General features: G+C 38.6%; 17 protein-coding genes across 19 annotated transcripts; 9 read left to right on the top strand and 8 right to left on the bottom strand.

Annotated features, from left to right (window-relative positions):
- The first annotated feature begins 10,585 nt into the window (after positions 1-10,585).
- Positions 10,586-31,753, top strand: LOC119691845 (facilitated trehalose transporter Tret1). The gene is made up of 3 exons (XM_038110318.2): positions 10,586-10,914; positions 16,499-16,634; positions 30,395-31,753. Exons 1-3 carry the CDS (start codon positions 10,873-10,875, stop codon positions 31,723-31,725), a joined length of 1,509 nt encoding a protein of 502 aa, XP_037966246.2. The 5' UTR covers positions 10,586-10,872; the 3' UTR covers positions 31,726-31,753.
- On the bottom strand, positions 22,536-27,366 carry LOC119694302. The gene is made up of 2 exons (XM_038120354.2): positions 26,232-27,366; positions 22,536-23,160 (listed from the first exon to the last, which is right to left on the bottom strand). The coding sequence occupies exons 1-2, from the start codon at positions 27,174-27,176 to the stop codon at positions 23,143-23,145; spliced, it is 963 nt and encodes a 320-aa protein (XP_037976282.1). The 5' UTR covers positions 27,177-27,366; the 3' UTR covers positions 22,536-23,142.
- A 12,028-nt stretch (positions 31,754-43,781) lies between the features above and the next one.
- LOC119691851 (facilitated trehalose transporter Tret1-like) lies at positions 43,782-48,872 on the top strand. The gene is made up of 3 exons (XM_038110380.2): positions 43,782-43,939; positions 46,995-47,130; positions 47,553-48,872. The coding sequence occupies exons 1-3, from the start codon at positions 43,841-43,843 to the stop codon at positions 48,842-48,844; spliced, it is 1,527 nt and encodes a 508-aa protein (XP_037966308.2). The 5' UTR covers positions 43,782-43,840; the 3' UTR covers positions 48,845-48,872.
- A 945-nt stretch (positions 48,873-49,817) lies between these two features.
- On the top strand, positions 49,818-52,638 carry LOC105390874 (solute carrier family 2, facilitated glucose transporter member 8). Its single transcript, XM_048631059.1, has 4 exons — positions 49,818-49,973; positions 50,519-50,654; positions 51,006-51,151; positions 51,425-52,638. The coding sequence occupies exons 1-4, from the start codon at positions 49,950-49,952 to the stop codon at positions 52,604-52,606; spliced, it is 1,488 nt and encodes a 495-aa protein (XP_048487016.1). The 5' UTR covers positions 49,818-49,949; the 3' UTR covers positions 52,607-52,638.
- Positions 52,639-56,623: 3,985 nt separating this feature from the next.
- Positions 56,624-91,465, bottom strand: LOC105390881 (lysine-specific demethylase lid). The gene is made up of 32 exons (XM_048630890.1): positions 91,049-91,465; positions 89,275-89,352; positions 88,424-88,562; positions 87,585-87,754; positions 86,831-87,047; positions 86,259-86,404; positions 85,583-85,744; positions 83,713-83,829; positions 83,514-83,625; positions 80,641-80,777; positions 80,035-80,141; positions 77,966-78,118; positions 75,776-75,887; positions 75,290-75,484; positions 74,728-74,906; positions 73,831-74,002; positions 73,299-73,497; positions 72,450-72,565; positions 71,728-71,947; positions 71,121-71,299; positions 65,526-65,696; positions 64,853-65,064; positions 63,915-64,036; positions 63,170-63,312; positions 61,092-61,229; positions 60,705-60,793; positions 59,906-60,023; positions 59,191-59,356; positions 58,588-58,661; positions 58,082-58,196; positions 57,702-57,809; positions 56,624-56,844 (listed from the first exon to the last, which is right to left on the bottom strand). The coding sequence occupies exons 1-32, from the start codon at positions 91,253-91,255 to the stop codon at positions 56,702-56,704; spliced, it is 4,716 nt and encodes a 1,571-aa protein (XP_048486847.1). The 5' UTR covers positions 91,256-91,465; the 3' UTR covers positions 56,624-56,701.
- A 2,957-nt stretch (positions 91,466-94,422) lies between these two features.
- On the top strand, positions 94,423-269,778 carry LOC105390897 (calsyntenin-1). Its single transcript, XM_048630905.1, has 20 exons — positions 94,423-94,647; positions 250,982-251,142; positions 255,943-256,064; positions 256,582-256,793; positions 257,514-257,660; positions 258,031-258,231; positions 258,519-258,605; positions 259,177-259,356; positions 259,688-259,815; positions 260,197-260,377; positions 260,752-260,889; positions 261,107-261,239; positions 261,539-261,723; positions 263,484-263,665; positions 264,033-264,149; positions 264,749-264,847; positions 265,359-265,485; positions 266,130-266,284; positions 266,885-266,993; positions 267,481-269,778. Exons 1-20 carry the CDS (start codon positions 94,566-94,568, stop codon positions 267,546-267,548), a joined length of 2,814 nt encoding a protein of 937 aa, XP_048486862.1. The 5' UTR covers positions 94,423-94,565; the 3' UTR covers positions 267,549-269,778.
- Positions 269,779-273,152: 3,374 nt separating this feature from the next.
- Positions 273,153-274,773, top strand: LOC119691860 (beta-1,3-galactosyltransferase 5). The gene is made up of 2 exons (XM_011562269.3): positions 273,153-274,057; positions 274,272-274,773. Exons 1-2 carry the CDS (start codon positions 273,328-273,330, stop codon positions 274,565-274,567), a joined length of 1,026 nt encoding a protein of 341 aa, XP_011560571.3. The 5' UTR covers positions 273,153-273,327; the 3' UTR covers positions 274,568-274,773.
- Positions 274,774-275,186: 413 nt separating this feature from the next.
- LOC119691861 (androgen-dependent TFPI-regulating protein) lies at positions 275,187-280,532 on the bottom strand. Its single transcript, XM_038110416.2, has 4 exons — positions 279,771-280,532; positions 278,781-278,921; positions 277,110-277,327; positions 275,187-276,295 (listed from the first exon to the last, which is right to left on the bottom strand). The coding sequence occupies exons 1-4, from the start codon at positions 279,957-279,959 to the stop codon at positions 276,124-276,126; spliced, it is 720 nt and encodes a 239-aa protein (XP_037966344.2). The 5' UTR covers positions 279,960-280,532; the 3' UTR covers positions 275,187-276,123.
- A 2,079-nt stretch (positions 280,533-282,611) lies between these two features.
- Positions 282,612-298,747, top strand: LOC105390891 (fez family zinc finger protein erm). The gene is made up of 2 exons (XM_011562265.3): positions 282,612-282,796; positions 297,323-298,747. The coding sequence occupies exon 2, from the start codon at positions 297,342-297,344 to the stop codon at positions 298,446-298,448; it is 1,107 nt and encodes a 368-aa protein (XP_011560567.3). The 5' UTR covers positions 282,612-282,796; positions 297,323-297,341; the 3' UTR covers positions 298,449-298,747.
- A 32,750-nt stretch (positions 298,748-331,497) lies between these two features.
- LOC105395212 (facilitated trehalose transporter Tret1) lies at positions 331,498-333,986 on the bottom strand. The gene is made up of 3 exons (XM_038109969.2): positions 333,861-333,986; positions 333,159-333,294; positions 331,498-332,845 (listed from the first exon to the last, which is right to left on the bottom strand). Exons 1-3 carry the CDS (start codon positions 333,882-333,884, stop codon positions 331,539-331,541), a joined length of 1,467 nt encoding a protein of 488 aa, XP_037965897.2. The 5' UTR covers positions 333,885-333,986; the 3' UTR covers positions 331,498-331,538.
- Positions 333,987-335,933: 1,947 nt separating this feature from the next.
- LOC119691806 (facilitated trehalose transporter Tret1) lies at positions 335,934-337,264 on the top strand. Its single transcript, XM_048630921.1, has one exon. It carries the CDS (start codon positions 335,951-335,953, stop codon positions 337,244-337,246), a length of 1,296 nt encoding a protein of 431 aa, XP_048486878.1. The 5' UTR covers positions 335,934-335,950; the 3' UTR covers positions 337,247-337,264.
- An 868-nt stretch (positions 337,265-338,132) lies between these two features.
- On the bottom strand, positions 338,133-340,351 carry LOC105395209 (facilitated trehalose transporter Tret1). Its single transcript, XM_011567150.3, has 3 exons — positions 340,130-340,351; positions 339,897-340,032; positions 338,133-339,660 (listed from the first exon to the last, which is right to left on the bottom strand). Exons 1-3 carry the CDS (start codon positions 340,151-340,153, stop codon positions 338,363-338,365), a joined length of 1,458 nt encoding a protein of 485 aa, XP_011565452.3. The 5' UTR covers positions 340,154-340,351; the 3' UTR covers positions 338,133-338,362.
- Positions 340,352-340,907: 556 nt separating this feature from the next.
- On the bottom strand, positions 340,908-362,311 carry LOC105395210 (histone lysine demethylase PHF8). The gene is made up of 23 exons (XM_048631092.1): positions 362,172-362,311; positions 361,580-361,665; positions 360,492-360,674; positions 359,913-360,025; positions 359,289-359,425; positions 358,124-358,325; positions 357,655-357,750; positions 356,979-357,124; positions 356,287-356,413; positions 355,474-355,596; positions 354,974-355,096; positions 354,147-354,553; positions 353,566-353,825; positions 353,054-353,187; positions 352,138-352,266; positions 351,447-351,579; positions 350,809-350,914; positions 349,409-349,516; positions 348,135-348,238; positions 347,416-347,518; positions 346,787-346,910; positions 345,879-345,972; positions 340,908-345,251 (listed from the first exon to the last, which is right to left on the bottom strand). The coding sequence occupies exons 1-23, from the start codon at positions 362,270-362,272 to the stop codon at positions 345,172-345,174; spliced, it is 3,219 nt and encodes a 1,072-aa protein (XP_048487049.1). The 5' UTR covers positions 362,273-362,311; the 3' UTR covers positions 340,908-345,171.
- A 7,727-nt stretch (positions 362,312-370,038) lies between these two features.
- LOC105395206 (facilitated trehalose transporter Tret1) lies at positions 370,039-377,869 on the top strand. The gene is made up of 4 exons (XM_011567147.3): positions 370,039-370,183; positions 373,817-373,870; positions 374,224-374,362; positions 376,006-377,869. The coding sequence occupies exons 2-4, from the start codon at positions 373,850-373,852 to the stop codon at positions 377,325-377,327; spliced, it is 1,482 nt and encodes a 493-aa protein (XP_011565449.3). The 5' UTR covers positions 370,039-370,183; positions 373,817-373,849; the 3' UTR covers positions 377,328-377,869.
- Positions 377,870-378,463: 594 nt separating this feature from the next.
- On the bottom strand, positions 378,464-390,611 carry LOC105395208 (facilitated trehalose transporter Tret1). The gene is made up of 4 exons (XM_011567149.3): positions 390,311-390,611; positions 389,719-389,854; positions 380,185-380,330; positions 378,464-379,757 (listed from the first exon to the last, which is right to left on the bottom strand). Exons 1-4 carry the CDS (start codon positions 390,356-390,358, stop codon positions 378,579-378,581), a joined length of 1,509 nt encoding a protein of 502 aa, XP_011565451.3. The 5' UTR covers positions 390,359-390,611; the 3' UTR covers positions 378,464-378,578.
- Positions 390,612-397,674: 7,063 nt separating this feature from the next.
- Positions 397,675-408,371, top strand: LOC105395204. 2 transcript variants are annotated; one of them, XM_048630745.1, is made up of 5 exons: positions 397,675-397,865; positions 404,398-404,697; positions 405,251-405,422; positions 406,777-407,017; positions 407,569-408,371. In XM_048630745.1, exons 1-5 carry the CDS (start codon positions 397,740-397,742, stop codon positions 407,687-407,689), a joined length of 960 nt encoding a protein of 319 aa, XP_048486702.1. In that variant the 5' UTR covers positions 397,675-397,739; the 3' UTR covers positions 407,690-408,371. The 2 variants fall into 2 exon arrangements, with proteins under 2 accessions (XP_048486702.1, XP_011565446.2); XM_011567144.3 differs by having other exon boundaries at positions 397,676-397,865; positions 405,251-405,413.
- Positions 407,962-454,813, bottom strand: LOC119691800 (facilitated trehalose transporter Tret1). 2 transcript variants are annotated; one of them, XM_048630744.1, is made up of 5 exons: positions 454,659-454,813; positions 453,760-453,887; positions 411,802-412,053; positions 410,740-410,875; positions 407,962-409,695 (listed from the first exon to the last, which is right to left on the bottom strand). In XM_048630744.1, exons 2-5 carry the CDS (start codon positions 453,784-453,786, stop codon positions 408,470-408,472), a joined length of 1,641 nt encoding a protein of 546 aa, XP_048486701.1. In that variant the 5' UTR covers positions 453,787-453,887; positions 454,659-454,813; the 3' UTR covers positions 407,962-408,469. The 2 variants fall into 2 exon arrangements, with proteins under 2 accessions (XP_048486701.1, XP_011565447.3); XM_011567145.3 differs by lacking the exons at positions 453,760-453,887; positions 454,659-454,813 and adding an exon at positions 416,257-416,477.
- Positions 454,814-483,239: the final 28,426 nt, after the last annotated feature.

Below are 483,239 nucleotides of genomic sequence, written 5' to 3'. Positions count from 1 at the left end.
TATGGAGAAGGCGATATCGCCCGTTTACTGACAATGTTGTCCGTATATTCATTACATGCTGAGTCCGTCTTACCGACCTTTGAAAGGAAAGAATCGTCGATTCTGAATCGTACATTCTTAGTAACACTCGGGTCGACAAAGTCGATAGACTGACTCAGTGTGTTTTAAAACCATCAAAACGTAAGCAGCCAATTGCTTAAGATTTTTTACTGAATTTAGCTTGTTTAATAAAACTGTTCTGCAATCAGGAGGCACCCAATATGCGAAGAGGGAATGTGATTATCGCAAAGGACTGAACGCTCATGGGATGAGGTTAAATGTTTGGATTTATTAATTATTATGTTGTGTATACTTTATCGTGTTAAACACGATGTTTGTGATTGGTTTGGTATGTCGATGCAGTGGTCGTGACACCAGGGGGGTCACTATGGACATCGAAAACGAACGAACGAGTTTTGTCACACGTCATCGGCACGTTTAATAAAACGAGATTACAGTCATGGTTAGCTCCTAAACTTTGTTTTCCTTCGGTTTTGTGCTTCGGAGCGCTGCATTCTTTCGTTCTTTCGATTTCTGTAGTAACCCTCCAGGTGTATCAATAAGATCTAATACTTAGGACATTTAATATCCTAAGGTACTTTCTTGTATAATTATAAAATTAAGTACATATCTACGACACTGCAAAGATAACCCGTATCCAAAGATTATATAAAATGTAACGCAACCATCCTATATTTAACTGTATTAGTATTGTATATGTTTATTAGGTTTCGTTCGGCATGGATCTCCCGAATTAAAATAGTATGTAAATTGTCTAAGACACGATCATCAAAATTGTATGAAATTGTATGACGGATTAGGGTGAACATGGTTACGGTAAGATTTTGTAAAGATGGGACGCATTGAATGCGTGAAAAGGATAGTGCGGGACAGTCTTGTCTAGATGGTGCTCTGTTTGTACTTACCAATGGATTTAATAAAAAGCTATAATTTCTTTTCTTATACGACACGTCAAAAACTATGTAAAATAATATTTATTTTGTGTGAATATCTAAAGTTGTCTAAATTGTCTTTGATTGATAATGGAAAGGTAAATTATGTTTATTGATACCTATTGTATTTTCGCTTCTTTTGTGTATTTAACGCTGCTTGGTGGGCTCGCCGGTGCTGTCACTGTGCAGATATGGTGTCGAAACTGTGCAAACATAGTGTCGATACTGTGCAAACACAGTGTTGGTACTGTGCAAACATAGTGTCAATACTGTGCAAACATAGTGTCGATACTGTGCAAACATAGTGTTAATACTGTGCAAACATAGTGTCAAAACTGTGCAAACATAGTATCAAAACTGTGCAAACATAGTATCGATACTGTGTAATCGTGGTGTCGCCACTGTGCAGTCACGGTGTCGTAACTGTGTCGTCACGGAGTCGTGCCGGCGTCCCACTTCATACACAAGCCGGAATATAGGTGCGTACTGCGACGCGCGGTGTGCCGTAGGAAAGTTTTACGATAAATGGTGAAAATAATAAAGAAATTACAAAAAAAAAACATTTTTCATTTTTACTCCAACAATGATGTCGGCAGTTCTGAAGGGACATAATTTAATTTTAGCGATGTCAAACTACTTCGGCCCTTGGCTCCACAAGAAGGCACAACAGAATTAAGGATTTGACAGCATTTAAATTAGGATTTGTGCCTTCAGAACAACTTCAGAATGACATCAATACATACACAGAATCCCGTGCCTCAGTATAGTGAGGTGCAGCAGCATGTTACCATATCGAATACAAACTTAATAGTAATAAGGGTTATCCTCGGGAAGACCCCTTGTGACGGCCAGCTTGACCGACACCGGCTCCTCACAGAACCAGGGCTTCGTCACCACGATGTAGGCTAGCGGGGCATCGGCTGCCTCCACCTTCTTCACCACGAGTTTGGCTAGTTTGTCACTGTTGTCGGTGAATTTCTGACAGACTGTCGCTTTGAAGCCGAGCAGAGGTTCACGGGTTCCCTGGAATATTGCAAGAACCATGGTTTAGCGTGTTAGTGACAAACGTTAGAGCTGCTAGCCTAGCACGGGGCGCGAGACTTGTAAAATGTTTCCGTCGCATCAAAACTAAGTTTCACCGCAAAACTGTTGTCACGTCATGGCGTGCGCGTCTTGCGCTCCGTGCTAAGTCTTCTGGACTAGCGATTGTCACTGGAGAAACGAATACATAATAATATGTAATATACACAGGATGTTGTAAACAGGGTAAATAAATAATAATTGTAAATAGTAAGGCGAAAGTTGGTGATTCAGGGGTCATTGTAAAAACTTCTGTTCTGCGACTTTTGAGAACTCCTGGATTACAAATTCGGAAGTGTGATGGTGTGGCCAAAAACTGAATTTACTTACATAACTCATGTATATTTTGACCTCACACATGTTGGGTGGTAGATAATAACGATTGACTGCTTCATCAGGTTTTACTGTAAAATTTATAAATAATTTTAACAAAATATGGAAGGACACAAACCTTTGGTATCTAGAAAATAAAATAGGTAGTAACTAGACCTTAAAATATATTACGAAAATAAAATTAAAATGTAAAAATAGGTTTCGGCTTAGTATACCCTTTTTGCAACACCCTGTGTAAATATAGTAAATAAATAGGAGAATAGCTCAACAGATGACACTTTCCATTACAGGAGCACTACCGCAACATAACACTAACAAATATTGGCTTTGCGTAGTTTGAATTTATTATTAATATAATTGGGTCAGGTTTCTCTGCTTCTGACTGTACTTACACTATTTGAAACATTTAAAATGCTACCAGGCCCCCTTATAGGTTAAGTGGCACCCTGTCTTATTTATTTATTTATTTAAGCAAACATAAAAGACATTTATTTAGGTTACAAATTAATAGTGCGTCGTTACCATCGCCTTCTTCAGTAGTAGTGCAATTGCAGCCTCCCTGACGGCCTCCTTGTGTCTGCTGAGTGCATGCGGCGGCTGTGGCCAGGAGTATGGCCATCATGATCAGATAGGAACTGTCCAGAGGCATGGCCCACATGGTGTATCAGCGGATCACTGAATATAATTATTACCTATTTTATGGAGCGTTTCTACGCTCCGAATGAACTTGGAAGTGAAGTCTTTATCAGTTTTGCGCTAATCTCCGGCCGATATGCTCATAAAAGCATAGCTAAATTAATTAGGTTCTTATTTAATGGGTTTACTTTGTTTTTCTTAAATTAGGCATATCGAAGTACCTTTACTATATACCTACTTAAAGTAACTAGGTGTAATACTTACCTAGCCTTTACAATACCGTCGTATAAGTAAGGGTACTTTAGGTAGGTACCTACCTAAGATATACATTACCCTATTAGGTATAGTTATGCCTATCATCGTCGTATACTGATTAATTTTAACTGTTACTGTTGTACCTACCACATTGCCACACCCTATCCACATTGCCGTCACACCGTGAGTTGTTCCTGTCTGATCATCGCAATACAGGTCGCTCGGTGTCACTATTTAACACTCTCATAGTAGTTATGCGTACCTAAGTTTAATAAAAACAATTTTTGATTTATTGATGTTAAACTTACTAACTTACCTACCACTTTAAAAAATACTCAGTTCAATTTCACCCTCCAATAAATATAATGTACAAACAATGTAAGTAGTAATAATGTTACTAACGTCTCGTCGCGTCTTGTCATACGATACTTAGGTATAATGTTAATAATTTTAAAATAAACAAAAGCAAATCGAGTTATTTTAAGTTCATTTAATCGTATTAGACTTAAATATTTTGTTAATTTACTCACTTCCCCTCTTCGTTGGTCGGCTCGATCAGTTCGGGTTCCTCAGAAATTACGTAAGAGGCTTGGATATTTATTGTTACTTCAAAGTTGTCGTTCAATTTTATTTTGTTCACGAATGGGGATGTCGGGTCTAGATCCGAATAGTTCAAGGTCAAAGTGGCGAAGTCTAGATAGTCTTTGTCGCTTTCCAATGGGGCGCAGACTTCTGCACGCAAACCTACCAGTGTTGGTAAATAACCATCGTGTAGGCGGCCCTCCTGAAATGTTTAAAATATGTTTAACATAATTCTAATAAGTAAGTAGTTTATTGATAATGATGTTGATGACTTATAAGAACGCTGCTACCACCATGGATACATTAGCAATCAACCATCCATATTCAGCATTCCGATCTGTCAAATATTTGCCCATCCATACAAATTAAGTTCTATGGTAGGTATATTTATAGATTTTTATAGTGAAGATCAAATTTATTTTTTCAGCCAACTCTGTAACTGTACGTAACTGCGAGCGTTACCTTGACACTTACAAGGTCGCCTGATGGAGGTGACACGGCGTAGTCATCTTCAAGGTTGTCTGATGGAGGTGACATAGCGTCATCTTCCACCACCACCACTACTCCGCCATCTTCAAGGTTATCTGATGGAGATGGGATTGCGTACCCCCCAGAGTGCTGCCCAATAGGGAGGAGGTAAGTTTCTTCTGCTATCGTATCGGTCACTGGAACAATTACAGAATAACTAAGCATTACAATGGGAGATTTTCAACCATAGATTATAAATGACTTCATACTCAACAGCACTGCATTTTTTAGAGGTGTTCAATTCAGCAAGTAGTTGAACATTTTTATTTATAAAGAACAGAACATACTTAAATAACTGAACTGAGAATATAGTAAAATAACTTACGCTTTCCGTATGCTAGTACTTTACATATTGAGGTTAGCTCCGGTTGGCTAGATTCAGGGGGTGGTTCAGGCAAGTAGTTACAGTTACACAGAGCGAAAACCTTGTGATGATCAGACAGGAATCGTGAAAGGCGGAGGGCGAGCGTGTGGCAGTGACGTGGCGAGCGAGTGGCTAAGTCGTGGCGTAACTTTAGGACTCCGTTGCGCGAGTGTTCACACTGTGCTCAATCACGCCCTTACATATATTCGGCTGGTCACGCGTGAATTATATTATTATGTAGTCTGAGCCTATCTGAAACCTAGTTAAACATTGTGAGATATGGCGTTTCGACTTTCTCCGTGTTCGGCATCATAAGGGTCACAGTGACAGTCCATTTTTCTCTCCACCTTTAATTTGCAAGGTGCGGGTGCCTATATAAATAGAGTGAGTCGCCCGCGCGCCTCAGTTGGTTTTTGATTTTTGAAGTGAACACTTCGGCAAAATGGCTCAATGTAGCCACGGTTCTCGTCGGCTTCGCTCCGACGGGGAAAAATATAATATTGAATTTGCGGAGTCCTCGCTGCCGGGAGCTGTAGCGTGATGCGGACCAGGCGGCGCGGGGCCTGCCGGCTGCTGCGCACGCAGCCATTGCTGAGGATTTCGCAACGAAGGTTTGAGTTGATAAGCCGTGAGTAAAATGCTATTATTTACTGCTTTTAAAAGCTCAGCCACTGGTCATAATGCTCCGGCGCTTGGGGTTTTTATCCCACGCAGTAGGGTCCGATTCAATAGTCGTGGTGATGATTGATCACATATTCCGGTCCTACTAGTGGCGCTTGAGCTAGATACTTACATTAATGACCGCTTTAAGTAAAGCATATGTTAATTTTATAAAGGAAAAAATAATAAAAATATATTTTTCTACCCTCAATTTCTAATATTTTTAGAAAACAGTTGATAAAAACTTTGCTATTACAATAATGCACTTGATTATAGCTTATGTAAGGCTTTACAAACAGGAGCTTTCCAAGACCGTCATAGGATTTTTTACAGGAAGCACGTGGCTCCGAGTTTCAGTATGTTGGGACATTGTGGCATGTGCGGCGAGTAATGTGATCCGCCGGTACCTACCCGCTGAGGGTAGGCAGGCCGATTCGGTGAAATTGAAGTTTCGTGTAACCTGCACCCGGCCCTGAGCTCCTGCGCTGGCCGCCGTCTTGTGGCACCTGCATCGCAGCGTACAACCGGCCCTGCGCTCCTGCCCTGGCCACCGGTTCGTGCCACCTGCATCGCAGCATACACCCGGCCCTGTGCTCCTGCGCTGGCCGCCGTCTCGTGCCACCTGCATCGCAGCGTACACCCGGTCCTGGCCCTGGCCACCGGTTTGTGGTACCTGCATCGCTGCATAGACCCAGCCATGCACTCCTGCCCTGGCGGCTATACACCCGGTCCTGGCCCTGGCCACCGTTTTGTGCCACCGGCATCGCAGCGTACACCCGGTCCTGGCCCTGGCCACCGGTTTGTGCTACCTGCATCGCTGCATAGACCCAGCCATGCACTCCTGCCCTGGCGGCTGTGTTGTCCCACCTGCATCGCTGCGCACACCTGGCACTCCTGTTCTGGTTGCCAGATCCAAACGCCCCCTGTCTGGGAAGAGATTTTATGCTCAGCGGAACCGCCTGCACTATTGCTAGTACGGTCATCATCATCATCAGCCATCATTATGAGTGACTTATTTAGAAGGTATCGAGTAACGTGCGCTATTCATCAGTGATTTTGGCATATGCAGACGAACGTTTACTGCCAAGGTTGGTCATGTTAGCCATACAAGGGCACACCAAGGAAGCCTGAGTAACCACCTGCAGTCGCCGTAGCCGCATCGGCATGGCTGCCGACAAATCGGGTAACGTGCACCACTTCTAAAAGTGTTATAGCACTTCAATTTGATGCCTCCGCTGAGGTAGGGTATTCTATTAAAGCAGCTTTCTTCTGAACTGCCCAAAGTGACCTGTAGACTGCTCCTGGGGATAGTTGTGCAATAATTTTTTTATTTCAATGTCTCTGCTGAAGAAACTGTCTAATGCAGCTTTTGTTCTAAACTGCCTTAAGATCATTGGACTGCTCATGGGAATGGTGACGCACGGTAAGTAGGAGCGTTACTCTATACTGATGAGAAACGAACGAACGAGAGCTGTCGTGCAATCGGCACGTTTAATACATACAAACAGATAGAGCGGCTCGCGCCGCAGTGCACTGAAAGTTCGTTTTTCGTCATATAAAGTGACCCCCCAGACACTATCTTAAGTGTCATGACACATCGGCAGATTCCAGCTTTGAGTCTTTTCTTTTCTCGGCTGTGAGCAAAGTGAATCCCACCGGCGAGTGTTCAACCTAAAAGCACTGAGCTAATTCCTGATTTCGTGAAAGTCGCTGTTGCTATACCATACCGCTTCACAAGTTACCGAATTTATTATGATCCTACTGTCGGGTGATCATGATCGGAGTGTCATCGCGGTTTCTGAGTGGCACCATATTAGCTGTCTTCTTTATGTCCCAGTGGATTGTGAGTGTGTATCCGAGCTCTTTGTTGAAAAATGCGTGAACCTCCTACGCAGCAGCTGTCTACTAGTTGTGTATCTAATAAATCGAGTAACGGTGCTCCTGCACGAGACGACTACCTTTTGGTAAAATTATAACTTCCACTATTCTGGGAACATGCATATACCTACTGTGTACTGTGTATCACATCACGTGTAGCCGCAGCCCTACTCAATGTACGGGGCTAGATAATAAACAATGGCAGTCGTCATTAAATTTCTATGAATTTCGAAGGTCATCATTTGGAGCACAATCCAAAGGGTGAAAGTACCTATTCATGCCTAAACGGCTTCTCTAATGAAAATGTATTTTTAATTCGATTCTGGCGCAAACGTTTCATAACTATTTTTCAACACTGTATCTGCTGAAACTACTTAGACTGACTGGTTAAGATGCAGACGTGCCGTTTTCACAATTCCATTTTGAGTAATCCTCAACTGTTTTATGGATCTTTCAGTTAGTTACGTAACTAGTTACCAAGTAAAAAATTACTTGTGTCATGCTCGTACTCGCATCTCATTTAGGAGCTCTCTGGCCTCTAGCTGAAGGCTAAAACTGGTATATATATCTACTAAGCTAGTACAGAGCTATAACCGGGCAGCGGTGACGTGGTAACTGCTTGATTTATTAGAGTTTGCTGAAAACTTTCTAAATAAGTAATAATTATTAGTCATAATAAACTCTTCGCAGTTCTTTCAGAATGCAATACCAGGTCGCTGAAGTAGGTAACCTTCCTTAGCTGGACAACAACAAGCCTTTTTGTTTTAAAGAGTGCCACAGTTATTCGCCGTTCCACTGTCATATCGATGTCCAAGGACTTTTTCTTGGGTATAGCTAACTACCTAAGTTTACCTATAGATAGCCGCAAGCTATCTGCTGTTGGCGAACTGTCAGTTCTGATTGATAAGTCAGGCTCGAGGTGGCTCGTCCAACTGTCCATGTTGCTTCCACAGATTAGAGAGTCTATGTTGGCTGTCGTTGCGTCAGGTCTGATCAGGTACAACTAACATCTTTACGTACCATCTTTATTTAATCGAGCTATTTTATTTTGTTTTATCTAGGTTGACTTAATGGTTTCAAAATCGAACCTACAACAATGTAAGTAGGTACCTACGTACCTTTGAAGTTGCAACAAGGCGAAGCCTTAAGGTTTTGGCCGAGACCTGCCCTTAGTGTTGACGAACATACCTAAAGGTGACCTTGTTAATGTTTTTCATATGAAGTACTGAACATTTTACTTATCCTGGTGGCATGACTGATCATTTACTTACCCAGCTAAGACATGTTAGCCGGGTTTCATTTGTCAACTATTACAATTGTTATTGTTGTGTTAATCAATCTTTATTAATTGATGTCATCTACCAAGGAATGCTGCCAGAGCTCATAATATTCACACATGATGATACAGAATGATAGTAGCCCACAAAATCGGTGCAAAGGCTTATAAAATATCTTTCCTTCCTAGTAGGACTGCACAGGAACTCGTTAACCGCCGAGTTAGTTAGAATACAAATTAGACTGTGTGTTACTTGTCAATCTAGAATATGAATATAGTGACCTGCATCATGTTTTGAAAAACTGAATACTTAGTTATCCGCCAGTGTCACAGCCTTCATCTAATCTTTTCCAGTAGCTGATGAGGCTGAGATATTTAGTAAAATTATCTTCCCTTCAAGCACCACTCCTCGTTCCAAGGACTAGATGCCGCGCCAGGTGTTGCAGGCCGTGTCGTCGTACAGGGCTGACTGAGCAGGTCCTCGAGGCTCCAGGGTCGGCTGCTGCATTTCTGAGGTCAGTCCAGAATTACATACCCTAGTCAGCATGTGCTGACCTGAGCCCCAGCGGCCTGGATCGATATTCTACATTTTACAGCTTTTAAATATTGTTGCAAAGTATTTCACTGGTTCCATCCATTCGGCTAGTGTATGTTAAAAATATTGCCTTGACAATAACAAGATTTTGATCAATAATTACTTATAAGTATTGCTTTCGAAGAGGCACTGTGTGTATCCATATGTATAAATACCTACCTATATGTTTAGGTACATACCTTCCATAACTTTCTGACAAGTCAGGAATAATAAGGAAGTACTTAAGTCTTATGTATACTTATACCTTTCTTTTTAGTATATCTATTACTTAGAAATCTATGCATTATAAATTTATAGATTCAAATATTTATCTACTGATATACTCATCAGTAGCTTATGGGTCACAGTTGGTTTTCTCTCCACCATGCGATAATAAACACATCTCACAATGTTTAACTAGGTTTCAGATAGGCTCAGACTACATAATAGACGCATTTTTCCTGAAATAAAAATGACATATTATGTATCTAGCCTATCTGAAACCTAGTCATTTCTGCATGGTGATATTACAACTGAGGCGCGCGGGCGACTCACTCTATTTATATAGGCACCCGCACCTTGCAAATTAAAGGTGGAGAGAAAAATGGACTGTCACTGTGACCCTTATGATGCCGAACACGGAGAAAGTCGAAACGCCATATCTCACAATGTTTAACTAGGTTTCAGATAGGCTAGATACATAATATGTCATTTTTATTTCAGGAAAAATGCGTCTATTATTAGGTAAATGTAACAATAATTCAATCAGTTATATTATGTAAAGTGCTTTAAATATAATTGAATATTTCTTGTCAATTTCACACCAAATGTGCAACAATTCCAATCCATTTATTTACGAAATCTATTAAATATTGATTCATCGAAGCCACTTTTAGATTCTGACTTGACCGCTTTTAAATTGGAGAGAATCCCTTATTATTAAGGGTGTTTCATCATCAAGTGCCCCCCCACTTACTAATTTTCAGTTACTTTTTCCATATCTCATACGTTTTTCAGCGTGCCATACTGACGTCCCTCGAGTGACTCATGATTCCATGATCCTCGTAATATCTCGTTAGTGGGCTCAAGGCATGTCATGTGAGTGCGGTTAGTGCCAGTGCCATTAGCGGCAAGGGGTTAATTTCTTTGTAGAGAAGGGAACGCCAATGTGAAACCTACTTCACTATCAATCAGAAAATAGCGTGAGGTGCATATTAAATATCAAATCAAGTCAATCCAAAAGGGAAGCCGTTGGGAATAGTTTTTTATGGTACCTTCGCCACTGCGCGTAGTCATATCTCTCTGTTGGGCACATCACCTAGGTGCCTAGGGCTCTACAATCTAGCTAGACTCTAGACTGTCTAGTCTAGACCGCCCGCTTCGCTCGGCAGTTGGCACTTGGCATGCGCCCAGCGAGCGAGCGAGCAGCAGTCATGAGGTAACCTCCAACTGACTCAGTCACGCGTCACTCCACTCAATACTCAAACTCCAGTTAGATAACAATGCCATATTATTATCTTTATTTAACAAACTATATCTCTACACTAAAATAATATCATATTTAATCTTATTTATACCAAGCGTAAAGCATTATCATGTAAATCGGAGATAATAAACCTAGATCTGATGTTTGGGCCTTATTTTTTTGCAGTGAATTCTGTGATGTGAAGCGTTTGGTAAATTTTGAGAGGGTTTTGTGTTTTTGTTTGGAGCCATGGGGAAGGAGAAAACATGGATTACACCTTTCACGAAACAGGTAGAGTATTTCAATACAGTTAATTTTGAAACTTGTTTTGAACTGTATTTTATACGTTTATTACTTACAAACTTAGGTATATATATATTTTTTTAATTTAAGTAACTACCTATTGTAAGTAATAAAGTAAGTAAGCAATAAAAGTAAAAATAAAACAGACTTTGCTAGTAAGTTTGGCTCCAGAAAGACTTTTGATCCGTATAAATAATGTATGGATTGGTAAATTGGTATCGTAAAATGTTTTTTTGAATGACTATTTTTTTGTGGACGGTAAGTAGGTACAGAAACGTTTTAAAAATCGGTCTAATACTCATTAGGTGGTAGGTAGGTAGATGATTCAAATAATATTTTATCGATTAATCTGTAATTCCTATTACTACCCGTTAGTTTACGATCAAATTAAAGTTTTTGCGCTGGGGTGGCCAATAAAGCTATTTTGCTGACTGTATATTACATAGGTACCTACCTCTACACACAAAATAATCATTAATTAATTACTTCCATAGGTATAAATATTTACAATTATTATTATTACTACAAGGTAAATAGGTGATAAACGTTATAACTTCTACAAAAGCAACTTTGATAAAATAAAAGAGGAGCTGTGTAATCTCGACTGGCTATGTATTTTAAGCTCAGACGATGTCAATATTTGCCTCGATCTCTTCTACCGGCATCTTTATGATATAATAAAGAAACATACTCCACTAATAAGGGACGACTCTCATAAGTATCCCATCTGGTACAGCTATGGTCTGAAGAGGTGCCTGAAGGAGAAGAATAAATTCCATAGACGATATAAAAAGTTCGGCAATCCGAGAGATTATGATGTTTTTTCATTGTTAAGGTCAAGGTGTAAATCTTTAACAGAGTCTTGTTACAAAGAGTTTGTATCTTCTGTCGAGGATTCACTTGAAGGAGATATTCGGTCATTCTGGCGATTCGTACATAACAAAAAAGGCTTCTCATCCATACCCCAAACCATGACTTATGGTTCACAAACCGCATCTGACGGATTAGGAGTTTGTGAACTCTTTTCCGCTTATTTCAGCTCCGTATTTGAGACTCAAACAAATTTCCCTCATGGCACATTACCTTCACCTGTTCAAAGTCAAAATATTTTATCCGGCATAGAAATTTCTCCAGGGGAAATAGAGTTCAAAATAAAGCAGTTAGACTCTAATAAAGGCGCTGGCCCTGATGAAATTCCACCATTATTTGTTAAAGCTTGTGGCAAGGAATTATGTTATCCACTTAGTATAATTTTCAATAAATCTTTGAAGTCTGGTATTTTTCCACACAGTTGGAAACTGGCACATATCATTCCAATTCACAAGTCCGGTGACAAAAGCAACTGTGAAAACTATCGACCCATTAGTATATTGTCCTGCATGGCTAAACTCTTTGAATCTCTGGTTTACAAATATTTATTTAATCATCTGCAACCTCTTATTTCTGACAAACAGCATGGTTTTGTAAAGGGTAAGTCTACCATAAGTAACCTACTAGAATATAAAAACTACCTGTGTCAATCTTTTGCCGTAAGAGGCCAGGTGGATAGTATATACACTGACTTTAGCAAGGCCTTTGACAAAGTGAGCCATTCTCTGTTAGTACATAAAGTAATGGAATACGGAATACACGGGAGCCTGCATAGGTGGATAACCTCTTACCTTGGCCAAAGAAGTCAATTAGTTGCTGTGAAGGGCTATACATCAAAGCCATTATTTGTAAGTTCTGGTGTACCCCAGGGATCACATTTGGGGCCATTACTTTTTATTCTGTTTATTAACGACCTTGCGGAATGTCTTGAAAATCCTTGTCTTTTATACGCCGATGACTTAAAAGTCTTTCGCAAGGTAAATGATGTAAATGATTGCCTTTCCATACAAAACGACATCAATAAAATAGCTAACTGGTGTTCAAACAATATGATGTCTCTTAACGTTAAAAAATGTTTTGTGGTGTCTTTCACAAATAAAAAAAAACAAATTAATGTATAGTTACCAGTTATCGGGTCATTTGCTACAAAGACAGTCGGTTGTACGGGACTTGGGAATATATTTTGATGAGCAATTGACCTTCCGCTATCACTATGAAAATATTACTGGTAAGGCGAATAAATTACTAGGTTTCATTATAAGAGCCTCCAAACACTTTAAAAAGTACAGAAGTTCCATATATTTATTTCAAAGCCTGGTTCGTCCTATATTGGAATATGGATCTGTGATATGGTCGCCATACTATGTGGTACATATAGATAATATTGAGCGAATACAGCGCAAATTTACAAGATTCTTAAGTTATAAGTGTAAAGCTGGTCGGTCAAGAAGTAGTTATGAGGAAAGGTTGGAAAAATTTAACATGGTGTCATTAAAATATCGTCGTAATCAAAGTGACTTACTATATCTTTATAAAATGAGTGGATGAATATCAAACTGCCATATGTCACGTCCACGCAAAATTTGGGAAATGGAGATTTTTGTTTTCTCTATTATTTAATGGCCATAGAACTTGCCCCATGATTTAATAAGTTGACTTGTGACCTTAAGAATGTATTTTAATAAACAAATCCATTATAACACTCATAGAAAGGCGTAAAAGTTAATAAACAGTTTGGACTTATAGCAGTTTGATATGCCCATACAAGACTTATGCTGTTTTGATATGAGTAATAAGGACTTATAGTTGTTTGAAAAATACTAATATCATGGGCCGGACTCAGTAAGACTAATATAGTCTATATTCTATTAAATACAATGAAGTTAATCAACCAAAATTTATCGGTAGAAAAGTACCTACCTACCGTATTATATTCTACCCGAAACGGCCCTGTGTGTTTACTATGAAAATGCTTTGTGATTGACACGTGGGTTGGAAAAAAGGGGATTTAAACCTACTTCGCCATAGTTTTCTGTCATTTTTTTGCTACACTCTTCAATCTGTTTCTTTTCCGAGCTTTATCAGGGTCCACAATCACAATTTCCTCAACATTTTCATTCATATTCGTTATAAAACACTGGGGGCACACACCACAGACTCGAAATTCTCACCAAGACTGACGCCATGTTGAAAAAATTACGCTCTGTGATTGGCCGGAATGGACTTGTGAAAATTTGTAATGCGAAACGGTTAGACTTAAAAGGATTTGAAAAAAACTTACTTTTTTAACGGCTTTTTTCTAATGGATGCCTTGTACTTATTGGAACTTGAAGGGCATAGGCAAACTGACATTTTAACGGAGAACACGACCAAATCAAAAAGTAAATTTTTCGGGTAGGTGGACATATGGCAGTTTGATATTCATCCACTCAAATCATACACAATGGTATTGACTCCAGCTATCTTTTGTCACTACTGTCTTTCAACACAAATAATAGAACTCGAGCTTTTAAACCGTTTGCCCTTAGATCCTATATTAACAACACCTCGTTTTACAACCCTATTGTGCGAATGTGCAGACTCTACAACAGCATTGTGTCAATAGACTCTAATATAGATATTTATGTTGCGAACTATGTTAAATTTAAGGGATCCTTGGCAGATGCGCTCAGACGCATAGACTAAATAGATACAAATACGTACCTTTAATTTTATTATTATTTTCTTCTTTTTTTTTCTCCATTTCTGGTTTCGTTCAACCATTTTTGTTATTTAGTATTAGTCTTTTAGTTGCTTAGTTATACTATAGGTTAAGCATAAGCACGATTTGTTTAAATTAATTATGCTGTAAACACATATTTTGGATTTCAATTCAGATCTAAATTTATAGTACGTAATCATATTATTGTGATGTATTAATTGTAATCCGTTTTGTGTTTTAATAAATAACAGGAAACATGCAGGTAGGTATAATATTACTTACACATAATTATCACATCACTGAAGTGCCCACTTAACATTAACCTAGTACCTAAGTATCTACCTATGTACCTAGAGAAGGTTATAATAAAATTTATTGTCATTATTGTGTAAATAGATACTTTAACTTAGCTTTACCTGGTATAAATAAGTACTTAACTCAGTATTAATCAAATTATAGGTAACTAAAGTACAATATAATTTATGTTATTCAGCCCGAACGTCCTTATGATACCTACCAACTTCCTTTTTATGGATATGCAGATTTCCCACCGATGTTTTCCTTCGCCGTAATAGCGATGGTATACTGTTCAGTTCGGTGCATAGAAACCTGACCACTCTCCTGTAGGATTGTCGATCAGCGGGGTTAGATTTTTTTTCACCTGACTGTACCTGTTTAAAATACATAAGTAGGTAAATTTGAAATGGTGCAACTCTGTCGCGAAACACCGGTTGGTCACGGTTGCGATTGTTTATTATAAACTAGTAGTTAGTAGGTACGTGATATTAACTAAGTCTACTTTTCACATTATATATGTAGGTACAACTTACAGTTTATCTACTTCGCTTTCTACGGCCTTTGTTGTATCTAACTCGACCTTTAAATTTAGTTTAAATTAAGCACAAGGTCTCACTATTGATGACCTAGGTTCAAATCTAATAACTTGCATATTCAATACCTACTACAATACTAGCTGTGTGTAGGTATTGCACATTACATTTGTATTAATTAAACTCTCGAGCAATAAAAAAGTTCCAGTTAAGTACAAAATGTAGACACCAAATGACCTCAATTTTTACAACATTTCATTCAGAATTTGATAGAAATATGTATTGTTTTATGTTGGATTTATTCTGATACGCTGTTAAATGTACTTAGGTAGGTAAATGATTTCAAAAGGATATACGCAGTAATATATATGTCAATGGGTAGGTACCAAGTAGGTACCTACTCAATTTGACAGACGAAGTCATTTTAAGGTAGTCTTTTCCGTTTAGGAAAATTTGGTGTTATTGCCACTCGAACTTTTTCATTGCTCGTGATTAGTCGTGAGTGTAATATTAAACCTGATTTGATTATATTTTAAGCGCGTCTAGTCTAGGTGCCTAAGTGCCAATTTTACCATTCTCGGTTATCTAACCGACAGGCATTGATTTATAAATTGAACGTCATCTCCATATAAAATTCATGACAGATGTGTCAAAAACTCAAAAGTTAACCACTACTCCCTGGTTATGTTCTAACAGAGAATGGTGAAATTGGCACTAAGCCTAGGATCGGTAGGAGTTGCTATGATGCAGCTGCTGGGACGCAGGTCGCGCAGCACGTAGCATACACATGCTTGTTTGTCCTGCTCTTCCACTTCCATTCTACCATACTCACGGAAATTCCGAAATTTCGAAGTGCAGGTGAGACAGACATATTCCGTGACGGAATATGTCTGTCTCAACTGCACTTCGATGTCTGTGATATGCGGGTGGGTAACTCTATTCTATACTGACGAAAAACGAACGAACGAGAGCTGCTGTGCAATCGGCAAGTTTAATACAATGAGATAGAGTCGTGGCTCGCGCAGCAGCGCTCTGAAACTTCGTTTTCCGTAGAGAGTGACCACTCTGATGTGCTGGGTCCTTACTTGTACTTTCGTCCTAGCATACGCCTAGGCTTAAAGGTGAACAAGCAATTTCACATGGACTTATTTCACCATAACCCTATTTCCAGTGTTTCGTGACTGCGGGCGTGTCGCTCAACATGGCGGCGCACGGGCTGGTCATGGGGTTCGCCGCCATCTTGCTGCCTCAGCTGCGCCAGCCCGACTCCATCATACCCATAGATGACGCTTCCGGGTCGTGGGTTGGTAAGTTTTATACGAACCCTACCGTACAACCACCCCACATTCATAATCAATACAATACAATACAATACACTTTATTTGCACCAAGAACAAAAATTACAACAAACAAAACTTAAAAATAAAACAGTACAAAGAGGCGGCCTTATTGCTTATAGTAATATCTAGCAGACAACCTTTGGATGGAAGAGAGTGAGTCTATGTGATTGTGAGGTAGTTGTGGTGCAAGTATATACATAATTTCTTTATCAATAATATATAATATTCTTAATAATCTTCGATATTCTTTATCAGTCTATAAGCAGCAGTCCACTTCTGGACGTAGGCCTCTCCCAAAGCACGCCACTGGAAGCGATCTAGCTTTCCGCATCCACCCATTACCACCTTTCGCAAGTCGTCACCTCATCTAGCCGAAAGGCGTCCTGCTACACTTCATTTGCCTAGTCGAGGTCTCCAGAAATCGTTTACCTCACATCAACAATCACAACAGCAATCAACAATGCTCCTTGTTACGTCCATACATTATTACGAATTCGATGTATCGCTGAATACGTCACCCGATAACTACCTATAAGGTGATTACGTTACGTCTTTATACGGCACACATAGAAAACGTTAAGTAGGATATCGATTACTAAAAGAGTTTGGAGCATTTTTTTTATCAATGACGCAGAGAATCTCAAAATAAATCAACAGTGGTTAAGGTCGAGTCAGAATCACCTTTGAAGGGTTTCCTAGTAACCCGCCATAACAATCAATACTCCTTACTTAATATTTGTAAAACACACATACATAGTAGGTAATGCACACATTCAATAGTTCCGTATCTCTCGCTCTCGCGTGCGGACGTATCCTAACGAGCAAACATTACGGTGGTGCGGTACTTGCGTTAAAATGGTGCAGTGCAAAAAATGTAAGCAATATATCTCCAAAACTAAAGGGGATAGTGTTCAATGTAAGGGATTGTGCGGAAACTACTTCCATAAAACATGTGCCGGAAACATAAAAACCTTTGCACTACACGATACGTGTGAGGAATGTTCAAAGACACCAAAGCAAAGCCCGAAAACAGTACCTAAGATTGATCTAGATCCCTCTAAACTAACTGTTGAGAATTTGTTAACAGAAGTAAATAAGAAAATGGAGGTTATCTACACAATGAAAAAACAATTGGATGAGATGGCCGAAACAATCGACTTCTACGCAGAGAAGTACCAGGAGTTAATTGATTTTAAGGCCGACTGCATCGAGAAAAACAAAAAAACTGAAAACAAGATCACCGACTTAGTAAATCGGAACAAGTATCTAGAAAAGTGCAACAGTGCACTTGAAGAAAGAGTACAGTGGTTAGAACAAAAAGAAACCGAGAAGAAAGTAGAACTAGTAGGAGTACAGATACAGAATGATTCCATAAGAGAAACAGTTTCCCAAATTGCATCAAAATTGGAATTGCCGATACAAGATATAGTGGATGTGTGGAGGGTAGGCGGTGAAAAAGGCAAAACGGACCGCCGCAACACGACGCTGATAATGAGCCTGCGCACAAAGAGTGCGCGTGACTCATGGCTGCAACGCCGCAAGCAGCGGCTCACGAACAACTTTTTCTTTAAAAACGCCACTGAGGATCCTATATATATCAATGAAAATATTACTAAGCAAACTCGCAATCTGTTTTGGCAAACAAAAACGAATCTTAAAACTTCCCACAAGTTTATATGGATTCAAAACTCAAAAATCTTGGTGAAAAAAGATGCCGATTCAAAAATTATTAACATACGACAAGAGGCCGATATACAAGCACAGATGAAAGACTAGTATCCCGGTATTCCTACTCATCATTATTATCCCCTCCAATCTACACACATAACCTCAAGTAATATTATATTCTCCTACTTATGGCTCACGACCTACCAGCAGATATAGATTACACAAGATACACGGAAAGTAATAAATGGGCTACTTGCATAAATAACCAAAACACTCATTTACAAATTGTGCACATGAATGTTAGCTCATTTAGAAAACATTTCAATGAAGTACTTGTTATTCTACAACCATGCCTATGTAGCTTGGATATAATGATATTTACAGAAGTTAACTTGAAACAATAGGAGCTCTGCATGTACAATATAAACGGATTTAACATGAACAGCAGAACAAGGCAAAATAAGCGTGGTGGAGGTATAATTATATACTCAAAACAACACTTACCATTTACAATAAATAATACAAATAGTAGCTGTGAATTGGAACTATTACATGGAAAACTAACACAAAATAGCTACAAAATGGATATCTTTGCAATCTACCGGCCACCTCATCGCAACAAAAACCTATTTATCACCGAAATAAATAACCTAATGAGTACTGTACCAGCTGATAATGACGTCATGCTTATCGGAGACTGTAACATAAACATACTCGCATATAACATGGATCCAGCGGCGGAGCCGTACCTAAACATGCTTTCACAACACGGATTACAGTGTGGAATAAGAGACGTGACCCGTGACGTCATAGTTGCGGGACGCCGGGTTACGTCATGTTTGGACCATATTTTTGTACGTGCTGAGAAATCGTCGTCATCTATGCTGTCTACTTACGTTTCCACCCAGCGCGTTGCTGATCACTACTTGACGGGTGTAACAGCTGATACATGTGTCACGAGGGATGAGTCACCTAGGAGCAGCGTTATGTACAATAACAAAAGGGTTAGCGAGAAATTACAACAAATAGATTGGCTAGAGTTAATGAATACTGACTGCCCTATCGAACTGTACACGAACTTATGCGCGATTTTTGGTGAAATCTACGAATCTTCAAGAGTCCTCCGTGAGCTAACAAAAAGAGACACCCAGAATTGGGTTGATAAGGACCTACTTAGGATCCTCGACAGGCGGGATACATTATTTAGACAATGGAAATCGTCCCCTAAGAGTATGAACCTGCGACTTCAATACACCAAATACAGAAACAAAGCCAATAAGATAATAAACAAAGCTAAGAATAAGTACAAGCAAGATTTGTTAGTAAAGTGTAAGGGAGATATGCGAAAAATTTGGTGCAACATAAATGAGTGGCTGGGAAAAAAACCATCGAGTGTTGACAGTGTAATTGAGAAATATCTGTGCAAATCTGAGTCCTCATTAGTGAATGTGTGTAATAGCTTTTGTGATACCTTTACAAAGGAAATTGACGGAATAAAGCATAAGTGTAATAAAAACTTTTTAAATAGAAGCTCATATGTTAAGGAAACTAATGTAAGTTTTAGATTTAAGAAAGTTACCGCATTAAATGTGTCTAAAATTATCGATATTATGGAGTGCAGCAAGTCGCCGGGGTCTGACGGTGTCAGGGTGAGAGATCTCAAACAAGTAAAGGAACAAATAAGTCCAATAATTGCCCGTTTTATTAATTTATGCATAGAAAAAAGCTTATATCCTGATGCTATAAAGATTTCTTTAATACGACCAATATACAAACAAGGATTACATTCAGAATATACCAATTACCGACCCATTGCTATCTTGAGCACTATAAATAAAATAGTAGAAAAAATTTTAGTTAACCAAATCACTAGATTCCTGGAAAATAATCATGTGATAACAGATGTCCAGCATGGATTTAGGCCAAATAGGAGCACAGCAACTGCCTTATCTCAATTCACTAATTACGTAAACAACTCATTAAACGAAAGAAAACTGGTAGTGGCTGTGTTCATTGACTTTAAAAAAGCGTTTGACACCTTGGACCATGACGGCTTGCTGCAGGCCATGAGTGAGTGTGGGATCCGCGGTCCTATCAATAACTGGTTCCGAACTTATCTCGCAAACCGCAAAGTTCGAGTTCGTGTGAGAGAAACCATAAGCTATGATGGTGACGTTAGGTACGGGGTGCCAACTGGATCTGTATATGGCCCTTTGGGGTACATTATGCATGTTAATAGCATGCCCAACGTCATCGCAAAGTGCAATATGTACATGTATGCGGATGATACTTGCCTTATCTACAGCGGTAAAGATGACTTATGTATACAAAACGCAATACAAGACGATTTTGATCGCATTGTGTGTTGGGCCCATGATAATGGCATTATAATAAACACCAATAAAACTAAGTGGCTAAGAATATGCTCACCTTACAGTAATTATAAGTATAGCCAAATTAGTTTACGAGGGCATACCTATGACTGTTTCCATAACAATAAAGATAACTGCCTATGTCCGGAAATAGAAGAGGTAAGCTCATACAAATACTTAGGTTTAACTATAGACTGCCGCTTTTCATGGTCACTGCATGTAGAATATGTTTGCACTAAATTAAGATCAGTTATAGGTAAAATGTATAATCTAAAAAGAATTGTAAGTAAAAGTATTATGTATATGTTGTACTATGCATTGGCAGATGCTATAATGTGTTACGGGCTGAGTAGCTATGGACTTACCTTTCAAACATACATAAATAAAATAAAATTACTACAAATGAAACTTCTAAAATTTTTAATAGACTCAAAAACTAAACGAAATCTTAATAAAAACTATGAAAAAATATACAACATCACTAAAATACTACCCATTGATCTTAAATTAAAACAGCTGTTAATATTAGAACAGTATAATAATACTGAATTTAAAATTGAAAGAATTCATCGCTATCCAACCCGTAAGGCGGAAACCAGTACTTATAGTGTACCGAGCACCTGTAATTACTTTGGTGAGCGAACAAGGCAATGGCTTACTCCTACCTTACACAATGAATTACCTGAGGGTTTTGTAGAAAAAGCCACTTCAAAAACGAACCTGAAAGTAAGATTAAAACTACACTACCTCTCACAGTGCGCCTAACATTGTTATCAATGCGTAGGTACTTTATTGTGTACGGTGGCGGTCTCGCTAAACGTACACTTGTCCGGGATTGGTAATGCACATGCAGATCTTCACACCCGAATCATTAAATCGTAAGAGCCTTAAAAAAAAACACTTGCATTTTGCACCTTGTTCGAAAGAAATAGGAGTCAATATCAGGTGTCACATAATCGAAAACAACCGATCTGTCAAAGATTTCTATGCGCATTATCAATTTTGGAGCACTGTACACTTTGTTTGGACTCATTACCGATCTTAAGCCCTCCTTCGTAAGAGTCAATTTTGACTGCAGGCTGTACCCATTTAAACATTTTTTTTTAATTTTTTGTTTCTGTAATAATTATATATACCTAAAAGTACTAGATTAATTTGTCGATAATATTACTTACCTGATATTAAGTTAACTTACGATGTCAAGTCCGGTTATCTACCTACTTACCGTCTTCACTGTTTCAAAGTCAAAATTATTACTGCATCATTGTGTTCTCTGATTTACTGTTGTTCAGATCAGATATGATAATGTGTACCTTGTCAAGACGGGCGTGAATCAAAGACGGTGACTCGGGTTAGACTGGTTTATTCTATAAGTACATGCTACCCACATCATTACAATATTGACATCCTTCTCCTTTCAAAAAAAAATAATGAAATAAAAACAAAAAAAATAGTTACAATTGGATATTTGCAATAATCCCGACTGTTTACATGTAATAAACACAAATTTCGCATTATTGACAAAAAACATTGATATATAAGTAATATGAATTAATAATGATAGAATCAATTGAATCTAATCGAGTACACATTATATTTAACAAAATCAAACAAAGATTAGGTCTGTACTTATGTTTTATCTACTGCTTCTACCTAGTGAAGGAGGATAAGTACATGTTTGTTTCATAATATATAAATGTATGAATTTCAAAGCATAAGTATTCATAAAAACAATAAATTCATAAGAAGAAAATTTAACATGGTAATAATATTAACAATGTTAGGTATATGTCATGCAATTCTATGAAAATATTGACAATGTTAGGTAAATGTCATGCAATTCTTGTAATTCTATGAAAAATTCTTTAAAAAAATAAGTAGACGATACAATTATACGAATAAAGCATAGGCATCTCCAATAACAATCATAATGATCTAGCTCATAAGTACCTATAGATCCACTTTATTCTACAGAGTACACAATTATTATTACACATAAATGTAATGTTACAGTTTTATCAGAGAATAGGTAGGTTCCTAGGTACCTTACCATGACTAAAATTGGTATCCGACGTACAATACACTGTAAATATGTAGAACAAAATCACTTCTAGAATGTCGACAGCGACACATACATTGTATAGGTACACAGTTAAAATTATTTGTATTTAGGTAGGTATATTGAATAATTTAATGGATACATGCACAAATTACGAATCATAAATTATGAATTAATAATTTAAAAAAAAATTGTTTCATCAATAAATTAAGTAGGTAAATTACAATACAATGACATTCATTCATCTAAATATAATATTATGTAATGTAATATGTACATATTTTTTATTTTTATTATTTATTATAATGTATAGATTTCTTAACTACATTGGTAGGTATTTCAAGTGTGCAGTTGTGGCGTTGAAAATCCGTATCGCTCAGGAGGCCTCACCGTCCTGCCATAACGAGTTACATAAGCGTCAGTCGCATTGTTTACAACAGGTTCATTTACCTGGACACCGGGGCTGCGCGGGGGGGACTCGCCATTGCTGATAACAATGTCATCATATTGTAAACTACTCCGACCGACATTACTTGATCCTTGAAATTTATTACAGACCCTTGAGTCAATTATAATATGTCTACGGTTACGAATCATTATTCCTCCCGATTCCATTTCAATTTCATACGATCTCTGCCCTTTTATATTTCTGATTGTACCGTTTTTCCAAGAGTTATTTACCCATGCTTTGACTTTTTGACCAACTATAAGAGGAGGTAAATCTTTAGCGCCAATATCAAAATATTTCTTTTCCTGTTCCTTGCGACGTTTTAATGATGGTATAACATTTGTATGACATTTAGGTTTTAATAATTTTAATGAGCATGGTAAAATACTGCGAAGTTTTCTACTGTATAGAAGCTCAGCAGGCGACGGCAAAGTGTGATCTATTGGTGTATTTAGATATTCTAAAAGTCCTAGACGGAAGTCAGACCCATCGAAAGTAGTCTTCTTTAACATTGTTTTAACAGTTTGTACAGCTCTTTCAACTTGTCCGTTCGATTGAGGATATCTCGGCGAGGATGTTACATGCCGAAACTTCCACATTTGTGAAAATGTTCTAAAGCTTTCACTGCTGAACTCCGGTCCATTATCTGACATGACTATATCTGCTATGCCCTGCCTACTAAATACTACCTTCAACTGGTCTATCACCGTTGTGGAGGTCATGGATTGCAATTCTATAACTTCAATAAATTTACTATAACAATCTACTACTATCAAGAATATTTTGTCCCTATAGTGACATAAATCAACGCCTATTTTGGACCATGCCCGTTCAGGAATGTCATGTTGCATTAATGTTTCTTTATTGTTAGCCTTCCTATGTGTTAGGCACGCCTGACAGCTAGATACCATGTCCTCAAGTTGCGAGTTCATGTTCGGCCAGTACATTATTTCTCTCGCCCTTAGTTTACATTTTTCGATGCCTAAATGGCCTATATGTATGTTACGTAACATTTCTGAGCGTAAACATTTAGGTATAACTATGCGCGCGCCTTTCCATACTAATCCAAAATCTACCGTTAACTCGTCCCTAATGTTCCAATAACAACGAAGTGACGCGTCCACATCTGATCGCGATACCGGCCAACCATTTTTTATAATTTTTATTAACGATTGTAACTCTGTATCTTGGCGAGTATATTTTTGTATAGCTAGGAAATGCGTATCGGTGAGGTCGTTGCCGACGGCCACCGCGCACACGGCGGCGCGCGCCTCCAGGTGGTCACGCGGCTCCAGCTCGCCGCTGCTCTCGCTGAGGGCAACTGCCCTAGACAGCGCGTCCGCTATGTGTAGGTATTTTCCGGGCTTATAAACAAGTTTAAATGAATATGGTTGCAATCTCATTAACATTCTTTGTAATCTTGGCGGTGCGTTTACTATCGGTTTATTTATGATACTAATCAACGGTTTGTGATCTGTTTCTATTGTTATGTCGGATCGCCCGTATATGTAGGTATAGAATTTTTCACAAGCAAATACGCATGCAAACAATTCTTTTTCTATTTGGGCGTATGCTTGTTCCGTTTTATTTAACGATTTAGACGCGTAACAAACGGGCAAACCGCCCTGCAGCAAACATGCCCCTAGCCCGTGCTTGCTGGCATCTACAGACAGCGTGACTGGCTTGTCTAGACTGTAATATTGTAACACGGGCGGACTTATTAAACATTGCTTAATCATATTGAAACTCTTGTTGTGATGTTCGCTCCAGTGCCATTCGATATCCTTTTTTAATAGTTCGCGCAATATGTGTGTTTTATCAGACAAGTTTGGAACAAAACTACCTACATAGGTCACGAGCCCTAAAAACCGTTCCAAATCTTTAACATTTTTAGGTTCAGGCATATTTTTAATGGCCTCTGTGTGTGATTCATCGGGTGAGATTCCGTGTTCACTTATTTTATGACCTAAATATGTGATCTCTGTTAATCCGATTTTACATTTTTTTCTATTCAATTTTATATTGATTTCACGACATTTTTGTAGTACTTTACGCAGGCGTAAATCATGCTCTTCTTTGTCTTTACCGTAGACAAGCAAATCATCAATAAATTGACAAACACCGTCCAGGCTATCTAGGTGCTCTAGGAGCCTTTTGTGGAAAACTTCCGAAGCTGATGAAATACCGAACGGCATTCTTAAAAATTTATATCTACCGAACACCGTATTAAAGGTACATAAGTCAGTACAATCATCATGTAACTTCAATTGCCAAAATCCTAATTTCGCATCTAACGTGCTATATACCTTAGAACCTGACAACTTAGATGTGATTTCATCAAGTGTGGGAAGTTTAAAATGTTCACGTTTGATTGCCCTATTCAGGTCTTGCGGATCTAAACACACCCTAAAATCACCGTCCGCTTTTTTAGCTAGCGTCATACTGCTGACCCAATCGGTAGGTCCCTCAACTTTAGCAATAATGCCTTGTTTTTCCATATCTAATAACTTATTTTTAAAACTTTCTTTAATAGCAATTGGCATTTTTCTAGGAGCATGAACTACCGGTTGTATATTATCTTTTAAAAGTATTTTGTAACTGCCAGGCAAACAACCTAGACCCTCAAAAACATCTGGGTAATCGTCTAATATCCTTTCACTATCATTTTTGGAAGTAATCGACATTATTCGCTTAATTACATTCAGTTCCTCACACGATTCTCGACCTAAAATAGCAGGTGAATCAACATCGGCAATAACAAATTTTAGTATGTAGGTTATATTTTTGTGAGTAATTTTTAAACTACACTTACCTAAAACGTGTATGCTAGCCCCAGAATATCCACGTAATTTCATAGTTGTGTTTGTCAACTCACTTTCTAAAACACCTATTTGATTCAAATATCTTTTAGGCAACACATTTACGTCAGCCCCAGTGTCCAGTTTAAAATTAATAGGTTTATTATTTACATACAAAGTGGCAGACCACGAATCATCGGAATTAATCTTATTAATTACCTGATCGGATGAGTTCCCATCGATTTCATACAATACTTGGCACATTTTCGCATAATGATTATAACGGTTGCACTTATTGCACTTTGCACCATACGCGGGACACTGGTACATGTTATGACTCATACCGCACTTGTAACACACACGCGAGGATCGCGCAGGAGGCGGCGGCGGCGGCGATGGGGCGGCGGCCGAGGCGGCGGCGGGTGCCGGGTCTCCGTGCCCGCGCCCTCGCGCCCTGCCTCGCGCCCGCCCGCGCCCACGCCCGCGCCTGCGACGCTCACGTACTCCCTGCTGCATCCAATCCACCGATTCCGTATTTTCTGCACTATTGCCTGTGCAATTGCCGCAACATTTATTATTTATCTCGTTCACGTGATGCGCTGAAACCTCGGTATTTATATTCGTAGCTTGCACCCTTGATAGTTCGGCTAGCTGGCAAATATCTAACGCCTTTTTCAGCGTTAAGTCACTCTCTCTAAGCAAACGTTCCCGTAATGAATTATCATGGATTCCACAAATCAAACGGTCCTTGACAAGGTCGTTACAAAGATCTTTGAACTCACATTTGGCGGCCATCTTATTCAGTTCGAAGACATACTGTTCAACGGATTCAAATTCCCTTTGTTCTCGGATAAAGAACTTGTGACGTTCTACTGTTAAGTTTTTCTTCGGTAAAAAGAAATTATCAAATTCTTCTAAAACTTCGTCGACTGTGGTGCATTTTGTTTTGAATGTATCGTGAACTTCTCTGCACCTTGGGCCAATTATATGCAACAAAATACTAATTTGCACCTTTGCATCTTTTTTGGAAAACTCGCACGCCTGATAGTATATTTCAAAAGACTTTTTCCACTCTTCCCATGATTTGCTTAGGTTTCCCGAGGTTACATTTGTAATATTGTTATCAAATTGGAATGGTAACGGCGGTTTTAATACGGCTTCCATTTTGAATCTGCACCGAATTTATTTTCTAATTTACTTTTTAATCTTATTTATTTATACTGTTTTTATTAAATTTACCACACGTCTTATCACTGCGACCACTGTATATTCGGGATTTATACGTGTTTAAACACTCACGAAGATTTAATTAGTTCCTAATACCGACTGCGCCATGTCAAGACGGGCGTGAATCAAAGACGGTGACTCGGGTTAGACTGGTTTATTCTATAAGTACATGCTACCCACATCATTACAATATTGACATACCTCACCTTATATAAACATAGATATGTAAGTACCTAAAGTATTAATAATTGCCTATTTTATTGTATTAAGAGAGTGCTATGTCCGCCATCAAACTGCTGCGCAGTTTGGCAGACCTAAATTGTAATACCAATTAAGAAAAATATATGAATAAACTTTATAAACTTTATAAAAAAAAAAAAAAAAAATTACTTACCATTTACGGCTCAATGTATAGTTAGGGTGGGTTGCATCAACATCCCGGTTATCGTAATAGTTAAGGTTAAACTTAGCAATGACAGAGTCGTTACAGTTAACATTTTACTGCAACGTGTTGCACCATCAAATCGTCGGTCATTGTTAATGTTATTAGGGTTGCTATTCGTTTGAGACATAATTATCCCCAAAGTTATTGTGGGAAACGTTTTTATGTAAGGCAATACCAAATCTAGCTGTCGGACTGAAGCCGTCACAGAGTACATTGTAGCCGTCATTCTCTGTCAAAGCACTCAAAGTCAACATGTCATAGGAACTAAGTCTGTTGTTCCTCCAAATATTGACCAAAAGATTATCATCAATAAAACCCGCGACAAAGTAGACTCTAATAAGCCTTTAGTAAGAGCGGTGGTAGCTCAGTCGGGTAAGCGCCCGCTTCTCACGCCAGAGATGTGGGTCCGATCCCGGCGCTGACATGTACCAATGAGTTCTTTTAACATAAGTACCTACAATGTATACCATCGCTCTTACGGTGAGGAAAACATCGTGAGGAAACCTGCATATCTAGATTTAGCACATCTAGATATGTGAACCCACCAACCCGCAGTGTACCAGCGTGGTGGAGAAATGGTTCAAGCTTTGGAAGGCAGTTTAGACCTTGGGGATATGCACAAAGGTTCCATTCGAGAGAGCCAGGTGCAGGTACTTACACCCCCAGAGAATAGAATAGAATAGAAGCCTTTATTATTAATTAATTCTTAACAAGTTGAAATAAAAACTAACGATGTAATCTATTAAAATAATTATTTATTGACATCCTTCGATTATGCTCATCATTCCTGTTAACTGCATAGACAGGTCCCTCTTCATCAGATGATGAATCATCATAAAAAACCTAGCTGGTGGTACAGCACAGGGTGTCTATTTTGTTTACATTAGTATATTATGCAGCCATGCCGTAGCCACAATAATGGGCTGCACTCTTCTTAGTTCTGTCCTTATTTTCATTGATATATTTCTGTATTTGAGTCATTGCAAAATTTCTGAAAACAAGGTTATTCAATTAAAGAGTTACGTAGGTTACTTTGATATTAGATTTCTGCGCTGGACCGGCAACCGGCAGGTAGCCAGTAGTGGCTGGATAAGGAAGGCCGAGGGCACAGTGTTGTTTCGCTCCTTGGAAGAGCCCATGGCTAGAAGTGGACGCTTATTTGGTGGTGAAGATGATCATTACACCTACAACATAATAATAGGTGCACTTACTTCGTCGTTGGAGGCAGTAAGAAAGGTTCTAGTTTTAAAGCCAACACACGAGCCACATCTTTGAGACCTGGAACCTGCGAATCTATCAGTTCTCTGAAAGTACACCTTTCTCTTCATATTTCGTAAGTTCCGTACTGACTCCACCTCAATCTCAATTTCTGAGGAACTTGTTTCAAGCACTATTTCACGTAGAAGCGACATGATAAGAATTATTGAATATTAATATTTGTACGTAATACTGTTACTTTGAGGTTATACAACGGGTTTGACAGCTACCTGACTTTAACTTTAACAGTAACCGGCCAACATGGGGTGGTTATGGTTATCGTTAAAGTTATGACGTCATTTTAACCATAGTTGAATGGTGCAACCAATTTTTCGCTTAACCGATGCTTTGACAGACGATGTGACGTTTGTAATAGTTAAAGTTAAATGGTGCAACGCACCCTTAGTATATAAAATCTACACGATTAAGTTCAAGTGGTAAACAGAATCACGACCTTAGTCGTTTTATCCATCCTTAATAGATAAATATTCTAGATAACTATAGGTACTAACCGCTTATGCGTGTGAAGTACCCCGGGTGACCTTGGTTCACAGCTGCCGGCCGTGCACTTGCCATAGTTTTAGTTTATAGTTTTTATTTATAGTCAGTGGCATCATAAAGGGAAGCGGCTGAAAATCAGCGCGGTAGTAGGTAATATATTATCTTCTACCGCCTTAGCTGAGCCGCCGTCCGTTTCGGTGCCAGACAACGCACACATATCCTCTCATTTATTTCTTTTGTTTAGTCATAAGGTCTTTGTGTTCATTTATTACTGTTTTTCATTATGTTTTCTTTTTTTTTTCTGTGTGTGTGCGATGGCACGGAATAAACGTTTTTATTATTATTATTATTATTACTTACCTATATCTACTGTGCTAAATGTTTACCTATCTATTAGTATAAAACTGTATTTCAAATTGTAAATTGCAATTTGTAAAGATTATTGCAAAGCTGAACACGTAGACGAGGGACCTATGTGCGGTCTGAGTAGTAAATTTAAAATTTATCATGGTTTTTGAGAGTTATCAGCTCTTGCTGCACACTGGTTTCCCTTAAGAAGACTAACCCCAAAATACGGTTTAGAAAAAAAAAACCTCAAAAGGTAGCATTGTCACTCAGAGGGGGTCAGGTATATTTTGCCCCATACTGTACCATTTTGCCGTTTTTTGTATGGGACACTGATTGGTTTCTATAGTTATTTGTGCTTAGAAAATGATTTAATTGATACCTAAATCTCTCAAGATTTATCATGTAGAGCTATCTCATAACTTATTCCTATAAATACCTACTTACCATACTCTACCTTCACAGATTGAACAGTGGCCTGCACATTTAGATTTTTGTGCAGCCCACTGAACATGTACCTACAGCGTATTTAAACATATTGAGCTTTCGTCACGTAGAACAAAGTCACAGATTCACCAATCTAACCCCCCACCTTCTCTGCTTCCAGCCGCGATCCTGGGCTTCGCGTTGGTGGCCGGCAACTTCGTGGTGCCCTCCGTGATGTCCCGCCGCGGACGCCGCGCCGCCAACCTGGCCAGCATCGTCATTGTCATCGCCGGCTGGCTCTGCATCATCACGGCCGACAGCATCGCCACCCTGCTGGTCGCCAGGTTCCTCCAGGGCTTCTCCATGGGCATGAGCGCTTCCCTCGGACCAGTACTGATAGGAGAATACACCAGCCCCAAGAACCGAGGCATGTTTCTGACAACCGTCTCGCTTTGTATAGCAACTGGAGTGTTGACCGTTCATACTATGGGGTCGTACTTGAGCTGGCAAAGGACAGCGTTGGTCATAGTCTTCATTGCCTTCACGGACCTGGTGATCGTGATGTATTCTCCCGAGTCCCCGAGCTGGCTGGCGGACCAGGGCCGGTATGAGGAATGCAAGGAAGTGTTCCGGTGGCTAAGAGGAGATACAGAGGAGGATGAACTGCACAAGATGATAGAAACCAGTATTCTGGTCAAAGAAGCGAAGGCTGAGGTTGATATTGATGAGAGTTTCAGTAAAAAGATGAAGAGGAATGTAGCGTACTTCAGCAGCACTATTAGGAAGAAGGAGTTTTACAAGCCGATCTTCATAATGGTCCACATTTACACGCTGGGCCAGTGGGCTGGCGCTAACATTCTCGCGGCTTACACTGGAGATGTGTTCAATAACGTTGTCGGCGGCGACGTCAATATATCCCTGATGATTATAACCTTGGACGCCCAGAGAATCGTGTCAAACACTTGTGCCTTATTCGTAATTAAGAAAGTTAAGAGACGCAAAATGCTGCTTATAACTGGCAGTATAAACGTGTTCGCATTCCTAGCCACAGCTGCTTACACCTACCTCAAATCTCAGGGGCGTTTACCCTTCGACCACCCTATACTAGGAGTCTTACTAATCCACACGATAATGTTCTCGATAGCTACCGGTATGGTTCCTTTACCATTCATAATCGCTGGGGAGCTATTTCCGCTAGAATACCGAAGTTTGGCTGGTGGTATCAGTGTTTTGTTTTTGTCTTCTAACTTGTTTATCACGGTGAAAACGCTACCGTTGTTATTGGCAACAGTGGAGCTGCACGGGGCTTTCTGTCTGTACGCCGCAGTAGTGGGGTACTGCCTGGTGGTAGCCCTGATTTTCATGCCGGAGACTAAAGACAGGACTCTTCAGGAGATCGAGGATGAGTTCAGGGGGCGGCCGCTGTCGCCCGAAGAGGTCAAATCGATGGAGTCTCTGACGTCTGTCAAGTATTTGACGAGGGACCGCCGGTGTAGCAGTCCAGCGATTTAGGTAGGGAAATTGGTGTTGAAATTATGATTTCTGTACCGTTAATATAAGTCGGGGTTTTGTCTACAGTGTTCCAAACTACATTAATTTATGTAAAAAGAGCAAGTGGGTGTCTGTTATGTTATTTATATAAAGAAAAATCTACAGGTACATTTATACCTGTTTGTGTGAACATTTTTGTAGACATAAAACAGCTACTGAAATGCTTGTAAAGAAACTGAACAAATACCATTTTACAATGAACAATATATTTAATACTTACCTAAGTATTACCCTCTGGTGTGTGGAAATTATCAAGTGAATAGTTTCAGATATTATATAAGTATTTATGAAATTAAATAAATCTTAGTGCTTAGTATTAGATATGGTTACCTAATTTATTTTGTGATTTAAAGTATTAACAAGAGTTTAAATTATTAATATTTTTTATACTTAATTATGTAGTAGATAACTTAAATGAGATGGGGTCCAATAGGTTGGTATGTACTTAATTAAGTACTTATGATAATTAATTAGGTACTTATTAGTATGTAAGTAAGCACGAATATAAGTGAACGTTTAAATGACAATAAATTATTTTTACAACATTGTGTACTTGAAGTGTTTTGTTTTCCTTACTTATACCCACTTATACCCATACTAATTATATCTACTTATTAATTATTTTTAACCAGCTGTTCCCGCGAACTTCGCTTCACCTTAAAAAGTTTTCCCATCGGAATTCCGGGATAAAAGGAAGCCTATGTTCTTTCTCAGGGTCTAGAGTCTAGACACTCTAGACCATATGTATACCAAATTTCATCCAAATCCGTTAAGTAGTTTTGGCGTGAAAGAGTAACAGACAGACAGACACAGTTACTTTCACATTTATATTATTAGTTAGGAGGATAGGATTAGGATTAGGATTAGGATTTTTAATTCTTTCAAGTACTTTTAGGCATTTATAGAGCAAACAGTAACAGATACCAGATACCTACACAGGTACACAGCGACTCGTCAGAGTGCCAATGCTACGATCAACCATAGAGGGGTCAGTACTCTTTGCCCCAGACTCTACCTAAATAAGGCGATTTCATGAACACATCCCAAGGCTAATGGGGTACCCTAGCTTATGAGTTTTTACCCGACTGCCGAAGGAGGAGGGTAATGTTTTTCGATTGTATGTTTGTATGTATGTATGTTTGTCTGTTTCTTTGTTCCCTCCTGTAGCCTAAACGGCTTGATAGATTTTGATGTATGAGGTATCGTTAGAAGCGTATTGATTGCGCGATGGTTATAGGCTATGTAACGTTACATAAATATAAATGTATATAGCGCCCTCTAGAGGACATAAAGTGATGATCGAAAAAATAACATTTTTCCAACTATGCTGTGTGGGGTATCAAATGAAAGGATTTGATTAGCACATTACAAAAATATGCATATTGTAGGTATTTAAATCACAACACCAAAATTATTGAAATAAAAAATGTTCCTAAACAACTAAAAAAATAAATAAAAAGATATAATTATAAACAAACAAAAAACCCGACTGCACGCTAAAAAGATGAAAACAAGCCCCAATCTTAATGGAAAGTATCGCAGACGGAGACCAACATGACCGCCACAGACGACCACACACCTTTCTAAGTAACATTCAGCTAAATGGTGAACCCTCTGCTGGTCCCCGCCTGCGATACTTTCCATTAACATTGGGGCTTGTTTTCATCTTTTTAGCGTGCAGTCGGGTTTTTTGTTTGTTTATAATTATTTATTGAAAGCTTCGGAGTACTGGAGTTTTTATTTTTATTAACTAACTTAATAGTAGGTAAGTTGTCCTAAATTAATCAAGAAGACATGTCCATATCAGTGTCAGAAATCACGAAGAATATAATAATTTATTGCCCATCATCAGCCAATAATCATCCACTGCTAGACATAGGCCTCTCCCAAGGAGCGCCACAACACTCGGTCCTTGGCCGTCCTCATCCAGCCATTACCTAAGGTCGTCGGTCCAGCGGGCAGGAAGGCCCAACGGTTATCGGTTCTTCGGCAGATATGACCAGCCCACTGCCACTTCAGTTTGCATATTTTGACGGCTCAGTCGGTAACCTTAGTCCTCTGTCGGATAACCTCGTTTCTGATACGATCCATCAGAGAAACCCCGAGCATAGCTCTCTCCATAGCACGCTGAGCGACTTTAAATCGGTGGACCAGTCCTACCGTCAGTGTCCACGTCTCTGCACCATACGTCATCACTGGCAGGACGCACCAAGGTTGAAGACTTTTGTTGTCCGAATACTATAAACTTTTTTAGTTGATGACACCTTAGGAGGGTAGCCGATAGTGGTTGGATCAGGAAGCCCGAGGACCGAGTGTAGTGGCGCTCCTTGGGAGAGGCATATGTCCAGCAGTGGATGATTATTGGCTGATGATGAGTTGATGACACTTTGCAAGTTTTTGTTGCAAAGTGAGCATTCTTGGACTCTATGAACGGCGGTCTGTTGATCACAAAATTGACTTTATTTCACCGCTTGCAGTAGATGACTGGCATAATAAAATTCATTGCAAGTTGGTTTATCTACTGCTGAGTCAATATGGTAGGTAGGTATACAGCCGTTTTCGCACGATTTATTTATATTTCTACCAAATTAAACAAATCTGCTGAGAAAAGTGAAGCAATTTGTGACTTTCTTAATGTACCTACAGAAACATTTGTCTCTAGCAATATTAATAAATATGTGTGAAACATTAAGCAGATCTAAGAGAACAAAATAAAAAAAGTAAAAAATATCTTTAATGGAATATTTGAAATACAGCTGTCTAGCAATTTTTGATATTTTCTATGCTTACCAACTTTTGGCGATTTATTGTGATAACCAATTTCTGATACGACATTTGTTAACCAACTAATGGAAAACGAGCACAGCGACTTCTGGAGTGTTATGGCGACAAGCTTGCTTGTAAGTAGAAGTACGTACATATTAGTTATATGTACTAGAAATAAGAATGCATCTAAAACGGCCAAACCCAGTCTGTTGGATCACTTATCTTTAGGAAATGTGATTATATCTTCAGAATAAATTTAGAAAATTGCAATGTCATGAAAAACTATGGAAATATAGGATGTTATAAAAATGTTAAGAAAGCGTAATGGGGCGACTCAGCTAGTCATAGTAAACAAATTTTGCCCTAGCATTTTTAGTTTTTCGTGAAAAACCAATTAAGTAATCCACTCCTTATAGTAAAAGTCAAGTTTGCATAGGGATGACAATTATTATTTTTATCGTGAATATGCAAAGCTTGTAAAACAAAAAATGTTCATCATCAGCCAATAATCATCGTAGGGCGTCCCACGCTGCGTTTGCCTGTTCGTGGTCTCCACTCGAGAACTCGTCTACCCCAACGGTTATCGGTTCTTCGGCAGATATGACCAGCCCACTGCCACTTCAGCTTGCATATTTTGACAGCTATGTCGGTAACCTTAGTCCTCTGACGGATAACCTCATTTCTGATACGATCCATCAGAGAAACCCCGAGCATAGCTCTCTCAAAAAATGTTCACGAAGGGTTAATTAGGTACTTTGTAGGGGAAACCGGTGTGAAATAAATATATTTATTTAACTCTTTATTGTACAGATATTAAAAATAAAAGTACAAAGGGTGGACTTAACGCTAAAAGCATTTTCTGCCAGTCAACCCGCAGGAGGTACAGGAAAAAATAGGTAATAAGGTGTACAAAAAAAGAATTTAAAAAAAAGGAAAAGAATAGTAAACCTAAGTCACTTAATATTATGTAGTCTGAGCCTATCTGAAACCTAGTTAAACATTGTGAGATATGGCGTTTCGACTTTCTCCGTGTTCGGCATCATAAGGGTCACAGTGACAGTTAAATAAAGTCAATTTTTCTCTCCACCTTTAGTTTGCAAGGTGCGGGTGCCTATATAAATAGAGTGAGTCGCCCGCGCGCCTCAGTTGGTTTTTGATTTTTGAAGTGAACACTTCGGCAAAATGGCTCAATGTAGCCACGGTTCTCGTCGGCTTCGCTCCGAACGGGGAAAAATATAATATTGAATTTGCGGAGTCCTCGCTGCCGGGAGCAGCGTGATGCGGACCAGGCGGCGCGGGGCGCGGCTGCCGCGACACGTGGCGTCGGGGAGCGGGACCTGCCGGCTGCTGCGCACGCAGCCATTGCTGAGGATTTCGCAACGAAGGTTTGAGTTGATAAGCCGTGAGTAAAATGCTATTATTTACTTTTAAAAGCTCAGCCACTGGTCATAATGCTCCGGCGCTTGGGGTTTTTATCCCACGCAGTAGGGTCCGATTCAATAGTCGTGGTGATGATTGATCACATATTCCGGTCCTACTAGTGGCGCTTGAGCTAGATACTTAGGTACATTAATGACCGCTTTAAGTAAAGCATTATGTTTATTTTATACAGGAAAAAATAATAAAAATATATTTTTCTACCCTCAATTTCTAATATTTTTAGAAAACAGTTGATAAAAACTTTGCTATTACAATAATGCACTTGATTATAGCTTATGTAAGGCTTTACAAACAGGAGCTTTCCAGGACCGTCATAGGATTTTTTACAGGAAGCACGTGGCTCCGAGTTTCAGTATGTTGGGACATTGTGGCATGTGCGGCAAGTAATGTGATCCGCCGGTACCTACCCGCTGAGGGTAGGCAGGGCGATTCGGTGAAATTGAAGTTTCGTGTAACCTGCACCCGGCCCTGTGCTCCCGCGCTGGCCGCCGTCTCGTGCCACCTGCATCGCAGCGTACACCCGGCCCGGCGCTCCTGCCCTGGCCACCGGTTCGTGCCACCTGCATCGCAGCATACACCCGGCCCTGTGCTCCTGCGCTGGCCGCCGTCTCGTGCCACCTGCATCGCAGCATACACCCGGTCCTGGCCCTGGCCACCGGTTTGTGGTACCTGCATCGCTGCATAGACCCAGCCATGCGCTCCTGCCCTGGCGGCTGTACACCAGGTCCTGGCCCTGGCCACCGTTTTGTGCCACCTGCATCGCAGCGTACACCCGGTCCTGGCCCTGGCCACCGGTTTGTGCTACCTGCATCGCTGCATAGACCCAGCTATGCACTCCTGCCCTGGCGGCTGTGTTGTCCCACCTGCATCGCTGCGCACACCTGGCACTCCTGTTCTGGTTGCCAGATCCAAACGCCCCCTGTCTGGGAAGAGATTTTATGCTCAGCGGAACCGCCTGCACTATTGCTAGCACGGTCATCATCATCATCAGCCATCATTATGAGTGACTTATTTAGAAGGTATCGAGTAACGTGCGCTATTCATCAGTGATTTTCGCATATGCAGACGAACGTTTACTGCCAAGGTTGGTCATGTTAGCCATACAAGGGCACACCAACGAAGCCTGAGTAACCACCTGCAGTCGCCGTAGCCGCATCGGCATGGATGACGACAAATCGGGTAACGTGCACCGCTTCTAAAAGTGTTATAGCACTTCAATTTGATGCCTCCGCTGAGGTAGGGTATTCTATTAAAGCAGCTTTCTTCTGAACTACCCAAAGTGACCTGCAGACTGCTCCTGGGGATAGTTGTGCAATCAATTTTTTATTTCGATGTCTCTGCTGAAGAAACTGTCTAATGCAGCTTTTGTTCTAAACTGCCTAAAGATCATTGGACTGCTCATGGGAATGGTGACGCACGGTAAGTACAGGAGCGTTACTCTATACTGATGAAAAACGAACGAACGAGAGCTGTCGTGCAATCGGCACGTTTAATACATACAAACAGATAGCTCGCGCCGCAGTGCACTGAAAGTTCGTTTTTCGTCATATAAAGTGACCCCCCCAGACACTATCTTAAGTGTCATGACACATCGGCAGATTCCAGCTTTGAGTCTTTTCTTTTCTCGGCTGTGAGCAAAGTGAATCCCACCGGCGAGTGTTCAACCTAAAAGCACTGAGCTAATTCCTGATTTCGTGAAAGTCGCTGTTGCTATACCATACCGCTTCACAAGTTACCGAATTTATTATGATCCTACTGTCGGGTGATCATGATCGGAGTGTCATCGCGGTTTCTGAGTGGCACCATATTAGCTGTCTTCCTTATGTCCCAGTGGATTGTGAGTGTATCCGAGCTCTTTGTTGAAAAATGCGTGAACCTCCTACGCAGCAGCTGTCAACTAGTTGTGTATCGAATAAATCGAGTAACGGTGCTCTTGCACGAGACGACTACCTTTTGGTAAAATTATAACTTCCACTATTCTGGGAACATGCATATACCTACTGTGTACTGTGTATCACATCACGTGTAGCCGCAGCCCTACTCAATGTACGGGGCTAGATAATAAACAATGGCAGTCGTCATTAAATTTCTATAAATTTCGAAGGTCATCATTTGGAGCACAATCCAAAGGGTGAAAGTACCTATTCATGCCTAAACGGCTTCTCTAATGAAAATTTATTTTTAATTCGATTCTGGCGCAAACGTTTCATAACTACACTCGCGAGCAACCAAATCGACTCAAGCCTTCACGGCGCACATATACATTGATTTTCCTAAAACGATAAATGGTAAATATAAAAGTGATATGTCATTCGAAAGCTGAAGAATTAGGCTTTCAATTAAGATCAATACCATAAAAAAAAACTAAGCGCAGATTTAATGACGCATTTTAATTGCCCGTCAGTGTTAATTACCTCATTAGGAATCCACGCCTTGCGCTACCTGATCCCGCTATAAAACCTTTCCACATCCGGTGTACCTTATCAGTCGCTTGTTGCAAGTTGACCGGTACACATCTCGTTGCATTGTATTCCTTGTTTTCGCAAACCCATGGATACCACACCAGAAGAAGCTGCTCAAGTTGTTGCCTTGCTGCAACAAGGGTTAAGTCAGCGAGCAGTCGCTGCCCAGCTCCACTTGAGCCAGTCTGCTGTATCCCGAGTATACAGACGGTTCCAAGAGACTGGTGCCTTCAATCGAAGACCAAGAACGGGCCGCCACCGCTGCACTTCAGAGAGAGACGACCGCTTCATTGTCTCAACCTCGCTGCGCAATCGACACCTTACGGGCGTTGATGTGCAGCAAGAACTGAGACGTGTACGACAAGTGGCTGTCAGCGAGTGGACAGTGAGAAGACGCTTGAAGGAAGCCAACTTGACACCAAAAAGACCTGCATCAGGCCCCAAATTGACTGCAGGCCACCGACAAGCGCGTCTTCAGTTTGCTCGAGAGCATCTCGATTGGAGCATTGCGCAATGGCGGTCGGTCCTGTTTACTGATGAGTGCAGAGTGTGTCTGCATGGCAGTGACAGGAGAGGCCGGGTCTACCGGCGTCCGGGGGAACGATTTGCCCAATGTTGTTTCGCTGAAACAGTAGCATATGGCGGCGGTTCCTGCATGATGTGGGCTGGTATTTCTCTAGAGGGAAAAACCGCACTTGTTTTCGTGCCTGGAGGCGGCCGAGGAGGCGGGTTAACAGCTGATCGGTACATCACCGACATTCTACTCGGTCATGTTGTGCCCTATGCAGAATTTGTCGGTGAAGACTTCGTGCTAATGCACGACAATGCCCGCTGCCACACGGCACGAGTCAGTCGGCAGTTTCTGAGAGAGAAGGAATTGCGCACGATGGACTGGCCTGCGCTCAGTCCTGACCTGAATCCCATCGAACACTTATGGGACGAGCTCAAAAGAAGAGTTCGGGCCAGGAATCCAGTCCCTGCAAGCGTGGACGAGCTGAAGACAGCTTTATTAGAGGAGTGGGACGGCATTCCTCAGGAAACTGTCAAAAAGTTGATAAGGTCTATGAGAAACAGGCTGCAGGCTGTAATAAGGGCAAGAGGGGGCAATACAAAGTATTGATTTAAATAAATAAATTTTTATCTTAACATTTTTTGTTTAATTTGTATAATACGATACCCATACCCTTTTTTCCTAAATTCCCGTTTTTCCTACAATTGCGTTCAGACATCATTTATTTCAAAAATGATGAATGGATTTCAATAATAATGATATCAAATTAAAGCTGACATCTTAAGCTTTTAAATGACATATCATTTTTATTATTTCTATTCATAATTTTACTTGTATTAATGTATGTTTGCGCCGTCAAGGCTTGAGTCGATTTGGTTGCTCGCGAGTGTATTTTTCAACACTGTATCTGCTGAAACTACTTAGACTGACTGGTTAAGATGCAGACGTGCCGTTTTCACAATTCCATTTTGAGTAATCCTCAACTGTTTTATGGATCTTTCAGTTAGTTACGTAACTAGTTACCAAGTAAAAAATTACTTGTGTCATGCTCGTACTCGCATCTCATTTAGGAGCTCTCTGGCCTCTAGCTGAAGGCTAGAACTGGTATATATATCTACCAAGCTAGTACAGAGCTATAACCGGGCAGCGGTGACGTGGTAACTGCTTGATTTATTAGAGTTTGCTGAAAACTTTCTAAATAAGTAATAATTATTAGTCATAATATTAACTCTTCGCAGTTCTTTCAGAATGCAATACCAGGTCGCTGGAGTAGGTAACCTTCCTTAGCTGGACAACAACAACAACAAGCCTTTTTGTTTTAATGAATGTCACAGTTATTCGCTGTTCCACTCTCATATCGATGTCCAAGGAATTTTTCTTGGGTATAGCTAACTACCTAAGTTTACCTATAGATAGCCGCAAGCTATCTGCTGTTGGCGAACTGTCAGTTCTCAGGCTCGAGGTGGCTCGTCCAACTGTCCATGTTCCCGCCACCGTGATTGTTGCTTCCACAGATTAGAGAGTCTATGTTGGCTGTCGTTGCATCAGGTCTGATCAGGTACAACTAACATCTTTACGTACCATCTTTATTTAATCGAGCTATTTTGTTTTATCTAGGTTGACTTAATGGTTTTAAAATCGAACCTACAACAATGTAAGTAGGTACCTACCTACGTACCTTTGAAGTTGCAACAAGGCGAAGCCTTAAGGTTTTGGCCGAGACCTGCCCTTAGTGTTGACGAACATACCTAAAGGTGACCTTGTTAATGTTTTTCATATGAAGTACTGAACATTTTACTTATCCTGGTGGCATGACTGATCATTTACTTACCCAGTTAAGACATGTTAGCCGGGTTTCATTTATCAACTATTATAATTGTTATTGTTGTATTAATCAATCTTTATTAATTGATGTCATCTACCAAGGAATGCTGCCAGAGCTCATAATATTCACACATGATGATACAGAATGATAGTAGCCCACAAAATCGGTGCAAAGGCTTATAAAATAACTTTCCTTCCTAGTAGGACTGCACAGGAACTCGTTAACCGCCGAGTTAGTTAGAATACAAAATTAGACTGTGAATGTAGTGACCTGCATCATGTTTTGAAAAACTGAATACTTAGTTATCCGCCAGTGTCACAGCCTTCATCTAATCTTTTCCAGTAGCTGATGAGGCTGAGATATTTAGTAAAATTATCTTCCCTTCAAGCACCACTCCTCGTTCCAAGGACTAGATGCCGCGCCAGGTGTTGCAGGCCGTGTCGTCATACAGGGCTGACTGAGCAGGTCCTCGAGGCTCCACGGTCGGCTGCTGCATTTCTGAGGTCAGTCCAGAATTACATACCCTCGTCAGCATGTGCTGACCTGAGCCCCAGCGGCCTGGATCGATATTCTACATTTTACAGCTTTTAAATATTGTTGCAAAGTATTTCACTGGTTCCATCCATTCGGCTAGTGTATGTTAAAAATATTTCCTTGACAATAACAAGATTTTGATCAATAATTACTTATAAGTATTGCTTTCGAAGAGGCACTGTGTGTATCCATATGTATAAATACCTACCTATATTTATAGGTATATACCTTCCATAACTTTCTGACAAGTCAGGAATAATAAGGAAGTACTTAAGTCTTATGTATACTTATACCTTTCTTTTTAGTATATCTATTACCTAGAAATCTATGCATTATAAATTTATAGATTCAAATATTTATCTACTGATACACTCATCAGTAGCTTATGGGTCACAGTTGGTTTTCTCTCCACCATGCGATAATAAACACATCTCACAATGTTTAACTAGGTTTCAGATAGGCTCAGACTACATAATAGACGCATTTTTCCTGAAATAAAAATGACATATTATGTATCTAGCCTATCTGAAACCTAGTCATTTCTGCATGGTGATATTACAACTGAGGCGCGCGGGCGACTCACTCTATTTATATAGGCACCCGCACCTTGCAAACTAAAGGTGGAGAGAAAAATTGACTTTATTTAACTGTCACTGTGACCCTTATGATGCCGAACACGGAGAAAGTCGAAACGCCATATCTCACAATGTTTAACTAGGTTTCAGATAGGCTAGATACATAATATGTCATTTTTATTTCAGGAAAAATGCGTCTATTATACCTAATTAACCTATATACAAATATACCGATACATACCTACAATATATTATACATAATATATATACATAAGAATATCTAATACATACATAATAATATATACCTATAAAATATACTTAAGCGGTTCAGGAGAAGCGGTCTATTTATCTAACTTGCTAAGGTAGTAAGCACGAGTCAAACATTTAAACACGTTGCGAGAAGGTGCACTTCTAATATTGGGAGGAAGATTGTTCCATAATCGTACAGCCGTGACCGCGAAGGAATCGGACATAAAGCCAGAATGGAAGGAGGGCAGAGCTAAGAGTAAATTGTGAGAGGATCGTAAATGCTTGGAGTGGGTATCTGAGAGAAATGTGAACATAGACTTAAGATAGGCAGGGGTATTTGGCTCGCGGAGAATAGAGAAAAGTAAACATAGAATACGTAAGTTCCTACGATCACGAATTGGGAGCCATTTAAGCTGTGAGCGGTACTGAGACACGTGATCATATTTACGCAGCCCAAAAACGAAACGAATGCAGGTGTTCAGTAAGCGTTCTAGCTTATTGAGCTGTGCTTCGGTCAGGTCCAGGTAGCATACGTCCGCGTAGTCTATAATAGGTACTAGGAGAGAGTTGACTAAGGCTAGTTTAGTATGCTGCGGAAGGAAATTTTTCATGCGATATATATACAAATAATAACTTACTTTTAAATTATTTATCTACTTAGTTACCTATCATGAATAATATAGTTAGTGAATCGTGAGGTGCACATAAAATTATCAAAAATATTGTATAACTAGCTGTGGCCGCGAGCTTCGCTTCGCCTTAAAAAGTTTTCCTGTGGGAATACCGCGATAAAAAGTAGCCTATGTTCTTTCTCAGGGTCTAGACTATCTGTATACCTAATAATAAATTTCATTCAAATCCGTTCAGTAGTTTTGGCGCGAAAGAGTAACAGACAGACACAGTTACTTTCGCATTTATAATATTAGTAAGGATTCTATGGACTCTGCGCGCGTGTCAGTATGTGACAATGACAAAGTACTTAAGGCTATTCTTATAAACTAAATAATTTTACGTAAGTAGTTAAGTATTTACATTAGGTAACTACTCTAGCTACAATTCTAGAGTGTTCCATTTTTGTTTTTTTTTGTACCTAGTTACGCTCTTTGCTATCAATGCCTAACGTCGCGGTAGGCTTTTAACTTCCGTTATCATTTCGATCATAGACATATTTATAGGACAATACAGGATGTCACAAAAAGGTACGTAGATTGCAAGCCATAGGGGGTCACACTATCGTTACACATCGTTAGGCCTCTCTCACACCGCCACACATCACGCTAAGGTTGCGAGAATAGGTGTCCGAATGTTAAATTGTTTGTACTTAGGTAAATTTGTGTATGAAAACTCGCAAAGTCTAGTACAGAAAACGCACCTACGTGCGTTCACGCGGCATAGGTAGAATGTACGCAACACGCAGCGTGATGCATGACAGGTTGAGAACGGCTAATTTATGGCGGACGACATCTGGTCACAGCAGCGACCTGAAATTAAGAAAACAACACCCTGTACTATAAAAAAATAGTAATATCTAACATTTCCATTAGTGATTGACTGAATTTCGGTGGGTTTTTATGTTCTACTAAGATATTTATCTACCGATAGGTAAAAGATACAATCGCACAGTGATTTTCTAAAATTCGCGGTCTATTTTTGTATCCTGCTTAGATTATGTTTGTCTGATGATTGCCGATGATTATATTATTAGGCTGCGTCTATGCGTTGTCTAAGTGTCCTCTCGGAGGCTTCAGTTTCAGGTCGTGCCACAAAATCGGAGCTGAAAATGGTGAAAGATAAAATATGTATCTTAAAACAGGTATATAAGCGATCTTTTTTATTACTATTTTATTTCAACTTTTAATCGTACATTTAAGATGGTGTAAAACTGCCCCTCTGTTGTAACTATAAGGATCCTGCCCAGAGGGACGTAACTTCACATAACTGCAAGCCTCTTGATCCACTGTGAATTATGTTAGATTTTCCGTATCGTTGTGGTACCTTTTTATATATTTTTTTAATAGATCCTTGTAGTTGTCGCATTTTATACTTCCTTGCTAACATTTAAAATAAAATAAAAAAATAAAAAAAAAAAACACGCACTCACGCCTTGTACTAATGTACTCCCTTGCGGGGTAGGCAGAGGTGCATTGCTGCACCCACTTTTCGCCAGAGTGTTATGTTAGTCCCAATGTAATAGGGGGCGGGCCTATTGCCATTTTACGGGCACATCCAAGACCCGAGAACAAATATCTGTGTTTAAACAAATATCTGCCCCGGCCGGGAATCATTTAAAATAATGTCGTTTTTTTAAATGATGTCCTAAAAAAAACACGCGACAATAAAAGGGGAAATAACGTTTCTAAGTACATATTTCTAAAAATCTATGGAAATACGGTTGTCCGAACCTAAAATATTCTTCTAAACCATTCCTAAATCTCGTAACTACATAATATAAAAGTTCTTAAAAAACCTTTCTAAGTGTAACTTAACTCGATTCTCCCAAGAGCAAGCTGGCTGGAGGCCTAGGAATTTTGGTGGAATGACAAAGCATCTGGATTCTTGATCCATTTGAATGCGCCTTGCTGCTTCCTTAGTCCAAGTGGTCACTGTTTAGCACAACAAGTAAATAACTGTCCCACAAAAATATGTTAAAAGATTAATTGTAGGTATAATTTAATAACCCCGATTTTATGCACTTTTTGCCAATAACTTAGTTATAGCTACTTAAAAGTTATTAACTTCTTTTACGAGAACTCACTTTTTGTTTTAGCAAATAATTTAAAATTTTAATATTGCATTTCTATGGTTTTTAGGGTTTTTTTTTTCAAGAATCTAAATACCTAGCTACAAAAACTATAATTTTAAAACTGCGGTATCTTTGTAATGCCTCTTTAACGTAATGTAACGTAACTCGCAAGTCGCAACTAAGCAATAATTACACACCTCGTCATTTGGTGTTATTATTAATAATAGTCCAAACTGCCTTACATTTCTTAGCAGAGTCTTTAATCTTATTATTATTAAAACTTGTCTTCGCACAGTAGTCACATACACATTTATTTATAGATTTAACTTACTAAGTACGTATACCTATAAGTATTTTCTTCACATAACATTGAAAGTCAGGGCGGAGTAACGATGAATGTTTTCTCTCATACGGATCATACACTCACGGGCAATGAAAAGGTTCCACTCACAAAATGCCGACATCAAACGACTATGACTATTATTTCAACATTTAATTTGTTAAATTAACAAAATATTACTGTTTTTAGTTGGTGATATCCTGATACTCTGTTAAATATACTTCAATTTTGCAGAAGGCGTCAGTAAGCTAGCATTTTCTGTTTAGGAGTAATTTGGTGTTTTTTTTCAGTGGAACCTTTTCATTGCCCGTGAGTGTGAGTGTAATTTCAGGGTTCCGCTCATCTGGTATAATCTTTATTGACCAAAACTCATTTCGCATAACTCGTATGGTCTAAACTTTTTTGGCCGAACCATCACTTTGCCAAGACTTATGTGGCATAAGGCTCGTTTCGTCTAAAACTCTTTAGGCACAATCTTTGAACACCTAAGTTTCGTTTGCTCAAATTAATGTTCGTCTATACCTACTATGTATAATCTTGTTTCTCCTAATGTTATCTTAATATGAATGACGGTCGAATGGCGTAGTGGTTAGTGACCCTGACTGCTATGCCGAAGGTCCCGGGTTCGATTCCCGGCTGGGGCAGATATTTGTTTAAAGACAAATATTTGTACTCGGGTCTTGGGTGTTGATATTTATATTTAATATCTATCTGTCTATGTATTTGTGTAGATATATCAGCTGTCCGATACCCATAACACAGGTTCTGCCTAGCTTGGGGTCGGATGACCGTGTGTGAGATGTCCCCACATATTATTATTATTATTATTATTATTATTAATAAATAATATATTAAGTATGTAGTAAATGTACAAATTGTGGTATTTTTCTCCTACATCCCGAAAATCACGATATTGTATGATCAAAAAATCGTCAGTTAACGACCAATATAATTATTACAAACCCCATGAGATCGAAACCTAAAAATAGGTGCGACGACGAGCAAAGCGAGGAGGAGCGTGTTAGGTGCACATATTCATCAAAACCAAAGCGGAGCGCAGCGAAGTGGAGCGAAGCGTTTTTCAAACAGCGGAAACAATACAAGGCACCAGTTTGCGCTATGTAGGGAGACGCTCCGTCAAAGTTATAGCCAAACGAATATTATTAATATGGAAAACCTATGCCATAGCATTATTAGGCTATTCAAGATTTGGCCATACCATTATTAGGCTAAACAATTTTATGCGAAATAACTTTTTACTAAACGAGATTTATGCCATACGATTTTCGGCGTAACGAGACTTTGACCAAACGTTACTATGCAATACGAGATTAGGCAAAAAAATCTTATGCCAAAAAAGGTAGAACCGTAATTTCACTATAGTGTTGCCCTGATTTTGCGAATAACATTTGTACCAATGACAAAGTTACGAGTATTTCATGATTCGATTCCCTCGATTTACTTTCACCCCCTCCGTGTGTGGGGTCCACCAACCCGCACTAGGCTGGCGTGGTGGACTTGGACTAGACCTAAAACCCTTCCTTCATTGGAAGGAGACCCAGCAGTTTGGACGTGATGGGTTGTGATGATGATGATTCCCCCTCTTCAATACAATACAATAAGTATAGTTAATTTAATATAACAAACACACACGCACACACCATAACAAATAAAGAGTAAGCACGCCTATTGGCCTTATCGTTAAAGCGATCTCTTCCAAGCTACCTTTGAGTGAATGAATTAAAGACTTATGCAGTAAATGAGGATCATTTCTCCTCATTCCAGTTCTGGGTGGCGATGGGCATCGTGTTCAACATCGTGGCGGTGGGCGTGACGCTCAGCTTCCCCTCGAGTCTGCTGCCGGCCCTCAGGAGCCCTGACTCCCCAATACAGGTGGACCTGAACACTGCCTCTTTGCTTGGTAAGTTATTTTTTGAGTTTTTGTGAAGATTTTGGATTGTAAACAGTATATATAGAACAGTGGAAAGGTAGAAATGTAATTAGTTACATAAGTAAAGGAGGCATACTGTACCCTCTATAACTATATACTATTACCCTGATTACAACTACCGAGTAGAGTGGCCAAGACAGTGTCCTCGGCCGAGCACTCGGTCTATTGCTAGCCGTTCATTGGATGAGGACCAGGTCTATAATTTGCTTAGAGCGAAACTAGCAAAGTATGAACATTCAGCTTCCTAAACCGATAGGCCTACAAAAACCTACAAGTAGTATATTTTTTACCTACTGCGAATGCAATCATTATAAAATTTACATATAACTTAAATAACATTTATAATTGTATTCACCTTACTCTCTTACTCACCACACACAATCTCATTCCAGCTTCAAGTCCGGGCATCGCATCCCCAATCGGCTTCATCGCCGCCTCCGTTCTGATGGACGCGGTGGGGCGGCGCGCCGCGCACGCGCTGTCCCTGCTGCCCTCCGCCGCCGGCTGGGGGCTCATCTACTGGGCACCCAGCGTCTCCTGGCTCATCCTCGGCCGCATGTTGTGTGGCCTCACCGCCGGCGCCTCCGTCACGCTCGGATCCGTCATTATTGGGGAGTACAGCAGCCCTAAATACCGAGGAGTCTTCCTCAGCATGAAAACAGCAGCTGTTTCTGCCGGCGCGATAACCTTGCATGCTTTTGGACACCACTTCCACTGGCAGACTGTAGCCCTCATTGCACTGGGTCCAGTATTCCTGTCCATCTGCAACACCCTGACCTGGTCAGAAAGCCCCTCGTGGTACGCCGCTAAAGGCAGATACGCTGAGTGTGAGACCGCGTTCTACGCCCTCCGAGGAACAGATGAAGACGCTGTCAGAGAGTGCGAGGCGCTTGTCCACGCGCAGAAGAAGAGGATATCCCAGATACCTGAAACAGTCACTTGCGGTAGCACTGTAGCGGGTTTCTTCAAGAAGTTCACCAGGAAAGACTTTTTGATGCCTGTGTTTGTTGTTACTATTGCCTTCCTGATGTCGGAGGCTTGTGGGCGGCACGCGTTCCCGGCGTTCGCTCTGGACTTCATCTCGGACATCAGCGGCGACCCAGCGCGCACCTTCCTCTACACGATGGTGATGGACGGCATCACTACCACCAGCTCACTCTTCGCACTCTACCTGAACAAGGCCGTGAAGAGAAGAACCCTGATATTCTTTAGCGGCATCAGCTCTGTAGTCATCCTTTTAACCGTGAGCTCGTATTTATACCTGGTGAATTGGGGCGTGATCTCGCGGGAACGGTCGTGGGTGCCTCTATCACTGATGGTGGTATACTTCGTGGTGTCGAACCTGGGCGCCACCAGCATCCCTCTGATGCTGCTGGGCGAGCTGGTGCCGCTGGAGCATCGGGCGGTTGGGACAGCCGTCTGCGGGGTCACCGTGTCGATAAACCTTGTCTCCGTGATGCAGGCGACTCCTATGCTCATGGCCACTATCGGCACGCACGGGACCCTGCTCTGCTTCGCGTCGGTGATGGTGGTGACCCTGCTGATACTCTACCTCACCCTGCCCGAGACTCACGGCCGCACTCTCCAGGAGATCGAGGAGTTCTTCAAGTACGGGAAGACGGTGGATGAGAAGTTGAAGTTGGATGATGTTGAGGTGAAGACGAAAATGTTGCGGGAAGTTTAGAGAAGATTGAGTGAGGACGTTGCAGTGTTATAATTTGTTATGTTACCATTAAGTACTTTTATGTCTTTGTTTCAAACGAGGCTATTATGGACTATATCTGTGAATATGTAAACAAAATTTGCTCGTCAGTTTTTGCCTGGCTGAGCCGTAGAAATTAGGATTTAGGTTAAGTATAAGAATACTGTTTGGGATTAAGCACCTATAAGTTTAATGTTAAGGCAAAAAGTTTGTGTTTAATGTGCCGAAATAAATGAATGACTGTGATATTTATTTAAAATGTGTCAAATGTTTTACTTACTATAATACCTTCTCAGGCTTATTTTCCTCTTCCCTATATGGCCTAAATCAGCCAGTGGCCTTCTACTACTCGATATTTTGAAACGAGCAAGCATGGCTTTCCCGATTGTTCCATGTCACATAGGGAAGGTCGTGTTCGGGTGGTAAGGACTCTTCTGAGATTTGGTTGCGTAAGTAAGAAGAGGTAACTATGTAATTACCTAAATGTGAATAGACTAGAAAAGCTTGGGGCCTTACTATTAAAGTACGGTTTTAAACAGATAGAATTATAATAATACCTACCTATAGTTACCGTCATTCACTCACTCTGACAGTAGTCAGGTTTCTGTACACAAGACTGTACCTGTAGGTTTAAGTCAAGGGTTTATTTAAGTTAGGTAGGTAGGTAAGTAATTATTACTTACTACGGAAAAAGATATAGGTACCTAAGTAATAGTAATAAGTATGAATCTAGTAAGTACTTAGCTTAGTAGTTACTAAATTACTTCGGTAGCCGGTTAGGAAACTTTCCCAAAATCACCCAGTCTAATCTACCCAGGCATTCGATAACCATCTCATCTACCTACTTACCTGTCTTTAGGTGAGTAGGTAGTTAAATACGTAATTTAACAATGTGACTTGATTTTCGCATTACTATCTAATCAGTTCTGATCGTTACAATTGTTTTTATCAAGATATTGTATTGGTCATTACGATTAGTGTACATAACAATATTGACATGAGTGCTTCTTTAGCACCGATCTGTGATTCTTTTAGTAATAATTTCATTTAATTTAAATTAAGTTAACTAATCTACTTTTTATACTAAATGACTTCGCCTCTGTTGCGACAGGTAAGTTAATAGATTACAGTATTATTCAGGAAGATAATGTTCCTTTTTCTGATTTGACTAAATATAGCCAGTCATGCTCAACCACATCGCTGCAGTTTGTAGCAAACTAACGTAAAAGTCCAAAGAATTTGTGTGAATAACTCTTATTCACTCCGCTATAATCCGATAAAATATATCGTAAGTATGTAATAACCTTCCCAACAAAACTTATCTAATTAGGGGCAATAAGATACACAGGACAAGGTTTGTTATAACTACATTAGTCAGTCTCTACTCAAATCCATCCAACCCAACACTGATTCCACCAACCTATTCCTACGCCAAACTGTATGAGTGTGGCACTAGACCGTGGAACTTTGTTTAACATGGAGGAGGCCTTGACCCTGCAGTAAATATATAAAGGGGTCCACCAACCAGCACTGTGCCCGCGTGGTGGACTAGACCGAAATCCTTCCTTCACTGAAAGCAGACCTGTGCCCAAGCAGTGCAGACGAGATGGGTCGTGATGAAGTATACATAAGCTGATGATGGTAGTATGATTGCAGGTGTTCGTGGCAGCAGCTATATGCCTCAACACGCTGGGCCACGGCGCGGGGCTCGGCTACTCGGCCGTGCTGGTGCCGCAGCTGCAGGACGAGTCGTCGCCTATACCGGTCACGGCTAACATGGCTTCTTGGATCGGTGAGTGGATACTACAATGACCGATAAGAACCTCCAGATCAGATGTATTGTTAACTTCTTCGCAGCGAGTTTTTAACGAACCCTTAGCTAAGCCTGTGTGTGCTATAAGTACCTATATAGTTTGTCACCAACTTGTGCTGAAAGTGAAAGGATTGGAACAGGTGATTCGTCACGGATGTTTCAGCCCCGCCTCTCCGTTTGACATAGCATAGATCACGTTATAGGTAGGTATATCTCAGCTCTTGAGCAATCTAGGCTTGCAAAAAGAGGGCATGTTTAAAATTTCCACTCCTGAAACCAGCAGTTTTAGTTCCTCTTATTTGTAGCTAATGACGATGTTTATGTTTCCAGCGGCAGTCACGGCTCCGTCGCTGATCGTGGGCAACTCCCTGTCAGCCTCCATCATGAGCATACTCGGCCGCAAGATCACCACCTACATCATGTCTGGAGGCGCTATCGTGGGCTGGGCCGCTCTGCTACTGGCACCCAATTTTGAGGTGAGATTGTATAGGTACTTGTGTAGTTAGCCAAGTGTCATTTTGGAAGGCCAAGTGGCCTTGCTTGTTGATAAATTAATAACTCTACGTGCTTGCGAGTTGATAGGTGCAGAGAATGGTAGGTACCATGACAAGTCTTTTCGCGTGCCAATATAGTCAGCTAGCTACTGGTTGTTGTTGCTATTGTTGTTACCGGTAGGCATATATCTACATTCTACAGCCAGTCAGAGACATCTACCGCAATGTTATATCTTCACATCACCTTTGTTCCAGTTCATCATCATCGGGCGCATCCTGCAGGGCGTGTCCTTCGGCATGGCGATGCCTCTCCGCTCCATCGTGCTGGGCGAATACACCAGCCCCAAGTACCGGGGCACCTTCCTCACCACCATCTCCCTTGGACAGACATTCGGCATCCTGTTCGCACATTTCACAGGCACTCTCTTCCATTGGCAAATCACCGGGTTAATTATAACAGGGTTCTTCTTCATCAGCCATATCATGACGATCTACTCCCCTGAGTCTCCAAGTTTCTTGGCTACTAAAGGCAGGTTTGAGGAGTGCAGACAGGCTTTCCACTGGCTTAGAGGGTATGAAGAAGAGGCAGAGCTGGATGATCTGATAGAAACGTGTTTGTTACTGGAAAAGGACAGGATTGAAGAGAGCACGCTTCACAAGAGAAGCTTCAGGGATCGCTTTCAGATGATAACGAAGCCAGAGTTCTACAAGCCCATCGTTGTGATGGCGCACTGCTACAATCTTGGGCAAGTCTCTGGCAGCACTATACTGGCCAACTACCCGCTACTGCTACTCGGTTCAGTTCTCGTCCCAGGGTCTAATGTTAAATTCTGGATGATTGCGTTGGACACGCAACGACTATTGACCAATATTGGAGCAGTCTTCATCATCAGCAAGGTGAAGCGGAGAACTATGGTCATATCCGTCGCGTCTCTGAGTGCATTCAGCATGTTTTGCATATCCGCTTACGTTTACTTAAGACATAACTCTATGCTGCCTTACGATGCAGCGTGGATCCCCATATTACTCCTCAACATCCAAGTATTCTGCATAGGCATGGGGATGGTGCCGCTACCAGCTATAATAGCTGGGGAAATCTTCCCATTGGAGTACAGAAGTATAGGTTCCAGCTTCAGTTTGATATCGAACGCGTTGCTAATGTTTGTGGCGTTGAAGACTTTTCCGCTCTTGGTGGAATACCTCGGTATGCATGGGAGTTACTTGCTGTACGGTTGCTTCACGTTCTACAACGTGGGTGTGATCTACTTCCTGATGCCGGAGACTCGCGGGAAGACTCTTCAGCAGATCGAGGATGAGTTCAGGGGGCGGCCGCTGAAGGCCCACGAGATCAGGGAGAGACAGTCGCTGCAGAATGACGAGCTCTACCAAAGGAAAATGTCTCTGAGAAAGGCGAGCGTTCATAGTATTGCGCTTTAGGAAGATTTGGTTTTTATATTATAAAGTCATGTAAATCATGGGTTTAATACTTTTAATAAAAAATGTGTGCCTTTCTGATTTCAGCTTCAGTTGAGAAGGGTTGAGATTTTTTGTATAGTAGTTAATTATCTTTAAAGTATCCAAAGAAATATTTAATTTGTAAAGAAAGTAGTCTAATGTTTCTTACGTTTCTAGTCAGTGTTTGTTGTAAGGAAACTATTTTGGATATTCATTTTATTATAATATTTAGATAGGTACCTAAGAATAGGAGATAAGTAATAAATTTGTAATTGTAATGAGATATAACTAGTTATTAGGTTAGTTGATAAATATTCAAATCACACAGGGTGGAATTTTATACAGGCTCATCCGACAAACAAACTAATAGAATTTCGCCCCGTATACTATATGATGTGTAATCGTTACATTAATGGCCAGTTTCTCCATAACTATATCTACCAATAAAACTGGTAATATCACACGATTTTAACTAATTTTGTATTTTTTTTGGTCCAAACTGATATGAATGAAACTAACTACCAGTTAATAGATTATGCCTACAAATGAAGGGAAACGAACGGATAGTGAAAAAACAAAACCAATAAAGTAAGTTTTCTATAATTTTCTATATTATTTGGTACACAATACTCTCTTGGCCTGTCCAACCATACGCGGAGACATCAGCCACATCTTGTGTCTCTTTACAAAACTAAACGACAAAATAATGACTGTTATACGATCGGCGTGTCTGTCCGCGGCTCGGCTCTCCCGTACAGGTGAACAGGCTCTCAACATACACTTAATTTACTGTACAACAATTACTTTCATACAAATATTACCCCGAGTGCGTTCTACATGCTTAAAAACTTTATACCTAAATCAATATAATAACGCTTGTTTAGCAGATAGAGCACACCCGGTTTCTTAAATGTCTAACGTTGAATTAATAAAACAGATCAGGCAAAGCTCCTCAACCCATACAAGTCCAAGCAGAGATCAGTTAAAATATTTGTAAAAAAAACATGGCTTCCAACGACAATATACAGCCATGAACTTAAATCTAAATTATATACTGGTAATTTTGAAGAGTGGCTTTTGAACTTGGGCATTTTATGTTTTTGAAAAATTCATTAATTTTGTACGTACTTTTTAATAGGCTTTAAGTATGTGTACGCTGATATATTTTATTCAAATTGAGCGATACACACACTTAAGGCACGGGCTATTTTTAAATCCAAAACATAATACTAGTAAAAAATTAAAATGTCGAAAGCAAAACCCACAATACTCATCAAACTAAAAATAACATACTTTTGTGATAATTTTAATAATTAAACTGAACTTTTCAACTTACATTAGAATACAGACGCAAACACACAAGGCTAACAAACGTCAAATTTTAATTAAAATTGGACTAACATTACACAATGGCTACCGGCCGCGGCCGGCGACTTTACATTTTATTTATAAAAAAATATCGGTTTCCGATCAAAACCCTACTACGGTTTGCTAAATTCATTTACTTCACAGATATCTTGTGCCCTTCGCGCGTCCAAAACAGTTAAGCATTCTACCATTACTTACAATTTAAAACATTTCATATAGCCTGCACAACTATTGTTGAGAACTTTGCAGTAACATAAAATCATGCATGGGTCCAATTTATGTCAGTTTGCACGTGACTATTATAAAAACTAGTAACTATAATACATAAATAATTAGAAAGAAATAGTTTAAACACTACGATTAACAGTAGGTGTTGCCTGTTAAAACCATTATAATCTGCTTAAAAAGTCTTACAAGTTACAGCACATACATACAGAAATAAGGACTACATATTTACAACTTATGCCTAGGATCAATCTATACGTTCAAGAATATGCATTCTTTCGTTTAATATATTTTTGTCTTTGATGTTGTTTTCAATTTCCTCTCGGCCAAATAGATATCAACAATTAGGTACTTTGTTTTATTCAACAAATACTTAAGTTTTAATGATTCTAGTTACTAATACTAGTCAGTGAAAAAGATCACCGGCCAAATATAGTTCACCAGAAATATTTTTTTAATATTTAAATTTAGATGTTTGACAAATCCGAAGAGTTTTCACTATTTTTTTTATTAAGTAATTTATAAAAATCACCGCCCAAAATGCGATGTTACAAATATTTTCCTATAATTTCTCTATTATTTACAAAATCTACCTTCACATTAGAAAAGGATAGATTAAGTTATAAAGGCATTCTCTATTTACCAATTTATATACATTGAAATAAATGTTAACTGAGCATTGTACAACAATTTAAATTATTGTTATTCATCGCTTGGGATTCCCCACCTAGTTAAAACAATATACTTCAATGTAATGTATCAATATCGTAAATTTCATTTCTTTTTTTAAATCTTGTCACGCAGTTAGATTGATCTTACATACAAATATATATATCTATTACACGAATGGGATAATTTCTTCTAAACACTCAGATTGTATGAAATGGAACAACAATATATTCAAAATTTAACATTACAACGTGAACTATAGCGATGGAAACGGCGATACATCGAAATACTTATGTATTTATTTAATGAAATTGTCATCCAAAAATAGACCCTGACACTTTCCATTTATGTCCGAGTCATGTGCGAAAAGCCCTAAGTAGAAACAGAATTCATATTAAAGACCGTTTGAATTTATACTTTAAATTCGGTGCATTGGTCGCTGGTAGTTTTTGGAAATCGCGAAATCTGATATAATAACTTAGAAATTGGCCTTGAATACCTATATTCATGTATGAAAATAAACAGGTTAGTTTTCCCCGCATAAACATACTTCAAATGGTTTTATCTAGTCACACTATATTTACGTCTTGCGACAAATCACAAGGACAGAATCGCGAAAATGATAATAATCAAAAACAAAAAACGACAACGATCTAATCTGTTAAGGTCCGTTGTGTGACTGTCACACATTTGTGCCGTGCTGATCTCAGCTACACACGTTTGTATATCTATCAAATTAGGCGGCGAAAATGTATGTATGTTACAAGTTTAATATCCGACCCATTCAAAATGTTATGTGTATACTTTTTGCATCGATTTGAACTTGCTAAGTTTATCAATAGTGTAGATTTTTTATCTGAAGCAATGACATGACATAATGCATGCAAAAAGGGTCATACATAATAATAATGTTCTTATTCCACATGGCGGACGAAAAGGCGAAACTGTTAATTTATCATAAAGTGAGGACTGCAACTGCGATTACGGTGACCGTGCCAAAGGTATATTAAAGCTTAATTCACATGCAGTAAGTATCTTATTCACTTGTGTGATCGACACACTGCTATGAATAAGTGACAAAAAGTTTTCATTTTCAGGGTTATTTTATATTATATTAGAAAAAAAATACAAAACAGAATTACAGTCAGGGATACAGTCGAAAATGCAATTATCATCCCAAAATGAATCTATGGCCGATTTTGATGACAAAAATCCTATATTAGGCCTAAACAATACATTTAATGATGATGATGATATCATCTTAACAACAAACTCCGAAACGCAACACATTTCTATCTATGCATCTGACTCCTAGCACATCCCTTATCCATAATCTTAACCCAAGTTTAAACTATACCAACACAAATTTATCATTAAACGATCGAAAGAAACTACGAACCTTAGTGGAGTTTAGACTACTGCAATAGTTATTGCCAGTCTAAACACCATCTGATAACACAGCATAGGGTGGTGTTTAGTTTAAGCAATTGGTTAGGTCTTTAAAACATTCTTGACAAAATGAATGAATGGGTTTTGAATTCTGAACACAGTACGTCGTATTCATATTTAAACATATCAACATAAAGGTGTGTTATTTGCTGTTATATATTTATCGCAAGGTGCTAGTTGCAAAGAAACCTTCAGACCAATAAATGAACTATTTCATATAGCCAGCCAAAATTCTACTTTTGCAGCAAGTGTTGCTTACCCCTATGTCTGTGTATTAATTAAACCTCCAAAACTCGTCCTTCGATCCTATCCTTCTACTCTTGTTGCTGGCTCCTGTCTCCAAAACTGATCCTTCGATCCTACCCCCTAGTCCTGTTGCTTGCTCCTCTGCGCGCAGGCCCCGCAGACGTAGTCATCGTCCTCACGTAACGCCGCTCGCGATAACCCCACGCAGTGCATGTGGAACCACTGCTCGCAGCCGCCGTCGCATTGCACCCAGTCCACTTTACCTGCGGGGGGGGGGGGTAGAAGGTTAGTTGTTGTTGCGTGGTTTAGGGCTAATTTTTTAGTGGCTAGATAAAAGATATCTGGGGAATCATTGTGAGGCTGTCGCGTCTGTTGAATGTAGGTCATGGTAGGTGCCATTAGAGAGTAACAAAAAAACACACACGCACTCACGCCTTGTACTAATGTACTCCCTTGCGGGGTAGGCAGAGGTGCATTGCTGCACCCACTTTTCGCCAGAGAGAGAGAATAGGGGGCGGGCCTATTGCCATTTTACGGGCACATCCAAGACCCGAGAACAAATATCTGTGTTTAAACAAATATCTGCCCCAGCCGGGAATCGAACCCGGGACCTTCGGCTCTGTAGTCAAGGTCACTAACCACTAGCCATTCGGTCGTCAAGAGAGTGACAGGAATAACTTAATACCTCAGATAACAATAAAATCCTATTGATTTATGTATGGTGCACTTAGTTATGCAGTTGACCAAACCAGGATTATGATACCAGTACATCGATACATGGCCATGGCTTCGTCTATCTGTCTATCTATCAGCGCCCATTATTGTCAGTCTAAAGATGGCAGTTGATGAATGGGGTTTCCAAGACCAGGTCGCCAGTGTTGATGGGACTCGGGACAGATAACGGTAGCATTCACCAGTGGGTCTGAGACAGCTGGCACGCTGACCAGCGACCCTCAGGTAACCAGTATCGCTTGGACTCGGGACAGATGTCAATAGCTCGGATAACCAGCATATCTTGGACTGTAGGTAGCTCTATGTAACACTCACCAGTGCGTTTGAGGCAGCTGGCCTAGTGTAACCAGTATCACTTGGCCCCGTAGACAGTAACATTAGCACTCACCAGTGGGTCTGAGACAGCTGGGCGCCGCGCAGTCCTCGTCATCTGATGAATGAGACGAGGAACTCGAGTGCGCGGAGGGGCTGCGCGGGGCGCGCGCTCGGCTCGCGGCTGTCAGAGATAATTATGATTGTTAGCATAGTGGACATTGATATCCATTAGTAAATATTATAAACGTGAAGTTTTAAGCATCGACAGAATTCTCCATCACGAGCTAGACCTATTCTGACCTTTCACCACGACAAACGCTATTTATGTTCTATTTATTCGCGTTTGTCAACGACACGCAAAGATGAACCCAGCAAGAATGTCTGTATTGGTTGATATCACACCTATTGTCTTTATTAATATGAAATAACAATAGTTATAAATAATGTTCATACCTTTAGCTTGCGGCTTGGCGGGCTTGGGTCTCGTGGCGGGCGCCGCCCCGCGCTTGCGCCGCTCCTGCCGCGCCATGTAGTGCTTCCTCATCATCAGGCCCGATGTGGACATGCCCTGGGGGTGGGGGGAGTAGGGGTTAGATGGCAGGGATACATGTTGGAGAACAAAGGTGACATAAGAGGCAATGAAGGAACGATTAGCTAACAACTAATCTGATTGGTTTGAAATTCTTTCAGCACGGTGATAAACTCTAGTTCAGCTCTGATGTTTGTCACCGAATGATGTGGTAAATGAGTTCTTGAATGGAGACCACGAACTAGGTATGGGATTGGACGCTTCTCAAAACTTAATTCATATGGCCGGTTGGATGAGTTAGGCCGATGACAGAGAGGCTTCTGGGATACATGGTACATGGCACAAATTTTACTAAAATGTTATATGAGTAACAAAGGCACATAATTATTGTATTTTAATAGTATAACTAAGATGAATGCGAGGTCCATACCTGTTTTCTATTTAAGTAGTTGGTTGTGGTTGAGTTTCCACGTTTCACTGTTGCTTTTGGTGCTGCTGTAGGTCCTGAAAATAAGTGAAAATATTAGTATGCAACACAACAGCATTTTATCCCATAATAAATTACAAGGTAGACTCATATTTCTTTTAAATTTTGAATACTTAGTCTTTGTTACAAACTGTAACGTCTAGCTAACGCGTACTTGGGGATATTTACCATGAAATCTTCTCCATTCTTTCACCCACATACAGCTAAATAACTCACCTTTGTGCCCCGAATGTTGCGCCTTCCCCGCGGCGTGTATCTTCAACGTGGCGCGCTGCTGGAGCGACCCACAACGACGCCCAACATCATGCCACATTATAGCTCATAAGTCCGCCATTTTTCATCCGATCTTCTCCATTCTTTCACCCACAGATAGCTAATTAACTCACCTTTGTGCCCCGAATGTTGCGCCTTCCCCGCGGCGTGTGTCTCCAACGTGGCGCGTTGTTTGAGCGGCGCGCGTCATCTTGCCACATTATCGCTCATAACTCCACCATTTACCACCTGATTTCATCCATTCTTTCACACACAGATAGCTAAATAACCCACCTTTGTGTCCCGAATGTTGCGCCTTCCCCGCGGCGTGTGTCTTCAACGTGGCGCGCTGTTTGAGCGGCGCGCGGCGGCGGCCCGCGTCGAGGCGCGTGCGGCGCGTGCGCGCGTCGCGACACGCGTAGACCACGGACCACATGTGCGCTTGCTCGTCTAGGGTCACCTGGGTGAGAGAAAAAGAGTCGTTTTAAATGCAAATAAACTATTGATTTATGGTTTAGGGACCTGTTGGAATAACCACCTGCTAGATGGCCAGATATCTCCTGGAAAATAATGGGAAGGAGTCAGAGCTCATTTCCTAAGCTACGGAGATAAATTCAAAGCCAAGACATCTTCGAGATGATCTTTATTCTATTCGAGAGAGCCAAGTGCAGGTCAGCACACACCACAGAGAATAGAATAGATTACCTTTATCTCTAGAGAAAATTTCAAAAAATATCCGAGAATTTTGCAATTAATAAATGGCCTAAAGGGGCCTACTCCCAACAAAGGATGACAGATCGCTCACCTCCAACAGATTCCCCTCCAGCATGAGCTGCTCCAGCTTGTGCAGCAGCCCGGGGGGCGCGCGGGGGGCGGGGGGACGCGCTGTATGTACACACACACTCACCTCCAACAGATCCCCCTCCAGCATGAGCTGCTCCAGCTTGTGCAGCAGCCCGGGGGGCGCGCGGGGGGCGGGGGGACGCGCTGTATGTACACACACACTCACCTCCAACAGATCCCCCTCCAGCATGAGCTGCTCCAGCTTGTGCAGCAGCGCGGGGGGCGCGCGGGGGGCGGGGGGACGCGGGGACGCGCTGTAAGCGTGTTCTACGCTCGCTGATGATCTGAGAAGTGTACGGTTAATGTTAGCTTCTCTATAATAAAAGGTTATTAAAATTTGGAATTGACAGAAATTCTTAAGATTAGTGCTTATAGTAACTACAGACAATAAAATAACGGAGAAGCAATGTTTATTTGTATAATTATAACAAGGGGTCATTGACATATAAGAGAACTTAATACCGCGATGTAGTTTGCGGGATAGTGACATCTATGTTATTACATGAATAGTGATGTCCTGGTGCCGCTAAGAGATAGGGCGGTGGCGCAGCTCGCGGCGCCACTGCTAGCACCCATCACTGGGCACACCGGAGCTCGACTGCTGATGCAGCCATCCCTACCGGAACGATCCTCGGATCGCCCGGTTGACGCCTTCAGAGACGATGCGTCTCTGATTTCTAGCGCCTGATCAAAAAGTGGCTACTACTAGGGTGGTGTGGTCAGTGACCACATCCACCTGGATCCGGCTCGAAGGACCATGAAAAGGCTTGGTAGCCTTATGATCGGATCGCTGGTAGTAGAAGCAATGTTTATTTGTATAAGAAGAAAGCTTATTAATATGTAAGAACTCTTAATACCGAGATACAGATTCAGGCATAGTGACATCTATGTAAATACATAAAAACTACTTGATAACTGAACAAAGAGATTATGTTATGTAAATAAAATACAGGAAAAATATTTACCTTGCATTTTGTGAGTTCTGTGAATCGTGCGATCTTCCGGTGGCTTTTTTCAGTTCAGCATTTAATTTGTCCGACTTTTCTCTGTTTTCCTGTAAAAAATATAAAGAAGTTAGTAACTGACTATATCAATTTCTTATAGATGGTAGGCATACTTGCATAGGTGCTCCTTTTTATACCGGAAGTAAATGGAATAACTTTTTGACGCGAATCGAAGCTATCACGACAATCACGAGGAAGTGGTTCTTCTTAAAATTCTTATGCGAAAAGATGTAATGTTGCGAGTCTGGTGCCAACGTCGCGGCTGTTGTGCATCGTTGCCGTACATGTTACACGTCATGTTACACGCCATGTCACACGTCGTGTTACGCGTCGTGTTACGCGACTCACCCGCGAGTAGTGCTCGTGGTGCAGGTGGTGCGAGGCGAGCGCGGCGCGCGCGTTGTCCTGCCACGCCATGGCTCGTTCTGTTACGCATTGGAGGGCTTCGCCCTCGGCTAGGCGGACTGGAAGCTTTTGTAGCCAAACCTGGGGGGAGAAACGATGATATGAATACTTAAAATAATAATAAATAACATCAGTAAGGGAGCAAGAAGAAAAGCCAGAGGTGGTCGTGGTCGTCCCGTGCACACACGGCGGGGTAACAGTGGACGGCGAGCTGCGAGCGCAAGGCTTGAGCTGGACGGAAGCCAGAGCGGTTGCTGAAGACGGGACTACTTGAGCTTTTTAAGTCCTATGTAATGTTGACAAATAGCAAAATTTCTTTATTATCGAACAAACAACGTCGTACTCTTCACATCTATACCACACGGATATCTTAGGAAACAAACATACCTACAAAAATACAATAGTAATTGTCTTGCCGGAAGGGCGCGCCGAACAAGACTCGTTATAAATACAGGATGTTAAAAGCGTACTTTTGCAACACCCTATATACCCCCAGCTGTTTACAGTCGCTGGATCGCTTGATCCTTCTGGATCCGGTCGAAGGACCAAATTTAGAGTTGAGTTTCACCGTACAGTATTACACTCTGTTTACAGTCACTGATACTCACAAGGCGAGCCGGCTCGAAGGACCAAATGTAGGCGGAATATCAACAAAAGAGTTTTACAATAATTGATACTCACAAGTAGCGCCAGGATGCTCTCGAGGCGCAGGCGGCATATGAAACTTTGGCAGTTCTTTTCTGTTCTTTTTCCATATGTTTGTGCAGTATCAAAAATAGTATCGAATGCTGTGATAGGCCTTTATTATTACACCCTGTATATAACAGCAGGTACTCACCAGCAGAGCCAGGATGCTCTCGAGGCGCGGGCGGCGCGTGCGACGGCAGTCGGCGCACAGGAACTTGGGCGGCGCGCGCGGGGCGGGCGGCGAGCCGGCTCGAGGGACCAATTATAGAGGGAATAACACTCTAAAGTACTGTGTGTTACAGTCACTGATGCTGGATCAAATGTAGGGTTTAGTTTCACCCTACAGTATAACACTCTGTTTACAACAGCTGATACTCACAAGCAGCGCGAGCCGGCTCGAAGGACCAATTATAGAGGGAATATCACTCTAAAGTAGATTGTTATAGGGTGATACTAAGATAAGGCCGCCTTTTTGTACTGTTTTTATTTTCTAGTTTTATTATTCCATTTTTTTCTCTTCTGGTGCAAATAAAGAGGATTGTATTGTATTGTAAAGTACTCTTGACACTCACAAGTAGAGCCAGGATGCTCTCCATGCGTGGGCGGCGCGTGCGGCGGCAGTCGGCGCACAGGAACTTGGGCTCGAAGGACCTATATGTATACCTAGGTTGACCTATACAGGGTGTTGCAAAATGGGTATACTTAGCCGAAACCTTTTTTCGCGAATTTTTTAATTCTGTTTTCATTTTCTGCCTTAAATATAGCATGCTGCATATGTAGGTTTCGACATTTTTCAACACCCTGTATAACAGAGGTACGAGCGCCTCGAAATTTTTGCATGGGTAGTGCCGGTTTACACCGGAGTTACACCTTACAGTATCACCCTGTATACAACAGCTGGTACTCACTAGTAGAGCCAGGATGCTCTCCAGGCGCGGGCGGCGCGTGCGTCGGCAGTCGGCGCACAGGAACTTGGCGATCCGGCTCGAAGGACCAATTATAGAGGGAATATCACTCTAAAGTACTGTGTGTTACAATGGCTGATACTCACAAGGCGAGCCGGCTCGAAGGACCAAATATAGGGTTGAGTTTCACCCTACAGTATTACACTCTGGGCTCGAAGGAACAAATATAGGAACAAAATTAGTATGTGTGTTCAACAGCTGATACTCACTAGCAGAGCCAGGATGCTCTCCAGGCGCGGGCGGCGCGTGCGGCGGCAGTCTGCGCACAGGAACTTGGGCGGCGCGCGCGGGGCGGGCGGCGAGCCGGCTCGAGGGACCAACTATAGGTAGGACTGTCACCATGTATACAGTATCACCCTGTATACTCACAAGTAGAGCCAGGATGCTCTCCAGGCGCGGGCGGCGCGTGCGGCGGCAGTCGGCGCACAGGAACTTGGGCGGCGCGCGCGGGGCGGGCGGGGAGCCTTCCGGCGACTGCGAGCGGGACTCGCGGGCGGGCGGGACGCAGGAGGCTGGAGGGAAGAGGTGATGTGTTAGTTTATTGTATACTTCATGTTTGGTCATATCTGAATGAATCGCTGTTTCTATAATAGTGGCTACTTAGTAATAAAATAGTTCTGTTGTTAGTGATTCGATAATTTCAAAATAAAATAAATGATGTTTTTATTCTATCGGTGATAAACACAGAAGCTGCATTGGGATTTTAAGCCGTGGTGAAAAGATTTGCCAAGATTAGAATTTCTACGTAAACATAATACGGGCGTTAGATGTTGTTTAGAAAGCCTCACTGAGTAAAAGCGCAGCTTATCCGCTTACTATACCTATTTTTGACACCCCCGTCATAATATACAATTACTACAAACCTAGCATGGGGAACAAGACGTAAACGTCAAGAAACGAGGCCGCGCGATGTGTCGCGTTTTTTAAAATCAAATCTAAGCTGTTAACATCTAGCGGCCCATGCTAGGCATGGTGAAACTAGCCCTATACATTCCTCTCAACTGAAACTAAGAATTGCATTCGTGTGAGTGATCACCAAAAGCATTCGCCGATTACCACTCTACACAAAAATGAATTCTCAGCCTAAGTTGACAGGACTGTACATCGCACCCACCGTGGAACCAGTCCTTGCACAGCTCGCACTGGTTCATCACGCCGTACTGCCGCTTCTGGCACACGCAGAATGTGACGGTCGGGGAGGGGGCCGCTCGGACGTCTTTGCGCATGTTGCGGGATCTGGGGGGAGAGATTGGAGGTTATTATGAGGTTTGTAAGTATTTATAACACGACAGAAAGAAAGGTAGGTGCTGTCGACAGACACGGATGGAAAACTGGTGGTCGTCTGCCCCACTGGGTCTTGGGATGAATAAGAGAAAAAGCATCAGAAAGAAGTTAAATTAACCAACATAGGTAGCTGTTAAACTCTGCAATCTGAAGTGGCATTGATTCGGTGGTGTAAACATTGCACACTTACTAAGCAAGTTTTACTAAGCACTCTAAGATGTGTACAAATCAAGAGCCATTCAATACGTTAATAACTATTACCACTTGTTTTTATATCGGTTGGGTTTCGCTTCGGCCTAGACAACCTTAGGAATCTAGGCTAAGTCTAAGGGTACATTTCTTACCTGGCTTCCTTCAGCAGTTGAAGCTCTCGCTGCTCGGCTTGCTTGAAAGCGGCCACGATCTCAGCCGGCGAGCTCTCCTCGCTGAAGTTCTTGAGGAACAGCCCCGCCTCTAGTGAGGAAGGCTGAGGACCTGGTGCCTCTGAGGTATGTATGCTACATGTAGATGCGACGAGCGAATTGCAAGGTATCTTATATCGACGTTGTTTAACGTTCTTGCAATCAGAATGCCGTATTTATCGCTTTTCTACGTTTTCATATCGCAAATCGCGATATACGGCTACGACACGAAGTAAACATAGTAGATAAATCACAAAAACGATGAGATTCGAACCCGCGACTCTCTACTCACGAAGCGGGCGTCTCCCCAACTAGACCATCACTGCTCGCAACTTTATCGCTAAAAGCCCGTCTATATATTCCTCACCTGGCTTCCTTCAGTAACTGTAGCTCCCGTTGCTCAGCTTGCTTGAAGGCGGCCACGATCTCAGCCGGCGATGACTCCTCGCTAAAGTTCTTGAGGAACAACCCCGCCTCTAATGAGGAAGGCTGAGGGTCAGTCGTGGTGCGGCGCCGGCGCGAGCGAGAGGTGGTTTCCGTGCGCGGGCATAGGGCTTCCATTAGGGAATGCGGCCAGCTCTGTGGAAGAAGGGTCTAGGGTTAGGTTAGGTAGAGGGTTGTATAGGAGAGTAGTTATCGGAAGATGATAAAGATAAACGGCTTTCATCGGCTTCACAGATTTAGGGAAATGACTCCAGGAACTTTACAATGTATGAGCAATGTAGTGTGCCGTGTCATTTTCAAATACATATCTGGAAAGCGAAACGAAGCGAGGGAGGTACATTAATAAAACTTGAACAAAACCTCAAGAGTCGTCAAAGCTATGAAATTTAGCCGAAGCCGTAAATTTTAATAGAGCTTAGTATGCCGAGAGTTCACAGTTTGCTAATTTTGCGCTCACTTACGCACACCTAGCATCTTTCAGCACCGTCGGCGTCGCTTATCAGTGCAATATCTGTCAGATCCATCGAACAAACTATATCAGTTTTGCAATACTACCTTAGCACTTGGTACCCAAAAGTGATAGATAATAAACCTACCTTAGTCAAGAACATGTTCTCGGCGCCCTGCTTCCACTCCCGTGCCGACTGGAGAGCGGCACTCAGCTGTTCCTTCTCGTACAGGGCCACCGGGATGGCTTGACCCTTTTTGACGAGCGCTTCGACTGTGTGGTAGTAGGGGTAGTGGTCTTTGGACTGCATCTCTTCCACCTGTGGGGGGAATGGGGGGTTTAGTTGTAGGTTGAGTTGAGTTTTGGGTAGTAGATAAGATGTGATTCTGTAAGAAATGCATTTATAGGCTCATCCATCCATAAATCAACGATGACTTTTTTTTTATAGCGTTGTCATGTGGAGGATTTTTCAAAGAAATCGCAAGATAATATATAATAATGGCGGTAGTATAATAAGCTACACAAGGCGTGCGTCAGAATAGCGACAGTAGATAACCAGTGCCGCATCAGGTGGGTGGATGCCACCTCATCTGTAGCGGTGTAAGCTGAGGCGCGGGCCTTTTCGGTGCTGGACAACTCATACCATTATATTTTAATTATTCTCAATGTTCTTTTGTTTATTTTAATTTCGTTTTTTCTAATTTATTTTTTGTGTATGTTATATAGGCAGCTTGTTTGTGGAACTCCTTGCCAGAGGGAGTGCGACAGTCACCATCAATGGCAACTTTTAAAAAAAATGTCAGGCATCACTATTTTGAATCATTAGGTTGGCAGGTAAAATAGGTATATATATATATATATATATGTATTTATATTTATGTAGTATTATTTATATATAAGTAGGGGAGACCGGGGCAAGATGAAGTTCGGGGCAGAACGGGAAGTAAGCTTGTGTGCTCGTATAGTAATCGTGTTCGGAGCGGAGATAGTGCCATTTGCAAGATTTTTACTCTCCGCTAGTGCGTCCAAGCAGAGCAAATAGGTTAACACTCGTTTTTGCGTTTCAGAGAGAAAAAACTGATATTGCAAGTGTTTTAGGCGATACTTGTTTCGAAAACTGACGTGCAGACACGTAATTACCTGTATTAATGTATTATTTTAATCCTGAGCTTATTATAGGAGTCCAAAACATTAAATACAAACCAGATTTATTCGCCGGTTAAGTTTGAGGATAAAATTATTTTCATCTTTTTACCTACTTGTGGATTGGGGCAAGATGAACGGGGCATAATGGGATACTATCCCATACTATATAATATACATACTATAATAGAAAACAAATAAAGAAACCTTGGAAAAAAGACTGCAAATAAGATGAAAAAGACATCTGACATGGAAAACCTGCAGAAAAAGCGTCAAACCTTAAGGTAAAAAAAAGAAACAGAATCGGAAGATAGTTCACCCCAAGAAGAGGATGATGACTGTGCTTGCATCTATTGTGGGTACTTATATAATCTGATTCAACCGAAAGTTGGCTCACCTGCGGCGTCTGCCACGGTTGGGCGCTCATGTGCCGGAGTAGATGAGGAAGATGAAGAGGCACACATTTGTCTACCTGATTAAAAAGCGTACTCGTTTTGCCCCACAGCGTTTCCCATCTTACCCCAGTCATGGGGCAAAACGGGAAATTTGCCGAGTTTATGTTTTCATTATTTGCCCAAAAAAGTTCTGTGATTTTGCATGCTACAACGTTTAATTATAATAGAGAAATGTACAATGGTTACCTCTTATGTTTAAGAATGTTACTAAATAGCTTAATTTTCCTTGTATAACGAGTTTTGTCTTAGCTATCTCATCTTGCCCCGGTCTCCCCTATGATGTTATTTTTATAAGTATATTTTATGTTGTAAGTAGTTGTAATCTATACAATGATAATTTAAGGTTAGGTTTAAATCATAGGCTAAGTTCAGTTTGATAATTGTACCTACTCAAATTAGTTAAGGGATCTAATGGCATTTTTCTTTCACCCAGTCGAAGGTTGGCTGGAAGAAATTGCTTTTTGGCAATAAGCCCGCCTTTGTATACGTTTGTGTTTTTTGATTTGTAACTGTTCTCTTTTATGTTTTTATTTGTATGTGTACAATAAAGTGTATAAATAAATAAATAAATAAATTATTTTTGGTGTGTGGTGCTGGACACCGAATAAAGATTTTTTATCTTCATCTTTATAACTGCCCAAGATGCGCCAGGCGTATATTACCTACAGTTGATACGTCACTCCAGGTGGCTTCTCTTTTACACCACAACCTGATACTGATGAAGAGGTTACCTTCTAGGTTCTGCAGCCAAGCCGCAGCATGCTGAGCAGCGGCGTGCAGCGCGTGCGTGCTGGGCAGCGCGGCGTGGAGCTGCTCGCCGGCTGATAGCAGCTGGTGCAGCTCGTCTAGTGTCGTGTGGGAGGAGGCGTCGGAATAGCGCCAGTAGATAAGTGGCCAGGTTGCGCTGGACGTTTGTTAGTTGCCTTAGGGTGAATTCGTCCAAACATCACGTTACACGAGAATAACTATACCGGAATTAAAATTTTACGCGAGTAAATATCTAGGATAAGTACATTTGCATTCTACCAAGTTATACCATAATTAAATTGAATGAACGAGGAACGAAACTGTAATGCAACTAAAATAAAAATAGCTGCGTTTCCAAGCATGCAATAGAAATGACATGCCAACTTAGTTTGAATGGATTATAGTGCCACAATCTTATCTGTTCCGGTGGCGACTTCGCTGTGATCGAATCCAGTGATGCCATCGATTAAGTTTTGCCTATTTCTGGATTAAACGACAATGCATTTCTGCTATTACCTATTGTTATAATTAGGTACATTCATAAGTATAGATAAATCAAAATATAGGGTCGATAGTAAATGAAAGAGGATATAATATATCAAACGACATTTGTTGTATGGAAAATTTGTCCACGGCGAACAGAAATAAAATTAGTTCTGATTATGTTCGGATATAGGAGATTAAGCCCCTGTTCCACAATGTCTGGTTAGTCGCTACCTGTCGGATAAAATACATGCTGTCACTGTCTAAAAAATAATAACAGAAAGTGACAGCATGTATTTTATCCGTCAGGTAGCCACTAACCAGACATTGTGGAACAGACCCTAAATCTAGATTACAATGGTATAGGTAATATATGTGGGTCGTGGGTATAACGAGATACGACTTAAAAAAAACTATTAATTATTATTTTTGAACACTTTATTTAACATTTTTAAAGTAAATAGAAACAAGAGCATACAATTAAAAGAAATTCAGTCAGTGTCCAAAGGTTAATTCATCATCATCATCATCACGACCCATCACGTCCCCACTGCTGGGGCACGGGTCTCCTTCCAAAGGCTAATTGCCAAAAGCAATTTCTTTCAGCCAACTCTTGGTAGGTTGGGAAAACAATGACATGTCATAAATCATCATTATTTCGTCTAAAATCGCTGCAGGTGCGAGAAATTCTTCTTGGTATACTGCATAAGATTTAAAGTATCATGTCATGTCCTCACACCTGTAATCAAAGAAAAATAAAGATTATATACTTTTCATCACGAGTATCACGACTATTCACGACCCATCCCGTCCCCACTGCTGGGGCACGGGCCTCTCCGCTCTCGGGAAAATATTTAATAAAATTACATGGAGTATATGGGTAAAATTATTCGTCATATTTGGCAACACTAACCTGTAGCTGCTGCAACTCGTTCTTCCAATTTTTCAAACGGAATTTAATGGCGCCTGAATATGTTATTCTTCCTGCATAAAAGCCAATATATATAGTACTACTTTTCTTGCATCACATTACAGCGCTTTTGGCATTATTTCACCAAGAAAATCACAAAACAAATTAAATAACGTAGCGTCAGCCTCTTCGCAGAAATTGACAACTCAAATAACGCACAGAGTATGAAATGACGTTTGACAATGACGTCTCGTTAGTTGCACATTTTGACCACCGGAACAGATAAGATTGTGGCACTATATAAAAGTATGAAATTGTTTATGTTTTAATATTTTATTCGCTGTTGTTATTCTGAGACTTTGCCTTTTAACGTACTTTTGTTTATGTTTTGACAGATGTGTTTATATGTCATTATGACGGTTTTCTAATCAGCTGATGTGCTGCCGCCATTACAAAATTACTCTCGGATAAGCTCGTTACACGGTCAATTTTGGCGGTATAACATTTTATTCTTGGGATAAGCTACAGTCGTTTGCAATAGAAACCAACAATCATGTAAACAAATATGGCGGACTGACATTGACAGCGTATTGTTTATGCCCATAGTGATGTCATAGTGTTCTAATTAGATTAAATATATAAGCCATAGACTATAAAATAAAACTGATTATATATAAAAAAAGTGTTTATTAAAACAAATTTAAATCTTCGTCTTCGTCATCATCACTATCAGAAGTGTCGCCGGTGACCGTAATTATAAATGGAACCACTATGTCATCGCTTGCCATGTCTAAAATGCCGTCGAGCTTTTTCATTTCTTCCTCTTCCTTTTTTCGTTTTGGTTAATTATATTAAGCTCTTGAATTTTTTTTAAATTGTATTCAAATAATATTAAATTAAAATAATTTATTAAATTAAAAATAAAAGATAACTTCAGATTACGAACAACACTAACTTTTCAATGACTTATAGAGTTCGATGAGTAAAAAACTAAGATGACAGCTTGTCAAATACTTCGAAATTTTTACGTTGCAAATTTTTTAACAAATTTAACTTATAAATACAAGTTAAATCGTGTTGAAGATAATGTGAAAACAATGGTGTGTTCGTTGAAATCAGACTATGTTCATAAATTAATCGAAAATGTATGTGATTACGGAGTAATCGTGACAATTTGGTTTGTTTACATGATTGCTGGTTTCCATTGCAAACCACTATAGTTATCTTGGTTTCAGGTTTGGTAGAATGCAAAATCTGCTTACTCGCGAGTAACTGGTACTTTACTCGTGAGTAAAAAGTTACTCGACGTTGGCCGAATCCGCCCTTAGACACATAACTACCTTCACGGCTTCCTCTCTACATGAAGCTGATGATAATTATGTTACCTTCTACTATTCTGACTAAATACAGAGATATAAGTCAGAATAGCGCCAGTAGATAACTCGCCAGGGTGCGCTGGACGTTTGTAAGGTGGCTTCCTTTCTATATTACAATCTGATGACGATGAGGAGGTTACCTTATGTTGCCTTTGACACATAACGGCAACACACCTTCACGGCTTCCTTTCTACATAACAAGCTGATGATGAAGAAGTTACCTAGACCAGTCGAACCTTCTTTCGTGGTGGCTTCTTTACTATGTACATTGCAATCTGATGATGCTGATGATGATCAGGTTACCTTCTGCAGCCAGGCGGCGGCGTGCGTCAGAATAGCGCCAGTAGATCACAAACGGCCAGGATGCGCTGGACGTTTGTGAGGTGCCTTTGACACATAATGTATGTACCTTCACACCTTCCTTTCTACATAACAACCTGATGATGATGAGGTTACCTTCTGCAGCTCGTCCAGAGTCGTTACTCGTCGTACGTCAGAATAGTAGATAACTGCCTAGGTGCGCCGGACGCGATAAGATCGCATCCAATGGCGTGCTTTGGGAGAGGTGTAGGCGTAGTCCAGCCGTAGACTGCTATAGGCTGATGATGCTGATGCTGAAGAGGTTATACCTTCTGCAGCCAAGCCGCAGCATGCTGGGCAGCGGCGTGCAGCGCGTGCGTGCTGGGCAGCGCGGCGTGGAGCTGCTCGCCGGCTGATAGCAGCTGGTGCAGCTCGTCTAGTGTCGTGTGGGAGGAGGCGTCGGCGGTGAGGAGGGCGCGGGCTTTGGACTCCCAGTCTTCTACTTGCTCTGTTGGGGTGAGAGGTTGGATTAGTTGGGAGTTAAAAACATAGGGGCTTGAACGCTTGACGTCGCATTGCTAAAATGCCTTCCTTCTACTCGCAGATGTTTCGTAAGAGAGAACGGCGTGGTTCACACTGATTGACAGTTTTCAGTATGGCACCTGAGGGTATATGAATGTGTAAATATTTTATTTCAGTGGATAGCTTCATTCAGGATAGGTAGCTCTACAGAAACAAACACCAAAATAAATAATAGGCTTCAAAACAATCAGTCATTGGCAATGCTAGTGCAATAAAAGCAATGAGACTCATTCTTATTATAATTTAAACCCCAAGAAAAACAAACCTAAATTTTGAAATGCCATAATGACACGGCATCTATATTTACTTCACTTTCCCCCGTACCAACCCATTCACCACAACAAACCCACTAACCTTTAAGCTTGCTCAAATACGCGAACTCCGCCTGAACTCTCTTATGCGGGACCACGGTATTCGCCTCCGCTATCAGTCTATCGATGACCTCGAGGGTGAGACTGGCGTGGTCTTCCTTGTAGCCCTTGACCTCGTCCAGGAACTTGGCTTGAGCCAGACGGGCTTGGAGCGGGGGGAGCTGGTCCAGGATTATGCAGAGTTGGGAGCCCAGTTCTACTGTCTGTGGGGGAGGAAATAATATTTAGTATTTAGGTATTGAATAACAGAGGCTAAAATTACTGACAAAGTTAGATTGATAGATAGATACAGTACCCTATCCCCCTCTAACAAATTGTTCTTTGACAGAGAGGGACAAAACAGTTCAATAGCTAAAAGTTTCTGTAACTTTTCCATGAATAAGGGGGTATATTTGTACACCAAGAATTAGGTATCCAGCAAGCATTAGGTACAACTTAATAAATTCTGCTAATTTAAATGTAGTGTTATGACGATCCTTGAAAGAGATAAAATATATTATGTTCAGCTTTGGACTGTTATTAGCTGATGATGAAACAGTGAAAAAGTTACAATTCAAATCGTCATTCTATTATTCTTCACTGTAAACCCTGTCACTGTAAACCTGGTGGTAATTTATAAGGAGACCTTTGCCCAGCAGTGGGACACTGCACAAGCTACATAAAAACCTGTTACACCAGCTAAGTTTCTTTTACTAAATAAACTACCTCCTCCAAATCCCTGAGCATCTGTGGGTCAGTGTCGTCCAGCTCTTCAGACAGGATGTCTGTGGCTCGACGCTCGAACTCCTCCGTCTGACGTAGCACCTCCTTTACTGCTGATCCTGTTGGAAAAAAATAACTTTTATATAAGATACTATACTATAGGTTTACAGGCTTGAACATAAACATAAATATAGAGAGTGTTAAAAAGGCCAGAGTGTTAAAGAATTATCCTAGAGGAAAATCTCATCTTAGGCATTTATTTAAAAGGAAAACCGAACAGGAGTCTTTCTGTTTCGACAACAGCCTTTTAAAATCCCCTGCAAATTATATTGCACTGATCAAAAATTCATAACATATAGAGAGTTTTTGTACGTATAAATCGGTAAAATAGTATTTAAATAATCTATGTATCTTCATTGAACATTAAGCTATTGGTACCTTCAGGCAGCACAGCCGCCAGCTGATCAATCTCTTCAGCAAACACGCGTAACTCCTCGACCGTCAGCCGGTACTTGAGGTCTACTAGCTAACCATAATAGCCTAAGCATAATCATCTAATTACACTGCATTGAGAGAGTTTCAACTATGCAGCGTCTCATATCTGGAATCACATGCCTCCCACTTTACCTTCAGACAACACCGCGGCCAGCTAATCAATCTCTTACCTTTATCACGATACAATTTTTGCATACATTTGGCATTTTATAACGAAAATCTATATACATATTTCCTTTAAGAGCCTTAACTCCTCGACCTCAGCCTTTCTTACGATACCATTTTTGCTACACCTTAATAAATTTGGCGCTTTACAACGAATCATCTACATAATATAATTTCATTAAATATCCTTACCTTCAGGCAACACCGCGGCCAGCTGATCAATCTCCTCAGCAAACAGTCTTAACTCTTCAACCGTCAGGCGGTACTTGGGGTCGTGCGTGCGCGTGCGCGTGCGCATCTTGTTCAGGTCCAGCTGCTGGATGACGGAGAGACACTTCTCCGCGTCCTCGATCGCCGTGTCTAGGGCTCGGACTAGGTCGGTTTTGTGGATCTGTTGGGGGGAAGGTTTTAATATATTTAATCTTTTATTGTACAAATAAAAACATGATTTAAGCATTTTCTATCAGTCAACCTACAGGAGGTGCAAGAAAATCTAATTATAAGGTTTTGTTAGACATAGAAAAAATGTCGGCCTTGAAGGAATATATACTTCAGCCATGGCAATGTGTAGCCAGAATATTTGCAAAAGAATTACTTATTGTCTGATCACGCTGTAATTTAATGAATTTCAACTATGCGGCGTCTAATTGTTAGAATCACCTGCGTCCTCTTTTTCATTTAAGCGTAAAACAGTTGACAGGCATTAAAAGTAGCAGTAACATACCTTAAGGTCCCGCGCCGTGTCTCTATGGTGCCTCAGTCGGTCCAGGTCACAGGTCTTGGGCGTGTCTGGGTCTAGGGCTTCCCTGACCGCCTCGGCCCACTCGCGGAACGCCTCAGAACGCTGTTTCAGGCGGTCCAGTGTCGCGCCGAGCTCGTCTAGCGTGTAGCGGTATCTGTGGGGTTAATTACATCCAATTAGCAACCAATTTTAGATAAGCTAACAGCTCCATCACTATGGGAATAATTGAATATTGCATATCCCTTTTCTTACCGTCTTACACTTTAGATAGACTATTGTTTGTCACAAGTGAAAGCAGCATTTTATGGCTGCTCAGGGTATTTATGTAGTTTATAAACATCTCTTGTCTGGAAGAGATAACTTTTAGTAAGAAGGCCACCGATTGTGTTATTTATTTTTTGTTATTAGTATGTGAATTCTGCGTACGTCACGCTCGACAGGAAGCACGTGGTCCAGAGCCCCAGTGCACGCGAGGGGGGTCCCACGCCCCACACACTGTCCTACCCATCCTAATTAATATACCTCGCGTTCGTGACTGAGGTCACAACACTAAGGGCCAGCTGAAAACCAGCGCTGTGGCCTCTGGCCACAGCACACGCTGAGCTGATGCCTTCTTGACGCTCTGGACAGCAGCCTTGTTTGTTTGTATTATTTTCTGTTTTTTTTTTCATATATTTCGTTTTGTAGTATTCTTTTTCTTTCTGTTTTTTATTGTTCAGTGTGTCAAATATCTATAACTTTCTCCACAACACCCAAGGGAATGCTGTTAGCATTAAGTTCGCCTATGTACATATTTAGTATTGTGCAATAAAGTATTTAATAATAAATAAATGTTTCTTTCTTTCTTTCTTTCTTATCTTTCTTTCTTTCTTTCCCCACCTGAGCGTGCGCAGCGCGGGCGCGCAGGCGCACAGGTCGGCGTAGTGGCGCAGGCACGCCACGCTGCCTGTGCATGCGCAGGTCACACACGACAGGAAGCAGGTGGTCTTGCACAGCTGGCACTGGCGGGAGTCGTCGGGGAGGAGTTCGAAGGCTTCTCGCTCGGCTTGTGTTACGCCCTGTTGGGGGGAGAGGGTTGTTATAGGTTGGCATTGAAAAATGAGGAATTGTGTTGGAAACAGCTTCAATTAAAGGTATAGGTATATATACAAGATACTTAGGCACAAATAATAATAATAATAATAAATCTTTCAAGAGACAAAGAGACAAAACTTGTTTGTTTCGTATGTTGTAGGCAGAAACACTGTTTAGTTTTTTTTAAGTATCCTCTTTCTTACAATACCTTACATAATTCGTAATTCGGCATGATCATCATGTCCGTTTTAGTCCCTTTAGGGGTCTAATGCCAATACTCAACTAGCATTCTTAGCAAAACATATTTTCTCCAAATTAACCAGTCCCACCCCTGTCCACTTTTCCAATGGGTATACAAAACACTCACCCAGTCCAACAGCCCCTTCCTGAGCTTCCTCTCATCATGCAGCATGGTCCTCATATCCCTATAGGCAGCTAAAGCCACCACCAGACTCAGGCTGTTGGCTTCCAGCGCCATCTTGCACACCAGCTCGTCGTGTGAGAACACGCAGTAGCGACGTAGCGTTGAGTAGTGGGCTATGCACTCGCGACCCATTTTTAGCTGTAAGAAAAATATTATATTTTGATTTATGATTATAACAACGGGTGTGGTCAGATTCGGGGACATAAGATGCATTTTTTATTATATTTTGTAAGCGAACAATACATGCCGTACGTTTCATTATTGCCTTGAAGACCAAACTTATGGCTATTTAAGAAATTACTAAATGAAGCTTTGTTAATATTGCTCGCGAGTGTAGTTTCTAGACCCAGAATATTGGACTGTTCGTTGATTCTCAAACATTCAGGATTAAGTATATTTTATATACATTTTATGTAAATAACTAGTTACCCAGTCGGGCGGGGTGAAGTTGACGGCCTCCGCGAAGTTGTAGCCCTGGTTGAAGCCCGCGTGGTAGGCGCGCGGGAACGTTATCACGAACTCGCCGGCGTGCTGGTCCGTTCTGGGGCAAAAATACATTATTAATAATTTTATTCTATTAAACCCTTCTTGGAAGAAAACCCGTGCCCCAGCAGTGGGGACGTAATGGGTCGTGATGTGTGATGTGATAGGTACTTCGGCCATTGAGAGAATGCGTTTTGGACGTTTGCTTTATTTAAGTGGGTTTTCATTTGCAGTCATTAAATATACACTCGCGAGCAACCAAATCGACTCAAGCCTTCACGGCGCACATATACATTGATTTTCCTAAAACGATAAATGGTAAATATAAAAGTGATATGTCATTCGAAAGCTGAAGAATTAGGCTTTCAATTAAGATCAATACCATAAAAAAAAACTAAGCGCAGATTTAATGACGCATTTTAATTGCCCGTCAGTGTTAATTACCTCATTAGGAATCCACGCCTTGCGCTACCTGATCCCGCTATAAAACCTTTCCACATCCGGTGTACCTTATCAGTCGCTTGTTGCAAGTTGACCGGTACACATCTCGTTGCATTGTATTCCTTGTTTTCGCAAACCCATGGATACCACACCAGAAGAAGCTGCTCAAGTTGTTGCCTTGCTGCAACAAGGGTTAAGTCAGCGAGCAGTCGCTGCCCAGCTCCACTTGAGCCAGTCTGCTGTATCCCGAGTATACAGACGGTTCCAAGAGACTGGTGCCTTCAATCGAAGACCAAGAACGGGCCGCCACCGCTGCACTTCAGAGAGAGACGACCGCTTCATTGTCTCAACCTCGCTGCGCAATCGACACCTTACGGGCGTTGATGTGCAGCAAGAACTGAGACGTGTACGACAAGTGGCTGTCAGCGAGTGGACAGTGAGAAGACGCTTGAAGGAAGCCAACTTGACACCAAAAAGACCTGCATCAGGCCCCAAATTGACTGCAGGCCACCGACAAGCGCGTCTTCAGTTTGCTCGAGAGCATCTCGATTGGAGCATTGCGCAATGGCGGTCGGTCCTGTTTACTGATGAGTGCAGAGTGTGTCTGCATGGCAGTGACAGGAGAGGCCGGGTCTACCGGCGTCCGGGGGAACGATTTGCCCAATGTTGTTTCGCTGATGTGGGCTGGTATTTCTCTAGAGGGAAAAACCGCACTTGTTTTCGTGCCTGGAGGCGGCCGAGGAGGCGGGTTAACAGCTGATCGGTACATCACCGACATTCTACTCGGTCATGTTGTGCCCTATGCAGAATTTGTCGGTGAAGACTTCGTGCTAATGCACGACAATGCCCGCTGCCACACGGCACGAGTCAGTCGGCAGTTTCTGAGAGAGAAGGAATTGCGCACGATGGACTGGCCTGCGCTCAGTCCTGACCTGAATCCCATCGAACACTTATGGGACGAGCTCAAAAGAAGAGTTCGGGCCAGGAATCCAGTCCCTGCAAGCGTGGACGAGCTGAAGACAGCTTTATTAGAGGAGTGGGACGGCATTCCTCAGGAAACTGTCAAAAAGTTGATAAGGTCTATGAGAAACAGGCTGCAGGCTGTAATTAGGGCAAGAGGGGGCAATACAAAGTATTGATTTAAATAAATAAATTTTTATCTTAACATTTTTTGTTTAATTTGTATAATACGATACCCATACCCTTTTTTCCTAAATTCCCGTTTTTCCTACAATTGCGTTCAGACATCATTTATTTCAAAAATGATGAATGGATTTCAATAATAATGATATCAAATTAAAGCTGACATCTTAAGCTTTTAAATGACATATCATTTTTATTATTTCTATTCATAATTTTACTTGTATTAATGTATGTTTGCGCCGTCAAGGCTTGAGTCGATTTGGTTGCTCGCGAGTGTATATGGGGTTTCGAATGTCAAAAATGCATTCTCTCAATGGCCATATTATAAAGGATAAGGCTTGAATTATATGCATCCGCTAACACCACTATGTTGCAAGCAATAATTGTGCGTATCGATTTATTTACATAGCGGTGCGGACATAGAATTTCGTGTTCAGATGCCGGGCCGTCCGGAGGCATCCTGTATGTAGGGGTTCATGATAATGTCTTATTTATAGCAAAATCAGGAGACCTCGAACAAAAGCTGCCCCACTCAGCACAATGCTTTGTTACCTGTAGACGGGCACGCCGGCCTTCATCAGTATGTTGGGGTTCATGATGGTGACCAGCTGGTGCAGCAGGTCTGGTTGTAGCTGGAACAGTTCAGGGGCTTCGGCCTTCATGGCCGCCTCGAATTGTTCGGCTTTTGAACCCGGGACGCCGTACCTGGGAAGAATTGTGGAGGATTAGCGTTAGCAGTCTGAAGAGCAAGACAGTGAATGTGTACAGGCCACTTTTTTATTTTGCAGAGTTTCATCTAAGGTTAACCTCTAGAATGCCGTGTGCCAGATCTGTCCCAACCCCCCTTGTCTGCCTAGTGACAGATCTGTCCCAAGAGCACTTCATCGCGATTTTTGTGATTTTAGTTATTAAATACCACGAAATAGAGTATGAAATCACCTGTTATTTATTCTATATGAATGAAACAACCATCGACAACATTCATTGAGTCAAAAACTTCACTTGTTTACTTGCAGCGCGAAATTCAAATTTTGGTACCTTGAACAGTCCTTGTACTCGCGACTGTTGGTAATAAAATAGTGATTTCGTATCGAAAAAACGTCACAAGGAAAGTAAATACTATGTTTTCTTGTTATTTATTCGATTTTGAAGGTATAGTGATAAATCAATATTATAAAAAATTACAAATAATCGAGTTTTTATCGATCTAAAATTGTACCGGATTATTGCCTGAAGGGTGCGTAACTTTGTAAACTGTTTTGTAGTCTGTTATGTAAAAACATCAATAAATAATTTATTTCATTTATAAAGATAATTTTATTGATAATACATATTTATATCGGTTTTTTCAATAAATAGCCAAAATATTAGGGAATATCAATTTTTATCAAGGTGCATCCGAAATTCACACACACACATACGCAAACAAAATGGCCGCCGCTCGTGTATGCACACGAAGTGCGTTGGGTTGATATACAGCGTGTTTTATTTTTTAGGATCTTTTCTCTACTGAACGTAAAGTTTAGGCTCTTTAGAATGCTATCGGTGTATAGATGAGTCTGAGAAGGTGATTACCTGTCCTATTTATATAAATAAATATATGTATTTATATATGTATGTATTTATAGTATGATATTTGTTGAAAGTAGGTTAACAAATAAGTAAATATGATTCAGTAAGTAACTTACGTTTAAGTTTTTATAATTCAGTATGCTAAAATACGAAACATTATAAAAATAATTATCATTCATGTTTTATTTCATAAAAAGTGAACACCCTTGATTTGGGACAGATCTGTCTCACGGCGCACTGGAGCAAACTCTTGTCACGCACACATGCACATGTACAGAAAATGGAGTCTTTTGAAATAAAGCAAATTATAATCAGTTTTCAAAATATAAATTATGAATCTATTTCCTCTAGAGTTTATATTTTATTGATATCAGTTGATAGCTGTATAATCTCTTCAAGTAATAAATATAAAAAATCCTGGATTGAAACTAAAATTATATTGAAAAAGACGTATTTTTCTGTGATGGGTGCAGTTTCAAGTAAAAATCTGTAATCAATGACCTACAGAAATCAAATAAAACAATTATAACCAATAAAATTCATTGTAACACGTTCATTAGCTATCTGACAATAAATTACAATCAATACATTGTTGAGTACCAAACAATAATACCCAAATATTCATATAAATGTGATTCCCGCGCGGGCGCTCTGAACGGTCAAAAAGCGCCGGCAGACGACAGTTACATGTGTGCGCGGCTGTTCGGCATAGGAAAGGTTAATATTGGTATTACCACAAAAAAGTAGACACAAAAAATACCTACATGATTAGTGCTGCCTTTATACATCTGACAGAGTTAAATAATGCTTTATTTACCTAGTTTACTTATACTTTTTGTGGTATATTGTCATTGTGTAACATTGAAACTGAAGTCCGCCAAAGCGGCTTGTCGGATTCTTATAAAATGTGTCATTTTATAAATGTCCGATTCTCTGATAGTGCACAAAGTTCATAAGCTGCTATACATTTTTGTAACTTATCAAATTGAAACATTGACGGTTTATGCACAGTCTTCAGGAAAACCTATACATCAACAACTACAACTCACCAAGTCTTCGGCTCCCCCCAGTGCAGGTAATTGATGGAGTAGCTCCAGTGGTCCTCGTTGTGCCAGCAGAATGTGGCGAAACACATGCCCACGTACAGCCATGGGATCTGGGAAAAAAAAATTAGAAATAAATAAGGAATATTTGGGGCAAAGAATAGACTATACTCAGAGTTATATTAACTCTGAGTATAGTCTATTCTTTTCGGGGTGAAGAAACACTATTGTTAAGAATTATTTAGATATCAAAATTAAAAGTCTTTCGAGTGTTACTTTGCTAGATGGCATTGAATAGTTCCGCCATATTACTTATAGTTGTCGACTGTCATTGCATTGGGAAACTCAAATATTTTAATCATCATCAGCCTATAGCAGTCCACTGCTGGACGTAGGCCTCCCCAAAAGTCGTCACCCCAAATAATTTAATGCTAATCAGAAAACACTATTTTTATAGACATATTTAGCTAGTTTCATTTTGGGCTCCAGGCAGCGCCTTGCTGATTATGTTTCCACTCAGTTCTCCCCTGCGACCTGCTGCAGACTATATCTCCATCCCGGACACCTGGTGCGGACTGTACCTCCATAGCAGACACCTGGTGCAGACCGTACCTTCATGCCGGAGATGTCTGCGTTGATGTGGCCCAGCACGGAGCCCTCCAGCACGGGCAGGTTGTTGAGGTTCCAGCTGGACTCTGCATACTGCTGCTCCCCGGGGTATAAGTGGGCGCTGGACTTGGTCGGGAACCCTGGGGACGGTTAAACTGGCTATAAACTATCACATGGCAAATACACAGTATTTTTTAATTACAGAAATAGGGGACATGATTAAAAAGTCTGCCACTAAGATGAGTCATTGAGTGGAGAACATGAGCTAAATAACATGGCATTGGACATCCTCTAGTCTGCTGGAATGACGACGGAGACAGCCAGTTTGATAAGGAAGGCTCAGTAGGCCTAATTTCGACGTTTTTGATATAAACATTCACTTCATACACTGTAAGTGTGGATTATGAACTATCATTGCTTTGTATGAAGTGAAAGTTTTATTTCTATCAAAAGGGCCCAGCATTGCTATCACATAACTCTGAAAGACATTGAACTTTGAAAGACAGCGCTGTCCAATGGCTATTGCTTTGGTGGTATCACATAACATTTGTGAATGGTAGAGTGAACGACTGGCTTTGCCAAACTGAAAGCCATTTGACCGTAAATACACTTGTGCAATATTTGTTTTCAGACATACCGTTGCGTTTTGTTCTCAAATTACATAATAGTTAAGATAGAAAAAAATCAGTCCAGAATAAATTATATTCATTAAATCATTAAATAAAGATGATATCGAGCGATTATTTATCTTATAGATACTATAAGATAAATATTTATAATCTTTTTCGATAATAATTTATTGCTTTCAACATAATTATTTATAATGGTTAAACAAACCGCTTTGCTAAATGTCAATTACACCCAACATAAACAACTAAGTTTTCGTAAATTTTCGTGTTTTCTTTTATCTGAAGTGTTTTCCACGTGTTTTCATCTTTGTTTGAAATATATACGAGTAGGTATATACTGCCGGAGCCGGATTTTATGCAAAAAGTAAGTAAAGTTTAGTTTGTACAACATATTTTCATTGTAGAATCATGCTACCTACTTTAATATCAAAATCACTTAAAATTACATTTACTAAATAACTTTCAATAGTGCACCTTTGCCTACCCCGTTAAGGAGCAGAGGCGTAGATGTGACTGTTTATGTTAAGTAGGGTTATATTTTAAAAACTTTAAAAATATTAATGAAATACCTAAGGTATTTCATTAATATTTTTAAAATATGTTAGTGTCTGCCCTTTGATTAGTGCCTGCCATAAAGATGGTTTGAGACGAGCTAGCTCGGATTTTATGTGGTCCATTAAAAAATAAGTAATGTAACATATAATTTTTATTTTCAGCTCGACAGCTTCCGACGAAGGGGTTGGTTAGGCGGTACGTGCTCGGCTCGTGGAGCTGGAGGAGCGTCGGCTCCGCCAGACGGATCGTCGCATCGACTTTGAGGAGCGTCGGCTGGCTGTGGAGACGCAACAACTCGCCGTGGAGGAGCGACGACTCGCCTTTGAGCAGGAACTAGGAACGCCAACTCGCCCCCTAAAACATGATATATGTAATATACTTACTGTGATATTTATTATTTAATTGTAATATTGCTATAATATACTGTGATTTTTATGTAGATCCATGGTAAATTATTATAATGACTGTTTAGATAATAAATGCAACAAATTAATACATACTTAACTGTGATTTTTATGTAGATCTAAGGTTAATTATTAAAATTGCCATGTTTAGGTAATAAATGAAACAAATGAAAACATAATATTATAGGTACTTTTTTATGCGAGAGGCCTATATAGTTAGGTGATACTAGGCCACAATTTTTTTCTGGTAAGTACATTCCATTCCCATAAAAGGCAACAGCAGCAAGAATCTAAAAGAAATTAAAAAAAAAAATAAGATATGTTAAACAGATTTAATATGTTCCAGTGTTCTAAAATATTCTTAGTGAATCGGTGACTTTTAACAGTATACAGTTTGTATATACGGGCAAGGGTTGAAAGGAATAGCCAGAAAAAGACGAAATTAGTCTGTTTCGCGCCGATAAAATATAAATAACAATAATAAACAAACAAACACTCACGCCTTGTACTAATGTACTCCCTTGCGGGGTAGGCAGTAATATAATTCTATGAATACGGGGGTAAAACTTGCCTAACATATACGGACCTTTAAATCAGCTGCTTATTCGCACAACTTGCTAAATTGTAGTCGGATGAGCCTAATTTTTTTCTGAACTCCTCGTCGGGTAGATTAAGTGGCTCACTGCGTGTCCTTAAAATTTTCGGCTTATTGCCAATTCCCTCTTCAGGCTTTCGTTTTCCACCAATGCTATCAACAATATATGTGCCATCACAACACAGACACAATCCAAAAACTTAGTACCCAAATATTGAAAAATATTTGTTGAAAAACTTTGAAAGAAGTTAGTCAAGAGCAACTTCCTTCAATGGCAGAAATCGAAGGAAATAATTTCTTTCAAATCCATGGATATCAAAGACAGAATTGTTACGTGATACGATTAACTGTCAAAAACCGAAATTAGTTCATTCTTTTCAATGCTGGCTTTCCGTATTCTGGCTTTGCATTGACCATCATGTTACGTGATACGAAATTGACAGTTGAAAGCAAGGATTGCCTTCAAGTCAAAGACAGTGAAGTTATGTGATAGCCATGCGGGACTGAGTGTCAAGGAGCTCCTTTTTACAGAACTACACAGTTTGCGTCAATACATAAATGGTTTATTTTCAAGTGATCGACTGTATAATTGTGTATGTAAAAGGAACAGTAATTAAAATCTGACACAATATGCAATATTCGCTACTGACAAAAGACATTTCATAACATGTATAATTAAGTAAAACAGTTTACCAGATCCATGGTCCATAGAGTGCAAGTCGGCCCCGTATTCGACGGTGACGTCCTCGTCGATGGACGACACCACGCGCCAGAACTCCTTCTCCACCGTCGACGTCGGCACCATCTGGTGAAAATATACACGTTTTGAGTTTCTTCATAATAAAATGGTCAACAGCATCACTTTATTTTTAAAAAATGGTTAGATACTCACGTGAACTGGCATATTGAAGTAGTCCGACTTGAACTGATCGGCCATTTCTCCGAACTGTTGTAGCGTGTACTCGCGAGATGCTTGCTCGAAGCCAAACGCTTCTGTTGGTTTAGATACCTGTGGGAAAAAGGAAGCTTTATGCCCGTTTTCACCAAGACATCATAAACAGTCATCTTACCAAAAGTTTCTTAAGCTAAGAGACTTCTTAAATCCACTCCCTACGTAAATTCATTTTCACCAAGCTAAGAACTCTCTAGCAATCCGTCACCTAAATACTAGTGATGTTTTTTACCGATTCAATTTCATTCATTCATTTTGGTGTCAACATTGGCTGTTTGTCAATTGTCTATGCTTTTAAAAGTATAATATTTGTTGACATCGCCTTATTTATTACGTTTTGTTTGTAAATAAGAAACCGAAAATTGTATTTTATCCTTCCAAAAGAGAAGAAGTATAATTTAATAAAGTGCAGGAAGCAATGGCGGAAAATAGAAAACGCGGACAATTATTTTCTTGAAACTTGACTATTTTGAAGAAATCCACCTTTGCTTTGCTCTGTTCCGCTAGGAGACGGAACTTGAAGAAGTGGCAGTGTGCAATATCATTAGCAACTGATTCATTGGTGGAACAGAGTGTTGATGAGTGTAATAAAATAATATGTTTTAATTTACATTAAATAAATATTTTCACCCAAATCCCAATGGTATTAAAAATCCTGGAACTCAATAATTAAGAACCTAGGAGGAAAAGGACACTTTCTTTAGTTTATATGAACCTTCGAAAAAAGTTCAAGTATCCAAGTTGTTACTCCATATTTTTTTGGTAAAATGTTGTCTCTCGACATCTCTCACGTAATTACGTGGTCGAATACACGATCTGTGATTAATTCTATAGCCTCATTAGCATCAATATAATATCTAATTTTGAGTAGCTAGAAGTATATTTGCACCAAAAAAAACTGTCACTTAACGTTAAGAGGCCGAAATTCCACCTCCTAAATTTAGGAAGTCCCTAACGGATTTAAGTGACAGTTCGTCAGTGGTGAAAACCATTCTATGCTTAGTAGATCCTTAAAATGAGTTAAAAGTTTCCTAAAATTTAGGATGTCTTGGTGAAAACGGGCATTAGTTATTTATATCAATTTTAATTTATAATGCTGAAAGACTCTATCTCTTGTAGAATCAGGAGCTATGTGCTCTGTCAAAATTCTAGACTATTCTAGATTGTTAAAGACAGTCAGATACACAAATCAGCGATGTACACGGGGCATCTCCAGTCGCCTTTAGGCACGATGTGAAGAGGGGGCAGCAGACAGAACGTGTGGTACGAGTCGTCGCTAGACTGGCCATCCTCAGTGGTCGGTACTGTACCTCAGTGGCAATGCACACGGGGCAGCGCCAGTCGCCTTTAGGCACGATGTGAAGAGGGGGCAGCAGACAGAACGTGTGGTACGAGTCGTCGCTAGACTGGCCATCCTCAGTGGTCGGTACTGTACCTCAGTGGCAATGCACACGGGGCAGCGCCAGTCGCCTTTAGGCACGATGTGAAGAGGGGGCAGCAGACAGAACGTGTGGTACGAGTCGTCGCTAGACTGGCCATCCTCAGTGGACGGTACTGTACCTCAGTGGCGATGCACACGGGGCATCTCCAGTCGCCTTTAGGCACGATGTGAAGAGGCGGCAGCAGACAGAACGTGTGGTACGAGTCGTCGCTAGACTGGCCATCCTCAGTGGTCGGTACTGTACCTCAGTGGCAATGCACACGGGGCAGCGCCAGTCGCCTTTAGGCACGATGTGAAGAGGGGGCAGCAGACAGAACGTGTGGTACGAGTCGTCGCTAGACTGGCCATCCTCAGTGGACGGTACTGTACCTCAGTGGCGATGCACACGGGGCATCTCCAGTCGCCTTTAGGCACGATGTGGAGAGGCGGCAGCAGACAGAACGTGTGGTACGAGTCGTCGCAGCCGTCGCAGAGTAACATCTGCTCCTCGATGTCGCCGCGCCCGCAGTTGCGGCACATGTATTTTGCTAGCTGTTGAGGGAAAAAAGGGGGTATTAGTAATCATCATCAGCCTGTGTCTACCTACGGCTGGGCGTAGGCCGTAGGTAGTAATAGGAATTCATTATAGAGGGAGTCGATGAAAGTAGGGATGGAACAAAATAGGGTGATAGACACACGGGTCCACGAAAGGAGCTTCCCCGAGTGACGTTTTCTGTTTTTATCCACGAAGATAAAATGGTAACCAACTGTGTCACCAAAATGCTAAAAATACATAGGAGGATTATAAAGATTGCCCTAAAACTATGGATAAAACGAAACAACGTGTAGAGAAGATACTAACTACTACCTGACATGGACAATATTACATAGTTATCGTCACAATCTCCACACAACTCAAGCACGTTGGAGATGTCTTAAAAAATACATATATTTACCCCGGTCGAAGATCAAACCAGGGACCCTCAGAGGTCATAGTTAAGCAAACTTATATGCAGTCCAAACTAAAAGTACCAGGCGCCCATAACACCACAGCAGTCTCACTCACCGGGTCATTAGCCACCAGGGGGTCCCCCAGAGGCTTCGGCGCCGGCGTCACCGACACCGTCATGTTGGACATGCGGTGTTCGCGCAGTTTGGTGGAGCGAGTCACTCGGGACCCCGTGCCGCCGGCCCATTTGTTCTCGCGTGGACCTGGAAATGGGGGGAAAATTGTTAGGAATTCAGACAGCTGTTTTCAGCAGTCATAGCTGCAAGGCCCTGTTATCGACACAGCTATAAATACGGGGCTGTAATTGGTGGAACAAGTTTATTGAAGTCGATAATGGACCCGTGCGGCGGGGATAGATGGCAGTCTTCAAACACACTGTACTGACGACCTTAGACAGGTAGTGGCTGGATGAAGAAAGCAGGGTGTTGTGGCGCTCCTTGGGAGAGTCTCGTGTCCAGCAGTAGGTATGGATAATTAATAGCTGATGCAAATATGTATAATAAAAAGGCCTATATCCATTAAAAATTTTGAACAAAATAAAATACCACTATTTATCACTCTCATTTCAGACAAATCCTCTTTTCCCTTACAACCTAAAAACAAAAGCAAAATAACAAAACACAACTCACTCCTTCGATTCTCAGCCCCTTCCTTCTGCGGTGAAATCTCTTCCTTCGGCGTCAAGGCACCTTCGGCCCTACTTCCCTCGGCATTGGGCTCAGGCGAGCTCAGCTTGAACCTTCTAGAAGGGGGGGGCGTGGCCGCCGGGCTGCATTTAGTGGCTGAACGCCTGCGATTGGCTGGATTGACCTTCTCTGGGGTCTGTTCGCCTTTCACTTCGACCTTCTGGAAGTTGAACTGTTGTTGGGTTTTTATTAGGCATTTTGGAGAGCGGGTTAGCGGTTTTGTTAGGTGGGGTATAGTGAAATGGTATAATAGGTTACTAAGAGTACATAACAAAATAAATTTTGAATTTGAATTTGAATAACATAAACAGTTAGATGCCTTGTAAGAAAGTACTACTTTCTGGGATAAACAGAGGTGTAGGTACATCTCCGCACCAACTTTTCATCATCTTTATGTAAATTTATATCAAACTCTAAATGCCCCTATTATAATAATAGGGGCAATTTTTCATAAAAGGTTGATAAAGGTAAGTAAAAAGTAAACTCTTTTAGAATTAACTTGTTTGTTATGAGTATAATTAAAGTTCTCTATGTACCTTCTATCACTTAACAGCATCTTAACATCATCATCTACAATCGTTTGTCACATCAGACTTCTTTAAATAATAAATTCCAGCCTGTATAACAAACATATGTAGAAACAAATCGTTTTTACTGACCCTACAATTACAAAAAAACTAAATCCACCAAGACTCACCGAATCCTTATTATCCCCCACAGCGCCACCGCTCTTGAACACATCGTACGGGTACAGGATCCGCTCGTAGTGGTTCTTCAGGATGGAGCCGATGCCCTTGCCTTGCGGGAAGCCCATGCGCCGCGCGATCTTCGACCATTTCCGCTCCGAGGTGCACACTTCGAAGCCGTCTGGGGGAGAATAGGATATGTTAGTGAAGTAGGAAGGAGTTTTATTTGGTAGATTAGCATAAGTTCTGAGAGTGTGGTGGTGTTCCTTGGGAGAGGTACTAGTTGTTGATGATAATGATTAAGTTGGATATTTTCATCAAAATATTATGGTAATTAAGTTGCTGTTAGATTCTTCTCATCATTTTATCAGATAGAAACAGCTAGACTATGGTTTGTCATGTAAAATGATTTAACAGTTGGCATCATAGTGCAAGAACGAAATTAACACAATAATCATCTGTGGCCATAGCCCGATACTAAACCTTTCATCTTACTTTTTACTAGTTTCAAACAGCCAACCTTCAGAAGGTACAGCTCCTGAAGGTTGGTTGTTTGAAAATGGTTCTAGCATTGAGCCCATCTTTTGTACACTTATATCCTACTAGCTGTTCCCGCGCGCTTCGCTTCGCCTTAAAAAGTTTTCCCGTGGGAATTCCGGGATAAAAAGTAGCCTATGTTCTTTCCCAGGGTCTAGACCGTATGTATACCAAATTTCATTCAATTCCGTTCAGTAGTTTTGGCGTGAAAGAGTAACAGACAGACAGACAGACAGACACAGTTACTTTCGCATTTATAATATTAGCTAGGATATTTGTGCAATAAAGAGTTAAATAAAAGAGAGAGACTCACCAGCCTCCCGCACAATCTTGTGCAGCGCATACAAGTCGAGCGGCTTCTTCTCCACGGTGGGGATCTTGAGGGTGGAGCCCTGCAGCTCCCAGAACTTGATGATCTGGTCCAGGAAGTTCAGCTTGACTCGGGTGATGGCCTGGAGAGGGCGTGAGAGAGGTTACTATTGAAGAATATTACAATGATTGAGTGAATGAAAATATGAGAGAATGTGGAGTGAATGAGGAAAAGGTTAGGAAGAAGAAGGAGATTACAATATGTGGCAGAGAAAACTGACCCCTCTTATAATGCATTTTTTCATACTTGGCAATCTATGTGTCTCTTTATTTGAATTTATTTAATAAGTAGTTTTTAAAACAAAATATAAGAAGCAATGAAATACTTATTAGCAAAACACTTTGTTTACATTTTATGCCAAGTATAAAAAAGCAGTATAACATTATCACTTTTAAGAGTGGTCAGGTTTCTCTGCCCTATGCTGTACAGTGAGCTACATAAACATTGTAAAGTTTTGTACCATTACCTGATTACACAGCAACTACGATTATAATACCTTGTAATTCATATTTGTATCATGTGACTAATTTCCATTGTACTAATGTGAATCACTCACTTTGTTATAATATTTAACTTCTTAAAATTTGAACTAAAATATATTTTTCCATGGCATGGACTTTTGTACCACTTTCACTTTGTGAAATGGTGGTAGCTTATGACTTATGACAAGTAATTCTAATATTCCATGTCGAAAAATAAACAATTTCATTTCATACCATTTATTATACTAATATTCTTAAGCACTGATTAAATTTAACATCAGTAAAGCTAATTCATGGCTGTGACAGTCTTACCTCCAACTCATTGAGCCTCTGGATCCTCGGGGTGAACCGTAGCCGGTCCACATCCACTGCGAAGGGGGGTTGCCAGTGCTGGAACCAAGAACAACACTGGTTAGGACAAAAATAATCATCATAGTAATCAAAGTCAAAAAATAAACTAATCCCCCTTCTGAAAGGACTATTAATTATATTTAAAAAAAACTTGTCATGCCAATGTGTGCTTCTCCTTAACAAACTCACTGCATTACATATAAATTATGATAGCATGTGACCAAATAGTACTCATAAAGTTATGGTAACACAAGTTCTAAATAAGATTGTAAACAGGGATTAAAATAAACCTTTGTTTAACCAAACATGTATGAGAGTAAGATGAAATATTCTATTCTTGGTGCACACAAAGCTACTGAATTCAGGTCACAGGGGCCCTTTATTCCCTGTCACCTTTGTCCTATTTCATACAGGGAAGAAGCCAAGCTATCTATATCTATCACTACATCATTCTCAGCTAAAACATAGACTGATGAACTTAGGCCTATTCCAAAGGGTGACACAACACTCTACCTAATATTTGTATATGTCTAGTAACCTTTGTAAAAACCTAATCCCTATTCATGCTTTTCAAGCCTCTTGTAAACTGACACTTAACTACAAATACAGGGAATGTTATTAAATTTGTGGTCTTATTATGCATATAACAACATGTTTGTATATGTATACACTCGCTTTTAGCACATAAATAAATAGTACTTTTCTACATAATATGTCCATAAACTATAAGTATAATAGATTAATAGAATGGTACACCAAATGCATTGTCGCACACATGCTTTCCTGATATTCTTGTTCTCACAAAATAATATCACAACATAATTAATGTAATGCACAACATAGCTATTGCCATCACTTGGGCACAATTCCAAACTCCAATTATGGTAATTCTATCATCAACTTGAGATACACTGTTTATTAATAGATTTAATCAATACTGCACTGTAACCTAAATAACATTCATGCTATTTGACACTACATCTTTAGAAATGATCTTTATTTTATTGTGACCGTAAAAAAACACTAAAACTGGACTAGGGATTGCTAAGGTGAAAGGAATTTTGAAATTACTAGGTGACTTAATTGGAAGATACCATGTTACAGGTAATAAAGGTATATTATTATGTTAGAAGTGTTGTTAAATCTCTTGAAAGTAGATATTAATTAGGTATATTCAATTGAGAGAAGCTAGAATTGAGTGATTTGATATTTAACCTATTCAATAACACCCAGTTACACCTAGATAAAATGATACTTTATTGCCTATGGCTTGCTTAACACTGTGATGGCATGTAATCACATGAAATTAAGTAAATAAATGTTAAAAATGACTGCATTCCTAGCTCAAACTGGGTTTCGTAATAGAAAATACCGAAATACTATAGAAAATCTTTTTTTATCCTACTTATTGTGCACAGGAGGGCAACTATACAAAATGGCATCCAAACTCTACACAAAATATGCAGTTGCATTTACCTAGATTATGATGCACTTTCAGACTTTCAACTTGGTCAGAAGGTGTGTTGGCACGGGAAACGTGAGGATAACACAGAAAAACACTAATTAAGATAACGCGTACCAGGTTAACACCACGGAATATGGTTGCATCACACGACAATGTACCGTGCGCTTTGAGGGTTAGAAACCCACGTAATTCATCACATTTCACTGTTTTGTCACTTCCTACACATGAAATAGTAACACACCAAGCTTGGCAACAAAGAAAGACACTCACCTCGGGTGGGATAATCTTGCAAATCCCAGATTTCTCGGCAATATGTCGAATTTTATTGATGTACGCGAGGGGGTCCTGGAACTCCTCAGGTGTTGGCTCGAAGACAGGAGCCTCCGGGGGCACAGTAAAAGTAAAATTGTCGGGTTTCATGGGGGACGCCGAGTCCCCCATATTCACTTCCACACTAGCTTCATCACATTTTCCCATTTTAGAGGATAAAACTACTATGCAGTTCTCACAAATACAAAATCAAAGAACACTTTAGCATTATCTGATACTAAGGAATGAAAAGGGCACGTCCACAAAGAAATAGTAGCATTTGCATTAGTCTTTCCATAAGGAATCACAATCACAACGAGATAATTAGAATTATCACCAACAAATAACAGTGTCGCCTTGCACGTCCGCCATGCGAAATTGAACCAGTGTTGCCGCAACGGAGTTCTCAAAGCGCACATATCCAGCGTTGAAAACGTACATTTAGGGTTAAAACCGTACATGAGCATTTTTTTTACTGAAATCACTCAATTTAGCTTTTTTAGCTCTTTCGCACCTGCTCGTCAGGAGAAGTGCTATATTGTATGGGATTTTAGTCCCAAACACCTATTTTAATAAGCGTGTAGCGACACATGATTTAGTCACGTTTTGCAAACTTCCAGTAGCGAACAATGCGAAGACGCTGGTCGTCTCGTTGAATAGTTTGGCCTCAAGAAATCTGCATTCGTCATTTCACACACTGAACCTCAAAACTGGTGACCCCGACGTGATCAACGAACTCATTTTAAAAATTTATACAATTTCCTAAAACCTTCAAAGTAGGTAGGTAGTAGATTAGCCGTGGTACGTTTACCTTTAATGAATAATTGATCGATTGAATGATAAAAGACAATTCCCGCAGTTTTATTATATACACATTATACTTAATAAAATGTATCTTGATGGAGAAATCGCACAACAAAATCAAAATCGTAATTGTGGAATTAGATACACAAACTGAAAGTTAAGGGGAGCACCCTCTAATTTTAACTTTGTATTAATATATCTCGGGTTGGATCCACATGGTTTCACAGCATTTTTTTTAATTTAAAGATACCCTTTTACCAATACCTTACACGAAATGGGGTGAGTAGTTTTTTTTTCGAATCAACTTTTCGCTGTATGGATAAAAAATTAGATTTTTTGATAATTTTAAAAACCAATTTTAGATCATCAGTACAGACAGGAGAAACGACAGAGAACGAGCCAGGACAGACGGACAGACATGACGAAACCATAAGGAAACTATTAAAAACTTAGTTTAAAAACTATCACCCGTCTACTGAACAATCACGCTCTAAAAAATATTAAAGAAGAAATACTTAAATACTTCATAGTGATGTTCAGAAGAAAGCCGTGGTCGTATGCGACATACCCTAAAACTTATGATCGTTCATCCTTACTATATTATATTAATATTAATAATTAATTAATATTAATTATAATATAATATTATTTAATATTAATTAATTATTAATATTAATATATTAATATAATATAGTAAGGATGAACGTATATATATATATATATATATATATATATATATATATATATATATATATATATATTATGTATATAATATTATAAATGCGAAATTAACTGTGTCTGTCTGTCTTTCTGTCTGTCTGTCTGTTACTCTTTCACGCCAAAACTACTGAACGGATTTGAATGAAATTTGGTATACATACGGTCTAGACCCTGGGAAAGAACATAGGCTACTTTTTATCGTGGAATTCTCACGGCAAAACTTAATAAGGCGAAGCGAAGCGCGCGGGAATAGCTAGTAGTAAAATAAAGGTACTTACGTAAAATAGTCCATAAACGAAGATTTTACACATGATATTGGATGTTAAGTTCAAAAGGTACATTACATGGACCGATTACACATGACACATGGGAGGCTCAAATAGTACGTCAAATGTGTAAAATGTACGCTAACGGCAACACTGAATTGAACTTTCGAAACTGCGATGTTGCAATATTCAAAAAATATTATTTGGGAAAGTATTGCAACCCTGAAGAAACATTTACGAAGAAAAGTAATGTCATCGTGCACTTCTATAAAATGCTTACTACAGTCCATTTTATCTAAGCTAAGCTTACTACAATCGAAGTAACCGAACCGAACCTGGTAGGGTATAAACAATTATTTTAACCCCCAAATTCATAGAGCTTTTTGACACTTTACAATAGGTTTAAAATTGACGTTCTGATATACGAATTTTAATCTTTTCACTGACGTAAAGAGTTGAAAGTTGTGTGTTTCAAAGTACATTTTAACCGTTAAAGAGAATGGCCATTTCTCTATGGCCCGCCAGGGTAGCCATTGATGAAACATATTATACTCATGTGTAGCCCATGAATTCAGGTAAATCCTGGTGTAAACTTTATTATTATGAGACGAGGGAGAACGAAACTATAGGTGCTGAAAGATCAAGTAGGTATTTGTACTGTTCTAGATGTTTTCCACAAGCTAAGTATTTTTTAAAAAGTGGTTTATATTTTTTTAAATATTTTTCCTACCTTTTTCACTGAATAAAAATAGGTTTGGTTAGTGGCTGCAGTCAGATTTGGCCATTCTCTTTTACAATACGTACGTTCTATGAATTTGAGGGTAAGTGCGCATTACTTCAAGCTTTTTCTTTTATTACTTATATTACTAAGGTCTGTCAAGAACCCTCTTATTTATCTCATGTTATTTTACCTTCTCAAAGAATGTGACGTTAAAAAAAGTTTACGTTATTCAAGAAATGGATGTCTGTCTGGTGCTGTCATAGCAAAAAATAGCCTCAGAACAAAAAAAAAATTGTTGGGTTGGGTCATTCACATCTTATTCTGAGAGACAGTATTGTTCTTACCTTTTGACTCCGCCATCTTTTGACTAACACGATAACTCAACTGGCAGATGTGAAGGAAAACGGCTCATTCTATATGAGTTCCATAATGAGCTAGGCTAAACTGAAAGCTAGTAGGTACCTAAGTAAATTTTTGTTTTTCTCTGTTGTAATCGTGTGGCCAAGGTAGATGGCAAAGCATATTATAGAACACCTATACTTTGTAAATATGGCATGAGTCCTACGCTATGACAGCTGTCAAATCCATACATTTATTTTAGTTAAGTAACTAGTTTTCAAGGAAAACCTTTTATGCATTTCTACCATCACCACAATACCGCCATCTATGAATTAGGTAGGAAATTTTTGATGAGCTTTCAATTCCCATTTAGTCCCATAAATACATTAAATTTAGGCAGTGTTGGGTAACATTACCATGGTAGGAAAATCTCTGTAGCGAGCTCCAAAAATGCTCGTCCTTCTTGACTTCAATCGATGAAATCACATCCGTCTGCTGTCATCCGCCATTTGCGAAAGTGGCCGATTGCAGCTTTGTACCGCGAGTGTTGTTCGATTGATTATGTCGAGTGTTAAAAATTAAAATTTTGGTTTTAACTGTGAACCCGTGTCGTGTCCGACCAGTTACAATGATTGTGAGATTTTGGAGCATTCTGTGCCTCGGCGTTTTGGTGGCATCGGCTCGCACCGAGGGAAACAACGGCAATGAAGGTAAGGTCCCATAATAATATTGAACCTGCCGTCTTATTTATTTTGTTTACTATCCACACCCTTAGATCAATTCCCACGAAACTGTATGCTTACTAAAAAATACCTGTATCAGAGTTAATATCTAACTCATAATTTAAAGCCTTTTCGCCTTACAAACGAAATAAAAACAAAATTCGCGCTTCTTCAACTACAGATATTACGAATGCGACCTAAATATTCCGTTCAAAAAGCCCTCGGAGCTTTCGAAATGGTGTTAAATCGTTTGTTCTTTATCGGGCGAGGTGGAAGTGTACAGTGTGGGTGTCAAGAACTGGTATGACGACTTTTCCCTCGACCTGAGCGTGTTGAGATGCATCTGTGTGCATTTAGTTACAAAACGAGCGTGAACCGCCGGCCGTGTCTGTTCCGACCACTGCCTGGCCACAGGGGACACCCAGACAACTTTTTGCACTATAAACTTGATTAATTCAGGCCTTGCTATTGTCTAAAATACAGAACAAGTTGATGTGTGTTTTGCCTACCTGTCTGGGCCTAAGGAAATGCTTGAAATTCCTTGATGAGTTAAGCAATTTTTGGTTTTAATTTATGGATGTCGAAATTCCTTGATTTAAAGTAAAAGGCACATCTGTGTAGTACCATAGGTATAATATTTTAATTACTGAATATTGTAGGTCTTATTGTTGTCTTAACTCTTACTGTGATGATCTTGTAAAATAACATTGACTCAAGTTTCATACATTTTGTCCCAGATAAATGTGAAGAATAAGGACCCTGCAAGTTATTTGAAGAAGGGAAAATATTCAGATTTATTTCTACAGTTAATCGAAAAATTATAATGAACAAAAAATGCCTTGAGAATTTACAAATCAACCTAGATATCAAAGTATCCATTAAAATTTATTCTTATTTTAAAAGTTTATTTTTTAATGTTTTCTGTACTTTAAGCTTAGCAACAAATGCACATAGAAGAATATCAAATATTTCAGAATAGTAAAGTCGCCAAAAGGCATTCACTACAAAAATATACTTAAATTTAACTACTAAGTTAGTACAGGAAATGGTAATCATGTCATATTAATGCAGAAAAGGTAGAATATTATTGACTAATCAATAAAACCTGTTTGTTAGTAGTATTGCTGATATCAGCAATGTACTGTATACCTACCTACATACACTACATGTAGTAAAGTAGAAAATGCTTCTTGCATTAAGTCCACCTTTTCTACTCTTATTTTATTATATTTGTTCAGTTAAACACAGTTTTAAATAGTTTTATGTATTGAAAAGTAGTTTTGACTGATGCACTTTTTACTAATTTACATCTATGACATTGTTTAATTAAGGGTTTCTTCCGCTGTTGATTATCTAGGTATTCTGTTTGTTGTTTCACACAAAGAAAGAAAGAACACAACCAATATAGCTGACGAAATCCACAGAGTGGCTTTCACCAGCAGTCACAATTAGTATTAAAATTTATAACAACCCTCTTTTTGCATTAGGAGTTAGAAGGATAATAAGTTAAGGCCCACTTGCGTGGATCACAGGGTTAAAAATATAAACTCAGAGGTAACTAACTCAGGGTTAACTTTTTAAAATTTTAACCCGGACTTTTGATTGCGCTAATGGAAAATAACCCTGAGTTAGCTAACCTGACGTTTCTTTTTGCACTCTGTGAATCTATGTCCCGTTCCAGGCTGAAAGGGACCAAGTTTCTATTGCCGTAAAAAAACATTGTCTTCTATCTCGTTTTCACCTTTGGATAAAACTAGGTATCCCTCTCTATTTCCATTTTCGCAATCTGTCAGTAATTTGTATTTTGTTTACAAAGTGTCATATTTGTGATTTCCTTGTAGATATACATTACGAAAATTATTAAAAATTTAAAAGAAGCGGCGGTAGCTCAGTCGGGTAAGCGCTCGCTTCTCACACAAAAGATGCGTGTTTGGATCCTAGCGCAGACATACCAATGAGTTCTTTGGAATTTAAGTACAATGTGTGGCAACTTACTACCACACATTCTGCTTACCACAAAACGTTCAAGAACCTTATCATAAGCAGCTCTCTTCAATCTAACCGTACCAGCAAGCAATACTCAACCAATAACAACAGCAAGTATTGATTTTATTGAACACATCGCGGTTGCAAGTTGTGCTTTAGATAACAGCAAAGATAGCCCTGAAAAGAGCTGTTTCTGGAAACAAAGAGGGGGTTCCGAAAATAACTGTTCAGCAAGCTCAAGCAAGCAGCAGCAGCGACCACCACCGTCACCGCGGCAGCTCGGAGAGGAGAGCCTCCGACAGCGCAGAAAAGGAACGAGTCCCCGTGCATTCCCAACGCCACGAGTATTTAAGTTAGCACCGCGCGTATAAGTAGGCTTATTTTCTGTAAATAAATTATTATTATTCTGTCCACTCTGAGTATTATTTTCTACCTACTCTACGCATTATCTCCAAAAATGTATACCATAGCTCTTACGGTGAAAAAACATCGTGATCTAGATGTGTACCCTAAAGTGCATTGTACTCTTTAAAAAACGGCGATACGGCTCGCGATCTATCACGTGAGTACAAAAATGTACAGCGAAAAGTGGGTGAGTCACCTCTGAGTAACTACATCACAGTCATAGTCGTGAGCATATGTGTATGTAACCACACCATCGTGCTCTTAATTTCACAAGTGGGACCATTTGCTACTTTGCTAGATAGTGGAAAAATATAAGAATGATGAGTTAATCATCATAATCAAACATTTCCAACGAATACAATAATATTGATAAAAACCTTTTCTTTTGACGTAAGCCGGGTTAGCGTCTTAACCCTCCAATATTGGGGGGTTAAATATTTAAGAGTTTATCCCAAGGTTAGCGCTCATATTTCAGCGATGCAAGACAAATTAATAATCTAACCCTCCTTATGTCAAATATCTCCGAGTTAATTCGCTAACCCAGGTCTGCGCAAGTGGACCTAATAATATGTTTTGTAGTGGATGATTTATGTTGATAATAAATAGCATTTTTCCCATCTTAAAAATGAAGAATCTTTCCTTTCCGACTCATTAATAAAATAATATTTTGATCTACATTTTTGTATGTCTGTAAATGTACCTAATACAAAATTAGTTTCAAAACTTAGGGACTATTAGTGATTAATTATTCACCTAATAGTCACCTTGGGAGGCCATACATACCAGGCTTAGCTACAAATATCATTTACATTCTATTCTAGACATGTTCAATTTGAATTAGATATTGTGTGTAACCATTGTCTACAATATATGTATACCTTTGAATATTAATTAGGCGCAAAGATATTGGTAGACGCTTTATTATTTTAGTTATGAAAGTTGATAATAACTTGAATTACGGGACATAAATAAAATACAAAGTCTACCTATCACAATACAATATAACTTTATTGATAAAACATATACATAATAGAGTTAGAGGACAGAGTGTTGTGGTGCTCCTTGACAGAGGCCACTGTCTACTAGTGGTGAATTATACCTTTTTTCACGAGGAAAGACAGCTGATACAAGCAAAAACTTCCCTTATTCGAATGTAATAAGGGTCCTGTCAGATGTCTTTCCCCGTGAAACAAGGTAAGGCTCTCGTTCGTTAGTTTATCGTCAGTATAGAGTAACCCTCCTAATGCGCTTCTCTATCGCGGCGTATCGTAAATTAGAGCTGGGCTAGAGTTGGCTAGATTGAGTATAATATTGTCTATTTCACGCTGGAGGAGAATGTTAAAAGAGCACCACAGTTGTTACGTGACTTAAGTCTCCTTTAGTAGCGCAATCTATTGATGATGAACCTCTGACTATATCTCACTATATCATAAAAAAAATCAATAAAAACAAATCCAATCTTTAGAAATATTAAAGTTCAAGAGGAGGAATGTTAAAACAACTTTTCCAACAAGAAAATACACTCAGGTCAATATTATCCAGTGGTTAATTCCACCCGTCTGGTTTACTCAAGCCTGAATACTAACTTATTTCTCCCGGGTACAATACATTCTGTGTTTATAATAAAAAGCGCTAACAATTTATGCAAACTAATATTAAAATTATTCGCACGGGAGTTTGCTGTGTATGGAGAATTTAATGGATTGTGTGGTTTGTTTGGCATAATGTTTCTGGTTTCGTAACTTAATTACCAACAACTACGATAGTAGGAAATTGTTTTAAAGATCTTTTGTAGCATGGTACACCCTTCAACTGGCTACAGACTGAAGATGGTAGCTGTGGGCAAGTAATTTATGGGCACATATATCGGACTTTTGTGGCACTCCTGGGACACCGTGATATGTCCATGTATGGTCAATGTCCAACAGTGGATATCTTAGATGATGAACAGAGAAAATAATATTTACGACATATGAACTATAGCTCGACAACTTCGTGCGCGACCCTCCTTGCGGGGTGACAGACGCGGAGGGGACGAGGTACCCAAGACGACAGCGGGTAGCGGGTGAGGTAGCGGGGAAGGACAACGCGTGCACTGCACGTCATTATTACTGCAGTCTCGGCCGAGCAGTCGAGGCGGCCACATGTGTTGTAAAATCTGTCATAATCTGAGTTCGACACACATGAGACCACTGATCCTGAGACCATAAGTCTTAGGATGAGTGTTGAGGCCAAAACCGCCACAATCCTTGGAATATTCACCTTTTGAATTTTTAATCATATTAAAACTATGTCGGGGTTCAAGAAAATTACAATATGATAGCGCCATTTATAGTAAAAGAGTCAATTTCAGAGTGACCACGATTCCACAGACTAAATCTAAATTTGCAAGCATACAATATAGCTATCGATCAGCTTTCCTTTATAATATGATAAATAAAAACATTGGCATTTACAATAAAAACTTCTATGACTGTAAAAAACATATTATAAAATGGTTGAATCAACTGAATTATGATGAAACCGAGGCAATTTTGTAATGCTCATAATAATCATACACATATAAAGTAATAAGTAGTAATGCCGTTACTTTACCCATATATTAAACCATGCTCATATTTATAATGGTAGTTAATTACCCATTCTTAAGTACTTACCAACTAAAATGTTACGCTCTCTCAAACACACACACATACACACACACACACACACACACACACACACACACACACACACACACATACATATTTATGTACATACATACTTATATATATATACACAAACACGAAACTATACAGACTTGCACACTTTGTACACACTAAAAATTTTCCTTTTGTTATTTTTGTTATTAATGTACCAATCATTAAATAACCTGCATGCCTTTTAGAATTTAGTTTTTAGTATTTAATTGTTAGTAAATTCATAGCAAAATTGTTAATGTGATAAAACTAGAACCTGTATATGCGTACAAAATAAGTATCTATAGGAAGAGCGGAGTCTCCTGGCACAGGTGTTTGTAATACTTAAAAGGAGGCTTCAGCAACTAGCATTTAAGCATATTTTTGGTTAACGTAAATAAACAATTTTGAATTTTTGAATTTTTTTGAAGAAGATTTTGAGTTTACCTTGCTTTATAATTAGGTTTACTCTATTCATTCGACTAATCGAAAAGTCAAATTGTCACTTGAAATTGAAATGTTGGTGCATATTAAAAAATAAAAAGGTAAGGGGGTAGTCGGTTGAGCAGGGACGGACTGTCATTCTGATTTGAATTATTGAATGAGTCGGTTGTGCACCTTCCGCAGGGATCACCACGTTTCGCTATCAAAGTTAATCCAACTGTATCAAGTGCATCCTCGTGTATTTTGTAAGATTGATCTGTAATTCCGAATAAATCGAGTGTGTACTACCTGTGCCATTATTTCTGGGGTGTGATGATGAATGGCGATACCAACGACCTGGTTGATCGAATTATGGACCAACCACCGCGCACCGCTAGCTCGTGCCCATTCCCTGACAACTATATAATCTTTGGGGGTTTCCTGTAGAACCGTGTGCCGAATCTTGGTTTGGCCGAGGTTTGATAGAATGCAAAATCTGCTTACTCCCGAGTAACTGGTAGTTTACCCGTGGGTAAAAAGTTACTCGAGCTTGGTCGAATCCACCCTAAATAATGAAACTAGTTTTAAGAACCTTTTTATTGCTCAACATAATTTACTCTTACATTACGTCACAAATAGTGACACGTTATCGCGAGATTTATCCGGGCACACTTTTCTCCGTGTGTACTCGTGTTCTAAAATGTCGTGCTACCTCGCCCCCGCCACTTCTTTCACCCCGCAAGGAGGGTCGCGCACGAAGTTGTCAAGCTATAGCGTTGAAATTCTACAATCACACAGACAGCTATACCTAAAACTAACATCACCCATATTTTTCATGCTAGCGGAAAAATACAAGTGAGCAAGACTAACTTTCGGTGCCCGTAGCATGACAAAAAGCGACAAGTGTAACTCGATATAGCACGGCGTCGGCAAAAACTCAGCACCTGCCTTTCCTGTATATTCACGGGCAAACAGGAATAATAAAAAAAATGCTTTTTCAAGTGCGTGTGGATGTTTTTGTCGGTTCCCGTGCCATGATTTCTTTTGTGCTGTTTTAGGAGAACACGACTCCCGTTTTTACTGTTACTTTATTGTGTGGGATAGAATAATATGTTCCTCCCACTCTAATGGGTAGGCTGTTTATTGTTTTTATCTATAACAAAAGATACGAGACGTATGATAAGTGATACATCCTGAAAAGTATAGTTCAAAACGCACTTAGGTAAGAATATACATAGTTTTTTAATAAAATATTGTTATTCGCTCATATCATGTAATTTTTGAGCTAAATAAAGTGTTTATTAAAGAGGGAATTACCGCTTCAGCTATCATGTAAAGTTAACCTTATTAAGTACTACTTCACTACTGCAATCATCAATAATAATAATGTAGTATGTAAATATTTTTGCCCAACAAGGTAATCAAATAACGTATTGGGCCTCACATATCAATTTATCAAGAATTGCTATGGATTCTGTTGTTTATTACGAATTGGAGTGCCGTGGGGGCGAATCGAATCGGATTTAATTTTCCAAATAATATTATAATGTATTTTATATTTTTCAATTATAAAAAAAAAAAAAATGGCGTGACATGACCAACAAAGCCGACCCTAAATAAGGATAAGGCAAGGAAGAAGAAGAAGAAGAAGAAGAAGAATTATAATGGCTGGTTCTCTATTATTATTTTCATCATCACCCGTGATCGTCCTATATGCTTCTCCAAAGGAGTTACACAACGCTCGGTCCTCGGCCTTCCTCATCCAGCCACTACCGGCCACTTGTTTTAGGTCGTCAGTCCAGCGGGCCGGATGGCGTGCCATTTTACGCTTGTCAGTTTGTGTCTTTGGTCTCCACTCGAGAACACGTTTACCCCAGTATTCATAGGTTCTTTAGTATATACATATGACCAGCCCACTGCCACTCCAACTATATTACATTTGTCTGGCACTGGAATCCTTTACATGGGACTAAAATAACACTGGCTAAAATTGGTTGTACAGAAGCACCTCAGCCTAACTAGCAAGGGAGTCTGGTAGGTACTCACTTAAGTGTACAAGACAAGGTGGGAATGTTAAAAGCAGGTGGCTATATGGGTCAGTCTAGGCAAACAAAGCTTCGTTCATTTAAATGAATACACAAAGTGGAGGGCAACCGAAGCTTTTATCGCCATTTAAACATTTTAACAACGCTAATAATGTAACGGAACGGCTCTGGGGCAGTTAAAACTTTAATCTGTGATCGTCAAATTGCTTTTTCATATTGCTCACTCTGTGTAATTTGCTCTGTGGCGTTTGGGCGATCTATTTATTTGGGTATGTACTGAATATTTGATTAAATTTTAATAAAGTACGTTTGGGAACGATAATGATTAAACCACTAGGTATCGATCTACTAGAAACGCTAACATTGTAATGGGAAAAGAGTAACGTGTTTGTTTTAAGTCAGTGCGTTTTGGTGTTGGCACGTGTGTCTGTTGCAAAGGTAGGTTTGTCGAAATTTACACTAAAATGCAGGGTTTATGAAGAATACGTTAGCACGTGTTTGCAGTAAATTTCAAAACATAACACTATCATCTGTTCAACATATTAACTAGATTGAGTTCTTGGAAGTACTCTGTAGGTACGCTTTGCAAACGTTGGTATCAGTTTCTGCTAATTAATATTTCCGAAAAGCTTCAGATCAAAGAGGCACTAAAGTGAAACCTAAAATATGTTTACTTACACTTTACTAGGTATTCAGACTTTAGAGCTTCGAGCGAAAAAAGAATAAACTACATACATATTTATTTTACGAAAAAACAATTAAGAAGACACTATTACTAAACTACCTTTTATTATTATTTTTTTTAAATTATGTAGCCGGCATCGTGTCTCACTGCTGGGCAAAGGCCTCCTTAGAAAATGACCACCGTTCCCGATCCTGTGCTTCTTTCGGCCATTGACGCAAAAACCTGTCAAGGTCGTCCCGCCATCTCCGTCTGGGTCTTCCGCGACGCCGACGACGTCTAAATATTTTACAAATAAAAAAAACAGAATTGTGTAATCATTTAAACAGCAGGTATTTTTTACTGATTGCTTATGCACTACAATTTTATTTTTGGGTGATAGAAGCTGATGACGAGTTATTTAATTGTAGCATAATTAGAGTTCTTATTAGAGGTTCTCAGCAGTCTTGTTAATAGCTGAAACATGCTATTGTTCTCTTTCAGTATGAGACTCGTGAATGACTCGTAATGAAGCCTAGTTTTTTACTGTTATCTACAAACAGAGGTCGTTTTCCGGTTACAGCACTGACGTGATTGGATTGAATTTGATTTTGAACGGTTCATCAACAATCGATTTTCCTTCCAGTAGAACAGAATCTGTCAATGTGATACTAAGGGCCTGTGTCACAATGTCTGGATAATGGCTAGTGGCTACCTATCGGTTAAAAGACATGCTGTCACTGTCTAAAAAAATTATGACAGAGTGTGGCAGCTTGTATTTTAACCAACAGGTAGCCATTATCCAGAATTCCAGACATTGTGAAACAGGCCCTTAATCTGAGATTTAATGCCTTTAGGCCTAGCTAGGGGCTGATGTAGATGACAGTAATAATAGTGATGTGCCGTTGGCTAAAATTGGCATCAGCTATACACCTCTATCAGGGTATCGAGGCAAAAGCGTTTGTTTTTAATACTTCGTGATTTCGAATGAAATCGTGTGTGTCATGTGCAGTCACGTATTTATTTTAGTTTCGTGAAATCGTGTCATTGACCGATTGTTTAGGTATGTCATTATCTTGTAGATATGTGTTGTTGATATAGAACATGTCGGGGTAAATAAAAGATCTGATTTAAAACAAACGTGAGATTAGGTTAGAACTCTCGTTTTGATTTAATTTAATATTATGACTATGACTGTACCTACAGTAAGAAAATAGCCCAAAATGGAGTAAAATTTTAACTTTTTTTGAAAATGTTATTAATGTTTTTTTTAAATACACAGAGGTGTTTTTTTTCTGGTGACCATTTTGACCACCCCACCACCCCTATCATCTCCTTCTCAGCTACGTAACCTTTTGGGATACCCTGTATTTTTATTATGGGAGTTTTTACAAAAAAATCAGCAACCTAATACGACCTAACACAACTTAACAGCCACTCCCGCAAACAATAAACCGCTATAATTTCCACTTCCGAACGAAAAACACGTAGCTATAGTGCCACAAACTTATCTGTTCCGGTGAGAGCGAACTAAATTGGTCCATACCTCATTACTTACTAATGAATTTCATATTGACATGACATAGATTATATGGACCAATTTAGTTCGCTCTCACCGGAACAGATAAGTTTGTGGCACTATAACTCATTTTTCGTCCAAAAATCCGAATTGTCTTTTTCGGGGGCCATTTGAATTCTCCCGTGCCACCATTCTCGGCCTAACACGAACCAATCAAACTTGCCGAATGGAAAAGTTTTCACCATTTCCTCTTGCCTGGCCAGAAGGGGTCCTACTTAATTTGGCAGCATTATGAATGAGCTGGATTCAATGTAGTCCAGAGGGATTGCTTAATAAAAAGCCTACATAGATGTGGAGAGATAAAATTATGCTTTCTCGGTGCGTTTCGGTGATCCCTAGACGTTTCTGCTTGAGTGATCGAGATCAGTTTGTTGTATGTTCTTGGTATATAAATACAGTTGGAAAGGTGAACCACTCGCTAGAATTATGTATTTTGTGGTGGGTATACCTAAGCAAATAACGGGTGCATAAAATTTTATAATGGGTTTAAATATAATTTACTTCAGAAAGGTTATTTTTCTATGATTTCCGTTGCAACATTGCAAATTCATAATACCACGTGTATAATGTGCTATACCTATATGCATAAGGTAGCATAATCCTAGCTTTGCCTTTGGTACAGTATTAAGTTTCATGGTAAATTTATTTATACATAGATCCGATCATTGACGACCGAATGGTGTAATGGCTAGTGACCCTGACTGCTAAGCCGAAGGTCTCGGGTTCGATTCCCGGCTGGGGCAGATATTTGTTTAAAAACATAATTATTTGTACTCGGGTCTTGGGTGTTGATATTTATAATTAATATGTATCTATCTATGTATTTGTGTAGATATATCAGCTGTCCGATACCCATATTACAGGCTCTGCCTAGCTTGGGGTCGGATGGCCGTGTGTGAGATGTCCCCACATATTATTATGATCCTTGAGTATACCTACTAAGTGTAGACGTTTATTACGTTGACTTAGAGTGTTTATTAAGACGTTAATCCTTCTTTGATGAAAAATCAGTAGAGAGACTACTTGATGTAAATAATAACCTATACATCAACCTTTACCAGGATACTTTCATAGCTATAGCCTTTAGAGAAAAATGGAAATCGTAAACAGACGAAACTAAATAAGAAGAGAAAAAGAAACCGACCCGCTTAAAACCTCAACCGTGCCACAGTCCTTCAACTCTCTCAGAACCGTCGAATTATTGCGGCAACTTCTGCAAGAAAAATACACAAAGTTGGGCTAACAACGGAATTCTCAAGTATTCTTTTGCCTGTGCCCCTTTTTACGGCAAGTTTTCCCTCATAGAATATAGAATGTTCCAGAAGAGAGACGATAGAAAATGATTGCCAAATCAACGGTGCTCTGCTTTTTACTAAAACGTTATTTTTCATTAAGTTTTTAAAGCACCATAAGTTTCTTAAACAGTGCTGCAAGCAATGAGATCGTTTTTTAATCACCGTAATGGGTTGCGAGCCGTACCTATCGACGTTTTTGAGTGTATACAGATTATGTAGGTGTCCTCACAATGTTTTCCTGTATCCGCCTTTGCAGAGAAGTTATTATTATTATTTAACTATTTATTTTACAAATATCATAATTAAAAGTACAGTGCTCCAAAATTGATAATGCGCATAGAAATCTTTCACAGATCGGTGGTTTTCGATTATGTGACACATGATATTAACTCCTATTTCTTTCGAACAAGGTGCAAAATGCAAGTGTTTTTTTAAGGTTCTTACGATTTAATGATTCGGGTGTGAAGATCTGCATGTGCATTATTAATTTTGGACAAGTGTACAAAGGGTGTTCTTAATGCTAAAAGTTTTTTCTGCCAGTCAACCCCCAGTTATAACTGATTTAATGTTGAGAACGCAAACATAGGCGCAATACATTGCCTTCCAGCTAGTTGAAAACCAGCGCTATGGCCTACCTAGCAATTATATGTATATATATATGTGTTGTTCCTATGTAGGTAGGTATGGCCGTGTGTGAGATGTCCCCACATATTATTATTATGTATAAAACAAATATATTTTCTTTCTCTCTTTCGAGAGTACGGTTACTGGAGTATTCTCTCTGAGATTTTTCCCTCCGTGTTCTACGTCGTATACAAAATGCGCCAATTTTCCAACTTTTCGTGTCGTAACGAACGCTTTTGTTTCATTGTGGAATACTTTGCGGGAGATTTCACGAAACTCTTTGATTTAAGACGGTATCAGGTGGGCATAGACTGAAAGAAAATAAGTGTTATGCCTTTTTACGAATACTTAATTCGTTTTCTTAAAAGGTATCCTCGTTTTACATACATTATGTTCACGACTGTATATAGTTCCCGAAGGGGTAGTCAGAGGTGACTCGCAAGCGAGCTGGCGGGACGGCTATCCCCTTTTCGCTGTACATACATTTGTTTGTACCTACTCACGTGATAGGTTGCGAGCCGTATCGCCTTATGGATTTTTTTTTATATTTAAATCTTTTAACAGCTGTCCTACCGACACATTTGCAGTCACAGCATTGAGGTTGCAGGAAGTTGACAGATATGTAAACTGTAATTTTCATAGCTTAGGTTAACTATCAGACCCGACTGTCAGACATAACTCAATGCTGTCAGCTCACAAACTATTGGTGGAGTCTAGTACAGCCATAATGAAGCAAATAACGACTCAAACCTAGGGTTACTCAATACTGACGAAAAACGAACGAACGAGAGCTGTCGTGCAATCGGCACGTTTAATACAACGAGATAGAGCCGTGGATCTCGCAGCAGCGCTCCGAAACTTCGTTTTTCGTGATGTAGAGTGACCCCCCGGGCACCCATTGTGGGTGTATCGAAGTCAAACACCTCTAATGGCATTCAGAGTAAAGATAAACAGGTACAGATCGACAAATAATGCTGCGGACGGTGAGAAGAGTCAACAGCTGATGCGGTTATAGAAAAATATGTTATTCACGTCATTTGTCGGTGTTACCACAAAATCCAAATAAACACGTTCAACGGGTGGTTAGAACGGTATTAGACACATTTATAAGGCGTTTGACAGCCGCTTCACATGGTTTTACATGTTTCTAACTTTGTACTGTTGTTGTTGTGGAGTTGCTCCTCATGTTTAAGGCTGGCGCTGCCAAATACCTGATGTCTTTTTTATTTTATTTTTGTATATTTTGACGTTTACCTGTTACACAATACTACAACATATAGGCGTTTTTATAAATATTATGACCGTGAGTCCTAGTGATAAGTCCACCATAGTATGTTTAAACGTGCATACCTAAACTATCAAAAAAGGCAAGCCATTAAAATTCAAGCCTTATTATGATGATCCTTCTTTTAGTTGACGGCCGCGCCCTCTATAAATCAAACTAATTTAATCCTTACCTGATCCTTTGAGTCTGTTCCCGTTTCCAAGAACTGAGGTAAAGGACCACCTTATAATTCAAATATAATCCTTACGATTTTAGGAATAGGGTAGAATGTCTAGTCAGCTGTACTCTTCAATATATTGTATCCCTAGAATTTAGCTGGCAAACATCACCAGTGACTCTTTATGTCATATTCATAATGTTCATTTTAGTTTGAAAGTGTATGAGTGTGGTATTTGTTAGTTCTTAGACATTCCGTCTGGCTTTGCTTACCGATTTAATCCTTTTTTAGTTGGTTAGAGGTGACTAAGGATGAATGGGTCAGTTTTTTTGGCCCGACGGGGTGTGGTAATAAGTTAGTTTTGGGGCTAAGATGACTGTTTGAAATTTAGATGTACGATTGGTTAATGATATGGTATAAAGGTATAATTTGATGCTGGCTTCATATTAAATTATGCTGTTGATTTATGCCTATTTGGATAGCAAACAAATAACATACGATTTATCGGTAGGTTATGGCCAAATTATATAAAATTTTCTGTGAAATTTATATTAATTTATCGTCTCTATATGTCCATATTTATGTTCAAACATTTGTATGATCTAATTTTTTTAATGAAATTACTACATAATTACCTGCCGCGCTAGAGCTAGTCAAAAAACTAGTCTAGTTATGGATAGAATCCTAACTAATATTATAAATGCGAAAGTAACTGTGTCTGTCTGTCTGTCTGTTACTCTTTCACGCCAAAACTACTAAACGGATTTGAATGAAATTTGGTATACATACGGTCTAGACCCTGGGAAAGAACATAGGCTACTTTTTATCCTGGAATTCCCACGGGAAAACTTTTTAATGCGAAGCGAAGCGCGCGGGAACAGCTATACTGTATAATTTGAGTATTAATGAATTCTCCATGTCGCCATATTCGTCACGTTAATTAGCAACGAATGCCGGTTACTGTGAATATTAAAACTGAAAATACCTACAAATTAGGTTGGATTAATTAGCTTAATAATTACATAGTACACTGAACTAAGAGTTCATAACATAGGACGCGCTTCAGCCTGCTGCACTGATGATGACCTAAGACAGGTGGTTGGTGGATGAGGAAGGCTGAGGATAGAGTATTTTGGAGCTACTTGGAAGAGGCATATGTCCAGCGGTGGTCCAATACTTAAAACTTCAAAATTTTACAGCACAATTAGGCGTTATAATTATAACAATCTACTAGACCTAGACCTTTGGATTACTGGCTCATGATGATGATAAGACTATGTAACTAGTGCAAAATGTAAGTGAAATCAGTACAATTACGAGAAATCCAGCAGTGCGGGCTAAGTTACCTTACCTGTTTACGGGATGCTTATCTTTACAGCTCCGGTATGTAGGTTAATATTTTATTGTATCGTGGAGCACTCAAGGTTTTTTAAAGATAAGGTGTAGGAAAAGCAATGGCCGCTATTCGAATCTTATTTCGTGGGCAAATCGTTGTTACTTTTATAATGTCCCATCTAATAAATCTATATCTCTCTTTCTGTCCGTATAATCAAAGCTAGGCAGCAATATCAGTGTCAAATAAAGCTTTTCTTTCTTTCTTTCAATATATTTAATTCCGACATCAGCTTAAAGTTCCTTCTAGTAACTCAGCGTTAGACTCGCGAATAATCGCGACCAAAAAAAAAACGATTAACCTATGAAACGCAGCGCACACAGCTCCAATTCACCTCACTGTCCATCCAACAGCGTGTGTTATTCAGACTGACGGTTTCCAAACAGTGCCTGATCGATTCGGCTGTTGCGATACATTGAATCGATATTTTTGTTCTATTTCCGCTCCACAAGATGTGCTAATTGAATATTGATAAGTGTTTGGCTACAGGTTGTGTCTGTACCGTCATTGTTAAAACGATGTAGTTTAGGTTCACACCTATATATACTATCGTTTTATTTAATTCTATATGGCACATTTCTATTTCACTAAGTTTAATCAAGTACTTAATAGGTATATTTATAACACTGAACTTAATCTAGTAATACACACACTCCGCACACTCAAATGTCTATTTCACTAAACTGAATCTATATAGTGATATAAGTATATCACTAAACTTGGTCCGTTTTATAACTATATCCCTAGTAAGATAGTAATGAATGGCTTTCTTATAACTATGTTCCGGTATATAATCATATCCCTAGGGATATAATTATATCCCGGCTATTACTATCTTACTGCGACATATGTAAAGAAAGGTTTAATCACGAACAGACCGTGATTCTGATAAGTACCTATCTTTCGACCTATACTTAGACCCCTTATGTGAGTATTGTTACATATCCAACACGACTTTAAAAGCGTAGATGAGAATTGATAACCAGTATCAACACGGGAAAGTAAAATCTCCTTTTAATCTACTGGCGCTAGCGCCAACAAGCATTATATCAGTGCGAAAGCGAAAGTAAATAAATGGAGAATTTTGAGAATTCGAATTTTATATTATAATCTTCCAAATAAATTGGCAGACGATTCGATTAACCTTGGAAACTATCTGTAAGCCGGTACATCATCAAATGGGTTCATACTTCGTTTGTGTAACGAAATCCCGAAAAGGACGAGAACCTAATCCAATTTACCCTATCAGATTTCGGAGTCTGGGCGCTTATGTCGAGATTATAATGTATCTTTACTTGTCTAGATAATACAGAGGCATTACAAGTATGTACCTTACCTACCTACCTCCTTGAAGTTGAGCGAAAAGGGAGTAATGTGACAAACATTTTGTCGTGCGCCATGCTTCGATTACGTATTCAGGAAACCACGAATATGTCATTTTTCCTATGATGAATGGAACTTCAAATGGACTGTTCTTTCTAAGGAAATTATGCCATTTCAGTCTGCATTACTACTCTGCTCTACATATCTTGGTAGAGAAATGTTATAGAAACAAGCATTTTATTTCTTGGCGCTAGCACAATGGTCTGCAGTAATAATAATAATAATTAATACCTACATTAATAGCATTGACCGATCCAACTTTTATTATTTATAAATTGTAAGTAAATACCTTTTAGTATGCAGTAGGCATGTAGAAACTGTCTGACACCCTGCATTAATACATAGGTTTTTCATGCCACAATGGACAACATTTCATTTTCTTTACCCTATATTTTTATTAGCTATTCGGAAAGTTTATAAAAAATTAGAGGACCCGTATTTTTTTATTTTGTATATACATTAATTTTAGCATGTTATTTTTAACTTTAAAGTTAATTATTTTAAAACCGGAAGTGACGCCACATATTAGGCTCAATTTTTATTTTTGTCTATTGCCTTAGTCTCGAAAAAAACATAAATGACACTGACAAGTGACATTTAAACTTTGTTTACATGCCAACCAACAAATGGGTCATTTTCATATGACATTGATATTTCTGATAATACAAAGTATTTACCATGTAAAAAAATAAGCATTTTTTCAGCTGTGTAGGCGGTGGCATGCTCTGGGACTATTATATAGAGGTCATCTCTTAATAAGTACTAACCAATTTACATGATAAATAAAAAAAAATTGTCAGAAAGTGTCATAACAGAATTTATGAAAATGACCCAAATAAACAACAATGTCACGATAAAACGTCAACGTCAATCAAAAATGAAAGTGACAGTTACCTTGTTTTTAAATCTATAGGCTTTGATCATCAAAATGCATCGCACCTGATGCATGACGTCATCAGCACTTTTTTACTATTTTATGATTTTCTCGAAAATGATACATCCAAAAAATACAAAAACATTTTTTTTGTGGCCTTTAGAGCTAAATCTCGAAATGGTTTTCAATTTATAGCAGCTTTAGTTTTTTGAAATGTTGTCCATTCTCGAGGGAAAACTTTTTAAGGCGAAGTGAAGCTTTCGGCAACAGCTAGGTATAGTTTGCTATGAATCTTCGGATAGAAGACGAATTGCAGACTTCACACACCACAAACATTATCGTCTTGAAAATCAGTTTTCCCCACCCAAATGTATACCTACTTTAAGAGTGAGACCAAATGAGAATTTGTCTCAGAGCACAGTTTCAGCCACTATAAATAGGCCCGTGTAGTCCCGTGTCGTATCGCGTTAATCACACGCATCCGTAGAGCGGCCATCCTCCATTTTGTCACTCCTTAAATTACATCCGATATCGTGTCGCCTATTTTTATCGTCGAAAGAAATCATCATCATCAGCCTATAGCAGTCCACTGCTGGACGTAGGCCTCTCCCAAAGCACGCCACTGGATGATGCGAAAGAAATCGCATTGTAAGAAAAAGGAAAGTATTGTAATGAAATTAGAATTAGAAGATTTTAGTTTTTAACCGTCTACAAAAAAAGATGGGTGTTATAGGAGGACCAGTTTGTAGCCGTGCTCAGAGCTGCTGATTTGAATTCTTGGCGATGGAAACTATTGGCCCAACTTTAAAATGTATCGGGAATTTTTAACTTCAGTTAATTCTTAACACATATAATAAAAACATAATCTGTGTAAATCTGGGAAACTCCCCGCGAATAAATGATGATAATTTATTAAGGTAGCGGCGGAAACAGCAAAGATAAGTAGAGGCGAACCAAGTTTCGTACGAAAGTGGGTTACGTTTATTAATGTGGACCCCCGACCCTTACTGCATCAGTTTTCTTTCTGTGACGTGTGGCAATTTAGATTTCAGCCAGCTACTTAGCTTCCCACTTGCAATCTGTTTTATTTATTACAGAACTACTAAGTGTGGGTTTTTGCTTGCTTTATTGAAGTTACTTAGGTGCAATGGAACTGAACAAACCCTTGGGCATATGAATAGTTACAGATTAGATATGATAAAAATAATAAAAACTGGTCGTCTCTCCTAAAACGCGCCAGAATATGGTAGAAATTGTAGTCAAGAATTAAGACATTAAAAATAAAAGCTTCTGTAAAAACTACCTACGCGTTAGCCGCAAATTGCGTAAGTCGCTGGTCACCAAACTACGGTAGAGGCGTTTCACTTTTTGGACATTAATCTTATTACCGCCCATAAAGGGAAATACGGTTTTCCTGATAAACCTACACCTACGTCACAACGTCGAGATTGCCATTTTGTTTAAACGGCCATCTTGGAAATGGCAGCCATGTTTTATTTTACGAATGGGAACGAATGTTCGAATGCAATAGGTTTTTTAGGGTTCCGTAAGTCCTCTAGGTACCCTTAAAGTTTCGTCATGTCTGTCCGTCCTGGCTTGTTATCCGCCGTTTATGCACCGATTTCTACAAAAATTGGTGGAGAGATGTAAGTACATATCCTACTGATAATCCAACAATTTGGTTACAATTTTTTTTTTTACCCGACTGCCGAAGGAGGAGGGTAATGTTTTTAAATTATCGAAAAATAATATTTTTTACCCCCCTTCCCATACAACGAAGTGTTGATGCCCTAATTAAATGGTAATGTACTTATGGTTTTTATTTGTGTCAAGCGGTCAGCACATCTTATGGCTACGGAACCCTTTAATGTGCGTGTCCGACACGCTCTTGGCCGTTTTTTTTTATTGCGCTAAAAGCACAGGACTGGACACAAGTTTTGGAATATTCCCTAAACTTGGCTTAAAATTGTATTTATAGGATTCATTCAACAGAGACAGCATTCTCTTTTACCAAAACCAGAATATACAAAACTTTTTTGGCACATTCAAATACTTTACACTACTACTCAAATGCCGTGTAAAATTCCCGTCAAACTGGGTTATACTTTTTTGTGGTGAACTGTGCTACAGTATGGATCTCATTATTCCATGCACGATTGTAGCAACATGAGACCACTACGGGTCGTGCAATCTCCTTCGCTTCTAATTTTTCCACACATGTGACAGTTGGTAAGGCCGTGACAGAATGATTTACTGGCATTTTACGGCACTCGGATTACAAAATGTTACTTTTCTCTTTAGAAGGAAACCCAGATTTGTGACTTGAAATATTTCTGAGGCCTTTTCTGTTATTGCAATAACATAACGTCTTACTCGACTGAAAAACAAGAGCACTTGAAGCGTGGGACGCCCTCAAACCCGCTGGACCGACTACTTTAGACAGATAATTTCTGCATGAGAAAGATAAAGTGTGGTGGCGCTCCTTGGGAGAAGCCTTTATGTCCAGCAGTTAGTAGACATTGGCTGATGATAATGAAAACACGTTTCATTTGAAGATCAAATTCCATTTTAGTATCGCTCTAAGCTTTAATTGAAAACAATCTAAAACGTTCAATCGATGTGGTAATTTCGTAATGTGGGCTTTTAAGAACAAATTGTGAGCATTTCACACTGAAAACGGTAGATATTCTGAATACTCCATTTAGTTGATCATTTGCTTGGAAAGACAACGATTACGTAAAACTGAATTCTTTTCGGCCAGTCCCTTGGATTTATTTCAACAGATCACCTCTTAGCTCTTGCTGCATCACAAAAGAGACTATTTCTATGTGGCAGTCGTCGAAGCCAGGGGCCGAGTATAGGCAAAACGTTTTTGCTTTAATTCGGCCATCTTAAACTGTTTTCGACGTTACAAATGTGCAGGTATTAGGCACAGTGATTTGGCAACTGTAGGTACTAGTATTAAAGTAATTTAAAAGGATTTGTGTAAAATATCCTAATTCCTATTGAGTATTACCTCCTACCTAATACCACCTAGTACCTAGATAATGTAGGTACATATCTAGTGGGTTTAGAGATACTATCCTATCTTATGGATTAGTCTAGTCTTTGATTGACTATAGTATTTTATGTAAATCAATTTAGTATTCCTTACAGTTTAGATAGGTACTTTGCTCGCGAGATGGATTTGCTTTTTCAAGGAAAACATCTAGATTTTACCTCATATGTAACACTGAGTCTTGACTTATTGTTTCGGTCCATTCCATGCTCAAGATTTTACTGCTATCCAAGTTTATTTCGCTCAGTATCTACTAACAAAACGCTCCGTTAAGTCACAGTCGTAAGTTAATCACAAGTTATTTGACAACTATTTTTATACGTTCCAAAGTTGGATATATTTCGCGTAGAGCTAATAAAAATACCTTTTTCACGAAGAGCCAGACAGTAGCTGATTTATGTCCGTAGTTTACAAGACTTATCTTATGGGAAAGACATAAATAACGTTTTATAAGACTTGTTGGATTCATGATGGAAATTTGATTTATGTTTTGGAAATAAAGATTAGTATTCAACTGAATACCGCACTGCTACTGTGGTACTAAAATTGCATTTAAGGCGGTAGGTTTACTTTATGACGATTAATATCGGCAATTTAAATATTTTTATACTTATTTGTATTTAGGTATAGTATAGTACCAGTAGTTTCGGACAACACCAACGCATATGAATCGAAGAATAATTACCTACACTCACGGGCAATGAAATAGTTCCACTCACAAAATTCCGACACCAAACAACCCCGATTTTTTCAAAGATTTAAATTAAATTTTTAACAAACTATTACAGTTTTTAGTTGGTAATATGCTGATGCTCTGTTAAATGTACTTCAATGTTGCCAGACAGACAGAGGAGACATTAAGCTAGCCTTTTCCGTTTAGGAGTAATTTGGTGATTTTCTCAGTGGAACCTTTTCATTGCCCGTGAGTGTAAAAAGGTCATAATTTGTATGAATAGTAATCGTAACGATTTTGATATACAGTCTATACTTTTACCTTAAATACTAACACACACAGTATAAACAAAGATGCAAGAAAGCCACAATTCATTACCTAACGTCCTTCGACACTGGGTTAGTATTCAGAAGGTGCACAATACAAGCTGGGTGCGCCGTTAACTGGGCTATCAGGTGACATGACGCCTCGAGGAATGCGGTCGGGCACTGATAAACGCACCTTCGGCCACTATGTGGTGGCCACTGGTGGCCGAAACACGCGTCGATCTGGTAACCAAAATATGATGTGTTAGTCAAAGGCGGTCTTGTCGCTAAAAGTAATTTCTTCCAATAGATACTTAATGATTTATCCGATAAGTAATGTTATGGATATAAAATAGGGTAGGTATAATGTGTTATAATTATAAGTAGTAGCCGCTAACTGCGCTATCAGGTGACATGACGCCCCGCCCGCGGTCGGACACTGATAAACGCACCTTCGGCCGTTATGTAGCCGAAACACAGAGTTAGAGTTACAACAGACGGATTTTTCGCAGTTATATGTTCGCCTGCATGCAGTGATATCAACTTGCCATTTTGGAATAAGTACCTACTTGGAGTAAGCACACTTAGGGTACACACATATAAACAGTGTGACTAAGCAGCTGAAGCATTATAAACGTATTTAATCTACAAACTAACCCCCAAATTCATAGATCTTTTTGACACTTTATAATAGGTTTAAAATTGATGTATTGATATACAAATTCAACTTTTTGACTGACGTAAAGAGTCGAAACTGGTGTGTGTCAAAGTCAATTTTTACCTTGTTGTAAATTTACAATACGGTCTATGAATTTGAGGGTAAGGCTATGGCCGACAAAATTAACCAGCCAGTGTCACATCACTCAAGCTCTATGTATACAACAGTTAATCACAGCAATATAAAGCCTCTCCCACTAGAAACAGGATCTAATTTCATTCGCCATCAGAGCTTGTTTTAAACAGGCTGCATAGGAAATACTTCGGTAAGCAATATGGAGATAGTTTGGTGCACTACACTAGTTCCAATAAAGAAGTTAGAGTTATTTCAAAGGAGGTTATTTTTACATCTATAAAATTGAGAATGTTTTTTTAGTGTTCTAGAAATATCGTTGAATGATATCACCTGTAGGGTTACCACCACCGAAAAATCTGACAGATTTTTGATAGGCGGGCTACGCTGTACATGGATTGGATTGCTAATGATCGGTGGTGGTAACTCCACAGTTCCTTGTGTACCTTCTTCGTTCGGCGCACTCTGGGCAGTCAACTGACGCTGATCTGACTGGCCACTCCTGTCACCGCGATGACAAACCCTAGTCGACCTCTTTTGTTCACCACCGACGAAGAAGAAGGAAGGACTTTATTCAACACAGTGCATTGATGTAATTTGAAACAATACACCGATTTATGTCAAATAAAGTTCTTTCTTTTTTATTATATTCTACACCGATGCGTTATACAGGATGTTGCAAAAAGAGTATACTAAGGGCCAGTTTTTTGATCCCTAGTTAACTCAACCATTGGTCAAAAATGGCTACCATTAGTTAAAAACCAACAAAAATCATATGCAGCTGTCATGTTTGACAAGTGACTTGACTAATGGTTAAAGTTGACCACGGATCAAAAAACTCGGCCTAAGCCGAAACCTACAGCAAGTTATGTCTAAGCCCGGAAACCCCTTTTGCAACACCCTCTATACGGGAGCACGTCTTAACTCGCCATATTAATTAGCGAGAACATGTCGATGTATAACAATTGCCGGCAAATTGTATTATCCATCAATTAATTAGCAACCGATGGCCGTAACATGCGTTAGCTATGGCTACTGTGACCTACTGATCAGACAAGGTTGCACGGCATGTTTATCGACGTAGATAAATTCTTTTGCACGTTCCACCAATCGTGTTTATCACGAATTGCGATGTAGCGACGTTTAGTTTCTTAGATAACGCTTACGTGACGTGAAGTCAGGACAGAACATAGCTTATATGCTCATATTACCCGTGAAATTCTATAGTCTACCATTTTTACCCGACTGCCGAAGGAGGAGGGATGTTTGTATGTATGTTTGTCTGTTTGACGACCGAATGGCGTAGTGGTTAGTGACTTGACTACTGAGCCGATGGTCCCGGGTTCGATTCCCGGCTGGGGCAGATATTTGTTTAAACACAGATATTTGTTCTCGGGTCTTGGATGTGCCCGTAAAATGGCAATAGGCCCGCCCCCTATTACATTGGGACTAACAAAACACACTGGCGAAAAGTGGGTGCAGCAATGCACCTCTGCCTACCCCGCAAGGGAGTACATTAGTACAAGGCGTGAGTGCGTGTTTTTTTTTTTTTTTTTTTATTGTTTGTCTGTTTCTTTGTTCCCTCCTGTAGCCAAAACGACTTGATAGATTTTGATGTATGAGGTATCGTTAGAAGCGTATTGATTGCGCGATGGTTATAGGCTATGTGACGTTACATTAAATTGTATATAGCGCCCTCTAGAGGACATAAAGTGATGATCGAAAAAAAAATATTTTTCCAACTATGCCGTGTGGGGTATCAAATGAAAGGGCTTGATTAGCACATTACAAAAATATGCATATTGTAGGTAAGTATTTAATTCACAACACCAAAATTATTGAAATAAAAAATGTTCATAAAACTACTGACATAAAATAAAAACAACTAAAAAGAAAATATGATTATAAACAAACAAAAAACCCGACAGCAGAGAGTTCACCATTTAGCTTAATGTTGCTTAAATAGGTAGATACCTTGTGTTGTAGTCAAGTTGGTCCCCGCCTGCGATACTTTCCATTAACATTGGGGCTTGTTTTCATCTTTTTAGAGCGCAGTCGGGTTATTTGTTTGTTTATATTCATATTTTTTTGTTTGTAACTTTTTAGTTTTTTTTATTTTATGAAATTTTATGTCAGTAGTGGGTTTTACTTTATAAACATTTTTTATTTTAATAATTTTGGTGATGTGATTTAAATACCTACATATATATACCTACATAAATATACCTATATTTTTGCAATTTGCTAATCAAACCCTTTCATTTGATACATGGCATTTGAGGCATAGGAACAAAGAAACAGACAAACATACATACATACATACAATCGAAAAACATTACCCTCCTCCTTCGGCAGTCGGGTAAAAAGCGAGGTCGCTCGACGTCACGTCCAGAGAAATACATAAATAAAAACTTAGATTAATTATATACCGATAGATGGACGCTTACCTTTAAACGTGGTCAAGTCATAGCTTTCTGCATTAAGTTTCAATTTCAAACACTGTATATTGGAGGCATAGATAAGTGAAGTCCTACAGAAGTCGGTTGACTAACGTGATCGTTGAAGCGTCGTTTCAGTTCGGCCCTCACTCCATATGCATGAGGAGATAAGGAGTACCTACCTAGTACAGTCAGCGACGAAGAAACCTGACCACTCTGTGAGTGGCTACCTGAGAGGGGTCAGGTTACTTTGCCCAAGGGGTAATCCATGCTAGCCAGATTAGAAGTCAATATGCCCGTGCAACTCGTGGTGCGAGCGTGGGAGTTTCAAGCGGTTTTATATTCATTTATTCAATAACTTTAAAAAAACTCGGAAAGCTTTTTGTTTGTAAGTTGACTAATTAGTTATATGTGTTGTTTCTTCGAAATAAAATAAGGTGCGAAACCAATAAAGGTTATTTTGTACTGTCAAATTTAAAAAACAAATAATATTTTGATTACACTTTTAAAACCTTTGATGTTTTGCTCATAAGTCGCAAAGAAGAAAAAATCCTAATCTTTATAAATCGCTCAAACATTTCTCACTGTCTTTGTGCCGAACATCCTGTATATATTTTTCTCTGTGTGCCTAATGGCCATACTGATTAATCTCGGGATTAAGAAACGCCACGTCCAACGTTTGGTAGAGGTGTACATTTGTGAGTCAAATGACCGCTGTGCAAATGATTCTGGCACTGTTCTCCTGATTACAAGATTCATTAGCAATGTAAGACTTATTTATATGTATACAGGCGTGTATGAAAAATACTGAAATACATAAACGCACGTTATATGGACGGGTTGGAAGATATTCTCTTTTAAACGTAAATCAAAATCATTACGTAGAATACATACATAATTATGTAAGATTTTATCCGTATTATTTTGGGTAGGGACTAGGGACAAAAATATATAGGTACATAAATATTTTGTATGAGCTTTAATTAACTTATTTGTAAACAATGTATATTATGCAATTCAGTACCTACTCAATGCATATTTGTTTTAGTTTTGTCACCGAATAAAGGAACCTCACTTGGCACTTATCACCATCAAAAAGTCGAACTGGTTCATTCATCACATTATAAAGAGTTTGTCTCCTTAGGTACCGTAGTACTTACTTATACTTACATATATTTAGATTGATTAGATTAAGTACCTATATTTATATTTCTTTACATCTTTCTTTGTAAATTAATATTGCTGTCTAAGCCAAATAAAGTTTTTCTTTCTTTCTTTCTTTTTTTCTTTCTAGTATACATTTTGGCTCCATCCCATTAGAGTAGGTACCTGCCTTATGAAAAATGTATCTCTCATTTCTAATTAGCTTTTTCCTTGTTACAGGTACCTTCAGTTGAATTATTCAGGCGGAGGATGTCATGAAAGCTGTCTAGAGTTTAGAAATGACTTTTATTCAACGTCTCACCTCTTTAAGATGGAAAGATTATAGCAAGAAAGAAGCTGTAAATTGATTATGGTTTATGGTTGAAAGAATTCTATTTTAAGTAGCCTCAAGCGGGGTTACCACCACCGAACATCAGCTATGCACAATATACAATGTGTTGTTTTTCGAACCCGACAAACTTTAATTCTACGAGTGATTTCACCGAGAAAACACCCCCATATGTGGGGTCAAATCTCAATATTCTAGAAATGGCGGCCATTTCAAAGTTTATGTACTTAGTTTTCATAAAAAATCATATCTCGAGATTTTAACGCCTTACAGACATGAAATAAAATTATTTTATCCGCAAAAAGTCATCTCTATCGAATAAAAATTTGCACTACTGGTAAAAAGTGACATATAATAAGTTGCAAGCACCTAATCTCAATAATGAATAACTTTGAGAATAGCCCCCCTTTGATGATATTTTTTTGTATTTACTAAATAATTTTTTGCTGTTTTTTTTGTGAAAAAAATAGATAACTAATACCGACGCGTAAGTAGCTACAGACGTGGACAAATTTTAACATAACACCCCCCGTATTTCGCTGTCGGGTAGAAATAAATGTTACCAGAACGGTTCGGTTTTAGTTATCTCCGCGAGTTTTAATTACATTTGTTGGACAAAAGATATAGAACCGAGGGTTTAATGATGGAGATAATTGGAGTTTTTTTTGTCCTCTGTCTCTACAATTTACGACAGTGGCGGGCTTTTGTGAAAGTTTTCCGGTTTTTAAAGTATCAGTTTCAACCATTATTATCCTTGTATTGATCTTGCGAACCCTTTTTTCGTAATGACCACGATTTAGATGTGGTGGCGGACTTTTGTTAAAACACGGTGTTTAAAAATTCAATAGTTTGTTCAGTGTGTTCCCTTTTTATTTTTGAAGTGGTGTCAGCACTAAATTGAAGCTCGTTAGCGACGTAAGATTTATAATTATTTTATAAAGAAGTGCTTAGTACACTACACATTATCAAGTTGCATAGGCAAAATTTACCAGATATAATAGAACATAATAATATCTTGCTGTTTCCAATAAGAATACTAGGTACATTCTGTATATAAATAAAAGCTAACTCAAAACAGTACCTACAAACAAACATAATACTCTCGATAATCTACAAAAAGCTTTAATGGCGGAAAACCCGTAATGTTGTATCAGACACACAATAACTCGTTTAGAAATGCGAACTTTCCTGAAATTGTGTTTGTGTTTTTTTCTAAACTCGCTCCCCAACGAGATGAGACTTTTATATGGCAACATTGTTGGCCTTTGTTTTCCTTTTTTTGAATAATGTTCCGGACTCTTTCTGTGCTCGGCTTTTGTTTTAAAAATGTAAATGTTGGGAGTTGCGCTACTGAACTATGACAGCTCTGTGCGAGAAAATATAGAAATTTGTTTGTTTAGTGGTTAGTCCAAGTCCAAAGTTAAATGGCGTTTTTTATTTAGGTTTAATTCACTTGTAAGTAATTCGGAAATCACTTAGATCGAGAAAGAGAGTTTTAAAATATACTTATATTCTTACTACGGTAATGACTGAAAACATATCACCATAAAACTTTCGGTAGCTTCGGCACAATTTTTATCTCGGTTCCGACTTCCGGCTTCAACCGAATTTGAACTGAAACATCTCGAGCAAAATCGTCTCTAAAAGGTTTTCAACCCAACAAGTCCTAACAAGCCTGAGGCCCTCAGGTGGGACAACTTCGCAACTCCAAAACAGGCTAATGTTGTTGAAATTGTGCCCCAGGGGCCGTGCAATTAGTTGGACTAAACTTTTATTTTAGCTAATAGTTCACCAGTGGTCTGTCTGACGCTGACACGGTCAACGTTTGGACAGCAAATAGGGTTGTTATAAGTTTGATCGTTAGGCCGTGTCCGCACCGCGAATATTTTTCCGCGCGGAATTAATTCGCAATTCTGTAACTCATCGAATACTATAGGAGTAATCCCCACTTGCGGAAAAAAAATCGCAAAAAAAAATCAACAGGCGAACTTCGATCACGGAATATAATTCGCGCGGAAAAATATTCACGGTGCGGAGTTGCGGACACGGCCTTAGATGTCTTTTTCAGCCACTATAGAGGATGTTCTAAAAGAGTATTGGAAGCCGTAATAGGGTGATTCAGCCGTCATTTTGTTTTTGTTTTCGCAAATTATCAAAAGTCGTAGAACAATAGTTGGTTAGTATGACCCTTGAACAAAAGTTGTTTAGAATCACACACAGGGTGTCTGCTCAATTATTTATTTATTTAATACTTTATTGCACAAATATGAGATATAAGTGTACAAAAGGTGGACTTAATGCTAAAAGAATTATTAACCATTATTCTTGTTCCGGAAGAACTGTCTGTATATGACATGGCTTTTTGCGAAACCAAAATTACATGAGTGGACTGTCTCGTGACATTGGCACACTATCTGACTGTGTGCTTATTGTTATTTCTATATTCAATTCAAAATGGCCGCTATTGGCTGCTTCCGGTGTTGCCAACAGAATGTTAATGCACCGGCCCTAACTTGGAATTATTAATATTTCATTATTTAGGAGAATTTGCTTGCGCTGATCAATCGCATTAGAAATCAAGTTATTATTAGGTATTAACTTTGAAAACAGAAGACGAAAAGACAGTTTGTGTTTTGAAATTTAGCGATAAATAGCAAAAAAAAATTGCTTTAACAATAATCTGCCCCGGCCGGGGATCGAACCTGGGAATTTCGGCGCAGTGGTCAGTCACAAGCCACTGCACCATACGGTCGTCAAAGTTCGAAGCTCTCCCAAGTATGTAGAAGGTCCCACGCCACGTTTCACTGACTCATCAATGTTTACACAGACAGGGTGACTCTTATACAGGTGCATATCCAAAGTAGGTCACAGAGCTCTTCATTCTGTACAAGTTTTGTTATAATAATAATAAATTCATTTATTTCAGGAAATAATTCATTTAAAAATGAATAAAAAACCCATAATGGTCTCGAGATATCACAAAAAAATTACATCCCCATACAAAATATGGGTATAGTAAATTTTATTTTTTCGTAAATATCTCAAGTTGGTCCAGAATTAGGAGCTTATCTGTGATTATTATTATTTATTAAAGTGTTCATATTTTATTTTGGATTTACAGTTAATGTCCCACAAAACTATGTCTATGGGATCGGAGTCTCTTAAATTACTTATATAATTAAATAATCAGTGTGTTATGTGCATCTAAGAAAAACTCACCCTGTATACAAAGCGCAAAGGTTGGGTTATTTATATCTTACTAGCTGTTCCCGCGCGCTTCGCTTCGCCTTAAAAAGTTTTCCCGTGGGAATTCCGGGATAAAAAGTAGCCTATGTTCTTTCCCAGGGTCTGGACCATATGTATACCAAATTTCATTCAAATCCGTTCCGTAGTTTTGGCGTGAAAGAGTAACAGACAGACAGACAGACAGACACAGTTACTTTCACATTTATAATATTAGTAAGGATTATAATATTAGTAAGGATAAGGATTTGCGTAAACCGTCACTAATGTGTAAGCACATATTATTATACCTAATTACCAACACACTAAACAGGTGCAATTAATTTAACACTGAAATTACCAGTTTCAAATAACCATTTGTCCTATAACACATCCAGAGCTGGAGTTGATACGAAAATGTACAGTTTGACGAATATAATAGTGAGCATCATAGATGGAGCATTTCGTTGCTTTTAAACCCGACGGAAAAGATGGGTGTACATAACGTGTAATGTTTTTTGTGTGTGTGTGTGTGTATTTGTCTGTGGTAGCGTAGCTCTCAAACTTAATTTTATAACACAACATTTTTATTTTATGTGCCATTCAAAATGTATGCGACCTTTTTTGAGGTTTTTGACGTTAGTTAGGTTACAGCTTTACAGATGGATCATTCGTTGATTTTTTTAAATATTTTACTTCGACAAAAATATTTAAAAGTTAGCAACAACTAACTAATCTGCAGTTGAATACATCTATAAATATGAAATGCTTTGATAAATGTGTAAGAATATTTTAATTATGGATGTAAATATTCCTATGTAAACACAGACAGATTGTATAATATTATAATATGCTTGTTTCTTCTACAACCCGTAGTATTATAAACATATATTATTATTTTAAATGTCCACTCGTGGATCTCGATGATTCTCGTCTTCAACGCAATGATTTCAAAGGAAAAGATGCGCCCTGTCACACCATTTTTTCTAAAGAAAATGACAACCGCGCGGTGGCCCTAATTTTAAACAAATTTAGACATATGAGATTTTAGGGCCAACGCGAGGGTGCCATTTTATTGAGCGGTTGGGCCTGTCTTTACGCTAGTAATATATAATGCTTCAACATTAGTTTTTTCTGCCGCCAGTAAATTTTCAGTGGTCCATCTGTACCGATTCCCAATCAGGAAAATACCGGTTATAACCGGCTCATACCGCTCTGGCAAAGCCTCCAGCCCGGGACCCGCATGAATATGCAATATGCATGCCTAATGCACCGTGTTAGGGATTATTTCCGAACGCCACTGCCTCATATAGGCTTGTGTTATAGTTATAGACCGTAGTAAGTACTTTGGATATCGATATGATGTTGGTTCTCGGTGTTTTACATAGTAATGTCTCTTTCGGTCGGTCGATAGTTTAGTGGTTATTTGGTTAATGACGCTGCAGATTTTAAGTCTTACACGGAGCGCAAGACATGCACGACAGGAAGCGACAAATTATATTATACTTCGCAGTTACGTTGCACGGCCTCTGGAGCGAGCGATATGATCATAATTTGATACGTCTTATCGTGCGTGTCGTGCAACATGTGAAATCCCATTTTTTGAATAAGAAATGTCATTGAATAGCCACTGTTACGTTAGTCCCGATTAAATATTATGGGAGGCGTAATTGTCCACCGCTGGACCTAGCTCCAATTTCTCCATAGTCGGTTAGATCGTAACCAGGGAAAGGTTGATCAATTATATGTCTTCTCCATATTAAATTATTGACAGTTGTGTCAAAGTCAAGTAATAAGCCCTGATTATGCTCTAACCCCTATGATGGAGAAATTGGCACTTAGGCCTCTCTGAACTAGTGTTATTTCGAATCTTTACCGTCTAGAAACTCTAGAACTATATAGAACACATTGTTGTTTATATAAAATGTGCAACAAGAAAATACATAGACTATTAAAAAAAAATTGAATAAATCGTCTTCTTGTCTGAGGTCCTCAACTCCCAGCGCCATTGCGTCACCTCATTAATACTCGAAATCGTGCAGCCATTTTAATTCAATTACCATGTCCCAGGTAAAAGGTAAGTCTCTAATTTACTCGCGTACATAAACAGTGGAGCTCGCGTAATTAACCCGCGCAGTATGTACCCGGGTACTAGCTGCCTTATTCTGGGAGGTGAAGCTATCTTGATCTTGCCACTATACAGGGTGTTGCAAAAAAGGCTAAGCCGAAGTATTTTAATATATTATATATGTATCTAAGCATGAAAATGAAATCAGAATATCAAAATTCGCTAAAAGAAATCATTCTTCATAGAAACTTTGTTGTTCACGTGACTTTTTACTATGGATAATGATATTTGCATGCAGAATCATATTGGGTTAGATTAAGTTAAAGATTTGGTTAGGTTAGATTGTTGCCAGTCTCTAAACCTAAAAATATAAAAAATCATTATAATTATCGCTTGGGCTAATTAAATAATTAAAACTGAACAAAAATAATGTTTGTATTGTTATTGTTTTAGAATCGCTTTGTGTTCGCGAATAGTGCTGTCGTTTTATCGGTCATACTGTTTACGAGTCGGTCCTGTTATAAAACTGTTCTTGTTGCCTTTGTTTGTTGTCTTACTAACTTACAGAGCATTGTAGGAGACACGTACGATGTACATACATAAATACATAACATTTACATTATGCTCACTACTGTAATCCACCAGCCACCAGCTTTTTGTTGTACCTACCTACATTTGTACTCACGTGATAGGTCGCGAGCCGTATCACCGTTTTTTAATCAATACAATGCACCAAGGATACATTTATCTAGAATATCTAGATGTGCAGGTTTCCTCACAATTATTTCCTTCACTGTTAAAGTACGTGGTATAATTTTATTTAAATTCCTTATTTCTAAAGAATTTATTGGCACATGGCAGGATTCGAACCCACTCGAACCCAATGAGAGCGGAATCCTTATCCGCTACCCCACCATGACTTCAATAATACTGGATATCACAGTAGCAATAACTAAAACTACCAATGTTTTATAGTAACATTTCTCAAAACTAGACATTGCGTAATATCACGTTTATTATTGATAACGCGTTTAGTCCTAGCCCAAGACTGGAGGGCACGTCTTGTCGATTCGTCTCCAAATAATAAGATTTATTTCCAAAAACAGTAAATTATTCTAAATCCCAGCGCGCGGCCTCATTAATAATGCTGAATGCTTCGATTCCTTTGCCTTTTTGTTCTTAGATGAGGAGGGAAAAAGAATAAAAACGATGGCTAAATATAAAAAAAACTCAGTGGTAATGCGTCCTAAAATGATGAGCACATCCCAATGGTAGTGACGTAGTAACTATACGTTATACAGGTCCGGCGCATTCTGAATGCCTAGCACGGGGCGCAAGACACTAACATCGCGCGGTTCGAGAGCGAGTGCGACGAAAAACTTTTGTCACGTCTTGGGCTTCCTACTAGGTACAAATGCTACAATCGATGTGTATATTAGTAGGAATAACAGTCCTATAAAATATAGAATAGAATACACTTAACAATAATATTGTTTATCAAACCTAATAATGATCCGTCTGAGAGCATTCAAGAATCGTGCCGTGTGATTTTTCCCCACCGACGTCATAAATAAAGGGTAGGCTTATAGACGTGGATGGTACGGCACCCGTGGGAAATGATCGCCCTGTATACCGGATACATTAAAGCGTACCTACCTACTCATATACGTATTTCGGTATACATGGTTTTGACTACCGGACAAAAAAGTGGTGTTATAAGATTAACGTGTATGTGTAAAATGTGTATGTGTCTGTGGTAGTGTAGCTCCCAGACGAGACGGCTGAACCGATTTTCGAGGGTTCTTAGCTATATTATATCAAAGTTAAGTTTTAAATTAATCATAGGTCTGTATGTATAAGTTGCACAAATTAATAAATTATTTGTCTTCTTGTAAAAAAGGTTATGAAAATAGGTTTGAATATATTCATAGGTATGGTATGCTGCACAGTTACTTTTAGCAATTTATTTATTTTGTTGTAAATAAAGTTATGTTTTTTTTGCATTCGAATAGCTTTACTTTTAAAGTTATATTTTTTACAGATACTTACATGTATTTAAAGTGAACATATATGCTTAACTATTCCCTCTCTTCTGTAAAAAGGTGTATGGAAACGAATGAGAATTTCATTTAAATTAGCCATTAAACCAGTAGAGATCCCCAGGAAGCTATAATTCCTTAAAATCGTATCGGAAATGGGAATCGTATCGGAGGTGCAATCTTTACGGCACGGAAATAACCTCATGTAGAACGACCTTTAGGTATGATATCTTTAGGTATGTATATACATTACATTAAGTCGATGAATGGCGTAGTGGTTAGTGACCCTGACTACTGAGCCGATGGTCCCGGGTTCGATTCCCGGCTAGGGCAGATATTTGTTTAAACACAGATATTTGTTCTCGGGTCTTGGATGTGCCCGTAAAATGGCAATAGGCCCGCCTCCTATTACATTGGGACTAACATAACACTCTGGCAAAAAGTGGGTGCAGCAATGCACCTCTGCCTACCCCGCAAGGGAGTACATTAGTACAAGGCGTGAGTGCGTGTTTTTTTTTGTGTGTTTTTAAGTCGATGACTTCAGAATTCATGAAAAAAATATCTACTCCCATTATAAACTCGTGTGCAATGAAATTGAGAAAATCAACCAATTACTCCTAAACGAAAAAAATAGTAGCTTAAAAACGCCGTCTGCAATATTGAAGTACATTTATTAAGAGCATCAGACAGTTTTGTGGCTTTGTAACTTAGACATTGGTTTACGGTGAAAAAATGCTGTAACCCAGAGTATCGACAAATTTAAGGTATATTGTCTGTAGGTACATATGTTACAGGTATACAACACTAATCTAACTAAAAAGGGCTTGCCATAAACTATTAATATTTGACGCAAGAGATCATGCAACCTATATTCAGCCTGCCCGTGACCAAAACGATATTTTACGATGAAGTTTAATCAAATAAATCAAAGTGAGCCGCCATACCTTAGGCGGAGGTCATTTTCGAAATAGCTAAACGATTTTGCATGACTATTCCAATCCAAACGTAATATGTCATCGACTGTAATATTAAGGCTGTTGAGGCGGGTTCACACTTCGTACAATTGTTGTAGGGGTTGGTAGCATGTGATCATGTAATGTTTAGTTTAGCCGAACTCATGGCTAACGTCAAACAATAGTATGTCCTAGATTGGACGCAACATTACTAAAGTTTTTCGTGTAGGACGGAACTTATACAGAATCGTTCGATTTTACCCTCTTTTTCATACTGCCTGCGTAAAAGTTGTCTGTGGGATAAAGGTCATGCTGACACTGAAGCCATTCTGTTTTAAACACATCCCAAATATTATTTATTACGATATGTTGAAACCAAACTTTATGGTTGTATCAGACGATATGAATATTAAACTCTGCTCCAATGTGGCCTCACCTTTACGCCGGGCCGGTGATGTCATTGTATGAACTCAGCTCTGTTGCTATCGCATACTGATTCAACGCAACGAACGGCGAACAGCGTGAATTATGTTGTTTTGGTGCAACTGTGGGGTCCCTACAACATCGTTTCTGTTTCTTTATTATGCTACAAGAAATTACTTAAAGCGCTAGTTTTTTTTTTCCATCACAAGCTCTATAATGATCTCATCCTCTCCCCTCGCCCCCCTCCAGCAGTTGGCCAGTTGGCCATACACTTCACATAAAACACAGAATGGTTATGATCTGTATCAGAATCCATGTTTTTTTTCACTATTGTCCATCTTTACCACGCTTTGATTGTCAGTTCGGCGTCTCAGGACTCGTCTTCCCCAACTGATACCAGTTGATTTATTTGAAATGGTTGCTTAAAAAGCTGTAAACTTGCATAGTAAAATTGATAAATTCACAGACTAGAAAAACTGTTAAATCGACATGATTTCTATTGAACTTTTCATTCATATTGATTTAATTTTAAACCATTTCGTTCTTAAGTAACACCTGCGTCGTAAGGTTGAATTTACAATGACTTCAAGAAGTGTAATCTAGCATTAAGAAATTCCCTGAACGATAAGATTTTAATTTAATTTGTTTCAACTCCCACTTCAGGTATTAAAAGAGCACTCAGAAACTTTATTATTTCTATTAAGAATGAATTCGTTTTGAGAAATTTTAAAATTATACCCGAAGATATTAAACAAAACTTTGCGTCTTAAAATGCTAATCCGATCAAAAGGGACTTGAGTGATTAAAAGTGCCTCCTTAAAAAAAATAACAAACAATTTTTACTAAAAATATAATATTATTTTTTATTTCACATAGTTGGCCACCCCACTTGAGACGTACTTAAACGAATTCGAACCGTAACACCGTGTAAGAAGATTAGAATTTCTATGACCCGGTAGTAAGATGATAGGGTATAACCACCCCCAACTTTGAACATAAAGGCTACTTCAAAAACTTCCAGCTTCCGCTCTTGGAGTGGAATAATCCATATTTATGTCAGTTTCGTAGCTTAAATCGGATTTTAGTAAGGTAAGCCTTAGTTCAAATGGACTTATTTAATATTTATACATATGGACTTACTTATATTATTTACTTATATACTTCATCATCACGACCTTACCACCTTAACTTAACCGAACCTTACCATGCCATGTAATAAAATTGTGTTATGCGGAAACAGAAAATCTTATAAATTAGATAAACACACACAACACACACACACACACACACACACACACTTAAGCACTCTAGCATATATTTTATTTTGTATTAACTAAACATTGTTAAATAATTTTAAATTACTTCATATTTACTGTTAAGGTCTTTTGCATTATGTTAAAGATTTGAATTGCTTAAAGTTACCTTATGTTATATCTCTCAATTCTAAACTTTAACCCCCTTATTCATAGAAAAGTTACAATACGTTTTAACTAATAAACTGTTTTGTCCCTCTCTGTCAAGGAACAAATTGTTCTTTGTCGGAGAGGGACAAAACAGTTTATTAGTTAAAACGTTTTGTAACTTCTCTATGAATAAGGGGGTAAAAGTTACACTTATCTCTAAGTATTTACCGTCTAAACTAATACCTATACTTGCTTTTATATTGTCCTGGTGGATGAGCGGGGTACCTAGTAAGACAGGCTACCGCCTAGTACAAGGGCCCTTGCCACTTTTGAATGTAATGTGTTTATGACAATAAACGATTTTGATTTTGATTTGACGACCCATAACGTCCCCACTGCTGGGGCACGGGTCTCTTTCCAATGAGGCAAGGGCTTTAGGCCTAGTCCACCACGCTGGCCTAGTGCAAGTTGGTGGACTCCAACACAAGCAAGCTTGTTCTGAGAGAGTTGTCGGGTAAGTGGGCAACCCGACTGTTAGATGTTTTCAAGCCGCCCGAAGGCATCTGACTAGGCTTAACGACTTACTTATATACATACATATATATACCTCTAATTACATCTGCCATTGTCATGTGCTATGTCACTGGTACTTTTTTTATCTAACAGGCTCCAGGTTTATATACTGGAGCACAGATATCACATAACGTCACACGTATAGCACCTATCTTTTTAGACGTGGTGTGGGATTTTAAAATACAGGGGGACTATTCTTTCTTGTCAAAATGCAACACAACTGCAGTCATACAATCGGTATGTTTAATGCAACGAGGTAGAATCGAGGCTACAGCCCTTCTGCAGTTTTCTTCAAGCAAGAGCAACCCCTGGTTATTTAGATAACGCCAACACAACACTCTATCTGATTTAACCTGCTTCACTGTGTTTTTACTACCATGTGTCTTCCATTAAACCTGGGGCCAAAAGCTTTCGTCAAGATTGCTCTTTTAAACCCTCGGCTAAAATAGGTTATACAAGTTTGTCCTTCGTATTTGTCTGCCCGCAGCCGCTCCGAAATGCATGAACTGTTTAAATGCATTTTTTTCGTGCTTCCGCAATAGTGCCGAAACTCGACCAAGCTTACGGTAATCCGAAAAATAATGTAACAAATTATTGAAGAGCAAAAAGCTCAAGGTAACTAAAGAAAACATATGATGTAGGTATATTTTTAAAGCCATTGTCCCAGTTTTCCGTACGTCGAATCTTTACGACGACGCGCGAATCTCCTTCGACTTAATGGCGCTTCTTGAGCGCAGTTTTACACGTTTTTTTTTTAACTCGTGTCTTTACGAGTCACAGAGTAGCAGAGTGTATGTCTCCACAGATTATCCCGGGAAGAAAGCCTGCCTCATCTGGGGGAGTGCAGTGTTGTTTTGTTGCTTTGCTCGCAAGATTGCAAGATACGCATTCTCAAGCGGTAATGGTCTTGTATGTACAATTTGGTTGGACTTTTGATTTAAAAAAACCCTAAATTAGTTTTTTTTATGAAAATTAAAACTAATGCAGCGTAGAGTATTTTTTTATTATAAATAATAAATATGTGGGGACATCTCACACACGGCCATCCGACCCCAAGCTAGGCAGAACCTGTGTTATGGGTGTCGGACAGCTGATATATCTACACAAATACATAGATAGATAGATACTAAATATAAATATCAACACCCAAGACCCGAGTACAAATATCTGTCTTTAAACAAATATCTGCCCCAGCCGGGAATCGAACCCGGGACCATCGGCTCAGTAGTCAGGTTACTAACCACTACGCCATTCGGTCGTCATATTGTACTACATAACTTGAGAAGCACCGATTTTTACGGAAAATAGTTAGTTGTTTAGGTAGGCCTTGACGCAGATTGTCGTGCTACTTATTGAACACCCTGTATAACGTATAACATGGTTAATTCTGTCTTAAGTCGAAGCTACTAAAATCTGGCCGATACATAAAAAAATAAATATTTAAACGAACGAAAAAACTGTGAAATGTAATGTGTAAGTATATTTAAAAGTAGTTAAAACTTTTATTGCAACTTTCACAGGCTTCGTTGGGTGTTCGTTCTTAATTTAAATTTTAAGTTTATTCACGTCACATCAGCAGTGGCGGCGGCGGCGGCGGCGGCGGTAAAAAGTTTTATAAAATTGGCTAGGGTTACACACTACATATAATATACATATGTGTAGTGCTATATATGTACATACACACACCTCTTTAGACTGTATAGACCCATAAAGCTCTAAGTATATCGGAATAAACTTCACCCGAAGGCGACCCTTGAATTCTTAGGAGAAATCAGTGCAATACAATGGGCAAATAAATACCTTTTAAAGGATGGAATATTCCTGAAAGCAGGTCGCTGCATCGGATATAAGTACTTAAAATTCTACTTATGGGACAAACTATGAAACCTTAAAGATACACACACATACACACATACACACAACACAACCCATCCTAATTAATAAACCTCGCGTTCGTGACTGAGGTCACAACACTAAGGGCCAGCTGAAAACCAGCGCTGTGGCCTCTCTGGCCACAGCACACGCTGAGCTGGTGCCTTTTTGACGCTCTGGACAGCAACCTCGTTTGTTTATATTGTATTATTTTCTGTTTTTTCATATTTTTTGTAGTATTCTTTTGTTCTTTTTGTTTCTGTTTTTATTGTTCAGTGTGTCAAATAAATGTTTCTTTCTTTCTTTCTAAAGGGAATGCAACTTTTCCATCAATTGCAATAAAATTGAAATATTCTTATATTCAATGAAAGCTTCATAATTACTTGTTGACTGCTAGTCATTTTATTTTGGCTTCCGTAACAGGTAGCCTGTTGTTCAACCAAAACACGTAAAGATTATTGAAAGAACTTCATCCTGTATTTACAAAATAATATACCATCCTTGAACTGATTTTGTTTTAGATAATGTATTATGTATGGTTTCATTAGCCATCTGTTTGATATGAGATCATCATAATCTGACACTGGATTCTACATATACAATACACATACATGAGTACTCGTTTTCCATCGCATTCTGTTTATTTTATAATTATAGCTAGTTATAATTTAAGTAATATAATAAAAAAAAAAAACACGCACTCACGCCTTGTACTAATGTACTCCCTTGCGGGGTAGGCAGAGGTGCATTGCTGCACCCACTTTTCGCCAGAGTGTTATGTTAGTCCCAATGTAATAGGGGGCGGGCCTATTGCCATTTTACGGGCACATCCAAGACCCGAGAACAAATATATGTGTTTAAACAAATATTTGCCCCAGCCGGGAATCGAACCCGGGACCATCGGCTCAGTAGTCAGGTCACTAACCACTACGCCATTCGGTCGTCGTTAAGTAATATTTGTAGTAGTAATATTGATAGTAATAGTAATATTTGTGTACGTATGGTTTAAGATGTTTTAACTTTTTTATTTGTTATATTGGGTACATATTTTGTTTCGTTTTGCAGTAAGTGCGCTCGACCACATAAATCTACGTTATATCGTATTTTATTCGCTTTTAAATTTAGAGGCTCGTATAATGGACAGTTATTGGTCTCCCGGGTCGTATTACAGTAGGTATGTATCTTACTTACAGTACCTACCTATCTATATTTTACTTATTATTATTAAATACTTTATTGCACAATACTAAATATGTACATAGGCGAACTTAATGCTAACAGCATTCTCTTCCAGCTAACCTTGGGTGTTGTGGAGAAAGTTATAGGTAGTGCGAAAGACTGAGAGGACTGACTTACTTATACAGGGTGTTGCAAAAAGGGTATACTAAGCCGAAACCTACATGTGCAGCATGTTAAATCTAAGCCCGAAACTGAAATCAGAATTAAAAAATTCGCGAATTTTTTTTTTCATTTTCTATAGAAACTTTTTTGGTCACGTGACTTTTTACTATGGAAAATGATTTATTTTTTTCGCGAATTTCCAAATTCTGATTTCAGTTTCGGGCTTAGATGTACCATGCTGCACATGTAGGTTTCGGCTTAGTATACCAATTTTGCAACACCCTGTATATGCCGATGGAAAATTAAAGCGATTCATCACTATTTTGAACTTTGTGAATCCTTGTTGGAATTCTGAATGGAGCTATTGTGCCAATCCCGTTAAGGTCTAAAATGTCGATCCTAAGCTTGGACTATTTCCCCACCATGCTGGACCACTGCGGGATGGCGGATCGAGATGTGCTAGATCTAAATGTCTATATTTCCTCACGATGTTTTCCTTGGGAAGCTGCCCTTATGACTTACGAGCAACTTACCCCAAAAAATACTGTAGTAAGTTAGTTTATCTATAAATTTCGTAAAATCTGGTAAAATTAAGGAAAAACCTTTGTTGTTTCCAAGACAGTATTAGGGCACAAACTAGACCACTACACTGAGCACTAATTTAAATACCTAGTTTAAACGAAACTCTATGCATATAAACGAGTCTCATTATTACCGCATTTTGTATGAAAATAGCCAACCGAGTGGGTTAATTGTTGAAATTTAACTCTAACGGAACAAAGCTTTTGAATTAAATTAAAACTGTAAACCGAATTACACTTGGACGTTTTCAAGCGAAAACATAACATGTACATACGTTGTTCAGCTAGCCAAATAGTTGAGTGTCCACTCCCAGCGCTTACACTTCCATATTACCTTAGATTTACAATATATGAACGTTCGTATGTAGAAATTACTAAGTTTATTTGCATCAACTAGATTTAGCTTAAGTAACAGTTAATTGGTACCTCCTATTAAGCAATGCCTGTGGCAGGCACCGCCATTTATATATATCTATGATTTCTTTAAATAAAAATTAATTTCGTTAGTCTGCTTAAAACTCTAGAACGGCTGAACCGATTTGGCTAATTTTGGTCTTGAAATATTCGTCGAAGTCCAGGGAAGGTTTAAAAGATAAGAAGGGTAGGGTAGGGTTTCGTATGAAGTTCGCCGGTCCAGCTAGTTTAAAATAAAATTAGACATAGATAGTTTAGAAAACATGAAGCAAGTAGTATACCTATACAACCATACAGATGCATAAATTAATAAACTTATAGTACAATCGGCCAACAGAAGTTCCACTGGACATAGGCCTTCCTCTCCCAAACACACATGTTCAATATGCATGCAAATTCAATTCAATTTTACCGCATCTCAGCGATTCAGTCCGGTTCACGTAAGTTGACTGATTCGTCAATTATCAATTATTTTCCTTACTGTAAACGGCTTGTTTCTTTCAACCAACATATACATAACTAAGTATACGTGACGTAAAAGGAAACATCCACTTTATTCGTCTTAAAAAAATAAAGGAAGCCATTGGTTTTCGGACAACATGAGGTTGCACATAACATATACAATATAAAAAACATATAGTAGTGTCGTTAGGAAAAACAAACATCTTCCGCTACCAACTTGCCTCCTTACGCGAAGACTCTCGCTACTAGTGGTCATCTTTCGTGAACGCAAGTGTACTTAGAGGTGCGAAGTGTGAAACAAGCTCTACGACTTATTAACATAATGCCGTGCGCGTGCACACGCATATATTAGCGTGTACGACGGTTTGTAGGGAGGCGGTGAACTCCCGAGATCAACTTATCTTTGAAGACCTGGCCCTGTAGCACAGGGCGCTATTAAGACGTGACAAGAGTTCTCCGTTTCGCTCGCTCTTGAGGCTGCGCGGTGTGAGTGAGCGCGATGCAAGACTCTTGTCACGTCTTAAATGCGCACCGTACTAGCGCTTACAGTTTAATGTTGTATGCTTAGATTGACAATATACGAACAAGATGGAGTGTGAATGCAAAAGAAACGTCTGGACAAATAACACCTCACTTCTACCGCTGAGGTTTTATTTTGAATCAGTTTATTAAGAAGGCTTGTGATCTTATTCATTGGTACAATGGTTGTCATAAGGTTGAACCTAGCCACCTAGCGGTACACGTGCTGCACTAGCTCCGCGTCGTATCCTAACTAATATTATAAATGCGAAAGTAACTGTGTCTGTCTGTCTGTCTGTTACTCTTTCACGCCAAAACTACTGAACGGATTTGAATGAAATTTGGTATACATACGTTGTAGACCCTGGGAAAGAACATAGGCTACTTTTTATCCCGGAATTCCCACGGGAAAACTTTTTAAGGCGAAGCGAAGCGCGCGGGAACAGCTAGTAGTGAATAAAACTCACACTAGCCGCTCTGTAGGAGAGGTGCCAAGAGCTTTTTACAGCTACTCCTAACACGAGTATCTTATTATCGGCTGGAGAACAAAGCTAGTTTGTTTGAATTTACAATTCTGAGTGTGAGGAAACGTGTAACGGGTATTGTTCTGGCCTAGTTTTTTTTAATGAGAGGAAGAATACAATCGTTTAAGAAATACTAGAATATTTACGGAGAGTTTAGAAATATAGGTTTGTATGACGAAGTCTTGTGATAATAAGCTACGTAAGGGTATACAATACTATTATTTTACACAAAAATTTAATAAACATTAAAAATATTATTTTTTTCTCTATAAGACGGAAAAAACATACAGAACAGATGTTCAAAGCTGCGTTTTGGTCTTTATTCATTCAACCTTAACCCAAACAATTTTTAACTGTGTAACGAATCACGTAGCCCGTATTCTGACAATAGGTGAGTCACTCCATACGTGCCCAAGAGTGGGACGCCCTTATTGGGAGGTGAGGTCGTGACTGGTCGCCGCCTGGTAGATATATGGACTTGTGCACTTTAAACTTAGGCATCTAGTAATATACGAGTATTGTGTCGTGAAAGGATTTCGTCAAAAAATAATTATTTGGCACAAAGAAAATGTTTTAAATTTTACCATTTCATTTTTATATTTTTTAACAAAGACTTTTTCCTTTTATTTTCAGGTAAGCTATCCTGACTACAACCCAAACTCAGATCACTAATCAGGCCATACCCAGATGCGGATATAATACAGGTAGGTATTTATAATAACAACAAAATCAAAACGAAAATTTATAAATATGCTGCACTGTTTTATTCCTTTATAAATACATCCACTCAACTCTAACCACAAGAGTGACAGAGGCGACACGACGTCTCTCAACTACCCCAAGAACCCTGATTGTCCGAACCCTGATTGGTCGAAGCCCCCACCGCCCTGGTTGAAGTTGTTGAAGCCGGAACCTCCGGAACCCTGGTTTCCGAAGCTGCTGCCGCCACCAGACGCACCTCCCGAGGACTGCTCAGCGTTGGTTATCTGGAAAGATCTCTTGGTTAGCCATGTTTTCCTGGTACTTGTTACACGAGGAATGGACTAAGAACGATTGGTAAATTATGATAGCCTAGTACTTCTTATAGGAATTATGTAGAAGAAACTTAAGTAGTTATTATTCTGTGCTTAAGTGACCACTCCCGTAATAATGTAGAAGAAAGTTTTTAATAGATTTATCTATTAAACAGAACAATAATTGGTATATAACTATAGAGTTGATGTTGAAGATCATACAAAACAAATAAAATGGCATATAATAAAATTGGTACAAAGTATTTACCTGAGTAAAGCGGCTGCTCTGGCCTCCCTGGCTGAAGCCTCCTTGCTGACCACCCGAGCTGCCTTGTCCACCCTGGAACCCACTGGCGCCACCGCTGAAGCCACCGCCTCCAAACTGGTTGTTACCGAACTGCTGGCCACCCCCAACACCTCCATAGCCAATTCCTGGCCCTATCCCACCGAGGCCCTGCCCTCCTATCCCACCGATGCCCTGCCCTCCTATCCCACCAATCCCGGGTCCTCCTATCCCACCAATGCCCGGGATGATCCCGCCACCGAGCCCGCCTGCGCCCGGGAATATTCCGGGACCGAATGGCTTCGCCGACACGGCGAGGCAGCTAGCCAGGGCAATTACAGCCTGGAAAAGATAGAAGGTTGGTATAAAACAAAAGATTATAGATACTGTTGGTGGTTAAAATAAGCGGGGTTTTAAGTCAATCAGTGTACAGTGATAGACAACAGAAGAAGAAGAAGAAATATATCATATCAACAACATCAATAGAAGGTGGAAAGAATTACTAGACAGAGTGTTTTAAGAACCAAGATAGATGATAATGTTCCAAAAAGAGCGGAAGGGATTTTAGTAATAACTGAGGACACTCACCAAAGACTTCATGACTATGACTATCTTTCTCCAACAACAAAACAGGACTAACTGAACACCCAAAACTGACATTATCTTTTATACCGATGTAATTAATGTGGACATTAGCAGCTCCAACCACACGGGCCCCATTTAAAATCTAATCAAGTTAAAGACTAGGTTTTACCGCAACACAATGGGTGTTTAGGTAATTGATTTTTGGGAATCTGATTTATTGTTGAGTTCCTTGAATTTCTCCGTTAGGTTTGGGTTATTCCCTGTTTACGCTTATTTTGGTTGACTGTTTATCGGTACTTTAAAATTATAAATGCGAGAGTGTGGTTGTGTCATTGTGTGTTCTTTTGTCACGTTGGTCGTCGCATAGAAACGGTTGTACAAATTCATTGAGTTTCGACGATGTACGATACGATAGTATTTTTTCCAACTCCACGTAATATAATAAAGATCTACAGTTTTTGACACCGACATGCTACAGAATGAGTGATATTTAATCATGATTTTTAAATAGAAATAATAAGATCGCTACCATTATGTATCTAGAATTTTTCATTTAAGTTTAGTTAGTTTTTAAGTTTTTCATATATTATCGAATCGTTTATTTAGATATCATGCACTGATTTGTTGATAGCAAGCGTTCGAGTAAAATTAATACTTAATTCAAATTATTCATATCTACAAAATAATAGGTCTATGATATCTCCATAAATAATTTCCTCAAATTAATATTTGAATATTTCATGACTCAAAAGGAGAACAGGCTGGAAAGCGGTTATGGTATTTATTTACTCATTTTTAATTCACGGGAGGTTGCTCCAGTCACTCATAATTAAATGTAAACAAGTGAACCGCTTCAGGATTATTTTTCAGTGTCCGCCTCGGTTTTGAAGTCAAATAAACAATACTTAAACTGGGTCAAGTAAAATTTAGGAAGGCATATTTTTTTATGAAATTTTAGGTGATATTCTGAAAAGCATCGGTTGCGCTGGACTTTTAGAATTAGCAGAACAATAAAGCTTTCATGGCATGGACAATACCAATATTGGTTATCAGTATGAGCAGTAGCTATAATATTATTTCCACGAATCCATAAAAGACATACCTACTAGTACAACAAAAGCCTTTCTAAATCTGAGTTTCGTTTACAATATCTTTTTTACAATGGGTAGGTAGTGTGTATTTAATTTAATATACTTATGTCAGTTTACTTACCTGCCATGTGCGTATTAGGTAGGTACCTATACAGAGTGTTGCAAAAAGTGTATACTAAATAGAAAGGAAAATGAATATTTTTTTTCGTGATTTTCGACATTCTGATTTCAGTTTCGGTCTTAGATATAACATGCTGCACATGCTGGTTTCGGTTAGTATACCCTTTTTGCAACACCTGTATACTTATTTCCCGTAAATTGTAAGGGCATTACGGACAAGGCTGGTGTATGTAGTCTCTTGTATACAAAGTCATTTAAGAATCTAGGAGCACGAAAGGAACCTTACCGAGTTACGTTTCCACCGTACCTTCATATTCATATTCAAGAAGCGTGCCTTCTTCGATGATTGGCTCATCCTTCCTTCATGAGATCCTCGTCCTGGTCTTGTAGTTTTTAAAGATAAAGAAAAAAAACTAGGTGCTCTCGTGTAACAAGAATACCAGAGAAAATATTTTGCAACGGCTACTTTTCTTCTTAACTAAATATCTAGGACGCGATGGCGTAAATAATATTATTATAGGTATACATCTCTTATTTTGCCAGTCTTATTTTTCTACTTCGGTTATGCTGAATAAAACCGAATCGGTTCTTAATTCTTATATTTTTTCGATAATACTTCGAACTTGTTCAAGTAGTTATATTATTTCCCAGAACTACTTACTTTCGAATGACTGACTCTTAAAGAATTTTATCATCTTTTCACCGTTAATGTATTTGCGAGTTTAGTTAATTTGCTCATTAGAGCCATTACTTTGCCATTAATGACATTAAGATCTTATTATCTTTAATGACAGACTAAATTAATATTTAATAAACAATGCTATTACATCTCCAGGATGTAGGTAATATAAACAAACAAATAACAGCTTATTCATCTTCATATCTTTATTTTGTACACTCAAACTTAAACAATAGACTTCCTGCCAATTCGTGCTACCCTGGTACTTTTAACCGGCGAACTGGGCTTGTTGGCTGCCGAATTCGTTAGCCCCGAGGGTCTCACTACCCTGGTTCTGTCGGTCGAATCCGGAGCTCTGCGAGCCTCCTTCAGCGAAGTTACTGGAGCCCCCGCTTGACCGGATCGAGTCGGTCTCGGAGTTGGTCACCTGGGAAAGAAGAAAGTTCTTAGTTAGTTCTGGCCGCCTGGTACTTTTATCTACAGTTGCTGCTACCAAGAATGGAGGGTTATTGCTGTAATCTCGGCAGGCGGGTCCGACGTATCAAACAATATCTGTCTTTACACTAGTAGGTATCTGTCCCGGCCGGGAATCGAACCTCGGACCGTTGGCACATAATTACTGCTCAAATGTTACTCTGAATATAAGAAGGCCTAAAAATCTAAACTACTATGTTAATCTCACCTGACTAAACTTGCTCTTGTCCCGGCTGTTGTTGAAGCCACTCTGAGACCCCATGGAGCCTCCTTGGCTGCCCTGGAAACCGCTGGCTCCGTTGCTGAACTGGTTGTTCGCGAATTGATTGTTTCCGAATTGGCTAGCGGTAGCACCGCCGAGGCCTCCTAGCCCACCAACGCCTTGGCCTCTGATCCCCTGGCCTCCGAAACCCTGGCCTCCAATTCCCTGGCCTCCAAAGCCTTGCCCCCCAAAGCCTTGCCCTCCGAAGCCCTGTCCTCCTAGTCCCTGGCCTCCGAATCCCTGGCCTCCAATGCCTCTCTGTCCGCCCCCGAATCCTCTTTGTCCGCCCATGCCCCCAAAACCCTGGTTTCCGAAGCCGCCGCCATGGCCGAGCTTCGGGCCGTAAGGCTTGGCCTGGATGGCCAGGATACAGGCCGCTGCTAGGATGAACTGTAAGAAAGAGAAGGGCATGTTAAGAAATTGATAGTAGGTAATATCAGGAAGATCAGTTTATGTGATGAAAACTCAATTATTAATAGTTAGGCTAATAAACGAGCCCAAGTGAAGAACAAAAATACCAACCAGGGCTTTGAGACGTGTGCAAAATTCGCTATCAAAAGTCACAATTTACACATAACATAGTGTTCTGCTAAGAATTGCATCATGCACTATGAGTATTGTTACTGAAGTGTATCTTTTATGACACAAACACTGAGTTGCAGAAAGGATCTTTAAGTTAATGTCGGCATTAAATGTATTGTTGCCTTGCTTTGACAGTATACGGACAGAAAGAGACAGACATAGATTTAATGTCCACATTAGCTTAAAGTCCCTTTCTGCAACTCGGCAAAACTAGAGAAAAATACCTTTATAAAAAAAGTATCTAAACTACTAGGATGACATAAATTATAAGTACTCACAAAGGTCTTCATTGTACAGCGTTAGTCGAAAATCACAGTCTAACTGATTGATTTTCAAATTACTATCATCTTTTATACCTAGGCGAACCTTAATTAGGCGACACATTATACTCTGAGAGACTTCAGAGTGTTAAATTAGTTTGTAACGAGGTTTCCCAATAATAAATTAGTTAGTTATTTGATTTATAAGAAGCTCATAAGTAATTAAGGCTCCGTTTGAATTTATGAAAGGGAATTAGATTGAATAGCGTTGAAGTGATAAGATTATGACTAAGGTTTGATTTAGGGCTGTTTTTTTATCAAATTTGTTAAATATTTATGTTGTTGTCAATCTCTAAGACAAACATGTAGACGGATAGTTAACTTTTTCTGACCATTGAAAATAAAGGGCCTTACCACAAAAACTAAGATAGTATGCAACAGATGTTTTGCGCTGTTAAACGACATCTATCAAATTTCGTTTTAAACACTAGTTAAACAGTGTTTAAAGTTTTTTTTGTGGTAGCATAGAAAGAGTTTGAGACAGGTACTTCCCTTATGTAAATTACATTTATCATCCCGCTTGTAGGATGTAGGTCGTTTAATTTTATGAATAACTAGCTGTTCCCGCGAGCTTCGCTTCGCCTTAAAAAGTTTTCCCGTGTGAATTCCGGGATAAAAAGTAGCCTATGTTCTTTCTCAGGGTCTAGACTATATGTATACCAAATTTCGTTCAAATCCGTTCAGTAGTTTTGGCGTGAAAGAGTAACAGACAGACAGACAGACAGACAGACAGACAGACACAGTTACTTTCGCATTTATAATATTAGTAATTAGTAATTGTACGGTCGGAGAAAAAATCATGATCTCGTTTACATTTTCAGGCTTTTTGCGACCCAAAACTACGGTCGCTCCGGTACTGTATGTAAATTCAACAAAATCCCCTTTATTCGCCGGTCATCGAATCTTGGCGGACATATTCAAAAGTGCCGTAACGTAATGCATGCAAATGGCCGGCCTCGAATGGAAATTGCTGAAATGTTCAACTTGTTACACGAATTTTCATATATTCTGATGCGATCACGGCTCCGACTGTTATCTAATTAAATGCATTTCGCGTTCCCGTCTGATCAGGCCGAAAACGATTTATCTGTTGTCTTCCCGGATCTTTCCCGGTTCAGCCGTGTGATTTTGACGTTTGTATGCTTTTTTACAGTAAAAATAATTCAGGCTCTGTCTTATTATAGGTATTTTCTGTTCATTATGGCATACTAGTTGGATACCCTGTATAGAGCCGTATTCTCTCTTACTAAGATCTAATCAATAACGCTGACACTGTCCCCAGATATCATTTGATGAAATGCCTTTTCTGATGTCTTCAATGTTATTAAATTGAAATTATGGGCTAAAAAGTAGCCTACGTGTTAATCTATGGTGTCAGTGTCAGCTTCATGCATATACCTACCGAATTTCATGAATCAGAAAGTACAGGAAAAAATGTACTCCCGTATCGCATATCACAGGCATGATCAGTTAAAACTCCAGTCAAATATGAGCGACATTCAAATATGGAATGAAGCTCTAATTGAGCTATTCAGCCGGCGGGCCGCGTGATTCGTTTACGATTCACACTGGCAGAGCGGGACGAGAAGCGAGATCGATACGTTTTGTGTTTATTGCGCGACCTGAATCGGGTATTGATTGCGGGGCCGCTACCATGAGTTTATTTATACTCTTATGTATCATTACAAAGTTGTCACTGTGAGATTTTACTTCTGTTTCGGTAGGTATCAGATAATCAGACGTATCATAAATGTTTAGAAATTCACCGAAAGTCACCGTACAATGCAATTCTTATAATTATGTAGTCAGGAAGCTTAATTTTAAAGTAGAGTGTAGAAATTAATTGCAGAATGGTGACGATTATTACGTTTTGAGTTTTTGACGCGATACATACAGCTGACTTTAAAGGCAGATGAAAAAAAGAGATAAAGGCAGATGAAAATGTCATTTTCCTAAGCTACTCACGTCTATTACCTACAGGTTTGATAGTTTGTCGATAACTATAAAAGTTAACGTTTTCTCGCATACCAAGTGACGCATCTAGCGGAAACTATCATGAAACTTTTGACAGATAGGTAAGGTATGCAGATCACTGTAACAAATCTTAACTTTTTTCGTTTTAAGAGGCTCTTACTCTAAACGTAACCTTGTGTCGTTCGCTACCAATTCGAACCTCCATGTTGTGTTGGATATCAGTGTGTGTTTTGTGAAACTCATGGTGGCCGCACTTTCTGCATAACTGATTTATTTGCTGCATGTGATTGCGCAAACTACGTAATGGGAGACCCGTAGTTGGACCGTATTTCAGATTCAACTCTATTATAGGTTTCAAATATTTATTTTAAAACAAAATACACTGAAGCTTCTTTTAAATACAGAATGACCGGATATCTGGTTCATATTAATTGGTTTGATTCAGCGGCTCTTTCTGAGTAACTTAACTTTGGAGAGAATCCCTGATGTGTATGTCGTGTACTCTGGCACGTTGCATTGTGCCCTCTGTACTCTTTGGTAACACCTATATAGGTACCTACTCTATGGTAAAACTGTATTGTTTTCAGTAATAAATCGCCAAGTCGAATTATACGGTCGGTTGTTTAATTGCAATTAATAATTAATCTGTATTATAAATATCCCTGGCGAAGAAGGATGTAATAAATATCTATCAAACCCGCTATAAAATAGGTGTACTTACATATTTATTATACCTATGTATTAAATAAAAGTACCTAACAACTCGTACAAAAATATTCCTCAAAGTATAAAAAAGCCTGAGAAAAACGCATTTCACAGCAACTGAAAAACATAAATCCCATATTATTATTAGGTTTATTCCGAGCGAAAAATGAAATACGATATTATAAAGATACTGCAGTTTCCCTTGCCCCTTATTTACTTGTCTCGGCTGCCCGCTGAGAAATGCTAATGTTATTTACTTTTATTTATACAGTTCTATTATTTATTTTCTTAGACCGTTGCCGTGGTAGGTAATTACTACTTGTTTACCCTTTACCCAAAAGTTATACAGGATGTTCGAAATTTGGTATAGGTTGTAAGCTGAAAGGTGGTGATTCAGTAAGGCGCGGGTCTCCCAATTACTCCGTAGGTCGCGTCAAGTGTCACCGCCGTAGGCCGCGTCACGATACTCACTACCTCTACGTGCCAACGTCGGCGTGTGAGGGGGACCGCATCAGTACATTTCTATAGTGAGCATCGTGACGCGGCCCACGGCGCGACGCTGGACGCGACCTACAGCGAAAATAGGAGACCCAGGCCTTAGTCGTTCTGAATAACGTCGGTAGGTCGGTCGTCGTCGTAGGGTTTAGTTGTATTATTATTATTAGGCACTTCACTCATAATTATGTTTAGATCTTTTTTTTCTTATTTTTTGCACACCCGTACTTTTTGATCTTGTGTGTCCTGCAGGTTGACTGGCAGAAAATGCTTTTAGCATTGAGTCCACCTGATTGTACATTATTACTATTGTAAATTGTGCTACTCGTATAAAGTATAAATAAATAAACGTCAATGTAGGTAAATTATGTCATCATCGGCTTCCGTGTTGGTTGTTATTAAAAGTATCATCATCATCATTATCACACACTGCTGTGGCACGGGTCTCCAATGAAGAAACGGTTTTATGCCAAGTCCACCAAGCTGGCCTAGTGCGGGTTGGTGGGCGTTTAAACGTATTAAAAGTATAGATGGAATATATTGTTATTAGCCAAACCTTGTTAAAACGGTGGTAACAGCTACGTAAAAAGTTATCTGGTTATTTATGTAACAAAACATAGTCCGGTACTGAAATTGTTAAATACATTTTGTTGCTAACTTGTAGACTGAAACATTGTTACGAGTAGTGTTGGGATACTTGGTTCACTGTTTCGGCCATTTTACAATTGAAAAATGAACAAATCTTATTGCTTAGTGTGTGGTAAATTACTTAAACTATATTTTAATAATTACACTGCAGCAAGTATCTCTCTTTTAGAGCTGATTTCTCTTGGGGAATAATTCTGATGCTGTCGCGTCTGAATGTTTGTATTAGACAGTGACATCTGACGTTTATCTGACTATTGAAAAATCAGCCCTTAGTCTATCCAATCGTAGTGTCAATATAAAACGTCTTTCTACAGCTGTTTAATTTAGATAAACGTAAAAGAAAAACGTGTAAGAATTTTTTTTTGACACACTGACAACCACTACATGGAAAGATTAACATAGAAAGTTGCTGTCCAAAGAGTCAAAAATGAACCAGCTCAGCATGTGCGATATCAGATTATTTTCGTCTTTAATAGAACGAAGGCCGACAAATGTCCCGCACATCCCCTCCCTAACACTCTAATTTCAGTTGATAAATGTGCCATAAACCCCGTTATCCTCCCCCGGTGTCCCCGTTGTAAAAGCAATTTTAAGTCCTGCTACACAAAGTTGATTATGCCACTTAACACGCTCGGACATGTTAAATGAGCTGGTAAGCACATTGGAGTAGAAAAATTATGGAGGGTTCCGCCGGGTGAATACCTACTTTTTACAAGCATTTAAACTGACTTTTGGGAAAGGATTTAACTGGAGGGTTTTATTTGATGATCTTACTTCTTACCTTATTATGTACTAGCTGTTCCCGCGAGCTGCGCTTCGCCTTAAAAAGTTTACCGTAGAAATTCAGGGATAAAAAGTAGCCTATGTTCTTTCTCAGGGTCTAGACCATGTGTATACCAAATTTCATTCAAATCCGTTCAGTAGTTTTGGCGTGAAAGAGTAACAGACAGACAGACAGACACAGTTACTTTCGCATTTATAATATTAGGATTTAACTGCAGAGATATGTGTGTTTTTGTTATTCTACACCTCTACAGGGTAAAACTACTGAAGGAATTTAATCTAAATGATCCTATATTAGAGTAATTCTTTTTTGCCAGTAATTGCATAAAAAACTATGGAGAGAGTAAGTATTTGTAGAGAAAAAAAATACCAAGGCATTCTATAAAAAGTCATGGAAATAGCTCATCGTATATTCATGTCCACGGATTTTTAATCACTCTTAAGGAGCCCTATTTTGAGGAAAAGTGCAATTTGCAGCACGACTCTCAGGTACCCGTTACACTTTGCACTTTGTAGCGACCTTAATTTGAGCGTCATAAGAGCTAAATTTGAACGTGCCGTGTTGCACTTAGGATAGCGTCCACTGTACGTGCTATATTCAGGTGACTAATTAGGTACTTCCTACAGAAATAAACCAGAAGTTTTGTTCACCTGTTGTTTTGTAAAATGAGACCAAATAAAGATAATTAATTGGACGACTCTCTCCTCTGTAACTTATAAAATGGTATTATTAGTTTTTTTACGATTTTCCACAAGTCATTTGGAAAATTCATCAGTCATGGACATTCTCTTGGAAAAGCGAGAAAGAAATACATAAGTACATAATATAATAGTTTTCTACACCACTTTTGAGACACCCTGTATATACCTACTCTCTCTGGATAATATACAGGATGTTGCAAAAAGGGTATACCAAGCCGAAACCTACATGTACAGCATGTTATATCTGAGCCTGAAACTGAAATCAGAATTTGAAAATTCGCGAAAAAAAAATTCATTTTCCATAGAAACTTTGTTGGTCACGTGACTTTTTACTATGGAAAATTAATAATTTTTTTCGCGAATTTCCAAATTCTGATTTCAGTTTCGGCCTTAGATATACCATGCTGCACATGTAGGTTTCGGCTTAGTATACAAATTTTGCAACACCCTGTATATCTCTCACGACCCGGGTAAATGTATTTTAAAGTTCGTTTGTTAATTAATTTATATTCGCATTCATATTATTAGATATATTAAAGTCATGTAGCTCATTATCTAATTCATGTTTATGCAGACACATGCCAAATTGCCAATGTTAATAACTACACTCCCGGGCAATGAAAAAGTTCCACTCAAAAAAATCTGATTCCAAAAAACCCCATTTTATTCAAAGATTTAATTTAAAATTGGAACAAAATATTACCGTTTTTAGTTGGTAATATCCTGAGGCTCTGTTAAATGTATTTCAATATTGCAAAAAACTTTATTAAGTTAGCCTTTTCCGTTTAGAAGTAATTTGGTGCTTTTCTAAGTGGAACCTTTTCATTGCCCGTGAGTGTAGTAATTTTCATAATGCTTTCGTCTTTACAATATGAGTTTCTCACAAGCTTCGCTTCGCCTACAAAATATAAATTTAACCAGCAAGATACATATATCACAGTTTACAATTTGTCATTGTGCAAAAAGGCGGTCTTATTTCTAAAAATATCTTCCATGTAACCGTTGGGTGGGTGAGTGACTGGAAAGTTTCATCCACATCTGACCTTTATACCTACATGTTATACGTAAAATATAGTTGTCACAGCGCCCAGAATTGTTTGTGAGGCTCTTGTTCGGTAAAGGTCAAGGTCTTTTGAAATCTAGGTTTCTAATGACAATTGTTTTGACTAGGACCTCTGGTTGAGCCCTAACCTTCTTACTACACAAATTGTACATAGAAATGTTAAAAACATCCGTCAAATATAAATATGTTAAAGTAAGTACCCGTTAAAAGTTGCTTAAGCATTGTTTGTGAATAGTTATATAAAATTAGTTTTTTATTTTGTTTATACACGATTACACTTATGTTATAAGTACCTAGGGGCCCGTAGTAGTACATTAATTAATTTATTTGGTGCATAGAAAACCTCTTCCCATCAATAAAAACTAAAAACCATAGAATCACAATCATCAAATCAACCAGGGATGGCTTCAGAGCCGCTTGTATGCAATGTCTTCCATTTTCCGTATTAAGCATCTGAGGCTGACCATTTTGCATAATAGTTTAGTTCACTAACGTAGCCGGCCACGCCAAACCTAGAATACTAATAGGCTACCTACGTTGTCTAGGCATATGCCCCCAACTGTTAGGTAGCAGTTAGCAATCTGGTACCATCTTCTCTGACTAGCTTCAAAAGTACTTGGTCAATCTTTTCCCAGTAGCAGGAGAAAAGGGTCAAGTCGTTTAGGTCTCTAAACGTCGAGCGTTTAGCCGCTATCTAGGTTGACTAACAATGTCGCCGCGGCCCCACTTCCGGTTACCTCGAGATATGCACTTCCGGTCCGGAAGCTTGCTACGGTAGATTTGTTATGTGCAGTGTGGAGTGGAGTCCATCCATCCCCTGTATTATAAAATGTAGAGTAAATATAGTTCAGGTTTAAAACAGATATTCCTCATACATAATATATTTTATAAAATTTAGGTTAACATGACTTACGAAATATGTCTCGGAAGTGGCAACATTTACAGCTGAAATCATAGACAATTGTGACAAAAGATATCCTTTTGGTTTCGTTTACCGCCAACCATAAAAGAAATCACTGATAGGCATTTCTATATAATAATAATGTCCTCCTAGCCGAATTTCGACTACGGCGGCCAATCTCAATTGAGATCAGCCATCTACGCAGGAGTAGATTATAGTGCCCAAGTGTGTGCGCAGTACACAGGAGCACTCTCTGTTCCATCACTCTCATAGCCCAATGGGACGGATTGACCGACACGACTGGAGAGAGCTAGGCGCAGGACCGAATCGACTGCTTTACATGCCCATCCGACAGCATGGATCGTTTCACTGTTTCGGACATCAGGTGATCAGCCTTCTATGTCCTAACCAAACTTAGAACCACAATTTAGAAACACAAATTGATGGTCCCACCCGGGAATCGAACCCGGGACCTCTGGGTCGTGAAGCGAAGCTTCTACCACTAGACCACAGAGGCAGTTCTATATATTTGTATGGTTATTGTATGCTAGCTTCGAAACGATTTGATCCACGCCTTCTTCTTATCTACCTTCTTGCATAACCAAAATTAATACACGTGTAGGTACTAATAATATACTATGTGCACTATACACTGTGTACAATATTTCCATTGTTGCTGTAAAACTCATTCCGATCAAGATAGTCATTTTATATTACGTCTCTTCATTTCTGGGGGGTCTCTCTACATGACGAAAAACTAAGTTTCGGAGCGCTGCTGCGCGAGCCCCGACTCTATCTCGTTGTATTAAACGTGCCGATTGCACGACAGCTCTCGTTCTTTCTTTTTTCGTCAGTATAGAGTAACCCTTCTGGGGAAATTGGTTTCTTGAGGCGGCGACTACGAATGGCGATGGCGCCATTGTTCGCTTTGTCACTCATGCGAATTCACATTTGTCATATTTATGTGTATGGTATTTGTTGTTGTGTCTCCCACCCGCCTCCAAAAGGTGGGGAATATTGCAATGACAACCCTCCAGCAGGTCTAGTACAGGTTTGATAGTTTATCGAAAAAGGAGAGGGTTCACCATTTAGCTGAATGTTACTTAGGTACTTTGTGTGGCGGTCAAGTTGGTCCCCGCCTGCTATACTTTCCATTAACATTGGGGCTTGTTTTCATCTTTTTAGCGTGCAGACGGGTTTTTTGTTTGTTTAAATTTTTTTTTTATTGTAACTTTTTAGTTATCATGAATCAGAACGTACAATAATAGTATCTTAATTAATTATAACGATATAATTACTTCAATATGTGTAAAAGTACTTATACTAAACTATCTATATATTTTACAAATAAAAAAGATAATAATATAAAATCCTTATAATTACATCCTGGCCTGGAAATATTCTACCCTTAATAAACAGGAGTTTATCAAAGGTAGAATATTTCTTTTAGTTCGCTGCCGTCGCCCGGGATGGTTCCGAGGAGGCTGGCAGCGTTCCCTCTCTGTATAGCCAGGCTGATGCGCTGGCTGAGATAGCTGCCAGCCCCCCGGTCCCTTGATACCTCGACCAGGCGCGACGAAAGTTCTTTTACTAATCGACGCGCTTCGGGTCCCCACGGCCCCAGTGTCTCAACCCCAAACGGCACAAATATGTAGCTGTCAGACAGACCGTTGTATTTGCGCCGTTTGAGGTTTTCTGCAGCAGCCGCCGCCGTGCCCGCCGCCGCGGCACTACCCTGGATGTGGGAGGGGGCCACTGTGTCGGTGCAGGTGGCGTCCCGGACTAGGCATTTCCCGTACTTCCAGGGCATTAGTTGTTTTTATTTTATGAAATTTTATGTCAGTAGTCGGGTTTTATATAATGAACATTTTTTATTTCAATAATTTTGGTTTTGTGATTTAAATACCTACAATATGCATATTTTTGTAATGTGCTTCACAAGCTCTTTCATTTGATACCCTACACGGCATAGTTGAGAAAATATTATTTTTTCGATCATCAATTTATGGCCTCTAGAGGGCGCTATATACATTTTAATGTAACGTCGCATAGCCTATAACCATCACGCAATCAATACGCTTCTAACGATACCTCATACATCAATATCTATCAAGCCGTTTAGGCTACAGGAGGGAAGAAAGAAACAGACATAATAATTGTAAAAAAATTAACGAAATCGAAAAACACTACCGTCCTCCTTCGGCAGTCGGGTAATGTTGTGATTTATAACAAAATGTAACGTGTAACGCCATCTGTTATTACATATGCGTACTATGTATGTGTCCAAGTGTCCATTGATAATTGATCTGTTAATAAACTCACTCTGTGCCAACCGTTATTTCATGATAGGTAACTATACAAGTTTAGGTTTTCTCGCATACTAAGTGGCGCCTCTAATGGAAACTATCATGAAACTTTTGACAGATAATGTATACAGATGACAGGAGAAAACGTGAACTTTTTTCGTTTTCATAAATAGCAAAGCCCGTACTAGAGGGTCAGGAGTCTATTCTTCTCCGTAAAAGACAGTCGCAAATTGTCATTTTCCATTTAGACCTAAACATTCGCGACTGTCAGGATTTCATCATACATTAACATCTACAACCTGCTATGATGATGATTTATGGTCTAAAAAACATTACCCTCCTCCTTCGGCAGTCGGGTAAAAAGGTGCTGACGTTAAATGGCCAAAGTTTATTTTTCATAATTCATAGTTATACCAAATTGCCTACATAATTAACAGTTAGGTAGTAATAGGTATCATACATCACGGTAAGTTCGTACTATTATCTCACTGTTAGCACTTACGCAGTGTAACACTTATCTTGTTTGCAGATTTCAGTATTTTATGCCTTATCATGATGGCATTAATTCTTTAACACATTTGGAGTAAAATTCTGAGTAATGACGATTTTTAGAGTTATGAATAAAATTACTGAATTATACTCTTGGGGTGTACCTATTAGAAATACTCAATATGTGTCTTGTTAAATACGTCACATATATGTCACACAGGTACCCATCTGTTTTCGCCATTTATTTATTTTCGTTATTTATGAAAAATCGTACTTGTATCGAAAAATCAACGTCTTATATGTACGCCGAGACGACCGAATGGCGTAGTGGTTAGTGATCCTGACTACTGTACCGAAAGTCCCGGGTTCGATTCCCGGCTGGGGCAGATATTTGTTTAAACACAGATATTTGTTCTCGGGTCTTGGATGTGCCCGTAAAATGGCAATAGGCCTGCCCCCTATTACATTGGGACTAACATAACACTCTGGCGAAAAGTGGTTGCAGCAATGCACCTCTGCCTACCCCGCCAGGGAGTACATTAGTACAAGACGTGAGTGCGTGTGTGTGTGTGTGTGTGTGTGTGTGTGTGTATGTACGCTTTAAAACTATTGCAAAAAGTATAAATTGCTGCTTAAACTCATACAGGCACTATCTCACACTGATGGGTCCTGATTTGTATAACTTCGATTATGTGTAGGTACATTAAGTGAATAAAGTCTTATTTACATTTCACATTCAGCTCATAAGGCTTACGAAGTACCTAGCTATCGGTCGATCTACATCCATTACTTAAGCGTTTTGTTGGCCTAGTATTTTTAGCGAGGTCTAAAACCTAGATTCATGTAAAAAGGCTCTACAGCAACTCTTGTTGCGTGCAATGTGAAAACTGAAATAAAATGTAAGTTACCTGTGAAATAGCCTACTTTCTTCTAGGTATTAGGTAAGTTATGTAGATATGCATTCATATAGTTTAATATTTACTTTTCAATATAGATAGATACACACCAAAACTAAGTTTCATAAGAATAATATTGTATGGTAACGATAAAACTTACATTACGTATACTTGAGAATTTAAATGTTTCTGTTATTCACCATTTGTGCAAAGCTTCTCCATTTTTACTATTTATTTCACAGGTTATAAAATTATATCAGAATTTCTATAATACAGTGTACTACGAAATAACTATACCCTCTTTTCGATCAGTGTTAAAACATCACCCTGTACATTAGAAAAAAACCTGAACGCACTTAGCGCTAGTAACGCCCCGGTCACGCGACATAACGATTAGATGGAAACGGTTATTAAATTGGTAACGTTTCTTTTGCCGCGTTCTTAATTCAAAATGTTATATTTGTTTGTATTCAGTATTGTGTATACTATGTAGAAATACTGAAAGAATCATTTATTCATAAATCATAATAATTTATAAGTCAAAGAGAAAATATATGGTACTTATATCAGTACGTATTACAAAAAATGTCACAGTTAAAAAAGCATCATTCACATTGTAATTAAATTAGATTTCAATGTCAAATAAATTAAATTTATTCAACATTATTGATAGATGTCAAGTAAATTAAAATTAATACAATTTTATCACCATAATATAATAAATCAATATAGGTACAATATTCGAACGAAAATGTAACCAAACGGTCAAGGAATGGCTTTCACGGTAGAAGTAAATAGATACCTCGATAGATAATTCTTTATTGCACACAAAAAGAAATCACAGAAGAACTTCACAACATAGGCGATACAATTGGCCCTTATTACTAATAGTAATGTATGTAGTAGCTATATGTAGTATTGTTTTCTTCTGCATTAAAACTAATATATTCAAGAGATGGTCCCTGTGTCTGTCTGTTTGTCCGGACGTTCGGATATCCGGCTGCTTCTGACATAAGGTACTGAATTATATCCGGTGTATGAATACGATTGAATATAAAATTACTATCTTCTGCCCGTGAGCTTCGCTTGTAATGAAACTAGAAATTTATATTTATTCAGCAGTATTTATTTATCCTAAATATATTTTTTGGCACAGCATATTTACAATACCGTGATATTTTATTAAATTTACTCGAGAAAAACAGGGGGCTTTTCCGTACAGGAAGTTGTTTTGTTTATTATTTATTCACGTTTCCGTAAAAAAATACACAAATCAATCTGAGTGCCAATCCTATCCGACGCCAAACAAAGACAAATATATTAATAAATATCCTCCCGCAATCTCTCAACAATACAATTTAGAGTACAATGTTCTAGAACGTTCCATTAATCAGCGGCGCCCAACCTTGGGCCAATACCTTAATAATGTGTAGCACGGAGCGCGCTGATTGGATAACTTTGCAATGGAAAGGGCCTGCGATTGGTAGTGATGTAATGGTGGATCGAGTTTAAGATCGGGTCTAGGATTTTTTTCAGATATTTGTTTAAACACAGATATTTGTTCTCGTGTCTTGGATGTGCCCGTAAAATGGCAATAGGCCCGCCCCCTATTACATTGGGACTAACATAACACTCTGGCGAAAAGTGGGTGCAGCAATGCACCTCTGCCTACCCCGCAAGGGAGTACATTAGTACAAGGCGTGAGTGCGTGTTTTTTTTTTCTAGGATTTTTCGGGCCTAAGCGATAGCTGTTGTGCTCGGGAATGGGGGAATTTTCCTTTAATGCATCCATAGGGATATTGATTCCGTTAGGTTTAAGTTCACATTTAAATTTAATAAATCCTTTCCAGATTAAACATAAAAATTTGACAATTTGATCGGTAACCTGGTAGAAGTTACCCTCGGTTACTATTGTACCGAATATGTTGTGTTACCTTAGGTAATTTATATATTGGTGTGAATTAAAGAATTATCTCGCTATCTAATAGCTCGAGTCTACAAACTGGCCTGGTGCCTCCTGCCACAGGCTTTGCTTAATAGGAGGTACCACTTAACTGTTACTTCAGCTAAATTTAGTTGATGCAAATAAACTTACAAATTATTATTACAAACTCTCGAGTGTGTCCCATCACTACTCGCAATTAGGGTTGCCAACAGTCTCCGTGGGTTACAGGGTTGCCGCTGATTTGTTCAGGTTGGAGGCGTGAGATTATACTACATAATTGCAGGTAACAGGTATAACTTCCTGCAGGAGAATAGGTGTGTTTATTGTGATTTTCTTCTGTTATTTATAGGTATATTGTTGTTCGTTGTGTTTAGACTGGTTGGAGTAATACGAGTACATACATAGTAGTAACATATAAATTCTTCGAGTAATCTTTGGCCTTTAAGCCATTAGCAATATCATAATATACTATATATCCGTTATCAGTCAAACCTCGGTCAGATCCATTCGGATTATGTCAGTTTTGACAGATAATGCTATTGTTCGACAGTGGTACTGTAGCAAAAAATTCCATCTTTAGCTGCGATCGTTATTTCAGATTTTTATACAAAAGTTACATTATATTTGATTTTTGGTGCTCTTTGAGTCTCCTGAGGGTTTTCCTAACCAGTAGTTAGGTTATAAAACCATGAATTGCGGTTTTGTTGACAGCTTCGTTCGACCTTTTGTGTCGGGTTTTCTAGATAAAGACACTTCTTGAGTGTAACTTAAAGAAAAAATGACCTTGTCCCTTCCGTTACCCTTCAGATGCGGCGAAGAGGAGTGTGAAGATATGTGTGTGGGTGTGTGTGTGTCTGTAGCGTCTTAGGTAGCACCCAATTATCAAAATCGATTTGAATGAAATATATATGAGTATTCTCGGGTGTAGGGTTTCATAGATTAGTTTTCTGGGGTTACTACATAATTACGTTTTTTTTAGTATCCTGGTATCCTGGTACTAATTCAGTATATTTTTCCGATTTCTATAACGTGTTTTTATTTTGTTTTCAGGTAATTCAGTTTTAATGACAAAGGGATAAATCTATCGGAGACGTTTCGTGAGTATGTCAAATTTTATATACAGGGTGTCCCAAAAGTCAACGTCATCCCTTAAAGGGCTGATAGGTCAGCTCATGAGAGGCCAGAATATCACAATATGACCTTAGTAAAAACTCGATAATTTTCGAGATATTGACACTTTTATAAATTTGCTGAAAATCGACACCTTGGATCAGTTTTTTGCGTGCCGCCGGTACAAAAATCCATATTGTTAGAATTTGTTTGGTGTTGCATCACCCTGTATAGTCCTGCTATTAATCGCAGTCAAAAAAAATATCGAGTAATGCTGTATGTTTAAAAAAAACACGGTTTTCAAAGTTATTAAAGGTAATGGTATTTTTTTATAAACAACTTTGACTCTACATACTGTAAAAAAAATATACCACGCAAACCTGGCACCTTATTTGAAAAAATTGCTCATTTAATGCAGTTTCCAAAATGGTATGAAACGTTGCTATTGTTTCAATTAACAAAAAAGTTATGGCTATTTTAGTACAAAACGACCTCGATGTAAAATTGTTTGAAGGAAATTTATCTGACTGAATTTATTACGGGTTAGTCATGTTGGAATGAGTAAAAGTAAAGTAGGTGGTGTGGCCGGGAGTGGAAAAAGAGACAACGTTGTCACAGTTAATAAAAAAAACGCATTTTGAGTATCTTTCTCGAAAAAAGTGGACTATAGCAACTCCACATTCCCCATAAATGTAGCGCATGGTAACGTACATTCCTGAGTAGTGCTAATGTGTGATATTGTACAAGTAAAACGCTTACACATGTACATTGTACACCCACAGTATCCAAAAAAGGGACAGATCAGTTTGTCATTAACATTAATTACTTGTTATTTATTTTAAAGTTATTGTTAAACAAAACCAAACTCTCAAAATTATGATTATGACCATTAATGAGTATTATTTTTTGCTGATTATGTACTTAATATAATAATGTGGTGTTATAATTTTGAAAAATAAAAATAAAAGTCAATAAATGTTAGTTTTTTTTAAATAAGGTGTAAAAAACGCAAAATATGTTTTATAAGAGTTTGGTAAGTTTTTTCTTAGCTATTTTTGCGTTATCTATGTTACCACGGCTGACCCCACCACCTATTTTACTTTTACTCATTCCAACATGACTTACCCTTAATAAATTCAGTCAGATAAATTTCCTTCAAACAGTTTTACATCGAGGTCGTTTTGTACTAAAATATCAATAACTTTTTTGTTAATTAAAACAATAGCAACGTTTCATACCATTTTGGAAACTGCATTAAATGAGCAGTCTTTTCAAATAAGGTGCCAGGTTTGCGTGGTATATTTTTTTTACAGTATGTAGAGTCAAAGTTGTTTATAAAAAAATACCATTACCTTTTATGACTTTGAAAACCGTGTTTTTTTTAAACATACAGCATTACTCGATATTTTTTTTGACTGTGATCAATAGCAGGGCTATACAGGGTGATGCAACACCAAACAAATTCTAACAATACGGATTTTTGTACCGGTGGCACGCAAAAAACTGATCCAAGGTGTCGATTTTCAGCAAATTTATAAAAGTGTCAATATCTCGAAAATTATCGAGTTTTTACTAAGGTCATATTGTGATATTCTGGCCTCTCATGAGCTGACCTATCAGCCCTTTAAGGGATGACGTTGACTTTTGGGACACCCTGTATGTATAAAAAAAAATTACACGTTCCCTTATGTTATCCGTTCATTATATTAGCAAATCAAATACGATAAGTTATTTTAGCTTCTTTTAGGGAAATTTCGGTTTTTAAAATACCTACCTAGTACTTAGGTACCTACGTAGATTGGGTGCACTTGTGACCAACCGAGACTGGCTTATCCAAAACGTTGTCAACAAAGCCTGCAAAGCATAAAGTCGTCAATTGTCAAAAGTGGGCTACCCGACGTCACAACCCGCGCTAGAGCGAATACTCAACTTGTTAAAGTTTTTCCAAGTCACAAACTCAAAGGTTCTTTGTAACTTTGAGGGGAGTTCAAAACTGAGTTTTGGCTTCAATAGCTTTGCACTGGCAGGGCTAGGAGCTAAAATGTGTGGAAGTCTAAAGTTGTTTTAATGGTTTTAAAGGCTGGTAAAGATTTGTTGTGACCGCTGGTTCAATGAACACACAGAGAAAGGTTTAGTGGACTGTATATAGGTTTTATTGAACACAAACTTAATAAAGATACAAAGTACGTGAACGCCAAGCGCGGTGGCAACCGGAAGTCCCTTCTTAGGTTTTATACAATGTTGCCAGTAATAATTGCTTGTCTATGGTTCTGTTCTGAACACGATTAGACTGACTGTCTGATGAAGTAGTATTGGGACGTAGCCTTATTTTATACCAATTAGGAACAGATTTTATTAAATTCTATAAGATTCGTAGAACTCTTTCAATGACAGAGGCTTTAAATTGGCTAAATCTAATTTTGGTTTACTGTGAATTGCGATTATTATGAATAACATCTTAAATTATCGGTTTGCCGTCTTGGACTCCGGTTACTTTTTTATATTTGTAATTTATTAAATCTTACAATTATAATTTTTAATAGCTAAGTGATTCCTTTATTTATGTAACCGTACATCAAAAGTATAAAATCAGAGCTTCGAATATACAAAAAACCCAATACCTGCGCTGGAAAACGATTGTGTCCTATCGGAGGCCTACCTTAAAGCTAAAAGGTAAGAGTCCACCTTTCGGCCTCGTACGCAACGGACGCATCGCATTCAGTATTATTTGTATAGAAATTCACACAAGTGCGTCCATTTCATCGGCATTGCCAACGCCGTTTCCCCATACATCTAAGAAAATCCGTTTGTTTCCTAACTTACTATTCTGATAGGTGCAAGCTTTCCTTTACAGTCCTACGTATATTCGCTTGAAGCCTGTTCGCGTGTTTTATACAAAGTACAAACATTATTTTGAAATCGGGCCATCACGGACGTCTCCGACAGTAGGTACAGTAAGGGGCAGAGAAACCTGACCCCCCTCATTGTTACTATGAGAGGGGGGTCAGGTTTATCTGCATCTGACCGTACCAGCTTCATGGTACTATTTTGTAAAACATAAAATATGTCCATAACAATTTTGAGTGAAAATTCCTCCTGAAATTCCAATTTGGGGGCAATCAGCGCTCTTTTGTAAAATTTTCAACGACAAAATTATTTTTTGCTATAATGCATTCACACAGTTGATGAACTTTTTAACCACCTTTTTTTCTTTTTGGTCCACACGGTGACATCGAACTGCTAGTAATTATCAGAATATTCACTGAATAATTTTCCGCGCACTTTCCTCATTGAATTGGCTTGGCGAACGCCCAAATTAAACAAAATCCCTCAAAGACATAACTTTTAGCGTTACTCCACATAATAATATATTCAACCGAGCGGGAAAAATTGGCCTTTAGTAAGATTCTGCTCATTATGGTTGCCCACTCGGCGGGTACTTGTTGATATCGCTGCCCGATGTGAGGGTGTAGTGATGGGACATGCATGGTTTGATATGTTGTTTCGGCTACACGGTTTGGCCGAAAGTGCAAGCTTAACCTTTTGCGACCCCTAGTCGCGATATCACGGGAAACATAAAAGATTTTCTACGCTATTGATAGCGGAGTGCATTTATAAGCACTACTATAGCTTTATGATAAAAGTAGAAAATAAATATACATATGCTTACTATCGAAACTTAAGGCATTTTAAGTATACAGCTTGCACATTACTACTTACTACGATTTTTATATTATATTTACGCGAATATTAATGATAAGAAAGCCCACCAAAAAAATATTAATAACTATTAGAATACCTGTACGACATTACTGGATATTTATCACTGTACGTGATGTTCCTAAACCTATCTATTTGTAGCTTTCCATAATATATCTCCACGGCGGTGGCGGCGCAAGTTTTGGCCGAATGCGGGCCGAAAACCTCGCACGAATGAAAGCCGAAAATCTGCAGTATTCGGCCCAACACTGTCAACCGTTGCGTCCATCTCATAGTATTTTATCCGCGAAAAGGTCTCTGAATTGCGCGAAGACTTGGACCTCTATTATCCCCTCGGAAATGGACTCCCTCCGCATTCCTGGACCCCCCCTCCCCTCCCCTTTGTTGGACTTCTCGGTAACCGAACGGAAGATATTGGCTTAATTATTCGAAATATAAATAATGAGCTTCTAAGTCTTGTATTTGGTGATGCGGCTGACGTTTGATATTATAGATAACGATATTTATAAGATTTTATGGTTTAAATTAGTTAGTTATGATATAAATTAAATACTTAGTACATACGGTTCACAAGTTCTATTACTAAACCTCTAAAAACCGGCCAAGTGCGAGTCGGGCTCGCGCACAAAGGGTTCCGTAGCAGCAAATATAATATTACAGTTAAATCAACCTATCTCAAAAACTATAAGAGATACTTTGATCAAACCAAAAATCGTTGAAAGAGTTAATTAGCATGCATCACCTCAATTTTTTTTAGAATTTTATACCCCGTAGTTATAAAAATAGAGGGGGGGGGACATACTTTTTACGACTTTGAGAGCTGATATCTCAAAAACCGTTCACTTTAAGAAAAATGTTTTTTAGAAAACTTTATATCATTTTAAAAGACCTTTCCATTGATACCCCACACGGGTATGTACATCGAAAAAAAAAAATTCATCCCTCAGTTACATGTATGGGGGGCCCCACCCCCAATTCTTTTTTTTACTATTTAGTGTCATATTTTTGTAGCGGTTCATACAACACATATTCCCATCAAATTTCATCACTGTAGTACTTATAGTTTCCGAGTAAATCGGCTGTGACAGACGGACAGACGGACAGACGGACAGACGGACATGACGAAACTATAAGGGTTCCGTTTTTGCCATTTTGGCTACGGAACCCTAACAAATTTAAGATTAATATGAGGATAATATCGAAGGTAAAACAACTGTAAATGAAATTCAAAAACAATATTTTTTCTCTTTCTCGTACCAGCTGGATACTATACAATAAAAGTATAAAATATATAGTATCTCTGTCTGTCTGTATTTCTTTGGAGTTGAATTAGCCTCTTTGAAGTTAAAAACCTTTAAAGAAATATAATTGGCAGTCTTTGTCTCGGCATTCCCCTTTTATGAAATATATAACGTTACTTTGAAATCTTCTATTACCAGTTTCCTTTAAAGTCAAAAGTGAAAAGACAAGGGTAAGTTAGATATCTATCCATCCAGACGACCGAATGGACTAGTGGTTACCAAATTGTATTGCCTGTAGTTGCACGAAAGATACCATGGGTAAACAAAGCAAAATTTAAACCATTTATGGCAAATAAACGTTTCATTTTCATTATCAGCTACTAAAGAGCTTCCTTTCGGCACCCCAGTAAAAAATAAAAGTTAAAACTTCTCTTAAATAAATTTACCAATCATTAAGCGATAGGGACGTAGCATTAATCATTCCAGTTGACCTAGCAGAGGGTCTGAATCTCCCTTAAAACGGGCTGACCTTACAGAAATTGAAAAAGGAAATTAATCCACCTGATCCTCTCTCTAATTCGGCAACAGAATTAAAATATTAATTCTGCTAAACGGATCAAAAGATTTAGCTCAAAGGCTGGCTGCGTTGATTGTAGACAAACATTTTGTAAACTAAATGGCAACAGTTCATGTAGTCAGTTGTGACGAGGATAATAAGGCTTTACTTATCTGCCACGTGTAATTGTATATGTTCAGACTGTCTCCAATATGTCCAATTTTCCACTTTTGCCGATCGAATGCACCCACCCCCCGCATATAGGTATAAGGTTTTTTTTAAACGAATATGGTAAGCTTGTATCACCAATTTGACTCAATATATGTTGAGATACATAAACATAGTAAGCCAAAGAATTTTCATAACGAAACGGAAACATGCACGTACCGTTTAAAATATTTTCAGGAGCGTTACGCTGCCGGCGCGAGGTATGCTGAAACGGCCTTTCAGGGGGATTATTCTGGACTGCCACGTGTATCTTTTGAGATGGTGAAATTAGATTAACACATATTTTCACTGAAAGTCTGAAGACTTCGACCTCTGCGTCCTGCCGATGACGACACGTATGGTTCAGGAACTTAAATTAACAATTTCGAACTAGATGGAGTGTCAGTGCAAAGGAACAGAACAGTATTTCAAAAACAGAAACTTTTAACTTTACCCTGCATTTATATTTTTGAAATGTCAAAATTTGTGAAAAAACATATGGAACTGTTTGAGATGAATACTAATATTAATAAAAGAACCATGACTCACAAAACTTTAGCTGTTCCACGAACTAGATTGGTGCAGGTTGAACGAAATTGTTACCATATGGCCATTACAATATTCAATTGTCTCCCAGAGAATTTTGTGTCATTGCCCTACGGTTTGTTCTGTTCGCGCCTGTATAAATGGTTAGCTGAAGAATGTTTTTATTCAGTTAAAGAGTTTTTGGCCTACAAGACAAATATAAAAAACAAAGTCAAATTTAACATTGTTTGAATTTTCTACTAACGTATATTGTGTATATTGTTATTGTGCATGTTACAAATATTATTATTTAACTTAACTATGTCACTTCTGCATAAATATTTGTTCACCTTTCAGGTAGATTAAGGTCTCGTGCTTATTATCACACTTCAAAAACTTTTATGTACCCTTAATCATGCAAATAAATACTTTTCATTCATTCATTCAGAACGTCTGGACAAATAAAATTTCACTTCCACCACAGAGGTCTTATTTTAAATTGTTCAGTCAGATGAAAGATTTGTTACTTTTTTCATTGGTATACAATGGTTGTCGAACCAGCATTAGGGAGAACATAAAACAGTTTGACTGTAAAAAAATGTTCGTAGTCTGTAATTAAAACACTACTCTTGTACATATAACATTGAAGTTAATGGCCTGGGCGGGATTCGAACTCGCGGCCCCGTGCTTTAGAAGCAGGTTCACTACTGCCTAAGCTTCGGTGTTCACAGCTGTATAGCGTCGCTTTCCTGCCCAGAATATCCTGTTGGCGGCTCCACGAAACAATATTCAGGTTTATGTGAATTTACAGAAAATTTATACACATTTCAGAATTTTATGTTCTCTTATATCTACGAGCATCGCGTTTTCACGTACGTTTTAAAATACTAGTAGTATTATAAACGTGAAAGTTTGTAAATGTGGATGGTTGTTTGTTATTATAGCTAAATCGACGAACGAACGAACGAGACTTTTCACTCAATCGGCACTCTTAGCTCCAATTTCATAATAGTCGGTTAAATCGTAACCAGGGAAAGGTTGATCAATTATACGTCATCTCCATATTGAATTATTGACAGATGTGTCAAAAGTCAAGCAATAATTCCTGGTTATGCTCTAACCCACTATGGAGAAATTGGCACTTTACGACATAGAGTCGTTGTTAGCGCAGATTTGCTTTCGTCATGGATTTAAAAATCTAACTCCAAATGATAATGTCCAAATCTGACTCGCTTTGCAGCCACTAACCAAACCTATTTTTATTCAATGAAAAACCGGCCAAGTGCGAGTCGGGCTCGCGCACAAAGGGTTCCGTAGCAGCAAATATAATAACCAAAATTACAGTTAAATCAACCTATCTCAAAAACTATAAGAGATACTTTGATCAAACCAAAAATCGTTGAAAGAGTTAATTAGCATGCATCACCTCTATTTTTTTTAGAATTTTATACCCCGTAGTTATAAAAATAGAGGGGGGGGGACATACTTTTTACGACTTTGAGAGCTGATATCTCAAAAACCGTTCACTTTAAGAAAAATGTTTTTTAGAAAACTTTATATCATTTTAAAAGACCTTTCCATTGATACCCCACACGGGTATGTACATCGAAAAAAAAAATTTCATCCCTCAGTTACATGTATGGGGGGCCCCACCCCCAATTCTTTTTTTTACTATTTAGTGTCATATTTTTGTAGCGGTTCATACAACACATATTCCCATCAAATTTCATCACTGTAGTACTTATAGTTTCCGAGTAAATCGGCTGTGACAGACGGACAGACGGACAGACGGACAGACGGACATGACGAAACTATAAGGGTTCCGTTTTTGCCATTTTGGCTACGGAACCCTAAAAAAGGTGTTCTAAACAAGGGAAAAATATTTTTTTAAATGTAAACCACTTTTAAAAAAAACTTGGTATGAGGAAAACATCTAGTCAGTACAAAGACTTGATCTTTCAGTACCTATATCTTCGTTCTCCCATGCCTCATAATAATAAAATTTACACCAGGATATACTGTAGTCATTGGCTACACATCACCACATCAGTATACGTTTCATAAATTGGTCGATTGCAATGGCTGCTCTGGCGGGTCATGGCGCCTTAGAGAAATGGCCATTTTTTTATCACCGACATACAATTGTATACTGTATACTCATGTATAGCCATTTGTTCGTTCTACTGGAAGAGGCAGTCTCAAACCATATTTATGTTCACATGAACTACATGCAATAAAAGTTTTAATTATTTTGTTTCAGGTAAGATGAGTTTTGAAATGTACACTACGGTTCTAATAGCAACACAGGTATATTTATATATTTTTAGTTAGAAAAATATGTTTTGTATAAATAATATCTTCAGACTTCAGAATGTTAAAAACAACTTTTTAACCTTAGTAGCTTAGTACCTTCAATCAATTGACGGTAAAATAAAAATAGCTCATCTAAAGCTGCGTACACACCGGGCCAACGAACGCCCAACGAACGCCAACGGTTATCCCAACGATGGATATTTATCATACATAATACAGGGCAGATTGCAGAAACGAAGACCAACGAAACCCGTTCGTTGGCCTTCGTTGGCCCGGTGTGTACGCAGCTTAAGTCCATCCGAGCTGATTTCTCACTTTGAAACGACTTCGAAAAAGGTGGAGGTTCTCAATTCGTCTGTAAGTATTTTTTTATTCACATTTGCGCTACACAAAACCGCAGTTTCATCGTGACAGGGAAATACTCACGAAAAAGCGAAAGCCGAAAATACGAATTCAAAACTTGAAAGCTGAAATCGAAGAAAAAAGGTAAAATCTGATATTGGACAAGAGCGTCGCCAGTGGGACCTATTGTGACTTTGTGACGTTTCATTTTAGCTATTGCGGGCTTGGATTGGTCTTATACATGTGGAAACTTGCTGTTCGACAACAGACGTGGAGCCTAGTCAGAGGCCTTCTGACAGTCGGGTGACCACCTCTCAGCATGCTTGTGTCTACAAAATAATCAGCAATGGGTTGGATTACTTTCTTCAAAAAATATATTTAAAATAATCATCATAATTAATACCCTAGCGTCGCGCCACACAAAGGGTGTTATAAAACTGTAAGCATTATACAAACATAAAATGTCTGAAACGTTCCTGTTTCCGGCCTGCGGTCACTTCGGCGCACACAATAGTTAGTTAATGGTGTAAGTTTTTGCTCACGTTTTCGTCGAAAACTGGCGAAACTGGGGACATTTGATTTATGAAACGCGTTACTCGAATAAATAGCTGAAGTAGCTCGGTTAGTTTAGTATAAATGAGTTGGGGAAACTCTTGTTTTTGCGTGACATTTCGTAGTTTTTGTTTTGCTAGTCTTTGTACATTATCAACCGTCGTAATGTAGAGATTTTGGATAATAACTCCAGTGGTTTTGAAGGCTATGTATGGGAGAAGATTGTTACTGGTCGTGAATTATTTAAACAGCTGGTTACAATAAATACGTGCATAATATTGAAATAATATTCAGCAACTTTCATTCGTCACTGAAATTTGTTATGTCTGTACCCGGATATACGCACAAACACAGGTAAGTATTTTTAATAATATTAATTTTAACCACCAACTCGAAATCGATTATACATATTATTATTATACCTACTTGAAATCACAGTGAAACATTTTATATTTTACCAAACCACATTATAGTAATCCGATATACGAAATTTTACGTTTCGTATTCGAATATCAATGTCTTGCGTTAATGGACTTTCGATGTTGGTACGTTATATTGTAATATATATTATATACTTAGGTATTTCTCGCTCTATCATTATGTAGTACCGAGGGAATTATCACATAAATCCACTTAGCAAATAAAACAGAATTACTTAGACTAATCGAATACTAATCACGTCGTTAATGCGAAGTTTGTATAGGCTCTTTGTCTTGTCTTCTCTTCACTTAATTGATTGATGTACTAGTATTTATCTTGTGTGAGCTGATGAGAGCAATGCTTTAAAAGTAATGAGATTTTTAACTATAATATGTATACTTTATGCGGAATTCTAAAGTATATATTTATTCAAAATGTGATTAAAACACGATTTTCCCGCACACAAAATTGATATCCGATAAACAAGCCGATATCGACAGAACCTCATTAAACGGTGAAACTAAATCAGTTCGGGTCCAATGGGCTGTTGTTTCTGGTCGTTCGGCGCGGTTCGCAAACACGCCGTGTGGTCGCGCCCGTGGCCGCTCGACCATTATTTATCCAATGGCGTGTTGCCACGTCACGCCGCGGCCCGCGCCACACTACGCGCTAATGTTGTCCCATCGCAATTTCCGCGACGGAATCGCTCAATGCCGATTGTGTGATATCAATGTTCGTTATTAATCGGAAATGTTTGCGTTTATAATTGGTAGGATTGGATGCGGTTTATCAGATGTTGATACGCGTTTAAGTAACAGTTTGGACGATAAATCGAATTAAACTACAATTTTACTTTAAGTGAGGTCGAAAACTCGTAGATTTTAAACGACTGAACCGTTTTTCATTAACTCGATCATTAACTACCACGAACACAACGATAAAAAAACATGATGAGCACATAATTATGTGTGGCGTAGCAAACCAACAAACTTAAACAAAGAAAACTGAAACTTCCAGGCTCTAAACGCTACATGAGCTTTCGATTTCGCTTCACAATTTCAAATACACTCCTAAAATAGTACGTGGAAATAAATAGTTCATCGGAACAGGCCGGCGGCTAGGAAGGTATTTTAAAAGCTATTCGCCGGTTCAATCTAAGCTACGACCGCTTTATAAGAAGCTACGCCTCCGTGGTTAAACAGGCGGGGCCAACTGAAAGGTATTTAGGATCGAATATCAAATGTATAGCTTTGCCGCGAATTAATAGCTTCTTTAAAATATGACGCTAAAAGCGAGCACCCTGAGCGGTGCCGGTAGCTCAGTCGGGTAAAGGTCTTCGCACATTATAACAACTCACCGGCGACTCGACTCTATGCTAGACATTGATATTTAAGACCTGTGTCATATGTTTAAGGTTTAATTTCAAAAAAATGATTATAAAGAAGTGTACAACGATTGGCCTACGCATCGTACACTAAAGGTCTAGAAAAAAAAACTAAAGGAGTGTGAGTAGAGTTGCTGCCGCGTTGGCGTGGAGTTGTTATAATGTGCGAAGACCTTAAGCGTCCGCCTTCCACGTCAGAAATGCGGGTTCGAATCCACACGCTGACATGTACCTACCAATAATTTTTGAATTTTAGTAGGTACGGTCATGTGCAGAGAAACCTGCCCCCCACTAATAGTAACAATGCTTCTGAGAGCGGTCAGATTTATCTGCCTTATTACAAATGCGTACCACCGCTCGTACGGTGACGGAAAATCATCGTGAGGAATGTTATTTACCCATCTTGTTCTTATATCGTTAATCTAAGCAGTTGACATTGACACACACACACATGATTAATTCTTACTTTTCTTTTAGGTATAATTTAAAAGTTTCGCAGTTTATTTCATACGCTAATAACCCACAGTAATATACAATGCCGTATCCTTTCACTTACTTGCTGCTTAACGTCTTTGTATCTGTAATAACTTTTCTCGCGAACTGCTATAAATCCTTATAAATGTTTGGTTTTTAATAAAAATGTTTTTCTTTAATGGCTCATTTGTAACTTTGTAAAGAAGTGTGTAGAGAAGCAGCTAAAATTGGCAATCAATCCTTTAGTACCTAACCATTATATAGTTGCTACACACTTGTTGGGTCGTAGGCCTAGGCATAGAAACAAAAGTGTTATAGTGAGGCAATTCGGTATTTCAAGGGCTCATTCTGAATAACTTTTCGTCTATAACAATCCAAACTTTGTATGTCATTTTTCAGTAGGCATATTCAGCAGATTTTTCCCATATTTCCCGATAGCCGTTCAGAATTTCATCCCCTATTTCATTCCTATACCACTTTGGCAACACCCTGTATATTGAAATGACATAACTATGTCATCTGGGGACACGGAGCGGATAGATTGTGCGATTTCCCTCGAACACGTTGTCTCCCTGGGGCAAGGAGGGGTTACTCTATACTGACAAAAACGAACGAACGAGAGCTGTCGTGCCATCGGCACGTTTAATACAACGAGATAGAGTCGTGGCTCGCGCAAATTTAGTTTTTCGTCATATAGAGTGACCCCAAAGAAACGCGGAAACGGTTCTAGTGAAATGTTGTATTGGATTTTTATTCGTATTTGCCTACCACCCGAAAAAAGGGATAATGTAAGTTTGGCTATAGTCTCTGTGTTTTAACTCACAGTTTGTGTTGGTCAAAATGATCAACTGATGGTGGGTGAAGGAGGGTTCTTGTTAAATGACGAATCGTCGGTGTGTAAGCTAGATATGTTTTACGCAAAATATTTATTTATGGAGGTAGGTACAAACAACTTATAACAGCCCAAATTTTCCGTCTGGTGGCAAGATTGGGCGATTTTCAACGTGTTTTCGAAACGTACTCGTATAGATAGATATATAGAATATTCTTTGTTTTTGTACACAAGAACAGAATTTATAAAGCTTATATACATACACATTTGTACAAAAAGGCGGTCTTATCTTACTTAACGTCTTTGTATCTGTTATAACTTTTCTGGCAAACTGCTATAAATCCTTATAAATGTTTGGTTTTTAATAAAAATGTTTTTCTTTAATGGCTCATTTGTAACTTTGTAAAGAAGTGTGGTTGAGAAGCTCCTAAAAGTGGTTAACAATCCTTTATTAGCCATTAGAAATGCTACATACGTATATGGTCGTAATAAGCAAAGGTGTTATAATAAGCCCATTAGGAAGTATTTCAAGGGCCCATTCTGAATAACCTTTCGTCTACAATAATCCAAACCTTGTTAGTAATTTTTCAGTAGGCATATTCAGTAGATTTTTTTCCCTATTTCCCTAAAGCCGTTCAGAATTTCATCCCCTATTTCATTCCTATACCACTTTGGCAACACCCTGTATATTGAAATGACATAACTATGTCATCTGGGGACGCCAAGGGGAGAGATTGTGCGATTTCCCTCGAACACGTTGTCTCCCTGGGGCAAGGGGGTTACTCTAAGCATACTTGGCCCCAGCCTTTTTCTCGTCTACATTAACGACCTGTGTAACCTAAATATTTCAAAAGGTTCTATTATATCGTTTGCTGATGACACCACTTTGATCTTTCATGGCGAATCTTGGGAAGACGTCGCGAGAACAGCAGAAAATGGTCTAAAAGCTGTCACGGAGTGGCTGCGGTCTAATTTACTTACTCTAAATGTCAGTAAAACCCAGTATATGTGTTTTTCTATCTTAAACTCAAAACGTACGCAGCCACCTCCTTTTGAAATTCGCGCCCATACATGCTTTACACAACGTACGGTCTGCTCTTGTATGGCCTTGAACAGAGTAAATGTGGTTAAGTATCTTGGTGTGCACGTAGATTCTCAACTTAATTGGCAGCATCATATACGAGTGCTTTCGGGCAGGGTTAGAAAGGTAATAGTTATTTTCAAAAAACTGAGACATGTTGCTGATTATCCCCTACTACGCAGGATTTATTACGCTCTCTGTCAGTCCCTGCTTGGCTACTGCGTCGTTGCTTGGGGAGGATCTTACAAAACATATATGCTTAAAATCGAAAGGGCACAGAGATCTGTCTTAAAAGTAATGAAATTCAAATCCTTCAGAGAATCTACCCAAAGGCTTTACAAGGAATGTGAGGTGTTAACAGTACGTCAACTATTCATTCTAAACACAGTTTTATTTCAACACTCTAAAATAACATTTGATCCTCAGCTTAAAACAATCAAACGTAGGCACGATATTGTCTGTCCTACTGAATCCTTTAACACTAAGTTCATTAATCGATTCATGTGTTTTTTAGGTCCATACATCTATAACAAACTAAACTACAAACTTAGTCTATACCCAAATACGAGGAATATAGTTAAAAGATCACTTCATAAGTGGCTTTTAAATAAAACATATGATGAGACTGAGGACTTGTTGGTTGTTGTTACATAATACATATAAACATAAACTCAAATAGTAGAATCGTATATTATTATCTGCTTTGTAAAGTAATAATATTATTGATCTTTGTTCTTTTTCTTTAAATTATTTTTTACCATTATACTTACTTACTTACTCCGCTGGCTCAGCGACCCGAAGTGGATCTTGGCCTCCGACATTAAAGTGCGCCAATCTTCTCTATTCTGTGCCAATTCTGACCAGTCGGACACTTCCAGCTCTTTCAGGTCTTTGGCGACTTCGTCCTTCCAGCGGTATCTCGGCCGCCCCACCGGGCGAGGCCCAGAAGGTTGACCAAGATATGCTTTTCTTACGGCTCGATCCTCTCCCATCCTCTCCACATGTCCTAGCCAGCGGAGTCGGGAAGATTTTATTTCTCCGATGATGTTGGGCTCGGACACTATACTTTCAATCTCCCGATTGTACCTCTGCCTCCATTCCCCATCTTCTCCTATTGTCGGCCCCAGAATCTTCCGCAATATCTTCCGTTCCGCCACTAGAAGTTTATTTTCCTCCTTTAAAGTTAGCGTCCAAGTTTCGCACCCATACATTAAAATCGGCCTGATGACAGTTTTGTAGATCCGGATTTTAGTGCTTCTGCTTAACAACTTGGACACTAACACCTTGTGAAGGGCTGCGGTACATCTTAGGGCGTTAACTATACGGATGTCGATTTCATCCTCCCTCCGGTTTGTGTCTGTAATTGTGCACCCGAGATATTTGAACTTGTCGACACCCTTGTAAGTTATACCATTCACGTGAAGGTCTTTTCGCTTTGTTGAGCGGTCTTTGTATCGTTTCATGTGAAGGTATTCGGTTTTCTCGTGGCTGATTCTGAGACCCACACCTTTCCCCTCTTCCTCCAGTTTCTCCGTCATTTTGACCACTTCTCGTTCGCTTTGCCCAAGGATCGCAAGGTCATCGGCATACCCTACAATTTTGTGCTTTCCGTTCAACTCTACTCCCCCATCAATCAGTAGCACTTTTCGGATGATGTGTTCGAGAGCTAGATTGAACAGAACAGGCGAAAGGGCGTCACCCTGCTTGAGTCCGGTCACGACTTCAAACTCGTCCGTTAGCCCCCCTCCAGCTCTAACCCGCATTCTACTTGTTCCCGTAGCTATCTTAATCATTCTTACTAGCTTCTTCGGTACTTGGTAAGATGTTAGTATGTGGTAGAGGGTCTCTCGGTCGATACTATCATAGGCTTTGGCGAAGTCAACAAAGAGACAGTGGACACTTTGGGCGTATTCCCATCGTTTTTCCATAATTTGTTTCAGGAGAAACATTTGGTCCACTGTGCTGCGGTTTCTGCGGAAGCCACATTGATAGTCGCCGAGTATTTGCTCTGCATATGGTTCTAGGCGGGCGAGGATAATATACGAGAGCACTTTATATGCCGTTGGAAGCAACGCAATGCCTCTGTAATTTCCGCATTTCTTCCTACATCCTTTCTTGTGTATCGGACAAATAATGCCAACATTCCACTCCATAGGTTGTTGCTCCATTATGTCGTTATGATATTCATGAGGCTTTTATAAATATCAAAACTTATCATCTAATATAATCAAGTGATACTAGCTCACATAATATATATATTTATTGTCAACACTTCATGTAACCTGACTGGACTAAAAACATATTTCCTCCTATAGTACAGGCTAGACCTAGTTTAGGTGGAATAAAAATTGTATCCAACATATTCTAACCATTACACGTACCTACTTTACTTAAGTTAAGTCTTAAATTGTGTTCCTATCAGCGTTTCATAAAAAATTGTAGTAAGTACCTGCCTATAGATTTCTAATTGTTTTAAATTATGTTAATAACGCAGTATTAAGGTAAATGTAAACTAACATAATTATGTGTAATATGTGTTGCATGTGTTTTTTAAATAAATAAATTTTGAATTTTTGAATTTTTTTTTTTTTTTGAACTCTATACTGACAAAAACGAACGAACGAGAGCTGTCGTGCAATCGGCACGTTTAATACAACGGGAGAGAGTCGTGCCTCGAGCAGCAGCGCGCAAATTTTGTTTTTCGTCGTATAGAGTGACCCCAAAGAGACGCGGAAACGGTTCTAGTGAAATGTTGTATTGGATTTTTATTCATATTTGCCTACCACCCGAAAAAAGGAATAATGTAAGTTTGGCTATAGTCTCTCTGTGTTAAAGTTTGTGTTGGTCAAAATGATCAACGGATGGTGGGTGAAGGAGGGTTCTTGTTAAATGCCGAATCGTCGGTGTGTAAGCTAGATATGTTTTACGCAAAATATTTATTTATGGAGGTAGGTACAAACAACTTATAACAGCCCAAATTTTCCGTCTGGTGGCAAGATTGGGCGATTTTCAACGTGTTTTCGAAACGTATACTCGTATAGATATAATATTCTTTGCTTTGTACACAAGAACAGAATTTATAAAGCTTATATACAAACACATTTGTACAAAAATGCGGTTTTATCAGTAAAAGCGATTTTTTCATGACAACCTTTGGATGGAAGAATATATATATTATCTGTATTATTTTACATTTATGTTAGGATATAAATAATCACATTGAATATTTTGGTAACATTCTCGCCCACAGAAGTGTTTTACTACGCGAGAACGAGAATCAATACCACTTGGAGAAATTCCAATACCACCCCCGCATTTCTTTATCGAAGCCTTGTTTGCCAAATACTTTAAAAGTCTGCGGGCATCGGTATTTCGTATTTTATTACTGTTTTAACGACATGCCAAGACGCAGAGGCTGTGTCGGCTATTCTAATGCTGCAGTTTTTCACTTTACAATATAATGATAAGCGCAAGTTAGGTATAATTTATGCTAATTCCAATTTTTAGAACCTACCTCCCAATACCCAGTGTATCGTTACCTACAAAGTTAAGTTAAGGTTAAAACGGCTGTTTCTGGCGAAGACACTAGGTACAGGTAGGTATTGAGAGTTGAGAGGTAGGCTATGTAGGATATGTCTAAGGAAAAAGTGACAGTTTAGGTAAAATTGCTTTCATATGGATGTTACGATTTTTTCAATTGGCGGCGCTAGTTGGACACTTCTCCTTAAAAGTTACAAGTTCATCATCATCATCACGACCCATCACGTCCACTGCTGGGGCACCTCTCCTTCCATTGAAGGAAGGGTTACAAGTTCACGATCCTCCAGTATGATTGTATTCGCTGTGTTATAAATAATGCGTGGTTTCAATCACATATCGTGACTTTAATGGATAACGGCCATCAGTGCGATTGCGTTTCCGTGTCCGAATAATCTCTAATGGCCACCCGAGATACGTATCTCTGCTTCTAGTTTGAACACAGAAGCAAAATACATAGTAGGGTTAGAATCCTAACTAATATTATAAATGCGAAAGTAACTGTGTCTGTCTGTCTGTCTGTCTGTCTGTCTGTCTGTTACTCTTTCACGCCAAAACTACTGAACGTATTTGAATGAAATTTGGTATACATATGGTCTAGACCCTGGGTAAGAACATAGGCTACTTTTTATCCCGGAATTCCCACGGGAAAACTTTTTATGGCGAAGCGAAGCGCGCGGGAACAGCTAGTAGCTTCATAAAAACACTATAGAGGACTGTCGTGCGTTCAATGCAGCGACATTAGAGGAGAGGTTAACCTTAAATAATGAGATGAGGAGATGTTGTCGTGGTCTCGACAAATAACGCTGCTTTCTTATTTTGTAATAATTCGATTAGATTGCTACTTTATTCAGATTCGGATACATAATGTTCACATAATTTGTTAACGTATTAACAAATTATGTGCTCCTCGGCAATAAACCAAAAAAGACAGCTTTTAAGGTTACCTATAATATTAAAAAGTAGACGCCTTAGCTCTCATTTCACTCGTAAAATTAATGAATTTTAAAACTACAAATGAATTTAACAATACAACAAAACTACTAGGTAAACTATACCGCAAAATAACATAGGTTCGTTACAAATTTTCCGTAACAATTTTGGCCATTGTTTTAACTATTTGTAGCGTTAACCTTTAGGAAACGAATTAAGATAATAAAGGAGCTTTTGCCATTGGCATTTGGAGTTATCCCGGGCCAAAGTAATGCGTCCCCGGAGATATAACCCGCCCACAAACTAGATAGAGCGACCTGCCCACATGTTAGCCCTAGCTTGTGTAATCCGGGAAAATAAAAATGTAACCTTCCTGAAAAAAATAACTATTGAAATATCAGTTAGATTACCAAAAACTATTCATATACAATCGATTGAGCCATGTTTTTTTGTGCAACGAACGTTTCACCCTTTAATTTACAGTATTTCAAAAACGAATATCTAAATAACTAAGTACTTACACTCACTAGCAATGACAAAGTTCCACTTAGGTACAAAATATCGAATCCAAAAGTACTTACCCAATTTTTTTGAATTTGATCAAAATATTTCCGTCTTTAGTTCATAATATTCTAATGCGCTCTTAAATCTACTTCAACTTAGCAGCCGGAGTCATTAAGCTAGCCTTTTTCCTGGAGTAATTGGGTGCTATTGTCACTGGAACTTTTTCATTGCTCGTGACGTGAGTGCACAACGGCGCTCGTTCTAGAAAAGCGTGGAACGTTCGACGGATGCTCAGCATTTCCTCTCGCAGAATTCTGAAGCTATGGGGCCTCATTAGAGAGGCATCCCCGGAATGCAATATGCAATTTCACTAAGTGCAGACAGACATATATGTCTAAGCATGTATGTATGGACAGCAAAAGAGATATGTTCGCCACCCCAGCGCAAACGCTAATGGGTAACACGTGACTTGACAAATACTTAACCTATAATGATTATTTGTACTCTTTGAACGAGTATACCCATAAAATATGATTGATTCATCTGTCTTCCACCCAGGAGTCTTAGGAAACACCTGTGTTACTTACAAAAAAAGTATATAAAAGGGTGGTTTAATACGTGTTTAAATCAACATTTGTCAAATTTATAAGGCGTTTGATAGCCAACTGATTGCGTTTAGAATGTGTCTTCGTTTTGTTTGCGCTGGGGTACCTGTCTCTTTTGCGGACTGTACTAGGTGCAGCGAGGATTAGAAGCTCCTGGATTAAAAGTTGCCGCTTTAGTTTTAGCTAATGGGAAATAGAAACGTGCGATGTAACTGGGCCTGATGTTTTCGAGTTAGATAAAGATTTAGTATCGGAGCTTTAAGCTTGATTTTAGTACTTACCTGATGAACCGACCCGATGGAAAAGTTCCATTATTTTATTTAGAACTAGCTGTTCCCGCGCGCTTCGCTTCGCCTTAATAAGTTTTCCCGTGGGAATTCCGGGATAAAAAGAAGCCTATGTTCTTTCCCAGGGTCTAGACCATATGTATACCAAATTCCATTCAAATCCGTTCAGTAGTTTTGGCGTGAAAGAGTAACAGACAGACAGACAGACAGACACAGTTACTTTCGCATTTATAATATTAGTAAGGATTTCATTAACATATTTACGTTTCTAGTTGAAAATATTCTAATGTGCAATGAAATGTACCTACTTCAATATTGCCGACGCTGACGGAAAATAACCAATCGGCAAGTGTCAAATAAAACATTAATCCCCCACAGCTTGTACATTTTAAAAACTAAGTCTTTGACCCCAGTTATGTAACGTATACGTTTTAACTCATTTATGATAATATTAATGAGAGATACCTACTTAAGGAGTGTATACTATATACTGTACTAGCTGTTCCCGCGCGCTTCGCTTCGCCTTTAAAAGTTTTCCCGTGGGAATTCCGGGATAAAAAGTAGCCTTTGTTCTTTCCCAGGGTCTAGACCGTATGTATACCAAATTTCACTCAAATCCGTTCAGTAGTTTTGGCGTGAAAGAGTAACAGACAGACAGACAGACAGACAGACACAGTTACTTTCGCATTTATAATATTAGTTAGGATATGTATATTATGTCTGGTTAATTTAACATTAACTGAAAGTTTCTGAAGGTCGAGTGACGTGGCGCGGACAGCACGGAGTTTCACGTCCGTAAATCTACGGCTTATATAATACGAGTTAGATGAAAGTTTGCGGGCTTATTGCGAAAATTAAATTAATCCAAATCCTTCTCGTCTTGTCACAAAGTTTCCTACACTCGGCGTCACTTTTAATTGGATCGGTTTATTTTAATTCATTTTGAGAGCGTATATTTTATGAGAACCCTTTTTGATGTGGACAGCGGTCGCTGGGTGTGGGTTTGTGAGAGGTTGGCGTAGTGGTTAGTGACCTGACTACTGAGCCGATGGTCCCGGGTTCGATTCCCGGCTGGGGCAGATATTTGTTTAAACACAGATATTTGTTCTCGGGTCTTGGATGTGCCCGAAAAATGGCAATAGGCCCGCCCCCTATTACATTGGGACTAACATAACACTGGCGAAAAGTGGGTGCAGCAATGCACCTCTGCCTACCCCGCAAGGGAGTACATTAGTACAAGGCGTGAGTGCGTGTTTTTTTTTTGTTTTGTTCTAAGTTTGACCAGTGTGTGTTTAGCTGGACATCGCAACAGGCCGTTGATTGAGCCTAGGGTCCTGACTATGATGATAGGATAAGCCCTAAGCTGATCAATGAGTGGACTGTATTTTTATGGTATGGAATATTTTAATGTAAGGTTTTACAATGGTTAAGATGTCCTCAAGAGAAGAGAGTTTACATTGCGTCGCCGCTCCCCGCGCTCTTACTCTTGCACCGATGTTGCCAGCTTCAATCGCCGCAAATGGCCGTGATTCGTTATGAAGATGCACGATAATATTTTGTGTTTCTTTAAGCAGAAACAAAATTTCCAACAGGATTCGATCAGACTCTGTCCCAACGTATTCGCTCATCCAATCCAAAGCGATTTGAACTTAATCCACTCTAATCCTAAGTGCTAATTACAACAAAAACAATGTAATCCGTCTGTTATCCGTTGTTTTGTGGAGTTATTCGGGCAGGTGCGTTATTCGGGACAACTCGGCTATTCTAAAGTATATATAGTTACTTCGTAGTGCGTTGCTGTGCGCATTTCAACGCTACAACAACGAAGTATAAATTTAAGCGTCCATCATTCAGCATTGTGCGTAACGGTCGCATCGCATTCAGTATTCTTAGAAATTCAAATCCATTTCATCGGCATTGCCGACGCTGTTTCTCCATACATTTATGACAATCCGTTTGTTCCGATCTGCACGATGTGGATAGGTAGACGCTTAACATTACCCGATCATAAATTTAATTCACTATAGCTTCGAAAATGTTGTGTTGCCCAGAATTGGGAACACGTATTGTTGATTTTAAAGCTCTCCTAGTGACGTCATCACGTTTACATTCTGTTTAGAGTTGCTTTGTTAAAGGTGTGTTTACATACATTGTGTTTTCTTAATTTAGATGACACTTTACAGTACATACTTACATACAGCTTAATCATCGGAATTACACATAGGAAATAACACAATGAAATTACTAGACGTAGGAAGACCTATTACATGAACAATATTAAGGGTTTATATCCGGCAAGCTAGGCCCAGCCTAGGATTAGTAGCATTCATCTTACGACCTAGCCCATGCCTAGCCATGTGTGGTACACAGGGAGCAGCTTATAAAATAAAATAAAATAAAATATTTTTAATTCAGATAATAAAATCCATATTGACAGTTTAGATTAAAATTAAAATTATAAAAACACTCATTAAATACATGCACCAGATCAGAAATAGAATAAAATACAATAAAATTACCAAACAATCAAAACAGAATGATTAAATTAAATTAATTATTAAATTATTATTGTCAATTACTTAAATTAAATACCTAAATTTATACCTAAATGTTAAATTATTATGATATAGCCTAAAAACCACTAAAGTTCGGCTACCCCAGAGAAATCATTGTTCCCACTTATAAATATAATATTCTCTTAATATCTGCACATCAGATGCATAAGGGCCAATGTGCATTTTGACAGCTTTTCAGAATATTATAGACTTATATAGACTCACCTTGGCGGGGTAGGCACTAGGCAGTGTGCATTGCTGTCCCACATTGTATTATGTTTGCTGCAAGTTGAAAAGTTTTCTAACAGTGGGCTATTTTGAACCCGTATCGTCACCTGTGGCCGCGTCCTCAATACGATCCCCGCGGGGACACAAACTGTACACCATTTGTAGGGTGACCATGCGGATTATTTTATCAACGATTTGGTAACCTCCATTTAACTACAGGTTAAAAAAAAGTTTTTACCGGCAACGCAGCTAGCGTTATGGGGACTTTTGGGGCGGGTGCGTCCGGGGGTGGTTTATTTAGCTAAGTAAGTTGTGTTTTGTTTGTTTTATTTCTTTTGTATTTTATTTTTGACGAAGCGAGGGTGGATCGTATGTTTTATAAATTTTGTATTTTAATTAATAAATAAAATACAAAATTTATCAAACATTAAATATAAAATCCACCCTAGCTTCGTCAATTAATAAATAAATGAGTTGTATATTTCGCAGGCATCTGGTTGAATCTCTTTTTTGATTGAACCACTAGCCCGTTCATTGGACGGCGCTACTCAATTGAATGACTAGGCCGAACGTTGATTGTACAAGCGTCACAAAACTTCCAACTAGTTAGCTGACTTAAAATCAGTCAGGTGGTGAATAAAACAAATATGGCGTCTAACAGCTAACAGCTGACACAAAAAGCACCTATATTGGTAGTTTTTTGCAAATAAATTAGCTTTAAAGTGCGATATTTGTGTTAAAATAGTGTTAAAACATGGATTTACCTATTATTACGCCGCGTGCAGATAGTTTCAAAGAAAATAATGTGGCGAAACTGGATAATTATGAACAAGAATATGAAGGTACGTTTATTGTTATTGTTTAGTTAATTTGTGAGATAAGAGCTTTGTAACATAGTCTTTTTGTTGACTCTTGTCTGGTCATGTTCATCCTAACCAGACATTACAAAGTTGCTATACTATCCCATTCAACGACTTCGCTGAATGACGTTCAGTCAAGACGTCGAACGTTACAATCAACGACTTGACGAGTTGTCCTTTAGTCATACAACTGAATAGCGCCATCCAATGAACGGGCTAGTGGTTCAATAAAAAAGAAGATTAAACCAGATGCCTGCGACATATATATGATCAAGAAACGCTACACTTTTCTCAGTGAACCAAAACAAAAACCAATCGACATCAATAGAACCTGATCAGATAAATGAAACAAATCTTAGAGTCTCGTCCTATGTCCACTCGGCACAGGATTACAGGGTTTATGTCCAACTCTAATTGATCCCGCAATCTCCTGTAATCTTCTGGTTTACCTCCTTTACGCTCACATCGTTTGTTTCTCTACGGCTATTCTGTAGTGTCTCACAAGCAATAAAATAGTTCCAGTGACAATAGCAACTAGCTTTTTTATTGCATGAGTGCTTGCAAAATTAGTAAGAGCCTTCAGAATCGGCGCCATTGACAGAACATAATGAAAACCAAGATTCATCTCCTGGTTAATGAGATTACTTATGTATGTGTGTGTGTATATATGTCGCAGGCAACTGGTTTAATCTCCTGTTTGATTGAACCACTAGCCCGTTCATTGGATGGCGCTGTTCAGTTGTATGACTAGGCCGAACGTTGATTGTACAAGCGTCACAAAACGTCCAACTAGTTAGCTGACTTAAAATCAGTCAGGTGGTGAATAAAACAAATATGGCGTCTAACAGCTAACAGCTGACACAAAAAGCACCTATATTGTTAGTTTTTTGCAAATAAATTAGCTTTAAAGTGCGTTATTTGTGTTAAAATAGTGTGACAACATGGATTTACTTATTATTACGCCGCGGGCGGATAGTTTCAAAGAAAAAAAGTGGCGAAACTGGATAATTATGAAAAACAATATGAAGGTACGTTTATTGTTATTATTTAGTTTATTTGTGAGATAAGAGCTTTGTAACATAGTCTTTTTGTTGACTCTTGTCTGGTGATGTTCACCCTAACCAGACATTACAAAGTTGCTATACTATATCCCATTCAACGACCTCGCTGAATGACGTTCAGTCAAGACGTCGAACGTTACAATCAACGACTTGACGAGTTGTCCTTTAGTCATACAACTGAACAGCGCCGTCCAATGAACGGGCTAGTGGTTCAATCAAACAGGAGATTAAACCAGTTGCCTGCGACATATATATATATATATATATATGTATGTGTATGTTTTAATTCATAAGGACTTTGATGAAGCACTTGTGAGCTCGCGACTACCGCATGCTTTGTTGAGGGGAGTAAATAATTAAGTTGAAAGCAACTAATAGAGGGATGTTGTAAAATGGGAATTGTATTTATTGAAACTTAGATAGATATATAATTCTTTATTGCACACAAATACAGAAATTACTATAGAATATGAACAACATAGACGGTACAAATGGCGGCCTTATTATTAAGAGTAATTACTTCCAGACTACCTCGGAGGTGAGAAATTATACAAAAGAACTTAATCTTATAATGGGATCACCTGGGAGGATTTTGCTAGAACTGCAGTTAGGAAATCTGTCAGGGGTAGATGGAAGACCCAAGGCAAGGTAAACTAAGAGTAGTTTACCCAGAATCGGGAGGTAATATATTTAGAAGAAAAGAAAAACAACATATATAACTTTTGATTAAAATGAAACAAGAAGTTAAAAAATCGTTTTTAAAATCTATAACGTGATACCATACTTTTAAAAGTCATGAAACCAGAAAACAAATTCTGTGACATCCTTGCAGAATACGTTTTTGAAACATCCTGTATACAAGAAGTCGGTGCGTGGTTAAACATTTTGCATTACAATGTTGCGAAGTAATTCTGTCACGTTGAATAGTTTATTTGAATTAGAACCTATTCAAATTCTGCAATCAAGTATGTCGTACGCTTGATTGTACAACTTCAAATAAATGGTATATTGTTTCTTCCACACTAGTTATGTAGCGGTAGGTAAGTATAACATTCGTGTATAAAGAAAGAAAATAAAAATGGCGGCTGATTCAAGAAGAAGAAAGAAAATTCATTTATTTCAAACACACACATTCAGAAGTGGGAGTCGGAAGGGCACATGTAATTCCAATTCGGTTTGTCTAGCATAGCTCTTAACCAAATTATACCTATTAATTATTATTATTCCCAACCAAAACTCCCTATGTCCTACGCAACACGCTGCCCGCTGCAGAGGCCGCCAGGGCTACTCTACCATGACCTAAAAACGAACGAACGAAAGCAGTCGCATAGTCACATGCAATCGGTACGCTTAATACTACGTGATAGAATCATGGTACTACGTGTAGGAGGTGTCACCATCGAAGTTGTCGATCAGTATCCCTATCTAGGACAAGTGATCCGATTAGGTAAATCCAACTTCGATAAAGAGGTAGCTCGTAGAATCCAACTCGGATGGGCAGCGTTCGGGAAATTACGACACATCTTCACTGAAAACATACCTCAGTGTCTGAAAACAAACGTTTGGGGTGGCGATCGTTAGGAGAGGCCTATGTCCAACAATGGACTACAGAAGGCTGAGAGAGAGAGAGAGAGAGAATCATGGTGAGCGTAGCTCTACCAAACTTGGTTTCCGTAAAGGATGATTCACACACTGTTTATTGCGAGTATTAAGTAGACGTATATTACTGAGTATGTATGGCAGATTCAGTCACTACAGAAAATGTGGCTCCCAAAACCCACAGCCGCTGTAACAATCATGTGTCAAGATGCAATGGCCAATGATGATGTATGGCAGATTCGAAAAATTAGAACCTGATCAGATAAATGAAACAAATCTTAAAAGTCTCGTCCTATGTCCACTGGGCGGGCTTACAGGGTTTATGTCCAACTCTTATTGATCCCGCAATCTCCTGTAATCTCGTGGTTTACCTCCTTTACACTCACATCGATTTGCAAATACTATACAACAAGTCCAGCAATGCACGTCTACTAAACATCCGCACTAAACAGTGTGTGAATCGGCCATAAGGTAGAGTGACCCCGGGGTAAAAATCAACAACAGGCGGCGGCACACACGAGTATTCGCAGCAAACTCTCATATCGCACCCGGTGATATATCGCGGCCTAATCCGTTCCGGCGAGGACGGTACCGGAACGGCAACCGGAAGCAATTAAATATATTTTTTACAATAACTGTACACTGTACAGTCCATCTTTAAAGTCATGGAAACAGAAATGGATCCTAACAAATTGTTTTAGCCGGTATTCGATTGATTAAAATGTTACCTTTATTTAAACACAACTATGTTAAAAAGAGTATATTAGTCTGTTCTTGTGTTAAGATGTACTTGAAGTAAATAATTGACTATGGTAAACAAGTATTTGCAATATGTTGTATGTACCCACCTACTGAAATTCTCTTGGACTTAGATGTTCTTATAGAGTTGCGAGGTATTAAGCATGTGCATTTTAAATAACTCTGCTTAATGTTGCATTTAAGAGGTCTCATAACAACCGACGTCGTTTTAAAAAAACTTTTCAAAGAAGGGTTATCCAAAAATACCCTTTTACCCAGTTCTTTCAACTCGAATTAAAATAAAAAGGTTTTCTGTGTTGTTACATTTCCATGTAAATTTCAGTCTCACGGCCTCCATAATTGAGTCTCACGGAAATCCAATTATACGTAACAAAATTATATTCCCGCCAAAATACACCTTCACCTCAAAGGACCTTACAATGTCCAACAGTGGACTGCATATACCTACACGGTGTAAAATATAAGTTTTGCTGCTCGCATTTTTTTTTGTAGCTATCATTTAAAATACTCTTTCGTATAATCGGCATATAATTATATCGATCCTCTTTAATCCGTCCACCTAATATCCAGACTTTATTGGTTAAAATTAAAACCACCGCGCCGTGGAATGTGTATACCCAGCGACGCCGTTGGCCGAGCGCTATGCCGCACGGCTGCTATTGGTCTAATCCGACGAGGACGTCCTCCGAATCCTCTCTTATCATTCGTTCATAAACGCAACACAGGTGGCTATTTTGTTTATTGCCATTTACGTGATCGGCCCGCAGAATCCATGTTAGTAAACTTGATTAATATAACACCTGGGGACCTGAAATTTCATATTTATTCTATCAGCCTCGCAAATCTAATTATTTCAGCTGAAACTGCGGATTGGATTATGCTGTTCGGTGGCTAGATTGATTCGCTCGGTATCCGGTGTGGGTTTTAGAATTTATAGCTGTGGTAATACAGCTTGAATGGTACAGTCTGGGGCGAAGAAACTTGACCACTCTAATACATGGAGGGGGCAGGGCTTATATTGTACATAAAGTGGATGAGATATAACATAGAACAACGCAGACTCGGCACTAAATAAGATATAACGTTAAAAATAAAAACCGACTTCAAAAAACCACTAAAATGTAAGTAATAATTTAAGGTTTACACAAATTATATGTGACAGTACAAATATACCTAAGCAGGAACTGTTCTTTTTTGATGTTGGTGCAGTGACAAAGTAATCTGAAGAAATATGGCACCAACTTCAAAAAAGAACAGTTCCTGCTTAGGTATATTTGTACTGTCACATATAATTTGTGTAAACCTTAAATTATTACTTACATTTTAGTGAAACTGTAAATTATTACTTACATTTTAGTGAACTGTTTTTACCCCTTTACCCACCCTTAGGGGTAAGATAAAAGTCTGAAAAAAAAATGGGACCACCTGGAAGCTCAACCCAATACAACAAATGAAGAATTTTCAAAATCGGTTCATAAACGGCGGAGTTATCGGTGATACATACATAAAAAAAAAAATATCCCGACGAATTGAGAACCTCCTCCTTTTTTTGAAGTCGGTTAAAAAGATTAAAAGGTAAAGATTAAAGACGGGCGAACGGTGTAAAGATTATTATTTACTAGTAACAATACGTATTAGCGAGTTTCAACTAGTATATTCATAATTTAAAATTTAAATAGGATGATTTTAAATATTAAAATATATTTATAAATGTAAAAGTTTATACTTTTATCAGCGCTTTACAGTAGCTCGTCGTTCTTAAGTCCGAAACTCGAGTCAGACTCTAGACTCAAGTCATCCTTGAGTCCTGATAACGATCGAGCTTTTAAGTTCGTTTTGCGAAACTTTCGTAGGCTTTTAACTGACAAAGTTTAGGGATATTTTATTCCAACACTATGGGAGGTTTGGTAGGGCCGATAATTTTGTTGAAATAGGGATCGAACCAATTTGTATACGTGTCGCATATTTTAGATATAATAAAAAGCCCTGCATATATTTTTGCGGTTATTCGGGTAATTATAGCCGGTGTAAAAAATAAATTATTATAGGTACTTTTCTAGAATGAAATACCTCTATCACGTATAGGACAAACGAGATTTATGTAGTTGTAGTGCATAATAAATAAATCATTACAAAAGGGTAGCTGATGGTAATCGTGTTTTATGGAATACATCATATATTATGCAGGTTTTTGATATTTTCCTTCAACTTAAAAGCTTAATTTCCTCGAAGAAAACTGGCACTAGGCCCTCTGAAACAACAAGTGCCAAGTTGAATTGTTTGGTAAAGTATCCCATTATATTGTGAACTGCTAATAAAGGGTCGGCTTTAAGAGTCAAGATTTCAGCAAGCATTAGCATATAGATTGCTTTCCACACGGCCAGATTTTTTTTCTCTTATTTTTTTCCGTCCCTAATACTGCCAGGTGAAAAATTCCTTGAGGCGTGGCGCCACTGTCGTTAAATACCAAGAAGTCATAAAAAATATATTTTTAATAACAAAATTTGTGTTTTGTTGTTTACGTTTGTTTATAAGCTTGCCAGGATGTTTGCAGATACTTATTTTTCACTATTGGCTGTCTCCATAACAGTTATCGGGCCATACACAGATGTGATGTTTTTTTTTAATTCTGCATGTCTAGGACAAAAAAAAACATTTTAATCTGCCCGACAAAAAGCCAGTCATTCCTTTCACCTCCTGAAACTATTTTGAGTATAAATAAAACAGTTCATTGGGTTACCGCAGAATTCGTTAATCTTTACTGTATATTTTTCAGCCTGTTGTTTTTCCGAGAAAGAAATTTAAATACTTATGAGCTTTTCCTAACGAAGTGTTTTCATTGCGAGTCGCATATTTTCAAGTATTAACTTTAAGTACCTACCTACATTTATAAAAAATATATATCATGGTATTTTTCATTTTCCTTTTAATAAAGTGCAAAAAAATTACGCGAGAGATTATACGCATGTTTTCTTTTATTAAAATAAAATTTTAAAATAGAAGGTTATACTTGTATTTCTGATGCCAAAATGTTTTTCTATAGTTACACCAAATAATTAGACAAGTGGCGCTTCAGCCTACCTACATGACGTACTTCGGTGTTTGTGGTCTCCTCACAAGAACATGACAGTATTCATTCGTAAAAGTCGCGAGTGTAATGCGATTTTTTCCACTTTATATATCTAAAAGGCTCTTGTGCCAGTGAATTGATAAATTCCGCTGAGTAGGCCGGTAATGCGCTAATCTACCCTCCCATTACGTGGGCACAGAGGGCCCGTAATTTTGCGAAAGTAAGCGTTTTTCATATACCTATTTGTTCGGAGGCCATTATTGTTATGACTTTGGTAAATTTAATGTATTATTGGGCTAAATAAAGCCGTGTTATGCGATTTCCATTTTGTTAAAATTTTGCTTCAGCTACTTATCCGTTTTTTAGCAAAATATACTGATAAAGGATCATTGTGTCTAATTGAACTGTATTATAAGTCATACAGTATATCACAGTACCCTATAGTCTGACAAGTACATTTAATTCACCCTGGGCAGTCAGATGAAAAATAACCTGACTGGGTAGTTTTTTCACCACAGTGACAAACCAACCCTGGTCAATCCGCTGTTAGATTACAAACACAGCTTACAGCTCATAAAATAAACAATTTCACAGTCCAATTATTCAATTTAGAGTTAGTCCACCATAATATTTAGACAGTATCTATTCGTATTGCGAGGGTCATTAGCGAGAATCCATCGGTCTCGCCAATAATCTGCATTTATATGAAAGTTCACTAATGACTGGGTAGCGGGATGCCTCGGCTGCATCCATTGTTAGAAGGGATCGGTGTGGCCGAGAGTATGGCCAAATCACAGTTCGGCCATAAAAAGTTAAGTCAGCTTCATAAATAGCTTATCTTAACACTTTTGTAATATTCAATATAACAAATCGTTTATTCATTAATTCACACATTGATGTTTTTTTTCTTTGACTAGGTTACACGGTATTACCCCAGTAGTAAGAGATAGACATAGACAGGTAGTACAACATAAACTAGCCGAAATAATTTTTTTTAGTTCTTGCTGTATTGATTGAATTATGTACCTATCTGTAGCAGTTGCTTTATGTTTGGCTGAAGGATTGAAATGAGGATTGGGTTTACAGGAAACCAATTGAAATTTATACCACGATTGACTTTATTTTCACGACATTTGGTAAAACGATATAAACTACGAGAAGAATTTTGAATCTTGCTTTCCCACGGGATATCCTTTCAAACCAAAGCTCGTTAGAAAAAGCATTTCAATTACAACTCTCAACTTTCTTCGGCTATGATTTGGCCGAAAACTTCCGTTGAGCACACCTCTACTATGGAAGGAAACCTGGATCTAGAACCAGACTATATCTGTATATACTAGGTCTGCGGTGTGCCAGTGCCTTCACACAAATACTACTGGAGCCAGGCGCCATTTTGTTGTCTCCTAATTAAATTGTTTATTTGAATTTCATTTATTAAAAGTAGAGGTATCTTGAACAACAAATGAGAAGTCTAAAAGGGTCCACATAAACCATCCATATAAATCAATCTATCTATTGAAAAATTGCGCATCAAATCCGTTGTTTAGTTTTAAAGATCTAAACATGGGTTCCGCTCATCTCGCATAATCTTTATTGAACAAAACTCATTTCGCATAACTCGTATGGTCTAAACTTTTTTGGCCGAACCATCACTTTGCCAAGACTTATGTGGCATAAGGCTCGTTTCGTCTAAAACTCTTTAGGCACAATCTTTAAACACCTAAGTTTCGTTTGCTCAAATTTATGTTCGTCTATACCTATGTATAATCTTGTTTCTCCTAATGTTATCTTAATAAATAATATATTAAGTATGTAGTAAATGTACAAATTGTGGTATTTTTCTCCTACATCCCGAAAATCACGATATTGTATGATCAAAAAATCGAAAGTTAACGACCAATATAATTATTACAAACCCCATGAGATCGAAACCTAAAAATAGGTGCGACGACGAGCAAAGCGAGGAGGAGCGTGTTAGGTGCACATGTTCATCAAAACCAAAGCGGAGCGCAGCGAAGCGGAGCGGAGCGTTTTCCAAACAGCGGAAACAATACAAGGTACCAGTTTGCGCTATGTAGGGAGACGCTCCGTCAAAGTTAAAGCCAAACGAATATTATTACTTTGTATAAACCTATGCCATAGCATTATTAGGCTATTCAAGATTTGACCACACCATTATTAGGCTAAACAATGTTATGCGAAATAACTTTTTACTAAACGAGATTTACGCCATACGATTTTCGGCGTAACGAGACTTTGACCAAACGTTACTATGCAATACGAGATTAGGCAAAAAAATCTTATGCCAAAAAAGGTAGAACCTCTAAACATACATAAGTACATAGATACATACAGACGCTTTATACCATAGACTAAATGCTTTATACTAAAAAGCAAAGTTGCTTAAACTATGTAGTGATTTAAATCTTTTAATATATCCAAATGTATCCAGTCTTCCGAGTCTACCTACGTTTCATAAAGATGTCAGTTGTAATGTAAAGTCTTGAGGGAGACGAGAATTCTGACATTACAGCGAGTAACTGGGCCAGGATGCCTTCCTAGCTCCCCTAGGGAAGAAAAGGGGGGTTTACACTCGCTCTAGAGGACAGGATGTCTAAGCGTAGTGGCATCGAAGGAATCTAAATACGGTGGCTGAATAAAGTCGAGGTAGTGTTTCAAATCAAATCAGTATGCTCTTAGGCTCTTTGCTCTTTGTGGAATAAAAAAGTAGGGCATTCCGGACTCTACGTTAATTTATTACAGCTGCGGTGACGGGTGAAGTCCAATTATCGTAATAGAATAAAATATCTGGTCTCAGCAATAGAAACATTCTTTTAACCAGATAAAATTAAATATGAATTTCACACGCGTATTTCTTCTAATTACGTTTTTGTGTAGCTCCTTAGGTAACAAGGTAGACACAAGTTAACAACAAATCGGAAAAAATATGTAGTTAGTTTAGCTGAAAACGATAAACGCACTGCCCTAAATGAAAATATGAAATATTATTTAACACTTTTCGCATAAAAATCACATAAGCGCACCGTACGTAAAACTCACCGATTTGTCACTTTTAAAAACTGTACTTTAAAAAAAGGACAAGTCACTAAAATGTTAAAATTTACGACCGAAATCGGGTGTCGGGAAAGAATTTGAGCTTTTCGGCGCTTTGCTGGAAATTGTCGGTGCAAAAGTGCCACGTAACGTATCTTAATTTAGTATTTACGAGCGAGAGTCGCTCAGCACTTTTTGTCGTCCGGTCCCTGGGGTTGCCATGTCGGGGTGATGATGAAAAAGTGATTTTAAAGCAAATTTAAAATGACTTTTATCGCGCTTGTCCGATTGATTTATTGGTGTATTTTGCTTGATTTAAAATTCATAACGTGTATTGTGCGTCGATTGGTTTTTAAGGACATGAGATGTCTTAAACTTAAAAAACCGGCCAAGTGCGAGTCGGGCTCGCGCACAAAGGGTTCCGTAGCAGCAAATATAATATTACAGTTAAATCAACCTATCTCAAAAACTATAAGAGATACTTTGATCAAACCAAAAATCGTTGAAAGAGTTAATTAGCATGCATCACCTCTATTTTTTTTAGAATTTTATACCCCGTAGTTATAAAAATAGAGGGGGGGGGACATACTTTTTACGACTTTGAGAGCTGATATCTCAAAAACCGTTCACTTTAAGAAAAATGTTTTTTAGAAAACTTTATATCATTTTAAAAGACCTTTCCATTGATACCCCACACGGGTATGTACATCGAAAAAAAAAATTTCATCCCTCAGTTACATGTATGGGGGGCCCCACCCCCAATTCTTTTTTTTACTATTTAGTGTCATATTTTTGTAGCGGTTCATACAACACATATTCCCATCAAATTTCATCACTGTAGTACTTATAGTTTCCGAGTAAATCGGCTGTGACAGACGGACAGACGGACAGACGGACAGACGGACATGACGAAACTATAAGGGTTCCGTTTTTGGCATTTTGGCTACGGAACCCTAAAAACAGCTGTAGAACTTTTAGGAACCTTTTTTAAATAAGAAATAAATATTCATTTAATGGCTAGGGTTCAAATAGATAGTTTCTAACTATCCACCACTTTTAAACCGTTTGACTTTCAATATTCGTATTTAAATCGTTTACTTATTAAAAAAAATATTTGGAGAGTAACGTCGTCATGTTGGCAACACTGCAGCGGCTCGGGTGTGAAAAATACGAGCGGCGATTAAAAAATCAAATTGCAGCCTTTTCCATTTAACCCGTACACAGAGAGCGATCTCGGGCTTCCGAATTTTCGTTTCACAGCTTAGATACATAGCACTGTATAATGTACTAGGTGTACCAGCGAGCTTCTCTTCGCCTTAAAAAGTTTTTCCGTGGGAATTCCGGGATAAAAAGTAGCCTATGTTCTTTCTCAGGGTCTAGACCATATGTATACCAAATTTCATTCAAATCCGTTCTGTAGTTTTGGCGTGAAAGAGTAACAGACAGACATACACAGTTACTTTCGCATTTATAATATTAGTTAGGATGTGTATGGACTATACTTATCATTCTATTCTATTCTAATGTGGAATTTGTACTTAGGAAGATTTTATGTTTCGCTGCTGAATCACTTTACCGCAGTGGCAGTTGAAATCATAGTTTCCCGAATGAATGAAGAATATACGATGTGCTGAAGGAAACCCACTGCCTTAATCTTATACTTTGGCCATGTTTCTGAGGGATAATCCAGGGAAATGGAGTGCCATTTCGGAACTGTACTTAAGTCTCGTCTTTAAAGACATGAAATTGCCATTATTATATGAATTGTCAGTGATAAATCATAATTACATAAAATAAAATAAATGCAAAGGCGGAGTTAATGTTACTAGCATTCTCTACCAGTTAACCTATACGTGGTCTCGACTCGAGAATTAAAAAAAAAAAAAACACACGCACTCACGCCTTGTACTAATGTACTCCCTTGCGGGGTAGGCAGAGGTGCATTGCTGCACCCACTTTTCGCCAGAGTGTATGTTAGTCCCAATGTAATAGGGGGCGGGCATATTGCCATTTTACGGGCACATCCAAGACCCGAGAACAAATATCTGTATTTAAACAAATATCTGCCCCAGCCGGGAATCGAACCCGGGACCATCGGCTCAGTAGTCAGGGTCACTAACCACTACGCCATTTGGTCGTCAACTCATCAATTCGTCAATTCATCTACCCCAATGGTCATTCATACAATGTACCAATGATAACTAGTTAGCTGCCCCAAAATAGAGATAAACAATAAGTTATTCAAAACGGTATAACAATAAACAAAAGCATAAATTCCTTAACTAGAATTATACCTCGGTTTGTTGTAGTGGAATAATCAAACGAAAGGAAATTTTCCACTAATGAAAACCCAATCCGCGCCATGAATAACCGATCAAAGTAGGTATACCTGGTCTGCTCACTAAATTAAAATTATATTTTTAACGCTCGAGGGAATAATTATTGAAGTAATAATTTGCTGATTTTCCCCAGACGTTTTGCCTGACTACGCAACCTGCCTGAGTAGTAGGAGTACTAAAGATTTTAATATTCCTTTTCTTATACATAATTATATATTTTTATGTTTGTTATTCTCTTATTGTTATGTTTGTCTTCTTAAGGTTGTGGGCTTTATGAAGTTTATATCACAATGGCATTAAAATATCTAAGGCCCAATTTTACCATTGAAGAATAAGGCTATTCTGACAGTAAATAAGTCGTCTATTCACTCGAGAGTAAGCAACGACTTACGTCAGCTTATTCTCCTAAATATGTGAACAAAAACAGACATAATCGACACATATTTGTTGTATATTATATGTACATTAATCCCGAAGTCAATAGGCCCTCCCCCTATTACATTTTGACTATACGAGTACTTATAACATAACACTGGCGAAAAGTGGGTGCAGCAATGCACCTCTGCCTACACCGCAAGGGAGTACAAGGTGCAAGAAGTTTTTTTTTTAATCCCGAAGTTTATAACTAACAAGAAATCTTTTTCTTACAGGTAAATCCTCGCCCCAGCTGGTCCACAAACACGGTATTTATGACGCGAAATTGTCAATTTTCTCCGGGATTAAACACAGCCTTCCAATATGTGGGCTTTTGAACTAAATGAGTCGCAAGATGATAGGAGTGAGCTGACAAGGAATTAGGTCGTTCGATGCACATAGAACCCTTTGTGTAAGGGTATAGGGGATGTTGTTGCCTGTGAGACGTAGAGGTATTGCTTCATTCTGAAGACAGTACAAAAGGAGGACAGCAGTAACAAAGAGGGAAGGTAGGAGTACAGGTCCTAAAGTCTGCTAAGGAATGGCGGCTCAATGCTGTGTCGTCTGAATGGTTTTCCGACTTTAGGTATCCGTTTTCTCTTGGTTAGTGAGTCCCAGTAGTGCAATATGAAACACTTGACACTTTTTACTGTTTATTAACGTTAGTTCTTAAAAAAAGATGCAATAAATATTTCCTAAAACGCAGTTAATGAATACCTACAGTGCGAAACCCATGCTGCCGACACACAACTGTGCCGCCATTGCTTACCGGACTTGGGGCCCAGTTAGCTTAGGATGTGAAGGCTTCCTGGGTATTGGACGAGAGCAGATAGCTCTTTCTATCTATCTACAAGCTGCGGGAGCTATACCGGTTCGTTTAGACGTCGATAAAATCGTTTAATATTTGTTCCACCAATCACAGCGCCGTATTTATGGCTAATCGCAATATAGTGAAGTTTATCTAGGTCGATAACGTATCTTCGAATTGGCATCCTCATTTTACATCCTGCATGTCACATCTATTACTTGATGCAGATTTTCGTAGTTGGAAATAGATACTTATTATACGCATATAGGTACTATACCATTACCTACATATACCTACAATACCAATACAAATACGATTTGGTGAAAAATTTAATTATTAACGTCGGAAGCGCATCTCTGCCGAGAGTCGTGACGTCACATCCGGTGTGTAACGAGAAACATGGCGGCGGCCGTTTCCGGTGTCTCCGCGCCGTCATGTTACAGATAATTGCTATTTGAATAATCCTGATGGGAAGACGGAACAATTATAATAGGTTATGTGCTAATAAGGATTACTATTAATTGTGGCTTTTTGTCTTAGCTGTATAACACTCGCGAGCAATTAAATGTATCACTTACAAAAGGCCGATACTAAATGGCGTAATACATTTCATTGAAAGAATAAAATATTTACCTTTTTGGTTGGTAATATTCAGATGCACCGTTAAATGTACTTCAGTATTGCAGACAGCGTCAATAAGCTAGCCTTTTCCGTTTAGGAGTAATTTGGTGCTATTGTCACTGCTATTGTGACGTATGGTGCAGAGACGTGGACACTGACGGTAGGACTGGTCCACCGATTTAAAGTCGCTCAGCGTGCTATGGAGAGAGCTATGCTTGGGGTTTCTCTGATGGATCGTATCAGAAATGAGGTTATCCGTCAGAGGACTAAGGTTACCGACATAGCTGTCAAAATATGCAAGCTGAAGTGGCAGTGGGCTTGTCATATCTGCCGAAGAACCGATAACCGTTGGGGTAGACGAGTTCTCGAGTGGAGACCACGAACAGGCAAACACAGCGTGGGACGCCCTCCTGCCCGCTGTACTGACGACCTTAGGCGGGTGGCGGGTAGTGGTTGGATGAGGAAGGCCGAGGACCGAGTGTTGTGGCGCTCCTTGGGAGAGGCCTATGTCCAGCAGTGGATGATTATTGGCTGATGATGATTGTCACTGGAACTGTTACATTTTAGAATGTTACTAACTTAAATCGTGTCTACTAACAATATCTGAGTCTTGTTACTTGAATAAATGAATTTAATTATTATTATTATTATTGTTCATGGGTGTATAAGCTGAAATTCAACTGCAGACACAAAGAACTGAAGTACAAGTCTTAATGAAAAGACCTTTTCATAGACAGTAGTGGTGCTAAAGTGGACGACCGAATGGCGTAGTGGTTAGTGACCCTGACTACTGAGCCGATGGTCCCGGGTTCGATTCCCGGCTGGGGCAGATATTTGTTTAAACACAGATATTTGTTCTCGGGTCTTGGATGTGCCCGTAAAATGGCAATAGGCCCGCCCCCTATTACATTAGGACTAACATAACACTCTGGCGAAAAGTGGGTGCAGCAATGCACCTCTGCCTACCCCGCAAGGGAGTACATTAGTACAAGGCGTGAGTGCGTGTTTTTTTTTTTAGTGGTGCTAAAAATTATCCTGGATGTGCGAACCTACCAATAGGATGCAGGAACACTAAGGACCTTAAACACATATTCACAAAATTCCTATTCGAGCGAACCAAGTGTTGACTTACACCCTTAGAATCAACTTCCCCAGCAACTAAGAAACAAATTAAAAAGAAATATAGCACTTAAATTAACGTACCAAATTCCATTTTCCAACAGTCTTCAGCATTCACCTCACGACCGGTGTCCAGTAGATCTTGAGGGTTAATCTATACTGACGAAAACGAACTAACCAGAGCTGTCGTGCAATTGGCACGTTTAATACAACGAGATAAGAGTCGTGGCTCGCGCAGCAGCGCTTAAACTTAGTTTTTCGTCATGTAAAGTGACCCCCAGTGTCCAGTAGATCTTGATCTAATTCCAGTGTTTCGGACGTGTGACTAGGCGGGGTGTAATAAGTAATAATATACAGGGTGTTGCAAAAAGGGTATACTAAGCCGAAACCTACATGTGCAGCATGGTATATCTTAGCCCGAAACTGAAATCAGAATTTGAAAATTCGCGGAAAAAAAAGTAATTCTCCATAGTAAAAAGTCACGTGACCAACATAGTTCCTATCAAAAATAATTTAAAAAAACGCGAATTTTTTGCAACACCCTTTAAACTGTATGAAAATGGCGGCCGTTACATAAGTGACAAAGCTAACTTTGCAACAGAAACAAGTTCGACTGCAAAAAAATATTGTTAACAACACTTAATATTCTTTGTAATTTTACACTGAGTCGTCATTTTACCCGCTGCAAAGTTAGCTTCAATATTAGTCTATGGTTAGCTTTATAGCACTCTAACATCTAGGTAACGCGGTAGACGCAAACAAAATAACAAGATACAATTGATATGACCACTTCAGCGAATCGCGTGCAAACTCGATTACTTATTCAACTGTATACTCAGAAACCTCGGGGCTGGTAATATTGCACTCAGGCCAACCTGACTTGACACGTCGGTGGAGGCAGTAATTACTCGTCATCCCAATGAAGGCTGTGACGGATAGCCGCTTAGGGACCAGGGGGTTACTCTATACTGACGAACGAACGAGAGCTGTCGTGCAATCGGCACGTTTAAAAAAAATAAAAAAATATGTAGAGTGACCCCACTGGTACAGTGCAATTCACGAGTGCTGACCTTAACGGTGTAAAAGTATTTCATACTTCTTTTTACTATTACCATTTCCGAAAGGATCGTATGTTATCAATTCCAAGGAGTGGTATGCCTGAACGCCTCATTCAGTGGCTTATCAAATGTGACTAAAAAAACGTGCTCTGTGCAGTAAGCGACAGGGGCGCCACTCTATATGACGAAAAACTAAGTTTCTTTATATTAAACTAGCTGTTCCCGCGAGCTTCGCTTCGCCTTAAAAAGTTTTCCCGTGGCAATTCCGGGATAAAAAGTAGCCTATGTTCTTTCTCAGGGTATATAACATATGTATACCAAATTTCATTCAAATCCGTTTAGTAGTTTCGGCGTGAAAGAGTAACAGACAGACAGACACAGTTACTTTCGCATTTATAATATTAGTTGTGGTTAGTTGTTAGCGGACATGAGCGGTGGTAGCTCAGTCGGGTAAGCGCCCGCTTCTCACGCGAGAGATGCGAGTTCGATCCCGGCGCTGACATGTACCAATGAGTTCTTTTAACTTAAGTACAATGTATACCATCGCTCTTACGGTGAAGGAAAACATCGTGAGGAAAACTGCATATCTAGATTTAGCACATCTAGATATGTGAACCCACCAACCCGCAGTGAACCAGCGTGGTGGGAAATGGTCCAAGCTTAGGAAGGCAGTTTAAACCTTGGGGATATGCACAAAGGTTCCACTCGAGAGAGCCAGGTGCAGGTACTTACACCCCCACAGAGAATAGAATAGAATAGTTGTTAGCTGTGGTTAGTTAGTTTTTCGTCAGTATAGAGTAACCCTTCAGACGCTAATCTAACTGGCTGGCTAATCATCCTTTGACGACGGTGTCAAACCCTAGTCCAACTCTAGTGTTTATGACCAACATACTTTGTGCCAATTTCTCCATAGTCGGTTATCTAACCGACAGGGATTGATTTATAAATTAATCGACATCTCCATATAAAATTCATGACACATATGACAAAAGTCAACCTCTACTACCTGGTTACGCTCTAACCGACTATAGAGAAATTGGCACTTAGACGGAGGGTATTAACGCCATGCCCTCGGCTTTCCCAATCGATCCGATGCCGACATTTTACATTAACCCATAAAAATATAACACACAAAAACTCTTACACATGTTTACGCGTTCTGACGTCGCGTCGTTAAATAAATAATCTCGTTTCCGTCAAATATATCAAACATAAAACATTCATCAGACACGCAACAGAGGCCTACACACATCAAGACTTGTACTAGCTTTTACCCGCGAGCTCTGCCTTAAATGTAGAAAGAAAGAAAGAAAAAACATTTATTGCCACATAATCGAGAAAACACAATAAAACACAAATACGAAATTAACTTAACATTAAAAGGTGGCAAAGGACAAACTCAGTTCAGACTACAGACTAAACTCATGTAGATAAACTTTCCCTTCTTCAGCCTTTTGTAAGTAGAAACTCACATAAAAAGTTACACCATATGGCACATTGCGGCGTGAAAGAAAGACAGATACACAAACACACTTTTCCATTTATCTCAACAGTATGGGAGCCATGATGACGCAACAATATTCATTGTACGCGTGATAATATATCGTTTTTCCGACGTAACCAAGCAGGCCTGGGGGTTACTCTATACTGATGAAAAATGATCGAACTAGAGCTGTCGTGCAAAGGGCACGTGTAATAAATAAATAAATAAATAAAATAAATATGTGGGGACATCTCACACACGTTCATCCGACCCCAAGCTAGGCAGAACCTGTGTTATGGGTGTCGGACAGCTGATATATCTACACAAATACATAGATAGATAGATACTAAATATAAATATCAACACCCAAGACCCGAGAACAAATATCAGTGTTTAAACAAATATCTGCCCCAGCCGGGAATCGAACCCGGGACCTTCGGCTCAGTAGTCAGGGCCACTAACCACTACGCCATTCGGTCGCCGTAATGCTACGGGATAGAGTCGTGGCTCGTGCAGCAGCTCTCAAACTTAGTTTTTCGTGATATAGAGTGGCCCCCCTGTCTCTCATCCCTTCACCTGTTTCAGGCTGTTGTGGCAGATTCAGGCTTTGTTTGCAAGTCGCAATTTCAATTTAGCATGTTGATGTTTGGCATAGGTATGTGGTGGTGATTTATGATGATACAGGTGGGCTCTGAAGCTGTAATCAGAGTTTAACAATGCAGGCTTTTTATTTGGTAGTCATTCTAAACAACTTATTTTTAAATGATTTTCTTTGTACAGACATACCATATTATAAAGATATTGCTAAAATTCACGAAAAAAATCCTAACTAATATTATAAATGCGAAAGTAACTGTGTCTGTCTGTCTGTTACTCTTTCACGCCAAAACTACTGAACGGATTTGAATGAAATTTGGTCTAGACCCTGAGAAAGAACATAGGCTACTTTTTATTCCGGAATTCCCACGGGCGGGCAATTTTTAAGTCGAAGCGAAGCTCGCGGGAACAGCTAGTATTACTATAAAATCACGTGCCAATCAAAGTTACTATAGAAAGCAAAATTCTCGAAAAATATTGTTTCTCTATAGAAACTTAGTAACTTTTACTGCGGTGAAGCAAAACAAGGTTTTTATCGAGTTTTCCCTAAAGTTATAGGACAAAACTTGTCCGAATTGAGCCCTTGAGTCACGCCCTTTAGTATAACAATTGCGCAACACCCTGTACATAGGTTTTGACATAATTACTAGCAGTTTTCAATGCAGGCAACTTTTCTAGTGCGATGAGAGTTTAATTAGTTTCTTGTTACGGGAACTTATAGCTGAGCTCCGTGCTACAGCTTTCAGTTTCAGAGATAGGTTCAGTCAAGAGATAGGTTCTAGGAACATGAAAATATGTAGGTGAAAATCATATTTTGTTATGGAAGCTGCAACGCTGTTTAAATATTTATAGAAAACATATTTTTTCTAAGAAATACGTTTCCACAAACCATTGTGTTAGTTAGTACTATTATCCCCGTGTCGGCAAACGGCGTGTCGGTCGCCCCCCAACCCGTTGGTCTGATGATCTGCGGAAGGTAGCGGGAAGCCGCTGGATGCAGATGGCGGGTGACCGTTTGGGGTGGCGATCGTTAGGAGAGGCCTATGTCCAACAGTGGACTACAGAAGGCTGAGAGAAAGAGAGAAAGATTATCCACAGTAGACAGTCGAATGTGGGGCGGTCTACGAGCGAAACAGCCTTTTATTTTTGATGTCTGATATCTGAAACGTGAGGACGCCGCGACAACTTGCCTCTAGTACATTATGTACTTAGTTTGTTGGCAACTATGTCTGAGTACAGCTAACAGCTGCTGCTACACGGGTTCGTTATCGCCGTAGGTAAACGTCACTGCATCGCGATTCGCCATAAATACGGCGCTGGAACGCGCATTAAACGAGTTTATCAATGGCGATAACGAACCCGTGTAGCGGCAGCTGAAGAGATGATTATCCACCAATTAACTATAAAATTTGATCCTAAATCCGCAGATGAGTGGGTGATTAATAGAAAGAAATGTTACAGGAAACATATGAAAGCCAGGAATTATACACAATTCCTAGGAATTGTAGATAATGCCGGCTTTCATATATTTTATGTAACACACACACACACACACAAGCTGTATTGATTAAATATTATTATTTTGTGCCCATTGGTATGAATGGTTACGCAGGGGGTGGAAACTAACATTTTTGATAACAGTACAAGTACACTATACCCACACATATAATGCAGGTTGAAAAACGTTACAGTTAAAGTCGGTTCAGTCGTTGAAAAGCCGACTCCATTTCTCATAATTCTGCAAAAGTCAAGTTATTGTTGTTTTAAAAGACTATCTGTGGTGAATTCCAGCTGAAATAACGTTCTCACTTTTTACACTCATGAGCGCACACAGAATTTCAGGTGTAAACAAACAGTTCCTGAATTCAGATTAATTCTCGGAATTCCACCGAAATCTTTGCACCTCTGGGTCTGTATCTAGGTACATTAGGGAATTGTTAATTTAGCTACACACAGCATGATGCAAAAGCGGAGAAGCCAAAAATAAAGAGTTTAAATTATCTAATTTCGTAGCTGAAAAGAAAAATACTCCAAATCATCCTCTTTCCCCGCAATATATGCTTTTTAACACCCTGTATATACATTATGAAGCACAAAGGATTGTGTGCTGAAACTAACTCAACTGTTTAGTGCTAAATAAATTGCTCTGTGAACTTATGTGGAATATTCGTGTTAATTGTGACGGTAGTAGGTAGTATGTATGTAGTTGCTTTTTGAAGCGAGTTTCAGTTGTTTTACACATTCGAAATAACGAATGAATTGGATGAATCTGAGTTAAGTGGTATCTTAGCGTTTGTAAACGATATCTTGAATATTAATAATACCTATCCTTCTTATATCACGCGCAATAATCAAATCAAATCGACGTATTATTTTACAACCATTTATCAATAACAGATTTATTATTTTACTCATTTATTTTGTCTACAACCACGAGCAATTTTATGGAGTGATTCTCGAACAAACCCCCCCTCACATTTGGGGGGTAAACCTTATTGCAATCTTTATAAAAACCTGTCAAACAAAAAACATGGCCGATTTCCCCCCAAAACGCAGGAAGCAGTTTATCGCACACACAAGGGAGAAATTGAAAAGAAAATCACGAAAACACACCTCAAAGCCATCGGCAACATAATCACGTGTCGTTTTCGTGAAATTTTCAGCCGCCGGAAGCGAATCCCGCCTTCCCGCCACTTCCGGCCTCTAATGGAAGCCATCATGGCGGCATTTCCGGTGCAACTTTGCAACTATTTGATAGATGGTTCCAATGGTGACGGTTGGAGACAGCTGACGGCAAAAACTTGGTGCAAAATTTAATTAAATCGGAATGTTATTTGATTTTTGGGAAAGTGATTAATTGCTATATAAAACACAGACAGAAATTTCTGAAATTAAATGTATGGGGATCGAATAAGTTATGTTTATATTCGAAATACTACCAATCACTTGTATTTATTTGTCTTCTAAGCAGGTTTTGAAAAATACTAGACCTAGACTAGCCACTTCTGAAAAACCCTTTATTTATGTATATCATAATTGCGGTTTTGTGTAATAAACAAAGTCTCGACCGCGAGTGCTCTCTGTACCCATGTCAAATTGACAGTAAAACAACATGGCCGCCTTTTGTGACACGCGCGCGTATACGGGAATAATAAATATTGCCGGCTGTTATATAAATATTCACTGTTATGCTACGTGTATTGTGAGGAAATAAGGTTGTGTGTGTGTAGGTTATAGTGTGTTTTGTAACCACTACTACCTTTCCACCACCGCATTTTATTGTTAAACTTGTATGAATCTGACAGATTTTTGACTGGTAAGCTTAAAATGTGTTATTAGCGTAAGCTAACAATTGAAAAAAAACATAGCTTTTGTTGTAATGCCCTTAACGTTCTGTACAATGGCTACCTGTACCTGTGGCATAAAAGACATGTTGTCACTGTCTAAAACATAATTACAGAGAGTGACAACATGTCTTGTATCCCACAGAAGGGCTAGTACGGGGCGCATTTAAGACGTGACAGGAGTTTTGCATCGCGTTCACTCACATCGCGCTGCCTCAAGAGCGAGCGCGACGGATAACTCTTACATCATTCATCACGACCCATTATGTCCCCACTGCTGGGGCACGGGTCTCCTTCCAATGAAGGAAGGGTTTAGGCCTAGTCCACCACGCTGGCCAAGTGCGGGTTGGTGGACACTCTTATCACGTCTTAATAGCGCCCAGTGCTACATGGCCAGGTTGCCCTTATCCAGACATTTTGAAACAAGCATTTAGAATATTATTTGCAAATCTATTGCCTTAGTGCCTGTTATACAAAGATTGACCTGTGTGGGGGTCAGCCCAACGCGTAACAATCGCTGTAGCGAAGCGTAAACTGAAATCCTTTGTCTGCAACAGAAAGCAATATACTTTTTAATAACAAGCGTCGGCAACATCCAATACGGTTTGAAATGTTTAGGAGTTACAAACATAATTAAAATCGGCCCTCTGACGAGCAAATATTTCAACTTGTAGCCCAAATGAGCAAACGTTCCAGCGTGTAAAATGATCTGTGTACAGACGGGTACAGTCGACGGAAGAGATAACTGTACAGCCCTTAAGTTGAAGCACTTTCAGAATCATATTATTTACACTCATTCATTTGTGTACACCTCCCTCTTTTACTCAATAAGTATCTCATTCACCCAAAGGTTGCCTGGAAGAGCTTTTAGCGATAAGGCCGCCTATTGTGCTTAGGTACCCCTTTTGTTATTTAATGTAGGTATGTTGTGTGTTTTTTTCAATAAAGTTATATTGTATTATATTGTACACTGGGTTTTTAGTTATCACACAAACTCTATTATGTTTTGGTGGTCATTGAATCTTACATAGTTGGCGGGGGGGGTTAATTTATATTTTATTATTAATAAGGCTTACCAACTAGATATACCTACATGTTTATGTAATGTACAGGTACATAGTGTATATTTTGTGGACTGTACATGTGTTCGCTAATGGGAATTTAGAGGGAAGAATGTCCGGTACACAACGTCGATTTACCATTGAATTAAATTCATATTAGATGTAATAAGTAGTACCTAATTAGAATATCGGTACTAATTTACATTTGTGGACCTAAAGAGGTCCTTACAAAAAAAAAACGTTCGAAAAGAAGCAGATATCGGTAATTTCCTTAAAGATTAAAAGATTGGTTTTCTTTGATGTCAGGTACGCTATGTAGTAAGTAGGTATGATTATTATATTATGTATATTTAATATATGTTTACGCAGAGGTTGGGACTGCTCGCGTATAGTTTCCAATTAAAGTAGAATCATGATATACAAGAAAGTATACATGATTATAACGCAATAAATACGTATTTTTTCCAACCGTTTTGACTAATATTATCGTTGGAAAAATAAACTAAAATTACTAACTAAAACTAAACTAAACTACTAAAAATTTCTGAACATACATGGGGGTGATTTGGCTACCCCTTGACTTAAGGAATCAACATTTTTCCTTTGGACGTCACTCTTTGAGCCACCCTGTATAACCTGAACCTATAGGTACTTACATCTATTTAATAGTTCTGATTGAAGATTTACAAAGTTTGTTTCTCATTATACCTCGGTCGAGTGTCGACAAAGTTGTTGACTAGAGATGTTCAGACAACCACATTGCTACTGGAGGACCACAGTTCCTTGATATTCAACCCTACTCGTCAAGTGTCAAAGTTTGAATTTGCGTGGCCGCCTGGCCGTGCTACGATAAGTTTGTGTGTTTAGTTGCGCGTTACGATTCTATGACTAGAATTGTGGTTTATGTATGACATGATGACACGCTAAAGTAGGAAATTATTACAATAGGCTATGTCTGAAAAAATTAAACAACGCTCATAATTTTTCGGATGATAGGAATAACCCTCCGTATCATCCTAAAAAAATCTCAGATTTTTCCTATGCGTCAGTTATTTTATAAAAATAAAAATATTTTAAGTTTCACAAAACGGGGATATGATGGCACTTCAGGACTTTTTCCATCGTCTCTATAGGCATTAAAAAAAAATATGACAGGTTTTGATGTGACGTTGTAGGTCTATGGATAGACGTGTGACCAAAGAGTATGTAAAAGCTGACGCCTGTCAATTTTTTCTTTTTTATTGCCCATATATTTTTATAAAGACGATGGAAAAAGTCCTGAAGTGCCATCATATCCCCGTTTTGTGAAACTTGAAATGTTTTTATTTTTATAAAATTACTGACGCATAGGAAATATCTGAGATTTTTTTAGGATGATACGGAGGGTTATTCCTATCATTAGAAAAATTATGAGCGTTGTTCAATTTTTTCAGGCATAGCCTATTATGCTGGTAGGTAAATGGATTTTATAAGTGATCGGGCCGTAAGCAGATACATGAACTATCTAAATGTCTATATCCTAATCCTAACTAATATTATAAATGCGAAAGTAACTGTGTCTGTCTGTCTGTGTGTTACTCTTTCACGCCAAAACTACTGAACTGATTTGAATGAAATTTAGTACACACATGGTCTAGAGTTCTAGACCCTGAAAAAGAACATAGGCTTCTTTTTATCCCAGAATTCCCACGGGAAAACTTTTTAAGGCGAAGCGAAGCTCGCGGGAACAGCTAGTTGTGAATATGTGTGTGTTAAAAATTGTCATTATAACGGAATTCATGCTGAATATTTTTAAGACAACTTCATGGAAGGTACATAAAGGTGAAACTCGACACTACATAGTACCTGAAACTAGGAAATATCCCTACCGATTTCCCCAGGTGTTCCACCTTAGTCCTTATGTCTACTACAATAGAAGTTAGAACGTGACAAATTTAGAACGTCACGGAAGTCTGCAGTTGGCACCCCTATTTGCTAACAAATGTTGATAGACTTGTGTTTAATCTAGGCTGTAGGTCTTGAGTCTAGAATGTCTAGATGTAGGACGTACGAAGTGGCATTTAGGTTTAGTGACAGCTCTGCATTGACTACTACGAGTAATGCATTTGAGGCATCTTATAGAACCTGATTATAGTAGACAATAAACATACTAAGTGTCAATTTCTCCATAGTCGGTAAGAGCATAACCATGTCATGAATTTTATATGGAGATGACGTTTAATTTGTAAATCAAGCCCTGTCTGTTAGATAACCGACTTTGGAGAAATTGGGGCTAAGTATGTCATAATATAACTCATTCACAATCTGTTTGTTATGAGGGTGTTAAAGTCAAACTATCTTAAATATAGGTATACAGTATTTGGTTCTGTGTTTTCCTGAAAAATGCTGTCCTTCTTTCAAGATATTTTTAACTTACACTGTACTGTATCCTGGAAATGCCTAGATCTGCCTCAAAGACCTCAGGCACCTTGTAAAACCCGAAGGATGATAGAATCCAGCTCTATACCGCCACAAGGCTACTTAGTATTCTTGCGGTGCCCTTGCGACCTACTTCAATGACTATCAGCGCCATCTATTGCGCGCGAAGGTGTGTTTCGTGTGTGTCGGCGGTGGAATGAACTTGGAAATTGTTATTTTATGAACACTCTGTGCAAACGTTGTAGTATTTTTGTAGTGCTTTTATAACCGTGTTAACATTTTAAGGGCCCCACCCTCGGCAGTTCATCAAACGCTTGTATTCGTCTTTTTACTGTATCGTTCACGCTATCTCTACAGGGTGTTGCAAAAACGGTATACTAACTTAGTCACTTGACTATTTATTATGGAAAATGTTTATTTTTGTTCGTGAATTTTTAAATTCTGATTTTATTTTCGGGCTTAGATATAACATGCTGCACATGTAGGTTTCGGCTTAGTATACCCTTTTTGCAACACCCTGTATTTAGACAACTGATGGTGAAGTACGTTCAGAATATTTTCCCTAAAGTTGTAGATTCTACGCAACATAGTCTGTAATAGTTTAATAAAACTCACAGTTCACATGTACAAACAGGAAACAATAATTTGTGCGATCCCAATCCCGGGAATTAACTAGTCAACAAAACTGAAAACAAACACAAATGTGAAATAACTGAATTAACAGTTGGACCTCGGGTCGGCTCTGTAAACAAGAGTTGTTGGAATATTTCTGACGCGGACTGGTCGCGCCGCGTGGGACTTCGCGATAAGCGCCCTCTGCCGGATTATACTCTATTAAATCTGTCTGCTCTATGGACGCTCCCAACTCTACCAAACACCTTTGTGGAAGGCCCGGACTCTCCAAGCTTAAAATTCTATCCGCGATTAGCCCCGCACAGATGCTTTCAAATTTTCATTCGCACGGCGTCTCGAGATACGATCGCAAGCTTTATCTCAACTGTTTCTACAAATTTTGCTAAAATGTTATGCTCGAGCTGAAATAGCTAGAAAAGGGGTTTCCAATTATCGCTTTTCTATTCAATGAGGCACTTTGATAGCGAAATTGCCGGTCATTTCAATATAAAACAATAAAGAAAGGCCTTACGTTTATCTATTGCCAGCCAGACGACCCAATGTTTTTAAAGCGCAAAGAAATACCCGTATTACACTTTATCGCCAAACACAAACACACGAAATAGGAGTTATTCCAGCATGTTTGCTGTGAAATCTGCGCAGTATATCTCAACACATTAACGTCTGAGCTTATTCAAGGCTTAAAACATCTATAAAAGGCTTTTTATAACCCCTTTTTAGAGGCAACAAAACGAAAGTCAGAATACAACAAAGAGAATTATTACCATATATTTAAGAAAGGAACCGCCAATTGTATTTAATAAAGTCTCCAGTAACCACATTCTATAGTTGAATTTTTTTAATGGTTGTCTTTCCGGAAAGCGTTGGATTCTCGGAATGATATTTTAAGATTAATTAAACCATCAAGACAATAGGACGGATCATCTCTGCGACGATTCATCTTGCGTCGCCTGTTGGACACTTTAATGCTGCCAGATTAAATTCTATCGAGGGATAATCCGGCAGATTTATGTCGACGCCTGCGCCCCCAATGCGGTTCTGCTGGAGGTGATACTGAAACTGTCCGGGTTGCCGGCAACGTGCACCCATTGTCGTGCCAGACTTTAATCCTTTTCGTCTGTTTTACGTTTTAAAAGTTATCATTTTGTGAATTTCTCTTAATTATTTGGGAATTCTTGACAATTAGGTGGCTCTGGCATTTCTGACGTTAATTTGTAAATAAGGAAGAAGGCTCACACCGAATTCCGTTTTGTTGACGATATTATGTATTTCTTCTTATTGAATAAATAAAGATCGTTAGGAAATGCGAAATCCAATTATAGGAACAAGATGTGCCCGAAGACAATCGCCTTAATCAAGCCGCCTTACATTGCTTACAAAAAGGAGAAATCACTCCTCTGAGCAGGGATCGACGAAAAAAGTTTCCCGCTTAATCCTAATGACTCGGGAAAGCTACTCGCCCAATGATTAATGTCGAAAACACATCTTATGGTAATGGACGACACATTTTGGCGCCCAACGTGGGACCAATCATGGTCCCTCGTTTGGGCGCCATCCTTACTTACCCGCACTTTAAATTAATACATAATTATACTCCCGAAATTGATATACCTTTAGAAAACGTTTACAAATGGCTTTGACAGAGTTTTGGTTTAGGTGTCAGACCTATAAACCTATTTTAAAGTGACAAAAATCTCTGTGAATTAGGGGTTGAATTTCTAGTTTTTAAATATTATGTAGATAGGTACCTATAATAATATGTTAGAAGTTATGAAAATCTATTTTTGGATAACATTTTCTCGCACCACTTAATTTTTATGAAATCCTTACTGCTGCGCTTTCTGGAACATGATAATAATATTGGTTCTGCATCGAGTTTGCCTTCAAAGCCGACTTTTCTCAAACTAACCCCGATTCGCGAGCGCTTGACGAGGATTTATGTTATCTTAATCTCATGCTATCCCTGTCCCGCATGTATGCATTATACGGTAAGTAGACAGAGATGGGTGACATGTCGAGCAAGTTTCGACTGGAACTTGGATTTACCCTGAATGTAGGTCAGTGGTATTGGCTTTAACATCGATACGATGCGAGGATCGGCTTGTTCAGTATAAAGTGTTGGCTTAGAAAGATACATAATACCGCGTATTAATCTCGTAACAAATGTTTATGTTTCGTTTATCCTCGTTTAGTTGAGAATTTTGCTGGCAGTGTCTCACGGGAGTTTGTGCTGAAGTTGTGAAATGAATGTAACTTTATTGGACACGAATGAAAATGCCAAAGATAGGCACAGACTAGGAGCGAGGTACATAAGTGTTGTAAACCATATTATTGGAATGGAAGAGATATTATTTATTTGTACATAACAACACACGGTAACATAAAACTTAATTCATATACAGAAAATGACTGGCTTATCTCTAGAAGTGATTGCTTAAAAAATAATAAATAAAAGGATTTTTTATTTTTATACATGATTTCTTATTATGAAAGCGATTAATAAAGCTGGATACACAATATGCTCAGGTTGTTATTGTTGACCACCACGTCCCCGAAACTTTCACCTCATCCGGTCCGGTTGTGTCGTCATCAGAGCTTGTCAACAGAAAACACATTGAAAAAGTACATTCTATGAATTGAAGGTGCAGTAAACAACGGCCGAACCTAGTGAAGCCCCACCCCCGGCTTGACGGCTTGCGAAAGGCTCGGCCAACTTAACTGTAATTTTTGGATGCGAAAATTTCTGCATAGCATCCAATGGCATGCTTTGGAAAAGGCCTACGTCCAGCAGTGGACTGCTATTATAGGCTGAAGAAGAAACAAAAGGGCAAAAATAGCCCAAACTTAACGTAAACTTATATAATCAAGAACTGTAACATTATTGATGGGGTCTACAAATGGTTTGAGATCGATAGAGAGGTGAAGGGCAGTGGGCCCGCCGCTATGACGTGACCGCGTTACGAAGCTGCCGTAAATAATTTAGGCTAGTGCTTACAAAAACTGACGACAAACCGGCAAGGCTTTATTTGATGAATTTAGCTATTTATTATTCCCTGGAAAAAGACATACGAAATAAGCTAAATTATTTATTTTCTCCACACGAATGACATGATAGTAGTACTAATCATAAAAATAAAGTAGAGTTTGTAGTATGTTTTGCTGAAGCAATGTTAGACAACACACACATTATATGACATTCAAGAGTAGAATTTGAACTTATGAAATAAAACAGTACTCGCTACTAGAAGATTGGAAATGAATACTAGCTTTGTTTATACTGAAGTAAAATTCTACGAATAAACTTTCAATGCAATTGTAGTTTAGATTTAGATCATTGCGACTTTAGTAGGTGACTTGACTCGGTACAGGAAACTCAATTAAATTGGGACCGAAACTACAAGTGGAATTTGCAACTACCTATTTGAGGACTTGGGATAAATTGCTACTTTAGATTAGGATTATTAGATTAACGTTGAGTGATAGTGGAGAAAGAGCCGAGACAGAGTGTACTGGAGATCTTTAGAAGGCGCTGTGTTAATATTGATGTATCATCGATTTCTTACACTGCTCGACTTACATACTATATATATATAGCTTGTTATTGTTCTCTCAATATGATGATGATGAAATATGATTCTGAACACGTTAGGATTTTTTGTCGTGATTTTATAATTATAAGTATACTTTAAGATACGTGCAGTTTAAGTTTGGCTAGCAAGTTATACAATTGTTTTGATTTTACACATTTTATTAATGTGCCTTAATTACATAATACAATACAGGTATAAGACCTGCTTTATTTTTATCATTACTTTATAATATCCCAAGTCTTAAACTAATGTTCGTGATATCCGCCAGCCAAAGTGTTTTAAATCCCTATCTTCCTAACTCTAATCAATATTAGCTGAAACTATTAAAACCGTCAAGTAGAAGTTCCGAACTGCTCTCAAGTTTGGTTCCCCGTCTGGTGAAGTAGTAAATTTGATAGGGACGAAGCCATAAAGCCCAGGTTGGACCTTACTGACTTTACTGAACCGCAATGTTTTATCTGTTCCAGGTATGTTGAAGGATAAGAGCCCGAAAAACAATCATGAGATCATGTCAAAATTGTACGGTAAGTGTGGTGGAATACCTAAATAACAAAAAAGTACTATGACGTTTGCAATCATCGGGTTGTATACAAAAACAAAAGCTGAAATTAAAAGTGTAGTTAAATGTTTGCGTCAAAGTTAAACAAACACTTTTTATTTGCAAAACTGCTTTAAACTGCAAACAAAGTCGTCACAGAATATTCAACCGCGATATTGCCTCATAATCCCAGTGTTGAGCCTTTACAATTGCGGTCGCGTTCACAGAGTAGAAGAAAAAAAACCACTAAAGAGTTAATCTGACTACGGCTAGGAAGCGGGGAATCTTTACCGGAGTTTTTTTTTTCATTTGTCCGACAGAGAGAGCACCGGTCGTTGAAGAGGACTCTAATTTTAAACCGTTCAGGTAGATTTACGGCTTTCATAGCTGCTTCAGCTTTCGGAGGCATTTTGACGCCGTCGTGTCGGGGAGAGTCATTTTGAATCCGGCTTTTTCAAATTACAATAAGATTTCATGCTTGCACATTACTGTAATCGGTACTTTATAGTAGTATAATAAATATTCAAGTTCTATTCCATTGCAGACGGCCTCGCCATATCATGTTATTGTTTATTACGTGTACGAAATCAAATTTCTCTGCATAACATGTAATTCTTATAATTAATTGCTTTCTTGTAAAATCGATTGTCTTATACCTAGATGTTTAAGGTCTTAATATATTTATTTATTTATTTATTTAATTCTTTATTGCACAAATATAAAAATACATGTACAAAAGGTGGGCTTAATGCTAAGAGCATTTTCTACCAGCCAACCTACAGGAGGTGCAGGAAAACACGTACAAAGATGTGCAAAAAAAAAAAACGAAAAAGTATGTAAGATGAAAAAACTAAAAACTAAATAGTCACTTAATAATTATCTTAATATATAATAACAATACATTCAAATAATTATATAAATTTATAAAAGATAATAATAAAATACATATAATATTAGGATACATAAATATAATATATACAATACGTCTAACAAAATACAATGATTACGAACAAGTTATGCTTGTTTCACAATTTTCATCAATACCTCTAGTAACATCATTTATGGTTTCTACTACATATATTCGTTTCCAATATAAATGCTTGATAGTCAGTCGAGTGATTTGTGAGATCGCTATACGTATAATATGTGTGTGAAATGTGTCGGCGTGAATCTATCGAGTTTCCAAGGCTGCGGTGTGTGTCAATTTGAAACTTTGTCCAAGAGCCATCGTCAGTTTAATTGTGTTGGCGACTAGTGACGTACCTACTGGAGTGCTATAGAATTACGCTATTTTTGTATAGGTATCTTTCTATTATAATTTGTTTCGTCTTCTTCAAGTTATTGGTATGCGGCAGTTGTTTTAACAAGACAAACTATCATGATGAAATAAAAAGGAAATTTATATATTTTTAACGGCCTGATGTTTAGTATTTGGGTGAGCTCTCATGCCGTAGGTATAATCTGGCGTTTTGATCGTTACTTTTTCATTTTGTTTCTGCAATTTTTTCTATTTATTTCGGTATTTATTCTGTGCACGCGACGACACAACTAAACTTCGTCTAGACTTAATTATGTTTTATAAACTAGCGGTTGGCGGTTTCAGCTTTAAAATTGTATTTGCAGAGACACCTCGCATCGTATGCAAAAGAGTTCAAATACCTAAAAACTTTATGAACCTACGGGTTTTACCATGCTTATGTTGCTTTATTACGCTGTGTACACTACTAATGCACATGGTATGAAAAAAAAATATGCCAAGGTAAGCATTTAGATATACACACAGGTTAGGTATATTATATAGCGAGTTTTTGAGTAATATTTGCTTATTTCAACATTTAGAATAGCTTACATCCATGGGGCGGTCATTAAACTCACCCAATAGTATAACTTTTCATATTCCCATGAGAATTTGCAATATCTCGTCTCTATTGCTAAGGTTCACAGTATATCTATATTGTCTGAATCCCAAGTATGTGACTTACGGAAAATTAAACGCCAATTAGTTTGTTCCCATGAGCATTTCTGAACGCCAATCTTACCTGTCTTTGATGACTAGGAATTGATTCAGTCACTTTATCTAGCTTCATTCTTGAAACTTTTCAAATATAATAAAAATACTGTTTCAGAAATAAATAGTGTGTAGAAAACACTCTTATGGAAAACTTTAGTAAATACACTGCTCATTTTTGCATTTGAGACGTTGTGTATAGTAACCGTAAGAGTTAAATTTGTACGCTATGTGTTTCGTTCACCGGAGTCCATTGTACAGAAATTATTGACCAAAGTAATTAAAGTTCTTAAGTGAGCGAAAATTAATATTCGCGTTCAATGGGATTCTTGTAAATTGATCTGTCAATCAATTCTACTGAATGGCATCGCCGGTTTGTAATTTTCGACGTCACAAATTGATTTTGTATTGAGTTCTGTTGTGTTCAAATCCAATAACTTATCCGCCTCGCTGGGGAATTTTTCATTTAAATTAGTTCGTTTTTATAGTAATTAAAATATATTTTTTCAATTGATTAGCAATTTAATTATGGAAATACACAAGAAGTTGTAAGAAGTACTTTAAAAAAATCTGTTATAGTCCAATGTTAAAAGGCACCACCTCAGCATTTGCTAAACGCAAGCTCAGCCAAAGCAAAACTTAATCTCAATAAATTCTGTACCTTAGACTTAAGTCTTAGGTAACATGATCTTCAAAAGCGTTTCGTTACATTCAGATTACCGACCCCTGTGCCGCGCAAGTACATAGATCTTCAAAACGTTTCAAGTGTTTGGAGTGTCACGTTTATTGCCTGTGTAGCACGCGGAAATTCAATCTCGGGCAAAACTCAAATTAACACGTACGTGGAAGCGGGTACAGATTCGCGGAATTATTCTAATTAATACTGTTTATTTGCGAAAGACGGGTATTTTTAGAGTATACCTATTCTTTTTAATTCGCTGTGGATAATTAATTTCATTTGCCAATGTTCTTCTTTTGAGACCTGCGCTTTGGCTGTGCAGGTCCAGCTACCGGGTTTAAGCCAATAGTTTTTTTTTGTTTAGTTTTAATGAGATTGCATTAAGCTACTCTTTTAAGTATGTATTTATAATTGCACAGTGAAATAAAAACCGTAAAAAAATACAACCTCTAAAGTCCAGGATAGTACAGTGAGTATTATACTAGAGGTATATCGTAAATCCGTGTTTTATACGGCGCAGTCGTAACATTTCTGCTGACTGCCGGCTCCCGGAGAATGAAACGTAATGTTGTTTCCGCCATCTTGCGATATCTGCCGCATTGTTCAGCGTTTCTGATCGCGATCTAATCTTTTTCATCTTGTCCCATGTTGGGCGCCAAATGCTTACTCGGTTTTAATTTTTATGTCCAATCCGATTTATTTGGACGATTCCCTTGACTTGGCTATGTTATTATGTACTAGCTGTACCCGCGAGCTTCGTTTAACCTAAAAAAAAATCCCGTGTGAATTTCTGGATAAAAAGTAGCCTATGTTATTTCTCAGACCATATGTATACCAAATTTCATTCAAATCCGTTCAGTAGTTTTGGCGTGAAAGAGTGACAGACAGACAGACAGACACAGTTACTTTCGCATTTATAATATTAGTTAGGATTTTGGTATCTTGATTCAAGGTTAGGGTATTTAATTAAGTTTGACGAAATGTTTTAATGTCCCGTGTTTGGGCGCCAAACGTGTTGTATTGTCGATGACGCCCGACAGTTTTACTTCTTATTTTGTTTATACTTGAATCTATTATTGTGCTATTATTGTGTTATTGCTTCGCAAAAAATATATTACTTTTCTTTGAGCACTTTTCCTAGGTAGTAGCCAATTTTACTGGATATTTCAAAGTATACATTTCCACAAACGTCTTGCAACATTTCGACCCGTATCAAATTTGGTGTCACTCTCAAAAAGAGCTATTTTCCGACGCGCTTCTGTTGTACCCTTAGAACACAGTTTGTGGTGGAAAAACTAATAATAAGAAGTTATATGAGCTTATTCTTAACGCACAAATATATTTTTTCGGCACTAAAAACGGCTTTTTTGGGAAATAAAATTTACGCAACGATCATTTTAAAAACAAATCATTTCATTATAAATCTAATCACCAAGTTGAAATTCATCAGCATCGGTACCGCCGTTCAAATGCACCAAGTTGACGTCATTAACTTTGCACCTTAGTTCTATAAGCTGAAATTCCCCGCTATGATACGGTTAAACTGCAGTTTTCGACTTTCCCTTTGTATGAACGCGCCATTGAAGATTCATAAAGGCGTATAATGAAACCTACTTACTCACACCGGGCTAATTACGGATTAACGAGCTTTAACGAGCTTAACCCACGTCCGGAAGAGCTTTCATGTACCTCGGCGCTTTGGCAACCTTATCTCTTTTTGCGGTGTATGAATTGTTAAGTCTTTAATGGACCGTACTATGATTGTGTTTGATTGTCCCAGTGTTTTTGATATGATGATTTTGCACATGTTGGGCGCCAAATAGGGATTGTAAGTTTCATTTATGTTTTTATTGTGTTTTATGATAGTGACATGAAATGTACTGGGACTACAAGTACGAACTGGTCAGATTGGTACAAACTTTTAATCAATCTGTGATAAAACAAGAAAGTTGTTTTTTAATCTAACGATTTTCAAGATGGCGGCGCCAATAACAATATTTATTACCTATTTTCTAACTCCATATTACCGTTTGAACGCTAGAAGACGGCCAATTACGTCCATCACACACGTCATTAAAGATCAAAAATGCGTTTCAATATCACCCGGCCCCCAGTGGGGGTGAAATTGCCGACATAGTTGGCAATATCGAGCAGAGCCAGCCACGCGTGGTATTACTCTGTACTAATATAATAAAACTGAGCTTCTATAAGCTAAGCGTCATGTATAGACGGTAATACGCTGCCGGGTTCGAGCGAAGTTGTGTAAAGTTTTCATTTTCCGTACCCTGTTTTATGTTGATGATGTTTTAGTTGGGTATCTCCCAAAAAAATAATGCATTCAGGTTATTTTTATAGAGATATTTATATATTGTATATAGAATAAACCAGTCTGCAATTTTAGTTTCACCTTCTCAGAAGATGAATTTAAACAATCCTTTCTTACTGTATTTCTTTACCTAAGAAATCTACTCAGTGGTTTGGACTATTGTTATTTATAGGTAGATATTGATAGGTCAGTCATTCAGGACAAATGATTTTATTTAAGAAGATTTTCTATTTATTAGCTAATTTAATATTTATTTGCAGTTATACCTAGGAATTCTATTCCGCACATTGTTTTATTCTGAGAAAACGATATTGGTCCTACACATCAGTCAATACCTATGTAATTTATATGAATGAGGCAAATTGTTTGCCGCCCCCGCCGTTCAGCCTTCGCGGTTCAATCATGTCGAATAGCTTCTGTTCTTCTTCGCTCTTCGTTTTGTTCATATTTGTACGCCAGCAGCGTATCTTTTATTCCACATATCTATTATAATGTGTATATGTCGCAGGCATCTGGTTTAATCTCCTGTTTGATTGAACCGCTAGCCCGTTCATTGGATGACGCTATTCAGTTGTATGACTAGACCGAACGTTGATTGTACAAGCGTCACAAAACGTCCAACTAGTTAGCGGACTTAAAATCAGTCAGGTGGTGAATAAAACAAATATGGCGTCTAACAGCGAACAGCTGACAAAAAAAGCACTTGTATTGTTATTTTTTGAAAGAAAGAAAGAAAGAAAGAAAAGACATTTATTTAGAGCTACACGAATACACCACTTACACAAATTACGATAACTGGACGCCGAAGAGGGTTTTTAAAAACTCAAATTGATTTTTGAGATATTTAATTAATTAATAAATGATTACATAGAAGTGATTAAAACTAATTATAACTATCTGATCTCGATGATCAGAGGATTGACCTTCGGCTACCGCGATTGGAGCACAAAGACACCTTTAACACTAAAAACTGTCCCACGGAACTTTTGGAATTTACTTGTCAGCACTAAATGAATAATGAAGCAATCACAATACAGTTCCTTTGAATATAGGTATGACGAAATATGGGTAGAGAGGGCTTGCACTCGTAACACCTCCCCTCCTAGACGAGTGACTATTTGCTGACGTGTACAGCAAATGTCGCGGCTTTCCTTTCCTCCAGGGACGTCATGGACTCATTCGTAGAAGAGGGCAGCTTCGTCTCAGCATTCGACTGCAGCTTTGGATTCCATTTTATGTTTCTCCGACGGCGTTGAATCAGTATAATAATTGTCAGTACAGATGCACCGGATAGTATGATGATGTACACAGGTATGGTGGTGTGATACAGTGAACTCACATCAGCAGTATCGAGTTTCGCTGGCGATTCTGTCATAATTTGTTGTTGGATATTGTGCAATTTATTCAAGTCGATTGTTGTAAAGTTATAGCGAACTCGTGATTTTGATGACTCCGGCAATTTCTGGGAAGCGGTGATTTCAACGGCATATCCAAGAACTTTATTTTCGATGTTGTAAGCTGTGAATTCTGGCGATTTTATATAGCAATTATGTGGAATTGCTGCTAGGAAACTGCCTTCTAATAGTCGATGTTCTTCTTGACCGCATTCTAGTTGCACCTTAGTTGGTTTCGGGAATGACATGATATAGTGTTGACTATCTAGCTCCAGTAGAGCTTCCTTGTACAGAGAGATAGGCGTGGGGTGGCACGTTCCTTCTATCTCCTGTTGGTAGATGAGGTCATAGACGCAATCTCGATGTTCCTTGTTCTGGATCCGCGCTTTATGATTGCAGATGTACCACGTAGCGACTTTCTGGCATTCAGCCTCCATGTAGACAAATTCCTTGGAATTAGTTGCCATAAAAGGGAGTGTGGGTAGGATAATTTGGGAATATTTGTTAGGTACGGGACAGAGTCTATAGAGGTCATACGTGGGCAGTAAAACTAAAGGAAACTTTAATACTATAACTATTTTTTTCTCTATGAAATAGTATCCTAAGCTAATTAAATCATAGTAATACCTAATATCTAAGCTTAAAATATTATCTGAAGTATATAACTGTTTTAATTTTTTCAAAATTCCTTTAAGATCTTTGCTAGATAGTAAAGAATGATGAATGGATTTAGTGCGGCTAAATGCTAATATATTTTCTATTCTACTAATTTCGTCGGAAAGCTTTTGAATATTATAGCTTAATATCGTGAACAGTTGCGATAGCTGCATATATTTTATTGAAAGTTCATTATCAGTACTAGTGACATTAACTATGTAACTGATAGCCTTTTCTAATGTTCGCTGATTACTACTTATGTTATTCAATACCTGACTTTGCTGTAAGGATAGTTCCTTAAATAGACTAATGTGCTGAGACAAACTTTCAGATAGTAAATTTTCATTATTCTGCAGAATTTTGAGTGCATTTTCGAATCTCAGAGCGTCATTGTTATCTAGGTTTCCGGATATACTTTTTATAAAGGTGCCTAGCGGGTTAAATAAACCGCGTTTAACTCGAATGGGTTCAAAAGTGCTGATTTTAGTTGAAATTTCGTTTAGTCTATTAGTTAGGTGAAAAATAATGTATTTAAAAGATAGGAAGTACTGATTTGGAATCCTGTTAGCTAAGTCAGTAAGTTGAAGTTTTATAAGATCTATTTGTTGGTCTATTTTTTCAAGGTCTATCTCTTCAAGCAATGTGTGGTAGTGGGAAATAATTTTAGTGGGTCCAAGTCTGAAGGGTAGTAGTCCAGGGCTGTCAGCTAAACTGTCAAGTCGGATGTTGGTTGCTTGTGGATGGTCGGCTTGTGCTTGGACCACCATTAGGGTTATTATCGGTCTGTAACAATTGAGTTTTATTAGGCCTTTTAATTCTAGCTTTAGCGATGCGTCCGCGCTTTTTTGATGTATAGATGTGTATAGGTAAGTTTGTTACAACTTTATCGTGAGTGTATCGCGGGGCGAGCTTTTGTCGCTGTGCGGCAGGGTTTCGAATATATATCTCCTGGTTGACGTCATAGTCTACTACAGGTTCACGGCTAATGTTACGCTGTGTCATTAAGGACTCGCGGTTTGACAGTGAAGACTCATGAATGACACCATATACTGTTTCCATTGCTCGACGGTGATCTTGTATGTATTGTTGGTATAATCTTAGGTTCAAATCTAAGTCAGTGGGGTCTCTAGGATCGTAATGTCCAGTTATTAGTTCGAATGGTCTAGCTTTGGTCAAACTATGTGTTGAACTATTATACGCTATTAGTGCTATTGGGATGAGGTTCGACGCGGGCTCGTTTCGGTATTGTAACCTAAGTAATCTCAGGTGTTCAAGCAGTGTACTGTGAAAACGTTCTATGGCGCCGTTTTCGTTTGGGGCGTGTGCCGCTGTGGTGTGGTGGTGTATCTTGTGCAATTTGAGAAATTCACTTACGACTTGATTATTAAATTCCGTTCCGTTGTCTGTTGTGCAAGTAAGGGGGAAACCGTGATGACTACTGAATAAGATAAGAGCTTTTACTATGTTCGGGGCGGTACAATCTGGTAACCGGTACGCTTGGGCGTATTTTGAAAATGTATCGATTATGGTTAAGTATTTTTCGTGCTCAATAGTTAACACATCCATGTGGATTATTTGAAATGGCTTTGAGGGCGGGGGGACAATCTGAAATTCCTGACGCGGGGGTACACGATCGTACTTTGCTCGTCCACATATTGAACATTCATTAATAAATTTTGTGACACTCTCTTTTAACTTTGGCCAGAAATATCTTTGAGATAAAGAGAGGTGTGTTTCATTTATGCCACGGTGGTTGGTTTTTCCTGTGTGGTACTTAGATATGATGTCCTGTTGTACTAAGTAGTCGGTTATATCTTGTAGTTCTCTTTTAACTAGGACGAGGTTAAGGGATGAACTCTGTATAGTTTTTTGTAAAATCGGGACGATAGTATACATTTTATCTAACGGTTCTACCAGGATTGCTGTCTTGAATTTGGGGTCAATGTGATTTTTTGCCACTGAAATTATGTCATTTTCGAATGAATTCTCGCTGACTTCTATTATGGTTTTTTGAAAAGTATCGAATGGTTTTGTGGTTTTTGGTTTCGCTTTATTGATTTTATTGACAATTTTAATGTGAATTTGTCTTTTGAATTTATTCAGGGGGTCATCAGTAGAAGGTATTTCTAAAATGGGATCTTCTACACTAGTGTGAGCTGTAGTTACGGGTAAGTCATTCTGTAAGTCGTCATCGAAAATTGGGTTTTGACTGGGGGCGGTATCAGTTGAAGATTGACTCCGCAATGGTCTTTCATCTGGGGCGGACAAGGTAAGGGATGACCGTCTGGATGATGAACTAGAGCTTATGTTCACAACTACTGACTCTAATTCATTATTATTAATTTCGATCCGAGATAGTGCATCAGCGTTCGTATTATTTTTGCCTTTTTTATATATAATAGTATAGTCATAGGCTGATAAGCTGAGTCGCCATCTAGTAAGGCGTGGATTGGGCTCTTTAAGATTCATAAGCCACTGCAACGGCTTATGGTCGGTGATTATTTTAAATTTTCTGCCAAAAAGATAGGGCCGAAAGTATTTAACGGCCCACACAATAGCGAGGAGTTCCTTTTCGATAGTGGAGTAGTTAAGCTCACTATCGTTAAGCGTTCTTGACGCATAAGCTATTGGTCGGTCAGACCCAATTGGTCCCTGCGACAAAATCGCTCCTAGGGCCACGTTACTGGCGTCGGTGGTTAGTATAAACTCTTTACTAAAGTCTGGGTAGATAAGTACGGGGTCATTAGTCAGTAAAGTTTTACAGTGTTCGAAACACTTTACGTAGTCGGGTGACAAATTAATTTTCGCGCCTTTTTTCAAACAAGCAGTTAGCGGTTTGGTTAGACGAGCGAAGTCGGGGATAAAACGCCTATAGTATCCTAATAGCCCGAGAAAACCTTTTATTTGTCTGGGGGTCCTGGGGATGGGATATTTAGTTATTGCCGAAATTTTCTCTGGGTTGGGTTTCACTCCCTCGGGTGTAATCACATGTCCTAAATATGGGGTCTCGCGTTTTAAAAATTCGGACTTGTCCATTTGAATTTTGAAGTTAGATTGTCTGAGTCTGTCAAATACTTTTCTGAGGTTGACTACGTGTTCTTGCAGTGAAGTACTGAAGACTAATATGTCATCCAAGTAAACTACACAAATCACATTCTGGAGGCCTCTGAGGATGTTGTCCATCACTCTTTGGAATGTGGAAGGGCTGTTCTTAAGACCCATGGGCATACGGAGAAATTCGTAGTGCCCATGGCCGTCGGCTACGCTGAATCCAGTCTTGTGGATGTCTGCTGGATCCATTTCAACTTGGTAAAATCCACTACAAAGATCTATGCTAGAAAAATAGTTACATCTTCCTAGCTTATCTAAGATGTCTGAGATATTAGGGATGGGGTACTTGTCATCCACGGTCTTTTCGTTGAGCTTCCTAAAGTCAACTACTAATCTGTGCTTTATTTTGCCAGATGCATCGGCTTTCTTGGGTACGATCCATATTGGTGCATTCCAAGCAGATGATGAGGGCCTAATTATGCCTTGGCTAAGCATTTTGTCTATCTGATTCTTAACTTCCTCCCTATGAATGTAAGGGTACCTATAGGTTTTGCTATGTACCGGGATTTCGTCTTTTGTGATAATTTTGTGTTTGATTTGGTTGGTAAAAGTCAAAGGCTCGTTTTCTAAATAAAAAATGTCAGAGTACTCATTACATAATGATAATAAGTTGGCTTTCTCCTCTGGGTTCAAATGGTCGGTGCGCAACCGCGATAGGACTTCTTGGAATCGCTCGGTCTTGCCATTGTTATAATAAGTGCATGGCATAGTCTGTTCGCTAAATATATGTGCGCGCATTGGTTCGCTTAGGGTGAAAATTTGGTCATTGTGGGTCGGGTTGGAAATTTCTATTAGAGCATGACTATTTTTGGCAGTAGACAAACAGTCTATGATATTACAACCACTAATCGTTTGTCCGTCAATAGAAACGTCTCCTTCAGAAATGTCAATCGGCACATGTATTAGTTGGGTGGACTGTGCGGGTATGATAACTTCAAGTAAGTTAGTACTTTGTCCTGATTGATACATGTAAATGGGATTTTCTGTATATTCAGTCTTTAGTGATCGGGACTTAAGGTCAATTTTTGAATGCCACTGTTCCAGCAGGTCGCATCCAATCAATCCATCAAAGTACTCATGAAATCGATAGATATAGAGTTTGATTGGTTTTTCGTCTTTGATTTCCGAAAAACATGGGATGGTTATAGAATAATGATTTTGGGTTGTCGCGTGAATGTTGGTCACTGTGAACGGATCATAATCGGGGGTAATGTCGGCAAAAAAGCGTTGTACTGCTTCGGGGCTGATGAAAGATTTATTCGCGCCTGTATCGATCAATAATTTTAATGGTGGGTTATTGATTTGGATGTACGGTAAGTTACGCTTATTCTGTGAATTAAGTTCTATTCTGGGGCCGTATTCAACTGGTCCTTGCAAAAATTTTCGTCCTCGTTTTGGGTAAAATTTTCAGTCTGTGGTTCGCTAATAGTAACTACGTTTTGGTCATAGTTATAGTCAGTTATGTAAGTTTCTGGACAGTATTCATAGTAATTGTCTGTAGCATAGTCGAAGTCGCTGAAATAAGGGTCACATGTTTCATTAACATTAAGCTGCTGCTGCTGACGGTACTGCGGTGTAGGAGGCAGCGTACGGGCGGGTGGGTGAGTCACGCCACTCATAGGCCTAGGGTATTGCTGTTGAACGCTGTAAATGGGTTGGGGCATGTTAGGGCGGGGGGGAATCTTAAACCCTGTGCTCATGTTAGATCGGGGTGATGCTTTCATCATTTGCTGTGTCCTAGAAATACCTTGAAAAGGTGGTCTGAAATTCGACACTTGTGGTTGTTGTTGCTGATTAAATTTTGGTGAAAAGTTAGAATTAATATTCTGCATTGGTACCATGATATTGGGCCTAAATTGTCCTTTAAACGGGTGATTAAATAATTGATTTGCATTGGGGGAATTGTCTTGCGAGTTGTACATAGATTGTTTCCTAGGATTGGTGCCATAATTATTTTTACTTTGCAAGTACATGACATTTAATTCTTCTTGGGCAAATTCTAATGCTTTTTCGAGTGAATCAGGACGCATGCAACGAATGCGAGAACCAAGTGGCTCGCTTAACCCACGAATATAGGTTTGTAGAGCTAGTTTTTTATATAGTTCGCGCTTAGCTTCAACAGTTGTTGAAACGGATTCGTGCAGTTCTACATAGGTCATGATGGTACTTAGTAGATTTTGTACACGCTCATAGTATACTTGGGGGGTGTCAGATTTTTGGGTTAACATAGATAAGTCGGTATATAATGCTGTTTCGTCTCTGTGATCCGAAAAACTATTAATGAGGGCATTTCTTATGCCATTCCAGTCCCTGGGAATGCCATTTGTTGCTAGCATTCCAGCAGCGGGTCCCGTGATTTTATTGAGGATACCATTCAAAAGGGCTGAGTTAGTAAGTTCATTTCCAGGGGCTGGGTTCATATAATTTAAGATCAGTTGATCGCAAATGTCTAAAAATCTGACCAGCACGTTAGTGTTACCATTAAATTCAGGAACTAACCTAAGAGCTCTCCAAATTTGGTCTGTGACGTCGTGCATGTTGCTAGGACGTCCTTCTGATACTACACTCGGAGTACTGGAGGGTGTTCTACTCTCCATCTCTGAGTCTTCTTCTAACTCTTCTAATTGATCTAATAGGTGTTTATGAAATCTAAAAGATTGTCGAAGGCTAGTTGTACTGGGTTTAGAACCCTTATTACTCCTTGGGTGAAAAATTTTTACTACTTTAATTTACTACTAGTTAAAAATAGGATCTTAGTGGGTAGGGAATGGGAATAGCAACTAATAGGAATATTGTGCTACTCACATTAACAGATGATTCTGCATAGCGCCTGGGCTCATCGAGGTTCGGATGAAGACGCGGGTGGGTCCTCTGTCGGCGACACTTGTAGGTTCGTAGAGATAGTCAACGCGGCGGCGATGCTGCTATCAGTAGATCGAAGTTGGATTCACTGACTCGACTACCTCTCCGTCGACTGCGCCAATTACGATAACTGGACGCCGAAGAGGGTTTTTAAAAACTCAAATTGATTTTTGAGATATTTAATTAATTAATAAATGATTACATAGAAGTGATTAAAACTAATTATAACTATCTGATCTCGATGATCAGAGGATTGACCTTCGGCTACCGCGATTGGAGCACAAAGACACCTTTAACACTAAAAACTGTCCCACGGAACTTTTGGAATTTACTTGTCAGCACTAAATGAATAATGAAGCAATCACAATACAGTTCCTTTGAATATAGGTATGACGAAATATGGGTAGAGAGGGCTTGCACTCGTAACACACAGAAAAACAATTTACATATACGCTAATAACACAAACACAGGATAGTACACAAAACACAAAACAAAAAAAAAAAAAAAAAAAAATAGTTAACATACATACAAAAAATACACAAGAAACAAATAAGGAATACCTGGCCAGTCTGTGTTGGTGGTGCATCAGCGCAGCGCCAAAAAGGCCCCGAGCTCAGCATATGCTACAAGTACATAAATGCACCTGCAGCGCTGATTTTCAGCAGGGACCCTTTACGTGACTCACGGAAACGACATCGAGACATAAAAATACAACATAAGTAAATAAATTAAAATAAAAACAGAAACAAGCAGCAGTGTATAAATATTAATGTATAGTGTATAGGTAAATATTAATATATAGATAACAATAAATACAGAAGCCAAAAAGTACGATAAATTAAATTACATTATAGTCCAGTGCTGAAATTCATGTTAGAGATTTTTGCGCAGTCAGCAAATAACCTTTAAGTTGGGACTTAAAGGTGTTGATGTACCTACCATGTAGCCTTTTCAAAGGAGGGGGTAGGTCATTCCAGCACTTGGACGCCGCATATCTGAAACTGCCTCGAAAGGCGGCCGATCGATGTCGTGGCACGGACAAGCGGACCTTATACTTGTATGAATTGAACGACCATTGCAGTTTTTCATACAAGTATTTCGGGGATTCGCGCTTGACCACACCAAACAGCAACGTTGCAAGGTGCAATCGTCTTCGTGCCGCCATTTTGAGCAGATCAGCGTTGTTCAGATACGGCGTCACATGCGTCCTGGGGGGGATACGGAAGCAGAAGCGCGCACACGCATTCTGAACTCTCTGCACCAGCCGTTCAGATCTACCGAGGAGGCACCCACCGTAGACCACGTCGCAGTAGTTCAGCGTGGACAACACCAATGACTCACACAATTTGATCCGCATTTCGACACTGAGGTAGTCCCGTATTCTGTACAGTACCTTGAGTCGGTAGAAGCAGCTACTTACCACCCCCACAATATGGTCCTCGAATTTCAACTGTCCATCCATTAGTAAACCCAAGTTCCTAGCTTGAGCAACCCGCTCTATTGGCACATTACGTACCTGAATAGTAGTAGCCGACAGTTGCTCAATCGTTCTCGTTCGCTGGAGACTTGTTCCGAAGACTAGAAACTTGGATTTACCAGGATTTAGCAGCAAGCAATTCTTTTCGGACCATTGCACCACCCTTTCCAGATCAGCATTTATCCCCCGCGTGGTCTCCAAAATATTTTGAGGATCACACGAATATTTTGCAAATAAATTAGCTTTAAAGTGCGTTATTTATGCTAAAATAGTGTGACAACATGGATTTACCTATTATTACACCGCCGGCGGATAGTTTCAAAGAAAAAAATGTGCTGAAACTGGATAATTATGAACAACAATATCAAGGTACCTACGTTTATTGTTATTGTTTAGTTAATTTGTGAGATGAGAGCTTTGTAACATAGTCTTTTTGTTGACTCTTGTCTGGTCATGTTCATCCTAACCAGACATTACAAAGTTGCTATACTATATCCCATTTAACGACTTCGCTGAATAACGTTCAGTCAAGACGTTGGACGTTACAGTCAACCAATTGACGAGTTGTTCTTTAGTCATTCAACTGAGTAGCGTCATCCAATGAACGGGCTAGCGGTTCAATCAAACATGAGATTAAACCAGATGCCTGCGACATATATATATCCGTGTGTTATGGAACTTATATCTATTACCTATGGCACCTGTGCTTTTATTCTCTACGAATCGCGTATAAAGTCTACTACATGGGCCTCCTCCAAAACTGGAGGATTATTGTCATGGGCCTCCTTCAAAACTGTGCGATTTTTGTCATAATCTCTACTCTTGGTAGGGTTGGACATATTTATCATCTCACAACACAAACATTAAGAAACCCAAGACCCGACAGCAACACTTTTTAACAATTGGGTATCAATATTTTTCCACCGCGCCACGCAAGTTTAAGGCAGTTGCTATCGACACGACAATCAGAAGAATATCTGCCCCGGGGATCGAACCCGGGACCTTCGGCACAGCAGTCACACAGTCACTTAATGATTCATAGTTTTAAGGTTTTCCACAAGCGTCGAAAGTAGGTTGGATGAGTACTACTGTCCTTGGTCAAATTAGACCCTGTATATCGATGTGGTCGGAAGGTTACACCCTGTATATCGAAGTGGCCTGAAGGTTGCAGGTGCCGGCGTCACAAAGTGATCAGTGGCGCGGAACGGGGTCGGGCTAATTTTAGAATTTCAAATTGTGACTCCGACATCAATAATGCATGTTGCCGCATCGACTCCGCCTCCGTGTCACCTGAAAGATTCCTTGTAGACGGAATGACGTTGTTGTCTTCCATATACACTCACGAGCATCAATTTACAAAATGACGAAAATTTTTTAGCTTACAAATTATAACAATAACGTTCTAAATTATGTCCATACCATATAGCTGTTCCTGCGCGCTTCGCTCCACCTTAAAAAGTTTTCCCGTGGGAATTCCGGGATAAAAAGTAGCCTTTGTTCTTTCCCAGGGTCTAGACCGTGTGTATACCAAATTTCATTCAAATCCGTTCAGTAGTTTTGGCGTGAAAGAGTAACAGACAGACAGACACAGTTACTTTCGCATTTATAATATTAGTTAGGATTAGGATTAGTTAGGATATGTACTGTGGTACTACTATATGTATACTTTAGGTACCTACCGTCTATCAATTCCAACATAAAAGCCGACATCCAACAAAACCGCAGTTACAGCTGGAAATATTTTAAATTGGGAACGTTGAAGTTATTCCCGTTGCCAACATCGCTCCGCGTTATTATAATAACGGAAGAACTTCGCGGGTCGTCGTCGGACCGTAGCATGCTAGGCCGGGAGCTGTGGCTACCTAAAGAAATAAAAACATTTAGGTATTTGACACACTGACAATAACAAGAAATAATACAGAAAGCTATACGAAAAATACAGACAATAATACAATGCATAAAAAATAATAACAGGTTTGTATCCAGTCAAAAAGGCACCAGCTCAGCATGTGCTGTGGAAAATAAGGCCACGTAACCACTAGTCACCACGTAAAAGGCTGCACGAGAGGTGTGTGTGCTGGCGTTAGCAGTGACGCTCCGGCGTTCTACCTATAAGGCACTCTGCTCACTGCACGAGAGTCGAGGCGACGTCGCGGCGGCGGCGGCAATAAGGCGCGCCTTCTCTATCCTAACTAATATTATAAATGCGAAAGTAACTGTGTCTGTCTGTCTGTTACTCTTTCACGCCAAAACTACTGAATGGATTTGAATGAAATTCAGTATACATGTCGCAGGCAACTGGTTTAATCTCCTGTTTGATTGAACCACTAGCCCGTTCATTGGATGGCGCTATTCAGTTGTATGACTAAAGGACAACTCGTCAAGTCGTTGATTGTAACGTTCGAAGTCTTGACTGAACGTCATTCAGCGAAGTCGTTGAATGGGATATAGTGTGGGAACTTTGTAATGTCTGGTTAGGGTGAACATCACCAGACAAGAGTCAACAAAAAGACTATGTTACAAAGCTCTTGTCTCACAAATTAACTAAACAATAACAATAAACGTACCTTCATATTGTTGTTCATAATTATCCAGTTTCGCCACTTTTTTTCTTCGAAACTATCCGCCCGCGGCGTAATAATAGGTAAATCCATGTTGTCACACTATTTTAACACAAATAACGCACTTTAAAGCTAATTTATTTGCAAAAAACTAACAATATAGGTGCTTTTTGTGTCAGCTGTTAGCTGTTAGACGCCATATTTGTTTTATTCACCACCTGACTGATTTTAAGTCAGCTAACTAGTTGGACGTTTTGTGACGCTTGTACAATCAACGTTCGGCCTAGTCATACAACTGAACAGCGCCATCCAATGAACGGGCTAGTGGTTCAATCAAATAGGAGATTAAACCAGTTGCCTGCGACATACATACGGTCTAGACCCTGGGAAAGAACATAGGCTACTTTTTATCCCGGAATTCCCACGGGAAACCTTTTTAAGGCGAAGCGAAGCTCGCGGGAACATCTAGTTTACTATATTCAAGCCTAGGTTGACGCTTACTGAAGAAGTTGAGGCGGAGTCGTGGTGGAGTCACAGATATTATTGCTACAATTATTTACCTTTATTGACTTGGACACTCTGATTGCGATTTAGCTAACAGAAAACCCCTGCCACCTTTTTTTGATTTTTGATTTTGCCACAAACTGTATCGGATGTTGGACTATGATAAACTGGTTATTATAAGACTAACCCCCTTATTCATAAAAAAACTACTGGACGCTTTAGCTATTGAATGGTTCTGTCACTCTCTGACAGAGAACAATTTGTTCTTTGACAGAGCGAGACAAAACAGTTCTATAGCTAAAGCGTCCACTAACTTTTTTATGAATAAGAAAGTAACACTCAATCTGCAAAGCCAGCTCCGGGTCTACCCGCGAGCTCGAGATATTTCCGGTGCATTTGACAGATTGCCTCTTAAGGCTGTCACTAAAGCTGGAAGAAAATCAGAATCTGTCAAATCTAGTGAGGGGGGGTTGAGGTATGCGGGGCGTTCTACGGACAATGACATGAAATTTTAACATAGTACTCGAAAACATAAAAGTGAAGACATGCCACTTTGTTAAAAATATACTAAGTAAGTAATATTGTTTTGTGATACGAAAATATTTATTTTTATTTGAAAGTATTTTTAATATTTAATAATTAATTATATATAAAGTCGTACCCGTGCCGATATTTATACAGGTTGTTGCAAAAAGGGTTTAATACTATGCCGAAACCTACGTGTGCAGCATGTTATTGATGTTATTTCTAAGCCAGGAAATGAAATCAGAATGTAAAAAAATCGCGAAAATATTATCAGAGTTTAATAGTTCAGGGTGTTGTATTAAACTCTGCCCCCGTGTAATAAAAAAAGTATAGTTAGCCGAAAGGGCGTTACTCAGGCGTCACTCTGAAAAACTTTTATCCTACGTAATTTTTTATATTCATGAAAAAAACGCTTCTTCATATAATTTTTTTTTGGTCACGCGACCTTTTAGTTAGACGACCTGTTTTTTTTTGGTGTTTCAAAAGCAGAACAGTAGTTTGCAGAACTCTGCATATACAGGGTGTCACAAAAGGTTACGTAGCTGGCAAAGGGATATGGGGAGGTCACCAGAAAAATAATAACATGTAAGTACCCCCGCAAGGGAGTACATTAGTACAAGGCGAGAGTGTGTATTTTTTTTTTAAGTACTTATGTGTATTTGGGATATGATAGAAATAATATTTTTGTTTCTTAAAAACCAAAAAATTTACACCTTGCTGCGCTCTTTTGCTCACTGTAGGTACACCTACAAATATTGCTGTATTAAAAAAAACGGTTTTGTTATAACGATTATAAAAAAAAAAGTTATTTTCATGTCAAGGAGTCATTTACCTAATTACGATTTCACTCAACAGCAGGTGAACTGAAAAAATAAGTTCTAGTTCTATCATCACTTTAGATCGCAAACATTGTAACTCCACTTTTCTCGGCGAAAAGTACTCTTTGGTGTCAATAGAAACGTTTTTTGAATTCACATGTTTTCCTCTTTATTCGAAAAAAAAACTGTATTCCGCATTTTACCATTTGTTTTCCTCTAAACCCCAAACCGTGATTTTTAAACAAGAAAACTTAGTAATTATACACTTTATTCTCATATACAACGTGCGATGTAGGCGAACGTGAACGAAAACTATGCAATAAGCCTTTGTTTTTATTACTATACTTTAGTAAATTACAATAACATACTCAACAATGTTAATTTTTTTTTTTTTTTGCAATGTTATGTTGTTAAATTAAGATCTAATATTTTATTAACATGAAGTTACTTTCAACTTTTTTTTGCATCTATGCGTCGAATCACAGCATGACGGCTGCTGCAGCTTCCTGCTGTCCTGTCCTCCAACCAATCCCACCAGTACTGCAGGTTGCGTCGAATACGAGCCATTCTCTTCGACTTGACAAGACAGGTGCTCCCGGAAGGATCATAGATCGCACGGAACCCGTACCGTATAGAGGCAACGGACTCCTTTGCAACAGCCCCCCAGATTCGGAAGTAGCCCATGCACTGCATGGCGAGCACAGCTGCAGCAATTTTTTCGTAATGAATCATTGGGATGTCATCCCCGAAGGAGGCTCTCAGCCTACCTCACGACCTGTGTGACATTAGAAAAATGCACTGTGCTAACGCCGTTTGCGAGCTTGATTTGCAGGACCGCGTTGTATGCCAAGTTCCACAGCAGAGGGGTCCAAGACCTACCGCTGTGGAACTCCGCAACTGAACTTCTTCAGTGAAAACAAACCCTCTCTTTTCGCATCCTTAATGTACTTGTTAGACACGTATGACCTCTGTCAATTTTCTGCAGATAAGAAGACAAGTGATGGTATACAAGAGCCGCCCTAAAGGTTCGCCCTCTAGGGGATAGAGTTGAACGCGGTTACTATTTTTAAGCAAACAGCCAGCGCAACAACTCGCCCGTGGTTCTTATCCTGCTCCGACAGTGAACGAACGCAAAGTATTGTACCCACTATTCGAATCGAATAGTTGTACATAATATTATGCGGTATTTCATTCCACTTGTAACGCATAAAATTCATAGCTACAGTAAACATTTCATTTTTTTCATGGCGAGATACAGTCGCACTTAACCGCTTTTTTGCAAAGCTTGTTAAATAGATTTAAAAAATTATGTAAATTTTAGATCTTCAATTTTTAAAAATACTTACTTATTTTTAACAACCTTGTAATGTTCCATCGATGCCGAAACATTAACTATTTCGCAAATAATGAATTTAAACTACGACTGGATGTTCCGAGGGATTTGTTGCGCTTTGGAAGGGTTTTCCCGTGGGATTTTTGGAAAAGTTGTCTATTAAATCATTCAGGGTGTCGGCTAACTTCGTGCCAAGCTTCGTTGTACCGATTTCGGATCACAGAATAATCAAGATAATTATTCTGAGTGTAGGTGAGCCTTAATATTGATATCGGCGAGTTGAGGGTAGAGGATAATATCCACGTAAGCGAGCAGCGCGTGGGCACTTTTCACTTTTGTGTGAGCAGCCGTGGAGAGCAGACGGTCAGATGGAGGGAGTGATCGGTGCCGTGGGAGCTTGAGGACCAGGCGCGTGGAGCCGAGGCGGAACACCGTGTGCGAAGCTAAGTCACCTTTCTATTTACTTTTTGTCTCTCGTATATGATTGAGAAGTTATACCTACACTTTATTTCTTGAAGGACGCTAACTCACGGCTGCAATTTCCATCATACTGGTATAGGGATTAGATAGGTACACTAAAGGTCTTCTACCTCGCTCATTCAGTATTTAGCTAGCTAGAGAAAAACCTACACATTACACATTCACTAGCTTTGGTTCAACTTATTTTAGTTTAGAATAGGGACTTCTGGATAGATACAAATAGGCAGAAGCGGGCTGATGATGATGATGATGATGATTATCAAATAACTAAAACCTGACAATAGATCTCACTTCAAAAATAATAAATTCTTATCAAATAAAAAATATTAACACCTACCTTCAAATTTGTTCTATGGTTCTCTGTTCAAATTATTGATTTTTCATTAGGTAAATAAATACTTCTATAGAATCTATGCTATAGTAATTATTCAAAGAATAAAGTAGATACATACTCAGATAAACTTTTCAAAGATGATTTATTGTAGTATTTATATGGCAGAGAAGATTATTTGACTTTGAGTTTAAAAAAAAGTAACAGCGCAGGGAAAGAATTGATTGACGGAGAAATTTATACTAAAAGTGTCAAGATATCACAAATAAGGGATCTAGATACTTAAACTAAATCATTTCTGGTCCTATATTGCTCAATAAATACAAATAGCTTGAAGGTAGATCAGATTCCTGTCCAATTTCCATATTTTCAGAAAGTTATGTAAATTCTAACCAACAGAAGTATTTGTTTCCTTGTTAAAGCAATAAATTCTTATGTAAAAAAGGATAGCAAGGATATAGTAGGAATAAAGTTAGCTAGGATATATTTATTACAACTATTTATAATATATTTGAATAAGATTATATAATATTCACTATTTCATAACAATTATCCTATATTCCAATAAGATCAAAGAATATTCACTATTTCATATTATATATTTAATCTTTTAAAATAATACCTAAATCACTTCCCACTTGGCTACAAAATTAGAGTCATATTATTATATTTTCAAATACTTATCTATTATGAAATTCATGATTTAATAAAGTTACTATACTATAAATTATTGAACTTCTATATTCTAGTTTCAGTTACTTTATGATTATAAATATGATTGTCCCCTTAGCTTTGACAACATGTACTCATGTTGATTTATTTACATGAACAAAAAAGACAAACCATGTAAATATATAAGTTAGGAGCAAGGGAAGTGATTAATAAGTTGGTCGGAGGAATGTCCAAGTCAATGGTTGTGTTCCACGAGGGCTCCGATTGAATATTTGCTATTATTTATCTATTTTAGAGTCTTATATATTGATTCAATCGGGTGTAGTGATCAAGGCCTACAAAGCGTATGGAGGGGCTTCCCTTATTAACCAACACCAAAAAAACATTATTATCTATATTATTATCCTTATGTATTTACCTGTAAATATGTAGTTATCATACAAATAAAAGTAATACGTTAAAGTTGTAGTATATAGGTCAAAAATTATAGACAGGTAGGAAGTATGTAATCAGTTCTAGGTCATAGTTTTATTTAATTCACTATCTTTCGTTTATTGGGTTACAACACAAACGTAGGGGTTCACTGGATGTTTCATGGCCAATTCAAAGCAGTATTTGTTTCACTTTTATTTCACTCAAGTAAGTTTTGTTGTAGTTTCAAATATCTTCTTAGTAAATCCAATAGGTAGGAGTTAAGTAGGCTGGAGGTAGGGCGAAACGTTACAACCTGTAGTGTACAGACTACCACATCTTAAAATATATATATTTTTAATTAACTACGGTTTTTGGTTTCAAATAAAACAAATTATGAACTTACTTTTCAACACCCTGTATATTGTGTAGCTTACCTACCATACACAACCGTTAAAATAAAATAAATTACCCCTCAGAATATAAACAGGCTCGCGCTTTGGCATACTGCATTGACCGTATAGTTCTTATTCGGAGAATCTATTAAGTGTCATTATGTGCAATGTTTACCTTTATCTATGCATCTGTAACTCTATAGTAAAAAATGTAAACAAATCGAAAAGGCGAAATGTTTTCTAAGAATTTTCGGCTTTTCTGCATCTAAAATGATTAGAAAATTAACTTTCCATAGCAAATGCATATGTATTATAATACTTGTAGTCATAATTTGTTGATTTAATCAGTTTTTGTGAAATATTTGATAAAAAATAAAATGGCGTGGGTATCGCTCCTAACAGGCCGCCACCAGGGCGACGACTGAAGAAATCTGAAATCTGTCACGGTGTCATCATTTTTAAACCGGAATTTATTAGTTTTTTGCAAAAAAAGTTGACTTCTGGTCCATTAAATCCAACTCTTTAAGGTAACTTTGTTAAGAATTTAATTACCTACACATACATATAAGATTCCATGAATATGGGCCCTCTGATTTCGAGGGTTTTTTCATAATAAGTCAAAAAATGGCAAAAGACATGGTGTGTTTGCAATTTTTTTTAACATACTTATTATAATCCTGCACCAATTTATAAGCAACTAACATGTTCAGTATACCCTCTGCTACAAAATATATTTTTATCAATGTGATAGAAGCCACCGTTTTTCCAATCTAATCAAGTATATCAAGCCGACTTTAGCATTTTAGCTTTAGGGATCCCCTTAAAGCCGACTCCGGCTTTCATTCAGACGGAACCTTCAAGGGGCTCCCAAGAACCTGCCCGTCTAGTACAGGTTTGATAGTTCTTCGAAAACTATAAAAGTTTCAGTTTTCTCACATACATAGTGGCGCTTCTAGCGGAAACTATCATGAAACTTTTGAAAGATAATGTATGCAGGTGACAGAAGAAAACCAATACTTTTTTCGTTTACACAAATTGCTAAACTCCTACTAGAGGCCCTGCACATGAATTTGACAGTTGTCCGCTGCCGAAGATATTTGAATACATCATGATCTATGTATTTTTCTAGTAACCTATTGTATTGTATCCCATTGGCAAAGGTCAAGGGGCAAAGGTCCTTGGATGTTCAAGGAAATTTTAGTCTCTCAGGACTATGATATTATCTATTGAGTTATTATGACATAATAGTAAAAAACAAATCTTATAGGTAATATGGTACATATTCTTTTCTATGTTTGTGAAACTGTTTCTGTTTGTGTGCAATAAAGAATATTTTATCTTATCTTTATCTTATATTCGTACCCAAGTTAGAACATTACCTATGTAACTAGTTGCGACCAATATGGCAATCACAAAAGTTAACCAGAAGAGTCAAACTGAAAATATTCAGGTCAAACGTTAAGTCCGTGTTGCTATATGGTTGCGAAACGTGGAAGGTAACCAAACCCATCTCACACCAGCTTCAAGTCTTCGTGAACCGATGCCTTCGACGCATACTCCGAATATACTGGCCGAATAAAATCTCCAACGACCAACTGAGAGAACGGTGCCACGATACCCTGATCGACCAGCAGATCAAGCGACGCAAGTGGAACTGGATTGGCCACACCCTCCGAAGAAATTCTGACCACATACCCAAACAGGCGATGGATTGGAATCCGCAAGGAAAGAGAAAGCGTGGCCGTCCCAAGCAGACCTGGCGACGCACGGTAGTGGACGAAGCGAAAAAGATCGGGAAGTCTTGGAGTGAAATCAAAGGCGAAGCTCAAGACAGGTTGCGATGGAGAGTCACTGTGGACGCCCTCTGCCCCATCCAGGGGACATAGGATACTAAGTCAAGTATGTAACTAGTTACTTAGAGTACCATGCAAAATCAAATTTCCCATAAATTCGAAACTGCTTCATCAAATTGCAACTTGGGCTACATTAGGTAGCAATCTGTGAAACTCACAACTGTATCACTACAAGTTTAGTTCGTTACTGCTAACTACACTTCTATCTGGGAGATAGAGTGGGAAAATTAGGTACGAGTATATTGTGTGGTTGGTTTTGGAGGTTCGGGGGAAAACGGTTATCATATCCTTTTGTGATTGCGAAGCCTAACGAACGAGGCTTCACTCGGAGAAGGAAATCTAATTTAATAAGTTTCTAAGTTAATCTTTTATAGTTTTATTAGCGTAGTTTGTTGAAACGCATGTGATCATTTTACAGTGGACGTCAAATTTAAAATAATCATACTTGTATGGAAGGCTGCTTACATACATACACGGTATACAGTATACATACAATACAATAAATAACCTCTGTTTTAATAAGTTTTTATAATGACAAATAAAATCTACGATAATATTTCAGTAAATATACCCCTCTGAGGAAGGAGGATTCTGAAGAATACTTGCTGCGTTCAGATGAAAAAATAATGATTATCGGGACCTCCTCAGCAGTACTCAAAGAGACTCGGCGAGTACTGAGAGAGACTTGGAAATAACTTGAAATACAAACAAGATGTTGAAGACGTTCGACTGGGCTGTTATGAGTATTTTAAGTGACGTGATCAATCCAAGACGCCCTTTGGTATCATAATCATCATCAGCTCGTAGTCGACCACTGTTAGTAATAAGGCTCTCAAGCAGCGTCACAACACTCTGTCTTCGGCTTTCCTCATCCAGCTACTACCGGCCACCTGTCTAGGGTCGTCGGTCCAGAGGGTATGGCGTCCCACGCTTGCCTGTTCGTGGTCTCCATTTGAGAACTCGTCAGCCCCACCGGTCATCGGTTCTTTGGCATATATGGCCGACACATACGATCTGATGAATTCATAAAATTGCATTTACCTAATATGTATGGTATGGATATGGCATCCATCAATACCTACATAATTTAGCTTTTCTTATATAATGTTTTAGCTAGCAGAAGAATAACCAATGTGGTTCATGGGATGGTGACCACGAGCAGGCGATTGTAAAGTGGGACACCCTCCCAACTCCAACCCTAAACCGGTAGCCGGTAGTTGAGTATGTCCGAGTATGAAGCTCAGAGCCTATATCTAGCAGTGAACTAGAATTTGGTATATTACTAGTCAAAATTTTGCAGTACTCTGAATTTTTCTCAGTTTTTCTTTTTCTCTGCCTACAATTGAAACCAGTGTCTCCCTACGCGTCGCCTCACCCGTAGCGCCTTAAAGTTCATTTTTCCCGAAGAGGCTGTAATAATAACAGTGAAACGCGTCATTACAGCATGTAACTGCCAGAATGAGTGCGTACGGGCCGGGGGTCACTCTATATGACAAAAATCTAAGTTTAAGAGCGCTGCTGCGCGAGCCACGACTCTGTCTCGTTGTATTAGACGTGCGGATTGCACGACAGCTCTCGTTCGTTAGTTTTTCGTCAGTATAGAGCAACCCTTCGGGTAATGAAACGAACGAACGTACTTACGTAAAACGTACGTGAAGGGAGTGTCATGTTATAAGCGATTCTTCGCATTTTTGTGTTGATGGTTTCGGTTTAGATGTGCCTAGATCAGAGAGGCCACTCTAAAATGTTGAGGAATACGGCTGCGCTTACCACCAATTTATCTTGTTGCATTAAATGTATAATTAATAGCTGTTAGTGACCCGACTTATGACTACATGACTATTTCAATACTAAGCTGAGAAGAAAATGATTTGAGTTTATGGATTGTGGCGCTTCTTTCAACATGCATTTTCTCTCTTATTATGAAACGAAGCCTAAAGATAGTTCGGGTTTAAATCCAGCTTTAGACTAATGATTTATATGAAATCTCTGGATTATAATTGGTTCTACACCAGAACTATGTTTTATCTAGGTTCATGTATAGCAGTGGAAGGCTGATATCTAACGTTACAAAACCAACCGAGGATAATTTAGAGACTAGTAACTAGTGGCTTCGTGGCATATTATACCTAGGTTAAGGGTGCTTACATAGGGAATCGGGTTCCCTGTATCTACCTGTACCGGAACCTGATTATGCGAAAGCGCTTACTCACGGAGCATTTCCCGGCTTTTTACCTAAATGTCATGGGCGCTTTCGCATAATCAGGTAACCGGTACAGGCATTGACTTATATATTACTAGCGTAAGGACAGGCCCAACCGTTCTAGAAAATGACACCCTCGCGTTGGCCCTAAAATCTCATAAATCTGTCATAATTTGTATGAATTAGGGCCAGCGCGCGGGTGCCATTTTCTTTTGACAAAACGTTCTGACGGGCGTATCCTTCCTTTTGAAATCATTGGGTACAGGTATATACAGGGAACCCGATTCTCTATGTAAGCACCCTTATTCTATATTATGGTTGGAAAAATACTCGCAATAGCCGTAAATAGGTAATATAGTTAGGATATGCCTGTGGTCTTATTAGATAAAAGGAGAACTTATTCGAGGCAAAGAGGATTTTAGTGTGTGGGAATGGTTTAAAAGGCTAGACGAAAATATTGATTCAATTTTCTCGTCTCAATCTGATTTATCCGACCTATTTCGAGCTAGTAAAAAGATTTTTTTCAGAATTATTTGTAAGTATTTGTTTTAGTTTTTATAAAGTCTTTTTATTTCGTTAGATCTTTTGAAGGTCTGGGCGGTATATTATGTAATAGCTAAGTAGATACGTAATGCTTTATGAAATATCAAGATGGCGATAGGTCGCGGGTGGTAGGGTCTACGCCAAATGCCAAACTAGGTCAAGGTGACACCGCCAGTAACCGTTAACGTTTATTCCACGACCAGCTTACCTTATGCTTTAATTGAAATATCTATCACTATCATTTAGTATGAAGGAGCTGTGTTATACATTGACTTTCAGTCATATTTCATAGATTTCTGTGGCATAATATTTGTGGCGCAGCGAAAAATTTAACATAATATAGTATATTATGTTGAGTTGATTTACGAATGTTTGTGCGACATCAAATAATGGAGTCCATTCAGGTAAATTACTATCTAAAGATGAGGGTTACTTTAGTTTAAAAGAAACTTATTTGTTAATTCTACATTAGCTGCCGAAGAGCACTCATGCATTGCCTCTCAGTGCTCGGGCCCTCCCCGTGAGTAACGGTAAATTGCTGCAAACCGAAAGTACTAAGCATAAACTGGAGGAAGTTAGCTTAGTGCATTTACACGATAGAAGAAGAAGATTAGTTGCTTCAAAATGTGCTACAATAGCAAATGGCTCCTCAGAAATATCATATGACATACATTCAACAACTGTATATTTTTACCGTCTATTCTTCTATTATGTACAATTGTACTTATGTAACGCCGCTCTAACGGCCCGGTGCGATGTTGGGACAGCAAACAATCCCAAATCGGGATTGGGATTCGTTACACTAACGACGCGACAACAGGTGTTGTTCGCGACAATGCTCGTTATTGCTGGTTTTGAAGGCTACATTTTAAAAATAGAAATTTCATACGTTCCTCACTTTATGGTTAATATGTAATAGGTAGGTATAGTTTGCGCTAAACATAGATAGAGGCATAGTTAGTTGTTGTTCAGAAAGATAGATAGAATATTCTTTACTAGCTGTTCCCGCGCGCTTCGCTTCGCCTTAAAAAGTGTTCCCGTGGGAATTCCGGGATAAAAAGTAGCCTATGTTCTTTCCCAGGGTCTAGACCATATGTATACCAAATTTCATTCAAATCCGTTCAGTACTTTTGGCGTGAAAGAGTAACAGACAGACAGACACAGTTACTTTCGCATTTATAATATTAGTTAGGATTTGTACACACACATATGAAATTAACTTAAACACGAACACATGAGATTAAAATTTATCAGCGAATCGCTCAATCACGGATAAAATTCAACCCACTTGACGTAGGTATTAAATAAGTTATTTATCATTGCGTGCACAATTGCACATAGACAAAAGTTTTACATGCAAGCTTTTATGAAAGTTTTCAGCTTTGAAACTTATATCTGCGCAGAGTGGTCGCAATGAAACCAAACTGGCCGCGTTATTATAACGTTTCGCTTTGAATTATCCGGCGGTGTACTCTCACGGAAAATATTTAAACATTTAATGTATCCTTTGACAATCACTCTATAAATTATAAACCCGTTAATCAGATTCTGTGCCCGGCGGCGCGTGAATGCTATCGTATTATCGGAAATATATTAGCGTTAACATAATTTCATTTTGGTGGAAAATCCGCACGTTTTATCGCCCGGACGATACTTAAATTATATTGTTTTTAAACCTCATGTACCTAATATTGTAAACAACGTTAACCTATTTAAGGCTTTATGGGTTGGGACTCGATTTAATTTCGAGTAAATTATTACGTGAGCAAACACAGAAAACTGTTTAAAATGTCAAATTTTAGTTTTTTTAACTATAACTAATTATAATGACGAAATAACTTCGCGTTCCCTAACTTTCTCTTCAAATTTTACAACAGACGGTCATCAAAAAAGCATTTGTTAACTTTAACGCTGAAATTATAAACTGTTTTAGCATCAGCTCCGAAAAACTGAACTTAATTACACAACACTGGACTGTAGCCAAGTCTAGAAGCGTTTTAGTATTTTCTTAAATGTCAAATATTTTAAAAGTGGTTACAGTACGGATAGTTACATATAATTTCAACCTACATTGAAGTCGAATAAGAATCGTGAACTTATTTGGACAACAGTTGGTATCTGATGTTAATGTAGAAGAATGTTTTTTTTACTTAAAATTTGGAATGAATATAAAAAAACGAGCGATAGAAAGCTGCGATGTTTTGGAAACATAGTTTTTCGTGAGCTAGAGAAGACAAAGGATCTGTCGGATTTTATATAAGTAAAAATATAACTCTTTTAATTGTATTGTATTCAATTATTATTGTTGAGGATTAATTATATTATTAATTAACGTTTGTAAAAGTTTTTCCAAAGTGTTATTTAATTTTATCGATGTCAGTCATCGTTTTCATGATACATTTTTAATGTAAAACGTAAGCTCGACTTGGTGGGGGCACTGCCGTGCCCCCAGATAATTATGAAATCATTTCATTGGCATGACTGTATAATGCTGAACTTATAACCAAAAGGTCTGATACAGATATATTTTACGTTAGTGTCTTTGTTGCTATTAAATATATTCTTGATCTGGTTAAACATAAAAAAGAATTCGATTCGGTAATCCATTTCTTTACACTGGTAGACTAGCGGTTAAAATAACAAATTATAGCACCCTTCTTTTACGCTAGTGGTAAAAAGTAACTGATAATAATTATAATAATATCGCTAGTAGCTTGATAACATCTTCGCGTAACGTTCATTGTAGCTTCGTAGCATTCGCGTAGCAGTTCGTAGCCATTGCTACGGCGTAGCGTCGTAGCTCGTAGCACTAAATACGGATGGATTTTTTTTTCTTTGTAAAGTTGTGATTATCACCACAACCCATCACGTCCCTACTCCCTACTGCTGGGGCACGGGTCTCCTTCCAATGAAGGAAGGGTTTTTAGGCCTAGTCCACCACGCTAGCCTAGTGCGGGTTGGTGGACTTATAATTATAATGAACCTTTACCGTGTTTGAATACATACATACATATACTCACGCCTGTCTCCCAGAGGGGTAGGCAGAGACTATGGATCTCCACATGCCACGATCTTGACATACTTCTTTAACGTGTTTAGGGGTGTGTAATTAAAAAAATGCTTGCTAGGTTTTCATTCCAAAATGGCTGAATAAACTCTTGATAAGTATTTTCCACTGGAAAAACTCCAGTCTATATTTTTATTACAGTTACTGCCAAGACTAATAATCATTAGTTCTTTACGCAAAATGTAGAGATCAAATAGCTCTGTAGTGACATCAAAGAACTTGTGTTTACAAGTCCCGTCTATTAGTAACTTGAAGCTTTTAAGCTCTATGAAAGTGCCCCTTTATCTTGCTATCCGTTTTTACTGCGTCAAAGAGCAGCAATATGTGTTGTTAGTTTTTTTACACTAACAATAAAAAAATGCCCTGAGCACTTTAATATTTTCTCAGTTTTACGTACTGATCTATCATAGATAAGTAGTAAGTTACTAATGAATGTAATTTAAGTTCGCAAGTCGAATAAGGTTGTGATTGGTCAGTGTAGTGGTTTATGTAGTGTTATAATTACAACACATACATATGAAAGTCTAAGCAATGTAAAGGTAAAATGATTTTACCTTTACATATTTAGGTTATGTGTACTTGCAAAAACAAAAATAGACTTAAAAACATCACTTCCCTACAAACACTTATACACCTCACTAACTAAAACTCAACGAGCACTAGAAATTTGAATTAAATAATATTACGAAGACTACCAGCGCAAAAGAGGCTTCTGCGCGAACGAATAGCCTCATTTGTAAATAAATACTATTTAAAAACACCTTCATAGCATCTTGAACAAGTAATTAAAAAGCGCAGGTGTATACAGGATGCTCGCAGCGTGAGGTGTGTGTATATACAGGGTGGTGGCGGTGTCGCATCAAAGAGTCTCGCTCGAGACGCCTCCTCGAACACGTATAGAGGGTGCTCGGAGAAAATTGATTTGCTCACCCTGTATGTAGGTCACTTTTTTATAGATTTCCTGACACGGAAACGGCTATTTTTACGAATGCTAGTGTATGATTTTTGATTGAAATTCGTGCATGTTTGCTTTTAACGCTTACACGACCGCAAACGAACTAATTAAATTCGTTTTGTGGAAATTTGTTATAATTGGTCATAAACTCATGACCCTAATACATGTGTGCGTTAAATATGCCATCTCGTGTTGATTTAACGTTTTATCGCGATTTCATCAGCTAATACGATCTGTGTATAAAGACCGGGTTGCATGTGTTCTTTATCCATGTAGATTTAAATAAAATCGTTTAATGATCAATTGATCATCCCAATCATAAGTCGTGTTCCGTGCAAATTGCGATATAAAGAAGATAGAATAGATAAAGGCACTAATGTCCATTAACCTGATTAGCGAGCAGAGGTAGGTTGCTGCAAGGACAATCTCTGTAAGTGGGGCTATACCGTTGGTACCAACCTATGCGACTGTGGTACCGCCCCCCAGACTATGGAGCATTTACTCTCCTGTCCCCTGTGCCCTTCCACCTGCACACGGGAAGACTTACTCCAGGCCAACCAGAATGCTATCAAAGTTGCTTCTTTTTGGTCTGGACAAATATAAAAAAATCGCATTTCACTGACACGAAAGAAGAAGAAGATTATGCGAAAGCGCTCATGACATTTAAAGATCCGGGAAATGCTCCGTGATTGAGCGCTTGCGCATAATCAGGTTACCGGTACAGGTAGATACAGGGAACCCAATTCTCAATGATAGCACCCTTAGAATAGAAGTATGAGAAACAAATTGTTTTCTCTCAAAAATTTTTTTTTTCGTTTTAATACTGTAAGTTGCGCAGTACCTTCACCGATGACGATTACATTGACTGGGAACGTCACTAATAAAACTCCACCCCACACATCCATTTTACGGATGTCCTCAACTTCAAGCATCAACATTCAAAGCTACACTTCCGTGGTCCCGTATAAAAGGCACTAGAATTAGATAGCCGTTGTTATTCAAAAATACTCTCTCAACCGGGGTCGTAAGGTCTTATCATAAAATTGACAATGAGGAGTGTCGCTTTTGTGCGGATGGTCTTTTTATTATGCACTTGTTGTTTGCATTGGTTGGTAGGTACTTGGTTTAGAAGCTACACAATTCGGAATGAATACGAAATAAGGTGGTAAAACGGAATTTCTAATCAAATCTATGTTAAATCTAAACATTCGACAGGTTCAGAATATAAACTATAAATAAGTTACTGAAAATAACTTGCGAAACTACACGACGACACTGGCGAAAAGTGGGTGCAGCAATGCACCTCTGCCTACTCCGCAAGGGAGTACATTAGTACAAGGTGTGAGTGTTTATATTATTATATATTTATTTATAAAAATACACACACACAATAACTATACATAAGAGTTTTATTTACATAATATTATCACAAAGGGACCAAGAAAGGGGTTAATGCAAAATAATTGTCGGATAATGGCGGCTAGCGACCCCTTCGCTAAATAATAGACCTGTCTTTACACTTCCTGTAAACATCTCTATCGGACCTCTGAAAATCCGCCATGATGGTGAGAAATTTATTAACTAAACAAGTATCTATCACCCAAAGATTGATTTACTATACTTACACGAACAAGATAATGTGTCACATACTAAAACAAAGTAAAAAACTGTCCGTGATGTGTGTAGATGTGTATCCTAAGTGCATTGTACTTATTCCAAAACGGCGATATGGTTCGCAACCTATCACGAGAGTACAAATGTGCTGCGAAAAGTGGGTGGCTCGCTTTGTGAGCCACCTCTGACTACCCCTTCGGGGATTACAGTCGCGAGTGCATATGTATATATGTAAAAACTGTCCGCGTTTTGAAATGGTTTTAAGTTTAACCTAATGAAAACCATTACATCAATGGATAAAGTCACAAATCTCGAGAAGTGGGGTGTTATTGGTCACATTGGACACTCCATCTATATAGTATGTACAGTTTAAGTAGTATACCTTGCACCTCTACTCCCATTAATTATGTTAAAATTGTCTCTTCCATCCAAAGGTTGTCTGATAGAGATTGCTTTAAGCAATAAGGCCGCCTTTTTTGTACTATTTTATGTATATAAGTTGTGAATTGTAATGGGTCTTTAATGGTGCAAAATAAAGAGTATTCTATTCTATTCTATTCCATCTAGTTCGTATTTAAATATCGTTGTAACAAATCCGTCATTCAATAAACTAACTACCCCCAAAATGGAGACTCTGAATATTGTGATACGAGCCCGTTCGTGCAAGTTTAATAAACGTACAACACAAGTGGTGTCGGCCTGTGTACGCCGTCCGATGCATTCGACTATGTGTAACGTCTGACGTGCTATATTCTGAAAATACCAGCGAACTGGATGAATTAGGAAGATTCTTCTTTAACAACTAGTTGCCAAGGAAGAATAAAAAAACACAACTCACTGCTTGCCATGGCCTCCGAAAGGATATACCTAATTTGAATGCGTCGAAACAAAGTTTTTGTATATTTTTATGCGAACATATCCTATAAAAATACTTTATATACCTTCCCATTGTAGTGTAGCAAGCTAAAACTTTATAATATAACCTAAAAATAAATAAGTACCTACAGTGCCACAAACTTATCTGTTCCGGTGAGAGCTCACGTAAATGTCTAATATTTCATTTCATAAGATTTTGCGTTTGCCTGTAGTGTAGTAAATTCGCGCTTGCAGTTTTAATAAACCCATCTAATCAATATTAATATATAATTCATTAGTAAATAATTATATATGGATCAGTTTAGTTCGCTGTCACCGGAACAGATAAGTTTGTAGCACTATACTGAGTTTTCTTTTTTACTTTGTATAACAAGAATGAGAAGATATTTCTGTCACAACTCCTGGACTTATTAAAAATATCCTCGCTGAAAAAGGTTATTTCAATTTGCTTCTACTGTAAATACAGACTAGCTTTCTAGACGTTAATTTGTAAAAATGAAGATTGATTATCTCTCTACCTAGTTAGAATACGGCACTCAGGACTATATCGTATAACCGCACTACAGGGTGTATTGATTTGCGGCCGCCGTTCGGCCGAGCCACCTCGTACAGTAGCAGGTATCACTCCCCCTGTATAATGCAGAACGGCGGTAGAAGTGGTCAGCGGACTGGTTATTGAATGCTTTTAATGAACACGCTGTATTTTGCTGTTATTATTTCTGATGTTTTTTATGTAAAATCCATCGTTTTGAATGGAATCAAAAATTGGATTTGTATGAAAATTCGAGTTGCAAATGGAATCATTCGAAAGTTACTCTTTTAAATGTGATTATGAATGCCTCGCGTGGAGTAAAAACTCGATTCGATACATTCAATTGAGTTTCACTTGGAGAAGCCCCGATACGTTTTCGTGGAAGAAACGTCAAATCAGCTTTTATGATAGCGTTTTCTATACGGAGGCTGCTTTTTCCACTGCACGGGTGGTTGCTGACGGGAAAATCACAGATTTACAGAGGACATACAAGTCACATTTGTGGCTCAATTTCATTTAAATTGCCACAAAATTTACCTTAAAATACGAACGTGTTGATAAACATATTCGGTATTACCACAAAAAGTAGGTACACTATACTCGTAAACGATGCTTGGCACTATCTAATACCGTGTCAAACAGCCGTTAAACCTGGTTTCATCTTTTATGTAGTAATAAAAATTGAATCTTTTTATAGTATCGGCTGAAAAACTACGTTACTATAGCTCATAATCAGAGAAATCCAGCCTAGTTCGTTATGTTATATAATTCACTAGCTTATGCCGTAAGCTTTGCTTTAGAGGTTTTCCCGCGGGAATCCCGGGGTAAAAAGTAGACTATGTGACACTATGTGTTAATTCTGGTTAACAGCTTCATGCATACCAAATTTGTACAAAATTTGTTCAGTCCTTTAGTAAAAAGTTGCATACTTACATACTTGATTACTGTTCGGGCTGATGATGATGTCTGCCTGCCTGCCTGTGTTTGGTGCGTTCTTCCAATGAAAGATGCTTGATGTTGATGCTGGTATAATAATTTATTTTACTTGAAAATGATGATCGTTAGAATGTGTCGTGTTTGACGTAAAGTTGAAGAAGGAAGATTGAATGAATGAATTTTTGATTGATTGAAAGTTTAGAGTGAAGTTATACAATGAAAATGTTGCAAGACTGAAATAAGAGTGAAGTTATACAATACAAATGTTGCTAGACTGAAATTTAAATATACACTATTTTGACTATTTATTTACTGTCCCTACTTCTTCTGAGATCTTGCGTGATGAGTGTGAACATGCCCCCCGCCTTGAAAGGATGGTCTTTCAACCGAGGATGTTGCGCTGGTCTCAGTCATCTTCTTCCCAGAGAGGACAGATTTTGGAGCAGGCACGGCGAATGACACCCTTCTCAGTGCGGATGTCTGCTACTCTGGAGATCCCATCTCTCCCTGGAACAGTGGTGATGATGCGACCCAGGTGCCACTTTAGCGGAGGCAGCTGGTCGTCCTTGATGAGCACGAGCGTGTCTGGCTTCAGGTCATCGAGTCTTGATTTCCACTTCGTTCTGGTCTGCATCTCGGATATGTATTCCTTGGACCACCTGGACCAGAAATGCTGACGGATCTGTTCCACTCGGCGATAGCGTGTGAGGCGGTTGCAGGCAGTGTTGCTGACGTCCTCGCAGAGCGGCGCAGTGAGTGGACGGCCAACCAAGAAATGAGCTGGACTAAGAGGATAGTAGTCGTGTGGATCTGAGGACAGAGGACTTAGAGGACGGGAATTCAGGACGGCTTGGATTTGTGCCAATACCGTATTGAACTCTTCGTATGTTAAATGTGAATTACCTATCACACGTCTCAAATGATATTTACATGATTTTACCCCGGCTTCCCACAATCCACCAAAATTTGGGCTAAAAGGCGGAATGAAGCTGAATTTAATGTTTTGACTTGTGGCGTAATCTATTATTTCCGAGGAACATTTACCTAGGAACCCATAAGGGGCGTGAGCGGTTTAGCGCGTAGACGTGCGCACCTCGCGCACCGGTGCACGGTCCGGCGGGCGGCGTCGCGCCCTCGCACCGGCCACCACGTCTCGCGTAGGGTGTATAGCAAGGCCTGCGGTGCGGCGTGAAGCTGCCGAAGGTGCTCGTCCCGGAACAACAGTGTAGTGAAGTGATGTTTGCCTGAAGTTAAAATGGGATGTTTTTTATCATAGCTGTAATCAGCTGAGTTTAAAAGCCTACCCCCTACCCTAATGATGTGATTTTCATCAAGAAAAGGATGTAACTTTGATAAGTTGTGTGAATTTTTTAATGTTTCTTGTTTGCTAAGTGTTTCATAAACACTAGGGAACGATTCTTGTTGTGATATTTTTGTTAATTTTGTTAGAGATTCGTTCAATTCTTCTACACTTAACGCGCCTGTCCTTTTATTATTTTTATTACGTGTGTTGTGAATGAAGCGCATCAAATAAGCAAAGGAACGTTTCATGCGATTGAATTGGGAATATCTTTCAAATGGAAACCAGTTATTATTATCTGAAGCATGATAACTCTGCGTGGTTTGTGATTTAATCTCGGGTAGGTCTTGTGAAGCGCTTTCTACTACCTCGAGACTCTTTACAGCTGAAGTGTCAAAGCTAGGATCATTTAGGAATGAGGGACCCGCCCACCATAACTGGTTTTTGAGTAGTGTGTCTAATGTCGCACCCCGGGATACTAAATCAGCTGGGTTGTGTTTACCTGCTACATGCTGCCATGACAAGCCGCTGGTCAGTTCGTGAATCTCAGCGGTCCGGTTCTGTACAAATGTCTTTAATTGATTAGGATTCATTCGTAGCCATCCGATGACAATTGTGGAATCGGTCCAGAATGTGACACTATCAAACTTACACAATAGCGCCTCCTTTACTTTTACATACAGCCTAGCTCCCATCACAGCTCCGTTGAGCTCCAACCTAGGAATGCTTATAGGTTTTATAGGAGCAACCCGTCCTTTCGAGCAAAGCAATTTTACTATGACTGAGGTGTCGCTGCAAATGATTCTTATGAAAGCACTCGCCCCATATGCCACTTGAGAAGCGTCAGTGAAGATGTGAAGCTCGGTTCGGGTACCATCTGTGCTAAATGCATAGCGGGGTATTTTTAACTGACCTAACATATTTAAGCTAAATATGAATTGTCCCCAACTGTTTACTACATCACAGGGCAGTGCGTCATCCCAACCAATGTTACCTAATAACCACAACCTTTGGAGTAAAATCTTCGCAGAAGTTATCAGTGGGCTTAGTAGGCCAAGTGGGTCAAATATTTTTGAAATTGACGATAAAATGATGCGCTTTGTCAATTTTTTCTCTTCTTTTTTGAATTCAGTGCTGAAATGCAATGTGTCTGATTCATTACTCCATGCTAAACCAAGCGTTTTATGATGCACGTTTTCATCCATTGATAACTCCTTTGAAGCGTAAGGTTGGTCTACTTTGGTTTCTCTACTGAAGTTAAAAATCCATTTTCTTAATGGAAAGCAGGCAGAATTTAGAATCCTAGCAGTTTCGTCACAGATGTGTGTTAATTTGTCAATAGAATCCGCCCCTGTGATAAGATCATCAACATAAAAGTCGTCGCGGATTGTCCTACTTATTTCAGGATTATTACTTTCAGCGGCTAGCTCTTTCAGACATCTGACAGCTAAGAAAGGAGACGCGGACATCCCATATGTGATTGTTTTCAGGCTGTAAACGTCTAACTTGTCTGATGGATTATCGCGCCACAGAATAAGCTGCAAGTCCCGTTGACTTGGATCTATCAGTACCTGCCTGTACATTTTCTCCACGTCTGCACATGCTACATACTTGTGTTCTCTAAACCTTAACAGTATTGAGAACAAATCTCCCTGAATGGCCGGGCCTACACGTTGTATGTCATTAAGTTACTTCCCTGTAGTACTAGGCATACTCGCATCAAACACGACGCGTAGCCGTGTAGTTTCGCTGTGAGCTCGGTAGACGCCATGGTGTGGTAGTATGTAGTGTGGTGTGGTGTATGTATCTACTTGTGACATGTGACCCAACTCAACATATTCCTTGATAAATTGTGTGTACATTTCTTTATGAAGCGGTGTATGACTTAATCGTTTCTCTAATGCATGAAATCGACGTTCTGCTTGTGTGAAAGTGTCACCTAACTTGTCCGGACTCTCTTTGAAAGGAATCTGAACACAAAACCTACCCTGTTCATCACGGGTGGTTGTTTTGATGAAATGCTCTTCGCAGGCCTTTTCATCATCACTGCGTGCATCTATAAAGCCTGGCAGATCTTCAATCTCCCAGAACTTCCTAAGTTGTGTGTCTATGGCTTCAGTGAAGTTACAATGAACCTGAGAATCATGATGTGTGCTGTTGTAAATTGGACCTGAAATGATCCATCCCAACTTTGTGTTCTGAAGGAACGGGCCATTGGCCAAGCGGAGTTTACCTTCCTCAAGTAGATCCCAAAAGTAGTCGGCACCTATTAGCATGTCGATAGGCTGAGACATGAAGTATTTTGGGTCAGCTAACTGAATGTTGTCAGGTATTTTGAAGTTATGTTCTTGTATTGAAATGCTAGTTGACGGTAAATCTGATGATATTGTCTGAAGGACTAAGCATTTGATGTCTGCTGTATAGGAACTCGATAAGGACCTGATAGTGATGTCACAGGTTTGTGTGCTTTGTGTTACCGCGTTACCTACACCCTTGATTGTGTGAGTGGACTGTATTATTGAAGCGTTCAATTGGTCGCATAAAGCTTTGGTGATGAAGCACCTTTGACTACCACTGTCTAGTAATGCGCGAGCTTGAACATAATTATTATGTTTATCCACAAGCTCGATGACAGCTGTTGACAACAGTACGGGTTCTATGATGGGAGACTGTGCGCTTAACGTCTCACATATTGTGTTAATGTTAAATGTGTGTGAATTGTTTTCAGTTGCTACAGGGGATTGATGTGTTTCTGAATCTAATGTGACTAACGATGAAGTGTTGTTATGTGTGCTTCCATTAGACCCGTCCTGGTGTAGAATTGAATTGTGTTTCTTTGTACATTTTTTGCACGGACCGAACCGACAGTCAGTTACTGCATGTCCAGAACGCAAACAGTTTACACATATTTTGTGTTGTGAAATGATGTTGTATTTATCTGAGATTGGCATGTCTAAGAATCTCTGGCATGAATAAATAGCATGCTTATTATTGCATACCGGGCAAGGTTTGTAATGTATATTCCTTTCCTGATGCGTTTTGTTGGATGATGATGATGAAGATACATTACAGTGAACCTTGGGTGTGTTTTGAGTGTGTGAAGTGTTATAATAACTGTGTTTGTTTTTGTGTGTGACAATAACAGTTTCTAACATGTCTGCTTTACGACCTAGGAACTTAAGCAGGTCATCAACCTTCAACACTGGCTTGGAATCTCCGGCTTGTGACAGTGTAGATACTTTATGTTGTTCCCATTCTCTCTCAGTAACGGCATCTAGTTTGGAAACAACCATGTAAATAATCAAAGTGTCCCATGAATCTGTTGGCTCCCCGAGAGTATTTAAAGCACGAAGGTTCTTCATAATTGTGTCGATGAGCTTTCTTATCCAAGCCGGTGACTCCTTCGTCAAAGGTTGAAGCGAGAACAATGCTTTGATGTGGTTGTGTATGAGTAATTGTGTGTTGTCATACCTATTTGTAAGCAACTCCCATGCTATACTATAATTTTGAGCCGAGAATTCCAGTGATTCAATAACTAGCCCCGCACTGCCCTCAAGCGATGATTTCAAATAATGAAACTTTTGAATTGCACTAATTTGTGTGGAATTGTGGACTAAAGACAGGTAGGTATCTCTGAATTGTAGCCAATTGTCATAAGAACCGTTGAAGCTTGGCAATGTGATGGTTGGTAGCTTGACTGATGATAGGTTAGCACAGCTGGGGTTGTTAGCGGACTCATCAATTGAGGTTATGTTTTGTGATTTTGCTATTAAGCTATAATATTTAGTTTCAAAGCTTTCCCGATATTGTAACGCGTCAGTAAGCTCTTCACTAAGCTCCTCTATTTGTGATTGAACTGTATTAAACTCATTTAGCAATGATGACGCGCCATGTGCTCTTAATTTAATTTCTTTTATTTGTTCAGAGGTTAAAGTTAGCCCTGTGAATGAATCCAAATATTTTTCTAAATTAGTGAGCCTACCCTTTAGCACTCCCCTTTTACGAGTTAGTAAGCTAGAGTCGCTCGATTTAGATGGGGTATAAATGCCTGAAGCCACATCCGCACCCAACATTTTGGTGTATTGTAATGAAAGTCGAGGTACTCACGGTTATGATGATGTGATGAAGTTTGGTGACGTGTGATGGTGTGCTTGAAGCTAGCACGCAGTTTGCAGCAACATGGCAGCAACACAGCTCAAGGATGGCTGGAATAGATATGAAGTACGGTATTAACACAAGGGTAAGGGGAATCGGGTTGGAGTTCTCGGCTGGCACGTCTTACCGCGATGAGGCTGATTGTGGCTGCTCGTCGCTGGCGTGGCCTGGTCCTTTGTCCAATGCTCCGGGTCCGCTTACACGTGGTCAGGCTGGGTGGTCCAATTTTCTTCAAGATCCGGCTCGAAGGACCAAATGTTCGGGCTGATGATGATGTCTGCCTGCCTGCCTGTGTTTGGTGCGTACTTCCAATGAAAGATGCTTGATGTTGATGCTGGTATAATAATTTATTTTACTTGAAAATGATGATCGTTAGAATGTGTCGTGTTTGACGTAAAGTTGAAGAAGGAAGATTGAATGAATGAATTTTTGATTGATTGAAAGTTTAGAGTGAAGTTATACAATGAAAATGTTGCAAGACTGAAATAAGAGTGAAGTTATACAATACAAATGTTGCTAGACTGAAATTTAAATATACACTATTTTGACTATTTATTTACTGTCCCTACTTCTTCTGAGATCTTGCGTGATGAGTGTGAACAATTACTCTTACTTACCATGATTACAAATACGTATTTTTAATACTAGTAGTATTTGTATTATCACTATCAGTCGGCTGAAATCGGATGCCTCGCGAAGGCAGTGGAGAAAGACCCTAACCCTGTCTGGCGGGGCATCGACCGAACGTGCGAAGTCCAAAAATACGTTTTCAATTTATTGTGAACATATTCCTTTATGTTTCTCCCTTCACGGAGGTAATGTGTGAGGTGAATGACTGGCCGTGTCGTTGTTCGACAGAAAATATCCAGGTTTTGTGTAGTTTTAGATGTAGTTACTATCTGATGGATGATATACCTATTACACTCGAGAACAATGAAAAAGTTCGAGTGACATAGCACCAAATTACTCCTAAACGGAAAAGGCTAGCTTGTTGACGCCGTCTACCATATTTTTAAAGACAGATAAACTCATGGAAGGAATAGGAAATTATTTTAATTACCTAACATGCCTTATACAGGATGCTGCATCCACACCCTGTATACAGCACTGGAACGTGTTTAGATCGTACATATCGGGCCTGTAATAAACGGCTTGCCAAGTGCAAATGCCAGTTGTTAGCTCAGAACAATACGAGGTTATAACCTACCACTTGTTTTGTGTGCACAGAACATGGATCGTGCGGTATCCAGTACATAGGCTCTTATATATTTATCCAATATTAGCGATCTCTTACAGATGATTGACATATATTGAATATATGTACGCCCTCTAGTTTCTATAGGTACATTTTATTTCATTATAATCACCTGTAAGAGATCGTTCATAGCTATAAGGCCGTTTTTTGTATTTTTTTCCTAGTTTATAATTATTTTTTTGTAAGTATGTTTGAAAAGGTACAAAAGTGTATTCGCAGCATTCATAACTACCAAGTTTGAACCATCGTACCATCTCTGTACCATCGTCTTAGCAGTTACAATAATCTTAAGTTTTCCGTTCTCATTCCCGTATTTTTATACCAACTACTGGGCAAATTCTGGCCAACATCTCTCTCTCTCTCTCTCCACCACCCACATCTAACCCTCCCCCTCCTCCACAGAGATCCCGTACCTGGAGCTGGCTGAGCCCGACGAGGGCTACCACGGGCTGATCCGCGAGAACGAGACCCTGGTGGAGGTGACGCCGGCCATCCGCGCGCGCGGCCCGCTCTGCTCCTTCCTGATATTGAACAACAAGCATCATGGAGAGGCGCCGTTTGAGGTGAGTAACCTTTTCAAACCTTACAGCGCGTTAAGACCTACGCGGATGGCAACGATTTCATCCGCGACGGACGCAAAACCTCATGCTGTAATCCCAGAAGGTGTAGTCGGAGGTGACTCGCAAGCGAGTCACGACCTTTTCGTTATGCATTTATACTCACGTGATAGGTCGCGAGCCAGCGTTATTGAATGAGTACATTGCGCTTAGGGTAGCCATCTAGGTTTTGAGAGTTTGAGGTGAGTCTGTCTCAGCCATAGCAACACCCGGGCTTGCTGCTCCAGTGTACTCGGGACCTTGGCTTGCTGCTCCAGTTTATTTAGAAACTAGGCTTGCTGCTCCAGTATACTCTGGAGACAGGCTGGCTGCTCCAGCATACTCGGGTGCTAGGTGGCTGAGCTGAAGCCTCCACGGGCTGAGAACGAGACCCTGGTGGAGGTGACGCCGGCCATCCGCGCGCGCGTCCCGCTCTGCTCCTTCCTCATACTGAATAACAAGCATCATGGAGAGGCGCCATTTGAGGTGAGTAAGAGCCTTTACTATGCAACGCAAATGACCTGGAAATGGTGGATGGAAAAATGTATGAAACCTTACAGTGCGTTCAGAGCCAGGAATAGAGAGCGATGAATTCATCCGAGACGGACGCAAAACCTCATCCGCGTCGCTCTGAATCATACACACATACATAGGTACGTGTACGACTATAATCTCCGAAGGGGTAGTCAGACGGCCTTGCCAAAAAATTATTGGTAAATTAGATATCACGTGATATAAAAACACTTGTAGATACAGATAAGTACCTGTACCCATATTATTCATATTAGTTTTTAAAAAATGCTCGAATTTCCATTTATTGCTTTCATTTCATGTTACTGGAAAAATAATAACTGCTGTGAATTTAATTCTGACAAGAACTGCCTCTCGTATTTATTTCTCCAATAAATTGTAAATACCCGCAGAGGTAAGCCGGGGCGGAGTCGGTTGCAATACTTGCAATTTCAACTCACTTCCATTTTTTATCAAAGCGAGTGAGATTTAAAATATTGCTAAAAGTAAATATTGAGCTACAAACTTGCAATGGAAACCAAACCGCTCTTTCGTTGTAAAATGTGTATTAACAAGTAGGTACATAACTACTCCCTGATTTTACAAATTAAAGATTGTTAGAAAATTAAAAACCAATTAATTACTATTTACTATTCTGTTTAGTTTATACTTATCTAAAGTTCAGTCATCAGTTCATCTGAAAAACCTAAATCAAATGTTGGTATACCGGGGAACTACCCAATCTCGTATAAAGAAGACAGTGGCAGATAGAATCTGCCCCAATACAAAGAAAATGCAGTAAAGCAGCTAGATAAGTGAATCGAATAAATCGCATAGACTACTCGATTCGAACCTTGTGTAGTTTTAAATCGATACGAAGGAGTTTAGTGTATGTCTCGTATATGTATAGTTTGTTAGTTTGTCATCCAGTGAAATTGAAAGGCAAAATGTTGAAATTTGATAGAAAGTGAATATATACTTATACCTAATTGAAAAGGCTGCTCATCGGTTAACATGCACTAAACTACTAGATGCTAGTTTTATGTAAAGAACCATTTTCCCCTTCAGATATGAAACAATATTATGATGGCAAATCTATTGAAGGCAAGCCATCGAAGCTCGCAAGCAAAATCCGTGTTATAAACAAAAGTTGTAGAACAAAATTTACCCTTATTATCTGCAATACTCTTTTGTTGCGCTGCCGTTTGTGAAGTTTCATCAAATTATGAACGATACTTTCAAAAAGAATTTCCAAACTATTGTAACGCAACAAGGCATCATCAGGAAAGTTGTGAAACGGTTGGATGGAGCGCATTTTATTTGCCGACGTCAAACAAAGCAGCAGATACGAAGTACAGGCGAAAGAAAAAAGTTACGACAAAGTTGTGCTCGCTTGCACTCGGGCCAGTTGGAGCTAGTTGTAACTTAGACACTTTTGTTTGCGAGTTCACTTTGTATCAGAAACAATACAAGGCTCCTTACACGCTCTGTCGCCCTGGTACTTTGGACGAGAACATTCTGTGTCCAAGTTGTTAAAAATTTGATTTGCGAAGACAATTGCAGTGGCGTGTTGTTATTGCGATTGTCTTGGATTGATAGTTTTCTTTAGAGGTTTATTTATGCCATGCCAGCTTCTCAATAGCCACGTATTCTGAAATGATATCGTATCTAAAATCTCTGCTAGTGGTTTCGAAGCATTTATTAATTATTATAATAAAAAATATTTCTGTCTTTTAACGCTAGATATAGATAACTTATTGGGATAAGATTGTGTACATTTATACCCGTTATAAAAATGTTTGTTAGCAAAAAAAACTGAAGCGGTTTTCAGTAACAAGCCATCAGTTTCAGGGAAATGTTGAACAGCTGTTCTTGACGCAATAAGGACCACTTTTTGTCGATTATCTACTCGAACGGACAATGGAAGGAATTCAGACTCAGTTACTTCAGATTGCGATCCCCCTTCGGTCATCTTTAAAGAGGATAATAAACGGGGAATAACAGCGGTAATTTTGGCTAAATGGGATTTTAGTAAAGATTCAAAAGACATATTGGTTACAGTTGTTAATGAATTCCTATTATGTACGACTTGAATATAATTTAAAATAACAATTGCTAGTTTTCACCATGACTGGATCGGCCAACAACGGCAGCGCACAATTTCGAATGATTGATACTTTTTGTGTTGCGATAAAACCATACCGTCCACAAATCTCCCTGATTCAAAAGTGTCCAGGCGGGTCACTCACAAAAAACCAACTAATGAATGCTGCCATGGAATCAGTACGTTTAAACACAACACTATAGAGGCGTGTTTACTTCATCAGCATTTGGGAAGTTTGTTTTTTGGAAGCTAGAGTGACCCATAGTGGAGCCCCGGGCTGCATCTAGTTCCGCTTTATATAATTTCACAGACTCCATTTGTCAGTGTGTCCGTTTCATTACGGCACACGCCGCTACACGATAAATCTCTCGCAACTGGATTTATTACCGAGAACACCTCATTTTGATCTCTGCTGGGACACTCCGACTGCTCAAATGGAGTAGGTATATTGGACCGTGGCGCCTCCCAAAAGCCTCTTCGAGTGACGTATCGTCAGCTGTCCCTCTACATTTATTGATAAAATTCTTTATACATAATATATGTACAAAGGGTGGACTTAATGCAAAGAGCATTTTCTACCAGTCAACCCACAGTACGTACAGTTTATATTTCTTTCCGGTGCACCCTTGGCAGTCAGGGACTGTTAATTTGACTGACCAATCCTTTCATTATGGTAACAAAGCCTAGTCTATCTCTAAAGAAGAAACACTGCCAAGTTTAGCAGGTAGTGGTTAATCGTGCACAATAGGACAGCAGGACAACAGGAGTGGACCCCTCTATGAGTAAGTATTGTTGGGTTGTAGCTGTCGCAAAAAATGACATACCCTCTGAAAGTGTTGCAAAATGATAAAGGTTGGCTGACAAAATGTTTGCGGTCCCCGGCTGGGTTGATCCTTTCGTCATGATTAGGGTTTTACAATCCCGCACTCGGGTTGTTTTCGTGACGAGTGGAATTGTGTTTTGAATAGGTTGCCAGCTTCATTTTGGGGTATTTTTTGTTTTGCGCAAAATGGTTGTTTGTTTGGGGAAATGGGTGTGATGCATCAGTAAATAAGTTAAGCCAGGCGTAGCTATTTGTAGTATTTAATTGATTCTCGTTATTCAATATATCAAAGTTTAAAGTAATGTGGTCTCGTATACAGCGTCTCGTTAAGGGTTAAAACTTATAATGTTGGAGACATCTATATGATTATTTATTTAGTTACATGCACCGTTAATTAAATATAGTATGTACTTAACTAGTTTCATTGTCAACCCACTATTTAAAAATAGCTTAGCGTTTAGCGTATTCAAAATTTATGAGGAAATGTACTAAGTGTTCCTAAAAAGGCACTCATAAATCTGACTTCTAAAAAAATATGCCCCCCGACTCACGACCTATTAAGTGAGGCCACTGCATAAAATTAACCCTCAGAAAAACTTCGTAATAAATCTGTAATTTTTTCACAAAAAGTTCCTGAAAGTGTCACGAGCAATTTCACGTGCTCTGAGCCGGCGCGTCGTCGCCACTGCTGGAGTTGAAACTTTAGTGGTGAAGTTACGTCACTGCAGCTAGAATTACTGTGCCCTCTTGTCTGTGATGAGAACGAGAACTAATTATTACGATGATTAATATAAAGGGTGTTGCGAAAGTGGTATAGTAAGAGTAAGCTGAAAGGGGACTGACTTAGGGGTTGCTTTTGAACTTTGCTTTGCTTCTTGACTTTTTAATATGGAGTATATTTTTTGTTCTTGAATTCTAAAGGTTTCCTAAAGGAGTATCATATTTTTCCTGTACCTCCTGCGGGTTGACTGGCAGAAAATACTTTAACCCTTAAGCAAGTCCTGTCTACTTTAATTTTATAATAAGTATTTGTAAAATAAAGAGTTAAATAAATAAATAAATAACTACACCACTTTTATCGCTACATAAACAAAATTTACAGTGCAGTTCTTAATTTTTTCTTTCGCTGTAATATGCCCCTAAACCAGTTTTAACGATCCTTAAGTAGATAATATTCATCTTTTTCTTCAAGTGCCTCTCCACTATTGGAGGTTGGCAGTCAGCTCCGCATACTCTTTTCCTTCTCTTGCCAAGTGAAACAGGTCTTCAACACTGGCAGTTCCTGTCCATTCCCTAAGTAGATAATAACAAATCTCATTTCCTTCCCCAGATAATGGTGATAGACGAGAACGAGGCGCGCCTGCGCGTGCGCTACCCGCTCAACTGCGAGAAGCGGCGCAACTACAAGTTTGACATCGCCGCCGTCGGCTGTGATGGTTCCTACTCTAACACGTTAGTAGATTTGAGTTGTTGTTTTGGAGATAGTAAAGTCTGATTTAGGTGTTTTAGTTGTTATAGAAAAGAGTATTTTGTGAAGCAACTACAAAGTGCTATTAGTTGCTAGATTGCCTCTTGTTTTAAAGACGCTTTCAAATCAAATCAAGTATTTTATTGCTTGTTTAGTATTGCATCAACAAACTGTTTAGATTCCTGTATAAGATAGATATAGATCACTGTATAATTTAAACTGCTGATTAGGGGAAGTACAACGATAACACTTCCCGTGATTTTTAGACCTTCATCACGACCCATGAAGTCCTTACTGCTGGGGCACGGGTCTCTTTCAGGTCGGGTTTTAGGCCTTGTGCGGTTTGTAGTCCTGTAAAGGAGGATCCCAACAAAAGCAAGCTTGAGCTGATATCTGTGGACTGTAGACTAGTGTAGACTACTGTAGACCTACCTATCTTCACTATAATCAGAAATGCGGAAACAACCAAACCCACTAACCTACACCCGTCTCTTTCCCCAGCGTACCAGTCCACATAACCGTGACAGACGTCAACGAATACGCCCCAGTGTTCTCCCAAGCAGCCTACGTTCGCTCCGTGGACGAAGGCCGTCTGTACCCCGAGCTGGTCAGAGTGGAGGCCACGGACCGAGACTGTACTCCACACTACGGGGACGTGTGCAAGTATGAGATACTGACGGACAGGAGCCTGCCCTTCGCTATTGATAATGAGGGTGAGTGTGGAGTTTGATGTAGTGGATTTGGGTTGGGTTTGTTGCAGTTGTTCGATCCACACAAGTTGATGGTTGTGAAGTTGGCTGCGATTAAGCTTTTGCGCTTCGTCAAACTATCCAACTGCCTATTTTTGAAATATCTAATGAATAGGCGGTTTGTGAGTTTGACAAGGTACAAAAGAGCATTTGCTGTTCCAACTTCACAACTACCAAGTTGTTTGAACCGAACTGTGCTATTGTTCAGTGAAAAGTAAAACCGAATATAAATAAGATTTTATAAAGGATTATTTCCGGAATTCTCGTGATAAAACTTTCTGAGTGGTCACGAACAAGCGTTGTACAGTGCAGAAAGAGTAACTCATATCTGTACAACTACAAGTTGTTCGCAAAACTTTTATTCTGCGTCACAAACTGCTGGTTTCACAACTGAAGAGTTGCGTATGATATGCATGACTGTGATTAGCTGAATTTTCAGTAAACAGTCCTTAACTTCATGCCTATCTACACCAATGCCCACAGCATATGCTGAGCTGGTGCCTTTTTGACGCTATGGCCAGCAACCTAGTTACAATAACAGAATTACTTATTGTTTGTTTTCTTGACTGCATTTTTGTTGTTGTTTTGTATTAAGTATTTTCTGCATTTTTGTTGTTGATACTTTCAGTGAGTCAAATAAATGTTTCTTTATCTCAATCTCTTAACCTCTCTCCCGTCTCCCAGGAGTGATCAGCAACACGGAACCGCTGGACTACGAGAAGTCGCACAACCACATCCTGTCGGTGGTGGCGTACGACTGCGGCATGAAGCAGTCTGCGCCCGTGATGGTCACTATCAAGGTCAACAAGCCCTGCAAGGCTGGATGGAAGGGTGAGTTCACTGTTGTTGTTGAAGGAAGCAAGAAGGAAACATGGGAAAGAAAACCGGCTTGGTCATTATCATCATTTCCAATGTACGCCATAACGCTTTGCACACTATTTTACAATTCCAATAACTAAAATCTTCTGTGATGAGGTCGTTGGTTGAGCTGGATGTAGACCTGTGCCACCTTTCCCTCTGTTGTCCACGTGCGAAAGTGCAATCCTACTCAGAATATAATGTTTGGGCGTTTCCCAAGGGCGGCCTCATCAACCATTGTCTTACTACCTCTGTCATGACGATTACGGGATGATGATGTAATCTTGAGATGCTAATCTTTATGGAGGATTTTTTGTTATTATTCCCCATTCCCCCTCCCCAGGAGTAGCAGAACGCGTAGACTACGCGCCCGGCTCGGGCTCCCTCGCCCTGTTCCCCGAAGCCCGCCTGGAGACATGTTCATCCGACGCGCGCTGCCCCGGAGTGACTCGCATCCAGGCGGCCGTGACCCTGCAGGCGTCGAGGGCCGGGACTGGGTGTGACAGGGACACTTATAGTGTGCACGCGCAGAAGACTATTTGTGGTGAGTACCTAAGAGTTATATAAATAATGTGAACCTGTAATAGGTAAGCAGTGTTAATGCCTGATGATAAACATGAGGTGTAGCCAGAAACATGGTCATAAACCTTTTCGTAAACACCGAAAAACTACTTTTTTTTAAAAAAATACAACGAATTAGTTATATGCTGTATTGAACACTGAAAGCGGATGAATCGGGTGTTCATTTTGAATGACTTATAAAATAAAAAAGATGAATATGATCCTGTTAGTTCCATGTTCAGTAACATAATGTTTTATTTTTATTTCCAGGTTTGGACGCTAAAACCGTGGATCTTCTGCCGAACCCCGGGGCCGGCAATGAGTGGGCCAAGTCTCTGAAACCTGACTCTAGCAGCAGTAAGTTTCTGTCTGTCATACTATATTTACACTTAGCCGTTGGCCATAGACCTTCTCCAAGACTCAAGGGTTAACGCCGTAAATTCCTCCATCGGAAGGCGACAAAATTGGAAACTATCCGACGTATTTTTTCGACGTAGAGTATTAGAATTACTTGTCAAAAGTGATAATCTACCACCTACCACAGAATTAGTGTATAACTTATATCACGTACAGTGCCACAAACTTATCTGTTCCGGTGACAGCTCACATAAATGTCTAATATTTCTTAATTCTATAAGATTTTAAGTTTGCTCTTATTGTTAATTCGCTCTTGCGGTGTTAATAAACCCATCTAATCTTTTACAATATGCAATTCATTAGTAAGTAATGAGATATGGATCAATTTAGTTCGCTCTCACCGGAACAGATAAGTTTGTCGCACTATAAGTAGCCTTGCTAAATTTCTGTGCTTAAGGTGAGATGTTTCTTGATATTATTATGTGTTTGTGTTTTGATGATAGATGTTTGGCCGGCCTTACATTTACTCTTTTATAACACCAAGAAAATAATTATGATGTTCCCTCCCCAGACCGCGACGGCGAGCAGATGTTCGAGTTCGACGGCGCGACCTCGGCCATGGTGCCCCCCTCGGTGTTACCCCACCACCTGGCCAGCTCCTTCTCCATCTCCACGTGGATGAGACACGCACCCTCGCCAGATATGGACAAGCATACTAAGGAGCATGTGTTGTGCATGGCTGATGATCACAGTGAGTTTCATCGGAAATCTTCAAGTTTCCTCTACTTTCCTCTAGCATGGGATGGTGAAGCTGATAGTGAGAATGATAAGTTGCTGGATATTTGTTCATAATAAGGACTAGTGATGCTATTAAAAACTTGAGCCCAAGTTTGACACCTGCTGCCGCAACACGGGTTCGTTATCGACGTAGACAAACGTCACCATATCGTGATTCGCCATAAATACGGCGCTGTGATTGGTGGAACGCGCATTAAACGAGTTTTTCGACGTTGATAACAAACCCGTGTAGCAGCCGTTGCCATATTTTTTTGTGGGATAACAATCTTTACTTTAATTTGCAGAGATGAACCGCCACCACTACTCTCTGTTCGTGCGCAACTGCCGGCTGATCTTCCTGCTGAGGAGGGACTTCGGAGACGGCGACCTGAACATCTTCCGCCCGGCCGAGTGGAGGTGGAAGATCCCCGAGGTAAGAGTTCTATTGTGTTTTATTGCTTCTTCATAGAAGCTTTGATGGTCACGTGATTTTTTCTACGGAGAACGAATATTGTTCAGATTGAGCCCCTGAGAAACCCCTTCTATTATTCGTATAACAATAAATTAAAATAAATAAACTAACATCAGCTTTATTTAAAACTGATGGAAAAATTCAGGTGGAAGTTTATGAAAACCCCAGCTTATTAGTTCTTTCAATCAACAACCAATCTTCTGCGCAACACCTATCTCTACCAACGAGGGTTAACCTAGGTTGACTGGTAGAAAGTGCTTTTACCGTAAGTCCACCTGATTATACATGATTACTTTTTTATATTTTGCAATAGAAGAATAAATAAATAAATAAAACCCATAGGTATGCGACAACGAGTGGCACCACTACGCAGTCAACGTTCGCTTCCCCAACGTTGAGTTGTTTGTTGACGGCACTTTATACCGCGCGGCTGACGGCAAGGGGCCCGAGGTGATTGATGACTGGCCGCTCCATCCCGCTCATGGGGTTAATACGACGCTGGTTGTTGGCGCTTGTTGGCAAGGTAAGGAATCTTTACACCACCATCGTTACCATCCAACCATTTAACGTACTGTAGGGTGAATTTTAAAAACATTATGTGACAAAAATGTGGATTAAAATGATAAAAGATAAAATATTTTTGCCGAACGTCCACCGCCAGCTAAACTAAGTTAGTTGAGCTAAGGTAAACTAACTCAATTAAGCCGGCGGTTAGGCTTTTAAGTTGAATCTGCTGAGGACGTATCTGTCCTATTTTTTTGTGATGAATGATTAATTAATGTTAAATTAATATCAGAAAGTGAACGAGAGACTACAATGTGCACTACAAAAAAATCATAGCTTGGCGACACCTCGTCTTTCGAGCAAATTCAAACTAACTTATTTCTTTTCTTACAGGAACAGAATCCGACATGAAGCACCACCTTCGCGGCTGGCTGGCCGGCCTGGGAGTCTCCACGCACGCGCCGCAACCCGCCGACAGCCTGCAGTGCGTGGCGCGATGCACCGAGGGACTGAGCCTGACGCCTGCGAGACGTGAGTGTAGTTAGTAGTTCAATATGTGGCCGGTAGATGGCGATATTCTAGAAAATTTATAATAATCTGACCTTTACATGCTGAATTGAATGTTAGACCTTGTAGTGCGTCACTACAGGGAATTCAATTGAATAAATAAAGGCTCTCTTTCTGTGTCTTATAATTTATTAACTTGCCAATCCCTAATTGCTTCTAATCCCCCCTTTAATTCCACCAGACCTGAAATCCGTATCAGTGGAGGGCGACGGCGCGGCTGACGTTGAAACTCTACTCCGTAAAGTGTCGTACGGCGACTCACGGCCGTTCCCCACGCCTGGACGCCGGAATGTGCACGTAGCTACTACTATCACGTGAGTTTCTTTATCATTTCTAGTCATTAATGATAAATACTGGATCTAGACTAGAGTTTGGACGCTTAGGTTTTGTCACCGTGGATATAAGATTAGTCTGCTAGATAAGATCCAGTCGCTGACTGAAAGACTACGCCAGAGGCAGGCTCATTTCATGCACCATACATACATTCACGCTGATACTAGCTAGTAGCTGAGGGGCAGGGGTCAGCTTTTTTTCTCTTGCTCGATTGCTGTTTTCTCTTTTCCTCTGAAACATATAAGTATACCTATAAATCAACCTTTTCCACTCCCAACAGCTGCGACAACGGCCGCATAATCAAGGCCAAGCCAGCGGAATCCTTCATCATGGTCCTCCAGCCGCTCTCCCCTCGCATCGTGTTGAGCGGCGGCGCGGAGGCTGCGCGGGACTACGCGCACTTCCGCCGCGGCCTGCCCGTGTTCCCCGACCTGGGGATCAGCAACAACGCGCAGGGGACCCAAGGTTGGCAATTATAGATACTAAATGCAGTGATTGTCTAGCTAGACTAAAAGCGAGGACCTGTATATTTGTGCGTTGCGTCGTCGCTGCCAAATATATTTTATGAATGCTCTTTTGCGACTACAACGCACGGAAAGGCTTGATGATTACGCGTACTTTGACCGCGGTCTGCCCGTGTTCCCCGACCTGGGGATCAGCAACAACGCCCAGGGGACGCAAGGTGAGGCTTTACAATTGGTGCCGTGACCAAAGTGGAGAAGACAACTTATAGCTACCCTAAAAGTCTGGAGTGTGAGTGCGTCTAGACCAAACGACGCCATTCTTCGAGACTAAAGCCGCAAATTTTTCGCGGGTAAAATTTCTCTATACATACAAATGGCTATTTGAGAAGTTGCTTGTGCTTGTGCCTTGATGAACCGGGTGCGTATTGCGACGTATAAAAACGAAATGTATAATTTCACATTAATAACGTTCACAACATATATATAATGAACGTTACGTATACCAACAAAATCTATATTTTCATAAGGTATAAGATTCAATTGGTATAACGTACATTTGATATAATATCAAAATAACTAACACTCACGAGGACTAATATCAATTCGTATAACATACATTACGTATATCGTTTAAAATATATACTATCATTTAGTAGTCTTTCTTTCTTTCTTTCTTTAGTATAAAGTTCATAAAACATAGTACCTAACATATAACATAATCTATGTTTAATTACCCAACACCGTCAAACCCCCTAGCACCAAAACCTAAAGATAGGTGCGACGACGAGCACAGCGAGGAGGAGCGTGTTAGGTGCACATGTTCGTCGAAACCAAAGCGGAGCGCAGCGAAGCGGAGCGGAGCGTCTCCCATCATAGCTTCAATAATAATAACGGTGTGAAAACCCCTAGTACCAAAACCTAAAGATAGGTGCGACGACGAGCAAAGCGAGGAGGAGCGTGTTAGGTGCACATGTTCGTCGAAACCAAAGCGGAGCGCAGCGAAGCGGAGCGGAGCGTTCCCCCCACAAAACTTCAATAATAATGAAAATACGATACGACAATCTTTTATACTATTTGTGCATTATAAATTATGATAATTATATCCGTTGTAGAATATATGTTATAATCGTTATATATTATGAACGTTATGCATTTTAATCGTTATATCAATTGAAATTATACTTTTTGAACGTTATTCTTTACAAAATTATGTATTTAGTAATTATACCTTTCGTTTGTTATGCACAGTGATCGTTATACTTAATAAATTTATATCATATGGACGTATACCTTGTGAATGTTATACCATGCGTTTTTATACCTCGTATTACTTACCCTGATGAACCTGTTTATTTATTTATTTATTTATAAACACTTTATTGTACAAAATAAAAGGTGAAGAACATTAAAAGAAAACTAACAATGTACAAAGGCGGGCTTGTTGCCAAAAAGCAATTTCTTCCAGCCAACCCTTGTTAGGTTGGGAGAAGAGGACATTAACACTTTCAATCAATTAATAGCACAATAAAATATTAACAAAAATTTAGCCTATCAGTATTTCTTAATCTTACTTAAACCTACCTACAAAATATGCTGTTTGTGATACGACACGATTTAAAGCATGGATATTCACCCGCGAAAATGCACAATTAGTAAGATATTGAGAAAGCTGCTATTTTTATTAAAGGTGAAATCAAAGATTCTATCTTTTTTTCATATAGTAATATCGTATTTTCAAAATCTCCCCTTATCTCTCCCCAGACCCAACCCCTCAGAAGCTCGACTCGTGCGTGGTATCAGTCTACCCGGCTCTGAACCCGGACCACGAGGCGCTCAGCCTACGAGACGGCGCTTCACTGCCCGACCGACGCGACATCCGAGCTTCTGTCACCAGGGACGGAGTCATACTGTCCGGCGCTGACACCGCTGAGAACTATCAACAGGCTAGTATACACGTTATTAACATCAGTAGGTATTATAAGTTGTAAATGACAAAATCTGATGTATGACCGACATTACTGGGTAAAGTTATGAAAGTATAAAGAAAAGAAAGGAAAAGGCTCAGGGCCGAAATGCCTTTAAGCGTCACACGGTATAAGACTTGGTCTTCTCGTATAAAAAAACATAATCCAATTCCGCTGAGTAACTGTGTCGCTGTCCGAGAGCGCTCAAATAACACTCGGATAATCACGTAATCCGAGCGATGTGTAAACACACAATAACATTACGAGAAGCGATCCATTTTAGAAAACCACCAGTTAGGATTTTTATAATGCCTTACTAAATTGGATGTTTTATTTCCTCTCACAGGTGCTCCGTGAGATAGAGTACAGCAACAAGAAGCCCGCCTACTACTTGAACCGCGTGTTCAAGCTGACCTGCAGCGAGCTCAACGGACGCTTCACCAGCAACGAATATGTGCAGACTGTGAGTTTATAGTCTACAACTACTAGTACTATATAGTAATAAACTTCTTTATAGCGTTACCCAATCTAAAGTGAGATCGTAGCGTATTGCCACGTTATTTACTTGGACTGCTTACTAGAACAACAACTCTAGCTTTGCAAATGAAATAAGTGGTAATGATTCCTATGATATAATAATAATATGGCTATAGGTCTTGATTGACAAAATAGCAACCACATCTAAAAAGCAATTATCTAAGATACTGTGAAGCCTGTTAGCACAAACTGTATAAAGAAACTACCCCACTAAGATAAGCAATTACCGATAAATGCCGAGACGTAATTTAACGTAATGTTCATAAATGAAGTCGGTTAAATATTTCGCTGATGGTTTTTATTTGTATTGACGTAAGTGCTATTTTTAGACTAGGCCTTACCCTTCCTTCCATTAAAGGAAGGGTTTACCCTTCCTTTAATGGAAGCAGACCCGTGCCCCAGCAGTGGGGACGTGATGTGTCGGATGATGAGAAGTGCTATTTTTTACGTGTATGTTTAATGAGCTTTAAAGAAAGCTTTCTTTTATACCCACACAATCAACCCAATGTTAATGTCCATCCCCAGTTGACGGTGGTGCACCCGCACATGGCGAGCAGCGAGGTGTCGCACGAGCTGCACCCCAGCGGCGTCGCCGACAAGATGGACGCGCCCAGGGATAAACAGGTATACCTAGTTATAAAAATAATCTTTTTCCATAGTGTATTACCAGAGCGGCACAGGACCGGAAGAATTGGCGTACAAATAAGAAGGCATATACCCAACAGTGGGCGATAGAAGGCTGATGATGATGATGATAGTGTATATGTTCATCTTTAGTTGACGGTGGTGCACGTTTATTTAGTAGAATAAAGTGGCTAAATTATTGTACCGGCCAAGTACGGTTATCTACACTGAAGACAAACGAACAAACGAGTGCTTTCGTGCAATCGGCACGGATAACCGGTACAACTGGATAAAGCTAGGCGTAAAACCAATTTGTAAATAATAAGAATATATATATATATATTTTCAACCCAGGAATCGGCCGAGGATCTCTTTATGTTAAATTCTTCCTGAAAAGTGATGAAAGGAATCATAAATCATACATCTACAATAATCTAACCATCTCTCCTCTACCTTTAGTACTTTACGTCTACACCTTTTTATTCTAACCCCCTCCCCTCCTCCCCCGCAGTCTGCGCACGCGCACGTGCGCGCGCACGGCGACGCGCACGCCCCGCGCGTGTTCGCGGCGCACGCGCTGAGAGACGACCACAGCGTGGAGGCGCCCGCGCCCAGCGTGCGCGACCTGCGTCAGTCTAGTGAGTATATTTATCATTATTATAATATTATACATCTTGGTCAGCGGAAAGAGTAGCATTTTCTAAAAAAAGCCTAGGGCAGGTTGAAGTGAAAGTATTTTGTAAAAATTGACGATCATCAGAAAATTTTATATTTTTACGATGAATAAAAATATTTGACTTTGACTTTGAAATTTTGGCATTAGCGACCCCACTCACCCACACAATGGCAGGGAGAAATTCCAGTTCGCCATGTCTCTCTTTCCGTACTTGGATGTCCAGAGCAAACACTGACAAGGGACAGGATCACTCACCTCTTGCTTGCCTTCTCGTCTTACTTGGTACTTTGCTGGAGCACAGATTCTCTGTATGGGTCTTAATTACGGGCTAATAATCATATAAGTTCCATTGATACGTCAGGTCTCAGTAGAATTGGGCACGCCTGGTTTCAACACAAATCTTTACACTTATCTATATCCCATATATGCCCAGAGGGTCGCTAACGACCCACATGAGTTTTTTGCATATTTGCACTTAGAATCTGAATCTTAATCATATCCCAAAGTAAAACAACTTGATAAAAAAACTAGTTATTGGCATATATGGGATATAGCTCTTTATTATCTATCTCTGTATTCACCACCAATCCTAACCTAACCCCACAGACCACGTGGCCCTGCTGATCGGAGTGATAGCGTGCGGCGCCCTGGTGCTGGGCGGGGCCGCCTTCGCCGCCCGCCGCGCCGCCCCCCGCGCCCCGCCCCCGGACATGGCGTGGGACGACAGCGCGCTGACTATCACTGTCAATCCTATGGAGCAGGTAGTGTAACACTTATAAATATACCTACCTATAATATAACATAACAATGTCAACCAGCATATTTAGGACTTCTTCATCATTCTTACTTCTCTAAGATGTGGTGTGGGATGATAGCGTGCTGACCATCACTGTCAATCCTATGGAGCAGGTAGTGTAACACTTTTATAAATAAACTTATAATGTAACAAAACAATGTCAACCATATACAGGACTTCTTCATATACTTCTCTAAGATGTGTGGGATGATAGCGTGCTGACCATCACTGTCAATCCTATGGAGCAGGTAAACAGCATTTAAAAAAATACCTAGTTAGACTTTTTATGGTTATGGAGATATAAAAGTACCTACTCGGAATGGCTCGGATCAAAAGGAAATATTTTGGGTTCCAGCAATTAAACACTTCTTTTTCACACAGTACAATTTCGCGAATTTTGAAATTCTGATTTCAGTTTCGGGCTTAGATAGAACATGCTGCACATGCTGGTTTCGGCTTAGTATACCCTTTTTGCAACACCCTGTATAAGTAGTAAATTTTATCTACGTCAATAACAAACAGTAGTCTTTGCAAAGTTTTATAAGTGCTTATTTAACTATTCCAGGCGGGTGGTTCGTGCGCGGTGGCGGCGGCGGTGGCGGACTCGTCCGATGGCGAGTCCGGATCCGAGTCCGACTCGGACCGACACGACTCCGACGATGATGACGATGAAGGTAATCCTAACTAATACATATGTATTATAAATGCGAAAGTAACTGTGTCTGTATGTCTGTCTGTTACTCTTTCACGCCAAAACTACTGAACGTATTTAAATTGAAATTTGGTATACATATGGTCTAGACCCTGAGAAAGAACATAAGCTACTTTTTATCCTAGAATTCCCACAGGAAAACTTTTTAAGGAGAAGTGAAGCTCGTGGGAACAGCACTGTTATTGGGTATATTATTGACTAAATTTTGATTGGATCGAAATAAAATATTATATCTGCCCGCCATATTGATATTGTTTCTTTATCTATGCGCGTTATAGTTATAACTAAACTGTTATTTTGATGTCTTTTGAAACTTCTGTGGTCCAACGGCAAGACGTAGGTAATTTCCAATTAACCAGACTGATGGAAAAGGATTGTAATTTTTGAGTTTTTCGCAGTAATCTTTGATGGTTAATTCAATACTAATGTAAGTTTCTCTGTTTCCCCAGTGGTGTCGAGCAAGCAACACAAATACCGGAACATCAGCCAGTTAGAGTGGGACAACAGCACGATGTAAGCGACAAACATACCGCCATCCCGCTCGCGCCACGCGTCTCGCTCTAACGCAGGCGTAGCATAAGCCCCGTAAAATACTATTGCGCAGGAACCTTGTCGAATTAATGTTGACGTGATTACATCTGTTATTTGACTTTCTATGACGCATTCAGCATTTTACGGGGTTTATATACCGTTGCATTTTAACTAAGGAATTGAGTTGTTCTGTCGCTATATCGGGTATAACTAGGCAGTTGGGTTTCGTTTGGCGTGTCACAAATTTTGTGTAGATTTTTTTCGACCTGAGTGTGATATGTGTCGTATTGGATTGGGTGTGTTGAAATTGTATAAGAGACGGAATTATATTATAGAGGATTATTATATTAGAAACATTGGTTAAAAAAACATTGTAATGGTAAAAATATAGCTGATATGTGAAACAAATAGTAACATCCAATGAATCTAGGTACGCAAATGCGGATGTACTTAATAAGATGAGAAATATCTTGAACCCAACTGCCTTTCCGAGTTGCATTCTAAAGAAAAAAAAACGCTTGTTGCACAAATTATCCACGCGTGGCACAAAAATATTCAGCATTGTTTATAATTTGTAGTTATTTCCTAATTGTAAGGTTTAAGATCATATCAATTTATACGTAAAAAAACATTATTTGGAGTCGTTTCCTTGCTTGCTGTCTAAGGACAAATATATCTTGAGATACCCCCATAGAGAAGATGTCATTTTCTATTCGTTGAAAATTAAGAAATAATTGAAAAAAAAACTGTATGTACTAAATAGTAGTCGTTGTAATTTCGTATGGAATCGGTAAATAAGATTAGTAAGTAAGCAAGCAAGATATTATATACTTACAATGTATATTATATACACTCTAAGGTCGCTTTTCTTACTGTATTTCTTTTAAGGACTAAGGACGCAATTTTTTTCTGACACTTTAAAGGATTAGTAGTACGCAAGGTTATGTTCAAAACAGCATTTAATTATTTTGTTAAAGTACAAATAAATAGCTTTGTACAATTTTCTCCTGTAGAATAAAATTTATAAAATGTCCAAACACCTTACCCTTACGAGCTTTTAAAAAAAACGGCTTAAATGTATATTAGGCACAGAGTAATTTGAAAAACATATAGATGTACGATATTTACATAACACAGTTTGTGTTTGTCTACGTTCAGCCACTATATATAGTGAACTTATATAATTATATATATATTTTGAATGCGTTAAGGGATTTTTACTAACAACTAGGTACTAAGTGGCTATACATGTGAAGAATTATATCAAAATACTTCGGAAAATAACTTCAACTAATGGATCAATGTCCAAAACCTAGTTTGTAAGTTTAGTTAAGTTTTTACTTTTTAATTTCCTCTGTTTAATCGCTTACGGCGGGAGCTAGGAGACATATAACTGTCTCTGTCCCACTCGTTGCATATCATGACGGAAGTCGGTATATTTTTTGCCATATTAGCGTAGAGATATATGTGAACACTGACTGTACAATCTAAGCAATCGTTGTAAACATAATCAGATCGGTGTTTTTTTAAATTTAATCGTGGTTTTTCCGAACTTGTTAGTTGATCTTTTTGTCACTTTTTTTGAAGTGTTCTTTGCACTGTGGAGCGGTATTGGAGCTACGTTCGACGCTGTTATTTCGGCCAATATAACAAGAAAACTGTGCCATTTGCCATTCATAACTGTCTTTAATTCCATCATTATACATTGCTAACTACTGGACACAAAATTATAGAGTATGCGGTCTACGCTACTTTAACAAAAAAATATCTAGAAAAGCAATTTTTAAGCATACCTAAGTAATTCCCGTTTTTTTCGGGGTTTTTTTGTCCAGTGCGGCGTCAACATAGCTCCATTCACCGCCTCGGTAGTATTTTCATGTTATTTGCTGTGTAGTTGCGTTATATCTCGATGACCGTCCAATTATCACCCATTAATGTCTTCTATTATTTTAAGATCTGAAGTTTTATTAATGTTTTAGTCTTTGACGCAGCTTGACTCTAAAATGCAGGCATTTTAACTTTTAACCCACTCTTTTAAAAGTATTACATGTGGTAGCTATTTCTACTTAAACTTATGTTTTAATTATTTTACTTTTTTACAACTCACTTATTCTGTGTATTACTTACTGCGGTATTATCATTATTGTATAATTAGGAAACTTCTTTGATGTATGAATTATTATATTTTAGCTAAAAATAAAGTTGGTTTAAAATTACTTATCATCGTTTCATTTGTTGTGGCTTAGGGAAGACCTACCTACCAAACTATAATTAAGTAGGCTAGACCTGTGTAGGACAGACTTGAATCATACTGCAGTGGTACCTACTTGGGCTGGTGTAGATTTATCATTATGATCATAAGCCATCATCATCATCATCATCATAAGCCATATTGCTTGACTATCTTCATATTGAAGAATAGGAGACTATCATAGTTACCAATATTACTGGCAACATATCTGTCTGGTGGAACCACTTTTTTTGGTGTTTCTTTCATATTTTTAGTGAAAGAGTTCTGATTGTAAATTAAATCAACTTACATAAGCTCCGTTAGGTGTGTTTGAACTTTCAATAATTCTTGACTGCCTCGACGTAGATATACGGTTTTGGTATCATTGTTTAGCTTAACTAAATACTTTTAAATTAATACATAAAAATACCATCAAAGAGGGCTATTTTCAAAGTAATTCAAGTAAATGTAAATTCTTGCTGTTTTTTATAGTCAAAAAACTAGATATAGGTGCTTTTAACTTATTTTCACGCGTTACAAATAGTTACAATTAATACTTGTATGAAGGCGGGCTGGGAAATCCCGCGAGTGTGATCAAATCAGCATGCTATTAAAAATTTAAAAACAGCCTCAGCTGGTAGTTACTGGTACCTACCGGCCGCGGCCGTCCCGATATAAACATGGGGGGCTTAACAGTGGTGATTTGTTTATGAATATGTTTAGTAAATTACATGAATATTATGACTATGTAACAACGTAATTTCTACACAAACATACTTACAATAATAAATATTGAGGGTATATTAACATTTCATCCACAAGGTGTTAACTATCATTGTAATCGCACTTTCCGCAGTTTTTACGTCGAGATAACACTCACACAGGACAATCAACACCGTATATTCACTTTCCCATATCACTCGAGATTTTCAGTATTTTAAAACTTTTGTTGGCGGGCGCGGCTGGGCGGCGCGGCGCGGCGGGACGACCCGGACCGGACGACTGTTCGCCTGACCATAGACTACCTATGAGTAGTTTATTTTCTCTATGCCTATAACTGAGTGGATCTCGAGTGGATGAATATCAAACAGCCATATGTCCACCTACCCGAAAAATTGACTTTTTGATTTGGTCGTGTGCTCCGTTAAAATGTCAGTTTGCCTATTCCCTTTAAAATCCAATAAGTGCACGGCATTCCTGAGAAAAAAGCCGTTAAAAAAGTTATTTTTTTTCAAATCCTATTACCTAAGTCTCATAGTTTCGCATTTCAAATACTTTTAATTTTCAACATGGCGTCTGTCTTGCTGGGAGTTTCGAGGATTGTGGTTTGAGCTCTTAGTGTTTTTTTTAAACTAAAATGAATGAAAATGTGGATCAAATTGTTATTGATGAGCTCGCAATAGAAACAGGTTAAAGACTATAGCGAAGAAAGCACGGAAAACTATGGCGAAGTAAGTTTAAAACCCCTTTTTTCCAACCCACGTAGCATTTTCGGAGTAAACACAGGGCATTATCGGGTAGAATATACAGTAGGTACACCTACACTTTGGCCAGGTTTTATTTTTTCCTACCTCTATTACCTATATACCTACCTTCTATTTTGTATAACTTTTAAAGAGCCAGTTGATTTTATAAAATAAAAGCTTAAAAAATATTAATCGGCATTTTTCAAACAACTACAAGTCCTTAAGATTCATATCAAATCAGCATAAGTCTTGTATGGGCATATCAAAATGCTATAAGTCCGAACTGTTTTTTAACTTTTCCGCATTTCTATGAGTGTTATAATGGATTTTTTTATTAAAATACATTCTTAGTCACAAGTCAACTGATTAAATCACGGGGCAAGTTCCATGACCATTTAACTAATAATCTCTTCTCTATGGCGTGACCACAGACAATAGTATAGTGTAATAAAGGGATAAGTGTTGCGAGGGCAAAAAAAAGCAACACCCTATTCTTCCAGGGTATGATGGTAGAAACACATTATCGGACGCGGCTGTCAGCCGCGACTAAATGTACACTACGCTGTTCAAACTTTCGGGCGTAAGTCGCGGACGTAACCTTGGGCTGACCTTCAGCTTTCAGACGTCTGAGTCGTCCCGAAAGACCGTGCAAACTTATCAGTCGCGGCTGACAGCCGCGTCCGATAATTTGGCCACCTTGAACATCGTTCAGTCGGGCTCAAAGTTAGGTATGTTCCTTGGGCACAAGAAATATAAGTAGGTATAGCCAAACCAGGAATATAAAAACCCTGTATTAAGGGCGCCACATTTGCGTTGAGGACTGCAACACTAAGTATAGTCATACCAATGTGAATTGGCCATGCTCAAATTCTTAAATGTATTTTTTTATGCTTTATTTTGAAAAGAGTGTCAGTAGATCAGTGAGAGGATATATCCTATGGATTCTTTGGGACTTAAGTAACATGTGTAATAACAGTCTTACGGTGAAGGAAAACACCGTGAGGAAACCGACATTTAGATTACAGTTGTGTAGGTATTTACCTTGTAGGTACTCATTAACGCCAATTTGAAAATAATGAAATTGTCCTAAAGGCATATTTACTGAAATAGTTTTAAGCATTCAAAAGACATGAGTTAGTGGTTTGATATTTTCCATCCTCACAGGAATTCGACATAAACTACAAATTTGCCAAATTCATTTGCTCTTACTATACTTTATACCTACCAGTCCAGTCATTTTGACAATAGTACTTATCAGTTATGTTATCAAGAGGAATATAGTCCAATCCCTCGGACTTTTTCTCCGATCAATACTTGTATATGTGGTAAATTAGTTTCCTTTCACGGCTATGGATAGTTTTCGGCATTTTGAAACACAAATAACACACAAAAGCTATAATAAACCCTACGCATTGACAGCACCACAGTTTGACAGCAATAGACAAATGACATTTTGAGTTTAAGACACTTTACACTTTGTGATACCCGTACAAGAAAAAAGTTCTGTCTGTTGCTTTTCCGCAATATGGCGAGGGTTTTTATATTCCTGGTTTGGCTTTACTTACCTACTTTTCCTACGAGAAGGTCGAGCATGTGGCAGTACGGTGGCGGCGTTGGTGGTGGCCTGGTGGCGAATGATATAAATCCAAAGGGTCAGCGACGTGCACAGTTGCACACACAGTCGAAGTAGCCGTTGTGATGTGGCCCAGTTGACACTACCGTACCACCGCAATATAGCTCATTTAGGTCCTCAAGTCAGGCCGATTGCCACTATGAGGTTCCTACAACATAGGCAACGCATCCAATCCAATCGATCGTATTTATTTAGAAACAGTCCTCATCGACATTGTAATGGTAAAATCATAAAACGAAACGTAAACTGATTGGTAAATGTCAAACAAATTATAAAGTAAAAAGTCACAACAAAACAATCAATATTTTTGGTTTTTATTAAGAAGAAAGAAAAAAAGGGTAGTTTTACTACTTAAAACTTCAACTGATTATAGGTTCTTGTACTAGGTATACTTACAAAACAAAAGTTAAATTAAAAGTTAATCGCACAGGCCACCATGAATTGCCTAATGAACTTTAGCAATCGAGATTTTCATTTAATTTGTACAGTCATTATAAGTGCACTACTCTTCAAGAACTACTATTACTATTACTACAAAAACCGAGTTGTTCTCGAGCCTGAACCATGCTTCTCACTGCTGGACCCTTCTAACACCACGCAACAGCCAGTGAAAGATGTCTACGACCGACTTATAGACATTAATGACTTCAAGTTTGTTCTGAACCCACCCACCTGCGCAAATAGTTCTGCCGGTTTCCTCCTTCTGGTCATCGTATCCTCGGCCCCCGGGCACGCCCTGAACCGCCACGTCATCCGAACCACTTGGGGTCAAACCAGCGAATACACCAAAGTGGTATTTTTGATGGGGAAAATAGAAAACTCGTCACTGAATCAAGAAGTTCAGAACGAAAGCTTGCAACATGGTGATATAGTGCAGGGGAACTTTGTGGATGCGTACAGGAATATGACATACAAGCATGTGATGGGGTTGAAGTGGGTGGCGCATCATTGTCCAATGGCTAAATATGTGTTGAAGGCTGATGATGATATTGTAGTTCACTCAGACGCATTCAAAAAGTTCCTGGTGAGAGAGCTGTCTCCGTGGGGGGCCAGCGACCTGATCCTGTGCTACAAGACAGTGGAACCCGGAGTGTTCCGCACCAACTCTAAATGGGCGGTGACAGTCAAAGAATATCCTGGCAATAAATACCCTGATTGTTGTGCAGGTAAGAGTTTAAAATGAACATCATAGATTTTTAATCTAGCTTGAAAGTGTATTTGATTGCTTTTCATATTCATCATACAAAAACCCAAGAGCATTTAATTTTGTGGAAAATAGTTCAAGACACACATATTTTTTTAATGTAAATTATTTTTATTTTACTCACCTATGATTATTATTAATCTTGATCATAATCTTTTCTGTATCTTCTTTTACAGGCTATGCTATAGTCTACTCTCAAGACGTTGTAATACAACTACTGGACGCTGCCCAAAATGCAAAATATTTTTGGATTGATGATGTGCACGTCACGGGATCACTAGCGAAAGACATATCTGTTGAGCCCACTCAGATGGGAAAACTAATGTTAAGCCAAAGTAGGTCTTATGCTTTATTGTATCTTGGGCCATTTTATAGTGGCCGGTTTCTGTTTGGGCCTAGAGACCTGCCTGTGGAATGGATGTTGAGGCTCTGGGATGCTATCAAAGCTAACTCTTATAGTTATTTAGCATAGACCAAGATTAAGATGAAAGTTGCACATTTAAATCAAAACATTATTATTTAAATTGGTTGTTAGTGGAGCCTGGAGTATTACGGTCGAATGGCGTAGTGGTTAGTGGCCCTGACTGCTATGCCGTAGGTCCCGGGTTCGATTCCCGGCTGGGGCAGATATTTGTTTAAAGACAGATATTTGTACTCGGGTCTTGGGTGTTGATATTTATATTTAATATGTATCTATCTATGTATTTGTGTAGATATATCAGCTGTCCGACACCCATAACACAGGCTCTGCCTAGCTTGGGGTCGGATGGCCGTGTGTGAGATGTCCCCACATATTATTATTATTATTATTACTCAGTGTGCCTTATTTGCTGGCTATAAACAACTGTTTGTAGGTAATTCATAAGATACACATAGCTTGAAGACACTTCACACAAATTCTTCGAACTTGGCATACTTGAGGAAGATAGTCCAATCCAAAGAAACCTAGTAGGTAGATAGGTACTTACTTAAAGTATTTAAAGTTTACCTACTTACAAGTGCCTGTGATGTATTATTATGATAAAATATACTATACTTACTACCAGTGCATATTCTACCTAAGTATTTGGTGTTTATAGAATGTAAGCCAATTATTTGCTATGTTACCAAATATATTAATTTAAGCACAAGCATGAATCAATCATCATATATATTAATTTTAATGACTTTACATGTTCTAGAGGGCGTACCAAAACTCTTACTTATCCAGTAGATAAAGTGACCCCTATTAAGTCCACCTGAGTAGGTATGTAGGATTTGTTTAACCTGTACTTAATCTAAATCGTGCTTAATAATAATTAAAATAGACTAGACACCCAAATAATAATCTCAGCTCTTGTATACTTACTAAGTACTCTAGTACCTATACAATAACAATAATAAAATAACTACAATAAAACTTATGTAACGTCATCACACTTCTTAGACCTAAATATAGTTTACAACAGAGACTTAAGTCACCGACACACTAGCGGACGCGGCTTACGGACGCGTTCGCTAGTGTGTCGGCGTCTTTAAGCAAGTCAGACACTAGGGGAACCGCTTATAACATTACCAATGCGTCTGATGTGAATCCCACTTGTTGCTCACAAACCACCATTTTTGCTCACAAACCACCATTTTAGTCTAGTTACAGCTCAAACAACTTGATAGGTAGTTCTGAAATAAGCTCGAATGCACTTTTGTACCTTGTGAAATGAACAAACATCCTATCCACTTCGACCATTGTATATATAAAGCCTATTCATTCTTCCAAAGATTGACAGTTGGTTAGTATGACAAAGCACGCAAAGCCTACAAACTTATCTGTTCCGGTGAGAGCTCACGTAAATGTCTAATATTTCTTCATTCTTTAAGATGTTATGTTTTCCCGTAATGGTAATTTACCCTTGCGGTTTTAATAAACACATCTAATCTATTTGAATATATAATGCATTGGTAAGTTATGAGTTATGGATAAATTTAGTTCGGTCTCACCGGAACAGATAAGTTTGTCGCACTGTACATGGATACTAAATTCACATCCATTCAGTTACACTTAAGTGTCTTCAACCTGCCCACCCCGTCGATCCGCCAGGCCGCCTCCAGCAGTACCCTCCCGCTGCAGCTGAAGATGAGGAAGAAGACCAGCCGATACCAGGAGAGCATGCCCAGGAAGGGGTAGAACCAGATGCCGCACGTCAGGTATAGGAGGTTCAACCTGGAAAACGTGGGAAAGAAATATTAAAATGAGGTATAGAGCGGTGGTAGCTCAGTCGGGTAAGCGCCCGCTTCTCACGCAAGAGATGCGGGTTCGAATCCCGGCGCTGACATGTACCAATGAGTTCTTTTAACTTAAGTACAATGTATACTATCGCTCTTACGGTGAAGGAAAACATCGTAGAGGAAACCTGCATATCTAGATTTAGCACATCTAGATATGTGAATTCACCAACCCGCAGTGGACCAGCGCGAACGTGGTGGGAAATGGTCCAAGCTTAGGAAGGCAGTTTAGACCTTGGGGATATGCACAAAGTTTCCACTCGAGAGAGCCTTACACCCCCACAGATAATAGAATAATAGAATAGAGGTATAAGTTCTTATACCAACCAAAACTGTTACCTATGGGCTATCAGAAGGTATCTATGGTGACTAGGAAGTAAAATCGTGTATAGGGTAAGAACTTGGTGCAAAAATATTCCTTTTTTATCGGGACTGTATACAGCGCTATTAGGTACATTATGGCCGCGTTCTGGGTTTCAAAAGACGTCTGCTGGGCATAGGCCTCTTTCAAGGAACGCCATAACACCCTGTCTTAGGCCTTCCTCATCATTGTTTTATTTCAGTCGCCCCATTCGTTAGATCCATATTTTTGATGTACGTTTAAGTAAAGTAAAGTAAAGCAAAAGTATTTATTACCATAAAACATGTTTTACAATGGTTTTATCTGCAAATTCCGCACTAGGCAAACCTAGGAACTAGACATACGTCACTCCACTTTCTTACACCAATAACAATAGCTAAAGTATACTCACAAAGCAGCATATCCCAAGCTGAGCACCCAGTACATAATGCCCTCAATCCTGCGGCTCCCATCACCAGACCTGGCGACCAGTAGCTCCAGACCCGTGAACAGTATGGTGCTGGTATGCACGCCGTGGTTCATCCAGGGCGGGATGATGGAGTCCCACACTGCTGGGTAGACGAGGTCGCGGTCGGTCAGGTATAGAACCCAGAATAGTACTGAGACCAGCTGAAAATAATGTGTGGTTTACAGTGAGCTGTCGGGTCGGGTCCATCACTGATAAAGTTCTTTACGTAAGAGAAGACAAATTTCGAGGGAATAACCGCCATAGGTAGGTACCATTTGATTAGTGATAAGTATTACAGAGTTAAAATAAAATGTATATTTTCTGAGCTTTTAGACAATTTACAACACAAAAACCAGGGGGGGGACAGTGCCTTAATGGCTGAACTTTTAGTAGAAGGTAGCTCCATCTCTTTATATTACTCTTACTACCAAAAAAGGTGTAAGATGGCGTTATGAACAAGACCATAGAACAATAACAAGACACATAGATAAGTAGTATTTGAATGTTAACATTGTCATGATCTATGGCTATTATGAAGAAATTGCGTGTCAGTGTCAGTTCAGTTGTCTTACAATGTCTCGCAAATAATATTTTTGTAATAAAAGCCTATACTCTCGGTATATCGTTATTTATAAATTTTATATACCTACAAATAAAAATAAACATGTTGTGTCAAGAAAAAGCATCTTTATCCGCAAAAAGTCTTGTGACCTGACAGATTCCATATGGATCCAGGTTCCATGTGGTTCCACGGGAACCGAGCTGAAATGGCGGCACTGGCAAAGAGCGATCGATATCTTCATATCCGCTGAAGATTAAAATACAATGTGTACCAAACTGATAAATGTCGTCAAAGATTTGCCTCGCGAGGATAAATGATGCACTATTGGACGAAATGACTTTATCACCACAAGTGACAAGATTTGCTTCTCTTGGGAAACATAAACTAGCAAAACATGAATTGGTTTTCATGGTGAAAGGAATAAAAAAGGAATACACACACCCACTCGCATATTATTTTACAAGTGACATGAACAAAACTGAACTGCAACATTGTTATATGCGAGGTAATAAAGAATTATATAATAATTTGTTTTTTATTTATTGTTGCATGTAGGTAGGTACATAAATAGATTGAACTTACATTTAGCTAATAAATGTAATAACTGTTGTGTGGTGTAACTACGTTAAGGCAAATATGTCTTATATCTTTATAGATTGAAGTTAATAGCCGGATCCCCGCCAGACGATCCAACGCGATCCGATCGCGCGATCCAAGGAATCTTACATAAGTACTAAACTTCTTGGATCGGGCGATCGGATCGCATTGGATCGTTTGGTGGAGATCCGGCTATTAACTTGTGATAACAATATCTATATATACAGGGTGTCCCAACAGGGCACCCTGTATGTATGTACAATGAGGCTGAGAAATATAAAGAGATGGTGCTGTTCAGTATGACGTATAGAGTATGACAAAAAACTCCTCGAGAGTGCACTCTTTTCACAATTGTTTATTTTTTCTCTATGACAAAAACATAACCAAAAAGCAACTCTTTTGACCATAGAACAACGCGGATTATTACGAGGTCCTGTCGGTAACAAGTTACTTACCAAAGTGCACGGCAGGACAAGCGCTCGAAACAGCATGTCCTTATAAAGCTCGCACTTAGCCAGCTTCTCGCGATCCTTGCAGCCGCGACGGTGCTGCCAGTCCACGTAGAGAGAGAGAACTACGTGGTGCATTTGTAGTTGCTGAAAAAAGACAAGTTAGTTTTAAATACGGGCGGGTAGATGGCGCTGGGTTTCATAACTCCTGTTTGGAAGGTCCCGGGGTCGATTCGCGGCTTTGAAAAAGACACTAGTGCCATATTCTAGGAATTTCCACAGTGGTTTTAAACGATGGGCTAGTCAGATTTCAGTAGGCACCTGGGTACCTACCTAGTTGTCGGGCCAGGCTGCGCTCTGGTCATATATGTATATTGTATACACTCACGGGCAATGAAAAAGTTCCATTCAGAAAATCAATAAATTACACCGAAACTGAAAAAACTCAGTTAATGACACTTTCTGCAATATTTAAGTGCATTTATCCACGCATCAGAATATTACAAACTAAAAACATAAATAGGTATTTTGTTCAAAATTCCTATTAAACCTTTAAAAAAATTGATGCCATTTGGTGTCTGCATTTTGTAAGTGGAACTGTTTCTTTACCCGTGAGTGTAGATAATTATAATTCAAAGCTGATTCGTAACTGCGCTGCACACCTGACGTCACACATAACTCTATGAAGCTCCTTTCATGCATCCCTGTATTATAACCAGATATTTGGTTAAAACCTTGATGATTGATACCGATGATCTTATTTGATATACCTACCTATGGACTATCTGTTTGTAATAATAAAGGTTCGCCCCTTGATAGTTATAAGTACCCGGACCATAGACTAATTAGTCTATGCCCGGACCAACAATTTTATTGGCGTAGGTATTAAAGTTGATGCAGCGTTGCACCAACTTTACGCCAGCTTTAAGACAGATTACTCTCTTATAAGTTTGACTATACACCTAAACAAACGCTAAGATAAAACTGATTACTTACAAAGCTCCATCCAGATATGGTCAAGAACTTAAATGGCTTGATGCTGTTGACGACGGGGTGGTCGAACTGGTCCAGATCCAGTGTGATGAACCCGTACACCAGCATGCAGTGGTGGAGAAATGTCACCAGGTGTAGAACTATGGGTAGAGGAGAGGTACTCCGCTCGGAAACGTGTTTTACGTCCGCCATTGCGTTTTCGTTTTTGAACGTAACTGATTTTTAGTAGTTTTTCCAGAAGTTATAGGCAGGTAGTTTTTAAAAGTAAGTATTCGTTAAAAACACTTCTGAACTGTATAATATCACCACACGTAATGTTAAAAGTCCTTATGAGTATCCGCCTATGAATTACTTGGTTATCTTAATTAACGATTGGAATAATTAATGTTGATTTTCATTGTAATTTAATTAATTTTATGATACAATACTCTGATATTGTTATAATCAACTTGGACACTTGCAGTTTATATGAGGAACTTTAACGACTACACTAAGTTATAAAAAACTGTGATTGTTATTTATTTGTTAAATTTTACTGTGAACACAGCGTGATAGGAAATTATAGAGACAACTGATGGCTAGGCGAGCCAATAACTAATAGCAGTTAATAACTATTATTTTATTTACTTATCAGGAAATGCGTTATCACTGGGCATAGTTATGACACCACATAGATTAGAATTAGGTTACAGTTACACAATTGTTTATATTTATTTAAGATTGGGTAAAAGTGGACGCGTTCTTAATCAGACGAATGTATTTGCAGAACTAACAAGAGTTATAGGATAGGCCAGGAGCTGAGTGACTGAATAGCTTCCTCATGGTTGATATAGAGTAAGGTGGAATTTCACCAAACGCTAAACGTTTTAGTAGCCTGTTAAACGTCTGTCAGTTAGTACAAAATATATTTAAAATTTGATTTTAATACAATTTTAAATACATTTAGCGTTTGGTAAAAGTGTAGTATGGCACTATGGGTACTATGGGTAGGTTCTGTAAATCTACCCTAAGTAAGTAAGTACAACAAACTTTATAAAAAAATGCTTTTCGGATCGGTAGGTCAGATTTATGGACGAAGCTCTATTTTTGAAATCATTAATTAAGCCAGGTTACCAGCTTTTCGCTGTACCTATACATTTTTTTTGTACTTTGTAGGTACCTACTTACTGCACCTATAAATACTACCTATGCTGTCGTAAGAGCAAAAGCATAATATTTATCTGCAGAAGAACCTATATGACATAGGGGAGATAGAGCTGATGCTGGCTGGATGAGGAACACCAAGGACAACGTTTATTATGACGAAATTAAGCAACAGAGCTCCCGGACTACTGAAAAGTAAACTTCATTCGAAAACAATACTCTTCTACATTAAAATAAAGCACAAAATCCCTTGACACAAAATGTCCTTTGAACTCGTAAGACCTATGACCATTTATCATAATGAGGAGTTAATTAATGTAATATAAGTATTATAAATACTATATTATGCTGCAGTGAGATAAGAAACAGCGCGTTATATTATATTGATGAGAACTTTGACTCTGTATTATGTCGATATGGTTAATGATAATGCTTCAATAACTTCCTATTAACTTTGCCGTTTTTATCTTGAAACTAGCTTTTTCGCGCGAGCTTTGTTTCGCCTTAATTTATTTTAAAATTAGCATTGGAAATAATTATATCATATTTATGTAATCTATGTAAGTAAGTACCTAATAAGTATATTCAGTTATTTAGGCGTAGATCAGGTACGCCTTTCCGTAAAAACCTATGATTGTTTATCTAATTTCCTTCCTTTGTAGGTACCATCACTATGTGACACCTGATGCAAAAATTATATACCTCTACTTACTACCTGTTTAAGCCAAGAGGGAGTGACTCAGGAGGTTATCGTTATCTACGCTTTTTGGCACAAAAACTTAGTTGTTGTTAGAAACTTAGGTTGATCAGGAGACTCACGAGTCACGACCCCCTCTCGGCATAAGTACCCTTTTTACCTGTAGGTAAGTAAATTTCAACTATTCTTATCTACTTTTCTTATTCCACCACTATCGCCTAATTATCCAGTGTCATTGGTCCAGTGGGCTGAAGGGCCTCCCACGCCACATTTTGAACAGTTAACAGTTCTTCGGCAGATATGACTTGGTATTATGACTGGCCTATCAATGGCGCTTTAGCTTATAAATCTCGTAGGTACTAGTCTTTAGCTGTATAATACTATACCCGTATAACACATATACCAGCTAAAGTACCTGTATGTAGACAAGGTAATAAGAACACCTAGGTAAATGAGAAGTCTCTAATTTAATTGCAATACTTATTGGTTACTTAATAGTTATTATTCTGTTATAAGTATTAGTAGGGTAAACCTAGGCCGGTATATGGCACCCATGTATAATGTTACAATGTAACACGCGATGATGACTTCAACCATCACCCCATTACGTAGGTATCTCTACCGAAGTACCTGCAACATAAACAACTGAACCCTCTACATCCCCCACTACTCTGTGCATCACAGAGCAAACTTCATAAATCGACTGCAAACACGATGCATAATGCACGCACACCACTAGACCGGCCTAATAAGAGAAACCGAGACGCACATATACCCCATCACCACGCGGGACAGAGACGGCTGTATAACCGTCAGAAATGCGCATCAAAGAGTAAAGGAGACAGATGCAACGGATGGTAGGGATGTAGAAAGGGAGGGGCGGAGAACTGCTGTTGGTCGGAATGGTGAATTATTAAGAGGAACGACCGCCCTTTGGGCTGCGAGTGGCGGGCGCGGGGGCGCGGGGGCGGGGGCTGTTTGCTTCGGCCACTTGCCGTGCGTCTTTCCGCCGTCACACCAATTTTGAAATCCGAACGGCCGGTTCCCGCCATCTTTGATTTTTGGTTTCGCGAAGTGGGTTTTGCTCTTTTGGCACTGACTGGACTGACTGTGCTTTTGGACTGCTGGTGACCAGGTGGTGATGAGTGGGTGAAGTGCTGGAGTGTGATCGGGAGCGTCGGGATAGCGGGTGAGTTCGTGAGTGAGATCCTGAAATATTTCATCATTTAGTTTATCCCTGCCGTATGTTTGCATCTCGGTGTTTGTAGTTAGTTAAAGAAGAACGGATAAGATGGCTTGGGTATTATGGCCCGAGGACCTCCGCTGAAGCACGCCTGCTCAAATCCGAAATAGCTGCGTACAGATCGGCCCAACGAACGCCCAACGTATAGGATATTTATAATGCATACCTATAATACAGGGCAGATTGCAGCAACGAAGGTCATCGAAACCCGTTCGTTGGCGTTCGTTTGGCCGGTCTGTTCGCAGCTTAACACGAAAGCACGAAACTATACACACTATCGGACATCTGAGGAAGATCTCTGCGTAAGCGATACTTAGCTGATGTCCTCCGATAAGTCTCATAACACCATCCATCTTATACTATTTCCTTTGTGTGGAAACTCAAAATTCTCAGCATTGAATTGATTGAAAACTACCGGTCCAGTTCCAATGTCCTGGGTCCACCGGGCCGGACCCCGCCCACGATAAGTTTGGAATTCGTCTACCTCAAAACGAATATTCCTTATCTGCTAGTAAAGATTTTATGATGTGGAATCTCGGAAAGCTACGAGTATATAATATACTAGCTGTTCCCGCGAGCTTCGCTTCGCCTTAAAAAGTTTTCCCGTGGGAATTCCGGGATAAAAAGTAGCCTATGTTCTTTCTCAGAGTCTAGACCATATGTATACCAAATTTCATTCAAATCCGTTCAGTAGTTTTGGCGTGAAAGAGTAACAGACAGACAGACAGACACAGTTACTTTCGCATTTATAATATTATATATATATATATATATATAAATTTGAACACCAAAACTTTATGTGCGGTCATGGGACAACACTTAGTGGACTGTGTTTAATAGGGTGGCTAGGTGACTTCGGCCAAGGGTATGACGAATACAGTGCTACAACCAGAGGTAAAAAGAAGTGTCTCCACTAACCTGAAAACCACGCACAATCACGGATAGCAGGCAGCTCCCAGCACAGCATGCGCCACGTGCACACACCGTATGGTGGTATAAGATGCAGTTGCAGCACAAATATTATGCACACACTTAGTTCAAATAGCTAGCTAGCTTCACAGTACACAAATTATGAATGAAGAAACGTTCTTCAGCAGTTAAGATCAGGGGATCTAGGAGTTCCGCGCGCCACGTGCAAAGGTTGACCGCTCGCATTATCCTAATCCTAATTAGGATATGGCTTTGGGAGAGGCCTACGTCCAGCAAGCAGACCTCAAGCGAATTTTACTATCTGACGACAAAAATGACCCTGCTAACTACCAACTCTTTTTGTAAGTAGGTACCTACAGCTGTTTGAGAGCTTTGCTTGCCTTGGGCGGCCTGATGGTCCGACTTTAACAAGGAAGCAGTCTCAGCAAGGAATACACACCCAGGTGGGATAGGAGTCACAACATTGTGAGTAGCTTAAAAGCTAGAGATCTAGGAGATCTGTCTTTCACGGCTAATAGTCCGCGTTGTTCTATGATAAACACGCATAACATAAGGGCCTGTTTCACAATGTCTGGACAATGGCTACATGTGGGATAAAATATTTATTTGTAGACACTTTATTGCATACAAAAAACATACATAGACAAAATACAAATGAAGAAAAATTTGTTACTTATTGCCAAAAAGCATTGCTTCCAGCCAACCCTTGTTTGGTGGAGAGCTACACGGTACATGGACGAAACTCTTTTTACCTATACAATAATTAAACAGTAAGTGCAGACATAGAACACATGCAACACAATAACCAATAACTTAAAATGACCGAAATATACAAAGATAATGATAAAAGATAAAATACTCTTTATTATACACAAATAGAAACAGGTTACAAACATAAAAAAGAAAATAAATACCTACTACGATCGGCGGCCTTATTACTAAAAGTATCTATGTGCGATATATATTGGTATGCTGCCACTCTTTAAATGATGTAATGGTGAACCTCACATCACGCCGATTCAAGCCCTATTCGCAGGAGAAGCTCATGACCGCTACCGGCGGTGCAGTATCGGATTTTCTATTCAGAGAAAGTTTTCTTTATAATACTAGAGAAAAGCACTAACTTACTTACTTCTAAACCGAAAATGCTAGCTTAATGCCGTCTTCTGCCACATTGAAGTAGGTACATTTAACAGAACATCAGGATATTACCAACTAAAATGGGAAATATTTTTCCTTTTTTATGGGTAACTATATTAAATTAAATCTTTGAAAAAAATTGAGTTCGTTTGTTGTTGGAATTTTTTGAGTGGAACTTTTTCACTGCCCGGCAGTGTAATATTGGTATCAATGTTTTGAAAGCTAAGTACCTACAAAATAAACTATCAATACCATTTCTTATACCATCGTCGGCCGCTTCCATTTCACACTTTCATTCCAGCTAATCCTTCTAAACTACTTCCTAATCCTCTGACAGTTCCGCTTCTGTATAATCCGTGTCGATATGTTTGTGTTGACTGCTAAAGAGAGTCTTAGCGTCCATTATCTCATTTGTATCTATGACTGTGTCGGTGCCGCAACAGGAAATGTGTTAGAATGTCTTAGCAGGAAGTTTATCATATTGTGTGAAGGGTTTGTGTGAAATGCGCCTTATTTCACGTTAAAATTAAATAAGCGCTTGCTTTCATCTTTCAACTATTTCGGAAATAAGTAGATATTTAAAACCAAAAAAGGTGGGTATCTTAGTATTTATAATATACAATGCAGACACCGATATAGGTAAATGTTTTTTATTAGTCACACCTAGGTCTTGTACTCTAGGTCACTAACTAATACCTAATTAAATACCTATGTACAAGCTTTTCTTCAAGAGCGTCACATCACATTACCAGCACACCACATGTCGCCAGAATGGTGTAGTGGTTAGTGACCCTGACAGCTATGCCGAAGGTCCCGGGCTCGATTCCCAGCCGGCCGGAGCTGATATTTGTTTAAAGAAAGATATTTGTACCTACTCGGTATTGTAAATAATAGGGGAGACAGGGGACAAAAGTAACAGTTTGCATCTTCTGTCTGATTTCTCGTTATTGATAACATTTACGATAAAATAAATATAGTCATATAAAACTTTCGTATATAGTCTACAAATATCCATTATTACTTAACTTAATACATCTCGAATTTTAGTATTTCTAAGGCCTCGAAAAAAAAAAGGAAATCGTTACTTTCGACCCCATGGTCAGGACGAAAGTAACAAGGCATGGGTCGAAAGTAACAACCCATAAATTCTGCCCAATGTTATAAATACGATTCAAAAGAAAGAACAAAAAAACAAACAAATTATTTAGTTAAGAAAACTTCTTAAAAAACTATCGAAACTAAAAAAAAAACTTATGACTTATTGACAAAACAAAAAAAAACTTCTTAATATAAACTGTAAATGAGATCCATCATTTAAACTGACTAACTGATAAGAAGTTGTTTTAATTGTTGTGATAATATTGTATATTATGGCACAAATATCTAATCAAAACAACAAAAAATAAAAATTTATAATGTGACATGGCAAACTTACGTAAGTAATTCGTTACTTTTGTCCTGCCGCGAGCTGTTACTTTTGTACCCATCCCCATTTTTGAAATATCAGGCGACATAACTTTAAAACAGCACGTGTTATTCGAAAACAATAAATGACATGCTACAGACTATCTTATAATGAATCAATGAACAAATAGTCATATGGTTCTTGGCATTTTAATTCTACGTAAACACTAAATGAATAAACACCAAAAAACTTACTTTTGGTGTGTAAAATCACGAAATGCTCACTAAAACAACCTTGCACCGCGGCACGGGCGCGGAAATTTATATCATGCGCGGGGGGCATCGCATGCTGACTACCAGCTGTAGCTTGGGACGTTAAGGCTATTGGGGAAGTCCACAGAGTCTTTGTTACTTTCTACCCGCTGTTACTTTTGTCCCCGGTCTCCCCTATATATCTATCTTGTGTGAGATATCTCCTCATAGTATTACATATTACACTTTTATTATTTCAATCCTTACATATAAAAACGCAAGTATTACAGCGTAATATCCCTTTGGCTATTTAATTCAGATTTTAATACATATCCATAACCTATTCGCTTCATAAACTAACCCCCAACAAAATCCTTATTAGTGTCATCAACGGTGAATAATAGTGGACCTAGGGGCGACCCCTGAGTGACACCTCCACAATACCGACATAACTCAGGCTCAAACGACCTAAGTAACAAAATGGACGCACTCAACCGAAAGGTGTGAAAATCGCTAATTTAATAAATACCCTCCTTACTCTTTCACTCTCTGTAAAACGACAAAGGGAGTGCAATAGACAGAGTCGAAAGCTTAAGTTAAAAAAGGATATGTCCTTTACGGGTGACTTGCAGTGTGGGCCGTCACCTGTGTACAACGGGCTTAAGAATAGGAAGGGTGGGTGTCGAGCTTTAAATTTGCATGAGAATTATCTCAGGTGCTGCTCTTAACTTCAAAGTAAATGCAAATTTTGAAAAGTTGTCATATTAATGAGCATGTTTTTTGAGAAAAGTTGGTAGGCGTGTATTTTTACGCTAATTACTTTACAGTCACGAGGGTGGAAAGGTGATCATTATAGTCGAGTAGAGTAGGTAGCAGTGTTTGCATAACCTATATTGACACGGCCAAAATCGTTATTATTTATTTATTGATAGTAATTTTGACAGATTTTCAGACCAAGAAAATTGTAAGTCTTTATTTTGGTTTATCAGTGCAGCAGCTGGGTAGGAATTAAGTATACGATGCAAATCTCTTCTCTTTCCCCTTTTATTTTCCAGTCTCACTCGCTCACAAAAGTTTGAAGACCCCCGACGAAAGAGAGGGGTGTTATAACTGCAAAATTTACAATTACAATTAAATTTACAATTTATTTATTTTTACCCGACTGCCGAAGGAGGAGGGTAATGTTTTTCGATTGTATGTATGTTTGTCTGTTTCTTTGTACCCTCCTGTAGCCTAAACGGCTTGATAGATTTTGATGTATGAGATATCGTTAAAAGCGTATTAATTGCGCGATGGTTATAGGCTATGTGATGTTAATAATTAAAATGTATATAGCGCCCTCTAGAGGACATAAAGTGATGATCGAAAAAATAATATTTTTCCAACTATGCCGTGATGGGTATCAAATGAAAGGGCTTGATTAGCACATTACAAAAATATGCATATTGTAGGTATTTAAATTACAAGGCCAAAATTATTGAATTAAAACATGTTCATAAACTAAAACCGGACTACTGACATAAAATTTCATAAAATAAAAACAACTAAAAAGTTGCAAATAAAAAAATATAATTATAAACAAACAAAAAACCCGACTGCACGCTAAAAAGATGAAAACAAGCCCCAATGTTAATGGGAAGTATCGCAGGCGGGGACCAACTTGACCGCCACACAATGTATGTACCTATCTAAGTAACATTCAGCTAAATGGTGAACCCTCTGCTGGTCCCCACCTGCGATACTTTCCATTAACACTGGGGCTTGTTTTCATCTTTTTAGCGTGCAGTCGGGTTTTTTGTTTGTTTATAATTATATTTTTTTATTATCATTTATATATTAATGTTTCTTGGAGTGTTCTTAAATATGATTCATGAAAATCATCCACCATTTTAGTGTTGAACGTCGGGTGTTTTGACGATGGGTTAGGTTAGGATATATTACCTGAGTAATAGTAATAGAATAGAATAGAATAGAATAGAATACTACTTTAATGACTAAAAATAACAAAGTAATCTAGATAGATAGATAGAATATTCTTTATTTGTACACAAGAATAGATTATACAAAGCTTAAATATAGACACATAGGTACAACAAAGGCGGTCATATCACTAAAAGCGATTTTTCAAGACAACCTTTAGGTGGAAGAATATTTATGTTCAGATAGGGTCAAGTGTAATAAAGAATTTATTAATTAACTATAAATACCTACAAACTAAACAATATACTTACTTACGTGAAATTATACTTATATACCCATAACAATCATATATATCATATAATAAACTACATATACCTACATAAATATAATTATCAGATTTTATAGGATATATATGAATTCTTGTCTGAGCTCCGATAATAAGACAACGGAAAAACAACTACCTAAACACTAAGAAAATTATCCTTTACCATTCTTTTAAAAGAAGCCAATGACGGCGCTTTACGTATGTGCAGTGGGAGATCATTCCATAAGGTGATGGCTTGTATGGTAAAGGAATCACCGTAAAATTTTGTTGAATGGGGAGTGATATTAAGGCGAAGATTATGTGTTGAGCGAAGTGTCCGAGTATGAGATTCGTACCGAAAGTTAAAGCGCTCTTTAAGGTACGCAGGGTATGCTGGGTTAAACAGTATTGAATGCAATAGTGAAAGGATGTGGGTATTCCGGCGGAGGCCAGGGAGCCACTTGGAGCGAAATTCAGGAACATGGTCAAATTTGCGTAAACCAAATATGAACCTTATACAGACATTTTGGAGGCGCTCAAGTTTGTTAAGTTGCTCCTCGGTAAGATCGGTGTAACAAGAGTCGGCATAATCTAGAATAGGAAGAAGTAAGGATTGAGAAAGAACAATTTTGGTGGCCGTGGATAATCTAATGCAGTATATTCAGATATTTTTCGGCGTGAAACTGCCGTAGCAGTTTTTCGTAAAATTTCGTGGAAGGTGTGTTTTATATTTTGATGTAGGTAATACCACTCAAATCCACCAATAAAACCAACGTCTGCAATTGCACTTTGAAATATACAACTAAACACCAACATGCAATTTACACCTGAAACTTATAACCCGCCTCTTTTACGGGTGGAAACTGTCAAAAACCCATCAACCGTGCCATCACGCGTGACGCGTTGAGGCGCGGGGTCAAATATTTGCCGCCAGTAATTGGTCCGGGTTCGATTCCCGGCGGGCCACGGAATTATCTGGCTGTTGACATTGCCGGGTTGCGTGCTCGGCAATTATTTGAGCTGCGGATTTTGGTATGTCGAATTTTGCGAACAATTATATTTGACGCCTAAATCACAGAACCGGAAATGTTTTAGCGTGAACCGGAATGATAGATTTAAAAAAAATAAATATGTGCATTATAATTTCTTTACTAATAACATGATATATATGATGTACCTAGATAGTTGGATAATAATATAATGTTTGAGACATAAACTTAATATTAAACGGCAATACCCAAGAATAATTAATAAGAATAAGAAATATTCGATGATTTATTATGTTACCAAATTAAACCTCACGCCTAACCATTAATGTACAGATAATAGTAAGATAAAATAAAAAAACACAATCCATCAAACCATAGACCACAATTTTTTTTCTCAGCATTCCAATTCCAAATTCAAGTGAAAGTATTGCACGCGCGAATACTTAAATATAAATCCTTCTGAATTCGAATTTTAGTTTTTTTTCTAAAGCCCTTCTTCCGACGGAAGCACGGCCGTGCACAAAGCGAGGCAAGGGATTAGTACGTATTATGCCAACTTCATTCTGTTAAACGTATTGTGGTTGGTGGCAGAAGCGGGGGTGTTTGTCGAAAAAAAAACGAAGGGATTTGCGTCAAATGCAATTGCGTTTGGAGTGTTTATTGTGGAACTATTAAATGCCAGTAATTCGTGTGCGGTTGTGCGAATTTAATTATACATCACTATTTTATGGCCATGTTCTTATGACATTCTAATGGTGTTTAGCGATCTAAACTAAAGGTCAAAGTGGCATATTATTATGACTAGCCATCCTCTTCACTTCACACACACAGTCATAATCCGTAAATTGACCACTGAAGGGCATGGGCCTCTTCCAAAAAGGCAAGACCGAGAAAATTATGTTTCTAAGCCCCTGTTTCACAATGTCTGGTTAGTCGCTACCTGTCGGATAAAATACATGCTGTCACTGATTAAAAAATAATAACAGAGAGTGACAGCATGTATTTTATCAGTCAGGTAGCCACTAACCAGACATTGTGAAACAGACCCTTAGTCTCTTTAGACAAATATTTATAAATAGCACGGGACGGCTATGGAACCTGGAATCCTTGAAACAGCAGTCAAAATTGCTAACCACCACGCTATCCGGTCGTCTAAAAATCATCAAATATATATAAGGAAAAATAAGTTATTATACTAAAATACAGTAAACAGGAGAGATATTAAAAGTTATGATTAAGTACATATATTACATCTACCCTCTCACTGAACTAAATAATCCTATAACTACCCAATAAGTGAGTACTTCCCTCATAAATTCTTGCTAAATTGCCAGCCAATTGACCCTGCATAGAAACCAATATATGAAGACCCTTTGTTTATATTAAAAGTATGGATTTCTACAATAAACTTGAACTATTATACTGAGTTTATGACTTAGGTACGTTATTTTAAAATCCTAACAAATATTATAAATGCGAAAGTAACTGTGTTTGTCTGTCTGTCTTTTACTCTTTCACGCCAAAACTACTGAACGGATTTGAATGAAATTCGGGAACAGCTAGTAAATAATAATACCTGCTTAGGCTTCCGTAAAGATTAAAATTGGTTACTGTTAATACAATAAAACTAATAGGTTCATAATTATGTAATATGTATTCGTAAATTCGTAATATAGGTATACCTACGTACTTACTTATTTCAAGACGAAAAGAAAGAGCCCCCCCCCCCCTAATCCGAACGGAGAGTAGTTTGTAAAAATTTACGTTCATCAGAAAATTATATAGGTATTTATACGATAAATAAAAATATTTGACTTTGACTTTGAATAAGAAACAAAAATTAATATTTTACAAAATGTTACGATGCTACGAACGGCCCGCTACGAAAATGCTACGAAGATGCCTACGCCGCGTCGTAGCGCTTCCGTAGTACGTAGGCGTAGCACACTCTTTGAAATCAAACTTCTTTATTTATCAACCAAAATCTATTGATCTGGTACTTCCATTCTCGTTAACCGAACAAGAGGTCAAAACACACTGGTCGATCAAGCTTTTAATGACACATCAACACCCCATCGTGGCTTTATGTGATTGGGAAAGAGACGGGGGTAGAAATGCTTAATGAAAGAGGGAGATGGTTGTACGTATTTCTATTTATTTTGTATCGAGGATTTATTTGGTGGTTTGTTACTAAATTGCTGGGGTGTTTGATCCCTTCATTTATTGAATTTACTGATGTACAAATAGTTAAAATTACGGGAGTTGTTTTTATGGAGTTGTTACCAACCATATCATGTAAATTGTCCTTCCATATTATTATCACTGAGTAGATAAAAAAAACTGTGTAGGTACAGATTTTCGGTTGCTTTTGAAACTTGAATTCCACAGACAGACACCAAAACACAGTCATCAAACTCATAAGATTTTTAATAGCATGTCAATGATTTTTACATCTAAAAAAAAACATGCACTCACGCCTTGTACTACTGTACTCCCTTGTGGGGTAGGCAGAGGTGCATTGCTGCACCCACTTTTCATTTCATAATTAAATTTTTATTTAAACTTTAAACATATTATTATAACATGAACACCTATAAAATTACTTACTAACTAAATAATTAAAACTAAATTAAAAATAATGGATGGATGTCGATTGGATTTAAACACGAGGAAATTATATATTTGCCTACCAAGTAACCGTCAAATATGTAATTTTGTCGTGTTTACATACAATTGGCATACATATATATATTTTTTTCTGACCTGCGACCCATGGTAAACCTCCTAGGCCCAACGGGTTTCACACCTCCCAGTGACACGTCATGACGGGTGTCATAAACACTAATGACGATTTCCCGCCAAATCTGACTTAATGACGTCTTGACTTGACAGCTGAAGAAACATGGCGGCGAGGTTAGAAATTGATTTGCTAAACGTTTTCTGATTAATTTGGTGTTGACTGTTGATAGAAAGTTTATGGGTTCATTTGTGTTTAGGAGTGTATTTTGGGTGCAATAAATGGGGCTTAGCGTTGTAAGTTGGATGTAGTTAGGGACTGGGATAAATGTGCACAATTGGTTGTGTGAGAGTTTGTAGTTATTAGTTTGTTACCACAGATAGGTACAGTGCTCCAAAATTGATAATGCACATAGAAATCTTTGACAGATCGGTTGTTTTCGATTATGTGACACATGATATTGACTCTTATTTCTTTTGAACTAGGTGCAAAATGCAAGTATTTTTAAGGCTCTTACGATTTAATGATTCGGGTGTGAAGATCTGCATGTGCATTATTAATTTTGGACAAGTGTACATAGGTTGTTAAACTTACTTATTTCACCCCTATTTTTACATCGCGTTAAAAAGGGATCACTAGTCTGAGTCCGAAATACTTACTATAGATATTTTAAGAATATTATCCTTATTCAAAAGCCATAGACAAAAACCTCTTCAAACTGCTTCAAACCATCAAGATTAGTGGCTACAAAAGTAATTGGAGATCATAATCACGCGTTAAGTAATAACCAATATCCATTACCTACCTACTAAAAGAACCAGAGACTAGTCAATCTTATCAATCTGTGCAATCCTGCTGATGTCGGTTGATAATGGGATGGGATAAGGTCCTTGAAGTCTCCCTCTTTGGGCAAGTTCTGGTCGGGTTTACAGTGGTGGGCCCATAATTCGCATCCATATTATTAATATGTTTTTTAGCTCGTTAACCTGGACGTAAACGGTGGTATTATAAGTTTGACATGAGTAATGAGTATATGTAACTAGATAATTATGTTCGTTTTTGTGTCGATTTAACTATCGAATCAATAAGGTATTTTGGAACTTTTTCATTGCTCGCGAATGTAAATGCCACGGAAAGATGTATAAAGTAACGTAAATAAAAAGAAATAAAAAAATAATCGATTAAACTACACTCACGGGCAATGAAAAGGTTCCACTGAGAAAAGCACAAAATTACTACTAAACGGAAAAGGCTATATAGCTTAATAACGCCTTATGCAACATTAAAGTAGATTTAACAAAGCATCAGGATATCTCCACCTAAATACTATAATATTTTGTGAACATTTTAAAATAAATCTTTGAAAAAATTGGGGTCATTTGGTGTCGGAATTTTGTTAGTGGAACTTTTCATTGCCCGTAAGTGTAATTATAGCCTTTATTACGAAAGCAGAAGAGAGATAGATACTCAAAACTATCAGCATTGGATCGCATTTTCTGTGCCTAATCTCGTCGCCATCTTCAAGTAGATAATGTTAGTTGAATGGATGAACCAGATTTGATGCGATTGCCTCTCGAGATAGCACAGAGTCTGGCGGAAAATCACACTTGGTCCCATTACGCTCAGAAGGGAGATATTAACTTTGCGATAAGATTCAGCTTTGATGGCTATTTTTCATCACTGATAGCCTGTTTTTAAGTCTCCTTTTCCGAGTATTATAGATTTTAAGTCCATACGAAACGATTATGTAGATTTAGAAAGTTATAGGTAAATAAGTGTTCTATGTAGGAAACAAAATGGCAAATTGTTTTCCTGGTTTTAAAAATGTATATTTATATATAATATGTTCCTATTTAGGGGTAATCGCCACACCTACTTACATAATCAATCTCAAGACTATTTTTACGACTCGTTTTTGCTTGTAAGTACCTACATATCTACAAATCTAATGAAAAAACTGACGTACTTACCAACATAGGTACTTTCTCGAAACATAAGTGGAACGTAAAAGTACACTTCAATGCACAATTGGTTGAGAACAATATCCCCATTCTTGTTTGAAAACAAACATTGCCTTATTATTTAGAAAGCTCTTTATATTATTGAAATGTAAGCAGGTAAATGTTTTATTTCGCCAATGTATTGTTCTTGTAAGTGTATTTTAATGTTTCAAATAAGTATAGATATGAGTACTTACCTACTTAATTTTAAAATGTAGAGCCGTAACAACCAACCGCTAGAGAAAGTACGTTCATACAAAAATACCTTGGGTGTATAGTGAACGATCAGGAAGACCACAGTACAGAAGTCAAATGCCGCATCGAACGAGGGAAAATTCAAGGCCGTCGAAGACCCGGTCGAAAAAGAACATCTTGGGTCCAAAATCTGAAAGACTGGTACAACACCGACACCACATCCTTGTTCCGAGCAGCAGTCTCGAAGGAAAGAATAAGCCAGATGATTGCCGACCTCCGATAGGAGATGGTACCCAAAGAAGAAGAAGAGCCGTGGAAAAGAAAAACTTATTTTTTAACGTATTGGTAGATTGATACCCGTTATGTAGGTTCAGACAGACACACGGATACGACAAACCTATAACACTACAACGTTTTTTCTTACATTGATAATAAAATCCGTTATGACGTCCGTGCCGTGTAGTGACGTCCCATCCGTGAGAACTGAGAACAAAAGGCGCTAACAGCTGAGCGCACGCGCCGACTGTATGAAAGAGAACTAACTGTTAAGTATGCTCCTTTTGAATGCATTTAAAAGAAAATGGCCAAATCTGGCCCGCTATGCAGCCACTAAACAAAACTATTTTTATTCAGTGATAAAAGTGTTCTAAATGAAGCAAAAATATTTAAAAAATCTATATCAAATTTTAAAAAATACTTAGCTTGAGGGAAAAATCTAGTAGGTACAGTACAAAGAAATGATGTTTCAGCACCTATATTTTCGCTCTCCCATGCCTCATAATAATAAACTTTACACCAGGATTTATTGTAATTATGTACACAGGATAGATATATGATTAATTATGCTGCGTTTTAATCTCAGTAGGCCGACTGAGTTAGCGTCGTATCGGTTGAGTATTAATAAATATGTGGGGACATCTCACTAGGCAGAACTAGATAGCATCACCGACGTTATTTTTTTATAAGAAGGTAGGTACCTATGTCAATTAAAAAACAGAAAAAAAACCCGCAAGCGCGTCACGTTTTTAAAACAAAAGGTTTTTTTAACCCTTCAATTGCATCGCGGCATTCGAGACCACACGAGCATATTCGTCAAATTAATCTTACGCCTTGGGGTCTTAAATATTTGGCGCATTTGAGGTTGGCAATCTTGTAATTTAGGTAATTAGAAAATATTTTCATGTCATTGTTTTAGTTACAATAAAACAACGCGGATTGGTTATCGAAATTCTTCCGATTTGATTATAATACTTTAACTGAAATAATAAGTGCCACTCTACCAAGGTTTATCGTAAAACGTGAGACTGACACGTTTGTTACTCAACAATATTTAGGTGCATATAAAAGATTTTATAAAATGCGAAGATTAGTAATCTGACTAACAAAATCAATGTGTCTAGATCCAAAAACATATATACATCTTGCAAAAAATTCTACGAATTCAAGACCACTTTTTTTGTATTAAAGTAGGTACACGGCCAAATAAATTCATCAGTAAAACACCCATTCTAATTTACTCGGAAGCTAAAACTAAAAACCGATCAACCCTACAGTGCGTCCTTATTTTAATTGCCGCGATCCACGCCACCCCACACATTGTTGAGTGATGTTTGTGAGAGACTCACGACCGCTCAAGGGTTAAGAGTTCTGCATATGCTTCCATTAGTGCTGGTTTATTGATGTAAAATTGTTTACGGTGAATATTTGCGTCGTTATTGGCAATAAAATTGAGTAGGCATCGAATTTAAGGTATTAAGATAAAGTCATAAAAAATATCTGTAGATATACTACTTATAGGCACCTATATGGTAAGAGATAGATATGTTCTTAAAATTTAGCTAAGTACCTAGGTACACACAAACAGACAAATACTTACAGACAATACATACATAAGTCAAATGAATAGCCCCCTCTGATATGTTCATATGTCGAAATTATGTCAAGTGGTGCAAACTGCAAATTCAATCAAATACTCGTCAAACTCGAACATTTTCAGTTATCGACATGGAAATTTTTACCTATACTTATTTTATTCCTTTGAAACTCTTTGACCCCCAGTCTCCAACTACAAATCGTCATCAAAACAGACGCTCGCATTTTTAAAACACAGCGAACGGCTGCGGCTTTCCAATTTCGTTAAAACAAGCGCACAGAAGGAACGATTCTAAAGCTTTGTCGAGCTTTGTCGAGCTTTGTCGCAGGCAGAAGGCGTGACGTCACACCCCCTCGTGGTATACAATGGTGCGGTGGACCCGCAATTACTAGCGGCACAATAAGTGGGACTGGGACGTACGGGGTTCGAATCCCGGTGACGATTTCAAGTCCCTCTGTTTGTGTTTTGATTGAGGAGTGCTAGGTTTGAATACGGGAGGAATGTGTGTTGGGAGCTAAGTGGTTTTTGCAATATACATATTTCACGTTCATAGTCACAGTGGTACAGGTTTAATTATGCCAATAATCAATCGTCCACTGCGGGATTAAGGTTCAGTCGACAAACTTTCTCATCCCAAATCCATTTTTGAAAGCCACAGTTAAAAATCTATCGCGATAACGTCGCTTTTGGTACCCAGACAAGTCAATAACACGATCTTCCTTCCACAGATGCGCAGATCCCTGCAAGATGCAACCGTTCCAGTCGAGCGCGCGGCCCGAGGGTCCCCGGGAGTCGTCCCCCGAGCGGGCCAAGTCCCCCGACACGCCCCCCGCCCCCGTCCTCAACTTCTCCATCGCGCGCCTCATGGAGCCTGACCGGAAGAAGTCCACCTCTCCCGACACACCAAGCCCAGGCTTCCTCTCTTACGGCGCTCAGCTCCTAGACTCTGCGTTTAAACAGTACATCCCCGCAGCCAGAAGACAGTTCTCCCACTATCCTCTGTTGTACTACGGGCCGGATTTGCTGTCGTATGCCCATCAGCTGCACCTGCCCCGGCCGCCAGCGCCGCCGTCCCCGGTGCAGAGACCACCCAGTCCGCGGCCGCCGGCTGCCGACCACGCCGTCTCCTCCACCACCGGCCCAGCCACCTCCCCAGCCAAGAACAAGAGCTTCGCGTGCGGAGATTGTGGAAAAGTCTTCAATGCGCACTACAACCTGACCCGACACATGCCGGTCCACACTGGTGCTCGGCCATTCGTGTGTAAAATCTGCGGTAAAGGATTCCGGCAAGCGTCCACGTTGTGCCGGCACAAGATCATCCACACTTCCGAAAAGCCTCACAAGTGCATGACGTGTGGAAAGGCCTTCAACCGCTCGTCCACCCTCAACACCCACGCCAGGATCCACGCTGGGTACAAACCCTTCGTCTGCGAGTTCTGCGGAAAGGGTTTCCACCAGAAGGGCAACTACAAGAACCACAGACTGACCCACAGCGGGGAGAAGGCTTATAAATGCAACATCTGCAACAAGGCGTTCCACCAGGTGTACAACCTGACGTTCCACATGCACACTCACAACGAGCGAAAGCCGTTCACCTGCAGTATATGCGCTAAGGGTTTCTGCAGGAACTTCGACCTGAAGAAGCATACGAGGAAGCTGCATTTAGGGGTGGGAGGGTCTAACAACGATTCGTCTTTGGACACTCAGGATGAATCGACCCAAGAGGCGACGCCTAGTCCCCTGAAGGAGACGTCCCGGGTGGCTTTCAGACCCTTCCTGGGCTCCGGGTACCCTCGCATGCTGGACCCGGCTCGTATGACGGCGCCAAGCGCGTTCTTCTCGAAGTTATTGTGACCCGGGGCCGGCTACTTCAATAGTTTTGGAGATCCGGGCAACGAATGAATTGATTAGGATTTGATGTTTGGTTTAGTCAAAGTGATGAAGTCAGTATTGTAAAGTTTATAAAATACTATTACTTATACTTATGTAAGTAATCTATATTCCTATACCTACGTGTAAATAAAAATATTTAGTTAGTCAAATTAGTCAATATCTGGCCGAGGTTGGTAATGATAAGGAGGTTAATTACCTACTTCATTTTAAGATTTTCTGGCCATTTCGGCATTGAAATTAAAGAACTTTGGATCTCTTGTACCTGCTACGTAAATAAAATTAAAATTAACCTGTAAAAAACAGTATTGTAAATATTATATTTTATTTGTAAATACGTTAGCTAAAATTATTTAAGTAGGTATAAATTTAATTGATGGTCTATGCAAAAAATATTAAATTCTCCACTTTTGTGATAGTCAATGTGGTAAATTGCTGTGTTGTAAGTAGATATATTTTATGTGCATATACCTGTACAAATTAATGTTTACTTATCACTTTTTATTTAAAAACAATTAAGTAGGTATTAAAACGTAAGTGTTTTACAACAAATTGTACATAATTAATTAGGTATGTCATTATTGGATTAGATGTAACATCCCAGTGTCCACATAGTTTATTTTCAATGACAACATTACCCATCTGTCTGTAAATTTCAGTAAATTATAATCGATACCTAATTATATACTATTAATTATGTAAGTATGTATATGTTGAACGCAATATCGAATGCATTATCTTAATAAAATATATTCAACAAATTATTTTGTCATTTTTTCTTGCTCCGGATAATTGGCGAACTGTTCGCCTACTGGGAACCTCACCTTAAATCATCAGTCAATCAAATACCAACCTCTATACGTAATACGTCATTCCCGTTAGTTTGGCATTCAAATTTTAACGTAAGTACTGAATAGTAAAAAAGACATTACCTATACATTTTACATGTCTAAGTGCCAATTTCTCCATAATCGGTTAGAGCATAACCAGGTATTAGTGGTTGACTTTTGACACATCTGTCAAGAATGTTATATGAAGATGACGTATAATTGATGAACCAATCCCTGGTCGGGTAGATAAACGATTATGGAGAAATTGGGGCTTAATGTGTGTGTGTCTCTGTCTGTGGTAGCGTATCTTCTAGCGGCTGAACCGATTTTCGATTTGTTTTTTTGGGTCATGGGTAATGTTACCCCGAGGGTTCTTAGCCATAAGTTAGCAAAATCGGCTTAGCATTTGAATATTTTTTATGTAACTTTAAGTGTTGAATGTCGTGGGTTTTTAACGTCGGTTATATTCCTACAAAAAGTCGGTCTGCGGTATATTCTATATCACAGATCCGAAGCTACAGCGAACCTCTGAGCATTTGGCGTTCATTACAGTCCTGATTACTGGTATTAGGTCGTATGTTCACATCGACTTCACACCGGGTGGACTGAGCAGTTGTGGGAAATTATAGCCCGGGGTTGCTCTTTGTGCGTCGGCCATTGTTGCGGTTCTCAAAGTTTAGATGCGAAATTTTCGTGTTATATTTTTCATGAGAGAGTACCTAGCAGAGTCTCTTAAAAGGTATAAGCGTCCACCTATCGTACGTGATTTTCATAAATGTATGAAAGAAGAAAAGGCGTTGGCAATGTCGATAAAAGTTCGATAAGTACGCACTTAGAAAGAGTACTGAATATGCGATGCGTCCGTGCGATGCTGATGATGGGTTTTGATTCTTTTACTCTAATTGCCACTGTCTATACAGCTAAAACATAAGTCCTACATACTTATTAAGTATATACTCTCTGCAAATTTTGGAAATGTTGAATGTTGTGTAAACAGGTCTAAAATAGATCTAGGAATCTAGAAGTAAAAGAGACTCTCTATTATTTGTTTATCCTGACCTAAACTTTGAGAACCGCAGCGAAAAGTCAAACTCTACTATTTCACATTTCGCAGTAACCTGATCTCGGTGCAATCATAATTATTGTGCTATATTTAGAGGAAATAATAGCTTGAAATATGTCGCACTGCGCTTTTATGCGCGCGCGCATTGTTCCACCGGAAGTGACGCGCCGCCATCTTGCTTCCGACAATGGATTGAGTGACTTTAATTAAATTGCGCGTAGTTTTTGTGTAAATAAAAATAAAAAGGCAGCTGTATTATTTTATTAAGAGCTGTTTTGATTGAGGAGACCGTTGCGTTGGTTTTGCTTTGGGCTGAACAATACAATGCAAGCTTCTCAACATTCTGAGAGTTAACGGTCACCGATTTAAAAACGGATAAGTTGGTAAACATTACAAATAATTAGATCTTTAACTGGAGAGCGACTGCGCAGAAGAGAGACCAGTGGCGAGTGTGGCGACTTCTTGTGTCTGAGGCCAAGATCCACTTCGGGTTGCTGAGCCAGCCGAGTATAAGTACCTAAGTAATGTAAGAACGTAAAAATCTTAGTGTCAGTAATAAATATTAGAGCTGAACTAGGGTTTGTCACCGTGGTGAAATGATTAGCAAGTCAGACTACGCAGGGTGCACCGAACAATGTAAAGCTGCGTACAGACCTGCCAAACGAACGCCAACGAACGGGTTTCGTTGACCTTCGTTGCTGCAATCTGCCCTGTATTGTGTATGATAAATATCCATCGTTGGGCGTTCGTTGGGCCGGTCTGTACGCAGCTTAACTAAAGTCCTTTCGTGCCAGCCTACCTACACCTACAGTATAGATCGTAGAAGTATGAAAGGTAAGAATAATATCGAATATGAAAGCGATGTAAATGGGGTTAATAAATGTCTGCGTGGCTTACTGTACATTTAAACATTATCACAGAAATCATGTTCATCCATACTCCGGCCAATAGAAAGGATTTGTCGAAAATTAGCTTTTCCCTTGCATGTGACAGATTTACAAAAAAATATCTGCGGAAGGTAAATACTCGTAGGTAAGACTTAATCAATACCATCAATACCTATGTATACATAGAAACAAATAGAAGCTCTAATGATTATACAGGGTGTTGCAAAAGGGGTATACTAAGCCGAAACCTACATGTGCAGCATGGTATATCTAAGGCTGAAACTGAAATCAGAATTTCAAAATTCGCGAAAAAAAAGTCATTCTCCATAGTAAAAAAGTCACGTGACCAACATAGTTTCTATTTCTATGTAAAATGTTTTTTTTTTCGAGAATTTTGAAATTCCGATTTCGTTTTCGGGCTTAGATTTAGATATAGCTACACATATAGGTTTCGGCTTATAAGGGTAAGTAACACCTTATAATAAAATTATTCTTCAGCTCATATCATCTCATTCAGCGCTATCTTTCATCTGTGAACAATGAGCTGGAACTTTCATAAAACGGTTTTATTTATATTTGTGCCTAAATATAGATTATTTTATTGAATGTACGTAGTACCTACTTATCTAATTCCATTATGTAACAATAGTTAGGTAGCTACATCTACGTGGAAAAATGAGTTTTATGAGGCTTGTCATCACAACCCATCACGTTCCCACTGCTGGGGCACAGGACTCCCTCCAATGAAGGAAGGGTTAGGCCTATAGTATTTTATGAGGAAAAGTGGCTTTTATGCTGACTTCCAGAGTGTATCCCATCATCTACTAATTTTGATCTTTAATAGTGTATCCCATCTTCTACCTACGGATCAGTAGGTAATTAACACGTTCACGGACAATCCGTCGAGGGCCGTAATTAAGTATCCTTGTAATATGACTACGCGCCTGTGGCCGTCCAACTTCTATTGATTGAAACGGACGAACCGTCAACAGCCGTATCATTTCCGTATTCTTAACAGGAGATGCATGGAGATGAACTTTATAGTGACATACCGCCTGTTGCCGTAACCGTTACAAATAAAAATAACCTTCCAGAAGTTTAGTGTCACGGCGCGCGCGTCGCGGAAATGTTGTGTAGAACGGGTGGTAGTCTGGTAATTTTTGTGGCAAATTACGAGGTAAATTAATAATAAATCGATAAATATTATACTGTTTTGCATATAGGATACCTACCTATTCGATTCAAATACTATAATTACTTAAATGGAACAAAGAAAAGCGAAGATATAACTGTAATGAGGAACTAGAAAATTTTAGCTTTTGTCGATGAACCCCTTTGTTTAATCTTACTATATCAGTTTTATTTATTGTAAATAGCATGCTAAAAGTGGAACATTGTATCTGAAAAACGTCCAAACCTATTTGAAAATGAAACGGTCCTTAGAAAAAACTGGCGGCTGCCGCCTGTAGCCGTAGATGTCACTATACGCATTGTTGGATATGCATGATGTGGCGGACCGCTTGTAGACGATACCGTCTATGGCCGTAACTGTCACATTACGTAAATAAAATATGTTGAGATACGGCAATACGTTTCAAGGCGGAACGATAAAATGTATGGGATTTTTAGGTGTCATATCAAAATATTTTCCAACCATCAATTGTCCGTGAACGTGTTAAAGCTCATAGATAATAAATATTAATTATTGCATTGGCATACCTATCTTACTAAGCCCCTGTTCCACAATGTCTGGTTAGGGGCCGTCCATTAATCACGTGAGGCTCAAAGGGGGGGGGGGGGGGGAAGGGGTACTGAAAACCTCACGAAACATCACAAGGGGGAGGGGGGGTTCTCGTTAGACATCACGTGTATTAATTTTTTGTCAAAAATTAGGTATTTCTGAACCGATATTTTGGACGGCGCAAAAATTTTAACGATTTTTAGTATGACCTATATTTTTTCTAGTCAAAAATTGCCTTTACATAGACTTCCAAAAAAATACACGTGATCCAAGGGGGGGGAGGGGGGGTTGGTCCCAAACCTCACCAAATATCACCAGGGGGGAGGGGGGGGGTCAAAAAATGAGAAAAACGACCTCACGTGATTAATGGACGGCCCCTTAGTCGCTACCTGTCGGATAAAATACATGCTGTCACTGTCTAAAAAATAATAACAGAAAGTGACAGCATGTATTTTATCCGTCAGGTAGCCACTAACCAGACATTGTGGAACAGACCCTAATTGTTATAAATATATAATTTGCAATTTCAACCGGCTATGAAAGTATGAACCATGAACATCACGATCACACAGCCGATTACAAACCAATAAATCCCATCTAAACATCATAACGCGATCAAAACGCGATAAAAAACTCCAGTCTAATTCGGAGCGACACGACGGGTGAGGGGGTACCCTCAGCAGACTTAGAGCCACTTATGAGGAGCATATTGTCAGAGGTTTGCTCCCCCCCCCCCTGCTCAGCCCGCGGCAAGGGGGGAGGAAACAATAAAACAAATCTGCAGACTCCCTGAGTCGAGGGGCGGCAAAGAGTGAGTGGAGTGTAGATGGGACAGGTTGGATGGTGATTTTTGTTTTATTTAAAGCACACGATGATAGTACTGTATTAATTATAGATAGGTACATAGATTTCCACATTAATTTGTACTTACGTGAAAAGTATCTCGCATTTTGGAGTAAGTATAACGTATCGAGGTGACCTGCATTTTTTCATTGTAATTATACTTTTTAGAGTTTTTTGTTTTGCTTTGTTTAAAAGTAAGTACATAGGTAATTTTATTCAAAATCTTATGTAGATTTAGTAGGATTCCGAAACCTCTTAACTTCCTGAACTATTCAGAGATTTGGTATTGGTAGAAATAAAAACGTTATTTTAAAACCTAGATAGTAATAATATGACATCCCTTTCTAAATTAGGTATGTATGTGGTGGAATTAATAATCTAATCTCCCGTCCTCTTAGAGTCAGATTCAAAATAGGCATAGATGTTACAGTATACAAAGATTGCACATCTACCATTAAACAAAGATTACTCTTTCCATTGTATTTTTTTAACAGCACTTGTGTTTTTATGATTGGTCAATGATTTTGACATAATGTTTATTGCTTTGTCCCGGGTAGGCCCGCAGGCTGTAGGGTCAATTGCTTCTTTAAGGGTTATTATTTTGTTATATTGTAATTAACTGCAGATTTTACGATAGCAAAAACAAATTGTTTTGTTTTCGATTAAAATGTATGGAGTTAAATTGATTGATTGATGTAATGTAAAGTATGAATAGCAAGATTGTATTTTATAAGTACTTGATGGATGTTTGGTAGAAACAAACATTGTTTGGTATTAAAATGGAGTAGGTTAGTACATTCAATGTAATTTTCGTATTAATGTTTTAATATTTATTAGGTTGTATTTATACTAATCTACAGATACCGTTTACCGTTTTAAGCATTTCGGTTTATTCTATAAGTAGGTAATAAATATCAAAGGCTAGTGACACAATCAAAGCTTACAAAATATTGCACAAAAACCGAGATTTCATCCCAAAATCTGTTTCAACAATAGGTTTATCTTAACTATTTTGTCATACCCTATCATTGTATGAACGCAACGTATAATTCAACCGAAAAGAGCCGTTATTTCAATGGCATACGGTCTTACAGTTGTGCATACTACAATATTGTCCCTGTCGTATTGTAAAGGTCGGACTTAAGCCTATTAGCGATGTGTTCCACCCGTCATTACAAATCACGACGGCTTGTATGAGATGTGTGTATGTTTGTTTATGTGGGTGGATTGGCAATTATTGGATACCCAAGGAGTGTAGTAAGTAGGTACCTATAGCCTGCTATAGAAAGATGAATATGAAAATTGCAGAATTGAAATGAAGTAAGTATTGTATAATCGTATCATAAGTTCATAATAGGTATTAACCTATGACGGAGCTATGGGCAAAATAAGCTAAGATCAAAATAGTTCATAAGCTTTGACTAATATGACTATGTTTGTTTGTTCGTGCGCTCCTTATCTATGACGTGGACTGGGAAAGTGCCAAATTGAGAGCTGAATCTTCCCTAAGAGTGGTTATGGAATGGTTATCATCAAATTTGCTAACACTCAACCTTAGTAAAACACAATACCTCTGTTTTAATATATCTAACCGTGTAAAGCAAAATAGTGATCTCCGTATAAAGGCCCACTACTGCTCCACCTCAACTAATTGCCAATGCCCAACTATTGGTAAAACTGACAGTATACGATACCTAGGGGTCATACTGGATGACAAACTGAATTGGGGTTCGCATATAAACAGCCTCTGTAAGAGAGTCAGAAGACTGATCTATTTGTTCAAGAATCTTCGTCACTGTCTTGACAAAGAAACTCTGATTACAGTCTACAAAAGTTTATGTGAGTCTATTCTGTCATACTGTATTCCAATATGGGGTGGCACTTACAAGACCTATATGTTACCTCTGGAACGGGCGCAAAGAGCGGTTTTGAAGCTTTTATTGTCCAAACCAAGAGACTACGCTACCGTGAAAGTATACTCTGAAGCGCAAGTCCTTACTGTGAGACAAATATACCTTCTCAGGACTGTGTTGCGCCGCCACTCATACCTTCCCTTGGATGCCAAAGTGCTAAACAGACGACAGGGTTTTTCTGTTTGCGAGTTAAAAAGTTGTCATACGGTATTTGCCCATAGCCAATTGGATAACCTTAGCTCGAGAGTATATAATAAAATAAATAAAAGTTTGCACATTTACCCCCTTAATAAATTTGAAATTAAATGTAAATTAAAAAGCTGGCTATCAGACTTATCATATGAAGAGACTGAGAAGCTCCTGACTATGACTTCATGATAACATAACTAAAAATACCTTGCAATCAAAATACTTTTCCCATAAATTATGTATCAACTGCATCGCTCTACTCTATAACATTACTCCATACTCACATCACGCATACACACACACACACACACACACACAAACACACACACACACACACACACACACACACACACACACACACACACACACTCTTATTTTAGTCCTAAATCAAGTTACGGCGTTACTTAAATTTATTTTGTATAAGTACCTACTACTGTTTCATTATATCGGAGAAACATCATAACCCTATAATACAGGATCATTCCTAGCTTAGGGTTATGATGGTTCAAACTCACAACGCATTTGTTCAACCTATATTGTCTAGATTAAGTCTGTAACGTTGTTTCTATTTATTATTGAAATAAACTTTTATTTATTTATTTATTTATTGTTGTTTGATTTTTACTATTGTGTTTTTTGCAAGACTTTCGCTATCTCTAGGTTTTGAATGAGTTTCAAAGTTAACCATGATTGTCTAGTAATTAATTAGAATTAGTTATGTTCTTCTTCTTATTAGTGTGTCCGTGACAAACACCTAGAACTAGAGCTTAAGACTAGGGTGTCACTGTGATGAGAGCATTGTCAAATAGCCTCATGCCTCATGCAGTCACTGACTGCCCAGGGAAAATAGTTTCAGTCGTTTAGGACCTCAGACAGAAACGCAGGACACACGAATATGTGAAACTTATAACACTCCTCTTTTTCCTTCGGGGTTAAAATGTGTTAGGTACGTCATACATACATGAAGGCTCCATTCGTGCATCCCTGAATACTGAACTGAATAGCACACAGATACCAACCTAAGGAAGGAAGGAAATTAAATAATAAACTCCTAGCGACATTATAGTCCAACCACAAAGGGAAAGACCCCGCCTTCACAATAACTCGGAAGTCCCATTCAGAAGCAACACAAGATTACACCACACTATTAGCGAATATTTTGTGTAATACCACACAGGATAATAAGAAGTATAATACTATTTTATAACGTGTCGGCTTGTTGGTCGTTAGAATAAGGTTTTGCGGCAGTCGGCACGAGGTATTAATTCGTTAATTCCTTCTTTTGAAAATGAAGTGTGGATTACTGTAAGATTTGGAGGTGTTAAGGCGATGCTACATGTTTCGATTTAACATATTTTGGCTGTTACTAACTACCTACATATATGTAACTGCATGTAAGGTTTAGGTTATGACAAAAATATATACTTAATCTCATTTATATTTCAAGATCTGTTTAATCTTTTATTGTACAATTTACACAAGTAATAATGAAAAATCAGATGGATATATATATGAATATAGGTAAATCCCCTTTCCCAACTCCCTTTACTTTACCACTTTTGCAATATTCTATAAGTACCTATTATTATTATTTATTTATTATAGGTAGATACACCAACAGCATACTAAAATCCTACTTCCTACTAATATTATAAATGCGAGAGTAACTGTGTCTGTCTGTCTCTCTGTTAATCTTTCACGCCAAAAATACTGAACGGATTTGAATGAAATTTGGTATGCATATGGTCTGGACCCTGAGAATGAACATAGGAACATACCTACTTTTTATCCCGGAATTCCCACGGGAAAACTTTTTAAGGCGAAGCGAAGCTCGCGGGAACAGCTAGTTACTTATAAATTTTATAAGTATTTTTCAACAAATAAATCAACAAGCACTGCTGCCCCTTAAGGATATTTTCTCACTTTAACATGTAAGTATTAAGTCATAACAAAAGTGTTTTATAACAAGGGGCGGGCGACAAATAGTCGACACCGGAAACTGAACCCATTGTGCAATCTGTGCAATTCTGCTACTGGCCGGGTTCTGTTCCGTGGAGGCTGTTAGGGTTCCGCAAGATCTACATTATATGAAACTGCTCAGATACAGGTTGATGCAAAAAGGGTATGCTATGCCGAAAGGGGGTGCCTCAAGGGGTCATCCTGAACAACTTTTGATCTACGAGTTTTCAAAATTCACGAAAAAAATATTTCGTTTTCCATAGAAACTTTATTGGAGAACGATTTTTTTTTTGCCTTGTACCTACGTGAAACCGTAGCCGAAACCCTATGTGTGCAGCATGTTATATACTTATTAGCTTAGATATTATAACATGCTGCACATGTAGTTTTTGGCTTAGAATAGTTACTTTACTTTACTTTACTTTTTACTTTACTTACCCTTTTTGCAATACTTATCTGTATACCGACGACCAAATTATGATTCTATCGATCCATAATTAAAGTGGTTCAGTTAGTATATCGGGTACATTGACCTGGCAATTGAAACGTCACTGATAGAATTCCATCCGGTAGGTATATTCAGGAAGAATGATCATGATTGGTGGCGTGCTTCAAGTCAATAAATGCAGACCAATCGGAAAGTAGCGTTGTCCTCATCATACTAAAACTGAACTATAGCAATTTACGACACGTGCCTGAGCGGAAACGACGCCTAATAGAGTGGGTTTTGGTGTTTTATATTGACATTATTAATTAAATTCATTTGATTATAAAAAAATATGAATAAGTACTTATTGATTTAAGTAAGTTAGAATAGTGACCTCACTCTATTGATCCAATTTTGACCACTCGTTTGATATCATCAGTCCCGAAAATATCAAATTTAATATTAATGTTACCTACATAATAATGATAAATGTTACCGTAACATTGCATCTACTGGTACATTTTAGTTTCATTTCTGTATTACAGAATCCCTAAGTAACTACATTCCAATATTATACTTTATCTCAAATGTTATGTAAGTAGAAATGTAAATAATTTCTATACCTAATATGTAAAAAAATTGCCATCAAACCTGCTACACTCTACTACCACAACTGAGACTCTTCACCACTCAGCCATATATATGCGGGTAGAATGAAGTCTTGCACTCGTTACCCTATCAATTTATATCCAATAAATGAAACGATTCAGACTCTGCGAACATCCTGTAGTTAACTTACTGGACTGTTGAATACATAAGGTATATTAAAAAGTTTAATAAGTATTTTAAAAAACGAAAATCTATTTATTCCTTTGCGGGCTAAGCTTCCACAGACAGACACATGTTAATCTTATAACAACCGTCGTCTTACATGTGGTTAAGAAAAACGTACCTATTTGAGACAGATTAATAATGGGAGCAATATTCTGTGTGTTGATAGCAACAAATTTTATTACGCACGTATACTTAGGCACAAATAAGGTAACGTTTTCAGTCACGTAACTTTTAATTGAAATAAAATATTTTTGTTATGACTACATTTGTTTAAAATTGTGTAGGTACTAGGTACGTCCGTATTAAATTGCTTCCCAGATACACGAGTCAAACTTATAATAACTCCAGTTAAAATATGATATCTCCACTTCTGTGCCCGACAGTACGCATGTACAGGTTGATTGAGGGTCGCGGGGTTAATAGATATATTAAAACTACAGTTTACTGGTTATTAACTTCCTGTGGGGTTATTTAAGGGGAAGATTCAACTTGTATATAGGAAAAATTTAAGATGCTTACTTACTAGTACTTATCTGCTTTCCTGTTTCCCTTTAAAGTCCAAGACAAAGCATTTACTTAAAAAAAGTTAAGATGATGATAATGTCCTCCTCATCGTGATCCGTAAAAATAACATTTTTAATCTATAAAATAAAGATTCGGCCAACCCACGAGTCCATAAACATAGGTAGGTAGGTACTAAGAGATATTCTGCATTTTTGATAGGTAATATCGTTGTTTGGGATTCTTCACATAGCTACTATAATTCCAATGTTGCTATCTAAAATCTACTAAATTGTAGAGTCTTCCCCTTAACTACCTGACCAATCCCCGCCAGGCACGTGACCGAACGGCGCTCTCTGATTGGATACAAACTAATTATTGTCTGTTTATTGTTACACTTCATTTTTAAATTATAAATATGATGGTTCATGTACTTATGACTAAAATAGTTACTGAGTTTTAGCTGGTGAAGAACAGTAAACTGTACTATGTCCATTATATTATTGGTTTTTTGACATTCGAAATCCCATACATATTTGATGACTGCAAAGGAAAACTAATTTTACTTACCAGACATAAGGAAACGTCAAAAAAGCAATAACATAGTGGAAGCTCTATAGTCAGGTAGTTAAGGGGAAGACTCTACAATTTAGTAGAAAATAGTTCAACAGCAAACAAAAATAATGCTAACTAAGTAGGTTAGGTACATTAGGTATACTATCAAGTTGAATACTTGTAGGTAGGTAGATCGACACATTTTCAAAAACTAAATGACATCATTTTTATAACTAAGTATAACTAAATAATAAATACTAAACTAGAAAGAAAATGCTGGCCAGCTCGCCGCCGCTGTCGGGTAGGGTACCCAAGACGCTGGCCGCGTTACCTCGCTGTATGGCGATGCTTTAGCCTTTGTGCGAGGTAAGTGCCAGCCCTAGGCTTAGGGTAGATAGATAGATCCCCGAATATTATGAAAACACTCTCAAAATATGAACAGATTGCAACAAATTATCCCGATACAAAGTCAACAGTTAACAAACAGGGGGAGGTGGGTATCGACTTTGCTCTGCCGCGGTCGGGTAAACTCAATATTTGTACAGAGTAATCGCTTTCCAAGTCTCCCGGGGGTTGTTTCAAATTTTAAAGGAAAAATATATTTAGTTAAAGGTAGTTTGTAGGGTAAACCAGGGCAATAGCGAATAGCAATAGCCTACCGATACCAATGTAGCACGCGCAGTGTTTTCACGAATAATTTTTTTTCAGATGCTGGAAGTAAAATGATCTGCGATCAAAGTTGTGCAGGAATATGTTTTCCTTGTGCACAGATTATTAGACTAGGCAGAAACAACTTAGGCAACCCTCATATCAGCATAAATCCTCATACATTTGACATTTATCCCGTAAAATTAGTATCAATTATGAAATTCTGAGTTATACTGGAAATACCTTTGAAACAGCTCAATCAATTTTAAAACATGGCTGGTAATTATCTTTATTATGTAGTCTGAGCCTATCTGAAACCTAGTTAAACATTGTGAGATATGGCGTTTCGACTTTCTCCGTGTTCGGCATCATAAGGGAAAGGGTCACAGTGACAGTTAAATAAAGTCCATTTTTCTCTCCACCTTTAATTTGCAAGGTGCGGGTGCCTATATAAATAGAGTGAGTCGCCCGCGCGCCTCAGTTGGTTTTTGATTTTTGAAGTGAACACTTCGGCAAAATGGCTCAATGTAGCCACGGTTCTCGTCGGCTTCGCTCCGACGGGGAAAAATATAATATTGAATTTGCGGAGTCCTCGCTGCCGGGAGCTGTAGCGTGATGCGGACCAGGCGGCGCGGGGCCTGCCGGCTGCTGCGCACGCAGCCATTGCTGAGGATTTCGCAACGAAGGTTTGAGTTGATAAGCCTTGAGTAAAATGCTATTATTTACTGCTTTTAAAAGCTCAGCCACTGGTCATAATGCTCCGGCGCTTGGGGTTTTTATCCCACGCAGTAGGGTCCGATTCAATAGTCGTGGTGATGATTGATCACATATTCCGGTCCTACTAGTGGCGCTTGAGCTAGATACTTACATTAATGACCGCTTTAAGTAAAGCATTATGTTAATTTTATACAGGAAAAAATAATTAAAATATATTTTTCTACCCTCAATTTCTAATATTTTTAGAAAACAGTTGATAAAAACTTTGCTATTACAATAATGCACTTAATTATAGCTTATGTAAGGCTTTACAAACAGGAGCTTTCCAGGACCGTCATAGGATTTTTTACAGGAAGCACGTGGCTCCCAGTTTCAGTATGTTGGGACATTGTGGCATGTGCGGCGAGTAATGTGATCCGCCGGTACCTACCCGCTGAGGGTAGGCTGGCCGATTCGGTGAAATTGAAGTTTCGTGTATTCTACACCCGGCCCTGCGCTCCTGCCCTGGCCACCGGTTCGTGCCACCTGCATCGCAGCATACACCCGGCCCTGTGCTCCTGCGCTGGCCGCCGTCTCGTGCCACCTGCATCGCAGCGTACACCCGGTCCTGGCCCTGGCCACCGGTTTGTGGTACCTGCATCGCTGCATAGACCCAGCCATGCACTCCTGCCCTGGCGGCTGTACACCCGGTCCTGGCCCGGGCCACCGTTTTGTGCCACCTGCATCGCAGCCTACACCCGGTCCTGGCCCTGGCCACCGGTTTGTGCTACCTGCATCGCTGCATAGACCCAGCCATGTACTCCTGCCCTGGCGGCTGTGTTGTCCCACCTGCATCGCTGCGCACACCTGGCACTCCTGTTCTGGTTGCCAGATCCAAACGCCCCCTGTCTGGGAAGAGATTTTATGCTCAGCGGAACCGCCTGCACTATTGCTAGCACGGTCATCATCATCATCAGCCATCATTATGAGTGACTTATTTAGAAGGTATCGAGTAACGTGCGCTATTCATCAGTGATTTTGGCATATGCAAACGAACGTTTACTGCCAAGGTTGGTCATGTTAGCCATACAAGGGCACACCAACGAAGCCTGAGTAACCACCTGCAGTCGCCGTAGCCGCATCGGCATGGATGACGACAAATCGGGTAACGTGCACCGCTTCTAAAAGTGTTATAGCAATTCAATTTGATGCCTCCGCTGAGGTAGGGTATTCTATTAAAGTAGCTTTCTTCTGAACTGCCCAAAGTGACCTGTAGACTGCTCCTGGGGATAGTTGTGCAATCAATTTTTTATTTCGATGTCTCTGCTGAAGAAACTGTCTAATGCAGCTTTTGTTCTAAACTGCCTAAAGATCATTGGACTGCTCATGGGAATAGTGACGCACGGTAAGTACAGGAGCGTTATACTGATGAGAAACGAACGAACGAGTCCTGTCGTGCAATCGGCACGTTTAATACATACAAACAGATAGAGCGGCTCGCGCCGCAGTGCACTGAAAGTTCGTTTTTCGTCATATAAAGTGACCCCCCAGACACTATCTTAAGTGTCATGACACATCGGCAGATTCCAGCTTTGAGTCTTTTCTTTTCTCGGCTGTGAGCAAAGTGAATCCCAACGGCGAGTGTTCAACCTAAAAGCACTGAGCTAATTCCTGATTTCGTGAAAATCGCTGTTGCTATACCATACCGCTTCACAAGTTACCGAATTTATTATAATCCTACTGTCGGGTAATCATGATCGGAGTGTCATCGCGGTTTCTGAGTGGCACCATATTAGCTGTCTTCCTTATGTCCCAGTGGATTGTGAGTGTGTATCCAAGCTCTTTGTTGAAAAATGCGTGAACCTCCTACGCAGCAGCTGTCTACTAGTTGTGTATCGAATAAATCGAGTAACGGTGCTCTTGCACGAGACGACTACCTTTTGGTAAAATTATAACTTCCACTATTCTGGGAACATGCATATACCTACTGTGTACTGTGTATCACATCACGTGTAGCCGCAGCCCTACTCAATGTACGGGGCTAGATAATAAACAATGGCAGTCGTCATTCTATGAATTTCGAAGGTCATCATTTGGAGCACAATCCAAAGGGTGAAAGTACCTATTCATGCCTAAACGGCTTCTCTAATGAAAATTTTTTTTTAATTCGATTCTGGCGCAAACGTTTCATAACAATTTTTCAACACTGTATCTGCTGAAACTACTTAGACTGACTGGTTAAGATGCAGACGTGCCGTTTTCACAATTCCATTTTGAGTATCCTCAACTGTTTTATGGATCTTTCAGTTAGTTACGTAACTAGTTACCAAGTAAAAAATTACTTGTGTCATGCTCGTACTCGCATCTCATTTAGGAGCTCTCTGGCCTCTAGCTGAAGGCTAGAACTGGTATATATGTATATCATAGAATAACTAAGTACTAAAGAATGACAATCTCCTTAGCCTGGTTGTAACTAGATAGTTTAGTTTTGAATCATCCGTAAGATGTCGTTAGTGGTAGAATTTTGTCGAAATCTTAAATTATTGCATAATCCATTTTGAAAGAAGACGTTGCGAGTTTACTTGCTAACGTAGTAGTACTAACGAATAATCACTAGATGGCAATAGTGAGCGCCATTAGTTGGGAACGTGTGATGTTTTCCACTTTACGTAAACCTATAAGTACCTACTATTAATAAATAACTTACTAATAAAAAAAATACGCTCTTTTCAATAAAGATTTTTATATTATTGAACACTATTTTCCTTCCTATTATATTAGTAAAAAGTTACTTAGTCAATTGAAATGGAAACAATGAATATAATATATAAAATTACAAAAGGAACAAACAGCTTAAAACAGAACGTAATAATGTTCGATGCGTAGGTAGGTTTGAAAAAACAATTTTTATGCGTTCTTTGGTTTCCTTGCGAATCGCATATATCTCGTGTTTTCCTATCGTTTTCGTACTGTTTTGACCCCTGCTATCCCCTGGACTCCGTTTTCGACTACTTATCTACTGACTTGTGCATACTGTGATTAATTGACTCCGATTTACGCCCAACGCAATAAAATGACAAAGTGCGCATATCATAATTGTGAAAATACGCATCGAGACATTTCAATGTTTTGATTTCCAGTGCACGATAAAGATCGACTGCTTCTATGGATCATACATTCAGGTAAGATTTTAAGTTGCATAATATTTTCTCCTCCAGCTTCGAATGCGACTATGCACTGACTAACAATCCTTAGGCAGTGGTCCGAACAACGGCGAGTAAATTATGAACTATCGACTATTTTCTCGCTCAAGAAACGTACAATAGATATAACATTCTGTGTGAATAAAAGAGATGCAAATACAAATAGCTCGTCACACGTTGCACACTCGCTGATAGCCGTTATAGCCCGACGACAAAACTATCGAAACTACACTCGCTTGCAGCTGATAGTTTATAGTTTGAAGCACACTCGTTTCTCGCTCATCGCCGCCGGTCGGACCACTGCCTTAGGAAGCTGATTCAAAATTGTTCAAAATCAACCAAAGGAGTAGGTAAGGCGGGGATGACTCATGTATGAACATAATTAAGGTTAATGTTTTTGTGTTCTTATCTGTAGTTTGTTTGTTATTTTTATTCTAATGTTACTAACTTAAACCTTGTCTACCAATGTCTGAGTCTTGTTACATGAATGAAATGAAAATGAATTTAATTAAAATTTAAGTAATTAAAAATTACCATTCCCTAAGCCTGCAATACATGCTAGCATAGAATAACAAGTACAGTAGTACTAGTACTCGTTATTCTATAATGCTAGCCTAGACAAGTGAAAAGTTGAATTTACAAATGGGGCGTACAAATTCGGTGTTTGTGAAGATTGTATCTTTTATAAGTCATTATCCTCATGCAAATAAGGTCCTTCTCAGTGTGAAAAAATTGACCGCGTTGTGCCTGTACCTAATTATACCTAACAGTAAACTAAGGGTGGGTTGCACCATAACTTTGACTATTACAAACGTAAAATCGTCCGTCAAAGCATCAATAATGCTTTTATCACCGATGCTTTGACGGACGATTTGACGTTTGTAATAATTAAAGTTAAATGGTGCAACCCACCCTAAATACTTATATTTTCTTTTTTAGGAAACTCAACCCTGACCTCACTAACGGATAGTGAGCTGAGAAACCAATACATATGTGCTGCACATTTTCACCTGTCGTGTATTCACAAATGTGAATTCTACAACATAAATAAAAAATAAATATTTATTAAAATATATCCATAGTTTATTTTCCCATTTTATTTCCTTTATTTTCCCAAAGTAAGTATTTAGTTAGTGTAAAACGTTTTCTCCCAAAACCAGAATTTCATTCAGAAAAGTAGGTACTTACCTATTGTCAGTCGCGAGCTGTAGTATATCTCTGTCGCACCCGTGCCCGGGGCATGAGAGTACAAGCGATAGCAAATGTTTTCTTAAATACCTAACTATTTCGCTAAAATCGCAAAGGTATGTATACTCTCCTCTTAAGAAGGTACCTACTCGTTATTCTATGGTAATGAATAAGTAATATTTTCAACAAATGGTATCATAGAATAACGAGTAGGTACTAGTATAGTAAGTATAAGTAAGTACATCGATAAACCGTTTATTTCAGTTTCAGGTAAGAGCTAAAACAATGAGAAGGGTAAATTACTTTTCACTGTTACTGAGGTTAAACTTTGGCTAGTTAAGTATACTATTCTATGAAATAATAATCATTTTAGTCAACATATTTCTAAAAGTTAAATGATAATCACTTTATATGCAATCAATTAAGAAATGCAAAAACCTTTTCTGTCGATTGTACTTTGAGATACGGAAAAAACACAAACAAAAATGAACCTTATCAAAATTATGAAATTCGGGGCGAATGCTCGGCGAATGTGACAGTTTTGTGGCGTGCTTTGGGTGAGGCCTATGGTCAGCAATGGACGTGCGTTGGCTGTTGATGTTGATGATGATGATAACTAAATACTTAATTTACCAAAATACATTAAGTAGGTACCTACTCGTTCTATGATACAATATTGACTCGATGGTGCGAGGGCGGCGACCGCGCACATAAGCGAGCAAAGTATACTTACGCTAGTTAACTTGACACCTGAAAAATGGTCCTATCCCTTTCACTCCATTCTATTATCACGTGAGAGTGAAAGAGACGGGTATAGGTAGCGGGTCTCAAGTTGACTCTCGTAGGTACGAGCAAAATAAATATCTTCTTACAAAGTTGACAATGATATAGTACCTAAGTATGTACCAGCATTATTTTGTTTCCATAAGTTTATGAGTGCAATATTTACCAAACTGCATGCACATTAGATGAAGAAAATAATATTTAATTCAAAGATCTATATTTTATGCTTAAAATGCCATCTATTGGCCGTTTCCAAGATTACGACGACCATCGAATAGATAGATGTCATTGCATTTATCCATAGATAGTGGTGCCACCTAGAAACCGCTTAACGAAACGTATAGCGCCATCTGGAAACTGCTTAAATTTTCAAGCTTTTTTATGGCTACGATTTTTTACTATGACATTGTCATTCTGTAGTACTTAGTTATTCTATGATGTATATCTAATCTACTAAGCTAGTACAGAGTTATAACCGGGCAGCGGTGACTGAAGTGGTAGCTGCTTGATTTATTAGAGTTTGCTGAAAACTTTCTAAATAAGTATTAATTATTAGTCATAATATTAACTCTTCGCAGTTCTTTCAGAATGCAATACCAGGTCGCTGAAGTAGGTAACCTTCCTTAGCTGGACAACAACAACAACAAGCCTTTTTGTTTTAAAGAATGTCACAGTTATTCGCCGTTCCACTGTCATATCGATGTCCAAGGACTTTTTCTTGGGTATAGCTAACTACCTAAGTTTACCTATAGATAGCCGCAAGCTATCTGCTGTTGGCGAACTGTCAGTTCTGATTGATAAGTCAGGCTCGAGGTGGCTCGTCCAACTGTCCATGTTCCCGCCACCATGATTGTTGCTTCCACAGATTAGAGAGTCTATGTTGGCTGTCGTTGCATCAGGTCTGATCAGGTACAACTAACATCTTTACGTACCATCTTTATTTAATCGAGCTATTTTATTTTGTTTTATCTAGGTTGACTTAATGGTTTCAAGATCGAACCTACAACAATGTAAGTAGGTACCTACCTACGTACCTTTGAAGTTGCAACAAGGCGAAGCCTTAAGGTTTTGGCCGAGACCTGCCCTTAGTGTTGACGAACATACCTAAAGGTGACCTTGTTAATGTTTTTCATATGAAGTACTGAACATTTTACTTATCCTGGTGGCATGACTGATCATTTACTTACCCAGTTAAGACATGTTAGCCGGGTTTCATTTATCAACTATTATACCTAATTGTTATTGTTGTGTTAATCATTCTTTATTAATTGATGTCATCTACCAAGGAATGCAGCCAGAGCTCATAATATTCACAGCCCACAAAATCGGTGCAAAGGCTTATAAAATAACTTTCCTTCCTAGTAGGACTGCACAGGAACTCGTTAACCGCCGAGTTAGTTACTGTGTGTTACTTGTCAATCTAGAATATGAATATAGTGACCTGCATCATGTTTTGAAAAACTGAATACTTAGTTATCCGCCAGTGTCACACCCTTCATCTAATCTTTTCGAGTAGCTGATGAGGCTGAGATATTTAGTAAAATTATCTTCCCTTCAAGCACCACTCCTCGTTCCAAGGACTAGATGCCGCGCCAGGTGTTGCAGGCCGTGTCGTCGTACAGGGCTGGCTCGGCTGCTGCATTTCTGAGGTCAGTCCAGAATTACATACCCTAGTCAGCATGTGCTGACCTGAGCCCCAGCGGCCTGGATCGATATTCTACATTTTACAGCTTTTAAATATTGTTGCAAAGTATTTCACTGGTTCCATCCATTCGGCTAGTGTATGTTAAAAATATTGCCTTGACAATAACAAGATTTTGATCAATAATTACTTATAAGTATTGCTTTCGAAGAAGCACTGTGTGTATCCATATGTATAAATACCTACCTATATGTATAGGTACATACCTTCCATAACTTTCTGACAAGTCAGGAATAATAAGGAAGTACTTAAGTCTTATGTATACTTATACCTTTCTTTTTAGTATATCTATTACCTAGAAATCTATGCATTATAAATTTATAGATTCAAATATTTATCTACTGATATACTCATCAGTAGCTTATGGGTCACAGTTGGTTTTCTCTCCACCATGCGATAATAAACACATCTCACAATGTTTAACTAGGTTTCAGATAGGCTCAGACTACATAATAGACGCATTTTTTCTGAAATAAAAATGACATATTATGTATCTAGCCTATCTGAAACCTAGTCATTTCTGCATGGTGATATTACAACTGAGGCGCGCGGGCGACTCACTCTATTTATATAGGCACCCGCACCTTGCAAATTAAAGGTGGAGAGAAAAATGGACTTTATTTAACTGTCACTGTGACCCTTATGATGCCGAACACGGAGAAAGTCGAAACGCCATATCTCACAATGTTTAACTAGGTTTCAGATAGGCTAGATACTAGTGATGTAACGAATGTGTGTTTTTGGACATTCGCGAATGCGAATGCGAATGCGAATATCTGATATCGACATTCGCGAATGCGAATGCGAATGCGAATATTCAGTTTGTGTTCAAATTTGGCGTCATTTGTATGGTTTGATGGCAGTCTCTTACTGAACGAGGTACGTTCCGTTCTAGGTACATTCCGAATCAGACTAGCCAATACCAGTTAGAGTTTTTTTTAGTAGACACTTTATTTACTCATTGCGACTGTGTGCGGTTTCTGAGGGCGACTTACACGAAACATTTAAACGTAAGGTACGTGCCCCTTTTAATGCCCATTTTTTGCAATAATTAAATAAATATAAAAATTGAAATAAAAAATTAAAATGAGAAACAAATTAAGAAAATAAACATAATTACCCTCTATATTCTGCATTTATTTTTGAATATTAATCAACAAATAAATCATGAGATTAAATCAAGCTTCTTTACGGAAACAATCATTTTCGAACACCTTTAATGTGGGCCTTCTTAGGAACATAGGCACTTATCATGGTCCGATATTAATCAAGTAATTTATAAATGCTATCAAAACAAAAACCATGTTTTACCTTAAACTTAAACAAAAATATGAAATGAACTTCTTTGTTAATTAGTCAATTACTTACTATCGTTTTTTTGGACGTAATGGTACGGTGGGCTATCTTAGGCTTAGCAAAACTAAATCTACCTTCATTACAAAAGTCTGTAATGATATTAAAATAATAAAAATGTTCTTCTGTTATTCTAACAATTTTTTTAAGTAAAAATAAGTTTTTTACAAATTCACAAAAATAAAAACAATGCTTAAATATTGGCTTTATTAGGTTTATAAAAAATATTTTTGAATTTTTATTTATTTTATAAGTACTTAAATTGGAAAGTAGATACTTAAGAGACCGTAACTACGCTTAAAGTTTAGTTTCAGTGTTTGAAAATAACATATTAATAAAAAATATAGCCAAAATCACTCACTCTCTCTTTCATGTTCCAAAGAAACTATGTATGATATTGTATAGTCTTGTAATGCCCGGGCCATCTTGGCAACGCGTGTGGTGGGCCTTCATAGGAACAAGGCGACAAGAAGTAATTAAATTAAATGAAAATCAACAAAATGCTATTGAACCTACGAAAGTCTGAATAAAAAACGAAAATAGTTTTTTATTTTAAAGAAATACTAAAAAGTTTGTAAAATGAGGTTGTAAATAGTAGGCATGGAAGTAGAAAAAAAGATCTTTTTTTCTACTTCCATGATAGTAGGTTATTTTTTCTATGGCACTAACCAAACATTAGAGCGAAATTACAACTTATCCGGGTGTCTAAAAGATTGAAATTTTGAAATTGGCCATCTTAGGATTAGTGCCATCTTTGGCGCACGTACCTACCTTATTTAAATCTATGGCTGTCTTGCTCTAACACTATATTGTCAAAATACGATATTTGATTGTTTAAAGAGCTTATTTATGTTTAGGTCTTATGAAACTATTTACTAAATCTAAAGTTTCAAATATGATAAAGTAAGACAAGTAATGTGATTAAGAGGGAAAATTGGAAGAAAAAAAAGTTATATACGAATAGATTTTGACTTTGTTCACCCACCATTATTTTCAAATGGTTTTTTTTTTAAATACTTACCTACTGATATTCGCAAAACATTCGCACAAAATTTTGCGAATGCGAATGCGAATGCGAATATCCAAAAACATGCGAATATTCGCGAATGCGAATGCGAATGCGAATATTCGTTACATCACTACTAGATACATAATATGTCATTTTTATTTCAGAAAAAATGCGTCTATTATTAATTAAACTGAAAAATAATTTGGCTGCATACGAGAAGCTTTCGACACAGTCATGTCATATTGACTGAAAATCTGAAGACAGAAATCTTCAATCAGTGCGTCCTGCCGATCACGATATATGATTCAGAAACGTGAATATTGACGACTGATGGTGGTCGCGGTCTAGTGAACCGAGATATGCGTCCATCTATCGGTTTCGTACGTATCGGACCAAATGGATTTTCATAAATGTATGGATAAACGGCGTCGGCAATACCGATGAAGTGGACGCATTTTTGTGAACGCTTACCTTATTCGGTTTTTGAAGCCACTCGTGGGGCAATGGAAAGAAGAAAACGGTTTTTCAGAAGGACTACACTAGAAATGAGGTACTTAAGTACCTACGTAATTCGTACTAATATATTTCCGATATAAATATTAAATACAGAATGGTAGATAGACATACCTCAGTATACTTTTCCATTTCCGCGAAAAAACACAGCCTTCATAAATTTAACCGCGCAACTATATACTTCCATACATACATACATGTTGTATGTATTAAGCCTTAATACCCAAGTGCCTACCAAAAGGGCGTCACTGAATTATTCAAAAATCAAGCAAAACCGAGCTCTTCCATCTATCTCTGTCCCTCCCGCCCTCACTGACATCTTCCTATCTCTTCCTTGCATTGTTAAGGGTTTATTGCGCTTATATCTGCCACATATAGTTGTCACTTTCGCACTAGCTGAGAAAAGATAAAGTTGTCTCAGTCGCACTCATTAGGTTAGTGTATGTTTGCACTACGTTTGCCAGTCGGGTTTTTGTCTGTGGAGTGCAGAGTAGTGAACACTGCAGATGGTTTTAACTCAACGGACAAAGAGAGGTGTTGTATGTGTGGATGTGTGTGGTATCGTTGACATTGGTGGCTCTTTAAAACAGTGAATTAGATTACGTTTCGTCAATCAAACCGGGACAGACGTTTTGAAGTTTTTTTTTAGTAACTTTGTAACCTAAGGGTAAAATGTGATGATGATAGTTATTAATTTTCTTCTCTCCCAAGGATCTGTCTGTCCTTAGCCTTCCTTATTCATTGTGCTGCTTCTAACTAACAGCTAGCTACGTGTCCCAAAATTATTGGACCCGATGGCTGTTCCTGGCTTACATTAAGGGTCACTTTTACCAAACGCTAAACGTATAATTTAAAGTTGTATTTAAGTCAAATTTTAAATACATTTTGTACCAACTGACAAACATTTGACAGGCCACTAAATACTTTGGTGAAATTGAGAAGAAATGAAATTTAGTTTACTTAGCGTTTGGTGAAATTCCACCTAAATTTTATTTCACTTAAATTTAATATCCCTCGCGAATATTTTACCTCATTTTATAACTCTATCTATAATTTGATAGATAGGACCTATTGGTACCTATGTAGGTACAAGGTATTCGTTATGGGACAAAATGACCACGTTATGTTTGCTAAAAAGTTAAAGTAAAACATTTATAAAAACAAAAACTTCGCACCCCCCTATTTTAGCATGGCTTTGTTATGATAAATCAAGTGCTGCTGTACAGGGTGTATTTAAAATTCCTTTGATTTTTTAATAAATTCCAACTGTTAGAGCAAGAGGTTTAGATTTTAACATTTTAAAGCGTTGTTTTGCGTCCCTTTGTGTTTTTTTTTGTTCAGTCTCAAGATCCCTTAAATACTTACTTATGTACCTACGTAAATTTTATTGTAGATATGTACCTACTTTACTATCTAAATATATGCATACAAAACAAACATCTACCTATGATAATCTCCACAAGTTACTACACTCACTCAATAAAAAAGTTTCACTTACAAAATGTCGACACAATTTTTTTAAACATGTTTTATTTACTATTTACTCAAAATATTTATATTTTTAGTTGGTAATAATTTTTCATAATATGTTAGATCTGTTAAATGTCTCAAATATTGCACACGGCGTCATTAAGCTAGTCTTTTCCTTTTATGCGTAATTTGGTGGTAGGTATAAGGTACATATCGACTGCAGCAATTAACATCGTCGTAAGTGAAAAATCGCTACTTTACAGTAGAGCCGTTTAAAATGACTAAAATAGTTCTAAAATTAACATTACTCCATCTATATTAACAAAATTCGGAATGGTGACTTAGTTTTAAATGTGCCACAAGGTAGTAAGATCAAAAGTTAGTATTTTTAATAGGAAAGGTGAAAAAAGGCACATGTGACTTTATTAACCGTCAAATCCCAGATTAACTTTGTCGGAAGTGTTAGATCCAACAATGTTAACTGGACTTAGTATTGTAAATTTTGTTGGTAGTGGGAGATTCAACAATGTTCACTGAACTTAGTACTGTAGATTTTGTCGGAAGTGGGAAATCCTGCTATTTTAAGTGGACTTTATATTCTTTACGATGTCGTATTTATAATAAATAAATAAATAGTCATTTATTTCGGGTGTATAAAGCCCATATCAGAACATTACATCATCAATTTATGCTTTCCTGAATCAATTTTTCTATGAAAATTGTAGTTTTCCATTATTTTGTTTCTATTTTTCTAAGATTAATTTTAGTTATCAATTATAATAATGCAAAGATCATCTGATTATAGTTTTGATGAACGGGAAATTCGGGAAACTTCGTCACATATTCTCCTCGGCCATTCCTCAGAGTCTGAAGACAAAAATCCAGTCCATCAGTCCGTCCTGCCAGTGATGACGTATAGTGCAGACACGTGGACACTAACGGTAGGACTGGTCCATCGATTTAAAGACTCTCAGCGTGCTCGGAGAAAGCTATGCTTGGGGTTTCTCTGATGGATCGTATCAGAAATGAGGTTATCCGTCAGAAGACTAAGGTCACCGACATAGTGGTCAAAATATGGAAGCTGAAGTGGCAGTGGGCTGGTCATATCTGCCGAAGATCCGATAACCGATGGGGTAGAGACGCCTTCCTGTCCGCTGGACTGACGACCTTAGGCGGGTAGGTGTTAGTGGTTGGATGAGGAAGGCCGAGGACCGAGTGTTGTGGTGCTCCTTGGGAGAGGATGCAACGGAGATTTACCAACTCCTCAATGAGTGCTGGTGTTGCGGTACAGTACCAGGTGACTGGAGCGGAGCGGTCATAGTTCCTTTTCATAAAGACAAAGGCTCACTCCAGGTCCGCAATATTCACCGTGGCATCAGACTCTTAAGTATTGTTGATTCTGTATGCAAAAATATTGATTGAAAGGGTAGATAGGGGGACAGAGAAGAAAAAATCTTGGATGTGTGGGAATGGTATTTGAAGAAAGGGAATGGGATTTGTGGATCACGATCTGTTCACTACGAAATATCACAGAAAGGTCCTGGCTTAAGAGTTCTGTGTCTTCTTAGATTTAGGAAAGGCTTTTATAGTAAGGAGGAATGATTTGTGGGACACAATGTCCGTTTATGGAGTGGACAGCCAATTGATGCGGTGACTGGGATCCCTTTAGGGACTTATGCTTGCGTTAGGATAAAAAGAGCCTACACTGACTGGTTTAGCATCCATAGGGGTGTTAAGCCCTGCTTCATGTGTGCTTCGCCTTGGCTGTTTAATCTATTTACTTGCTTGACAGTTGTAGGGTATGTTAGGGATATGAAAGATGATAAAAGAGTCTTTTATCTTAAGAAGTAACTTTCCGATTCGCAATCGGATTGCGAATCGGAAAGTTACTTCTTAAGTGTACGCTATATGCTGACAATTAAGGCTTACTATCATCGTCGGCAGAACAGCTGCAACAATAAGTAACTCTCCGGTATGGTTGTTTAAAAATGAAGGAAATGAAAGGCGAAAGTAATGATGTTTGAAAGAGTAGAAAAAGTGGGAAATCAGATAAATTTATTGGAGCCCAGAACTCTGTCATGAGGAGTCAGAAAGTGTCTCAAAAAGCTCGTTTAGATGTTCATGAGAGAGTGTTGTTCCCTACGCTGATGTAATTTATTATTTTTATCACTAAGGATCTAGCATATCTTGCAGCTGTACAGTAAGAGGCTGAAAAACCTGCAGCTTACAGTGCACGTGTCTGCACTAGTTCATCTTCAAATCCATTAGGAATTTTATTGACGGTTGTTATCCGAAAAACAACAAATAAATAATAAAATGTTGGTACCTATAAACATATAGAATGGTCCTGAAATCCTTAACAAAGTGGTAAAACTTTTTCAGTTGGACTGAAGCCAACTGAAAAAGTTTGACTAAGGGACATATCTTTGCAAATAAACTTTTTTTTCAGTTTACCATACTGAATTACCTACTCTGGAATGTTATGTATGGGATATCGAAAGATTTGAGTGTTAAATTAAAGTAAAATATTTTTGCAGATACCAGAGCTTTTAACTGTTTTTGAAAAATCTGCCTTTTACTGTAAAGTTATTAAACTTTACAGTCAGAGGCCTCCCTCACATGGTCACATCAGCAACTACGTATCCAAGCAGTTCATATGGATATGTATGGTATTAGCGACGATGCAATACCGTCGCCAAGTGAGTTAGGTACCATACATTTCAATGCTTACAGCTTGGATAAATTGCTGGTAATGCGATCAATGAGGTTCTAGTGAGGCTGGGCTCTAACTTTTACAGAGCGCCTATGGGGATTTTACAACGTTTACAGAAAATAATGTTACATTGTACCACATCCAACTCAACTGTTTAACATTATGTACAAATAACAAGGTTGGTTCTTCCATATCCGACAATCACAAGGGAAAGAAGAACAAATAATAAAGTCGGTAATACCATATACAACAGTAGTACTTGAAACGCAAGCAAGTAATACTGTGGGATGTGGTACATCCGACTCAAAATTAAAAATATGCGCCGTTAATACTGTTGGATGTGCCATTTGCTACAATGTTACCTGTTCAGTACAGTTTATACACCTTCCATACGAAAATTTTATTAAAATATTAAATTTTAAAAAATACACTGTATTAAGCAAGCATGTTAATGTGAGATAATATAAAAATATATATTTGTTTAATTGCATCCTTTTTAATGGAACATGTTTGTACACAAGTGTTAAATTTCTGTCATATATTGTCTTGAAATCTTTACCCGTTTCTTGATACACTAAGTCTGCCATTATTTAGAGCCAGACATTATAGTTTCAATATTTTTATAAATTAATTGGTCTTAAAGACAACATAATAAAATTGTATCACGCAACTTGGGCTCCTCCCGCTAACATGGCGGGAAGTGGTAGATACGACCGGCCGCCCCGCTCGCCGGCCCCGGGAACAGTGTCGCAACATTCTTACCGACAGTGTTAAGCGGTCGCCATGAACAGATCCGACTTTTTTCCACAAGAAAAATCGGGAAATATTCATAATTAAGAGCTGAAACTTTCCTAACATCTTCCTTATTGATATTATGACCTTCTAGTGCAATAAACTGAAAAATGCCCAAAAGTCAGTTACGACATTGTTAATTGCTACAGTCGATATTTTCACTGAAACTTTTTCATTGCTTATGAATGTATTACAATACGTTTTTACTTGTTTTTTTTAAATAAATATTCGTTTTCATCGAAAAATTGCAATAGAAATCACCGCAAACATATTTTTATGCCTCCATTCACATGCCAAACCCCTCATACCCTCAGCCTCTCGAAACGTCAGCCGAGTGCCGCCAGCCCATGGACTCAAAGCGACGAAGTCAATTCAATTAACGAAATCCTTTAATAGGCAAATAAGCAGAAGTGATTACGTCTCGGCTGCGAGTCACGCGGGGGACATCAAAGCGAGTGGCGGGTGAAAGTGCTTGTCTTTCAAGAGAGTACCTTAGAATATGAGTGGAAAATAGGGGCTCCATACGTTTGATTTGTGTGCCTATCTGTGTCTTTGCCTAATGAAAGGGTAGAAAAGGATGTATCGGTTTGAATGTTTTCAATGTGGCTACGGCGAAGCAGACTGGAGTGTAGAAATTTAATGCTATCCACTGGTTTCCACTGCCACTATGATCCTAGGTACCTACTGAAAAAACCTTAAAAAACATTACCCTCCTCCTTCGGCAGTCGGGTAAATAGGTACTCTAGCGATGATCCTTCAACCATAAGCAATTATTAAACAAAAGATTGGGCTATAGGGCCTAAAGGTACTTGCCTAATCGATACCTACCTACATATACTTACATTACAGATCATTTCTATTGTTTGACTATTCTTTGTGCCTTCTTGTGTCCTATCAAATTATCACTATAAATTCATAGTAAGAAACATAAAAGTATTGGCGTAGGAGGTGGATATTTATGTACCTATGTATATCTTTTGTTGACCGTACCAGTACTTACAATAGAGTTTTAAATAGCAACTTTAGTGTGGACATTCTTGATACTCGATCAAATTCATACAAAGTAATACCTATAATAGTAAAATGTAGGGTCTAATATACCTTACCTATCTGAATTCTGAATATTGGCTCTCTTGCCTCTTGGCTCTTACAGACCGGCTGCGAGTGGCATCTGTCGACGAAAGCCGTAAACGTTTAGTCAAATAGTCCATAGAAGCCGCCGACAGGTGGCGTTGGATGCTGTTTTACCATACAGGGTGTTGCAAAAAGGGTATACTAAGCCGAAACCAGCATGTGCATGTTATATCTATAATGCGGCAAGTTACTTGGCGACCCTCCTTGCGGGGTGAAAGAAGTGGCGGGGGCGAGGTAGCACGACATGCTACACACGTAGAAAAGTGTGCCCGGATTAATCTCGCGATAGCTTGTAACTATTTCTGACGTAAGTAAAATCTTATTCTATGACTGTTCCCGTAAATGTCATATTTAGCTTAAAATTTATAGTTTGACAGCATTAAAATTTGGATGTTTACCTTCAGAATATCTACCAATTTGAATTTATTTATGTAAAAGTGTTTTATTTTATAAATCAATTTCCATGTCACTTTCATGTTCACTCTCTGTTTGAACTTGTTCATCGTCGTCGTCATCCTCATCTTCATCATCGTTTTCATTAACTTCAATTATAAATCTAAGACAAAAACCAATTTATGTTTAATTTACAATAAATTATAAATAAACTCTATCAGATTTATAATATTCGTCTAAATTTTTTATGACATGGTCGTCACAATTTCTCCACTTTTTAGGCGAATAATTAGAGAAAAGCAACTCTAAGTCTTTTATCTCTTTATCTAAGTTAGAGTCAATCGACGTTCTTGCGAGCTCGCCTTTCACGTACCGCCACACAAGTTCAATAGGATTTAATTCCGGGTGGTATGGGGGTAGGCGAAGCACGATATGACCATTTTCTTTCAAAATTTCATCAATTTTGTAATTTTCTCTGTGTTTTGCTCATTAATTACTTTCATTAAATCACATAAATTTTGGTTGCTTTCCTAGTTACAAGAACTGACAACTGACGCACTGTCATATGGACTCTTCGTCTTTGTTGTTTACTTTTTCGTATCTGACTGCGCAGTACCAACCTTTAGCCGCGTAGCATGACTGATCCGGTACGCTGTTCTACAAGAAGCCCCTATATTGAGACATTATACGATTTGTTGTTATTAACGTTATTTTGTTGACGAATTATAGATTATATAGATACCTAATAATAATATTAAAAAGGCCTCAACACTCATCCTAAGACTAATGGTCTCAGGATCAATGATCTCATGTGGGTCGCACTCAAATTATGACAGACTAGATAAGACATGTGGCCGCCTCGGCTGCGCGGCCGAGACTGCCGTAACAATGACATGCAGACCATGCAGTGCACGCGTTGCCCTTCCCCGCTACCCTCCCGCTACCCGCTGTCGTCTTGGGTACCTCGTCCCCTCCGCGTCTTTCACCCCGCAAGGAGGGTCGCCAAGCAACTTGCCAATCTATAAGCCTAAACTGAAATCAGAATTTCAAAATTAGCGAAACTTTTCTACTCACTTTAACGTGCTTTTAATTGAGCCAGATGCAGTTCCTAACTAACATAACATCCTCACACAGAATAGGATAACGAATGTATGCAAACTTTCAATCTTCTTTCAAGGTACCTAGCCTACCTTCCTGACCCTCGGGTAAGGGGCAGGGATGTAAGGGCCCAAGCACCCTTTCAGAAAGCACGACAGCTCGGATTAAACAAATAATAAATAAATAATAATGATAAAGTCTGACAGTCCATCGAAAGTTCACCGATACGTTATGGAGTGCGATATCGCTATGACAACATCAAAGCCAAGTGGGAGACGGCAAAGGAAATAAATATGGAATATTTTAATTGATTCCGCATGGCATAGGTTGGTTTCTTGAGTACTTACCTATACTTAGTCGTAGTTAGTAGTAGACATTGAGTAGAGGGTACACCCGAGTCCGCGTTGTTCTATGGTAGTAGATGATAGATGTTATAATATAAAGTGTGAAAATAAAAAATAAGTATTAAACAAAAACCCATCAGATTTTTTTATTTTGAAATATGTGCAAGAACACGTTGTAAATTTTAATGTCAGTGATGCTGAAAATTTTCGTTTGGTCATGAATGGTCTAATGATATAATGCGTATGACCGAAATGTTAATCTAGTATGCAATACCTATCAAGATTTTTTTTACATTTCATATATTAATAACGAAATAAATAAATATGATAAATATGTGGGGACATCTCACACAAGGCCATCCGACCCCAAGCTAGGCAGAACCTGTGTTATGGGTGTCGGACAGCTGATATATCTGCACAAATACATAGATAGATAGATACTAAATATAAATATCAACACCCAAGACCCGAGTACAAATATCTGTCTTTAAACAAATATCTGCCCCAGCCGGGAATCGAACCCGGGACCTTCGGCATAGCAGTCAGGGCCACTAACCACTACGCCATTCGGTCGTCATATGTACCTAAATCTAGTACTTACCTATCAAGAAAAAATCTGCTAAACATTTCATATAAGTACTAGCTGTTCCCGCGCGCTTCGCTTCGCGTTTAAAAGTTTTCCCGTGGGAATTCCGGGATAAAAAGTAGGCTATGTTCTTTCTCAGGGTCTAGACCATATGTATACCAAATTTCATTCAAATCCGTTCAGTAGTTTTGGCGTGAAAGAGTAACAGACAGTCAGACAGACACAGTTACTTTCGCATTTATAATATTAAGTAAGGATACAAAACCATAATGTCTTAATGTAGATAGGTCTTGAATTTTATAAAGACTTAACTGACTGAAAGCGAAGTTTTTAAATCGCTATCGGAACGATTACATCTAAAGGAAAGTGAAGACAAAAGTTGTATGCATAATTTACGAGATCCTTCTGGGAATTAGCATCTTCATGTTTAAATTGCAATTCGTCTGACAGTAATTGTTGTGAAAGTACGCTTTTAAACTTGAATGTACCTACATTTATGCCTTATAAGGTAACATTATGTATAACGTATAACTCAAAAAAAACAAATCGAAAATCAGTTTAGCCGTTATGGAGCTACGCTACCACAGACAGACACAGACACTATAAACTTGTACCACCTCCTGTCTCGTCGGTGGTTAAACATAACCAGCAAAGAAAGGTGGTACAGATCATATTACACGTGCTCATTATCCCGTAACAGTCATAGATCATTTCAACACCCATGACAATCTAAAGTCGTACAGACCAGCGCCCCACAGGAGTGACGACACAAAAATTTCCTGACGACGAAATTGAGGATATTTGTCATAGCAGACGCTTGAATAACGCCCTAACGATTCGTCTGCTATGTACAATGATATTTTTATACGAACTAGATGGAGTGTCAGTGCAAAAGAAACGTCTCGACAAATAACACCCCACTTATTTAGAACTAGCTGTCCCCGCGCGCTTCGCTACGCCTTAAAAAGTTTTCCCGTGGGAATTCCGGGATAAAAAGTAGCCTATGTTCTTTCCCAGGGTCTAGACCATATGCATACCAAATTTCATTCAAATCCGTTCAGTAGTTTTGGCGTGAAAGAGTAACAGACAGACAGACAGACAGACAGACAGACAGACAGACATAGTTACTTTCGCATTTATAATATTAGTTAGGATTAATATTCGGTTTCATATTTATTTTACTTAACTTTTAATATTTAGCTTTTATTTTATTTATAAATAGTTATATTTTTTAATAATATTTGGAGATCTTACAACTAGGTACATAATAACACAAAATCTACTTAATAGCTAGATACTAGCCCCACATGTCCTAACGGCTGGGGCGCGAGTCTTCCAATGAAGAAAGGGTTTTATGTAAGCATATTGCATTGGTAACAGGGTAGGCGACGAGGTATATAAAATTTATATAAGTATAGTGCCACAAACTTATCTGTTCCGGTGACAGCGAACTAAATTGATCCATATCTCATTACTTACTAATTAATTGTATATTTTAAAACATTAGATGGGTTTATTATCACCACAAGAGCGAAATAACAATACGAGCAAACTTAAAATCTTATAGAATTAAGAAATATTAGAGATTTCTTTGAGCTGTCACCGGAACAGATAAGTTTGTGGCACTATACTAAAGTAATATATTATTAGTTATGGTATGATGACCCAAAAGGTTAAACCTACATGTTTACAAAGGTTTGTTCACATCGACAGAACAAACCATCGCCTCCACTTCTGGGTCTGTGTCTTTAGTCAATTCCCTTTTATAAGACCTCCCATAGTAGAAGTAATCCTCAATTTCTTGCATTGATTTATTCCTAGTTTCTGGCAGATAATAGTACATGTATATCAGACTTATTAGTAACAAGATAGCTAGCACAGCAAAGGCACCGTATACTGTCAGTAGATTGAACAAAATCAATGTTACTCTTAAAACAGTAAAAAGGAATAATAATGCAATAAAATTGGCAACTGCAGTGGATGTCTCTCTAATAGCAAGTGGAAATATCTCTCCTGATATAACTAAAGGTAAGGAGGAAATACCAACATTTGAAACCATAAGATAGCAAACTAAAATGGACACCAACAACCAAGGTCTACTGGTCATAACATCTACATATATCAAATAACCATACAAAGAAAATATGGACAAAATTGCAGCAGATACAAAACCACTCCAAAATAAAATCGTTCTTCGATTTAAAAACTTAATTATGAGGCACGACATGACATTGCCTATCACAGAAATAATGTCGAAGCTGATGATGTACACCGAGACATCCATCTTCTCAGGCAGAATTTCGGTCATAATAGACGTTGAAAACACAGGGATAATATGACGTCCGGATCCTTCCAGACACACGCACAAAGCGAAATATATGATCAAAGGTTTGACGAATTCCCTCTTGGTAAACCATCTGAAGAAATGTAGCATTTTGTCTGTGAGACTTTTGGGCGCCTGTGTGTTGAGTGTCCGCTCGTGCTGCGCCTGCAGCATGGCCTGGAACTCCCGCTGTGCGCGCGCGCCGGAGCCGCGCAGCCAGCGGAAGGCGTCCCCGGCGCGGCGCCGCTCCCCGCGCAGCAGCAGCCACGCCGGGCTCTCGGGCCACGAGCTCGTCACGCCCAGGCTCGCCAGCAGCGGCACCGTCGCGATCAGCGCCACCGTCCTCCAGTGGAAATAGATTCCTACCAAGTGCGTCAAAAGGGTACTCACAACGAAAGACAATGTTTTAAGACTGAACATGAGCCCGCGCACTTCAGGCGCTGTGTATTCTGCCACTACGCATAGCCCTATATTGTAGGTGGCGAGCAGAGAGAAGCCTTTAGCGATTCTCCCGATGATCAGCATGGGCACGTTGGTGGCGAAGTAGATGAGCAGCCAGCCCAGGATGCTCGGGATGATGAAGAGGATGTGGGACAGCTTGCGACCCAACTTGTCGAGGAAGTAAGCGCCTGCAATGTTGCCGAGCCACCCTCCGAACACCATGGATGAAGCTGGAAACATTAAATAGTACATATCAATTATCAATTCATTTGCCGTCCGAAGCTGAAAAGAGAAGAGATGAGTTTTCAGCTTGGGTGGGTGGGTGAATCCACTGTTACGAAATTCTACTGGTTGATTTGACATTTCTGCAAGTCTGCTCTCCGCATTGGAGGAGTCTATTTATGGTGGGTCTAATATTGCCGATTTGCAGTTAGGTAACTATTCATTTGCACATTATCTCTGCACATAGCCCATGAGTGAATTACCTATCAAAGCCTTTTCAATACTAATCCAACAAAAATAGTCTTGACATAAAGCACATACCAATCCAGGAAGCCGTGTCCCGGTCCACTGGGATGGGGGAATCCTTGGCCATCAGAGCGGGGAGCAGGCAGGCGGGGTAGCTGTTGACCACACCGCCGGAGAAGTGACACAGCAGCGTGCCCAGCACTATCCATGACTGCAACAAAATAATAATGATCTCTATTATTAAGTTTCTCTCTAGTCTGTTTTTAATCTCAGATACTAAAATGATAGATTCTGAACGGTTAATAAACAGTCGATTGGCCGGAAAATAGAACAATCGACTGTTGATGAACCGTGTTATCACGGATTTTCAAAATCCGTGATAACACGGTTCATCAACAGCAACAGTTTCAGCAAAATTTTTGACACATGCTAATGCTAAACTCTCTCTAAACGCCATAATAATAAACGTGGTTGGTAGAATGAGTTTTAAATAAACAAAGTCTTGTTGTAAAGGTAAGCGTCCATCTTTCGGCATCGTACACAACGGACGTATCGCATTCAGTAATCTTAGTACAGAACTACAGAAATTCACACACGTGTGTCTACTTCATCGGCATTTCTGGCGCCGTTTCTCCATACATATTTATAAAAAACCGTTTGATCCGAAACGTACGAAACCGATACCTGGACGTTTACCTTAAAAGAACATAGTTAATGCTTCAATTTATGAAAATATTATCTAAAAATAGTGTCCTAGTCACGCTTCTTAGTACTTACTTGTTTGATTAGTGGCGAGACCATTGTTATGTGAATATGACTGTGTATTACGAAATAGAACACGCAACAATAAGCGTTAGCCACTGAGGCACTCTCTTCCGCAAGTGCGAAAAACCAACTGGTGAACTTGAAAATATTTAAAATGTCAGTAAATTGTGATTTCTATAGTATAAAATATACCTAAGTAGGTAGGTATCTACCTATAAATAGGTGCAGCTGACTAAATACAGTGGCCTGAAAAAAATGGCACTAACCACACTTATTCAGTCTCTTTTCTTTCACAAAAATGGAGAAATTGGCACTTAGTGTGGGTTTTTCATTACCGATCGAGCAGTGCGTTGCATGGGACCCTTCGCCCGCGAGTCCACTCGTAGGTAGGTACTTAGTAAACTTTTGTCAGGTCTTGGTAAGTACGCGTAATTTCTACGAAATTTGAATGAAAATTCTGCTCACCATAACAAAAATTCACGCGACATTTAGTACTTAGTTACCTGTCTCTAAAGAACCAATTTTTTTTCCACGAATTTTCAAAAGTCAAACAACGGAGTTGTTCATAATGACCCTCTGATTATCCCTCTATTAATTTTATTGGAGCTCATGTTTTTGGGGAAAGTTATAGATGTCCAGTAGATCAATCCAAATGTCCAGTAGATGTCATGTGGCTTCAAGTATATACTAATATGAATATGATAGCCCTACTTATAAATACCACGGAATCTGATCCTAAATTTATCCTGTTATGCTAATAGGTAATATGCAAATCTTTACCAAACAGAATTAACCTTTAACTTTGCCTAATGTGTCCTTTGCATCAGATATGTAGTTCTTAAGTTCGTGTTTATAAGTGGTGGTGGATCATTGGTTTATACCATAGCAATATCTTCAATATCTTGCCAGTACTTGCCACTATGGTGGCTCCAGTTTTGAAACAAGTGAGTGGGAATAACATTTTATTTAAAAATTGCGGAGTTGGAAAAGACTTGTAAACGTGAATGTTTGTATCTGGTATTGGGTGTTAAATGTTTGTGTTGTGTCATATATCCAACCCGCCAAGCGTGGAGATTATGGAAATAGAGGTATCCCTATAGTCTTTGATTCATGTCCTGATATCCTGCAGTGAAAGTGACACTCACGAGAGTCCATACATTCACGAGCAATGGCAGAGTTCCAACAGCCATTACCATTCCATATGTCACTGGAACATTATCATTGTTCATCACGACCCATTACGTCCCCACTGCTGGGGCACGGGTCTCCTTCCAATGAAGGAAGGGTTTAGGCCTAGTCCTCTTAGTATCATTCCTCGTGACTGTACAAACTGTTCAACATGCTATTCCAGTCATGGGTAGTGCTGGCCAGCCTGCTCTGCAACTTCGGCATCGGCTGCATCATGAGCTTCCCGGCGGCCCTGGTCCCCGCGCTGGCCGCCCCGGAGTCGCCGATCAGGATGGACCGCGGCACCGCCTCCTGGTTCGGTAAATTTGCTTTCAAGAGACACTACACACGATAGTGAACCTATTTATTCATCAGTGAGCTGACCAAATGCACACACCAAATACGTACTTATTTGTATGAAATGCCGTGCCGCTACCATGTTGAAAGATTTATCATACCACTAGCTGTCCCCGCGAGCTTCGCCTTAAAAAGTTTTCCTGTGGGAGTAATATTACGCGATAAAAAGTAGCTTAAGTATGTGTCAATCCAGGGTGTTAGCTAATTCCATACCTTTCGTTAAAATTCATTCAGCCGTTTTGACGTGAAGAATTAACAAAAATACACACTCAATACTCACACACATACTCACCAACTATCGCCTTTATAATATTAGTAAGTAGGCTATCACAGACGTATAGGTAGGTACTAGGCTAGATGGGTGACGACTAGCGAAAGGTGCTTTGGGAGAGGTCTACGTCCAGCAGTGGACTGCTATAGGCTGATGATAATGACACATGTTAACGTCGGTGTGCTGCCGGCCGGCTAGTTGAAAGATTTATCATAATCATATTATATACCTCCGTAATTAGATAATATAAGTACATTGTGTTTATTATTAACGTATTTCTTAAAACCTTTCCTTTTCAGCCTCATCTATGGCCGTCGGCATGGTCTTCGGCCTAATAACAGCGAGCTACCTCCTTAAGAAACTGGGTCGCAAAACGGCTCATTTCCTCTCCATCATCCCCGGCGTCCTGGGCTGGGTCCTCATCTACTTCGCTTCTGACGTCACCACGCTCATCATCGGCCGACTCCTGGGAGGCGTGTTTGTCATGGCCAGCTTCAACGTAGGCCTCTGTGTGGTTTCAGAGTACACTGCTCCAGAAACCCGGGGTTTGCTCTTCAGTTTGAAGACGTTTTCCTTCGTTGCGAGTACTCTGCTGACTCACTTGATGGGCATGTGTTTCCACTGGAGGACGGTGGCGTTGGTGGCGACGGTGCCGCTGCTGGCGAGCCTGGGCGTGACGAGCTCGTGGCCCGAGAGCCCGGCGTGGCTGCTGCTGCGCGGGGAGCGGCGCCGCGCCGGGGACGCCTTCCGCTGGCTCCGGGGCTCCGGCGCGCGCGCACAGCGGGAGTTCCAGGCCATGCTGCAGGCGCAGCACGAGCGGGCACTCAACACACAGACACCCAAAAGTGTAAAAGAAAAACTGGTTTACGTTCGCGTGTTGTTAACGAAGAAGGAATTCACAAAACCTATGATTTCGTATATTTTCCTGTGTGTGTGTTTGGAAGCGTCTGGACGGCATGTGTTTCCAGCGTATTCTACTATAATCATGGCAGAGATCTTACCGGAAAAAATGGATGCGTCTATCTACGTGTTGAGCTTTGATGTGATTGCTTTGATAGGCAGCGTGATCTCTTGCGTTACTATTAAGTTTTTAAATCGTAGATCCATTTTATTTTTTAGCGGTATTTTCTCTGTTGTTTCCTTATCTGCATTTTCCATGTATGGTTATTTGATACACGCGGGCTTGGTCTCTAGTAGGCCTAGAATATTAGTGTCAATTTTAATTAGTTATCTAATGGGTGCAAATTTCGGTATTGCAACAATACCGTATGTTGTTAAGGGCGAGTTATTTCCACTGTGTGTTAGAGAGACTGGGTTTGCGGTCGCTAGTTTTTGCGCAACCGTGTTATTGTTTGTTGTTTTGAAAGTTTCATTAATATTGTTCACTCACATCACAGTGTTCGGCACATTTGCAGTGATCGCTCTGTTGCTATTGTTAAGTTTGATATGTTTGTACTTCAGTCTTCCTGAGACGAGGAATAGAACAATGCAAGAAATTGAGGATTTCTTTGTGTGCGGGAAATTTATTGAAAGGCAATTGAATGTGGATGACCCGGAGACACAGGCTATGGTTGGTGATAAACCTGATACGACAATTTATTAAATATTGATAAGTACCTATCTACTTATAATTTCTTTTGTTTAAATTAGTTCATTTCCGACCTACCCTTATCAGATTAGGTTTTTTACCTGTGGTCTTTAGACTTAACTAACTAGGGGAGTGAGTAGGGTAGGTAAGGGAAAGATGGGTACGTACGACCAGTTTAATAAAAAAACCAATGATAATAAGTACCTATATAAATTGTATATTTCTTACAAAACAGTTATATAATTTAATATTTTTTTTTAATAAGTTAGCATATTAAAATAAATTACTTAACAAGTACCTACAAAATAAATTTTTCTTATTAATAATCCACACCACAATAATTTTATGAAACTTTTCCGTGCCACACTGCGCCATGCTTATAAAAAGATCAGCTAGAATTTACCTTCCAGGAGTGGTCGTCTGGGCCTGGCTGAGTTTCACCATGAATTCTCTTGCCTCAAAACTCCACACTTCTATCGTTTCAACGGCATTAAATGTGTGGGAGACCTTACATACTGTAAGGTCTCCTACACATAAACACAATACGTCGTTGCGTCGTGCAACTCTTTCGCTCTCTCCCATTGAACACCTGTGAGTGCGAAGGAGACGTTTGCATGAATCCACGTCGTGGTATATGTTTATGTGTGAAAGCCCTAAGTATTGGCCAGCTACATAAAATTTGTCATGTTTTAGGCTCACCGCACACTTTCAACAGCAGACCCAGATGGTCTCGCGAAATGCCGTAAATGTGCTGACATTATGTGGCATTCCTTATAAATATGATCTGTGTTCAACCACGATCCTAATGGCATTCATGTAAACCCCCTTCTGACTTCTTTCCATCCGTGCCGGCTTGCATCGCGCATCGGGTGACTCCAGCATAGAGTAGGTATTTGCCGAAATAAATGCCCTACAGATCTGGTCGTTGAGAGCAGGGAACTTATATGCCGAAACCAAATGTATGAAGCCCTGAGCCCCTCGTCTTCGTGATCCGAGTTTGATACGTATATAGCACCAAACCATCGATTGGTGAAAGACTTAAGATAGTTTGGTCTTGGACCAGTTTCCAGGATTCGCCAGATGCACCTTGGTTCGAAATGGTAAGTATGACTTACAATAAATCTAAAGGATTCAAGGTTTTGATGAAAGCATAGCTTCTTTTTCTGGACCAAATTCGTTTTTAAACTGCCTTTCAACGAATTTACCATGCTTGAAGTAATCCTCAATTTCTTGCATCGTTTTGTTTCTAGTCTCTGGCAGATTATAGTACAAATAAAGCAGACTTAGCAGTAATAAAACAGAAAATACTGCGAATGCTCCGTACAATGTTATAGAAGCTATAAGTAATAAAGTTAATTTTAAAATCACAAACAGAATTATTGCTGAAAAAGCAGCAGAAAGACTGGTTGAGAATTCTCTAAAAGCAACTGGAAATATCTCACCTATTACTACTAGAGGAACTGTTATGATACCGATATTTGACAAAACAATGAAACTTATCAACATTGTCATTATAACCCATGGTCTATTCGTTACAACCCCAGTATGAATCAAATAACCATACAATGAGAAAGACCAAAGAGTCACAACTGAGACAGAACCACTTAAAAACAGAATAGTCCTGCGGCTAAACCTCTTAACGAGAGTACACAATACGCCACCACCTACTAAGGCAATAACATCAAAGCTTAATATAAAGACGGAGCTATCGGTCAAATTAGCATCAGGTAGGATTTCAGCCATGATGGTAGTGGAAAACGACGGTATATAATGCCGTCCCGAACTCTCCATGCACAGCATCGCAAAAAAACTAATGACCAACGGTTTCATGAACTCCTTCTTCTGCAATAAATTGCGGTAATGAATCAGATTCTCTTTGAGATTTTTCCTCTTAGTTGCATTCTGATCTCGCTCTCTTTGCGCTTGCACCATGGCTTGGAACTCCTTGACCGTCCGTTCGCTGGTGCCTCTCAGCCAGTAGAAGGTCTCCTCGCTTCTCTTGTAGTCCCCCTGCAGTAGCAGCCAGGCCGGGCTCTCGGGCCACGTGAGGGTGATGGCCAGGCTCACCAGCAGAGGTATCGTACTCGCCGCGGCCACCGTCCTCCAAGAGTAGTATGTACCAAGGAAGTGCAAACCAAAGCTGCCGATGGCGAAAGATGAAGTTTTCAGAGAGAACAGTATGCCGCGCACCTCTGGAGCGGTGTATTCGGATATAACGCAACACCCTATGACGTAGGTGGTGGAAACACCGTATCCTGTTAAGACTCTGCCGATCATGAGAGTGGTGATGTTTGTGGCGAGGTAGATGAGGGCCCAGCCGAGGATGGCTACTGGGATGGCGAGTGCGTGGGACCACTTCCTGCCCAGTTTCCTGAGACTGTAGATGGCTGCGACGTCCCCGAGCAGCATGCCGATACCTACAGATGAGGCTGCAATAGGGTTTTAAAATTAGTACTCAGATAAGTTTGCATGAATGCAGGACAATAATAAAGACGTAGGCTACAACTCTGCAAAAAAATGCATCCATCTTTCGTGAACATCGAAGACGAAACCCCATGAGATCATCATCTTCATTCCCTCGAAAAAGCAAGTAATTTTTTGCTTTAATCTTACTAAGGAACACGTAACTATGGGCTGATGATAATGATTACAGGTTTTTACTCACCCAGCCAGGACGCCGTACTAAGATCCACTTTTATGGGTGAATCTTCAGCCATCAGCGGCGGTAGCAGTGATGAGGAGTAACTGAGGATTATTCCATTGCCCAAGTGGTTTATTAGCGCTGCCAGAGCCACCCATGACTGGAACAGAATAAAGAAAGATAAATAACAGTTAGTTATCCAGAGCCAAATTGGTGCAATAAGGACTTAATACCAACAGTAAAGGTGTTTTACTCACTTGTTTTATCACTGGTGCAACCATTAGCTACACGCAAAATTATCTTTTTACAGGTACAACTAGTCTCACAGCACTATCATAAATAAAATTCTAAATAAAGTTTGTCTATAAAATTGTAAATACACTGCTGAAGTGAATGAGCATACTGATACATATTTTAATATTTTATAAGTTCATTATCGTACATACATAGGATCATACGGTCACAAACGCATTCAAGGTTTTACTAAGAAAATTATTAATATTCAGAATTAGGTATATTTTGCACCTGTATCTACTGACAAACATTGTTAATTAATTTCATTCTTATGTATAGTTGTTGTGTGACATTATGTGGACGCGATGGCTCAGTGGTTAATTTGTGTCCGTTGGGTCTAGGTCCCGTGATTGTGGTAGGCATTTTTTCCTGGGCTGTGCCTTAGGTATGTATATCCACTAGACTAGAAAGAGTAGGCATATAAGATATTAAAAACTAAAATGTATGTATTATGAAATCAGCATACTTTATTTTGGATACGACCAAAGATTACGGTTTACGGTGATCATTTTTTTTATGGGCACTATTTTTGGGAATTTCCACAGCCGTTTTATTATATGTAGACTATTTTAATTTATCATGAATATCAGAATAAAAGTAAATTATTAAGTAGGTATTTATTTTATTTCTAATGCACATATGCCAAATGTTTTTAAATACCTACGTATTTACCTGCCTATCGATAAATTTGTAAAAACTTTATAGAGTGGGAATTTCAGGGTAAAAAAAAAAACTTAAATCGGTACACCTAGAAAACTTTCATTGTCACAATAATATACATTCGCGTTGTCCATATCCATAATTTACAATAAAATCTTTTATACCATAATCTATTTTCCAGTAATATCTATTACATAATTTTAAACACTTTTCCGATATCTTTAGCCATGCGAGTGTGACAAAAGTACTTTCGACTGCATTTCGTGACTCTACAAATTTGACATAAATCATACATAAAGTACTATTTTTAAACTTACTATTTTTCCCTGGTTGACCCTGAAATAATTATAACACTTTTTTCCCATGTCACAGAAACAATAAAATTATTAACTGATTTCCCCTGGTTAACCCTAAAAACAAATTGAGGCCTACATTTTCAAAATCGTCTCAGAAATAATACCATATCGTAATTATATGTATGATAGATAATTTAATCAATAGATAATTTAGTCTATTCAGTGAATAATTAAACGAAATTTTAGACTATTATGCAGTCGAAAGTACTTAAGACAGTGTATTTATAAGTTAAGTGTTATTTCAAATGCATAAATGTAAATTTAATGTATTTAGAGCCCTGCCTCAACAGTGTGGCAACGTCACCTAATCCGTACATTTCAATACTACATAGGTACCTTGTAAAGTAAGTAGGTATAGCATGAGTCCTAAGTCAGCTTTATTTTCATTTGGTTAGTTTTCAAGGGAAAAAGGTCTTTTTTCCCAGGAATAAAGATCTATCAATCATAATTCATAGGACACATGCAATATTTTAAAAAGTACCTATAACTGGCTGGCAGGGCTCAGAGGGTTACTCTATTCTGACGAAATAAGAGATCGCGTAGCAGCGCTATGAACTTCGTTTTTCGTCATATATAGTAACCCCTGGATAATTTCGCCAACACCCGAGTCAGAAGCTTGTCGTTACCGCATGGCTTTTGTGTATATTAATTTAAACTTAAACTAAGGATGCCTTGCACCAAGCTTAAATCGAGTTTGAGTCAAAGCAAAAGGAATAGATTGGGTCTCGATTTAAAGGTTGGTGCCAGGCTCCATGTCACTAGGTAAAGTGAAGAGTAGGTTCCGATTTCAGAATATACTTATATTTTACATACTTCTGTATGACATATGAAAGTTATCGTGGTCCGATTATAGTCGTCCGAATTTATAAATCTACGAATGGGCGAAAGAGAAATGACACACTATCGGTACGCTTAACACAATCACGGGCAATGAAAAAGTTCCACTCACAAAATGCCGACACGAAACAAAACCAATTTTTTTCAAACGTTCAATTTAAAATTTGAACTAAATATGTCCTTTTTTAGTTGGTAATGTCCTAATGCTCTGTTAAAAGTGCTTCAATGTTGCAGAAGGCGTCATTAAGCTAGCTTTTTCCGTTAAGGAATAATGTCATCCTTTTCTCAGAAGAACCTTTTCATTGCCCGTGAGTGTACCACGAGATATTTACGTGGTTAGCGCACCGCTTCGAAGCACTGAGTTCAAAGTCATTTTATGGTGCCTCACTCTCGCAGTAATATTGTTATGCGTAAGTTTAATAAATTCGCACGTTTTTAATGGCTTCTATACTTTCTTGTACGTTCCTTGTAATCGGAACACCCTTACTTTACCTAGATTAAGGCGTTTTACATCTAGATTGAATGCCGGTGCTCGATAAGTTTCAAGAAATTCGTAATGTCAGGTAAAACATATTTTATGGAGCGAATATTTGAAAAAAAAAAAGATTCTTTAAAAGAGTAAATATGTGTCTTTTATTTTAACTCACGGCAAGACTATGTAATATCCCTTCTAGATTGATTCTAGAAGTCCGACAAATATATATTTGCAACAGAAATAATTAGTGCCATCACCGAAAACGTGTATTAGGGCAACCATTTTTCTTTGCATTTTCTGAAACAGTCGTGTTATGACTTTTCTTTACTAGTGATTTAGGGATACCAGTTAGAGAAAACCATATTTTTCCCGTTCCAAAGTTAGCATTGTCTGAATATATCCCTATAAAGAACAAGTTTTTTGAATAAGACGATTTTAGGTAAAATTTTAGATTGGTCTAGCTAGGGACAAATAATGTCATGGTCATATGAACCATAAAATTATATTTTAAGACTCATTTTTTGTATGCTTAATAAATTCAAATAATATAACAATGCGATCTGTTCCAAGTCCTTTATATTTTACCAATTAGGTATAGACACAAAATACGTTGTAATAATTGCGTGTTAAATATTATTATGCGGTTCTTGTCAAATACATCAGACCCCTGAGCATGAATTTTCATCGTGAACGTGAAGTAGAATTCATCAAGTAATTTTGTATGAAAATATGAACAGCGCCCCTGGCGGTCGGTAGCAGAACTAAAATTTCCCTACAAAATTCATCGAGTAATTTCACGTCACTTTCACGATGAAAATTCAAGCTAAGGGGTCAGTTCAGTTATAAAAAAAATCTAATTTTAACACACTTACAAACTATTATCACTAAGGATTGAAAGAAAACATAACAATTTGAAGAAAAAAGCTAAGCTCAGAAATAATATTATAAGCTATGTTTACCTAATTAGAGGTGGGTTTCTTACTTATAGTTTTTTTATAGAATAAAGAAAAACTATTGCGTGAAAGAAGAAAAACAGGAGCCGTATCGTCATGATAATTATGCTTACTTCAGTCGCATCCATTTTCTACGGCCCCTAATGTTAAATTATAGACGGTGAAATTTATCAGTGACGTTCCAACTTTCATGCCAACAAACATTTTTTTTTGACGACGCTTCACTTTAGTTCACTGATAAATTTCATCTCTGTAAGTATATACTATGTGTGATGAATTCCAAGCAAAGTGAAAGTACGAGAATTTAATAATAAGTCATACGTTTCATAGGCACCACATATTTTTTCCACGAAGACAATTTTACTAAACATAACCTAACGCTTAAAATTAATGAACTTATCAGATCGAGATGTCCTGTTTTATGTTAACAAAGAAAAAATATAACAAATTGTTACAACACAAAATAATACGTCAATACATTCCCTACATTTCATAGAACGAACGGTCATTTACAAGAGGCTTGCAAGCATCATCGTGATATTCGAAGTTCGTCTGTATTCATTTAGATTAGATCAATGACGAAAGAAAATGAGGACTTGGCATACTCACGTAAAAAACACGCATACCTAAACTCTGTGCTAACTAAATTGGCGGCTCTATTTCTTTCGTAATTAGACAAATTGGAACAAGCAAGTCGCTTTGACAACTGAAGTGCTTGTTGGTTGGTTGGGTGCAATGACGTTTCTTTCGTCATTGGTTGGTTTGCTGTCAATAAACATGGCGACCGGCCGCAATGTTGTCATTTTAGGCAAAGACAAAACTATTGTTGTCCTTAACACTAATAAGTTAAAAAGAGACGACGATATATTTTTAAGTAACGATGTTTATGGCGGGTCTTCTTTGTTTTCTTTCATCATTGGTTGCAAGCCTCTTGTAAATTGGCAGTTCGTTCTATGAAAACTCGGGATAATTTTTATCTCTAATGTACCATTTAGTCAATAACTTAAACCCTTGACAGTGATCGTTTATAACACCCCTTTTTAATGTCGGTGTTCCAAAACAATGCATTGAAATCGTCCAAAGAAACAGTTTTGCCTGTCTTTACATCATTTAGTGAATTAAACTTAGAAATAAAATCATTCGCTCAATTTATACAATAAAAACGGTCCAACTAAATTCGTTATAATATTATTATACTTTGTAAGCGTGCCCCTAGTATAAATATTATTATTTAAAAAAAAAATTACGTCTTACATTTTCTTTGATAGGATGGAAACCATCGAATTGGACATCGGTAATTGAAGCTCTGTAATGATTGGTTGATTTAACCAATACCAGTCTCGGATTGGTCGGTAATAACCGACAGTGCTGCCAAAGTTTCCTACAGTTTCCATCCTGACTTTATTCAAGTGACAAACAGACAGACAAAACCAATTTAAAAATAAAACCATCTACTAGTATTGGTCCGTGCAATCTAAATATACACTTTAGTATATAACTATACTTCGCTTTACATAATATACTGATAAACTTAATGTTATATCTGGCGGTGATATATAACGTTATATTGCGAATAGACACTGTTATAAATTGATATATAATAAGCTTTTTAGAGATTGGCGACTAGCTAAAGAATAACACGTATTCAAAATTATGTGTCATCGTTATTCAGCAAAACCGCTATACATAACCGCCTTTATATAAAATGATCTATGTACCCTACATTAATATACCATCTTATGTATTTTCAGGATCTTCCCAAGACGTTGTTTCGCCGTCTTCATACCTTTTTTCAGTCTTGAATCTGTAAATAAACATTTTTGTATTTATTATTGGCACCTAATGTTTTACTCGGGTTTTCTCTGAGGAATAATGTAAATAAATTACGAATGTACCTAATTAGTTTGAGTAAACGACTTTTGAGACCACGAATAGGCAAGTGTAGTGGGACGCCATCCTGTCTGCTGAACCAATGACCTTAGACAGGTAGCCGGTAATGATAGATGAGGAATGACGAGGACAGAGTGATGTGTCCTTGAGAGAAGCACAATTATGTTGATTATGAAACACATTACATAATTATATAGCTTGGGGCGGCGGGTTCGAAACCCACCCAGGGCAAACATCAAACATCTGTGTGATGAACATTTGTGATTGCCTTGTGTCTGGTTGCTGTTTATCTATTTAATATGTATCTATGTATTTGTGTAGATATATCAGCTGTCCGACACCCATATCATAGGCTCTGCGTAGTTTGGGGTCTGATGGCCGTGTGTGAGATATCCCCACACATTTATTTATATCATTGCAAAAATTACGCCATTCATTTCTTAAATAAGGAACACCAACAGCACTTGTTTGCCATATCTCCCTGTCTGACTCCAAAAGCGATGTCTTTCAGGCAACCTACCGGGTAGAGAGGTGGACTTACTGTTTTTATTTGGCGTGGGCGGCGCGGGCGGCGGCGGTCGCTTGCTCTTGGTGGCGAGCACGGCGCGCTTCGCGTTCGGAGGCTGTGGCGGCGCCTGATGGGAGGGAAAATAAGGTTTATAGATAGGTATTTTTTAAACAAAGTATATAAGTAGGTACTTAGACGGGTGAATTTGCAGATTATCAAATATTTCGTTATCAATTAAATATTAAGAATTACTTGCAGATGTGAGCAAAACAGCAAAAGTTCTGGTAGTACCTATGAATGTTACGTCCCAAATGACCGCTGGATGTATTATTCTAGTGAAAGAGATGGAATCTACGCTGTGTTACGTTTTCGTTTCGTAGCATTCGTCTCGTTTTATATTGTGTTTATACCTACGTACGTACGCATCAAAAGGAAATTCAGAACCTGCGGCATGGGTCTGTTATCGCGTTCCACCAATGACAGCTTGTGCAGTGTTGTCTGTCCCTTTGTGTCACCTTGTCTGTGTGGTGGCGCGCGAGGCACTGTGTTACCTTGTGTCTGGTAGTTGTTGTCAGTGGTCGGCTGTGTGTGTAGTGGTGTCATGTTACAGTGGTGTCACCTTGTCAGTGTGGTGGCTGTTCTGTCTATTCAGTGGTCGGCTGTGCGTGTAGTGTCATGTCACAGTGGCGTCACCTTGTCGCTGTGATGCCGCGCGAGGCATTGTGTTACCTTGTGTCTGGTAGTGGTTGTCAGTGGTCGGCTGTGCGTGTAGTGTCATGTCATAGTGGTGTCACCTTACAGTCATGTTACCTGGTCGCTGTGATGCCGCGCGAGGCACTGTGTTCCAAGGCCGCCTATTGTTCATTGTTCCTAGTTTATAAGTTCTCTTTGTATGTTTTAATTTGTGGTGTTCAATAAAGATATATTCTATTCTATTCTACCTTATCCGTGTGGTGTCTCGCGTGGTGCAGCGCGGCGCGCACGCTCTCCCGCCGCGCCGCGCGCCCCGAGCGCAGCCGCGGCACCAGCCGGCCCAGCCGCGCGCGCGGGGACCATGATGAGTCTCTGCGGGCAAATAAAAACATATATTATCGTTATGTACTTACTTGTATGGTCAACTGCATAAGTGGCTATACACTTCTATACCTTGTCAAACTGACAAACCGTCAATGCTTCAATGAATGGATAGGCGGTTTGTTAGATTTACAAGGTACAAAAATGTATAGCTACTTTTGCAGCTTACTGTACATACAGTCACTTATCACCAGGCGAACTAATTTTCACCAGGAATTTAATAGCCACATTTTCCTGCGATATTCGTACTAGATTTACAATAACCAACACACATAGCTCTTAATTCTGCAAGCTGAAGTAGACCAGTAATATATCCGTTGACTCTTGAGATACTTATACGAATTCTCGAGTGGACACGACGAAGAGGCAAGCGTAGCGCAAAATTCCTTCCGACCCACTGTACCAGCAATAACTGGATGAGGAAAGACGACGACAGAGTGCTGTGGCATTCCTAACTCCTGCAGTAGACGCTGATGATAATGACGACGTCACATACCGTTCGCTCTTGGATTTGCTGTCGTTCCTATTCCGGGAGGTGCGGCGGCGCGACGATGTCCACTCCTCGTCCTCGTCCGAACTCATCTCTAATGACGGGTACACTGTAATAAGCGATAGCAACGTTAGATAGGCGAATTCAGGATTATATAGGGGGAATTTTATCAGTGAGGCTCCTGTTAATGTACCCGACATACTGACCTAGTTAAATGGGTTGGAAAGATATTGATTAAAATGAAATATTGATACCTATTAGTACCCGAGACACTCTGTCTACTCCCATTTCCCAATCAATGAAATACAAAGTTCAGTATTCAAGTTAAATGGGAGATAGGTCGACCGAATGGCGCATGACTTCTGTGCCAAGCGTCTATTCTAGGCTGTGTCGTAAGCCGCGTACAGACCGGCCCAACGAACGCCTAACGAACGCCCAACGGTGGATATTTATCATACATAATACAGGGCAGATTGCAGCAACGAAGGTCAACGAAACCCGTTCGTTGGCGTTCGTTGGGCCGGTCAGTACGGAGCTGTAGTGAAATCAGGTGTTAAATATTTGTATTAAATGATATTTCCAATCGCAGATGGCAATAAGCCCATGTCCTGCAGAGGAAAACGCAAATCTAATTCCAGATGTCGCCATTGTCGAGCAGGCCCGATTCCCCAGTTGTAATTGGTTGTTTCAGTCGCCATTTTTTCTCCCCAATGTGTGACACTCACCATACTCTTCATCTCGATGCACCTCCTTGATGACATCCTCTTCATCATCATCGTCGCTGCTGGGCGGCGCGCGCGCTCGCTTGCCATTGGTGGATGGGCTTGCGCTGTGGAGGTAATGGGAGATTGTAGATTTAAATTGGGAATTAAATGCAAGATGCATTTATTTCAGTGATTCATATGAAGGTCTATTTCAAGTCAACATGTGTGATGAACATAAATCACGTATACAAGATAGAATGTATGAATGATAGTAATACTACCAATGAAGTTTCCTAAAACAACTTCGGTACAACAAAAGTTGTTCAGCATGACCCCAAGAGTCACCACCTTTCGGCTTACGTATACCACTTTTGCAACACCCTGCTACGATTTGATCACACATGCCGGGATTGCCCCGAACGCGTTCATACAAGTATTCATTGTAACGCGTGGAATATGCACGCAACACGCAGGAAAATGCCATGCCTTATGTAGTACCTATTGCTAGTAGTCCCGCGTTGGCTGTCCGATGCCAGCCCGAACGTCCGCTGCGGCGTGTAGCGAGGCTCGCTGATTTTAAACATACCTCCCTTATTTACCAATAGTCCCACATTATGTATGAGCCATGAGCAAGTGGTTGACACTGCTCCATTGAAAACGGAGCACTAGGGCATGCAATACCGGAACAATTTTTAATACCGGTATTGAGTTCCGGTATTACAACTCAATACCGGGATCCCGGTATTAATACCGGTATTAGACTTCCTTGTAATAAATGGCATATACTGTGTTTAAAGGTCGTATACGTCAAAATAAAATAAGAAAATGCAATCATATTCGTATTTTGTTGTAGATTTTTACGAGAATTAAGTTTTAGAGTTTAAATTTTAGAATAATTTTTTTTTTTTACTTCCGGTGTCGGTTTACGCATGGTCAACAGTAGATTTCTAGCAGCCGAAAACTGTATTAAACGGTTGGGAACAAGGGCGCTTTCACAGTATATAGGAACACAAGGCTAACTTAATCTTAATCGCTTTATTTATAGCCTAAAAAAGTCCGATTCCGGTATTACTTCAATACCGGTATTAACTTTCAATACCGGTATTGAAAAAAGCGGGAATTTTGTCCGGGATCCCGGTATTACGAATACCGGTATTGCGGTATTGCATGCCCTACGGAGCACCCTCAGACCAAGCTGGGAGCTTTGGCTTGGTTACTTGGCGATTTGTACTTATACCATCGCTTCGAATTCTTTAATACCGCGATGTAGGTTTTCAAAATGTCTATATAGTCACCTGTTGCTAGTAGTCCCGCGCTGGGAGTCAGCCGCCAGCCCGAAAGTTCGCTGCGGCGTGTAGCGAGGCTCACTGATGCTGAGCATGCCTGCCACGGCTGCGTCTTCACTGGAAATTAAATATTGCTTTAGTAAACAATTCAAAACACTAACCACGACATAAAAAGTTTAATCTGACGGACGCTAGACTTACACCACGGTAACTGACCCGTATTGGAGTTTATCACCGATCCGATACGATAAGAAGAAAAATATGACACAAGAAAGCCAAATTAGGAATTGGATAGGAAAAATATGAGTTGCTACAACATGCCTATAAAAATCGGGTGTCATTTAAACGATCGCCAATTAAAACCGTTTTGAATTTGCTAAATAATAGGTTTGAAGGCAAAATAGTAGATTTGCCAGCAAATTTTTGCCCCCAAACAATTTTAAATCAATTCAACAATTAATCACTTAAAATTGCCGGGATTTATGATCAAGTGGCAAGTTAACATTTATGTATATATTTTAATAGGTATGTCCACATAACTCGATGTTATGTTTAATATTTAAATGAAACAAAAAATTAAGTTTAAATCATCAATATTCTTAATTAAAAACAACATAAACAACCTTCTTCTAATTATAACTTAAACCTTAATCTTAGTCGTGGTCTCGACTCGAGAACTCGTCTACCCCAACGGTTATCGGTTCTTCGGCAGATATGACCAGCCCACTGCCTCTTCAGCTTGGTCCTCTGACGGATAATCTCATTTCTGATACGATCCATCAGAGAAACTCCAAGCATAGCTCTCTCCATAGCACCGTCTCCGCTAATTTGTAAACTCATGTATTAAATTGCTAACGAATTATAATGTTTTAATAACTGGACCAATCATAATGTAACTACTGCAATGCTGATAAAATATGAATTAAAAAGAAATCGCAACATGCGACCTAGAGTCAATATATTTGCTGGCAAATCTACTATTCTGCGGGCGCAGTTATTATTTGAGGAGCAAAAATAATATTCTGCATACAAAGTTTTTATTTATGTAATGAACTCAAATTTTTTGGCAATCCATCTATTATTTTAGATTTTTGTATTGATATTATTTGCTGATTCATACCAGAGGACACTTTTTATTTATTTGAGGACAAAAATATATTGTTGCGGTTGATCTATTAATTTGCTGATACAAGTTGATGACAAAAATAAACTTTGCTGGCAAGAAATATAGTTCCCATAAAAATCTGTAAGCTGAAGTTTAACGTGTGTGGCTATGCGTCTGTGGTAACGTAGCTCCCAAACGGCTGAATCAAATTTCATTTTGTTTTTTTAGGGTCACAGGTAATATTACTAGTGCTCTAAGCCATATTTTATCAAAATCTGCTTAGCCGTTCTAGTGTTGAACTCACGTGGCGGTAGGAGGCTCCTCCTCGGCTAACACAGAGGCTTGTATCAGCGACTCGATGCCGTTGGCGGGCGCGGGCCGCGGCGCCGGCGCACGGTAGCTGTTGGATGCTGGAAGATAAGGAGATTGGGGTTTAGATATAAGAAAATTTGTGTTTATTGGGAGGGCTTATACTAACTAACTAACGCCCCACCAACTTATCTCACAAGATTAGTTGGTGGGGCGTTGGTTAGTTAGTATTTAGATTGACTTTGTTTTATTGTTGAGAGTGATTTTACGATAAGCCGCGTTTGGGCGATAAGTCTGCTTTCAGGCAGCTTCTAATATGCGGTATATATGTACTGGAATAACCCTTATCGCAGTATTCTAGGCCCCTTGTCAAAATCAAATTTCCCTACCCAGTACATCAGATGCTGGTGGCGATAGTAGATGTGTGTAACTATCACTCTAAACTCTTGAATTACGGTTTCTAAAATACACTTTGACTATGTACAAGTTTACTGCTCTTTTTACGTCTATCTTTATCAAAAGATTCTATCACTACAATTAAAACTAATAATACCTAACAAGAGGAAGAGTATTACACAATTCATTATTTATTTATACACAAACACAATTCAGCCGCACCACTATTCCACTAACCTCTACTTCGCCTGGTGGCGGGCGCGTCGTCTATGTACAGGTCTATGTCCTCGTAGTCGTATGTGGGGGACACGCGGCGTCGCGCCGGGCGCTCCGAGCGCCGCAGCCGTGGTGCTGGCGGCGGCTCTATCTCCTGTGGGGGGAGGTTTGGGTTAGGAGGTGGTGGTTATATTGTAGAGGTGTAATGGGTATGGGTATGTTGTGTAGATTTTAGCTATAGAGCGTCGGCATAGACTGAAGAAAGATAAGAGGTTTTTCCGTACATTTGTGTGAATTGTGTGACTATCTGTTGGTTGCGTTGCGATGCGTGCATTTTTAAAGGTACACTCGCATTGACGGGTGGATTAACACATGACGCACACGATTTACGCACCAATGTGGTTGGTAAAGGGCCATGTAGTAATTAGGTAGAAGGGCCAGCTGAAAATCAGCGCTGTGGCTTTATTTTCTACAACACGTGCTCAGCTTTTATATTTTTCTTTGTTCCGTATTGCTATTTCCTATATTTTTTCGTCCGTGACTCTAAAGAGTTTTTATCTTATAGGTACAGGTTGCTGCAACAAATGTATACTAAGCCAAAACCTACATGTGCAGCATGTTATATCTAAGCTCGGCTTAGTTTCGGCCCGGTTTCGGCTTAGTATACCCTTTTGCAACACCTGTAGATAGCTAAATGTATGCTTTTACTCACATAGTGCGCGGGCGCGGCGGCGGCGGCGGTGGCGAACTGCTGCTGCGCCACGGCCGCGTCGTACGACGGCAGCTCGTGGTACGGCTCCGGGGGCAGCTCTTGTACGGACTGGGTGTACACTTGGGTTGGCTGGAAGAGAGGGTTATGACGTTGGTTTAGACACATAGGATACAAGAGAAAGTAAGTTTTAGAAGAGTTTTCGAGCGCAGCAAGCAGGAGCTTACGGTAAATATGCGGTCGACCATCAAATATGAGAGATGACTTGAACTATTTTTATGGAAGTCTGGATAAACCGTATGAAAGTCGTGCTGCTGACAGGTTGTAAAGTTGCACCAGAAAATAACTACAGTAACATAGTTCACAGGTTCACACTGAGGCATCTCTCAGTCAACGAATATTGTATATAGGAAACCGCATAAGCACTTTTCGCTCCAGCCCGTCTAGTACAGGTTTGATAGTTTAAATATGGAAAACTATAAAAGTTTACGTTTTCTCGCATGCAAAAGGAAACCTAACTATTTTCGTTTTCAAAAATTGCAAAACTCGTACTAGACGGTAGACCAAAGCTCTATTGTTACATTAAACCCGCACGCCTGACGCCTGACCGTTGCTGCGTAGGTCAATTATTTTAGCCTCAGTTTCATCATAGTCCGTTGGATCAATAACACCCCTCTTACATTGTTGTAATGTCATAAATTATACGTAATCTCCATATTAAAGTCTTGACATATGTGTCAAAGGTCAACCACTTATCGTATGGTGAAACTGCGGCTTATTCATGTTATGCCCATGAACAGATTATAATATTTACTTATTTAACTCTTTATTGTACAAATATAACAAATAAAAGTACAAAGGGTTAATGCTAAAAGCATTTTCTGCCAATATTATGTGTAGATAATAATGTAAGACTTACTGCCTGCTCCGTCGTCTCTTGCGGGATGTACCGGTAAGGCTCTCTCGGCAGTAGATACGAGTAGGTCTGGTACGGCTGCTTGGTGTCCACCACGTATTGGTACTCAGGCTGGATGTCGTCTGTTGAGTACATTCCTGGGGGTGAAGGGTTGGTTAAATTATGTGGAATAGTAAATACAATCTCAAACAAACGAAAATAGAGCTAGAACAAGAGAGTGTCAATTTCATAATGTCAAAATAGGTGTACGGTATGCTAAAATAAACCGGATTACATTTTACAATAACTAATACGGGAGAAGGAAAGAGTCTTGACAGGACTGCTAGGCATACGAATAGCATATGATAGGACGAGATAGCATGAGTCTACCCGCCATTTACTAAATAATATTTACTGTTATTTGCATATATCCGCTGACATAGACTCTACTCACCTAGTTGGGGACCGAATGGCCGAGACATGCCACATGTTATTTTACATAATTATTACTTTTTAATTCAAGAAAATAGACTCACCTGGTCCATAAGGCACCTGTCTCGGCAAAGTCTGTTCCACATTCTCATTAGTGAACAGAATCTGTTCATGAAACTCCCCGCTATCCTTCTTGCTTATCGTCCATTGCTGCTTCAACGCGCCGTCAATGGGCGTGTCTAGCGGGCGACCAATCAGGTGAGGCGGGTCGAGCGGCCGACCAATCAGGTGCGACTTCAGGATGGAATGTTCTGGAAGCGGTGAGTAGGGGGGCGGGGCTTCGCGCGATGATGATGGCGAGTTGCTATAAGGAATGAGTTTAGAATTAATTATACATTTAATGATGAGACTATAAACAATACGCTTCTATTGATACAACAAATTTGTCAAACTCTAGTCGGTTGTGGAGAAGATATGAGGGAACATATAAATTTACATACAAACATACCGGTCGAACAAATATGTATTTTATGCATGGCTGTAGTCAGGTAAAGCACTAGACTACCGCAAAAATTACAATTTAAATGCTTTTTCCGCAAAAAATACTTATAAAAAACTATTTTGTTTGTGCATAGCACATAGAGATCTAAAAACTCTAGATATTATAATGATAATGATAACTTACTCCATTTTAATCCTAAGAATATCACTTTTCTTGTCAACAGCTTCAACATAACCGTTCGAGTCTTGCGTATACATCGGCAAATGTTCCTCATAATTCTGATATAAATAGCTCTTATCCGTTGGCAATATGAGTTCTTTACCATCGACCACAAACGTTTTCGCCTCTTGTAGCCCTTCAGTGTACTTAATATCTTGAGGTATATCTTGTGTAATGAATCTTGCATCTTGATGGTATATAATATCTTTGGTTTCGATAAATGGTTTGTCATATAGCTTTTCTTCCTGATATTCTCCGTTTAAATGTGCCATGTGCATGATAGGTTTGGGTAGAGTTAGTTTTAGTGACTTTTTCTGGGTTGCCTTTTTCGTGTGCGCTTTCGTCGGTGTCATTGTCTTTAGTTTGAAGTCCTGTGAATGAATTAATGGATTATTAGATGTTATCAGAAATAAGGGAGCATTTATTTGACACACATTGATTTTACTGTACACTTTTTAGTGTACACCCGAGTCCGCGTTGTACTATGAACACAACAGTATAATAAGAAAACAGAAAGGAAAATAAACAAATGGAATTTTAATCCAAAAGCGAACCGCTCTTCATTTAGAACAACTTTTCTTCAACACAAAATTTGTGAAGGTAAAGTAAGTAATCAATCCACCTACAGTTTTATGGTCACATCACACGCATCCTATTTTTATTTAAGTAGAATATTATGTTTGCAAAAAAATATCTCACGTTTGCCTGAACTGATCTTGACGCTATCAATCTCTCAGTCTCAAAGATATACAGACTTTTGTCTACTACATCAATCCCATGCATTAAATTACCTTATCTCTATTAGCCATGGTGGCGGTCCGCTTCTCCAGTATCCTCAGCTCCTTGCCGAGCTCGCGCACCAGCTGCCCCGAGTTGAGGCACTTTGGCACGTTGTCACGTTTAGCTGCGTCCGTCTGGGGAGGAAAACACAAGGGATGCTGTGATTCATGCGTTCTGTAAGAACTTAAAAATAAACATCAGTTTATTGTGAAAATTTTGCACATAATGTAAACGTGCTAGAGATTTTGATATCGAACCCTATTCACTATTTTTTACTGTGTTTTTTTAAACTAGGTGTAAAAAAAAACATGTCAGTCAGATGACCATCCAGAAGACCAAGCACGGGGTGCATGACGCGCAAGATATCGCGCGGCTTCGAGAGTGGATGCGACTCTTTTGTCACGTCATGACGTGCGCGTCTTGCGTCCCATGCTATGCTATCTGAACACTTTATACCTAATGCCTATTTTGTTATCTACGGATTCTATAACATAAACGTATAATAACTCACACTCTTCAGCGCGTGCCACTCCTTCAAAGCGTTCGCTAGAAGTTTGATCCCGCGAAGCAACAGCGGAGGAAGATCTGCTTGAGGGGTTTGGACGTCGTGTTCGCTGACTATGAAGTCTTCATCCTGAAAAAAATAAGCAGAATGTTGACACTTGCGCCTTGTTTATTCAAACCACTACCACAATAACGTCAGTCTAAGACGGCGACGACGCCCAGGGTGCTCGGGTCGCATATAAAGTTACTTTTGACCTCAGTTAACTGTCACTGTCAAAATGTAAGGCAAATTAAGGGTGGGTTGCACCATTTAACTGAGATTTGACGTCTGTAATAGTTAAAGTTAAATGGTGCAACCCACCCTTAATAAATAAATAAATTTGTTAGTTCTAAAAGTGACTACGTTGGCGCTGTTATTTTTTCATATGTTTGTGTAGTATCGTACAATGCTAGCGTATTGCCACGTTAGCGTGATAGACACACTGATCTTGTTATAGCGCGTCTATGACAAACACGAGACTCCAGAGCGCTTCGAGAGTTTGTCACTAACAGTTTCTAAGTCAATCTGGTAAACTCCCTTATGGGCGACCCTACAGACACCTAGGGTGGGTTGCACCATTTAACTTTAACTATTACAAACGTCAAATCATCCGTCAAAGCATCAATTATGCTTTCATCACCGATGCTTTGACGAACTATTTGACGTTTGTAATAGTTAAAGTTAAATGGTGCAACCCACCCTAGACGGCTGATTATGGGCGATCCTATAGACACCTAGATAGCTGCTGCTGCTGATGATGATGCCTCCATCCCCACATACCTGCGACTCCTCGTTGTGCCTCCGCAGCAGCGCCAGCAGGTGCGCCCCGGCAGACCAGTTCATGGCCTCGAACAGCGGGTAGCGGTACACCATCGGGGTCTCTACTCGGCGCTCTATCTCGTAGATTCTGTGGGGTGGAAATATTTGGATTAGTTACTTAAATTTCTCGTCCAACCCGTGTCGCTCGCAGACACCTACTATCCCAACTCTTCCTATCATACTCCTGTCCTCTCTCTTTCACTTTATAACCTATTATTCCGTTCACTACCCTGTAAACCCAGCGTAGAAGCGTATATGCGCCTTTTTTTGTACATCGTGCTACAAAGAAAGGTAGTACGTACGTCGTTTTTTTCTCAATCGCCACATCAAGAAATCTTCGTCATCAGACGATGATGTCGACATTCTCAAAGCGGTGCCACGCTACAACTGTGCTTCCGATGTGCGCAATAGCACAACGATTGTGGCGACGTAAATACCGTAAAACACAAATGTATGTGTATGGTGTGCGGCCTGCTTATCTCTAGTGCGCTTATACGTGTAGATACAGGGACGGGTGTGTAAGGCCCCTTGCTTATCTAACTATGCGTATAAGATCACTAGGAGCTGTGTATTTAGGTTACAAGATTCCATTTAAACCGCGATGGCGGCGCACATACGCTTAAAATGCGTCGCCTGACATAGAAAACACTTACTGCAGCTGCATCTCAATAGCATATTCATGTAGAAAGTTCCCGCCGACCACCAGCGAGTCTTGTGGCGTGAGCACGGCGTGCACCCAGCCCGAAGGGATCACGAGCGTGTCCCCGGCTGATACCTCTGCTGTGCCGTACCATTCCACCTGTGGGAGGGGAGAGGGGGGGTTAGAGCAGGGGCTAGTATAGGGCTTGTACGCAAAACTGCGTTGCGATGTCGCATTGTAAAAATGCGCGACGGTTTTGACAGTTGTTCAGGGCATATTGCTTGATTATTGTCGCAGTTTTTGTTGGGACGCCACATCACTTTTTTTTACAAACCTATAGGTTGTTCTACATTAACTAATCCAGCAGTGAAAATTTACGCAAATTTGTATGGAGCTAGTGCTGCGCGTGTACGAGGATTCAACCGCGCCATTCACAGTCGAGTTTACTCGCACGGTGTAAAAAGTCACACTCGGCATTATGTTTATGGAGAATGTATGTTTTTTTGGCATCATCAGGCTCTGCTAACAACTACAGATCTTCTCTTTCTTCTTCAAAACCAGATTTGCATTTTATGTCAGTAATGGAAATATTTGCTAGTTAGTTGTCAGTCGCTGACTGCCCAGAGGATGCCCTAAACCTAAACACATAAAGTAGGTACTACCAAAGTGACTTAATTCAAAATACTGACCATATCTCCAAAGAACCGCTCACTCTGGTTGTTGGAAGCGCTCCACTGCTGGTACAACGCGAGGTTAGTGGCTGTGGGCGGGGCCAGGTAGAATACCTGGAAACGAAGGAAAAAATACTTTTGTATAAAACATGGCAAATATATTTATTTACGGGTGTATTACGGTGTGAGATGTAAGTGATAGCATATAATAAAGGTTATGAAGTCGGCCACAAAAAATATGATGCGCCTAAACTACTCAATCTTTGTTGATTATTTATTGATAATAACTACTGTGCTAATTTTTTACACAAAATCAGGGTGAAATTTCATCAGTGCTTAATTCACCTGTAGAAAAATAAACTTGTTAAACACTGTTTAACATGTGTCTAAAACTAAATTTGACATATTTCTCAAGCTTTTTACCGTTAAACATCGTATTAGCTACATAAGCTCCGTATAAACTAGGTCTAAGCCTTGTCTAACTGACCTTCTGCCCCGTGAGCACGTGGTACCACACGGTGGTGCCGCCGAAGTCGACGTGCCAGTCCGTGTAGCCGCCGCGCGGGCACAGCAGACAGTACTTGGCCACGGCGGGGCGCGCGGGGGCGCGGGGGGATAGTGACCGCCATACGCGGGTAGCCCAGTCTAGTGAGCGGGCGATTAGGGGCGGTTCGACTAGGGGTGCCATGCTGGAAGGGAGAGAAGACATGTTAGATGAGCATAAATTGCGGCATTGTCCACAAGACCAGCGTGGTGGACTAGACCCTAAAACCTTGCCTTTATTGGAAGGAGACCCGAGCCCCAGCAGTGGGGATGTGATGGGTTGTGATGATTGTTCTTAACAAAGTCAAATAAACCATAGTACGTATATGGAGAAGAAAGGAGGAAAGAAACTCTTGCAACTGTATCAAACTTAAAAACAGTAATAAATGGTAAAACTTCAGAAGCTGAAAGTGCATTATACTGTAATAGTTAAATTGTTATTTTAACCATTGTTGTAATACATTTGCTTACATGAATTATATATTAACAATTTTGTCCCAATTCTTGTAATATATTTTTTTATTTACTTTCAATACGATAACAATAAAACCAATAATTTAAACAACTACATCAGAATCTAGATACTCACTTAGTATCCGAGAACTCCAGACTAATCAAATTGAGTACTTTCTCCGCACGAGCCTCGGGCGGCGTCTCGAAGTATTCCACGAAGTCTGCGAGCGGCATGCGCCGTGTGGCCTGCTTGCTCATGTCACTCGGAGACTTCGTTCAACGTTCAACCGTTTTGACGTGAAGAAGTAACAAACATACACACACACATACTCACAAACTTTCGCCTTTATAATATTAGAAAGGATCACATCAGTTATTCTGTGGTGTAGTATATAGCATCAGCATTGAACCCGTGCGAAACCGGCAAGCTATACCCATCCAAGATAACTAGATAAAGAATATAAAAAAGCGAACCGTTACTGAGTTACATTGCGAAAGCGAGAGATTATTTCCTTGTCACTCGTCGACAGAGCTGTCGATGTGTGTTTCATGGTACAGGAAAGCAGTTAGTATCGGAGTTGTCTTTTGAACGAGTTAATTTTTCTCTTTATCTTGGATAGGGTATAGTTTTAAGTTAAACAAGTAGGTATACTCACTTAGTATCTGAGAACTCCAGACTAATCAAATTGAGTACTTTCTCGGCGCGGGCCTCCGGCGGCGTCTCGAAGTACTCAACGAAGTCTCCGAGCGGCATGCGCAGTGTGGCCTGCTTGCGCACGTCAATCACCTCCACCTGGGGACATGATATACAGGATGCTGGGAAAAGGTCTAGAAATCCAAAAGGGTACAATTTTAAAAATCTAAAAAAATATGCCTCTTTATACCTACCTACATAATTATAGTAGAGTTTGATGGTCACATCACTTTTTTATGATTTGGATTTCAAGTGGTTGTATAAAATTGTTCAGAATGACCGCCTCAACCTTAGTCATTCTGTATTACACAGTATTACAATGTATTTTTTCATGATGAACTCCCTTTCATTCTTTGGTATTTGTAATATTCCTTTGTATCCTGAAAACACTTCCTAGGTTCCATTGGAGGTACGGGGTGAGGCTTGGGTGGGAATATGTCAATCTTGCGCTGCCATTGGTGCGCGCTATGCCGCTCTGCCGCTATTGCGGCAAAACGCGCTCCGAATCCTCTCCTATCATCATTCGTACTCATCATTCATAAATTAATGCAATATCTGTAATAGTCGGTAAATAAAGTGCAAATACCTCAAACTGCGCCCCGCAGTAGCGCAGCACGGAGCGCGCCGTGAACGTGGCCGAGTTGGGCACCTTCATGTCCAGGCCGTCCGTCGAACTGAACAGGATCGGCTTTGTGAAGCCTGGAAATGACAGAAATTACACAATTAAAATGGATTAGGATTAGGTATCATAAATGGATGAGTTGGTTTTGAAAGTACTGATACCAGTTTAATGCTGCTCGTTTGCTGCATGTATAATATATTATTATTATGTATGGTCAGTGTGAGATTATAGATTGCCATCGTGTTTCTGGAGTGTCCTATGACATAGGCCTCCATAAATCTCTATTTTTGGCCTTCCTCATACTACCATTAATGACTGGCTAAGGGATATCCCATGCTATGTTTGCCTGTTCATGTGAACTTTTAGCCACTGTTATATATATGCAATGCCTTCCATCTAGCTGAACTGACCACCTTAGATAGGTAGCCAGTAGTGGCTGAATAAAGATAGCCAAAGACAGAATGTTGTGGGAAAAGGCTATGGCCAGCAGTGGCCAATTACAAGCTAATGATGTCAATGTTTTCTAAGATATCTTCAACTCACCGCCATCCCTAACAAACTGCTCCGTGAAGTCCTGCCCCCTCATCCTCACAAGCGCGGCGGGGAGCGGGCGCGGGGGGCGGGCGGCCAGCGCGCGCACCCATCCCGGAGCCCCCGCCTGCGCCGGCCGCGCCTCCGCCCCGAGCTCGTAGCGGTCCGAGCGGTGGTTGTTTGTGGGCACTTTCACTGGAAGGCAGTAAGTGGTGAGTGGTTATGGTTGTAGTGTGATGAAAAATAGACATGATGATCAGTAAAGGTTAGCATCCACCTAATTGGTATCATATGTATCAGACCATACAATTTTTTATAAATGTATGGAGAAACAGCATTGGCAAGTTGATGTAGTGGACGCTTTTGTGTGTGAATTTCTACTACAAAGAATACTGAATGTGATGTGTTCATTGCGTATTGGTGCTGCTTGTCCGGTGCTAAATGGTGGATGCTTTTGGACCTTTAATCTGCTGATTATCCATGACACTGAAGCTGCACAGGGTAGAATGTGTAATATCACTATCAATAAATGTTATACACAAAAGAATGAGGTGACTATACAGATAGTCCATGAGCGTTTCCGACACACAACGGACAATCTGTTGTGCTGTGCTGCGTGGACTGTGTTATTGGTATCAAGGACCATTTTGTCAGGTCCTCTCTTGTCACTTTATGTGTGGAACTTTTTTCTATGACAAACTTTTGTAACAAATGTACCTAATGTCAATGAAAACAGTGGCCGGACTAGCACCAACTGGTCAACGGAACCTTTGTACATTTATCTATAGGGGCATAACTGAAGCTTTAACCATAAGTAATAATTTCACCGCACTGGTACGGTCGCATGCGCCTAAAAGTATACAGGCAGAGTTTTTAAAGCGATCTCAAGCTCACATGCTGCTCAAGCATATCCACATAAACACCACTGCTATACACATCACACACAACACGTCCCCGGATTTATAATAGATGTAGCTAGTCCCTTCATCATCAGGGATTGCTATTTTAAAAACTCTGCCTGTATACTTGTAGGCGCAGGAGACCATACTTCGGTTTAAACATTGAGGTGTATTTGCTGTGGGTAATAAAGTTGTACTTACAGACTGATGGACCGTATGTTTGGGCACATTTTGGACAGTGGTACTTGTCTATGTCATCCGATTGATATATTTTAACATCCACACAACTGAAAACACAAAAAGTATCTCATTAATGTATCCTGTTTATGACTTCCTTGCACTTTTCTCTGCCTTTGCAACTAAATCTGAGTAATGACAATAAGGGAGCATATAAAATTGCCTTTATGCAAGTAAAAAATACTTAACATATAGGAGAAGGTGAAAACTGGAAAAATTTACGCAAGAGAGCCACGACTCTAAACTTATTGTTGTTTATTTATACACAAAGAACCACTTAGCAGGTGGAAATGTAATCCCATGGTTACCACCGTTGTAAACATGCCGCAATGTTATGATATTCATTATGAAATAACACCAGTATCATAAATACAGCTGCTTGGAGCCTTTAGCAACTAAACAAGACGTACATACTACGGAAAATCAAAGAAAAACACTAAAACATTTCGGCAGAACCCAAACTATGGCTGAACCGCAAGTGGCTGTCAATCAAAAATTAATATTTTTAACACGGACGGAGGTTTTTATATTGAAATTTATAGAAAATTATCATTACCTGCCGTGGAACCATTCACGACAACAGTCACATTCTATCATAAATTGTCCAATATTATATGGTTGGCCACACAAACAATAGGTTTCCTTCGATGACGCCATTTTGACGGCGAATAGACAATCTGGGTATTTTTTCTCCACGTCGCAATAGAGCAGCTATGGCACTAAGTTAAACAGCCAACAAGTTCCATAGATAAAAAATATTTTGAGGAATCGATTTCATAAAATGGTTGTATAATAGTAAAATGGTTCTAATAGGATATCATTAATAAGGTAAGTACATTCTATTCATGTTTTATGACCTCTTTCATTTAGGTATCAAATCGTTTCAAAATTATTATTCAAAACGCCTGATACTTTTACACAGCAAACCGTACATTCTGTGTCGACAAGTACAAAAAGGCTTTTAGCTCGGCTTCAGTATGTTTGGAGTAGTGTTGCCACGAATAGTGATTTGGCCGAATACCGAATACCGAATATTCGGCCGGCGCTCTCAGCCGAATACCGAATATTCGGCCACCGAATATTCGGCAGGTGATCCAGTATAATTCAATAAGTTGAAGTTTTATTTAAAGAGTGATCTTCTTAATCTTACGGCAGATCCGTACAACTGGTGGTCAACCAACTCGAATCAGTAGCCAAACCTTATATATTTTGTTAAAAAATACCTGTGCCTCAGTAGTAGGTATTGTATATTTTATGAAAAAAGCGCAATTGACAACATTTCAAAATTTTATACAATTGAAATTCGAAAACCATTTAGAGATATGGCTCTAATATTCACAAAAAAAAATGTTTCCGATTTCTCAATTGATTTATTTCAGAGAAAAACATAAAAATCTAAATTATCATTCGTGACATCACGATGTGGCATAATAATTAAACGCGCTTTTACTTCTAAAACAAGAACAAAAAAAAACATGTTATGTCACTTTGACAATGACAATGACAAACGTCACTCAAATGTCTGTCACTTTTATGTGTCCTTGTCAATGACGGAAGTTTGTGATTGGTCCTTGCTACAAAATAAAGTTGAAGTTGAAGTTGATTGGTCCTTTGTTCATGTCAAGTTAATGTCATCCAACTTTTTTTTTTAGGTTAGGCAGGCAACGAAAATATTTTTATGAAAAGCCTCGACGTGACGTCATGCATACTATAAATATTTTGAACTTTGAAATTAAAAACATATATTAAAACATAGAAATATTAAGAAATAAAAAAATACGGGTCATCTAAATTTGTGATATCTACTCGAAAATAAAATAAAATCGGTGAGCATTTTATTTGAAATGTTGTCAATTGTCTCTTACGAACAAATGCCGCAAAACTTGTCTATATTCATCACAATTTGGCTTTAATAAATTTTAAATATTAAAAATACTGATGTTGTATTCAGGTTTTCGCAATTAATGATTGTTTGATAGTTAAATGTTTCGATTAAATAGTTTTTAATTCCCTTTTGTGAGATATTTGCTACTTTTTAAAGTATTCGGTATTCGACCGAATACTACTTACTATTCGGCCGAATACCGAATACTGAAAAAACTGGCCGAATAGGCCGAATACCGAATAGTTGCCGAATGTTCGTGGCATCTCTAGTTTGGAGTATTACGATATTCCAAATAGGTACTTATGGCAAAACTACCTAAATATTCATGTTTTTTTGTATGTACTTACAATATGTACATAAATACATTATGCTCACAACTGTAATCCCCGAAGGGGTAGTCAGATGTGACTCGCAAGCTCAGGTTAGTAGAACATGAAATGAATACAGGCTAAACTTAAAGTAATGCATTAGGTATTTAGCCAGGCCGGTATGTAGTTAGTTGTAGGTATCTAATCTACCTAAGTACAAGTAAGTAGTTACTGATATTCTACAAGTGCATAACTTTCCTACATAGACATTGTTTAGGTAGGTACTTAATACATGCAAGCTACATTTCTGCTGTACAAACATACCTTCTGTAAAAAGTGCGATAGCAAGTAAGTAGGTATAAGTACCGACCATTAATTTGTTTTTTACTAATACAATAAGTATAATACATAAAGTAGGTCAACCATGACTAGTTACTCTAAACTCTTTTTTGTAGGTAAATCTCCTAACTATTTAGCTTTACAAAACGTTATGGTTAATACTAATCCGTTCGAACGATCTTGTATAGGTACGTAGGTAGGTACATAGTACAATCTGGGCAAAGAAATTTAAACCCTCTCTGATTGAAAATGCTACCGTAGGGTGGTCAACTTTCTTTGCCTCAGACTCTACATAAGTACCTAAGTAGGTAAGTGCTTTGTTTCGTGAGAGGGGTCAGGTTTTATTGCCCCAATTACCTATATCCTAATCCTAATCCTATCCTAATCCTAATCCTAACTTCCTAACTAATATTATAAATGCGAAAGTAACTGTGTCTGTCTGTCTGTCTGTTACTCTTTCACGCCAAAACTACTGAACGGATTTGAATGAAATTTGGTATACATACGGTCTAGACCCTGGGAAATAACATAGGCTACTTTTTATCCCGGAATTCCCACGGGAAAACTTTTTAAGGCAAAGCGAAGCGCGCGGGATCAGCTAGTTGTAAATATTCCTCCTACTGGATGAGTCTATCACAAGATAAATAAACTTACTTACTATTAGGTATGAAGGGTATAATAATATTAGTTATAGTAATGTAGACCGTGATGCTCTATTCCTCAAATCTTGAGCGTCTCGTATTTAGCAAAAAGTTAAGAAGTCGTAACTCATATTGTTATGTCACAGTGCAAACGCGGATTGTGCAAAATTATGACGTGTCGAGGTCTCAGACAGACTGTAAATAGACTGCTAACTAGTCGGGTTGTTGCACGCTGATTAATAAAGTAAATGAATTTCTTCCTAATAAGTATAATTTAATATATATTTGTGCAATAAAGAATTAGGTAAATAAATAAATAATTCAACTTAAACAGTCGCATACCTTTTGAATGGCTAAGCTTAATTTAATTAGAAAGATACACTGACCCGTTAAAATTATAACACCTCTTTTTCCGTCGGGGGTTAGTGACATTTGTGAAGAATACCCATAATACTACATCACTACATGTACTTGATGCACTCGTTTAAGTAATTTTGTGTTATCACTAAGTATTACTCGTTTGTGAGTTTTGTGACCATTGAAAGCAAAGTGTTTGCGTTGGATGGTGAACATATCTCTTTTGTTGATTGTACGTACCTACCTAGTTACAAATATCAAATAGGAATGACCCAAGTGGTAGAGATTGGTTTAAGACCGTATTGGTTTGTCGTTCCAACGTGACATGGTTCAGTCATATTATGCGTGTATTAGGCAACTCTTTCACTGACCGTGACCTATGCTGCAGCTAAAGTGAAAGGTATAGTACAGAATAATAACATTAATAACTAACTAGTACAGGTACCTACATCCTAAAACAGAATGGATTTTTATCATTGATGAGCGTGACGGAAGGCCAATGTAACCTAAGCTACCCGTCATTCCCGTCAACCCGTCATCTTTATACTCAGGAACTTTCGTTAAATACGGGACCAACTCTAAAATCGTTGGAAACATAAAGTTAAAATATTTTGGTTGTGTATTTACATATTTAGTAACTCTACCTACCGTAAGTATGCAATAAAATTCATATACTTACGTATTGCTATAAAATACATACTTATTATAATAAAATGAATTAAGTATAAGTAATAAAATAAAATATACCTAACTATCTCCGAAAAGCAACGCAAATGTACCTACTTATGCTCATGTTTTATTACTTTTTTGTGAGGTTTCTGTATGCGTTATAAATTTAACTATTTTCTTGAGTATCTCAAAATCTAAAACAAAAATAGTTTATTCATTTCGCCATTTTCATTCCATCTTTATTTCTAATATTAATAGCGCCATAGCAAACCAACTAACAACAAATACAATAGGTATTATGTAGGTAGATAGGCAACTTTGCACTTTGTACTGATGTCAAGTGAAGTCAAGGCCTTTTCGCAAGTGAAAGCCGAACGGAAAGCTATGATTAATACCAACCACACTATCATTAAAGTCCTAAACTAGGAAGTTAAAATATGGCCGTGACACAATCCTATTACTGGTAGGTACTGTAAAAAGTACAGTCCACAAATGAGTAGGTAACCCCACCTGCAAACAGTTTGTTCCCTAAGAGCATAGACTAAGGGCCACTTGCACCAACATATTAAATCTAGATTTAGTGTCAAATTTTGATTTAAGAAACGTCAGTCCATATAAAATTTGACACAAATACTAAGAGTCACTGAATGTAGTTAGATTAAATAGACTCGTAAATAGTTGTTCTTAGTTACTTTTGAAGGTACAGATACAGACATTATTTTATTGAAAATTTGTAACCAAAAATAGAATTGTGACAAATTTACAACAAAAAACCTAAATAACTAACTACCTAATAACAGCTTGTTCTATTTACTTACCTACATAGGTAGGTAATACCTATGTCAACTTTTATGCAAAAAACATGCCAAAAAACCATGATGAATGAAATTCATTGTTTACCTTTTTTGCACGTTCGGTCGACATCTATTATAGTGGGGCAGTGGCAAAGGCAGACAGGCTGTTTCATAATCATAACCACGCATCGCCCATGCATCGAGTGCTTCCAGCCAGTCGATTCATCATCGGGCGAGAGGCGAGAAATCGAATCTGGTTTCCCCTCTCTAAAGACGCGCGAAAGAGTTTTTTTTGTAGAAAAAGGTTTTAAGTTTTTTAAACTTTATGGGTGGTGAAGTTAAAGTGATCGAGTCAATGGATTGGAGTGCGAAAATGATGACTAAATAAATATTTAGTTTCATAGGCCGGCGGTGTAATTGTGAAAGCTTTAGGTAAGTAATAAAAGGATGTGGTTTCAAATAAACTTGTAAACGTTTGATAAATAAAAATAATTACTTAATAATGTTTAGAGTGTTGGGTTCAAAAGTTTAACTCGTTTTCCAATATGAATTATGTACTTACGTAGGTAGTATAAAAAAACGAATGGGCAGTGTTTTTTTATCTCGATTCAGGAAGAGACCTCAATCATTTTGATTCGTTTAGTTATAAACTGTAGACATTCTATGTTATACGTGATCTTTTTTGTCACTTCCCAATACTTAATGCTGTATGATTGCTTTTTACCTATTGATAGGTACTTACTTAGGTTTGCACTGATAAAAAAAACATACCTACATAGGTACAGAGTAGTTCTTTTTTAGAAGTCCGTTAAAACTTGGTCACTGTCACTTTTTTTGCCAATAACACATTTGTTAAGTACTGCCCAGTTACCTACTCACTTACCTAATCCTCGATTCATTTTTACAATATACTAGAAGGGTGTGATTCTAAGAGGGATCTACTGTTCTATGTACAGGTCACTGTACATAGGTACCGGGCAGAATTTTATTTGTAGACGTCCTGAAGGCAACGTTATGACTAACTGATTTATAAGTTGTTAAGGTATATAATAGGCATAATTATTGTACAATAAGTATTTTTCCTGCTCAGCCTTTTTGAAATTACTTTCTGCAATTGTTATTAATTAATTATGTTAGTACATGACAAGTTAATATAAAAAAAAATTACCTAAGACAAAATAAAAATGTAAGAATAGAAGTAGGTTAATAAGTTGTTAAGAATTTTATAGCAATAATAATTATTATAATTATTATTTTACAGAATAAATTTTCCTACTATGTAGTAAGTAATTAAGTAAGTATAGGTCCGTCTAAATATTTTAATTAATATCTATACTTAGATACCTACATATCAAACAGTTGCTTTTGTCATCAGAGTGGTTTGTAGGTACCTCTAAATTAGTCTAAATAAATTAAATTCGAAATTTTAATTTCTAACCAATACCTACTAAATCTAAAATTATAAGTACTTACATAAGAAACTAATTACAGAACTTATCACAAAATTACACTTTTAAACAATGTTAATAATTTTATCGGTAGTCAAAATAGAAATAAATACGAACTAGGCATACCTAGAATACCTACCTATTAATGATTTTGGATTTCTCATTTTGGCGTTAAAAACCTCTGTTTTCGCGCACATCAGCATGTTTTTTTTTTGCTTTTAGGACTTTCATGAAATTTCTAGTTAGGCCCCTTTTATTCTGAGGTTTCTGTTTATGTACTTCTGTAGCAACTACTAGCAACAGCAGCTATGTACATATTTATATTGATGAATAGATGCATATAGCAGAGGTCGTGACAGGACACATGATATGCTATATGATAATTAAAATTTGTACCTTATATACCTGAGTTACTATACATATATCCATTAGCTTTATGTTTTATGCCAATTAATGATTAAAACACAGTCATAAACCTTAATATTCCAAATCAGACTACCTATACGATAAAATTATCACGCCGCGCATTTTAATTAAATAAAACAGTCGATAATTATTTCAGTCGTGATCTTGATTGTTCCATGATAATTTATCTAGAAAAACTGAATCTAAACGGTTTTTGCATTTTATGTATATTGGTACAGTCGGGGCAAAGGGACCTATCAACCTGAGAGTGACAATGCTACCTGACATAAGTAGTCAATTTTATTTGGCCTAGACTGTACCTACCTAGTTTTAAGCTTCTTATTTAGTAACGATTATACCTAACAATCGTCTTATTCATGAAATCTTTACGATGAAATACAATCGAGTTATTATAATTAATTATAAATAAATCAAGTCATTATAAAATGGATTTAAAGAAACCAGAATTTCTGAATTAGGTAGGCAGGTATTTAATGAACCTTCCGGATATTTTTTATTTCATCGGAGGCTGGTACTGATGATACCAACTTACAAAGCTGATGAGTAATAGAGGAAGTAGATTCAACCGTCGCGTACACAACCTGAAGAATATAATAGATACCTACATAAGTGAGTACGGTGGCCTGCGCCTAAAAGTATACAGGCGGAGTTTTTAAAATAGCGATAACAAGCTCACAGGCTGCTCAAGCACATCCACATAAACACCACTGCTACACACATCACACACAACACGTCCCTGGGTTTATAAAAGATGTAGCTGGTCCCTTCATCAACGGGGATCGATATTTTAAAAACTCCGCCTGTATACTTTTAGCCGCAGGCCACCGTACCTACCTATATTTTGTAATTCTGGTGCAATAGTATTTTATTGTGTTTTCTACTAGGAACACAGGCATACAGAAATCTGTAGACGTCTGGAACAAGGTTATATGTAAATAAGTGCAGGACATTAAAAAAATGAAATTATAATTTTGAGTCGGTTAGGATTCTCTCAAGATAATAGTACTGATGGTACTGGTGGTGACGATATAACGCATAAGATCTTGTCCTCTTATTTGAGAGGGTTCAAATCCTGCAATGTTACAATTAAATTCTAGAAATTAAACAATAATTATGACAGCTGACGGTGAAAGAAAACAACGGCAACGTGAGGAAACCTCACATATCTAAATGTTGGAACCCACCAACCCTCAGAGGACCAGGGTGGTGGGAAATGGTCCAAGCTAGGAAGGCAGTTTAGAATAGCATTGGGGATGCCTTTCAAACAGATAGGAATTTTCTATATAAGTACTATTTTGCTATGGATTGCGTATGTTTAATATCCACCAAACATATTAATTGTGTGTAACTCTTAATTTCCATTACCTAGGCCAAAATTTTCAAAACAACGTAAGTAAATGTACCTACTTATAACTACCAAATTTCAATAGGTCGGAAGACAAATTTATTGATATCTACTACCTACATAAAGGACCAGAATCATACAAAGGGTTTATAGAAAATGTAATTACTTACTGAGTATTCTGACCAATAGTTTTACCTTCCGATAGGCTCTGGGATCTCGAGGTCAAGATAAGAAAAAAGTGCACTTAAATTGGCGAGAACAGAAGTCAATCTATTTAGTAATTGGTGGGCGTCGGTCCTGGCTGGATGGATGGACTTAAGTGTTTTTGTGGTGTTTGTGAGTGAGTTTTTTTGCCGGTGAGTTTATGAAATTGATTAAGGTTGATTTATGTTTAAAAAGAGTTGTGAATGTCTGGTATTATACGAAAGGGGTTTTCTCGAGTCATGTATCACCTGTGGGGATACCACCACCGCACGCTTGTGAAAATGTTTGAAAGGCGAGCGACGGATTGTTAATAGCTAATGTCTCGGTGGTGGCACGGTAGCTGTAAGTAGGTACGTCCGGTCTTCCGGTGGTTTCTGGGCAGTCAGTGACCGACTGTCGACAAACCCTAATCTAGCTCATGACTTTGACACCAAGAAACTTTTAAAAGTTGAGGATTATAAAAATAAGATTTACTTCATATACTTCAGGTACCTAATTTTAAAGTCGTCGTATATATACTTTTTAAAGGTAAAGTAAGTATTTAAGTAGTAAATATTATAAATGCGCAAACGAAGCATATAAACAGCACGTGTGCAAAATTCAATGTCTCATCAATAGTAATTCGTTACAAACTTTACGTTGACATAAATTACTACAATGACCTAAAGTGTGATTCTATATCACTTTTTCACTAGCTACCTAATGAGTTATGTTTTGAGTTTCTGATGGTTTACCAGAATACCTACGTCCTTATTAAAAATACTTATGAGTTTGTTTTTAGTAAATGGGTTCCTTAACTATACTTAATGAACCAATTTCAATAGCAAGGATGCAGTCTCTCTGTGGTCACCTAACTGCCAGTTTCTATAACTCTATCTATCCGTAACTGGTAGTTACTTTTATACAATTTTGGCATAATCAATAGTAACAATCTGTCAAAATCGTATGAAAGTAACTACCAGTTATGAATAGATAGAGTTATAGAAACTGGCAGTAAGTAAGACCACAAAATAATAACTCACTATTTAATTCTAGGACACAAAACAGTACTTACCTAAGTAAGTAAGTACTTACCGATAACATAATAATAACTCAAATTCACCAAACAGGACGGAAGACCAACTAATGTGACAACTGTGTCAAAAGTAAAGGACAGACCCCAATTATGATGCCAGTGTAAAATAACTGATGCACGACCATAGAGTGCGTCGATGCTAACTTTACAATGGGAATACATATCTATTATTTGTTCTTTTAACTGGTACTTAGCCTTATAAAAATGAAGAAGAGGCAGACGTCCGTTTCAGAAATCACAAAGAATAATTTTCACACTCGCCGGCGATGAAAAAGTTCCAGCTAAAAAGTTTGATAAATATTGATGTGGATTCTGAAGGCAGAAATTCTTATTTAAGACCTGTCAAAACCTTAATTTCTTTGTTTAAAATTCGACTCTATGAGCGTCCCGTAAATGTCATTTTATGGCAGCAAATTTTATAGTTTGACAGCGTTAAAATTAGAATTTCTGCCTTCAGAATCGACATCGTTGACATACTATTAGTATTGTAAAAATTTGGCATCGGCATTTTGTGGGTGGGACTTTTTATTTTCACTGCTCACGATTTCCCTGTGGGGTTACCACCACCAAACATTAGCTATCGGCATAAGTGTCAGTGGTGGTACAGTAGCTGATATACTTTTTTGGTATTGGCACTGGTTTCCGTTGCAAACTAGGCTTTGTAGGACTCTGTTACCACGTTGACGTCATATTACACAATCAATGGTATTTGGCATTGATCCATCAATCATCATCATCTCAGGTTGACGACATCGATAAATACTGTCACTTAAGTAGTGTTAATTATAACGCGGCTATTTTTAGGGCTAAAGTACTTGTTACATTGTCCACTAAGTTTCCGCTATCAGTTTCTTAATAAGCAGAGTGTTCTTGTTAATAGAAAAATAAACGTACAGTCAATAAAATGAGTCTTCCTCTGATACAAGTTGAAATATTGCTAACCGATTGATTATCATCATCATGATCATCAGCCTATAGCAGTCCACTGCTGGACGTAGGCCTCTCCCAAAGCACGTCACTGGATGCGATCTATAGCTTTCCGCATCCAATCATTACCAGCCAGTGCACCTATCGCAAGTCGTCACCATCATTATCATTATCGGCTCGAAATCACTGCTGGACATAGGCCTCTCCCAAAGAGTGCCACAATACGACACTCCGTCCTCGGCCTTCCTCGTAAAGCCACTATTATTTATTTTATTTATTCTTAATTTACTGATTAATAATTAACGCTATAGATACCTAGTTGATTAAATTAGGTGTCATGACGGTCAGGGAAATTCTTCGCTGCTGTTTTATGAATTATGAATCATAGTAATTATGAACTGTAATTATTATGTAGGCGTCTCCAGAAAGAGTATTGTCCATCTAATTTGTTTTTCTATGTTTTCAATTAGATTTTCTTCTAGCTTCTTAGAACTAGGCTAACTAGGGTGTTCACCCTAGTTAGCCTAATAAGTAAATTAATAATAAATAAAATGCCTAAGCCAAGGAGCCGCTAACCCGTTCGGGTTAGCGGCTCCTTGGGAGAATTATCTAATACTTAGTGGAAGATCCATGGGTGGTTGATGATGATTATGATAATTCATGATGAATAATTCGTCATATCGTCTATCCGTAGTCCTTCCTCAGCAGTACCTCGTTTCAGCAAGGCCTTTCAAAGCTTTCCTGTGACAGTTCACTATTTTCCGAATTTCGCACTACTATTGCGAAATCTTACATTTCATTGAATGCGGCTCATACAATAAGTCGGTTAACAAAATATAGATAGATAGATAGATAGAATACACTTTATTTGTACACCAAAACAGAATAATAAAATTAAGAAAATGTAACTTAATCAGGGTACAAAAGGCGGTCTTATCACTAAAAGCGATCTCTGCCAGACAACCTTTGGATGGAGGGAAACAGAGATTAAGATTGGGTGCAGTGTACATGTTAAAAAGGAATGTAGATTATTTAATATACTACACACTAACTAAAATATTACAAATATACTTAAATAGAGGGACATACTATATTACATAATAATTAGGTATATACCTGCAATTATTTTTTTAAGCAATAAGTACAGTCACCTCATAAATCGATAAACTTAAAATGTCTCCATAACATCACAGGCACAAATCATCCTTGCTGGAACGAGGAATAGCTATTATGCATAATATATTATTCCTATCGCCTACATTTTTATAGTTCACAATTTTATTGCAAATAAATAGAGTAACAAGTACCTATATTTTTAAACAATGCAAGTACAGCCTATTTACATGCAGACAGAAAAGCGATTGTTTCGTCATAATTATACCTAGGGCAATTATTATCATTATCTTTTAAACATGGTGATCAAAGTTAGGTATTACAATTATGTACTAACTAGGTTTATTTTTCCATTGTGTTGGTGGGAGTAGTCTGTTTATGATTTTATTGTAATAAACCCTTTTTAAACTAGAATTAAAAGGGTGGCCAAAGAATGTGAATAGTAAACAGTACTCATTTTTTTATAATCTTTAATGAATCCGATAATTACTTACCTACCTATTTTTGTTTTCTATGAAATACCTACACACGCGAGCAATGAAAAAAATGCACAATTACAAGAAGCTGACTGACCACATATGACCCCAATTTTTTAAAACTTTACCGTGTAACATACATTTACGAATTTTACGATATCTAATCTAAAATCTACCATTTTATTTGATTACAGGACCTCCTGCAACACGCATGCATCCGAATAGAAATGAAGCCTTTTTTGAAGCAGGTATTCTAGTTCATACAATAACTTCTTCTTTCTTAGATCTTTGAATAAATTTAAGCAAAACTAACGACTTCCAACTGAGGGACTTCATATAAAAAAATATATATTGAAAATCTGTTATATTTAGCTCTATTTTGAGTTAAACTCCCTGGTTATTACCAACCAGTAATTTAATATTAACCCTGCATACTAAGCATGGGACGCAAGGCACACACACATCGCGAGTCCACGAGAGCGGGCCCGACGGAAAACTTTTGTTACCTCTTGTCAGTGTCATGTGCGCGTCTTGCACCCCATGCTAGGCATGCTTCTTCAGTTACTTTTCCTGCCTTGTCTAACCAGCTCTCTCTCCCCAGGCGTTCGTAGTGTCAGGGGCTGCGTTGAACATCGCCGGCCACGGCTGCGCTCACGGTTTTCCCGCCGTTCTGTTCGCTCAGCTGCAGAGCAATGGCGGCGTGCCCGTGCACCTCACTGACCATGACAAGTCCTGGATTGGTGAGTCTTCTGGTTCTTATACCCTTATTACACCTACCGAGTAAAGAAGCGAGACAGTATCCTCGGTTGAACATTAATTGGCCGAGGATACTGTCTTGCAACTCTACTCGGTTGGTGTAACCAGGGTATTAGGGTGTCGATTAGATGGTCGAAGGACCCAGGTTCGATCCCTGGCCAGGGCAGATATTTGTTTAAATAAAGATTATTTGTACTTGGGTCCTGGGTGTCTAATGTTTGTTTTCAGTGATATCTTCTACACGCCTGCCACGCGTGGAGACTATGGTAATAATTAAACCTGCAGGATTAGGCTCATGTCGTGCGTTTGATTATGTCGGTAACAAACATTACAGATGGGCTAGGGTTGGTCAATATGGTGAAAGCCTGTAAGATTACCGTCAGTCGCTAACTAGGTACGACGTAGGTCTACCGTCTGTACAGTTGATACGTCGCTCAAGAGAGGGGTTGTCAGAGGATATATACATAACATACACTATCCGTACCATCATAAATCATCGTTTAATAGCCACTTAGCGTTCCATCTGCAAATTTCTTTGATGAATTTGATCATGATAAATAACAAGAACATAACACAAAAGCGCAGCTAATGATAATCAAATACTTAATATGATTTTATCAATTAAATATCTTAAAATATAGAGGGTTAAGTTTTATCAGTGATCGATCCAAAGGCAGGTCAATGTACCCGACATCCTAATCGTGAACAACATTTTATTATTTATTATTATTACAAAATACTTACACCACTATTACAGAACTATTCTAATGCAGTAGTGCAGTGAAACAAACAACTATAAACTATAAAAAACTTAACTAATTACATAATACAGCCAATGTTACTTTTGTGAACTCATTCAGGGAAACGGTGAATATATCGACAATATCCGCGGTGTCGTTTAGCACGCGTAGGGCGCGCGTGAGCATCATACATCTAGGACGTATGCATGATCATAATCGTGGGCAAAAGCCTTCTTTTGTTATACCTGTTCTGTCCGTTTAATCAATAGGTACTTAATACCTACCTTAATAATAATCATTTTCAAATTTATGCGATTGATTAAATAGTTATCAAAATCACAATTTTTATCTTTCCCATTTTTTTGTGACGATTATTTTGCGGTGTAGTACTTCGACAATGTGCGTTCACTAGAGCCAGACAAATAAATTATCTCATTTTGTACCTACTTAGCAAAAAAAGTGGCTGTGTCATTGTTATGTGGTCACCTCTCGTCTAGCTAACACTTTTTTATCTCAATATAGCCTTGACAGGTCGTTATCGGCCAAATGCTAATATTGATCAATGATCATTCACTTAAGTAGGTACCTAATCATGAATAGTTACTTAATTATACTCTACTTATAATACTTTCATCTACGTAATTCAATTAGTGCGGATGGGTAGGTCAGTTTGGTAGATCGGTGCCGAATTGCAGAAAAGAACATTATGCTGATGTCGGCATTAAATCTATGTCAATCTCTTTCTGTCCGTATACTGTCTAGTAGTAAGACAGTAGTAGATGCCTCTATTAGCTTAATGTTTCCTTCGTGCATCTTAGTGTGATTTACGTATCAGTACATCAGTAGACGTATTAAATGTATACTAACCTGAATATTTTCCTCCACAGCCTCAGTGGTCGGCCTCATTGGCATCTTCGGCAACTTCTTATCCCCGGTGCTGATGACGCGCTTCGGCCGCCAGAAGACCCACCTCTTCACCACCATCCCTGCCATCATCGGCTGGATCATCTTCTACTTCTCCAACTCTGTCACTCTCTTTCTTCTAGCGCGAATCTTACACGGCCTAGCTCTTGGCCTGCGAACGCCATTGGCAGCCATCTTGGTTGCAGAGTACACTGACCCGAAATACCGCGGAGCGTTTCTTGGTACCTTCGCCATATCATTAGGCTTGGGGATATTCTTGTCACATTTATGGGGGGCTCATCTCAGTTGGGAAATGACAGCAGCTGTCTGTTCCCTGTTTCCTTTAATAGCCATGGGAGTTATAAGTTTGTCGCCGGAATCTCCCTCGTGGCTTGTGTCGAAAAATAAGTTTGATGAAGCCAGAAAGGCTTTTAAGTGGCTAAGAGGTGATGATGTAGAGCAAATGAATGAGTTGGAAGCAATGATTAATGCTCAAAAGGCTGATAAAACTTTACTCGATGATGTAAGAGAGGATACTAAGGAATTCGCTTGGAATGACGTTACAAAAAATGTGTTTAATAGGTTAAAGTATGTTTTAAAGATTTTTAAGAAGAAAGAGTTCTATAAACCGGCTCTAATAGCCATTACTATGCTATTGGTCTTTGAATTTGGTGGGGCTCATATGATTCCAGCTTATGGCAATCAAATTTTACAAGCGGTGCTTGATAAAAAGGATCCAAAAGATGTTAATTTACAGTTCACAGTTATAGATTTATTGCGCACAGTCTCAGCATTTCTTGCAATATTCCTTTTGAAATATTACAATCGAAGAACAATTTTGTTCACTAGTGGGGTTTTGACTGTATTCTCATTATCGTCTATTTCAGTTTTTGTCTATATGAGAGAATCAAATATGTTTGACGATGTATGGTTACTTGATATTGTGCCGATGTTTTTGATGGTTTTATATACTTTGTCATTCTGTTTAGGTTTAGTGCCATTAACGTGGGTTATTTGTGGAGAAATATTCCCGTTAGCTTATAGAAGCTTAGGTTCTACTTTATCTACGTCATTTTTAACTCCTTCCTTTGTAATTTCTATGAAAACAGCTCCTCATCTGTACTCATCCATAGGAGTTCAAGGGGCTTTTTTAGTATACTCTGCCACTTTGACTGTAGGTTTATGTATAATATATGCATTGTTACCAGAAACTAAGGATAGGACATTGCAAGAAATTGAAAATAGTTTTAAGGGTAAGGTAAACGACGATGTGGAAGCGGAAATGAGACTGGTTGTAAAAAACTGAAAGGTATTTAATATTAAATTGAAACATAATTGATTGTACTTATTATAAATAACATTATTTGTAAGATAAATAAACTGTCTGTGATATTACTTTGGAGTTTTTAATTTATTAAGGGTCTGTTTCACAATGTCTGGATAATGGCTACCTGTGGGTATGTCGCTGTCTTGAACATAAATACAGAGAGTGACAGCATGTCTTCTATCCCACAGATAGCCAATATCCGGATATTGTCAATCAGGCCCTAAGTATAATCCTCATTAATTTGTTTCTATTAAGTACATTAGCAAATGTTAAAATGCACAAATGTAAAAAAAAGTCTAAATCCGAGTCGCCTCTCGCATGAAAGGTTCCGTACCATCATCCTATCCTATAAGTCCCTATACATATAGGACTAAAATATTTTTTCCAGAATAGGCAGGTTTGTATATGAAAGCTGCAAACGTATTAATGTTCTGCATGAGTAAGTAAGTACCAATGAAATCACATCCATCTTGCATGCAATGATTAACTGATAAATAACATTTTAATTCGTATAATATACCTAAAACCAAGATTAGATACGTAACGATTGTACGTACTATAATAGGGATCAAGGAACTGATAATTGTTTAAAATTTTCAAGGATGAAGATAGTAGTTTTTGAAGAACGACTATCACGCCACGTGAGATCTTGTAAATTATAATCTATCTACATTGCGTATTTATAAAGCCTCTTTAGGAAGTGTACCTAGGGTGTTGCAAAAAGGGTAAACTAAGCTGAAACTTAGGCCCGGGTCTCCTATTTACGCCGTAGGTCGCGACCAGCGTCACGCCGTAGGCCGCGTCCCGAGGCTCACTATAGAAATGTACTGATGCGGTCTCCCTCACACGCCGACGTTGGCGCGTAGACGCCGTAGGTAGGCCGTAGGACGTTGAATGAAACGTTTACGTCAAAGTCGGACGCCGCATATAGCATAAAATAGGAGACCCAGGCCTTAGAAATTGTTGGTCACGTGACTTTTTACTATATAGAATGACTTTTTTTTCGCGAATTTTGAAATTCTGATTTCATTTTCGGGCGTAGCGTAATATACCATACTGCACATGTAGGTTTCGGCTTAGTACACCCTGTTGCAACACCCTGTATACTAAGTTACTAAGTGATCTTAATTTATTAAACCTCTAACTATTTATGAGTCTACATCACCTCCATTTCATTTAAAAAACGTCTTTCTAAAATTAACTACTATTATCAATAACTACATCTAGATACTAGATATCTATACTATGTATACTGCTTTTCCGTAGCGACAGTCTACTCTCGTGGATTTTCTGCAGTGACTTCCTGACTTCCATCTCTTCCGGTAACAGCGGTTGACCACGGAATATGTCCTCAATCTCCTGCAAAGTCCGACCTTTCGTCTCAGGCAGTAAGTACATGACCACCGACAAACTGTAGGCTAAGATCAGCGTGTAAATGACGTAAGTTCCGTGGAGACCCACAGCTTCGAGGAAGGAAGGGAAGGTCTTCAACGATGTGAACAGAATGAACGAGGATGTCACCAAGCTGAACGACCCACAGATGCTTCGATACTCTAGAGGATATACTTCTCCAGCTAGCACGTTTGGCATCGGCACCATCCCCATGCCTACAGACATGATCTGCAGGTTCAATAGCAGCATAGGGATCCATGCAGCGTCGTAGAATAACAAACCATTCTTCTTCAAGTACATGTAGCCTGCTATGCCGACGTGGCTGAGCACACACAGCAACCCAGTCGAGAGCATCATTGTTCTCCGCTTAACTTTACCGATGATAAATATGGTCGCCATATTGCTGCACAGTCTTTGGACGTCCAAGAATATCATCCAGAACGGCACACTGGCTTCCGGTCCTATCAGTCCCCCAATGACCTTTGTCGGGTAATTCGCCAATGCCATGGCCCCAGAAAACTGTCCGAGGAAGAAAGCGTGTGTCATCAGTATGATGGGCTTGAAAAATTCCGGTTTCTTAATCGCCTCAGCTACTCTGATCATAACTCCGCGTCTTCTGAGGATCTCCAGTTCGATCTTGTTCTTCTCGGCCAGCAGGCACAGTTTGATGAGATTGTTGAGTTCTTGCTCTTCTCCGTCTCCTCTGAGCCACCTGAACGCCTCTCTCGCTTCGTCATAGCGGCCCTTAGAGGCGAGATAGCTCGGTGACTCCGGGGAGTAGATCGTGATGATGAGGCTGATGAAGAAGAAGAAGGAGATGACGAGTCCAGTCATCTGCCAGGAGATGAAGGAGCCAATGATGTGAGCGGTGGTGATGCCGGCGGCCTGGCCCAGGGAGATGGTGGACATGAAAGGTCCTCTGTTGGCCGGAGTCAGGTATTCTCCCAGCATGCAGGACCGTAGAGGCAGGACCATACCGAAAGATATACCTTGGAGTATTTTTCCCACGAACAACTCCTGGAAAAGATGAAATATTTCATGAAGGGAAAATTTATTAGGTATGACGAAGTTGAAAGCTCTTTCTTGGTACAACTTTCATAAATTGATTGAATACTAGGCACAATATCTCATATAAACTATCTCATATGTGTTTTGGCGGATGATCACTAAGTACTAACAACAAAAATGGTCCTATACCAATAACTATAACACGACAATCATTATGCATCCGTCAAATAACGTTCACCTATCGCTATCGAACGTATCGCACCAAACGGATTGTTATAAATGTATGGAGGAACGGCGTTGGCAATGCCGATGAACTGGACGCACTTGTGTGAATTTCTACACAAAGAATACTAAACTGCGATGCATCCGTACGATACCGAAAGGTTGACGCTTACCTCAAAGATGTTTTTGTGGTAATACAGTGAAAGTCAATTACCTCACGAGTAGTAGCCAAGATGGTGATGAACCAGCCGATCATGGCGGGTAGGATCACGCAGTACATGGCCTTCTTGCGGCCGAAGCGACTCATGATGGGGCCACTCAGGAAGTTGCCTATCACCAGCGACGGGCCTACCATTGAGGCTGGAAACAAATGCAAATATGTAAGTAATATTTTTGTCTTTACTTATACTAGGTAAGTACTTATAGAAATAAGGATACATAAAGTATGACGTAATATTTGTAAAAACAAAAAATGATTAAGTAAGAGTTTCGTGAACCTGGCTGGGTATATTAGGTATACATAAGGTTTGCAAACACAGTTTACATTTTTTTATCTATATTGATGGAGGTGTGTGAAGTTAGCAGCCTAAAGTTAGCAGCCTTTGAATAGCCGACCAAATTAAGATGGCCACTTCAGTCATTGCATACTTTATCAATTAGAACACGTAAAAAGCACCAAATACATGGGAATAATAATGTTAGATATTCATATAAACACTTCATATGTTCTAAAATAAACAAATTACTAAAAAATACGACGTTTACTTACTGACGCCCTTGTTGGTTAATGGATATTTTGTATGGGGGCACCAAGATGCCATAGACCTGCCAGCATCTCACCTAGTTTATTATGTGTGTTGACTCATTATAAAACACTGACAGAAGTTTCATCAACATTGAAACGGTATAGCAGGGGTCCAGGAGCCACTTTCTGACAGATTTTGGGTAAAAATACACAATATTTCACGAATAATCAAGTTTGCAGGTGGAACCTGAAGGAATTCAGCTGCAAATGATAGTTTATATGAAAGGTATTATTAATACCTAGAAACGGTTTTCAGCAATTTCAGATAAAATGACTTTTGGTGAATATTCAAGGGGAAGATCAGAAAATAAAAGTTAGCAGCCCAAGATTACCATTTTGTATGGGGGCACCAAGATGCCATAGACCTGCCAGCATCTCACCTGGTTTATTATGTGTGTTGACTCATTATAAAGCACTGACAGAAGTTTCATCAACATTGAAACGGTATAGCAGGTGTCCAGGAGCCACTTTCTGACAGATTTTGGGTAAAAATTCACAATATTTCACGAATAATCAAGTTTGCAGGTGGAACCTGAAGGAAATCAGCTGTATATGATAGTTCATATGAAAGGTATTATAAATACCTAGAAACGGTTTTCAGCAATTTAAGATTAAATGACGTTTGGTGAATATTCAAGGGGAAGATCAGAAAATAAAAGTTAGCAGCCCAAGATTACCATTTTGTATGGGGGCACCAAGATGCCATAGACCTGCCAGCATCTCACCTGGTTTATTATGTGTGTTGACTCATTATAAAACACTGATAGAAGTTTCATCAACATTGAAACGGTATAGCAGGTGTCCAGGAGCCACTTTCTGACAGATTTTGGGTGAAAAATTGACAATATTTCACGAATATTCAAGTTTGCAGGTAGAACCTGAAAGAATTCAGCAGCAAATGATAGTTCATATGAAAGGTATTATAAATACCTAGAAACGGTTTTCAGCAATTTAAGATTAAATTACTTTTGGTGAATATTCAAGGGGAAGATCAGAAAATAAAAGTTAGCAGCCCAAGATTAACATTTTGTATGGGGGCACCAAGATGCCATAGACCTGCCAGCATCTCACCTGGTTTATTATGTGTGTTGACTCATTATAAAACACTGACAGAAGTTTCATCAACATTGAAACGGTATAGCAGGTGTCCAGGAGCCACTTTCTGACAGATTTTGGGTAAAAATACACAATATTTCACGAATAATCTAGTTTGCAGGTGGAACCTGAAGGAAATCAGCTTAAAATGATAAATCATATGAAAGGTATTATTAATACCTAGAAACGGTTTTCAGCAATTTCAGATTAAATGACTTTTGGTGAATATTCAAGGGGAAGATCAGAAAATAAAAGTTAGCAGCCCAAGATTAACATTTTGTATGGGGGCACCAAGATGCCATAGACCTGCCAGCATCTCACCTAGTTTATTATGTGTGTTGACTCATTATAAAACACTGACAGAAGTTTCATCAACATTGAAACGGTATAGCAGGTGTCCAGGAGCCACTTTCTGACAGATTTTGGGTAAAAATACACAATATTTCACGAATAATCTAGTTTGCAGGTGGAAACTGAAGGAATTCAGCTGGAAGTGATAGTTCATATGAAAGCTATTATTAATACCTAGAAACGGTTTTCAGCAATTTCAGATAAAATGACTTTTGGTGAATATTCAAGGGGAAGAACAGAAAATAAAAGTTAGCAGCCCAAGATTAACATTTTGTATGGGGGCACCAAGATGCCATAGACCTGCCAGCATCTCACCTGGTTTATTATGTGTGTTGACTCATTATAAAACACTGACAGAAGTTTCATCAACATTGAAACGGTATAGCAGGTGTCCAGGAGCCACTTTCTGACAGATTTTGGGTAAAAATTCACAATATTTCACGAATAATCAAGTTTGCAGGTGGAACCTGAAGGAATTCAGCTGGAAGTGATAGTTCATATGAAAGCTATTACTAATACCTAGAAACGGTTTTCAGCAATTTCAGACAAAATGACTTTTGGTGAATATTCAAGGGGAAGATCAGAAAATAAAAGTTAGCAGCCCAAGATTAACATTTTGTATGGGGGCACCAAGATGCCATAGACCTGCCAGCATCTCACCTGGTTTTTTATGTGTGTTGACTCATTATAAAACACTGACAGAAGTTTCATCAACATTGAAACGGTATAGCAGGTGTCCAGGAGCCACTTTCTGACAGATTTTGGGTGAAAAATTGACAATATTTCACGAATATTCAAGTTTGCAGGTAGAACCTGAAAGAATTCAGCAGCAAATGATAGTTCATATGAAAGGTATTATAAATACCTAGAAACGGTTTTCAGCAATTTAAGATTAAATTACTTTTGGTGAATATTCAAGGGGAAGATCAGAAAATAAAAGTTAGCAGCCCAAGATTAACATTTTGTATGGGGGCACCAAGATGCCATAGACCTGCCAGCATCTCACCTGGTTTATTATGTGTGTTGACTCATTATAAAGCACTGACAGAAGTTTCATCAACATTGAAACGGTATAGCAGGTGTCCAGGAACGAAACGAGAAAAAATCTTAATACCGCGATGTAGAAGTAAGCTCAGCAACGACATCTTTTGGTACAATGTGCAGTTTTATTGTATTTTTTAATTGTTGGTTGATTTTTATTATGTTTCTATTATGTTTTATGAGAGCATTATTTTGCCAGGTGCACGTCTTGTCAATAAAAACTTTTGCAAGTCGGCTTATGATCAAAGGTACAAAAATATTATGTATACTAACGCACAAAAAAATAACCATAATCAATTCTTTAGGTTCGCAACAGGTAATAAGTTACGACATTCTATTGTTGTGGTGTGATAAACTCTTTGTTTTAGGCAGGTAGGTAAATGGGTTCCCAACTATAAAATAACACTAGTCGGCATGCCATCAAAGGCTCACACCTGCGTCATGCGTCATGCGTATTGTATGGCGGAAAGAGTAAGGCTGAAAAGATGACCTTTTGTGATAATGATAAGAGTATCGTCCTTTTCTATAAGTACAGTTTTTTTTGTCGTAAGTACAAAAAAAACTGTATGATGATAACTGATGTCAGAAAGTGGCTCTTGGACACCTGCTATACCGTTTCAATGTTGATGAAACTTTTGTCAGTGTTTTATAATGAGTCAACACACATAATAAACTAGGTGAGATGCTGGCAGGTCTATGGCATCTTGGTGCCCCCATACAAAATGTTAATCTTAGGCTGCTAACTTTTATTTTCTGATCTTCCCCTTGAATATTCACCAAAAGTCATTTTATCTGAAATTGCTGAAAACCGTTTTTAGGTATTAATAATACCTTTCATATGAACTATCATTTTAAGCTGATTTCCTTCAGGTTCCACCTGCAAACTAGATTATTCGTGAAATATTGTGTATTTTTACCCAAAATCTGTCAGAAAGTGGCTCCTGGACACCTGCTATACCGTTTCAATGTTGATGAAACTTCTGTCAGTGTTTTATAATGAGTCAACACACATAATAAACCAGGTGAGATGCTGGCAGGTCTATGGCATCTTGGTGCCCCCATACAAAATGGTAATCTTGGGCTGCTAACTTTTATTTTCTGATCTTCCCCTTGAATATTCACCAAAAGTCATTTTATCTGAAATTGCTGAAAACCGTTTCTAGGTATTAATAATAGCTTTCATATGAACTATCACTTGCAGCTGATTTCCTTCAGGTTCCACCTGCAAACTTGATTATTCGTGAAATATTGTGAATTTTTACCCAAAATCTGTCAGAAAGTGGCTCCTGGACACCTGCTATACCGTTTCAATGTTGATGAAACTTCTGTCAGTGTTTTATAATGAGTCAACACACATAATAAACCAGGTGAGATGCTGGCAGGTCTATGGCATCTTGGTGCCCCGATACAAAATGGTAATCTTGGGCTGCTAACTTTTATTTTCTGATCTTCCCCTTGAATATTCACCAAAAGTCATTTTATCTGAAATTGCTGAAAACCGTTTCTAGGTATTAATAATAGCTTTCATATGAACTATCACTTGCAGCTGATTTCCTTCAGGTTCCACCTGCAAACTTGATTATTCGTGAAATATTGTGAATTTTTACCCAAAATCTGTCAGAAAGTGGCTCCTGGACACCTGCTATACCGTTTCAATGTTGATGAAACTTCTGTCAGTGTTTTATAATGAGTCAACACACATAATAAACTAGGTGAGATGCTGGCAGGTCTATGGCATCTTGGTGCCCCCATACAAAATGTTAATCTTGGGCAGCTAACTTTTATTTTCTGATCTTCCCCTTGAATATTCACCAAAAGTCATTTTATCTGAAATTGCTGAAAACGGTTTCTAGGTATTAATAATACCTTTCATATAAACTATCATTTGCAGCTGAATTCCTTCAGGTTCCACCTGCAAACTTGATTATTCGTGAAATATTGTATATTTTTACCCAAAACCTGTCAGAAAGTGGCTCCTGGACACCTGCTATACCGTTTCAATGTTGATGAAACTTCTGTCAGTGTTTTATAATGAGTCAACACACATAATAAACCAGGTGAGATGCTGGCAGGTCTATGGCATCTTGGTGCCCCCATACAAAATGGTAATCTTGGGCTGCTAACTTTTATTTTCTGATTTTCCCCTTGAATATTAACCAAAAGTCATTTTATCTGAAATGGCTGAAAACCGTTTCTAGGTATTAATAATACCTTTCATATGAATTATCATATACTGCTGATTTTCTTCAGATTCCACCTGCAAACTAGATTATTCGTGAAATATTGTGTATTTTTACCCAAAATCTGTCAGAAAGTGGCTCCTGGACACCTGCTATACCGTTTCAATGTTGATGAAACTTCTGTCAGTGTTTTATTATGAGTTAACACACATAATAAACCAGGTGAGATGCTGGCAGGTCTATGGCATCTTGGTGCCCCCATACAAAATGGTAATCTTGGGCTGCTAACTTTTATTTTCTGATTTTCCCCTTGAATATTAACCAAAAGTCATTTTATCTGAAATTGCTGAAAACCGTTTCTAGGTATTAATAATACCTTTCATATGAACTATCATTTGCAGCTGAATTCCTTCAGGTTCCACCTGCAAACTTGATTATTCGTGAAATATTGTGTATTTTTACCCAAAATCTGTCAGAAAGTGGCTCCTGGACACCTGCTATACCGTTTCAATGTTGATGAAACTTCTGTCAGTGTTTTATAATGAGTCAACACACATAATAAACCAGGTGAGATGCTGGCAGGTCTATGGCATCTTGGTGCCCCCATACAAAATGGTAATCTTGGGCTGCTAACTTTTATTTTCTGATCTTCCCCTTGAATATTCACCAAAAGTCATTTTATCTGAAATTGCTGAAAACCGTTTCTAGGTATTAATAATACCTTTCATATGAATTATCATATACTGCTGATTTTCTTCAGATTCCACCTGCAAACTAGATTATTCGTGAAATATTGTGTATTTTTACCCAAAATCTGTCAGAAAGTGGCTCCTGGACACCTGCTATACCGTTTCAATGTTGTTGAAACTTCTGTCAGTGTTTTATAATGAGTCAACACACATAATAAACCAGGTGAGATGCTGGCAGGTCTATGGCATCTTGGTGCCCCCATACAAAATGGTAATCTTGGGCTGCTAACTTTTATTTTCTGATCTTCCCCTTGAATATTCACCAAAAGTCATTTTATCTGAAATTGCTGAAAACCGTTTCTAGGTATTAATAATACCTTTCATATGAATTATCATATACTGCTGATTTTCTTCAGATTCCACCTGCAAACTAGATTATTCGTGAAATATTGTGTATTTTTACCCAAAATCTGTCAGAAAGTGGCTCCTGGACACCTGCTATACCGTTTCAATGTTGTTGAAACTTCTGTCAGTGTTTTATAATGAGTCAACACACATAATAAACCAGGTGAGATGCTGGCAGGTCTATGGCATCTTGGTGCCCCCATACAAAATGGTAATCTTGGGCTGCTAACTTTTATTTTCTGATTTTCCCCTTGAATATTAACCAAAAGTCATTTTATCTGAAATTGCTGAAAATCGTTTCTAGGTATTAATAATACCTTTCATATGAACTATCATTTGCAGCTGAATTCCTTCAGGTTCCACCTGCAAACTTGAATATTCGTGAAATATTGTAAATTTTTACCCAAAAACTGTCAGAAAGTGGCTCCTGGACACCTGCTATACCGTTTCAATGTTGATGAAACTTCCGTCAGTGTTTTATAATGAGTCAACACACATAATAAACCAGGTGAGATGCTGGCAGGTCTATGGCATCTTGGTGCCCCCATACAAAATGTTAATCTTGGGCTGCTAACTTTTATTTTCTGATTTTCCCCTTGAATATTCACCAAAAGTCATTTTATCTGAAATTGCTGAAAACAGTTTCTAGGTATTAATAATACCTTTGATATGAACTATCACATACTGCTGATTTTCTTCAGATTCCACCTGCAAACTAGATTATTCGTGAATTATTGTGTATTTTTACCCAAAATCTGTCAGAAAGTGGCTCCTGGACACCTGCTATACCGTTTCAATGTTGATGAAACTTCTGTCAGTGTTTTATAATTAGTCAACACACATAATAAACCAGGTGAGATGCTGGCAGGTCTATGGCATCTTGGTGCCCCCATACAAAATGGTAATCTTGGGCTGCTAACTTTTATTTTCTGATCTTCCCCTTGAATATTCACCAAAAGTCATTTTATCTAAAATTGCTGAAAATAGTTTTTAGGTATAAATAATACCTTTCATATGAACTATCATTTGCAGCTGAATTCGTTCAGGTTCCACCTGCAAACTTGAATATTCGTGAAATATTGTAAATTTTTACCCAAAAACTGTCAGAAAGTGGCTCCTGGACACCTGCTATACCGTTTCAATGTTGATGAAACTTCTGTCAGTGTTTTATAATGATTCAACACACATAATAAACTAGGTGAGATGCTGGCAGGTCTATGGCATCTTGGTGCCCCCATACAAAATGGTAATCTTGGGCTGCTAACTTTTATTTTCTGATCTTCCCCTTGAATATTCACCAAAAGTCATTTTATCTGAAATTGCTGAAAATCGTTTCTAGGTATTAATAATACCTTTCATATGAACTATCATTTGCAGCTGAATTCCTTCAGGTTCCACCTGCAAACTTGATTATTCGTGAAATATTTTAAATTTTTACCCAAAATCTGTCAGAAAGTGGCTTTTGGACACCTGCTATACCGTTTCAATGTTGATGAAACTTCTGTCAGTGTTTTATAATGAGTCAAAATAAACCAGGTGAGATGCTGGCAGGTCTATGGCATCTTCGTGCCCCCATACAAAATGTTAATCTTGGGCTGCTAACTTTTATTTTCTGATCTTCCCCTTGAATATTCACCAAAAGTCATTTTATCTAAAATTGCTGAAAACAGTTTCTAGGTATAAATAATACCTTTCATATGAACTATAATTTACACCTTAATCTCTTCAGGTTCCACCTGAAAACATGAATATTCGTGAAATATTGTTATTTTCACCCAAAATCTGTCAGAAAGTGGCTCCTGGACACCTGCTATACCGTTTCAATGTTGATGAAACTTCTGTCAGTGTTTTATAATGAGTCAACACACATAATAAACCAGGTGAGATGCTGGCAGGTCTATGGCATCTTGGTGCCCCCATACAAAATGTTAATCTTGGGCTGCTAACTTTTATTTTCTGTTCTTCCCCTTGAATATTCACCAAAAGTCATTTTATCTGAAATTGCTGAAAACCGTTTCTAGGTATTAATAATAGCTTTCATATGAACTATCACTTGCAGCTGAATTCCTTCAGGTTCCACCTGCAAACTTGATTATTCGTGAAATATTGTGAATTTTTACCCAAAATCTGTCAGAAAGTGGCTCCTGGACACCTGCTATACCGTTTCAATGTTGATGAAACTTCTGTCAGTGTTTTATAATGAGTCAACACACATAATAAACCAGGTGAGATGCTGGCAGGTCTATGGCATCTTGGTGCCCCCATACAAAATGTTAATCTTGGGCTGCTAACTTTTATTTTCTGTTCTTCCCCTTGAATATTCACCAAAAGTCATTTTATCTGAAATTGCTGAAAACCGTTTCTAGGTATTAATAATAGCTTTCATATGAACTATCACTTCCAGCTGAATTCCTTCAGTTTCCACCTGCAAACTTGATTATTCGTGTAATATTGTGTATTTTTACCCAAAATCTGTCAGAAAGTGGCTCCTTTACACCTGCTATACCGTTTCAATGTTGATGAAACTTCTGTCAGTGTTTTATAATGAGTCAACACACATAATAAACTAGGTGAGATGCTGGCAGGTCTATGGCATCTTGGTGCCCCCATACAAAATATTCATTAACCAACAAGGGCGTCAGTAAGTAAACGTCGTATTTTTTGTATTTTTTTTATTTTAGAACATATTATAGTGTTTATATGAATACCTAGCATTGTTATTCCAATGTTTTTGGGGCTTTTTACGTGTTTTAATTGATAAAGTATGCAATGACTGAAGTGACCATCTTAATTTGGTCGGCTATTCAAAGGCTGCTAACTTTAGGCTGCTAACTTCACGCAGGTTATTGATGGCAGTATTGTTCCTCATCTGTATTGTAAGAGATGTCCACATCTCTAGTAACAGTTTAAAAAAGTGGTACTTTAGTACCGTATCGATGACAGAACACACATCAACGCCTCGACTCTAGCAGTGGGCAGAGAGCCTAATGGTCTTGTTAGTCATAATCTTGAAGCCCCGCCCCATACTCCCTACGAAAGGTTTTGTCTCGGATCTCTACAATTTCATTTTATTATCATTATTAAATCTACTGGCGAGACCTGCCGAATAGCCTCTACACTCTCATATTCACCAAGTCGATTTCGTCGTTTCGTCGATAGTCTGGAGCTCATTTATAACTCACCAATCCAAGACAGCACGCTCGGGGTGATCTGTATCAGGGCTCCGGGCACCTGCAGCTGCATGGACAGCACGGCCACGTAGCCCACGCCGGCGCCGTGGCCCATCGTGTTGAAGAAGATGGCCACTGTCACGAACAACTGGGGACAGATTGTGGTGACGATTATGATGACTAATTTGACACTCTTGGAGTAAAACAGCCGTATTATAAAACGAAGACTCAATATAGTTCCCGCTTTAAAGTCCTCTTTAGACTATTGATTGGTATGAAATTTCTGGACTATAACCGGTTCTAAATTATAACTATTTTTAGTCTAAGTACGTTTTAAATTAACGGGGGAAAAGATTTAGAAAAATGCATGTAATTTATGAATTTTCAAACTACTTTGAATAGGTACGTATAATAAATGGATCACAGAGTTCCAAAGAACTGTAAGTACTTAGGAGTCGGCAGAATTATGATGTTTTTGTAATTTTCACCCCATACTGAAACTATAGACTAATATTAGTGTATTAGTCTAAGCCGAAACTTAGTGAAAACACTTCGTTCATCAATATGAGTTTGCGATTTCTTTCCAGACGTATCTGCTACTAACCTGTCTTGTAAACGGAGAAAATCTGCCCTTTCCGTTAGATTCCGCCATTATTTTAATGTTGTAAAATCACTTTCACTAAACTTTTAAATCACAAATGAAAAACATCAAATAATTTTGGTTTCGTATATCATTTTTATAACACTAATATACCGTAGAGTCATTATAATTTTGTAGTTAATACAACACAAATAAATATATTTTTTAAATAATTTTAACTTTATTGCAAATAATTAATTCAGCTAGCTAATAAAATGTCTATCCACGCAAAATATATCTGTCGTATTGATTCGCTATCCGATTCACTTATGTAACAAAAGCCGTAATCACATTATGTTTTAGTTAGGTAGATTAGATTATTTATTTACATGTTACGCTTTGCAATTAACTGTTATCTTAAATGGTTCATTTAGACTGACCTATGATGAAGTATGAAGTTCGCAAATGACACCACGAATAGGCCAACCTAGCGTGGGACACCCTCCAGAATGCTGGACCGACGACCTTATGCAGGAAGTGGTTGGATGAGGAAAGCCGAGGACAGAGTATTTTGGCGTTCCTGTCCAGAAGTGGATGACTATTGGATGATGATGATCAGCAGCGGTTCCCCTCATCTGGCCTAATCTTTATTGCCCTAAACTCGTTTTGCATAACTCGTAAGGTCTAAACTTTTTTGGTAGAATCATCACTTCGTCAAGACTTATGTGGCATAAGACTCGTTTCGTCTAAAACTCTTTTGGCACAAACTTGAAACACCTAAGTCTCGTTTGCTCTAATTCTTCGTATTGGTATTATCTTGTTTCTCCTAATATTATCTTTACAAATACTATATTAAGTATGTTTTAAATGTACAAATTGTGGTATTTTTCTCCTACATCCCGAAAATCACGATATTAAATGATCAAAATATCGAAAGTGAATGACCATTATAATTATTACAAACGCCATTAAACCCCATGGGATCGAAACCTAAAGATAGGTGCGACGACGAGCAAAGCGAGGAGGAGCGTGTTAGGTGCACATTATCGTCAAAAGCAAAGCGGAGCGCAGCGAAGCGGAGCGGAGCGTTTCCCACATAGCGGCCACAAATACAAGGCACCAGTTTGCGCTATGTAGGGAGACGCTCCATCAAAGTTAAAGCCAAACGAATATGATTACTTTATATAACCTATGCCATAGCATTATTAGGCTATTCAAGATTTGGCTATACCATTATTAGGCTAAACAAGATTATGCGAAATAACTTTTTACTAAAAGAGATTTATGCCATATGATTTTCGGCGAAACAAGATTTTGACCAAACGTTACTATGCAATACGAGATTAGGCAAATAAATCTTAGGCCAAAAAAGGTAGAACCGATCAGCAGCCTTACCACCATCGATTCATGATCATCGCCTAAGTTCCATTTTCGCTAATCGTTACTCCTACTTCACATTTTGATTTTTTACTAGCTGCACGTGACGTCACCCGAGCGATAGAAAACTGACGCTGCGTTACAAGGGAGAAATTCATAGCACGGACCGTGACCGTGGTATAACTTTTAGTGCCAATTTCGCCATAGTGTGTTAGAGCCTAACCAGGGATTATTGGTTGACTTTTAAGTTTGAGATGACGTATAATTAATGAATCCTTCCCTGCTTACGATCAAACCGACTATGGCGAAATTGGAGCTTAAGTTCTTTGTGATGGGTAAGCCAATCTGTACAGGGGTTTAATTAATCAAAATATGACTTTATCGGGCATATTATTAGCCATGTCTTATCAAAAACGCTTTGTTCTACGTCAGACTGCGATTTGTATCGTCTAGTCGGTATCAGGTTCTCTATCGATCGAGGCATCGATCCGAATATACTATAATTATTATGCGGTAAATCTTCACCACTGTCGAAAGTTTATCCCTGGTTCGATTCTTGGGCAAAATGCTTTGAAGCTGAAGTTATTTTATTTTTTATTTTTCAATTGGTTGCGCTAGTTACCTAGACTTAGGGCCTGTTTCACAATGTCTGGTTAGTGGCTACCTGTAAGATAAAACACATGCTGTCACTGTCAAAAAAATAATAACAGAGAGTGACAGCATGTATTTTATCTCACAGGTAGCCACTAACCAGATATTGTGAAACAGGGCCTTAGTATAGCCGGATATGTGTGAGTTTTATGGCGTAAGTTTATTACAAGTGCGGTAACATTTTAGCTTATACACTCACGGGCAAAGAAACAGTTCCAATCACAAAATGTCGAACCCAACAGCCCTAACTTTTTCAAATATTTAAATTAAAATTTGAACGAAATATTATCATTTTTAGTTGGTAATATCCTAATGCTTAGTTAAATGTACTTCAGTGTTGCAGAAGGCGTCATTAAGCAAGCCTTTTCCGCGAGTGTATTAAAGTAGATATACTTAGTGTAGACACTACTTACATCTAGGCCTAGGCTATGTGAATCCAACAAGATTTATTACTGATATGTTTACAAGCTAGAACATAGACGGGACATAATCTGATCGTCTTCGTTGCGGATCATTACCCGATCGCAGACATTTCGTCAATCTGGATAATGCTCGCCGAATTCGAAGTAAAGGCGGGTACGACATGGAGGTAATAATGAAACATAACCTAATCAACGTCAAAAACCCTCGACCTAAAAGTCGCATATAACTCCTGAACGTCTGATAGGTGATTTTGATAAAATTACCTTTTAAGTAAGTACCCTAAAAAACGAAATAAAAGAAAGTTCAGCCGTTTGGGAGCTAAGGTACTGTTTCACGATTTTGTGTACCACACACTGATACACAGAATCGTGAAACTTTTAACACCCCTATTTTCCGAGGGTAAAAAAAATTCTAGTTGGGCATGATCATGTCATGGTTTTGTAACATAAACGATCAGTTTTACCTGCCACGTTAAGGGCCACTTGCACCAATATATTAAATCTAGATTTAGTGTTAAATCTCGATTTAGTGTCAAGTTTTATATGGATTGACGTTTCTTAAATCGAGATTTGACACTAAATCAAGATTTAAATGTTTGTGCAAGTGGCCTTAAATCTATCGCCCATATCCATGCATGTAAAGCTAGCTAGCCAATATCTGCCTCGGTCGGTAATCTAACCCGGCACTGTAACAAGCACTAATCAATACGCCATGAGGTCGTCTTTCGTACCTTTAAGCTGTGCTTACGCTTAGCCCAATTCGCGTCCATGGCATTTACAATGATATTTCCATAATTTGTAGGTAAGTAATCTATTTAGTTAGGGGAACCCGGGGTAAGACGGGGTCGCGAGGTAAGACGGGGCCACCCACATATATGCAAAACTATACATCTTAGGAATCTGAGTAATGAGCCAATAGAAAGGCTTTAATGATTGACCTTTAGTGCGCCAGTGACAGCAGGTGTGAGCGCGTGAGTTTTTTGTGTTAGCTCAATTGTTTGTTTTTGCGTAGTGTCCATGTTATTTTTGACCGGTAGAAACAACGTCACATCACAGTAAGTAAAACTGTGGCATTTTTGGTAATTGTATGTTTTTATTTAAGGTTTGGTACGCTTTGTTAAAATATGTGCAAAATCACTTTAACATTGAAAGTATTTTTTTTATGAATTATTTTTATAAAAAATATAACGTGGGGCAAGACGGGGTATTTTTGGAGGGGCAAGATAGGGTACGGATCTAGCTTGGTTAAGTTTTTTTTTTCTCCAACCCGATATTTGACATTGAAGAAGGGCTGTAAAATGGCTACAGGGACGTTGGCTAAAAAGACAAAGCAGATACTGCCTACGAAGAAGAATAACAACAAAGATGACTGTGTCTACCTCTACTTGAGTATATCAACAGTCCTACTTTATATCTCAGGAAAACTAGGTCGGATGTCAAAGGTGCAGGCGTTGGGCTCACACTGCAGGTGCTGGTGTTGACGATAAAAACACAGAAGAAGTGTTGTTTAGTATGTTTTGTGCCCCACATAGTATAATTACCCCATCTTACCCCGTACACGGGGCAAGATGGTTTTTTTCCCATTTTTTACATTTCTTAAAATAAGTCAATTCTAATAATTACTTTTTTGGCAAAACTTGTGCCAAAGCGTTCGTCATTAAGTTCCTAATGATTCATAAATAATTGATAACGTTGTGGTTATAAATACCTGTTGCTTTTTAAATTTTCCCTTAGCGTCCCCGTCTTACCTCGGGTTCCCCTATGGTTGGTTTTGGTGGCTGCCCACATTAGATAGATAGATAGATAGATAATTCTTTGTTGCACACACAAACATAAATTACACAAGGAAATGTACAATATAGACGGTACAAATGGCGATGGCGGCCTTATTACTAAGAGTAATTTCTTCCAGACTACCTCGGAGGAGAGAAACTATACAAGAAAAGGTGAAAGTGCAAAAAAATTGCGTGTTATTAAATCATTGTGTACATAAAATGATACTTTTACGTAAATATACTGATAGTTAAGTGATACTTATTTCCTTATATTGTTATCAGATGATGAAGTTCGACGTCTATAGGTAATATTTTTAGTTGCAATTACAAGACCTCACCGTAATACTAATACCCCATTTACATTCAGCCCCTGCCGCTGCCCCTCGCGCTGCCGGCAATAATTCCCTAAATATTCCTGCAGCAGGATCGAGAGGAGTGTGTGTTTACATACTGCCCTACCACTCACTTCGCTTTCAAGTGTCGGCAATGGCAGACGTCGAAATAATTACATCGGCCGCGGTCTCATTTTATATAAATATAAATAAATATAAATATGTTGGGACATCTCACACACGGCCATCCGACCCAAGCTAGGCAGAACCTGTGTTATAAGTGTCGGACAGCTGATATATCTACACAAATACAATAGATAGATAGATACTAAATATAAATATCAACACCCAAGACCCGAGTACAAATATCTGTCTTTAAACAAATATCTGCCCCAGCCGGGAATCGAACCCGGGACCTTCGGCTCAGTAGTCAGGGTCACTAACCACTACGCCATTCGGTCGTCATATAGGGAGATAAAATGTATAGGCAGAAAAATGAAACGACCACTAAGGAGCGACATAACATTATCTGATGCATTAAAATCGGTTCAGTCGTTGCAATTACCTAACTAAACGATCACTATCCGTAGTAGAAACAAAAGACACATGCGTTACTCGAATGTACCCATAGTACCTAACCTACGTAAGAAATTAGCTCTTGATAAAAAATGTTAAAATCCCGAAATTTATTAGACAATCAACTTAAGTTCAAGTGAACCTCCTCCAGGCGCACGGCGAGTACTGAGCGTCGGAGCTGAATGTAAACACGCACTGCCGCTCGCGCTGCCGGTCCTTTGACTTCCGCACAAAAAACCGCCATTTAGGGGAGTGCCGGGCAGCGCGAGTGGCAATGGCAGCGGCATGAGAAGTATCGCGTTTACACACTGCCCTGCCCACTTCCCTGCCGCCTTCCCTGCCCACTTCCCTGCTCACTTCGGCTGAATGTAAACGAGGTATTACATTCAGCCGAAGTGAGCAGGGAAGTGGGCAGGGAAGGCGGCAGGGAAGTGGGCAGGGCAGTGTGTAAACGCGATACTTCTCATGCCGCTGCCATTGCCACTCGCGCTGCCCGGCGCTCCCCTAAATGGCGGTTTTTTGTGCGGAAGTCAAAGGACCGGCAGCGCGAGCGGCAGTGCGTGTTTACATTCAGCTCCGACGCTCAGTACTCGCCGAGCGCCTGGAGGAGGTTCACTTGTACTTAAGTTGATTGTCTAATAAATTTCGGGGTTTTAACATTTTTTATCAAGAGCTAATTTCTTACGTACTATGGGTACATTCGAGTAACGCATGTGTCTTTTGTTTCTACTACGGATAATGATCGTTTAGGTAATTGCAACGACTGAACCGATTTTAATGCATCAGATAATGTTGTGTCGCTCCTTAGAGTCCTTAGTGGTCGTTTCATTTTTCTGCCTATACATTTTTTGCTCCCTATATAAAATGAGACCGCGGCCGATGTAATTATTTCGACGTCTGCCATTGCCGACACTTGAAAGCGAAGTGAGTGGTAGGGCAGTATATAAACACACACTCCTCTCGATCCTGCTGCAGCAATATTTAGGGAATTATTGCCGGCAGCGCGAGGGGCAGCGGCAGGGGCTGAATGTAAATGGGGTATAAACGAGGTAAACCTTAAAAAACATGTGTAAATGTTCATCGATCGGTCGAATGGCGTAGTGGTTAGTGGCCCTGACTGCTATGCCGAAGGTCCCGGGTTCGATTCCCGGCTGGGGCAGATATTTGTTTAAAAGACAAATATTTGTACTCGGGTCTTGGGTGTTGATATTTATATTTAATATGTATCTATCTATGTATTTGTGTAGATGTATCAGCTGTCCGATACCCATAACATAGGTTCTGCCTAGCTTGGGTTCGGATAGCCGTGGGTGAGATGTCCCCACATATTTATATATTTATATTTATTTATCGATTGTTTTATCCCAGAAGTGGTTATCCCTGGTAAATTAGTTCGAAATCCGCAGACAGGTACTTATATACAGTACTTATGTAAGTAAGAGGTTGTGGAGTGATAATGCACAAGTTAGTATGCAGAACTTTGCGTTTGATTATCACTAGTTAGGTACTACAATTATGTTCTCCTTCAGAAATAATTGTTTTCTACTTTCCTAGCACGGTGATGCGTCCTTCTAAGTTTAATAGTTTTATTTAGGTAGTAATAACATTAAATAAAATAAACTCATTATGGCCTCACCCTTACATTTAACCTATGATGTCTCTTGAACCAATGTGCCTTATAAAGTCAAGACACATTAGTAAAAATCGGCTGAGTGGTATGGAGTCGCCAAAAATTTATGGAGCCACATAAAAAAATTAGTTCTCCTTTACTTGGAAGCCCCAAAGGGATGGCATAATTCTACCTCATCTAATGAATCTAAGTTCTAATAAGTACTAATAAAAGACTACATTTAACAATGTATTAGAATTAGATAATACTTAGTTTTGGCTACCCTGAATGATCACTTCGTTTCTGGTTTTAGCATTTTATATTCGATCATTCAGTTTTTAACCGACTTCGAAAAAAGGAGGAGCTTCTCAATTCGTCTTTAGTTACTTATGTAGTTTTCACAAATATTAAGTATTTGTAGTTACTTACTACTTGTTGTAGCCAATTTTCCATGTTAGGCTTAGTTGGGGGTGTGATACCTACGCACTCAAGGAAACAGCCCTTTGAGTTCGGTTTAGTCGGTGTTTACAGCAACATTTTTTCCGAAATCCATCTCAATTCCCCAAAAAACCCACAACTTTATCATGCTAAAGCCGTCTCCACACGCGCCCTATCCCGGCCGTCTTAAGGCGCGGTCACACGCCTCACTGCGCAGTTGCGCGTGCGCAGCAAAACCCTCCGCTCATCCCGGCAGCCGCCAGTCGCCAGACCATGTCCTTGGCAGAAGGAGCCTCTGACTTCGAGACCAGGACTGAGGAAGACAAGCGAGAGAGGATCAACTCTGCGTCCAGTTTAGCCTCCAAGACAACTAAGAAAACCGGGGAAAAGGGACGGCAGGTAAGATTTAGTTAGTTTTTAACCGCTACGGAAAAAGTGGGGTGTTGTAAGTTTAACGTGTCTGGCGTGAATTTCGCGTTAAATTTTTGTGGCCACGTCTGTAAAACGTAAACAAAATCATTTTCTCTATGCTGATTTTTAGCTGTGGTTTAGCCCCCAACCAACAAATATTATAGTATAAATTATTGAACCAAAGCATGGGGAAATACATCAATATTCCCGAATGGTTGTTGCAGTTAAAATCAGTTGAGTAAAACATACTTAAAACTAACATACAGGGCCTATAGTACGAGTTTTGCAATGTAAACGAAAAAAGTTTTGGTTTTCTTCTGTCACCTGCATACATTATCCGTGAAAATTTTCATGATAGTTTCCGCTAAAAGCGCCACTTTGTATGTGAGAAAACTAAAACTTTTATAGTTTTCGACGAACTATCAAACCTGTACAGGCCGATATATGGCATGGCATGGCGCAGTTGTTAGCAACCGCTGTATCGAGGGTCCCGAGATCGATCGATCTGCGGTCGGGAAGGATATTATTTGTTCTCGGGTCACGGGTGTTAAATGTTTGTGTTGTGTGATATCTCCAACGCGCCTTCCAAGGGTGGAGTTATGGGAAAAACACCCAGTTTAGGAGGAGATTCGTGTCCGGAGGTTCGGGGATAAATCTCAGAACCCGAGATATATCTCAGTTTAAAATCTACCCTAAAATATCCGCTTCAAATCTCAAATTTAATGTCAAACTCATAGAAATTTTGACGTTTGACGTTTTACGCGAGATCGCCAGAATACCGTTTTTCCAAATTCACCCGAGATAAACATCATCTCGGCCAAATCTCGGTACTGGAAATGATCTCCGTAACTCGGAAATCGGTACCCTGTGGACTGTATATTTACGGGCTGTGTGTGACTGAGAAATTGCGTTTATAATGATAAACTGGTTTAGTTTGAATATATTTTAAGAAGCTTCCCAAGTCTGCCAAGCGTGCAGATTGTAGATTACACCACAAGTCGAATCCCAAAAATCTTTTCAGTCCGTGACATAACAACCTAACTATACCTACCTATATAGAATATACTTAACACAAAAGATAATGTGAAAATGACGACCGAATGGCGTAGTGGTTAGTGACCCTGACTACTGAGCCGATGGTCCCGGGTTCGATTCCCGGCTGGGGCAGATATTTGTTTAAACACAGGTATTTGTTCTCGGGTCTTGGATGTGCCCGTAAAATGGCAATAGGCCCGCCCCCTATTACATTGGGACTAACATAACACTCTGGCGAAAAGTGGGTGCAGCAATGCACCTCTGCCTACCCCGAAAGGGAGTACATTAGTACAAGGCGTGAGTGCGTGTGTTGTTTTGTATAATATGAAAAATGTCCTAAGAAAATAACTGTTAACTAGCAAATTATAAAATTTTGAAAAAGTTTTGTAGATTACCTAATTGAAAAAAGCCACAAAACGTAATAAAATCCTGATATAATTTAGTTGAACCTTGACTTAGACGAGACGTAGGCAGCAGTTTACCAATTACAATCGATCTAGTTGTAGTTAAAGTTTATAAGTGTCCATTTTCGGTATTGCCCATCGTGGGAATTTAGCTGCGACATAATTGGTGGTAATTTAGAACTATTTGTTCTGCCCACCCACCTTAACAATTTAACATTCGCGAACCTTAGAAATAACTAGTTGAGAACCGCGTGTTCTCTTCCCTCTGTCTAATATCATGACATGAATCCAGCCGCCCGCCCCACGGTTTGTTATAGATAAAATAAACGTCGCTACTTATATCGCGATTCAGCTGGATTAAATACGGCGCTTTGATTGGTATTGACATCGATAAAGAACCCGTGTAACGGCCACAGTACAGCTACGTTCAAAAACTGTAGTTACCTACTAGCGGAAATTAAAGTTTAACTTCGATTTGACAGTGTTTAGCATGTGTCTAAGTTTCGATGTTGGTACGGCCCAACATGTAGGAACTTCCTAATTTAACGCTAACTAAACAGGTCCTTGGTATTAATTTGAATGACATCCATCTTCGCAATGTTTTCCGGAACTCAAGCAGGTATTCATCTTCATCATATAAAATCTTTGGTCTATTATTTTGTGTGAATATTGACTGCTTGACATACAAACCTAGTTATAGTAAGTAGGTACTAGGTATCTAGTAGTTTTAGTATTTTTATAATTCTAATTCTGGTAATATTTATCTGACTATTGAACACTCTGCCCTAAATGTGTAATGATCAAAGTTTAGGGCACTTCCAAATTAGAGCTTTCTCTTTTTATTGCATTATCAAAAACAACTTATTTTACATGAACCATTATTATGTATGTAGGGGCACTGTTACATATTTGGAAACTTCTGCAAATCCATGGTTTCATTACATAACGCATGTAATGTGGTGTTTACACTTAGCAATAAAAATTGCAGAAGTTAATTTGTTCAATGATGTAAACAGGTGTGGCAAGCATGTAAGTTTTTCAAATGTAAACCTCGCGTAAGATTGATTGAATCGTTTTATTCTTATGTGGTTCAAGGTATCATCATTTTCAGGCCGTATCTGCCCACTGCTGGGTATAAGCCTCAAGGTATCATTCATATAAATTGTAATGCAATTAATAATAATGAGAATGCATCTCATTACTCCTCAAGCATCAAAGTTATCTGACCATTACTTCTTTAAGTAATATTTTCACCATCTGGTGTGCAAACCATAATTTTACTACGTCAGATCATTATAGAACGGTCCGTTCGTACTGAATGGGCTTCGAAGCATAACGCCCTACAGTCATTGAATTATTGTCATCAGTCGGAGATTCATGAACAACATCCAGCCATTGTCTTTTTATTGTTATTTTTTCAAGATGGCTGACGAGGTTAGAAATGACATGTGCCTACTTAATTATATATCGACGGTGGAAAGGCAGAATGTTTGAAGCGCCATGATATAAAATGTTCACCAGAGCGATTTAAAGATTGAAATTTTCGAAAAAATATCATATCTCTGTAATTATTCTAGCTATGGCTTTGAAAATTAAAATACGTAAAATTGAAACAGTTTTCTATATAATTCTGTATATGAAATGAATGTACATATTCTATTTACTGTAATAAGGGACATAAGACATAAGCATGTGAAATCTCAGTCAGGTAAAATTGGCTTAAACGACATTAACATTTTAATAAAAAACAATGTAAAGACCAAGGAGATTTAACCATTACACCAGCATAATGTTTTATAATAATTAATGTTACTTTAAACATTCCATAAGAATGAATTAACCGCCAAACTAAGGCAATTTATATCTAAGATGAATGACTTAAAGAATAAATGAACTTATAATTGGACCTCAGAACTCAAGAACGGTTGAACCGATTTTGGTCTAGAAATATTTATGGAAGTCCAAGGAAGGTATAAAAGGTAAGGGTCAGCTAGATTGAAAACAAAAATTTCATAATAAATATCTGCAGTGCCATCCTTTTCTCGAAGCATTATTTTATTATAAACTTTATTAACATATTGTTCACCGCGAAATCACTTTGAGATTAAGATCGAAGTGATCAGGTTTACTTATTCATCAATTAATAATCATAATCCCACCGACATTTCTTCGTCCGTCTCTATGCCACCATTCTGTCACCTTTGTCCACCTTCCGTCCTGCCTTCGAGCCAAGTGTCAAGTTAGTGTGGGCAAGACACATTAGCAATTATAAATTCATAAGCAGCGTCGCTCGCTTTAAACTATCTGTCAGATTCATACAAGATACGCTAGATTTGATAAGCAAGCGACGATGCTTTAGGATTGTTAATGGCTAATATTTAGTGGTGGTAACCCCAAAGGACTATCACAATATGAGTTAGGTCTTAACGTCGAACTAGACGACCATTCTAAAGAAGCACTTGCGTACGAGTATTTTCTTTGTGAACTTAATAAGTATCAAACGAAATTTAAGAAGACAAATGCTGCTAGGGTTGACTCTATGTCCAGAAATGAGACCACAACCATCAGCTGCCATAGAAAACATGAAGGATATATACAAAGCATCTTGAAGAACATTGAAACAAAACCCAGGATATCTCCTTGTTACTATGGAAGATTGACTTTCAAGATAGTATGGCCACATAGCCAAAGTTTTTAATGATCCTAACCACCACCTGAGGAGTTGGATGCAGATGCAAATATACCAGCATCATCTTGTATCTTGATGCATAATCGTAATCATTATGATTAATAAAATCGGCAGGTCGTTAAGGCTAGTCAGAGGCCTTCGGGCGGCTTGAAAACGTCTGACAGTTGGGTTGCCCACTTACCCGACAACTCTCTCAGCACAAGATTGCTTGTGTTCGGGCCCACCAACCCGCGCTAGGCCAGCGTGGTAGACTAGGCCTAAACCATTCCTTTGTTGGAAGGAGACCCGTGCCCCAGCAGTGGCGACGTAATGGGTTGTGATGATGAATAATGATGAGATTTATGACTATCCTGCATCTTGACAGAAATTTAAATATCCCACCCCCAAATAAGACGAATTGATACGGACCATACGATCGCTGAAGAGTGGCAAAGTACCAGGGAACGATGGATTTCCTACGGAGGCATAAAAAGCAGGATAGATTCATGCAATATACCAGATATTGCTCTCTTCAGCGATGGAGGATGATGAAGTGAAGTTAGAGTAAAAGTTAATTTAATTCATGTCCAACTTTTTTATATCTCCTATAAGGTTTGCTTTTCGTTAAAATACCTACTTTATTCTGAAAATTATGGGATACAAACAGGTCGTGGTACTCGTGGTCACTCATTTAAAACGTGGTCTTCAATTTCGTATAATTACCTAACAATTATCAAAATCGGTTAAGTTGATCCAGAGTTTTGGGCTTGGGAACACATTTTCGGTTAGATTTTTATAAAGATAAGAAATGCTGTTTCTGACTAGATTTCGTTATAGGTAAATTATTTAAGAATAAGTTTATTTTTGATATATAATTTTTATTTTGTATAAAAAGTAATGTCATGTTAATACATTGAAAATATTTTATATTAAGAAAGAACCAAATAGTCATAGAAAAAATATTTAATTAAAAAATTTATTATAAATATTTGGTTTGATCCTTTTAGAGAAACGTTAAAATTCCCTACTTGCATAGAAACAGCAATTTAGGAGAAAGGATCCAAGTGCATATTTTTATTAATAACTCAATAAATATTAATTATAGCAACACTATTATTTAGAACCGTAATATAATAGATATTATAATTTAATGTGGTGATTATGTATATTTAATGTGATACATATATTTAATGTGATATATATATTTAATGTGATATATATATTTAATGTGGTGATATATATATGAATTTAATCTGGTGATATAATTAAAAAATATTTATAGTTGTACGCGGCGCCAACTGTCGCATAGACGCACGTCCTCTCCGAATGAACATCCCGGCGGGGTACTAAAGGGACACCATTCCAACCGGTCCTATTTATATATCGGCGTTTTCACGCAATATCGTTCTGGATATAATAATAATATAACAGCTTAAACACCATAAACCGCTTCATTGCGATTCTTTTGAATTGTTTTATATCACTTATATCAATTATCTACAAATCGCAAAAAACCGCTTAAGTGCCAATTGTACCATTAAACAGATTTAGGTAAAGTTGTATTAACCGCCAAACGCCGCGAGTAAGACTGACCGGTAAAATGGTTTAAGTGCCAGTGAGGCTTAAATTACAATTACGTAAAATATGTTAAGTGCTTTTATGTTATTTTTGACAAGAAGGCATTTAGTTTTATATCCATTATGTTTTATTTCGCAATCAGGTAGGTCGCTTAAGTAACTAATGATACAAATTCACATTCATTCAAAATGAATTAAGTCACAGTGTTTTACTGTTTTAGTAAGGTTAAAATGTTTTATATAACTTTATGATTGATCATGTATGTTTGAACATAAAAAAGACTAAAAAAGTGGCTCTTAATACAAGAAAAAAGTATTAAGATTTCCAAAATCACCGATGTCTTAAGCGCCAAAAAAGTGCTCAGATCGAAACGAGACCCGCACCATTCGAAAGAGAAAAATCAGGCGATTCCAACGGTGTATATAACTCATATTCGCCAAAAGTGGCGGATAAAACATTCTGCCTTTCCACCGTCGATATTATGTCATGTCGTAGACGAATTACTATGGCCCAGCCTATATACATTTTTATTAAGAGCTAGGTAGATAGATACCTACTTCTAACTACGACAGTGCAGTTTGATATTCAGATTACATACTTTGTTTAATGTTTTCACCATAATCATTAAGATCTTGGAACTCAATGCTTATCACCCATAGAAAAACGCGGACTCGGGTTATTACCAGTGGGTCTAATGCATCTGTTTTCATCTGTTCAGTGGCGCCGTACGTAAATAGCACTTATGTTGGTGTACTAAACGCCACCTCCTCTTAACCATCACCCAGATTATCAATCCATAACATATTCATGATCATCCAAATTGGCTTATCCGCAGATGTCCGACAGCTACATGTGGAAGGAACAGATCCACACCCTCATGAAGGGAGGAGAGAGCGAGTCCGATATATCGGACTCCGAACATTTCCTTACGAAGGGAGCATTCCTTCTCACTCCCTCTCATGGCCTGAGCATGGAAAAAGCCTCGACCATTTGTGAGAAAATGGAGTTCAAAGGCTGCTTCTCCCTCACCAAGACAGCTACGGGGATCCTGTTCAAGTTCTCCAACGTGGACGATTACCAGATGGTGTTCAAGAAGGGGTTCCACAAGGTCACCGGCTCCAGGTTCTATAGGAAGGTGATTATTGGTTTCGAACGCTTGAAATGAAATGAAATCTTCTACCTGTTTCTGTCTGTCTGCTACGAAATTCTGCATTTGCTTTCATACTGGTATCTTTTATTTATCACATCAAATAATACAATTTACGTTCTCATTCATCTCATGATCATCAAAAGCTATCAAATCAGCAGTAGCTATCAAACATATGTTTTCAAAATTTCACCTCATCCTTACTAACCAAAATTTTCATTAAACAGCTAGGCTTGTTTTTCCCAGATATTTATTTCTTCACCAGTAAATAACAATTAACGTTAATAAATACTTACCTACCTTTCATAAATATTTCATAAGCATCTTTCATAAATTGTAGTAGAAAGAGTAGGCCAAACAAAAGCATGAATAAAACCACCTTACATAGTAATAGAACACCAACCCGCACTAGGCCAGCGTGGTGGAATAAGCCTAAAACCCTTCCTTTATTTTTAGGAGAGCCTTGTCCTAGACCTATCTACCTAACCTAAACCCCACATCTACACTTACCTCCCATTTAATCCACACCTCATCTCCTCAGATCGCGATCCCCTGCCGTCCCCAAAAAACATTCACAATCTACGTGTACGACGTGCCCGACGAGGTGCCTGAAGAGGACGTGAGGCACGCGCTCTACAAGTTCTGCTCCGTGGTGGAGGTGGTGCGGCTGCACTTCAGCGGCTCGCCACGGGAGGGGAACACGGGTGAGTTTGGTGAGTGGACGCGGACGGAACGGGACGGAATGGGGACGGATGGCTGGTGGCAGCAGGAGAAGAGGAAAGAAGGAAAATACGTTTGTGTCACGCACTCTGTGTGCATCTACACAAAACAGAAGTAAAAAGAAAGATGGGCCAGTGTGTTGCTTCCCGGTACAGGTTCTGGCTCAGCTTGACGCTATAGTAGACCATTATAGCGCTGGTTTTCCGATATTAAGTATAGGGCATGTTGAGGTTGTATGTGCTAATAAACGGTTCCGCTCATCTGGCATAATCTTTATTGACCAAAACTCATTTCGCATAACTCGTATGGTCTAAACTTTTCTGGCCGAACCATCACTTTGCCAAGACTTATGTGGCATAAGGCTCGTTTCGTCTAAAACTCTTTAGGCACAATCTTTAAACACCTAAGTTTCGTTTGCTCAAATTTATGTTCGTCTATACCTATGTATAATCTTGTTTCTCCTAATGTTATCTTAATAAATAATATATTAAGTATGTAGTAAATGTACCAATTGTGGTATTTTTCTCCTACATCCCGAAAATCACGATATTGTATGATCAAAAAATCGAAAGTTAACGACCAATATAATTATTACAAACCCCATGAGATCGAAACCTAAAAATAGGTGCGACGACGAGCAAAGCGAGGAGGAGCGTGTTAGGTGCACATGTTCATCAAAACCAAAGCGGAGCGCAGCGAAGCGGAGCGGAGCGTTTTCCAAACAGCGGAAACAATACAAGGCAACAGTTTGCGCTATGTAGGGAGACGCTCCGTCAAAGTTAAAGCCAAACGAATATTATTACTTTGTATAAACCTAATAAACCTATGCCATAGCATTATTAGGCTATTCAAGATTTGGCCATACCATTATTAGGCTAAACAATGTTATGCGAAATAACTTTTTACTAAACGAGATTTATGCCATACGATTTTCGGCGTAACGTGACTTTGACCAAAGGTTACTATGCAATAAGAGATTAGGCAAAAAAATCTTATGCCAAAAAAGGTAGAACCGCTAATAAAATGTTCCCGTACTTGCCATCTAGTATAGTAAAATAGAACGCTTAGCATCGAGATTAGGGGGCAACCACTGAACCAGCACTGTGACTATAGAAAAATTAGAAACCCGCTGAAGACACAATAAATATAATATATGGTGAGTGTGAGTGGTGACCCAGACGCCTTGGCTTGCTGGATAGAGAACCTAAGAAGCCAGAGTAACTGTAGCTCGTCTAGCAAAACTAAAAATCTGCAGTTAAGTACTGTTCTATTCTATCATCTTATTCTTCTGTTGTTGTTCCTGTCCTGTTGTTTAAACAATCTCCGAAAACTCCCTTCTAATTCCAGGAACATCAACCCCAAAGCCACACGTGGACAAGTCCACTCCTCGCGCCTTAACCACCATCGACGGCGAGCTGGTCAGCAGCATGGTGCCCAAGGAGGCCACGGCGGTGCTGCGGGTGACCCTGGCCAACATCGAGGAGGCCAACATCCTGTTGCAGAACGGACTGGACTTCTACGGGGCCACGTACTTTCCGACGGAGCTGGGCACGCCGGCGCAAGCCGCCAAGCTGATCAAGCCCAGCAGGTAAGGGGGGTAAAAGTGGTGTTATTAGCAGAATAGAGGTTATACAATTGTACCTATCCTATGCATAAATCGTTATTATTATTAAATTTTGTTTAACAAAAGTATCAAAAGCGCCAGCCTGAGGAGCGATGGTAGCGAGGTGTGATATGCGCCAGTCTCTCACAACAAAGGGGCAGGTTCAAATCCCGGCTGCCACATGCCGGACACACCTAAGGAGCCACACAACACTCTGGCGTCAGCTTGCTCATCCGACCACTACTTACCAGCTACCTACCTGCCTGTTACCTGATTAAAGTCATCGGTCAACGACATTTCTGGCTTATCTATTGCTGGCTTACTTTGACAATATAGCAACCGAGCAAGCCAGCAATACATTTAACTACATTTAAATGTTTGCTCCACCAACCCGCACTAGGCCAGCGTGGTCAACTAGGCCTACAACCCATCCTTCATTGGAAGGAGACCCGTGCCCCAGCCCACTGCTGGACTTGAAGGGTAGTGATGATGATTAAATATTTGTTGAAAGTCATACTAAGTGTATCATTTCCTAGGGTGACGGGAGGCTCCGTATCAGCCAGGGTGCGCGACCTGCTCCCGGTGTTCGACCAGCAGGGGTTCGCCAGGTTCGCGCCGCCCGCCTCGCGCCTCGTCAAGCCGAGCGGACGCAAGTAGTGGAGGCATGGTCCGGCGACTCCAGATGTTCACTCCAGGAGGGTGACTCTGTAATGACGAAAAACTAACCGAGAGCTGAGCGAGATAAACTAGGGGCTAGCGCAGCAGCGCTCCGAAAATAAGTTTTTCGTCATTATAGAGTGACCCCTCAGTAAGACTTGTCGATAGATTCCCTTAAATGTTACACCAGTGCGGTTTTAGTTATACAGTTTTGTGGAGTGAAAGCAAAAAGTTTAGTTTTTACTGATACTGAGGGAAATAAAAAAACTTCATTGATAGAAAAATAATATACTAATAAAGATTAAATTTTATTCTCTCATAACATGCATACAATTTCATAAAAATACTTTATATATTTGGCTATATTCATTCCATGTGCTTACAAAGTACCTACCAGTATGTATAACTTTGTTCAAATCTAACAAATTTTCATGTACCAATTTGCATTTACGACAACTTAATGTGCCATAATGATTTATAATTATCTGAAACTTACTCATTATTTTGTTATAATATGTATAAGTAAGTATTATGTGTTATTAATTTGATACAATTTTATTAATAACTACTTTGTTTTATTAAAACATTAGGAAACCTGCCCCACTATACATATTCTAAAACTGGCAGATTTTTTACATGTAGGTATCTATCTGCTTACTTCATATCACAGTCGTTTAATTAATCTTACAAATAAGTAGGTATACCATTAAGAACATTTCATTAAGAACGTACTAATTACTTAATATCTAAAATATCACTGGATTGGATCATCTATTTCAGTTAAACTTTAGTATCATACCTTGTTTCACCTCTGAATTTGTCCTCGATTTCTTGTAAACTCTTACCTTTCGTTTCGGGCAGAATGAAGTACATGACAATAGTCCCTACACCCGCCACTGTCCCATACACTAAGAATGTGACCACTTCTCCCAACCCTGACATCATATCCGGTGCGGTTTTGACCACCACAAAGAAAGCCGCAAACGCTGATGCAGAACTAATACCTGAACCTAACCCTCTGCTCTTAGTGGGAAACACTTCACCACACATAATCCATGGTAATGGCACTAAGCCTATAGTCACAGCGCAAATGTAACTCAACAAACACAACAACGGTATGAATGCTAAATGTTCTACAGATTTTCCTTCGGTGAAATACAAAAACATGGACAATCCAACCATGGATAGAGCCGTCCAAACTCCGCTTATGAAACAGAGGGGACGTCTGCCGAATCTCTTAGAAATAACACAGGCTACTACAGACATTACAGCTCTTACTATGTCTATGATTAACATGGACACGTAATGGTCTAGACCTTGACCGACGGACTTACCAACTATTTCTATTGAGTAAAACGCGACAGCATTCACACCGGCAAACTGGTTCGTGATAAAGAAAAGAATCATTATCAACAACGGCTTCCTGAACTCAGGGCATTTGAGGCTCACAATCTTCTCTTTGAAGCTCAACTTCGGCTCGGAGTCTGCCGCCTTCTGCATTTCGACGATTCCTTTCAATTCTTTATTGGCCTCATCGCTGAATCCTCGAAGCCATCCGAAGGATTTGACACCTTCATCTGTTCTTCCTTTTGAGATCAGCCAGGTCGGGCTTTCGGGGACTAGAGTGAAGAGAAGGACCGACAAGATCGGGAAGGCGGTGAAGATAGTGGCGGTCCACTGCCAGGTCAGGAAGGTCCCGATGGTGTGGGCGACCAGGATGGCGAGCGCGATGGCGAGCGAGACTCCTGCCAGGAAGAACCCTCGATACTTGGGGTCCGTGGTCTCCGCAATGTAAACGGGGCCTACTGGACCCAGCAGACCGAAGCAGAGGCCAGTCAGAAACCTCCCCACCAGCATGAGGGTTAGGCTCTTGGAGCAGGCGATGAGGATCCAGCCGAGGAGGATGGGAGCGCAGATGATGATGTGCGAGGTCTTCCGTCCGTACTTCTCCATCATCCAGCCGGATATCAGGCAGCCTAAGGCCATCGGAAGGGCGGCTATTGATGCTGGAAAAAGAAGTAGTGATTTAACATACCGGGCGGCGTAACTTGAAAAAAAGTTTATTGCATTTTTTACGTCATGAGTGCCGTAATTTCTGGAGCAAGGTCGCAATAACTCTTGTGTATTTTATGTAAGTAGCCATTGAAGTAGGTATTTATACGTAAGCTATTTTTTGTATTGAAACCATGATAAATACGTGAACAACTGAACGCAGTACTTAGTACCTACTATTGTAGAACAAACTCAGTCTACAACAACATGCTTTATGTTTATGTGATGCTAACATCAGAATCAACCTTATTACATTTTTAGGTCATCATGTTGACATTGACCACTTGGAATAAGCATTAATTGTAACCACGTGTTACTTACATTCTCAAGAAATTAATTTGATACTTCAGGCCATGTAGCACGGGGCGCTAATAAGACGTGACAAAAGTTCTCCGTCGCGCTTGCTCTTGAGGCTGCGCGAAGTGAGTGAGCGCGATGCAAAACGTTTGTCACGTCTTAAATGCGTCCCGTACTAGCCCTTCTGAGCATCTGTTTGTGACATCGTTAAAATACAGTGCCACAAACTTATCTGTTCCGGTGAGAGCTCACGTAAATGTCTAATATTTCTTCATTCATAAGATTTTAAATTTGCAAGTAGTGGTAATTCGCTCGTGTAGTTTTAATAAACTCTAATCTACTTATATCAATATATAATTCATTAATAAGTAATGAGATATGGATCAATTTAGTTCGCTCTCACCGGAACAGATAAGTTTGTTGCACTATACTCGGGAGGACACAAACATTTTAATTCCACATAATCTGAAGCAGTCAATAAAAATTGCAACCGCTGGAAGAATTAGGCATCACTCTGCACTTTGCGTGAATGCGTGTCCGAACCTCCGAAAGTTGCGGATAAGCACTTAAGTATCTGTTATTACAAAAACGCGCACAGAAGACGCATCGACATTTTGCGTTCATGCGTTCATGTAATCCACGCAATAGCTTGATGCGAGGCAGTGTAAGAACCGCAAGGGTAAAAAAAACTCAAAACTAACCTATCCAGGAAGCGGAGTCCTTGTCTCCAGGAATGAGGCTGCCGGGCTCCTTCAGCTGAGGCAGCAGCACGGCGGAGTAGCCGGCTACCAGCCCGCCCGTGAACGACACCAGGATCGACGCTGATGCAGCCAGGGTCTGGAACCGGGTTAATTTATTTATTTATCATCACATTACAGTTAAAGACAAAAACCTGAGCTACATAGAGGCACAGTAGGCTAAGAAACTTTTGATGGACGTATTCTGCAAATGACAAAAAGACGACCGAATGGCGTAGTGGTTAGTGACCCTGACTACGGAGCCGATGGTCCCGGGTTCGATTCCCGGCTGGGGCAGATATTTGTTTAAACACAGATATTTGTTCTCAGATCTTGGATGTGCCCGTAAAATGGCAATAGGCCCGCCCCCTATTACATTGGGACTAACCTAACACTCTGGCGAAAAGTGGGTGCAGCAATGCACCTCTGCCTACCCCGCAAGGGAGTACATTAGTACAAGGCGTGAGTGCGTGTTTTTTTTAATTTTTTTTTATTCTGCAAATGGGGTAGGTACCTTACGAAGGTCGAGATGAGTTCCTCTGGAGAAGCAGGGCCATTCCAGGGAAAGTACATTTTTTATTGGCTTTTATGGTAAATGATGATGATGAACATTGGTTCTAATTACCGAAACACAGTCAGCAAAAGAGCCACTGCAGTGCAATCACTGTAATTTATGATCCACTGACAACATACGTGATATGAAAATAATATTATAAGCAGACATTGTTTGTATGTATCGATAAATTATAGTACTTATATATTTGATTCATCTATCATCATATTCATCATCCCATAGATCCTATTGAGGAACCTGTCAGATACTTTCTTCTCGGTAAAGCCTGGGCGGGGATTTTCTCCTTATCGTGTCGTTAACAAACACAAATAAAAATAAAAAAACACGCACTCACGCCTTGTACTAATGTACTCCCTTGCGTGGTAGGCAGAGGTGCATTGCTGCACCCACTTTTCGCCAGAGTGTTATGTTAGTCCCAAAATAGACACAATTAAGAGTGTTAAATAAATTACCTGTTTATAAATCGGTGCGAATCTTTTCACAGTCTTTGAATCCACTAGAGTGTGTTCCTCTTTAGCTGCTTCAGGTTTGTTATTAGTTATACCCAATGTCGATGTGTTCATTTTCAGATTATTATTAAAATGTGTGTTCTGTTCTTCGTCTTCGTTTGGTCTTTCTTCTGCTTTTTGTCCTATTTTATTATTGTCTGATGCATCGCTGTCGTTGCATGATTCCTTGCCATTACAATCCATGGTGGTATTTTTCTGTAAAATTATTTGAATATTGAATTATACTTTACATTGATTAAAAATCAATTTAACACACACGTTATATGTTTTACAAAAGACACGTTTTTTTAAAGAATAGTTGGTATATAAGTACTCTTATAGGTAGCTACTCGATGAGAAAGTACCCACCTAATGTCTTAACCACCTGATTTATTTTTTTCGAATTTATATATATTTTTACCCGACTGCCGAAGGTAGGCGGGGACCAACTTGACTGCCATACAAGGTCTACCTATCTAAGTAACATTCAGCTAAATGGTGAACCCTCTCCTGGTCCCCGCCTGCGATACTTTCCATTAACATTGGGGCTTGTTTTCATCTTTTTAGCGTGCAGACGGGTTTTTTGTTTGTTTATAATTATATTTTTTTAACTTTAGAGTAACTATTGTTAAACAAAGTTGTTTGATTTTTTTTTTTTTTTGACTGTCTAGTCAGACTTCTAACCTGGGACTACGTAAACAATAAGCATGGATAACCTATGCAAACATAGGGCCTTGGTTTTAGCGATATATGAGTAAGTTTCAATGATGTTTTCAGTAAGATCTATTAGATTATTGCACTGAAAGTATGTCATAAATTCTTATTGAGGGCAAACTTAATCTTATCAGCATGTACTTATTTATACACTTCTAACAACAACTTATTAAAAATAATATTTACCGACAACTGACTATTTATTCAGTCTGCTATTTTCTTAACCCTGATCTAAGGTTGTTTATTAAATAGAGTTGGTAATAAGTACCTAATTTATGAATCAAACGTTACTTGTTTAACGGACCTGAGTTAAGATCAGATAAGAGAGATCGATCTATCTCAAATACTCGTATATACTATGCTATATCAAAAAAAATGTTCAATTTTGCTATCTGTAACTTTCGTTTCTCCACTATTTACGAAACACCATGTATTAGAATAGTCATTAATTTTACAGGTAAATAGTACTTATAAGTATGAGTTACTTAAAACTTTCAGTGCTCTAGAGTAGGTACCTACGTATGTTGGCAAATTATGAGGAAACGTAAATAAGCCTGTTAGACCTGCTTGCTACTAAGATAATTATATTTTTTCTTTACAATGACAATGTTTTTATCATTTCATAAGGACAATAATTTTCTTATCACATCTTTTATGCTGAATGAAACATCACTAAGTATAGTTAATTATTTAGTTAGCTCTCTCTCTGTTTAGCTGTTATCCCACGGCAATCATTTAAATTGCTGTTGCCGTTTCATCTTAATCATTAATCATTACTATCCTAATCCTAACTAATATTATAAATGCGAAAGTAACTGTGTCTGTCTGTCTGTCTGTCTGTCTGTCTGTCTGTTACTCTTTCACGCCAAAACTACTGAACGGATTTGAATGAAATTTGGCATAAATATAGTATAGACCCTGGGAAAGAACATAGGCTACTTTTTATCCCGGAATTCCCACGGGAAAACTTTTTAAGTCGAAGCGAAGCTCGCGGGAACAGCTAGTTTCAATATAACTAAACGAAGGAGAATATTGCAACTTTCACGGATATGAAACTAACATAGGTACTATGGTTATGGTATAGGAACCTACTTTTTACTGCACCTTTCTACTAGTTTTCCTGTACCTCATATATTTAGTATAGCTGGTAGAAAATGCTTTTACCATTAAGTCCACCTTTTGTTCATTTATAATTATATTACATTGGTGTAATAAAGTATTTAAATATGTAGCTAGAACAACCGGTCGTCGTGGTAACTAGGTACAATTTATTTACTCAGTAAATATTTATTGATTCATACAGTTTTTTTAGTTACCTTACAATTTTTATAGGCATTCAAATCATGTCAATGTGAGCACTGTATTTATTTATTTAGTGATGTAACTTTATAAATCAATAGGTACCTAAACAAACGTTTTCCCATGTGTTAATGACGTCAGTAGCTATATAGCCTTTAGTTATACTTAGGTATTAAATATAACCTAAGTCTAGAATCCTAACAACAATGGATTGCGTGTGGAACAAGGATTACCTACTTTATCTAGAATTGTTTATTACCTAAGCGTTAATACTAAGCAAAGCATCTAGGTTTTTTATGATAATGACAAACCAATGGCGAACTTATTGCTTTAAGCAATGTCGATGGTCAATACGTGATGAAATAGGTAGTTTTCACCATTTATAATATTACTTTTCACGTATACGTATGTAATTTTTGGTCCAGATGAAGTTAAATATGATGTTGGAATATGCTTTTATCTTTAATCTATCTGTTTTCACATTAAGGGCGGATTCGGCCAACGTCGAGTAACTTTTTACTCACGAGTAAAGTACCAGTTACTCGCGAGTAAGCAGATTTTGCATTCTACCAAACCTGAAACCAAGATAACTAGCTTATCCCAAGAATAAAATGTTATACCGCCAAAATTGACCGTGTAACGAGCTTATCCGAGAGTAATTTTGTAATGGCGGCAGCACATCAGCTGATTAGAAAACCGTCATAATGACATATAAACACATCTGTCAAAACATAAACAAAAGTACGTTAAAAGGCAAAGTCTCAGTATAACAACAGCGAATAAAATATTAAAACATAAACAATTTCATACTTTTATAATCCACTCAAACTAAGTTGGCATGTCATTTCTATTGCATGCTTTGAAACGCAGCTATTTTTATTTTAGTTGGATTACAGTTTCGTTCCTCGTTCATTCAATTTAATCATGGTATAACTTGGTAGAATGCAAATGTACTTATCCTAGATATTTACTCGCGTATAATTTTAATTCCGGTATAGTTATTCTCGTGTAACGTGATCTTTGGACGAATCCACCCTAAGTAGGTGTTATTACTGGTTGTATGTAAAACATTCACCTACTTATGTTTTTGCATTTTGGACCTTATGACACCTTTAATTAATAAATATTTAGTGAAACTTGCTACACTGAATGATTTTACTTATATTTTATAGATACTTAGTTACTATAGTCTATATCATAATATACGGTATGTTAGGTACCCAACTACCTATGTGTATGTAAATTGAACTGTTTGAATACCTAATGTTTGCCATAATAAACAATGCGAATACCTGTTATCTAGATATCGCTAGGTAGCCTAGGTTGAATAAGTAACCAATAATTAGGTGCAATGCAAATTTTAACCACATTGTTATTGATAAATAATGAATATAGTGATTGCTAGTGCCATACAGAGTAGACTTTGTTCAGTGAACATACATACATTTTGGTTGACTTATTAAACTCTAGTATGAAACTGTGGGTTCTTTATGCCATGATCATTATAGGTGCAGCCTATAGATATACGATAGATAGATAGATAGATATAGCTTTTTGAGTTGGCCGTAGTTTAAGTATAAATAGAAGAATATTTACCTTATCTACAAGGTGTATAATTAAGTTGAAAAGGTATAATCTCCGCTCGTCACTCTGAACAACTTAAAAAATTTTGTAAGTATAAGTACTTAGGGTAATTAAACAAAAAAAACACATGACCATCTAAATTTCTACGGATAGATTAATTTATGACATTATGGCTACCGGCTAACCTATTTTATTCTATTCTCTGTGGGGGTGTAAGTACCTACCTGTACCTGGCTCTCTCGTGTGGAACCTTTGTGCATATCCCCAAGGTCTAAACTGCCTTCCTAAGCTTGGACCATTTCCCACCACACTGGTCCACTGCGGGTTGGTGGGTTCACATATCTAGATGTGTCATAATAAAGATAAATAAAATAAAATGTGCTAAATCTAGGTGTATGGTTTCCTCACGATGTTTTCCTTAACCGTAAGAGTGGTGGTATACATTGCACTTACATTCAAAGAACTCATTGGTATACATGTCAGCGCCAGGATTCGAACCCGCATCTCTGGCGTGAAGAGCGGGGCCTACCAAACCTAGGTACAGGCTAGAGCTATGCTGATTTTAACTCTTGTGTGCTAAGTACTTACCTATTTAATATAGTACTTAATTAACATGTATTTTTACAATACTTATTGCATTACCTACTTATTTATTTACATCGGTAATTGTTTGATTACTGACACTAAACTTCCGCATTTAGATAAAGCGGCACATTTACAACATTGTATCTTTATTGAAAGGGGTCACATTACAACCAATTGACTTAAATTATTTACGAGTAGACCGTTTTAAAATTACATTAAAATTATTTCACAACTTACCAAACGCCTGAAACAATATTAGAGTAAATCTAACGACACGTTTAAAAAACTTCCCGCCAAAAATTGTCACTATGAAAAACTTTTCACATTATGCTTAAATCTCATAAATTTTCAACGTTCCGTTATTATTGCCTTTAGCATCGATTATTTATAACTGAATCGTTAAATCAAGTGGGTTCGTCGCCGAACAATGGTTGGCCGTAGACTGATAGTGAAGTTGTAACGTAATGGGGCCGAGTGAGACATGTAGCGGGTTAATAGTGATGGGCTTGTTATCGATACGATAATTAGTTTTTCTTCTTGGGGTATCGGTGACAAAAACTAGAGTTATTATGATTATGGTTTTTCAGAACGTGGGCTCTCAGCGGCTAATGTTAATCTGACTGGCTAATACTCTAATCCTAGGTGACAAACCCAAGCTCCACTCTAGTGTTTGTTTGCCCGCTGAAGCGATTGTAGTGGCAGGTTTCGTACGTCAGTTGCTGACCGTCCAGCGTGCACGCAAAGAAGTACAGGTCAGAGGTCACTACAGACTACAGACGTTATGTCGCTCTAGGGAGGAAGAAAGAAAGGTCCGTTCATGCCTCTAGACGTTAAAAAGAGAGATTTCTGACATTATGCCGACCCAGCAGCCAGACATGCCAAGAGCTCTGATGAATCCATATCATATCATAATATAGACGACAGCACAGCCAACAAAAAAAAACCGCTTTTGCTTTGTTTTTTAATTGGCTTACGACTTACGATTTAGATATTTAAACATATAATTATGTTTTGTATCGATACTATCGATACAACGTTGTCGACTGTTTCCCATCACTAGTCGCGCAACGATTACTTAACCACGCCGCGATCCGATCTTTCTCTTTCACCGACCTTGAATACGGAATGTTTACTAACAACAGTGCTTAAAATATTACATAAGTCTATAAATACTTGCCTAGAAACTTATAGATAGAAATTAGGTACTTATCAGATATCGCATCTCTAAAAATAGCAATTTTGGAAATTAAATGAGAATGGCCAAATCTTTTGCATCCACTAACCAAACCTATTTTTATTCAATGATAAAGGTGTTATAAATGAGGGAAACATATTAAAAAAATTCTAAACGTTTAAAAAAAAACTTTGTATGAGGGAAACATCTAGTCAGTAAGTACAAAGACTTGATCTTTCAGCACCTATATCTTCGTTCTACCATGCCTCATAATAATAAAGTTTACACCAGGATATATTGTAGTCATGGGCTACACATCAGTATATGTTTCATCAATGGCTGCTCTGGCGGGTCATGGCGCCTTAGAGAAAGTCCATTCCCCTTTAGCCACTGAACTTATAAAAATTACTTATCAACATTGTTTTAGGTTCGCAGTGAACCAGGCAAGCGTAGACCGAGGCTCAGGGTGCTTACATAGAGAATCGGGTTCCATGTATGTGGGATGAAAATTAAAGCCGCCGATGCACTTAAACAATCTTTATTTAATTAATTTTAAACCCAAAATGAAAAACAATCTTTCCTGCTACACGCCATATTTACAAGAGACTTCATAAAAAAGTTAACATCGTAGACAAGTAATAATTCTATAATTCGTTCTGAAATATCATTGAAATATTATAAATCCTACAGCTCGGCCATCCTGCAGATAGTCTGCCCTCAGACTATGAAAAACAAATTTTATAAAGTACTCTAAACCTCTAGACCTTTAAACATCATTTTGAAAACTTTTTATAAAAATATAAAATCTGCAACTTTCAGTAAATTTTACTTAATACTTAACAAACCATAAACTTTACAACAAAAATACTTAGCACAATATACCTACTATATTTAACATAGCGCAAAACATCCTTCCTGATGCAATCTTTACAAAATTTACTTAACAACAAACATAAAATTAACCCTGCCTATTCAATTAAAAACACACTCATTCATCATCACACAAATAAAACCTTATAAAAATCACCTACACCTTCCTCAGTGTCCCATCTAGGCAATGGCTTCATGTACTCAGCGTAGTACATGGTAATCTTTCTTCCTTTCTTCTTTTATAATCCTTTCAGAGAAATTACCAACCCTGTATACCCTCTTCACGATTTCTTTCTCCATAGTTTTCTCCTTATTTATTTTGTAACATATTTCATTCTCCATCAAACCATCTTGGTACTGGGTATCTTTTTCTACACATCTTCTTTTAAACGCCTTCTTATTATCGATATAATATCTCCTTTTTAAGCCATCCTTCTTCTCAGCAAATTCACCTGGACAACTCTCTTTTCCAACCACCTTTTCAACTTTTCGTTTACGAATATTTTCCTCCTTAATACATATGCGCTCGATTGGCGCCTCTTTGCTAAGTTCCTCCTTTTTATTTTCTAAAACTTGTTTATTTACAACATTTACAACTTCCGGTTTACGTTGACGTTTCATGGATGTCACTTCGTTCGTCTTTGTTTCTATGGCTATCGTGTCGTTCTCCTTCATCTTTATGGCTGTCACTTTCTTTTCCTTCGAATAATCATTACTCCGTTTGTTCGCCTCGTCCATCCTGACTTCGAACATACTCGAGTGCTGTTTTACCGACACCGCCGACTTGTCTCCGCATCCGCTGCTCTGTTGCTGTTCAGGGTCCTGCTTTACCGACACGTCGTCTATCGGTCGTTCGCCTCCTGTGCAGCTGTAACACCATCTAGCCGGGCTTTCTCTTCTCGTTCGTGCACTCATCTCCATCTTTCTTTTCATATATTCGTAAATTTTCAGCTTTTCCTTCAGGTCCGGATATGTGGTGACACCATACAGCATGACTTTGTGTATCACACAGTCTTCGATACCATCGACTATATATTGTATTGCTACATAGTCCTCGAATCCACCGCGCTTCCCCAGCTCCTTCATCACCAGCATGTACTTATAACAGCTCTCGTCACGCTTCTTCTTACGGTTTGTCATGAGCTCGTGGATCACCTTCGGGTTGGCATCGTAGGGAAACTCCTCCAGCAGAGCCCGCTGCAGCTCGTCAAAGGTCTTGAATGTATTCTCCGTACGGAGCCACAGGCCTGCCACCCCAGTCAGTGCCCTTCGCGCCATCAGCAGCTTTTGTGAAGGTGACCAGCCGAATATCTCCGCATTGTCGTTGATCTCCTCCACCCATCTTGCCGCCGGGTACGTCGGGTCCGCTCCCGTGAACCGCGGGATCATCGCCTCCATGCTGAGCATCATCATGTCATTAATTTTTCACCTTCACCGTATTAATAATCCGTATAAATCATTATCACCTTCAACTTTCACCTTAAATTTCACCTTCATTAATTTAGAATTTTCACAATTTTAGTCCGCCGCCATCTTTTCCGTTTGTGAATCGCTTCACGAACACGCCCCCTTATTTACACTATTTACACCTTATTTACACCATCTTCAGCACCTTTGGCTTATTCTCATCCCGGACGAGCCCCCAAAAGTTGTGGGATGAAAATTAAAGCCGCCGATGCACTTAAACAATCTTTATTTAATTAATTTTAAACCCAAAATGAAAAACAATCTTTCCTGCTACACGCCATATTTACAAGAGACTTCATAAAAAAGTTAACATCGTAGACAAGTAATAATTCTATAATTCGTTCTGAAATATCATTGAAATATTATAAATCCTACATGTATCTACCTGTACCGATAACCTGATTATGTGAAAGCGCTCACTCACGGGGCATTTCGATTTTTAAATCTCTCATGAGCGCTTTCGCATAATCAGGTTACCGGTACAGGTAGATACAGGGAACCCGATTCTCTATGTAAGCACCCTTAAGTAGCCCGTAGTAGCTGTAGAGGAAAGCTGAAGATATAATATTGTTTGTTGCACTCCTTGGGATATGCCTATTTCCAGCAGTGAACGATTACGGGCTGATGATGATGAAGTTGAGTCCTCAAGTCTAGCACAAGGCCTATATTCCATTCCACAGGGAAAGATACGTATCTGATACAAACAAAAACTACCCTTATTCAAATGTAATAAGGGTTCTGTCAGATGTTTTTCCCGGTGAAACAAGGTATAGGATAGTAATATGTATATCCCGAAATGTGTGATGGCAAAAAAATCTGAAACCTGATTATCCAGAACAAATGCATATAACCATAGACCATAGTCAAGTCCGAAAGCGAAAAATGAAATTAGAAAAATTGCGTTTCACGTTTTGACGTCTCTGTACATATAAATGGTGTTGAAAAAGTAGCGTAAGTAAACTGAAAGGAGATGACTCAGGAGAGTCAGGAGTTAATTCTGAACCAATCTAGGTACTTCTTCTTAGAACTTTTTGAGAATTCATGAAAAGCCATAACTATAGCTATTTAACTAAGTTTAATTATTACTTTATTACGTAACAACTCAAAAAAACATGACTGTAACCTTTAGTTTTTGTAAAGGAACTTACCTACATGACGTATTTTATATCTGATCAGTCTGGACAAAAAACTTTTATTAATATTCAATCATCGAATCTAAATCGAAATGAAAGACAAACAAAAAGAATGACGCAGTAATAGGTAGGAAGGTACATAGTACATTTTTTTTATCCAGAAGTGGATCGTAGATCGATGAAATTATTTCCGTAATATTAGTTATTGCATTATACACTACTAGCTGTTCTCGCAAGCTTCGCTTCGCCTTAAAAAGTTTTCCTGCGGGAATTCCGGGATAAAAAGTAGCTTATGTTCTTTCTCAGGGTCTAGACCGTATGTATATGTCGCAGGCATCTGGTTTAATCTCCTGTTTGATTGAACCGCTAGCCCGTTCATTGGATGACGCTACTCAGTTGAATGACTAAAGAACAACTCGTCAAGTGGTTGACTGTAACGTCTTGACTGAACGTTATTCAGCGAAGTCGTTAAATGGGATATAGTATAGCAACTTTGTAATGTCTGGTTAGGATGAACATGACCAGACAAGAGTCAACAAAAAGACTATTTTACAAAGCTCTCATCTCACAAATTAACTAAACAATAACAATAAACGTACCTTGATATTGTTGTTCATAATATTATGCATTTTCAGCACATTTTTTCTTTGAAACTATCCGCCGATGGTGTAATAATAGGTAAATCCATAATGTCACACAATTTTAACATAAATAACGCACTTTAAAGCTAATTTATTTGCAAAAAATAACAATACAAGTGCTTTTTGTGTCAGCTGTTTGCTGTAAGACGCCATATTTGTTTTATTCACCACCTGACTGATTTTAAGTCAGCTAACTAGTTGGACGTTTTTTGACGCTTGTACATTCAACGTTCGGCCTAGTCATACAACTGAATAGCGTCATCCAATGAACGGGCTAGCGGTTCAATCAAACAGGAGATTAAACCAGATGCCTGCGACATATACATACCAAATTTCATTCAAATCCGTTCAGTAGTTTAGGCGTGAAAGAGTAACAGACAGACAGACACAGTTACTTTCGCATTTATAATATTACCTAGTTAAGATTAGGATAAAAGTGTCAAGGTTTTTTTTCCTTTTAATAAAAATATGTCAAGCCGAAAGTAATAGCTGCCACAAGCCCGTCCGCCATGTTTGCCGATTCGGATCGTTATGTTATGAACCATGGGCTTTTCAGCTAATACAAAATGTCACTCTTATTTTTCAAGCTCTAATTTTTTGTTTGCGGGCACATCTATAGATGGCGCTGTAATGAGAATTATAATAATGATAATTGAGTCCAAATAATATCTGGCAACATTATTTTACTATTATTTATTTTTAATACTGGTAATTATTAAAACTCCGGCAATGGTACGTTTCTTTACAGTCAAAATATTACGTCAAATTCAACTGCTATAATAGTTATTAAATATTTTAGTATCTAGTCATTCACGAAAATTTAATAAAAGAAAACATTACATATATATTTATATTACTAATACTGACATCAATATGTTTAAAAAATATAGAATTTGCATACTACAAAATATTTTAGTGTGTATATGTCATTCACGCAATGTGTGCATGATACGGAACGTTATTTGTTATTACGGCCGCCAAAATACAAATAACTTTTTCGGATTTTTGTGATTTTATCGACAACTCTAGCTTTTTCGTGGACTCTGATTTGCCTCCTCACCTTCTGACCTTTGCGAGTACTATAAATACTATAATTGACCTTGATTTGCCTTTTGATTTGGATTTTGTACTATGGCGTCGAAACATAAGTGTTTTATTCCTGGTTGTGACCAGAATGAAACACGTAAGTAGCTATATTCACTAATTAATGTTCCGACTTTGGACGAGTGTTGTGTCTACTGTCGTAAAATTAAGTTTGATGTAATCTAGCTGAAGGATTGGTGCTTAGTGGCGGCTTATCAAGCTATATACAACTCGGTTGCCAAAAGAATGGACCTGATACCGTATTCATAGCAACTTGGCGATACCGTAATGGATCGCGTTCGTAGTTCATCGAAGCTCAAGCGAAACCAAGAGTAGAAACCAGTATCCCGCGCGGCATTAAACTATGAACTCCATATCATTGGTACAGGCCAGGATTTGAACCCACAGCCTATTTTTAAAAATGCCAGAGTTTGTCACCAACATTTTGAATCCAAATATCATACCTGGAGTTCAAGACTCACTATTGACGCAGTCCCAACTTTATTACTCAAAGGTAAACCAATTATTTTTGATAAGCGAATGAAAAATATTAAATCTTATTCAAAATCACGTAAATAACAGCCTCACTCCGACAACTAGAAATTCAAGGTTATTGCTCATAAATGATTGCATGGGTATATATTAGTTATAATAAAGTCTAATTCTGTTATTTTTCAATTTCGACACGTAAAAGACCATTGTCAGACATTAACAATTTTGCTACAGACAATACTGCACTGTCCACATCTGAAGGAAGTTTAAGTAAAGTACCTAGTTACTGCAAGTATACTATTCTATTCTATTCTATTCTGAGAGGGGGCGAAGTTCCTGTACGTGGCTCTCTCGAGTGGAACCTTTGTACATATCCCCTTAATTTCAGCACAGCCAGCCTAGCTCCCGAATAAACTGAAGCAGCAAGCCTGGGTGTTGTAATAGCTGATATTATTATTGTTCATTGTTCATTGTTTATTGTTCATTTATTTATAACATTTTTTAATAATACATGCAGTGCTCTTAAACCTATTAAGGTTTGAATGGGCACTCATCACTCATGGTTGCCATTCATAGTTAAGTAGGTAAGTATTATGTAGGTATCTAAGGGTACGATACAATATTAATATGGGTAGGTTCTTAATACAATACAAAATGTTAGACCAATACATATTTGAACATTTTAAATATAAAACACATTCTAGCCAAAGTAAATAAGAAGAATAACACATTAACAAATAAAAGCGTCATGCTCACGCATCTTCACTATAAATTACCTATGCATATGCACATATAGGTCGGTACACACGCTAAATATTTATCGTAGTTTTGGACACTGCGCGATCGGCACGGTGAGTGATACCGGTTCCTTATCAGCGACGAGCGGGTTTCGTCGTCGCCGGGTCTTTCCTGTTTGGTCAATTATGTCTGTGGAATTATGAGCGGTTTTTTTTTAAGTTTTAAGGTAATGATAGGAAGTGTTGTTTTAATTTGATTTTTAGGTTCTTGTTGTTAATAGTTTTTTTTAGAGTTTGAGGTAGGTCGTTAATAAGTCTAGGTATTAAATATTTATCTGTTCTTTTACCGTAAGTGTTTGTGCACCTATATGTTGTAAGTTTTTTATTGGTCACTTTTCTAGTTATAATTTTATGTTGTATGGGTTTTATGAGATCTTGGCGATTATATTGTTCAGCGAGAAGTGCGTATTTTACTTTTTTGGATATCGGAATAACTTTGCAATGTTTGAACAGTTTAGCGTAGTCGTCCCTATATTTAATTTTGACATGATTAGGAACTATTTGTTTAAGTATTCTAATCTGCAAGAGTTCAATTTGATCCAAATATGTTTTATATGTGCGGCCATAGCTAGTCAAGCCATAACTTACTATGGACTCGGCAAGAGATTTATATATGTTTAAAAGGATATTGTAAGGTGTTCTATATTTTATAATTTTAAGTTTAGCCATAAGCGCACGTAGCTTGTTACACACTTTGTTTATATGGGGGCCCCAATTGAACCGACTATCTACTGTGACTCCAAGGTATGTGGCCTCGTCCACTAGATCAATTGTTGTACAATCCCTGCAAGAACGGTTGTTGTTGTGGAGGCACTTGTGGCATTGAGATAAAAGCTTGGGTGATATGTCACTCATATTGTGGCTGGATCGTATGTGCATCATCTGGGTCTTTTTAGCGTTGAGTACCAGACCGGCATCATGCGACCATGCACAAATGGTCGTGAAGTCTGACTGGAGTTTTTTCATCGCTACTCTGATATTCTTATCCGAAGCAATAAGACAGGTGTCGTCGGCAAACTGATACAGGGAACAGTGTTTTATAACTTCAGCCACGTCATTTACATACACTAGGTAATGTAACGGGCCCAACACTGATCCTTGGGCCGTACCTATAGACACGTCTACTTCTCTGCTAGATGAATTTCCGATTTGGACCATATAAGTGCGATTTTCCAAGTAATTTTTGCACCAGTTTAGTAACGGGCCGCGAATTCCGGTGTTATCTAGCTTCTGAATTAGCTGATCGTGTCGCAGCGTGTCAAATGCCTTGCTGTAATCTATGAAGACTAGCAGCACGTGTTCTTTATTGTCCAGGCATTTATTAATTTCGTCTGTGAATTTAGAGAGCAATAGGCTAGTGCTTTTGTTTTGTCTAAATCCATATTGGGTATCTGTTAGGGTATCATACTCGTTGTAGTAACCATGAATCAAGCCCGCTATGTATTTTTCAAATATTTTATTTAAAATAGGTAGGATAGTTATTGGTCTATAGTTTGCGTAGTTACTTTCTGTACCATTTTTATATATAGGTCTGACTAGTCCTTTTTTTAGGTCGTTTGGATACACGCCTTTAATGACACTTATATTTATAAGTTTGGTTATGGTTGAGATTAAGTTGTCACAGGCGCTTTTAATATCTATTGGTCTTATGTGGTCCTGACCAGCTGATTTACGAACGCTGATTTTATCAATGATGCTTTTTATTCGTTTTGTTGTGGCTTTTTTAAAGAGTATTGAATTGTTGGACATTTTAGTTTTGCTTAGATTAAGTACAGGAGTATTACAGTTTGGTATTATATCAGCGACATTTTTTTCGAACGCATTTGCAAAGTTGTTTGCAATGACAGTTTCATCCTTCCTTTCCATACGGAAAGCTTTACTGATCACTTCATCAACAGACCTCGTGATACGACCAGTCATATTGTTTAGAATCTGCCATAGTTTCCGTGGGTTATTCTCATTTTCTTTTATTTGTTCTTTATAGTAATTATTTCGGGAGTTTTGTATAAGTTTGTTTGTTTTATTTCTTTGCTTATTGTATTCTAATCTTAAGATGTAATTGTTAGGTGTATTTTTTAACTGTATAAATAATTCGTCTCTTTTGTTACATTGCATTATAATTTTATTATTATATAGGCGCTCTGTTGGTCCAAGATTAGACAATCTTGTTTCTGTAGTGGGTGGACAAGCTAACTAGTAGTAGACTGCAATCTACTTCTGATCCCTGCAATAAAATATGTATTATATACAGGGTGTTGCAAAATTGGTATACTAAGCCCAAACCTACATGTGCAGCATCTAAGCCCGAAACTGAAATCAGAATTTGGAAATTCGCAAAAAAAAATAGACGCATTTTTCCTGAAATAAAAATGACATATTATGTATCTAGCCTATCTGAAACCTAGTTAAACATTGTGAGATATGGCGTTTCGACTTTCTCCGTGTTCGGCATCATAAGGGTCACAGTGACAGTTAAATAAAGTCAATTTTTCTCTCCACCTTTAGTTTGCAAGGTGCGGGTGCCTATATAAATAGAGTGAGTCGCCCGCGCGCCTCAGTTGTAATATCACCATGCAGAAATGACTAGGTTTCAGATAGGCTAGATACATAATATGTCATTTTTATTTCAGGAAAAATGCGTCTATTATGTAGTCTGAGCCTATCTGAAACCTAGTTAAACATTGTGAGATGTGTTTATTATCGCATGGTGGAGAGAAAACCAACTGTGACCCATAAGCTACTGATGAGTATATCAGTAGAGAAATATTTGAATCTATAAATTTATAATGCATAGATTTCTAGGTAGGGTAACGTAACGTACCTAGGGACATTTTCGACTACCCCAACTTTGAATGAAGCTATCGCAGCGTACAACTAAGATATTAATGTGAAATTTTCTTTATTCGGTAGGATATATAATCTATTATCACTAGTAATTGTGCTAAATCTTTAGTGTGGCCAGATTTTATTAAATTAAGATAAAAGTAAAAATACTTGTTTTGACCCAAGGTACGTTACACGTTTGTACTTATTGATTTACTGCATCTCTCTTCTGTCTAGTTTCACTCTGGCACTAATAAGAACAGAGATATAAGGCGTTATTTAGATGTTTGCATTTTCCATAGTACAAAGCCATAGGAAACAGTGTCCCAAGGTACAAATTTAATCGTGTCCCAAGTTACAAAAAAGCAATATTTAACCAAAATTTAAATATCTTTATTTTTAATTAATAGGAATCTTTCAGATAATTGCCATGTCATAAAATTAAATAACTGAAAAGTTATACGTGACATGCATGTCTTTATTTTGACCATGCCTCAATGAGATAAAGCAACACAAAAAACTATACAAAAGCTACTTTTGACTCCAAAAAACTTCATATTGTCTTCACCACACACTCGATGCTGATATGATCACGAGACTCACTAGTTTTGCCAAGCGAGTAAAATACTATGCCTAGGGTAGAATTTTAATGTGTTTATTTAGCCGGTTTTTAAAATACAATCAATGTCCCGAGGTACAAGCGTCCCAAGGTACGTTACGTTACCTTAATAGATATACTAAAAAGAAAGGTATAAGTATACATAAGACTTAAGTACTTCCTTATTATTCCTGACTTGTCAGAAAGTTATGGAAGGTATGTACCTATACATATAGGTAGGTATTTATACATATGGATACACACAGTGCCTCTTCGAAAGCAATACTTATAAGTAATTATTGATTAAAGTCTTGTTATTGTCAAGGCAATATTTTTAACATACACTAGCCGAATGGATGGAACCAGTGAAATACTTTGCAACAATATTTAAAAGCTGTAAAGTGTAGAATATCGATCCAGGCCGCTGGGGCTCAGGTCAGCACATGCTGACTAGGGTATGTAATTCTGGACTGACCTCAGAAATGCAGCAGCCGACCCTGGAGCCTCGAGGACCTGCTCAGTCAGCCCCGTACGACGACACGGCCTGCAACACCTGGCGTGGCATCTAGTCCTTGGAGCGAGGAGTGGTGCTTGAAGGGAAGATAATTTTACTAAATATCTCAGACTCATCAGCTACTGGAAAAGATTAGATGAAGGCTGTGACACTGTGACAAGCAACTCGGCGGTTAACGAGTTCCTGTGCAGTCCTACTAGGAAGGAAAGTTATTTTACCTTGCACCGATTTTGTGGGCTACTATCATTCTGTATCATCATGTGTGAATATTATGAGCTCTGGCAGCATTTCTTGGTAGATGACATCAATTAATAAAGATTGATTAACACAACAATAACAATTGACAACATTTCAAATAAAATGCTCACCGATTTTATTTTATTTTCGAGTAGATATCACAAATTTAGATGACCCGTATTTTTTTATTTCTTAATATTTCTATGTTTTAATATATTTTTTTAATTTTAAAGTTCAAAATATTTATAGTATGAGTGACGTCACGTCGAGGCTTTGGATAAAAATATTTTCGTTGCCTGCCTAACCTAAAAAAAAAAAGTTGGATGACATTAACTTGACATGAACAAAGGACCAATCAACTTCAACTTCAACTTTACTTTGTGGCAAGGACCAATCACAAACTTCCGTCATTGACAAGGACACATAAAAGTGACAGACATTTGAGTGACGTTTGTCATTGTCATTGTCAAAGTGACATAACATGTTTTTTTTTTGTTCATGTTTTAGAAGTAAAAGCGCGTTTAATTATTATGCCACATCGTGATGTCGAGAATGATAATTTAGATTTTTATGTTTTTCTCTGAAATAAATCAATAGAAAAATCGGAAACATTTTTTTTTGTGAATATTAGAGCCATATCTCTAAATGGTTTTCGAATTTCAACTGTATAAAATTTTGAAATGTTGTCAATTATAATAGTTGATAAATGAAACCCGGCTAACATGTCTTAACTGGGTAAGTAAATGATCAGTCATGCCACCAGGATAAGTAAAATGTTCATTACTTCATATGAAAAACATTAACAAGGTCACCTTTAGGTATGTTCGTCAACACTAAGGGCAGGTCTCGGCCAAAACCTTAAGGCTTCGCCTTGTTGCAACTTCAAAGGTACGTAGGTAGGTACCTACTTACATTGTTGTAGGTTCGATTTTGAAACCATTAAGTCAACCTAAATAAAACAAAATAAAATAGCTCGATTAAATAAAGATGGTACGTAAAGATGTTAGTTTTGTACCTGATCAGACCTGATGCAACGACAGCCAACATAGACTCTCTAATCTGTGGAAGCAACAATCATGGTGGCGGGAACATGGACAGTTGGACGAGCCACCTCGAGCCTGACTTATCAATCAGAACTGACAGTTCGCCAACAGCAGATAGCTTGCGGCTATCTATAGGTAAACTTAGGTAGTTAGCTATACCCAAGAAAAAGTCCTTGGACCTCGATATGACAGTGGAACGGCGAATAACTGTGACACTCTTTAAAACAAAAAGGCTTGTTGTTGTTGTCCAGCTAAGGAAGGTTACCTACTTCAGCGACCTGGTATTGCATTCTGAAAAAACTGCGAAGAGTTAATATTATGACTAATAATTATTACTTATTTAGAAAGTTTTCCGCAAACTCTAATAAAACAAGCAGCTACCACGTCACCGCTGCCCGGTTATAACTCTGTACTAGCTTAGTAGATATATATACCAGTTCTAGCTTTCAGCTAGAGGCCAGAGAGCTCCTAAATGAGATGCGAGTACGAGCATGACACAAGTAATTTTTTACTTGGTAAGTAACTAGTTACGTAACTAACTGAAAGATCCATAAAACAGATTACTCAAAATGGAATTGTGAAAACGGCACGTCTGCATCTTAACCAGTCAGTCTAAGTAGTTTCAGCAGATACAGTGTTGAAAAATAGTTATGAAACGTTTGCGCCAGAATCGAATTAAAAATACATTTTCATTAGAGAAGCCGTTTAGGCATGAATAGGTACTTTCACCCTTTGAATTGTGCTCCAAATGATGACCTTCGAAATTCATAGAAATTTAATGACGACTGCCATTGTTTATTATCTAGCCCAGTAAATTGAGTTGGGCTACGGCTACACGTGATGTGATACACAGTACACAGTAGGTATATGCATGTTCCCAGAATAGTGGAAGTTATAATTTTACCAAAAGGTAGTCGTCTCGTGCAAGAGCACCGTTACTCGATTTATTCGATACACAACTAGTAGACAGCTGCTGCGTAGGAGGTTCACGCATTTTTCAACAAAGAGCTCTGATACACACTCACAATCCACTGGGACATAAGGAAGACAGCTTATATGGTGTCACTCAGAAACCGCGATGACACTCTGATCATGATCACCCGACAGTAGGATCATAATAAATTCGGTAACTTGTGAAGCGGTATGGTATAGCAACAGCGACTTTCACGAAATCAGGAATTAGCTCAGTGCCCTCAGGTTGAACACTCGCCGGTGGGATTCACTTTGCTCACAGCCGAGAAAAGAAAAGACTCTAAGCTGGAATCTGCCGATGTGTCATGACACTTAAGATAGTGTCTGGGGGGTCACTTTATATGACGAAAAACGAACTTTCAGTGCACTGCGGCGCGAGCCGCTCTATCTGTTTGTATGTATTAAACGTGCCGATTGCACGACAGCTCTCGTTCGTTCGTTTCTCATCAGTATAGAGTAACGCTCCTGTACTTACCGTGCGTCACCATTCCCATGAGCAGTCCAATGATCTTTAGGCAGTTTAGAACAAAAGCTGCATTAGACAGTTTCTTCAGCAGAGACATCGAAATAAAAAAATTATTGCACAACTATCCCCAGGAGCAGTCTACAGGTCACTTTGGGCAGTTCAGAAGAAAGCTGCTTTAATAGAATACCCTACCTCAGCGGAGACATCAAATTGAAGTGCTATAACACTTTTAGAAGCGGTGCACGTTACCCGATTTGTCGTCATCCATGCCGATGCGGCTACGGCGACTGCAGGTGGTTACTCAGGCTTCGTTGGTGTGCCCTTGTATGGCTAACATGACCAACCTTGGCAGTAAACGTTCGTCTGCATATGCCAAAATCACTGATGAATAGTGCACGTTACTCGATACCTTCTAAATAAGTCACTCATAATGATGGCTGATGATGATGATGACCGTGCTAGCAATAGTGCAGGCGGTTCCGCTGAGCATTAAATCTCTTCCCAGACAGGGGGCGTTTGGATCTGGCAACCAGAACAGGAGTGCCAGGTGTGCGCAGCGATGCAGGTGGGACAACACAGCCGCCAGGGCAGGAGTACATGGCTGGGTCTATGCAGCGATGCAGGTAGCACAAACCGGTGGCCAGGGCCAGGACCGGGTGTAGGCTGCGATGCAGGTGGCACAAAACGGTGGCCAGGGCCAGGACCGGGTGTACAGCCGTCAGGGCAGGAGTGCATGGCTGGGTCTATTCAGCAATGCAGGTACCACAAACCGGTGGCCAGGGCTAGGACCGGGTGTACGCTGCGATGTAGGTGGCACGAGACGGCGGCCAGCGCAGGAGCACAGGGCCGGGTGTATGCTGCGATGCAGGTGGCACGAACCGGTGGCCAGGGCAGGAGCGCAGGGCCGGGTGTACGCTGCGATGCAGGTGCCACGAGACGGCGGCCAGCGCAGGAGCACAGGGCCGGGTGCAGGTTACACGAAACTTCAATTTCACCGAATCGGCCTGCCTACCCTCAGCGGGTAGGTACCGGCGGCGGATCACATTACTCGCCGCACATGCCACAATGTCCCAACATACTGAAACTCGGAGCCACGTGCTTCCTGTAAAAAATCCTATGACGGTCCTGGAAAGCTCCTGTTTGTAAAGCCTTACATAAGCTATAATCAAGTGCATTATTGTAATAGCAAAGTTTTTATCAACTGTTTTCTAAAAATATTAGAAATTGAGGGTAGAAAAATATATTTTTATTATTTTTTCCTGTATAAAATTAACATATGCTTTACTTAAAGCGGTCATTAATGTAAGTATCTAGCTCAAGCGCCACTAGTAGGACCGGAATATGTGATCAATCATCACCACGACTATTGAATCGGACCCTACTGCGTGGGATAAAAACCCCAAGCGCCGGAGCATTATGACCAGTGGCTGAGCTTTTAAAAGCAGTAAATAATAGCATTTTACTCACGGCTTATCAACTCAAACCTTCGTAGCGAAATCCTCAGCAATGGCTGCGTGCGCAGCAGCCGGCAGGCCCCGCGCCGCCTGGTCCGCATCACGCTACAGCTCCCGGTAGCGAGGACTCCGCAAATTCAATATTATATTTTTCCCCGTCGGAGCGAAGCCGACGAGAACCGTGGCTACATTGAGCCATTTTGCCGAAGTGTTCACTTCAAAAATCAAAAACCAACTGAGGCGCGCGGGCGACTCACTCTATTTATATAGGCACCCGCACCTTGCAAATTAAAGGTGGAGAGAAAAATGGACTTTATTTAACTGTCACTGTGACCCTTATGATGCCGAACACGGAGAAAGTCGAAACGCCATATCTCACAATGTTTAACTAGGTTTCAGATAGGCTCAGACTACATAATAATATTTTCCATAGTAAATAGTCACGTGACTAACAAAGTTTCTATGGAAAATGAATTTTTTTTTCAAAAATTTTCAAATTCTGATTTCAGTTTCGGGCTTAGATATAAAATCCTGCACATGTAGGTTTCGGCTTAGTATACCCTTTTTGCAACATTCTGTATATGCACTCACGACGAGGCCTTATCCATTACGCCACCACCGCTCTCAAATAAAATATCTACTTATATGTCATTGAGGCTACCATAATAACCTGTGTTTCATTGTTTTGTTTTGCAGCTTCATTGATTTCAACAGAACCAGCAGTAACTGCGTACTTCAACAGCTGTACCTAAAAAGCGATACTCTGCAAGAAATGAAAAAGGTGATTTTTTCCCACAAACTAGTGGTGATAATTGTAGTTTGGAATGTACTAAACAACAGACAGTACTAAAATCCAACAATATATTTTTACATTTTCAGTACCCATAGCAACAAGGAACTACTTGGAAAAGAAGATCCAGACATTACGATGCAAGAAGGATAGTTACGTGACCAGACTGAAAAAAGCTATGAAGCTTTCAGAAAACGAAACATTTAAGAATTTTTTAAATAAATTCACGTCGCTCGCAGCCATATTTACGATTATGCAGTTTCGAGAAATAAGCAAACCAAAAATGGGGAGGAGATTTTCAAGAAATGAGAAGATCATGGCACTCAGTCTGTATAAGCAGGGCCCAAAAGCATACAGATGGCTAAGAAAAATATTTATACTGCCATCTCCTGTCACTTTAAGCAGACTGATTTCAGTTGTGGGATTAAGGCCAGGGCTAAATAAAAAAATATTCCTACTATTGAAAAAGAGAGTAGAACGCATGTCAGAAAACGACAAATTATGCATGGTGTTGTTCGATGAAATTTCAATAACCCCACATTTCGAACTTAATAGAAAGAGGGATGAAATAACAGGATTTGTAAACAATGGCACAGAACGCAAGAGAAAAATTGCAGACCATGCACTTGTATTTATGTTGCGTGGAGTTTTTAAAAATTATAAGCAGCTTCTTGCCTATAGTTTCTGTGCAGGATCAACACAAAAATATGATTTGAAGAATCAATTAAAAAATATAATCACAGAATTGCAGGAGTGTGGCCTGAAAGTTTTAGCAACAGTTTGTGATCAGGGAGCTACAAATAGTAGCATGATTAATGCGTTGATTGAAGATACACGAATAATGTATTTGCGGCAAGGCAAAGTATTAAAAAATGATATATTTGAAATAAATGGACAACAAATAATCCCCCTATTTGACACACCTCATTTAATAAAGGGGATCCGTTACAATTTAATGACAAAAAATCTTAAATGTCAAATCGATGATAATATCAAAATTGCTAAATGGGATCATAATTATAATTAAATTACATCACGAAAATCCGGCGTACAAAGGCATCAAAGTTATAAAAAACCTGACAGAAGCCCATATTGATCCAAAAAAACTTCAAAAAATGAAAGTGAAGATGGCTACTCAAGTTTTTAGCAAAACTGTTGGCACTAATATGGGATATCTGGCAGGTGAGAATTTACACCAATTTTAAATATCTGCTTCTTTCATCTGTTCTCCTACAACATTAATTATCGTTTGATATTATGTAATCCTGACCTGCATTTTCGTTTTTATTATTTATTTTATTTATTCTCAAATGTTTTTTTATAACATTGTAACTTATAAAAGTGTGTTAACATGTTATTCAAGATAATTCAATCAGTGCAGCATGATCAAAGCTTCATAATAGGCTCCTTCATACGGGGCTTTTCAAGAATGATATTAGGTGGCACTTCAAATTAATCTCGCGCAACCGCAGCTTTGAAATACATATTCATTAAAAACTACTACAATTCACGGCTTCCCCATTCATTATATAGAATTAAAAAAAGTTATATAAGTACATATATAATTATACTAAACCTTATTCCTTTTTTTTCAGATAAAGGAATACTTCCAATAGAATGTAAAGATACTGCAGACATATTATTATTTTTTGATGAATTATTCGATTCCCTAAATGGGAGCTATGACAATTCTAAGAAAAGATGTGGAAAAATATTATTAAAAGCTGTAACATCTAAATTGGAACACAGTAAGGTATGGGCAAGGGCAAAAAAGGTTTTAAAAACAATGAAGTTTGTTACAAATCAAGGAAGGGAAGGTAGTGTGCCTTCTATTACAAACTGGCTACGTACACTGAACAATGTAGAACTATTGAAAAATCAATTAATTGACGAACACAAAATTAAGTCTATTTGGATGCGACACTTTAACCAAGACCCACTAGAATTTTTTTTTGGTTGCATCCGTTCTCATGGCTGCAGAAATATTTTACCAACAGCACTAGGCTTTGAGTCGGCATTTACAAGCCTATTGATTAATAACTTAAATAGCAACCATTCTGTTGGGTCGAACTGCCAGGAGGACAAATGCAGAATATTTCAATCAATGAAATCTCTTTTAAATAAAGAAGATCTAAAAGAAAATAATATCACTGAAGTGGATATGTGTGATATAGAGTGCAAAATAGAAGATTTTCGAGAAAAAACCTCAAACACAGTAATATTTAGTCAGCTTAGCTACGTAGCCGGTTATATACTCAAAAGAGCAAAAAAAATATATAAGAATTGTAATATTTGTAAAAAGGATGTTTGTGGCAACGAACCGAATGAATACATAAAAATTCGGGAATTTTCCACCACTCGGTCATCACTTACCTACCCTTCCATGAGTGTGATAAAGTTGTTTTCGACGATACAAGACGTCTCAACGTATATTTTAGAAAATAAAAGTGATGTCAAAGAAATTACAAGTTACTTAAAAACATTATATTATATAAGGGTGAATTTCCCGCAGCCAAAAATTGCGTGGCATCAATGAAATCGGTACTAAAAAACCAAGTTATAATTTTCTAATATTTTTTTCCGGTTAAGTGAAATAATTATCTATGTGTAGCACTAAATATTGTATTAAAAGGATTAATGGATATTTAAAAAAAAAAGATTAAACCTCCAAATCTTTCATTGCCGTGTCTGTCCCCACGTCACCACGTTTTGTATTATTCTTCATTGATGAAAAAATATTGAGTATTGATAGTTAAACTTAGTTTCATTTGATACATTAAGGGCCCGTACATGGTGACGTCCGCGCCAATTTTGGGTTTTCAATGCTCTTCACACAGCACACGCAGTGACACGCACACATGTAAGTTTGCACAGTGGGTCGATAAACTTTTACTCGCCAACTTTATTGACAATTATGTTCAAGTACATTTTGGGTGATTTTAGGGTAAGTAAGTATAATTCTTACTTACACTGGTAGGCACCAGGAAAGAGTAGAAATTAATAGGGGTGCCACTTTACTCTATACTCGGAACCCGATTAGCTTTCTCAAACAAATGTGGTATTTACTTGTAGAAAGGTAACTAAAAGTATTAAAGTGTAGATAATAAGTTTCGGGCATCCTCCAGCCAACTGAACCCCGACGACAAAGCAAAGTAAATACATAGTGTCGCAAAAGGGCTATACTAAGCCAAAAGGGGATGACTCAAGGGGTCATTCTGAACAACTTTTGTTCTACGAGATTTGCAAATTCGCGAAAAAAAATATTCGTTTTCCATGGTAAAAAGTCACATGTCCAACAAAGTTTCTATGAAAAAGGTTTTTTTTTGTTAATTTCCAAAACTCGTAGAGCAAAAGTTCAGAATGACCCCCTGTCTTACTCCTTTTTACCCGACTGCCGAAGGAGGAGGGTAATGTTTTTTGATTGTATGTATGTATACATGTATGTTTGTCTGTTTCTTTGTTCCCTCCTGTAGCCTAAACGGCTTGATAGATTTTGATGTATGAGGTATTGTTAGAAGCGTATTGATGGCGCGATGGCTATAGGCTATGTGACGTTCCATTAAAATGTACATAGCGCCCTCTTGAGGACATAACGTGATGATCGAAAAAATAATAATTCAACTTTGCCGTGTAAGGTATCAAATGAAAGGACTTGATTTTCACATTACAAAAATATGCATATTGAAGGTATAGGTGGTAGGTGCGGTGACAAAGTAATCTGAAGAAATATGGCACCAACTTCAAAAAAGAACAGTTCCTGCTTAGGTATATTTGTACTGTCACATATAATTTGTGTAAACCTTAAATTATTTCTTACATTTTAGTGGTTTTTTGAAGTCGGTTTTTAATTTTTTTAATTATTATTTTATTTTATAGTTTTTAGTTTATTTGCAATAATTTTTAATCAAAAGTAAGATGCAAATGATTCCAAAAAGTCCTACTAATCAATACGAATCATTCAAGCCTAAACACGAGGTAGTTGCTATATACCGTTGAGGAGTTCCCTTGACTGCCTTCCGTTTCCATCATCAGATCAGCTCAAGGTCACCATCATATTTTTTTGTTATAAGAACTATATTTACGTTCTTAATTTCATTAGAATCGCTTAATATGTGCCCAAAATGGAAATTCATACCCTGTTTTTACCTCTTTACCCACCCTTGGGGGTGAACTAAAATTCTCTAAAAAAAAATAGGACCACCTGGGAGCTCAATGCAATACAACAAAAAAAGAATTTTCAAAATCGGTTCATAAACGGCGGAGTAATCGGTGAACATACATAAAAAAAAATATAAAAAAAAGATCCCGACGAATTGAGAACCTCCTCCTTTTTTTGAAGTCGGTTAAAAAACTAAAAACCTGACTGTACGCTAAAAACATGAAAACGAGTCCCAATGTTAATGGAAAGTATCACAGGCGGGAACCAACTTGACCGCCACTCAAGGCCGTTTTCTAAGTAACATTCAGCTAAATGGTGAACCCTCTGCTGGTATAATTTGTTTATATACCGCTTTTTCAATACCTGTAAGTACATTTTTTGGCAGCATAATATTTTTACTTAATTTTAGGGTTTCGAACGTCAAAAGAAAAAAAGCAACCGTTATAGGATCTCTTTGTTGTCCGTCTGTCTGACTGACTGTCTGTCACCGCCCTTTTTCTCAGAAACGGGTAAAGATATCAATTATTTTTCGCACTCGCAATTATTTACTTATATTTCGCATAGATGGGGAGTACCCCATAAAAAATATTATGGCACTCCCTGTCCCACACAAGTAAATTGGGGCTTATATTTTTTCCAGTTATTTTGATGTGTATCCTTTTTTTTCTTTGTTGTTTTATATAAGTATGTGTTTCTTTTCTTTAAATCAAAAAAATGTATCTTTATCTTCAAATCACGCCATCTATCGTTTGTTTTTTTTTGTGGCTACTGTCTATAGAAGAAATTCCGTCATTGACAATTTTACGTTACGAATTTATTTTTATTTATTTTATTTTATTTTTACATTTTCGTGGAGAATCAACAGCATTTTGTTAATAAATAATTATTACTTATGAACACATAACAACTTGATGCCATTAACAGAATGAACTTAGTAAACCCAGTAAACCTAACACATCCAGAGGAAAAACAAAATCTCTTTCTCTCTCTCTGAAAAACATACTTAATAGCCCAAACTCGATGCTTTTAGCTATTAACATCTTTGAAATAAAATTGAGCCACCACCGTGTTACTGCCCTCATCAGATCCTCACGAGACCATACCTCAACCAGCACCAAGAGACTGTATTTTTGATCCCTAACCTAATGTTCGTGCGTATTGTCATCACTTAGATCCATTCGCTATATTCCTGCTCCTCATCAGACCTTTACGAGACTGTAATATCACGAGAATATTACACACTATCTAATTTAATTTAATGTATTGAATATACTGGAAGAATTATGCTTTATTTCAAATCAAATTATGTTGGTGTCATAAAAGTTGAAAAAGTACAATGACAACCAATGTGCAGTGATTTTGTATCTGTACACGATAAGATCGCGAGCTGTCAGTGCTGCCTAAACCGACGTGACCCTTCTTTGGAGGCCAGCGGCCAACTGAGTCAAACGTCACTTGTGTTTATGATTTTATAACACAGAAAGCCGCCATAGATATTTGTATGAAGATTTGAGGGAAAAAAATTGCTCAAGTTTGGGATTAATTTACACAAAATAAGTGTGTGTTTATTAAAAAACAAGGTATTTAGCGCCTAGTCCAAGCCTTTAACTTTATAATATGATAAAAATCATATGAAAATTCTTAATAATTACGACACAGTTGTTACAATACGGGAGTGTGATTGACTGGTTTTTCTTGATATTCTGAAATTAATTTACAGTTATCCATAATCATTTACTTAAATTCTAACCTAACCTAACCTAACCTAATGTTCGTGCGTATTGTCATCACTTAGATCCATTCGCTATATTCCTGCTCCTCATCAGACCTTTACGAGACTGTAATATCACGAGAATATTACACACTATCTAATTTAATTTAATGTATTGAATATACTGGAAGAATTATGCTTTATTTCAAATCAAATTATGTTGGTGTCATAAAAGTTGAAAAAGTGCAATGACAACCAATGTGCAGTGATTTTGTATCTGTACACGATAAGATCGCGAGCTGTCAGTGCTGCCTAAACCGACGTGACCCTTCTTTGGAGGCCAGCGGCCAACTGAGTCAAACGTCACTTGTGTTTATGATTTTATAACACAGAAAGCCGCCATAGATATTTGTATGAAGATTTGAGGGAAAAAAATTGCTCAAGTTTGGGATTAATTTACACAAAATAAGTGTGTGTTTATTAAAAAACAAGGTATTTAGCGCCTAGTCCAAGCCTTTAACTTTATAATATGATAAAAATCATATGAAAATTCTTAATAATTACGACACAGTTGTTACAATACGGGAGTGTGATTGACTGGTTTTTCTTGATATTCTGAAATTAATTTACAGTTATCCATAATCATTTACTTAAATTCGAATGATTCAGCACCTAGCTAGACTCTTCAACTACCTGTGTGATTTTTTTCAAGGCTGTAGAGCATCATTTACTACATAATTCTATGACAATGCCAACCCTCGATTCCCTATTGCAGACCCTTAATAGTTAAAGTATTGTCACGGAATACATTTATTGAAATATATAAAGAATATAACGAACGGTAAGTGAAAATTCATGTGTCCCAGAACTTCTGTTCATCGCCGTGTCCTAAACATGATCAAGGATATTGTTTTACCTATGAACTTGGGTGCCCCCCTCAGTGCGCTAATCGTTTCTTACAAGTGTCGCCTAACTGCTCGACGTGGAAGGAGGTACATCGGTGCCCGCATTTTAGCGCTATAGTGAAAATCAGTAAAAATTTTGGGGACTGGACATTTTTTCTTTCATTGCCGTGGATAGATATAACTTCTCTAAAATTAAGTTTGTCTTCTAGAGTAAGCATTCAAAAGAAAGCATTATGAAAATATTTACCTTAAAAAGTGTTTATTTCTTCGAATAGTTAATACTTTTTTAGTTATTTATATTTAATGCCTTGGTTTTCATCGCCATGCTTTCATTTCCGTGGCTTCCGTGGCCAATATTTGCTATGGAAATGAAAAAAAAGCCACGGCAATGAAAAAAATTTCATTGCCATGTCTTGTAAAATAATTTGTATTCATTGCCGTGGTTAGGTTATTCATTTCCGTGGCCAGGTTATTCATTTCCGTGACTTATGTTTTCATCGCCGTGGTATGGATGATTAGGCAAAGTAACATATCTTTACCATCTTTTACCTGTAATACAGGTAATACCGATCACTGACATATTACCTACAGGACTAGTCAAATTACCTATTTTTGCAGTGCGTTAAAACGGGTGCGTATCGCGATGTATAAAAACGAAATATATAATATTACATTAATAATAACAATCACAACATAAATTATAATGAACGTTATGTATAAATAAGATCGGTGGTAGCTCAGTCGGGTAAGCGCCCGCTTCCCACAACAGTGATGCGGGTGCGAATTCCGGCGCTGACATGTCAATGTGTTCCTTTGATAAAATACAATGTATACCATCGCTCTTACGGTGAAGGAAAACATCGTGTTGAATCCTGCATATCTACCTATTGATTTAGCACATCTAGATAATATGTGAACCCACCAACCCCCTGTGGACCAGCGTGGTGGGAAATGGTCCAAGCTTAGAAAGGCAGCTTAGACCTTGGAATAGAATATTCACATTGCACAAAGGTCCCATTCGAGAGAGCCAGGTGCAGGTACTTACACCTCCCACAGATAGTAGCATAGAATATAATAGAACATACATCTCTGCAGGAACTCAGCTGGATGCTAAGTGGCCTTAATGTTCTTTGTAACGTGTAGGCCTCCGTATGAACTTGGGCAAGACAAAAGTCATGTAGAATGCTCACATAAAACCGGAGCCGGTGATCGTTCGTGAGACAACTATCGCAGTTGTGCAATAATATGACTACCGGAGGCAGACTATTCGGCTAGGCAGAAGCATAGAATAACGAGACTAGCACTTGTAGGTATTTGTTATTCTATGGCAGAAGCAACTTCGACAAGGAGGCTGAAAGGCGCATCCAACAGTCTTCAACCATTGCGCCCTACCAGTTATGAAATATGGTGCAGAGACGTGGACAATGATGGTGGGACTGGTCCACCGATTTAAAGTCACTCAGCGTGCTATGGAGAGAGCTATGCTTGGGGTTTCTCTAATGGATGGTACCTATCAGAAAAGAGGTTATACGTCAGAGGACTAAGGTTACCAGCATAGCTGTCAAAATATGCAAGCTTAGGCAGGTAGCCGGTAGTGGCTGGATTCGGAAGACCGAGGACCGAGTGTTGTGGCGCTCCTTGGGAGAGGCCTATGTCCAGCATTGGATGATTATAGGCTGATGATGATAACATGTACATTTCATATTATTATACCAATTAAAATATACTATCATTTAGCATAAAGTTGATAAAATATTCTATCATATCACATAATCTGTGTTAAATTACACAACACCATCAAAACCTCTAGCACCACAACCTAAAGATAGATGCGATGACGAGAAAAGCGAGGAAGAGCGGTTAAGTGCACATGTTCATCAAAAGCGAAGCGGGGCTACATGGGGAGACGCTGTATGTTTAGGTTTTGGTGCAAGGAGTTTTAACTGCGTTATTATTATTGGCGCTATGTAGGGGGACGCTTAGCTGACCAACATGTGCACCTAACCGCACCTATCTTTATATTTTGGTGCTAGGTGTTTAGCCGGTGTTGTGTAATTCTGCACAGATTATGTCATATTATAGTACATTTTATGAATTTTACATAAAATTAACAGTATACAAATTGGATATTATACCTTATGAAAATATAGATGTTATAGGTAAGGTTTATGATCAAGGTTTGTGAACGTTATTAGTGTGAAATGAAACATTTTGTTTTATACGTCGCAATACGGACCCCACAATGCTACTTAGAGAATTCCATACTATATTCTTATTTTTTATACATACTGTTGTTCTTTCTTTCGTTCCAATATCTATCTTAATATTTCTGCCATACATACCTGTCTAAGTTTGCGTTTCCCTCACAGTCTTTTTAAAAAATTGCAGTGGATTGATTCTTTCATTTAAATTGTATACAGTTCTTTCATTGCCGTGGAAGTTTGTTTCATTGCCGTGGGCCTTTGTTTCATTGCCGTAGACGCTTGTTTCATTGCCGTGAACGCATGTTTCATCGCCGTGGCACGAAATTTTTAATCACCCGTATCTCGTTAAGTTTTTAACTTATCTGCTACCCATTTAGTAAGAACACTAACATTAACAAAAACTTTAATAAAAGCGTTTTTCTAATATAAAAAACCTTAAGATAAAAAAGTCCACGGAAATGAAGATTTTTTAGGACTTGTTGAAATCCACCCATAAATACAGATTTTGCCTTCTTGACCTGCCCAGTACATAAAAAACAATTAACAGAATTCATTTTTGAGCTGTGTTCCAGATTTTTTATTAATAATTGGTGTCGCGATGTTAATAAAATATTAAATGGGACGAGTACGGAAGTTAATAGCCCAGACCATATTAAGAAAGCCTGTGTGGAGTATTATAAAAAAAGAAATAAATTTCGAAAACCTTATCCTGATGTATTAATTTATCCCCGTTATTTTATTCACGTAGGTATTAAATAGATACAAATAGCTAGAAATAAATCAAAATACCTATGTATTACCATTAGTGCTATATATACATATATGAAATTTAGTTCCTGGGCACATCTACAGCTGGCGCTGATATCATCGTGTGACTGATAGCTCTATTCTCAGAATAATTAATGAACATCTGTGTTATGAACATTCGCCGAGCATGTGGATGGCTGTTTGTGTTGGGTAATAGGGAATATGCGTAATTTTTTTTTATACTTTTATTGGATAGTTTTACATCACTTTATTATAGTAAAAACAAATTCAATGCCAAAATAAGTAATTTAAGGTATTTTAAAGAAAGTTAAAAAATTACAACCATCACGACCACTTTGAAATTCCCGTCAGGATGGCGGGCTGTCGTGACGTCATAATCGTTTAATTTCACGGCTCAGAATAATGAGTCCTGTCAGTCGGCATAGATTTTTTACCTAATCAAGTAATCACAGATTACTTTTGTAATAAATTCTGTAATTAAGTATTAATAGTAATACCTAATTTTGTAAAAAATTTTCAACAAACCAATGTTGTTATGGTAACAAACGAAAAAGGAAGTGTATAAAGTGTGATCAGTGGCTGTTTTGTAATGGTAATAAAGTGTGACCAGTGGCTGTTTTGTAATGGGAGCTCGTAAATAGCTGCTAGTAGCTCTTTTGAAATGGGAGCGCGCAAACCAGAGGACCTTTGTACACAATATTACGCTATTATGGCAATATGAATATAAAGTAATATTTGTATTGTATGTAAGTACTTACTATAACTTTGGTTCTCAGTAAGAGAGACTAGGGTTAGTGGGTCATTCTATTCTATTATCTGTGGGTGTGTAAGAACCTGCACCTGGCTCTCTTGAATGGAACCATTGTGCATATCTCAAAGGTCTAAACCCCCTTATCTAAACTATCGAATAAGAGTATAAAAATATATGCATATTCCCTAATATTTGGGCACACGGCTCTCGACTTTTCAATAGTCTTTGCTGTCCTTTTCCGCAGCTGGCCACAGTTTACTCGTTCATACTGCGTAATAAATTTAATGACTGTGTCCAGTTCTTCTGATTACGAGAATTCTTCCATAACTTAATTTAGAAAAAAATAACAACTTTTGAAATATACTAACGACTGCCATTATAACCTAAAAGTAGAAAGAGCAACTTGTGTCATGTTCATGTCATAATACTTACAATACAAATTTAATTTTATTGTGTTGCAATATGGAGCATATTTGAGTGGCTCGTTGACTAGCGAATGGCTGTTTACGCCTCATTACAATAGAACAACTAGTGGCAGCCCATACACTACCAACAAAAAATATAAAAAGTCCTAAACTTTGCAAACAAACAAGCATATCAAAAAAGAAGTGGAGAGGTTATAGGAGGCTAGGATCTACTCGTATTGGAAGAATTTTTATGTGATCCATTGTATCTGATCACAACGAGCATCACAAATACTCGGTGACATTAACATTTCTTTGTTTACACTTGACATTTATTTAACTATACGCAAACGCAAAGAAGTTATTATTCTGAGATTGATATATAAAGAATTATGACGTCACATCCGCCCTAAGAAAATGGGTGACGTTTCTCGGAAGTTAGAATTTACCGAAGTTTTTTTGTACTTTTCAACTTCATTTACTTGCTCAAAAATAAATTATAATCAAAAATAATGATGGAGTCGTAGTTATGAAACAACAAAGTTTATTATAAATAATATTTGACCTTTATTTGAACCACTTGCATATTCCCTATTATTGTGGTTGGTGTTTGGGGCTTTGTTTGATGTTTGCGGTGTTTGTGACAAACAGCAAGCGTGTGGATGGCGCTTAATATACTAGTCATCGTACGACGAACGAGGAGGTTCCTATTTCCTAAACCTTATCCCAGCTTTGCAACATCCAGGCTGCTCTCATTTACACGTGAGCTAGGCTAGCTGAGCTAAAATAGGAAGATAGGTACGGTCAGGTGCAGAGAAACCTGACCCCCCTCTCATAGTAACAATGCTTCTGACGAAGAATGGAATGGAAACCTGGAATATTACAAACATAGCCTAAGTATAGCAATAAAACATTCAGCGTTAACATTGTCGTAGCTGTGTCGCAGGCAATTTGTAAGATCTCGCCGTTTACATACGGCGTCGTCAGTTTACAAACGCTCGCTGTTTTGTAATTTGCCGAAGGCATATTGATAACTCGTTCAATCGTTCTGATTTCGACGATAATTGCAGTTTTAGGGTGACCATGATAAAACACAGTTTGAACTTAGAACAAATGGAAAAATCTGACTTTATTTCAGGATTTCAAGTAAGACTTTTACTTTTGTCTTTAAAGTAGGTACCTAAGCAGGTACTACATAACTTTAAATATTTAATAAAAAGATACACTTTCAGAGCAAACTCATTAAGTACATCGGACATATTGTGGATGAATAAAATGTAGGTATAAAATGAAACAGCAGCAGAGGATGGGGGCCCCTAGAGGCCCGGGGCCCCAAGCATGTGCTTGTCGTGCTTATAGGTTAATCCGCCACTGCGTATAGGTAGGTCTATACATTTCAGCCCCCGTATTATGTAACTCCGAGTGGGGTTGGTTGGTATAAAATGGCTGACAACTTAGAGCATTATTAATTAATAACTTTTTACTGACTTATCTGATTTCACAAACGTTTATGTTCAATGTAAGGATATATTGGTAGGCCTCTTGCATATTTCTTTCACTAAGATTTTTGGTGTTTTCGGTTAATAAGTCTCTAAGTTGATACCAATTATCACCGGTTGCTAACTCTCAAAAAGTTACGAAATACGGGGGCAGGAAGTTACAAGATAATTTCTCTGACTTATTGGTAAGTACACTGTTACTGAAGGGGTCTCTCGTTACTTGTCCAAGGGTCTCTCTCTACCCAAGTCCCTAGTCCCAGTATGTAGTCTACATAAATTTTATCCCGGAATTCCCACTGAAAAAAACTTTTAGCCCATCAAAGCTACTTTAAGGATGATTCACGCTACACCGTGTCTCGACCGGGCCGGGCACTTTTGTATGAAGGGGTACGGTCGAGCCACTGCACCGGTCGGGCATGAATTACTTCATACAAAAGTATATCATTAATGTTAGACCGTGCCCTGCCGAGGCACAGCCGGTGTACGGGTGTAGCGTGAATCAACCATTATTATACGAGGGCGGGTCAATAAGTCCGTGACTTTTTGAAGAAAATACTGGTTTTTGGATAATTTTATTTTTTATTTTTCGACGTAGTCTCCTTTGAGCACTATACACTTGTCCAAAGTTTCTGCAATTGTTTTATCCCTTCCAAAAAGGTTTCTCGAGGTCATCAAAATACCCACCTTGGCCTTCTTTGGCGCCGATTTAACCCGAGAAACCCACTGTTTAGACTGCTGTTTGGTCTCTGGTGTGTTGTGGTGGATCCACGTTTCATCTACGGTTACAAAACGGCGCAAAAACTCTTCCGAATTTCGGTTGAACTACGCCAAACACTCCTCTGCGAAGTTGTCATTCGATTGCGTTTGTGAGCAAACGCGGCACCCATCTTGCGGAAAGCTTTTTCATACCCAAGTGATCATTCAAAATTGAAACCACTGATTCACGTGATATCCCTGTGGCTTCCACTATCCCTCTCACTTTCAATCTCCGATCGGCCAACACCATGTCGTGAATTTTTTCAATCATTTCAGGTGTAGAGACCTCAACTGGGTGCCATGGACGTCCGGCATCTTCCGTACTTGTACGGCCAGAACGGAATTCAGTAAACCACTTTTTACCATAGATATTGATGGTGCAGAGTCCCCATAATCTTTATCAAGCTTAGCCTTGGTTTCAGTGATGGTTTTTTTCCGCAAAAAAAACATGCTTAGTGAGCACACGAAATTCAGTTTTTTCCATTATGTTTTTAAATCACGCGGTAGTTTCTAAGAACGGGTGTAAAACACAAACCAAGTGACTTAAAGGCCTACCACACGCGTAAGTATCACCACAGTTTTGCCTGCGCAGTGGGGCCACTCTTGAAAGGCAATGTTATGCTTCTGTCTTGCGTTCCCAACATTAAAAAAGCATAACTTCTCATCAGAGGCGTTTCTCTAAAAAGTAAAACACTAAGATGATCAGCCTATTTGGAGAACCTAGAAACAATAATATATAATGCCTACAATTTAGAAGTTAACTTGCAAAAAGGCTAAAAATTTTCAGCCAAAATCTAAAATAAATTCTACGTTCTAGGTAAGTATTTGGTTTTTACTGCTAGGATCTAAAAAAAAGTCCTTATCTTGATGAAAATTTTTGTATTTTTACTTTTTGTAAAATCGATTTTGAAGAGAAGTTATGATTTTTTTAATGTTGAGTACGCAAGACAGCCGCAATACATTGCCTTTCAAGAGTAGGGGGGGCAGGCCGGCTTAAACACGGAATACCGTGCGTGTGGTTGGTAAAGGGCCTACCACACGCGTAAGTATTACCACAGTTTTGCCTGCGCGGGCATTCTACAGCAATTTTTTTGTCCACTTCGATCGTGTACGGTTTGATTTTTGGGAATAGCAGGCACTAGTATTTTTTCTAGTGAAAAATACAAGTGAAAACCGGCCAAGTGCGAGTCGGGCTCGCGCACAAAGGGTTCCGTAGTAAGCACAATAACTTAACCAAAATTACAGTTAAATCAACCTATCTCAAAAACTATAAGAGATACTTTGATCAAACCAAAAATCGTTGAAAGAGTTAATTAGCATGCATCACCTCTATTTTTTTTAGAATTTTATACCCCGTAGTTATAAAAATAGAGGGGGGGGGACATACTTTTTACGACTTTGAGAGCTGATATCTCAAAAACCGTTCACTTGAAGAAAAATGTTTTTTAGAAAACTTTATATCATTTTAATACTTACTAACATCATTAAAATATTTACTTACATCTCACTACTACTCACCACAAATCAACACTAATCTTCAATACTCACATATACTATCCATCACGCACACTCACATAGCTTGGAAGCCATCACGTGGTACTAACAAATATACTTCACGACCCTAGCTGTAGACACACGCCGGATGATGTTTACTTCAATATTGTTCTTTAATGCAATGAGAATACAGTAGAAAATAATTATATTACTATTTCAATAGACACAAATATTACTATTACGCTATTACGAACATTTTTCTGTATCATGTTGAAATGTTTCACTACCTACCCAACTTGTGGAATAAGTTGTATTGCCAATTGCCAATTGATTGGCAGTCATTATTGGAATCTTGTGACAATGTGGATAGTATGGTGGCAGCATTTTACTCGTCGGTTGAATCTATAATCGAAAATAACATACCTAAGGCCAGGTCTCGTTCAGGCAACCATCCCTCTTGGTTTAGTACCTCATTGTTAAAAATGCTACGTGAAAAAGAGAGGAAACGTCTTATTTTTAAGAAAACTAATAATCCGCGTGACCGTTTAGAGTTTGAGTTACTTCGGTCAAGAGTTCATAATAAAATCAAGATCGACTATAGACATTTTCTGGAGTCAGTGGAGCTCAGCCTAGTGAATTGTCCTAAAAAGTTTTGGTCATTTGTTAAGGAATCGCAGCATGGTAAATCAGAATATCCTTGTAGTATGAGTCTTGGAGATACAACTGTTGATAGCAATAAAGAAATTTGCGACCTTTTTGCAAGTCATTTTTCTGCGACTTTCTTGCCGGTGGCTCATACATCTGGTGATTCAATTGGGAACGAATCCAATTCCTCAACTCTCTGCAAATTTAAAGTCACTGAAAATTCCGTCCTAAAAGCTCTGGGATCTCTCGACCCCAGTAAGGGAGCAGGCCCTGACGGGATCCCGTCTGTATTTGTCAAAAGATGTTCGAGAAGTTTAGCACTACCTCTATCATTAATTTTCAATCGGTCTATGAAAACATCTACTTTCCCTAAACTCTGGAAAGAAGCTATGGTGGTACCTATTTATAAAAAAGGCGATGCTTCTAATGTTGGAAATTACAGACCTGTTTCACTTTTAGCAATATTTTCCAAGGTCTTTGAGAGTTTGGTTTATCCTGTGTTACATAGTCATGTGAAAACGTTACTTTCTCCTCTGCAACATGGTTTTGTGCCTAGAAAGTCGACAACAACAAATCTATTGTCCTTTATTACCGATCTCACATACTCTATTGATTCTGGTAACCAAACTGACGCAATCTACACAGACTTCAGTAGCGCCTTTGATAAGGTTGATCACAATATTCTATTGCATAAAATGCGCTATAACTTTGGGATTACTGGTGAGATGTGGGGTTGGTTCAAATCTTATCTGACAGATCGTAGCCAACGCGTAGCCAAGGATGGTTTCTGCTCAGAGCCATATTTTTCTACATCAGGTGTACCTCAGGGCTCGCATCTTGGGCCCTTATTATTTAATATATTTATCAACGATATTGTATCAGTAATCAAGCACAGCAAATGTCTTCTATTTGCTGATGATCTTAAACTCTACAAACAAATAAACTCTGAAACAGACTCTCAGCTACTGCAGAATGATTTGGAAAACATAAACAACTGGTGCACCATTAACCGTATGAAATTAAATGCAAGCAAATGCTTCCATATAAAATTTACTCGCAAAAGACTCCCCTTGTTATCTCATTATACTCTGGATGCCACTGTTTTGCAAGAAGTTAATACGATAAGGGATTTGGGCATCATTCTTGATTCGAAATTGAACTTTATCAGCCATATAGAGCATGTTGCTAAGTCAAGCAACAAAATGTTAGGCTTCATTAAGCGCATGGCTAAAGGATTTAAAAGGATTCAAAGTTTTAAAACACTTTACAATGCTTTAGTTCTATCACGTCTCGAGTACGGCTGCCAGATCTGGAACCCTTCATACCAGGTGCACATCGATCGACTGGAAAGAGTACAAAGATCATTCACTAGGTTTCTAGCATTTAAATCCAGTAATTCTAATATTAATACTCGCTGCTCCTACGAGGATAGACTAAGCTACTTCAAAATGCATTCTCTTAAACATAGACGAGACTACCATGACCTTAACTGTCTGCATAAATTGCTGAGTGGTAATATGTCTGAGCCCAACTTATTGATGGAAATTAATTTCACAGTGCCCAAACATAATCACCGAAAGTGTAGGGAAACAAAAACATTTACTCCTTCTTTCTTTCGAACCCAGCTTGGTAAATTTTCCCCGATAAACCGGTTTGAAAGGTGCTACAATGAGTTAGAATCGAAATATAACTTAGATATTTATAATGACTCCCCTATTGTTTGGAAGAAGAAACTGCTGCAACCATAATTATCACCATTAATTTTCAAAAAATAACTAATGTAACATAATTTTTCAAATTTGATTTAATTTAATTTTAGACATTCTTAATAATTATTATAAATCGATTTTATTTGTATATATTCTTAATTTATTTTTAATTCATTTCATTCATTTTAGCAATTTAGGTTTGTAAATATATGTATATTATAATTCTTTTGTACATGGCTTTAATATTGTATATTTTAGTTTAGATTTTGCATGTTAACAATAATTTTATTTAAATTTTAAATGACTGTTTACGTTAGTCCTATTGAATGCTGTTGCACGCCTGTAATTGGTGCATAGATAGAATAATAATACTTACCTTTAATTATGTCTTGATAATGTATGATCATATGTGCTGTTGGTGTGTCTATTTTTGTAAAATAAAAATAAAAATAAAATATTGTAGACTTTATTTAAATTCAATTTGTAATACCTAAGAAGCTGTTTGCGATAAACATGTTATACTTACACCTATTTAAGTAGTTTAATGCACCTACCTAACCTAAACTGTACGTAACTTAATTAGTTAGATACTTACCAAAGTAACAGTAATTTTAATAGCAGTAGCAAGTAGGTACATAATGTAAAACTAACACCTACATAAGTAGAACCTATCTATAATTAATATTAAAACCTCTGTCTGCGACAAAAATGAAATACTTACCTACTATGTAATGTAATGTACCTACTTACTCAGCCTGCACGTACGTTATAATCATTTTATTAGTTTAAGTACTTACACGAAAGATGCCTGGCTACCCATAGCACAGGGTATCCTAGTTTGGGAGCCAGGAACCAAAATGTAAACCTACTTATGGCTAATAAACGTTTTTCATTTTTTTCATTCATTTTCATTTTCATTTTCATTTTAAAAGACCTTTCCATTGATACCCCACACGGGTATGTACATCGAAAAAAAAAAATTCATCCCTCAGTTACATGTATGGGGGGCCCCACCCCCAATTCTTTTTTTTACTATTTAGTGTCATATTTTTGTAGCGGTTCATACAACACATATTCCCATCAAATTTCATCACTGTAGTACTTATAGTTTCCGAGTAAATCGGCTGTGACAGACGGACAGACGGACAGACGGACATGACGAAACTATAAGGGTTCCGTTTTTGCCATTTTGGCTACGGAACCCTAAAAAATACTAGTTGTTTGCAAACATTGAAAATATACCAGTATAAGAAATAGTTCCTCATTGGGAAACATTGTTTCCAGTTTCCACGCCGACGATTTTGATAAAAATGAGGCGATACTTGCGCGTGTCGTAGGCAAGGCAAGCAATTTTTAAAAAAATATTTTACATCCTTTTTTATAGAACAGTTGTAAGACGTTTTAGAGAGCCCGCAGACTGCAGACTTTTAGTCGGCCGATAGTTTGGTCGGTCTCTTAATCAGTATGGAGATGTATGGTAGTGCGCACACACAACGATTAAGTATCGGCCGATAAAAAAGTTTGATGGGATTCACGATTACCTTCAAACTTAAATATCGGCCAACTATCAGCCGATGGCTAGATGAGTATGGCGCTTGTCCGCGCGAGCACACTACCCGTTTGTTAGTCGGCCGGCTTGGCCGATAGTTTCAGTTGCTCCCTAAGTTTCACTTCAAAATATGTTTACTAATTGAGGGATTCAGTCAGAGCAACCGACTGTTGTGAATAGTCGGCGCACTCACTACCAACTCAACTATTTAGTTGGTCCAGTGTGCGCGCTAGCAACCCAACCCGACTGTCTCTAAGAGACCCCGCAGACTGCAGACTTTTAGTCGGCTGATAGTTTGGTCGGGTTGGGTTGCTAGCGCGCCCACTGGACCAACTAAATAGTTGAGTTGGTAGTGAGTGCGCAGACTGTTCACAACAGTCGGTTGCAGTCGGTCCCGCGCCAAAACTCGGGAGCAATTGGAGATTTTCAAGCATAGACAACAACCATAGACAATTATAGATGGCACTAAAACTGCATATAGTGCCACAAACTTATCTGTTCCGGTGAGAGCGAACTAAATTGGTCCATATAATCTATGTCAATATGAAATTCATTAGTAAGTAATGAGGTAAGTATGGACCAATTTAGTTAGCTCTCACCGGAACAGATAAGTTTGTGGCACTGGCATGATACTGGCATACTCAACAGCACTGAATTTTTTAATGGCTGGCATGGATTCGAGTCCTTTCAGCCAGTACAAAAACCCAATGAACGTTAATTCAACCATATGCGATAACGAATACGATACGATACCATACGATAACTACTACTACATGGCTGTTATATTATGCATAATATTGAGTGTTAACTAGTTTAAGACGATTTTGGAACTTTTAGACCCCCCGCAGATTGCAGACTTTTAGTCGGCCGATAGTTTGGTCGGGCTCTTAATCAGTATGGTATCGGCCGATACATAATCGTTGAATGTGCGCACTACCATACATCTACCATTCTGATTAAGAGCCCGACCAAACTATCGGCCGACTAAAAGTCTGCAGTCTGCGGGGGGTCTTTTAAGGTGTCAAGTAAAATAAGAAAATACCTCATTAAAACTATCGGCCGAGTCGGCCGACTAAAAATCGGGTAGTGTGCGCGCGTGGACGAGCGCCATACTGATCTCGCTATCGGCCGATAGATGGCCGATATTTTAAATTAGGGGCCTACACAGGCTTTGTGCTTAGGGCCTCCGATGCTCTTAATCCGCCACTGCCTATACGTACTTGTGGAAAGTAAAAAAAAGCAATACAGTAATGTAGCTTTGTCTTATAAAATAATATATTATTAAGTAGTAAAAGTTTATGGTACCAATAGCTACTTAGCCGAAATAATAATATTTGTTTACAATTTTACCAACTTAATCATTAAAAAAATAATTCCTTATTCACGTCAATACACAGTTGTGTCCAGGGGAACAAAGCCACACCCACTTTTTTACCCTAGCGAGTTGAGGATGGTCTGTCCAAGCCAGCAGGTCACCGGCATCACTAGACGACATCAGCCCCACATATTTCGCCTCATCCTTACTTTTATTGTACATTGTTTTTGTTTTTACGTCCAAGGCGTTTTACTTGAGGATGTTCAGTCGAAGCCGTCAGGGCGGCGGAGGCGGTCGCATCACGAGACGACATGAGGTCCTGCGCTAACTTAATAGCATATTCATAATTGGCTGTTGGTCCAAACAGATCTAATACCCTTCTACGATTGCTCGGATGATAGCCCCAGCGCAAATGGGGATCCACCATCCAGTTGGGAAGGAAGTACCAATACATGTGGTGGCCATGCCATGCCAATTTATCCATACTTCTGTTGATCACTTTTCGGTAATCTGAAATTGTAACTTAAATGTAGAACCTGAATTTTTCAATCGGGTTTTGTGATATTCTCTGTATACATAAAGATCGGTTTTTTCAGTATAGTTATATATATTTCTTCCCACACAACTAGCAACAATAAATAACCAGATAATTCAGCTTCGAGAGACCTTGAGTAACCGACATAGCTCCTAAAATCTGCAAGCTGAAGCAGTGGGCTGGCCATACAGGGTGTTGCAAAAAGGGTATAATAAGCCGAAACCTACATGTGCAGCATGGTATATCTAAGCCTGAAACTGAAATCAGAATTTGAAAATTCGCGATTTTTTATTTTTATTTTCTATAGAAACTTTGTTGGTCACGTGACTTTTTACTATGGGAAAATAATATTTTTTTTCGCGAATTTCCAAATTCTGATTTCAGATTCGGGCTTAGATATACCATGCTGCACATGTAGGTTTCGGCTTAGTATACCAATTTTGCAACACCCTGTATAATTATGTCAAAAAACCGATGACCGGTGACCACGAACAGGCAAGCAGCGTAGCGTGAACGGCCCGCTGGACCGACGACCTTAGACGTGGCTGGTAGTGGCCGAGGAAGTCAGAGGAAAGAGTGTTGTGGCGCTGCTTGGCAGAAGCCTACGTCCAGCAGTGGAATACGGGCTTATGACGATGTACTGTCAGCTGCATAAGTAGCTATACACTTCTGTATCTTGTCAAGAAGCTGACGAACCTTCAGTGTTTCAATGAATTGATAGTCAGTTTCAGATTGACAAGGTAGAAAAGTGTATATGTACTTTTGCAGCTGTCTGTACCTACCGATCGGGCCAGAGCGGAAGCTGACATAGCTGTAGTGGTAGCCGGCGCCGACACACACGGAGACCAGCACCAGAAGCGTCACCGCGAGACACGAGCAGACCACGCAGGTCGCTGCCAGGGCTGAGAACCTGCGGATAAACATGGCGAGATACGCAATAAGGATGATGATGATGTTGTTGAGTCAGCCTTACCTCTCTCAGCACAAGCTTGCTTGTGTTGGGGTCCACCAACCCGCACTAGGCCAGCGTGGTGGACTAAGCCTCAACCCTTCCCTTATTGGAAGTGAGACCCGTGCCCCAGCAGTGGGGACATAATGGGTCATGATGATGTCTTCCATACTGATGCGGCTAAGGCGACAGCTACCCTTGTGTGAATAACGTAGCCCATCTTGGCGGTAAGCGCTTTATTACACACCACACCAGGAGAGTTACTCTATAATACTGACGAAAAACAAACCAACGATTGCACGATAGAGTCATGGCTCGCGGTGCTGCGTTCCGAAACTTAGTTTTGGTCATGCAGAGTGACCCCCAGTCCCTCTCAGGTCTAATACTAAATTACTAACTACCTACCTAAATGAACAAAACTCTACAAAACGTCCACGGGCGGCACAACAGTTGTCTGCCGCGCACAATTGGCCCCCACATTTGCCTCGCAATGTACTTAATTAAGTAATTATGAATTTGTTATTTTTTTGCACTTCCCTACTTTCTGCTCCTGAACCTCCTGCAGGTTGACTGGTAGAGAATGCTCTTAGCATTAAGTCCATCTGATTGTACATCTACTTTTGTTTGGTCACAACTTCAATAAGCTTGGTGAAGGCTTGGTGATCTGGCCTTCAATTTTGCCATTCGAAAACCAGATATTTAAGTATGCCAATATGATTCTGGATTACTGACCTTTCTGATGAATACGCTGCGTTACCAAAACATTCACCCAGGGAACTGAAAGTGCATCCCATTATTCGGATAAGAATAAATTCATAAATTCATATAAAAAAACCTCATTATCATTATAATATTTATAATCATAGAGAAAAGAACACTATAATATTCAATATATTTTTTTGTAGTATATGATAATTATATAATTATGAACCTCATTTGATGCATAGACCTAGTCTATGGCATAGACAAAATAAACATGAGATCATGGAAGTAATAATACAACAGGAATGCGCACTCACCAAAATGATGCAAACAAAAATAGACCTAACGAATTCACCTTAAGATTTATATTTGAAGTGAAAGAGGCCGCGAGCCGATAGAGAGGGTTACCACAGAGCCCTTCCTCTCTTTCTAACAATTGCCAGGATTTAGTTGTGTAAACTTTAGTAGATTTTGTACGAAGAGAGCTATGCAAAAAAAAAAATTAAATTAACTCATAGACTACTGTATATCATATCATTTTCAAAAACAAATTTATAATAAATCTTTATAAACATGTAATTTTAATGAAATATTTGGTATTTGTATGAATAATAATTTCAAAAAATATTGGTAGTTTTTCTAAATACTTTACGACAAGACCGAAGTTGTCAAGATGACGGATGACGTTTATACTGTTGTGAGAGACGTCATGGTTAGGGTGACCATTCATTCGTACTTTTGAAGCACTTTCCATTAATAGGCTATGTCTGAAAAAATTTAACAACGCTCATAATTTTTCTGATGATAGGAATAACCCTCCGTATCATCCTAAAAAAAATCTCAGATTTTTCCTATGCGTCAGTAATTTTATAAAAATAAAAACATTTCAAGTTTCACAAAACGGGGATATGATGGCACTTCAGGACTTTTTCCATCGTCTCTACAGGCATTAAAAAAAATATGACAGGTTTTGATGTGACGTTGTCATTGACAAAGGAATAAAGAGAGGACATGGCATATCCACGAAAAAATGCGCCTAAAATTGCGACCGGTCGCCATGTTGATTGACATCCAAACACAAGGTACTTCAGCTGTCAAACAATTTGTTTGTTTACATTTTTCAAGACAAAAGCCGCCATTTTTATTGACACCAAAGTTTAGGTAGGCGCATTTTTTTCGTGGATATGGCATGTCCTCTCTTTATTCCTTTGTCAATGGACGTTGTAGGTCTATGGATAGACGTGTGACCAAAGAGTATGTAAAAGCCAATGACTCCTGTCAATTTTTTCTTTTTTATTGCCCATATATTTTTATAGAGACGATGGAAAAAGTCCTGAAGTGCCATCATATCCCCGTTTTGTGAAACTTGAAATGTTTTTATTTTTATAAAATTACTGACGCATAGGAAAAATCTGAGATTTTTTTAAGGCGGCTCCACACGTTGGTCCCAACGTTCGTACCAACGTTGGACAGCAAATTGGGTAAGGCGTACATACGTTGGCTAACAAACTAGTTCTGTCCCGGCAGGGCCAACATGAAGATGTCCGATACAGAAATCATAACTGCTCTGAGGCGATAAATATGTGCTCATTAATGATTCCAGCTTTTTTTAAATCTTCAATTGAGAAGATCATGCCCATATTCTGTTAAATGCTGCGCCATGCATGCTAATACATTTTTGATTCTTATGTTCCTTTTGAGTTGCGTCCTATATTATTGGATGTGCTTGTTGTTAAGTTCAATAAAATCTGTAACTATTTAATTTTTCCGTAAAGGTGACGATTTTGTGGATGAGAAATCCATTCTCGCTTGACGTCCGCACTCGTTGCGTGTTGCAACAGCACTGAGCAAAGCGCCAACGTGTGGTCGTGATCGCCAGCGTTGGCGCAGATTCCTTTGATAAAACCGACACGAGCCGGCCAACTACCAACGCTCGCCCCAACGTTGGGGCCAATGCAATTTTCTAGATCCATACGTTGGACGAGTAGCGTTGGGACCTGCGTTGGGGCCAACGTATGGAGCCGGCGTTAGGATGATACGGAGGGTTATTCCTATCATTAGAAAAATTATGAGCGTTGTTCAATTTTTTCAGACATAGCCTAATTCAACTTTTTGTTTTATTTTATACCTAAGTATCATTAGGTATTATTGTGGCTGTTATCTTAAAGGCTGGTAAAGAGTTATGAGCTGTTGATTTTTTTGGTGATAGATATGAGTATTATAAGATAATTTATCAAGCTTAAAACCGGCGGAAGCACTTAGGTTGAGATATTTTTTTTGAAGTCTTATGATTTTCATCAACTAGACTAGACTATGTAAACGGAACACCCACAGAGTAAACACGTTTTAGGTACATAGTTGCGTTCATAGAGAAAAAATAAACAATAGGCTATGTCTGAAAAAATTTAACAACGCTCATAATTTTTCTGATGATAGGAATAACCCTCCGTATCATCCTAAAAAAATCTCAAATTTTTCCTATGCGTCAGTAATTTTATAAAAATAAAAACATTTTAAGTTTCACAAAACGGGGATATGATGGCACTTCAGGACTTTTTCCATCGTCTCTACAGGCATTAAAAAAAAATATGACCGGTTTTGATGTGACGTTGTTGTAGGTTTATGGCTAGACGTGTGACCAAAGAGTATGTAAAAGCTGACGCCTGTCAATTTTTTCTTTTTTATTGCCCATATATTTTTATAGAGACGATGGAAAAAGTCCTGAAGTGCCATCATATCCCCGTTTTGTGAAACTTGAAATGTTTTTATTTTTATAAAATTACTGACGCATAGGAAAAATCTGAGATTTTTTTAGGATGATACGGAGGGTTATTCCTATCATTAGAAAAATTATGAGCGTTGTTAAGTTTTTTCAGACATAGCCTATTGTGAAAAGAGTGGCATCTCGAGGAGTTTTTAGTCATACTCTATACGTCATACTGAACAGCGCCACGCCATCTCTTTATATTTCTCAGCCTCATTGTACATACATACAGGGTGCCCTGTTGGGACACCCTGTATATATATAGATATTGTTATCACAAGTTAATAGCCGGATCTCCACCAAACGATCCAATGCGATCCGATCGCCCGATCCAAGAAGTTTAGTATGTAAGATTTCTTGGATCGCGCGATCGGATCGCGTTGGATCGTCTGGTGGGGATCCGGCTATTAACTTCAATCTATAAAGATATAAGACATATTTGCCTTAACGTAGTTACACCACACCACAGTTATAACATTTATTAGCTAAATATAAGTTCAATCTATTTATGTACCTACCTACATGCAACAATAAATAAAAAACAAATGATTATATAATTCTTTATTACCTCGCATATAACAATGTTTCAGTTCAGTTTTGTTCATGTCACTTGTAAAATAATATGCGAGTGGGTGTGTGTATTCCTTTTTTATTCTTTACACCATGAAAACCAATTCATGTTTTGCTAGTTTATGTTTCCCAAGAGAAGCAAATCTTGTCACTTGTGGTGATAAAGTCATTTCGTCCAATAGTGCATCATTTATTCTCGCGAGGCAAATCTTTGACGACATTTATCAGTTTGGTACACATAGTATTTTAATCTTCAGCGGATATGAAGATGTCGATCGCTCTTTGCCAGTGCCGCCATTTCAGCTCGGTTCCCGTGGAACCACATGGAACCTGGATCCATATGGAATGTCAGGTCACAAGAATTTCATAAAAACACTTTTTGCGGATAAAGATGCTTTTTCTTGAGACACCATGTTTATTTTTATTTGTAGGTATATAAAATTTATAAATAACGATATACCGAGAGTATAGGCTTTTATTACAAAAATGTTATTTGCGAGACATTGTAAGACAACTGAACTGACACTGACACGCAATTTCTTCATAAAAGCCATAGATCATGACAATGTTAACATTCAAATACTACTTATCTATGTGTCTTGTTATTGTTCTATGGTCTTGTTGATAACGCCATCTTACATCTTTTTTGGTAATAAGAGTAATATAAAGAGATGGCACTACCTTCTACTAAAAGTTCAGCCATTAAGGCACTGACCTCCCCCTGCAAGAGTGTCACGGAATTGTAATGTATATATTTTGGAATAAATTATTATAGCTACATACATACGAGTATTTACTGCAAACTATCAACTACCAGGTTATGGAAACCAGCAAACGGTAAATATGAATAAAACTATGTATGGAATTGAGCTGTTACAAAATAATAATTACGACACTTGGAAGTTACAAGCCCGGGCCGCACTGGTGAAAAATGGCCTGTGGGGTTACGTCAGCGGGAAGAATGTACCACCGACGGAAGAATCATTACGACAAGTATTTGAAGAATGTGACGAAAAGGCTAAAGCCGAACTGGTTCTACTGATATCCTCCAGCGAATTACGCACCGTAAAGAACGCAAAGAGTTCCAAAGAACTGTGGACGATATTAGAGAACATGTACGAGAGCACGGGTCCCGCGCGGAAGGCAACACTACTAAAAAGACTGGTATTGAAGAAGATGAGGGATGACGAAGACATTCGTGAGTACCTAGCTGAGTTCATGGACACGGTAGACAAGCTGCAAAGCATGGAAATACCGATACATGATGATCTCTTAAGTATCATGATGTTGTACAGTCTACCATCACAGTACGAAAATTTAAGAATTGCCATAGAGTCTAGAGATCAACTGCCAACACCGGAACAACTCAAAATCAAAATTTAAGAGGAAGGTGAAGCCAGGAACCAGATCAACAAGGATTCTGAGGACGATAACGCACTATATGTAAGAGGAAATAGGAATAAGTCACAGAAAGAATACAGACCAAGTACAAGTAGCGAAAAATTCAAGTTTAAATGCCATAGATGAAGGAAGTATGGACACAAGGCTGCGGAATGTAGAAAGAAAGAGGAAGTTGCACAAATAGCGACCAGCGAAAAATGCTACTCCTCCACCACACAGCCTAATCCATCAGTACTACAATACTAATGGAAAATAAGAACTGTGACAGTGACGTATATAAAAGAACCAAAGAAGCATATATACGAAACTCACAGAAGATAATGGATGTGAAAAGGTTTGCCACTTAACAAAGGCACTATACGGCTTAAAACAAGCTGGAAGACAGTGGTACCTGAAGCTTGACCAGAGATTGAAGGAAATGAACTTCGTACCATCGACCACTGACCCATGTATCTACATAAGGTCGACAGGGGGAGATAAGGTGCTAGTCTCCGTTTATGTAGATGACATCATAGTCGAGAACGAGAAGCAGAAATCCTTGGATGAAGTACGGGGGATACTTCTGGAGACATTCGAAGTGAAAGATCTGGGAGAGTTGAAGTTCTGTTTGGGAATAAACTTTATGAACAGCAGAAATTGTACCAGTCTGTCGCAAGGCCTATACATTTACGGAATGCTACAGAAATTTCAGATGCAGAGCTGCAAGCCAGTAAAAACGCAAATGGAACTGTTGAAGGAAGAACATACTGTGGAAGTTGAGGCAGGAAAACCACGCCGAAACAATGTACGACCTGCATGGTTGGAAGACTATGTTGTCAACATAGCAGAAGAGAATGTGAAGGGTTGAAGTCAAAATAAAAAAAAAATAAAAAAATTGGTGATTGTGAAACTTGCATCAAAGGGAAGATGTCAAGATTACCATTCCCAAAGAACACGGAAGTCAGAACGGAAGCTAAATTAGAAATTGTACATTCTGACGTGTGTGGACCCATGAGGAAGAAATCGTTTGGCGGATCACGATACTTCGTAACATTCATAGATGAATACTCAAGATGCTCGAAAGTACATTTTCTAAAACAGAAAAACGAAGTACTGAATAAGTTCAAAGAGTACAAAGAGGAAGTAGTTAGAATCTGAAACTGGAAATAAAATTAAACACCTACAGACGGACAATGGCAGAGGTGAATACTGTAATACTTCATTCGAGAGAAGGTCATAGAATCAAATGTACAGGTCCAGTTCATGGAAGGACAGAACATGCTGGCTGACCTGTTGACCAAGGCGCTACCGCCTGGGCGCCAAGAGTTGCTGACCCAAAGGATAGGGCTCGTGAGGGGGAGTGTTGTGCTGACAGCTTAGAAAGAGCACTCGCCTCTATGCCTTTATGTCTGCCTGACTTATGTCGTTGACTTGTGAAAACAAGAGTGTCACGGAATTGTAATGTATATATTTTGGAATAAATTATTATAGCTACATACGAGTATTTACTGCAAATTATCAACTATAACAAATTTTTCCTTTTCACGGAAAAGGCTAAGGGCATTATCCCATACCGCCTGGTCTTATTTAATTTTGTTTCTGTTTTTTTTTTTCAGACCACCATAAACGCGTGCAATGGCCTGCAGGCTTCAGGCCTTCAGGCTCATCTATGTTTACAATATATATTTTTTCTTGATTTTTTCTCTATGTATGTCATGTATCTCATGCATGGAAGTAATAATACAACAGGAATGCGCACTGCACCAAAAAAAACGAGCCGACAGAGATAGTCAGCACGGAGCCCTCCATCTCTTTCTATTTTTGGTGACCATAATTTTAGGTAATTCATGAGACATCACTTCTAATCTATGATGTCGCGAATAGGTGTCGATGGTCTCAAAGTCACCTATTATTCGAACAATTCGATGTACAGGTAAGTAAATAACTGACAATGATAAAAAGTCTTAGCAAAATCGCACTCTTTATTGTCAGGACTTTATAGTTCGACTGTAACGATAATAAACACTTGCGATGAATCGGGATTTATCATCGGGTTTAAAATGATGAAAACTTGTGGGTATTACTTGGAACCACCTTTGCTATGTTTCTTCATTGGAAGGAAAGCTGAAATTTGGGAAAATATAATTTTAAGTAAAGAAAAGTTGGGTGCAGTGTTGACAAGAAAGTGTCAAAACACATTAAACGCAACCAGGGGGGGGTCACTGCCTTACTGGCTGAACTTTTAGTAGAAGGTAGCGCCATCTCTTTATATTACTCTTACTACCAAAAAAGATGTAAGATGGCGTTATCAACAAGACCATAATAGAACAATAACAAGACACATAGATAAGTAGTATTTGAATGTTAACATTGTCATGATCTATGGCTTTTATGAAGAAATTGCGTGTCAGTGTCAGTTCAGTTGTCTTACAATGTCTCGCAAATAACATTTTTTGTAATAAAAGCCTATACTCTCGGTATACTTATCGTTATTTATAAATTTTATATACCTACAAATAAAAATAAACATGGTGTGTTAAGAAAAAGCATCTTTATCCGCAAAAAGTGTTTTTATGAAATTCTTGTGACCTGATAGATTCCATAATAATATGGATCTAGGTTCCATGTGGTTCCAAGGGAACTGAGCTGAAATGGTGGCACTGGCAAAGAGAGATCGACATCTTCATATCCGCTGAAGATTAAAATACTATGTGTACCAAACTGATAAATGTCGTCAAAGATTTGCCTCGCGAGGATAAATGATGCACTATTGGACGAAATGACTTTATCACCACAAGTGACAAGATTTGCTTCTCTTGGGAAACATAAACTAGCAAAACATGAAGTGGTTTTCATGGTGAAAGGAATAAAAAAGGAATACACACACCCACTCGCATATTATTTTACAAGTGACATGAACAAAACTGAACTGAAACATTGTTATATGCGAGGTAATAAAGAATTACCTATATAATAATTTGTTTTTTATTTATTGTTGCATGTAGGTAGGTACATAAATAGATTGAACTTAAATTTAGCTGATAAATGTAATAACTGTTATTTATTTATTTATTTATTTATTTAGGAAAAATAACAGAAATAGATCACAGAGAGTAATATGCAGACGGATATAAAATAAATGCTTAAATCTACTTCCTTGAACATTTTTCTCAGGGATATAATATTATAATACTTTATTATGTGTTCTTTCGAAACACACAGCGTTGAGTGAAGAAGCAATTATTTGATTTCTTAGTATAAATAGGAAAAAATGGGTTTTTACATACCAATCTGCTGTATTTTCCTCTCTTTCACTTTAGCCAGTGGACAGTGCAGTCTAGAATCTGGATTCTACTCTGTGACGCGCTGTCAAATTTCTGACATAGCTTTTTGATTTCTTGAATCAAACGCGTTTATATATTTTTGAAAATGGATTTTTTACTAATAATCCATGATAATATTCGTGTTTGTGGAATAAAACAATCAATAAAAGTGTTAATTCACTTAATGTATAAAAAACTCTGTATGAGACATCGTACTTTTCGTCAATGTACAAAAAAATAATTTCGCGCCGCTACCGACGACGCTCCGCCCGCGGGCCGGTATTAATATTTTTTTTCAGAAAACCGAGAAGATCACAAGATTACATGAAGATATTATGATAAATCTCTGTGATAATGTGAAATATGCTCTCCAGCAATTGGATTCATACCTACCTTCGAAGTCTGACCTGAGTAAGTCAGAAAACTATTTCACGCATGAATCTTTTTCGGTACAAAAACATTGCAATTTACAAATGATATTTTATCTTTGTGCTTATACCTTTAAACCAGAAACCAGCTCTGTTCAATGGTGTTTCTTGATTCAAATAGTATTTACGTTGTTACATACTGTATTTACATAGTTTAACTCCATTTGGTAAAGCTAAAAATTCTCATAAGAGAATGCTTACTTATATGAGAACATTTAATTTTGTTCCTATTCATTTAATGCCATGTAGTTGAGTGTTAGGCTCCTGGTGCTATGCTTCTGGGAATTCCTAACTTCTTCAATGAAACTCAGATAGTATTTAGACAAACTGTATTAATTAAAATAGGCGCTGATTGTGCAAAAGGCCGAGAAATTTATGTTGCGCGGTCGCAGAGAGCTGAGCGAGTGTGTGTGCCGCGCCGCGATGTCTCGGAGCTCGCATCGCGCGAGTGGTGGAGGCACGAAGATTGCCGATGATCCCCGAGGCGATGTAGGCAGGTTGTAGGTGTAGGCGTTCCGGTCGGAACATACTCCCCGGGTTGAAGAGCTGTGTCTTCAAGAAGTTGAAACAGGAAGGGGGCATAGGTTGTTGTATGCCCTTGTGATGGTCCCCTTCTTTGTCAGGATCTCCGCGACTCGGCTGCGGCCATCAGGACCCGGCTTGACGTCGGTCACTCTTCCCAGCAGCCAGAGTAGCGGGGGTTGGTTCATGTCCTTGACCAAGACCATGGTGCCGGTCTTCAGGTCTTGTCCATCTGTCTGCCATTTTGTGCGTTGCTGGAGAAGAGATATGTATTCATTAGCGTAACGCTGCCAAAAATGGTGACGCAACTTCTCAATCCTCTCGTGACGCTCAAGTTGCTGAAGGTTGACGTCGGCGACCTGAAGACCAGGGACTGAGGTGAGTGGCCGTCCAATTAGGAAATGGGCAGGGGACAAGTAAGAAAGATCAGAAGGATCGGAGGATAGAGGCGTCAAGGGTCTGGAATTTAAAATAGCCTCTATCTGAATCAGACATGTGGAGAGCTCTTCATAGGTTAAGTGAGTAAGATTTAGGACTCTACGAAGCAAATGTTTTGTGGATTTTACGGCTGATTCCCATAAGCCCCCGAAGTGGGGTGAGTAGGCAGGAATGAATTTAAAATCGATGCCATGATTGGCAATGTCTGCCTCTATATCTTTGGAGGAACTTTCAAGAAGACGTGTGAGCTCGTTGAACGCTCCGACGAAGTTGGTGCCGTTGTCGCAGTAGACGCGCTGAGATTTGCCACGACGAGCCGTGAAACGGGAAAAGGCTGCGAGGAATCCCTCCTTAGTGAGGTCGGACACCAGCTCCAGGTGGACGGCTCTGACTGCAAAGCAGACAAACACACAGATATAAGACTTGTGCAATCTGCACCCTCTACCTTTGCGGTCTGCTATCAGCACTGGCCCGGCATAATCTACTCCTACATTTAAGAATGGGAACTCAAGATGTGTTCTGTCAGTAGGTAGATTTCCCATTTTGATTTGGATGGGTTGTGACTTGAAGCGTACACAACGCACGCACTGGCGGACGATCTTCTTAGAAAGGTTTTTACCATTTAATGGCCAGTAACTAAGTCGTATGTTGGCTAATAATATTTGAGGTCCAGCATGAAACAAGGCTTTGTGCATGGCTTCGAATATGATTTTGGTTAAATGATGGTTACTGCCAAGTAGTATGGGGTGCTTAACATCATAAGTGTAGTGTGAGTTATCTAAGCGACCACCCACACGGATTATGTCCTGCGAATCAATAAATGGGGAAAGGTTGATTAATTTGTTTTTCTTATGCAAGCTTTGATTATTTTTAAGGATTTTGTATTCATCAGGAAACATTTCCTGTTGGGCAGATCTGATGATAAGGGTCTTTGCTGACTGAAGGTCTGAAGATGTTAAAGAGCCTGAGCTTTTAGGGTTAGCTTTACAATTTTGAATGAATCTGAGTACGTAAGCAATAACTCGGATTAACTTTGTTATTGATGAAGATTTATGAATGAGGGCAGAAATTAAATTATTAGAGCTGCAGTCATTGGTTTCATCTGCAACATCCGCGTGCATTACAACTTCAGGCAGTACAAGATTTTGTAAGAGGGGAGATGGGGGAAAATCGATTTCTTTAGTTTTGAGGAAATCGGGACCTGACCACCAAAGAGTTGAAGAGCCAATGGAATCAGCTTTCATCCCCCGTGAGTTTAAATCAGCCGGGTTGCTTTTAGACGGCACGTAGCTCCACGTCTGGTTGATCGTAGCTTCTTGAATTTCGCTCACTCTGTTGCGGACGAAACTATTGAGTCTACTCGGTGACGCAGACAGCCATCCCAGCACAATGGTAGAGTCGCACCAGAAGTAGCAGTGGCTCAAAGGAAGGGTAAGTGACTGGCGTACCTTAAGGTAGAGACGTGTGCCTAACAACGCGCCACACAACTCTAGGCGAGGGATCGTGGATGCTTTGATGGGTGAAACCTTGTTTTTTGATGCTAGCAGGCGAACACTGACGGAGCCGTCGACTGCTACTGCTCTTACATAGACACACGCGCCGTATGCCTTTTCAGAAGCGTCTGTAAATGTGTGGTATTCAATTAAGACTGAAGAGTCACATAAGACACAGCGAGGAATGCGGATGGAATTAAGAGCTGGAAGTGACTGAATAAAATCATTGAATTTTAGTTTTATGTCTGTGGGAACGCTAGAGTCCCAATCACATTTTTGAATCCACAGATGTTGTAAGAGCATTTTGATGATGATGTCCTCTTCGTCGTATCCGACAACAGCGACTCTTGCTACACTCTGTTATGTGCTCTTATGTGGCTGGCAAGTCCGAACTTCGTCTTGAACACCCTGTCACACTGAGCACAGTAGAGCTGTCCCATCCTGTTGTATGTATAGTTGTAGGAGGGCTTAGGGCGTGTCTTCCGAGAGTGGCGTTTCACGTCAAGGGCTTGAAGTCGAGACTTTTCAAAATTTTCTAAGCCTTTGTGGACAGAGTTACGCCACTCTGGCCTCATCTCAGCTAGTTCCTCCCAACTGTCCGGTGATATGCCACAAGCAACGAGGTGACGCTTGAGCACGTCTTTGTAGCGCAGGTACTGCCCGCCACGGTTCCGTTTCCCGCGACTGAGCTCTGAGTAGAGCACGGCTTTAGGTAGTCTGCAGTCTTCCATACGCCTGACGTGTCCACACCATCTGAGCTGGCTCTTCATCAACATGGCCTCCATGCCAGGCATGTTAGTACGACGAAGAATGTCGGTATTCGGGATCTTGTCTTGCCACTTGATGCGCAGAATACAGCGCAGACATCTCATATGGAATGTATCCAGTTTTCTAATGTCTGGTTTGTAGAGGCACCAGGTTTCTGCAGCGTACAGTAAGATGGGAAGAATAAGCGCTTTGTACACTAAAAGTTTCGTCTGCAGTTTAAGGTCATGTGACTTCCAAACACGACTATTTAATTTGCCGAACGTGGCTGCTGCCTTAGCTATGCGTCCAGGTATTTCCGACGCGAGGCTGTTGTCATCTCTGATTTGGCTACCAAGATATTGAAATTTGGTCACTTCTTTTAGGGGTTTTCCGCACAGTTGTACTGACGAGCGGTTGGCGTCAAGACCTCTAGGTGGTTGTTTGAGGACTTGTGTCTTTGAGACGCTTATGACCAAGCCAAATTTACAACAAGAGTTGTGCAGAGAATCCATGCATCTCTGAAGCGATTCTAGACAGTCTGTCATCAGGCACACATCGTCGGCATAGAGGACTTCCATGACAGAGAGCTTGCGAATTTTAGTTTTTGCCCTGAATCGGGAGAGATCAAACACGCTTTTGTCTGTCCTAACGGGTTCCCTACGAGTCTTCGAAACATTTTTTTTCGAATATGCATACATCGACAACCTTAAACCGAAGCTTTCATAGTGCGATGGCTTGTTTCTTCGAAGGTTTTTTTGTTCGACGTATCTTAACACCGAACATCTAACTACGGCATATTGTTTCTCCAACGTTTATTTGTCCGATGTAACGATACTTCGAAAATTTTTGTACAACCGTCTAACAGTTAGAATTTCTTGTAGGTACAACATATATACAATTCAATTCATGTAAGTACAATAACAAAATCAGGTACCTATTTATGTATGAATAACTTTATTTTTTATTTATTTTATTAGGAAAGCTAACAACATGTTACACGAATAGATAACTAATACATTAAAACAGGTATCTTAAAGCTAATGACAAGCTTTTACAGATAAATGTACAGTACCTACTTAGTAACATTAAAAAAAGCGCACTTAAGTTATCAAATCATACATATACACTTACTTAAATAATTTTGTATAAATTTTAAATGTGACTTTATTTTTTTTATGTTTTGATTCTTTGAGATTTTGTTATTGTAAACAACATATATACAAGAATTTCATTGTATATATGTTGTACCTACAAGAAATTCTAACTGTTAGACGGTTGTACAAAAATTTTCGAAGTATCGTTACATCGGACAAATAAACGTTGGAGAAACAATATACCGTAGTAAGAAGTTCGGTATTAAGATACGTCGAACAAAAAATCCTTCGAAGAAACAAGACATCGCACTATGAAAGCTTCGGTTTAAGGTTGTCGATGTATGCATATTCGAAAAAAATTGTTTCGAAGACTCGTAGGGAACCCGTCCTAACAGTGAGTTCTATTTTGTCATTGCATTGTTTCAGTGCATCGTTCATAACAGCCGCAAAATATATTGCAAATAGTGTTGGCGCCATAACACAACCCTGTTTAACCCCGCTAGACACTGGAAAAGGATCTGAGAATTCGGTTTCATGTTGGACCTTGGCATTCATGTTATCATGGAACTGTCTGATTATATTAATGAATTTCTCAGGACAGCCAGCCTTCCTTAGTACGGTCCAGAGAGCATTGCGCGGCACACGGTCGAATGCTTTTTCCAAATCGACGAAGCACATATATAGGGGTTGGTTCTGTTCTTGGCTTTTTTCCTGTATTTGTTTAACTACAAATATGCCGTCTACAGTACCCCTATACGGGCGGAAGCCACACTGAGTCTCTGGAAGTATTTTTTCTGCGAGTTTGCTAAGGCGGGTATTAATTATATGTGCTAGCACCTTTCCAGCAGTACAGAGAAGGGAGATGCCTCTGTAAGAGCCACAGTCAGATATTTCGCCCTTGCCTTTATAAAGTTTACAGATGGAGGCATCTTTCCAGTCCTGTGGCACTACTTCAGACTGCCAGATTTTCTTTATGAGCTCAAACAATTTGTTTTTAATATTTGGGCCACCATATTTAAACACTTCTTCCTTTTTATTTAAGTACCACACATGGTCCTACTAAGCCCATGGGGTCAAAGACCTGGCTAACAATTGATAGTATGGTACGTTTTGTAATTTTGTTTGGGACAGTCAATTCAATTGTAAAAAACAAGTTATCTAAATTAGAATCCCAATACAGGCCAAGAGTTTTACTGGGGGAAGCATCATTTAAGTTGAGGGTTTTTTCTATGTTGTGTTTGTCAAAATTTGAAATTGATTCTAATATTGATTTATTGTTCGACTGCCACTTTCTAAGATTAAATTTTGCTGATCCGAGCGTCTGAACAACCCCATTGCATAGCTCGACAACTGAGTCTACTGTGTCTCCTCCGCTTAAGAAATCGTCTACGTAAAAATCGTGCTTGATAGAGTCTCTTACTGCTGGTTCTGTAGACTGGTCTGCGAGTGACGTTAAACATTTGGTTGCGAGATATGCGGCTGCAGCTGTTCCATAAGTCAAAGTTTTAAGAGTGTAGGATTTTAAGGGCTCGGATCTGTCAAATCTGAATAATATTTGTTGTAACGAGCGCTGATGAGGCTCTACTAAAACTGCACGGTACATTTTTTCGACGTCGCCCGTTACAACAAATTTATGTTGCCTAAATCGCAATAAGATTGATAGCAAGTCGTCCTGAACTGTTGGCCCTACCATCTGGATATCGTTGAAAGACTTGCCTGAGCTGGTACGGGCTGAGCAGTCGTACACGACTCTCAATTTTGTGGTGGTGCTGGACTCTCGAACCACCCCATGATGTGGCATGTAGTATTTTTTATCAGAAGAATGATGCAATGTATTTTCTGACATGTGATCAAGAGCGATGTATTCATGCATGAATTTTAAATATCTGTCCTTTAAAAGAGAATCGCGCTCCAGCTTGCGCTTTAAGGCGTAGAATCTACGCTGAGCCATTGTATAAGAGTCACCTAGGCTTTCAGGCGAGTCTTTCAACGGTATCGTTACCACAAATTGACCATTATCGTCGCGACGTGTGGTTTTCTGAAAGAGTTCCTCACAGGCTTGTTCCTCATTGGAGAAACACTTTCCGGCAGGTACCGAGTAATACCTACGCGAAAGGACCGAGAAGATTCTACTGCGTTCGTCGTCGCTAGTGGACTTTGGACCGTGCCACGTTCAACGAGACAACTTGGAGCTTGAAGAACACCTGGAGGACGGTCTACCCTGAGGGACTTTGGTACACTGAGTGAGTCCGTTCCATATCCTTATATTCCTGTCATTTTTTCCCCATCCATTTTTCCAGGAATTTAAAATATTGCTATACGGATCAGGCATGTCATTGATCTCTTCATAAGCTTATTATCATAAATAGATACTTATAGCATATTTACACATCAGCTGTTCATTCATAATAGCAATAAAATTCAACGCACTTAAAAACCCATTAGCACCTTTTGTTCGCTTATCAGCTAGCCGTCGTCAATGTCAAGGTTAAGCGTGTTTTATGGCTTGCATTGAATAACATTCTCCAGTTATAGATACACACAAATACATTTATTGTATCTATTATTCACGTAACTTGCTTATTAAAACATCTTTTTTTGTGTAGAATTGCGAAATACTTTGTTATTTATACTTGTCTTGAATCGTACAACGTGGCTTGTTACGTAATACGTAAATTTCTTTACACATTTATTTGTGCATTTCTCTTAGTAATACATTAATAACAGCTGTCTTACCATAACTATAGTAGGTTTATTCATATTTGTGGCTTATTTTTTTTCACGCTCTTTATCGTACACATACAGTGTTACTCATCTTAGGTACTTCTTTGTATGTGAGTAACTTAACTTATTTGCTTAACTTTTAACTGCTTAATCCCGCCTTTCTTATAGCTTAGACATCTTTCTTTTGCCTTAAATCTTCATTATGTCTGTCGCTAAATTGGGGGAGCTTGTTAAGAAGCGTGGAAGCTACAAAGCAAAAATGACCCAGTTCATGACCTTTTTAAAACTAATGCCTGATAGTGGTCATTCTCTTACTCCATCCCAGGTATAAGAATTAGAAATGCGTGTCAGTAGATTGGAAGTGCTGTATAGTGAATTCGACGCGTTACAGACGGAGCTGGAGCTGTTGTCGGAGGACGTGGACGAGCGGTACGGCGAGCGCGAGCAGTTCGAGACGCAGTACTACGCGCAGCTGTCCCGCGCGCGCGAGCTGCTGGCCGCCGCGCCCGCCCCCGCCGCCCCCGCGCCCAGCCTGGACGGCGCCCGCTCCAGCGGCTCTGGTTGCAAGCACGACTTCGTGAGACTTCCCAAGATAGACTTACCTCACTTTGACGGCGACTATCAGCACTGGCTCCAATTCCGAGATACGTATATTTCTCTCATACATAATAATAGTTCCATATCAAACATTAACAAATTCCATTATCTTCGCGCAGCATTGAAAGGTAGTGCATCAATTATTGTGCAAAGTTTGGACTTGACGGAGGCGAACTACGACATTGCTTGGCAGTTACTCAGCGAACGGTACGACAACACTCGCCTTCTCGTCAACAATCACGTCCAGGCTCTGTTCAATGTTGAACCTATCCAACGGGAATCAAGCCAAGCCCTTAGAAATGTCATTGATGTCACCAACAAAAATCTGCGTGCACTGTCTTCACTCGGTGAACCAGTGGATAATTGGGACACCTTAATTATCTTCATCATGACCAAAAAATTAGAGCCCTCGACCAACAGGCAATGGGAAGAGTTCAAAAATTCTATAAACTCTTCACCATCTTTAAAACAATTCACGTCATTTTTGTCGAATAGGGCAGATCTAATCGAAACTTTAAACGACAACAGCAAGTTCGTAAATAAAAACAAGTCGTCATCATCATCATCAGCCACAACTATTAGTTCCCATCAGGATTCCAATAAACAAATAAAAAACTTTCATTCAACAACAAAACATAAACCATTTCAACATAAAAACAAGTGCCCTATGTGCTCAGATGCTCATTTTCTATTCACTTGTGAATCTTTTAGAAAACTCGACATTGAGGCAAGAATAAAGAAAGCTTCTGAGAGCAATGTTTGTATGAATTGCCTCAGGCCAGGTCATTCTGCAAAATCATGCACGTTGTCTCATTGCAAATATTGCAAATATAGGCACAACACCCTGCTTCACAGGGAAATTTTTCAAGAGAATGACAACGGTGACAATGTAGCATTGTCCACCAACATTATTTCTTCTCCAACATCCGCATGTAACAGAGGTATTGTCCTGCTTTCCACAGCTATGGCGAGAGTTACCGACGTCGATGGGAACCTGCACTCTGCTAGACTTCTCCTAGACAACGGGAGCACCTCCAACTTCATCACCCAAGACCTCTGTGGCAAGCTGGGCTTGGTAAGACGCAGCACCAGCTCCACCGTCTCAGGTATAAATGATCAAGTTTCTAGCTCCTCTGAAATGTGTGACGTAACTATTTATTCTTGCGTGGGTGACTATAGGACAAACATAGGTTGTTACATTCTACCTAAAATCACAACTGCTCTCCCTGGCTCTTACATAGACACACAGTCGATTCCCATACCGCCAGGTCTTCAGCTAGCAGATCCTACCTTCAACATACCTTCAGTTGTTGACATCTTAGTTGGCGCTGAAGTATTTTGGGACGTCTTAGGTTCCAACTCAATTAAGCTAGGTCATAAACAACCTAACTTGCAATCATCACAATTCGGTTGGCTTATATCAGGGTGTGTACATACATCAATGAATCGTCATCAACCCCCAGCATGTCACTTTCTTTCGACTGAAGAGTCAGACCAACTTACTCGTTTTTGGGAGTTGGACTCGGTACCTGCCGGAAAGTGTTTCTCCAATGAGGAACAAGCCTGTGAGGAACTCTTTCCGGCAGGTACCGAGTCCAACTCCCAAAAACGAGTAAGTTGGTCTGACTCTTCAGTCGAAAGAAAGTGACATGCTGGGGGTTGATGACGATTCATTGATGTATGTACACACCCTGATATAAGCCAACCGAATTGTGATGATTGCAAGTTAGGTTGTTTATGACCTAGCTTAATTGAGTTGGAACCTAAGACGTCCCAAAATACTTCATCCGGCTCGAAGGACCACTAGTTGAGTGTTAGGCTCCTGGTGCTATGCTTCTGGGAATTCCTAACTTCTTCAATGAAACTCAGATAGTATTTAGACAAACTGTATTAATTAAAATAGGCGCTGATTGTGCAAAAGGCCAAGAAATTTATGTTGCGCGGTCGCAGAGAGCTGAGCGAGTGTGTGTGCCGCGCCGCGATGTCTCGGAGCTCGCATCGCGCGAGTGGTGGAGGCACGAAGATTGCCGATGATCCCCGAGGCGATGTAGGCAGGTTGTAGGTGTAGGCGTTCCGGTCGGAACACCATGTTATCTAGCATTAGGAAGCCTCTCAGATGGGCTACAGATGCTTGTTAGACCTTTGGTTGTTGGGTTTATAAACTTTACACTGCTTACTTTGAATTTAAATGTTTCAATTCTAAACATGGTATTGATTCTTGGTTTCACAAGTTTGAAAATATTTTCACATCTGGTATTAATTAGTTAACATGTACCTACCTATCTACATAATATACCAACCTTTTGATTGCTGCATGCATAGATGTGTTGTCGCAAAATATTTGTAATTTGTTGATTACATTATTTATTTACCAAGTGTTTATTAAGGGTGACACAATGAAAATAAGTCACTATTTATGCCCTTATGTGGGTCACCTCTGACTACCCCTTCGGGGATTTGCAGTCGTGTGTATATTATAAAGAGAACTTTACACTTATATTAGCAGTTTCACTATTGAGACTGTCATCTTAAAATAAATTAAATATGACATGCAGTGCTGTGGTTGACAATATTGACTTGCAACCAATGGCTTAAGCCAGTAGCATAGTTTGACCTAGCGGATGGGTTGATGAGATTATAATTTATAAAATCTCTTGGCTAATATTTATCCCTATATTTACAACTTTTGTTGTCTTATAGGTTTTTTACCATAATACCTTCTTACAACTTATATGTATACATGTTGTTTTATGCTCACATAGCATTTAAAACTGGCTCGGGGCCCCTATTTACCATATTGACTTAGTTATTAACCATAATAACTTCTTACAACATGTATGTATACATATAAATATGTTGTTTTTTGCTCACCCACAGGATTTAAACTGGCTCGTGGCCTTTTTATTCCTATTTACCTATTACCTAGGTACACATATTATGTCCTTTTACATGCGGGTGTAATGGACAGAGCAACAAAATACATTGCCAGTCTAAATGCTGATAGGCACTGGCTATGATGAACTCATGGATCATCTCATAATGTATTTTAACTGTGCATAATTTCATTAAACTTTCGGAAAGTTAAATGTAGCAGTTACTAACTGCAATATTATTGATGACACACACATTGGTGGTGTCGGACCCATCTTCAAGTACCTAATTATTGGGGATTTTATGCAAAGTTTATGAAGGTTTGAACTTATAAGTTCATTGTAATACATTGACCAGTCGAAATGCTGTTTATGGCACTGGTGAAGTAAAATGTATTATATTATATTATATTTGCATAATTGCTGGAACCTTCCTCGCGGAGAGGTAAAATCTTATATGGTATCTGCAATTATTCACACACATTGTTCATGGGATACCTATATATGCGAAGTTTATGATGGTTCACAACCGCTTTATATAGCATTTAACCAGTCGAAAAGCCATGGGCTCTGGTAAACTAAAATGCATTGCCACCAAGTTTTTGCAATTATATATGCAAATATTATGATGTTTAACAACCATTTGTATAGCTTTTAACCAGTCGAAAAGCCATGGGCTCTGGTGAACTTAACTGTACTTATTTTATTATTACATAAAGATAATTAACTATTTACTTTCTATCTGTAATATTTTTTCATGATTATAACTTTTTCAAAGTTGTTCATGTCATACCCTTGACTTTGTAGCTATTTGGGGTTTTTAAGCAAGAATTTATGGGAGTTTCAATGCTTAATACTCAATCATTTATTGCATCCATAAGTCTTACAGTTTAAAACTGATAATAGGCATAATCCACTCATAAAAAGGTGAATTGCCAATTTTTTCTCCTGTTTACCAAAGCAGCTGCCCACCAGAACAAAGCACAGCCCAAACAGGTTGGGAGATCCTCCCTTTCCAGTGGGGATAGCATGGGACCACCATCACATCCCTATTTATTTTTACAAATAACACCACTTAACGGTTTCTGGCTAAACCCATAATGACAAGATTGTTGCCGCGGAGGCCATGTGCTATTGGGACATTTGAATATTGATATGCAGTGGCCAAACATAATGAAAGCTGATGAAGCAGCTTTCTAGGCCCAAGCCCTTCCTTCATTGGAAGGAGACCCATTCCCCAGCAGTAGGGACGTGATGGGTTGATGTTGAAGCGTCTGCGCCTTGGCAGCTAGAGTTACACATTTTCAATCTAATATATTGTGTTGTAACTTGCTTACTTTTTCAGGGATCTTTTCTTGAAAGACATAACCTGAGATCTCATATATTCTATCTTAAAGGTGAGCTCTTGTATTGTGCCTATACTTAATATTGCATACAATACATATTTTTTCTGAATTTAATTTGGTCTTAATAGCTAACACAGGCTTGCCATAAGGAAGAGCTCAGTGATTACAACAGTAAAGTTGACTTCAGAATGAATGTTTATTCAGTAGACATTGGCATTAATATCACCTATACAAGGTGTATGCCACAGCACATATTTTACCACTATGTTGGCTGATATTGTTTGAGCCCGGATTTGAGTACTCCTCATCTAGTGTACCCACATGGCAGGTGGTTGTCAAATGATTTTGCCCAGGTAGCTTTCTATTACCCACATTGCACAAGTTTGTAGTCTCTGGAGAGTACAAACATGAGATAGCTACAAGTCTAAGTGCCTATTATTGTCCTGGACTTTTGTTCACCAAGTTGTGTTAACATTTGGCCTTTATGAGCCTTTCTAAGGATCTATCTGGTAAGGTGCCTATATTATATTGATTTTTATATGTATACCATATACCTACATCATGTGGAGCCTATGACTGATGGCTGTGAAAATACCTATCCAATTATCCATATTGGTTGGGCTATTGAATAGTCCCTATAAAGTGTTTACTTGTATTTATGGTGGATTATATTGCAGTAGTAAATTGTTTATCAAGTATAGATAGAGATGATGTGCGGTTCTGAAACTTTATATTTCAACCTGAGAGAAGGGTGTAAGCCTAATAGCTGTACAAAAGCTGTTTCTATTCTAACTGGCCCTTTACTTAAGTAGGTTGCTACCTACATGCAGGCTTGACTTTTTAAAGACTGTTGGTCCTGTAAAATCTTGGTAAAATTAGTCATGTTTGATTGAAATTGGTACATCTATAAATTTTTCCGTGTACCTAGAGACTAGTCATCACCCATGTAGGTATATCTCAAAAGGAAAATTATGATAGTGTACACATAGACAGCTGTCATGTAATCCTATTGCAGTATAGTGCGACAAACTTATCTGTTCCGGTGAGAGCAAACTAAATTGATCCATATCTCATTGCTTACTAATGAATTGTATAATGTAAAATATTAGATGGGTTTATTAATACCGTAAGAGCGAATTAACAATACGAGCAAACTTAAAATCTTATAGAATTAAGAAATATTAGACATTTATGTGAGCTGTCACCGGAACAGATAAGTTTGTGGCACTGTAGGCTATTCAACTACCTAGCAACATAGAACAACACGGACTTGGGTGTACCCTCGGGAAGCGTCATAGCGATTTTTCTTGATACAAAAAAGTCTGCCAATTTTTGCGGGGGGAAATTTTACCGTTTACCATGATTATGTCCCATTTGACATTTCATTATGAGTTTTAATTCCCAGGAATAAGGGTTACATGAAGTGACATTTAATAATGAACACAGTGTCTTCATTTTTCTTGCCAATGGATGTAACAATTATCGATAAGTGTTATCGATGAATTCAAGAACATGGGTTATAAATATTAATTTTAAATTAATTAGGTAGTTAAATTTAATTATGAATGATTAATAAACGAAGTCAACCGCTTTTCGCTGTACATTTATACTCCCGTGATAGGTCTCGAGCCGTATCGCCGTTTTTAAATGAATGCCAATGCACTGAAGTTGTCGGATAAATGGGCAACCCGACGACGCGGTCAGATGCTTTCAAGCCGACTAGGCTTAACGACTGCTGCCGAAGCAGCAACCAGGACCCACGGCTTAACGTGCCGTCCGAAGCACGTAAGCGTCCAGAAAAGAACCATTTGAAATCGGTAACCCATCCAATGGCTGACCGTGTCAGTTGTTGCTTTACATCAGTAATCAGTTACGATCACTGAAGCCTACTTGACTACGGACGCTTCCCAACTATGACCTTTTTTGTCGATTAATACATATCTACATACATACCGGTACATCACTATTGCATTTTTTTGACATTGGTTGCTAGGAAATAGCTAATAACAATAAACCATGACCAAATCTGTGATCAAATCCGGAGTCCGGATATTCTATGAATTGAAGCTGTCATTTTAGTATGTAAACAAATCATTTTCTATGAAACGAACGCTTTGCCATCTAGATTGAGTCTAGTGAAAATTGAGACTGCAACTAGTTTTTATAAATCGGTGGGCCTTTCTGGCCCACTACCCCGCCAGAGGGGAACGTCTGCCTATGTCGTCTCCAGACCATAGAGAAAAAATAAACAATTGTGAAAAGAGTGCCATCTAGAGGAGTTTTTTGTCATACTCTATACGTCATACTGAGCCTACAACGCCATCTCTTTATATTGCTCAACCTCATTGTACATACATACAGGGTGCCCTGTTGGGACACCCTGTATATATAGATATTGTTATCACAAGTTAATAGCCGGATCTCCACCAAACGATCCAATGCGATCCGATCGCCCGATCCAAGAAGTTTAGTATGTAAGATTCCTTGGATCGCGCGATCGGATCGCGTTGGATCGTCTGGTGGGGATCCGGCTATTAACTTCAATCTATAAAGATATAAGACATATTTGCGTTAACGTAGTTACACCACACAACAGTTATTACATTTATCAGCTAAATTTAAGTTCAATCTATTTATGTACCTACCTACATGCAACAATAAATAAAAAACAAATTATTATATAATTCTTTATTACCTCGCATATAACAATGTTTCAGTTCAGTTTTGTTCATGTCACTTGTAAAATAATATGCGAGTGGGTGTGTGTATTCCTTTCACCATGAAAACCAATTCATGTTTTGCTAGTTTATGTTTCCCAAGAGAAGCAAATCTTGTCACTTGTGGTGATAAAGTCATTTCGTCCAATAGTGCATCATTTATCCTCGCGAGGCAAATCTTTGACGACATTTATCAGTTTGGTACACATAGTATTTTAATCTTCAGCGGATATGAAGATGTCGATCGCTCTTTGCCAGTGCCGCCATTTCAGCTCGGTTCCCGTGGAACCACATGGAACCTGGATCCATATGGAATCTGTCAGGTCACAAGAATTTCATAAAAACACTTTTTGCGGATAAAGATGCTTTTTCTTGACACACCATGTTTATTTTTATTTGTAGGTATATAAAATTTATAAATAACGATATACCGAGAGTATAGTCTTTTATTACAAAAATGTTATTTGCTAGACATTGTAAGACAACTGAACTGACACTGACACGCAATTTCTTCATAAAAGCCATAGATCATGACAATGTTAACATTCAAATACTACTTATCTATGTGTCTTGTTATTGTTCTATGGTCTTGTTGATAACGCCATCTTACATCTTTTTAGGTAGTAAGAGTAATATAAAGAGATGGCACTACCTTCTACTAAAAGTTCAGCCATTAAGGCACTGACTCCCCCCTGCTCCAGACCATTCATACTCAATGACCTAGCAAGGGTGGTGCAGTGACATAAGTCTAATACAATCCATATTTCTGTGCTTTATAAAGTTCAATTTTACTTCAACTAAAAAGGAATACTACTGTAACGTTTCGCCCTACCTCCTGCTACCTACCTAACGGATTTACTAAGAAGATATTTGAAAACACCTAACAAAACTAACCCGAGTGAAATAGGAGTGAAACAAATACTGCTTTGAATTGGCCATGAAACATCCAGGGAAACCCTACGTTGTGTTGTAACCCAATAAACGAAAGATAGTGAATTAAATAAAACTATGACCTAGAACTGATTACATACTTCCTACCTGCCTATAATTATTGACCTATATACTACAACTTTGATGTATAACTTTTATTTGTACGATAAATACATATTTACAGGTAAGTACATAAAGATAATAATATAGATAATAATGTTTTTTGGTGTTGGTTAATAAGGGAAGCCCCTCCATACGCTTTGTAGGCCTTGATCACTACACCCGATTGAATCAATATATAAGACTCTAAAATAGATAAATAATAGCAAATATTCAATCGGAGCCCTCGTGGAACACAACCATTGACTTGGACATTCCTCCGACCAACTTATTAATCACTTCCCTTGCTCCTAACTTATATATTTACATGGTTTGTCTTTTTTGTTCATGTAAATAAATCAACATGAATACATGTTATCAAAGCTAAGGGGACAATCATATTTATAATCATAAAGTAACTGAAACTAGAATAGTTCAATAATTTATAGTATAGTAACTTTATTAAATCATGAATTTTCATTATAGATAAGTATTTGAAAATATAATAATATGACTCTAATTTTGTAGCCAAGTGGGAAGTGATTCAGGTATTATTTTAAAAGATTAAATATATAATATGAAATAGTGAATATTCTTTGATCTTATTGGAATATAGGATAATTGTTATGAAATAGTGAATATTATATAATCTTATTCAAATATACCTATTATAAATAGTTGTAATAAATATATCCTAGCTAACTTTATTCCTACTATATCCGTGCTATCCTTTTTTACATAAGAATTTATTGCCTTAACAAGGAAACAAATACTTCTGTTGGTTAGAATTTACATAACTTTCTGAAAATATGGAAATTGGACAGGAATCTGATCTACCTTCAAGCTATTTGTATTTATTGAGCAATATAGGACCAGAAATGATTTAGTTTAAGTATCTAGATCCCTTATTTATGATATCTTGACACTTTTAGAGTAAATTTCTCCGTCAATCAATTCTTTCCCTGCGGCTGTTACTTGTTTTTAAACTCAAAGTCAAATAATCTTCTCTGCCATATAAATACCACAATAAATCATCTTTGAAAAGTTTATCTGAGTATGTATCTACTTTATTCTTTGAATAATTACTATAGCATAGATTCTATAGAAGTATTTATTTACCCAATGAAAAATCAATAATTTGAACAAAGAACCATAGAACAAATTTGAAGGTAGGTGTATACTTTTTATTTGATAAGAATTTATTACTTTTGAAGTAAGATCTATTGTCAGGTTTTAGTTATTTGATAATCATCATCATCATCATCATCAGCCCGCTTCTGCCTATTTGTATCTATCCAGAAGTCCCTATTCTAAACTAAAATAAGTTGAACCAAAGCTAGGGAATGTGTAATGTGTAGGTTTTTCTCTAGCTAGTTAAATACTGAATGAGCGAGGTAGAAGACCTTTAGTGTACCTATCTAATCCCTATACCAGTGTGATGGAAATTGCAGCCGTGGGTTAGCGTCCTTCAAGAAATAAAGTGTAGGTATAACTTCTCAATCATATACGAGAGACAAAAAGTAAATACGAGTAGAAAGGTGACTTAGCTTCGCACACGGTGTTCCGCCTCGGCTCCACGCGCCTGGTCCTCAAGCTCCCACGGCACCGATCACTCCCTCAATCTGACCGCCTGCACACCACGGCTGCTCACACAAAAGTGAAAAGTGCCCACGTGGATATTATCCTCTACCCTCAACTCGCCGATATCAATATCAAGGCTCACCCACACTCAGAATAATCATCTTGATTACCCTGTGATCCGAAATCGGCACAACGAAGCTTGGCACGAAGTCAGCCGACACCCTGAATGATTTAATAGACAACTTTTCCAAAAATCCCACGGGAAAACCCTTCCAAAGCGCAACAAATCCCTCGGAACATCCAGTCGCAGTTTAAATTCATCATTTGCGAAATAGTTAATGTTTCGGCATCGATGGAACATTACACTACCTAATAATATGTATGACTACCTAATAGGTACAAATTACCTATGGTTATGTATTACCTAGAGGGCCTATGTAATATAAATTGATAGGTACTTATATAAAGACAATGATGTAAAATTTTATATTTTCTATTGTCTGTTTCTATGCTATTAGGTATTCCTCACACCTGGATTGGTCCTTTACTAGTTCTAACTTTAATTTGATAAGAAATTGGCTTATTTATGTTATACTTACTTACTTAAATTAATAATGGTATGATTTATGATCCCATTAGCAACATACTTACAGATCATAAGTGTAGGTAAGTATGTGACATGTTGTGTATCACACTAGGTATGTAGTGGATACACACCTATTGATCATTAACTAGAGTACCTATGTACTTATAAATTTTGTTTTTAATTAATTTTCTTTCTTTTAGGTGCAAGTACCTTTATGATGAAGGTGCATTTTAAGTATGTTTCCTTTACAACTATGATGTTGTCTAACAGGAATCTTTATTATATTTTAGGTATATTTTACCTAAAAAGGAGATCACATAGCGTTTAGATTTTCTAATCTCTTTCACCAGCAGATAACAAACAAGTCTTCACTCAACGCTGTGTGTTTCGAAAGAACACATAATAGACCTGTTTTGCATTACAACAAAACAGATATTATGTGTATGAAGAAACACACAGCGTTGCAGCAACGGCTTGCAGGTGAGTTTTGAAGACTACTATGTCAGAAATTTGACAGCGCGTCACAGAGTAGAATCCAGATTCTAGACTGCACTGTCCACTGGCTTAAGTGAAAGAGAGGAAAATACAGCAGATTGGTATGTAAAAACCCATTTTTTCCTATTTATACTAAGAAATCAAATAATTGCTTCTTCACTCCTTATCAATAACACCTTTTCATGTACCCAAATTCTAGAACAAATAAATGATTTTACTTTTACTTTTACTTTTACACTCAACGCTGTGTGTTTCTTCATACACATAATATCTGTTTTGTTGTAATGCAAAACAGGTCTATTTGGTGACATTTTAGAATTAATTTAGTTGATATAAAAATATTTATGACTAAAATTAAGCATGCAATTTATTAAAAGGGAAAATAAATCATGCATCCTAATTATTATACATTATAAAATTATTGTCTAGTTAAATTAAATTGAAAATTCTACATTATTATATATATAATTTTGAAAATCTATATCTACAGTATTTTTGGTAAGTACCTACTATATTATTTACTAGGCTTCGCATTTTCAGTATCATCCAGTATACATCTTATTTGATTTTTGAATTTCAATTTACTCATAGTGAATAAGTCAACTGGGTGGAGTACTTTATTATACGTCTCACACATCCGTCTCAGAGGTGCTCGACTACCGCTGTTGGTCCGCGCGGTGTCCAGGGAGAACAAGGCCTTGGATCGCGATGGTCGCGAGGGTGCTCTGTAGTGTATGTGTTCCAGTAAGGCGGGACAGTCGTAGAGGTTGTTACTAGTGTTGCCACGAATAGTGAATTGGCCGAATACCGAATACCGAATATTCGGCGACGCTGCCGGCCGAAGCGCCGAATATTCGGCGCTACAACCTGTTTTTTTGTTCCTGGAACTGCTTTGAAGAAGTCGCTACAGATTATATGAGAAATGCTAATTATTAGGAGGCGGAATGCTGTGGCAAACGAGTTGAATTTTTATTTGATAATAGTTCGCCTAGATCGGATAGCCGATCCTTACAAGTGGTGGTCAGCAAACAAAAAACAATACCCGAACCTTTTGAAATTTGCAAAAACTTATCTTTCTTCACCTGGAAGTAGCGTTTATAGTGAGAGGTTATTTTCTGAGGATGGTTACAATGAAAAGCGCAATCGTGGGCTACCAAAAATGCTGAAAAGCTCGTTTTTCAGCACAACTTACTACTGATTAATTTTAAGTACTAAAAAAATAAAGTGTCCCCACATATATATATTTATTTTGATTAAAATAACAAGTCATTTTTTACATGATTTACTATTCGGTATTCGGCCCGAATAGTACGCACTATTCGGCCGAATACCGAATACTGAAAAAACTGGCCGAATAGGCCGAATACCGAATAGTTGCCGAATATTCGTGGCATCTCTAGTTGTTACATACATTGTAGAGAGTCATTGCGTCCAGTAAAGTCCGTCTATCACTAAGTCGCTGCAGTTTGTAGAGAGCTAGGAGATCAGCGTAACGCCCTCGGGAGTGTGTCAGCCTGAAATTTAGAGCCTTGACAAACCTTTTTTGAATACTCTCAAGTTTATTTGAATGAACTGCATAGTGTGGGTTCCACACAACTGATGCAAAGTCAAATTGGGATCGTATTAATGACTGGTATAGTGTTATGTATGTGGAAACTTGCTTGAAAGGTTTTGAAATTCTCAGCACGAACCCAAGCATTTGATAAGCTTTCTTACAAATATGTTCTATATGTTCGTTAAATGTGAGTTTCTCAGTGAACATAACCCCGAGGTCTCGCACGATACTGACTTTATTTACATTCACCCCTCCGATATTGTAGGTGTAGTTTGTTTTAATGCGTTTTCTAGTGAAAGAGATTTGTTGGCATTTTTCGTACGCCAGTTGTAGCTTATGTTGTGTACAGAAC

This window comes from Plutella xylostella, chromosome 27 (genome assembly GCF_932276165.1).
Source record: "Plutella xylostella chromosome 27, ilPluXylo3.1, whole genome shotgun sequence".
Taxonomy (NCBI): Eukaryota; Metazoa; Arthropoda; class Insecta; order Lepidoptera; family Plutellidae; genus Plutella; species Plutella xylostella.
The sequence above is the reverse complement of the archived record's forward strand: the minus strand, read 5'-3'. Positions and strand labels throughout refer to the sequence as shown.

Coding starts and splice junctions, on each gene's coding strand:
- LOC105395208 (XM_011567149.3), bottom strand. CDS start 390,358: ATGGCGGAATCTAACGGAAAGGGCAGATTTTCTCCGTTTACAAGACAG. Junction 380,331..389,718: donor GAGCGTGCTGTCTTGGATTG/GTGAGTTATAAA, acceptor ATTTGTTTCCAG/CCTCAATGGTAGGCCCGTCG. Junction 379,758..380,184: donor TCTTGGCTACTACTCGTGAG/GTAATTGACTTT, acceptor CATCTTTTCCAG/GAGTTGTTCGTGGGAAAAAT.
- LOC105390891 (XM_011562265.3), top strand. CDS start 297,342: ATGCAACCGTTCCAGTCGAGCGCGCGGCCCGAGGGTCCCCGGGAGTCG.
- LOC105395204 (XM_048630745.1), top strand. CDS start 397,740: ATGTCCTTGGCAGAAGGAGCCTCTGACTTCGAGACCAGGACTGAGGAA. Junction 405,423..406,776: donor GGGGAACACGGGTGAGTTTG/GTGAGTGGACGC, acceptor TTCTAATTCCAG/GAACATCAACCCCAAAGCCA. Junction 407,018..407,568: donor AAGCTGATCAAGCCCAGCAG/GTAAGGGGGGTA, acceptor ATCATTTCCTAG/GGTGACGGGAGGCTCCGTAT.
- LOC119691806 (XM_048630921.1), top strand. CDS start 335,951: ATGGCCGTCGGCATGGTCTTCGGCCTAATAACAGCGAGCTACCTCCTT.
- LOC105390897 (XM_048630905.1), top strand. CDS start 94,566: ATGATTGTGAGATTTTGGAGCATTCTGTGCCTCGGCGTTTTGGTGGCA. Junction 261,240..261,538: donor CACGTAGCTACTACTATCAC/GTGAGTTTCTTT, acceptor CACTCCCAACAG/CTGCGACAACGGCCGCATAA. Junction 266,994..267,480: donor CGACGATGATGACGATGAAG/GTAATCCTAACT, acceptor CTGTTTCCCCAG/TGGTGTCGAGCAAGCAACAC.
- LOC105395206 (XM_011567147.3), top strand. CDS start 373,850: ATGAAGCCTTTTTTGAAGCAG. Junction 373,871..374,223: donor TGAAGCCTTTTTTGAAGCAG/GTATTCTAGTTC, acceptor CTCTCTCCCCAG/GCGTTCGTAGTGTCAGGGGC. Junction 374,363..376,005: donor CCATGACAAGTCCTGGATTG/GTGAGTCTTCTG, acceptor TTTCCTCCACAG/CCTCAGTGGTCGGCCTCATT.
- LOC119691861 (XM_038110416.2), bottom strand. CDS start 279,959: ATGGCGGACGTAAAACACGTTTCCGAGCGGAGTACCTCTCCTCTACCC. Junction 277,328..278,780: donor TTGTCCTGCCGTGCACTTTG/GTAAGTAACTTG, acceptor CATTATTTTCAG/CTGGTCTCAGTACTATTCTG. Junction 276,296..277,109: donor AGCTTGGGATATGCTGCTTT/GTGAGTATACTT, acceptor CACGTTTTCCAG/GTTGAACCTCCTATACCTGA.
- LOC119691851 (XM_038110380.2), top strand. CDS start 43,841: ATGCGTTGTCTAAGTGTCCTCTCGGAGGCTTCAGTTTCAGGTCGTGCC. Junction 43,940..46,994: donor AAATATGTATCTTAAAACAG/GTATATAAGCGA, acceptor TCCTCATTCCAG/TTCTGGGTGGCGATGGGCAT. Junction 47,131..47,552: donor GAACACTGCCTCTTTGCTTG/GTAAGTTATTTT, acceptor ATCTCATTCCAG/CTTCAAGTCCGGGCATCGCA.
- LOC105395209 (XM_011567150.3), bottom strand. CDS start 340,153: ATGGTTGCACCAGTGATAAAACAA. Junction 340,033..340,129: donor TTGCACCAGTGATAAAACAA/GTGAGTAAAACA, acceptor ATTCTGTTCCAG/TCATGGGTGGCTCTGGCAGC. Junction 339,661..339,896: donor TAGTACGGCGTCCTGGCTGG/GTGAGTAAAAAC, acceptor ACCCTATTGCAG/CCTCATCTGTAGGTATCGGC.
- LOC105390874 (XM_048631059.1), top strand. CDS start 49,950: ATGACTTCGCCTCTGTTGCGACAG. Junction 49,974..50,518: donor CTTCGCCTCTGTTGCGACAG/GTAAGTTAATAG, acceptor GTATGATTGCAG/GTGTTCGTGGCAGCAGCTAT. Junction 50,655..51,005: donor TAACATGGCTTCTTGGATCG/GTGAGTGGATAC, acceptor TTATGTTTCCAG/CGGCAGTCACGGCTCCGTCG.
- LOC119691860 (XM_011562269.3), top strand. CDS start 273,328: ATGAATTGCCTAATGAACTTTAGCAATCGAGATTTTCATTTAATTTGT. Junction 274,058..274,271: donor ATACCCTGATTGTTGTGCAG/GTAAGAGTTTAA, acceptor CTTCTTTTACAG/GCTATGCTATAGTCTACTCT.
- LOC119694302 (XM_038120354.2), bottom strand. CDS start 27,176: ATGGAAGCCGTATTAAAACCGCCGTTACCATTCCAATTTGATAACAAT.
- LOC119691845 (XM_038110318.2), top strand. CDS start 10,873: ATGGGGAAGGAGAAAACATGGATTACACCTTTCACGAAACAG. Junction 10,915..16,498: donor TTACACCTTTCACGAAACAG/GTAGAGTATTTC, acceptor CCCTATTTCCAG/TGTTTCGTGACTGCGGGCGT. Junction 16,635..30,394: donor CGCTTCCGGGTCGTGGGTTG/GTAAGTTTTATA, acceptor CTCTGCTTCCAG/CCGCGATCCTGGGCTTCGCG.
- LOC105395212 (XM_038109969.2), bottom strand. CDS start 333,884: ATGGTCTCGCCACTAATCAAACAA. Junction 333,295..333,860: donor TCTCGCCACTAATCAAACAA/GTAAGTACTAAG, acceptor ATTTTGTTGCAG/TCATGGATAGTGCTGGGCAC. Junction 332,846..333,158: donor GGACACGGCTTCCTGGATTG/GTATGTGCTTTA, acceptor TAATGTTTCCAG/CTTCATCCATGGTGTTCGGA.
- LOC119691800 (XM_048630744.1), bottom strand. CDS start 453,786: ATGTCAGCTTCCGCTCTGGCCCGATCG. Junction 412,054..453,759: donor CTTCCGCTCTGGCCCGATCG/GTAGGTACAGAC, acceptor ATAATTTTACAG/AAAAATACCACCATGGATTG. Junction 409,696..410,739: donor GGACTCCGCTTCCTGGATAG/GTTAGTTTTGAG, acceptor TTCTTTTTCCAG/CATCAATAGCCGCCCTTCCG.
- LOC105395210 (XM_048631092.1), bottom strand. CDS start 362,272: ATGGCGTCATCGAAGGAAACCTATTGTTTGTGTGGCCAACCATATAAT. Junction 360,675..361,579: donor AACATACGGTCCATCAGTCT/GTAAGTACAACT, acceptor ACTGCCTTCCAG/TGAAAGTGCCCACAAACAAC. Junction 358,326..359,288: donor CTGGAGTTCTCAGATACTAA/GTGAGTATACCT, acceptor TCTCCCTTCCAG/CATGGCACCCCTAGTCGAAC.
- LOC105390881 (XM_048630890.1), bottom strand. CDS start 91,255: ATGGGAAAATGTGATGAAGCTAGTGTGGAAGTGAATATGGGGGACTCG. Junction 87,048..87,584: donor TGGGGGATAATAAGGATTCG/GTGAGTCTTGGT, acceptor TTCAACTTCCAG/AAGGTCGAAGTGAAAGGCGA. Junction 85,745..86,258: donor CCCTGGTGGCTAATGACCCG/GTGAGTGAGACT, acceptor TTCCCTCAACAG/CTAGCAAAATACATGTGCCG.